Source organism: Bos indicus, chromosome X (assembly GCF_029378745.1).
Source record: "Bos indicus isolate NIAB-ARS_2022 breed Sahiwal x Tharparkar chromosome X, NIAB-ARS_B.indTharparkar_mat_pri_1.0, whole genome shotgun sequence".
NCBI lineage: Eukaryota > Metazoa > Chordata > Mammalia > Artiodactyla > Bovidae > Bos > Bos indicus.
In genome coordinates this window covers 68,567,541-69,144,256 of record NC_091789.1, presented here as the reverse complement: position 1 = coordinate 69,144,256, position 576,716 = coordinate 68,567,541, and the positions used below count along the sequence as shown (strand labels likewise).

At 37.9% G+C, this 576,716-nt stretch overlaps 2 protein-coding genes and 4 non-coding genes across 7 annotated transcripts; 1 reads left to right on the top strand and 5 right to left on the bottom strand.

Moving 5' to 3' along the window:
• Window positions 1-121,577: 121,577 nt before the first annotated feature.
• On the bottom strand, window positions 121,578-132,624 carry LOC139181432 (RNA-binding motif protein, X-linked 2-like). 2 transcript variants are annotated; one of them, XM_070784870.1, is made up of 6 exons: window positions 132,543-132,624; window positions 132,229-132,344; window positions 131,059-131,110; window positions 124,987-125,116; window positions 123,203-123,380; window positions 121,578-122,749 (listed from the first exon to the last, which is right to left on the bottom strand). In XM_070784870.1, the coding sequence occupies exons 1-6, from the start codon at window positions 132,545-132,547 to the stop codon at window positions 122,238-122,240; spliced, it is 993 nt and encodes a 330-aa protein (XP_070640971.1). In that variant the 5' UTR covers window positions 132,548-132,624; the 3' UTR covers window positions 121,578-122,237. The 2 variants fall into 2 exon arrangements, 1 of the variants encoding a protein (XP_070640971.1); XR_011565394.1 differs by lacking the exons at window positions 121,578-122,749; window positions 123,203-123,380; window positions 124,987-125,116; window positions 132,543-132,624 and adding an exon at window positions 125,319-129,577.
• On the top strand, window positions 126,581-126,653 carry TRNAE-UUC (transfer RNA glutamic acid (anticodon UUC)). The gene has a single exon. It is a non-coding gene; the product is annotated as a tRNA-Glu (tRNA).
• A 47,107-nt stretch (window positions 132,625-179,731) lies between the features above and the next one.
• On the bottom strand, window positions 179,732-529,425 carry HTR2C (5-hydroxytryptamine receptor 2C). The gene is made up of 6 exons (XM_070783916.1): window positions 528,874-529,425; window positions 494,946-495,006; window positions 361,817-361,930; window positions 356,827-357,140; window positions 276,451-276,651; window positions 179,732-183,119 (listed from the first exon to the last, which is right to left on the bottom strand). The coding sequence occupies exons 3-6, from the start codon at window positions 361,849-361,851 to the stop codon at window positions 182,296-182,298; spliced, it is 1,374 nt and encodes a 457-aa protein (XP_070640017.1). The 5' UTR covers window positions 361,852-361,930; window positions 494,946-495,006; window positions 528,874-529,425; the 3' UTR covers window positions 179,732-182,295.
• LOC139181773 (U6 spliceosomal RNA) lies at window positions 427,844-427,950 on the bottom strand. The gene has a single exon (XR_011565515.1). It is a non-coding gene; the product is annotated as a U6 spliceosomal RNA (small nuclear RNA).
• LOC139181808 (small nucleolar RNA SNORA35) lies at window positions 477,222-477,350 on the bottom strand. Its single transcript, XR_011565547.1, has one exon. It is a non-coding gene; the product is annotated as a small nucleolar RNA SNORA35 (small nucleolar RNA).
• TRNAC-ACA (transfer RNA cysteine (anticodon ACA)) lies at window positions 478,924-478,996 on the bottom strand. The gene has a single exon. It is a non-coding gene; the product is annotated as a tRNA-Cys (tRNA).
• Window positions 529,426-576,716: the final 47,291 nt, after the last annotated feature.

Below are 576,716 nucleotides of genomic sequence, written 5' to 3'. Positions count from 1 at the left end.
TATTGAACAGACTGTTTTTTTCCCTAATTACTGTGTTTAGATTATTTACATTTAAGGTAATCATTGCTAGGTTAGGGTGTAAGTGCTATTTTTTATTTGTTTTCTGTTTGTTTCCTCTGTTTCTCGTTACTTTGTCTTATTGCCTTCTTGTGGGTTACTTGAAAATTTTCAGGAATCCATCTTGATTTATGTATCATGTTTTTAAAGTCATTTTGAATAATTTTTTTAATGATTGCTCTAGGAACTGCAATATACATAGGTAACTTACCAAAGTCTACTTTGAGTGACACATAGGAAACTTACTTCCATTTATAGCCCTTTACACTGCCCATTATTAAAATATACTTGTCTTAAAAATTTCCTTTACATATACAAACACCACATCAGATGGTGTTGTAATTTTTGTTTTAACCATTAAAATATGATTTAAGAAACACACAAAAAATAAGATAGTCCATTATTCTTATCCCTAGTTTTACCCATTTTGATGTTCCTTCCTTTCTGAAGTTCTGTCTTCTAATTTCTTTTCTCTCTATGGTTCAGATTGGGTGAATTCTATTGATCTCTCTTTAAACTCACTGAGTTTATCCTTTGTCTTTTTCACTCTGGCATTGAGCCCATCCAATGAGTGGGGTTTTTTAAATTTCCTGTTATCATATTTTTCAGTCAGTACTATAATTTCCACTTAGTCCTTTTTTAAGCCTCTGTTTCTTTGCTGAGATTTTTCCATTTTTTATTTCAAGAAAGTATGTAATTGCTTACTGAAGCAATTTTTAATGAATGCTTTAAAATCCTTGTTAGATAATTCTGACATCTGATTCATCTGACTGCTGGTGTCATATTCAAGTTGTGGTTTTCCTGGTTCTCAGGATGATGAGAAACTTGCTGTTTAAACCTGGATATTTTAAGTATTATAAGGCCTGGATCTTATTTATAAGTTTTGCTTTAGGAGGCCTCCCTGACACTGCTCTAGCAAGGGAATGGGGGAGGGGGTGCTGCCTCATTCATATCAGGGTTGGGTGGAGAGGGGTGTTCTAATGTCCACTAGGCTACCTTACCACCACTGTAGCAGAAAATGATAAAGGTACCTGGTTACTGCTAAGTGGTTGTGGAAGTCTGCACTTTCTGTGTGGAGGTAGAGAGGTTAAGAGGCAGAGGGAAAGGAGATTGTTACTGCCCAGTGAGTCTAAAATTCCCAGCTCCTGAGTCAGCTTCTTTGATGTTACCCCAGCAGCAACAGCTGGGACACCATATTACAGTCTGTCAAGGTGGGGTTGCAAGGTGTTCTACTCAGCCTTATCTGCTGTGGGTAGGGATGGAACCAGAGCTTTTGTCTGCAGTGTTCGCATGTTACACAGTTGTCTAAAAGTTTTCTGTCTTGCTAGGCTGTCCCCTTCCTGGTCTTTGGCTGAAGAGAGCAGGATTTTCTTGAGACTCTGTTTGCACTCATTGGCTTTTCTGGGTTGTTAGTTTCTCCAGTCTTCAGTCTGGAATATATGAAGAGAAGCCCAGGAAATTCATCTCAGGTTTTAAGGTCTCCAGCAGGTCTTTCTCTTCTATTTCAGAGAAGATCATTTAGTCTTCCTGTGTGTGTGTGTGTGTTTTTTTTTTTTTTTTTATGCAATGTACGTGGTTTTTAACTAACCTTAGTGGGAAGAATAGGGAAAAGTACACTTGTTCCACCTTTCCAGAAGTGGAAATCTTCATCTCTGTTATTGATTCCTAGCTTATTTCTATTATGGTCTGTATTAGGTCCCCAGGGCTGCCATAACAATGTACCAAAAACTGGGTGGTTTAAAACAACAGAAATTTATCATATCACAGTTCTGGAGGCTTGAAGCTTGAAATCAAGGTGCCAGCAGGGCCATGCTCCTTGTAAAACTTATAGGGGAAAATGTTTCCTTTCTTCCTAGCTCCTGGTGATTGCTGGTAATCCTTGACATTCCTTGGTTTGCAGCTGCAGCACTTCAGTCTCAACCTCTGTTGTCACATGGCATTCTACCTTCATGTGTCTCCTTAGAGGGACACCAGTCATATTTGATTAAGGGCACCGGACTCCAGGATGACCTCATCTTAACTAATTACATCTGCAATGATCCTATTTCCAAATTCTGTCACATTCTAAGGTATGACTACAATATATGTCTTGGGAGAATACAATTTAACCAAAAACATTATCAAAGACTATACTTCCATCATTTAAGTGCTTTTGAATTTAAGACTTGTTTTATGGCCCAGAATATGTTCTGTCTGTCTTGGCACTTGAAAAGAATGTGTGTTTGGGGGTTGTTGGGTGAAGTGTGGTATAAATGTCACTTGGGATGTGCTTGTTGACAGTGCAATTCAGGTCTCCTAAGTCCTTTACTGATTTTCTGTCTATTTGATCATCAGTTACTGAGACAGGAGTGTTGAACTATTTCCACGTTGTTGTTGTTTAGTCACTCAGTTGTGTCTGACTATTTTGCGACTCCATGGACTGTAACCTGACAGGATCCTCTGTCCATGGGATTACCCATGCAAAAATACTGGAGTGGGTTGCCATTTCCTTCTCCAGGGGATCTTCCTGACCCAGGGATTGAACCTGCATCTCTTGCACTGGAAAGCATATTCTTTACCACTGAGCCACCAGGGAATAATCTATCTATTGCCTTTCTCCTGTCAATCAGTTTCTGCTTCATGTATTTTAAGGCTCTGTTTCTTGTTACTTCATTTCTTTCTCTCTCTCTCTCTCTCTCTTTTTTTTTTTTTTGCCTTTCTGTGGGTTACCTGCACATAATTTTAGGATTCCACCTTGATTTATTTTTAGGTTCCACCAGGTTTTTGTTTGTTAACCAGGACCCCCAATATATTTTTAGCTGTGAAGCCACAAAAAGAGAAATAATGAGGCCCCAGCTTTCCTGTCTCCACTAATTCCCCCTTCACTGTTTCACTTCACTGACTAAACATGCTTAGCTTCTCAGATGGCCCTGTAATCTCCTGTTTGTCCACTCTTGCCAGCACTTCAGCATAGATGCTTAGTGACAGTTTCTCAGATCTTCTTTCTCTCCAACTCTTTGAAAGTTGTGTAAGGTCCAATGTTATTTCCTAATACATATAGTGGCTCTGCCACTCCCCTGAGTCCTGAGAGAGGATAAGAGGACATGTGGAGAGAAGGGCCAAAACAGTCCAGCTATTTCAAACTTAAGAGCCAAGGCCCCAGATACATGAGTAGAGCCATCTTAGACCACTGAAATTGGTACTTAAAAATAACGTGCTTTTGCAAAAAAGAAAAAGAAGAAAGGAAAAAGCTAAAACAGGTGTATTAACTTTGGAACTGAATTGTGGGGAGAGGCTAGAAAAACAGCTAGGAAAATGTTAGTAAAGGTTGGGAAATGGGTGAACAAAGTAGAATCTCTAAGAGTAGTGAGGAGGGTACTCTTTCTACCCCCTTCTGATGTCTATGTCAGAAGCTTTCTCTATCTCCTTTATACTTTAATAAAACTAAAAAAAAAAAAAAATAAGAGTAGTGAGGAAACTGTAATAGAAGGTTGGAAAATGACATCTCATGTCATATAGGTAAAAAAAACAATCGGCAAAACTGTCATCTGCAGTAAATGGAAGATGGAAAATATGTACCTAATGAACTTGTGTATCTACCTAAGGAGAATGTCCAGTCAATCAGAATGTCAATCAGAATGCTGATAATGAGTGCCATTTAACATTTAGCTGCATGTGATAATGTACACAAAGAGAGAGGTGAGCCGAGCAGCATTTGCAAATGGAATTTTAGAGGAAATATAGAAGAGCCAGGATTTTCTGGGTCAGAAAATAAAACTTTCACATTTTTAGTTTTTTGAGCCAGCAAAGATTAAGAGTGTAACGTAAGATCCTTTGTGAAGACCCCAGAAAGATATAAGTTGGTGCTTAAGAAACCTTTTCAAATAGAAAAAAAGGCATTGTATATAGGCAGAACACTGACATAAATCATACTTGTATGTTTTTTTGGATCTGTCTCCTAAGAGAAAAGAAACAAAAGCAAAAATAAACAATTGGGACCTAATTAAACTTAAAAGCTTTATGCAGTAAAGGAAACCATTAACAAAATGGAAAGATAATATACTGAATGGGAGAAAATACTTACAAATGATATGACTGTTAAGGGGTTAATATCCAAAATATATAAACAGCTCATACATCAACATCAAAATCAAAATCAACATCAAACCAACATCAAAAAAATCCAATTTAAAAATGGGCAGAACCGAATAGACGTTTTCCAAAAAAGACATTCAGATGCCCAACAGGCAAATGAAAAGATGCTCAACACAGCTAATCATCAGAGAAATGCAAGTCAAAAGCACAATGAGATATCACCTCACACATGTCAGAATAGTTATCATCAAAAACGACTACAGATGACCAATGTTAACAAGGATGTGGAGAAAAGGGAACCCTAGTACATTGTTGGTAGGAATGTAAATTGATGTAGTTACTGTGGAAAACAGTATGCTGCTGCTGCTGCTGCTAAGTTGCTTCAGTCGTGTCTGACTCTTAGCGACCCCATAGATGGCAGCCCACAAGGCTCCCCCATCCCTGGGATTCTCCAGGCAAGAACACTGGAGTGGGTTGCCATTTCCTTCTCCAATGCATGAAAGTGAAAAGTGAAAGTGAAGTCGCTCAGTCATGTCTGACTCTTAGCGACCCCATGGACTGCAGCCTACCAGGCTCCTCCATCCATGGGATTTTGGAAAACAGTATGGAGGTTCTTAAAAAACCTGAATATAGAAATACCATGTGATCCAGCAGTTCCACTCATGGATACATATCCAGTGAAATAAGAAACACTATTTCAGGGCTTCCCTGGTGGCTCAGTGATAAAGAATCTGATTGCCAATCAGGAGACAAGGGTTCAATCCATGATCTAGGAAGATCCCACATGCTGCGAGGCAACTAAGCCCCTGCACCACAGCTATTGAGCCTGTGCTCTAGAGCCCGGGAGCCACAACTACTGAGCCCTCATAACACAACTACTGTAGCCCACACACCCTAGAGCCTATGCTCCACAACAAGAAAAGCCACCACAATGAGAAGCCTGCACATCACAACTAGAGAGTAACCCCCACCTCCCCTACAACTAGAGAAAAGCTTCAACAGCAACCCAGCAGAGCCAAAATTAAATAAATAAAAAATACTAATTCAATAAGATACATGCACTTCAATGCTCATAGCAGCACTTATATGGAAGCAATCTAAGTGCCCATTCAACAGATGAACAGATAAAGAAGATGCAATGGAATATAAGTCATAAAAATAGAATGAGATTTTTCCATTTGCAACAGCATGGATAGAACCAGAGGGTATTATTCTTACTGAATCTTAGGTCAAATACAGAAAAACAAATACATATGTTATCACTTATACATGAAATCTAAAAAATAAAGCAAATTACTAATATAACAAAACAGAAACAGACTTACAGATATAGATAACAAACTAGCGGTTACCAGTGGGGAGAGGGAAGAGAAGAGGGGCAATACAGAGGTAGGGGATTAAGAGGTATAAAGTATTATGCATAAAATAATCTACAAGAATATATTGCACAGCACAGGGCATATAGCCAATATTTTATAATAATTTTAAATGGAGTATAATCTGTAAGCATATTGAATCACTATGCTGTACACCTGAAACTAATGAAACACTGTAAATCAACTACATTTCAATTTAAAAAGAAAAAAGGCATTGTCCCACGGGCCTTAACATGCTATCCAAAGTAGAAAGAAGCCCATCTCAAAAAATGTTGTGGGTATAACTTCCATTCTACGGACTCCGATTCATATGAACCCCATACTTTATTCCTTTGAATCTATAAATGTTCTATATGTTCCCTCCCTCTTACTGCGCCCACAACTGAAGTTGCTATATAACACAGGGAGCTCAGCCCGGTGCTCTGTGACAACCTACAGGGGTGGGATGGGGGGGACGGCAAGAGGGAGGGAACATATGTATATTCATGGCTGATTCATGGTGTTGTGTGGCAGAAACTAATACAGCATTGCAAAGCAATTATCCAATTAAAAAATAAATTTTAAAAGTCACTCTAAATTCTGTAAAAATATATTACAATACAATAATTTAAAAAAGTATGTGTGTGTGTGTGCTCACATGGTAATGTATATGTTAGGGTATCCCTGATAGCTCAGATACCTGGTTTCCCTGGTAATTAATCTGGCTGCAAAGCAGGAGACCTGGGTTCAGTCCCTGAGTTGGGAAGATCCCCTGGAGAAGGGAACCACTACCCACTGTAGTGGTTCCTCTGGCCTGGAGAAATCCATGGACAGAGAAGCTTGGCAGGGGTCCCAAAGAGTTGGACCATGGGATCCATGGGGTCCCAAAAAATCGGACATGACTGAGCAACTTCATTTTCACTTTCACTTTCAATGTATATGTTTCCATGCTACTGTCTCATTTCATCCCACCCTCTTCTTCCCCCGCTGTGACCACAAGTCTGTTCTCTATGTCTGCATCTCTATTCCTGCCCTGCAAATAGGTTAATCAGTACCATTTTCCTAGATTCCATACATATGTGTTAATATACAATATTTTCCCCCCTTCTGACTTACTTCACTCTATAACAGGCTCTAGGTTCACCACCTCACTAAAACTGACTCAAATGCTGAACCCACATTTTTAAGAGAACTGAACTAGCAAAACCCCTTCAAATAGATCTAAGAGGGCTTGAGATTGCTCCATTTGCAAATTCCAACTGGGCCCCCAACTTTCTGTGCATAGGGAGGGAGCAGGCTGAGAAAGCCACCAAACTGCAAACATAAGCCATTTTTTTTTTTTAAATAAAAGTATGACCCATGGGGCCATGTCAAGAGCCCAGAAGATGAAAATAAGAACTATGAATAACAGTAAACTAGGAAGCCACTCCCAGGGAATAGAATGAGGACTGAGTCAAGAATTTCTCTGCTCCAAGAAAAGGGGGATCTGGCAGCACATATCCAGGTGGTTCTATGGTTGCTATGGGTCAATGACTGCTTTGTACCTCTCTTTTCAAGTGGGAGTGTTTACTGTAGTTATCTTGTCCCCATATCACCATTGTGGTTGGAGGGCGGTACAGATAACTTGTGTGGCAGATTGCATTTTTCCAAATATGGGCACATTAATATATAGATTATCCTATATGCTGTTCTCACAATGTGACATTGACAGCTCTATTCAAGATGGTGGCATCCACGTTCCTTGCCTTTGAGCTTGGGTGGACTTTTGTAACTGCCTCAGCCAAATAAAATGTGGTGAAAGTGATGCTGTATGACTTCTGAAGCTGGGTCACAAAAGGTAACAGCTTTTGCCTGGCACCCTCTCTCACATACTCTTGCTCTCGCTCTGTCTCTCCCCTTGCCCTGGAAATGCAGTGCTGTGTTGTGAGGAAGCCCAGTCAATATGAAGAGATTAGTGTGGCTGTTTTAGCTGACAACCACAGACAGGCTCTTAGCCAACAGCTACAAGCCACACATGTGAGTAAACAGAGCCTTAAGATGATGCTAGCCTTCACTGAAAGGGTCTTCCAACTGAAGCCCCAGACATCATGGAACAGAGACAAACTATACCCTCTGATGCCCTGTCTGAAAGAGAAGCCAAGAAGGTAATAAATTATTTTGCATTGTCTTAAACCACTAAGTATAGGGGTAACTTGTTATGTGGCAGTAGATAACGAATGCAAAGTGTTTTACGAGAAGCTACCTCTGGGTGTAACTGTAGATGACAAAATTCTGGACATTGAGCTGAGCCTACAATTGGATGAAATATCTGAACTCTTAGGAGAGGTAAGTATATTTTGCATGTAGGAGGAACACAAATCACAGGTACCAGACAGAGGACAGTGCTATATTGTCATATTAATCACCAACAATGGTTAATCTTCTGCTGTATTGACCACAGGCTTGACTGTGTGACATGCTTTGGCCGAGATGATGAAAGCAAAATCTTGAAACTAGTTGCACTTTGGGGTTTGCCCTTTCTTACTGCTGGGGAACCTAAGACCACCATGTGAAGCAGCATAGCCTTAGCTCTTAGAGGATTAAAAAACTCATGGAGTGAGAGCCCAATTATACAGGTCATTCCAGTTGAGGCCTCAGAATTAGCCAGGCAAAGACAGGGCACAGTCATGCAAGGCAGAGACACAGAGTCACAAACCGGCTGGTTGTGTGCTGTTCTATATTTCTGTAAGGTCAGGTTTGAGGGGTATCATTCTTGTAGAGGTAGATAGGGACCAAGGCACAAAAATGTTTTATGCTTTGTTTTCATTCTTTCTTCCTTAGGATAATTAGAGGTTTTAAGTAAGGGAGAGACATGGTCAGTTAGCAATTAGAAAGATAATTTTGGTGGCAGAATGAAAGATGGATTAGAAAGGTGAAAGGTGGGAGATATGCAGAGGTTGTGATAATGGTATGGTCAAGAAGTGATGAGTGGCCTAATTGGAGCAGTGGTAGAAGAAGTGGCAAGGAGAGGGAAAATATGGGAAATATTTAGGAGGTAAATACACTAGGGCTTAAGGATGGATTGAATGTCAAGGTCGTGGAGGAAAGGGAGGCATCTAGGAGAATTGTCTGGGGTCTGGCTTCAGTAGAACTGTACCAGTCACTGAGGCAGGAACTATAGGAAGAATAATAAGGCCTTTTTTAGTTCTGTTTTAGTGAGGGGAGGCTGAGTTGAGTTTTGAGTATGTCAGTTTCAGTTGTTTGTCAGACACCCATATAGAGATGTTTGGCTGGCAGTAGTGTATACAACCAGAGAAGGCAATGGCACCCCACTCCAGTACTCTTGCCTGGAAAATTTCATGGATGGAGGAGCCTGGTAGGCTGCAGTCCATGAGGTCGCTAAGAGTCGGACGCAACTGAGCGACTTCACTTTCACTTTTTTACTTTCATGCATTGGAGAAGGAAATGGCAACCCACTCCAGTGTTCTTGCCTGGAGAATCCCAGGGACAGAGGAGCCTGGTGTGAGGCTGTCTATGGGGTCACACAGAGTTGGACATGATTGAAGCAACTTAGCAGCAGCAGCAGTGTATATAAACAGGCTAGAGTTTTAAATGCATGAGTTGTAGTCATATATGTGAAAATAAAACAAGAACACATACAATGTATCGATTAACAGTATAGCTTTTGGGCTCATTTAACTTGCATTCAAATCTCAGCTCCACCACATACTAACCACAGTCATTGAAAAAAAATGTCTACGGAGACAGAGTAAATATAGACAAGGTCGTTGTGAGGAATAAACAAGGCAAGGTTTAGCAAAGAATCTAAAATTAATAAATTCTCAATAAGTGGTAGATATTGTTACTAAATGATCAAGAAATAACAAAGAAGTAGACCAAAACCATGGAGACAAGAAGTGGCCAAAAGGCACTTGAAAAGATGCTTAACATCACTAATCATCAGAGAAATGCAAATCAAAAGTACAATAAGATAGCACCCCACATCCATTAGGAGAGCTAGTATAAGAAAGAAAGAGAGAGAGAGAGAGAGAGAGAGAGAAAAGTAGGGAGGGAAAGAGGGAGGAAAGAAGAGAAAAAGGAAGGGAGGGAGGAAAGAAGAGAAAAAGGAAGGAAGGAAGGAAATAACAAGTGTTGGCAACAATGTGGAGAAATTGAAACTCTTGTGTACTGTTGGGGGGATTGTAAAATAGAATAACCACCATGGAAAACAGTAAAGATCCTCAAGAAATTAATCCTTTAAAAATCCTTTAATCCTTTAAATCCTTTAAAACACAATCACCATATGATTCAGCAGTCACACTTCTAGGTATATATCCAAATTTTTTTGAAATAAGGTCTCAAAGAGACATTTGCACATCTATGTTCATAGGAGTACTATTCACAATAGGTAGGCTGAGGACGCCTTACAAATAGCTGAGAAAAGAAGAGATGCAAAAGGAAAAGGAGAAAAGGAAAAATATACCCATCTGAAGGCAGAGTTCCAACGAATAGCAAGGAGAGAAAAGAAAGCCTTTCTAAGTGATCAATGCAAAGAAATAGAGGAAAACAATAGACTGGGAAAGACTAGAGATCTCTTCAAGAAAATTAGAGGTACCAAGGGAACATTTCATGCAAAGATGGGCTCGATAAAGGACAGAAATGGTATGGACCTAACAGAAGCACAAAATTTTAAAAAGATGTGGCAAGAATACAGAGAAGAACTGTACAAAAATGATCTTAATGACCCAGATAACCACAGTGGTGTGATCACTCACCTAGAGCCAGACATCCTGGAGTCCAAAGTCAAGTGGCCCTTACGAAGCATCACTACAAACAAAGCTAGTGGAAGTGATGGAATTCCAGCTGAGCTATTTCAAGTCCTAAAGGATGATGCTGTGAAAGTGCTGCACCCAATATGCCAGCAAATTTGGAAAACTCAGCAGTGGACACAGGACTGGAAAAGGTCAGTTTTCATTCCAATCTTAAAGAAAGGCAATGCCAAAGAATGTTCAAAGTCCCACATAATTACACTCATCGCACACACTAGCAAAGTAATGCTCAAAATTCTCCAAGCCAGGCTTCAACAGTACGTGAACCGACGTGTACCCCAATGTTCATTGCAGCACTGTTTACAATAGCTAGGACATGGAAGTAACCTAGATGTCCATCGGCAGATGAATGGATAAGAAAGCTGTGATACATATACACAATGGAATATTACTCAGCTAAAAAAAAAGAGTGCATTTGAATCAGTTCTAATGAGGTGGATGAAACTGGAGCCTGTTATACAGAGTGAAGTAAGTCAGAAAGAAAAACACCAATATAGTATATTAATGCATGTATATAGAATTTAGAAAGATGGTAACAATGACCCTATGTGTGAGACAGCAAAAGAGACACAGATATAAAGAACAGACTTTTGGACTTTATGGGAGAAGGCGAGGGTGGGATGATTTGAGAGAATAACATTGAAATATGTATATTACCATATGTGAAATAGATCACCAGTCCAGATTCCATGCATGAGACAGGGTGCTCAGGGCCAGTGTACTGGGATGACCCTGAGTGATGGGATGGGGAGGGAGGTGGGAAGGGGTTCAGGATGGGGAACACATGTACATCCATGGCTGATTCATGTCAGTGTATGGCAAAAACCACTAAATATTGTAAAGTAAATAGCCTCCAATTGAAATAAATGTTATTTTTTTTAAAGAAACATTATAAAAAACAAAACAGTATGGTAACAAAGAACTTCCAAGTGTTCAAACTGGATTAGAAAAGGCAGAGGAACCAGAGATCAAATTGCCAACATCCAGTGGATCATAGAAAAAGCAAGAGAGTTCCAGAAAAATATCTACTTCTGCTTTATTGACTATGTCAAAGCCTTTGACTGTGTGGATCACAACAAATGGTGGAAAATTCTGGAAGAGATGGGAATACCAGACCACCTTACCTGCCTCCTGAGAAATCTGTATGCAGGTCAGGAAGCAACAGTTAGAACTGGACATGGAACAACAGACTGGTTCCAAATCAGGAAAGGAGTATGTTAAGGCTGTATATTGTCACCCTGCTTATTTAACTTATATGCAGAGTACATTATGTGAAATGCCAGGTTGTATGAAGCACAAGCTGGGATCAAGATTGGCAGGTGAAATATCAATAACCTCAGATATGCAGATGGCACCACCCTTATGGCAGAAAGTGAAGAGGAACTGAAGAGCCTCTTGATGAAAGTCAAAGAGGAAAGTGAAAAAGCTGGCTTGAAACCCAACATTCAAATAACTAAGATCATGGCATCTGGTCCCATCACTTCATGGCAAATAGATGGGAAAACAGTGGAAACAGTGTCAGACTTTATTTTTGGGGGCTCCAAAATCACTGCAGATGGTGACTGCAGTCATGAAATTAAAAGATACTTAATTATTGGAAGAAAAGCTATGACCAACCTAGACAGCATATTAAAAAGAAGAGACAATACTTTGCCAACAAAGGTCCATCTAGTCAAAGCTTTGGTTTTTCCAGTAGTCATGTATGGATATGAGAATTGGAGTATAAAGAAAGCTGTGCGCTGGAGAATTGATGCTTTTGAACTATGGTGTTGGAGAAGACTCTTGAGAGTCCCTTGGACTGCAAGGAGATCCAACCAGTCCATCCAAGATGAGATCAGTACTGAATATGCATTGGAAAGACTGATGCTGAAGCTGAAACACCTGATGCGAAGAGCTGACTCATTTGAAAAGACCCTGATGCTGGGAAAGATTGAAGGCAGGAGGAGAAGGGGATGACAGAAGTTGAGATGGTTGAATGGCATCACCAACTCGATGGACATGAGTTTGAGCAAGCTCTGGGAGTTGGTGATGGACAGGGAGGCCTGGCGTGCTGCAGCCCATGGGATCACAAAAGTCAGACATGACAGAGGGACTGAACTGAACTGAAGAAATGGAAGCAACCTAAATGTCCACTAATGGTTGAATGGATAAAGAAAATGTGATAGAGATAGATACATTTAACAGACTATTATTCATCCTTTAAAAGGGAAGAAATCGGGGGTGGTCCTAAGATGGCAGAGGAATAGGACAGGGAGGAACAATAGGAACAATAGGAACAGGACACTTTCTCCCCAACAAATTCATCAAAATAACATTTAAATGCTGAGTAAATTCGACAAAACGACTTCTGAATGCTGGCAGAGGACATCAGGCATCCAGAAAAGCAGCCCATTGTCTTCGAAAGGAGGTAGGAAAAAATATAAAAGACAAAAAAAGAGACAAAAGAGGGAGGGATGGAGCTCCATCCCAGGAAGGGAGTCTTAAAAAGAGAGAAGTTTCCAAATACCAGGAAACACTCTCACTGCCGAGTCTGTGGCGAGCTTTGCAAGCACAGAGGGCAACGTAACAGGGAGGAAAAATAAATAAATAATTAACACCCACAGATTACAAGCCCAATGGTATCTCCCCCAGTGGAGAAGCAGTGCAGAGGCCTGCACCCAGGGGGCTGGGCAGGGAGGTGTGGGCTGCACTGCTTAGAGTAAGGAGCGGGCCTGAATGTCCTGAGGGCAATCTGAGGGAACTAACTTGGGCTAGCAAACCAGACTGCGGGATAGCTACCACGTGAAAAGCCCTAACCTAAGAAACCACCCTGCCCATGCACAGAACAAAGGACTGAACAGAACCAGCCGGCTGCAGACCATCCCCCTCCAGTGACAGGCAGCCAGAGCCAGAAGGGGGCAATTGCAGTCCCAGAGAGATATTATCTACCAAACTGCAAGCAGGCTTCTTTACTAACTAAGACTTCTTGGGGTTCTGGACAGTCATCATCTGCCTGAGAAGGTGTGCCGGTTGTACACCCAGAAAATCGAGTGGCAGGGACGGGGGAGGTGATAAGTCGCAGCGAACATGCTCGCAAAACACCTCATCACCTAAGCTGGTCAGACCTGGGAAGGGCACAAAATGCAGGCCCAACCGAGTGTGCACCTCTGAGGACTACCCAAGTGCCTGAACCTGAGCAGCTTAGACCTGGGAGGTGCAGGCAGCCCAGGGCAGGCCTCAGATAGTTCCTGGCAGAGCAACCTAGAGCCTGAGCAGTGTGGGCAGGGAGGGCATATGTGCCATGAGCGGGGGCTGAGACACTGCGAGCACATGCCAGTGTTATTTGTTTGCAGCGTCCCTCCCTCCCCACAGTGTGCCTGAACAAGTGAGCCTAAAAAAAGTGTCCGTCATCTACCCTCCTTGTGTCAGGGCAGAAACCAGACACTGAAAAGACCAACAAACAGAAGAAGCTAAAACAGGGAACCGTCTTGGAAGTGACAGGTGCAATAGATTAAAACCCTGTCGTTAGTACCGACTACATAGGAAGGGGCATATAGATCTTGAGAAATATAAGTCAGAACAAGGAACTAGCTGAAAATGAACTGACCCCACACTGCCCACAACACCAGAGAAAGTCCTAGATATATTTTTACTATTTTATGATCATTTTTTAATTGTTTTTTAAATTTTAAGTCCTCTATTACTCCTTTAATTTTCATTTTATAACCTACTATTACTTTGTTTAAAAAAAGACCTTTTTTTTTTACAGCAAACTTCATATACATATTTTTTAAATAATTTTTGTGACTGTTTTTTCTTCTTCTTTTCTTTATTATTGTACTTTTTAAATTTTATTTTATTATTTAGCTTTGCAATATTGTATTGGTTTTGCCATATCCAAACTCTACTCTAGATTTTTAATCTTTGCTTTTTGGTATTGTTATCAATTTTATACCTTTAAAAACCCAATCTCCAGTACCCATTTTTACCTGGGAGTGAGATTACTGTCTTAACTGCCCTCTCCCCCTTTGGACTCTCCTTTTTCTCCACCAGGTCGCCTCCGTCTCTTCCCTCCGTCTTCTCTTCTCTACTTAACTCTGTGAATCTCTGTGTGTTCCAGACGGTGGAGAACACTTAGGGAACTGATTACTGGCTGGATCTGTCTCTCTCCTTTTGATTCCCCCGTTTATCCTCCTGGCCACCTCTGTCTCCTTCCTCCCTCTTCTCTTCTCTGTATAACTCCATGAATATCTCTGCGCAGTCCAGACTGTGGAGTACACACAAGGAAGTGATGACTGGCTAGCTTTCTCTCTCCTCTTTTGATTCCACCTCATCTCATTTGGGTCACCTCTAACTCCCTCCTCCCTCTTCTCTTCTCCACGTAACTCTGTGAACCTCTCTGGGTCCCTCACTGTGGAAAAACTTTTCATCTTTAACCTAGACGTTTTATCAATGGTGCTGTATAGAAAAAGTCTTGAGACTACTGTAAAAATGAGACTGAAAACCAGAAGCAGGAGGCTTAAGTCCAAATCCTGAGAACACCAGAGAACTCCTGACTCCACGGACCATTAATTGACAGGAGCTCATCAAATGCCTCCAAACCTACCCTGAAACCAAGCACCACCCAAGGCCAACAAGTTCCAGAGCAAGACATACCACACAAATTCTGGACCAACACAGGAACACAGCCCAGAGCTTCAATATACAGGCTGCCCAAAGTCACTCCAAACCCATTGACATGTCATAACTCATCACTGGACACTTTATTGCACTCCAGAGAGAAGAAATCCAGCTCCACCTACCAGAAGACTGACACAAGTTTCCCTGACCAAGAAACCTTGACAAGCCTTGTGTAAAACCTCACCCACAGTGAGGAAACTCCACAATAAAGAAAACTCCACAAACTGTCAGAATACAGAAAGGACACCACAAAATCAGCAATATAAACAAGATGAAGAGACAGAGGGATACCCAGCAGGTAAAGGAACAGGATAAATGTCCACCAAACCAAACAAAAGAGAAATAGATAGGGAATCTACCTGATAAAGAATTCCAAATAATGATAGTGAAAATGATCCAAAACCTTGAAATCAAAATGGAATCACAGATAAATATCATAGAGACAAGGATTGAGAAGATGCAAGAAAGGTTTAACAAGGACCTAGAAGAAATAAAAAAGAGCCAATATATAATGAATAATGCAATAAATGAGGTCAAAACACACTGGAGGCAACAAATAGTAGAATAATGGAGGCAGAAGATTGGTGAAGTAGAAGATAGAATGGTAGAAATTAATGAATCAGAGAGGAAAAAAGAAAAACGAATTAAAACAAATGAGGACAATCTTAGAGACCTCCAGGACAATATTAAACGCTACAACATTCCAATCATAGGAGTCCAAGAAGAAGACAAAAAGAAAGACCGTGAGAAAATACTTGAGGAGATAAAAGTTGAAAACTTCCCTAAAATGGGGAAGGAAATAATCACCCAAGTCCAAGAAACCCAGAGTCCCAAACAGGATAAACCCAAGGCGAAACACCCCATGACACATATTAATCAAATTAACAAAGATCTAACAGAAAGAACAAATATTAAAAGCAGCAAGGGAAAATCAACAAATAACACACAAGGGGATTCCCATAAGAATAACAGCTGATCTTTCAATAGAAACTCTTCAGACCAGGAGGGAATGGCAAGACATACTTAAAGTGATGAAAGAAAATAACCTAAAGCCCAGATTACTGTACCCAGCAAGGATCTCATTCAAATATGAAGGAGAAATCAAAAGCTTTAGAGACAAGCAAAAGATGAGAGAATTCAGCACCACCAAACCAGCTCTCCAACAAATACTAAAGGATCTTCTCTAGACAGGAAGCACAAAAAAGGTGTATAAACTCAAACCCCAAACAATAAAGCAAATGGCAACAGGATAATACTTATCAATAATTACCTTAAACATAAATGGGTTAAATGCCCCAACCAAAAGACAAAGACTGGCTGAATGGATACAAAAACAAGTCCCCTATATATGTTGCCTACAAGAGAACCACGTCAAAACAGGGGACACATACAGACTGAAAATGAAGGAGTGGAAAAAGATATTCAATGCAAATAGAGACCAAAAGAAAGCAGGAGTAGCAATACTCATATCAGATAAAATAGACTTTAAAACAAAGGCTGTGAAAAGAGACAAAGAAGGTCACTACATAATGATGAAAGGATCAATCCAAGAAGAAGATATAACAATTATAAATATCTATGCACCCAACGTAGGAGCACTGCAATATGTAAGACAAATGCTAACAAGTATGAAAGGAGAAATTAACAATAACACAATAATAGTGGGAGACTTTAATACCCCACTCACACCTATGGATAGCTCAACTAGACAGAAAATTAACAACGAAACACAAACTTTAAACGATACAATAGACCAGTTAGACCTAATTGATATCTATAGGACATTTCACCCCCAAACAATGAATTTCACCTTTTTCTCAAGCGCACGTGGAACCTTCTCCAGGATAGATCACATCCTGGGCCATAAATCTAGCCTTGGTAACTTCAAAAAAATTGAAATCATTCCAAGCATCTTTTCTGACCATGATGCAGTAAGATTAGATCTAAATTACAGGAGAAAAACTACTAAAAATTCCAACATATGGAGGCTGAACAACACGCTGCTGAATAACCAACAAATCACAGAAGAAATAAAAAAAGAAATCAAAATTTGCATAGAAACGAATGAAAATGAAAACACAACAACCCAAAACCTGTAGGATACTGTAAAAGCAGTGCTAAGTGGAAACAATACAGGCATACCTCAAGAAACAAGAAAAAAGTCAAATAAATAACCTAAATCTACACCTAAAGCAACTAGAAAAAGAAGAAATGAAGAACCCCAGGGTTAGTAGAAGGAAAGAAATCTTAAAAATTAGGATGCAAAAGAAACAAAAGAGACCATAGGAAAAATCAACAAAGCCAAAAGATGGTTCTTTGAAAGGATAAATAAAATTGGCAAACCATTAACCAGACTCATCAAGAAACAAAGGGAGAAAAATCAAATCAATAAAATTAGAAATGAAAATGGAGAGATCACAACAGACAACACAGACATACAAAGGATCATAAGAGACTACTATCAGCAATTATATGCCAATAAAATGGACAACGTGGAAGAAATGGACAAATTCTTAGAAAAGTACAACTTTCCAAAACTGAATCAGGAAGAAATAGAAAATCTTAACAGACTCATCACAAGCATGGAAATTGAAACTGTAATCAGAAATCTTCCAGCAATCAAAAGCCCAGGTCCAGACGGCTTCAAAGCTGAATTCTACCAAAAATGTAGAGAAGAGCTAACACCTATCCTACTCAAATTCTTCCAGAAAATTGCAGAGGAAGGTAAACTTCCAAACTCATTCTATGAGGCCACCATCACCCTAATACCAAAACCTGACAAAGATGCCACAAAAAAAGAAAACTACAGGCCAATATCACTGATGAACATAGATGCAAAAATCCTTAACAGAATTCTAGCAATCAGAATCCAACAACACATTAAAAAGATCATACACCATGACCAAGTGGGCTTTATCCCAGAGATGCAAGGATTCTTCAACATCCACAAATCAATCAATGTAATACACCACATTGACAAATTGAAAAAATAAAAGCCATATGATTATCTCAATAGATGCAGAGAAAGCCTTTGACAAAATTCAACATCCATTTATGATGAAAACTCTCCAGAAAGCAGGAATAGAAGGAACATACCTCAACATAATAAAAGCTATATATGACAAACCCACAGCAAGCATTATCCTCAATGGTGAAAAATTGAAAGCATTTCCCCTAAAGTCAGGAACAAGAAAAGGACGCCCATTTTCACCATTACTATTCAACATAGTTTTAGAAGTTTTGGCCACAACAATCAGAGCAGAAAAAGAAATAAAAGGAATCCAAATTGGAAAAGAAGAAGTAAAACTCTCACTGTTTGCAGATAAAATGATCCTCTACATAGAAAACGCTAAAGACTCCACCCGAAAATTACTAGAGCTAATCAATGAATATAGTAAAGTTGCAGAATATAAAATCAACATACAGAAATCCTGTGCATTCCTACACACTAATAATGAGAAAACAGAAAGAGAAATTAAGGAAACAATTCCATTCACCATTACAATGAAAAGAATAAAATACTTAGGAATATATCTACCTAAAGAAACTAAAGACCTATATATAGAAAACTATAAAACACTGGTGAAAGAAATCAAAGAGGACACTAATAGATGGAGAAATACACCATGCTCATGGATCGGAAGAATCAATATAGTGAAAATGAGTATAGTACCCAAAGTAATCTATAGATTCAGTGCAATCCCTATCAAGCTACCAATGGTATTTTTCACAGAGCTAGAACAAATAATTTCACAATTTGCATGGAAATACAAAAAACCTGGAATAGCCAAAGCAATCTTGAGAAAGAAGAATGGAACTGGAGGAATCACGCTTCCTGACTTCAGGCTCTACTACAAAGCCACAGTCATCAAGACAGTATGGTACTGGCACAAAGACAGAAATATAGATCAATGGAACAAAATAGAAAGCCCAGAGATAAATCCACACACCTATGGACACCTTATCTTTGACAAAGGAGGCAAGAATATACAATGGATTAAAGACAATCTCTTTAACAAGTGGTGCTGGGAAAACTGGTCAACCACTTGTAAAGGAATGAAACTTAAACACTTACTAACACCATATACAAACATAAACTCAGAATGGATTAAAGATCTAAACATAAGACCAGAAACTATAAAACTCCTAGAGGAGAACATAGGCAAAACACTCTCCGATATACATCACAGCAGAATCCTCTATGACCCACCTGACAGAATATTAGAAATAAAAGCAAAAATAAACAAACGGGACCTAAGTAAAATTAAAAGCTTCTGCACAACAAGGAAACTATAAGCAAGGTGAAAAGACAGCCTTCAGAATGGGAGGAAATAATAGCAAATGAAGCAACTGACAAAGTACTAATCTGAAAAATATACAAGCAAATCCTGCAGCTCAATTCCAGAAAAATAAACGACCCAATCAAAAAAGAACTAAACACGCATTTTTCCAAAGAAGACATACAGATGGCTAACAAACACATGAAAAGATGCTCAACATCACTCATTATCAAAGAAATGCAAATCAAAACCACTATGAGGTACCATTTCATGCCAGTCAGAATGGCTGCGATCCAAAAGTCTACAAGCAATAAATGCTGGAGAGGACGTGGAGAAAAGGGAACCCTCTTACACTGTTTGTGGGAATGCAAACTAGGACAGCCACTATGGAGAACAGTGTGAGATACCTTAAGAAACTGGAAATAGAACTTCCATATGACCCAGCAATCCCACTGCTGGGCATACACACTGAGGAAACCAGAACTGAAAGAGACACATGTACCCCAGTGTTCATCACAGCACTGTTTATAATAGCCAGGACATGGAAGCAACCTAGATGTCCATCAGCAGATGAATGGATAAGAAAGCAGTGGTACATATACACAATGGAGTATTACTCAGCCATTAAAAAGAATACATTTGAATCAGTTCTAATGAGGTGGATCAAACTGGAACTGATTATACAGAGTGAAGTAAGCCAGAAAGAAAAACACCAATACAGTATGCTGCTGCTGCTAAGTCACTTCAGTCGTGTCTGACTCTGTGCGACCCTATAGACAGCAGCCCACCAAGCTCCCCCGTCCCTAGGATTCTCCAGGCAAGAACACTGGAGTGGGTTGCCATTTCCTTCTCCAATGCATGAAAGTGAAAAGTGAAAGTGAAGTCGCTCAGTCGGGTCCGACCCTCAGCGACCCCATGGACTGCAGCCTTCCAGGCTCCTCCATCCATGGGATTTTCCAGGCAAGAGTACTGGAGTAAGGGTGCCATTGCCTTCTCCGAATACAGTATACTAATGCATATATATGAAATTTAGAAAGATGGTAACGATAACCCTGTATGTGAGACAGCAAAAGAGACACAGATGTATAGAATAGTCTTTTGGACTCTGTGGGAGAGGGCGAGGGTGGGATGATTTGGGAGAATGGCATTGAAACATGTATAATATCATATAAGAAATGAATCTCCAGTCCAGGTTCAATGCATGATACAGGATGCTTGGGGCTGGTGCACTGGGATGACCCAGAGGGATGGTATGGGCAGGGAAGTGGGAGGGTGGCTCAGGATGGGGAGCACATGTACACCTGTGGCAGATTAATGTTGATGTATAGCAAAACCAATGCAATATTGTAAAGTAATTAGCCTCCAATTAAAATAAATTTAAATTAAAAATAGGGAAGAAATCATACCACATGCTTCTACACATATGAACTTTGAAGTTATTATGCTAAGTGAAATAGGCCAATTACAAAATACAAATGTTCCTTGATTTCACTTATATCACTTATATAAGGTATCTATAGTAGTCCAATTCCTAGAAACAGAAAGCAAAATGGTTGTTCACCAGGAACTGGGACAAGGGAAGAAAGGAGAATTTTTTAATGGTTACAGACTCAGTTTTGCAAAATGAAAAAATTCTGGATATCTGTTACATAACAATTTGAATCTACGTAACATTATTGAACTGTACACTTAAAAATGGTTAAGATGGTAAATTTTATGTTATGCATTTTTAGCACAATAAAAAGTTTCGTGAAAGAACATGGAGACAAAAGTACAGATTCCCAACAAACCAAGTACAGTCTCAGCTATTAATATATTTACCGTCTAGTGAGTTCCTGGGCAGCAAGAACTATGGTCTACTCACTGTTGTATCCTCAGCACCCAGCACAGTGTCTGGCAGAGCAGGAACTCAATAAATGTTGGCTAATCTAATGTAAGGTGCCTACATGCTAAGTCTCTTCAGTCCTGTCTGACTCTTTGCAACCCCATGGACTGTAGCCTGCCAGCCTTCTCTGTCCATGGGATTTTCCAGGCAAGAATACTGGAATGGGTTGCCATTCCCTCCTCCAGGGCATCTTCCCCACCCGGGATCGAACCCATGCCTCCTGTCTCCTATATTGGCAGGCGGGTTCTTTACCACTAGCACCACCTGTGCTATATATCCTGTATTGGCAGGTGGGTTCTATACCACTAGAATCACCTAGGGTATGTATCCTGTATTGGCAGGTGGGTTTTTTTACCACTAGCACCACCTGGGAAGCGCTGATAAGGTAGAAACCATAAGACAGAAAGAAATAGAAGAGCAAGAAAGGGAGGACAAGGAGCGTAGAGAGATGAAGAGCCCAAGACAGGAAAGAAAGCACTGAGTCCTGGAAAAACCAGTATGTTCTAAATGAGACTAGGGGAAGGATATGCCTAGCGGAAGTGGTCACAGGATCTATAAAGTGGGCAGATGTATAAAGCCAGTCCTCTGGTCTTAGTGCAAACTACACAATTACTCAGAGGCATGTGTTGAACAGAATCATAGCTCTTTGGGGGTCGGGAAGAATTAGAAGAATTACAGGCAGCTATCCAGAGACAAGGGCTTTTCTAGTGGCTCAGTGGTGAGTGGGGGCCAGTCAGTCATCCTCCTCCTCTTTCTGGCTACAGGGCTGGGTCTTGGGAGGGAAGGAGGGCGGGCAGATGAAAGACTAAGGGGGAGGACTCAGCAGAGCAGGGTGGGTCCTTGAAGCTGGGTTTCTAAGCCAGTTCTCTGGTCTTAGTGCAAACTACACAATTACTCAGAGGCACGTGTTGAACAGAATCATAGCTCTTTGGGGGTTAGGAAGAATTAGAATTACAGGCAGCTATCTAGAGACAAGGACTTTCCTAGTGGTTCAGTGGTAAAGAATCCGCCTGCCAATGCAGGAGATGTGAGTTCGATCCCTGAGTCGGGAAGATCCCCTGGAGAAGGAAATAGCAACCCACGCCAGTATTCTTGCCTGGGAAATCCCACGGACAGAGGAGCCTGGTGGGCTATGGTCAAAAGACTCGGGCATGATTTAATGAATAAACAAGAACAATACACTGACAAAAACGGATACATTTCTGGTTTAATTTAAATTAGGGCTATTGGTTTCAGGTTGAAAGGTAATCTCAACTGTGGTCCTCCTACACCAAGTCTTTTGGACCACTTCCCCATCTCGCTTGGCCCTTGAGGCTTGGGCTCTGCCCATGCACCGGAGGCCCCAGGTGGCAGCTAGTGTGGTCACAACGCCCCACCCCCTCACTTGAGGGCGATGCCCTTTGGGGAGGCGCCGTTTTAGGATGTCAGCACTGCAGTCTGGAACCCAGCCTTGTGAGGGTCGTGGCCTGGAGGAGCCATTACCCTCATGACCACTGTCTGTGTCGCCCAGACTAGCTGCGGGCGTAGAGAGGGAAAGGTGTACACGAAGAGAAGAAACCGAGACGGCTTGTGGCACCCAGCCGCCGGCCCCCCGGTTGCTGATGGGTGGCCATGGACCGGTACCTCAATAACTGCTACAAGGCTGCTCAGGCTCCCGCCTGTAAGGCGGCCGCCAGTAGCCTAACTGCCAACAGGGGGCAGTGTGACTCCGTGAATGGGGGCCAGTCGGTCATCCTCCTCCTCTTTCTGGCTCCAGGGCTGGGTCTTGGGTGGGAAGGAGGGCAGGCAGACGAAAGACTACAGGGGAGGACTCAGCAGAGCGGGGTGGGTCCTTGAAGCTGGGTTTCCGGCTCCCAGACCCTCTGCAGTGACTAGAGCTCCCTCTGGCCGAGATTAGCTTTGAATGGAGCTCAGAGATCGGCTTGGTAACAGGGGTAAACTGGGAGGCCTTCAGGTTATCAACAGGGCGGTTTCTTTCAACCCTGAGTGAGTGTCTTTGGTTTATTTGGAGGTATTAGCCCATTGAAGTTTAAGTAGGTTGGTCTAAACTAAAATAATAGTACTAGAAACAAAAAACAATGTTTCTGCTTATATCTGACAGGGCTCGCAAAAAGACCCCATCCCAGAGGTCGGAGCCACTAATCTATTGGATCTTCCTCTTGGGGTCAAGCTTCCAGTTATTCCAGGAAGTAATAATGTATTCTATACTACAAATTTAAATGAAAAGGTAAACTAACTTTTAATGGTGCTTAAGTGATTTTCTTGACTGTTTTCTGCTTGCTATTAAACTTAAAACACTGCTATTATTTTGCTTTGAGTCAACTTCAGTTTCACACACCAAGTAAAGTTAAAATGAGTTGAAGTATTCAGTGTCTGAACCTCACTTTAATGATAGAAGGCCTCGTGATAGGTCTCCGCCACCCAATTTAGCCTTATCTCAGACCCAGACCTCAACTCCGAAAGGTCCGGGTCTTTTCTCCCTGTCCACACACAGTATGATAATTTCTACTTCTGTGCCTTTGTCCATCTGGGTCCTGAAAACTGGCATGCTCTCCTCTCCTTCCTGACCTTCAATTTGAGCCATCTTTCAAGAGCTACTATATGAAGCCTCTCCCCAGTGTCCCAAACCCCAACAGTTTCATCTTTCCGTAGAATTTACTTTGCCCTTGACCTGCATTCTCTCACTCAGCACTAAAGTACTGTTTCTGGTTCAGAGTGCTGCACACACTGTTTAAGTCCTCTGCCTAACACTCCCCACCCTGTCCTTAGCTTTAGGCCAAGCCTGAAGGAGGCTCGGAACTCTCCGAGTATGTGCTTGTATCACATTATTTCTACTTATTTCCTGATTTTGCTTATTTCCTTACCATTCTCCTCTCTAGGGTGTCATCAAGGATGCATAGGGGGCTCCCTGGTATTTCTGATACTTGTCAAATATATATGATTTTTTTTAAGTTTTATTGCTGGAAAGCAATATAATTTCTCTTTTCAAAACCAATACATTCTACCCCTTCCCACAAATTAACATTCCTAAAACATACTCAAAGCCTATTTGACTACAAGTGATAACACTCCTTTTCAGTTTGTAAATGTAGCCCTCTTCATTGGTTTCTTGCTCCACTATCTTCTATTTCCCATATTTACATTGTGTTACTCTTTTATTCACTTGTTAGCTACTTATTTCCTGATTTTTTTCCCCATACTTATACTGCTTTGCTCTACACTTTATTATATTGATTCCCCCCAAACACATGTATTTAATTATGATCAGGTACTGTATTCAACTACCCTAAACACTAACTTAGTGGGATCCTTCTTTATCTTTTAGCAATATCTCCTCAAGGAAGTAACACTATATTTGGCACATTTAGTTTTTTTTTTTTTTTTTTAACTCTACCCTTGACCCGGAGAAGGCAATGGCACCCCACTCTAGTACTCTTGCCTGGAAAATTCCATGGATGGAGGAGCCTAGTAGGCTGCAGTCCATGAGGTTGCTAGGAGTCTGATACGACTGAGTGACTTCACTTTCACTTTTCACTTTTCACTTTCATGCATTGGAGAAGGAAATGGCAACCCACTCCAGGGTTCTTGCCTGGAGAATCCCAGGGACAGGGGAGCCTGGTAGGCTGCTGTCTGTGGGGCGGCACAGAGTCGGACACAACTGAAGTGACTTAGCAGCAGTAGCAGCACCCTTGACCACCTTGTAAGGTGAAACTATGACAGGTAGATGGTAGCAGAGTTTAGACTAGAACCACAGTCTCCCAGTTTTTTAGGCCATGCTTCTTCACCTGACCTTGCTGCTTTGTGAACTACAAATCACTTTAGCAGAGTACCACAGAAAGAGAATTTAAAGGTTTTTCATATTGATTTAAATGTAAGTGGAAGGAAAATTACAGTATTCTACTGTCTTCTTTTCAGATCAGCCCATTGTCAGTATTCTCTCACTTTGGATTCTTCTTGCATGTTTTATTTTCAATGAACAGCCTAAACACCTTAATAAATTGAGGTTTAAAAGTGTGATTTCATTCATTTTACATATGTAACACTTTTCAGTCTATGTGTTTGCAGCTTTATCAACCTTCTTATGACTTTAACTGTCTGATCCTTATTGTCAGCTTTTGGAAACCAGCTATAAAAGCCTGCACCATCCACATTTAAAATCATACTATAGGCGAAAAGATATCCTGAGGAGATTAAAAAAAGGCAGTTATGTCACCAGCAATAATAAGGTGGGTTGAAGTTTGCTTCCAGTTAACCAGCATAAACCCATGGTCTTGATAGAAGCTTGCTTCTGTACTTCACTGGGAACCTGTGTCAACTTTTAATTGAGCAATAAAGGATACCTGACAGAAAACTCAATGAATTACTCAATATTTGAGTAAAGAGAAATCAGGTGGCTGTTTCTAAATAAAATTGTTCCCACTTGATCATTTTTCTTTGATAAAAGCAAAAGATAAACACCAAATGATTTGAATATGTAAAAACATATGCATACACACTTATTTATGCATTTTCTCTCAGCTGTATTATTAGTGCCTTTCCTTTGGCTCTAAAAGTATTAATGGCACTGTATACCCATCAAAGGATATTTCCAATACCCTTTGAGAAGACTAGAGACAAAATGGAAACCTAACAGAATACAGCTTGATAGAATAAATTCTTCTGAAAGTTAAACATCATTATTATACTGATATTTTGTGTGAACCATATTATTGAAATAATATTATTTAGGTAGACATTTCCTGGTGATACAGCCACTGTAGAGAGATATTGCCTTCTAAATTATTACCAAAATGTGCTATCACTACTCTTGATCCCAAAATTGTTACTAAAATGAATGTTCTTATGAAAATGACTTTTTTCTCTGGAAAGTTTCATGATTGTTACAACTTTCTATTTGTATATGTGTTTTTATAGGTTGTATGCACCTTGAAGGAATTGAATAAGTACAGGCAGTATCTCACCAGTTTGAAATTAGACTTTGAAAGAAACTATGTAAGAGAACAAGTAAGTTAAATACTTGAATTTGTTTTATTTGAGGCCTGTAAGAAAGTTTTTATGTAGGTTGTGGAAGAAAGACTTAAATGCAGGTTAATTAACCATTTGTAAACTACAGGATGTTTACCAAGCCCAAAACATGAGAAGTCATTTCAAAGGACAAGGTTATTTCTGGCCAATATAAACACTGTAATTCTTTTTTTCCCTCCCAGAAAATGATTGAAAAACACGTAAATAAATTTTATGAAACCAAGAAAGCCTGTGACAGTCATGGCAATACACAGTTCTAAGACTGGCTGTTACAAGAAAATAAACAACTCCAGACCAAGAGCTGTTGATAAAGCAAAGGTATGACCAAATTAATGCATATTTTTGTGGACATATTGTGGACTCGAGAAAACTGTAAAAGTACTAGAAATGAAAGCAGAACTTAAAAAGTATTAGACACAATTTAACTTCCTATAGTCTTCAATGTGGACTGAAAAGAAAGGAGATTAAGAGATAGCAGGGATTGGAAACTTTGATACCATAGCTAGGAAAGAGTTTCTACCTGAGAAAATGGAGTCATGAGGAACCCAAGAGGTAAGACAAACTGATATTTGAAGAACAATTCCGAAGTACAGCTCCCTGAGCTTGGGAAACCCAAGTTCATAGTAGTAGAGGTAAAGGTGTCATTAGCACATTTCAAACTTAAGTTTAAGGAAATTACTGCTGGATAAAACAGAGAGAGTTGCTATAACTTCATCTGATGCTAATATAAACAGGTATTACCCCCCAACCAACCATGTATGTTCATTTAGCTATTGCTCACACACAGTCAATCCTATCATTCAGTGCTGAGCTCAGGAGGCAAAGGGATGAGTTATAGTTCCTTCTCTTTTTCCTTTATCAGGGGTAAGGGCCAGTTCCCCCTCACCTCGCTCTTATATTCCATGGATTCATGTCATGATATGCCAGAATATATACTGATTCACCAAAGTAACAGACTAGTAGTCTGCAGACCTGTCTATACATGAGAGATTGTTCAAGGACTTGACAATGACAGAGAGGCCAGTATCCACTTATTTTTTAAAGAAAATTCAAATATACTTGTTTTTTGAAGTCACCCCTTAAGTTGACTTCAGCCGTCTTTGGAAACTCATGTTACAGAGCTCCTGAATTATGACTTATCTTTGTATAAAATGCTTTAAATCAGCCTGTTCTACATTTTGCCATTGTCCCAACCACAGTAACAGTCTGATGAGTACATCATGGTGAGTTGGTGGATCAGGCTAGCTTAAAGAACTCTACATTCCTATAGTTTAAGAAATAAAAAGCAACCCAGAAGGTGGTTTGGGAATATCAGAGTAGATAATACCATCATAAGGGAAACACTCAATTTATCTTCCCTTATATTTTCACTTTTACTTAGATATTTAGATATGATTAGCTTGGAATTAAACAAGCTTGGTCACATGGCAGAAAAGCAGAACATACTCAGGATAAAGGAAGAAGAAAGACTACATCGGGACCACATTAGAAGAAAACTTAGTCTCTGGAGACAAATTGAAGAGGTGAGAAACACCAAATTATAAATATTGATGGGGAAATTGTGTGTGATTATTTTATTTATAAACATTTTTAGCAGTCCCACCATATTACCTGAAGTTATTTCAGGTCTAAGAAATAAACCACTGCTTAAAAAAATCATAATTATTTTAAAATAATAAACTGCTATTAATCTTGTATCACCATTATAACAGACAAGTTTTTACTTAACATCGTGAGACTGATACCACAAATTACATACCCATCATAGTATAGACACACTTCATCTGCTCTTAAAGTTTTAGAATTTAACTCTAGTGAAAAATAATCATGTCTGTATTCTCACTCCTCAACACGTAGACAAGGCTATTTGTTCAAGCTCTCCATCAGACTACATTTAAGGGCAACATATTACATATGATAATTCCTCAAATCTATAAGAGAAAATCACCTTTCCAGCATTTTTTAGATCTACCTTTGAAGCATAAGCTGATTCTAAAGGCAATGTAAGATTTTCATTATGGTTGTCCAAGTTCCTATAAGGGCCTTAATTTGACCTAATTTGCTTATTGACCAAAAAAAGAAAACAAACAAACAAAAAGATTATAAAAGAGAAGCCCTGCTGACTACCATGACATTGTGCTCCTTAGGAATGGGAAACAAAAGAAATGTTACTTCTGTCAAAGATTGGAGAAGAAGTAAAAAGAGAAGCAAGATTTGAAGAACATAAAAAAAGTCAAAGAAGATGCTCACCGTAAGGTACAGTGACCTTTGAACAATAACTTGGGCTGTTTTAAGGAAAAGCTTTTGCTAATTTTGATATTTTAAACTGTGGATTTTCAGAAGTGACTTAAATTCACAAGGATAGCTATTGATGGAAAGAGCCAGTTTGGTCTGAACCTGGACATTAAGGGCTGATCTAAATTGGGACCAGTCTCCAGAAAGTAAGCAATGAGTTCAGTTGGACCTAGTTATTCAAATACATTCTTCAAGCTGGACAGCAAAAGGAAACTTACCCTTATTACCTTCTTAGCTTTGTACTCTGATTTTAGAAATCTCAAGAATGAGGGCTTCCTTCAAATGTACCATCATACTTAAAGTATCTGTTATACATTTCCAGTGTCAAGTTGATATTAAATTTTAAACATTGAATATATATTTTTTAATATTTAGAAAAAAGCACAACTCGAGAAAAAAATCACTTGTTATTTACAAAAAATGCAAAGGAATGAACTTCAGAGAGAAGGATCAGAAGAAAATGTATTTGAAAACAGAAGTCAAGATGAAACAGAAGGTGAGAGAGAAAAAATAAAAGACAAAGGTAAGTAGAATATGCATAAATATTTATTAATTATCAGTGGCTTTGTAAAAACCCCTCTATGTGCTAATATAGTGAGGTGACAAAGCCCTTGCAAAGAGAAATTCTAGAAGCTCATACTTACAGGCACTTCCAAGTTAAAGGTCAAGTTGTAGAAAATGTACAGACACCCACACACATTCACACAATATTGTTATGTTACAGACATTATAACAAATTACACACTTCTGTAAAGTGGCTCAGCAGACAAGATTGCCTTTACTAGGACTTTAAAAAGGAGCCAGTAGAGGAGATAGAACAACAACAAAAAGGGAAAGAGACAGTTATATATCAATAGAGAAAATGAGTCAGTAAGAAAAAACATTACCCCCAAAACAGACTGAAACAAAGAGGGAGACAATGAATGAAAAATAGAAGGAAAATTTTAACTGAGGACCACTAAGAAAAGATTATACAAAACAGTAAGCTAGAAAGAGAAAGAGAAAAAAAAATAAGTAGAAAAAAAGAAGAGACACTTAAAATATCCTAAGCAAGAAATAGAAATAACAAAAAGGTTAAAAAGGAGAAAATATGATACAAAAAGAAAGAATAAAATGGAGATATAAAGAGGAGGAAAGTGAATGAATGAATAAGAAGAATATTGAGCAGAAGAAGCTAGTAAGAAAATACACATGCACATGTGCATGAGCACACACACACACATACACACACACACACACACACCTACCTTCCATGAGGGAGTGGAAGGATACAAAGGCAAAGAAACAAGAAAAAGACAAGGAGTATGAGGAAGAAAGACAAACAAAGAAAACAGAGAATGAAAGAAAGGGAGCAAGAAAAACACATACAGACAAAAATAGAGAAACAAGGGACTAGGAAGGAGAGAGAAAGAATCAGATCAGATCAGTCGTTCAGTCCTGTCCGACTCTTTACGACCCCATGAATCGCAGCACGCCAGGCCTCCCTGTCCATCACCAACTCCCGGAGTTCACTCAGACTCACGTCCATTGAGTCAGTGATGCCATCCAGCCATGTCATCCGCTGTCGTCCCCTTCTCCTCCTGCCCCAAATCCCTCCCAGCATCAGAGTCTTCTCCAATGAGTCAACTCTTCACATGAGGTGGCCAAAGTACTGGAGTTTCAGCTTTAGCATCATTCCTTCCAAAGAAATCCCAGGGCTGATCTCATTCAGAATGGACTGGTTGAATCTCCTTGCAGTCCAAGGGACTCTCAAGAGTCTTCTCCAACACCACAGTTCAAAAGCATCAATTCTTCTGCACTCAGCCTTCTTCACAGTCCAACTCTCACATCCATACATGACCACAGGAAAAACCATAGCCTTGACTACACGAACCTTTGTTGGCAAAGTAATGTCTCTGCTTTTCAATATGCCATTTGGTTGGTCATATCTTTCCTTCCAAGGAGTAAGCGCCTTTTAATTTCATGGCTGCACTCACCATCTGTAGTGATTTTGGAGTCCAGGAAAATAAAGTTTGACACTGTTTCCACTGTTTCCCCATCTATTTCCCATGAAGTGGTGGGACCAGATGCCATGATCTTCGTTTTCTGAATGTTGAGTTTTAAGCCAACTTTTTCACTCTCCACTTTCACTTTCATCAAGAGGCTTTTGAGTTCCTCTTCACTTTCTTTCATAAGGGTGGTTTCATCTGCATATCTGAGGTTATTGATATTTCTCCCGGCAATCTTGATTCCAGCTTGTGTTTCTTCCAGTCCACCGTTTCTCATGATGTACTCTGCATATAAGTTAAATAAACAGGGTGACAATATACAGCCTTGACGAACTCCTTTTCCTATTTGGAACCAGTCTGTTGTTCCATGTCCAGTTTTAACTGTTGCTTCCTGACCTGCATACAAATTTCTCAACAGGCAGATCAGGTGGTCTGGTATTCCCATCTCTTTCAGAATTTTCCACAGTTTATTGTGATCCACACAGTCAAAGGCTTTGGCATAGTCAATAAAGCAGAAATAGATGTTTTTCTGGAACTCTCATGCTTTTTCCATGATCCAGCAGATGTTGGCAATTTGATCTCTGGTTCCTCTGCCTTTTCTAAAACCAGCTTGAACATCTGGAAGTTCACGGTTCACATATTGCTGAAGCCTGGCTTGGAGAATTTTGAGCATTACTTTACTAGCATGTGACATGAGTGCAATTGTGTGGTAGTTTGAGCATTCTTTGGCATTGCCTTTCTTTGAGATTGGAATGAAAACTGACCTTTTCCAGTCCTGTGGCCACTGCTGAGTTTTCCAAATTTGCTGGCATATTGAGTGCCACACTTTCATAGCATCATCTTTCAGGATTTGGAATAGCTCAACTGGAATTCCATCACCTCCACTAGCTTTGTTCGTAGTGATTCTTTCTAAGGCCCACTTGACTTCACATTCCAGGATGTCTGGCTCTAGGTCAGTGATCACACCATCATGATTATCTGCATCATGAAGATCTTTTTTGTCCAGTTCTTCTCTGTATTCTTGCCATCTCTTCTTAATATCTTCTGCTTCTGTTAGGTCCATACCATTTCTGTCCTTTATTGAGCTCATCTTTGCATAAAGAAGTTTAAAAAGGATATGTGAATAGAAAAAAGTAAAAAAAAAAAAAAAAAACAGAATGTGAGAGTGAGAAAAAAAAAAATTGAAAAGAAGCCAGTAGGAAAATGTAATACAATTTGGGCAGGGAGTAATTAGGGGAAAAAATGAGAAGTTAGTAAAAGAAAAAGAGAGATACTTAAAAAGGAGATGCCAATATGAAAAAGCAATACATTGAAGATAGACTCAATGGAATAAAAGGATCCTGTAGGAGAGGGAGAATAGGAGAAAAGGAAAATATTAATATTACAAAGGAGGAAGTTAAAAAGTCATCAAAAGAAAATAAAATAAAACAAAAAATGAAAAGATAAAAAAAGCAAAGAAGGAAATGAAAAGAGGAGAAACAGAGACACAGAGCAAAAGGGACAGAAAAAGTATAGTACAATAAGGAAAGAGAAGGATTTAAAAAGTTACAGAAGACTAGCATTAAATAAGGGGGGAGGGGGAGGTGGAAGGGAGGGAAGATGGATAGATGGAAGGCAGAAAATATGAACATACTTCAAAAAGGAAGAGCCAGTAGCCAGTAAGAAATGCAGTACAGGAAAATACAGTAAGAAATGCAGTACAGAGAAACCATGGAAGAAAGAGAGAAGGGACAGAGAGGAAAGAAATACAGAAAAGAGGTAAATAGGATGAGTTTATCAAATAGGAGCCAGTAAAAAAGGCAGGACAAAAAAAAAAATAGAAGGAAGGAAGAGGGAAAGGGAGAAGGAAAGCAGACAGTTTGAAAAGAGAAGCCTGTAAAAAAGAGAATAAAATAGGAAGAAAGGAAGGGAAGAAGGCAGGCATGCACACAGACAAAGAAATGAGAAAGCAAAAGAAAAGGCATGAAAAGGAGCTATTAAAAACGGAAATAAAGGAGAAAAGGAAGGAAGGAAAGAAAAAAATTTTAATGAATAAGTTACAGGAAAAAATAAAATGAAGTGAGAATGTGACTGTGTGAGAGAGAGACTTCAAAAGGAGTCAGAGGAATTTAAAAAAACCTGTAAAATAAACACGATAGATAATAGATAGGTAGAACCAACTTTTAAAAGAATAACCCAGAGAGCTTTCCTGGTGGTCCAGTGGTTAGGACTCTGTGCTTCGAATACAAGGGGCCTGGTTCAATCCCTGGTCAGGGAAGTAGATGCACATGCCACAACTAAGAGTTTGCATACCACAACTAAAGACCTCACACGCTGCAACAAAGAACAAAGATACCACATGCTACAACTAAGACCTGCTAAAGCCAAATAAATATATACTTTTTAAAAGAGTAACCCAGAAATAAATGAAAGTACAAAGCAAGATAGCAGATGAGAGAAAGAAAAGCGTTTCAGAAGAGGAGCCCTTAAAAGTGAGTTTAAAAGGAGCGAGAGGGGTGGGCTAAGTGCCAGGGGAGGGTGAAGGAGGGAGGAGGAAAGACAAAAAATGTAAAGCAAAAGGATGAAAGGCAGCAAGTAAAAGACAAAGATAATTAAATCAGAAAATAAAGAAAGAAAAAGAAGGTAAGTGTTTAAAGGATGGGACAGTAGGAAAAAGTGAAAAAGAGGGAATGTGATTGTATAAGAGGCTTGAAAAGAAAGAGTAAGTAAAAAATTCAATTACAATTTGGGGAAGAGGGCTGTTTAAAAAGGAGACTTCCAAGAGGGCTTCCCTGGTGGCTTCAGTTCAGTTCAGTCGCTCAGTCGTGTCCAGCTCTTTGGGACCCCATGGACTGCAGTACACCAGGCCTCCCTGTCCATCACCAACTCCCAGAGTTTACTCAAACTCATGTCCATTGAGTGGGTGATGCCATCCAACCATCTTATCATTGGTTGTCCCCTTCTTCTCCCACCTTCGATCTTTCCCAGCATCAGGGTTTTTCCCAATGAGTCAGTTATTTGCATCAGGTGTCCAAAGTATTGGAGTTTCAGCTTCAACATCAGTCCATCCAATGAATACAGGGCTGATTTCCTTTAGGATGGCCTGGTTGGATCTCCTTGCAGTCCAAGGGACTCTCAAGAATCTTTTCCAACACCACAGTTCAAAAGTAACCATTATTCAGCACTCAGTTTTCTTGAGAGTCCAGATCTCACATCCATACATGACTACTGGAAAAAACATAGTTTTGATTAGACAGACCTTTGTTAGTGAAGTAATGTCTCTGCTTTTTAATATGCTGTCTACGTTGGTCATAACTTTTCTTCCAAGGAGCAAGTGTCTTTTAATTTCATGGCTACACTCAACATCTGCAGTGATTTTGGAGCCCCAAAAAATAGTCTGTCACTGTTTCCACTGTTTCCCCATCTATTTACCATGTAGTGATAGGACCAGATGGCATGATCTTAGTTTTCTGAATGTTGAGCTTTAAGCCAACTTTTTCACTCTCCTCTTTCACTTTCATCAAGAGGCTCTTTAGCTCTTCTTCACTTTCTGCCATAAGGGTGGTGTCATCTGCATATCTGAGGTTATTGATATTTCTCACAGCAATCTTGATTCCAGCTTGTGCTTCATCCAGCCCAGTGTTTCTCATGATGTATTCTGCATATAAGTTAAATAAGCAGGATGACAGTATACAGCTTTGACGTACTCCTTTTCCTATTTGGAACCAGTCTGTTGTTCCGTGTCTAGTTCTAACTGTTGCTTCCTCACCTGCATACAGATTTCTCAAGATGCAGGTCAGGTGGTCTGGTATTCCCATCTCTTTCAGAATTTTCCACAGTTTATTGTGACTAACACAGTCAAAGGCTTTGGCATAGTCAATAAAGCAGAAATAGTTGTTTTTCTTGAACTCTTTTGCTTTTTTGATGATCCAGCGCATGTTGGCAATTTGATCTCTGGTTCCTCTGCTTTTTCTAAATCCAGCTTGAATATCTGGAAGTTCATGGTTCACGTACTGTTGAAGCCTGGCTTGGAGACTTTTGAGCATTACTTTGGTAGCGTGTGAGATGAGTGCAGTTGTGCAGCAGTTTGGCCATTCTTTGGCATTGCCTTTCTTTGGGATTGGAATGAAAACTGACTTTTTCCAGTCCTGTGGCCACTGCTGAGATTTCCAAATTTGCTGGCATATTGAGTGCAGCACTTTCACAGCATCATCTTATAGGATTTGAAATAGCTCAACTGGAATTCCATCGCTTCCACTAGCTTTGTTCATAGTAATGCATCTTAAGGCCCACTTGACTTCACACTCCAGGATGTCTGGCTCTAGGTGAGCAATCACATCATCGTGGTTATCTGGGTCATGAAGATCTTTTTTGCAGAGTTCTGTGTCTTGCCACCTCTTCTTAATATCTTCTGCTTCTGTTAGGTCCATAACATTTCTGTCCTTTATTGAGCCCATGTTTACATGAAATGTTCCCTTGGTATCTCTTATTTTCTTGAAGAGGTCTCTAGTCTTTCCCATTCTATTGTTTTCCTCTATTTCTTTGCACTGATCACTAAAGAAGGCTTTCTTATCTCTCCTTGCTATTCTTTGGAACTCTGCATTCAAATGGGTATATCTTTCCTTTCCTCCTTTTCTTTTGGCTTCTCTTCTTTTCATAGCTATTTGTAAGGCCTCCTCAGACATCCATTTTGCTTTTTGGCATTCTTTTTCTTGGGGATGGTCTTGATCACTGCCTCCTATACAATGTCAGGAACCTCTGTCCATAGTTCATCAGGCACTCTGTCTATCAGATCTAGTCCCTTAAATCTATTTCTCACTTCCAGTGTATAATCGTAAGTGATTTGATTTAGGTTATACCTGAATGGTCTAGTGGTTTTCTCTAGTATCTTCAAGTCTGAATTTGGCAATAAGGAGTTCATGATCTGAGCCACAGTGTAAAAAGAATAGAATGAAAAAGAGAAAAAAGAACAGTTTTTTAAATGAAGCCAGTAAGAAAATCAAGTAAAATTTTATGTGGTGTGTTGCTGAGGTACAGCTAAAGTGTAAAAACCAGTAAAAAAAAAATACAGTAAAATGAAGATAGATGATTTGATACCTAGATTAACACATAGGTATAGGTAGGACTGTAAAAAGAAGCCAATAAAAAAAGACAATACAGAAAAGAAAAGAGACAAGAAGTAAAGAATAGTGTTTAAACACTGGAGACACTGAGAGGAGAAGGAAGGAAAGGAAGGAATGGAGAGGCTACTATGACAGAGGGAACAGGCTGTTGGAGAAAGATAAGAAGGAGAAAAGTAATGCAGGACAAAGGAAAAGAGGGTGGAGGTAAAGTGAAAGGAATATAAGAAGAAAGAGGAGGAGAGAAGCAGTGGGGAAAAGCAAAGAGGAAGGACAGGGAAGAAGGGAGAAAAGTGGCTTGCAGGCCAGCAGGCAAAAAAGACAGAAAAGTCATAGAGAGTGAGAGAAAGTCATCAAGAGACATAGAGAAGGGGGAGGGAGGGAATGAAGACAGGAAAAGAGAAGAAAGACACAGTGAAAAAAGGGAGCAATAGTTACACAGAAAGGAAAGAAGGAATGGAGGGAGAGAGGAGGAAAGGAAGGAAGGAAAGGGAGGGGGAGGAAAGGATGGAAAATGGAAGGAAAAGAGGATGAATGAGAGGAAAAATAAGAAAAGGACAAGTCATTCAAAAAGGAAAAGTTAAGAGATTAAAGATGAGCATGAAAGTGTTTGAAAAGGAGTAGCTGGTAAAAAAAAAAAAAAATTCAAGTACAACAATATGTACAAGTGAAAGAGATTCAAAGAAATAATTTTTTAAAGACCCTAATATATAAATCAAAAAGTAGATGATTTATAGTTTGGTAGGAGGCAGTCAGATGGACAGAACAGACTATAAATAGGAAGTGCCAGTAAACAAACAAACAAAAAAGAGGTATAAAGAAAAACATAAGAAAAATTGAGCAAAAAATGAAAAGCAGCAGGCAGAAAGAAAAACGGAGTAAAAGAAGGTGGGAAGAAGGGATGGAGGGAAGGAGAGCAGGCAGGCAACTTGAAATAGAATGAATTGGTAGGATAAAGTAAAAGGAGAAAGAGTTTGAAAGTGAGAGAAGCTTGAAAAGATGGAGTCAGTAAGAAACTCAAGTAGTACTGTGGGGATGAGAGATTTAAAGAGAAGTTGTTGAAGAAGACAGTAAAAGATAGATAAACAGATAGAGAATAGAGTATAATTTTAAAAGAAGCCAAATAAGAAAGATAATAGAGAAAGATAGTGTTGAAAAGAGAAAGATGAGAAGAAAACAAAAAAGTGTAAAAACAGGTCCCTGTAAAAATACAGTAAAATCAAGCAAAAAGAAAAGAAAAGAATGCATCCATATGTGGAGGCAAAGGAAACAAATACAGAGTGGGAAAGAAAGGGAATGAGAAATAAACATGGGAAATTAAAAAAAAAAAAAAGAAAGAAAGAAGGGAGGAGACAAAAGAAAATAAAGAAGTTAAGATGCTAGGAGTAAGTTAGAAAAGAAGAATAAAATAAAGGAGACAAAGAGAACAAAAGAATGATTGAAATAGGGAAAGGAGATTGAAAAAGAGGACCCAGTGAGAAAATTAGCACACTAGGTGGGGAAGGGGAATTTAAAAAGAAGTCAGGGGAGGAGCTAAGATGGCGGAGGAATAGGACGGGGAGAACATTTTCTCCCCGACAAATTCATCAAAAGAACATTTAAATGCCGGGTAAATTCCACAAAACAACTTCTGAATGCAGGCAGAGGACATCAGGCACCCAGAAAAGCAGCCCATTGTCTTCGAAAGGAGGTAGGAAAAAATATAAAAGACAAAAAAAAGAGACAAAAGAGGGAGGGATGGAGCTCCATCCCGGGAAGGGAGTCTTAAAAAGAGAGAAGTTTCCAAACACCAGGAAACACTCTCACTGCTGAGGCTGTGCCGAGCCTTGGAAGCACAGAGGGCAATATAACAGGGAGGAAAAATAAATAAACAATTAAAACCCACAGATTACGAGCCCAACAGTAACTCCCCCAGTGGAGAAGCAGTGCAGAAACTTGCACCCGCTACTAGCAAGTGGGGGCTGAGCAGGGAGGCGCAGGCTGCATCGCTTAGAGTAAGGACCTGGCCTGAATGGCCCAAGCGCTATCTGAGTGAAATAACTTGGGCTAGCAAACCAGACTGTGGTATAACTACCACGTGAAAAGCCAGCCCTAACCTAAGACACCGCCAGGCCCGAGCACAGAACAAAGGACTGAACAGAGATAGCCGGCTGCAGACCATCCCCCTACTGTGACAGGCAGCCAGAATGGGAAGAGGGCAATCGCAGCCCCAGAGAGACATTATGTACAAAACTGTAAGCAGGCTTCTTTGATAATTAAGACTTCTTGGGGTTCTGGATGGTCAACATCCGCCTGAGAAGGTGCGCCGGTTGTACACCCAGAAAACTGAGCAGTGGGGAGGCAATAAGTTGCAGCGGCCATGCTCACCAAACACCTCATCACCTGAGCTGCTCGGATCTGGGAAGGGCACAAAATGCAGGCCCAACCAAGTCTGCGCCTCTGAGGACTACCAGAGTGCCTGAATCTGAGTGGCTTAGACCTGGGAGGTGCATGCAGCCCAGGGCTGGGCTTGGATGGTTCCTGGGGGAGCAACCTAGATAGAGCCTGAGTAGTGTGGGCAGGGAGGGTGCATGCGCCATGAGCGGGGGCAGGCCCAGTGTGGCTGAGGCACTGCGAGCACAAGCCAGTGTTATTTGTTTGCAACGTCCCTCCCTACCCACAGCGCGACTGAACAAGTGAGTCTAAAAAAAAAAATTAAAAAAAAAAGTGTCCACTACCGCCTGCTTTGTGTCAGGGCGAAAATCAGACACTGAAGAGACCAGCAAACAGAAGAATCTAAAACAGAGGGAACCGCCTTGGAAGCGACAGGTGCAATAGATTAAAACCCTGTCGTTAGTACCGACTACAAAGGAAGGGGCCTATAGATCTTCAGAAATATAAGCTGGACCAAGGAACTAGCCAAAAATGAACTGACCCACAATACCCACAACAACACCAGAGAAAGTCCTAGATATATTTTTACTATTTTTATGATCATTCTTTCTTTTTTTTTAATTTTCTTTTTTAAATTTTTAAGTCCTCTATTACTCCTTTAATTTTCACTTTTATAACCTATTACTTTGCAAAAAAAAAGACTTTATTTTTTTTAAAAGCAAACTTCATATATATATATTTTATAATTTTTGTGACTTTTTTTTCCTCTTTCATTTTTTTCTTTTTTCTTCTTTCTTTAATATTGTACTTTTGAAATTCCAAACTCTACTCTAGATTTTTAATTTTTGCTTTTTGGTATTTGTTATCAATTTTATACCTATTTTTTTTTATATATAATTTTTGTGACTTTTTTCTCTTTCTTTTTCTTCTTTTCTTTAACACTGTACTTTTGAAATTCCAAACTCTACTCTAAATTTTTGATTTTTGGTATTTGTTATCAATTTTGTACCTTTAAGAACCCAATCTTCAGTACCCATTTTTACTTGGGAGCAAGATTACTGGCTTGACTGCCCTCTCCCACTTTGGACTCTCCTTTTTCTCCACCAGGTCGCCTCTGTCTCTTCCCTACCCCTTCTCTTCTCTACCCAACTCTGTGAGTCTCTGTGTGTTCCAGACGGTGGAGAACACTTAGGGAACTGATTACTGGCTGGATATGTTTCTCTCTTTTTGATTCCCCACCTTTATCCTCCTGGCCACCTCTGTCTCCTTCCTCTCCCTTCTCTTCTCTGTATAACTCCATGAACATCTCTGAGCAGTCCAGAATGTGGAGTACACATAAGGAAGTGATGACTGGCTAGCTTTCTCTCTCCTCTTTTGATTCCACCTCATCTCATTTGGGTCACCTCTAACTCCCTCCTCCCTCTTCTCTTCTCCACGTAACTCTGTGAACCTCTCTGGGTGCCCCTCACTGTGGAAAAACTTTTCATCTTTAACCTAGATGTTTTATCAATGGTGCTGTATGGAAGGAGAAGTCTTGAGACTATTGTAAAAATAAGACTGAAAACCAGAAGCAGGAGGCTTAAGTCCAAATCCTGAGAACACCAGAGAACTCCTGACTCCAGGGAACATTAATTGACAGGAGCTCATCAAATGTCTCCATATCTACACTGAAACAAAGCAGCCCACAAGGGCAAACAAGTTCCAGAGCAAGACATACCACTCAAATTCTCCAGCAACATAGGAACACAGCCCTGAGCTCCAATATACAGGCTGCCCAAAGTTACTACAAAACCATAGACATCTTATAACTCATTACTGGACACTTCATTGCACCCCAGAGAGAAGGAATCCAGCTCCACCCACCAGAACACCGACACAAGCTTCCCTAACCAAGAAACCTTGACAAGCCACCTGTACAAACCCACCCACAGCAAGAAAACTCCACAATAAAGACAACTCCACAAACTGCCAGAATACAGAAAGGACACCCCAAACTCAGCAATATAAACAAGATGAAGAGACAGAGGAATATCCAGCAGGTAAAGGAACAGAATAAATGCCCACCAAATCAAACAAAAGAGGAAGAGATAGGGAATCTACCTGATAAAGAATTCCGAATAATGATAGTGAAATTGACCCAAAATCTTGAAATCAAAATGGAATCACAGATAAATAGCCTGGAGACAAGGATTGAGAAGATGCAAGAAAGGTTTAACAAGGACCTAGAAGAAATAAAAAAGAGTCAATATATAATGAATAATGCAATAAATGAGATCAAAAACACTCTGGAGGCAACAAATAGTAGAATAACAGAGGCAGAAGATAGGATTAGTGAATTAGAAGATAGAATGGTAGAAATAAATGAATCAGAGGAGAAAAAAGAAAAACGAAAAGAAATGAGGACAATCTCAGAGACCTCCCGAACAATATTAAACACTACAACATTCGAATCATATGAGTCCCAGAAGAAGAAGACAAAAAGAAAGACCATGAGAAAATACTTGAGGAGATAATAGTTGAAAACTTCCCTAAAATGTGGAAGGAAATAATCACCCAAGTCCAAGAAACCCAGAGAGTCCCAAACAGGATAAACCCAAAGCAAAACACCCCAAGACACATATTAATCACATTAACAAAGATCAAACACAAATATTAAAAGCAGCAATGGAAAAACAACTAATATCACACAAGGGAACTCCCATAAGGATAAGAGCTGATCTTTCAATAGAAACTCTTAAAGCCAGGAGGGAATGGCAAAACATACTTAAAGTGATTAAAGAAAATAACCTGCAGCCCAGATTACTGTACCCAGCAAGGATCTCATTCAAATATGAAGGAGAAATCAAAAGCTTTAGAGAGAAGCAAAAGCTGAGAGAATTCAGCATCACCAAACCAGCTCTAAAACAAATACTAAAGGATATTCTCTAGACAGGAAACACAAAAAGGGTGTATAAACTCGAACCCAAAACAATAAAGTAAATGGCAATGGGATCATATTTATCAATAATTACCTTAAACGTAAATGGGTTGAATGCCCCAACCAAAAGACAAAGACTGGCTGAATGAATACAAAAACAAGACCCCTATATATGTTGTCTACAAGAGACCAATCTCAAAACAGGGGACACATACAGACTGAAAGTGAAAGGCTGGAAAAAGATTTTCCATGCAAATAGAGACAGAAAGAAATCAGGAGTAGCAATACTCATATCAGATAAAATAGACTTTAAAACAAAGGGTGTGAAAAGAGACAAAGAAGGTCACTACATAATGATCAAAGGATCAATCCAAGAAGAAGATATAACAATTATAAATATATATGCACCCAACATAGGAGCACCGCAATATGTAAGACAAATGCTATCAAGTATGAAGGGGGAAATTAACAATAACACAATAAGAGTGGGAGACTAATACCCCACTTACACCTATGGATAGATCAACTAAACAGAAAATTAACAAGGAAACACAAACTTTAAATTATACAATAGACCAGTTAGACCTAATTGATATCTATAGGACATTTCACCCCCAAACAATGAATTTCACCTTTTTCTCAAGCGCACATGGAACCTTCTCCAGGATAGATCACAGCCTGGGCCATAAATCTAGCCTTGGTAAATTCAAAAAAATTGAAATCATTCCAAGCATCTTTTCTGACCATGATGCAGTAAGATTAGATCTCAATTACCAGGAGAAAAACTATTAAAAATTCCAACATATGGAGGTTGAACAACACGCTGCTGAATAACCAACAAATCACAGAAGCAATCAAAAAAGAAATCAAAATTTGCATGGAAACGAATGAAAATGAAAACACAACAACTCAAAACCTGTGGGACACTGTAAAAGCAGTACTAACGGGAAAGTTCATAGCAATACAGGCATACCTCAAGAAACAAGAAAAAAGTCAAATAACCTAACTCTACACCTAAAGCAACTAGCAAAGGAAGAAATGAACCCCAGGGTTAGTAGAAGGAAAGAATCTTAAAAATTAGGGCAGAAATAAATGCAAAAGAACAAAAGAGACCATAGCAAAAATCAACAAAGCCAAAAGCTGGTTCTTTGAAAGGATAAATAAAACTGACAAACCATTAGCCAGACTCATCAAGAAACAAAGGGAGAAAAATCAAATCAATAAAATTAGAAATGTAAATGGAGAGATCACAACAGACAATGCAGAAATACAAAGGATCATAAGAGACTACTATCAGCAATTATATGCCAATAAAATGGACAACGTGGAAGAAATGGATAAATTCTTAGAAAAGTACAACTTTCCAAAACTGGACCAGGAAGAAATAGAAAATCTTAACAGACCCATCACAAGCATGGAAATTGAAACTGCAATCAGAAATCTTCCAGCAAACAAAAGCCCAGGTCCAGACGGCTTCAAAGCTGAATTCTACCAAAAATGTAGAGAAGAGCTAACACCTATCCTACTCAAATTCTTCCAGAAAATTGCAGAGGAAGGTAAACTTGCAAACTCATTCTATGAGGCCACCATCACCCTAATACCAAAACCTGACAAAGATCCCACAAAAAAAGAAAACTGCAGGCCAATATCACTGATGAACATAGATGCAAAAAATCCTTAACAAAATTCTAGCAATCAGAATCCAACAACACATTAAAAAGATCATACACCATGATCAAGTGGGATTTATCCCAGGGATGCAAGGATTCTTCAATATCCACAAATCAATCAATGTAATACACCACATTAACAAATTGAAAGATAAAAACCATATGATTATCTCAATAGATGCAGAGAAAGCCTTTGACAAAATTCAACATCATTTATGATGAAAACTCTCCAGAAAGTAGGAATAGAAGGAACATACCTCAACATAATAAAAGCTATATATGACAAACCCACAGCAAACATTATCCTCAATGGTGAAAAATTGAAAGTATTTCCCCTAAAGTCAGGAACAAAACAAGGGTGCCCACTTTCACCACGACTATTCAACATAGTTTTGGAAGTTTTGGCCAGAGCAATCAGAGCAGAAAAAGAAATAAAAGGAATCCAAATTGGAAAAGAAGAAGTAAAACTCTCACTGTTTGCAGATGACATGATCCTCTACATAAAAAACCATAAAGACTCCACCAGAAAATTACTAGAACTAATCAATGAATATAGTAAATTTGCAGGATATAAAATCAACACACAGAAATCCCTTGCATTCCTATACACTAATAATGAGAAAATAGAAAGAGAAATTAAGGAAACAATTCCATTCACCATTGCAATGGAAAGAATAAAATACTTAGGAATATATCTACCTAAAGAAACTAAAGACCTATATGTATATAGAAAACTATAAAACACTGGTGAAAGAAAGCAAAGAGGATACTAAAATATACCATGTTCATGGATTGAAAGAATCAACATCGTGAAAATGAATATACTACTCAAAGCAGTTTATAGATTCAATGCAATCCTTATCAAGCTACAAACGGTATTCTTCACAGAGCTAGAACAAATAATTTCACAATTTGTATGGAAATTCAAGAAACCACGAATAGCCAAAGCAATCTTGAGAAAGAAGAATGGAACTGGAGGAATCAACCTGCCTGACTTCAGGCTCTACTACAAAGCCACAGTCATCAAGACAGTATGGTACTGTCACAAAGACAGAAATATAGATCAATGGAACAAAACAGAAAGCCCAGAGATAAATCCACGCACCTATGGACACCTTATCTTTGACAAAGGAGGCAAGAATATACAATGGATTAAAGACAATCTCTTTAACAAGTGGTGCTGGGAAAACTGGTCGACCATTGTAAAAGAATGAAACTAGAACACTTTCCAACACCATACACAAAAATAAACTCAAAATGGATTAAAGATCTAAACGTAAGACCAGAAACTATAAAACTCCTAGAGGAGAACATAGGCAAAACACTCTCCGACATACATCACAGCAGGATCCTCTATGACCCATCTCCCAGAATATTAGAAATAAAAGCAAAAATAAACAAAAGGGGCCTAATTAAAAGTAAAAGTTTCTGCACAACAAAGGAAACTATAAGCAAGGTGAAAAGACAGCCTTCAGAATGGGAGAAAATGATAGCAAATGAAGCAACTGACAAACAACTAATCTCAAAAATATACAAGCAACTCCTGTAGCTCAATTACAGAAAAATAAATCACCCAATCAAAAAGTGGGCCAAAGAACTAAATAGACATTTCTCCAAAGAAGACATACAGATGGCTAACAAACACATGAAAAGATGCTCAACATCACTCATTATCAGAGAAATGCAAATCAAAACCACTATGAGGTACCATTTCATGCCAGTCAGAATGGCTGCGATCCAAAAGTCTACAAGCAATAAATGCTGGAGAGGGTGTGGAGAAAAGGGAACCCTCTTACACTGTTGGTGGGAATGCAAACTAGTACAGGCCACTATGGAGAACAGTGTGGAGATTCCTTAAAAAACTGGAAATAGAACTGCCTTATGACCCAGCAATACCACTGCTGGACATACACCCTGAGGAAACCAGAATTGAAAGAGACACGTGTACCCCATTGTTTATCACAGCACTGTTTATAATAGCTGGGATATGGAAGCAACCTAGATGTCCATCAGCAGAGGAATAGATAAGAAAGCAGTGGTACATATACACAGTGGAGTATTACTCAGCCATTAAAAAGAATACATTTGAATCAGTTCTAATGAGGTGGATCAAACTGGAGCCTATTATACAGAATGAAGTAAGCCAGAAAGAAAAACACCAACACAGTATACTAACGCATACATATGGAATTTAGAAAGATGGTAACAATAACCCTGTATACGAGACAGCAAAAGAGACACTGATGTATAGAACAGTCTTATGGACTCTGTGGGAGAGGGAGAGGGTGGGATGATTTGGGAGAATGGCATTGAAACATGTATAATATCATATACGAAACGAGTCGCCAGTCCAGGTTCAATGCATGATACTGGATGCTTGGAGCTGGTGCACTGGGACGACCCAGCGGGATGGTATGGGGAGGGAGGAGGGAGGAGGGTTCAGGATGGGGAACACGTGTATATCTCTGGCAGATGCATGTTGATATATGGCAAAATCAATACAATATTGTAAAGTTAAAAAATAAAATAAAAAATATATATATAAAAAATAAGTTCAAAACCAAAAAAAATAAAAAATAAAAAGAAGTCAGTCACAAAAGAAAATTAAATAAATATGTATATACAGAGATTATTAATAGACATTTTTAAAATTAAAAAAGCAAGTCAGAAAAGTCAACAGGAAAAGCAGAAGGAAGGAGAGAGGGAGGGAGGAAGGAGAGAAGAAGGGGTAAGGGAGGGCTGTATGGTCAGGGAGGGAGACAGAAAGGAAAGGAGGGATGCAGGCAGCCAGCAGACAAAGAACAGAGACACAGTGAAAGGGAGAGCTAGAGAGACACAGCCAGGAATAGAGGAAGGAAAGGAATTAGGAATTAGGAAAGAAGAGGTTTTAAAGGAAGAGACTCAGGTACAGTTGGGAAAGGGGAGAATGACAGATTTTTTAAGTCAATAAAAATACAGTAAAATGAAGATGATTGATAGGTAGATAGCAAGGAAGATAAGTGCACAGGTTTAGGTAGGTGGAACTTTAAAAGGACAATCCAGTAAAGACAGTATAAAGGAAGGAGAGAAGGGAGTGGGCGGGGAGAAAGAGAAGTTTAAAAAGGAGCCAGTAAAAACTTAAGAAGGAAGAAGAGGGACTTTTCTGGTGGTCCAGTGGCTAAGACTCTGCACTCCTGGGTTTGATCCCTGGTCAGGGAAGGCAATGGCACCCCACTCCAGTACTCTTGCCTGGAAAATCCCATGGATGGAGGAGCCTGGTAGGCTGTAGTCCACGGGGTCGCTAAGACTTGGACACGCCTGAGCGACTTCCCTTTCACTTTTCACTTTCATGCACTGGAGAAAGAAATGGCAACCCACTCCCAGGGACAGGGGAGCCTGGTGGGCTTCCGTCTATGGGGTCACACAGAGTCGGACACGACTAAAGCGACTTAGCAGCAGCAGCAAGGAACTAGATCCCACGTGCCACAACTAAGATCCAGTGCAGCCAAATAAATAAGTCAAAACATTATTTTTAAAAATGGAAGAAGGGAGAGAGGGAGGAAAGTTAATAAGGAAGGCAGGGAGGGGAATCAGGGAGGGAGGAAGGAAATCAGTTTAGAAAGGATATTTCAGAAGACAATTACATGAATAAGTAGAGAGAATGACAGAGGAGGATACAGTAAGAAAATTAAGTATAACTGTGCAGGGTAGGGGAGAGTTCTAAAAGGTAGGAGTCAATACAGAAAGAGTACAATGAACATAGATCATTAATAGCTGGATAGATAGCTAGGTAAGTAGATATTTATGTATGTAGGTAGGTGTATGCATATAAAAAGAGAAGAAAGGGGGAGAGGTAGGAATGGAAGGAGGGAGGGGTGAATAAAAGGAAGAAAGGGGCAGGAAAGAAAGTTTATAAGGGAAGAATTTCTGGGAGAAAAAGACTAACATAAAGAGTATGATCGTGACAGGCAGCAAGAGAATGCTGAAAAGGAAAACTAGTGAGAGTCATGGACAGAGAGATCTAAAAATACATTAAAATAGATAGGAAGATTGGATAGATAGATAAGAAACAGATTTTAAAAATAGAAGCCAATAAGAATGGCAGTATAAAAGAGGTGCAGAAGACAGAAGAAAATATTTTAAGGGGAGTCACTTAAAAAGTATAAGAAATTAAAATAGATAACCAACAAGGACCTGCTGTATAGCACAGAGAACTAGACTCAATATTTTGTGATAACATATAAGGGAAAAGAATCTGAAAAGTGTGATTCATAGAAACTGAATCACTTTACTGTACACCTAAAACTAACACAACATTGTTAACATTGTTAACAACTATATGCTGCTAAGTCACTTGAGTCGTGTCCGACTCTGTGCGACCCCACAGACGGCAGCCCACCACGCTCCCCCGCCCCTGGGATTCTCCAGGCAAGAACACTGGAGTGGCTTGCCATTTCCTTCTCCAATGCATGAAAGTGAAAAGTGAAAGTGAAGTCGCTCAGTCGTGTCCAACTCAGCGACCCCATGGACTGCAGCCTACCAGGCTCCTCCGTCCATGGGATTTTCCAGGCAAGAGTACTGGAGTGGAGTGCCATTGCCTTCTCCGCAACTATATGCAATAAAGCATAAATAAATAAAAATTAAAAAGTATAAGAGGGGAGGGAGGGAGAGGAGGGATAAAAGCAAAGGTTTAGAGATGAGACTGCAGAAAAAGTTAAAGAAAGAGAGAGTGGGTGGGGAGCCCAGGCAAGGTAGGGCATAGACCTTGTGACTCAGCCTCTCATGGGAGCAGGCTTCCATGGCAGGCCCTTGCCAAGCCCAACCGCCAGCCCAGGGGCCTGAAGTCACCAATCCTACTTATAGCCTGGGTTCTTCTGGGGTTGCCTATGCAAATTCCAAAGGAATTGGTTATCTAGCTGGTTTCCCCATGGGCTATACAGCAGCAGCTCCAGCCTTTTCCCTCAACATATATCCTGGAGCACATCCTACCTTCCAAACAGGCACCCTGCTAACTGCCCATTCCCCAACTCCTGTCACCCACCCCACCACTGTGCCAATCTATGCAGCCCCAAGAATGCCTACCTACAGCTATGTGCCCCCTCAGTGGTTACCCCATAAACATTTGCAGATGGAGCTGTGTAGTCACATCATGGAGGTTCCACAGCTGGTGCTGCAGGCCTCGTGTCTCCAACCAGGACTTTCTCCTTTATACTCTAGTATGTATGCTTAGTCACTCAGTTGTGTCTGACTCTTTGCAGCCCCATGGACTGTAGCCAACCAGGCTCCTCTGTCCATGGGATTCTCCAAGTAAGAATACTGGAGTGGGTTGCCATTCACTTCTCCAGGGGTTAATGCTCTAGACAATTAGCTAAACACTACTACAGCTGACCCAGCAGATCCCAGCACACTCAGTCTCCAATTGACTCTGTGGGTTGGTCTTAAAGCAAATCCCGTTTGGTGGGCTTTCAGGCATATTTTTTTAGCTATCTGTAATTAAACTAAGGGAGTATTAATCTATTCTGAATCATATCTAGTTGAATGCATGTTAAAACAAAAAAAACAAAACACAAAAACAAAGCTCACATAATTTATCCACAGTGACTGATGAAGAATCATCATATTCAAAGCTCAAAAGTATGGAAAAATATTTTACAACTTGTGTCACTAATTACTGTCATAATATATGCAAAGTCTTAAAAAGAGACTGTGTGAGTAAGAATATCAAGTACAATTATGTGTGGTATGGGAGAGATTTTAAAAGTACAAGTCAGTAAAGAGACAGTAAACATACATAGATGATTAATAGCTAGATGGACAGCTAGGTATGTAGGTATGTACAAAGGAAGATAAATATATGATTGATAGAAAGAAAAGACAGAGATAGATTCATCCAAACATGCACACATATAGAAAGAACATTAATAGACAGAAGCCAGTAAAAAAAGAAAGAAAAACTTAGAAATGGATGGAAAGAATGATTTAAAAAGAGGACACTAAAAGAGAATAAAAGGAGAATGGAAGGGGAAAAGTTAGAGACAGGAGGAAAGGAAAGAAGGAGGAAAGAGTAAAGAAGGAATTAAGGAAGGTAGAGGGTGAAGCATTGAGGGAGAGGATGGGAAAAGAACATTATTGAATAAGAAAGAAATGAGAGAAGAAAGGAAATATGAAGGGGGCAAAAGAGTGGGGAGGGAAGAAAGAATCAAAGAAGGGAAGGGGACAGATAAAACGAAGACCGAAGCAGGAAAGAAACAGAGGTTATGGAGTCCCTAGGAAAAAGAGTAAAATCAAAAGAGAGAAAATGTGAGTGTGAGACAGGAGTGATACATGGGTTCGATCCCTGATCTGGGAGGATCCCACATGCTGTGGAGCAACTAAGCTTGTTTGTCACAACTACTGAGCCTGTGATCTAGAGCCCACGAGCTTCAGCTTCTGAAGCCTGCGTGCTAAAGAGCTCATGCTCCACAATAAGAGAAGCCACCACAATGAAAAGCCTGCACACCACAAGTAGCCTTCACTTGCTGCAACTAGAGAAAAGCCCACACAGCAATGAAGACCCAGCACAACCAAAAATAAATACATAATTTTTTTTTTAAAGAGAGAAGAAAAGAAAGGGGAAGAGAGAGAAAGAAGTTGTTTAAAAAGGAAAATAAGAAATATCATTACAAAAAATTTAAGAGAGAATAAAATAAGTTCTAAAAGGAGGAAACAATAGAGAATGCATAGAACAAGAATGACAGAATAAAATATAATGGAAGTAAAGAGAATGGAGGGAAAGAGGGAGAAAAGAAAATTAAGACTTTTGAAAGGATGAGGGAGCTTCCAGTTCAAGATGGCAGAGTAAAGGACACGCTCATCTCCTCCTTCAAGAGCACCAAAATCACAACTAGCTGTTGAACAACCACTGACAGGAGGATGCTGGAATCCATTTAAAAAAAAAAAAAGATACGCTACTTCCAAAGACAAGAAAAAACTGCAATGAGATGGTAGGAGGGGTACAATAACGATAAAATCAAATCCCATACCCGCCAAGTGGGCAGCCCACAAACTGGAGAATAATAATACCAAAGAAGTTCTCCCACTGTTGTGAAGGTTCTGAGCCCCACATCCGGCATCCTAGCCTGGGGATCCCGCAAAGGGACTGAGACTCCCCAGGGAATCTAACCTTGAAGGCCAGTGGGATTTGATTACAGTACTTCCACAGGACTGGGGGAAACAGAGACTCTACTCTAGGAGGACATGAACAAAATATTGCACACGCCAAGACCCAGGAGAAAGGAACAGTGATCCCACAGGAGATTGAACCAGACCTACCTGTTCATATTGAGAGTCTCCTGTGGAGGCATGGGTCTGCAGTGGTTCACTGCTGTACTAGCAGCAGCAGTCCTGGAAGGTGCCCCTTGGCATAAGTCTTCTTGCAGGTCACCATTAACCCCACCATAGAGCCTGTAGACCCCAGGGCTGGGTCTTGCATGCTAAGACACTTCAGTTGTGTCCAACTCTGAGACCTTATAGATTGTAGCCCGCCAGACTCTTCTGTCCATGGGATTCTCTAGGCAAGAATACTGAAGTGGGTTGCCATGCTCTCCTCTAGGGGATCTTCCTGACCCAGGGACTGAACCTGCATCTCTTATGTCTCCTGCATTGGCAGGCAGGTTCTTTACTTCTAGGGCAACCTGGGAACCCCTAGGGAGGGAGGGAGTGCAACTCCATCCATCGGCAGATAATTGGATTAAAGTTTTACTGAACATGGCCCTGCCCACCAGAGCAAGACCCAGTTTTTCTCACTGCCAGTCCTTCCTATCAGGAAACTTACACAACTCCCCTAGCCTCATCCACCAGAAGACAGAAGAAGCAAGAAGAGAACAATCCTGCAGCTGCCAGAATGAAAACCACATCACAGAAATTTAATCAAAATGAAAATGCAGAGAGTTACGTCCCAGATGAAGGGACAAGATAAAACCTGAAATGGAGATAGGCAATCTCCCACATAAAGGATTCAGACTAATGATAGTGAAGATGATCCAGGATCTCAAAAAAAGAACGGAGAAGATACAAATGTTTACCGAAGACATAGAAGAACTAAAGAACAAAAAAACAGATGAACAATATACTAGAAGCAATCAGTAACAGGATAATTGAGGCAGAGTGGATAAGTAACCTGGAAGACAGAATGGTGGAAATCACTGCCACAAAACAGAATATAGAAAAAAGAATGAAAAAAAAAAAATTAAGACAGCCTAAGAGACCTCTGGAACAACATTAAACACACCAATATTCACATTATAGGGGTCCCAGAATAAGACAGACAGAAAGGACATTAGAAAATATTTGAAGAGATAATAGCTGAAAGCTCCTCAAACATGGGAAAGGAAATAGTCAACCAAGTCCAGGAAGAACATAGAGTCCCAAGCAGGATAAACCCAAGGAGGAACACACCAAGACACATAATAATGAAACTGACAAAAATTAAAGACAGATAAAATATTAAAAGCAACAAGGGGAAAACAACAAATAACATACAAGGGAACTCCCATAATGTTATCAGCTGATTTCTCAACAGAAACTCTACTAGCCAGAAGGGAACAGCACGATATTAAAGTGATGAAAGGGAAGAACGTACAACCAAAACTCTACCCAGCAAGACTCTCCTTCAGATTTGATGGAGAAATCAAAAGCTTTCCAGACAAGCAAAGTTAAGAGAATTCAGCACCACCAAACCAGCTTTACAACAAATGCTAAAGGAACTTCTCTAGGCAAGAAACACACAAGAAGGAAAAGACCTACACAAAATAAACCCCAAACAATTAAGGAAATGGCAATAGTATCATATATACTGATAATTACCTTAAATGTATGGATTAAGTACACCAAAGAAAAGACATAGACTGGCTGGGTGGATGAGACATTTGTGCATATATGCACTTCCACTTATCATATCACTCTACTTAACCCCCCAAATTGTATGTAATTATTTTATATCAGGGTAATCATGTTTCCATTATGGCTTGCAATTGTAATTATCTTTGTTTTTTTTTTTTTTTGGTCTATTGATTGTGAAAACTGATGAACATCTTTTACTATTGTGGCTCAGTTCAGTTCAGTCGCTCAGTCGTGTCCGACTCTTTGTGACCCCATGAATCACAGCACGCCAGGCCTCCCTGTCCATCACCAACTCCCAGAGTTCACCCAAACTCATGTGCATCAAGTTGGTGATGCTATCCAGCCATCTCATCCGCTGTCATCCCCTTCTCCTCCTGCCCCCAATCCCTCCCAGCATCAGGGTCTTTTCCAATTAGTCAACTCTTCGCATGAGGTGGCCAAAATATTGGAGTTTCAGCCTCAGCATCAGTCCTTCCAATGAACACCCAGGACTGATCTCCTTTAGAATGGACTGGTTGGATCTCGTTGCAGTTCAATGGACTCCTAAGAGTCTTCTCCAGCACCACAGTTCAAAAGCATCAATTTTTCGGCACTCAGCTTTCTTCACAGTCCAACTTTCACATTCATACATGACCACTGGAAAAACCATAGCCTTGACTAGACGGACCTTTGTTGGCAAAGTAATATCTCTGCTTTTGAATATGCTATCTAGTTTGGTCATAACTTTCCTTCCAAGGAGTAAGCGTCTTTTAATTTCGTGGCTGCAATCACCATCTTCAGTGATTTTGGAGCCCAAAAAAGTAAAGTCTGACACTGTTTCCACTGTTTCCCCATCTATTTGCCATGAAGTGATGGGACCAGATGCCATGATCTTCATTTTCTGAATGCTGAGCTTTAAGCCAACTTTTTCACCCTCCACTTTCACTTTCATCAAGAGGCTTTTTAGTTCCTCTTCACTTTCTTTCATAAGGGTGGTGTCATCTGCATATCTGAGGTTATTGATATTTCTCCTGGCGATCTTGATTCCAGCTTGTGCTTCTTGGTTATCTAACTGTTATTCACTTAATACCATTGTATCATGATTGGTCAATAGAAAATAATAAAGTTCTACATCACTAAAGCTACAATTTAATAGAAAAACCTGTAATCACTTATTAAAATCCATATGCATATCAGAATTATCTTGGAAGTTTTTGAAAAATACAAATGCCCAGGTATTGCTTTTTTTCTCCAGAGCTCCAGATGTGTTTCTAATGAGCAGCTATGTTTAAAAGCAACTGGACTATATGATGATCTTTCACTTTTATCTAATTTGTTTCACTTTTTCTATTTCATGTTTAGTGCTCCCATGTCATTTAGTTTATGTTTTTCAATTTATCTTTTTTTTAATGTTCTTTCTCAAGCCTTTATCAAGTATAGTAGAAAAGCTTTTGTATACATATCTATATCTATATCTATCTATCTATATAGATAGATATAGATATATAGTATGGATAATAATAGGCTTATGAATTTTTGCCTAGCTAAAAAAATTATTACATTTATGGCATTCCACTTGTTTGACTTAGTATGAATAGAATGCTAGATTTCTAATTTATACATTCATTCAGAAGTTTGATATAGTTCCATGTACTTTGCATTTGGTATTCCTGCTAAAAGTCTAGAAAGTTCATCACCTTAGTGATTTTTAAAAAATTTGAATGAGGCTTGAAACTTCTAGTCCAAATCTGAGAATATAAAAAAATACTATGTTGTAAAAGAAAAAAAAAAAAAAAACAGAAAATTAACATGTGATACAGTTATTAAATATAGACTTTGTTCAAATTTCACACACACAAAAAGAGTGGATATATGTATAACTGATTCACTTTGCTGTACAATTGACACTGATACAACATTGTAAATCAACCCTACTCCAATACATAAAATTTTTTAAAAGGGATGAGGCTAAGAAAAAATATGAAATAAAAAACAAAATGTGAGTGAGAGATGCTGAGGAGATTAAAGAGATGTTGATAAAATTAAGTATAATTGAAGGCATGGAGAGAGAGAGATCTGAAAGAAATCAGTTTAAAATGGTAAAATAATGATACATTGATTGATGACAATCAGATGACAGGTTGATAGATAGATATTCATAAAGGAGAAACCAGTAGTATTAAGACAGGACAAAGAATACAGAAAATGAGAGAGAAGAAAAGAAAGTTTTTTTTTTTTTTCAAAGGAGACAGTAAAATAAGAAAGGAAGAATCGAATTCTATGAAGGATGAGTCAGCGAAAAGAATGGCATACAGAAGGACAAGTGCTGAGGTCCAGCCCTGGCTGTTCCAGGGTATTCAAAGGGGAGATGGCTTCGGCGAGTTCACTGGATACAATAGCTTTATTTAAATATTAATTAGAGATATAAAGAGTAATAGAATGAGGATAGCTCAGCAGGAAAATTCAGTGGAGAAAAAAGGCTGAGTAGCTTGGTTTACGTGGAAAATCAATATAACCTGTGACATCAGGTTAGCTCTGACCACGGAGGATGCAGGTGCCCTCTCAAATAGTGGAAGGTGCCCCACCGTAGGCACCTTCTCGATTGGGTCTTAGAAGCCCAGGCAAATAAATGGTCGCAGAGGACCTCCACGCTCCAGATGGAGACTCAGCCAGAATGTGAAAAGAAAGAATGACATGGGGAGACCAAGCTTCAGTGAGCAAGGCCCGCAGCTTTATTTTCAACAGGGGCTTTTATACCCTAAGTTGTACATAGAGGATAATAGGGGATGTGAAATCATACAAAGTCAGCAGTCTTTGATCCTTATCAAAACCAGGGTTTCTTTCCTGCAAACTTATCTTATACAAATGGTTTAGGTGATTTACATCATCTTTTGGCCAGAAGGCCTATTAACATTTTATGACTCTTGACAAAGGTTTGTCAACTGTAAGACTTATTTTCTCTAAGAGTAATTATTTTTTAAGGTTTGGCGTCATCCTCCAAAGGTGTTAGATAAAGTTGCATTCCTATAGGGCAGAGGTTCAGTGGGTTTACAACAAAGGAAAGAATTTATTACCTTAAGGGTCTAAAGTTGCTAACACCAAGGCCACTACTTATTTTTTCTACATACCAACTATATTAATTAATACACATTCAAGGATACAATACAGGGGATGTGGAAACTTGGCAGCAAGCATTGGCTCATCAATGAAATCTTTTACTAGTTTTATTCTGACAGTTTCTAACTCTCTGAGAGGCTTTAAGCTATTTGAATATCTTAAGTTTCCCATGCCTCTCGAGGCTGAGAGACTGTAAACAATCGTATGCATAGCTGTAGGAGTCCGGGTAAACTTGTCAGGTGAGTTAGAGAGCTATCTGAGGGGTTTGGATTTAAACACTCCTAATGCCCGGGAACTTTATTAACTGGAGCTGTAAGTTAACTCTTTACCAGAGAGAGCGAGATGGTGGTGGGGGACAGCCCCCAGTAAAGTCAGAGGTGAGAGCACAAAGCGGTAAAGTAGGCAGACTCTGGTTTTTGGGGGTAGATGCTCGAGAATATCCAGGGGCACTCCTAAGGCTCAGTCCCACCTCTGTGTATGTCGAGCCTCCTTCCTCATGACCTTTGCCATGGGTGGAGGTCCTCATGCCGGCTCCCGGCAGAGAAGGAATGTAAGAGTGTGATGGAGGATCAGTAGAAAAATCAAGTACAACTGTGTGATGTGCGAATAGTTAAAAGTAGAAGGCAATAAATGTAACATAAAGCTAAATGATTGATACCTATGTAGATAGCCAGCTATATAGGTAGGAAATTTAGGTAGAAAAAAGTTTTTACAGGAGAAGGCAGTTGTAAGGACAAGAATCTATAAAGAAAGAGAGAGGAAAGGAAAGAAAAAAGTTTTAAGAGTAGTAATAGAAGAAGGGAGGGGGGAGGAAGGAAAGGGGAAGGAGGGAAAACAAATGAAGACAAGATGAGGGAAGGGTGGTAGGGTGGATGATGAAAGGAGGTAGGAGGAAGGAATAAGAGATGAGGAAAGGGGGGAGGGACAGGAAGGAAAGAGAGAGGAGGGGCTTCCCTAGTGGTCCAGTGGCTAAGACTCTGAGCTCCCAATGCAGGGGGCCTGGGTTCCATCCCTCTAGGTAGGTAGAACTTTAAAAGTACAGTCCAGTTAAGACAGTGTAAAGAAAGGAGAGAGGAATGGGGGGGGGGGGGGGGGGCGGGGGGAAAGATAAATTTAAAAAGAAGCCAGTATAAAAGCTTAAGAAGGAAGAAGAGGGACTCCCTGGTGGTCCAATGGCTAAGACTCTGCACTGCCAACGCAGGGGGCCTGGGTTTGACCCCTGGTCAGGGAACTAGATTCCACATACCATAACTAAGACCCAACCAAATACACAAATATTTTAATAATAATAATAAAATAAATTTCATTTTAAAGAGAAATAGTGATGAAAAAAAAAATCTTTAAAAATAGGAGACAATGCAAAAAGAATAGAAGAAGAGTGGAAAGAGGGAAGTAGGGAAGGAATGGAAGAAGGAAAAAGGAGAGAAAATGGATGACAGAAGGAAGAGATAAAGATAGAGGAGGAAAGACAAAGAGAAAAGGACAATGAATGAAGCAGAGCTATAAGGGACAGAAAGAAGCTTTTAAAGAAGGACAAAAAGATGAGGCAAGATCGAAAGGAGGAAGTGGGAGGAAAGAGAAGTTTAAAATGATGAGCCTGTAGAAAGTATTGTGGACAGTAGGGAAAGAAATATAAAAAGAAGCCAGTTAAAATATCTCAGTGATATAAGATTCATGGATGAATTGACAGGAGGGTAGGTTGATAAGTAGGAAAGTATATAAAATATAAATAGATAGAGCCATATATAGGTGATTGATAGATGATCCATGATTGGATGCATAGATAGGCCTCATTTTTAAAAAGAGAACCAAGTTTTTAAAAGTCAGTACAAAGTCAGTACATACATATACACAATGGAGTATTACTCAGCCATTAAAAAGAATACATTTGAATCTGTTCTAATGAGGTGGATGAAACTGGAGCCTATTATATCGAGTGAAATAAACTAGAAAGAAAAACACCAATACAGTATACTAATGCATATATATGGAATTTAGAAAGATGGTAACGATAACCCTGTATGCGAGACAGCTAAAGAGACACAGATGTATAGAACAGTCTTTTGGACTCTGTGGGAGAGGGCAAAGGTGGGATCATTTGGGAGAATGGCATTGAAACATGTATATTATCATATGTGAAACGAATCACCAGTCCAGGTTCGATGTATGATACAGGATGCTTGGGGCTGGTGCACTGGGATGACCCAGAGGGATGGTATGGAGAGGGAGGTAGGAGGGGGCTTCAGGATGGGGAGCACGTGTATACCCATGGCAGATTCATGTTGATGTATGGCAAAACCAATACAATATTGTAAAGTAATTAGCCTCCAATTAAAATAAATAAATTTATATTAAAAAATAAATAAATAAAAGTCAGTACATAAAAGAAAAAGAGAAAGGGAAAGAAGTTTAAAAATATTTTTCAAAGGGGCCAGTACACAGAGAATAAAAGAAAAAGGGAAGATGGACAGAACAGGATAGGATAGAGTAAAGTAGGAAAGGGAAACAGGAAGGCAGGGAGGCTGCATGCAGACAGGCACAGAGAAGAAAGAAATACAGACAGGGAACAAGAAAATGATGAACAGAAATCGAATAACAGAAGGGACGGACGAAGGAAGACATATGAAAGCAAAAACGAGGAGAGGTTTCAAATGGAATAAATTATAAGAAAATGTAAAATAGAGAAAAATACGAGAATGAAAGTCAGAAAGGAAAGAAAAAGGAGAGTCAGAGACAGAAAGAAAGGAAGAATTTCTCACGGGCCAAAAAGTTTTAAAAGTAGGAGCCAGTTTAAGAGTGATTGACTGCGGGATATAGACCCAGCCAGCTAGGTAGATAGATAGGTAGAAAGAACAGATTTTTAAAGGAGAAAGCAGTAGTAAAGATAATAGCAAAATGTATAAAGAAAGGGAGAAGGAAACAAAATGTTTTGAAAAAGGAGTAGTATAAACAAAGCAAAAGAAGAATGGAAAGAAGGAGGAAGGGAAGAAAGAAGGAACTGAGAGAGAGAAGGCGGGGAGAGGAAGTATACAGGAATGGACAGAAGGAGAGAGAAGCAAATGAAAGAGGATGAAAGAGCGAGTGTGGGTGGATGGATGGAAAAAGGAGAGGAGGCAGGGGCAAGGAAGAAAGACATGAGGAAAGGGCGAAGGGGCAGTGGATAGTAAGAGGGGAGGAAGGGATGGCAGAAGGGATAAAGTGAGGGAGGGGAAGGGGAAGACATGCATGCAGGCAGGGAAAGAAGAGAGAGACAGAGACCATGAAAGAAATGGAGTGAGGAGAAGACAAAGAAAGAGGAGAAAGTGAGAGGAGGCAGGAAGGAGGGAAGAAGAAAGGGAGGGTGTAGGGAGCGAGGAGAGAAAGCTCTAAAAAAGAGGAACTCAGTTAAAAACAAATAAAATAAAGATGAATGGATAACAGCTAGGTAGTTTGGTAGGTTGATGGACAGATGGGTAAGTAGACAGGATTTTTATGTGGAAGATCTAGTTTTTAAAAGTCAATATTAAAAAGATAAGTGAAGAAGAGAAACAGGTTTAAAACAGGAAACCCAAAAAATGGATATAAGAGGAAGAGAGGGGGAAGGAAGTAAAGGAGAAGGAAGGAAAGGAAGAAGGAGGTCAGGAAGGCAGGAAGTAGGGGAGATAGGGAGGGAAGGAGGAAGGCAGGCAGGCAATAAGTTTACAAAGGGTGGGTCTTGTGTGATGGCTCAGTGGATAAGAATCCACCTGCCAATGCAGGAGACACAGGTTCGATCCCTGGTCCAGGAAGATCCCACATGCCATGGAGCAACCAAGCTCATGTGCCACAACTACTGAGCCCACACTCTAGAGCCTGTGAGCTGCAATTATTGAAGCTCTCATGCCCTAGAGTCTGGCTCTGCAATGAGTAGCCTGCCCACCGCAACTAAAGAATAGGCCCTGTTTGCTACAACTAGAGAAAGCCTGAAAGCAGAAACAAAGACCCAGCGCAACCAAAAATAAATAAAAAATTTAAAATAAAAGATGAGTCAGTAGGGAAGACAGCTAAAAAAGGGAAGCGAATGTAAGAGTGAAAATGTAGGAACCATTTTCCTACAAAAAAACTAAAACGGTTGTGTGGTGGGGGACAGATTGTAAAAGTAGAAGTCAGGAAAGCAAAGACAAAAATAAAGATAAATGGTTGAGAGCTGAATAGGTAGGTAGGCAGTTATACAGATGATAGGTAAGTAGGTAGGTAGGTATATAATTTTAAAAGTGGAAGCCAGTAAGGAGGAATGCATGAAAAAGAGAATGAGAGAGTTAGAGCAGGAAGGAAAAAATAAAAGGGGAGCCAGCAGAAAGAGAGTAAAAGGAGGATGGGAGGAAAGAAGACAGGAGGGTGGGAAGGGTAAAGATAAAGAAGGAACGAAGGAAGATAGGAAGAAAGGATGATGGAACAGAAGTAAGAAATAATGAAGAAAGAAAAGAGGTTTATAAATGATGAGTCAGTAGGGGAAAGTGAGAAAAAGCAGAAAAAGACAATGTGAGAATGAGGAGGAGAACCAATAAAGCCAAGTACAATTGTGTGTGATGGAGGAAGATGGGTTAAAAAAGTAGAAGTCAGTTTTTTAAAAAAGAGAATACAATATAGATGGATAGATGGCTATGTAGGTATAGGGTTAGGTAGGTATGCAGATAGGTAGATAGATGATAGGTAGAAACATACATACATACATACATACATACATGAAAGTAAAAGTGAAGTCGCTCAGTCGTGTCTGAGTCTTTGCGACCCCACGGACTGCAGCTCGCCAGGCTCCTCTGTCCATGGGATTCTCCAGGCAAGAATACTGGAGCGGGTTGCCATTTCCTTCTCCAGGGGATCTTCCCGACCCAGGGATCGAACCCAGGTCTCCCACATTGCAGGCAGCCGCTTTACCCTCTGAGCCACCAGGGTGCATACATACATACACACATAGAACTGATTTGGAAAAGGAGAAACCAGTGAAAAGTCAATACGTGAAAGGTAGAGAGTTGGAAAGAGAAGAAATGAAAAACTTTTTGTGGATTGCTAAATAGTAAAAAGAAAGAGAAAAGAGAGGACCGGAGACAAGATGTGTGTGTGGGCGAGGGGTGGGGAATGGGGGTGGTGGGACAAAAAAGAAAGAAGGGAAAAGAACCAGATAAAAGGTTTTAAGGGAAAGCAGAAAAGACTTCACTTTTAAAGAAATGAGCAAGAGAATGGGTTCAAGAGAACTTTTAAAAAGGACCAGTCAGTAAACACAATGTGAGAGGGAGGAAGGAATGAAAAGTTTGTGAAGGAAGAGTCAGTAACAAAAGCTCACGGTTCAGTTCAGTGAGATGAGGGTGTAACCTTCTGCCTCTGAGACAGTACATCACTTTAGCAGCCAGCTTTCTCCCTCCATCTTCAACTGTTAACTTCCCCTTCCAGTAGGAGGAAAGTTTCAGTTTGGCATCTTAAACAGTGCCCACGTCAAAAGCTTTTTGAAAAAGAAAACATAAAAGAACTTGATGTTCACAGTATTTCAGAGGTGACAGAATGAAGATGTCTATTTCACATATGAAATTGACTTATCACTGTAACAAAGACATCATGTTCTACCATGTCGACACCAAGGAATACACATAACTCTAATGAAAACCCAATTAGCACACATATAGTTTAGAATCCTTTTGTCTATTTCTAAATGATAAGAAACAGGAACGGCAGTCACCTTTTTCACAAATCAGGTATATATAAGTATGGTTGCCTCAGCCAGATTTTTGAGGCACAACCAAGAATTGTCATGACCATTGTGGTGTCTCCAGCACATGGCCTCCAAGGTCTCTAGCACAGGTATTATGCTGGTCTGCATCCCCACACAAAGAAAAAGCCATGTTCTTCTTAAGCAGGACAGAGGGATGGAGTTTTTTCCCTTTTGCCAGAAGACAGTTCTGCCCCCCGCCCAGTAGAGCTTTAACTATACAAGATAATATTATAAAAGTGATTGTCCTGCTTCCCCATCACATTTATCTTAAGGTTTTTTAACCTTGCCACTATTGGCATGTTGCACTGGATAATTGTTTATTATGGGGACCATCCCGTGCATTGTATGTGTAGCATCATACATGGCCCCTATCCACTAGATGCCAGGAGAAATCCCTCTCACTGATTTGTAACAACCAAAAATGTCTCCAGACATGTCCCAATTCCATTGTCCTCTGGGATACAAATTTGCCTCCCACTGAGACCTACTACGTACCCTCTCCAGTTTCTCCCCATATACAGATTAGCATAGGGTTCTCCCCCTGGTGGGCATAAAAGGATAAATAGAATCTATCTTGAATAACTTCATCATCACCACTATTAATTTTTTTTTATTTTATTTTAAGCTTCTTATCCAAAAATCAAGAAAATGAGTGTCACTGACGGTCACCAAAAGTCACACCAAGGACAAAAAAGTAATTGAAATAATTAGAAATACTAAAATAGTCATTTGTGCTTCTTTCCCAAAGGTGTTGTCTGGGGCAAGAGGTGTGGCTTATGTTCTTACTCCTCTAAGTGTCAGAAGTATGGGCATCACTGAGGCACTTATTATAAAAGCACAGTCTCAGGCACTGCCCCACTACTGAATCAGAACCTTTATTTTCACAAGACCCCAGTGCATGACACGCACATTGACTTTTGGGGAACACTGGCTTCCATAGTCTCATGGAGGCAGAATTAAGTAAGGGTGCTTGGATGACTATTTGTCCTCTGCCTCCTCTGGTCTTCAGAGACATGCCCTTATCTCCACTGAGATAGTGCTTGGCCTGTCATCATTCACAGTTAAATTGGCCATCACTGCAATGACTCATGGTCTGGTCTCACTGGGCTTAGTAGAACCCTCTGGATTTTGCACTCCACCTGAGTCCTGACTGCCTGCTCCATAACACTCTGGGAGGAGCCCTCTTATCCCCAGCCCAGTGACTCCCCTTGATGAGATTCCCAGCTAGACCCTCAGCCCTTTCTGGGCCATGTGTATACCACATGGGAACCAAGAGTGGCTTAAGAAAGCAAAACCTCAAGGGGAAATAGGGAGAGGTTGGTCAAACGATACACATTTTCAGCTGTAAGGTGAATAAGATCTGAGGATCTGATGTATAACATGGTGACTATAGTTGAAAACACTGTATTGTATAATTGAAATTTGCTAAGAACAACAACATGATAAATATGTGAGGTGATGGATGTGTTAATTAACTAAATGGGTGAAGGGGGAGAAATCCTTTCACAGTATACATGTATATCAAATCACCACAATGTACACTTTAGCTATCTTACAATTTTATGTGTCTATTACATAAGTCAGTTAAGCTGAAATGTTTTAAAACTGAAAGAAAAAGAAAGCAAAACCTCAGCGAGAGCCTTGCTCTGCCTGACCACACTGTATTACAAAGTTTGGGGTCCATGACCCCAGTAAGGAAGAAGAGCCAGAGTAGGGGTAGCCAAGGAAATCTCTTTCTAGAGTCTTAAACAGAGAGCTGAGCAATAGTTCTTTTCTCTCCATTAACCTCAGTTATCTGAAGCACCAAGGCCCAAAGTAAGCAAAATGTGAAGCCCTGTCTGATTTCTTTGGTCTCCAGTCACTCTCACCACCTTCCCATTTTCCCACCATCTCTGAGCTGCTAAAGGAGTGGACATTTGCCCCCTAACTTTCCTAAAAAGTCATATCCTTTTTCTTCCTGAGCCCAGATAACTCTTATTTGGTAAGCTAAGGGTATCTCCAGGACACTATGAAGAATTTTCTCAGCTAAGTATTCTACGATGTTTCTACACAAAAAGGAAGATAAAATTTAAGGAAATTCCTGAGACAACTTCATGGCTTGCAAGGCATAATGTCTTGGTTGTGTCATCATTTTGGGGGATCACAGATACTGAATATTACCTGGGTGTTCATCATGGCATTTATCCTGTTAAAAATTCTAACCTCTCCTTCCTTCCCTAGCTCCACTCTGCAGGTAAGTGAAAGCCTATGAACGATGAGGGTAGAGATCTTGTACTTAGTCAAAAATGAAAAAGTAATATAAAATTAAAAAAATAGTCCTGTTACATAATGGCTGTTTCTCATTTCTCAAGCCCCAAAAGTGAGTACAACAAATGGGGTCTCCAGACCTATATCTAGAAGGCATGATCACCATAAAAAAAGTGTAAAATATAGAAAAACATGTAATATATATAATGTGACAACATAATAAACTTGGGCAAAAGGCATGAACAAACATTTTACTGAAGATACACAGATGGCAAATAAGCACACAAAACACTGTTTAATATCATCATTCCTTAGGGAAATACAAATCAAACCACAATGATATACCATTACACACACAGTGGAATGTCTAGCAGAATTTAAGTAACTGACCATACCAAGTATTTGCAAGGACTTGAAGCAACTAGAACTGTCTGACATTGCAGGTGGGAATGTAAATCACTGTGGAAAACACTTTGGCAACCACTGTGGAAAACATTTTGGCAGCTCAAGTTAAACTACATCTGTCATGATATTCAGTCATTTCACTACTAGGTAGGTGCCCACAAGATATGAAAATACATGTTCAGATAAAGACTTATACATCAATGTCCATAGCAGCATTATAGTCAAATTAGAAACAACCTAAATGCCCTTCAGCAGGCAAATGGATAAACTAGTGTATCCATACCATGGGATACTACTCAGAAATAAAAAGGAATAAAGTATTAATACATGCAACAATATTGATTAACATCAAAATATGTTTAGTGAAGGAAGCCAGATCACCACCCGCCGCCAACAAAAAAAGGGTGTTACAACCCCTGTTTGATTCCATTTATAGCAAACTCTAGAGAATGAAAACTAATTTATAGTAAAGCAGATCAGCGATTGCCTGGCAAAACACTTCAGTATTCTTGCCTTGAGGACGCCATGAATAGTATGAAAAAGCAAAGTGATAGGATACTGAAAGAGGAACTCCCCAGGTCTGTAGGTGCCCAATATGCTACTGGAGATCAGTGGAGAAATAACTCCAGAAAGAATGAAAGGATGGAGCCAAAACAAAAACAATACCCAGTTGTGGATGTGACTGGTGAGAGAAGCAAGGTCTGATGCTGTAAAGAGCAATATTGCATAGGAACCCGGAATGTCAGGCCTGTGAATCAAGGCAAATTGGAAGTGGTCAAACAAGAGATGGCAAGAGTGAACGTCGACATTCTAGGAATCAGCAAACTAAAATGGACTTCGATGGGTGAATTTAACTCAGATGACCATTAAATCTACTACTGCGGGCATGAATCACTCAGAAGAAATGGAGTAGCCATCATGATCAACAAAAGAGTCTAAAATGCAGTACTTGGATGCAATCTCAAAAACGACAGAATGATCTCTGTTCGTTTCCAAGGCAAACCATTCAATACCACAGTAATCCAAGTCCATGCCCCAACCAGTAATTCTGAAGAAGCTGAAGTTGAACAGTTCTATGAAGACCCACGAGACCTTTTAGAACTAACACCCAAAAAAGATGTCCTTTTCATTACAGGGGACTGGAATGCAAAAGTAGGAAGTCAAGAAACACCTGGAGTAACAGGCAAATTTGGCCTTGGAATACGGAATGAAGCAGGGCAAAGACTAATAAGAGTTTTGCCAAGAAAATGCACTGGTCATAGCAAACGCCTTCTTCCAACAACACAAGAGAAGACTCTACACATGGACATCACCAGATGGTCAACACAGAAATCAGATTGATTATGTTCGTTGCAGCCAAAGATGGAGAAGCTCTATACAGTCAACAAGAACAAGACCAGGAGCTGACTGTGGCTCAGATCATGAACTCCTTATTGCCAAATTCAGACTTAAATTGAAGAAAGTAGGAAAAACCACTAGACCATTCAGGTATGACCTAAATCAAATCCCTTATGATTATACAGTGGAAGTGAGAAATAGATTTAAGGGGCTAGATCTGATAGATAGAGTGCCTGATGAAATATGGACGGAGGTTCGTGACATTGTATAGGAGACAGGGATCAAGACCATCCCCATGGAAAAGAAATGCAAAAAGCAAAATGGCTGTCTGGGAAGGCCTTACAAATAGCTGTGAAAAGAAGAGAAGTGAAAAGCAAAGGAGAAAAGGAAAGATATAAGCATCTGAATGCAGCCTTCCAAAGAATAGCAAGGAGAGATAAGAAAGCCTTCCTCAGTGATCAATGCAAAGAAATAGAGGAAAACAACAGAATGGGAAAGACTAGAGAGCTCTTCAAGAGAATTAGAGATACCAAGGGAACATTTGATGCAAAGATGGGCTTGATAAAGGGCAAAAATGGTATGGACCTAACAGAAGCAGAAGATATTAAGAAGAGATGGCAAGAATACACAGAAGAACTGGACAAAAATTATCTTCAAGACCCAGATAATCACGATGGTGTGATCACTCACCTAGAGCCAGACATCCTGGAATGTGAAGTCAAGTTGGCCTTAGAAAGCATCACTACAAACACAGCTAGTGGTGGTGATGGAATTCCAGTTGAGCTATTTCAAATCCTGAAAGATGATGCTGTGAAAGTGCTGCACTCCATATGCTAGCAAATTTGAAAAACTCAGCAGTGGCCACAGGACTGGAAAAGGTCAGTTTTCATTCCAATCCCAAAGAAAGGCAATTCCAAAGAATGCTCAAACTACCGCACAATTGCACTCATCTCACATGCTAGTAAAGTAATGCTCAAAATTCTCCAAGCCAGGCTTCAGCAATACGTGAATCGTGAACTTCCAGATGTTCAAGCTGGTTTTAGAAAAGGCAGAGGAACTAGAGACCAAATTGCCAACATCTGCTGGATCATTGAAAAAGCAAGAGAGTTCCAGAAAAACATCTATTTCTGCTTTATTGACTATGGAAAAGCCTTTGACTGTGTGGATCATAATAAACTGTGGAAAATTCTGAAAGAGATGGGAATACCAGACATCTGTCTTGCCTCTTGAGAAATTTGTATGCAGGTGAGGAAGCAACAGTTAGAACTGGACATGGAACAACAGACTGGTTCCAAATAGGAAAAAGAGTACGTCAAGGTTGTATATTGTCACCCTGCTTATTTAACTTCTATGCAGAGTACATCATGAGAAATGCTGGGCTGGAAGAAGCATGAGCTGGAATCAAGATTGCCAGGAGAAATATCAATAACCTCAGATATGCAGATGACACCACCCTTATGGCAGAAAGTGAAGAGGAACTAAAAACCCTCTTGATGAAGGTGAAAGAGGAGAGTGAAAAAGTTGGCTTAAAACTCAACATTCAGAAAACGAAGATCATGGCATCTGGTCCCATCACTTCATGGGAAATAGATGGGGAAACAGTGGAAACAGTGTCAGACTTTATCTTTTTGGGCTCCAAAATCACTGCAGATGGTGACTGCAGCCATGAAATTAAAAGACGCTTACTTCTTGGAAGGAAAGTTCTGACCAACATAGATAGCATATTCAAAAGCAGAGACATTACCTTACCAACAAAGGTCCATGTAGTCAAGGCTATGGTTTTTCCTGTGGTCATGTATGGATGTGAGAGTTGGACTGTGAAGAAAGCTGAGCGCTGAAGAATTGATACTTTTGAACTGTAGTGTTGGAGAAGACTCTTGAGAGTCCCTTGGACTGGAAGGAGATCCAACCAGTCCATTCTGAAGAAGATCAGCCCCGGGATTTCTTTGGAAGTAATGATGCTAAAGCTGAAGCTCCAGTACTTTGGTCACCTCATACGAAGAGTTGACTCATTGGAAAAGATTCTGATGCTGGGAGGGATTGGGGGCAGGAGGAGAAGGGGACAACAGCGGATGAGATGGCTGGAATGCACCACTGACTCGATGGACGTGAGTCTGAGTGAACTCCGGGAGTTGGTGATGGACAGCGAGGCCTGGCGTGCTGCAATTCATGGGGTCACAAAGAGTCAGACACGACTGAGCGACTGAAATGAACTGAACTGAACTGAGGGGTAGAGAGAGGGATTACCTATAAGGGGGCACAAGGAAACTTTTGGGGGTGATGTAAATGTTTACTTTGATTGTGGTGATGTTTTCAAGGGTTTATATATATACATATATATATATGCCAAAGCCAAATGGTACATTTTAAATATGTTAAGTTTATTGTACTTCAGTTACAGTTCAATCAAGTTTAAAAATTAAATGATTTCTCTTTCCTTTGCCTATAGGACCATCCCAGCATTTGTATAGTTCTGTAAAGACTCCTGAAAGATCAACCCTGTTGCATTCCACACATGATGTACAGAGTAACACAACAGAACAAAAGGTAGAAAGCTGTATGTCTCAGGTGTTTTGTATTGGCCACTCATTTATCTGGTTAATTTTTTTTTCTAGGGGGTATCCCCATTCATTGGGCATGGTACTGATTGGTTAGAAATAATGGAGTTCTACACAGATCTGAGTCTTCCTGGTAGAGAAGGCTCTGAGTCAGCTTCATGCTAAATGCACCATGTAGTTGAGCAGAAACTAACAAATATTTGATGATGATGATAATGATGATGATGATGATAGCTAATGTTTATTGACAACCTGCTGTGGGCCAGGTCCCAGTAGAAGGTAGGGAAAGGTAGAAGGAAGGGAAAAGGGAGAAAGTAGGTGACATAGGATACAAAGATAGAAAAGATATCACTGCTCTTGGGGATGCACTGTCCAGGGATCAGACACATAAACAAAAGTCCTTACAGTCAAATGAGAGGAGACTTTTACTTTGTATAAAATATGAAGCACAGAAAGAGTGGAGAAATAGCCCTGCCTATAGAAATCTAAAAAAGCTTTATAAAAGGAGGGCTTCATTGAATTAGGTCTTGAAACATGAGTGGGAAGTTTTCAGATGAGTAGATGTGAGGATGTAGTGAGGCAGTATTGCAGACAGGCTTACAGTGTTAAGTGAAAGCATGAAAATTCAAGCCAGCAAAACCAGAGCAGTGGAACAGAAGAGACTGAAATGGTAGATTGAAGCCAGAACTTTGTATCCCTTGCTGAAGTAGGAATTTATTCTCTCAGTAGTAGAAAGCCATTGCTGGTTTTTGAGTAGGATGTGAGATAAGAATGATTTGGGTTTTAAAAGATACTCTAGTTGCAGTGTGAGATAGCTACATAGAGATTAGAGGCAAGATAGTTTTGAGTCTAGTGGGATGAAAGTGAAAGTGAAAGTGAAGTCACTCAGTCATGTCTGACTCTTAGCAGCCCCATGGACTACAGCCCAACAGGCCCTCCGTCCATGGGATTTTCCAGGCAAGAATACTGGAGTGGGGTGCCATTTCCTTCTCCATTAACAGCGGCAAGGTATATTATATTTACTTGGAGCTGGTATACTTGGTGACAGCCTTAGTGCCCTCAGACACAGCGTGCTTGGCCAGCTCCCCAGGTAGCAGCAAGCACACGGCAGTCTGGAACTCCCTAGATGTGATAGTCGAACGCTTGTTATAATGCGCCAGGCGCGATGCCTCGCCAACAATGCGCTCGAAAGTCCAGATAAAAATGATAAAGGCCTGAACTAAGGCTGTGACAATGAGGGTGAACCAGAGGCCACAGATTTAAGATATTTCAGAGTCAGAGTATGTCAGGATTTGGTGACTCAACAGATGTGTGGACCCAGAGAAAAGGAGATGACAATGATGGTGATGATTTAATTTTTGTGTGCAGGTTTTTTATGCTCTCATAGTGCTGAGGCTTACTTCTATCTCAGAACTCATTATCCTCCATCATATTTGTCTGTCTTTTCTACTGGGTGATAAACTTCTTGAGGTCAGGAATTATATATCTTAGTTCTAGGCAGTGTACTCAATAAACATTAGACTGGATTAAACTAGCCTTATGTGAAATAAACAGAAAATTCTATGCTTTCTGGAATGGAGCACTGGATTATTATTATTGGTTATAGGATTATTATACTTATAACCAAAATGTGGAAGACAGACAAGTAGCAAGTTTGAAAAGACAGGAAAAGATAGCATACCTGGGTACAATATAAGCTTCATTTTAAACTAGTTAAAGTGAGGTACCTGTAAAAGATATCCAGTAAGAGGTTAATAATATGTATTAGCATTGAGACCAGCACCTAGTAGAGAGGTAGAGATGCGGGGAAGGGGGAGATAAGATACTGTATTATTCTGATTGCTTTAGAATCAGCAAAAGTGTCTTTTAGAAGAATAACTACTAATTTTTTTCTTGTATGTTAAACCATACAGAAAGATAGAGAAACAATTAGGACATCATATCCTTCAAATGATGGAGGTAAGAAAATGAACAATATTTATAATTGCTCTGATATCTTTTGTTTAAATAATTCATTTTGTCATGAAGTCTTCCAAGCTATGCTTTTTTCCCTGATTATAAAATCCATGATTAATTTGATAAAGGAAGATAGAAGGATTATTCATGGTTGTAAATATAAGCATCACATTTTTAAGTGATTGCTGGGAGAATAGGCCTTCTGGAATCGACAAGGTGTGAGGAAGTTAGAGTCTCTGCTGTGACTGCCTCTGTACGTTCCAGACAATGCGGCCATTAGAGAGTCCCAGTGAAGAGAATTCTCCCCAGGAAGGTCTCTTTTATCATCTTTTCTCCCCAGACATAAAAATCCATCCTGTTTCCCATCTCCCAGGGCTGGACAGGAGATTAGCTAAGTCTCTGTTCGTCTCCATAAAAGATTCCCACGCGTAACCTCCACACTGGGACATCTTCACCTGGGTGGCCCATGAGTACCTCAGATCCAACATGTGCAAAACCAGATTCATCCCCAAACCAGAGCTCTGTTCCTCCTAACTTTATTCAGGCACAAAGCCTGAGTCATTTTTGACTGTTTGCTATTTGCTCCAGTCCAGTCTGCCTCCTTAAATTCTCTCATAACTTTCCCTTCCTTTCTATTCATGCTTCCTGTGCCATTAAGCACTGTAATAATTAGTCTCCAATCTCTTTTTCTTGTTGATCTGTCCTACATTTTGCTGTGAATGTAACCTTCCTGAAATATAGCTCTGGACATATAATTCCTCTACCCAAAAGTCTTCTATGGTCCCCCTTTGCTTACTGAATGAAGTGCAGAACAGTTTGTTCTAGGGCAGGAGAGTGGTGGGAAGTTTAGCTGGCAAAGTAACTTAGAGCCAGGGAGTTCAGGCTTGTCCCTAATAGCAGCAGTGGGCCCTGGAAGCTGGTAAGCAGGGGACTTCAAAAAAAGGCATCTTATATTTGGAGATACTGCCTTAACTTCCATAAATAAATACATTCTTGATTATGGTAATTTTAGACTTTATGGCAGCCCAGCAAGGAGAACTATATGATTTTTTTCATATTTAAAGTTACCTCTTCTTTTCCCTAGAAATTACTATACTTCAGAGTCCAGGTGTTTCTGCAAAAACACCAAGTATCTGTAGATACTCTCTACAGGATACTTCAAAACAACAGGCAAGTAACTTTTCTTTTGTCCCAGAATGAGGATCAAGATTGATGTAACACAATTTCATTCATTAAATGACAACTCAGAACAGTCTTATTTCCTGAAATTAACCATCCTATAGTAAGATTTTATTTTAAAAAATTGAAATGCGAATTCACAGTAATAATCCTGTTACTTCAGACTTCCAATGCTTATGGCTATCTGTTGTGTTAGTGTTGCCATACTCTAAGTGTAGGGAATATCAATAACAACCAGTAAGCTAACAAAAGAAAAACGGTGAGCCTGAGATTTTAAATGTGTTAAATAGATCCAAAATTTGAATACTTGTCTCAATTCTTAATAAAAATTACCAGAAACAATGTGAGTGTTCTCACTTAGCTCTTAGGTATGTAGGCTTCTTAAAAGATGAGCTTCAAGTCCATTCACACAGGAAGCAACATATTGGACTTTCATGAATCATTTCTCTTCTCATGCTGATGGGTTGTACAGAAATAACCATACGGCCTCACCCTCTCCCCTTTGTGGTCAGTGATCACTCAGCCGATGGTGGGAAATTGACAACAAACATTTAGGGTACAGCCTCTGGTCACAACATCTGTCATCTCTGTGGGTCACCAATTGGTCATTCATTTTCAGACTCAAACCCACATCCTTGCCTCCATTAGCACTGTATTAAATGACTCAACTGTTCTAGGAAGTTAACACATTTTCCTATATCCTATGTTAAATGCATAGTAAGTGACAGACTCAATTATATGTAACTCTTCAAATGTAACATGTTAGCCACAATATGCTTTTCTATATAAACAAATATTTATGAAACACCTGCTATGTCCAGGGTACTTTAACATCCATAATCTGTATTCTCAGTATCTGAAGAAAGAATCTTAACTACATTAAGACAGTATATTAGTTGCACAACAGGAGTTAATAAGTTTTTTCACTTGCCTCACTATGCATGTATGCTAAGTCGCTTCAGTCGTGTCTGACTCTATACGACCCTATGGACAGCAGCCCACCAGGCTCCTCTGTATATAGGATTCTCTGGGCAAGAATACTGGAGTGGGTTGCCGTTTCCTTCTCCATGCCTTACTATAGAGTCAGAAAAAAAGTATTTTGTGAGTGTAGTATGGATGGCAAACTTAATACTATCAGTACATATATTACCCCCAAAATAAGCAATAAACAAATTTAGACCATCTGTTTTTTAAGGCTTTAAAATACATTGGACAATATGAGTAAGTCAAATTGTCACAAATACCTAATTCAGTTTGAAAAATAGTATGACTACTTTTATCACAACAAAATCCAATACTATTTTCAAGCTTATTTCACCCATCCCATCAGTGTCAAGAAATGTACTTCTGGTGGCTTGTGTTCAGTTCTCAGGCCTAGGAAAAAACAAAGTCTACTCTGTTGAATTTCTCTTCCTGTATGATTACCTAAGAAGGTAGAGCTCTTGGCCAACTGAGAGAGCCACATCCCACGTATGCAGAAAAGCTGCTCTCTGCCTTCCACCTCCCTCACAGAATTCCCCCTGTACTTAACTTTCTTTAAAACCCACACATATTGTTTTTAGCTATTCAACTGATTACCTTCCATGCTGGTCAGTGCACTCTTCAGTTAATTAATTTTAGCATACTAGGAATTCTGTAAGCCTTTGAATTATGTAAATAATGGAAACCAAATAAAACATGTATAGTTATGATAAATAGACTTCTAAAATCACTTTATTAAATTTCTGTGAGACATAGGTGATGTTCAAATTCTTTGAAAACTCCTTTAAGGATTTTTTTTGCTTTCATTTTTCTTGTGGCATGTATAGGTGACATGTGCTGATTTGAATAGGGAAAAGGCCAAGAAATCAAGCTTAAACTATGAGCCAGGTAAACATTATCAACAGCTATTAAGGAAATCCTGCAATGCATTAATACATCCAACTAACATTTACTAAGCTTTTGCTACATGCCATGCACTATACTAATTATTGAACAAAGTAGAGAAGCCATGGTTCCTACCCTGGATTTTACAGTGTAGTATAGAACAGTCATGCCAGTAATCACAACACAATATAATAAGTGCAATAAAGGAGGTAAATACAAAGTCCACTGGAAGCATAGAGGAGACAAGGAAGCTTTTACAGAAGATGCCACAGTTGAGCTCAGACATGAAGGATGAGAAAGAATTTTCTAACCAGACAAATGGAAAGAGAACTTCCAGGAGAAAAGAATACATTTACCAAGATATATACATTAGAGCCTAGTGGGTTTGTGGAAATACAGATTTTTTTCAAAATTATTTTAGCTAAAAGTTCCAGTCAGAGAATTATAGAAGATGAAGCTTGACTGGTAGATATCAGTTGATCATTAAGATTCTGGTAAGCTGTGCCAGGAGATCTACCTTTTATCCTATTATCAAAGTACAACTATCAAAGAATATTGACAGGAACCTAATATGGTCATAATTTGCCTTTTCTACCCACAGAGATAGAAAATTAACTTCTGGTTACCAAAGGGGAAAGTGGGTTGGGGGGGCGAATAAATTAGGAGTTTGGGATTAACAGGTACACACTACTAGATATGAAGTAGATATACAACAAGGACCTACTGCATAGCATGGGGAACTATATTCAATATCTTGTAATAACCTATAATGGTAAAGAATCTGAAAAGGGATGTGTATATATATATATATATATATATATATATAAAATATATAACATATATATAACTGAATTATTTTGTTGTACACCCAAGACTAACACAACATTGTAAATTAATTATACTTCAAAAAATGACCCAAAAAAGAAAGAAAGAATTTGCCTTTTCTAAAAAAGGAAAGCAGAATTAGAGGTGAGGAGACTTGAGACAATGAGACAATAAAAATAATAGCATATTGAACACTCACTATGTACCAGGTACTATGTACCAGAATACTAAACTGTATTCTCTCATTTAACCCTCTGAACAACAAAACTATTTTACCGACCATTTTACACATGAATAAACTAAGTCTCAGAGTTGTAAATTATCATGCCCAAGATTTCACATAACATGTGGCAAAGCCAAGGTTTTAAAAGCCAGATCTATCATACTCAACCAATCCTAACCACAATACCACACTGCTCCTTATTACAATTAAGAGGCTATTATAATAGTCAAAGCTAGAAATGAGTCCTGAACAAAGTCAGTGGCAGTAAAGATGAAGAGCTGGGCACAGATTTGACTCAGACTAAGAAAGTGAAAAGGATGAGATCTGGCTACTGATTGAATATGGGAGAAGAATGAATTGAAGACAATGCCCATATTTCTAGTACAGGCAACTTAATGGATTGTGGTGCCATTCAATAGATAGGCAATACAGAAAGATGAACAAGTTTGGAAGACAAATATTTAGTTCAGCTTTGAATATATTGAGTTTGAGGTGCCTGAGGGCATCCAAGTGGGACATCTAAGTGGAGCAGTCAAGGGGGCAGTTATAGATATTGGTCTGGGATGCATGGGAGAAGAAACAAAAGGAATGCCTTATAAAATAATAAAAGCCATTCCCATAGGTTTGATATAAATGTTCTTTTTAAGGAAGGTTATACTTTCTCCTCTTTATTCCATCTTTGATCTAAGAGTTATCCTTAAGTATGTTTCTTAATTATCAAGAAATTCATATTCTTAGTCACATTTTTAAAGTTAGATTCAGAGAATGTAGCCTGTAAATATTCGACACATTGAAGTTGTTGACATTTTCTTTGTGGCCAAATATGTGATTGATATTTTGAAAGTGTTCCATAGACATACAAAAAATATATATTCTCTATTTAAAGGCTTTAAGGCTCTAAATGAATTTTAAATTCTATTTATTGATTATATTATTCAACTGTTATATGTCTTTACTGATTTTTTGGTCTACTATTTGCTGAATAACAAATCACCCTAAAACCTGGCAGCTTAAAAAAAAACATTATGTCACAGTTTCTGTGGTTAGGAATACAGAAACAACTTAGCTGGATGGTTCTGATTCAGGGGCTCTCATGAGGTTACAGTCAAGATGTCATCCAGAGCTGCTTCAGTCATCCAAAATCTTAATTGGGACTGAAGAAGTCACTTCCAAGGTGGCTTACTCACATGGCTGTTTGGCAGAAGGTCTCAGTTCCTCACCATGTGGGCATCTGCATACATCTCTGAGTATCCTCATGATATGGCATCTGGCTTCTCCCAGAGTGGGTGGTCCAAGAGAGAGGGGCTGAAGCCACACTATATTTTATAGCCTAGTCTCAGCACACTCTCACTTCCACTCTATTCATTGGAAGCAAGTCTCTTAAGTACAACCCACACTCAGGGGGGAAAAGAATTAACCTCCACTTTGGAGAGAGTATTATCAAAGAATTTGTAGACATATTTTAAAAACACCACAACAGTATTATCTTCACACTTATTTTTTCAGGTATGTGCACTATTAATTCCAGCTCCTTCCGTTCAAAACTGTACACACTCAAACATACACTCACACACAAAGAAACTTAAGAAAGTACACAGAATTGAAGTTAACTTTGATGCAGATCATTGGAATTCATTAATTATTCAAAACACATATTATATTTATTGGGAGAACAATAGCTATTCACCTTTACTTTGAACTGACTTTTAATTGGTAACATTACTTTTTATTATTCAAAGTATTCTGTTTGTCTAAGACTGTTTGGAGAAGGCAATGGCACCCCACTCCAGTACTCTTGCCTGGAAAATCCCATGGATGGAGGAGCCTCGTAGGCTCCAGTCCATGGGGTCGCTAAGAGTCGGGCACGACTGAGCGACTTCACTTTCACTTTTCACTTTCATGCACTGGAGAAGGAAATGGCAACCCACTCCAGTGTTCTTGCCTGGAGAATCCCAGGGACGGGGGAGCCTGGTGGGCTGCCGTCTGTGGGGTCGCACAGAGTCGGACACGACTGAAGCGACTTAGCAGCAGCAGCAGCAAGACTGTTTAGTCATGTATGTGCATGGCTGATGGCCTTCCTCAATGGCTCAGAGGTAAAGAATCAGCCTGCAATGCAGGGGACACAGGTTCAATCCTTGAATTGGGAAGATCCCCTGGAGAAGGGCATGGCAACCCACTCCAGTATTCTTGCCTGGAGAATCCCATGGACAGAGGAGCCTGGTGGGCTACAGTCCATAGAGTTGCACAGAGTTGGACACGACCGAAGTGACTTAGCACGCACTCACATGCATAAATGACATACACCATCCCATTATTCCTATGGACATATTCTACATGAAGACTTGCTTTAGTATCATTATCCAGAAATAGTTACTAAAATCCACTTGTGGAACTTTGCTAGATAGCATACAAAGCACGTTAGTATTTAAGTGGGAAGAGATTAATGACAGGAAGACTAATGAACAAACATTGAGCCAACACATATGTTAAAGAATTAATTGAACAAATAAATGTTCTTGAGTGCTTACTATATGGCAGGCACTGTAAACTAGTACAATACAGCATAGTAAGTCCTATAACAGAGGGATGTATAGGGTGCTTCAGGAGCTTGACAGAGAACGCCTGTCTATCTGGGCAGATATAAAGGAAGGCTCTCTGAAGGAGGTGACACAAGCTGAATGAGTCCTAAAGGATGAGAAGTTTTCAAAAGGGACACTTGAGTTACAAGGGAGATAGTGAAGGCAGAGGAACTGTGTATTGTTCAGTACTTCTGGAGCACAGAATATATGTAGAATGGTGACCATAGATAAGGCTGATGAGGTAGGCAGTCACCCCAAATCTTAAGGTATATTTGATGCCTGTCTGGTAGTCCCTGAAGGATTTAAAAAGAGTGTTGACAGCAGGGAATGAAAGACCTATTAAGGGACTTCCTTGGTGGTACAGTGGGTAAGACTCCGAGCTTCTAATGCAGGAGGTCCAGGTTCAATTCCTGATCAGGGAATGAGATCCCACATGCTGTAACAAAAAAATCCCATATGCCACAACAAAGATGGAAGATCCTGAGGCTGCAACTAAGACCCAGCACAGCCAAATAAATAAAGTATTAAAAAAAAAAAGACCTATTAAGATATGTTAATTACAATTTTATAAGTAGCCTGTGAAGGATACCAACAAATAGTAACTTTCTTTTTCTCTCTGAAAATTCATGTGCAGCTCCTAAAGTCTCCTTTATTCACGACTCACCCATTAGGTAAGTATCTAAGAAAGCTAATAAAGGAATGTGTTATTTTAAATTAATATTTAAATAATTACACAAGAGTGCTGCTTGAATCCTCTACTCTTGTAGTTTTACTTGTCTGTAGTAAAACTCTCACCTTTTGCAACCTCTCAGGACTAAGCTAAAATTGTAAAGTAGGCAACGTTAATCATTCATGCTCTTCCAGTTCCTTCTCTGATCTCACTTTAGTCCTGGGCTCTCCTCATAGGCAATACTTTGACTCCCCTTTCACATAGCATTACTACTTCTAGGATCTGGATCTGTTCTTTTCCCCTGTCCCCATTCAAAAATGCATTACTTGTACCATTTGAGGTTATTGGTTTTCAAATGATGATAAGTAGTTTACCATATAGTATTAATGATGTAATCTGTTACCCCCTAAGGATATTTGCATTTTCATCCAAAGTAAATCAATCTCTCATGATCTAAATTAAAGGCCAGTGGAGAAATTTTCTTTTGGCCTGGGGCTTTTCAGCTCTCAAACATTGGTGGCCACCCATTCTGCTGATGTCCTGTTCCCCTCAAACTTGAATAATAGTTCATGCATATAAAATACTTCCTGATGGAGCATACATACCTAATACTATCATCTTTTATAAACCCTCAACAAACCAAATTAGGTTCAGGATAATTTTTATAAATCCCAAACTTGGATGAATTGGTTAGGTAAAGGGAAGTAGTGTATGGTGGTAAATGGTGTTGATGTTCAGACCAGGCTTCTTAGAAAAGGATTTTGAGGTAGGAGCAATTGCAGTCAGTTTGATTTATGGAGGGCTCATGGGATACAGGGATGCTGAAGGAAGGAAACTGACTAGCTCAGTATAAAGGTAGTTTCAAGAAATAAAGGTGAGAGAATGTGTGCATTATAGAGTGTTAATTCCTGCCTGCCTCTTCTTCCTGTCCCCACTATCATACTAGACTACAGAACTACAGGATCACTTGAATCTTTTCAACAGCAAATGTTCTGGATAGCCCTTTATTATAAAAATCAGCTAAGATGAAGAGCTATGCACATAACCCAGAGCTACTCTCTCATTCTTCACAAATACACAAGTTAAGATACCTTTAGCTGAGCCTAGGACAATTCCAAGCCAGAACACAAGAAAACACAGCTAGAATACCATCTGCTATGGCTCTGCCCATTGCACCCATGCCACACCTCTTTACCTTATGGGAAAGAACACAGGTTCAAGGCCTTTGGCTTAGTCCTATTGATCTGATGCAGCTCCTTGCTCCCTGAGACTCAAGTGTGGGTGCATTATGTCTATTCCATCACCTACCTCCTGTCTCTTCTCTTCCTCCACCTCCTTAGTTCTCTGTTTTTTCTAATGGTAGCATAAAAGACATACACACTAAACTTCAGTTCAGTTCCTGCCGGGGTCCAGCCCCAGTGGATCCAGGGAATTCGAAGCGGGGACGGCGTTGGCAAGGATCAGGAAACAACTGCTTAATTAAATGTTAATTAAGGATATAAAGAGTAATAGAATAAGGATAGCTCAGTGAGGAAATTCAGTGGAGAAAAGAGGCTGAATAATTCAGCCAGAAGGTAAGAGAAAGAACGACATGGTGAGACCAAGTTTCGGTGAACAAGGCCCCGCACTTTATTTTCCAAAGTAGTTTTTATACCTTAAGTTATGCATAAAGGATAATGGGGGAAGGGGTAGAGTCATGCAGTAAGCCAGGCTTTCTTCCTTCAAACTTATCATATGCAAAAGTTTAGGTGATTTGCATCATCTTCTGGCCCGGAGGCCTTTTTCTCTAAAGGTGATTATTCTAAAGTCAGGCGCCAGCCTCCAAAAAGCATTAGATAAAGTTGCATTCCTACAGAGCAAAGGTGTGGTGGGCTATAACAAGAAAAAGAATTAATTCAAGGGTCCCAGGTTACAAACATTAAAGCTACTATTTACACCAATTATATTAATCAATACACTGCCAGGGACACAGCAGGTAAGGGATATGGAGACTTAGCAGCAAACATTGGCCCAACAAGTGAAAATCCCTTCACCAATACAATTTCTAATCAATCTTTTAACTGCTCAAAGGAATCTGTATTTAGACAGTTTAGAACATCTCATGCCTCTCACAGTTTGGAGGCTCTGAGCAATCACATGTGGCCGGAAAAACCTATTCAGGCAGGCTAGAGGACTTCCAAGGGAGTTTGTAGGTTGAAACACTGTCACACCCAGGAATTATTAACTGGAGCTGTAAGCTAACTCTTTTTTCAGAGAGAGGTAGTGGGGGACAGCCCCCCGTAAAGTCAGAGGTGTAGGTGAAAGCACAAAGCAGAAAGTAGGCAGACTCTGGTTTTGGGGGTAGATTGCTCGAGAATTTCCAGGGAGACTCCTGAGGCTTGATCCCGCCTTTGCGTATGCCAAGCCTCCTTCCTCATGACCTTTGCCAGGGGCGGAGCTCGCTCCCCGAAAGCTCCATTCAGTCACTAAGTTGTGTCTGACTCTTTGTGACCTTGTGAACCGCAGCACGCCAGGTCTCCCTGTCCACCACCAACTCCCGGACTCTACCCAAACCCATGTCCATCGAGTTGGTGATGCCATCCAACCATCTAATCCTCTGTCGTCCCCTTCTCCTCCTGCCCTCAATCTTTTCCAACATCAGGGTCTTTTCAAATGAGTCAGCTTTTCACATCAGGTGGACAAAGTATTGGAGTTTCAGCTTCAACATTAGTCCTTCCAATGAACACCCAGGACTGATCTCCTTTAGAATGGACTGGTTGGATCTCCTTGCAGTCCAAGGGACTCTCAAGAGTCTTTTCCAACACCACAGTTCCAAAGCATCAATTCTTCAGCACTCAGCTTTCCTCACAGTCCAACTCTCACATCCATACATGACCACTGGAAAAACCATAGCCTTGACTAAACGGACCTTTGTTGACAAAGTGATGTCTCTGCTTTTTAATATGCTATCTCGGTTGGTCATAACTTTCCTTCCAAGGAGTAAGCATTTTTTAATTTCATTGCTGCAATCACCATCTGCAGTGATTTTGGAGCCCAAAAAAATAAAGTCAGCCACTGTTTCCACTGTTTCCCCATCTATTTCCCATGAAGTGATGGGACCAGATGCCATGATCTTCGTTTTCTGAATGTTGAGCTTTAAGCCAACTTTTTCACTCTCCTCTTTCACTTTCATCAAGGCTCTTTAGTTCTTCTTCACTTTCTGCCATAAGGGTGGTGTCATCTGCATATCTGAGGTTATTGATATTTCTCCCGGCAATCTTGATTCCAGCTTGTGCTTCATCCAGCCCAGCATTTTGCATGATGTACTCTGCATAGAAGTTAAATAAGCAGGGTGACAATATACAACCTCGACGTACTCTTTTTCCTATTTGGAACCAGTCTGTTGTTCCATGTCCAGTTCTAACTGTTGCTTCCTAACCTCCATACAGGTTTCTCAAGAGGCAGATCAGGTAAGCTTAATAAAATAGAATTAGAAACCAAAAAAAATCAGGACAAGAGGATGATAATGTGATAAGATATTGATGGGGTAAACAGTAGTAGTAATTAAATGGATTTGGTGATAGAATGGACCACACGTATGTATGATCAGGCAGTATCAGGCATCACCCCAAGCTAGGGGCCTGAGGTACCAATAGAGGATCAGCAATTAAACTAAAACTTAGATATTCAGAAGGATTAGGCAGACAGACTAAAATTTAGTCTTGTTACATTAATCTTCAGGGGGTAGTTGGCCAGTTATTTTCTGGACTAAAGTAAGGTTGTATGGAGTAAAAGATTAGGAACAGAAAGGTTATGTTTATAGTTTTGTAACATGGAAAATTAAACTGTGAAAAACTGGGCCTTATCTTTGGGGCTTCTAAACTAATTTTCATTAATATCACTGCCGTCTTTATAAGTAAAGAGTTGGCAGTACAAACGACCTAAACCTTTGACACTTTAGTAGTATCAACCTATCAGGGAAAACCACTGAAGACTAGAGAAAAGTGTATGTAATATCATGGCACTCCTAGAACTGTGGTGGAACTTTCCCACATAACAATGAGTTTATTTGCATGTTTCTGCTCAGTTGATTCCAGTGAGAAACTGATAATTCGTGGCAAACTGCAGATTTGTATACAATATTACAACTAGTTTCTAGTGGTCTTATTTAAGGTTGTTTTATCTATATGGTTAGTTTTATTCTTAGGTCTGTGCTGTTTCCTTTTATCTTAAAGTATGCCTTTGGGACAGATAGTCTGGAGACAGGTAGAAACATGCATAGGGCTCCACTTGCTGCCTATGGTATAAGGTTAGGGAAATCAGGAAAAAAAAGAATCTGGGTGCGTTAGATTGCAGAGGATCTACAAAAAGGAAATTGTGCTGGAGATGGCCTGAGAAACTGGGTCTCAGAAAAATTAATGAAGCCAAAGGATAGGAACTATGTCACTGATGGTGAGCATTCATGTTCTAGGTTCCATATTGCAAAAAGATATTAATCCTAGGATGGGCTATTGCTGCCTAAGCCTAGCTGAGACCTTTTCCTACTAGCATTAAAGTTGTCATTTCACAGTCTGACAGTATGTCTCAAAATTGGATTGTTAGGCCTTGGTAGAAAAAAGTAAATTTGATAACATAAGGGCAGGCCAAGTAAAAATGAAAATAGAGTACCATGTTTCCTTTAAGAGGGTCAAGAGGTTATGGCAAGGGGTCCACGGAGGCAGTAAAATATGAAAGTAAATCAGACTTAGGCTTTTTTTTTTTAACTTTTTGTTGTTATCCTATAATCTACATGATTTTGTTGTTCTCTTGCTACAATTTAATAAAATATAATTTTGGTTCCATGTAGTAGATCAGAATAAATAATTCTGATTAGAACATAGAAGAAAATATTGTGATACCTAGAAAGGGGCTCCATCTAATTTGGCTTTGCATGTCATCTGAAACCCATTATTTTGATGTCATTATCAGTAATCATACATAGATCTTCTACTGTGGGGTGAGGAGAGGAGATTAGGAATTTTGAGGGGATGAGTAGAAAGTGAATTATCAAAAAATTCTGATCAAGCAGGGCAAGTGGAAAGAACTAGCCCATCCCCTGTCTTTCCAACCCCATGCTCTTCTCAACTCACTACAGAACAAACATGGCTAAGGTGGATCAAGAGTGGCAATATCAAGTGTTAGTTTATACAGCACCTATTATTCTACTGTTTATGCCACAATTATTCTGCATAATAATTCTTCTGGGTAATAGAGCATGTCCTATGCCCAGGGGCCAATATCTAAATAAGAGGATAAACTGGGGGATTAGATAAAAAAATAAAGCTTATTCTTCTTTGTGAATTACTGGGGAGAAAACAAAACTCCCAAGCACAAAACAGGTAATCTGATTCAATGATTAGGAATTTGGAGGAAACTTACATAAATGATTAACCATAAGTAATAAAATCAATCTCTTTTTACTTTTTCAGACAAGACTACCGTCCAAATTGCTGTTAAGAGAAAGTATGTATGATGAAATTCACTATAGAGCAATTAAGGATATTTTCTAATATGTTATTAGAGAAAAATCTGTGAATCAGACTACCAGCAAAATCATCTGTTGATTTTAGTCAGTTTTCCTCTTTTCCGTTTTCTCTTCCTTGACTTTCACTCTCTGTTAATCTTGAATTTTGCCAAAGTCCGAAATTATTGTTCAAAGAGTTATTGTTATGGGGGGTACAAAGTTACTGTTATCGCCATTTTGCACAGGGGCCTCAGGAGGGTAGATTGGGGGAGCTTTGGGAGGTTTAATCATCACAAAGAAAACATCCAATACCACACATTCACTCCATAATGGGAAGGCATTACAGGAAATGCCTTTGCAGACCCTTGCAGATCTGGCTTAAGGGCTGAGCACCCTGCCCCTTAGGTAAGTGAACCAAGATGCCTAGATCTATCTCGTAATTCTCCTGGGAGTAAGAAGAATCTTAAGATGGCTACTCCATCAAAAGAAGGGGGTCTCAAGAGAGGTGCAACTTGGACCAGGCGAAGAGCATAAGGTAAGTCTGATAAGCCCCAACTTTAGGGCTAGACAGAGGAAACATGAACTAGAAAGGGGTTCAAGGGAGCAGCATATTCACATACTTTTGCACACGTACATGAGAGTTTCATAGACCATCCAACAAACACAGAGGCTAAGACATACTGGCACCTGGAAGATATTTCTTGGTTTAATAGTATAGTGAAAATGAGCTAAAAATCAGATTCTACTTATTACATTTCACTTCATTAAAAACTTGACAAATGTCCCAATTTTATATGTCAAAGTTGGACGTGCTTCTTTTCAGCTACCTTAAGAGTAATAATGTAGATCTACTAACAGTACATTATCTCTGGTAATAAGAAAATAATATATATTGAAATGCTTAGCTCATATGTATTGGAATAGATTTCGATCAATTTAGACCAAGAAGGTGAGTAACTTATTTATTAATGTTTAAATGTAATTCTTAGAAGTGTCTGATTTAGGTCATGTTTATGTAAAATAAGTGTTTTTCAACCGTATGCTGTCATTTCAAATTATTAATATGTTCTTCAAACTCAGTAGCCATTTTCTCGTCTGCACGGTAGGTGGAAAAAATGCATTACAAGAACTAGATAGTAGTAATGTTTGCATAACACTGTGAATGTACTTAATGCTGTTCAACTGTATAATTTAAAATGGTCAATTTTATGTTATGTGCATTTTATCACAATAAAACATACATTAAGAGATTTGGGAAATGGATTCCAATAACACGACTTTTCCTGGAGGTGTCCTTCAAACCTTCTCTAACTGGTCAGGAGAGAATATGCTACATTCAGCAAGGTGTTAACTTTTCTCTGAATGTTGGCCTAACCTTGAACAATCTGAGGCTAACTTCAGAGATAACTGTGAATTAACAACCACATGATAGGGAATCCGGTGCCCAAATGCCAGGATATCAAACAGTGCACAGCTAAAATGCCAGGCATCAAGCCTTTGCTGCCATTGGCTTGTAGCCATGGCATTGAGAAACACAAGCTTGGTCTGGCTGTCTTGATGATACTAACAACTTTAAAAAGAATGCTATTTTATTATAGGCAAAAGGATTTTTATGACCCCCAAATATATCTGCAAAAAGTAAACGTACACAAACAGTTATAGAGTCTGGCAGGTGCACTTGTCATCGGCCCCTGGTCCCCTGTCTAAGCTGTAACAATAAACACAATTAACCATGAGGAAATGGCTGTTCAGGTCCAGGCCCTGTGTTTCTACTTCAGCACTTAACTGAAAGAGACCCCAACTTCCTTCAAGTGCTCCACCTTCTGGTTGTTTGAGCCAAGTTCGGGCTCAGCCTTTTTTCCTTCTGAAATTAATGTATTTGTTTCTTGAGCTGACCTCTGCCTCCCAATCTAAGAGAGTTTGCACTGATAATCTTTTATTGGACCTAAGCCTGTTCATTTCCCTTAAATCATCAGTGCTAATTGTTGCCCATTGATTAAACTTAAACAAGTAGCTGTAGTGATTTGCATATGCAAATCAGCACAGTCAATTGACCAAGAAAGGCAGCAACAGACCAGCCAGGTAGCCCACAGGCTGACCTCTCCACAGTGAGGCTTTATTCTTCACACTCATCTCCTAGCTAAACAGATGCCTAAGTAAAAGGAGACTCTGTCCACAAAGGCACATACATGTTTGAACTGCAAATTTGTTTCATGAAATACTTTGCTAGAGGCAATCTGGTTTAAGTATTGCTTGGATCATAAAATAGTCTTACCTCTTGCTAGAGCATTTGTTTTCTATGAGCTTGGCTATTTTTTTCTAACCAAGAAGCCATTTACCTTCAGTAATAAACTATTATATAGCTCCAAGGAATTTTTTGTTTTGCTTTTTTCTGCTTTATTTTTCAATGGGTGTACTACTTTATTAACATTTAAATTTCACCAACAGTGAGCTCAAGTATATGCTAGGCATATGTTCAGATTTTTGAAATAAAAATAAAATGGACAGACAGCTTTAAGGGTGCTACACTGCACAATAAATATTCAATAATTAGACAGTCTAGGGGATGATATAAGTATACATTTAGGAGCACAAGTATAGCGTCCAAGAGATTTTGAATCAAAGGAAATCTTATTCAAAAAATAGATCACAGCCATAGAGAATAAACCAACTTGAAATTAATCTGGTGTTCTAAATAGAGTTCCTATGTTCTCTTTATACACCATGGCTGGATTCTAACCATGCATTGTTTGATATAAGGAATTAAAAGTTAGTTGCTGCCCCTAAAATGAGTAACTTATACATGATTTCCCTTATATCCCCACTCACCTCCTTTCCAGGTAACTTCTGAAGAACTGAACAGTATAATTCAAAATGTAATGACCTGGGTCGTGGCTGTGGTGACCAGTGTATTATACCCAGCCATCACAAAATATGAAGAAAGATTGCAAAATATTACATGCCCAATGCCGGATAACTCCACCCTCTCTTCTGATAGTGAGAGTTGCTGTAGCACATGCTGTGAGACATTGCTATATGAAACAAGTAAGATGGTTCAGGCAGAGCCCTGTACAGAGGCAGCTGACAGGTCAGTAGAGGAACCAGTGGCACCATCAAAATCATCTTTTGCCCATAAAGAAAGAACAGATATAGAAACAACATATCACAGGAAAGAACACTTGGAAAACAAACCTAAAGCCTCCAAACCTAAATATAATGAGATATCTGAATCTCCCAACCTTAAAACCTGTAAATTCAAGTCACCTTGTTGTATGGATTGAAACAGGCACTAGGAAATGTAAAGATGCTACCACTGAAACAGATGGCCTAGAATGCCCACTGTCTTCGGATGAAAAAGCAAAAGCTATCAATGAGATGCAGGAGTTAAATAATGTTCTTGTTAACTTTAAACATCATCTAAAAGAGGAAGCTGAGTTGATTTTAAGAAACATTTTTCAGGAAATGGTGTCTGAACTAACCCAGACCATTCCACCCTTTCCTCTGTTACCACCGAACCTTTGCCTGCCCAAACTGACACTAACAAAGGAGACTTGTTCTCCAATATTGATATTTCCTCAACAGCTGCTGAAATTATGGAAAATGTGCTTGAGAAGTTACAGTCCACAGTTAAGAAAACATGTACTGAGGAATTTTCACCAGAAAATATATCAGTTCACTTTAAATCAGATTTAGTCAGTGGAGAACATTTTATTTCTCCAAAAGAAAAACTTCAGAAGTTTCACTGCCTTATGCTTTGGAGAACATGAATGATGTTGTAGAGGACATGGTTCATGTGATTTTAGAAAAGCTGATGGTCCTTGCATCTTCTAAGCAAAGTGAATTGGCTCATCTTAAAATCACTACTGACCCAGCTTATCAGCAACACAGAGAAGATCCAACGTATACGTTCCTTCAAAGAGCCAGCAAATGGAAATCCAGTGCTAAGACTGATGCTGCCAGTTTGATTGGCAAAGAAGAAATACAAAATTTAGTGTCAACTCTTTGTTCCCAGTCCTCTCTGGTTGGTTATATAAAGGAAGCAATCAGCACTATACTAGGTTATATACAAGTTGGACTTAATAATGAAAGGCTAGTTGCAACTGAAGCTACCTTGCATCCTACAGCTACCTGATGCTCTCTTGGCTCAGCTACATCAGAAACCAGTGAAAACAGATGTCTGAAAGAGCAGACACTCCAGAATGAGCAGTCCCTCTGGCACTGAAGAAAGGAACAGACTCACCAGGACTGGAGTAGCTAGTGCTCCTAGGTGTGGGAGCCTGTTTCCACCTATTAATGTTCCTGGTATGGCCCTTTATTCTGAAGACAAAAATGAAGAAGTAGAATTGTAGAAAATCTACTGATTTCATCTATCAAAGATGAAAAAGCAAAATTACAAGAATACGTTCCTGACTACTGGTTAACTGGGGAAAAGGCTGATTTTAAATGCAAAAGAAATATGAACTTACCTACAAAGCCTGCTTATCGACACAAAGTAGCATGTCATGATCAGGGATTAAATATTGACCTTCCAACTTTTAATAAGGACCCTTTAAAGGACAAGCCAGGTTTGAATAAAGACATTTTCCTTTTCAGTCAAGATGAAACATATCAAACACAAAAAGCCTCAGAAGATATAATTAGGAATATTTTAGCAGAGATGCTCAAAGATCTATCTTCAGGGCCGTCTGATTACTCAGATTATGAAGAATGCTAGAGAGGCTTCCCTTCTTACCTCAAGAAAACCACAAGATCCATCACATCAAGAATGGATGGACCAGATGTTCTCTGTGTCATAAATCCATACAGTATCTCAAGATACTGTAGATGCTATATTAAAAATACTTCACATAACTTCCCGTCATATTATCGGACATTCTTCATCAGTACATCAAACTTCTCTAGATAATGATGACGTACAAAACAAAGAGTCATTACAAATATGGTTTGACAGTAAAAGGAAGATGAAATTTTTATCTGCACTTAGCATGGACCCTATAAATCTTCCCTGGGTAGAATCTGGAACAAGTGGCTCAACATCAGACTCTGTAGATAACCTTAATGATAAAATAATTAACACAATTTTTAAGAAGTTGAACTCATTTATTTGTCCAAAATTACAAACTGTTTCAAACCAGAAACCCATGCTGCCCATTCAAAGCCTGCTCCTGACAAGAAATCTTCGTTTCGATCTCACCTTAGTACTTTCACAACTAAAGTGGTAAAAATTGTTTTGGATGCTATCTAGAAATAACTACAACACAATAAGAAAAATCTAAATGTTAGGAAGAATAGCCCTCCCAAGAACTTTAGAGATACAGGATTTTTTGCTGACGCTGAAAATGAATTAGACTCTGTTGTCACAAAACTAAATAATGACATTATGACAAGTTCATTAGCTACTTGCATTTGTGAGGTGTTAAGTGGAAACACAGATAAAAGTAATATTTTACTCCCTTCAGATAAGCTAAGGTCTAAAATCTCACATGGGACTGATGGCATTGATCAACAAAAACTTTTGCCTTCTCATCGCCCTTGCATGCAGGAGGAAGTTCATCAATGTACTAGATTTCAAGTCTTAGATAGAATTAGAGATGCCTTGTATGATATGTTATGCAAGCTCACTGGAGACCACCCACATTCTCCCTATCTGATGAGCAAAATACAGAGGGGATCAATAAGAATTTGAGAACAACCAGTACACTGCAGTCCAGTATTAAGCTCATTTCCCATACAATTCTAGAAGGTATTGTTTCAAAACTATGTGGTGTTGAGACAGATGGCATTTTCAAAAATTCAGAATTTAAAGCTATCTCAGAGCATATTGACACTGACAGCCTGTCATTTGCTTTGATTCTTGAGGAAATGAGCAGATGCTATGACATAATCTCCAGCATAGCATCCAATGTGACCTGGCCAGGTAGCCAAGAGGTAACTAACAAGGGGAAAACTACTGCCCCCAAAATAGGAACCACAAAAGAAAAGCATCCAAATAAACTGAAAACCTTGGCCTCGGACATCTTTGAAATGGTTTGTGCTAAGTTGGAAGGGTTTGCCAATAGAAATTTAGAAAATCTTGGTGCTATAATCTGTGGAAATAAAAAGAACAAGACATACTGTGAAAGTGAAAATACCAACATTTGAGGTAACACATATGAAAAACGATTGCAGTCGACTTTATACAGGCATGCAAAGAAAGTGTCAAGTACTATTTTGAAAGCTCTTCAAACTGAATTAAACATGAACTTGCCAGACTTGGAAACATGTATAAGTAAGCCACTACAAGTGAAACAAATACTTAAGAATTTAGTCAATTTCATTTTAGATGCAATTTCTCCAGATATGTTTAATGAACCTGAACCAGAAGAGAGAGGCATTGCAAATTACAGATATAGGCCAATCTATGGAAATTTTCTTCCTGGAGGAGCTGACCCAGATTCATATCTAGAAGATCCTGCAGATACAGAGAAAGAAAGTGCTGGGGAGGAAAGACCAGCAGAAGATGAAACTAAATCAGATTCTCTTAAGCAACAGGAACTAGAAAAAACACTAAAAACTTTTGAGGTAGAACTCAAAGAGCCAAAAAAGTCCCCAGTTGTGCCCATTGTAAGAAATATTTTGGATGAAATTTTTCAGAATGATTTAATTGGTCAGTTAAAGGTGTTTACTCTTAACCAGTCCCATTTATGTGACATTTCTCATGCTGATGATGAACCATTTGCTCAAATATCTGTTCAGTCCCTGGATAAAACAGTGGGCCCTTTTGTTTCTGAAGCAGATGTAACCATTGTTGCAGATGATGTCATTAGAACCATATTTGAAAAACTTTGTTCTGCTGCCATGACAGATAGAACTGCAAGTGAAAATAGGTATAATACTATCACCTTTCCAGCAGATATCTATTTTCCTAAACCTACCCATGGAGGAAAGTCCCCTGTTTATTCTATCATACTGGACAGAAATCCATGCACACTTCAGTCCACTTTCAATATTGGTAAACTGACCAAAATAAATGTAGTTGAAGATATCATACAGTCAATATTAACAAATTTAGAAGTATTTACTACTTCCAAAGTAAAGGCTCTCTTTTGTCCTCACATCAATTTCACAGTTCCTGTGGCTTTACCTTCACAGCCGGATGAGTTTGCTTTACAACAACCATGGTTATCAACCAAAGATTCATATTCTGAAGACCAATTTTCTTGTTGCTCAATGGATCACAGTAAATCAGGAAAGACTGCCTTGATATGTCAACTGAGTGCCTCTAAATTAAATATGTATGCAACAGTAGTGGCTAGGCAAATTTTACAAGGAATCAAACATAAATTAGATCAAGACATAAGAAGTCCATTCTTAACTCAGAGTGTTGTGGCTTTTGAAAGTATTCCAAGTAGGTTGTTAGCACAATGTTAGATATTATGTCTACTAAAGGCAAATATGAAAAAAAATGTATTTGACAGAGAGACTGATCCAGTTGTCCCAGAAGATATTATTGAAAAGCTATTCAATAAAAGTGATTATTGTAAAAAACTTCAATTTCAAATACTAGATACCATTGAAGGTATCTTAATTGATGTCTGTGAGGAAACAATAGATGAGAATAATCTCCCACTTGCTGTATCCACTCTTAAATGTAATGTAAGTGGGAGACATTTAGAAACAAACTCTGAAAAGGACCCTAGGTATGCAAATAAGGCTATTCTCACACTTTTAGTTCCTAAGGAGTGTGTTGCTATGAATTCCAATGATATGGGGGATATTGTTCTTCAAAATCTCACTTCTGCTATCATGGTTCGCATCAGTGCAAATGATTCCATTTCTCCAAGATTGTCTACAGCATTTTTTGATGCATTTCCCAAAGCAGAGCATCAACAATCCCCTATTAAAGACTCAGTGAATGGAAGAGCAGAGCATCAACAACCTCTTGTTACAGACTCAGTGAATGAAAGGGCAAAGCGTAAGCAACCTCCTGTTATAGATTCAGTGAATGAAAGGAAAAAGGAGAGATTTCCTTTTGCAAGAAAGGGAAGAGATATTCAGCTGAAAAGCTCTTTCTGATGATAATCAGACAAATGTACTTAAGAAACAAGATACCAAGAAATCTATGCCTGAGCCATGTAAGGAAAATGCTTACTGTTACTTTATTACTAAAACTATTTTGAATAGATTAAAATCTTTGGCCACAGAAAGAATAGATTTGATGCTTATTCTTGATCCTGAGACTAGAGAAAAACCAGATGTTGGCTCAGAATTTACAAATTGTAAACAAAATGACAGTGTGTTTCTTGAATCAAACCAAACACCATTAGATGTGATTGTCCCGAAAATAAAAGCTGGAACCATTCTCAATCAAGAAGTCACAAATTACACATTAGCTAATTACAGAGAAAACCATAGACCTGCAATTCATATATCACAAGCTAGTCTTAAGGAATATGCTGACCTAATCGCCAATACCATTTTGATGCTTATAAAAAATGACATAGACCTAGAAATTCAAAAGATGTATACATATCAAAACAATACTTCATTTCAAGAAAACATCATTGCAAGTGAAACTGTCAACAACACCTTAAAGAGTTTATGTAATAAAATATCTTTGAAGGCAAGCGACTTTTTCTCAAAGCAGGACCCTGATCTACCGGCGCATTTAGCGCGGGTGGCTGCAACTGGCGCATTTAGCGTGGGCAGCTACCCCATGTCCGAGGTCAGGGGCAGAAGCCAGGAGGACCCCATGCCCGAGAGGAGGCAGCCAAGAGGAGTTAGCCCATGTCCGAGGTCAGGGGCAAGCAGCCGAGAGTGCCAGGCTGTGACGTCGCAGGAATGGCCGAGAGGAGCTGCCCCACGTCCGAGGTTAGGGGCAGCGGCCGAGAGGAGCTACCCCACGTCCGAGGCCAGGGGCTGTGGCCAGGAGGAGGTACCCCACGCCCGAGGCCAGGGGTGGAGGCCAGGAGGGGCAACCCCCACCTCCAAGGAGCGGTGGCTGTGAGGGCGCAGGACAGCCTAGAGGAGCTACTCCACATTCAAGGTCAGAAGGGGCGGTGATGAGGGGATACCCCTCGTCCAAGGTAAGGAGCAGCAGCTGCGCTTTGCTGGAGCAGCCATGAAGAGATACCCCATGTCCAAGGTAAGAGAAACCCAAGTAAGACAGTAGGTGTTGCAAGAGGGCATCAGAGGGCAGACAAACTGAAACCATACTCACAGAAAACTAGTCAATCTAACCACACTAGGACCACAGCCTTGTCTAACTCAGTGAAACTAAGCCATGCCCGTGGGGCCACCCAAGATGGGCGGGTCATGGTGGGGAGGTCTGACAGAATGTGGTCCACTGGAGAAAGGAATGGCAAACCACTTCAGTATTCTTGCCTTGAGGACCCCATGAACAGTATGAAAAGGCAAAGTGATAGGATACTGAAAGAGGAACTCCTCAGGTCAGTAGGTGCCCAATATGCTACCGGAGATCAGTGGAGAAATAACTCCAGAAAGAATGAAGGGATGGAGCCAAAGCAAAAACAATACTCAGCTGTGGATGTGACTGGTGAGAGAAGCAAGGTCCAATGCTGTAAAGAGCAATATTGCATAGGAACCTGGAATGTCAGGTCTGTGAACCAAGGCAAATTGGAAGTGGTCAAACAAGAGATGGCAAGAATGAATGTTGACATTCTAGGAATCAGCGAACTAAAATGGACTGGAATGGGAAATTTAACTCAGATGACCATTATATCTACAACTGTGGGCAGGAATCCCTTAGAAGAAATGAGGTAGCCATCATGGTCAACACAAGAGTTCAAAATGCAGTACTTGGATGCAATCTCAAAAATGACAGAATGATCTCTGTTCATTTCCAAGGCAAACCATTCAATATCACAGTAATCCAAGTTTATGCCCCAACCAGTAATGCTGAAGAAGCTGAAGTTGAATGCTTCTATGAAGACCTACAAGACCTTTTAGAATTAACACCCAAAAAAGATGTCCTTTTCATTACAGGGGACTGGAATGCAAAAGTAGGAAGTCAAGAAACACCTGGAGTAACAGGCAAATTTGGCCTTGGAATACGGAATGAAGCAGGGCAAAGACTAATAAGAGTTTTGCCAAGAAAATGCACTGGTCATAGCAAACACCCTCTTCCAACAACACAAGAGAAGACTCTACACATGGACATCACCAGATGGTCAACATGGAAATCAGATTGATTATGTTCGTTGCAGCCAAAGATGGAGAAGCTCTATACAGTCAACAAGAACAAGACCAGGAGCTGACTGTGGCTCAGATCATGAACTCCTTATTGCCAAATTCAGACTTAAATTGAAGAAAGTGGAGAAAACCACTAGACCATTCAGGTATGACCTAAATCAAATCCCTTATGATTATACAGTGGAAGTGAGAAATAGATTTAAGGGACTAGATCTGATAGATAGAGTGCCTAATGAACTATGGATGGAGGTTCGTGACATTGTACAGGAAATAGGGATCAAGATCATCCCCATGGAAAAGAAATGCAAAAAAGCAAAATGGCTGCCTGGGGACGCCTTACAAATAGCTGTGAAAAGAAGAGAAGTGAAAAGCAAAGGAGAAAAGGAAAGATATAAGCATCTGAATGCAGCCTTCCAAAGAATAGCAAGGAGAGATAAGAAAGCCTTCCTCAGCAATCAATGCAATGAAATAGAGGAAAACAAGAGATTGGGAAAGACCAGAGATCTGTTCAAGAAAATTAGAGACACCAAGGGAATATTTGATGCAAAGATGGGCTCGATAAAGGACAGAAATGGTATGGACCTAACAGAAGCAGAAGATATTAAGAAGAGGTGGCAAGAATACACAGAAGAACTGTACAAAAAAGATCTTCATGACCCAGATAATCATGATGGTGTGATCATTCACCTAGAGCCAGACATCCTAGAATGTAAAGTCAAGTGGGCCTTAGAAAGCATCACTACAAACAAAGCTATTGGTGGTGATGGAATTCCAGTTGAGCTATTTCAAATCCTGAAAGATGATGCTGTGAAAGTGCTGCACTCAATATGCCAGCAAATTTGGAAAACTCAGCAGTGGCCACAGGACTGGAAAAGGTCAGTTTTCATTCCAATCCCAAAGAAAGGCAATGCCAAAGAATGCTGAAACTACTGCACAATTGCATTCATCTCACACGCTAGTAAAGTAATGCTCAAAATTCTCCAAGCCAGGCTTCAGCAATACGTGAACCTTGAACTTTCAGATGTTCAAGCTGGATTTAGAAAAAGCAGAGGAACCAGAGATCAAATTGCCAATATCCACTGGATCATCGAAAAACAAGAGAGTTCCAGATAAACATCTATTTCTGCTTTATTGACTATGCCAAAGCCTTTGACTGTGTGGATCACAATAAACTGTGGAAAATCCTGAAAGAGATGGGAATACCAGACCACCAGACCTGCCTCTTGAGAAATTTGTATGCAGGTCAGGAAGCAACAGTTAGAACTGGACATGAAAAACCCGACTGGTTCCAAATAGGAAAAGGAGTACATCAAGGCTGTATATTGTCACCCTGCTTATTTAACTTCTATGCAGAGTACATCATGAGAAACGCTGGGCTGGAAGAAGCACAAGCTGGAATCAAGATTGCCAGGAGAAATATCAATAACCTCAGATATGGAGATGACACCACCCTTATCGCAGAAACTGAAGAGGAACTAAAAAGCCTCTTGATGAAGGTGAAAGAGGAGAGTGAGAAATTTGGCTTAAAACTCAACATTCAGAAAACAAAGATCATGGCATCTGGTCCCATCTCTTCATGGGAAATAGATGGGGAAACAGTGGAAACAGTGTCAGACTTTATCTTTTTGGGCTCCAAAATCACTGAAGATGGTGACTGCAGCCATGAAATTAAAAGACGCTTACTCCTTGAAAGAAAAGTTATGACCAACCTAGATAGCATATTCAAAAGCAGAGACATTACTTTGCCAACGAAGGTCTGTCTAGTCAAGGCTATGGTTTTTCCACTGGTCGTGCATGGATGTGAGAGTTGGACTGTGAAGAAAGCTGAGGGCCGAAGAATTGATGCTTTTGAACTGTGGTGTTGGAGAAGACTCCTGAGAGTCCCTTGGACTGAAAGGAGATCCAACCAGTCCATTCTGAAGGAGATCAGCCCTGGGATTTCTTTGGAAGAAATTATGCTAAAGCTGAAACTCCAGTACTTCGGCCACCTCATGCAAAGTGTTGACTCACTGGAAAAGACTGATGCTGGGAGGTATTGGGGGCAGGAGGAGAGGGGTACGACAGAGGATGAGATGGCTGATCGCATCACTGACTCGATGGACGTGAGTCTGAGTGAATCCCGGGAGTTGGTTATGGACAGGGAGGCCTGGTGTGCTGCGATTCATGGGGTCACAAAGAGTCGGACACGACTGCGTGACTGAACTGAACTGAGCTGTACAAAATGAAATAGTGCCAGGTCAAAGAAAATGGAAGACAACACCAAACTCTCTCTTTTCAAAATACTCAGGTGAAAACCAAAAAACATCAGAATTGGAAAACCAGAGAAGGACACTGGAAGAAATATTTATAAATGGAGAATCTGGACAGGAAAAAACAAATTCTTTGTTAAGTGTAGTTAAGGAAATTTTAAAGAAGGCATATCAAAAGGTATTGGAAAACACAGAACATTGTTCTCTGTTGGGAGGCACAGTGCAAAATAGCCTTGAAGAGAAGGTCCTTGGGAAAATGGTGAAGGGCCAGAAGTACCCAGGCATTGTGTATTGATAGCTGAAAAACATTTCCTGCCTTTGGCTATGCTCGGCGCCAAGATTTAACAATTAAACATTAAAGATGTTGCTTGTGAAAAATGGGTCATGGGATAAGCACATGGGTCGTTAAGAATGTGCTGGTCCTTGAAATATCTTTTACTGATTATATCTTAACCTTGTATATGCTCTGCTGGACGTATGCTCTAAGCTCTTTGTTCTTTGCTCCTATAAAAAGGCTTGACTGCAGAAATAAAATTGTCAGTCCTTGCAGACTGTCCGAGTGTTGTTCTTTCAGGTTTGCCGTTTCCAAGTCCCAGGAAGAAAATTCCCACAGTTCTCCATTCAGTGAACTTCCCCACTTTACATCTGATTCTAAAATTAAAACATCAGCACGAAAAAAACCTTACAGTCACATATAAGCAGTGTTGCAAATGACATAGTTGTAAGTGTTTACACAAAATGTTCTCAGTAATTATGACCTTGTTATATCAAAACAGTGAGACCAGAGGAGAAATGGAAGCCTCTAGTAGTGATGGATTACTGATGAATCCATCATGCTTTAGAGAACTGAAACAAGCAGAAAAAAGCAATGTTCCCCCTAAACCTGTGATACCACAAGTTTATCCTTACACAGGCCTTGTAGGTGTCAGTTCATTGGAAAACACCTTATTGCAATTTTCTCCATTGCGACTGGGCGAACACTTGGTTCAAAAGGTTCTCATAAAGATCACAGATTTTGCTTTGTTGAATCTAGAAGAGAATTCATCCCCTAAAGGTCAATCTGATGAAATTCTGAGGCCATGCAATTCAAAAGCTAGCCCCAAGGGCAGCCCTAGGGCAAGTGTTAAGACAAATTTTAAAACAAAATCAAAAGTTACCTCTTTGTCTAAATTTGGAACAAAACCACAGCTCAGACCTAGTGGAGCTAAAGCCCAAAGCAAAACCAAGTTAGGTCCTAGAGAGAAGACCCTAAAAGATAGCTGGTCGAAGACTTCCATTGGGCTCCCACACCTACTGTCAATAGCGGAGGCCAAAAATCTCTCACTGAGAGCAAAACTCCCCACTGCGGAGCTAAAAATGTATGCCAGGGATATAGTACATAATATTCTGCAAACAATTGTGAATGAATTTGAAGAGGTGAGGCAAAATAGAGCAGTGGCAAACGTAAACAATTTACTTTCTGATCAAATTGAGAGAGCAAGTGGAATAGTGACTGCAGTTTTGCAAGGACTACATGCTATGAAGAATAATTTGGCCAATCTGATAAAAGTCTCATATTCAGATGATCTCAAACTTCCACGGGGGTATTTTAGTAAACCTCTGCTGCAAATCCAGAAGACCATTTCTCTTTGGAGAATGTTTCTTCACAACTAGACAAATTCTTTCCCAAAGAAGATATTTTTAAACAAATGTTTGACAAATGGCAAATAGAATCAAGCAAGATGGATAACGAAAAATATAAGCTAGCAATGATAGCCGAGGCTGTTTTGAGTGAAATTTCAACAAAAGCAAAAGAATTAGAAAAATCTGTTTTACTTTTAAGTTTGTCACTTCTTGAGCCATGTGAAAGCAGTCACCATCATTTTAGAAGAGCTGCTTCTAGAGTTGTGGATTCTCAAGCACAAATTAATATATTTGGCCAGGAAATCGTTAAAAAACTATTTGAAAAATTAGAGTTGTTCTTCTTGACTCAGACGTCTACAATGGATAGTAAAGAAACACTACAAAGCAAGAAAGAAACTGGTGCTAGAAGAAAATGTGGTTCCTTACGAACAAACAATCTCAACGATGTACCAACTTACAACACAAAGTTGAAAGACAAAACACTGGGGATCGTTGGCCACCAAATCACTCAAGAGATCTTGGAAGGGGTTCTGAACACCTTAGAGTCATTTGCGGACCTACAGTTTAAACATGTCTCTACATATGCTTTTTCTGAAATTGTGAGAACACCTATTGAAAACTTTTTTGCTGTGCAACAGAAACCACCAATTAAAACAATATTTCCCAAGTTACAAACACTGACTATGTTTCCTGATGAATCTAAATCAAGTAATATGATTTCTCAGGAAAACATAAACAATGCCCTTTAACAGCTTTACTTTTTCCATTCAGAATTGCTTACTTATGCTGTTAATACTGTCACTGGCATGCTTAGTATAATTAAGAACAAACTAGACAAAGAAAAATGCCACAAGGAACTATCTTCACTTAGCATATTTGAAAAAAACATTGTAGCAAGTGAGATCATCAGCACACTGATAGACCAGTGCACTTATTTCTATGAGTTGATGATCAAAAGCCATCCAAAGGAAATCTGCTCCAAGGAGCTAAAAATGCCTGTACTGTTAATTGCTCCCAATTTACAACTGGACCAGAAATGTCCACTTCAAAGTCAAAGGGAATTAGCTGCTGGGATGATCCTCCACAAATCTCCAGCTTGTTGTCTTATTCAGAGGAAGATATGAAAATAAGGGACAAGACTTCCTTAAATGTACCTTCATATGTCAGATACTTTATAGGAGATTCAACTAAAACCATAGAGCCAATGGAAGGGCTCGAATCAGAGTTTAAACCATCATCTTCTAGAAGTGAAGCCCAAGCCTTCAGCCATTTTGATCAAGCTGTGAAAGGAGATTACTCTCTCCCAGAAGGCACTGTCTTACAAATTTTATCTCAGAAATCCAGTGACTCTGCACAGGCAGCACTAGAGCACCCCATGTCTTTCAAAGAAATGGAAGAGGGTGAAAATCAAAGAGTGCTTTACTATGAGCCCCTCAAACCAGTTGTTAACCCAGATTTTGTTTTAGAGAAAGGATATTCCTTTAAGGCAGCATTTTTCTGAAAATCTGGTTTGCAGTGTTACAGAGGGATCTAAGATTGATAACTCAAATTAACTTAAAAGTTCTGTGGCATCATCAAAAGGCTACAGAAATGGGAAAAGTTATTTGTTTAATTGTAAAGATCTCTTCCTTAATCTATCTTTAACATTGCAAAATGGAAAGTAACATTTGACTAGGGAAGTGAGGAGAATGAAAATTTACTCTTCGAAGCTTCCTTTGGAAAATATGTTCCAAGGATTAGGGTGTTGGAGGGGTGAGGAGTGAACATTCAAAGTCCTTCACAATTTTGCCATTATTCATCAGTTTTAAAAATCCAGGTCAGCCAACACTTTGTGTTTTTCATGAAAATTTCTTTATTTAGATTGGCATATTAGTTCCCTAGTAAGAAGTTCAGAAAAACATGTTATCATGTCTAAATCTGTTATAAGACTTTCAAAGCAAATGATGAAAACAGTGTACTTAAAGTATGCATTTTGCATTTCTTGATGAGTAAAATGTAAACTCTGAAGCAAAAGGAGGAACTTTAGTTAGGGTCTCTTCTTTGAACTGGACTGTTAATCTTGAATGCAAAAAAGAATTATAGAAAAGAGGAAATATTGCTTGTGATTTTTATTTATTTTTTCTTTTAAACATATGACTAATATATAAGTAAAAGGCACTTAAAGATAAGTAATTTTACTAAATTGAAATAGAAACCATGTGAAAGTTGACTTACTATTCAATACAATAGAACCACAGCAAAAATGACTGAATTGATTGTTTTTTAACATTCATTGTCTCTTTAATTCCAGACTTCTAGTAGGAATTCATTTCAGAGTTTATTTTTTTATTTTTATCTTGTTGTATAAAGGGTTTTCTTATTCTTTTTTTTTCTTTTTTTTAAATTAATTTTATTTTATTTTTAAACTTTACATAATTGTATTAGTTTTGCCAAATATCAAAATGAATCCACCACATGTATCAGAGTTTAATAAAGCCCGACATCACCAAAGTTGGGCTTTTAAAAGATGTCAAAACAAAAAAGATCTTATCATTCGGTTAATAACTCTGATTTTAGTAAAGAAAATTTAGAAAATAAAGAAGAAAGCTTAGCTTCTGATGAAGATGAAATTGTTTTACAAGAGGTTATAAAAGAAGAAGAAGAATTTCCAGAAAGCCCACTTGAAGATCAAGTAAAAGAAGACATGAAGCTCACTACCAGCATAGTGGCTCACTCTAAGCCACCGATTAGCAAGTGCAGTCTGAAAAAATTTTTGTCAGTAGGAAAATGTCAGCCCAAATCCAGTGTAACTATAATTACTGAAGTGTCACCAGCAAAACAGATGGAATCTGAACAGACACTAATAAGAACTGTTTGTAACATTGGTGTAACTACCTCAAAATGCTTGATTGTCACAAATTCGCCTTGGGAGAAAAAGACACAACCGTAACTATCAGTGACCAGGTTTCTATAGAAAGGGTAGAGAGTTTCACAAACTTAGCCCAAGTAATACACATTGGGTAGGAAGATAAGGGCATCAACTGGATCCCAAGTAGTCTCTCCCAGCTCTGATGACATTTATAACAAAAGGGAAATGATTAACAGATGAAGCCAAGAGCCTCAATTGAATAAAAACTGATCATGGAGAGTCCTAGGCTATTTAGAAGGACAAGAAAAACAGAAAATAGAAACTGGTTAGGAGAAATACAAGCTAATTATTTTAAATGATAGGTTGTGGGGGTTTTTTGTACACTGACCTGTAAATATTCATTGGAACTTTTGTGTGTACCAACTCCATTCCAGTGGGCAGGACCAGAAGATGGACTTGAAGGGGAGTAAAAACATTCGTGCAAATCCAGCCTATCTGGGTTTGAATTCTGGCTTTGTCACTTAGTAGCTATGTGACATTGGGGAAAGTTATTTAACCAACTATCTTCTTAAAAATTACTTATCCAGCTTGTTAGTTGAATATGTTAAATATTCCCCCTGTAAACAGCCCATAAACTCTAGCTCTTATTCCTGGTTCTGTACCCTTCTAGTGGTGATCTGGGCCTCACTGACCTCTTGGGTTAGCCCTACCCCAAAAATTGTACCTTACTCATATGTATGGGGATTGCACATGATTTAGAATTTCCTAGTAAAACAATCCCATGGATTATCCATTTGCAGGAAACCTGGGTTCAATCCCTAGGTTGGGAAGATCCTCTGGAGAAGGGAAAGGCTACCCACTCCAGTATTCTGGCCTGGAGAATTCCATGGACTACAGTCTATGGAGTTGCAAAGAGTCATATATGACTGAGCGACTTTCACTTTCACTTCTTTCCAACTAACTCAGAAGCAGCAATGAACCAGAGAAAACAAAACACAGGGATATGACTCTGGCCAGTTCAGGAGCTCATCATGTCAATAGCCTTACACAAACTCTATGTATTGGGATCTGTTTATTTACTGGAAAGCCATGTGAAATCTCATGACCAAACAGTGTGCCTGGTCAGAAATGCTGGCTATATTGATAACTAAGGACATGTTGTGGTATATTTTATTTATTTATAAACACTCTTTTGTGTTTTACTTGTATTTTTCCAGGAAACAGAAATGAGACTTAGCACCAAACCAGCACATCACTTCATCCATAGAATGATGAGTACATCTTTATATAATGAAGATCTGCCTTCATTTGCTAGGTACAGTCAGTTAAAGTAATACTAGCTGGCTAAGGAAATAGATATCTGAAATGAAGATTATGTTGATGGGAAGAATGGGCCCCTCAAGTAAACCTGTGAGGAAGCCAGTCTAGCCCTTCTATCTCCCCTCACTCCTTCCCCTAACTCCCCTCTGTGTTTACTTCCTGGGCCCTCCCTTCACATCTTTTCTCCTATTCCTATTTATTTGGTCTCTACTTTCTTCTCCTGGGATCTACTTTCTAGTATAGTGGTCTGTAGTATAGTTACTTTGAGTCTTTAATGTGTTAGGTTCTTGAATCTGGGAGACAGATTCTGAGTCAACAGTCCCCACACTAATGGCTCACCTAAAGGAGTTCCCACTTAGTTCATGTATATACCTAAATGCTCAGCCAAGTGGCACTGTCAGAAGAATCCCAAGGACATATAGGGACAATGTAAATTAGAGCACTCAGGGAAGAATTCTCAAAAGCAATAGAGTTGGAGTTGGGCTTTAAATGATGGAGAAGATTTAGATAAGACCATCCAGGTTGGAAAAGACTATAAGAGAAAGGCTGGACCATGTGGTATGTATAGGGACAGGGAGGAACAAAGTACACTGAAGTCTTAATAGTTTTTCTAGAATAGCCAAAACATGTCTAAAATTGCCCTTGTGTTTATAAGAATATTTACAAACTGGGAACAGTAGCACTGTGTTTTTGTGTTTTAAAATTTTTTATTTTATATTGGGGTATCACCAATGAACAATGTTGTAATAGTTTCTGGTAGACAGCAAAGGGATTCAGCCATACATATACATGTATCCATTCTTCCCCAAACTCCCTTCCCAACCAGGCTACCACATAACGTTGAGCAGAGTTCCTTGTGCTATACAGTACATCCTTGTTGGTTATCCATTTTAAATATAGCAGTGTGTACATGTCCATCCCAAACTCCCTAACCATCCCTTCACCCCACCCTCCCCACTGGTAACCATAAGCAGAACAGTAGCACTTTGTATCATGGGAGAAATAGGGCATAAGGAAGAAAATCCACCCTGTTCCAACTATATCCTTTTCCACCTGACACCATGAAATTAAGGTTTCTTTTTGACCTGATGCCATTTTAGGACATCCACTCCTGGCCCACCACTGGCTTTATCTCCACTCACGCTTGTCTTAACATACATAATTAGTATTGCAGGCAAATCTCAAGTATTGGTATCATTGCATAAGACAAGTAGGAACATATAAAACCAAATTCAATGTAGCTGTCATTTTTATTTTGAGAAATCACAGACATACCATGCCAGTTTTGCATCTATATAAATAAAGACTTGGACAGATGGTTCTTTAGCAGTCATTATTATTCATTAATTATTATTCATTCCTACATATAAAATACAAAGAAAATGAAATGTCTTGTATCTTTTCTTTAGTTTTGATGACGAGTGTTCCACAGATCCAAGTGCCAAGGTTACAGAAGGTTGAATTGATTTCTTTTCTTACTTTAAATTAGATTGTATTTAAAAAGAGAGTTTGTTCATTGCACTGATGAATACTGAGTTTTCCAGTATGCTATGCTAAGTCACTTCAGTCGTGTCCGACTCTTAGTGACCCCATGGACTGCAGCCTACCAGGCTCCTCCATCCACAGGATTTTCCAGGCAAGAGTACTGGAGTGGGGTGCCATTGGCTGATCTAAATTGGAGGAATACTGAGTCAGTTAACCAGTTAGTGTGATGAACTAGTTTGCTTTTTCTGAAACACTAGTAAGATACCATTAATAATTGTGGTGAAAAGTATGTAGTGTGACTATAAGTTTACAGTTACCATGATCCTGTGGGAAATATCCAGGAAATAAAGGTTTATCACATCTATACAGAGACTACAGCCCATGCTACTAGGATTTAATCATCTCTTTAAGAATGTATGCTTGCTTTGTATAACTAGGTTAGCCCTAGTAAAATATATTTAAAAGCTTTTAAAGCTAAAAATTAAACCTACATTTATTTGCTTAAATGAAATCCTGGCTAGGGTGGACCCCACTTTAATTCTGTCTCTGTTAAAACTGACTCATTATTTATGAGTTGAGTTTGGCCCTCTATTCTTTTAAAGCTCAAAGGATCAATGTGGCTCTAACAATGGGACAGCACTGAGGTAGGGGTATCACGTTTACTGTAAAGATGGCCTGAAAACTCCAACTACAGAGCTGGAGTTGGCCTTGGTTGTTTCAAGCCTGCACCCATTCAAGAAGTTACTCAAGAAATATATCCTCTCCACTTGAGAGTGGGAATAACATTCATTAAAAGATGAATCATAAAATGGAGGTAAGTTGCCAGAATCCCATAAACAGGTCATCGTCAGAGGATGATACATCACTGGTGTGTTTCCTGTATTATAGAATCATAGGCTGTCAGAGCCAGAACACTGGAGTGGGTTGCCATTTCCTTCTCCAATAGAAAGTAGCTAGTATAACCTTATTTTACAGCTGAAGAGACTGAGGTTCAGGGTAGGGAAGTGACTTGTCCAAGGTCATACTGCCAGTCAGAATATAGATCCCAAATCTCCTAAATCTGAATTCAACGTCATTGTTTTCTTCAACTTCACTGCAGTGAGTCGCGCTTAGATACAGGTATCCTGTGGTAATATTTAATATTGCACCTGTCCAGTTCATGCATTCATTCACATTCAACAGAGTCACTAAGCACTTTCTTTGGGCTGGACACTGTTCTAAGTTGTGGAGATACAGCTGCAAATGAGAGACAAAGTCTTCACCTCCTTCTAATTGGGAAGGGGATATAAACACAATAGGGCTTCCTCTGTGGTGGTGAAGAGTTGGACAGGACTGAGCGACTGAGTACAGTACATAAACACAATAATCCTAGATAGGAATAAGTACTTCCCATTTCACCTAGGATAAAAGCCAGGGTCTTTACAATGGCTTACAAGGCCACACATGGTCTGGATTTCACTCGCCCCTCCTGGCAACCTGTCTGACCACCTCTCTTTATGATCCCTCTTAATCACTCCACTCCAGCCACATGAACATTTATCTTCTTCAGATCTTTGCTGAAATATTATATTCGAAGTAAAAAATTCCCTGAACACTTTTCTTTAAAACTGAAACCCCAATGCCACCCCAGCACTCCCTGCTTTAATTTTATCCCTAGCATTTGTACCACCAGAAAACTTTTTTAAAAATTTGTTTATTGACTCTCTCCCTTCCCTAGAATGTTAGTTCCATGAGGGCAGGGATTTTTCTCTGTTCACTGTATTCCCACGTGTCTACAAAAGAAGCACAGAGTAGATCCTCAGTATATATTTGTGTAATTCATGAATGAATATGAAAAAAAAAATAATAAAGAAGAACCCAAGTGATATAGAATGACTAACTAGATTAGTTTGGTCCAAGAAATCTAGAAACATCAGATCTTAATAATGGGAAGGAAGTGACCACAAGAAGATCTGGAAGCAGAGGGTCCCACACACAGAGTTCAGTAAGTGCAAGGGACTCTAGATGGGATGAGCTTGGCATGTTAGAGGCATCTTCCCCAAGACCTGTGCCCAGAATTTGAGGATCTCACCTCTTTCAGTTTCTTCTGCTTGCCTAGTTTCTGCGATTCTCTGATGAAATTATTGAGGTTATTTTTGTGCCAAAATGTGTACATGTCTCAGAAATAACTATTTTTCAATATTGTGTTTTGATCACAGAAAGTCTTGAATGTCCATGTCTGGAGAATTTGAGCAGTCTTAAGGTAAATATTTTTCACTGGCTCCCCTCATTGTGAGCCAGTGGAACCCTGACAGAAATGAGGGAGTGCCTTAAAGTAAGGGTGTGGTGTACCTTGAGGGGGCCTCAGGAAGCACTCCCAGTTGGGGCCAACCCCTGGTTGAAGTTATTGTCCCCGAGTAAGTGCATAGAGTAAGCCCCTTAGCACCTGAGAACAATGGCACGCAAGGAGTAAGTCCCTGGAACTGGAGGGCCTGGTGGGGCAGTGAGGGAACAGATGCTTCGAAGAGGAAGGGGCACTGGCTGAGGGAAATGCTGGCTCCATCTGCTATGCAGGGTACCCTTCCTAGGCAGCTTTCCAAAAATCTGGCCCACTCCTTAGTGTGATCTCAGGAAATTCCCTCCACCTAAAGCCCTCTTAGGAAGTCTCTGAGGAGACTGAAACTACAGATCCTCCTAGATCCTCCTCTCTGTTTTGTATTACTTTTGATTTACTCTTGGTTCACTTTAACCATCCCCCAGCATGCGTGTACACACACATAAACACAAACCATCCCCCTTATCCTGTGTTATTTTCTTCACAGCACTTAGGTCACCATTTAGTCATTTATTCAACATTTATCAAGTGCCTACCATGTGCCAAAGGCTAGAGATTCAGAAGTAAACAAAGCTGTCAAATATTCCTGCCCTCATCCTCTGGCAGAGGATTCACTTGAGTATAAGCTTCATGACAGCAAGGGCTTGTCTTGTCAGAAGAACAGTTTTAGCACCATCAGAGTCAAATTTCAACTAAGTCAGGAGTGCCTCAACTCCTACCCCCATGAAGCTGATGGACAGCCCAGTGTGGGAACTGTTACACAGAGCAGAGTTTCTCAACCCTGGCTGCACCCTGGAATCAACTTTAACAACTGATGCCCAGCGTCCCATCCCCAGAGATTCGGATTCAGTTGGTCTGGGTTGCAGCCTGGGCCCCGGGTGATTTTGATGAACAGGCAGTGTTGAGAACCACTGAGTTAATGGACTTGTGTCTGGCCATTTAGTAGCATCTGCCCCTGCCCCTCCTTCTGTTGCAGGAAGGCGGACCCCTTCCAGGGCCTGAAACTGGGCTCTTGTCTAACACTTGGAAATGAATTGTCCGAGGAGACACATGTGCTAACAAAGCAATAGATTTTATTGGGAAAGGGCACCCGGGTGGAGAGCTGTAGGGTAAAGGAACCCAGGAGAACTGCTCTGCCACGTGGCTCACAGTCTTGGGTTTTATGGTGATGGGATTAGTTTCTGGGTGGTCTTTGGCCAAGCATTCTAATTCAGAGTCTTTCCTGGTGGCACACGCATAGCTCAGCCAAGATGGATGCTAGCAAGAGGGATTCTGGGAAGTGGACGGACACGCAGTTTCTGCTTTTAACTTTCCCCGAACTCTTCCTGTTGGTGGTGGCTTATTAGTTCCGTATTCCTTATCAGAATCTCCTGTCATAAAACAACTCATGCAAATGGTTACTATGGTGCCTGGCCAGGGTGGGTGGTTTCAATCAGTGTGCTTCCCCTAACACTTCCTTTAGATAAGAAATTCTCAACCTGACTTCATGCTAGAGTCACCTAGGCAACTTAGAAAAGAGAACAATGCTTACCCCAGCCTCAGGGATTCCTGTTCATTTGGGGCGGGGTCCAAGCATGCCTATTTGTAATATTTCTTCATTGGTTGTGTGTGCAGCCAACGTTGAGAACCAGTCCCTTAGATTGTTCTGTCCCAGTTTACCCCTTTATGTATCCTATCCTCAGTATCTTAATCCATAAACTGCCTCAAATCCAAAACTTTCATCATAATACTCTGCTGTCCATACCAGTGATAGGTGTTGGTGTGGAGAGCTTCTCATGCTTCTCTCGTCTTGCCTTCATTGATTTGCCCCATCCTTTTTAACCGCCCTCACCATGGCACACCTAGCCCAGCCACCTCCCCCAGCCTATTGCAGGCCCTTCTGGGACCCTGCTGCTTCTGCATTCCAGGGGCTGAGGAAGGTCCACAGAACAAAGCCAGCACATGAGCCACCATCTCCGCCCTGCCCCCTCCAGGCTGCTGCAACCTCACACTACCACTTTCTTTCTCCAGACCTCACAATGTTTAAGAATTATTTCAAAGAAGATTGGGGTAGTAAAATGGACCTCCCCTTGCCTCCTTCTTCCCTTAAGACCTCCACTATCATTATCTGTGCTCAGAGAAGGGTTGAAAATGTTTTATTTGTTCCAAGCTCCAGGAGGGGAAGGGCAGCATGGCTGACATTGTTTTGTGACCTGGGACACGTGAGCCCTTGAAATTATCCGCCGGGGGCAGCCCTTGTCTGAGTCTGGCCCTAACCCTGGGTGTCCTAATTAGCAAGAATTATGATAAGTCATGTCTAGGAATATCCAAAGTCCCAGAAGATAATTCTTTGAGACTGAGGGGCCCTGAGATTACTATGTACGATGCCACAATGGTTGTGCTCCCTTCAGGGTTTCTAGTGTTCACTGTCCATCAAAGGGCAGAGGCTTAAGCTAGTATTTCACCTTTGTCTTGGCAGTTTATCACCCTCTATCAATGCAGAAGTTACCTGACCAGCCAATATTCCTCAAACGATGGCACTTCAGGTACAACAAATTTATCATATTAGAATGAAGCTCTCAATTATGTCATTTTGAACATAGGAGTTTTGATCATTCACCCCCCCTTGCCCATCACATTGAATGGCTCTCGCCTTGCAGCACACCCACCCACCACCAATATGAGGACAAAAAAATATGACTTAGTATGTATGTGTGTGTGTGTATGTGAGTTGCTCAGTCGTGTCTGACTCTTTGTGACCCCATGGATTGTAGCACTCCAGGCTCCTTTGTCCATGGGATTCTCCAGGCAAGGATACTGGAGTGGGTTGCCATTTCCTTCTCCCTTAGGATGTATGTAGATTGCAATTTGCAGGTTATTATGCAGTTCTCTGGAGAAGGAAATGGCAACCCACTCCAGTGTTCTTGCCTGGAGAATCCCAGGGATGGGGGAGCCTGGTGGGCTGCCGTCTATGGGGTTGCATAGAGTCAGACAAGACTGAAGTGACTTAGCAGCAGCAGCAGCAGCATGCAGTTCTCTGACTTAAACCTCACAGTAAAGGGGTGACAGGTACTGGGAGTAACATTAATTAGGGAACAGCCATGTACCAGGCATTCTGCTAAGTGCTTTTCTCACATCCACCCTATGAAGCATCCTTTCCATTATATTGACAAGGTAACAGTCACTAAAGCTTATTATACCATGCTTCCTTGCAAGTCTTGAAGTTGTCCCTCAGAGAGGAGAAAATGGAGGCAAATGACCTGCCTGAAGTGGCACAGCCAGCAGGTGGTTGAGCCAGGGCTCAAACATCACAGGTCTTGAGGCTCTATCCCATATTCTTTTTCCTGCCAAACAGGGGCCACATCTCAGAACTAAGCAGTGACCAGGAACTGCCTGCAGAATTCAGTGATAAGTAGAAAAGATCCCATCTAGGTTTCCAAGTAGCATGTCCAGTCAAAAAGTAAAATCACATTCTTCTGTGACTTCAGTTTGTTGGGGACACCTCCTCCCAACCCCTACATTCTACACATTAGAGGAATTCACTAAGAAGCAGTTTAGATAACCTATTTTTGTTCTGATAAGGGCTTTTAGAGGAAGAAATGCAGAAATGGCTCACCCTGTCCTAAGGTGCTCAAAGTAGTAAAGCTCCCCACAGAGGACAGTTTACATGGAATTTGAAATTACAATGATACCTGCTTAGGAAAACCCACCAAAAAAGAGGGGACTTCTGGACCAACACAGGCTCATTACAGCTTATTTTTCACAAATAGGATTTTGGGGGAATCAAAATCAGTTCATGGTATGATGTGTCATTCCCTAGCCCTTGGCATGTGTCATGGTCATAAACATCCAGGTACATTTCTCTCTTCAGAGTGACCAGTACCAACCAAGTGAAGTCCATGGTGCTGCCCACAAAGCAGATCAAAGCAGCAGCAGGGTGTCTTGAAGGAGACCTGGAAATGGTGACCAGGCATCTACATTTTTAACAAGATCCGCAAATTGCAAAAACAAAGCTTTATTTTTCCCCTCAAGATTTTCAGAATGTGGCCTTGCAGTATATGCTTGAATTCTATAACTAAGTCTTTGTCTTACTTTTTCAGAAGAGATCTCTCCATTTAAGCCTTTACCTTTGCCTTTGCAAATTGTGGCTTTTTCCTTATTAATTTCTTGGTTGTTCTTATTTTGTTTAAACTATCAGCACATTCCAGTACTCCATTATTGATCTGAGGAGCTAAACTCCCTTTATTTGGGGTTAAATTTGCTATCGTCTACCTTAGTTTTAATCATAGATTCTTGAAGTTCCTAAGGTTATATTGCTAAAGAGAAAAACTGAGGATTTGCAAGAGGTCTAAGAGAACCATGTCTTTTACTAGAAATAAGAAGGTATGTGCTTTATTGCCCTGTGTCTTTTTATGACATCTTGTCACAATGCATCAGCAACAAAGATAAATGCTCATTTCTGTCTTTACAGATACAGCAATCATTTTGTTAACATAAACTATTAGATGCTTTAAGAGCCCTTTGCACAAGACAAGTGGTATAGAACAATGAGTCCAAATGGAGACTTTTATTGGCCACACAAGTCCTGTATAGCTCACACAACAAACAGATTACTTGGGTCAGACAACTGAAAATGTACCCAAACTGAGTGAGAAATGATAGCCTTTTGTAGTGCACAGCTGCTTTTGCCTGGACATTTTGAAATGGACACCAGTACTGTTGAGAGTTGAAAGTTACCTTCTTGTGTGGAATTAGCTCATCAGGCTACCCATGTGACCTTAGACAAGGCATCTGACCTGGGTTTCTCCTGCTTTCTTCCCAAGGCTGTCAGAAGGAGCAAAATACTCTTTGTGAAAACACTTTTAAAAACAAAAGCTATTATATAACTACTTATTTCTGAATCCTAAATGATCACTCCCTGGGGCCTGACAGCAATTGGAAAGCCTGATAACTGATCACATTTCTCTTTTGGTTGTCCACAGACTTTGAAAGCCCCATACTTCCTCTAGACAGGGTCTGAAATGATGAGGAAGATATCATCAACTTTCTCCAAAGTGTTTTCAAGATCTAACACCAGTGTTCTGAAACCTTCCTCACCCTCACCCCCTCACCAAGACAGAAAGTGAGACTGTAATACCCAATAACAATAAGCATGTTGACCTTCCTCAAAAAATAAATGGTTGTTAAAGCTGACATTGTGTCCTACACACTGATTCTTATAAATATTGAAAATAAGAGCAAAGAAAGCATAAAAAGGCAGTTGGAGAAAAGGAGGGTTTTGATAAATGCTTCTGACAAGCATTTTGGGATGAAAAGAGAAGCTTTGTGTCATATATAGATGCATCTAGCAGGCAGTGTGGGGTTGAAACTCTGCTCTTGAGGGCCCTGCAGCCTTGCTGGGAAGATGAGAACTAACTTCAAAGCAAAAGTGTGATACCAATAAAACAACATGTCATCACATCTTTCAGGCACCCTAGGTGTTCAAAGAAGGGAGTCATCGCTGTGGGCTGGAGTGGTCAGGATAAATTTGCTGGAGGAACTGGAATTCAGACAATCCTCAAAGGACCGTTAGGATTAGGGAGGCCTTGACAGCACCACGAAGGCTATCCCCTCAGGTCACACACCTGCATACACTGCTGCCATGCCTGAACAATTTAGCTCTGGCCCATAGGACATTCTACAATAATGGAAATGGTCTGTATCTGCTCAGTTTGGTACAGGAGGCACCAGCCCCACGTTGCTATTGTTACTAGCATGACTGAGGAACCCAGTCTTTCCATTTTATTTCAGTTTAAATAGCCACATGTAGCTGGTCGTTCCCTTATCAGACAGCACAAGTCTAATCGGTACAAGGCCTCAGGGACAGCAGCCAATTCCAATTAGGTTGAAGGATTCCCTGAAAGTTCATTTCCAAAGTCTATCCTCAAACAAAGACGTGTAGAGATCTAACTCCTCACGGGGGCTTTGAAGCCTCCAGGCATCCTCTTGGTCCCTTTAAGAGACGTGAACCACCAGTGTGGCCAGAGAGGAGCTCATGGTTTCCAGTCATATTTGTGCCACTGCACTTGTCAAAACTCAACTGATGGAGAAAGGATAAGCCCCATGGAGAACACCAAAGTCAGGGAATCACAAATAGAAAATTGGAACCTGCATCTGCCAACTGGCCTCAAGCAGTGCTTGGCTAGAAATGGCTTCCATGAGACAGAAACTCATGAAGAAGATCACTCACTGGTCATTCTCATACCCCAGCTTTATCCCAGAATTTAGGTCAGTGGAAGGTCTCAGCCTTATACTAATGCCCAAGGGAAATATTTCTATGAAAGTAAATTTCCTTTATGCTGTACCTATAGTCCAGAAATGTTATGTTAAGTGAAGTTTAGTAAATAGAATGGCAGGCAGTTCTGCCCAAATATCACATATACCTAAATTGTGCTGCCTTCATCTCATTTTCTGCCACTGAAGTTCATCGCACGCGGCAGCATAAGTTTTAAAGTTAGCTTTTAAAAATCCACAATAATGACAAGCACTGATCTTACATAAGCCTTTGTTTTTATTAAAAAGTAATACCAAAAAATAAATTTTTTTTTTTAGTAATAGCAATCCAGTTTGGAAATCAAAAGTTATAAAAGCTACAGAGAAAAGTTTCCCTCTCCTCTCCCAGCTGTTGGCCTGGTTCACCTCTCCCAAAGCAATTTCTATTACCGATGGGACCGGTATCCTTCTCAGAGATAGGCTTGGGATAACAAGTGTATTTTCATATGACTTTAGCAAGAAGTCTAATATCCTCCCTCAAAAAAGGCAGAAAACAGAGAGGAAGAGGGAGGTGAGAATGGAAGGAGGGAATGTGTGCATGCTATCTGACAGCTACTATGTCCTAATATCACTGCATTCGTAGTCTCAAATAAAGTCAGTCATTTTTTTAAATGCTCTTTTGTCTAATGAACTAAATGTCAAAAGGTGAGTACCATAATGGGAGGAAAGGTGCCTACCATAGCTCTTCAAAGTCTGTTGGCCAAAATACATTAAGAATGTATGAGTTGGTAACTACAGTCCTTAGAGATAGAACCATTTAAATATTTTTAAAAAATGAAAGCACTAAAAGTAACAATGCAGTGAAATAAAATGCAAATTAGAATAACCCAAATGTATCACAATATACCTTTCAGAGAAGAAAAAAGGAATAAAATGATAAAAATCCAGTGTTGCCCAGATGTAGGGAATTACATTTGAACTCTACAGTGGTGACAATCCTACAAATTTGATCTTTCTGAAAAGCAGTCTAACAATAAGATGAGTTATGGTTCCAGCTGTACTTTTGGATCTGGTAACTACATTTAGGTAAATTTGGTCCAAGGGAATAATATAAAGTGAAAAGAAAAATGTAAAAGACGAGTTGCCAGTCCAGGTTCGATGCACGATACTGGATGCTTGGGGCTAGTGCACTGGGACGACCCAGAGGGATGGTATGGGGAGGGAGGAGGGTTCAGGATGGGGAACACATGTATACCTGTGGCAGATTCATTTTGATATTTGGCATAACTAATACAATTATGTAAAGTTTAAAAATAAAATAAAATTTTAAAAATTAATAAATCTTTAAAGAAAAAAAAGACTATAAAAAATGTACATAGCATTACTATTAATTATGAAGAAAAATGAAAACAATCCTAGTGGGACACTGGTGTGGTGTATTATCAGGATAGAATGCTATACAGGCACTGAAAAATGACAAGGATAGTGAAAATATACACACAAAGAAATGCAGATATGAAATAAGTAAAACCAGCACACAAATAAGATGTGAGCACAAAATAAGGCCCTATTCGGGCCTCCCCACACAGGGTCCCCTCCCCTCTTGTGGTGTGGACGTGTTCCAAGGGGCCCAATCGGGCCTGCCAAGCAAGCAGGACGTGAACCGGAAGGGCCAGAAGGCGACCACAGACCCAAGGAGACCCCAGGGTTTCCTACAACCACCAGGGAAGGCTAGAGGAAAAAAAAAGATGTCACTCTGGCAACAATTACATAGTATACTTTATGATTTGGCAATCATATGATATACTAATAAAAATTCAAAGAACTTAAGAGATCTAAATAATCATGAAGGACTTTTTTTTTTTTTTTTTTTTTGCTGCTGTTAGCTGCTTGCTGACAAATGCCTTTCTCTCGAGGAAACATCATCACAACCATCTCCAAAATCAATTCTTATGCCAATTCTAAACCTAGCCTAGCCTAAGGTGGATAATACCAAATGCCTCAGTTTCTTATGAGGCGTAGAAAAACAAACCATTAGTTCAGATATTTTCGAACAACTTCTATAAAGATAGTAGGTCATCTTCAATCAACCCCATTTTCATTTCTAATTTTATTGATTTAATTTTTCTCCTTCTGTTTCTTGATGAGTCTGGCCAATGGTTTGTCAATTTTATTTATCCTTTCAATGAACCAGCTTTTGGCTTTGTTGATTTTTGCAATGGTCTCTTTTGTTTCTTTTGCATTTATTTCTGCCCTAATTTTTAAGATTTCTTTCCTTCTACTAACCCTGGGGTTCTTCATTTCTTCCTTTTCTAGTTGCTTTAGGTGTAGAGTTAGATTATTTGATTTTTTTTCTTGTTTCTTGAGGTATGCCTGTATTGCTATGAACTTTCCCGTTAGTACTGCTTTTACAGTGTCCCACAGGTTTTGGGTTGTTGTGTTTTCATTTTCATTCGTATCTATGCATATTTTGACTTCTTTTTCAATTTCTTCTGTGATTTGTTGGTTATTCAGCAGCGTTTTGTTCAGCCTCCATATGTTGGAATTTTTAATAGTTTTTCTCCTGTAATTGAGATCTAATCTTACTACATCGTGGTCAGAAAAGATGCTTGGAATGATTTCAATTTTTTTGAATTTGCCAAGGCTAGATTTATGGCCCAGGATGTGATCTATCCTGGAGAAGGTTCCGTGTGCACTTGAGAAAAAGGTGAAATTCATTGTTTGGGGGTGAAATGTCCTATAGATAGCAATTAGGTCTAACTGGTCTATTGTATCATTTAAAGTTAGTGTTTCCTTGTTAATTTTCCATTTAGTTGATCTATCCATAGGTGTGAGTGGGGTATTAAAGTCTCCCACTATTATTGTGTTATTGTTAATTTCCCCTTTCATACTTATTAGCATTTGTCTTACATATGGCGGTGCTCCTATGTTGGGTGCATATATATTTATAATTGTTATATCTTCTTCTTGGATTGATCCTTTGATCATTATGTAGTGTCCTTCTTTGTCTCTTTTCACACCCTTTGTTTTAAAGTCTATTTTATCTGATATGAGTATTGCTACTCCTGCTTTCTTTTGGTCTCTATTTGCATGGAAAATCTTTTTCCAGCCTTTCACTTTCAGTCTGTATGTGTCCCCTGTTTTGAGGTTGGTCTCTTGTAGACAACATATATAGGGGTCTTGTTTTTGTATCCATTCAGCCAGTCTTTGTCTTTTGGTTGGGGCATTCAACCCATTTACGTTTAAGGTAATTATTGATAAGTATGATCCCGTTGCCATTTACTTTATTGTTTTGGGTTCGAGTTTATACACCCTTTTTGTGTTTCCTGTCTAGAGAATATCCTTTAGTATTTGTTGGAGAGCTGGTTTGAGGACACTAATAGATGGAGAAATATACCATGTTCATGGATTGGAAGAATCAATATAGTGAAAATGAGTATACTACCCAAAGCAATTTATAGATTCAATGCAATCCTTATCAAGCTACCAATGGTATTCTTCACGGAGCTAGAACAAATAATTTCACAATTTGTATGGAAATACAAAAAACCTCGAATAGCCAAAGCAATCTTGAGAAAGAAGAATGGAATTGGAGGAATCAACCTGCCTGACTTCAGGCTCTAATACAAAGCCACAGTCATCAAGACAGTATGGTACTGGCACAATGACAGAAATATAGATCAATGGAACAAAATAGAAAGCCCAGAGATAAATCCATGCACCTATGGACACCTTATCTTTGACAAAGGAGGCAAGAATATACAATGGATTAAAGACAATCTCTTTAACAAGTGGTGCTGGGAAAACTGGTCAACCACTTGTAAAAGAATGAAACTAGACCACTTTCTAACACCATACACAAAAATAAACTCAAAATGGATTAAAGATCTAAACGTAAGACCAGAAACTATAAAACTCCTAGAGGAGAACATAGGCAAAACACTCTCTGACATACATCACAGCAGGATCCTCTATGACCCACCTCCCAGAATATTGGAAATAAAAGCAAAAATAAACAAATGGGACCTAATTAAAATTAAAAGCTTCTTCACAACAAAGGAAACTATAAGCAAGGTGAAAAGACAGCCTTCAGAATGGGAGAAAATAATACCAAATGAAGCAACTGACAAACAACTAATCTCAAAAATATACAAGCAACTCCTACAGCTCAACTCCAGATAAATAAATGACCCAATCAAAAAATGGGCCAAAGAACTAAATAGACATTTCTTCAAAGAAGACATACAGATGGCTAACAAACACATGAAAAGATGCTCAACATCACTCATTATCAGAGAAATGCAAATCAAAACCACTATGAGGTACCATTTCATGCCAGTCAGAATGGCTGCGATCCAAAAGTCTACAAGCAATAAATGCTGGAGAGGGTGTGGAGAAAAGGGAACCCTCTTACACTGTTGGTGGGAATGCAACCTAGTGCAGCCACTATGGAGAACAGTGTGGAGATTCCTTAAAAAACTGGAAATAGAACTGCCTTATGACCCAGCAATCCCACTGCTGGGCATACACACTGAGGAAACCAGAATTGAAAGAGACATGTGTACCGTAATGTTCATCACAGCACTGTTTATAATAGCCAGGACATGGAAGCAACCTAGATGTCCATCAGCACATGAATGGATAAGAAAGCTGTGGCACATATACACAATGGAGTATTACTCAGCCATTAAAAAGAATACATTTGAATCAGTTCTAATGAGGTGGATGAAACTGGAGCGTATTATACAGAGTGAAGTAAGCCAGAAAGAAAAACACCAATACAGTATACTAACGCATATATATGGAATTTACAAAGATGGTAACAATAACCCTGTATACGAGACAGCAAAAGAGACACTGATGTATAGAACAGTCTTTTGGACTCTGTCGGAGAGGGAGAGGGTGGGATGATTTGGGAGAATGACATTGAAACATGTATAATATCATATATGAAACGAGTCGCCAGTCCAGGTTCGATGCACGATACTGGATGCTTGGGGCTGGTGCACTGGGATGATCCAGAGGGATGGTATGGGGAGGGAGGAGGGTTCAGGATGGGGAACACGTGTATACCTGTGGTGGATTCATGTTGATATAGGGCAAACCCAATACAATATTGTAAAGTTAAAAAAAAAAAATGTAAAAAAAAATTAACCCCAAGGTGCTCTTCTAAATTCTAAGTTGGCAAAAGGTAACCAAATTTTTTACCGATGTTCATTATAGAAAGTATATTGGCATTAGATTAAATATACAATAGCTATATAGCTAGGTGATAAGCATATATTTTAGAGTAACTTGTATTATATGGTTTTGCCCCTTTTTAGGACCCAGCACATAATTTCAGTATTTTTATTTTATTTTTTTTTCAGCTTTCTTATGTATTTATTTATAATGTTTTCCTAATCAGTTTCAATAGCTTTATAATTTTTAATGATTTATCTAGGGACCAATGTGTCTTTGATGACACACTATTGGTCATACTTAGTTTGCATGCATGCTAAGTTGCTTAATTTGTGTCCAAGTCTTTACAACCCAATGGACTGTAGCCTGCTAGGCTCCTCTATCCATGGAATTCTCTAGGCAAGAATACAGGAGTGTGTTTCCATGCCCTCATCCAGGGGATCTTCCTGATACAGGGATCAAACTTGCACCTCTTACACTGCAGGCGGACTCTTTACCACTGAGCCACCAGGGAAGCCCATACTTAAAGAATAACAAATGCTTATCACAGATATAATCATTATTTCCAACTGGGAAAAATGACCTGTTCTTATCATTCATTTTATGATGGAGTTCCCAGTAACACTTGGAGAAATCAGGGGCCACCTATTTAGTAAAGGAAAGATACTAGGTTAAATCCTTTCAGTGCAAATAGTCATACCCAAACATGTCTTCTAAGCTTACCTTTTCAGATGAAACAGCAAATGTTTGATTTTATTGTTTGGTCTCAACAGCATAGTGCACAGCACTTTATACTTCACTAGACTACCATTTAGACAATGACCAGGCTATTCCTTTCAAAAAGCTTCAAAACATGTTTACAGAACATCTCCTGTACTAGATAAGGATCACTTCCAATTTAGGATTCACTGAGTCCATAAACTGCCATGATAGATACTTATGAGGTACACATTCCAGTAGGTTAGAGGAGGCAAAGAGACAGACTAGGGTGTTAATTAGGCCACATGAAAGAAATACTGATATGCCAAGAAGTAAAAATTTGTTGTCAATGAGCACTTTATTCACTGGCTATTCAGCTTTGAGGTCACTCCGAGTTTGTCCACCAATGAATTGTAACTCTTCTGTGAGTTGAACCCATGAAAGGAACCAGTAAACATTTGTTGTTGTCAAAGATCAACTAAAACCAATAGCTAGCTGGTTGTTCTCAGCTGGGCATAGTGCAAGGTGTATTTGCACCTCTCAGATCTCTGCTCTAGGGAGCATAAGTGACTGACTGCCACAGCTATTGAGCTCTGAAATGCAATGCTGCTGCACTTTCCATCACCGCTGCATTTTCACCAAGGCCAAATTTCCCATGGGCTACTCTCAGCAAATGGCAAAGTGTAGCACAGATGCTAAGATTGGTTAATCCTGCAAGACACAGGACTTCCCCCACAGGTGACTGGGCAGGGATGCTGTCAGGGAAGAAACCCATCCTCACAAAGGATGGCAGGTCAACCTGATCCCACGTTACAGATGCAAACTAGACAGACTTCATGGAGCAGAACAAGATAATAATACTTTATCAGCAAACAGCATGGGTATCAGTGGAGTTCTGCCAGTCCCCCAAGGGCAATGCAATGGGCTCAGAGACATGCTACCTATGTGGCAGGTTGCATCACTGCCGAGGAACCCAGGGTCAAGGGCCCAGGACCTTCTGAGCAATGAACAAACAAACCAGTGCTCCTTCCCCTGGGAAGCGAGTGGTTAAACAGTAGTCATACTATGGTCACTTTGCCCTACAGAAATGGTTCAGCATCAAGAAGCAGGTAAACTGTGCTTTCAAGAACCTCAGCAAGAATGTGCAGATGCTCAGGGCCCATGGTGGACTGCCTATCCTGAAAGACGCATTTGCTTCACAAAATGTCCTTAGAATTGCACCACATGGTTAAGAATTTTCCTCTCCACCCTTCCTTCCTTCCATCTCTCCACTGGGGTTAGAGACCTGCATCTAGTACCACAGCTCTCCCCTGACTCCCTCCCCATTCTCCCTGATAGGCCTTTACCCTGATAAATCTCTTATGTGTTTAATCCCTTCTTGGCCCCTGCTTCTCAGAGAACCCTGAGTATCACAAATGGTGCCAGCAGTGGTCCAAGAGAACAGGCTGTGTAAGATAGGGCCTGGGACTGCTTCAGTCACTGCCTAGTGGGCAGAATGGACACTGTCCTGAGGGGATGTGGGGCACGGATAGTCCCAGGCCTTGAGGACCCAACTGCTACAGATTTCTCTGGAGATGATGTGGGAAAACTGAGAAAACAGGATGCCAGATGTGGTGATTCAGACTTTCAAAAACAGAGGAATAAGGAAGGCCTACAAAGACAGTGGAAATGGCTGGAAACTGTTAAGTGTACTGATGCCCTGCAGCAGGGTAATGAGAAATGGATGATTGTTAATAAGTAAAGAGTATGTGTGAGAGCCAGAGGGCCTCCAGCGAGCTTTCAGAGGCCCTCAGTTCCTACAGTGGAGGAGTGGATGCAGCAGAGCAATAAAGAAGCCGTAAGAGTTGCAGAACTCCAGGGATATTAAATACTCAATATTTTAACATATGGCAGGTCAGCTTTGCTGCAGTCAGGGCCACATGACTTCATGTGGTTGGAAAAATCCTTGGGACCCTGAAACGTGGGGTAGAAACATCTGGTTAGATTCTCCTGAAGGTGATGGCTCTGGAGACACCCCCACCCAGCTCTCAGTATGCAAAGGGGGCCATTCTTTCCAAACAAGGGCTTGCACACCCTGTGCGGGAAGATGCTAGAGGTTGCTCCTCTCACCAGTCACGCAGTGCCCCCCTCTCCCACCCCACCAGGAGCTGTGTCCAGCCTCTTTCCTGGTTACCAAACTGCTATCTAGGATTAAATTCCAGCATTACCTGGCTAGGGAAGTGCTAGGCCTACCAAAAAGCTGCAAGAATTAACTGGCAAATACTGACAGGAGCCATGGGAACACTGGGTTTGGTTTTCAAGGGTGCTGTATCAAGAATCAGAAAAGCAAGAATTCAGACTTAGAACTCAGCATATAGGATTTAGAGGGCTTCCCAAGTGGCTCAGTGGTGAAAGAATCCGGCTGCAATGCAGGAGACATAGAAGATGCAGGTTTGATCCCTGGGTGGGGAAGATCCCCTGGAGGAGGGCACAGCAACCCACTCCAGTATTCTTGCCTGGAGAAGCCCACTGTCAGAGGAGCCTGGCTGGCTACAGTCTATAGGGTTGCAGACTCAGACGCGACTGAGCACACACAGACACATACATACAGAATTTAACCCCCAGGCAAGAACTGCACGGGGTGAGCAGCTTCCACTGAGGTGGCTCACAGAGGACTGGAGAAAGTGCTAGCCACCACTAAGCAAAGTCAAAACACCTGAGCTGTCCTGGCAAAGGACCAAGGAAGGAATGAAGAGGCCAAGGGGAGTAGGTATCCTGGAGAGATTACATGAGGTAAGAAACCTCACCAGAGGGTAGTATTCCATACAGGGTCCAGAGGATATCCCACTCACCGAGGCACACACTGGTGAAAGGGGCACCAGTGTTATTAGGTTCAGAGGTGGCCTCCTCTGCAGGCCAAGGATGGCAGTAAGAGATCATCACAGAACTGGGATCCCACAGTAATAAAAACCTAGGAAGTGCTGAAGAATTGATACTTTTGAACTGTGGTGGTGGAGAAGACTCTTGAGAGTCCCCTGGACTGCAAGGAGATCAAACCAGTCAATCCTAAAGGAAACCAATTCTGAATAGTATTGGAAGGACTGATGCTGAAGCTGAGGCTCCAATACTGTGGCCACCTGATGCAAAGAGCTGACTCATTAGAAAAGTCCCTTGATGCTGGGAAAGACTGACGGTGGGAGGAGAAGGGGGCAAACAGGATGAGATGGTTGGATGGCATCACTGACTCAATGGACATGAGTTTGAGCAAGCTCCAGTTGGTGATAGACAGGGAAGCCTGGTGTGCTTCAGTCCACGGGGTTGCAAAGAGTCAGACATGACTGAGTAATTGAACTGAACTGAGCGGTACTTATCCACCAGAAGCCAGGAAGACACAAATACTAAAGTGAACCTCAAGGTCAGAAGGGCAGCCAAGCGGGCTTCACCCACATGGACTCATGGAAACGGCACAAATGGGCCATGGTGTCCTTAGAAGCAATACAGAGAGCCACCAAGGGCTATCACTCAAGATATACAAGCTGAAAAAGGCAAAAGTGGAGAAACAGGGGGCCGAGGGAGGTTCTCCCCAATAAAAAGTCCAAATTACTTGCTCAATTTCCAGACATTAGCCCATCCTCAGATCTAGAAGAGGTAACTGGGCCCCTAGAAGGACGGACAATGCCATGTAATGCTTATCCCAGCACTGCCTAGTAAAGGGACCTAAAGCCACTCATTTGGGTGTATGTACACTGGGGCAAGAATAGCCAGACATTTGAATACTGGATGCAAGATATATATGGCATATGTAGAGTTATATATATATATATATATACATACATATATGTATACCCTGTTTCTCTGAAAACACCCTAATTGATACATTACATATTCCATGGAGATGCAGTAGATCAGTGCTGCTGTTAAACACCTGAATGATGCAGACAGTGGAAGGCTCTATGGTAACTCTGCACCTATGGCCTTATGGGGATTCCTGTATGACTAGCTGAAGGAGGAAACAGCTTGAGCCTGGTTTACAGATGGGCCAGTACTCAATATCTAAGTACAAAATGAAGATGGGTGCTATCTATATAACAGCAGATATGTTCACGGGGGAGAAGGAACATTATTCCAGTGGATAGAACAAGCAGGGCACTTGATTTGGTGTGAAAAAGTGGCCCAAAGTGAGACCATTTATTGAATACGTAAGACTCCTGGAAGTGGCCAATGGCTTGACCGTCCAAATTGGAAGCCTGGAAGGAAAAGGGCTGGAAGATCAGAGACAAGGTGATCTGATGCAAAGGCTGTGGACTGACACATGGGAGCATGCAAAGTGTGAAGATTTCTGCATCATATGTTAACCACCACCAGAAAACATCTGTTATGGAAGAGGCACTGAACCACCGGCAGACACAATGACTCAGCCAGGTGCAGGGGCCTTCTTTAGTTACTACACAACTGGCATGATGGACACGAGCAGAGTGGTCACGATGGCTGACAGAGGTCCAGCAGCAAGGATGCCTGTTTACCAAGGCTCATTTACTGTGACTCCTCTGACAGGTGACTCTTGATCAAGGGCTCACCACTGGTCTTGCTGAAATAGTCTTAGAACTCCACTTTTCCTATGCAACTTCCTTCTTTCTCTCCCTTTCTTCTCCAGAAGTTAGACATACATCAATCTGACAGCTTTCCCAATCTCCGCCAGCTCCCTCCCCACTCTCCTTCATGGACATCCCAACCACCAATCTAGGTGCACATCTCATCTAGGACCCATACAAACATACCGGTTACTTTAACTTAGCACATTCACTATTAAAGCTCTAGTTCTCTGTTTCACAGTGTCAGAAATTCCATTTTAATAATTCGGCAGAGGTATTAAGGTTTTGTTGACTGTTCCTATCAAATTCATAAAGGATTGATTAAATAAATAAGTAGAATAAAATAAATAAGAATCTCAAAATGAGAAAGAACTACCCAGCAGACCAGACAGATATGCAATGGAGCTGACAAAGTGTTCCCACCTCACTAAGACTAGCTACTCGAAAAGAAGACTAAGCACAGAAGCAGGATGGTATACCTGGCTAGCCAAAAGATGGAAACAACCCACATGTCTATCCATTCAGGAGTGGCAAACAAAACATGGAATATCCATACAATGGGACATTATCCATAAAAACGAATGAGGTGTCTGGAGAAGGGAATGGCTACCCACTCCAATATTCTTGCCTGGAGAATTCCATGGACAGAGGAGCCTGGAAGGCTACAGTCCATGGGATCACAAAGAGTTGGACACGACTGAGTAATATTTTCACTGATACAATATGGATGCATCTCAAAAATATTACACTAAGTGAAAGGCACCAAACACAAAAGGCCACATGTACAATTCCACTTACATGAAATGTCCAGAATAGGTAAATCTACAGGAACTGAAAGCAGATTGGTAGTTTCCAGGGACAAGGAGGAGGAGGGGATGCGGAGGAGCTGCTTAATGGGTATACAGGGTTTCATTTTGGGGTGATGAAAATATTTTGGAACTAGATAAGGTTGGTAGTTTTATAACACTGTCAGTGTACCAAACTGCACTGAATGTTCCCTTTAAAATGGTTAATTTCAAGATAAATATCATATACTAACACATATATACAGAATCTAGAAAGATGGTACTGATGAATTTGCAAGGCAGACATGGAGAAACATAGAAAACAGACTTATGGACACAGCAAGAGGGGAGGAGAGGGTGAGATGTATGGAGAGTAACATGGAAACTTTCAATAACATATGTAAAATAGATAGCCAATGGGAATTTACTGTTATGTCTCAGAGAACTCAAACAGGGGCTCTGTATCAGCCTAGAGGGTTGGGATGGGGAGGGAGATGGGAGGCTCATGAGGGAGGGGACATATGTACACCTATGGCTGATTCATGCTGATGTTTGACAGAAAACAGAATTCTGTAAAACAATTATCCTTAAATTAAAAAATAAATAATTTTTTAATGGTTAATTCCATGTGAATTTCTTCTCAATAAAATAAGTAAGTTATAAGGAAAAAAATGTAGACATATCAACCAAAACAAAAACAGCAAAATTGAAAAAAAGATGTCTACAATTTCAAAAAACAGGGGGCAGATAGGCAAAATTAAGGAAGGAGCAGGCTGATGTTAAGAATCCTTATCACATTCATAGCAACCTGTCTGAACCTAATTAAGCCACACTTCTCTGCTCAGTAGTTATAGCTGCCAACTGGAAAGGTTCTTAACATGTAGCACAAAGACTGGAATTCTAGAACTGTCTGGTATTTCCCCTTTCTGCCCATTTCATCATAAATTGGGGTCATGAATTCAATGGCCATATTTATAAACCCAGATTTAGTTAGGTACATGCTCTAGTAAGCAGCAAAAGTACCAAGTATATTCCCAGGGACAATGGATTCTGCTCAAAAATCCAGGACATTTAGCTGTTAAAAACTACAGCTCTCTTGATGATTATTATACTCAAGGGATCAAAAGAATTCATTCTCAGAGACTTTACATGTAAATACAGTAAAAGAATAACTGAATTTCATTGTATTTGAAAAATACAGCTCATTTTTAATTCTACCGTGCTGAATAGCTGAACAGGCTGTGGCATCACTGATGCCTGTGCTCCCTGGGATTAGAGGACTCCCGGTCCCGGGAGTGCCGGGACCTTTTGTGCCGGTGGGATTTATCTCGACTCCTACTTCTACTCCTGTGAGTACGCCCCTCAGAGCGCCTGTCATGCCGTCTGGAATGTATGTCTGAGCTTCGACCCCTGTCTCTCTCCCTGTGCCTGTCTTCTCTCTCTTCCCTCCTGCTTGATGACTTGTGTTCGTGCTTGGACTTCTCCTTTCTTGGCTCCTTCTCTCGGTCCTCCGTTCCACCATGGCAGGTCATCCTGACCTCAGGAGAACTGGGGTGGGACTTCCGCACCTCCCTGGACTCTGACTTCTGACCCTTCTCTGCCTTCTCTGAGTGCTTGCCACTGTGATTTTTGGAGCCAGGGTCATCCTTTTCCTTTATCATCTTGCTTCTGGGCAATGAAGAGGAGGCTGGCTGCTCTGCCTGTACCTCCTGGCCAGTCTTCTCTTTGTCTTTCTTTTTTTTCTTTTTTTCCTTTTTGTCTGGAGGAAAAGAGGGGCACAATCAATAAAAAAAAGAAGATGGAAAAGATGGAGGATATACAAAAGGAAAGCATGCTTGGCAGCAGCGTGAAACACTCACAGTCTCTACTTCTAGAAAAGTGCCTCCAAGAATCCAAGCTGGATGTCTGTCACCCCTAATATATCAGGTTGCTGTATAAGGCAACTCCAGTTTTTAATTCTCTCTCTAAAGACCCTACCTCCAAACAGTCACATTGTTAGGTACCAGAGGGTTAGGACTTCAACATATGCATTTTGGTGGCCAGAATTTAGCCCACAGCCTTAGTCTTCTGCTGATACTTCTTTCCCAGTTAAAGTAAGGTTCCCCACACCTGCCCCTTCACACTTGAGAACTGACTACCAACTCTCAGTGAAGGCTAAGAAGAGCAAACATTAAGCCTACCCAGAATCTTCTCATAGGCCTTAACCATTTACCTTTTTTGTGTTTTTTGGTGGGTTTGTCATCTTCAGAGCCCTCAGATGAACTTGGTGGAGGAGTATGAGTCCCACAGCCCCTCTCCTGCAGCTCTCTGGTCACCTCATCCATTTCTTCTGAGTCCTCAGGAAGTCGATAGTTAGATACATGATCCACTCGGATAGTTCTTCCTTTGATCTAAGACAGACAGGCAATGCTTTAGCAGATAGCTAACTATTTGCTACCAAACACAGCCTTCTATTTAAATCCAGCTGCAGAAATCCATGGTTTGAACCATTCCCATTACCCTCTTGCTAATTGTTTCTCAGAAAATCTCAAAAGCAGACCTGCTCAACTGATGTGTCACAGCACACATCCCTACACATTCGCTCAACCCTGGGGGGCAGTCAGGTAGAGCCTGGGGCAGCTGGAGATCCTGGGAGCCTCATCAGTTTATCCCAGAGTTCTATATAAATATCTCCATGTTATTAGTGTGCCATGAAGTGAAAAGACCCTGCGAAGTACTGCCCCAAAGCATAAGCAGCATGGAAAACTGCAAGAGTTTAGATGCACAAACATGAATTACCTTCCACCTGTAACATTAATTTACAGTGAAACACACTATTAAAAAGCCTGGAAGCTAAAGGGAATTCCTAAAATTCAGCTCAATGCTACAGCTGCTTTCTCAACACAACTGGATGAGGCCAAAGCAGAACAATAGCTGGGAGGGGATAAGGAATCTAGAAAGGACTACTTTCTTTTCTCTTAAGCCCTCACTCCTTGCTCCACCCCGACCATACTGGAACCACTGACTCATGCTGATACTATCACTTCGAATCACAACTCTCCAGGTGGACAACAAAAAATTAAACCCTCACTTGAAAACATTCAGGCAGATACAGTCTTATTCTATAGGCAATTCCATCAGAAATGTGAAATGTCTGGCTTTTACTGTTCCATTCAAGAGCAAGTTTTTACTCTTACCCCTAAGCCTGAGTACTTTCACCTATGCCATTCCACCATAAAAGGTGGAATAAAGTCACCTTTTATGGTGACTTCCTTTCACTGCTGGTGCAATCAGTGACAAATTATCCAAGTCAAGAGTCACCCCTCCAACCTGTGACAATGCTCATTCAATGGCAGTGCTTTTCCTAAATGAGCACAGGGAGCATGTGGAGCATAAATAACCCTGACTTGCCCCATCCCCTTTTCATGTCTCACTCTCATGTTATCACTCACCGTCTCACTTACAAGGGTGGAGGAGAGAGAATAGAGGACAGAAAACTTCAGAATGAGTTACTTTCATAGAATTAGTCATCAGATTTTAACTAGAGAATTTTCAGGGCCCAGTACTGCTAAGTCAATGGAGACATGTGAGAGACATACATGGCTACGTCCTCAGCCATGAAACCATGATAGAACCCCAAATTCCCTGATACAGGACAGGATTAAACAGCAGTGTTTGCTAGTCTCTTTGCTCTCCAATATAGCAGGAATGAGAGTGGAGTGTGAGGAAGAAAAGGTAAAAAACAGATGCCTGGTTGGGTGCAAGATGAAGGGGAGTGGGGGGTCATGGTACCTATGCTCCTGAGGATATAGCTTGCTAAGAGATGGGGAAAAGAAACACATGTTGACAGGGTCATGAGCCAACAGAACTATTTCCTGGGGTCATTTCCCAGTCAGTATGTCCCCACACCTCTGCAACCCAGCTGATCAGTACTGCCCTTGAGCCTGTAGTCATCAGCTGGGAAATGAAACTGAGACCCTACACAATGGAAACGTTCTGCTCAGTAAGCATACTCACCTTGATTCCATTAAAATTGTCAACAGCCAGAACTGTGCTCCTCTGGTCTTCATAGCAGAGGAAACAGAATCCTTTGGATTTCCCAGTCTTCTTGTCCCATACCAGATTAATGTTAACAATCTCTCCGTATCTATTTAATTTATAAAAGAGTAAGACACTATTGATTTAAAATGTAAAAACTTTCAGATTGGATGACAAAACAAAATTCAAATAATATAATCTGTACAGGAGACACACTGAGAACAAGATGACAAAGAAAGGTTAAAAATTAAAAGTTAGAAAAAGATATATCAAGAACACCTAATTTAAAAAATATTAAGATCAAAGATGAATTCAAGGCCAACCAAAAACAAACATTTAAATGTGACTAAGAGGGCTCTTTTCCACAGAAAAAGGTCCTAATACATAAGTCATGAAATTTTATACATAAATCAACACATCCAAAATTTTAATTAAAAATACAGACCAACTAAGAGTCAAAGTTATTAGAGATTTTAACACACCACTTTGAGTTCACAACACATAAAATTGAGAAAAATAAGTCAGAGGAATTAATATAAAATTATATAACTACAAACAAACATATACTTAATAATATAACAATTACATTGTTAAAAATATTAACATCAGACTAGTAGATATACAGATATATTTGATTGTACAAAAAGAGTTGCTTCTCAAGAATCCATGAAACAACATATTAATGGTAATGATAACCCTGTATGCGAAACAGCAAAAGAGACACAGATGTATACAATAGTCTTTTGGACTCTGTGGGGGTGGGGGGGGATGAGTTGGGAGAAAGGCATTGAAACATGTATAATATCATATAAGAAATGAAATCGCCAGTCCAGGTTTGATGCACGATACAGGATGCTTGGGGCTGGCGCACTAGGATGACCCAGAGGGATGGTATGGGGAGGGAGGTGGGAGGGGGTTCAGGATTGGGAACACGTGTACACCCGTGGCAGATTCATGTTGATGTATGGCAAAACCAATACGATATTATAAAGTAATTAGCCCCTAATTAAAATAAAGTAAAAAAAAAAAAAAAAACTGACTCTAGACTAGATCTCAAAGTAAACCTCAATCATCTCCAAAAACAGCACAGACCATGTTTTCCAATCATAATGTGAAACAGCTGGGAACAATAATTTCAAAACAAAAAATGCCCTAACTAGAACTTGAAACCTATTCTCCAGGCTAACTACTGGATGAAAGAGAAAGTGAAATAAAATAATCATGGTAGACTATTTAGAAAACAACAAAAATGGGAATATATACCAAAACTTAGTGTCTGTGTGTGTTAGTCACTCAGTCTTGTCCAACTCTTTGTGACCCCGTGCACTATAGTCCACCAGGCTCCTCTGTCCATGGAATTATCCAGGCAAGAATACTGGGGTGGGTTGCCATTTCCTTCTCCAGGGGATCTTCCTGAACCAGGGATCGAACTCAGGTCTCCTGCATTGCAGGCAGATGTTTTACCATCTGAGCTACTAGGGAACCCCACCAAAACTTACAGGATGTGGCTAAAACCACACTCAGGAAAATCTGTAACATTAAAGAATTTTATTGTTAAAAAGGAAAGGGGAATTCCCTGGCAGTCACAGTGGTCAGGACTTGGTACTTTCACTGCCAGGGTCCAGGTTCAAACCCTGGTCAGGGAACTAAGATCGCACAAGCCACTGGGGAGCTGGGGGGGAGAGTAAATCTAAGAAAGGTAGGTGGAAGTTAATAAAGACATAATTTAATGAAAAAGAAAACAGAAAAAAATTCTACCTTACTCACTATATAAAAATTAATTCCAGAAAAGTTAAAGCTTCATAGATTTAAAACTACAGTCAGAAAAATACAACAGTAACTGATGGAAATATTATAGCATGATCACATACATATATCTCAGCCCAAAATCTAGCATCTTACTTAAAAGAAAACACTAGAAATGATTCAACTATGGTATTTAGCTATTTAACACTATTTAATATTGTAGGTATTGGCCCATGCAATTAGACAGGAGAAAACAGATACAGAAAAAGAGTAAATACATGTGTATGTATAACTGACTCATTTTGCTGCACAGTAGAAACTAATACAACACTGTAAATCAACTATACTCTTAATTTTAAAAATTAAAAAATGAAAAAGTAAAGCTATCTCTGTATGAAGATTATATATGATGATATATATAGAAAACCCAAGAGAAGCAATGATAAACAATGATAAAAACAAACAATATAACAAATCTGTAGGATAACAGGATATAAAGACAACAAAAATAAACCACCCTCTTACAAACAATAATAATAAGATATAAGGAAAGAGGAGCCCCATTTGTAACAGCAACAACAAAAAGGTAAAATACTTAGAAATAAATTTAACAAGCAATGTACAAGGTCTATGCAAAGAAAACTCTTAAAAACTACTGAAAGACACAAACACAGTTTCAATAAAGATACTTCTTCTTCTTGCATAAGATGACTCAACATTATAAAAATATCAAAATCACCTCCCAAGTTAATACTTCTGTATAAGGGTGACACTCCAATTTGCCGGGGGAAAATATGGAGTTTTAAATAAATGCTGTTGGGACAACTAGATAGCCATTTGAAAAAATATGAAATTGGGTCCATATCTCACACTACACATCAGAATAAATCTAAATGGATCAGAGACTTCAATGCATAAAATTGAAACCATACAAGTATTAGAAGAGAACGTGGATGGGTGGGGAGCAATACTTTCTAATTATGACTCAAATCCAGAAGCAATAAAAGACTGATAAATTTGACCATTGCTGCTGCTGCTGCTGCTAAGTTGCTTCAGTCGTGTCCAACTCTGTGCGACCCCATAGACGGCAGCCCACCAGGCTCCGCCGTCCCTGGGATTCTCCAGACAAGAACACTGGAGTGGGTTGCCATTTCCTTCTCCAGTGCATGAAAGCAAAAAGTGAAAGTGAAATCGCTCAGTCGTGTCTGACTCTCAGTGACCCCATGGACTGCAGCCTACCAGGCTCCTCCATCCATGGGATTCTCCAGGCAAGAGTACTGGAGTGGGGTGCCATTGCCTTCTCCAGCAATGGAGGACAGACTATACAGGGACAGCATGAGGGAGTTTGGGGGATGATGGAATTGTCCTTCATCCTAATTGTGAGGGTGATTACACAAATCTATTCAAGTATTAAAAAAACCTCATAGGACTGTACATCCCCTAAAAAGTCAATGTTACCATAAGATCATTTAAACATATGAATAAATGAACGCATAAAAATTTAAAAATAATAATTTTGCAAAGAAAAAAAATCACAATAAACAAAGTCAAATGACAAACTATGAGAAAACGTCTGCAATTTACATCACAGATTAAGGCTAGAAAGCCATTTTTTTTTTCTTTTGCTATAAAGGACATTATCAGGACAACTGGAAGTCAAATAAAGTCTATAGATTAGATAACAGTGTAACAGTGTTGATTTCCTGAATTTGATCACTATCCTGAAGTTAAATGTCCCAGTATTTTGGGAAATACACACTGAAGAACTTAGGGGTAAATGTGCATCATGTCTGCAATTGACCCCCAAGTGGTTCAGAAAAAAAAAAATAATATGCATATAGGTGGAGAGAAATAATAAAGCAAATGTGATAAAATGCTAACATCTGGGGACTCTGAGTAAAAGGGATATAGGTATCCTTCATTCTATTTCATAACTTTCCTGTTTTAATCCAGAAATTATTTCAAGTATTTCAAAATAAAAAGTAAAAGAAAAAAGAATACAGGAGCTGGCTTGACAGCATAACTACAGACCAAACTGGGACAGTTTGAGCATCAAGAAGTAATAATAATGGCAATGTAGTATAACACATCAAATTAAAAAGATAAGTCCACAGCAATACAATACATGATAAAGTGTTAAAAGCAGTAAGTTAATACGCTTAATACATGAAGGGCTCTTGTAAAATCAGTAAGAAAATGACGAACACATTAACAGGGAAAAAATAGGCAAATGATCTTAATAGACAATTTACAAAGAAAAAGAATAAGGGCCTATAAATCTATGAAGAGATGTTCAACCTCCCTGATGATGAAATAAAGGCAAAGTAAAATAATAATGAGAAGTCATATGGCAATATTTTCTTAAAATAACCATTACTGATTAGGATTCAGGAAAATGAGCATTCCAGTCAGAGTGAAAACCAATACAACCTTTTCCGAGAGTAATTTGACAATGTTTACTTTTGAACTGTGGTATTGGAGAAGACTCTTGAGAGTCCCTTGAACTGCAAGGAGATCCAACCACTCCATTCTGAAGGAGATCAGCCGTGGGTGTTCTTTGGAAGGAATGATGCTAAAGCTGAAACTCCAGTAGTGTGGCCACCTCATGCGAAGAGTTGACTCATTGGAAAAGACTCTGATGCTGGGAGGGATTGGGGGCAGGAGAAGAAGGGGACGACAGAGGATGAGATGGCTGGATGGCATCACCGACTCGATGGACGTGAGTTTGAGTGAACTCCAGGAGTTGGTGATGGACAGGGAGGCCAGGCGTGCTGCAATTCATGGGGTCGCAAAGAGTCGGACACAACTGAGCGAATGAACTGAACTGAAAAATTAATTTCATGAAGGAAACCATCAGGGAGGCATACAAAGATGTATATATCACAATGTACACTGCAGTATAATTCATAACAGCAAAATATTGGAAATAATGCCCAACATTGAAAAGAAGACAATAAATACATAAAGATGTTAACATTTTTTCCTTAAAGAACATTATTTCATTCTTCGTACTTTTTTCTTTTTCCCAAATGTTCTACACAACTATACATTATTCTGATGATCAGAAAAAATATTTTTTTGAAAGCCACTGTTATCAGTGACACAGGCAATCTTCATGGAGAGCAATGTGTGGAGCCAAAACAGAGAACTGGAATAAACACACACACTAGTGATCATCACTCAATGAAAATAAGACAAAAACAGCTCCCAGGTGGAAGACTGAACAAGGCAGAGCTACCACAAAGGTGTGGAAGTTATAGGCTGTACCTACTGTGAACTTCCCAATACCCAAGAGTTGGAAAAAGCAGCCTCAGGCCCTGTCAGGGCCCTCTACCATGGCCTTTTTCTTGCCCAATTTCTTTTACATGGCTTTCTGTCCTATATATGGCCCAACCAATCAGCCAGGGACCTCTGCCCACTGGATGGTCCAACCATTCCCTGCCATGGCAATGCCTCTGCCAGGGTGTGCTAGCCACTGTCTGCTTGCCCAACCTCTTTTATCATGGTTCTCTGCCTGAGGACTCCACAGTCCAGGGGTCATGGCTCTCTGCTGCTCTGAGCTGCCAAGGCCTTCTGGCACCTATGGACTAACTACTCTGTGTAGCTTTGCGGTTGTACCCAAACCCTCTCCTACCAGCTGCCACTACTAATGTGAGCTGCCAAGACTCTCTCCCACCTAGTGCTGCTGCTATCATCCCGTAGCAGAATGAAGAATATAAGATTCTCCTATTCATTCTTATCCCTCATCAGCCTGTGATTCTCAGTCTCCAGTTAAAGAGACTGGCTCTGCTCACTAACCTTACACTCAACTAGAAACAACAACGAAAAAAACTACTGCCTAAAACTTTTGCTTTTTTCCCAGTTTCTCTGTGCTTTGCCCTAATCCTACAGTGCCACACAGGTGTGGGCCCAGAATGGCCCCATGATCATGAGTTACCCCTAGATTATAGGAGCCCGAGGAAATGGGCCAACAGAGTACCTTCCTAGGAGTTCCAGTCTGTTCCAGTGTAGGCTTCAGTGAAAAGACAATAAAAATAGACCAGAATCTCCAAGACAGGCTCCTATATCAACCAACTTCTTGGATTTGGCACATTGGAGAGTTCCAGAACCATGTCCTGGGACTGATCTAGACCAGAACAGAAGCTTCAGGCCTCCCCATGCAGGGAGGCCAGTCAGTCTAGAGTTAAAATAAATGGGCTTTTGTGATGCCATAAAATACATTATGGAAGCAAACTACTCTGATGACCTAGAAGCTAAGAAATAAAAAAGTGACTTACTGAAAAGAAGAAAAAAAAGGTGACTTACTGTGAGAACACACAAATGATGTCCCCTTCAGTCAGTTCATAAGGAAGTCCCCCTTGAAAAGAAAAACACATTTCAGTTCAGCAAACACTTAACAAGTGTCTACTATGTACGATGCATGCACTAGGCCAGGCACTGGAATGCAAATCAGAATAAGCAACAGGGCCTTCCCTCAAAGAACCTAGTCTAATGCAATGACAGAAGCACGTAGAAAATGCAGCAGTAATACAGAAAAAGGAGTGATTAACTTTGAGTGGAAAAGCTGGGGTCACCCCTAACCAAACTAACCCCCCTCACACCCAAAATCTTCTGGACAAAGCAGATAGTTTCCAGCACAAAACTTGGCTTCCAAAAACATATCTTGAACTCATGTGCTCTCTATCTGCAAACTCACAGCTAAGGTCCAAAATCAGTTTAAATATGCAAATATTAACCCCACCTCACAAAGACTAAGGATTATAAAGTCAATTGTTAAACATTTCATAGGAAATAAATTTCCCTGCAAATGTTTCCTTCCTCATGAACGGAATGGGGATATTACAGTTCTAACTTCACAGAATTGTTATAATAGTTAAATAAATGAAAATAAAATGCTTAACACAATGTCTGGTGCCATAACCTCTTTGAATAAATTGTCAAATTACCGCATATGACACAAAGTGAATATAGAGATTGTGATACGGCCGAGGATAGAAGGCAGGAGATAATTAGATGAGGAAAATAAACTCTGAGGGAAAGAGAATGAGGCGAGAAGGGAGTTGGCAGTAATATGAGATAGGGGCTAAGACCATGAGTTCTCGAGTGCCATAGTTCTGGGTGTTCCAATTCCTAAGCTATGTGACCTTAAGTCATTAACTTCTCTGCACCTGTTTCTTTAGTTGTATAAATGGGGAGGTACAGGGGGATGATAATAACGGTCTCCGAGAAACCAAGTGGCACGATTCTCAGCACAGTGAACGGCCGGCAGTACCTATTATGAGCACTGACTTGGCAGAGAGAGCAAACTAGAAATGGGGAGAAAACAGACAAGGAAAACGTATTTACAGAGAGACAGCGGAAGGGAATAAATGTGGGTGGTGAATGTCGGGAGGAATGAAAGGCGGGAACGCTGAAATGTTAGGAAGCAGGGCAAGAGAGAAGGAGGAGCCCTACGAGAGCCTACGTGGGCCTCACCCAGGAAGATCCAAGCGCTGTCCTTGTACTCGTTGTGCCAAGACACCTTCTCCGGCACCCCCAGTTGGACTTCACGCTCATTCAGCTCATTAATCAGCTTCACTTTAGTTAAAGGGCTAAACCGGAAGGAAAAGCGGACATGTAAGCGCGCCCCGGCCTGAGGTAAAACAGAACAAAACCGAAAGACTAATTTTCTAGACTCCCCGCCTCTCCCGCCCGTCAGCCCCGCAGATGCTCTACCACCTCAGCCCCGGTGGGCTGCCCCCGGGCACGAGTTCCCCCGACCCCTCCTCGAAGGAAAATTGAGGCCTTACTTCATCTCCGCCGGTTCGGGCTCAGAACCTAGGAAGCAACTTCCCGGAGAAGCCGCCAAGATGCATGCGCGGTCCCGGCGCCTCGCGCCCATTGGTTGCCGCGGAGCTTGTGCCGCCCCGGAAGAGCGCTGGCGCGCCGGGGGCGTAGCGCCTGAGCACTAGAGCTAGAAGCGGCTTTCCTTGTTCGGCGGAACTCGCTCTTTAATCAGAGAGTTTTTCTCTGGTCCGTTCGTACGTTCCTTCGAAAAATTGGGGAAGGGTGCGAGCCTGGTCTGTTCCAGGACTCCTAGCTCCTGGACGACACCTGGCATTGATTAGGTTAACTACAAATGTTTGCTGAATTAAGACTGAAAAAGTGCCTGATTCGGCGACTTAAGTCGCAGCCTTCGTCCCAGTCAAATTCCGCCTCCATCCTTCACTCCCAGTCAGTAACTCACACGCGCACCCGCAACAAAGCATCCTTGTTCAAGAGTAACGGTAGAAAAATAAAGAAGATATCTGAGAGGGTGAATCTTTTTTTTTTCTCTCTCTCAAATCCCAATGCAGAGGCAACTGACAAGTATACCGCAGTAGGCTGAATTGCATATCCAGATTTGTATGAAAAGCTGCTACCCCTTTTCCACAGTCTCCTACGCGGGAGGTAGAAATTCGTATTGTTAAATTAATAGCTAACGGTTGAGCAGACAATACTAAATTGTGTGCTAATCAATTTATATGCATTGGCTTTCTATCCTCACAACAGCCCTGTGATGTCTGTGATACAATTATTGTCTCCATTTTATAGAAGAAACTGAGGTTCAAAGGAGTTAAATATACTCCTTTGAAATGTACTCTGTCTACCCATCAGGTCTGGTTGATTTATGAATCCATACTGAGCATCTATATATGTTCTGTACAGCAAGTCTGTAGACAGAACTGTAAGGTTGGGTTCTTTGCCTTCAAAGAGCTGATAATATCGTTGAACATACAGGATATACCTGCTTTATAGATTTCACTCCAGAAATAATCAGGAACCTATAGAAGAGGTGGTGACAATAAACCATATTGAGGATTTAAATCCATCTTGCACATGTTCACATCAGTATCTGGTCTTAGACCATGCATGGTCTAAAAGTGAAATTCCAGAGCTGTGTGTTTCTCTGTGTAGGCCTAGCTCAGAACCCCTGAAACTAGGCACTTCGTAAAAGTGCCTAGTTTGATGATGACGGTGATGATGACAACTACCCTCAATAGTTCACCATGTACCCAATGTCTTGCTAAGAAGCAGAACAGAATCTGCCCATAAATGACAGTTTCTCTTCATTCATTCTGTGTCTCTTCCCTTCCCCAACTCCAGCCCAGCTATTCATTAACTTGGTAGAATTACATTGGCAATGAAAACTAAACAGTGACAGATTGCATAGAGGTTTTATCTGCTCCTAGAAACCTTAGGTTGCCTAGTTGTAGGGTTGAAGTAGTCACTGCAAAGTGGTAAACTAGCTTGCAGCATTATCTGGCTGAATTCTTCCAGCAATTATGAAATGAGAGAATTGGAGCAATACCTAGGCCTTGGTCATCAGAGTTCAAAGGGAAGCTGAAGCAAAAGAGGAGAGTAAGACCAACCAAATAATAGACAACTGGGATGGCAAACTCTAGTCTTCCTCTCAGACATTAAATTCAGAGGGTACTCTGGATTCTCAGCCCCTTTCCACTCAGACTTATGGAAATCTCTAGGCATCATCTTACCTACCAATTCCTACCAATTGGAAGTACATCCATGGAGATGTCCCAGGCAAACTGGGAAGGTTTTCAGCTCTCCCAGCTTCTACTCCTTTCTTCACCAATAACATTCATTTAGCACCCATTGTATGCAGAGCTCATTTCTAGGTTCAGTGGGTAATGCTAAGGAAACTGACAGCAGTCCCCACGTTCAAGGAAAGGCTCAACAATATGGCTAGTCAAATTCATTTCTCCACTTCTGACCACCACACTACATCCGCAAACACTTTCCCTACTGACTTCTCTGTTTCAGGAAATGTTATCACCATTTTCCTGGTTGCCCATGTTCAAAAACAGGGATGTCATGCTTGTATTCCCTATTCCTATTTACCCAAAGATATCTATCCAATCACCAATTCCTAATAATTGTGCCACTTCAGTGTCTGTCAAACACATCCTGTCTACTCTCAGTGATGTTCTGAGTCATCATCACATGCCTCCTAGGTCTTTCAGTACTCTTATAACTGCCCCAGCCCCTATTCTTCAGTCTTTTCTCCAACTGCTTCCCCACCCCATGAAGCCTCAGTTTCAGCCAGGCTCCACTTCTATCTGTTATCTCAAGGGCCCCTTTCATTATCCAACCTACACAGCTCTTCTGAGAGATCCATATATTCCTGGGCCACTCTCTCTGACTGAAACCTGCCTGAGCTCCAAACTCCAATCAAGTCATTTCTCGTTCAGGAAACTTTTCCTGACCTTACCAGCCTGCAGTGATTGCCCCCGCTTCTGAACTCTGCAGTTCTTCACAGCTCATTTATGTTCTCCCTTTAGAAAGACTGTGAGGTCCTAGAAGGTAAAGACTGCATCTTTAAGCTCTCAGTACCTCAAATCTCAAATACCTAGCAAGTACACAATACAATTATTGGTTAATGAAACTGAAAATACAGCTATAGTTACCTTTATGGAAACAGATGAGGGTAAAGGGAAAGAGGCTTTTATTTTCTCTTTGTCCCTTTCTACACCGTTATCATTTTCTTACCTTTATCCAGGTATCTTTTCTTTATCACATTTTTATTGCCATGTTACCTTGGCAGAAAGAGCATGACCTTAAAGAGCATGACTGATGCCACACAGTTAGCAATGGCTGTTTCCAGATGGTAGACACAGAGGGAATTTTTCTGTGGTGTTCTGTTCTCCAAATGTCTTATGTTGAATATGCATTACTTTTGTAATCAGAAAGAAGTTATTAAAAGAATATTTAAATGTGGAAGCAAAAAAAGTTATCAGATTGTACAGTATAACAGAGGTTCTAAGTATAAATTGTAGGGTTTCCATCTTCAACCTTGTAGCAACCATCTAGCCCTTCTCTCCCTGGGTGTACCTATTTTCAGATTAAACATCTCCTCCCTTTTTTCCTGTTTTCTTCTTATCTGTGGTAGGTTAGGAACCATATGTTTAAGCCTATAAATAACTTAAAATAAGAAACAATTGAGTAAAGACCTGAAAGTTAAAACAGAGAAAATCACTAATTTATGACTCAAATTTTTACACCCAATTCTGTAACCTTCATATCCACTCAATTTCATGCCATACCTAAAAAAGGCAAAAACTTTAACCTGGCATTCAGAGATCTTCATGTTTTAGCTGAAGACCTCATTTCTAATTTTTCTCACTTCCACCACACTTCACACACCCTATATAAGCCTAACTAAACTCCATGTGCTTCCTTCTACATCCATAAACCCAAATACTACCCATTCTTCAAGTCCTGGCTCAAATGCTATCTCTTTCATTAAGCCCTCCTGGATTGCTCTCACTCCCTTCCCATAGGTGAATGACTTCTCCCTTCTTTGAGCTCCCAATAACCCTTTATCTTCACCTCCAAAGTAAGACTTAAGCACTGTATACCTTGTAGTATGACCATATACTTGTCATCCTCTGTACGAGTACCACATCTGATTCATTCACTCAGCAAATATTTATGGAACATCTACTACATGCTCACAACTATTCCAGGCATGGATGATGCAACAGTAAACAATCAGAGAATATTCCTTGACCCTATTGAGTTTGTTTTGTTTAGTGAGGGGGTTTCTCTTAGGTCATGAGTGAAAGTCACTCAGTTGTGTCTGACTCTTTGCGACCCCAGGCCAGAATACTGGAATGGGTAGCCTTTCCCTTCTTCAAGGGATCTTCCCAACCCAGAGATCAAACCCAGGTCTCCCGCATTGCAGGTGGATTCTTTACCAGCTGAGCCACAAAGGAAGCCCAAGAATACTGGAGTGGGTAGCCTATTCCTTTTCCAGTGGATGTTCCCAACCCAGGAATCGAACTGGGGTCTCCTGCATTGCAATGCAGATTCCTTACCAACTGAGCTATCAGGGAAGCCCAGGTTGGTCAGGTCACCCCAGGTTGGTCAGGTCAGGTTGCCATAATATTGAATAAGATACCATAGACTGGGTGGCTTAACCAATAGAAGTTTATTTCTCACAGTTCTGAAGGTTGGAAAGTGCAAGATTGAGGTGCTGATTGATTCATTTCCCCAGTGAGGAGTTTCTTCCTGGCTTGCGGATATCAACCATCTGACTGTGTCCCCACACAGGAGAACAGGAGAGAAGGTGGGGAGAATCAGACTCTTTGGTGTCTATTCTTGTAAGGAGTCTAATCCATCATGAGGACCCCACCCTCATGACCTCAGCTAAACCTAATTACTTCCCAAAGTCCTCATCACCAAATACTATCACGTGGGGGTTCGGGCTTCAACATACAAATTTTCAGGGATACAATTCAGCCCATAGCAGGAAGTAAGTAAATTATATAGCATACAAGAAGGTACTAAGTGCTAGGGGGAAAGGTAAAGAAGGGAAAGAGAATAGGGAATATGGTGGGAGTATTAAATTTTAAATAGAATGAACACTTGAGGAAACATCATTCAGGCAAAGACTTTTTAAAGATAAGGAAATGAGTTATGTGGATGACTACTACTGGTTGATGATGGAAACCCTACAATTTAGACTTAGAACTCGTGTTACTGTATAATCTGATAACTTTTTTATGCAAGTGCAAGGATCCTGAGGCAAGAGCTTACCTGAAGTAGTCAAGGAGCAGCAAGGAACACAATACCAGGAGTGAAGGTGAGAGGAAAGCTGAGCTGAGAAAGATAACAGGGCCCAGATCCTGTAGGCCAATATAGGCTACTATAGGGACTTTGGAGTTCATTCTGAGTGAAAAATGGAACCATCACAGGATTTTGAGCAGAGGAGAAACATAACTAACATTTTCAAAGGCTCACTCTGGATGCTAAGTGAAGAGTAGAGTATAAGTGGTAAGGGAGGAAATAGGGAGACCAGGTGGAGGCTATTGCAGTTATCCCAGTGAGAAACAAACAAAGGTAGTTTTGAACCATGGTATTAAACTGGAAGTAATGTGAAATGGAAAGATTCCAGGTGTATTTTGAAGATATAAAATAAATGAATATAGGACATAAAGGAAAGAGAGTAATAAGGAATAAAGCTTCTTGGGATAAGCAACTGGAATTTACTTCAATGGGGGAGATTGTGGAGGAGTAGATTTGAGAAGGAAGATCAAATTTGGATGTGTTAACTTTGAGATGCCTTTCTCTCTTTAAGGTAGAAATCTCAAGAAGGCAGCTGGACAAAGGAACCTGAAGGTCAGAAGAAGTCCAAGATGAGGATATACAATTGAAATTGTCACCAGCTTTTAGATGGCATTTAAAGTCTTGAAATTAAATGAGATAGCCAATGGAATGACAGAGACCAAGAGAACTCTAAGGTTAAAAGGTCAAGAATATATTAAAAAAAAGTCAGCAAGTGATACTGAAAAGGAGCATTGAAAACCAAGAGAGTGTAGCACCCTAGAAGCCAAGTGAAGAAAGAATATGAATGAAGAAAGAGTGGATGCTTCAAAGCACTGCTGAGGAGTCGAGTAATATGAGAACTGACCACTGGATCTAGCAATGTGAAGGGCACTGGTGACCTTGCAGTTTCAGTAGGCATGGGTACAAAAGCCTGACTGAAGGGGGTTTAGGAAAGAATGAAAAGATGGGGCTGAAGCTGAAGGGAAAAATCAAGTCAAGAGAGGATTTTTAAAGATAGAAAAATGACAATATTATTGCCTGCTGCTGCTGAGAATAATCAAGAAGATAGGGGAAATGGTCAATAAATGAGCTTGCAAAAGGTACAAAGTGAACTAGAGAGAAGGAAGGAAAAAGTGAAAAGAGAAAAGGAGAAGGGAGGCAGCAAAGTGAGAGCCAGATAGAATTAAACTTTTAAAGTTGGTTGTAGAAAAAGGTAATCGTGTCCATCAGCCTCTTTATCTTGCTTGGGGGCGACTGTAGGGCACTTGAACTGGCTTAGGCAAAGGAGATTTAGAGAAATGCTACAAGGATTTATGTTATAATATCAAGAGCATGGAATCTGACTGCAAGGGTACAAGTCCTAACTTCATGATCTTGGGCAAGCTATTGAATCTCCTAAAAACAAATATCATATATTAACACATATATGTAGAATCTAGAAAAATGGTATAGATGATCTTATTTGCAAAGTAGAAATAAACATAGAGAACAAGCATAGAGACACCAAGGGAGGGAAGGGAGGGTGGGATGAATTGAAAGACTGAGATGGACATATATACATTATTGATACTATATATAAAATAGATAACTAATGAAAAACTACTATATAGCTCAGGAAACTCTACTTAATGCTCTGTGGTGACGTGAATGGGAAGGAAATCTGAAAACAACATGCATAGTTATACGTATAGCTGATTCACTGGTGTACAGCAGAAACTAACAAAACATTGCAAAGTAAATATACTCCAATAAAAAATTTTAAAAAGTTATCCAATCTCCCCATGCCTTAATTTCTTCATCTGTAAAATGGGGATGGTAACATCATCTTCCTCATAGGGTTTTTATAAGGCTCAAATAAATTACTTCTAGTGCTTGGAGCATGATGTACATGTGACTTATCATCATCACTCTCTCAGGGAATAAAGGCCAGGAATCCCCCTGGGCCTTAGAAACAACTGAACTTGAGCCATAGGATTAGCCTTTCATCTGCATGTCCCCTGTCTCTACTCCTATCTGCAGCATGACTTCATTCTTTCCTCTCACTACTATCACCAGTGACTCCAAAGCGTCACATTTTAACAAAGCCAGCTACCCGGAAGAGGGATAACTGAACTACTCTCTGATCTTAAATACAGAAACCCTGTAGAAACAACTCAATAGCCAACTTGATTCAAGTGCCCAGACCAGGCAGCCATGGGACTAGTGTCATGTAATAAAACAGACACTCCTCAGGAAGCCATGAAAATGGATTGGAATCTTGCTTGGTGCCAAAGAGAATTGAAGGTGGCTGGAGAGCTAGTGAAGGGAGAGAAACTGGAGGATATGAAAAAGTGCTAGTCAGTTAGAACAATAATTGCCATACCCTCCTCTCCCCATATTTCTCCTTGGTGCTACCATCAAAGAAAGGTGAACACAGGGAACATATGAGGATTCCCCATGGAGATTCTGCTAATAAGCAGAGGGTTCTCTGATAAAAACTGCAACCTGGGTATTAGGAGCAATGAACCTCCCATTATAGGGAGTCTCCAGGAGGCCTGCATGCTAGTCACATACTTGATAAGTTGCAGCCTGGGTACTCCTACCCTAAGCTACTACATTTCAGCCAGACAATCCACCTGAGGACTGATGGCTATTTCCACCCAACTGAAGCTGATGTGTGTTCTGCACTCCTTTCCTGACCTCCTTAACTTAGGCAGTCTCTGTTACTTGCTTGAGCCCCCAAAATTCTAAAATCACAGTCTTGCCAAGATGCAAGATCATTAGAATGCCAATGCATCACAGAATCACAGAGAAAGACCAGCTGGGAGCCATGGAGTCAAGCAGAAGGCTATTAAAGTTTGCCAGGCATAAGGAGATCAGGGCTTGGGATAGTTATAGAAACAGGAGAAAAACAGAAAGATTTGAGAGATATTCCACAAAAAAAGTAAGTGAAAAAGTGGTCTCAGAAGTATAACTTAGTTATGCTTTTCAGTATAACTTAGTGTACTAAAAGAAAAGTGCAAGAGAATGTTTCAAAAATGGGAAGGTGATTAATAATCTAAAGTTCATCAGAGCTGAAAGAAAGGAGAAATACTAGATAATACAGATTTAAACAAAGTTTAAAATTAGTTGTTTTGTCATTAGTCTCAAGTAATCAAGAATGAAAATATATACTTTGAAAATTACCAAGAATTGCATACCTAGCCTCTCACACTTGATAATTTTTCCATATCTTGTCCCATTGGTTATGAAAGAATGTTGAGAAAGGTAGGGAGAATGAGGGATTGCACAGTCATTATAAGAATACATACAAAAAAAAAAAAAAAAGAATACATACAAAATATTATTCAGGGGTCTCCAGAGAAGCAGAACCAAGAGGAGATATATATATATCTTTAAGATATATATATATATATCTATATATATATATATATATATAAAGATTTATTATAAGGAATTAGTTCATGTAACCATGGAGGCTGAGAAGTCCCACAATCTGTGGTCAGCAAGCTGGAGAGCCAAGGAAGCCAGTAGTGTAGTTCCAGTGTGAAAACTAACAGGCTTGAGACCCAGAAAGAGCCAATGTTTCCATTTGAGTCCAAAGACAAGAGGAAAAATCCAATGTCCCAGTTCAAAGGCAGTCAGGCAGGATGAATTGTCTCTTACTTGCAGGAGAATCAGGCTTTTTTTCTATTCAAACCTTTAACTGATTAGATGGGCCCCACTCATGTTAGGGAGGGTAATCTGCTTTACTCAATCTGCTAATTCAAATATTAATCTCATTCAGAAACACTCTCACAGACACACCCAGAATTAATGTTTAACCAAATATCTGGGCACTCTGTGACCCAATAAAATGGACACATAAGTAACCCCCAAAATAAATAATTTAAAAACAAACAAACAAACAAAAAAGACAGAGACAGGGTTTCAAGTCCTGCAAGCCACAAGCCAAGGATACCACGCAGCATCCACAGTCACTGGAAGCAAGGAATGGATTCTAACTTGGAGCCTCCAAAAGGGATCACCCCTGTTGATACCTCCATTTCAGCTTCTGGCTTACAGCCCCGTGACCATAAGTTTATGCTGCTGTAAGCCACTATTTGTGGTGATTCATGACAGGGCCCCTAGGCCACAAACGCACCAAGTGATAGAGCTGCATCAGGGAAGAGTTGTAAGTTTTCCAGCCTCAGAAGAAGACTTATGAGGTACATGATTTTGTGGTCACAGTGTGGCTTTCTCTTTTTCTTTTAGTACTCAACACGATTCTTGCCCTATTCGAAGACCTCTTCTATATTGCAGGAACTGGAAGCTTGGGAACGGCTTTTGCCACCTGCTTAATATTTTGCAATAAAAGGCACTCACAAGAGACGGACAAGATGAAAAGGAAGCGTTATTCCTTCTTGGTCAGTTCAGTTCAGTTGCTCAGTCGTGTCCGACTCTTTGCGACTCCATGAATTGCAGCATGCCAGGCCTCCCTGTCCATCACCAACTCCCAGAGTTCACCCAAACTCATGTCCATCGAGTCAGTGTTGCCATCCAGCCATGTCATCCTCTGTCGTCCCCTTCTCCTCCTGCCCTCAATCCCTCCCAGCATCAGAGTCTTTTCCAATGAGTCAACTCTTCTCACGAGGTGGCCAAAGTATTGGAGTTTCAGCTTCAGCATCATTCCTTCCAAAGAACACCCAGGACTGATCTCCTTTAGAATGGACTGGTTGGATCTCCTTGCAGTCCATGGGATTCTCAAGAGTCTTCTCCAACACCACAGTTTCAAAGCACCAATTCTTCAGCGCTCAGCTTTCCTCACAGTCCAACTCTCACATCCATACATGACCACTGGAAAAACCATAGCCTTGACTAGATGGACCTTTGTTGGCAAAATAATGTCTCTGCTTTTGAATATGCTGTCTAGGTTGGTCATAACTTTCCTTCCAAGGAGTAAGCGTCTTTTAATTTCATGGCTGCAATCATCATCTGCAGTGATTTTGGAGCCCAAAAAAATAAAGTCTGTTTCCAGTGTTTTCCCATCTATTTGCCATGAAGTGATAGGACCAGATGCCATGATGTTAGTTTTCTGAATGTTGAACTTTAAGCCAACTTTTTCACTCTTCTCTTTCACTTTCATCAAGAGGCTTTTTAGTTCCTCTTCACTTTCTGCCATAAGGGTGGTATCATCTGCATATCTGAGGTTATTGATATTTCTCCCGGCAATCTTGATTCCAGCTTGTGCTTCTTCCAGTCCAGCGTTTCTCATGATGTACTCTGCATATAAGTTAAATAAGCAGGGTGACAATATACAGCCTTGACGTACTCCTTTTCCTATTTGGAACCAGTCTGTTGTTCCATGTCCAGTTCTTCCAATGTATGATGTTCTATTATTTCTGACTATTGTTTTTGCTACTTATTGATCATAGTGCTTTATTGCCAAAATTATTTAATATCTTTTTGCATTCACGATCAGCCTGTTTTCTTCAAAAATTTTTTCTGTGGAAAATTTTTGAGAACTGGGATGAAGGGGATTTCTCAAAAAAAAAAAATTAATTTTCTTTTGTCAGGCTGAAACCACTATCAACTAAATTCTTGGTTTGGAGTTTTGAGAGACAAATCAGTTAATGTGAACTGAAGCTATTGACCCATACGAGGGCTGGCCATGGTTGTGAACTTTTAGGGAGTTTTCTTCTTATACTCATTGTCAAAATTCAAGATAGGTAATCTAATTTGTAGTCCTCCTTCTCATCTTTCTGGGTATTGAGAGGTTGTTCAGTTCAGTTCAGTTCAGTCACTCAGTTGTGTCCAACTCTTTGCAACCCCATGAATTACAGCATACCAGGCCTCCCTGTCCATCACCAACTCCCGGAGATCACTCAGACTCATGTCCATTGAGTCGGTGATGCCATCTAGCCATCTCATCCTCTGTCGTCCCCTTCTCCTCCTGCCCTCAATCCCTCCCAGCATCAGTCTTTTCTAATGAGTCAACTCTTCTCACGAGGTGGCCAAAGTATTGGAGTTTCAGCTTCAGCATCATTCCTTCCAAAGAACACCCAGGGCTAATCTCCTTCAGAATGGACTGGTTGGATCTCCTTGCAGTCCATGGGACTCTCAAGAGTCTTCTCCAACACCACAGTTCCAAAGCACCAATTCTTCAGCGCTCAGCTTTCTTCACAGTCCAACTCTCACATCCATACATGACCACTGGAAAAACCATAGCCTTGACTAGATGAACCTTTGTTGGCAAAGTAATGTCTCTGCTTTTGAATATGCTATCTAGGTTGGTCATAACTTTCCTTCCAAGGAGTAAGCGTCTTTTAATTTCATGGCTGTAGTCACCATCTGCAGTGATTTTGGAGCCCCAAAAAATAAAGTCTGACACTGTTTCCACTGTTTCCCCATCTATTTCCCATGAAGTGATGGGACCAGATGCCATGATCTTAGATTTCTGAATGTTGAACTTTAAGCCAACTTTTTCACTCTCCTCTTTCACTTTCATCAAGAGGCTTTTTAGTTCCTATTCACTTTCTGCCATAAGGGTGGTGTCATCTGCATATCTGAGGTTATTGATATTTCTCCCCGCAATCTTGATTCCAGCTTGTGCTTCTTCCAGCTCAACATTTCTCATGATGTAGTCTGCATATAAGTTAAATAAGCAGGGTGACAATATACAGTCTTGACGTACTCCTTTTCCTATTTGGAACCAGTCTGTTGTTCCATATACAGTTCTAACTGTTGCTTCCTGATCAGCATATAGGTTTTTCAAGAGGAAGGTCAGGTGGTCTGGTATTCCCATCTCTTAAAGAATTTTCCACAGTTTCTTGTGATCCACACAGTCAAAGGCTTTGGCATAGTCAGTAAAGCAGAAATAGATGTTTTTCTGGAACTCTCTTGCTTTTTCAATGATCCAGCGGATGTTGGCAATTTCATCTCTGATTCCTCTGCCTTTTTTAAAACCAACTTGAACACCTGGAAGTTCATGATTCATGTATTGGGGTGAGTTTAATTCTAGTTTACCCTTCAATGGGGTAAACTTTGTTCTCCCAGTTTTATATGGGGTCTTCTATTGGATTTTTTGCACTTGAATTTTGCCTCATTTGAGATTCCCATGATTTTACAAATAAACATAATCTCATTAAATTCCCTAGAGAATAAAGCCAGCTTTAGTGCTCTGGGTTTCTACCCTCACTCATTTCTTGGCCTGAATTGTCTGTCATTTTCGGTAAGCTTGTGACACTTATTTGGTAATACTTACTAACATTTAATTTTATTTCAATAATTTTATGTGTTTTTATTTGAAGCTTTACTCAGGTCATCTAATTCCCTGTGCCCATGAACTCCTCTTCTCTGAATTCTCTTGTTCTCTTTCTACTTACATACAGTGAAATCCATATATTTTGAGTGTACAGTTTGCATTAATCTTTGAAAATATAAATACCTTTAAGAAAATTTCCTTTGACATCTTGCCTTTATCAGTCTTTGATATCTTAGTATTAACTAATAACCATTTATTAATTTTCTTCTTTCCTGAGCTGAGTGTTCTGTACTGAGGAAAAGGGAAATTCAACTGGTGGATGTTAAGTGTAGGCTACAGTAGGGCACCGAATTGGGTATTTCTGAATATTTAGAAGGTAGTGTGTGGATCTTAATGTTTGTAGAGGGAATGATTAGAAAGAGGAATTAGGATTCCTTGACTCTACATTTTGTTTGCTGAGTGACTTTGAAAAAAAAAATCTTCACTTCTTAACAAATTAGAGCTTTCCTGGTGGCTCAGATGATAAAAGAATCTGCCTGCAATGCAGGAGACCTGGATTTGATCCCTCAGTTGGGAACATCCCTTGGAGAAGGGAATGGCAAGCCACTCTGGTATTCTTCCCTGGAGAATTCCATGGACAGAGAAGCCTGGCAGGCTACAGTCCACTGGCTCACAAAGAGTTGGATACAACTGAACAACTAACACTTTCACGTTTTTCTTAACAAAGAAAAAAGATCAGGTGACTGGCAGCAGCTTAAAGGGTATATTCACTAACAGCTTCATTCAACTACACAAAAGTAGAAATCAGTAGTTCCAATCCCTAAATCTTCCCAGGCAGGCTGCACAGCAGGCCATAGGAATTGCTTGTTCTCATGGAAACCTGGGGCCAGAGAGTCAAGAAATGGGGCAATTGTCATTGTTTTCTATTATAATGGTAACCAATAATGATAATACAAGCTGGACAATTAAGTGATTTCTATTATCTAAGAGCAATAGGGACTACTGGTTTTTATATGCTCAAGATATTTTGAAGTGATGTCATAGATATTAGATTTAGACCATTACTGTCCCTTCCAATTCATAAGTGCATTTACTTCATGAGAAGTAAGGTCATCTTACCAAAAGTCTCTTTCCCACACATACATAAAAAATTTTTTTCTTCAAGGGAAAGTCCTCTTTGAAGAGACATGTGTTTTCACTGTGTTAACCCATTCTGTTCACTGGCAAGAGTAACACAGTAGTTTGCTGAATATTTATGAGTATTGATTTATCTGATAAACAACCTAGTATCAGATATTAGCACATGGCAGAGAAAAGGGTCATATTGGGATAAAACAAAGCAAACTTCTTCTAGAATCATACACATGAACAAATATTAGATTTAAAAGTCTTCTTAGTGATTCAATTCCAATCTTATTCTTGTATATTACAGATGGGAAAACTGAGCCTCTAATATTGAAATCAGTCAAAGTTTACCTGGTCAGTGAAAATATTGGGACTAGACTCAGATTTCTGGGTTCCTACTCCATTATTCTTTATACTACTTCAAATTATTTTTATTTCAGAAGGATAGAGAAAGTTTGAGAGATCACTGACACAATTTGGGATCATAGGCAGCCAGAAAGCAGCATCAGGAAACAGTTTCTGAGAGTTATAGGTGGAGGTGGAGGGACATAACAATAAGAAATTGAAAATCATGTGAATTGCAAATCAAGTCTCAATCCTTGGGATAACAATATCATAGGCTTGCTATAAGAACATGTTTGGCTGTCTCTTTGAAAGCCTATTAAAAGAAAATGTTAAATGTTATTTTTTTTCTGGGCTGTGGCCTTGAAACAATGTGGCTTCTCTACATGGTTTAGTGTTCAATTATAAAATTTGCTTCAAATAATAAAGACTCTGGGTCTGTTTGTTCACTAAATAGCTGTTCCCTGCATACCAGGGATCCTTGTAATATGTACTGGCTGATTGGCATTTGTGTATATTTGGCATAAAGTTTTAGAGCTCCTGTAACGTTGACTATGTCAGACTGTTACGTGTATTGTCCCCTCCCCACCAAAAAAAAACCCAAAACCCTGTGATAGCAATGATGGTGGTGCTGCTGGGCACTGTTGTGTTTTTTTATGCATTTCACAGTATGTTCATAAATATGCCTCTAATTGTTTCTTACAACAAACCTATAAGGTATGTGTATATGTGTTCAGTCATGTCCTACTCTTTGCAACCCCATGGACTATAGCTTGCCAGGCTCCTCTATCAATAGAATTCTCCAGGCAAGAATACTGGAGAATTTCCTCCTCCAGGGGATCTTCCCTACTTTGGGATCAAACCCACATCTCCTGCATTGGTAGGTGGATTCTTTGCCACAGGGTGACCTGGGAAGCCCCATAAGATATGTTAGGATTAATCATAATAAGATTAAAAGACACACAAAAAATTAAAACTTGGCTGGGATTTTGTATCCCTAAATATGGTAGGTTCTTGAGAGCACAAAGAAGACAGTCTGTGTAAAGGAGAACAGTATATTTGTAAATTAGGCTTTGTGCATTCCTAGCACCAAGCTAAATTGGTGAAATTTGTTCATTCACTTTTTCAATGACATTTAATGAGTGCCTTCAATGTGTTAATTTCTGGGGATACAAATGACTAAAAATAAACAGGACCTTACTCCATGGAACTTGAAGTCCAGTGAGACAGAGAAGCATATATAATTGAACAAATAACATATAAATTGTGAGGAGTATTTTGAAGGAAAGAGTATGCTATGAAATTGTATACGTGGTTGTGTTAGTAGTATTTTGAATAAAGTGCTCAAGAAAGTTCTCCCTGATGAAATCTGAAAAATGAAAAGGAGTAAGTCATGGAAGGAATGGTGGAAAAAATGTACAGTCCACAAATGAATGTCAGAATTATCTGCACTTTTTTTACTGCTCAGGAAGCTATGACAAGACCAAGTCTCTACCTTTGTTTGGCACTCCAGAACTAGCCTCACTTTGTCCTCTGTTGTGCCAGAATCACTTGAGCAGTGCACCCTCCTCAGAGTTCTGAGACCTGACCTGGGCCTCTTTGTTGCCTCAGTGTTCCCTTTTTGCTTTTACTGCTTATTTAACTAATTCCTTGTATTAGATTCTGTTGAAATACCTAATATAGTTTCTATTTTTCTATGGAAGTATTTTTTATTCAGTTTCTTGATTGACTCAGTCAGCAGGTTTTTTGCATTTCCAGTAATTTTCAAGATTTTTGACACTGACCCAAATTCTATGTAACAAAAGAGGCCAAAAGAAGACTAAAAGGACAAAAAGCAAATTTATTTCACTCCTTTATTTTATTTTATTATCTTTTCTGAATTTCTTTTTTTTAATTTAAATTTATTTATTTTAATTGGAGGCTAATTACTTTACAATATTGTATTGGTTTTGCCATGCATCAACATGAATCCGCCACGGGTGTACACGTGTTCCCCATCCTGAAACCCCCTCCCACCTCCCTCACCATACCATCCCTCTGGGTCATCCCAAGCAGAGGTGGATGAAACTGGAGCCTATTATATAGAGTGAAGTAAGCCAGAAAGAAAAACACCAATACAGTATACTAATGCATATATATGGAATTTAGAAAAAAAAATTTAAGTCCTTCAAGTCTTTATTTAATTTAATGTCCTGCAATTGGTCTTTTTTAAAAAAAATAATTTATTTTAATTGGAGGCTAATTACTTTACAGTATTGTAGTGGTTTTTGCCATACATTGACATGAATCAGCCATGGATGTACATGTATTCAAGAAAGAGAAATACACAAAGGTCATTTGTGGGTGTGTTTTGGTCTATTAACAGCTTCTGTGAACTGTAGGTATCAAAGGATACATATCAGAGGATTACAGAAGTGTTGACACAGTAATCCTCTCAAATGCCTGACTCCCTGGGCAGTTCTTTCTGGCTACAAGGAACCTCAGCTGCTTACTTTTTGTGTCACAAAAATATTAGCAATTTCTTCCTAGGTGTGCATTTACAGGAAGTGATTGGGAAGCATAGGTCTATTGCATTTCATGCAAATCCACCTAAAACCTTTACATTTGATGTTCCCTGAAACATATTCTGTGGAATAATGGTCTCTCATGAGGTTAGCAGGTATTACAAGGAGGAAAAAAAAAATATTCTTTGGAGAAATAAATTTGGAAAGTTCTAGGTTAAATAGCAAACTAACCATACATCCTGATTTGCCCAGGATGTTTCCAGTGTGTGCTTTTGACTCAGTGTAATTATTAGCAAATCCCCTTTGGCTCTCAGAAGTGGCCTAGTTTGTGTGATTAATTACAGGTCATCCTATTTTTGGGTCACAGAACTTATGTAGCATTTCCAACACTTATTTGACTCTGGACCTTTTTTTCAATAAGTGTTTTATGGACTCCATGGAGAATACTTAGGAAAGAAACATTGTATTTGGATCTATTCAATCTCTATGACTGTAATTATCTTTTGACAAAGTAAAGTGAAAGTGAAAGTGAAGTCGTGTCCCACTCTTTTTGACCCCATGGACTGTAGCCTCTGTCTGTGGGATTCTCCAGGCAAGAGTACTGGAGTGGGTTGCCATTTCCTTCTCCAGGAGATCTTCCCAACCCAGGGATCAAACCCAGGTCTCCCGCATTGCAGGCAGACGCTTTACCATCTGAGCCACGAGGGAAGCTCATGAGGCCCATCCCCTTACTTCTGGGCCAAACAGAGAAAATGTGACCTTATAATCCATAAGACTGGTCCAGGACAGGCTTTCATGGCTTGGAGTCTGAAGCTGACTGATAGGGAGGAACTCAAAGATGCTACTGTTAGTGTTAGGATAACATTCCCTTCTTTCTGTATTCTTGGAACCAGAGACTGGAACCATCAAAGGAGGAGAAAGATAAGAAAAAGATGCTTCACATACAATCCCCATTCCCAGGATTTTCCTCCTGGATTCTGTGTGTGTGTCCGTGCATGTGTGTGTGTGCACTTACTTGTGTCCAACCCTTTGCCACCCCATATACTATAGCCCACCAGGCCCCTCTGTCTATGGAGTTCTCCAGGCAAGAATACTGGCCTGGGTTGCCATTTCTTACTCAGGGGATCTTTACGATGCAGGGATCAAACCCACGTTTCCTGCATCTCCTGCAGATTTTTTACCACTGTGCCACCTGGGAAACCCTGGGTTCTATACTGAGCCCTTAACTGAAGTATAGTTGATATACAATATTGTGTATTATAAGTGTTCAGTTCAGTTCAGTCACTCAGTTGTGTCTGATTCTTTGCGACCCCATGAATTGCAGCATGCCAGGCCTCCCTGTCCATCACCAACTCCCGGAGATCACTCAGACTCATGTCCATCGAGTCAGTGATGCCATCCAGCCATCTCATCCTCTGTCGTCCCCTTTTTCTCCTGCCCCCAATCCCTCCCAGCATCAGAGTCTTTTCCAATGAGTCAACTCTTCGCATGAGGTGGCCAAAGTACTGGAGTTTCAGCTTTAGCATCATTCCTTTCAAAGAACATCCAGGGATGATCTCCTTTAGAATGGACTGGTTGGATCTCCTTGCAGTCCAAGGGACTCTCAAGAGTCTTCACCAACACCACAGTTCAAAAGCATTAATTCTTGGGCCCTCAGCTTTCTTCACAGTCTAACTCTCACATCCATACATGACCACTGGAAAAACCATAGCCTTGACTAGATGGACATTTGTTGGCAAAGCAATGTCTCTGCTTTTGAATATGCTATCTAGGTTGGTCATAACTTTCCTTCCGAGGAGTAAGTGTCTTTTAATTTCATGGCTGCAATCACCATCTGCAGTGATTTTGGAGCCCAAAAAAATAAAGTCTGACACTGTTTCCACTGTTTCCCCATCTATTTGCCATGAAGTGATGGGACCAGATGCCATGATCTTCATTTTCTGAATGTTGTACAATATAGTAATTCACAAATTTAATGGTTATGCTCCATTTATATTTATTATAAAATATTAGCTATATTCCCTGTGTTATACAATAAATCTTTGCAGCTTATCTTATACATAGTAATTTGTACCTTTTAATTCCCTACCCTATCTTGCCTCTCCTCTCTTACTTCACCCCACTGGTAACCATTAGTTTGATCTTTGTATCTGTGAGTCTGTTTCTTTTTAATTATACAACTAGTTTGTTGTATTCTTTAGATTCCATATATAAGTGATATCATATAGTATTTGTCATTCTCTGTCTGATTAATTTCACTTAGCATACCACCCTCCAAATACACCCATATTGTTGCAAATGGCAAACTTTCATTCTTTTGTGGCTGAGTAATATTCTGTTGTATATGTATATGCCACATCTTCTTTATCCATTCATCTGTTGATGGACACTTGGGTTGTTTCTATATGTTGCCTATTGTAAATAATGTGTCTATAAACATTGGGGTGCATGTGTCTTTTCAATTAGTGTTTTTGTTTTTTTGGCTATTTACCCAGGCATGGAAATGTTGGTCATATGGTAGTTCTATTTTTAGTCTTTTGTGAAACCTCCATACTGTTTTCCATAGTAGCTATACCAAGTTACATTCCCACCAACTGTGTACAAGGGTGCCCCTTTCTCCATATCCTCACCAACATTTACTGTTTGTATTATTTTTGATGATAGCCATTCTGGCAGGTGTGAGATGATAACTTATTGTGATTTTGATTTGCTTTTCCCTGGTGATTAGTGATGTGGAGCATCTTTTCATCTGCTTTTCAGCCATCTGTATGTCTTCTTTGGAGAAATGTTTATTCAGGTTTTATGCCCATTTTTAAATTGTTTGTTTTGTTTTTTTTTAATGTTGAATTGTATGAGCTGTATATATATCTGGGATATTTACCCTTTATGAGCCATAGTGTCGAAAGTGAAAATATTAGTCACTCAGTTGTGTCTGACTTTTTGCAACCCCATGGACTGTATCCCACTAGGCTCCTCCATCCATGGAATTTTCCAGGCAAGAGTACTGGAGTGGGTTGCCATTTCCTTCTCCAGGGGATCTTCCCAACCCAGGGATTGAACCTGGGTATCCTGCATTGCAGGCAGATTCTTTACAGTCTGAGCCACCAGGGAAGCCCTGTACTTACTTATGAGCTGTATCATTTGCAAATATACAGAAAAAGCCTTTAACAAAACTCAGTATTTATGAGAAACCTTTCTAAAAAGTGGGCATAGAGGGAATATACTTCTCAGTCTCCCTTCTTCTCCCTTTGCCAAATCCTTCTACCACTCATAGTGGACCTTGATCCACATATTCAAAGCCATGGAGCTCTATGTGGAATAGAGAACTACTAGTTTATGTACTCACACTCTGAAGTGAAGTGAAGTGAAAGTTGCTCGGTTGTGTCCAACTCTTTGTGATCCCATTGACTGTAGCCTGCCAGGCTCTTCTGTCCATGGGATTCTCCAGGCAAGAATACTGGAGTGAGTTGCCATTCCCTTCTCCAGGGGAATCTTCCCAACCCAGGGATCGAACCCAGGTCTCCTACATTGCAGGCTGATTCTTTAATGTCTGAGTCACCAGGGAAGGTATAGATTGTAGTTAAACACACAAAATTAAGATCAGAAAAATGTAGATCTGAATTTTTTCTTTGCTTCTTTCTACCTGTTTGCATGCATACTAAGTTGCTTCAGTTGTGTGCAACTCTTTGTGACCCTTTGGACTGTAGCCCACCAGGCTTCTCTGTCCATGGGATTCTCCAGGCAAGAATACTGAAGTAGGTTGCCATGATTTCCTTCAAGGGATCCCAATCCAGGGATTGAACCCATGTCTCTGGTCTCCTGCATTAGCAGGTAAGTTCTTTACCACTAGCACCACCTGGGAAGCCCTTCTACCTGTATAACTAATATCAATTAATTTTTTTTTGATTTTTTCTTTTATCTTTTTTAATTTTATTTTATTTTTAAACTTTACAAATTGTATTAGTTTTGCCAAATATCAAAATGAATCCGCCACAGGTATACATGTGTTCCCCATCCTGAACCCTCCTCCCTCCTCCCTCCCCATACCATCCCTCTGGGTCGTCCCAGTGCACCAGCCCCAAGCATCCAGTATCGTGCATTGAACCTGGACTGGCAACTCATTTCATACATGATATTATACATGTTTCAATGCCATTCTCCCAAATCTTCCCACCCTCTCCCTCTCCAACAGAGTCCAGAAGACTGTTCTATACATCAGTGTCTCTTTTGCTGTCTCGTACACAGGGTTATTGTTAGCATCTTTCTAAATTCCATATATATGCGTTAGTATACTGTATTGGTGTTTTTCTTTCTGGCTTACTTCACTCTGTATAATAGGCTCCAGTTTCATCCACCTCATTAGAACTGATTCAAATGTATTCTTTTTAATGGCTGAGTAATACTCCATTGTGTATATGTACCACAGCTTTCTTATCCATTCATCTGCTGATGGACATCTAGGTTGCTTCCTGGCTATTATAATTAATAGTCCTGGATATTATAAACAGTGCTGCGATGAACATTGGGGTACACGTGTCTCTTTCCCTTCTGGTTTCCTCAGTGTGTATGCCCAGCAGTGGGATTGCTGGATCATAAGGCAGTTCTATTTCCAGTTTTTTAAGGAATCTCCACACTGTTCTCCATAGTGGCTGTACTAGTTTGCATTCCCACCAACAGTGCAAGAGGGTTCCCTTAAATAAATGTTTTGAGCATTGGTTTCTTCATCTAGAAAATATGGGTAGATTACCTTTTGGTAGATTAGTTTGCAGGTTAAATTACATTGTGCATATAAATTGACTGGCCCAGTTCCAAGCAAGTACTGTATGACAGATAACCAAAAATATTAGAAAGAAGTATAAGGTGAAGAGCTAGGTTTTGCAGTCATACAGATGTGGATTTGAATTCTGATTTTGATCACAACCTGTATGACTCTGGGAAGTTTACTTAATCTCTTTAGGGAATACTTTCCTCATCTGTCAAATTAGAATATTAATTGTAATAGGATTTTGTACATGTATGAGATAAAGCCTGTCTAGCACAGTTCAGTTCAGTACAGTTCAGTCACTCAGTCGTGTCCGACTCTTTGCGACCCCATGAATGGCAGCACGCCAGGCCTCCCTGTCCATCGCCAACTCCCGGAGTTCACTCAGACTCATGTCCATCGAGTCAGTGATGCCATCCAGCCATCTCATCCTCTGTCGTCGCTTTTTCCTCCTGCCCGCAATCCCTCCCAGCATCAGAGTCTTTTCCAATGAGTCAACTCTTTGCATGAGGTGGCCAAAGTACTGGAGTTTCAGCTTCAGCATGATTCCCTCCAAAGAAATCCCAGGGCTGATCTCCTTCAGAATGGACTAGTTGGATCTCCTTGCAGTCCAAGGGACTCTCAAGAGTCTTCTCCAACACCACAGTTCAAAAGCATCAATTCTTCAGTGCTCAGCTTTCTTCACAGTCCATCTCTCACATCCATACATGTCTAGCATAGTGCATAGGATTTAGAAAGTACTGCATTATTAGTATTATTTTTGTTTCTATTATTATTTATGCTTATAATTATTTGTGCTTTTACAGGGATTTGAAGATGACAAAGAATTTAAGACACCAAAGAATGGTTGTATGGCATTGGAGTTATGTAGGTCCCATGACAGGTAAGTGGGATAAGATACCCTAACATAATTGGGCACTTTCATTGAAATAATTTCTTGTAAAATGAATATTGTACAGATGCACTGGTCATGAGGATCACCACAAAGCAGTTGTGGTAAAAAAATGTGGAACAAACTTCTTCAGTCTAAGTCTTGGGGTGGTGGTGGAAAATTGACTTAAAGACAATAATGAATTAGAGTAATTTATGAAGAAAATTCAAAATTTTTATTTTTCAATTAGAATATTAAAAATTATTAAAATATTGAAAAAATAAAAATATTAAAAAAAAGTAAACAAATGGGACCTAATTAAACTTAAAAGCTTTTGCACAATGAAGGAAACCTCAAGCAAGGTGAAAAGGCAGTCTTCAGACTGGGAGAAAATAATAGCAAATGAAGCAACTGACAAAGAATTAATCTCAAAAATATGCAAGTAGCTCAATACCAGAAAAATAAGCAACCCAATCAAAAATAGGCCAAAGAACTGAACAGACATTTCTCCAAAGAAGATATACAGATGGATAACAAACACATGAAAAGATGCTCAACATCACTCATTATCAGAGAAATTCAAATCAAAACCACAATGAGGTACCATCTCATGCTGGTCAGAATGGCTGCCATCAAAAAGTCTACAAACAATATATGCTGAAGAGGGTGTTGAGAAAAGGGGACCCTCCTACACTGTTGGTGGGAATGCAAACTAGTGCAGCCACTATGGAAAACAGTGTGGAGATTCCTTAAAAAACTTAAAATAGAACTGCCATACAACCCAGCAATCCCACTGCTGGGCATACACACAGAGGAAATCAGAATTGAAAGGGACATATGTACACATGTACCCCAGTGTTCATTGCAGCACTGTTTGCAATAGCTAGGACATGGAAGCAACCTAGATGTCCATTGGCAGATGAATAGATAAGGAAGTTGTGGTACATATACACAATGGAATATTACTCAGCTAAAAAGAAGAACATGTTTGAGTCAGTTCTAATGAGGTGGATGAAACTTGAGCCTACTATAGAGAGCGAAGTAAGCCAGAAAGAGAAACACCAATACAATATATTAATGAATATATATGGAATTTAGAAAAATGGCAACAACAACCCTATATGCAAGGCAGCAAAAGAGACACAGATGTAAAAAACAGATTTTTGGACTATGTGGGAGAAGGCCAAGGTGGGACGATAAGAGAGAATAGCATTGAAACATGTATATTACCATATGTAAAATAGATGACCAGTGCAAGTTCAATGCATGAAGCAGGGTACTCAAAGCTGGTGCTCTGGGACAACACAGAGGGATGGGGTAGGGAGGGAGATGGGAGGGTTTCAGGATGGTGGGACACATGTGCACCTGTCAGGGGAGCTTGTAATTTCCTTGGTTCTGTCTCATTGTAACAAAAATTTGAAATGATGGACCAGCATTACAGCCCTCAGATGGACCAGTGTAACAGCCTTGGAACAGACCAGTGTTACAGCTCCATGTTACAGTTCAGTTTTATTTAGAAAGTAAAGGAAAATACGTCCTCGAGGCATTAGGGCATGATGACCCAAAAGACGCAAAGAGAAGAGAGGCCACAGCCCAATTTTGGCTCTTTTTATATCTTTTTTTTCTCCTCCCCCTGGGCCTTCCCTATGTAAATTGCACTAGACAGGAGTGCTGTTTGTTTCTTTCACCTGAGGTTCTCACTCCAGTCTCGGACCTTCCTTTGTTTTATTTTTGTGGGTTTTCCTCTTCCTTGTCTTGCAGCCACCGCCATTCTGGACTCATTTTTCCTGTTATAACTACCTAACATTCCCCCCTCAAGATATTGGAGGTCCAGTTCTTTGAGAATAAGGGCATTGAGGTCTATCTAGCTGCTTCCTGCTGAACTGGGATGGCGAGGGGCACTAGGCCTCCCCCTCTTGCTAGTCTCAGGCCTCAGAGTCCTTATAGCAGTGTCCATCTAAGGGTGAGAGATATTTTCTGTGGTTGGCTGTAGTTTTATATATCCTTATTGAACTGGCACTGCATGTTGTAGCTTGTTGACCTGGGCAGAGACAAAACGGGTTAGACAATTGATAATACATGGAGCAACCATAAGCAGCATCAGTATGGTGATAACGGATTAGTAGGGGCATTCAAATCAGATCAGATCAGTCGCTCAGTCATGTCCGACTCTTTGCGACCCCATGAAACGCAGCACACCAGGCCTCCCTATCCATCACCAACTCCCGGAGTTCACTCAGACTCACGTCCATCGAGTCAGAGATGCCATCCAGCCATCTCATCCTCTGTTGTCCCCTTCTCCTCCTGCCCCCAATCCCTCCCAGCATCAGAGTCTTTTCCAATGAGTCAACACTTCACATGAGGTGGCCAAAGTACTGCAGTTTCAGCTTTAGCATCATTCCTTCCAAAGAAATCATAGGGTTGATCTTCAGAATGGACTGGTTGGATCTCCTGGCAGTCCAAGGGACTCTCAAGAGTCTTCTCCAACACCACAGTTCAAAAGCATCAATGCTTTGGCACTCAGCCTTCTTCACAGTCCAACTCTCACATCCATACATGACCACTGGAAAAACCAGAGCCTTGACTAGACGAACCTTTGTTGGCAAAGTAATGTCTCTGCTTTTGAACATGCTATCTAGGTTGGTCATAACTTTCCTTCCAAGGAGTAAGCGTCTTTTAATTTCATGGCTGCAATCACCATCTGCAGTGATTTTGGAGCCCCCGAAAATAAAGTCTGACACTGTTTCCACTGTTTCCCCATCTATTTCCCATGAAGTGGTGGGACCGGATGCCATGATCTTTGTTTTCTGAATGTTGAGCTTTAAGCCAACTTTTTCACTCTCCACTTTCACTTTCATCAAGAGGCTTTTTAGTTCCTATTCACTTTCTGCCATAAGGGTGGTGTCATCTGCATATCTGAGGTTATTGATATTTCTCCTGGCAATCTTGATTCCAGTTTGTGTTTCTTCCAGTCCAGCGTTTCTCATGATGTACTCTGCATATAAGTTAAATAAACAGGGTGACAATATACAGCCTTGACGAACTCCTTTTCCTATTTGGAACCAGTCTGTTTTTCCATGTCCAGTTCTAACTGTTGCTTCCTGACCTGCATACAAATTTCTCAAGAGGCAGGTCAGGTGGTCTGGTATTCCCATCTCTTTCAGAATTTTCCACAGTTTATTGTGATCCACACAGTCAAAGGCTTTGGTATAGTCAATAAAGCAGAAATAGATGTTTTTCTGGAACTCTCTTGCTTTTTCCATGATCCAGTGGATGTTGGCAATTTGATCTCTGGTTCCTCTGCCTTTTCTAAAACCAGCTTGAACATCTGGAAGTTCACGGTTCACATATTGCTGAAGCCCAGCTTGGAGAATTTTGAGCGTTACTTTACTAGCATGTGAGATGAGTGCAATTGTGTGGTAGTTTGAGCATTCTTTGGCATTGCCTTTCTTTGGGATTGGAATGAAAACTGACCTTTTCCCGCCCTGTGCCCACTGCTGAGTTTTCCAAATTTGCTGGCATATTGAGTGCAGCACTTTCACAGCATCATCTTTCAGGATTTGAAATAGCTCAACTGGAATTCCATCACCTCAACTAGCTTTGTTTGTAGTGATGCTTTCTAAGGCCCACTTGACTTCACATTCCAGGATGTCTGGCTCTAGGTCAGTGATCACACCATCGTGATTATCTGGGTTGTGAAGATCTTTTTTGTACAGTTCTTCTGTGTATTCTTGCCATCTCTCCTTAATATCTTCTTCTTCTGTTAGGTCCATACCATTTCTGTCCTTTATCGAGCTCATCTTTGCATGAAATGCTCCTTTGGTATCTCTGATTTTCTTTAAGAGATCCCTAGTCTTTCCCATTCTGTTGTTTTCCTCTATTTCTTTGCATTGATCGCTGAAGAAGGCTTTCTTATCTGTTCTTGCTATTCTTTGAAACTCTGCATTCACATGTTTATATCTCTCCTTTTCTCCTTTGCTTTTCACTTCTCTTCTTTTCACAGCTATTTGTAAGGCCTCCCCAGACAGCCATTTTGCTTTTTTGCATTTCTTTCCTTTGGGAATGGTCTTGATCCCTGTCTCCTGTACAATGTCACGAACCTCATTCCATAGTTCATCAGGCACTCTATCTATCAGATCTAGGCTCTTAAATCTATTTCTCACTTCCACTGTATAATCATAAGGGATTTGATTTAGGTCATACCTGAATGGTCTAGTGGTTTTCCCTACTTTCTTCAATTTAAGTCTGAATTTGGCAATAAGGAGTTCATGGTCTGAGCCACAGTCAGCTCCTGGTCTTGTTTTTGTTGACTGTATAGAGCTTCTCCATCTTTGGCTGCAAAGAATATAATCAATCTGATTCTGGTTTTGACCATCTGGTGATGTCCATGTATAGAGTCTTCTCTTGTGTTGTTGGGCATTAGCCAACTCCAAATTTCCCATCACCAGAAGGATCACCCAAAGAGAGATTGTAGCTACCCCGAGAAATCTCCAGCTCATTCTTTGAGATCGTATAGGGTCTGAATGTTTTTCCTGAGGATTGTGAGACTTTCTTTAACTTAGCTGGAGTTATTTACCCAGAAACATCATGTCACATTCAAGATGGCTCAAGTCCCTCCTTGTTCAGGCATCAGGAGATCTATCTCCTGTCTGTTTTGGAGTACAACCCCTGCCAAGCTGTATTGGCTATTTAGAGCAGTCCTGAGAAATCTTATCCCCAGAAGCTTAATTTTGGGGTTGTTCATTAGAATGGTACTCATTTGTAGTTCTGAATAGGTATCTGAGATCTCCCAGGGGCTCACAGGTGTATTAAGTGTCCTCTTCTGTTTTCTTCCATAGCTTTACTCATGAGTAGTGAATCCAGGAGTCGTGTTCTGGTACCTTGACTGCTGTGGGGGTAGAAAGTATTACAGGGTAACTTGAGCCTTTGGGGACCCATCTTTCCAGACTTTAATTAGGACTTGTGTCCGTGGGGCATATTGTGGTGACTCTTTAGAATCTTTTGGGTCCTAGTTGACACTCCACAAGCATATATCCTGTGGAATTGCCCGATGGCCATGGTGTAAGATCAGAGGGTCTGAGCTTCTGGATCTAGGAAGAGGTCATTGACATAAACAAAAGGTCTCCCATATTTTAATCTCATAAGGATTAAAACCAACCTGTTCCTTAGGGGCAATATGGGTGTGGAGGAGAGCTATTGGTAAAGCCTCCTTCCATCCCAGTGAGGTCTCCTGGGTTATCTTTTTTTATCACTGATTTTAAGAATTGGTTGGCTCTTTCTACTTTTCCTGAAGACTGAGGCCTCCAGGCACAATGGAGATAATAACTAATGTCCAGTGCTTTAGAGAAGGCAATGGCACCCCACTCCAGTACTCTTGCCTGGAAAATCCCATGGACGGAGGAGCCTGGTAGGCTGCAGTCCATGGGGTCGCTAAGAGTCGGACACGACTGAGCGACTTTACTTTCACTTTTCACTTTCATGCACTGGAGAAGGAAATGGCAACCCACTCCAGTGTTCTTGCCTGGAGAATCCCAGGGACGAGGAAGCCTGGTCGGCTGCCATCTATGGGGTCGCACAGAGTCGGAAACGACTGAAGTGACTTAGCATAGCATAGCATAATGCTTTAGAGACCCCTTGAGTTACCTTGGAAGTAAATGATGTCACTTTGTCATGACCTGGGCAGACCAAATCTTGAAATGATTTCATGGAGCAGTTTTTTTTTTTTTGTTTTTTTTTTTTTTTACCATCTCCTCAGCCTTCTTAGTCCAGGTGGAAAAGCCTTCAACCAATCCTGTAAATGTATCTATCATGACTAATAGGTATTTATACCCTTGAGAAACTGGTATCTCAGTGAAGTCCATCTGCCAGTCCTCTCCTGAGTAGGTCCCACATCATTGGAAAGGCTGGGCCAGCTAGGGTCCTTGAGCTCCTAGAGGGTTGTTTAATTGGCAAGTGGGACAAGAGGAGACCACTTGCCTTATAGTTGTTTGGAGGCCTGTTCCTCTGAAAGATCTTTCTAGTAATCTTTGGAGGGCTTTTTTCCCTAAATGAGTGGTGGCATGTAAGGAGTTAACCAACTTCCATTGGAGGTTCCCAGGCAGAAAAAGGAGTCCCTCCTTTTGGAACCAACTCATATGATCTTTTTGAAAGCCCTCATTCTTAGCTTTAAGAGTCTCACCTTCAGTATATGAAGGAATTTCTGGCAAATTAGGCTGTGGAACTACGGTGGCAACCCCTATTAGGTCATTGTTCTGTAATGCTGCTCTCTTAGCTGCCCGATCGGTTGCTTGGTTCCCTCGTGCCACTTCTGTGCTCCCTTTTTGGTGTCATTTATGTGGGAGACTGAAACCTCAATGGGCAGATGAACTGCCTCCAAGAGCCTAAGGATTTGGTCACCATATTTGATTGGGGACCCTCAGGTGGTCAAGTGGCCTCTTTCCTTCCAAATAGCAGCATGTGCATGTAGCACCAGAAAGGCATACTTGGAGTCAGTGCAAATGGCTACTCTTTTTCCTTTTCCGAGCTCTATAGTTCGAGTCATGGCTATGAGCTCAGCTAATTGGGCTGAAGTACCTGGTGGCAAAGGTTTAGAGACTACTGCATATCTGGCTCTTTTTTTTTCCATCCAAGACAAAGCTGCTTCCATCAGTGTACCAGATTTCCTCAGGACTGGTCAGAGGATCTTCTGACAATCCCTCTTGGGGTTTTGTCCAGTGCTCCAACATTTCTAGGCAAGAGTGAAGGGGAAGAGAGCCCTGGGGGTTATGCAGGATGGTGGCTGGGTTAAGAACCTCACAAAGGGATATAGTGAGGCCTGGATTTTCCATCAGCACTACTTGATAGCTGAGGATTCTTTGATCAGACATCCATAAATGGCCTCTCCCATTTAGGAGTTGTTTCACTTGGTGACTGGTAAAAATAGTTTATCCCCAAAAGAGAGTTTTAAAGCATCTTCTATCAGGATTGCAATAGCTGCAAGATTTCAAAGGCAAGGAGGCCAGCCTTGGGCAGTTGGGTCAAGCCTCTTGGATATGTAAGCTACAGGCTGGGGCTCAGGTCCCAATCTTTGAGTTAACACTCTCAAGGCTATTCCTTCTTTTTCGTGGACATAAAGTTGGAATGCTTTTTCTGGGGCTGGCTACCTCAAGGCAGGTGCTTGAGTTAAGGTTTGTTTTAGTGTAGCCTCTGCCTTCTTTTGAGGAGTTCCCCACATCAGTGGGATTGAATCATCCCGTCCCTTCAAGCTTTCATAGAAGGGCTGGGCAATTAGACCATAGTTGAATATCCATATTCTACAATAACCAGTTAGCCCCAGGAAAGCTCACAATTGTTTTCGAGTCATGGGGGAGGGCAACTGGAGGATTCCTTGTACCCAATCAGAAGACAGCCTCCTGGACCTGTGTGTAATCTGAACTCCCAGGTAAGTGACCTTTGTCTCGACCATCTGTGCCTTAGCACCGGAGACTTTATATCCCCTCTCTGCCAAAAAGTTTAGAACCTGAATTGCATGTTGTTGGGCATTCTTCTCATCTGGAGAGCAGATTAGTAGGTTATCTACATATTGTAATATTTTCCCATTAGGTCTCAGGTCCAGATCCAGGCTAAGAGCCTGCCCAAAACAGGTAGGGGTATCTCTGAACCCCTGAGGTAATACTGTCCAAGTCATCTGTTGGTGTTTTTCTCCTGGCACCTCCCACTCAAAGGCAAAAAGATATCGGAATTCTTTAGCCAGTGGTATACAAAAGAATGCATCTTTGAGATCCAAGACTGTAAACCACTTGGCACTGGCTGGGATTTCTCCCAAGATTATATAGGGATTGGGTACTGTGGGGTGGAGGGGGACTACAGCTTCATTTATGATCCAGAGATCTTGAACCATTCACCAAGTCCCATCCTTTTTCTTTACAGGGAGGATTAGGGTGTTACATGGCCAACTGATGGGGACCAATGGCCCACAGGCAAGGAATTTATTTACTAGAGGCTGTAGTCCTTCCCAAGCTTCTCTTTGGAGGGGATATTGTTTCTGGTTAGGAAACCGAGTGGGATCTTGGAGGACAATGATGACTGGTTCAGCTTGGTGAGCTGGTTCAGGAATCCCCAGGTCCCACACCTGGGGGTTAATTTTGTTCTCCCATAGTTTTTGGTCCTTCCGTATTGGAGAGTGTGTAATGGATTCCTCAGTAGTAACCAAAAGCTGTAGGGCTCAAGGGGCTGAAAAGCTTCCCATCACAAGGGAGGTCCCCAGTTTAGTGAGTATCAGATCAGATCAGATCAGTCGCTCAGTCGTGTCCGACTCTTTGTGACCCCATGAATCGCAGCACGCCAGGCCTCCTTGTCCATCACCAACTCCCGGAGTTCACTAAGACTCACATCCAACGAGTTGGTGATGCCATCCAGCCATCTCATCGTCTGTCGTCCCCTTCTCCTCCTGCCCCTAATCCCTCCCAGCATCAGAGTCTTTTCCAATGAGTCAACTCTTCGCCTGAGGTGGCCAAAGTACTGGAGTTTCAGCTTTAGCATCATTCCGTCCAAAGAACACCCAGGACTGATCTCCTTTAGAATTGACTGGTTGGATCTCCTTGCAGTCCAAGGGACTCTCAAGAGTCTTCACCAACATCACAGTTCAAAAGCATCAATTCTTCGGCACTCAGCTTTCTTTAGGGTCCAACTCTCACATCCATACATGACCACTGGAAAAACCATAGCCTTGACTAGACGAACCTTTGTTGGCAAAGTAATGTCTCTGCTTTTGAATATGCTATCTAGGTTGGTCATAACTTTTCTTCCAAGGAGTAAGCGTCTTTTAATTTCATGGCTGCAGTCACCATCTGCAGTGATTTTGGAGCGCAGAAAGATAAAGTCTGACACTGTTTCCACTATTTCCCATTTCCCATGAAGTGATGGGACCAGATGCCACGATCTTAGTTTTCTGAATGTTGAGCTTTAAGCCAACTTTTTCACTCTCCTCTTTCACTTTCATCAAGAGGCTTTTTAGTTCCTCTTCACTTTCTGCCATAAGGGTGGTGTCATCTGCATATCTGAGGTTATTGATATTTCTCCTGGCAATCTTGATTCCAGCTTGTGCTTCTTCCAGCCCAGCATTTCTCATGATGTACTCTGCATAGAAGTTAAATAAACAGGGTGACAATATACAGCCTTGACGTACTCCTTTTCCTATTTGGAACCAGTCTGTTGTTCCATGTCCAGTTCTAACTGTTGCTTCCTGACCTGCATATAGGTTTCTCAAGAGGCCAGTCAGGAGGTCTTGTGTTCCCATTTCTTTCAGAATTTTCCACAGTTTATTGTGATCCACACAGTCAAAGGCTTTGGTATAGTCAATAAAGCAGAAATAGATGTTTTTCTGGAACTCTCTTGCTTTTTCCATGGTCCAGTGGATGTTGGCAATTTGATCTCTGGTTCCTCTGCCTTTTCTAAAACCAGCTTGAATATCTGGAAGTTCACGGTTCATGTATTGCTAAAGCCTGGCTTGGAGAATTTTGAGCGTTACTTTACTAGCATGTGAGATGAGTGCAATTGTGTGGTAGTTTGAGCATTCTTTGGCATTGCCTTTCTTTGGGATTGGAAGGAAAACTGACCTTTTCCAGTCCTGTGGCCACTGCTGAGTTTTCCAAATTTGCTGGCATATTGAGTGCAGCACTTTCATAGCATCATCTTTCAGGATTTGAAATAGCTCAACTGGAATTCCATCACGTCCACAGCTTTGTTCATAGTGATGTTTTCTAATGCCCACTGACTTCACATTCCAGGATGTCTGGTTCTAGGTGAGTGATCACACCATCATGATTATCTTGGTCGTGAAGATCTTTTTTGTACATTTCTTCTGTGTATTCCTGACACCTCTTCTTAACATCTTCTGCTTCTGTTACAAAAGGTATTGGTGGCTGTCTGGACCATCTCATCTAAAGAGGCATCAGAGTCATGCTGCTGTAGCTACTGTAACTTTATCCTGATGTCTAATGCACATTGGGACAGGAATTTGTCCTTTAAAATCACCTGTCCCTGATATGAGTCCAAGTCTAGATTGGTAAACTTTTGGAAGGCCTCTTTTAGCCTTTCCAGAAAGGCAATGGGGTCCTCATTGAGCTCCTGAGTTATTGCTGAGACCCGGGCATATCTGATTACTTTTTGCCAGGCTGCTTTCAGTCCTGCCTTCACACAGATCAGAAAATGATCCCTTTCCCAGATGTGCTCAGGGTCATTATAATTCCAGTTAGGATCTGAGGAGGGGACTGCAGTTTCCCCCTACTGGGTATTTGTTGCTTGACATATGAAACCCCATAACATACCTTCAGGTTTGCTTTAAGACCCTAGCATGCTCAGGGTCAGATAAAGTTTGACTAAATATGACCATGATGCCCTTCCACATCAAGTCAAAGGCCAAGGTAATGTGTTGAAATGTATCTATATATTTGTCTGGGTCATCTGTATAGCTTCCCAGGTCTTCTTTGATGTGTCTTAGTTCTAAGAAGGAGAAGGGCTTATGGACCTGGGTTGGTCCAAATTCTCCTCCAGTTTTGACTAAGGGATATACTCAAATTGGATTTTGTGGAGGGGGTGTTCCCGGATATGGGGGCACGTTTGGATGTAAGGAAGGAGCACCAAGCTGCTCAGGAGCCATAAGAGGTGAGCCCTTGGGGGGGAAGGTTCCTTTTCTTGGTTGTCTGTGCCTAATACCCTTTGTCTAGTAGGCTCACTTTTAGGGCATACAACAATCCCATACTTAAGACAGAGTTCCTTCATATCTCTTAGTCAGAAGAAAATATGGAAATAGGGGATCTCTGTCCATTTCCTTTGTCTTTTGCAGAATAATTCTAGCTGCAGGATGGTATTGTAATTTAAACTCCCATCCTCAGGCCAGTGTTCCTTGTCCTCCAGAGGATACTGTGGCCACACAGTGGCACAAAAGAATTTTAAGTGACTTTTCCTTAGAGTTAGAGGATTGAACAACTTCCAGTTACTAAGAATGTATCTCAAGGGCGTCTGTTGGGAAGTGGATTGGTTATTTCCTATCTGAAAGACAGTGATAATGGTGAGGAAAAGAAAAAAGAAAAATTAATAGGCCTCCTTCAATTTCCATGGGTAAACTTCCTTAGGGGTGAGTCTTTTTGAAGCTTATCCTACCCAGTACTGTTGCAACCTGACAGCCAGACATTCCTGGGTCAGGGTGCAGATCCCCAGGCAAGTGGTTGTAATCTTAACTCATTGTTAGTTTTTTCACCACAGACAGAAATAGATATCATGATGCAAAGCAATCCAAGCCTGTGCCCCGAGACTAGGAACCTGGTGAAGCAGCCATAAGCCTTATCCTCTTACTGCTCTAAGGGAATGTAAGTCACTGATTTCCTCTCCAAGTCCTCCATAAGAGCAGGTTAGGGTGTCTCCAATGGTAAACATTTCATTGTCATAGACCCACTTTAAGTAATAGCAGAAGTAATGACAAAGGAGTGTGTTATCTGGTCCTGTTAGGGGCATTAAGAGTATTTTAATAATCGGGGTGGAGCAATGTTGCTTACAAGGGGGCAGGGTCCTGGTTGTAGGAGTTAGTAAGTTGCTTAAGAACAAATTGATAAGAATCAATAGACCAGATGTTCCATAAAAGTGGAGTGGAGATTTGATCCAGAGGTATGTTTAAAACTTTAGGAGAAGGGTGGCAAGGGTTTGGGCCCAAATGGCCTGCAGGGTTAACTCCCAAAGTGGCAAACATTATCCCTGGAGGCCCAATTTCCCTTGAAGGGATGCCAACAGGTGAACTTCTAGCAGGCATTGTGTGCCTGTCATCCGCCTTAGCCAGTTCACTGAGAGATACTGTTGTTGCACATGTTGTAGGAAACATGGAAGATGAAGGCCTGAATATCTAGAAGGACTGGATATTATACAGTATTTCCCCTCCCAAAGGCCAGATATTTTCTGGTTTTCCCTCCAGAAGATTGTAGAGGCAACTCTGTGGGTCCGGATGGGGCTCAGAAAAAGAGCATGAAACAGGAGGGAAGAGGGCAGGGCAAAACTTTTGAAAGAATGATATAGCTCAAGGACATAACATAAACTGATTAAAATCAAATGGGTTCAAAATGACAAGTCAAATTCAACTAAACCTTGATCCCCAATCTGTAAGCTAAATGACACACCCAGAGGTGGCAGGACAGTTCCAAGGCATTGTCAAAAGACATCCCCAGTGGTCGGGATGATCCTCCCATTCATTAGCATATGAATTCACTCAGCTCACAAAAACTAGCCACACCACATTCCATGTCCGAAGCACTTGCCCTCTGTGATGGCCCACAACCTGTGGAGTGTGCTTCTCTCTGAATCCAAACAAATCCATCTCTTACCTATCACTGTGTCTCTAACTGAATTTTTGCAATGAGACATCAGAGCCTGAGCTGCATTAGGTCTTGAAGGCAGGCACCATGTGTTTTGGCCAGGCTCAAGTCCCAGGAGAGAGGAGCTGAAGGACCAGAGGAAAAAGCAGTGGAAAAAATATACTGAGGAATCCCCTTCATAATCTGCTGGAAAATCTGCTAAATACCTGACCTGTGCACACAGTCTTCATTGGCCTGATCCTTGGTACAAAGAAGATTAAGAACAGAAGAACCCCCACCGTCTTGGGTAACAGCTACTAGAGTGCAGAGGATAGTGGAACCTTCAGGACACACTGGGGAGTAGCCTCTCAGGAGTCCCTCAGTTGCACCCACTGCCACCCACCTGTTTGCAGGGGGTTCAAGGAAACAAGAAATGAGAGATTGTAAAGGAATTAAGATTTTGTTAGCCTTATGTGCTTCAAGTCATAGAAGCGAGGACATCCTACCTTAACCAGAGGTTTTCTGGAATCTGAGACTGAGCTGTGTGAGCTTTCTGCTGAGTTTGTTTTTGCTGTCCCAGTTTCCAGTAAGCTGAGCTTCTTATCACTTCCCCCGTGCTGGGTTTTCTTCTTGTTCAGCTTCCACCATGGGAGCTTTTGCTGAGTTGGCCTCCTGCTGTGCTTGGCCTCCTCCTTGTGGGGGCCTAGCCAAGGTTCTTTCAGCCAGGTTAAATCCAAGTCACAGCACCATAGATGTTAGGGAAGTTTGTAATTTCCTCGGTTCTGTTTCGTCGCAACAAAAATTTGAAGCAACGGACCAGTGTTACAGCCCTTGAATGGACCAGTGTTGCAGCTCCCTGTTACAGCTCAGTTTTATTTAGAAAGTAAAGGAAAATACGTCCTTGAGGTGTGAGGGCATGACGACACAAAACATGCGAAGAGAAGAGAGGCCCCAGCCCAATTTTGGCTCCTATTTTTATGTTTTTTCTCCTCCCACTGGGCCTGCCCTATGTAAATTGGGCTACCCAGGAGTGCTGTTTGTTTTACCTGAGGTTCTCACTCCAGTCCTCGGACCTTTGTTCTATATTCCTTTGTTCTATTTTCATGGGCTTTTCCCTTCCTTGTCTTTTAGCCACCGCAATTCTGGACTCCTTTTTCCTACTCTAATTAACTAACACACCCATGGCTGATTCATGTTGATGTGTGGCAACAATCACCACAATATTGTAAAGTAAATAGCCTCTAATGAAAATCAATCAATTAATTAAAAAATAATATGTAAGGCCTGAGGCTAGCTCCAACTGACAGTTTATTATCTCTGAACATTTTTTAGTTTCACTAATAACACTATAGTCACTAATAGACACTCACTGGAAAAAAAAAAAAAAGTGGAACAATCTTCTTCAATCTAAGTCCTGGGGTGAGGGTGGACAATAGATTTCAAGATAATCATAAATTAATTTATGAAAATTCAAAATTTTTGTTTTCTCAATTAGAATATTAAAAATTATGACACAAAAATAAACTGTTTCCATTGAATTCACTATCTTCTGTAAATAGAAAGTGTGTTGCTTGTGAACTATGCTCTTGGTGACCCCAACTGAAATACTTACTGACTTGGACAATTTTTGTTATTGCTTACGAGTCAATTGTGTCCTTTTGGTGAACTGACTCTTGCACCTCAATTCCTGAGTGATCTAAGCTGTTAGAATCTCTCCTTAGACCCTGTAAGTTAATCATTCAGCACTCAGGACAAAGGCAACACTGGTTAAGAAAATGGAAATTAACTGCCAGAAAAATTTGATCACATTAAAAACTTCCTTCCATGAGAAATTGTGGACATTCCCCCTGCATGATTTTTCTGTAATTTAATCTGATTATGTAACTCTCCTGCTTAAAGTTTTTAAAGTGTTACTATTGCTGTCATGATAAGGTCAATTCCCTTGCATGAGGTACAAGGCACTTAGTGATCTGTCCATTAGTGCTTTACTATGTTGGTTATCTCTAAGTACATTTTTTTTTTTCACCCCACCTCCACCCTCCCATTCCTTTGGTTCTTCTTGCCTCCAACAACAGCCTTCTCTCTTTGTCTTTCAACCACACTAAACTATTTGTAGTTTCTTAATCATGGCATGGCAACATTTCCTGCAGGTTGGGCCCGATAAAGGACAGAAATGGTATGGACCTAAAAGAAGCAGAAGATATTAAGGAGAGGTGGCAAGAATACACAGAACTGTACAAAAAAGATCTTCATGACCCAGATAATCACGATGGTGTGATCACTCACCTAGAGCCAGACATCCTGGAATGTGAAGTCAAGTGGGCCTTAGAAAGCATCATTTTGAACAAAGCTAGTGGAGGTGATGGAATTCCAGTTGAGCTATTTCAAATCCTGAAAGATGATGCTGTGAAAGTGCTGCACTCAATATGCCAGCAAATTTGGAAAACTCAGCAGTGGCCACAGGACTGGAAAAGGTCAGTTTTCATTCCAATCCCAAAGAAAGGCAATGCCAAAGAATGCTCAAACTACCACACAATTGCACTCATCTCACACGCTAGTAAAGTAATGCTCAAAATTCTCCAAGACAGGCTTTAGCAGTATGTGAACCGTGAACTTTCAGATATTCAAGCTGGTTTTAGAAAAGGCAGAGGAACCAGAGATCAAATTGCCAATATCCGCTGGATCATGGAAAAAGCAAGAGAGTTCCAGAAAAACATCTATTTCTGCTTTATTGACTATGCCAAAGCCTTTGACTGTGTGGATCACAATAAACTGTGGAAACTTCTGAAAGAAATGGGAATAGCAGACCCCCTGATCTGCCTCTTGAGAAACCTGTATGCAGGTCAGGAAGCAACAGTTAGAACTGGACATGGAACAGCAGACTGGTTCCAAATAGGAAAAGGAATATGTCAAGGCTGTATATTGTCACCCTGTTTATTTAACTTCTATGCAGAGTACATCATGAGAAATGCTGGGCTGGAAGAAGCACAAGCTGGAATCAAGATTGCCAGGAGAAATATCAATAACCTCAGATATGCAGATGACACCACCCTTATGGCAGAAAGTGAAGAGGAACTAAAAAGCCTCTTGATGAAAGTGAAAGAGGAGAGTGAAAAAGTTGGCTTAAAGCTCAACATTCAGAAAACTAAGATCATGGCATCTGGTCCCATCACTTCATGGCAAATAGATGGGGAAACAGTAGAAACAGTGTCAGACTTTATTTTTCTGCGCTCCAAAATCACTTCAGATGGTGACTGCAGCCATGAAATTAAAAGACGCTTACTTCTTGGAAGGAAAGTTATGACCAACCTAGATAGTATATTCAAAAGCAGAGACATTACTTTGCTGCTGGGGTCCAGCTCCAGTGGATCCAGGGAATTCGAAGCAGGGACAGCGTCGGCGAGGATCAGGAAACAACTGCTTAATTAAATGTTAATTAAGGATATAAAAAGTAATAGAATGAGGATAGCTCAGTAGGAAAATTCAGTGAAGAAAAGAGGCTGAAATAAGGATAGCTCAGTGAGGAAATTCAGTGGAGAAAAGAGGCTGAATAATTCAGCCAGAAGGTGAGAGAAAGAATGACATGGGAGACCAAGTTTCGGTGAACAAGGCCTCGCACTTTATTTTCCAAAGTAGTTTTTATACCTTAAGTTATGTATAGAGGATAATGGGGGAAGGGGTAGAGTCATGCAGCAAGCCAGGCTTTCTTCCTGCAAACTTATCATATGCAAAAGCTTAGGTGATTTGCATCATCTTCTGGCCCAGAGGCCTGTTAACATTTTAAGACCCTTTCTTCAGAAAACTTATTTTTCTCTAAAGGTGGTAAGTCAAGCGCCACCCTCCAAAAACATTAGATAAAGTTGCATTCCTACAGAGCAAAGGTGTGGTGGGCTATAACAAGAAAAAGAATTAACTCAAGGGTCCCAGGTTACAAACATTAAAGCTACTATTTACACCAATTATATTAATCAATACACTGCCAGGGACACAGCAGGTAAGGGATATGGAAACTTAGCAGCAAACATTGGCCCAAAAAGTGAAAATCCTTCACCAATACAATTTCTAATCAATCTTTTAACTGCTCAAAGGAATCTGTATTTAGACAGTTTAGAACATCTCATGCCTCTCACAGTTGGGAGGCTCTGAGCAATCACATGTGGCTGGAAAAACCTATTCAGGCAGGCTAGAGGATTTCCAAAGGAGTTTGTAGGTTGAAACACTGTCACACCCAGGAATTAACTGGAGCTGTAAGCTAACTCTTTTTTCAGAGAGAGGTAGTGGGGGACAGCCTCTGTAAAGTCTGAGGGTGTAGGTGAAAGCACAAAGCAGAAAGTAGGCAGACTCTGGTTTTGGGGGTAGATGCTCGAGAATTTCCAGGGAGACTCCTGAGGCTTGATCCCGCCTTTGCGTATGCCAAGCCTCCTTCCTCAAGACCTTTGCCAGGGGTGGAGCTCACTCCCCGCACTTTGCCAACAAAGGTTCATCTAGTCAAGGCTATGGTTTTTCCAGTGGTCATGTATGGATGTGAGAATTGGACTGTGAAGAAGGTTGAGCGCCGAAGAATTGATGCTTTTGATCTGTGGTGTTGGAGAAGAATCTTGAGAGTCCCTTGGACTGCAAGGAGATCCAACCAGTCCATTCTGAAGGAGATCAGCCCTGGGATTACTTTGGAAGGAATGATGCTAAAGCTGAAACTCCAGTACTTTGGCCACCTCATGCGAAGAGTTGACTCATTGGAAAAGACTCTGATGCTGGGAGGGATTGGGGGCAAGAGGAGAAGGGGACGACAGAGGATGAGATGGCTGGATGGCATCCATGACGGGATGGACGTAAGTCTGGGTGAACTCCGGGAGTTGGTGCTGGACAGGGAAGCCTGGCGTGCTGCGATTCATGGGGTCGCAAAGGGTCGGACACGACTAAGCTACTGATCTGATCTGACTAGCTTCAACTAGTTGCTTTTATATGTAAAAGAGGCTTTGGGCCATTCTGTGTTTGCTATTAGTTATGCAATCTAGGGAGTCATGTTGAAAAACTTTCTGGAGAAAATATCTTGGGAAAACATCTACAGAAATATGGAAATTTTTACAGTGCTCCTATTACCTCAGGGCTGTGTGTTCCTTTTTCTGGATTTAGAATGATTAGTTAGGACAAAACAAAATGGGACAGACTTTCCTCTCAAACAGTGGGCTTCTTGTCACCAGCAGTGCTCTGTTTGAAGGATTATAGCTGAGGTAGCTCTTGAAATGTCAAGAATGTGAAAGAATACATTCTCATGTTTGAAGGGGAATTAGACCTTGGGAAGGCCTCTTACAGATCTCAAGTGGATCTGCAGTGATGTAGTCTGCTCATACTGAATTTTAATTGCACCTTTAGAATCTCTTTTCTGAAGATTAACCTCTAGAGATCCAATTTAGAACTGACTGAGCTACAAGGGAAGCCCTGAACAAATAATACTTGGGTTTTTTTCCCCTTTAGTCATTAATAGACCTTTATTCTTCACTTTATTGTGCCCTTCAAAAGCCAAGAAATTGAGTCCATAAAGAAATGAGATATTAGACTGAAATTTTACAAATAAGGTAGATGACTAAGAGTAGGTAATGAAAAACATGGCTTGGATGTGGATGGTAATATACATGTATGACACTTCATATACCTAACAAAGAGAGAAAATCTTGGGTATTTGCTGGGGAGGGAAAAGCACTGAAATACCAAATCAAGGAACAACTAAAAGCTACCCTTTCCCCCTGAAACTCTCTCTTCTCTCCTATCATAGAGATACAACTAACACCTACCAGGTTTGAGGGGAAAGATAAAATTAATAGAATACAATCCCTATCCTTAAGTAGTTGTTAGTTCAGTGGAGTAGACAATTAAGTAAGCTATTACAATCCCCTGTAAAATTAAATATAATAGAATGATAGAAATAAGGAATAGGTGCTATAGAATGTTTTCCTGGTTAGTTCTTTATTTTCTTGTTTCAGAAATCATTTATTTTTCTAAGATAATATAAATATTCTTTTTATATTTCTTTCAAAAAGTTTTAAAGTTTTCTCTTTCACATTTAAGCTTGAATCCATCTTAAATTAAATATTCTGTATGATGTAATATAGGACTTCAGCTTCTTTTTTTTTATAAATGGGTAACAAGTTTATCCCAGTATATCTTACTGAACCATCACTCCTTTCCCCACTAATTTACAATGAGCTTTGACATATATTGTTTCCATATCTGAATGATTATTTTTGGTCTCCCTATTTTGTTCTGCAGTACATTGTTGAATGGAAGCAGTAATAGTGGATATCATTGTTTTCTTCTTAATTTTATAGAAAGGAAGAATTTCAAATGGTTAACTATCAAGAATGGTATTTACTCTATTTTTTGGTTTTACCCTTTATCGGGTTAATAAAATTCCATATTATTCCTCATTGATTAAGATTTTAATTCTTTGAATGTATATTGAATTTTGTTAAAAACTTTGTGCCTATTGAGATCATTATGTATATTTTCTCTTAATCTACTAGAAGTTGAATTACACCTATGGGTTTCATCATGTTAAACCAGCCTTATTCTCCTGAAACCAACCTAATTTTAATAATGTATTATTTTTATGCACCACTAATTTCAGTTTGCTTTTTTAAATGTATATATCTTTGCATCTATGATCATTAATGAGATTTGCCTATATATTCTCTTACTCATCTCTTATTCATATTGTTACTTTAAAATCTAAAATAAAGCAATACTTTGTTCTCTACTTTTCTAGTCTCTGAAAGATTTTATCTAATCTTCCACTTTTAAGGCTGCTGTTTTTATAGATATCCACCTCTTTAATTATTTTTAGCCAAGTTTTAAATATGTCTGAACATTTAAAATATACTAATATAATTTATAGAAGATTTATGTACACCCATTAAAGTGTGTAATTCAATTTTTTTAGTATATTTACACAGTATGTAAGTATCATATAATCTAATTTTAACACATTCCATCACTCTAAAAATAACCTTGTAACTATTAGTAATCATTCTGCATTCTCTCTTCAACCTCTTCTTCAACTCCAAGCAACCACTGGTCTATATTCTGTATCTCTATAGGTTTGCTTATCATAGGCATTTCATAACAATGGAATCATCCAATATGTGGCCTTTTGTCTCTGGCCTCTTTTACTTTGCATAACACTTCCAAGGTTCATAAATGTTGTAGCGTGAATCTGTACTTCATTAATTTTATGGATGAATAGTATTCCATTGTGTGAATATATCACATTTTGTTTATCCATTCATTAGTTGATGGACATTGTTTTTTTTTCCACTCTTTATTTTGGATAATGTTTATTATGTTAATAATATGTTTATTAGTTTATTATGAATAATAATGCTATGAACATTTATGAGCAAGCTTTTGTTTTAAAGCATGTTTTTGATTCTCTTGACTATACACTTAGTAGCAGAATTGCTCCTTCATATAGTAATGCTGTGTTTAAATTTTAACAACTTAGAGGGGTGGGACATGGGAAGGAGGTTCAACGGGGAGGGGACATATGTACAGCTATGGCTGATACATGTTGATGTATGGCAGAAAGCAGCACAGTGCTGTAAAGCAATTATCCTTCAATTAAAAATAATACATTTATATAAAAATGAGACAAAATAACCAAATGCAAGGGAAAAAAAGAAACTGCCAAACTCTATTCCAAAGTAGCTGCATCACTTTATATTCTCCCAGCAATGGATGAGGGTTTTATTCTCTTCACATTCTCACCAGCAATTGTTGGTCTTTTTGATTCTAGCAATCTGTCTTTCTGATTCTAACGATCTTAGTGGTTGTGGTGTGGTTTGCTTTCAAGTGTTTTACATATTAAAATGTTTAAATAATATGTATCAAGTGATAAATGCAAAATATTTTAAGTTGAAATGATTCAGAGTACATTATTACTTTAGCTTTTGGGCACTAAAACTTGTACAGCGCTATAAGCAAACAAGGGGAAAAACCTACCTAAATAAAGTATGGTAAATGTGTATTTTTAAAACCCCCCTCATTTTCTGTCTGAAGTGACATCACCCAACATTTTGTACTTTAATCATGGTTCTCTTTTTTTTTTTATGAGTTATTGGAACACGTTTTTTACTGCTTTCTGAATATTTTGTAATTGAGTAGCAGTGAATACATACAATATGCACAATGTTTTAACTGCAAACTGTGAACAGTTGATTATGTAAAAACTGCTTAATAAAACTTGTTTTTCAAATACAAAAAAAAGACATTTCCCTAATGTTTAATGTTGAACATGTCTTCAAGTCTTGCTGGCCATTTGTATATCTTTTTGGAGAAATGTCTATATGAGTATTTTGCTCAAGTTTAAATTTAATTACTTATTTTATAGGAAGTGTAAGTGTTCTTTACACACTGTCCTATATACTGATAAGTATATAAGCAAGAGAGTTGAAAATAGGTGTTAAAAAACCATCTATTTGTGTCATCTTTGATTTCTTTCATCAGTGTTTTATAGTTTTCTATCTATAGGTCTTTTGTTCCTAAGTATTATATTCTTTTCGTTGCAATGGTGAATGGAATTGTTTCTTTAATTTCTCTTTCTGTTTTCTCATTTTTCATGTATAGAAATGCAAGATGACACAAAAAGATGGAGAAATATACCATGTTCATGGACTGGAAGAATCAATATAGTGAAAATGAGTATACTACCCAAAGAAATCTATAGATTCAATGCAATTCCTATCAAGCTACCAATGGTATTTTTCAGAGAACTAGAGCAAATAATTTTACAATTTGTATGGAAAACAAAAAACCTCGAATGGCCAAAGTGATCTTGAGAAAGAAGAATGGAACTGGAGGAATCAACCTGCCTGACTTCAGGCTCTACTACAAAGCCACAGTCATCAAGACAGTATGGTACTGACACAAAGACAGAAACATACATCGATGAAACAAAATAGAAAGCCCAGAGCTAAATCCACACACCTATGGACACCTTATCTTTGACAAAGGATGCAAGAATACACAATGGAGAAAAGACAACCTCTTTAACAAGGGGTGCTGGGCAAACTGGTCAACCACCTCTAAAAGAATGAAACTAGAATATTTTCTAACACCATACACAAAAATAAACTCAAAATGGATTAAAGACCTAAACATAAGACCAGACACTTTAAAACTCCCAGAGGAAAACAGGCAACACACTTTCTGACATAAATCACAGCAGGATCCTCTATGATCCAACTCCCATAGTAATGGAAATAAAAGCAAAAATAAACAAATGGGACCTAATTAAACTTAAAAGCTTTTGCACAATGAAGGAAACTATAAGCAAGGTGAAAAGAGCCTTCAGAATGAGGGAAAATAATAGCAAACAAAGCAACTGACAAAGAATTAATCTCAAAAATATACAAGCAACTCCTGCAGCTCAATTCCAGAAAAATAAACGACCCAATCAAAAAATGGGCCAAAGAACTGAACAGACATTTCTCCAAAGAAGACATACAGATGGCTAACAAACACATGAAAAGATGCTCGACATCACTCATTATCAGAGAAATGCAAATCAAAACCACAATGAGGTACCATCTCACGCCGGTGAAAATGGCTGCCATCCAAAAGTCTACAAACAATATGCGCTGGAGAAGGTGTGGAGAAAAGGGAACCCTCTTACACTGTTAGTGGGAATGTAAACTAGTACAGCCACTATGGAGAACAGTGTGGAGATTCCCTTAAAAAATGGAAATAGAACTGACATATGACCCAGCAATCCCACTGCTGGGCATACACACCGAGGAAACCAGAATTGAATGAGACACGTGTACTCCAATGTTCACTGCAGCACTGTTTACAATAGCTAGGACATGGAAGCAACCTAGATTTCCATCGGCAGACGAGTGGATAAGAAAGCTGTGGTACATATACACAATGGAATATTTACTCAGCTATTAAAAAGAATGTATTTGAATCAGTTCTAATGAGGTGGATGAAACTGGAGCCTGTTATACAGAGTGAAGTAAGTCAGAAAGAAAAACACCAATATAGTATATTAATACATCTTTATGGAATTTAGAAAGATGGTAACAATGACCCTATATGCCAGACAGCAAAAGAGACACAACTGTAAAGAACAGACTTTTGGACTCTGTGGGAGAAGGCAAGGGTGGGATAATTTGAGAGAATAACATTGAAACATGTGTATTACCATATGTGAAATAGATAGCCAGTCCAAGTCTGATGCATGAGACAGGGTGCTCAGGCCCAGCGCACTGGGATGACCCTGAGGGATGAGATGGGGAGGGAGGTGGGAGAGGAGTGAGGATGGGGGACACATGTACACCCATGGCTGATTCATGTGAATGTATGGCAAAACCCACTACAATATTGTAAAGTAATTAGCCACCAATTGAAATAAATAAATTAATTTACAAAAAAAAAATACTGGAGTGTGTTGCCATTTCATTCTCCAGGGTTGCCATTTCAACCCAGGGATCGAACCTGGGTCTCCTGCATTGCAGGCAGATTCTTTACCATCTGAGCCACTAGGGCAGCCCAGATGTTAGGTTAGAAGTAAGTTCAGAATTAGCCCCTTAAGGAGGATTAAAAACAGAACACGCATTGAAGTTAATAATAAGGGTGAGGTTAGAGGTTTGAATAAGATTAGAGTTTGCAGAAGGCAGGATCGTAGTTAGAGGTAATTTAGAAACCAGAGTTAGGGTTAGAATTAACTATAAATTTAGAGCAGGACAGGATTACACATAGAAATTTTTAAAGATAAAATTAAGAAAAGAAATAATATTATAGGTAAGGTGTGAGGATATGGATAGAATCAGGATTAATTTGAAAGTTAAAGGTAGGGTTAGCTTTAGTGTAAGAAATAGCTTCACTGAATTTCCTTCCCTCAGCTACATGGTAGCAAGTATAAAGCCTCTATCACCATTTTTACCCAGAGTAACCATGATGAGAAGAGATTTCCTGGCAAACCTCATTGGAAATTGAGTGTGACCGCAAAATGAATGTTTGTTTTGTTAAGCCATTGAGGCTTTGGGATTGTTTTTTTACTGCCTTCTTAGCTTGAGCTATCAAGATGGATTCATAAATCTAAGAATTCTAGTAAGCTGTTGATTGAGAACACCTTTAATAATAAAAGAAATCATATATAAAAACATATATTTCCTTTCACCTCCATTTCCCTTGATTTTTCCTTCAGTGACAGCCATCCAGGTTCTCTTGTCTTATTTATATAGATGTTGAACTAGGTGGTGAATCTTTTCTATTCAATAAATATGCTATTTGTTATAGATGCTATGCTATCTTGACAAGATTCCACCTTTAGGGCTGAAGGCTTTATTTCCCAGGTGATGGGAAATTGTAGACTGGACAACTTTCAGGTATAAGCTGTCTTTGGGAATTGCCTCTGATGAAGAAAGTGACTTGGCATAAGGTTGTATATTTCTCTTGGGGAGAGTAGCAGTATGGAGGATTGGTCCCCTGCTTCAACTTGGAACAACTATGAAGCTTCCCATGGGAGTCAGCTAAGTGTGATATTGTTTTTGTTTTTCACAGCTCTCAACTGTCTTTCCCTTGATGTTATAGTCTTTGACTACATGCAGAATTAGTGAGGAAGGGTGATACTTTTGGTTGAGTTTGTCTTTGTGAACTTATTTTACAGAATTCAATTTAACTTTCAAAGAAAATGAGGTTAAATTGCATATTTTTCCCTCCAAAGGTTCATGGGGAATAAGTCCTTATTGTGACTACATCAGAGCCCAGTTTCTCCCTCTGCCCATTCCTCCTTTCTTCCATTCCCCCATGCAGATGGATCCCAAGATCCTTTCCTAATCACATCCTGTACACTTATTTCCATCTCAGAATTTATATCCTAGGGAACCCACTCTACCTCTTAGAACTATTTATATTTATAAGTGAGCTATGAGTCACATAATATTGAGAACCACTATGCTGTTACCTACTCTTGTTGGCATTGCCTATAAAAATACCTCTTTCTAATACATGCAGCTTTCTGGGTGATATGTTAACATATGTCTAGGGGAATATGCAAGGAGAAACGGGCCTCAACCATGGAGACTGCATTGACCTAAGAGGGAACTGATTAACTGTGTGGGAACTGTGTTTCTGCAGTAAACAGAAACTTACTACTGCTTGATGACAAGAAGTATGTTTTTCTCCTCAGACCACAAAGACCTTCCAGTGCTATGGGATAAGACATTCCAGTCTTCCTTCTGACCCTCCTTGCCTTTTACTGGTAATAATGACTTCAGTTCTGTGCCATCAGAAATTTCAACCTCTCTCCTTTGCTTCACTATTGGGCAAGAGTAGTCCCTAGCTTCAGTGGTATAAGATATTTGAAGCCATGGGCAGCAGTGACCCCATTGGTTTCAAAGTGGCACTTCAGCCTTTATTACTTGACCCATTCCTAGGAATCAATCTAGTCATGGTTGCAAAGGAATGAGGTACTCCTACTTTCTTCTCAGGGAACTGAACTCATGCCAGTAGCTCACACAGCATCAGAAAGGTATACATGATGCAAGAAAAGGCCAATGGATTTTGTCACACATGGCTCCAGGTATGGAGGAACAGAGGCACTTAGTATGGTGACCTTGATGGTAGCATAGGTATCCAAGGCCATTTGGGATAGAGGTCCATTAAAGTGATCAGGTCATACTACATGACTGAACAGTGGGGTGTTGCCAGGCTTCTTTTGGCAACAGGAACAGATAATACAATGCCCACAAATATTGATGCTCAATACATACGTATTGAACACAGAGTGACTACTATCAACTGGAAATTAAACCATCAACAGTATAGACATGGTCCTCTCTGCTCTTGGAGAGCTTAGAGTCTGAAGGGGATAAGATAGCAATCCTATAGCAAAGAGAGTATGTGAGCCACTCTAGGCCCCTGCTCAGGTTAAGGAAGATAGGAATATTTCAGAGCCCAGTTATTCTGTTCATGAGGAATCAGTGATGCTGTTATTAATATTGCTTCTGTTATTTACACCTCTTGTCTTTCTAGTGTCATAGTCTTTGAGTACACAGAAAAAGGTAATATTCTCTGGTTGTATTTGTCTTTGTGAACTTATTTAACCAGTTACAATTTAATTTTCTAAGAAATGAAGTGGTATATTTTTCCCTCAAAAGATGCAGGGGAGAAAAAGGCATATGACATATTAGGCAACATTTAATAAATTTAATAAATTAATAGGAAATATCACAAAAACCTGGAATGGATAACATACAGGAATCAGGAATAAGACAACATTTTGCAACCACTCTCAAAAAGTACCACTTGATGAAGGAAGATTTACAGGAAATAATATAAGGCAGTCCATTGCACGTGTCTTAAACAGATATATATATATATATATATAATAGTACATCAAAATGATCTGTTTGACAATAAATTCACCATGTTTACACTTATCACATGGACTTTAAAACATTTATAAAAGTTGTAGATTTAACATTGAACTGTAAGATTTATATCCAAATGAATATACTTATTTCATACCAAACTGCACAGAACTTACGAATAGCACATGATTTTAGAATAATTACTGTGTTCGGTACTAATAAGTACTACTGCTTGATGACATAAGAATTATTAACAAATGTGCTCTAAGCTATTATCATTCAACTTATTGCTAGTGCTTTTGAAAATCAGTGGTTTATATTTTCTTTGTAAAACATGTGCTATGAGCTTGCCCTGATAGTTCAGGAAAGAAATCAGATGTTTCCAGTTTTCTCTATACTCACAATACTTCAGATCTGATCGCATGGTCTTTTTAAAGACTGCCAAAGGATGTGCATTTAAGTCATTCTTATAACACCTACTCTGCCTTACATTAATACAAATCGATGGATTTATGCAACATACATGGCATACATGCAGGACACCATATATGTGCAGAACTCATGCTTAATGCATGCTATGTTTCTTCAGACATTTTCGTTTCAGTAAGAATTAGGTCTCATTCAATTTCATATAATTGTTTTTAACATGCAGTTCGACAGAGCAGGTAGACTTTACTTTCATGTTATAATTGGGCATGCTCAAGCAATTGACTGGCATTTGGCAGTGTTGCAAACCACTTAGGGACTGTATGAGTTTCCTCAAATACAGCATCTCTCCCACTGCCCTTGTGGCAGATTGTTGGATTTATCTATGCTGCGTGTTGAGGACACACACCGGGGATTTTAGAAATTTGGATTCTGCCTTCACCGATTTCAAGATACTCTAAAGTGTGTAAGTAACTGTCAGGCATAAAAAATAGCATTATGAAATCTTCAGAAATAGATCCACAATTGTGTGAAATGGACACACATGGAAATATAGTTACTGGAAACACTTGTATACTCTGCACACAGCATAGACTTAATAGTCTGACTTTAGTAATGTTTGAAAACCTTTCATGGTTAACAAACTAGTAAAACGGTACTGAATTCTTAGAGAGCAACAGGCCCACGGATGAAATAATGGCCAACACTGATTGTAACACAACACTATATTTAACAAAGGTTTAAACTTCTGGTACGTAATTGCAGTACAATGAAGAGCTTGCTACTTTCACAAATTAGCTGCAGCCTTTCCCTGCACTAGAGAGTTTGGAAGGATCTGAAAATGAGATATTTTGTTTAAAATCCAAATGGAAACTCTGTATTTCTTTTTTTTCTAGAGTTCAGTAAAAGCTTCTTTAATTACTTTTTTTTTTTTTTTTTTCACATTCTAAGGGCCCAGTTCTGTAGTCCTTAATCAAGTAAAACTTCCAACGTCTTCGGCATCTGCTTCCAACTCAAGTTTTACTCAAAAATGGACTGCTAAATTAGGTCCTATAGATAGAGGTACCATAACTAATATACTATTTTAATAAGGCTCAAAAATTCTAATTTCATTTTGTGTGTAGCACACAAATTTCCAGGATCCTGATATCAAAACCCAATTGATGTTGAATCCTGGATTGGGAAATAACTCTGGGATTTTGTTTCCCAGTTTAATCATGGAATTAGGTATTTACTAAGGACCAGAATGAAGACACTAATTCCAGTTTGCTTGTCATTATAATCAGAATTTGAACATTATAAGAAGTGAAAAGCTATTGTTGGTGTGTATATCTCTTGTCATCCTTCCACTTCTGTAGTTCCGGTTAACTAGCTGCTATATTAAAATGCCACTATGTTTGGGGACAGACATTGCAGTAAAATATCAACACAACATTCTGACAATGTCAAAATTTCCCCTGTGTGTGACAAGAAATAAGTTCTGCCTTTGACTCACTAATAGTTGTGGTAGAGTTTCAGAAGGCAGAACCTATTTTACCGTATTTATGTGTGTAGATGAGCAGAGCAAGAATTTAAAGTGCATATTTACTGTTAACCTGGAAAAAAGAGTCCACCGAATTTGTTCAATTTTGGTGTGGTTGAAAACCGCTGTCATGTGTATCATTCTGGTCTCCTGCAAATGCCACCTGAGGTGAACATCAATGTTTCCTTATATGCAAAAGAAAAAGAGAGAGGAGAGAGAGAAAGAAAAAGAAGGAGGGAAGGAGAGATGGAAGGGGGGAAAAATCAACATTTTTGCATCAATCAAAATAAGTTATTCTCAATCTGTTATAAACAGTAAATACAGAACCCTAAATCTCACTATTGTAAGCATGATTGTAAAGTACAGGATTGCAAAGCTATATATAAAACACACTTTTCAGACGGCAATATTTACATTAGTTATGACTGGCAGAATTAAAGAACAATTTCCTACATTTGTAGCTTTACCATAGGAAAAGACTGTGCTGCTCTTTCTTACACACTACTAATCCTTTCACTAATCACATTGGAGGGATTAACCGGTAGCTCCAAATTCTCAACTTGCATCTCTATATCAGGCTCCTTGTCATCAGCTTTCTTAATTACTGGTTCATTGGTGTGCCGGTAAATGTTAACATTAAGCTCCCTCCCAGACAAAGCAGTGGCAGCAACTCTCGGGATTTGTCTGATTGGAGGCTTTCTATCTGCCTTATAATTGCAGCGCAAATAGTTGGAGAAAGCCCTTCGGTAAACTTTGTTGAAAAGAGTGTACACCAGAGGATTAATTCCTGAACAAACATAGCCAATCCAAACAAACACATTCAGAAGCTTTTCCATGAGCTTTTGATTACAAGCCTTCCCACAAAGAACCGACAAAATATTAGTAATAAAAAACGGGCACCACATGATCAGAAACACAAAGAAAACAATGCCAAGGACCTTCGAGGCTTTCCGTTCATTGTTGATAGCTTGCATGGTGCCCCTAGGCCGTCTTTCTTTCTTCTTCCTTCGGCGTGGGTTCAAATCTTGGTTCGGGTTTGCAGAGTTCTCTTCATCTGTGTTTGTCTTGCAGCATTTCAGGAAATTCAGGTTTATTCCAGGCGGTTCCTCAGTGTGGCCGTGCAGTAACATCAGAGCTTGTCGGCGAAGGACGTGAATCGTCAGACAGTAGGTAATCACCATGATTGTCAGCGGTATGAAGAAAGCTACGAAGGACCCAATAAGAACGAAATTTGGGTCATTCAGCACACAGGTGGTGTTGTTGACGAACACCTTGTCTTCATCCCTCAGTCCAATCACTGGGATAGGAACTGATACACCTACAGGAACAAAAAAAGAAGATATGACATTGTTACAGCATATGGAAGCATTGAACAGATTTGTACAGTGGGATACATTCAATTGAATATCACTGGAGAAAATTTAGATCTGATATTTGTTGAAAGCTATTCACAGCATAAAGTGATAGTCACATGAAAGAGTAACAGTATGATATCAGAAAATGACAGCTTTTTTTCAAGTTAGGAATGCCTTCTCACCAATTTTCTGTAAAAGACTTGGAATTACCATTACTGAGATAATTATAAGTATGGTTATACATAACAGTGAACATGTCTTTTTTGTTTTAGCTCCAATTCCTAGAAATGTCCCAGCTCATAGAAGGCATTCACTAAATATTTGTTGAATGAATAAATTTGTGTCTGTATTCAATGACATCAATAAATTCAATTGTTCATTTTTAACATTCCAAATGCAATAAAAATGATGTGTATACCACCTAGGAGTAATTGCATATCAGCATTGACTAGACTGAGTTTGAGATGAGTTTTTAGCTAAGGAAATCCTTTCCTGAGGAAAGTGGTCAAGAAGAGGAACTTCTGTGGGTGAGTCCTTTGGAGACAGAGCCTGGAAGCTCTGGAGTTTTTTGGAGATGAAGAGGATAGTATGCCCCTCAAATAGGAATTAGATCTGACCACAATGCAGACATAGTCTCTATGCAGAAACTGAAGGAATTGTCTTTTTAGTAAGCATTTTCCTGAGACTCTGGGAGAGATACAGTCCTCCAATTTACGTGTGGAGTTTTGAACTCATTTGTTTGTTTTTTTTTTTTAATTTTAGTTTATTTTTTGACTTTACAATATTATATTGGTTTTGCTATATATCAACATGAATCCGCCCCAGGTATACATGTGTTCCCCATCCTGAACCCCCCTCCCTCCTCCCTCCCTGGATAAGAATACTGCTGCTGCTGCTGCTGCTAAGTTTCTTCAGTCGTGTCTGACTCTGTGCGACCCCATAGATGGCAGCCCACCAGGCTCCCCTGCCCTCCCTGGGATTATCCAGGCAAGAACACTGGAATGGGTTGCCATTTCCTTCTCCAATGCATGAAAGTGAAAAGTGAAAGTGAAGTCGCTCAGTCGTGTCTGACTCCTAGCAACCCCATGGACTGCAGCCCACCAGGCCCCCTCCATCCATGGGATTTTCCAGGCAAGAGTACTGGAGTGGGGTGCCATTGCCTTCTCCAAAGAATACTGAGAGGTGTTCATCTAGGTAAGCACCTCCACTAATAAAGAAGCTCACAGGCAGAAAATATCAATAAGAAGATGGGAGCAGAATCTTGTGCCTGACCATAAGTAATGTACCTAGAAATTTTTGGAAATCATTGTGGTAAATCATTTTGGCAGATCTTGAAGAGGTCTATCATCAATAAGCAGAGATAACTTGCACAAATAAAATTCAAATTTTACTGTTAATTTATTTTTTCATGTGTCCACAAGAACTTGAAGCCTGGACAATTCAGGTTGCACTTCTAGGATTCTATCAGAGATCATTATGAGGATTCCTGGGCTGGTGGCTATTTGTACTATGAACTGTGAGAAAGGATAGAAACACACTCTCAAAGATCATTGCTGGCTTTAGGGAACACACAGGGAACCATGACAAATCTGAAAGTCCCTATAGATTGTCTTAACATGCTTTGTCAGGTATAGAGTGTTTGATGATCAAGAGGGGAAAATATTTTTCTTTGCTAAGAGCTTGTTGATGATGTTGATTGGTATTTAATTTCTGGGAAGACATGAGGAAGAATATTTGAAAAGTTATCTTTAAGCCTTCTAATTTAGACCCTGAATTTCTTACATGCCTGTTTTTTTTTCCCCTAGAGAAAGACACCAAGTGATGGTATGAGAAGCATCAATAGATGTGACAAGATTTCTTGGCATATTGGTACATACCTGCAATTCTCAACCTAGGCATGCCATTTAAGAAGGCAAGAATGGCTGTGAAAACTAGGAGACACTGCAAACAGAAAGTGTCCTCAGGTAATACAGTACAGGATCTGGTGAAGCGACCTTTGAACTCTAGATGGGAAGAGTGGCAAGTATCAGAAGGTAATAGTCACCAAATTTGATGAACCACACAGGTTACATTTCTTAAGAGTTATAAAATGATAGGTAAGAATGCTGCCATCTTGTATTCTTATAATCTTTATTCCAAAAGCCATAAATATGAGGGAATATGCAGAAAGAGCATAGGTCAAGCTTGCCTGAAAGAAGCCAGTATTGGCTTATCCTTCATGAAATGTTTTAGTGAGGATAAGGTTGTAGGAAGTTTTCTGGAGTTAAGGAAGCTAATATGAGATTAAGAAAAGAGGGAAGGGTTTCTTAAAAACAAACCATTTACAACAGAAAAAATTAGAGAACATAATATTAAGAGAGTCTTAAAATACCAATCAAGCAATGTTAATATGTGGATCTTCTTGGAATTGTGATGCAAACAAACAAATTTTTAAAAATATTCATGACACAGGTGGAAATGTGTTATTTTGAATAATAACTGGCCTTTGATGATAGTAAATAATTATCATTCATTAGTTTTTAAAAGTGATATTGATATTGTGGTTATGTGGGGAAAAATTTATATTTTTAGATATGTATATACTGAAGTGTTTATGGATAAATTATTATGATTCTGAGGTTTGTTTTGAAATAATATGGGAGGGAGAAGTGGACAGAAGTACACATGATGCAAGACAGTCCATAAATTGATAAATCTTGGAGCTGGATAATGAGTACATGGTTCTTTATAATATAATTCTACCTAATTTTATAATCTTTTAAAGTCTTTATACCAAAAGTTTAATATTTTAAAAATGGAAGCAATTAAAATAAAACAGAAGTTCTTTCTGAAACATAGAAAGAAATGGCTGTTAGACCCCAGATGATAAAAGTCTGTAAGATTTACTACCACTGCTAACTTTGGAACTGATTACTTCTAGAGCAAAAGTCTTGGGGTCCTGAGTGGAAACACTTACCATTTTGATATAAATGTAGAGAAGAAGGCCATTTTCTAACAAAATGTTGGTAGAAAACTGTTATACTTTCTCAGGATCCTATAGCAAGACCAGAGGAGGGGCAAAGTGGAATGGCTCCCCTTCCAAACTGTCCCCCTCCCCTGCCATCCAACAATGTGGCAACCAGATCCTGAGGCTAGAAATTTAATCTGGGGAGTTTGTATTCATTCTGAAAAAATTCTGACAAGGGTAGACATATCTACACTCAGGATACAAGTGCTGGAGTGGAGAGTCATTTCCCCAAGGAAATGCTGCACAATCTTTTAGGTATTCCTAGATATCTGAAATTTCTAGGGAAGGCCTCACACACTGACCATATCAGTGGAAGTCAGCATTACTCAGAGCCCAGCTCTGAATTGTATTAGCTTGTTTCTGTTTAAAGATTTATTTACTTTCCTAAGGGAATCTCGGGCCTAAAAGTAGGGCTTGTCTAGAGACAAGAGAGGGTAGCAGAGTGATTCCAGATAAGCTAATGATGTTATTGTGTGTATGAGATCAATTTTATCCTTGGCATCTATTTGCATAATCTTTTGTACATTGAACAAAGAGTGATTCTAAAGCTGCCTTTTATTGAGTCTATCTTATGTGCCAGGCACTGAGCCATGTGTATTACTGACATTAAAAATATAAAATATATTATCTCAATTTCATTAAAACTCCTGTAATAGAGATATTATTTAGTGAAGTAGCTTAACCATTTTACCAAATCTACATTGTCATTTGTTTTTTGTTTTTTTTTTATAGAAACTGTGAATGCAGTCAACAAAACAAGAAACTCAGTTTCTTTTGACAGTATCTGGAAATTATACAAATAATACTAATAGCAACTAAAGCAGCATTAAAAACAGTATCTATTATATAGATTATCTTATTCAATACTTAAAAAAATTAAAAGCATATGTCAGCAGTTCTCAAAGTGTGGTTCAAGGACCCAGAGGGGCCTCTGAGATTCTTTTACAGAGTTTGCTAGATTTCCCTTTTCCAACTATTCATCTTTAAAACTGCATATTCTTTATAAACTTCATACTAAATAGCGTACCACAACAGGCTGAACACAGATACATCTATGAGAATCCAACTATCTTTCCATAAAACTAAATATTGAAGAGATTTTAAAACTGTTAAACAATGCCTGTCTTCTCTCTTAATTATTTTTGGAAAAATAGTTAATTTTTATTAAAAAAAACATTATGTTAACATTAAATGGATTCATTATTGTTATTTAAAATGATTCATAGATATTTTAAACATTTCTCAGCTTTAATTTCTAATATAATAAATATCAATAGATATAATCCATATATACACAAGCTCTTTGAGGTCTTCATTTGTTTTAAAAAGTATAAATAGGCCCTGACACCAAAGAGTTTGAGAACTGCTGTTCTATATTAGTGGATGAAGTTATTTAAACCCTGGAAAGTTAAATTCAGCCATGTATAAAGTGTTTCTCAGTACTTTTAATTAGTCAATTAGTAGAAATTCAAGTGATATCAAGTAAACACAAACTATCAATAATAGCAACCAAATATTTTACATGCATTATCTCACTCATTGTCATAAAAATTATGAAAGGTATATACTATTTGGTGATGTTAACTTCAGAAAACTAGCTTAGCAAGTATAATTGAGAGATCTTTGATATTTTAAAATCTTTAACTTGACCAAGGAGAAAAAGTGAAAATGAACTACCATAGATAATATCAGGAATAAATAACAACAATTGTAATAATAATTACTTTTTACTGAGTGCTTTTTATTTGTCACACACTGATTTAAATGTTTTACAATTATTATATACTTTCATATATTATTTAATCCAGATAAAAAACATAAAAAGAAGGAATTATTAACTAGAATCACTTAATCTTTCTGAAATTAACTTTGAAAAAATGTATATCATCTCTAGAATTTTAGAAACAACAAAAATAAGTTATAATTCATGTTCTGCTGAAAATATCAGGTACTACTTCAACCAATAAACAAATATTTTGCATGCATTGTCTCATTTGCATCTCAAAAAAAACTGTAAAATTGATTATTATTCATTAAGTTTACTAAGGGAGAAAAAAATACTTTCAATAAACATATGGGGTCTTAGAGTTTTAAGAACATTAAATTCAATAACAGCTATAGTTCAAGTTTTTATTGAAAATATGTGTTACTATGACTACTAGTTATCATTTATTGAGTGCTTACTGATTTTGGTACTTTAGCTGCAGTACATATTTTACATGCATTAACTTATTCTAGACTTCCCTGGTGGCTCAGACGGTAAAGCGTCTGACTCCAATGCAGGAGACCCAGGTTCAATCCTGGGTCAGGAAGATCTGGAGAAAGAAATGGCAACCCACTCCAGTATTCTTGCCTGGAAAATCCCATGGACGGAGGAACCTGGTAGACTACAGTCCATGGAGTCCCAAAGATTCAGACACGACTGAGCGACTTATTCTAGCCTCATAAAAGATGTAAAATAACTTGGTGTGGTTATTTTACATCAGATAAGGCAAGTACATTTAGAAAATGTATAATGAGGTTTGCATTATCTCTTAAAGCCTTGAATTCAAGCAACACAGATCAATTCTCTTCAAGCAATCAGATAATAATATCATATGCCCATAATTCTTAGGTGTCCATTCCTTTCAGATTTTAACATCTTCAAAAGTGCTATGTGTCTTACAATTGATACTATCTTACAATTAGTGTTAGCCAGATAGCAGTCATTATATAGTCATCATTGTCTGTGCATGTGTGAGCCTGGTCTGAAAACCTTCTTTTGATATTTTTTGGTAAGATCAACATTACCAGCAGCAAAATTTACAAAATGAGTATCAGGAGCATGGTAATAGTTCACTGTGAACAAAAAATTATGTCATAATACACACAAAGAGGAAATGTTCTGAAGAAGGTAGCTTCAACAGCATCAAATGCTACAGAAGAATCTAGAATTTGAAACATTTCCTCTGTCTTTGAAAATAAGGAAATCACTGGTAATTATAGGACACTGGTAATTATACCCTGGTCCCTGGTCCAGCTCCAGCACCTCCATCCAACAGATCCCTCATTAGCATCTTAATGTAACAAGCATATGCAATGAGGCATCAGAGAAAATCCCCAGCTTTTAAATTCATTAACAGTCTCTGGAAGTCTTCAGTGTGAAGGTGGAATTATCACTAAACTGGTAGTTATAGTCGAATGGTGAAGATAGGAAATTGCCAAGAGATGAATCAGATCAGATCAGATCAGATCAGTCGCTCAGTCTTGTCCGACTCTTTGCAACCCCATGAATCGCAGCACACCAGGCCTCCCTGTCCAACACCAACTCCCGGAGTTCACTCAGACTCACGTCCATTGAGTCAGTGATGCCATCCAGCCATCTCATCCTCTGTCGTCCCCTTCTCCTCTTGCCCTCAATCCCTCCCAGCATCAGTCTTTTGCAATGAGTCAACTCTTCTCATGAGGTGGCCAAAGTACTGGAGTTTCAGCTTTAGCATCATTTCTTCCAAAGAAATCCCAGGGTTGATCTCCTTCAGAATGGACTGGTTGGATCTCCTTGCAGTCCAAGTGACTCTCAAGAGTCTTCTCCAACACCACAGTTCAAAAGCATCAATTCTTCGGCGCTCAGCCTTCTTCACAGTTCAACTCTCACATCCATACATGATCACAGGAAAAACCAGAGCCTTGACTAGACGAACTTTTGTTGGCAAAGTAATGTCTCTGCTTTTGAATATGCTATCTAGGTTGGTCATAACTTTTCTTCCAAGGAGTAAGCGTCCTTTAATTTCATGGCTGCAGTCACCATCTGCAGTGATTTTGGAGCCCCCCAAAATAAAGTCTGACACTGTTTCCACTGTTTCCCCATCTATTTCCCATGAAGTGATGGGACCGGATGCCATGATCTTTATTTTCTGAATGTTGAGCTTTAAGCCAACTTTTTCACTCTCCTCTTTCACCTTCATCAAGAGGCTTTTTAGTTCCTCTTCACTTTCTGCCATAAGGGTGGTATCATCTGCATATCTGAGGCTATTGATATTTCTCCCGGCAATCTTGATTCCAGCTTGTGCTTCTTCCAGCCCAGCATTTCTCATGATGTACTCTGCATAGAAGTTAAATAAACAGGGTGACAATATACAGCCTTGACGAACTCCTTTTCCTATTTGGAACCAGTCTGTTGTTCCATGTCCAGTTCTAATTGTTACTTCCTCACCTTCATACAGATTTCTCAAGAGGCAGGTCAGGTGGTCTGCTATTCCCATCTCTTTCAGAATTTTCCACAGTTTATTGTGATCCACACAGTCAAAGGCTTTGGCATAGTCAATAAAGCAGAAATACATGTTTTTCTGGAACTCTCTGGAGTTTTCGATAATCCAGCAGATGTTGGCAATTTGATCTCTGGTTCCTCTGCCTTTTCTAAAACCAGCTTGAACATCAGGAAGTTCACAGTTCACATATTGCTGAAGCCTGGCTTGGAGAATTTTGAGCATTACTTTACTAGCGTGTGAGATGAGTGCAATTGTGCAGTAGTTTGAGCATTCTTTGGCATTGCCTTTCTTGAGATGAATAGTAAATGATAATAAGATAAAAGAGAGAAAGATTATAAACTACATTTCCTGGAACAGACTGGCCATCATCAAAATGAAAACATAGATTATGGAATTTGTTACTAAACTGCAGGGCTATCTCCTAGGTATCTATTTTCACGAGTTTTTCATGGAAAGGAATTTTTTCAAGGAGGATCATACAATGTTAAGCTGGCAGGAGTGGTCCCTTGCCTCTTGGAGTAATAAATGAGTCCCTTGAACATGGGAATTGACAGCAGAATATGAAGAAACTATTTTCAAAGAAGAACACAGAAGACAAAACAAACACAAGCAGTGCTGCCTCAGCTATCAGATAATAAAGTGTGACTGAGAGCTGGAGCAATACTTCATATACTTTGGCAGATAGATTGTGTTGATGCAGTGGGAATTTTAAGGAATTCAGAATCACGTTGAGAGTTAACTTTGAATTCAAGTAGTTATTACCTTTGGGAAGAATAGGAACCTAGGCATGCATGAATAAAGGATATTGAGTAAGGAAAAGACCTTAAATGACTTCAAGGGAAGTTGAACTAATAGAAGATTCTAAAAGAAAACAGTTCATGAGGTGACAAGAAGAATACCCAGGATTCATAAGTTAAACTTGGGTGAGAGTTTATGGAGAACTGAATGTTAAAAAGAAGTAGCAATCAGCAAGTGGAGTCATCTGCCTCTGTGACAGTGGACCAAGATTTAATAGTAGTCCCAGCTTCTCCCTGTAAGGTGACTTTTAAGCAATCTGAAATTTCCTGATCAGCACTAGTGAGGTACCTGCATAATAAGACTCCTCCGATTACCGATTACCTTCCTCTATAAAAGAAGATGACCTGACCTGAAAGAATTCTTTTCTTTTGCTAATAACTTCCTCGTCCCACTCTTCTGCCTATAAAAACCTTCCATTTTGTCCAGTTCCTTGCAGTGCCTGTCTGTTCACTAGATGGGATGCTACCCAATTTATGAATTGCTAAATAAATCCAATTAGATCTTCAAATTTACAAAGTTGAATGTTGAGGGAGGTCCTAGGGAAGTCCAACTTTATATGGCTGAAGGCATGTTGTTTTTCAGTCATGTCCGACTCTTGGTAACCCCATGGGCTATAGCATAACAGGCTCACCTGTCCTTCACCATCTCCCAGAGCTTGCTCAAACTCATGTCACTGAGTTGGTGATGCCATCCAACCATCTCATCCTCTGTTGCCCCCTTCTCCTTCTGCTCTCAATCTTTCCCAGCATCAGGGCCTTTCCAATGACTTGGCTCTTCACATCAGGTGGCCAAAGTATTGGAGCTTCAGCTTCAACATCAGTCCTTCCAATGAATATTCAGGGTTGATTTCCTTTAGGATTGGCTGGTTTGATCTCTTTGCTGTCCAGGGGACTCTCAACAGTCTTCTCTAGTACTACAATTTGAAAGCATCAATTCTTTGGCACTCAGCCTTCTTTATGGTCCAACTCTCACATCTGTACATGACTACCAGAAAGACCAGTACCTGACTATTGGGGAAAAAATTCATGAATCATTGAATTTTCAAATTTACTCAATTGAATTTTGTTTTTTAACAGTGGGGGAGGTCCTAGGGAGGTCCAACTATAATACAGCTGAAGGTATGAAGAAGTAAAATTTGAAGTAACATCCAAATATGGAAACATTACTATGGAATATGCTGCCCCCAAATATGACTCTTTGGCATAAAGATTATTTTGAGTTGATTATTTTGAAACATGGCAAAGACAGGAAAAGTTATGAAAACTAACAAAGAGAAATTTGCATTTACAAAGGAAATCTCCATTTGTAAATTTCAACCTCTCTGTACTGGGAAGAGAGAGTGAAAGTGAAAGTGAAAGTCCCTCAGTTGTGTCTGACTCTTTGTGACCCCATGGACTGTATAGTCCATGGATTTCTCTAGGCCAGAATACTTGAGTGGATAGCCTTTCCCTTCTCCAGGTTATCTTCCCAACCCAGGAATTGAACCTAGGTCTCCTGCATTGCAGGCAGATTCTTTACCAGCTGATCCACAAGGGAAGCCCAGGAGTATTGGAGTGGTTAGCATATCCCTTCTCCAGTGGATCCTCCCAAGCCAGGAATCGAACTGGGGTCTCCTGCATTGTAGGCAGATTCTTTACTGGGAAGAGAAAAATGACTAAACCCCAGGAGAATCTTATTCATGGAGAAGGAGTCCACTTAAATCTGTATGGCAAACCTAACTCTTGTTTACCTAGCTTTTCCTGGTAATCTGCCATAAACGGCCTTTCCCCACCTCACATCTTCACTTGTCTTTAGCTGAAGATGGTATTTAAGTAGTGCCTTTCACCATCTGGGGGAATTATTTAGTTTTTTTAGGATATCTCTCATGTATATGCATGCATGTGTATACATAACATACACATGTTAATAAACTTGCTTGTTTTCTCTTATTAAACTGTGTTTTATTATAAGAGTCTAAGCCAAGAACTCAGAAGGTTAGAGGGGAAAATTGTTTTTCCTCTCTTACATTACTCATAAGCAAATGAAGACTGAGGAAACTAAGATTATATTTAAGATACAATAATATGCTTACACATTGAAGGTGAAAACAAATAGAGTGGAAGAGCTTAAAGATACAGAAAAGAAAGGTGAAGATGATAGGTAAAGATCTCTGAGGAGACAAAGTCAGAAATAGTTGGAAAAATTACACTAGCAATAAAGAATAGTTATTCTTTGCTGTGAGAAGAAATAATATGACTGGTAGTGGTGGTTAGTCACTCAGTCATGTCTGACTCTTTGTGACCCTATGGACTATAGCCGATAGGATTCTCCAGCCAAGAATACTGGAGTGGGTTGCCATTCCCTTCTGCAGGGGACCTTCTCTACCCTGGGATCGAACCCATGTCTCCAGCATTGCAGGGAGATTCTTTACCATCTGAGACATGGAGGAAGCCCTAATAGCATGACTGGGTGGCAGAAATTATCAGGCCCTATACAGAAATGTAGAAGAGAAATGAGAAGAATGTGTTAGGTGGCAAAAGAACAGAGTTGTTCAGACGACACACAAACTGGAGAACAATTATACCAAATAAGTTCTTGCACCATTGCAAAAGTTCTAGGGCCCACAACAGATTTCCCAACCTGGGGATCCAGCAAAAAGACTGAGAATCCCCAGGGAATTTAACTTTGAAGGCCAGAGGGATTTGATTACAGAACTTCCACAAGACTAGGGAAACAGACTCTTGGGGGCACACACACAAAAAAACAACCTTGTGTGTACCAGGACCCAGGAGAAAGGAGCAGTGACACCACAAGAGACTAAGCCAGACTTGCCTGTGAGTGGCCTGGAGGGTGCTGGCATAAGTCCTATTGAAGGAGGTCATCATAACCACCATTACCCCTACTACCTGATATGTAGCTGACACCACTCTTATGGCAGAAAGTGAAGAGGAACTAAAGAGCCTCTTGATGAGGATGAAAGAGGAGAGTGAAAAAACTAGCTTAAAACTCTACATTCAAAAAATTAAGATCATGGCATCTGGTCCCATCACTTCATGCCAAATAGATGGGGAAACAATAGAAACAGTGACAAACTTTATTTTCTTGGGCTCAAAAATCACTGCAGATGGTGACTGCAGCTATGAAATTAAAAGACGCTTGCTCCTTGAAGGAAAAGCTATGACAACCCTAGACTGCATATTAAAAAACAGAGACATTACTTTGCTGACAAAGGTTTGCATAGTCAAAGCTATGGTATTTCCAGTATTCATGTATGGATGTGAGAGTTGGATCATAAAGAAGGCTGAGTGCCAAAGAACTAATGCTTTTGAACTGTGGTGTTGGAGAAGACTCTTGAGATCAAACCAGTCAAGACTAAATTCATTGGAATATTAATTGAAAGGACTGATGCTGAAGCTAAAGTTCCAATACTTTGGCCACCTGATGCGAAGAGCCAACTCATTAGAAAAGACTCATTAGAAAGCATAAGAGGGGCATAAAAATTCAGTTTTGTCAAAATGCATTTGAACATAGGTGATAACAACTTTAAAATAATCATATGTATACATATAAAGTTCATGGTAAATGAATAAAAATGAATGGTAATAAATAAAAAAGAACTGTAAAACAATCACCAAACAATTTTTAAAAATGGCAATCACCAAACAATTTTTAAAAATGGCAATAAGTACATTTGTTGTTGTTTAGACACTAACTCATCCAAGTCTTTTGAGACCCCATGGGCTATAGCCTGCCAGGCTCCTCTGTCCATCAGATTTCCCAGGCAAGAATACTAGACTGGGTTGCCATTTCCTTCTCCAGGGGATCTTCCCAATCTAGGTATCAAACCTGTGGTTCCTGCATTGGCAGGAAAATTCTTTACCACTGAGCTACCAGGGAAGCCCAATTAGTACATATCTATACATAATTAGATGTAAATGAATTAAATGTCTCAATCAAAAGATAAAGGGAGGCTGAATAGATACAGAAAACAGACTTATTTCTATGTTGCCAACAAGAGACTCACTTTAGATCTAAAGACACACAGAGACTGTAACTGAGGGGATAGACAAAGTTATTCTATGCAAATAGAAATGTAAAAAAGCTTGCATACAAATACTTATGTAATGGCAGTGGCTAAAAGACACACAAAGAAAGGGGAAAAGCCCACAAAAAGGGAACAAAGGGAAGATCCATGGACAAGAGTGAGAACCTCAGGTGAAACAACACACCCCCTTCCTGGCTAGCCCTAATTTGCATAGGGTAGGCTCAGGGGGAGGAAACAGAGCGTATAAAAAGGGGGAGCCAAGTCAAGTTGGGGCCTCTCCTTTGGGGTCAGCCCACCCTCATGCCTCAAGGGTGTAATATTCTTTGTTTACCAAATAAAGTTCTGAGCTGTAACCGAACTGTAACACTGGTCTGCCATTTCAAATCTTTGTTGCAGCAAGACAGAAGTGAGAAAATTACACATTCTCCTGACACTCATACCAAGAAAATAGACTTTAAAATAAAGACTGTTTTAAGAGACAAAGAAGGACATTACATAAGGATCAAGAGATCAATCCAAAAGAAGATGTAACAGTTGTAAATATATATGCACCCAACATAGGAGCACCTAGACACATAAAGCAAACATTAACAAACATAAAGAGAGAAATTGACAGGAACGAAATAACAATAGGGGATTTTAACACTCCACTTCAGTAAACTGAAGAAGCTTTAAATCATAGCTACATCACATCACAGCACTATGAGATTAGAAAACAGTAAGATAAAAACTGAAAAAATCAGAAATACATGGAGGCCAAACAATATGCTGCTAAAAAAAAAAAAATGGGTCTGTGAAGAAATCAAAGAGATCAAAAAATATCTAGAGGCAAGTGAAAATGAAAATGCAATGATCCAAAATCTATATGATGAAACAAAAGCAGTTCAAGAAGGAAAATCTATAATAATATAAGCCTGCCTCAGGAAATCAGAAAATCTCAAATAAACAACCAAATCTTACTCCAGAAGTAACTAGAAATAGAACAAGACCCAAAGTCAGAAGAAGGAAAGACATCATAAAGATCAGAGCATAAATAAATAAAATAGAAACTAGAAAAACAATAGAAAAGATGAATGAAACTAAGAGCTGGTTCTTCAAAAAGATAACAAAAATTGATTAACCTTTAGCCAGACTCATCAAGAAAGAAAATGAAAGAGGGTTCAAATCTATAAAATCAGAAATGAAAAATGAGACATCACAGAACTACAAAGGACCAAAAAAGATTACCATAAGTATATACCAATAAAATGGACAACTTAGAAGAAATAGACCTATTCTTAGAAATGCTAAAACCTTCCAAGACTGAATGAGGAAGAAATATAAAATATGAACAGAAAAATTTTGAGTAATGAAATTGAATCAGTAATAAAACAAAATTTCTAAAACAGATGGTGACAAAGGGGAATTCTACCAAACATTTAGAAAAGAGTTAACATCTATCCTTCTCAAAATATTACAAAAAATTAAAGAGCAAAGAATGTTTACAAGTTCATTCTAAAAGATATGCATCATCCTGCTGCCAAAACCAGAAAATATGTCACACACACAAAAGGAATTTACAGCCAATAGTACTGATGAGCATACATACAAAAATTCTTAACAAAATATTAACAAGCTGAATTCAACAATACATTAAAAAATAACACACCATGATCAGGACTTCCCAGGTGGCACTAGTGGTAAAGAACCTGCCTGCCAATGCAAGAAACATAAGAGATGCAGGTTCAATTTCTGGGTCAGGAAGAGCCCCTGGAGGAGGGCATGGCAACCCACTCCATTATTCTTACCTGTAGAATCCCATGGGCAGAGGAGCCTGGCAGATTATGGTCCATAGGGTCACAGAGAGTTGGACAGGACTGAAGCGACTTAACATGCACACACACCATGATCAAATGAGATTTATCCCAGGGATGCATGGATGGTTCCATATTCAATCATGTCACACACCACATTAACAAATCGAAGAAAAAAATTATATTTTTTTATCGTCTCAATAGATGCAGAAAGAGCTTTTGATAAAATTCAACATCCGTTTATAAAAACTATCTAGAAAGTGAGTATAGAGGGAACGTAAGTCAACATAATAAAGGCAATATATGGCAAACCCACAGCTAACATCATGCTCAGTGATCAAAAGCTGAAAGCATTTCCTCTAAGATCAGAAACAAAAACATCGGTGCCCACTCTCACAACTTTCAATCAGTATAGTATCGGAATTACTAGCTATAGCAATCAGATAAGAAAAAGAAATAAAAGGAATCCAAATTGGAAAGGAAGAAATAAAACAGTCATTGTTGGAAGATGAAATGATACCATATGTGGAAAATCCTAAAGATAACACTAAAAACTACTAGAACTCACCAATAAATTTGGTAAATTTGTGGGATATAAAATTAACATACAGAAATCTATTGCATTTCTATATACCAATAAAAGCCTATCAGAAAGAGAAAGTAAAAAAAACAATCCCACTTATAATAGCATCAAAAAGAATAAAATACTTAGCAAGAAGTCTAATTAATGAGGTAAAAGACCTGTACTTGGAAAGCTATAAGACACTGATGAAAGAAATTATAGATGATACAAACAGATGGAAAGATATACTGTGTTTATGAATTGGAAGAATTAATATTATTAAAATGACCACACTACTCGAGTCAATCTACAGATTTTGTACCAGTTCAGTTCAGTTCAGTCGTTCAGTCATGTCCAACTCTTTACAACCCCATGAATCACGGCACGCCAGGCCTCCCTGTCCAACACCAACTCCCAGAGTTCACTCAAACTCATGTCCATCGAGTCGGTGATGCCATCCAGCCATCTCATCCTCTGTCATCCCCTTTTCCTCCTGTCCCCAATTCCTCCCAGGATCAGAGTCTTTTCCAATGAGTCAACTCTTCACATGAGGTGGCCACACTACTGGAGTTTCAGCTTTAGCATCATTCCTTCCAAGAACACCCAGGATTGATCTCCTTTAGAATGGATTGGTTGGATCCCCTTGCAGTCCAAGGGACTCTCAAGAGTCTTCTCCAACACCACAGTTCAAAAGCATCAATTCTTTGGCACTCAGCTTTCTTCACAGTCCAACTCTCACATCCATACATGGCCACGGGAAAGACCATAGCCTTGACTAGACGGACCTTTGTTGGCAAAGTAATGTCTCTGCTTTTGAATATGCTATCTAGGTTGGTCATAACTTTCCTTCCAAGGAGTAGGCATCTTTTAATTTCACGGCTGCAGTCACCATCTGCAGTGATTTTGGAGCCCAGAAAGATAAAGTCTGACACTGTTTCTACTGTTTCCCCATCTATTTGCCATGAAGTGATGGAACCAGATGCCATGATCTTCGTTTTCTGAATGTTAAGCTTTAAGCCAACTTTTTCACTCTCCTCTTTCACTTTCATCAAGAGGCTTTTTAGTTCCTCTTCACTTTCTGCCATAAGGGTGGTGTCATCTGCATATCTGAGGCTATTGATATTTCTCCCGGCAATCTTGATTCCAGCTTGTGCTTCTTCCAGCCCAGTGTTTCTCATGATGTACTCTGCATAGAAGTTAAATAAGCAGGGTGACATTATACAGCCTTGACATACCCCTTTTCCTATTTGGAATCAGTCTGTTGTTCCATGTCCAGTTCTAACTGTTGCTTCCTGACTTACATATAGGTTTCTCAAGAGGCAGATCAGATGGTCTGGTATTCCCATCTCTTTCAGAATTTTCCACAGTTTATTGTGATCCACACAGTCAAAGGCTTTGGCATAGTCAATAAAACAGAAATAGATGTTTTTCTGGAACTCTCTTGCTTTTTCCATGATCCAACGGACGTTGGCAATTTGATCTCTGGTTCCTCTGCCTTTTCTAAAACCAGCTTGAACATCTGGAAGTTCACAGTTCACGTATTGCTGAAGCCTGGCTTGGAGAATTTTGAGCATTACTTTACTAGCGTGTGAGATGATTGCAATTGTGCGGTAGTTTGAGCATTCTATAACATTGCCTTTCTTTGGGATTGGAATGAAAACTGACCTTTTCCAGTCCTGTGGCCACTGCTGAGTTTTCCAAATTTGCTGGCATATTGAGTGCATCACTTTCACAGCATCATCTTTCAGGATTTGGAATAGCTCAACTGGAATTCCATCACCTCCACCCGCTTTGTTCATAGTGATGCTTTCTCAGGCCCACTTGACTTCACATTCCAGGATGTCTGGCTCTAGGTCAGTGATCACACCATCGTGATTATCTTGGTCATGAAGATCTTTTTTTGTACAGTTCTTCTGTGTAGTCTTGCCACCTCTGCTTAATATCTTCTGCTTCTGTTAGGTCCATACCATTTCTGTCCTTTATCATGGTCAACAAAAGTGTCCAAATGCAGTACTTGGATGCAATCTCAAAAATGACCGAATGATCTCTGTTCATTTCCAAGGCAAACCATTCAATATCACAGTACTCCAAGTCTATGCCCCAACCAGTAACGTTGAAGAAGCTGAAGTTGAACGGTTCTATGAAGACCTACAAGACCCTTTAGAACTAACACCCCAAAATATGTCCTTTTCATTATAGGGGACTGGAATGCAAAAGTAGGAAGTCAAGAAACACCTGGAGTAACAGGCAAATTTGGCCTTGGAATACGGAATGAAGCAGGGCAAAGGCTAATAGAGTTTTGCCAAGAAAATGCACTGGTCATAGCAAACACCCTCTTCCAACAACACAAGAGAAGACTCTACACATGGACATCACCAGATGGTCAACAGCAAAATCAGATTGATTATATTCTTTGCAGCCAAAGATGGAGAAGCTCTATACAGTCAGCAAAAACAAGACCAGGAGCTGATTATGGCTCAGATCATGAGCTCCTTATTGCCAAATTCAGATTTAAATTGAAAAAAGTAGGGAAAAGCACTTGACCATTCAGGTATGACCTAAATCAAATCCCTTATGATTATACAGTGGAAGTGAGAAATAGATTTAAGGGACTAGATCTGATAGATAGAGTGCCTGATGAACTATGGATGGAGGTTCCTGACATTGCATAGGAGACAGGGATCAAGACCATTCCCATGGAAAAGAAATAAAAAAAGCAAAATGGCTGTCTGGGGAGGCCTTACAAATAGCTGTGAAAAGAAGAGAAGCGAAAAGCAAAGGAGAAAAGGAAAGATATAAACATCTGAATGCAGAGTTCCAAAGAATAGCAAGAAGAGATAAGAAAGCCTTCCTCAGCGATCAATGCAAAGAAATAGAGAAAAACAACAGAATGGGAAAGACTAGAGATCTCTTCAATAAAATTAGAGATACCAAGGGAACATTTCATGCAAAGATGGCTCGATAAAGGACAGATTTGGTATAATCTCTATCAAATACCAAAGGGCATTTTCCACAACTGGAACAAATAAATTTAAAATTTGTATGGAAACACAAAAGATCCAGAATAGCCAAAACCATCTTGAGAAAGAAGAACAAAGCCAATGATATCGTGCTCCCTGATTTCTAACTACATTACTATTTACAATAATAAAAGCAGTGTGGTAGTGGCTCAGAAAACAGACACTTAAATCAATGGGAGAGAATAGAGAGCCTAAAAATGAATCCACAGTTATATGGTCAGTTTATCTATGATAGAGGAAGCAAGAATATAAAATGGAGAAAAGACATCTTCAATAAATGGTGTTGGTAAAACTGGACAGCTACATGTAAAAGAATGAAACTGAACTATTTTCATAGACCATGTATAAAAATAAACTCAAAATAGATTGAAAACTTAGATGTAAGACCTGAAACCATAAAACTTCAGGAAGAAAATGTAGACAGTGTGCTTAATAACATTGGTCTTAGTAATACTTTTTGAATAAATCTCCTCAGGCAAGGTCATCAAAGAAAAACAAACGGAACTACATCAAATTAAAAAGCTTTTGCAGAACAAAAGAAACTATCAACAAAATGAAAAGGCTGCCTACTTAATGGGAGAAGATAAATGATGCAACTAATAAGGGGTTATCTCCAAAATACACAAAGAACTCACACAAATCAGAAATAAACAACTAATTTAAAAAATTGGGGAGGACCTAAGCATTTATTTTTTCAAAGAAGATATACAGATGGCTAAGTGGCACATGAAAATATCCTCAACATCACCAGTCATCAGGGAAGTACAAATCAAAACCACAGTGAGATATCACTTCACACCTGTCAGAATAGCTATTATCAAAATGACAACAAATAATCACTGTTGGTGAGAATGTGGAGAAAAGGGAACAATTGTGCACTCTTGGTGGGAATGTAAATTGGTGCAGCCACTCTGAAAAACATTATGGAGATTCCTTAAAAAAAAAAAATAAAAATAGAACTACTGTAAAATTCAGCAATTTTATTCCTTGGTATTTATTTAAAGAAAGCATAAAACACTAATTTGAAAAGATTTATGCATCTCATGTTCATGACAGTGTTGTATATAATAGCCAAAATAATGGAATCCACCCAGGTGCTCATCAATATATGCATAGAAAAAGAAGATGTGGTATATGTATATACACAGAGAATGAGCCATTACTCAGCCATAAATTAAAAAAAAATGAAACATTGCCATTTGCAACAACATGGATGGACCTAGGGGGTATTATATTAAGTGAAAAAAGTCGTACAATGTCAATTTGTTTTCAAATTGACATATGATTTCACTTATATGTGGATAAAAACCAAAATGAACAAATGTAACAAAACTGAAACAGAGTCACAGACATGAGACCAAACAGGTTTTTTCCAGAGAGGAGGGGTGTAGGGAAGGGGAGTATTGGTGAGGGAGATTAGGTACAGAGTTCTAGTTAAAAATAAATGAGTTATGGGTATAAAAATGTAGAGTACAGTGTATATAGTCAATAATTAGGTAATGTCTTTGTATGGTGACATACTGTAACTAGACTTCTCACGGTGATGAATTTGAAATGTATAGAAATATTGAGACACTATGTTGTGTACCAGGAACTAACATAGTGTTGTAAGTCAATTACATTTCAAAAACAAACTCATAGAAAAAGAGATCAGATTTGTGGTTACCAGATGTGGGAGTTGGAAGGAGGGGGAATTGAATCCAGATAGTCTCAAAAGTTACAAACTTCCAGTTTTAAGTCTAATAATAGCTATAGAAGACTAGCTATGGAAGCCTAAGCTATAGCAGACTAGCTCTCCTGCTGACCACAGTCATAAATCTGAACAAAATTTTAAAAACCCAACATTTGAAGATACTTGATAGTGAATAAAAAGCAGGTAGAAACTACAGGGCACTGTGCAATCAGAAAAAGGACAAGCTACAGGGAGGAGGGGTCTTAAAATTTCTGTTCCTTCACATTCTTTTTTGGCACCTGAGCCCTTTATTGGTGACTCTCCAAGGATCTCATGGAGTAAGCAACATTTGAGAGGTTGAAAATATTTAACAGAGATCTCAATAGCTTTCTATTGCAGAAAAAATAGAGTTGGGAGTTTGCATCACACCAACTTATAGTTTTCATCTATACTCAGATGGAGCATGCCTTAGGAAAAAAGCCAAATTCTTAAGACTGAAGGATTTACTTTAGGAATAAAAGCCAACCTGGAACCCACCATAAAAAAAAAACAGAAAACGAAGCCTCCATAAGAATATGTTTATACAATTACTAAGTATACAAACAGACAAATGTGACCCACAGTCAAGAATAAAATAAGTTAATAGAAATAGACCACACATGACCAAGATATTGAAATTAACAAAGTCTTTAACTATGATAAATATTAAATAATCTACTAAAAATAAACACATGATTATAGATGTGGGAATTTCAGGATAGATGTGGAAACTAAAGAAAAGAGGAAATTCTATAAAACTGAAAATATTCATTATTTAAAAAAAAATCATTGTATGGCATCAATAGAGGGCTTCCCTGGTGGCTCATCTATTTTCCATGAAGTGATGGGACCAGATGCCATGATCTTAGTTTTCTGAATGCTGAGTTTTAAGCCAACTTTTTCACTCTTCTCTTTCACTTTCATCAAGAGGCTCTTTAGTTTTTCTTCACTTTCTGCCATAAGGATGGTGTCATCTGCATATCTGAGGTTATTGATATTTCTCCCGGCAATCTTGATTCCAGCTTGTGCTTCATCAAGCCCAGCATTTCTTTCTCATGATGCACTCTGCACATACGTTAAATAAGCAGGGTGACAATATACAGCCTTGACGTACTCCTTTCCTTATCTGGAAACAGTCTGTTGTTCCATGTTCTGTTCTAACTGTTGCTTCTGGATTTGCATACAGATTTCTCAAGAGGCAGGTCAAGTGGTATGGTATGCCCATCTCTTTAAGAATTTTCCACAGTTGGTTGTGATCCACACAGTCAAAGGCTTTGACATAGTCAATAAAGCAGAAGTAGATGTTTTTCTGGAAATCTCTTGCTTTTTCGATGATCCAATGGATGTTGGCAATTTGATCTCTGGTTCCTCTGCCTTTTCTAAAACCAGCTTGAACATCTGGAAGTTCACAGTCCACATACTTTTGAAGCCTGGCTTGGAGAATTTTGAGCATTACTTTACTAGCGTGTGAGATGAGTGCAATTATGTGGTAGTTTGAGCATTTTTTGGCATTGCTTTTCTTTGGGATTGCAATGAAAACTGACTTTTTCTAGTCCTGTGGCCACTGCTGAGTTTTCCAAGTTTTTTGGCATATTGAGTGTAGCACTTTCACAGCATCATCTTTTAGGATTTGAAATAGCTGAACTGGAATTCCATCAACTCCACTAGCTTTGTTCATAGTGGTGCTTCCTAAGGCCCACTTGACTTCACATTCAGGATGTCTGGCTCTAGGTGAGTGATCACACCATCGTGATTATCTGGGTTGTGAAGATCTTTTTTGTATAGTTCTCTGTATTCTTGCCACCTCTTTTTAATATTTTCTGCTTCTGTTAGGCCCATACCATTTCTGTCCTTTATTGTACCCATCTTTGCAGAAATCACTGCAGATGGTGACTGTACACATGAAATTAAAATATGCTTGCTCCTTGGAAGAAAAGCTATGACAAACATACACAATATATTAAAAAGCAGAGACATTACTTTGCCAACAAAGGTCCATCTAGTGAAAGCTATGGTTTTTCCTGTAGTCATATATGGATGTGAGAGTTGGAATATAAAGAAAGCTGAGCATCAAAGAATTGATGCTTTTGAATTGTGGTGTTGGAGAAGATTCTTGAGAGTCCCTTGGACTTAAGGAAGATCCAACAAGTCCATCCTAAATGAAATCAGTTCTGAGTATTCATTGGAAAGACTGATGCTGAAGCTGAAACTCCAATATTTTGGCTACCCAATCCAAAGAACTAACTCATTTGAAAAGACCCTGATGCTGGGAAAGGTTGAAGGGGGGAGGAGAAGGGGTCGACAGAGGATGAGATGGTTGGGTGGCATCACCGACTCAATGGACGTAAGTTTGAGTAAACTCTGGGAGTTGATGATGGACAGGGAGGCCTGGCGTGCTGCAGTCCTTGGGGTAGCGAAGAGTTGGGCACGACTAAGCGACTGAACTGAACTGAACTGGTGGCTCAGATGTTAAAAAATCTGCCAGAAATGCAGGAGACCCAGGTTCAAACCCTGGATTGGGAAGATACCCTGGAGAAAGAAATGGCATCAATAGAAGTAATGACCAATGAACTTGAAGACAGTCAATATATAGCATTCACATTAATCAAAATGATGAAATAAATTATTTTAAATTCAACTTTTTTTTCTTTTCAGCTATGACAGAGTTTTGGGCATCAGACATGCCATCCTTACAAAAACAATGATCAAATTGGACAGAATATATGAGACAATTTTTTTCAGGCATTTGGCAATAGTTGGTGGATAATTTTGCTTTTTAAGTTAAGGGAAACACGAGATAAATCCTTTATATATCATACTCCTCTCTTTCCGGAGATAGTTTCTTGACTCTGACATAGAGATGTGGAGCCCCAAAAGGGATTGACTCTCCTGCTGAACTAAGAGGCAGAATCAGAGTTCAGGGCTGCCAAAGCATCTGAGACTTCCTGGGAAGGGTATAAGAGAAGAGGGAACCATGCAGAAGAGGAGATCAAGAACTATTTATGAGCATACCTGCCAGGAACCTGATTGAGGACTAGGTTGCACATCCACAGATGAGACTCCATAATGCCTAGCAGAAAGTGGTAGCTACGGGGACAAGAATAGAACAAAGATACTAGAAGTTATATAGTCCTAGAAGTTAGAATCTGGCCCAGTCAGAAGGAAGAAACTACATTAACACATGATTTACATCTTGAGGATTCAGTTGAAACAAAAGAACAACCATGCCTTTAAAGATACACCATAATAAAGCCTAAAACTGAACTTCAGCAGGATCGAGAAGAACAGACAATAAATTAATAGTATGCCAGCCCCAAATTGAACACTCTTTAAAAGAAACAATATATTCCACATTCTTTGCAATGCATCATTTACACTGTTGTGCATAAAATTACAAAAAAAATAGATAAGCTAAGAAATAGGAAATTACTATATTAATCACATAAAAAAGTAGTCAATGAAAAAAAGACTCTATGGACCACCTAATGTTGGGTAAGAAATCAGATAAGGAATTGATAGCAAATGTTATTAAGAGGTTTAAGGACTTAAAGGCAAATGTGGTCCCAGTAAAAAATAAACTGGACAAGTTTAACAGATAAGTGGAGATGGCAGATGAAAGGAATCATGAACTAGGAGATATTTACACAAATTAATCAGAACAAAAAAGAAAAAAAATCAAAAATAGGGTTTCAGTGACTTGTGGGACAATGTAAAACACAAAATCTCTGGTGGCTCAGACAGTAAAGAAGCTGCCTGCAATGTGAGAGACCCTGGTTTGATCCCTGGGTCAGGAAGATCCCCTGGAGAAGTGAATGGCTACCCATTCCAGTATTCTTGCCTGGAGAACTCCATGGACAGAGGAGCCTGGTGAGCTAGAGTCCACAGTGTCGCAAAGAGTCAGACATGACTGAGCAACTAACACTGACACTAAGTTAACACACATGTAATTGGAGTATCAGAAGAAGAGGATAAATGATGGGACAGGCAAAAATTTGAAGAAATAATGGTAAAAACTTCTCAAATTTTGTGAAAAGTATTAAAATATAGGTCTATGAAGCTCAAGAAATCTTCAGTAAAATAAACCCAAAGGAAATAAAATGTAACAATATTATACTCAAATGACACATTTCATAGACAGGATTAATAGAGAAATATCCAAGAACTTTCACAGAGATTCCACGGAGAACAGAAGACAATGAAACTTTTTTTTCAGTTCAGTTCAGTTCAGTCGCTCAGTCGTGTCTGACTCTTTGCGACCCCATGAACCGCAGCATGCCAGGCCTCACTGTCCAGCACCAACTCCCGGAGTTCACCCAGACTCACGTCCATCGAGTCAGGGATGCCATCCAGCCATCTCATCCTCTGTTGTCCCCTTCTCCTCCTGCCCCCAATCCCTCCCAGCATCAGAGTCTTTTCCAATGAGTCAACTCTTTGCATGAGGTGGCCAAAGTACTGGAGTTTCAGCTTTAGCATCATTCCTTCCAAAGAAATCCCAGGGCTGATCTCCTTCAGAAAGGACTGGTTGGATTTCCTTGCAGTCCAAGGGACTCTCAAGAGTCTTCTCCAACACCACAGTTCAAAAGCATCAATTCTTTGGTGCTCAGCCTTCTTCACGGTCCAACTCTCACATCCATTCACGACCACTGGAAAAAACATAGCCTTGACTAGATGGACCTTTGTTGGCAAAGTAATGTCTCTGCTTTTGAATATGCTATCTAGGTTGGTCATAACTTTTCTTCCAAGGAGTAAGCGTCTTTTAATTTCATGGCTGCAGTCACCATCTGCAGTGATTTTGGAGCCCAGAAAAATAAAGTCTGACACTGTTTCCACTGTTTCCCCATCTATTTCCCATGAAGTGATGGGAGAGAGTAAACATAAACAAAACACACCCATCATCCCATAATTTTATATTCAGTGAACAGATCCTTCAAAAATAAGGGTAAAATTAAGATGCTTTTCAAATAAACTAAAGGCTGGAATAATTTGTTTCTGATAGATTTTCATTAAAAGAATGTCTTTAGAGGTTGATGGAGGTGATACCAGGTGGAAATTCAGATATGTAAAGGAAAAGAGGAGCATGTGAAATGGTAAATATGTAACTAAATATGAAAGACTACTTTTTGTTTTATCCTAATTTCTTGGAATGTATAAGTGAAGCTTGGAAACAAAAATAATTTAAATTTAAGGTTATGTCAATACTATATGTAGAAATAGCATATATGAAAAAAGCAAAAAGAAAATACTTGGTGAATGAAATTGTACTATTTTAAGTTTTTTACATTTCTGAAGTCTGAAGTGGTGTATTATTACATTTAGGGATAGTCATGAGCTAAGAAAGCATTCAGTAATTCCTAGATCAACCTAGATCAACTAAATACAATTTAAAAGATGCATGGTTAAAAAAAAATAAAGGAATTGAAATGTAATGCTAATAATATTTGGTAGACAGAAGAGCAGAGCTTCCCTGGTGGCTCAGACAGTAAAGAGCCTGCCTGCAGTGTAGGAGATCCAGGTTCAATCCTTAGGTTGGGAAGATACCTTGGAGAAGGAATAGACAACCCAGTCCAGTATTCTTGCCTGGAAAATCTCATGGACAGAGGAGCCTGGAGGGCTACAGTCCATGGGGTTGAAGAGAGAAGAGAAGGCAAGAAAAGAGCAGAGGATCAAAAATCAAACAGATAGAAAGCAAAGAAAAAGATGTCAGACTTAAATCCATAATATTAATAATTGCATGAAATGTAATTGGACCAAATACTCTAGTTAGCTGCTGCTGCTGCTAAGTCGCTTCAGTCATGTCCAACTCTGCAACCCCATAGACGCAGCCCACCAGGCTCCCCCATCCCTGGGATTCTCCAGGCAAGAACACTGGAGTGGGTTGCCATTTCTTTCTCCAATGCATGAAAGTGAAAAGTGAAAGTGAAGTCGCTCAGTCGTGTCCAACTCTTAGCACCAGGCTCCTCTGTTCACGGGATTTTCGAGGCAAGAGTGCTGGAGTGGGATGCCATTGCCTTCTCCACTCTAGTTAGAAGACAACATTTTTTATAGTAGGATTAAAAAGCAAGACTCAGTTCAGTTCAGTTCAGTTCAGTTGCTCAGTCGTGTCTGACTCTTTGTGACCCCATGGCTGCAGCACACCAGGCCTCCCTGTCTATCACCAACTCCCGGAGTTTACTCAAACTCATGTCCACTGAGTCAGTGATGCCATCCAACCATCTCATCCTCTGTCATCCCCTTCTCCTCCCACCTTCAATCTCTCCCAGAATCAGGGTCTTTTCCAATGAGTCAGTTCTTCATATCATGTGGCCAGAGTATCAGAGCTTCAGCTACAGCATCAGCCCTTCCAATGAATATTCAGGACTGATTTCATTTAGGATGAACTGGATGGATATCCTTGAAGTCCAAGGGACTCTCAAGAGTCTTCTCCAACACAAAGTTCAAAAGTATCAATTCTTCAGCAAATAAAAGAGATAAATTTTAAATATGAAGACACATACAGGTATACCTTGCTAAATTTACTTGTTTATATTAGTAGTTTTTTTTTTTTTTTAGTAGATTCCTTGTTTCCACATAGACGGTTGTTATCTTCAAGTTAAAAAGTTTTAACCTTTCCCCTAATCTTTGTTATCTTTATTATTTATCTTTGCCTTATGTAACTGGCTATGAACTAGAGTGAGTCAAACTGGAAAGAAATAGAAAATCGAAATTTCACCTATCAAAGTAATTGAATTAACATTTAAAATCTTCTCCAAATCCCATCTGAGATCCAAATGGCTTCACTTAGGAATTCTTTCAAACATTTAAGAAACGCCAAATTTACACAAATGGTTTCAGAAAATAAAAAAGGAAGAAATATCCTTAACTGAATTTTATGAGGCCAGTATAACCCTGATAAGAAAACCTGGATAATGTGATAAGGACTTTATCTGACAGAACTTTTTATAGAACAATATCATATATATGTGTGTATATATATATATAGAGAGAGAGAGAGATAGATAGATAGATGTAGAATTCTTCAGTAATATGTTAGCAACCTGTAAATCTGTATATAAACTCTGCCCCAATTATTCATGGATCTTTAAACTACACAGGCAGCATTGAAATATTGGAAGAATACACTAAAAACAAAGGAGCTGGAAGTCAAGAAAATGAATGGAGATATTAGATGCTGCATAATGTGGGGGACACAAGTTTTATAGTTTGAGTCCAGAAGGATAACTGCTTAGTATAAGGCAAAAACAATAATCTTCACAAGAGAAAACAAACTCTAGACTATCACAAAATACAACAATGTCTGGTTTTAAATCAAAAATTATCAGCTATCCAAAGGAACAGAAAGGTGGGAAACACAATTAGTGAAAAGAGAAGTCAATATAACTAAACTATATTTATTGGCCACAAATATTGGATTTAAAAGACTAGATCTGAGATCTTAAATGTTTTCATCACAAAAAATTTATAGCTGTGTTTGATGACAGATGTTAACTTATTGTGGTGATCATTTCATAATATATACCAATGTCAAATCATATTTTGTGCTTGAAACTAATATAATGTTAACGTCAATTATATCTCAACAAATTTTTTTTAAGGATTGAATCTCAAAGGAAGTATTTGAAATGTTCAGTGAATTAGAGGAAAATATATTCATGGTTGGAATGATAATGAGTAGAAAAATGGCAACTGTAAAAAAACCAAGTGGAAATTATAATGTTTATGAAACTCAATAAACAACAACAAAAAAGTCATTGGATGGCAAAACAGTAGATTTCAAGGGCCAGAAGAATCAGTGAGCACAGACTAAAAAGATAAAACAGGATTAAGAAAGTATGAGATGTATGAGACAATACCAAGTAACTCAACACACAGGTGTACCTTGTTTTATTGTGCTTTGTTTTATTACTCTTCACAGATACTGTGTTTTTCACAAATTGAAGGTTGTTGTATGTAACCTTGTTACAAGCAAGATGGTCGGTGCCATTTTTCTAACAGCATTTGCTTGCTTTGTGTCACATTTCAGTAATTCTCACAATATTTCAAAATTATGTTAATATTATATTTTTTATGATGATCTGTAATCAATGATCTTTGATGTTACTATTGTAATTGTTTGGGGGCATCGCAAACACTTCCCACATAAGATAAACTTAACTGAGTGTTGAATTGAATGGAGGCTTTACTATGGGTATATTACTGCTGAGAATTCTGGGTACTAATTGCCTTTGCCCTGACCCATAAGGTGGTGGTTCCACACCAGGGGAGACAAGTCAATAAGATTTCAGGATATGGCCTACCCTTATCCAACAGAGTGTGTAGCTCCCAAGCAAGATTGTTGCTCAGAGAAGAGCATGCCAGTATGTCCACCTCTACACAGGTAATGGAACAGAGATTTTGCCTGGGAGAAAGCAGAGGAATTGGGTGAGAGACAGTTGGGAGGATCCTGCCTAGAGACAGAATTTCAAACACTGACCTCAGAACTGCTGCTGTGAAGGAGCCCAAATTTAACTGAATTAGTCCTTAGAGCACCTTGAGGCCCCTTGCCTTGTTGGAAACAATACAGCAATCAGTGAGCAGTTAGTGGAGCTTAACAGCTGGATGTGGCTAAGGTAAAAAGATCCTTGCCAAAAGCATTGCCATCCAGGGTGACTTTGGACAAACCAAAGGCTGTGTGCCCCTGAGGAGTAACATAAGAAGTTAAACACTGCAGGGGGAGAATGCTGTTCATGCATAGTCAGTCACTCAGTCCTGTCTGACCCTTTGCGACCACATGAACTATAGCCGGTCAGGCTCCTCTATCTATGGGGATTCTCCGAGCAAGAATATTGGAGTGGGTTCTTCCCAACCCAGGGATCGAACCCAGGTCTCCTGCATTGCAGGCAGATTCTTTATCATCTGAACCACCAGGGAAGCTGTAAAATACTGGAATGGGTAGACTGTCCCTTCTCCAGGGGATCTTCCTGACCCAGGAATTGAACCAGGGTCTCCTGCATTGCAGGCGAATTCTTTACCAGCTGAGTTACCAGGGAAACCCAAATAGACCTCACTAAAGTAATCCAACCAATCACTAAGTAAATAAAAAAGCAAATAACAAAAACAAACCCTGAAGGGGGGCAGGTACTAAGAGTTACTACAATATAGTATTTAAAATATCTAATTTCAGGATGCTGTTAAGTATCCTGAAATAAATATAATAGAAATATCAGATGGAGAGGAGAGAGAGAGAGAGAAGAACAGGACAAATGTTTAAAGAAGTAACAGCTGACTCTATGGTCAGGTCACTCAAGATGGCTGTTCTCTTGCTCTCTGTACATCCCCTGCCCAACCAATACCTGCTTCACTTACACCCTACTCACATGACTGACTTTCCTACACACTTGCCCCAGGCCCCAGGTGATGATTGTTCTTATAAAGGGGTTACTGAGTGGTGTGGCCCTCTGCTGGTTTCCCTGGTAACTAATGAGCCCAAATATATCAACTTCCCCTACAACTGGGAATCTCCCCTTTCCTCTAGGAGCAAAGACTGCCATCATTTCCTGCCTGCTGTCTGCCACACAAGGCAGGATGTCTGTCTAGGACCTTGCTTCAGATGCATAAGCACCCTCATCCATTAAACCACTGATGTCTCTGTTGCTCACTTTGGGTTCTTTCTTCAGTCTTAAAGCTGGGAAAGTGCTGGCCTTGTAGGCCTGTGCAGTGCAGCCCCAAACTGACCTCCCTTGCAAAGGGGAAAGAAGAGCAATGAGTGAGTGTTTGGCTACCCCAGTTATGCCAGATGTGACTGGAGAAACAGGTTTCTCCAGCAGCACCCAGAGTAATGAGGCCAAACCTCCATGACTTGGGGAGGGAGGAGACTGGAGAGAGGCAAATAAAACTGTTAAAGGGTATTAAATGAATTGCATTGAGGAGAAAGTCTCTGGTATTACCACACTTGGGGGTCTCTTACCAGATCTGTAGGCACCTCCAGTGCCCTAAATGCTTGACCCACAAGTCCACTCACTGTGGCCAACTCCTTATGTGTGCTCCATTATGTATTGGTGAGGGAGACCTCTGGTGGCTAGGGAGCATGCTCAGAAAACAAGGAATCATCTGTAGGTAAGGTAGAACAAAGCTAGTGGAGGTGATGGAATTCCAGTTGAGCTATTCCAAATCCTGGATGATGATGCTGTGAAAGTGTTGCACTCAATATGCCAGCAAATTTGGAAAACTCAGCAGTGGCAACGGGACTGGAAAAGGTCAGTTTTCATTCCAATCCCAAAGAAAGGCAATGCCAAAGAATGCTCAAACTACCACACAATTGCACTCATCTCACACACTAGTAAAGTAATGCTCAAAATTCTCCAAGCCAGGCTTCAGCAATATGTGAATTGTGAACTTCCTGATGTTCAAGCTGGTTTTAGAAAAGGCAGAGGAACCAGAGATCAAATTGCCAACATCCATTGGATCATGGAAAAAGCAAAAGAGTTCCAGAAAAACATCTATTTCTGCTTTATTGACTATACCAAAGCCTTTGACTGTGTGGATCACAATAAACTATGGAAAATTCTGAAAGAGATGGGAATACCAGACCCCCTGATCTTCCTCTTGAGAAATTTGTATGCAGGTCAGGAAGCAACAATTAGAACTGGACATGGAACAATAGACTGGTTCCAAATAGGAAAAGGAGTTCATCAAGGCTGTATATTGTCACCCTGTTTATTTAACTTATATGCAGAGTACATCATGAGAAATGCTGGACTGGAAGAAACACAAGCTGGAATCAAGATTGCCAGGAAAAATATCAATAACCTCAGATATGCAGATGACACCACCCTTATGGCAGAAAGTGAAGAGGAACTAAAAAGCCTCTTGATGAAAGTGAAAGAGGAGAGTGAAAAGTTGGCTTAAAGCTCAACATTCAGAAAACTAAGATAGTGGCATCTGGTCCCATCACTTCATGGCAAATAGATGGGGAAACAGTGGAAACAGTGTCAGACTTTATTTTTCTGGGCTCCAAAATCACTACAGATGGTGATTGCAGCCATGAAATTAAAAGACACTTACTCCTTGGAAGGAAAGTTATGACCAACCTAGATAGCATGTTCAAAAGCAGAGACATTATTTTGCCAACAAAGGTTCGTCTAGTCAAGGCTCTGGTTTTTCCTGTGGTCATGTATGGATGTGAGAGTTGGACTTTGAAGAAAGCTGAGTGCCGAAGAATTGATGCTTTTGAACTGTGGTGTTGGAGAAGACTCTTGAGAGTCCCTTGGACTGCCAGGAGATTCAACCAATCCATTCTGAAGCAGATCAGCCCTGGGATTACTTTGGAAGGAATGATGCTAAAGCTGAAACTCCAGTAGTGTGGCCACCTCATGCGAAGAGTTGACTCATTGGAAAAGACTAATGGTGGGAGGGATTGGGGGCAAGAGGAGAAGGGGACGACAGAGGATGAGATGGCTGGATGGCATCCCTGACTCGATGGACGTGAGTCTGGGTGAACTCCGGGAGTTGGTGATGGACAGGGAGGCCTGGCGTGCTGCGATTCATGGGGTTGCAAAGAGTCGGACATGACTGAGCGACTGTTCTGATCTGATCTGATCTGAAGGTAGAAACCACAAACTTGAGCTATAGTGCCACCTCCTGGAAAACAAAGAAATTTTAAGTAGCCAGCCTGTTGAATGGTAAGAACCAGGTAAGGCAAAAATGCTTAAGAATTCTGGCATAAGAGGGAGTGAAGAGTGGAGCAGGTGTACCTATATATTATAAAGGCATAGAAAACTCCACATAATAACAAAATTTAACAGAATACTGCATCTGTAGACACCTAGCAAATATTTAAGGATGTGTCTATTACTTCAAGTGTGAAAACAGCAAGGCAAAACTACAACATAAAAAAAAAAATCAAGGAAATATACCATCACACACACACCAAAAAATTAATTCTCCAATAACTGAGTTCAAAGGCAAGTAATTTTGTGATAAAAAAATCAAAATAGCTATTCTGAGGAAATTCAACTAGCTACAAGAAACGTCAAAAAGACAATTCGATAAAATATTGGGGGAAAAAAAAGCATGGTCAAAATGAGATTTTAACAAAGAGATATAAATTATGTTTTAAAATTCTGGAATTGAACAACTCAATGAATGAAATGAAAAAACGTAATAGCGTCTACATTAGAATAGAGCAAATGGAAGAGAAAATAAATGAGTTAGAGAATAAGAATTTTGAAATATTCAAGTTAAAGGAGAACCAAGAAAAACATGAAAAACTGAAGAAAAATTATGTGATCTATGGGGTCCCATCAAAAGTGTAAATATTAGAAAAATTGAGATTCCAGAATAAGAAAAAAAATGAGAGAGGAGCAGAAAATTAAAGAAATAATAACTGGGAATGTCCTAATTCCGGGGAGAGAATTGGACATTCAAGTTCACAAAGCTTAATAGATCACCCTTTATCTCAATGCAAAAATACATTCTTCAGACATTACAATGCAACTGTCAAAACCCAAGGATAAAGCAGCCAGAGAAGTAAAGATTGTAACCTACAAAGGACTGCCTACTTCCCACCCCCCACCCCACAATTTGGCTATTAGCAGATTTCTCAGGGGAAACACTACATGCCAGGGGAGAGTGGAAAGACATTTTCAAATCATTGAAAGAGAAAATAGCCAGCCAAGCATACTTTTTACAAAAAGTTATCCTTCAGATATGAAGGAAGAATACTTTCCTAGACAAACAAAAGCTGAGGGAGTTTATCACCACTAGACTTCACAAGAAATACTGTAAGTTCTTCAAGCAGAAGCTAAAAAACACTAATCAGTGACATGAAAATGAGTGAATTCTTTACCATCTGAGCTACCAGGGGAACCCCGAAATATCCAATATACTGGTAAAGCTAAATATACAGGTAGACTTAGAAAACTAAATCTGTAGTAAGTTGGTGGTAATCATTTAATTATAGCATTAATGTCAAAAGAAAGAAGTATTAAAGATAATTATAGCTACTATAATGTGTTAGGGCTTCCCAGGTGACTCAGCAGTAAAGAATCCACCTGCCAATGCAAGAGATGCAGGAAACATGGGTTCAAACCCTGTGTTGGGAAGATCCCCTGGAGAATGAAATGGCATCCTGCTCCAGTATTCTTGCCCAGGAAATCCCATGGACAGAGGAGCCTGGTGGGCTACAGTCCATGGGGTCACAAAGGTCAGACATGTCTTAGCAACTAATCAGCAACAGCAACAAGTATTCTTGCCTGGGAAATCTCATGGACCAAGGAGCCTGGCGGGCTATAGTCCATGGGGTTGCAAAACAGTCGGACATGATTCAGTGACTGAACAACAACAACACAATGTGTTAATAAATATACAACATAGAAATAGGTAACTAATGATATGAGATAATAAAAGGGGGAAGTAAAAGGGTAAAGCTTTTGTATTTGATTAAAGTTAAGTTGCCATCAGCTTAAAGTGGACTGTTTTACCTATGAGATGTCTTCCATAAGGATCATGGTAACTACAAAGCAAAGCCTAGACAAGAAGGAGAAAAATAAAGAAAGGCAAAATAGGGCATACCACCATGGAAAATGACCAATTTACAAAGGCAGAAGTAGAGGAAAAAACAACAATGGAAATACAAAACAATCAGAAAACAATTAATAAGATGACATTATTAAGTCTTTGTGTGTGTGTGTGTGTGTGTGTGTGTGCTCAGTCATGTCTGATTCTTTGTGAGCCAATACTCACACATCAATAATTACTCCATATACAAATGATTGAATTCATCAATCAAAAGGCACAGGGTAGCTAAATGTAACCAAAAGCTACAAGACACTTGTATGCTATATGTAAGTGACACACTTAAGCTTTAAGGACACTCATAGACTCAAAGTGGAGGGATGGAAACAGATATTCCATGTGAATGGAAACCAAAAGAAAGCAGGCTTAGCTATACTTATATCAGACAAAATAGAATTTAAGCTAAAAAAGGTAACAAGAGAAAAGTTATTTTTAGAATAATAAGATCAGAACACCTAAATATATTAAGCAAATGTGTTGGAGAAGAGTCTTGCGAGTCCCTTGAACTGCAAGGAGATCCAACCAGTCCATCCTAAAGGAGACCAGTCCTGGGTGTTTATTGGAAGGACTGATGCTGAGGCTGAGACTCCAATACTTTGGCCACCTCATGCGAAGAGTTGACTCATTGGAAAAGACCCTGATGCTGGGAGGGATTGGGGGTAGGAGGAGAAGGGGATGACAGAAGATGAGATGGCTGGAAGGCATCACCGACTAGATGGACATGAGTTTGTGTAAACGCCTGGAGTTGGTGATGGACAGGGAGGCCTGGCGTGCTGCAATTCATGGGGTTACAAAGAGTCAGACACGACTGAGGGACTGAACCGAACCGAACACATGTGAAGTGGAAAATAACAATACAATAATAGTAGGAGGCTTCAATACTGCATTTTCAGTTATGGATATATCATCAGAAAATCAACAAGGAAATGCTATATTTGAACAATATATTAGGCCAAATGAACCTAGAAGGCGTTTATAGAACATGCTATCCAATAGCAACAGAATGTACATTTTTCTTGAGCACACATGGAACATTCTCCAGGATATGTCATATGATAGGTCACAAAATAAGTTTTAGCAAATTTAAAAAGATTAAAATCATATCAAGTATCATTTCTGAGAACAATGATATGAAACTAGAAAAAAGGAAAGCTGGACAATCTACAAATATGTAGAAATTGAACAACATAATTTGGAACCACCAATGGGTCAAAGTAGAAATCAAAAGGGGAATTTTTAAAAGTCCAAAAAAAGAAAGGAAACATAATATGCCAAAATTTATGGGACGCTGCAAAAGCAGTTCTGAGAGGGAAATTTATGGCAATAAACGCGTATATTAAGAAAATATAAAGATCTTAAATAAATAATCTAAATAGATACATCAAAAAACTAGAAAAATAAGAAAATATTAAGGCCAAAGTTAACATGAGGAAAGAAATAATAAAGATTAGAACTGAAGTAAATGAAATTGATAACCAGAAAAACAATAGAAAAGATCAACCAAACATCTGTTTTTTCAAAAGATAAACAAAACTGACAAACAGTTAGACAAACTAAGAAAAAGGAGAGAAAACTCAAATAAATAAAATCAGAAATAAAAAAAGGAGACATTAAACCAGATACCATGGAAATATATAGGCTTATGAAACTATCATTACAATTATATGCCAACAAATTGGGTAACTTAGAAGAAATATAGTGTTAGAAACATACAATCTAGCTAGATGCACTCAGGAAGAAATGGAAACTTGAACAGATAATAAAAAGTAAGGAGATGGAACCAGTAATCAAAACCTGTCAACACAGAAAAGTCCAGAAACAGGTGGCTTTACTGTGAATTCTACAAAACATTTAAAGAATAATGAATACCAATCCTTCTCACACTCTTTTATTTTTTTTTCCTCTAATTTTATTTTTAAACTTTACATAATTGTATTAGTTTTGCCAAATATCAAAATGAATCCGCCACAGGTATACATGTGTTCCCCATCCCGAACCCTCCTCCCTCCTCCCTCCCCATACCATCCCTCTGGGCCGTCCCAGTGCACCAGCCCCAAGCATCCAGCATCATGCATCGAACCTGCATCACAGCAGGATCCTCTATGACCCACCTCCCAGAATATCGGAAATAAAAGCAAAAATAAACAAATGGGACCTAATTAACCTTAAAAGCTTCTGCACATCAAAGGAAACTATTAGCAAGGTGAAAAGACAGCCTTCAGAATGGGAGAAAATAATAGCAAATGAAGCAACCGACAAACAACTAATCTCAAAAATATACAAGCAACTCCTACAGCTCAACTCCAGAAAAATAAACGACCCAATCAAAAAATGGGCCAAAGAACTAAATAGACATTTCTCACACTCTTTTAAAAAATAGAAGAGGAGGGAACAATTCCAAACTTATGTCACAAGGACTATATCACTCTGATACTGAAGCCAATAATGAGACTACAAAAAAGGTAAACTATAGACCAATATCTCTGATGAATATACATGCAAAAATCCTTAACAAAATATTAGCAAACTGAAGACAACAATTTAAAAAGATAATATATCATGACCAAGTGGGACTAGGATGCAGGGATTGTAGATAAAAGCAAGTCAGTAAATGTGATATTCCATATTGATAAAATGAAAGATAAAAATCACATGATCATCTCAATAGACACAGAAAAGGCATTTGACAAATTATAATATTCTTTCATGATTAAAACCTTCAACAAATTGCATATAGAAGGAACATGCCTTGAGATAATAAAGACTATATATGACAAGCCCACAATTAACTGTTTTTACTTGCATAATACAAGATCAATATACAAGATTCAATTATATTTCTATATACTAGCAATTAGCAATCCAATAAATGAAATTAAGAAAAAATGTAATTTACAGTAGCTTTGAAAGGAATAAACTAAAGAATAAATTTAACAGAAGAAATCCAAAACTTTTAAATTGAAGAGTATAAAACATTGATGAAAGAAAGTAAAGAATTTAAATGAATGGAAAAAAGCTTATGTCTATGGGTCAGAGATTTAAATTTGTTGAGATGGCAATACTCTTCAAAGTGATTTCAAGAGTCAATGCAATTCCTGTCAGCATCCCAGCTGACTTTGACAAGCCAATTCTAAAATTCACATGGACCTAGAATAACCAAAATAATCTTGAAATAAAACATAGTATGAGAGCTCATACTTCCCGATTTTAAAACTTACTACAAGATAATGATAATCAAGACCATGTGGTACAGATGTTAAGGATAGATGTACAGATCACCAGAATAGAATTGAGAGTGCACAAGTAGACCTATATGTCTATAATCAACTAATTTTCAACCAAGGTACCAGGACCATTGCTATGATCTGAATGATTGTGTCCCTTTTAAAATTCATATATTGACATCCTAAACCCCAAAGGGCTACTAGAAGATGGGAGTTTTGGGAAGTGGTTAAGTCATGAAAGCAGAGTGCTCATGCATGAGATTAGTGCCCTATAAAAGAGGCTACAGGAAGCTCCTTGCCTTTCTGCCATGTGAGATTATAGTGAAAAGATGGCCATCTAGGAAGTGGAACTTTACCAGACACCATACCTGTCAGTGCCATAATCTTGGATTTCCCAGCCTCTGGAACTGTGAGTAACAAATATTTTGTGTTTATAAGCCATTCGGTTTATGGTATTTTGTTGTAGCAGCCTGTACAAACTAAGACAACAATTCAGTGGGGGAAGGACTAGTCTTTTTAAACGGTGCTGGAATAACTGGATGTCAATATGCAAAAGGAGAAAATTGGACCCTTACCTTTCACCATTTACAAAAATTAAATAAAAATGAATCAAATATCTATACATAAGAGGTAAAAATTATACACCTTTAGGAAGAAAACATAGGGATATAACTTTATAATTCTAGACCTAACAATATTTCATTAAATATGACACTGAAAGTAAGCAACAAAAGAAAAATAGATAAATTGAACTTCATAAAAATTAAAAAGTTTTGTAAGTGATATCATCAAGAAAGTAAAGAGACAACTTACACAATGGTAGAAAATACTTAGAAGTCATAGAGGTCTTCTAAGTGTCTTTCAACCAGAATATATGAAAATGCTTACTACTCAATAGCAACAGATAACCCAATTAAAATTGGGCAAATGGTATAAATATGTACTTTTCCAAAGAAGATATGTCAATACTAATGACCAAAGTGTATATGAAAATATGCTCAACATCATACCAATTACAGAAATGCAAAACAAAATCACAATGAGACACCACTTTATGCACGGTAGGACGGATATAATAACATATACAGTGCTTCCCTGATAGCTGAGTTGGTTAAGAATCCACCTGCAATGCAGGAGATCCCGGTTTGATTCCTGGGTCACGGAGATCCACTGGAGAAGGTATAGGCTACCCACTCCAGTATTCTTGGGCTTCCCTTGTGGCTTAGCTGATAAAGAATCTGCCTGCAAAGTGGGAGACCTGGATTCGATCCCTGGGTTGGGAAGATCCCCTGAAGAAGGGAAAGGCTACCCATTCCAGTATTCTAGCCTGGAAAATTCCATGGACTGTATAATCCATGTGGTCGCAAAGAGTGGGACACGACTGAGCAAACTTCACTTTCACTATAGACAGCAAAAAGTGTAGATAACAATGTGAAGAAATTGGAAGCCTCCTATATGGTTGATGGGAATTTAAAATGGTACATCAGCTTTGGAAACAATTTGACAGTTATTACATGATCCAGGAATTCCATCATTATATAGGCAAAAGAAGTGAAAACAAGTATTCAAACAAAAATTGCTCCATGAATGCTTACAGCAGCATTATTCATTATTCAGAAAGACTAGAAACAACTCAAATGCCCATAAGCAGAAGAATGAAAAAATAAATGATGGTAGATATATATATATATATATATATATATATACACATACACACACACACACACATATATAACAGAATCTTATTTACACTTGGAGTTATAAGTAACTGCCACAATATGGATGAACCTTAAAGGTTACTGAGTGAAAAAGACAATCATGTAGGACCACATATTTTATGATCATAACTACATGATATTCCATCTATTGCCAGAGTAGTTACATCTATAGGTAGTTGATTAGTTCTTGCCTAAGCATGCTAAGTTGCTTCAGTCGTGTCTGACTCTGTGTGACCCCATAGATGGCAGCCCACCAGGCTCCCCCGTCCCTGGGATTCTCCAGGCAAGAACACTGGAGTAGGTTGCCATTTCCTTCTCCAATGCATGAAAGTGAAAAGTGAAAGTGAAATCGCTCAGTCGTGCCCGACTCTTAGCGACTCCATGGACTGCAGCCTACCAGGCTCCTCCATCCATGGGATTCTCCAGGCAAGAGTACTGGAGTGGGGTGCCATTGCCTTCTCCGTGCCTAAGCATGGGGGATGGGTAAATAGGGATGGTGATAGCTATAAGGTATTTTGTAGTGACAAAATATTTTAAAACTTATGGAGGTGACAGTTACGTGCATCTATGAAATATTAAAAATCTTTGAATTGTATACTTTAAATCAGTGAATTGTATCACATCTGAATTATATCTCAATTAACTGATAAAACTGACAAAAGAAAAAATAAATGAAGTACTAATGTAAACTACAACACCGAAGCACTGAAAACATTTGAATGGAGACAGATAGAGAAGGCCACATATTGTATGACTCTATTTATAGGAAATGTCCAACGTAGACCAATCCATAGAAATAAAAAGTAGAATGGTGATTTCTAGGGTCTAGGGAGAGAGGGAATGGGGAATGACTCCTTTAAATACTTTCTTTTTTGGCATCATGAAAGTGTTCTATAGTTAAATAATGGTGATGGCTGTACAACCTAGTGTGTACACTAAAGACTATTGAATCATACAGCTTAAAAGGTAAATTTTATGGTATACTAATTATATTATGATCAAAAAAAGTAAATAGGAAAAGAACAGAGAAACAATAAAGATTTAAGCTGAATAGAAAACAAATGTCAAAAGCAATATCAATACAAATGTAAATATACTAAACCCTCTAATCAATGATAAAAGTCATTAGTTTTAAAAAGAAGAAAGACTAAATTATTTGCTGCTAACATGAGGTATATATTATTTTATTTATTTTTTCATTATTCTAGAGTTTAATTTATCTAATAGCTTGGACCCAATTGCACACACTATCCAGAAATTAACACAGAGACAAAAAGACCTGAAGACCAACTTAAAAGACTAGAAATGCTTTTCACACCTTTTTTATACTCAATAAGACTAATAGTATTATAATAGCTACTGCTTTTTGACTTCTTACAGTGGGCCAGGCATTCTGCTAAGCACTTTGCATAAATTATCTTCACAACAATGTATGAATTGAGATTTACATTGTTACACATCTAGTAAGACTCACAACTAAAATCTGATCTGACTCCAGAGTACTGAGGCACTCTTATCCACAGTATATAGCTCTACAGTCTTTCATATGAAATACTGAAACCCCAATGGTACCGAACAAAGTCAGTATTGAGGAGCTGGAATATTTTCAGCCAGTAGACAATATGATCTAAACTGATGTGACACTCCTTAGAAGCTTTATTAGTCTTCACAGGTATAAGAATGCATTTGACTGCAAGTTGCTCTTTTGGATGTCATTACACAAAGTAATACTTCCTTAAAATCAGAAACATGCAGAATTCAACATACATTTGACTGCAAATATTCCAGAGAAGAGATTATGGACCTCTATATGCAAATGTTACTTTTAAAAATATTTCAGAAGTTGCTGGATCAAACTTGGGAAAATGTTCACTACAGCAGTATGTACAATAGTCAGGACATGGAGGAAACCCAAATGTCCAATGATAGATGAATGGATAAAGAAGATGTGATACAACATGAGATATATTTTAATTACAAACACACATATAGGTTGAAAGTAAAAAATTGAAATATATACTACGTTCCACAGAGCTAGAACAAATAATTTCACAATTTGTATGGAAATACAAAAAACCTCGAATAGCCAAAGCAATCTTGAGAAAGAAGAATGGAACTGGAGGAATCAACCTACCTGACTTCAGGCTCTACTACAAAGCCACAGTCATCAAGACAGTATGGTACTGGAACAAAGACAGAAATATAGATCAATGGAACAAAATAGAAAGCCCAGAGATAAATCCACACACATATGGACACCTTATCTTTGACAAAGGAGGCAAGAATATACAATGGATTAAAGACAATCTCTTTAACAAGTGGTGCTAGGAAATCTGGTCAACCACTTGTAAAAGAATGAAACTAGACCACTTTCTAACACCATACACAAAAATAAACTCAAAATGGATTAAAGATCTAAACGTAAGACCAGAAACTATAAAACTCCTAGAGGAGAACATAGGCAAAAACTCTCTGACATACATCACAGCAGGATCCTCTATGACCCACCTCCAAGAATATTGGAAATAAAAGCAAAAATAAACAAATGGGACCTAATTAACCTTAAAAGCTTCTGCACATCAAAGGAAACTATTAGCAAGGTGAAAAGACAGCCTTCAGAATGGGAGAAAATAATAGCAAATGAAGCAACCGACAAACAACTAATCTCAAAAATATACAAGCAACTCCTACAGCTCAACTCCAGAAAAATAAACGACCCAATCAAAAAATGGGCCAAAGAACTAAATAGACATTTCTCCAAAAAAGACATACAGATGGCTAACAAACACATGAAAAGATGCTTAACATCACTCATTATCAGAGAAATGCAAATCAAAACCACTATGAGGTACCATTTCACACCAGTCAGAATGGCTGCAATCCAAAAGTCTACAAATAATAAATGCTGGAGAGGGTGTGGAGAAAAGGGAACCCTCTTACACTGTTGGTGGGAATGCAAACTAGTACAGCCACTATGGAGAACAGTGTGGAGATTCCTTAAAAAACTGGAAATAGAACTGCCTTATGATCCAGCAACCCCACTGCTGGGCATACACACTGAGGAAACCAGAAGGGAAAGAGACACGTGTACCCCAATGTTCATCGCAGCACTGTTTATAATAGCCAAGACATGGAAGCAACCTAGATGTCCATCAGCAGATGAATGGATAAGAAAGCTGTGGTACATATACACAATGGAGTATTACTCAGCCATTCAAAAGAATACATTTGAATCAGTTCTAATGAGGTGGATGAAACTGGAGCCTATTATACAGAGTGAAGTAAGCCAGAAGGAAAAACATAAATACAGTATTCTAACGCATATATATGGAATTTAGAAAGATGGTAACAATAACCCTGTGTACGAGACAGCACAAGAGACACTGATGTATAGAACAGTCTTATGGACTCTGTGGGAGAGGGAGAGGGTGGGAAGATTTGGGAGAATGACATTGTAACATGTAAAATATCATGTAAGAAACGAGTTGCCAGTCCAGGTTCGATGCACGATACTGGATGCTTGGGGCTAGTGCACTGGGACGACACAGAGGGATGGTATGGGGAGGGAGGAGGGAGGAGGGTTCAGGATGGGGAACACATGTATACCTGTGGTGGATTCATTTTGATGTTTGGCAAAACTAATACAATTATGTAAAGTTTAAAAATAAAATAAAAATTAAAAAAAAAAAAAAAAAGAATATTGGAAATAAAAGCAAAAATAAACAAATGGGACCTAATTAACCTTAAAAGCTTCTGCACATCAAAGGAAGCTATTAGCAAGGTGAAAAGACAGCCTTCAGAATGGGAGAAAATAATAGCAAATGAAGCAACTGACAAACAACTAATCTCAAAAATATACACGCAACTCCTACAGCTCAACTCCAGAAAAATAAATGACCCAATCAAAAAATGGGCCAAAGAACTAAATAGACATTTCTCCAAAGAAGACATACAGATGGCTAACAAACACATGAAAAGATGCTCAACATCACTCATTATCAGAGAAATGCAAATCAAAACCACTATGAGGTACCATTTCACACCAGTCAGAATGGCTGCGATCCAAAAGTCTACAAATAATAAATGCTGGAGAGGGTGTGGAGAAAAGGGAACCCTCTTACACTGTTGGTGGGAATGCAAACTAGTACAGCCACTATGGAGAAGAGTGTGGAGATTCCTTAAAAAACTGGAAATAGAACTGCCTTATGATCCAGCAATCCCACTGCTAGGCATACACACTGAGGAAACCAGAAGGGAAAGAGACATGTGTATCCCAATATTCATCGCAGCACTGTTTATAACAGCCAGGACGTGGAAGCAACCTAGATGTCCATCAGCAGATGAATGGATAAGAAAGCAGTGGTACATATACACAATGGAGTATTACTCAGCCATTAAAAAGAATACATTTGAATCAGTTCTAATGAGGTGGATGAAACTGGAGCCTATTATACAGAGTGAAGTAAGCCAGAGGGAAAAACATCAATACAGTATACTAACGCATATATATGGAATTTAGAAAGATGGTAACAATAACCCGGTGTACGAGACAGCAAAAGAGACACTGATGTGTAGAACAGTCTTATGGACTCTGTGGGAGAGGGAGAGGGTGGGAAGATTTGGGAGAATGACATTGAAACATGTAAAATATCATGTATGAAACGAGTTGCCAGTCCAGGTTCGATGCACGATACTGGATGCTTGGGGCTAGTGCACTGGGACGACCCAGAGGGATGGTATGGGGAGGGAGGAAGGAGGAGGGTTCAGGATGGGGAACACATGTATACCTGTGGTGGATTCATTTTGATGTTTGGCAAAACTAATACAATTATGTAAAGTTTAAAAATAAAATAAAATTTTAAAAAAAATTAAAAAAAAGAAAGAAATATATACTACATGAAACGGTATGCATAAAACATTGTAGTAGATATTAAGTTCAGATACCATATAATAGTATGATTACTATCAGAGGCAAAGAGGGAGATTGCAAAACTATAAATGGTTTAATGTAGCAGGATGATGTAATAATTAAAAAAAAAATATATATATATATAGCTAATAGCATAGTTCCATACCTAAAACAAAACCAGCAGAAATGAAGAAGTAAATAAATTAAGATTTTTATTTGGAATTTGGGCTTCCCTGGTGGCTCATCTGGTAAAGAATCTGCCTGAAATGCAGGAGACCTGTGTTCGATCCTTGGGTTGGGAAGATCCCCTGGAGAAGGGAAAAGCTACACACTCCAGTATTCTGGCCTGGAGAATTCCATGGACTGTACAATTCATGAGGTTGCAAAGAGTCGAACATGAGCAACTTTCACTATCAAACTCTTAAAAATTAGAATGAATAGACAGAAAAGTAGAAAGATATAATAGACCTGAAAAGCACTATGAACCAATTCAACATAAGTAAAATTTATACAACTTTCACACAACAGCAGGATGCAAATTCTATTCAAGCTCCCATAGACTTTAAACCAGGAGACACTGGAACATATCCAGGGACAGAAAACAAAATGCAAAATTTCATGGTCTAAAGGTATTGAAATCGTAGACTTTATCACTGTGAAATTATGTTAGAAATCAATATCAAAAGATATTTGAAAATAACTTGCATATTTTCAAGTGCAACGTGACATTTACCAAAAGACATTTTGATTTAGCCATTGCAAGCCTCAATAAAGTTACAAAACTGAAAAAACAGAAGGTGATTGCAGAGAAGAAAGCATTTAAATGATAAATTAATATCAAAAGATACTTTAAATACCCCATGTATTTGGAAATTAAGTATCCACTTTTAAATGTTGGGTGAATCTAAGAAGCCATAACAAGAAAAATTAGAAAATATTTGTAGCAGAATAAAAATGAAAAAGAGAATTTATCAGAATTTGTTGCATGCAGCTGAAGCTGCTCAATGCAGCTAAATACAATGTGTAATATTGAATAAGATATGAAAACAAATAATGGACACTAGCATAAAATTTTGTGAAATTTGAACAAAATCTGTACTTTGGTTAATAATACTGTATCACATGTTGATTTCCTGTTTTTGATAATTTTACTTTGGCTATACAAAATGTTAACATTCAGTGAAGTAGGATGAGGGATGTAAGGGGGACTCTGTGCTATTCTGCAGCTTTTTTGTAAGTTTACAATTAGCTAAAAGATAATAAAATCTAGCATTACCAAGTGGCATTGAAGTCATGGAGCAACTAGTGTGTGTGTTAGGCCTTGGGTAATGGCTCAATGGTAAAGAATCTGCTTACTAAGCAGGAGACACTGGTTGGTCTACAATCAACTAAAGAATAGTAAAATCTGACATTACCAAGTGGCAATGAAGTCATGGAGCAACTAGACCTCATATATTGCTTGTGGGAACAGTACTGTTACTGAAAACTGGTTTTGTAGTTTTTTTAAAAAAGTAAAGATAAACTTACATCTTTGTTTTGACCCAGCAATCCTACTCCTAGGTATTTACCCAAGAGAAATAAAAATGAAGAACCTAAAATAGACTTTGATAAAGAATTCTCATATCAATTTTATTCCTAATAGTCCCAAACTGAAAAGAAATTAAATATCTATCTAGAGATAATTGAATAAACAAATGGTACTATATTCATGTGATGATAGTTACTTAGCAATAAGAAAGAGCAAGTTAATGATAAGTGCAACAAGATGGATATATCTCAAAATCATTATATTGAAAAGAGATGATAAACACATAGAATAATTCAATATTTATGTTTATTTGAATATCTGGGAAAGTTAAAACTAAATATTAGTGATAAAGATAAGAACAATGATTATCCCATTACAGGTATATTGCCTGGAAAGTGAATGGGGGACAATTATTGAGTGGTTGAATTATTTTAAAACTTTTTTTTTTTTTTCTGGTGGTCACATAAAAATTATCTTTTATTTTTACTCATCAATCACTATACATTAAAATCTGTACATTTTATTGTATGTAAATTATACCTCGGCAACAAAACGGAGAATACAAGGCCACACCAAATACACTGAACAATTGTTTCTACTCACTGGATAAGCTAAAGTGCAAAGCTACAATCTTTAAGAGAAATGAAGCCCATATTTGAGCTCACATTCACATGCACTTCCTCCTGAAGAACAACTTCATCTTTTAAGGAAATAGAGCCCAATAAAAGAGTAGCACTTTTGCTGGAAGTTGAGACAGAAATAACATTTCAGAAGTAAATGGAGACATAAATGTGGGTGTTATGTCAGGAGAGAATGGACAGACACAGGGGATTCTTTAAAACTTTCATTAAACTTCTGCTCATGACTTTGGCCAACTCTTGAAATGAAAATGACCTAGGTAAGCCTCTTGGGGTCCTAGCATATAACAGACATTGGAAGGTTGGAAAGCAAAGCTGAGGTTTTAGAGATTGTACAAGCATAATGGACTGCCTTTGGAAAATACTCAGAGCCTTTCTTTGAGACTAAAGTAAGGCCATACCCTAGGAATAAGAAATATTCTCTAGGAGTAAGAGTAACGTGAAATAGCCTTTTGCCCAAACAAAGTCTGACACAGTACACAGGTGATATGCTGGTTATTTAATTTTCAGTTAGAATAAAATTTAATACTTATGAGGGAAAATGGACAAAATCAAGGTGTTCTATAACATAATATCCACAGTGCTGGGAGTACAATTAAAAGTATCAGATATGCAAAGAACCTTGAAGCAGCAATTGCTGATCAGGAAATGAAAGAGTTAATAAAAGAGACCTTGAAGTTATGAAGTATTGAAAAAAAGACAGAACAACAACAACAACAAAGACAGAAAATAGCAACACTAAAACAAATGGGACAAATATTAATAAATAGCAAAAGTTTAGATTTAAATTCAACTATACCAATAATCACATTATATTAATATATAAAAGATGTAAATATGAGCAGTGGAGATTGCAAGATTAGATAAATAAATGACTCAACTATATTCTATCTATAAGACACCTAGCTTAATTATAAAGACAAAAAGAGATTAAAGAATGATGGTACAACTGGAGGTGACAGAGGTGGAAATGGTGGAATAAAGACATAAAAATGCTGTTATCTATAAAAACAATGAGAACACTGGATAATATTGTCAAAATCAACCTATCAGAACTCTGGAAATAAGCCAAAGGCTTTCAATAATTTGGGGAGCATTATTCAAGAAAAAAGTTCTATTTCCATAAAAACTTTTGGCATTTAAACTTGCCTTATTTTCATTCCTTCTCTCCAAGTTCTGCAGTAGTCTTGGGAAATAGAGGTTCTGCAATCACACTGAAGATTGGCAGCTTAGCAGCTACTTTAAAGGTCAGAAAAGAGTTGGAGATCTTCCAAAACCCCATTCCCAAGAATTTTTTTTTTTTGACATCTTTGTCCATTTCCTGGAAAACCCCACTTGCAGAGTTTGTCATTATTTGACCTGACTTAGTGTTCATTCATTGCAAACAGATTTTTTCTGGGAGTCATTTATGAAAAACAATCAGTGACAATTGTTAAGTATTGCACTTACTTGAGGTGGTGATACAACTTGAGGTAGAAAACATACTGAACAAAAAACTTATGAGGAAAATCCATGTCATGAGATTTCCATAGGGGTATTTTCAAAGTTATAAAATACTTCTGGGAATCCAGAAGGCCATATGCATGGGTAGTGCTGTAATGAAGACTTAAGGAAAATCTATGAGGGCCCTACATGCTCAACTAAAGCTTGCCTTGAGGCTCTGTGCAAGCAAGAATTAAAGAACCTTGTGACAAAGATTGGGAGACTTATAGGTCCAGACACTTCAGAAAACCCCTCTTGATCATTAGCTGACCATGAAACTAACTTAGCAAAAACTTTAGTGGCTATATACAGCAAAGAATGCCTGCTTTACGGAATTAGTACAGAGAAGTGACAAAAGAAAAAATCAGCAACAATTACAAACAGCAATAACATTGAACCCTTGGGAGAAAGAAACTGATATTAAAGTTATTAAATTGTGCTAAGTCACGTCAGTCATGTCGGACTCTTTGCAACTCCATAGACTGTAGCTCACGATCTCCTCTGTCCATGGAATTCTCCAGGCAAGAATACTGGAGTGGATTGCCATGCTCTTCTCCAGGGGATCTTCCCAACTCAGGGTTCAAATCCGTATCTCTTATGTCTCCTGCATTGGCAGATGGGTTCTTTACCACTAAATTACAGTATTTAAAATGTATGCCACCTGTGGCGGATTCATTTTGATGTTTGGCAAAACTAATACAATATTGTAAAGTTTAAAAATAAAATAAAATTAAAAAAAATAAAATGTATGCCAAAGAATATTCAAATTACCATACAGTTGCACTCATTTCACATGTTAGCAAGATTATGCCCCCAAATCCTTCAAGTTAGTCTTCAGCAGTATGCAAATTGAGAACTTCCAGATGTACAAACTGGATGTAGAAAAGGAAGAGGAACCAGAGAACAAATTGCTAACATCTGAGGATTATAGAAAAAGCAAAGGAATTCCAAAGAAAGAAAATGTTTCATTCACTATGCTAAAGCCTTTGACTGTGTGAATCACAAAAAACTGTGGAAAATTCTTAAACAGATGGGGATACCAGACCACCTGACCTGCCTCCTGAGAAACCTGTATGCAGGAGAAGAAGCAGCAGAACTGGACAGGGAAAAATTCAGTTCAGTTCAGTTGCTCAGTCGTGTCCGACTCTTCGCGACCCCATGGATCACAGCACGCCAGACCTCCCTGTCCATCACCAACTCCCGGAGTTCACTCAAACTCATCTCCATTGAGTCGGTGATGCCATGCAAACATTTCATCCTCTATCATCCCCTGCTCTTCCTGCCTTCAATCTTTCCTAGCATCAAGGGGCTTTTCAAATGAGTCAGATCTTCGCATCAGGTGGCCAAAGTATTGGAGTTTCAGCTTCAGCATCAGTCCTTTCAATGAACATTCAGGACTGATCTCCTTTAGGATGGACTGGTTGGATCTCCTTGCAGTCCAAGGGACTCTCAAGAGTCTTCTCCAACACCACAGTTAAAAAGCATCAATTCTTCGGTGCTCAGCTTTCTTTATAGTCCAACTCTCACATCCATACATGACTACTGGAAAAACCATAGCCTCGACTACATGGACCTTTGTTGACAAAGTAATGTCTCTGCTTTTTAATATGCTGTCTCAGTTGGTCATAACTTTCCTTCCAAGGAGTAAGTGTCTTTTAATTTCATGGCTGCAGTCACCATCTTCAGTGATTTTGGAGCCCAAGAAAATAAAGTCTGACACTGTTTCCACTGTTTCCCCATCTATTTGCTATGAAGTGATGGGACCAGATGCCATAATCTTAGTTTCTGAATGTTGAGCTTTAAGCCAACTTTTTCACTCTCCTCTTTCACTTTCATCAAGAGGCTCTTTAGTTCTTTTCCACTTTCTGCCATAAGGGTGGTGTCATCTGCATATCTGAAGTTATTGATATTTCTCCTGGCCATCTTGATTGCAGCTTGTGCTTCATCCAGCCCAGCGTTTCTCATGATGTACTCTGCATATGAGTTAAATAAGCATGGTGACAATATACAGCCTTGACGTACTCCTTTCCCTATTTGGAACCAGTCTGTTGTTCCATGTCCAGTTCTAACTGTTGCTTCCTGACCTGCATACAGATTTCTCAGGAGGCAAGTCAGGTGGTCTGGTATTCCCATCTCTTTCAGAATTGTCCACAGTTTATTGTGATCCACACAGTCAAAGGCTTTGGCATAGTCAATAAAGCAGAAATAGATGTTTTTCTGGAACTCTCTTGCTTTTTCCATGATCCAGCAGACGTTGGCAATTTGATCTCTGGTTCCTCTGCCTTTTCTAAAACCAGCTTGAACATTTGGAAGTTCACTGTTTATGTATTGCTGAAGCCTGGCTTGGAGAATTTTGAGCATTACTTTACTTGCATGTGAGATGAGTGCAACTGTGTGGTTATTTGGGCATTCTTTGGCATTGCCTTTCTTTGGGATTGGAATGAAAACTGACCTTTTCCAGTCCTGTGGCCACTGCTGAGTTTTCCAGATTTGCTGGCATATTGAGTGTAGCACTTTCATAGCATCATCTTATAGGATTTGAAATAGCTCAACTGGAATTCCATCACTTCCACTAGCTCTGTTCGTAGTGATGTTTCCTAAGGCCCAGTTGACTTCACATTCCAGGATATCTGGCTCTAGGGGAGTGATTCCACCATCGTGTTTATCTGGGTCATGAAGATCATTTTTTGTATAATTATATATATTCTTGCACCTCTTCTTAATATCTTCTGCTTCTGTTAGGTCCATACCGTTTCTGTACTTTATTGTGCCCATCTTTATATGAAGTGTTCCCTTGGTATCTCTGATTTTCTTGAAGAGATCTCTAGTCTTTCCCATTCTGTTGTTTTCCTCTATTTCATTGCATTGATCACTGAGGAAGGCTATCTTATCTCTCCTTGCTATTCTTTGGAACTCTGCACTCAAATGGGTATATCTTTCCTTTTCTCCTTTGCTTTTCACTTCTCTTCTTTTCACAGCTATTTGTAAGGCCTCCCCAGACAGCCATTTTGCTTTTTTGCATTTCTTTTTCTTGGGGATGGTCTTGCTCCCTGTCTCCTGTACAATGTCATGAACCTCTGTCCATAGTTCTTTGGGCATTCTGTATATCAGACCTAGTCCCTTAAATCTATTTCTCACTTCCACTGTATAATCATTAAGGATTTGATTTAGGTCATACCTGAATGGTCTACTGGTTTTCCCTACTTTCTTCAATTTAAGCCTGAATTTGGCAAAAAGGAGTTCATGATCTGAGCCACAGTCAGCTCCTGGTCTTGTTTCTGCTGACTGTATAGAGCTTCTCCATCTTTGGCTGCAAAGAATATAATCAATCTGATTTCGCTGTTGATCATCTTGTGATGTCCACGTGTAGAGTCTTCTCTTGTGTTGTCGGAAGATGGTGTTTTCTTGGCAAAATTCTATTAGCCTTTTAATGGATTGGTTCAAAATTGGGAAAGGTGTCCGTCAAGACTGTATATTGTCACCCTGCTTATTTAACTTATATGAAGAGTACATCATATAAAATGCTGGGCTGGATGACTCACAAGCTGGAATCAAGATTCCTGGGAGAAATACTATCAACCTCAGATATGCAGATGATATCACTTTAATGGCAGTAAGTGAAGAGGAACTAGAGAGCTTCTTGATGAAGGTGAAAGAGGAGAGTGAAAAAGCTGGTTTAAAACTCAACATTCAAAAAAAGAAGATCATGACATCTGGTCCCATCAGTTTATGGCAAACAGATGGGGAAAAGTGGGAACAGCATCAGATTTCATTTTTTAGGATCCAAAATCACAGAGAATGGTGACTGCCCCCACAAAATTAAAAGATGCTTGCTCCTTGGAAGAAAAGCTATGACAAGCCTAGGAAACGTATTTAAAGGCAGACATGCCACTTTGCCTACAAAGGTCTGTATAGTCAAAGCTATGGTTTTTCTAGTAGACATATATGGATGTGAGAGTTGGGCTATAAAGAAGGTTGAGTGCCAAAGAATTGATGCTTTTGAACTGTGGTGTTGGAGAAGACTCTTGAGAGTCCCTTGGACAGCAAGGAGATCAAACCAATCAATCTTAAAGGAAATAAAGCTTGAATATTCATTGTAAGGGCTGATGCTGAAGCTCCAATACTTTGGCCACCTGATGCAAAGAGCCAACTCATTGGAAAAGACCCCAATATGGGAAATATTGAGGGCAAGAGGAGAAGGGGCAACAGAATATGAGGTAGTTGGATGGCACCACCAACTCAATGGACATGAGTTTGATCAAACTCAGGGAGATAGTGAAGGACAGGGAAGCCTGGTGTGCTGAAGTTCATGGGGTGGCAAAGAGTTGTACATGACTTAGCGACTGAACAACAGCCAAATGTATAGGTTGTGACAAAAATTATGATACATACAAATAAACAAAGTACGACCTATACAAAGAAAAAAGGCAATTAATAGAACTGCTTCTGAGGAGGCCACAGACAGTGAACTTGCTAAAGATTTTAAGGTATTTATTTTAAATATGTTTAAAGAGATAAAGTTTTATCAAAAGAATTAGAGGAATGCCAGTAAATATATAGAAATTATAAAATAATGTTAAATATAAATTCTGGACCAAAATAACTGAAATGAAAATTAAGTACAGAAGCTCAACAACAGATTTGAACTGGCAGAGAATCTTGAAGCATAAGCTAATGCATTCTGAAGAAAAGAAGGAATAAAGAAAAAGGAAGAGAGCCTCAGAAACCTGTGAGACACCATCAAGTGTACCAACACATGCAAAATGTGTGTCCCAAAAAGAAAAGTGAAACAGAAAGGATCAGAAAGAATACTTGAAAAGATGATGACAAAACATTCTCAAATTTGGAGGCAAACATTCATCTGCATGCCCAAGAAGATCAAAGAACTCCAAGTATACTAAACTCACAAAGATCCATATCTGGAAACATCACAGTCAAATTGTTAAAATCCAAAGACAAAAGGAGAATCTTGAAGGTAGCAAAAGAAAAGCAATGTGTCACCCAAAAGAAATTCCTAAATTTTACTGTTTTCTCACCAGAAACCATGGAGGCCAAGAAGCATTGAGGTAACGTATTCAAAGTCCTTAAATAAGAATATTATCAACCAACAATATGTTTAGCAAAGCTGTTCTTTAAAAATGAAAGTTAAATTAAATGCTTCCAGTAAATAAAAACTAAGAATTTGTTGCTTGCAAATGTGCCCTGCAAGTTATATTATTAGGAGTCTTCCAGGATGAAATGAAAAATAACAAAAGTTGATTTTAAGGGGGAAAAAGTCAGCATTATTAAAACTAACTATACTTAGCAGAATAAAGAGTGAAGGTACAAACTACTAAAAACATGAATAGAAGAAGATACATGACAAATAAAATTGAATATAAGGAAATACTATGAATAATTGCATGCCAGCTAATCAAAAAAATCTACATGAATTTTAAAATAATTTTTATTGGAGTATAGTTGATTTGCAATGCTGTGTTTGTTTTAGGTGTATAGTAAAGTGAATTAGTTATATACATACATACAGGCACTCTTTTTTAGATTTTTTTTCCCATATAGGTTGTTACACTATTGAGTAGAGTTTCCTATGCTGTACAGTCCTTAAGTGTTAGTCACTCAGTCATGTCTGACTCTTTGTGACCCCATGGACTGTAGCCTGCCAGGCTGCTCTGTTCATGGAATTCTCCAGGCAAGATACTGGAGTGGGTAGCCATTCCTTTCTCCAGAGGATCTTCCCCATCCAGGGATCAAACCTGGGTCTCTTGAATTGCAGGCAGATTTTTACACTTTGAGCCACTAGGGAAGATGTATACAGTCCTTATTAGTTATTTATTTTATATATAGTAGTGTGCATATATCAATCCCAATTTCCCAATTTATCCCTCCTCCCCATCTCCCTGGTAACAATAAGTTTGTTTTCTACATCTGTGATTCTATTTCTGTTTTGTTAATAAGTATAATTGTACCTTTTTTTTTTTTTTGGATTCCATATTTAAGTGATATCATGATAGTTGTCTTTCTCTGTCTCACTTACTTCATTCAGTATGACAATCTCTAAAGTCCACCTATGTTGCTGCAGATGATGTTACTTTGTTATTTTTATGGCTCAGTAATATTCCATTGTATATATATACATATACATATATGTATATACACACCACATCTTCTTTATCCATTCTGCTGTCCATGGACAGTTAAGTTGCTTCCATGTCTTGTTTATTGTAAATAGTGCTGTAATGAACATTGGGATGCATGTATCTTTTTGATTTATGGTTTTCTCTGGATGTACGCCCAGGAGTGGGATTGCTGGATCTTATGGTAATTCTATTTTTCAGTTTTTTAAGGAACCTCCATACTGTTCTCCATAATGGTTATACCAATTTATATTCCCACCATCAGTGTAGGAAGAGTTCCCTTTTCTCCACACCCTCTCCTGCATTTATTGTTTGTAGATCTTTTTCAAGATGGCCATTCTGATTGATGTGAGGTGATACCTCATTATAGCTTTGATTTGCTTTTTTCTAATAATTAATGATGTTGAGAATCTTTTCATGTGCTTTTTTGCCATCTATATGTCTTCTTTGGAGAGATATCTATTTAGATCTTCTACCCATTTTTTGACTGGATTATTAGCTTTTTGATATTGGATTGCATGAACTGTTTGTATATTTTGGAGATTGATCCTTTGTTGGTCACTTTGTTTGCAAATGTTTTCTCCCATTCTGAGGAGTATCATTTCATTTTGTTTATGGTTTCCTTTGCTATGCAAAACCTTTTAAGTTTAGGTCCCATTTGTTTATTATTGTTTTTATTTTTTTTACTTAAGAGGTGGATTCAAAAAGATATTGTTGCAATTTATGTCAGAGAGTGTTCTACCTATGTGTTCCTCTAAGAGTTTTATATTGTTTGGCCTTAACTTTAGGTCTTCAATCTCCTTTGAGTTTATTTTTGTGTATGGTGGAGTATACACCATACACAAGGGATTTAGGGAGTATTCTAATTTCATTCATTTACATGTAGCTGTCCAGTTTTCCCAGCACCACTTATTGAAGAGACTGCACTACAGGTGCATGGATTTATCTCTGCACCTTCAATCCTGTTACACTAATCTACATTTTTGTTTTTGGGCCAGAACCAAAGATTTTGATTAATGTAGCTTTGTAGTATAATCTGAAGTCAGGAAGCCTGATTCCTTCAGCTCCATTTTTCTTTCTCAAGATTGCTTTGGCTATTAAGGGTTGATGGAGAGATATACTATGTTCTTGGATTGGAAGAATCAATATTGTCAAAATGACTATCCTATCCAAAGGAATCTAAAGATTCAAAGTAATACCTATCAAATTACCAATGACATTTTTCATAAGTTAGAACAAAAAATTGTAATGTATGGAAATACATGCATTTTTAAAAATACACAAGCTATGAAGACTTTGGGATTGGAATGAAAACTTTGTCGTGAAGATCTTTTTGGTACAGTTCTTCTGTGTAGATCATGGCATCTGGCCCCATCACTTCATGGGAAATAGATGGGGAAACAGTGGAAACAGTGTCAGACTTTATTTTTTGGGGCTCCAAAATCACTGCAGATGGTGACTGCAGCCGTGAAATTAAAAGACGCTTACTCCTTGGAAGGAAAGTTATGACCAACCTAGATAGCATGTTGAAAAGCACAGACATTATTTTGCCAACAAGTCCCTCTAGTCAAGGCTATGGTTTTTCCAGTGGTCATGTATGGATGTGAGAGTTGGACTGTGAAGAAAGCTGAGCACCAAAGAATTGATGCTTTTGGACTGTAGTGTTGGAGAAGACTCTTGAGAGTCCCTTGGCCGGCAAGGAGATCCAACCAGTCCATTCTAAAAGAGATCAACCCTGGGTGTTCTTTGGAAGGAATGATACTAAAGCTGAAACTCCAGTACTTTGGCCACCTCATGCGAAGAGCTGACTCACTGGAAAAGACTCTGATCCTGGGAGGGATTGAGGGCAGGAGGAAAAGGGGATGACAGAGGATGAGATGGCTGGATGGCATCACCGACTTGATGGACATGAGTTTAAGTGAACTCCAGGAGATGGTGATGGACAGGGAGGCCTGGCGTGCTGCGATTCATGGGGTCTCAAAGTGTTGGACACTACTGAGTGACTGAACTGAACTGAACTGATGAAGACTAATTCACAAAGAAAAAGAAAATCTGAATTAGACCTATAACAAGTAAAGAGGTCCCACTTGACATTTAAAAAACTCCACTAAGCACAGCTCAGGCCCAGATGGCTTCATTGGTACATTCTATCAAATATGTGAAGAATTAACACCAATCATTCAAAAACTTCCAAAACAGAAGAAGAAAGACAACTTCCCATCTCATTTTAAGAGGTCAGTTTTACTCCTAATAGCAAAAACAAAGACATTATATTTTTTTAAAAAGCCACAGACCAGTACTTTTTCTTAATATAAATACAAAAATGCTCAACAACACACTAGCAAACCAAATCCAGCAGCATATAAAAATGAGTATACATAAAGACCAAGTAAGATTTATCCAAGGAATGAAAGGTTGTGTCAGCATATGAAAATGTAAAAATTGATCAATGTAGCATGTGATATTGGAGAAGGAAATGGCAACCCACTCCAGTGTTCTTGCCTGGAGAATCCCATGGATGGAGAAGCCTGGTAGGCTACAGTCCATGGGGTTGCTAAAAGTCAGACACGATTGAGCTACTTCACTTTCACTTTTCACTTTCATGCACTGGAAAAGGAAATGGCAACCCACTCCAGCATTCTTGCCTGGAGAATCCCAGGGACAGAGGAGCCTGGTGGGCAGCCATCTCTGGGGTCGCACAGAATTGGACACGACTGAAGCGACTTAGCAGCAGCAGCAGCAGCAGCATGTGATATTACTAGAATAAAAGACATAATCTTATGTGCTTTTATGATAAAATAATGACCATACAAAAAATAGAAGGGAATTTTCTCAACCTTACAGAGGATATCTACAAAAAAACTAACAGCTAAATCTTACTTCGTTATGAAAGACTGAATGAGCTCCTCCTAAGATCAGAACAAACAATTTTGTTTTTACCACTTCTATTCAACTTTGTACTGGAGATTTTAAGCAGAGGATTTAGGAGAGGAAAAGAAATTAAAGGATATCTAGATTTTAAAGGAAGAAGTAAAACCATATTTATTTGAAGATACATGATCTTGTACTATTAAGCAAGTTCAGCAAGTATTCAGGATACAAGAGCAATAGAAAAGAACCAATTGTAGTAGTATATAGTAGCAATGGACAGTCTATAAATGAAATAATTCAAATTTCAATAACATCCAAAAATAAAGCATTTAGAAATAACTTTCGCAAAAAAATGCAAGACCTGTACAATGAAAACTGCAAACACTTTTTGAAAAAAAAGTTTTAAAAATCTAAATACATGGAAAGATATCTCATATTCATGGATTGGAAGACTTAATATTGTTAAAATGACAATGCTCTATTAACTTAGCAGCAAATTCAGTGCTTACTTATCAAAATAGTAGATGCTTTGCTTTTCAAAAATTAGTAAACTGCTTAAAAAATTCATCTGGAACTTCAAGGGACCCAATAACCAAACAATATTGGACAAAGAGAACAAATTTGAGCATTTCCACATTTCAAAACATACTACAAAGCTATTGTAATTAAGATTGTGTAAAACAGAAATAAGGAGAGTCTTGTAGGTCAACAGAATAGAATTGAATATAATTTATATGACAACAAATTAAATAACCTAGATGCATACAACCTACCAAGATAAATCATGAAAATATAGGAAATTTGAACAGACCAGTAATGAGTAAGATGATTGAAACAGTAATAAAACAACTTCTCAACAAAGGAAAGTCCAGTACCAGATGGTTTCATTAGTAAATTCTACCAAACATTTTATAAATCAAGGCCAATCCTTTTCAAACACTTTGAAATATATCAGAGGAGAGAACACTTCCACAACCATGTTATGAGGTCAACATTACCCTGATATCAAAGCCATGTAAGGATACTACAAAAAAGAAAACTACAAGCCAGTAGCACTAATGAATATAGATGCAGAAATCATTATTGATTTCTTGAATATTGACTCTTGAATAACATGAATTTGAGCTGTGTGTGTCCATTTATATGTGGAATTTTAAAGATAAATACAGTATGACAATACAGGAGTGGGAAGACCCTGAGCTCACCTCTCACAGACACACCAAAATTACAACTGTTTACAGAGCAACTATTGATGAGAAAGACTGAAATCTACCAGAAAAGATTTTCTACAACTTAAGGTATAAATAAGGAACCACAGCAAGATTGGGCTTCCCTGGTGGCTCAGATGGTAAGGAACCTGCCTGCAATGCGGGAAACCTGGGTTCAGTCCCTGGGTCAGGAAGATACCTTGGAGGAGGGCATGACAACCCACTCCACTATTCTTGCCTGGAGAATCCCCATGGACAGAGGAGCCTGGCAGGCTACAGTTCATGGGGTCACAAAGAGTTGGATATGACTGAGCGACTAAGCACAGCAGAGCACATACGTGGCACAGCAAGATTGGTAGCAGGAGTGGAGTCATAGTATAGTCAACATTTATAAACAGGAGAATAATTACAATTGCAGAGGTTTTCCCCAAGGAATGAGTGGTCTGATCACTACATTGTGTTCTCCAGAACAGAGGTCCTACACCAGAAGGATGAGCCCCCAGATCACTGGGCTAGTAGAGCTTACTTTTGGGAGACCCAGAAGGCTGTGAGAAATAGACTCCAGTCTTAAAGAGTGCACACAAAATCTCACATGCTCCAGGACCCAGAGCAGGAGTAATTTGAAAGGAGCTTGGGTCACACCTACCTGCTGATCTTGAAGAATCTCCTGAAGAGGCAAGAGGCAATAGGAGCTCACCCTGATGAAACAGACACTTGCTGCAGCCATTTTTGAGAGCTCTGTCACTTTCTACCATGTGGACACTGACATTTGCAAGCACAATTTTTGAATCCTCCCTCTAGTTTTTTAGCCTTGGAACAAGCCACACTTCCACCCACCAGCCTGTAGACACTAGTACTAGGATGCCTCAGGCCAAGCAACTAGCTGAGTGGGAATACAGCCCCATCTACCAACAAACAGGCTGCCTTAAGACACCCTGAGCCCACAGCCACTGTTGGACATAACCTTGTCCACCAGAGGGCCCACGATCCAGCTCCACACACCAGTACACAGGCACTAGACTTGGGACCCCCAGGATCCTCTGGAGCCAGTGAACCCAGGACCCAGCTCTGGCTACTAGTGAACAAGCATCAGCTCTAGGACATCCTGGGTCCCAGCCCAGCCCACCAGAAAGCTGGCTCTAGACTCGGGACCAGCCTTACCCACCAGTGGGCAGTCACTGCCTCAGGACTCTGGGCCCCCAACACTAATTCCAGGACCACTATAATCCTGAAGCCTGGTGTAGCAGGACCCAGCCCACCCACTAACAGGCTAGTGCCAACTCCAAGACATCATGGGCTCCATAGCCAGCTGACCTGAGATCAGACTCCACCCACCAGTAAACTGATATAAGCTTTGGGACACCCTGGATCCTACAGCCAGCTATGTCAGAACATGGCCCCACCCACCAGTAGTCTGACATCAGCTCTGGAGCCCTTGGGCCCTGTAATCAGAGACCCCAGGACACAGTTCTACTCACCAGCTGACTAGCACTAGGCCCAGGACATGGCTTTACTCACCAGTGGGCAGGCATGTTTCCTAGGATCTGGATTCTGACCCTACCCATCAGCAGGCAGTCATCATCCCCAGGACCCCCCAGTCCTTGGCCCTAAACAGAAATAAGCCATTTCTAGTGCTGGGGCACCTTGGGCTCCTCAGCCAGCAGTCCCCAGATCCAACCCCACCCACCAGGTGGCTGACACCAGCTTGGGACATCTTGGGCCCTGCAATAAAGGACCTCAAGACCCAGTTCCAAACACCAGTGAGATGACACTAGCACTGGGACACCCTAGGCCTTGGCTTTTCCCACTAGCAGACTGGTACCAGCCCTGGAACCCCTGAGCCAAACCTCACCAGCAGGCCAACATCAGCTCTGATATATCTTGGTCTCCTCAGCCAGCCAAATCAGGATCCAGCCCAATTCATCAGTAGGCCAACACCAGATTTGGGACACCTCAGAACTTTCAGCCAGATGTGTCAGTACTGATCCACCAGCCATCCAGTGCTGGATCCAGGAATAATGGCTCCACAACAGAACCCACTTCAGAACATGACTTTGTCCACCAGTGAGCTAGCATTAGCCCCACGACTACCCAGGGATCCACAGCCCAATGCCTCATGACCTGGTCCTGCCAAACAATGGTCAGCAGACTCCACACAAGGCAGGTCCTGGTAGCCAACTAGATTAGTTGCCAGCCACACCTACCAGACTGCCCACAGTAGTCAGCCCACCACAACAGAAGGAAGGAACTGAAGCCCACATATAGCATATAGCTTTAGTGACCAGAGGGGAGTATGCTGCTGGGATGCTTAAGATGTCTTCTATAAAAGATACCTTCTTCAAGATCAGGAAATGTAACAAACCTACCAGATACTTAGAAATAAAAAGCAGATTAAGCAAAATGAGGAGACATGGGAACAAGTTCCAAAAGAAGGAACAAATTAAAGCCCCAGAAGAAGAACTAAATGAAGGGGCTATCTCCCTGATAAAGAGTTCAAGATATTTTAAAGGTAGTCAAAGAACTTGAGGGTAAAATGGATGACTGGAATGAGAACATAGAGAAATTGAGGAAACAGTCCCATTTATAATAACATCACAAATAGTAAAATGCCTATGAGTAAATCTAACTAAGGAGGTAAAAGATATGTACTTGGAAAACTATAAGACCCTGATGGGAAGATATATCTTGTTCGTGGTTTGGAAGAATTAACAGTTAAAGTGACCATATTATTCAAGGCAATCTAAAGATTCAGTCTAATCCCTATCAAAATATCAATGGCCTTTTCCACAGAGCTAGAATAGTTAAAAAATTTTAATTAAAACACAAGAGACCATGAATAGCCAAAATTATCTTGAGAAAAAAGAACAAAGCTGGAGACACCACATTCCTAGATTTCTAACTGTTCTACAAAGCTACAGTAATCAAAGCAGTATGGTACTATCACAAAATAGATCTATAGATTAATGGAACAGAATACAGTACCCAGAAATAAAGCCACACACTTTAACCTACAGCAAAGGAGGAAAGAATATATAATGGGGAAAAGAATCTCTTCAATAAGTTGTGTTAGGAAAAACTAGACAGCTCCATGTAAAAGAAATTAGACATTTTTTCACATCATATAAAAAATAAAGGAAAAATGAATTAAAGACCTAAATGTAAGACCTGAAACCATAAATTTCCTATAAAAGACATAGGCAGAATACTTTTTGATATGAATCATGGCAAACTATTTTGAATCAGCTTCATAACACAAAGAAAGAAAGAAAGAAAAAATCCAAAGCAAAATAAACAGACAGTACTTGGTTAATTAAAAGCTTTTTAGCTTTTTCACAGCATGGGAAACCACTAAGAAAATGAAAAGGAACTTACTGCATGGGAGAAAATATTTCCAAATAATATGATCATTAAGGGGTTAATATCCACAATATATAAACATCTCATATGATTCAATATCAAAAAGCAATAAAAAAGAGGAAACCTACAGACACATTTTCTCAAAGAAAATATATATGTCAGTCAAATGAAAAGATGCTCAATATCACTAATCATCAGAGAAATATAGATAAAAGCTACAATAAAATATTACCTCACACATTTCAGAATGGCTATTGCCAAAAGGATGACAAATTACAAACCCTGGTGAGTATATGGAGAAAAGGGAACACTTGAACACTGGTGGCATACAGTGGTGCAGTCACTGTGGAAAATAATATGGAGGTTCACCTCAAAACTAAAGATGGGACTACCATGTGATTCAACAATTCCACTGCTGGGTATTTATTCAAAGAAAATGAAACACTGTTTCAAAAAGACATACGCATCCATATATATATATATATATATATATATATATATATATATATATATGGATATATCCCTATATCAGCAGCCCACGAGGCTCCCCCGTCCCTGAGATTCTCCAGGCAAGAATACTGGAGTGGGTTGCCATTGCCTTCTCCAATGCAGGAAAGTGAAAAGTGAAAGCGAAGTCGCTGAGTCTTTTCCGACTCTTAGCGACCCCACGGACTGCGGCCCACCAGGCTCCTCCATCCATGGGATTTTCCAGGCAAGAGTACTGGAGTGGGGTGCCATTGCCTTCTCCACACAGAAATATTACTCAACCAAAAAAGAATGAAATTTTGCCATTTGTAACAACATGGATGGACCTGAAGGTTATTATGCTTAGTGAAATAATCAGATAAAGACAAACAGTGTATGTTATTACCTCTATGTGGAATTTTAAAAATAAAACAAACAAATATAACAAAACAGAAAGAGACTCACAGATATAGAGAACAAACTAGTGGTTACCAGTGGGAAGATGGAAGGGTAGAGGGGCAAGATAGGGTAGGGGATTAAGAGGTACAAACTACTATGTATAAAATAGATATGTTACAAGAACATATTGTACAGCACAGGTATTATAGCCAACATTTTCTAGTAAATTTATTTATTTTTTATTTTTTTAAAATTTAAATTTATTTATTTTAATTAGAGGCTAATTACTTTACAATATTGTATTGGTTGGAGTATAATCTATAAAGAATTTGAATTACTATGTTGTACATCTAAAACTAACATCATATTGTAAATCAATTATATCTCAATAGAATTTTTAAAAAAATACAGTACTATGCAACTGTGGGCTTCTTAGGTGGCATTACTGATAAAGAATCTGCCTGCCAATGCAGGAGATGTAAGAAATGCAGGTTTGGTCCCTGGGTCAGGAAGATTTCCTGGAGAAGGGAGTGGCAACCTACTCCAGTATTCTTGCCTGGATATTCCCATGGACAGAGGAGCCTGGTGGGCTACAGTCCATATGGTCGCAAAGAGTTGGACATGACTGAAGTGACTTAGTATGCATGCAACTTGGTTGTTAAATATGTGGATGCAGAACCGCAGGTATGGAGTGTTGATTGAAAAGGTATACATGAGGTTTTGACTGTGCAGAGTTTGGCATCCCTAACCCCCATGATGTTTCAAGGTCATCTACACTAGCAAACTGAATTCAACAGCACATTAGAAGGAAAATGCACCATGATTAAGTAGGATTTATAGCTGGGCTGAAAAGTTGGTTGAAAATACACAAATTAATAAATGTGATACACCACATTAATATAATCAAGGATAAAAATCATATGATCCTCTCAACAGATGCCCAAAAAGCATTTAGAAAACTTTTTCATGATAAAACTTCTCAAGAAGGTGTGTATAGAAAATGTATTTCAGGTCTTCCTTGGTGGTCCAGAAATTAAGATTCTGCCTGCAAATGCCAGGGACATGGGTTCGTTCCCTGATCTAGGAAGATCCCACATGCCTCGGAGCAACTAACCCTGTGTGCTACAACAAAAGAAGCCACCACAAGGAGAAGCCTGTGCATTGCAACTACAAAGTAGTCCCCACTCACCACAGCTAGAGAAAGCCAGCCCACAGCAATGAAGAACCAGTGCAGCCAAAAATAAAAAAATAAATCTTTAAAAAAAAAAATTAAGACATGTATCTCAACATAATAAAGGCTCTTTATGACAAGTCCAGACCTAACATAATATTTAATTGTGAAAGGTTTAAATATTTTTCTAAGATTAAGAATAAGACAAAGGTGCCCATTGTAACTACTTATATTCAACGTAATACTGGAAGTCCTAGCCAGAGTAGTTAGGCAAGAAAGAAAAGATATTCAAATTGAAAAGGAAAAAGTAAAATTGTCTCTGTTTACAGAAACAGATCTATACATAGAAAATTCTAGACTACCAAAAAACTATTAGAACTAATGAACTAATTTAATAATGTTTCACAATATATTATCAATTTACAGAAATCAGTTGTACTTCTATACACTAAAAATAATCTATTTTAAAAAGAAGTAAAGAAAATAAGCCCATTTACAATAGCATTAAAGGAAATACAATATTCAGAAATAAACTTAACTAAGTTGGTAAGAGGACTGTATCCTGGAAGCTCTAAGACTTTGGTGAAAGAAATTGAAGAAAGTACAAATAAATGAAAAAAAAAATCCCATATTCATGGAAGAGAAAAATTAATTTTGTTAAAATGCTTGTACTATTCAAATCCATTTATAGGTTCAATGCAATTTCTATCAAAATTTCAATGGCATTTTTCACAAAAAATAGAAAAAAAAAAAATCCTAAAACCTGTAAGGAATCACAAAAGATCACAGACAGCCAAAACAATCTTGAGAAAGAAGAACAAAGGGGGAAGCATTATGCTTCCAGATTTCAAACTGTATCACAAAGCTATAGCAATCAAAGCAGGATGGTATTGGCTTAAAAACAGACACATATACCAGTGGAACAGAGTCAGGAACCAAGAAATAAATCCATGTGTATAGTCAACTAATATTTGACAAGGGAGCCAAGAGTACGCCCTGTGAAAAAGATAGTCTCTTTATAAAATAGTGCTGGAGAAACTGGATATTCATACATTAAAGAATGAATTTGTACCCTTATTTTATACCATTTACACAAATTAAACTCGAAATGCATTAAAGTCTTAAATGTAAGACCTAAACTTTTAAGAGTTACAGAATAAAATGTAGGGGAATCATTCCTTGACATTGGTCTTGGCAAATTTTTTCTATATGACACCAAAAGCACAAACAACTAAAGCAGAAATAAACAAGTGGGACTACATCAAACTCAAAAGCTTTTGCACAGCAAAAGAAACAACAAATAGAGTGAAAAGACAACCTATAAGGCGGGCGAAAATATTTGTAAACCCTACAGCTGATAAGGGTTAATATCCAAAATAAATAAGGAATTCATACAAGTCAATAGCAAAACAAAAACCAAATAATCCAATTAAAATGGTTTAAGAAAGATGCTACCATTCAGAAAACTGGGAACAGAATATAAAGGATCTCTCTATCTTATTTCTTAGAATCACATATGAATCTAAAATTATCTCAAGAAGCTTATTTAAAATTTTTTAAAAAATGGGTAGAGAACCTGAATAGATATTTTTCCAAAGAAGACATGTACATGGACAATCAATACTTTAAAAGGTGGTCAGAATCACTAATCATCAGAGAAATGCAAATTAAAAGTACAATGAGATATGTCACTCTTATTAGAACAACAACAACAAAAAAAAAGGCAAAACAAGAGATATCAAGTGCTGGCAAAGAGGTGGGGAAAAAAAGGAGCCCTGCTGCACCTTTGATGGGAGTGTAGATTGAAATTCAGTTCAGTTCAGTCGCTCAGTCGTGTCCGACTGGAAAAGGTCAGTTAGATTGATATTACCACTATGGAAAACAGTCTGGAGATTCTTCAAAAATAATTAAACATATATCTATCATATGAACCAGCAATCTACCTTCTGGGCATATATGCAAAGGAAATGAAATCACTATCTTGAAGATAGTCTTTTATATTCATTGCAGTATTATTCACTATAGCCAAGATGTGGACACAACCTAAGTGTATGTTGGTGGAGGAATGGATAAAGAAGTTATCACACACACACACACACACACACACACACACACACACACACATAATGGAATATTATTTAGCCTTAAAAATGAAGGGAATCCTGCTACTTGCAACAACATGGATGAGCCTTGATGACATTAAGCTTACTGAAAAAAAAGTCAGAGAGAGAAAGAAAAGTAATCTCACTTACACATGTTATCTATAAAAGAAAACTCATAGAAACAAAGAGTACATTGTGCTGTGTGTGCTTAGTTGCTCAGTCATGTCTGACTCTGCAATCCCATGGACTATAGCCCACCAGGCTCCTCTGTCCATGGGTAGTCTCCAGGCAAGAATACTGGAGTGGGTTCCCATGCCCTCCTTCAGGGGGTCTTCCCAATCCAGACATCAAAACCAGGTCTTCTGCATTTCAGACAGATTCTTTACCATCTGAACTACCAGGGAAGCCCAAGAATACTGGAGTGGGTAGCCTATCCCTTCTCCAGGGATCTTCTGGACCCAGGAATTGAACCAGGGTCTCCTGCATCGCAGGTGGATTCTTTACCAGCTGAGCTACCAGGGAAGCCCCCAAAGAGTACACTGGTGCTTGCCAGAGGCCAAGGAGTAGGGAAATGGGGATATGTTGGTCAAAGGGTACAAACTTCAAGTTGTAAAGTAGATAAGTTCTCAGATCATATGCACAACATTGGGTGACTATAGTTAACAATACTTATGGTATATTTGAAAGTTACTCAGAGAGAAAATCATAAAGATTCTTACTACACGCACAGATACACAAAAGGTAACTATGTGAGATAATGAATGTGTTAAGTAACCTTATTATGGTGATCTTTTCACAATATAAGTGTACATCCAATTATCATGTTGAACACCTTCAAATTACATAATGTTATATGTAAATTGCATGTCAGTAAACCTGAAAAAGTTGATCAATCAATAATTCATAAAACTAGTAGAAGAAACAAAAAAATATACTTGAACAACACTATCAACCAACATGTATTACTGATATGTTGAGAAGATGTTGAAAGAAGGGATATCCTGAAGGCATGAATTAAATTTGTGGACTATGGCTACTAATGAATCATGAAGGTGGACAAAATTCCTTATTGACTGTTCAAATAATTAAATCATTAATATGATAGAGAATTTTGTGTAGCAATTCAAAACAGCCGTGGCTAAAGGAGAAGGGTGAATCAATATGCAAAAGCCAGATGATTAGGAAATCAAACAAAGCATAAAACAAGGCACAGAGGAAATGACAGAAAAGCAACGTTTAAAGAAATACTCTCAATAATTGAACATGAAGATTTGGAGAAGAATCTTTAGTTCTTATTGTCATGGGTGTACCTAGCTCACTTGAGGAAATGAAGCTATATCTTGGATATGCTAAGAACTATGTCTGCTGCAGAGATAGGAGAGAAGGAGTTGTGGGTGCATGAATGATTAACAATAAAAGCTTAAACAAAGAAAGTAACTGAGGGAATGGAGAAACTGGAATGTGAGAAATACTAAGGAGAAATATTAAGAACAGGTTATGTTGATTTGCTATGGGAAGTAAGAGAAGGAGTCTAAAATAATCCTCAAACTTTTTTGGGGGTATATGGGAGATGCTGTTACTTTGAGAACACATTTGAGAAACAAAAGTGTAGGAGGAGGGAAAAATGGAAAAGAGAGAAAGGTGATGAGAACAATCTTGGTGAGATGGAATTTGAAATATACATACCCAACATTCATCTCAATACAGTTTAAGCTAGAGATCTGGATAGATAATCTAATAGCAATAAATAGAAGTATTTATTTGAGATTCATCCGTAGATAGATTTTAAGATATTTCTGTGGATGAAGTAATCCAGGAAAAGTGTATAAGCAATTGGAATGGACAGGATGCTAGGAAGAGTGAGAGTAAAGTGGAAAATGAATTGGATAGGAGCAGACAGAAAGATGGAAGAAAAGAAAACCAAAGAAAACTGATGTAGAATGCAAAGGATGAGAGAATTAGGAAAGCATCTTCCATTGTTTCAAATGACACAGGGAGAGCTAGAGTTGGAAACATAGTTCTTAAAATTTGGTCCATGGGTACCTCAATGTCTCTAAGAATATCAGTGGTTTTGTGAAGTCAAACTATTTCCATAATAATACTAATATTTTATTTGCTGTTTTCACTGTGTAGTTACATGCTGCAAAATAATGGTGAGTAAAACTGCTGATTTGTTGTTGTTCAGTCACTTATGCGTATCTGACTCTTTGTGGCCCCATGGACTGCAGAACACCAGGCTGATACCTTAGCATGAAGTCAAGCTAGTGATACTGAATTGTAAAAGTAGTCCTTGTATTGCTTACCACCACATACTTTCAGCGGGGGAAAAAGCCAATTTTACTTAAGAATGCCTTTGATGAAGCAGTAGAAACAAATATTAATTTTATGAAATTTTGACCCTTTTAATAATCCATGTGATGAAATGGAAGTATTCATGGAGCACTTCTGTTGCATATTGACGTAAGATGGTTGCTTTGCGGAAAAGCACTTCAACAATTGTTAGAATTGGAAGATAAACTAGCCTTTTTTCCCATGGAATAATATTTTCATTTGAAAGATGACTGCAAGACACACTAGGGTTATTCATACTTGGATAACTGGCAGATATTTCCTCAAAGATGGATGAGTTGAATCTGTTGCGTCAAGAAAAAGGAAATGGTATTTGCTACCATGATAAAGCTTGAGCTTTCAGGTGAATATTGGAACTTTGAGAAACTTGTATCTGTCCAGGAAAGTGATACTTTCTCTATGTTTAGAGTGCTTTCTGATAAGATTGGTAGGAATTATTAATGCATATGATTTTTGGTATTGTATCAACATTTTAAAAATCTGCACAACTCAGTGAAATAATTTTCCAAAATATCTATACTTGATGTTATTAAAGAAAGCATGGATAAAATATTCTTCAAAATGCAAGACAAATTAGTGGATTTTAATGTAACAGCATATGAAAAGTTCAGTGATATGGCTTCCGATTCCACACTGCAACTAAACTTAAGAAACTACCACTTACTGAATTTTAGTGTAGTGTCAAAAAAAAAAAAATAGTGTCCACTATTATCTGAAAATATTATTAAAACATTTTACTGTATTGAAGCTATCTATCTGGAATGAGGTTATATATTTTATTTACATAATTTAACCAAAGCAGCTCATTACAACAGATTAGATGCAGTAGCAAAGATGAGAATCTAACTGTCTTCTAAGCCAGAAGATAAAGAGATTTGAAAAAAGTTTGACAATGCTACTCTATTCACTAATTTCATTTCTTTGGAAAATATAGCTATTTTTCATAGAGCTATGTTATTTATGTTAACATGTATTAGGTTTAATATTTTTAAATAAATCCACACATAATTTAAATTGTTCTCAATTTAAATTTATAGACAGATATATATCTATTTCTAAATAAATATAATTCATATAAACAAAAGTTCTTTTGGATCTTGAATAACATTTAAGTGTGTACAGAAATCCTGAGACCAAAAGCCTTGATAAGTAACAATTATTTAATAAATGATTAAGAAGTCACTAATGAATTCACAGAGACAGTTTCAGTAGAGTGACAAACTTGCAAGATTAATTCTTATGAGATAGATTATAGTGATAAGGAGGACATAAGAGTGACTATATAATAAGATTGCTGTATGGTCTGAGAGACAGCATGGCCATAACCTAGAAAGTATTTTTTTTTAATTCAGTTGTTTATTTCTTCTAAATTTATAGACAGACCCCTATCAAAATACAAACAAGCTTTTAAAATGAAAGTAAAGCTAATGTTAAAGCTCATAGGGAAAATTAAACATCTTGGAATTTCTAGACAAGCTCTGAAAAGCAAGAGCAATGAATGGCGATTAAGTATATCAGATGATAACATTTATTATAAAACTTTCATAATTAAAACAGTGTGGAATTAACACACAAAGAGATACACTAATAGGATAGAATATAAACTTCAGAGATAGGCCCAGATATGTAAGAAAATTTCACATGCTATAAAGATGGCATCATATATCAGAGTAGATAGACTTTTTAAATAACAAGCATGAGACAAATGAATGGTTATATGGAAGGAGATAAAATTAAACGGATATCTCACCACAGATAAACATTAACTCCAAATGGATTGGGGGCCTAAATGTAAAAAAAATGAGGAAAACATAAGTAATTTATTATTTAACCTGACTATGAGAAGAGAATATATAACTATACCTGAACATAGAAAGGAAATTTGATTGATAAAATGAACTGCAAATTAATAATAATAATAATTTTGCTTGGCAAAAGCACCATGAGATATAGCAATAGCAAATACAGTATTTTCATTTACATGTGAAATGTGTATTATTTTTGATGTAAAAAGAGTTTCAAAATTGAGAATTAAAGATATGAAAAACAGAACAATGAGCAAAACACACACTTTGTGAAAAACTGAATTAATAGTGACAAACATAAAAATAAGCTCAACTTCAGCTATAATAAAATAGTTAAAACTGTACTTAGATAGCATATCTCACCTATTAGATAGGCAAAAATTTTAAGTTTTAAATTACACTTCATTAACAAGATTTTGGGCAAATCCGCTCTCTTAGAAGTAAAAAAATCAGCTCAACTGCTAATGAAATGTATATGTGTACATTTATCTCTTGATAAATCAACTCTGCTTCTTGGAATTTTTGCTGAAATTAAACTTCCAAAAATATGAAACACACAGAGTTAGAGAGAGAATGGTATGAACATTATTTCTGGTGTAATTATTGGTAATTGCAAAATATTAGAAACAACTTAAATACTCACATTACACAGGAGATTGATTAAATAAATTATGATATATCTGTAAAATACAGTCCTAATGAGTATTAGGAAAATGAATTAAATAGAGTGTATAGATCATTTACATGATATCTGGGTTTACATCTACCATCTTCCTATGAATTGATAGAGAGTGATTCCCAGGACATATTACCAAGTAAAGAACAGCAAAGTGTTAACATGTATGTAATATTTTATCTTTTATTTAAGAAAGGATAAACAGAAATATGTATATAGTTTTTTTTCGCAAAAATAAACTTCAAAGTATATTCCAGAAATCAGTGAATGGGTTAACCAAAAGAGAAAAGAAAGAGTGACATTTCTCTGAGTATACCATTTACATACTTTCGACTTTTGGAACATTATATTAAGGTGTTTTTTTCTTTTTAAGTTTTTACATATTAAAAACCTCTGAGGTTTTATGTATTAAAAAACAAAGGCAACAAGATAGGGTAAATCAATACTGAATGTATACAGAAACCAAAGCAATCCGTAACTGTAAAGAACTGGTAACAGAACCACATAGAAGAAAAAAATTCATCCTAATTCTAGCAGTTTGGACACAAAGCTTTGACCTATATCCTCAGTGGGAAACATTCTAGAGATAGAAAATATTGTAATGCAATTATTAAACATAGCATTTTATTTACTGAGTGTTATGAGGATAGCAATTCTGAAATAAATTTTTATATTGCAGGATTTAGAAAATATAAATAGCAAATAAATATACTTTTATTTATTGATGCTTTTGAGGACCACATTACTCACTGTGAGAAAAATGAGGAATAAAAAGGAATTGGGAAAGTAGTGGATGAGTCTTGTGTTACTGGATAGGAATTAAAGGCATAGATATATAGAAGTAAACATATCCTAGTAGCAATGACTATACCAAGATTTCTTATTGGTTTATAAAACATCTGACCACTAAAAAAAGGGGGGGGTTTCTTGTATGAAATAACTGATTTCAAAACTGGGACATAGAAAACAGAAGGTAAACCTGGTAAAATCAATGGCAGAAAGTAAGGAAATGCTCAGAGTACTGATGGAACATATCAAAGGGGTTCTCATTGGACAAATCTGGGGTGACTTGGGCATCAAAATAATTAAGGATAAGAATGAATTGAAGATGGCAGAGGAATAGGACAGGGAGACCACTTTCTCCCCCACAAATTCATCAAAAGAACATTTAAACGCCAAGTAAATTCCACAAAACAACTTCTGAATGCCGGCAGAGGACATCCGGCACCCAGAAAAGCAGCCCATTGTCTTCGAAAGGAGGTAGGAAAAAACATAAAAGACAAAAAAGGAGACAAAAGATGGATGAACGGAGCTCTGTCCCGGGATCAGATCAGATCAGATCAGATCAGTCACTCAGTTGTATCCAACTCTTTGCGACCCCATGAATCGCAGCACGCCAGGGAAGGGAGTCTTAAAAAGAGAGAAGTTTCCAAACACCAGGAAACAGGGAGGAAAAATAAACAATTAAAAAACACAGATTAGGAGCCCAACAGTAACTCCCCCAGCGGAGAAGAAGCACAGACGCCTGCACCCGCCACTAGCAAGTGGGGGCTTGGCAGGGAGGCGCGGGCTACATTGCTTAGAGTAAGGAACTGGCCTGAATGCCCTGAGCACTATCTGAGCGAACTAACTTGGGCTATCAAACCAGACTGTGGGATAACTACCACGTGAAAAGCCAGCCCTAACCTAAGACACCGCCAGGCCCGCGCACAGAACAAAGGACTGAACAGAGATAGCCGGCTGCAGACCATCCCCCTCTGGTGACAGGCAGCCACAGCTGGAAGGGGGCAATTGCAGCCCCAGAGAGACATTATCTACAAAACTGTAAGCAGGCTTCTTTGCTAACTAAGACTTCTTGGGGTTCTGAACGGTCAACATCCTCCTGAGAAGGTGTGCCGGTTGTACACCCAGAAAACTGAGCGGCGGGGAGGTGATAAGTTGCAGTGACTGTGCTCGCCAAACACCTCATCATCTGAGCTGCTCGGACCTGGGAAGGGCACAAAACGCAGGCCCAACTGAGTCTGCTCCTCTGAGGACTACCTGAGTGCCTGAACCTGAGCGGCTTAGACCTGGGAGGTGCATGCAGCCCAGGGCCAGCCTCGGATGGTTCCCGGCAGAGCAACCTAGATAGAGCTTGAGCAGTGTGGGCAGGGAGGGTGCACGCGCCGTGAGCGGGGGCAGGCCCAGTGTGGCTGAGGCACTGCGAGCACATGCCAGTGTTATTTGTTTGCAGCATCCCTCCCTCCCCACAGCGTGACTGAACAAGTGAGCCAAAAAAAAAAAAAAGTGTCCAGCACTGCCCCCTTTGTGTCAGGGTGGAAATCAGACACTGAAGAGACCAGCAAACAGAAGAGGCTAAAACAGAGGGAACCACCTTGGGAGCGACAGGTGCAATAGATTAAAACCCTGTCTTTAGTACCGACTACATAGGAAGGGGACTATAGATCTTGAGAAATATAAGCTGGACCAAGGAACTAGCCAAAAATGAACTGACCCCACAATACCCACAACAACACCAGAGAAAGTCCTAGATATAATTTTACTATTTTTACGATCATTTTTCCTTTTTTTTTAATTTTTTAAAAAAATTTTAAGTCCTCTATTATTCCTTTAATTTTCGCCTTTATAACCTACTATTACTTTGCAAAAAAAAAAAAGACCCTATTTTTTTAAAAGCAAACTTCACATATATATTTTTTATAATTTTTGTGACTTTGGTTTTTTTTTCTCTCTTTTTTTTTTTCTTCTTTTCATTAACATTGTATCTCTGAAATTCCAAACTCTACTCTAGATTTTTAATTTTTGATTTTTGGTATTCGTTATCAATTTTGTACCTATATATATATATATATATATATATATATTTATAATTTTTGTGACTTTGTTTTTTTTTTTTTTCTCTCTTTATTTTTCTTCTTCTTTTCTTTAACATGCTATTTTTGAAATTTCAAGCTCTACTCTAGATTTTTAAATTTTGCTTTTTGGTATTTGTTATCCATTTTGAACCTATATTTTCTTTATAATTTTTGTGACTTTGTTTTTTCTCTCTCTCTCTCTTTCTTTCTCTTCTTCTTCTCTTTAACATTGTATTCTTGAAATTCCAAACTCCACTCTAGATTTTTAATTTTTTCTTTTTGGTACTTATTATCAATTTTGTACCTTTAAGAACCCAATCTTCAGTACCCATTTTTACTTGGGAGCGAGATTACTGGCTTGACTGTTCTCTCCCCCTTTAGACTCTCCTTTTTCTCCACCAGGTTGCCTGTGTCTCCTCCCTAACCCCTCTCTGTTCTACCCAACTCTGTGAATTTCTGTGTGTTCCAGATGGTGGAGAACACTTAGGAAACTGATTACTGGCTGGATCTGTATCTATCCTTTTCATTCCCCCCTTTTATCCTCCTGGCCACCTCTGTCTCCTTCCTCCCTCTTCTCTTCTCTGTATAACTCCGTGAGCATCTCTGAGTGGTCCAGTTGTGGAGTGCACATAAGGAAATGATTACTGGCTAGCCTGCTCTCTTCTCTATTGATTCCACCTCATCTCATTTGGGTCACCTCTAACTCCCTCCTCCCTCTTCTCCATGTAACTCTGTGAACCTCTCTGGGTGTCAATCACTGTGGACAAACTTTTCATCTTTAGCCTAGATGTTTTATTAATGGTGTTGTATAGAAGGAGAAGTTTTGAGACTACTGTAAAAATAAGACTGAAAACCGGAAGCAGGAGGCTTAAGTCCAAACCCTGACTCCAGGGAACTCTTGACTCCAGGGAACATTAATTGACAGGAGCTCATCAAAAGCCTCCATACCTATACTGAAACCAAGCACCACACAAGGGCCAACAAGTTCCAGAGCAAGATATACCAAGCAAATTCTCCAGCAACACAGGAACACAGACCTGAGCTCCAATTTACAGGCTGCCCAAAGTTACTACAAAACCATAGACATCTCATAACTCATCACTGGACACTTCATTGCACTCTAGAGAAAAGGAATCCAGCTCCACCCACCAGAACACCGACACAAGCTTCCCTAACCAAGAAACCTTGACAAGCCACCTGTATAAACCCACACACAGTGAGGAAACTCCACAATAAAGAGAATGCCACAAACTGCCAGAATACAGAAAGGACACCCCAAACTCAGCAATATAAACAAGATGAAGAGACAGACGAACACCCAGCAGGTAAAGGAACAGGATAAATGCCCACCAAACCAAACAAAAGAGGAAGAGATAGGGAATCTACCTGATAAAGAATTCCAAATAATGATAGTGAAAATGATCCAAAATCTTGAAAGCAAAATGGAATCACAGATAAATAGCCTGGAGACAAGGATTGAGAAGATGCAAGAAAGGTTTAACAAGGACTTAGAAGAAATAAAAAAGAGTTAATATATAATGAATAATGCAATAAATGAGATCAAAAACACTCTGGAGGCAACAAATAGTAGAATAATGGAGGCAGAAGATAGGATTAGTGAATTAGAAGATCGAATGGTAGAAATAAATGAATCAGAGAGGAAAAAAGAAAAAAGAATTAAAAGAAATGAGGACAGTCTCAGAGACCTCCAGTACAATATTAAACGCTACAACATTCAAATCATAGGAGTCCCAGAAGAAGACAAAAAGAAAGACCATGAGAAAATACTCGAGGAGATAATAGTTGAAAAGTTCCCTAAAATGTGGAAGGAAATAATCACCCAAGTCCAAGAAACCCAGAGAGTCCCAAACAGGATAAACCCAAGGCAAAACACCCCAAGACACATATTAATCAAATTAACAAAGATCAAACACAAAGAACAAATATTAAAAGCAGCAAGGGAAAAACAACAAATATCACAAAGGGAATTCCCATAAGAATAACAGCTGATCTTTCAATAGAAACTCTTCAAGCCAGGAGGGAATGGCAAGACGTACTTAAAGTGATGAAAGAAAATAACCTACAGCCCAGATTACTGTACCCAGCAAGGATTTCATTCAAGTATGAGGGAGAAATCAAAAGCTTTACAGACAATCAAAAGCTGAGAAAATTCAGCACCACCAAACCAGCTCTCCAACAAATACTAAAGTGAGAGAGTCATTTCCTAAGCAGGTTGATAAAGAGTCTAGGGGTCCCCAAGGAGAGAGGGGTCTGGAATTCTCAAGGAAGAAGAAAGGACAAACTTTTTTTCCTTTCTCCACATTCCTTAGGATTATATAACAATAATGTATCCTGCCTAAACACAGTCTTTGGATTAAACCTTCTGTTATCTTAAAATGTAAATTATGGGAGTAGGTCTGATGAAGTCTTCACAACCTCCAGACATTCTTTGGATTATATAACTTCATGGTTAACACTAGCAAGCGGGTACTCTTTCTGCCCCCTTCTGATGCCTATGTCAGAAGCTTTCTCTATTTCTTTATACTTTAATAAAACTTTACTACACAAAAGATCTGAGTGATCAAGCCTCGTCTCTGGCCCCAGATTGAATTCTTCTCCTCCAGGGGCCAAGAATCCCGGTGTCTTCGTGTGATTCAATAACATCCTTTCATCTTGGGGGCTCGTCCGGGATCCTTCAGGACAAGGTAAGGATGCTTGGAGCTTTAGTTCTTTGTTCTCTTAGCGAACATGTTTTCTGCTGTGCTTTACTAACTCTACGGTGTGCTTATGTGAATGAATGGCATGCCCTGCGTGAATCAAGTAAGGAGCCCTGCTCTGCGGTTCCATGGTGATCTCATACGGCTTATGGCAGAAACCTGTCAGGGGGTTATACCGACCTGCCAATGCCAAGAGGCACCCAATGTCTCCTTCAGGAACCGATTAGAAATGCACAAAGTGTGTGGACTGAACTCTCCTTTCTCGGTCAAACTTTTTGGTCTCTTTGACCATTTCATAACTCCTTGGGAATTAGAAGTACTAACCTAATTTATCGGATCATAGACTTTCAAGGGACTTGTGATCTATACTGTTATTGTGTACTGTGGCTTAGGTCCCAAACTTGGATTGGCATTCAAGAAAGCACCTAGCCTTGCTAGGAATCGGAAGTTCAGAAGCTAGATGGAGCTCTAGCTCCAAGAACATTTCTGAGGTTAAAGGTTACTCAGATTGGGACTGCAATGGGTTTTTTCCTTTGGTAACGCCAGCTCTTAGTGGATCAGAGGAGGGTGTTATACCGGTGTGGTGATGCTTGGAAAGAACATCTCAGTTTTATGTTCGTGTCAGTTTTATCGTGGTCAGGAAATACTCAGGGTGGTGCACAGGCACTCAGGTGACAAATGTTTTCCCCAGTGGTCTTAGCTTGGGAAGCATTCTGGAAGACTACTCTGATTCACCTCGGGTGACATCAGAGGCAAGCAAGGTTAAAGGTGAAGAGCTGGACGTCAAGTAGGGATGCTATCAAGTCTACCCCTGGTACATCCCCATCCCATCTCGGTGGTAGAACCGGGAGGGACGAGTATGGCGCCTGCGTCGGTAAAGGACAGACTAAGTCCGACCAGGAAGGAAAAGCTTTTGGTGTAACGTCTGTCTACACCCCCATCTAGAGCAGGGAGGGACACCTCCGGTAGAAAAATGGTGCTGGTCGCTTTTTTTCTCTCTTACAGATGGGAGCTAACAATTCCAGCCTCACTCCTTTGAACTGTATCCTGAAAAACTGGGATAGATTTGATCCCCAGGGCTTAAAGAAGACACACCTGGTCTTCCTATGTGATACTGCATGGCCACGGTATCTATTGGAGGACGCCAAACGGTGGCCAGTTGGAGGGTCTCTTAAGAATAATACTGTTCTACAATTAGACCAGTTCTGTAAGGAACAAGGGAAATGAGTAGAAGTAGCATATGTGTTGCCCTTTTTCTCTCTGTGAAATATGCCAGACTTATGTCCTAAGGGTATAGATTTGGGCATGAAACCTTCACGCTCCCTCCTTTACATCTTCAGCTCCCTCCTTTACATCTCCTGTCTCAGTACGACCTCAGACTACTCTGGTTTCAGTAGAAACTCAGACCATCGAAGTAAGAGATGAAATGGAGGACAGGAGACAAAGAGAAGAGGAAAAACAGGTTTCTCCAATCTATCCCTGGGACCATATGCGCAGAGCAGCCAGAGAGACTGAGGAACAGCCACACAAGCTGTTGCCTCTATGAAACACCCAACTGGGAGAAATAATCAGTCTGTGAGAGTTAATAAGCCTTTTTCTTATCAAGAAATACAAAGAATCAAGGAGGATCTGGGAGACTATTTAGAGGACCCAGAAAAATATATTAGAGCTTTAAAGGTGTTACTCTGCTTTATGACCTCACTTGGAAGGATGTGATGTATATCTTGGGATAAATGTTGACTCCCGAGTCAAAGACTCGAGTTTTGGGAAAAGCGGTTGCTTATGGAGATGAATGGCTTGGTAATGAATCAGTAGGGAAGAGGGAGAACGAGATAGCGGCCCTCCCCACTGGGAATTAGGCGGTCCCAACTATAGAACCAGACTGGGACTACAACACAGCTAAAGGAAGATGGGATCAGAGTCATTTTGTTAGATGTATTCTTGAAGGACTTAGGCAGGTGCATTCTAAACCACCCCCAGCTCCATGTCCGGTCTGCAAAAGACCACACTGGAAGAGAGACTGCCCCCGAGGCGTAGGTCTCCAGGGTCGGACTCTCAAGACAATCAGGACTGAAGGTGCCCAGGGGTCCCCACACAAGCTCCCGTCCTAATTACACCTGAGGAACCCCGGGTATTAATAATTGTGGGGGGCCAATCCATCAGTTTCATTTTAGATACTGGGGCAACTTATTCTGTGCTTACTGAAGCCCCTGGCCCACTTTCTTCCCGATCTGCTTCCGTAATGGGACTGTCTGGACGAGCCAAAAGGTATTATTTCAGTTATTCTTTATCTTGCAACTGGGATTCTGTGCTGTTTTCACACGAGTTCCTGATTGTGCCAGAATCTCCCTCACCCTTTTTGGGAAGGGATATACTGAGCAAGGTCCATGCCTCTGTTTTCATGAATATGGAGCCCTCCCTTTCTCTCCCTTTAGTTGAACAAAATGTAAATCCTAGAGTATGGGCTGATGGAAAATCTGTGGGCCGAGCACAAAATGCTATTCCTGTAGTTGTTACGCTCAAAGACCCACACGTATTTCCACATAAGAAGTAGTATCCACTGAAACCTGAAGTTAAGGAAGGGTTAAAACCCATCATTGAAAATTTAAAGGAGCAGGGACTATTAATTCCCTGTAACAGTCCTTGCAACACTCCTATTTTGGGTATAAAGAAATCGAATGGTAAATGGAGACTAGTTCAAGATTTATGAATAATAAATGAGGCTGTAGTTCCTTTACACCCCGTGGTGCCTAATCCTTATACTCTATTGTCTGAAATTCCTGAAGGGGCCAAATATTTCTCAGTAGTTGATTTAAAGGATGCCTTCTATTCAGTGCCTTTGGCAGAAGAAAGTCAATTTCTTTTTGCCTTTGAAGACCTTATGCAGACAGCTTCTCAGTTAACCTGGACAGTTTTGCCCCAGGGATTTCGTGACAGTCCTCACTTATTTGGACAAAGTTTGTCACAGGATCTGCAAAACTTTAATAGCTCTGAAGCAGTGGTGTTACAATACGTAGATGATATTTTGCTCTGTGCTGAGACAGAGGAAGCTTGTTTGCGAGCCTCAGAAGATTTCTTAAAATTTCTGGCAGGCTGTGGTTACAAGGCATCAAGAGAAAAGGCTCAGCTTTGTCAACAATCGGTTAGATATCTGGGCCTAATCATATCAGAAGGGACTAGGGCCATAGGCCCTGAGAGAATTAAACCTATACTAAATCATCCCCTACCTATGACTTTAAGACAATTGAGAGGATTTTTGGGAATCACAGGTTACTGTCACATTTGGATTCCGGGTTACGGGGAACTTGCCCGGCCTTTATATAAACTTATAGCTGAAACTCAGCAGGCCCAAACCGACAAACTGGTTTGGTCTCCAGAAACTCAAAAGGCTTTTAAGGTTCTTCAGACTGCTCTCCTGCAAGCTCCAGCTCTGAGCTTTCCCACAGGGTCAGAATTTAATTTGTTTGTCACTGAAAGAAAAGGTGTGGCATTGGGAGTTTTGACACAACCCTGAGGGCCTCACCAGCAACCTATTGCTTATCTAAGCAGAGAATTAGATGTAGTTTCACGTGGGTGGCCCCACTGCCTAAGAGTAATTGGGGCAGCGGCTTTATTAGCACCTGAAGCTTTAAAAATAATTAATGGACAAAACCTTACTGTACTGACTTCTCACGATGTGAGTGGAATCTTAAATTCTAAGGTTAATATTTGGATGACAGACAGTAGGCTTCTTAAATATCAGTCATTGTTGTTAGAAGGACCAGTAACTAAGCTTAAAGTTTGTGGAAATTTAAATCCTGCCACTTTCCTTCCTGAGAAGGAAAATGAAACACCTGATCACGATTGTTCTCAATTCCTAACTTTAAACTATGCAGCTTGGGAGGATCTAAAGGATACCCCATTAGACAATCCTGACATGGATATATTCACAGATGGCAGTTCTTTTGTTCAGGATGGAAAGCGTAAAGCAGGTTACGCCGTGGTGACTGCTGAACAGGTTTTGGAAGCAAAATCTTTCCCCCAGGGAACCAGTGCTCAGTTAGCGGAGCTTGTGGCTCTGACCCGAGCTCTAGAGTTAAGCAAAGGGCAACGGATGGGCCTGATAATCTACGTGAGTCTACTTCTGCTGATTCCAAAAATCCTGAGTCTGCCGTTTGATCCTCAAGACAATGCCTTCCTGTCCTGGGCTCACTCCTACGCTGCATTCCATAATCAGTCTAACTGCTGAGTCTGTGGAGCACTCCCCTCTTCATCAGTGGAAGGCTTCCCATGGTGGACATCTCCACTTCAAGGAAAAGACTTTCTCCAAGTCCACTGGTGATAGAATACCTTCGACAACAATCATGTGTGATGCCTCTTATTCATCTGATGACATCTACCAACCCTAAAATGGACTGGTGCAACACTTTGCACTTTAACTATGGACATACTGTGACTTTTAATTTTGATTCTGATTGTTTTGTTTTTGCTGTTTGCTCCCTGCATCTGTAACTGTATAACTGGATTTGTTTCTAGCCTCATGAAAGCTTTTAAGTTACAAATGGTTGCTCAAACTCCTGCTACTGCTGTAGCTTCCTTCAGCTACTATTTGGGGCCCCTGGATCAGATATCCTCAATATGAGGATTAGGAGAATATGTTGCCTCACCAATTTAGGGACAACGCCCATTGTCAGCTCAGAAGAAGTTATGGAATGAGAACGACGCCCCTTTTCCCTAGGCAACATAATTCTCCTAAAAGAAAAGGAGGGGATGAGAGAGTCATTTCCTAGGCAGGTTGATAAGGAGTCTAGGGGTCCCCAAGGAGAGAGGGGTCTGGAATTCTCAAGGAGGAAGAAAGGACAAATTTTTTTTCTTTCTCCACATTCCTTAGGATTATATAACAATAATGTATCCTGCCTAAGGACAGTCTTTGGATTAAACCTTCTGTTATCTTAAAATGTAAATTATGGGAGTAGGTCTGATGAAGTCTTCACAACCTCCAGACATTCTTTGGATTATATAACTTCATGGTTAACACTAGCAAGCAGGTACTCTTTCTGCCCCCTTCTGATGCCTATGTCAGAAGCTTTCTCTATTTCTTTATATTTTAATAAAACTTTACTACACAAAAGCTCTGAGCGATCAAGCCTCGTCTCTGGCCCCAGATTGAATTCTTCTCCTCCGGGGGTCAAGAATACCGGTGTCTTTGTGTGATTCAACAACAACCTTTCAAAAGGATATTCTCTAGACAGGAAACACAAAAAGGGCGTATAAACTCGAACCCAAAAGAATAAAGTAAATGGCAACAGGATCATACGTATCAATAACTACCTTAAACGTAAATGGGTTGAATGCCCCAACCAAAAGACAAAGACTGGCTGAATGGATACAAAAACCAGACCCCTATATATGTTGTCTAACTCAATGAAACTAAGCCATGCCCGTGGGGCAACCCAGGATGGGCGGGTCACGGTGGAGAGATCTGACAGAATGTGGTCCACTGGAGAAGGGAATGGCAAACCATTTCGGTATTCTTGCCTTGAGAACCCCATGAACAGTGTGAAAAGGCAAAATGATAGGATACTGAAAGAGAAATTCCTCAGGTCAGTAGGTGCCCCATATGCTACTGGATATCAGTGGAGAAATAACTCTAGAAAGAATGAAGGGATGGAGCCAAAGCAAAAAGAATACCCAGCTGTGGATGTGACTGGTGATAGAAGCAAGGTCCAATGCAGTAAAGAGCAATATTGCATAGGAACTTGGAATGTCGGGTCCATGAATCAAGGCAAATTGGAAGTGGTCAAACAAAAGATGGCAAGAGTGAATGCTGACATTCAAGGAATCAGCTAAATAAAATGGACTGGAATGGGTGAATTTAACTCAGATGACCATTATATCTACTACTGCGGGAAGGAATCCCTCAGAAGAAATGGAGTAGCTATCATGGTCAACAAAAGAGTCCGAAATACAGTACTTGGATGCAATCTCAAAAACGACAGAATGATCTCTGTTCATCTCCAAGGCAAACCATTCAATATCACAGTAATCCAAGTCTACGGCCCAATCAGTAACCCTGAAGAAGCTGAAGTTGAATGGTTCTATGAAGACCTACAAGACGTTTTAGAACTAACACCCAAAAAAGATGTCCTTTTCATTATAGGGGACAGGAATGCAAAAGTAGGAAGTCAAGAAACACCTGGATTGAATTCACCTGGAGTGACAGGCAAATTTTGCCTTGGAATACGGAATGAAGCAGGGCAAAGCCTATTAGAGTTTTGTGAAGAAAATGCACTGGTCATAAAAAACACCCTCTTCCAACAACACAAGAGAAGACTCTACACATGGACATCACCAGACGGTCAACACTGAAATCAGATTGATTATATTCTTTGCAGCCAAAGATGGAGAAGCTCTATACAGTCAGCAAAAACAAGACCAGGAGCTGACTGTGACTTAGACCCTGAACTCCTTATTGCCAAATTCAGACTGAAATTGAAGAAAGTAGGAAAAACCACTAGACCATTCAGGTATGACCTAAATCAAATCCCTTATGATTATACAGTGGAAGTGAGAAATAGATATAAGGGACTAGATCTGATAGATAGAGTGCCTGATGAGCTATGGAATGAGGTTCGTGACATTGTACAGGAGACAGGGATCAAGACCATCATCATGGAAAAGAAATGCAAAAAAGCAAAATGGCTGTCTGGGAAGACCTTACAAATAGCTGTGAAAAGAAGAGAAGCGAAAAGCAAAGGAGAAAAGGAAAGATATAGGCATCTGAATGCAGAGTCCCAAAGAATAGCAAGAAGAGATAAGAAAGCCTTCCTCAGCAATCAGTGCAAAGAAATAGAGGAAAACAACAGAATGGGAAAGACTAGAGCTCTGTTCAAGAAAATCAGAGATACCAAAGGAAAATTTCATGCAAAGATGGGCTTGACAAAGGACAGAAATGGTATGGACCTAACAGAAGCAGAAGATATTTTAAAAAGATAGCAAGAATACACAGAAGAACTGTACAAAAAAGATCTTCACGACCAAGATAATCATGATGGTGTGATCAGTGACCTAGAGCCAGACATCCTGGAATGTGAAGTCAAGTGGGCCTTAGAAAGCATCACTATGAACAAAGCTAGTGGAGGTGATGGAATTTCAGTTGAGCTATTTCAAATCCTGAAAGATGATGCTGTGAAAGTGCTGCACTCAATATGCCAGCAAATTTGGAAAACTCAGCAGTGGGCACAGGACGGGAAAAGGTCAGTTTTCATTCCAATCCCAAAGAAAGGCAATGCCAAAGAATGCTCAAACTACCACACAATTGCACTCATCTCACACGCTAGTAAAGTAATGCTCAAAATTCTCCAAGCCAGGCATCAGCAATATGTGAACCATGAACTTCCTGATGTTCAAGCTGGTTTTAGAAAAGGCAGAGGAACCAGAGATCACATTGCCAACATCTGCTGGATCTTGGAAAAAGCAAGAGAGTTCCAGAAAAACATCTATTTCTGCTTTATTGACTAAGCCAAAGCCTTTGACTGTGTGGATCACAATAAACTGTTAAAAATTCTGAAAGAGATGGGAATACCAGACCACCTGTTCTGCCTCTTGAGAAATTTGTATGCAGGTCAGGAAGCAACAGTTAGAACTGGACATGGAACAACAGACTGGTTCAAATAGGAAAAGGAGTACATCGAGGCTGTATATTGTCACCCTGTTTATTTAACTTATATGCAGAGTACATCAGAGAAACGCTGGACTGGAAGAAACACAAGCTGGAATCAAGATTGCCAGGAGAAATATCAATAACCTCAGATATGCAGATGACACCACCCTTATGGCAGAAAGTGAATAGGAACTAAAAAGCCTCTTGATGAAAGTGAAAGTGGAGAGTGAAAAAGTTGGCTTAAAGCTCAGCATTCAGAAAACGAAGATCATGGCATCCGGTCCTTCACTTCATGGGAAATAGATGGGGGAAACAATGGAAACAGTGTTAGACTTTATTTTTGGGGGCTCCAAAATCACTGCAGATGTTGACTGCAGCCATGAAATTAAAAGACGCTTACTCCTTAGAAGGAAAGTTATGACCAACTTGGAGAGCATATTCAAAAGCAGAGACATTACTTTGCCAACAAAGTTTCATCTAGTAAAGGCTCTGGTTTTTCCTGTGGTCATGTATGGACGTGAGAGTTGGACTGTGAAGAAGGCTGAGCGCTGAAGAATTGATGCTTTTGAACTGTGGAGAAGACTCTTGAGAGTCCCTTGGGCTGTGAGGAGATCCAACCAGTCCATTCTGAAGGAGATCAGCCCTGGGATTTCTTTGGAAGGAATGATGCTAAAGCTGAAACTCCAGTACTTTGGCCACCTCATGCGAAGAGTTGACTCTTTGGAAAAGACTATGATAGTGGGAGGGATTGGGGGCAAGAGGAGAAGGGGACGACAGAGGATGAGATGGCTGGATGGCATCACTGACCTGATGGACATGAGTCTGAGTGAACTCCAGGAGTTTGTACTGGACAGGGAGGCCTGCTGTGCTGCAATTCATGGGGTCACAAAGAGTCGGACACGACTGAGTGACTTATCTGATCTGATCTGATCTGTTATATGTTTTCTACAAGAGACCCACCTCAAAACAGGGGATACATACAGACTGAAAGTGAAGGGCTGGAAAAAGATTTTCCATGCAAATAGAGACCAAAAGAAAGCAGGAGTAGGAATACTCATATCAGATAAAATAGACCTTAAAACAAAGGCTGTGAAAAGAGACAAAGAGGGTCACTACATAATGATCAAAGGATCAATCCAAGAAGAAGATATAACAATTATAAATATATATGCACCTAACATAGGAGCACCGTGATATGTAAGACAAATGCTAACAAGTATGAAGGGGGAAATTAACAATAACACAGTAATAGTGGGAGACTTTAATATCTCACTCATATCTATGGATAGATCAACCAAACAGAAAATTAATAAGGAAACACAGACTTTAAAGAATATAATAGACCAGTTAGACCTAATTGATATCTATAGGACATTTCACCCCAAAACAAAGAACTTCACTTTTTTTCAAGTGCACACGGAACCTTCTCCAGGATAGATCACATCCTGGGCCATAAATCTAGCCTTGGTAAATTTGAAACAATTGAAATCATTCCAAGCATCTTTTCTGACCACAATGCAGTAAGATTAGATCTCAATTACAGGAGAAAAAATATTAAAAATTCCAGCATATGGAGGCTGAACAACACGCTGCTGAATAACCGACAAATCACAGAAGAAATCAAAAAAGAAATCAAAATTTGCATAGAAACGAATGAAAATGAAAACAAAACAACCCAAAACCTGTGGGACACTGTAAAATCAGTCCTAAGGGGAAAGTTCATAGTAATACAGGCATACCTCAAGAAACAAGAAAAAAGTCAAATAAATAACCTAACTCTACACCTAAAGCAACTAGAAAAGGAAGAAATGAAGAATCCCAGGGTTAGTAGAAGGAAAAAAATCTTAAAAATTAGGGCAGAAATAAATGCAAAAGAAACAAAAGAGACCATAGCAAAAGTCAACAAAGCCAAAAGCTGGTTCTTTGAAAGGATAAATAAAATTGACAAACCATTAGCCAGACTCATCAAGAAACAAAGGGAGAAAAACCAAATCAATAAAATTAGAAATGAAATGGAGAGATCACAACAGACAACACAGAAATACAGAGGATCATAAGAGACTACCATCAGCAATTATATGCCAATAAAATGGACAATGTGGAAGAAATGGACAAATTCTTAGAAAAGTACAACTTTCCAAAACTGTACCAGGAAGAAATAGAAAATCTTAACAGACCCATCACAAGCATGGAAATTGAAACTGTAATCAGAAATCTTCCAGCAAACAAAAGCCCAGGTCCAGATGGCTTCACAGTTGAATTCTACCAAAAATGTAGAGAAGAGCTAACACCTATCCTGCTCAAACTCTTCCAGAAAATTGCAGAGGAAGGTAAACTTCCAAACTCATTCTATGAGGCCACCATCACCCTAATACCAAAATCTGAAAAAGATGCCACCAAAAAAGAAAACTACAGGCCAATATCACTGATGAACATAGATGCAAAAACCCTTAACAAAATTCTAGCAACGAGAATCCAACAACACATTAAAAAGATCATACACCATGACCAAGTGGGCTTTATCCCAGGGAAGCAAGGATTCTTCAATATCCGCAAAGCAATCAATGTAATACACCTCATTAGCAAATTGAAAAATAAAAGACATATGATTATCTCAATAGATGCAGAGAAACCCTTTGACACAATTCAACATCCATTTATGATAAGAACTCTCCAGAAAGCAGGAATAGAAGGAATATACCTCAACATAATAAAAGCTATAGATGACAAACCCACAGCAAACATTATCTTCGATGGTGAAAAATTGAAAGCATTTCCCCTAAAGTCAGGAACAAGACAAGGGTGCCCACTTTCACCACTACTATTCAACATAGTTTTGGAAGTTTGGGCCACAGCAATCAGAGCAGAAAAAAATAAATAAATAAAAGGAATCCAAATTGGAAAAGAAGAAGTAAAACACTCACTATTTGCAGATGACATGATCCTCTACATAGAAAACTCTAAAGACTCTACCAGAAAATTACTAGAGCTAATCAATGAATATAGTAAAGTTGCAGGATATAAAAAATTAACACATAGAAATCCCTTGCATTCCTATACATAAGTAATGAGAAAATAGAAAGATAAATTAAGGAAACAATTCCATTCACCATTGCAACAAAAAGAATAAAATACTTAGGAATATATCTACCTAAAGAAACTAAAGACCTATATATATAAAACTATAAAACACTGGTGAAAGAAATCAAAGAGGACACTAATAGATGGAGAAATATACCATGTTCATGGATTGGAAGAGTCAATATAGTGAAAATGAGTATACTACCCAAAGCAATTTATAGATTCAATGCAATCCCTATCAAGCTACCAACGGTATTCTTCACAGAGCTAGAACAAATAATTTCACAATTTGTATGGAAATACAAAAAACCTCGAATAGCCAAAGCAATCTTGAGGAAGAAGAATGGAACTGGAGGAATCAACCTGCCTGACTTCAGGCTCTACTACAAAGCCACAGTCATCAAGACAGTATGGTACTGGCATAAAGACAGAAATATAGATCAGTGGAACAAAATAGAAAGCCCAGAGATAAATCCACACACCTATGGACACGTTATCTTTGACAAAGGAGGCAAGAATATACAATGGATTAAAGACAATCTCCTTAACAAGTGATGCTGGGAAAACTGGTCAACCACTTGTAAAAGAATGAAACTAGACCACTTTCTAACACCATACACAAAAATAAACTCAAAATGGATTAAAGATCTAAACATAAGACCAGAAACTATAAAACTCCTAGAGGAGAACATAGGCAAAACACTCTCTGACGTACATCACAGCAGGATCCTCTACGACCCACCTCCCAGAATATTGGAAATAAAAGCAAAAGTAAACAAATGGGACCTAATTAAACTTAAAAGCTTCTGCACAACAAAGGAAACTATAAGCAAGGTGAAAAGACAGCCTTCAGAATGGGAGAAAATAATAGCAAATGAAGCAACTGACAAACAACTAATCCCAAAAATATACAAGCAACTCCTACAGCTCAATTCCAGAAAAATAAACGACCCAATCAAAAAATGGGTCAAAGAACTTAATAGACATTTCTCCAAAGAAGACATACAGATGGCTAACAAACACATGAAAAGATGCTCAACATCACTCATTATCAGAGAAATGCAAATCAAAACCACAATGAGGTACCATTTCACTCCAGTCAGAATGGCTGTGATCCAAAAATCTACAAGCAATAAATGCTGGAGAGGGTGTGGAGAAAAGGGAACCCTCTTACACTTTGGTGGGAATGCAAACTAGTACAGGCCACTATGGAGAACAGTGTGGAGATTCCTTAAAAGACTGGAAATAGAACTGCCTTATGACCCAGCAATCCCACTGCTGGGCATACACAGTGAGGAAACCAGAATTGAAAGAGACACATGTACCCCAATGTTCATCGCAGCACTGTTTACAATAGCCAGGACATGGAAACAACCTAGATGTCCATCAGCAGAGGAATGGATAAGAAAGCAGTGGTACATATACACAATGGAGTATTACTCAGCCATTAAAAAGAATACATTTGAATCAGTTCTAATGAGGTGGATGAAACTGGAGCCTATTATACAGAGTGAAGTAAGCCAGAAAGAAAAACACCAACGCAGTATACTAACACATATATATATGGAATTTAGAAAGATGATAACAATAACCCTGTATACGAGACAGCAAAAGAGACACTGATATATAGAACAGTCTTGTGGACTCTGTGGGAGAGGGAGAGGGTGGGATGATTTGGGAGAATGGTATTGAAACATGAATAATATCATATATGAAACGAGTTGCCAGTCCAGGTTCGATGAACGATACAGGATGCTTGGGGCTGGTGCACTGGGACGACCCAGAGGGATGGTATGGGGAGGGAGCAGGCAGGAGGGTTCAGGATGGGGAACATGTATATACCTGTGGCGGATTCATGTTGATATATGGCAAAACCAATACAATATTTTAAGTTAAAAAATAAAATTAAAAAAAAAGAATGAATTAAGTTATATTGATTACAAAAGAATTCAGGAGTCTTTACCAATACAAATCAATGAATAACAAAGTGGGCAAGAAAATCCTTCTGTAGAGTATGCCAACTAATAAAGGAAGAAAGAATAATAAAGTGAGAAAAATTATCAGTCTACCATCACATAATAATAAATGGTTCGGAGATGAATCATCAGTGGATTCTAAGTCCATTGGGTTAAAGCTTATTGGGAAATAATTTCTTAATTTACAAATATATGTAGATTTTTCTATTTACCTTTTGGTAAACATTTCTATTTCATTTTAGTTTGAATCACTTTATGATTACAACACTTGAAATTTATTGAGAATTAATTTATGGTCAAATATATGGTCAATTTTGAGAAATATTTCTTGAAAATAACATAAAAATGTATTTTTCACTTGTCAATGAGTTCAGCTTTTTTCATTGTCCTCATACAATCACTGAAAAGAGTGTGTTAAAATCTTATACCATGATTGCAGATTTGTCTGTCTTTACAATTCTGTCCATTTTTGACTTAATAATGTTGAGGCCATATTATTACACATATACATGTTTATTATGCTGTGTCTTTCAAGTGAATTAAATCCTTCATCATTATGAAGTAACTGTTCTTTAAAATTATTATTTTTTGCTGAAAAATATATCCTGGTAAATTGTTAACATAGCTACACGGTCTTTCCATTGGTTAGTGCTTTTGTGGGGTACCTTTTTAATCCTTTACTTTCCTTGTAATTTGTATATGCTTCTTATAAACAAACACATAGATTATTTTTTCAACTCTTGTCTGAGAGTCTTAGAATATTTACTTCCATTTACAATGAATATAACTACAGATATATTTGGTTTTAATTCTGCCATCTTAGTACATGTTTCTATATTTTGCCACCTGATTTGTATTTCCTTTCTTTTAATATTTTATTGCCTCTGTTTGGATTTATTATATTATTCTCTAATATTTTTCTATAAATTTGGAAGTTAAACATTTCTTTTCTATTAGTGATTACCTTTGAATGGACATGTTATACTTAGTTATCAAAGCTTAATATTAAATATCATTTTTATTTTTCTCCTAGACAATGAAAAAGTTTACTTTCAACCCTCTATTCTTATATGCTATTGTTTTGTGAATTTTGGTTTCATTAATATGCTGAGTCTATAAAAATTATCATTATTGTTTTATAAGTCAATGTTTATGTTTAACTTCACATTTACCATTTGCATTGCATTTAGTCACTTCCTGCATCTCCAGCCTTCCATTTGTGGCCATTTTCCTTTGTTTAAAGATATCCTTTATTATTTTGTTAATTAAGAGTTTGCTTTTGTCATGTTCTCTTAGTTTTTGCTTGTCTGATAATGTCTTTATTTCACTTTGATTCTTGAGTGATTCTATAATTTTGCTGAATATATGATTCTAATTTAGCATTCACTTTTTAAAAACTTTATTTTGTATTGGGATATAGCTGATTAATAATGTGATAATTTCAGACGATTAGTGAAGGGACTCAGTTATACATATATCAGTTATACATATATTGACACTACCATTTGAATGGTAGTGTTGAAGGTAGTGTTGAATGGTAGTTCTCACTGTTGTTGAGAAGGCATTCATCCATCTTATCATTGCTTTATTGAACTAAACTTGATCTTTTTTTTCTTTAAGGTTTATATTTTCTCTTTTTCTGCAATGTCACTATGAAGGCTCTAAATGTGGACTGCTTTTTATTCATTCTGCTTGAGACTTGTTGAGCTCTTTAAATGTGAGTATCCATGTCTTTCATCAATTTGAAAAGCCATTATTTCTTCAAATCTTGTTTTCCTACCATTCTTTTCTCACCTTGTGGAACTCTTCTAATTTTATACTGTATGTCTATTATCTTCTTATTTTCTCTTTTATAATCTTCCAATTTTCCTTGCTTCATTCATCACAGTTTCCTGTAACTGACATCCAGTAATGCTCTCTTAGTCTTCTCATCCAGTAATGCTTTCTCTTGTCTAATCTGCCTTTGAGTTCTAAAGTTTTCATGTCAGTGCTTAAGTTCCACATTTTCTCATTGTTTATTGATTGTATCTTAAATGTCATGCTTTATAGTTTGCAGTTTCTTGCTGAAATATTTAAGTTTAGCTTATAATTTTCATGTGCTGTGCTGTGTTTAGCCACTCAGTTGTGTCTGACTCTTTGCGACCCTGTGGACTATAGCCTGCCAGGATCCTCTGTCCATGGGAAGTCACCAGGGAGGAATAATGGAGTGGGTTGCCATGTCCTCCTCCAGGGGATCTTCCCAACCCAAGAGTCAAGTCCAGGTCTCCCGCATTGCAGGCAAATTCTTCACCATCTGAGCCACCAGGGAAGCCCAAGAACACTGGAGTGGGTAGCCTATACTTTCTCCAGGGGATCTTCCCAACTCAGGAATTGAACCAGGGTCTCATGCATTGCAGGCAGATTCTTTACCAGCTGAGCTACCAGGGAAGCACTAATTTCCATGTGCACACTACAAACAAAACACACTGTCTTGTTTTCTTCATGTTGTCTTATTTCTTCTTTTCCATTGAATCCTTCCAATGAAGGACTGATGTTGAAGCTGAAACTCCAATACTTTGGCCTCCTGATGAAAAACTGACTCATTGGAAAAGACCCTGATGCTGGGAAAGATTGAAGGCAAGAGGAGAAGGGGACAACAGAGGATAAAATGGTTGAATGGCATCCCCAACCCAATGGACATGAGTTTGAGAAAGTTCTGGGAGTTGGGGATGGACAGGGAAGCCTGGCATGCTGCAGTCCATGGGGGTCACAAAGAGTCTGACACGACTGAGCAACTGAATTGAACTGATATGGTTCATGTTGTCTTGTTTCTTCATGTGCCTGTTTATCATTGTATTTCAGTTACAGGAATTAAAAATAATTGAAAGAAATAATTTCAAACCTAGGATAATTTTTTTTTTTTGCTTCTATCAAGAAAATTAGAAAGGTCAAAAATATGAAATCACTTTATTCCAATTTTCAGGCTCAATATTTTTTTGGTTACATAGGTGACTTGAATGAAGCCTGAACTCCATGTCAATGGTTGTTTAACTCTGCTTCATCTGTATTTCTAGTGTACAGGCCTTTGGGATCCAAAAATAAGCTCAAGTTGATTGACCTGTGCCAGGCTGATGAGATTAGAATGAGCTTCTCAACCTTTTTATCACATCTTCAGGTTTGCAAATGCTTCATTAGCAGACACGACCCAAAAGTCATACTCATTTTTCTGGATCTCTGTCTTTCTGGATGTCTCACTATTTTATTATCTTCTCAATGCTTATAATTTTTTTCCATATTTTTGTTGTCTTTAGCACAAGAATCTGTCTAAATTACACAGGCTGTAATTGTTGGAAGTTAATACTTTTGTAATTATTAGAAGCTTATGGCAGAAAGTGAAGAGGAACTAAAAAGCCTCTTGATGAAAGTGAAAGTGGAGAGTGAAAAAGTTGGCTTAAAGCTCAACATTCAGAAAACGAAGATCATGGCATCTAGTCCCATCACTTCATGGAAAATAGATGGGGAAACAGTGGAAACAGTGTCAGACTTTATCTTTTGGGGCTCCAAAATCACTGCAGATGGTGACTGCAGCCATGAAATTAAAAGATGCTTACTCCTTTGAAGGAAAGTTATGATCAACCTAGAAAGCATATTCAAAAGCAGAGACATTACTTTGCCAAAAAAGGTCCATCTAGTCAAGGCTATGGTTTTTCCTGTTGTCATGTATGGATGTGAGAGTTGGACTGTGAAGAAGGCTGAGCACCGAAGAATTGATGCTTTTGAACTGTGGTGTTGGAGAAGACTCTTGAGAGTCCCTTGGACTACAAGGAGATCCAACCAGTCCATTCTGAAGGAGATCAGCCCTGGGATTACTTTGGAAGGAATGATGCTAAAGCTGAAACTCCAGTACTTTGGCCACCTCATGCGAAGAGTTGACTCACTGGAAAAGACTCTGATGGTGGGAGGGATTGGGGGCAGGAGGAGAAGGGGGATGGTAGAGGATGAGATGGCTAGATGGCGTCACTGACTCGATGGATGTGAGTCTGGGTGAACTCCAGGTGTTGGTGATGGACAGGCAGGCCTGGTGTGCTGCAATTCATGGGGTCACAAAGAGTTGGACACGACTGAGTGACTGAACTGAACTGAACTGAACTGATGCTGTTGAACTGTGGTGTTGGAGAAAACTCTTGGAGTCACTTGGACTGCAAGGAGATCCAGCCAGTCAATCCTAAAGGAAATTAGTCCTGAATAATAATCAGAAGGACTGATACTGAAGTTGAAATTCCAATACTTTGGCCACTTGATGTGAAGAACTGACTCATTGAAAAACACCCTGATGCTGGGAAAGATTGAAGGTGAGAGAAGGGGATGACAGAGGATGAGATGTTTGGATGACATCACTGATTTGATGGACATAAGTTTGAGTAAGCCCCGGGAGTTGGTGATGGACAGGGAAGCCTGGCATGCTGCAGTCCATGGGGTTGGAAAGAGTCAGACATGACTGAGCAACTCAACTGAACTGAATGCTTCTAATATTCTGATTTAATTTAGCTATGTATTTCTTTTGTAAGCACCATAAGAACTAGCATCTTCCTAGAGAAGCTCTTCAGGATGGAGATGGTAAAAATCTGTAAACCTTTGGACATATAGTTCAAATTGTGTATATAGATGCACTTTTCTTTCTGGAAGATGTGTCATTGCTTTTTATCTAAAGGTGTGTGTGTGTGTGTGTGTGTGTGTGTGTGTGTGTAGCCACCTATAATAGAACAATCTTAAAACTTAAATTTATTTTATCAATAAATCCAGAGTCAAAAATCTTTCAATGATATTAGAAACATGGTCTTGATCTTGTAAAATTTACTGAAATCTTTTACAGAAACATAACTTTGAAGAATTATTTAATGAAACTCTAACTTTAAATTCCAACTGGAAGAGAAAAAATAAAAGGAAAAAAATGGATATGCCAATCAGTTAAATTTTGTGACTTGAATATTAGTGTTCCATCACTTCACGGCAAATAGATGGGGAAACAATGGAAATAGTGAGAGACTTTAATTTTTTGTGCTCCAAAATCACTGCAGATTGTGACTGCAGCCATTAAATTAAACGATACTTAATCCTTGGAAGAAAAGCTATGACCAACCTAGACAGCATATTAAAAACCAGAGACATTACTTTGCCAACAAAGGTCTGTCCAGTCAAAGCTATGGTTTTTCCAGTAGTCATGTATGGATGTGAGAGTTGGACTATAAAGAAAACTGAGCACTGAAGAATTAATGCTTTTGAACTGTGGTGTTGGGAGAAGACTCTTGAGAGTCCCTTGGACTGCAAGGAGATCCAACCAGTCCATTATAAAGGAAGTCAGTCCTGAATATTCATTGGAAGGATTGATGTTGAAGCTGAAACTCCAATACTTTGGCCACCTGAAGCAAAGAAGTGACTCATTGGAAGAGACCCTGATGCTGGGAAAGATTGAAGGCAGGAGGAGAAGGGGATGACAGAGGATGAGATGGTTGGATGACATCACTGACTAAATGGACATGAGTTTGAGTAAACTCCAGGAGTTGGTGATGGACAGGGAGGCCTGGTGTGCTACAGTCCATTGGGTTGCAAAGAGTCAGACATGACTGAGTGACTGAACTGACCGACTGAACTGAAGGTATGCAAATTTAAAATATAAGCAATAAGATCATTTCTATCCCTTCAACCTCCCCCAAATCTTCAAAGAAACCAATAGATGTTTTTCTTTTTGTATAACCAGAATTCAAGGATACATTAAAAAATATGGGGTAAATAGTATATTTTACATAGATTAACAGTATAAATTTAGACATGTTTACTTTGTGAAGATTTGTATTGCACTATAAAATTTTCTACTGAAGATACACAGTTAGAATAAAAATGCTAGGATTAATATTCTGGGATAGATTGATCTTTTCCAAGATTTAAATGCTCTATTTTAAAAATTTAAACTTTGCCATATATTTTTGTCATCTTCAAATCATTTTAAATATCTCACAGGTATGTGTCTGTGTTGCAGAATTCATTGGCACTTTGACTCACAAAATAATTTAGCAGCATAAATGTGTACTTTACTTTTGCATATTCATATGCTTTACATTTCTTTCATTATTGTTAACCTAAATATCAGATAAATAGGTTAAGAATAATCATTAACTAGAAGAATCCCGATTAAACGCAAATGTTACCAGTCGACGTCTGTACGTTGTTCACAGTACATAATCCGAAAGTATTGAGCATAGCCGCTGCAATTCTACTGGCCAAGAAAGTTAATTACCTAAAGAAATTGCCCAAACAATAGCAATCTTCATGATGGCCTTAGTCCGTGAATTGAAACGGCTATGCTCAATAGGATTACGTATTGCTACATACCGATCCAGCGAAATAGCGCAGAGGTGCATGATGGACGCTGTAGAAAATAAAACATCTAAAGAAATCCAGACGGGGCACAAATATCTAGGTAGTGGCCAGACATAATCTGAAAGAGAACAGATAGAAGACAAGAAGAACATGTTATGCAAATTATACTGACTATAGTTTTAGTCTATTTTTTCTCATAATCTAAATTTTTAAAAGGAAGTGAAATTTGGTATGCATTGTTTTTCCATAGTAATGATGATGACAATGATGACAATAACAATAATGCATTCAGTGTTACATATATTATTTTTTATTGAGGTGAAACTTACATATTATAAAATTAATCATTTAAAATTGTGCAATCCTGAAGCATTTAGTGCATTCACATCACCATGTAACCATCTCCTCTTTCTAGTTCTAAAACATTTCATCATTGCAAAAGGAAACTTCTACCCATTAAGCAGTCACTCTCCATTTTCCCATTTTTCACCCTCCTACCTGTCCCCCTCCCCAGCCCCTGAAAATTTCTTATTTGCTTTTTATCTCTTGAATTTAGCTAATCTGGGTATTTCATATAACCAGAATCATACAGTAGGCAACATTTTGTGTCTTACTTCTTTCACTTAGCACAGTATTTTTAAGGTTCTTCCATTTTGTAGCTTCTATCAGTACTTCATTCTTTTCTATCACTGATGCTTTTATCAGTTGAGATTTTTTTTTTTTTTTGGATGCTCTTATAAATGGAATTGTTCTCTCAATTTCATTTATGATTTTCTCATTTCTCCTGTATAGAACTATAATTAATTTTCATGTATTAATCTTGTATCCTCCAACTTTGCTGAATTCATTTATTAGATCTATATTTTTATGTGTGGGTTCTTTAGGATATTCCATATGAAAGATCATGTCATCTGTGAAAAGTGGTAGTTTTATTTTTTCTTTTCCAGTTTTCCTCTGCCTTTTATTTTCTTTCTTGTTTGATTTCTCTAGATAGAATTTCCAGTGCAATGTTAAGTGTAAGTAGTTAAAGCAGATGTCTTGTCTTTTTCCTTATCTTAAAGTGTAATCTTTCATTCTTTCATTATTGAGCCAGATGTTAACTCTGGGTTTTTCATAAATGCTCTTTATCGTGTTGAGGAAGATTCCTTTTATACCTAGTTTGTTGCATGTTTTTATCATGAAAGAGTGATGGGTTTTGCTAAATACCTTTTCTCTATCAGTAGAGATGATCCTGTGCTTCTCTTACCTTTATTGTATTAATGTGATGTATTACGTTAATTGACTTTTATATGCTGAGCCATCTTTCATTCCTGGGATAAGTCACACTTGGTTATGATGTATAATATGATGCCAAATTTAGTTTGCTTTTATTTTGTTGAGGATTTTTTGCATCTATATTCAAAAGTGACATTGGTCTATACTTATCTTTTCTTGTAATCTGAATTTGGTATCTGGATAATGCTGATCTCATAGAATGAGTTACAATTGTTCCCTCATCTTTTATTTTGTAGGAGTTTGAAAAATACTGGTGTTAATTCTTCTTTAAATGATTGATAAAATTTTCCAGTGGAGCCATCTGGTCCAGGACTTGTCTTGCTGGCAGGTTTTTTGATTATTGATAAAATGTCTTTACTTGTTATCAGAGTCTTTATTTCTTCTTGAGACACTTTTAGTAGTTTGCATGTTTCTAGGAATTTGTTCATTTAGTTTAGGTTATGTGGTTTGTTGGAGTACAATTGTTCGCTTATTATTTTATAATTCTTTTAATTTCTCTAAGTTCAGTCATAATGCCCCTCACCACTTTCATTTTTAATTTTAGAAATTTGTGTCTTCTCTCTTTTTTTCATAGTATTTCTAGTTGAAGGTTTATCAACTTTGTTGACTTTACTGTGCCTTGAATCTCAATTTCTCCATTTTTTGAAGTAGAGTTTATAGTTTTGCCATATACAGAATTCTTGGTTGACAGAATTTTTGTTGTTGTTGCGTGCTTTAAATCTGCAATCTCATAGCCTTCTGGCCCCCATGGTTTCTAAAGAGAAATCCATTATTAATATTGTTAAAGATCCTGTATAATTTTGACCATAATGTCTTGGTGTGGACCCCTTGAAATAATATATGTTTATAGAGTTCATTGAACTTCTTATACATATAGATTCATATCTTTCCTCAAAGTGTGAAAAATTTTGGCCAATAGTTCCTTAAATTTCTTTCTGTGTGTTTTCCCCCTTCTCCTCCTCTTCTGGCACTGTCATTATGCATGTGTTAGTAAACTTGATAGTGTCTCACGTGTCTCTAGGGTGCTGTTCATTTTCCTTCATCTATTCTCTTTCTTCTCACACTGGATGAGCTCAATTGATCTGTCTCAAAGTTCTTCAATTTTTCCTTCTTTTTGCTCAGTTCTGCAGTTGAATCAGTCTAGTAAATTTTTAACTTCAGTTTTTGCATTTTTCATCCTCCAAATATCTATTTGATTTTTTCCTATAATTTATATTCCTTTATTGCTATTCTTTGTTGACATGACATTTTCCTTATTTCCTTTGGTTCTTTGTCCATGATTTCCTTTGGCTATATGAGCATTTTGAGAGTTGATTTAAAGCCTTTGTCTATTTAAGTTTAATGCCTAGGCTTCCTCAGTATCATTTTCTATTTTTTTTTTTTTTTTACTATGAAGGAGTCATACTTTCTAGTTTCTTTGCGTTCTTCTTACCTTTGATGAAACTTGAATATTTTGAACTTCATAATGTGGCAACTCAGGAATTTAGATTTTTCTCCCCCTAGACATGCATGGTTCAGAGGTCAGCTAGAGATTTAAGCAGAGTTTATGGTTCCCCAGAGAAGAATCTGTGGTTCGCTCCATCTCTATCTTTTCCTAGATTTTCCCTCAACTTTTAGTTTTGAGATTTCCTCAAATTCTGTCTTCAGTTCCTCTGAGCTACTAAAACTACAGATTTTTGGGAAGTTTAGTATTTTACCTGGCATAGACTGCATCTTCCACTTTGGCTAATAAGTCATGAAATTTGTAAACTCAGCCAGTGTTGTTCACTTCTTCCAAGTCTTAAGAAACCCCAGAATCTTTGTTTTAGGTTTTTCTCCAGTATGTTTAGAGTTGTTTTTGTATTGTGTTTAGAGTTGTTTTTGTATTGTGTTTAGAGTTGATGGGCTTGCCTGATAGCTCAGTTGGTAAAGAATCTGCCCGCAATGCAGGAGACCCTGGCTCAATTCCTGGGTTGGGAAGATCCTCTGGAGAAGGGATAGGCTACCCACTACAGTATTCTTGGGCTTCCCTTTTGGCTCAGCTGGTAAAGAATCCACCTGCAATGCGGGAGACATGGGTACAATCCCTGGGTTGGGAAGATCCCCTGGAGAAGGAAAGGCTACCTACTCCAGTATTGTGGCCTAGAGAATTCCATGAACTGTATAGTCCATGGGGTTGCAAAGAGTCAGACACGACTGAGAGACTTTCACTTTCATTTTCCACTGGCAATACCAGAAGTGTAACTAACAACCACTGGAATTCAAGGAGCAAAACAAAGAAATCAGAGACATTATTAAGAATTATTCTAAACAAAATATTGATGAATGTTCATTTCTGTTGTATCCACCCAGAAGCTGATTGTATTGAGAGTTTGTGTATTCTCAACCTGTTTCATTTGCAGAAATGCAGTTCAGTTCAGTTCAGTCGCTCAGTCGTGTCCAACTCTTTGTGACCCCATGGACTGCAGCATGCCAGGCCTCCTTGTCCATCACCAACTCCTGGATTTTACTCAAACTGTTGTCCATTGAGTCAGTGATGCCAGAAATTACTTTTCCAATTTTGTTTCAAATACACAAGTATCACCTGACTGCATTATGTAGAGAATTTTGTTGCTAAAACCACTGGAATATAAGATGCATTAGGTCAATGTTGTTCTCTGTGTTTTATTTTTCTACTATTTAATTCATGATACATAGGTCAATGCATGGCACAAAGCAGGTACTCAATAAATATTTATTAAATTTGTAAACAAATATATCCCCCTCAACAGATTATAACATCACCCTAAATCCAACTTCATCATGCTGTGCTGTGCTTAGTTACTCAGTCATGCCCGACTCTTTGGGACCCCATGGAGTTAATCCTCAAGGCTTCTCTGCCCATGGGGATTCTCCTGGCAAGAATACTGGAATGGGTTTCCATGATCTCTTCCAGGGGATCTTCCCAACCCAGGGACTGAGCCCAGGTCTCTTATGTTGCAGGTTGATTCTTTACTGTCTGAGCCACCAGGGAAGCCCAAGAATACTGGAGTGGGTAGCCTATCCCTTCTCCAGAGGGCCTTCCCAACTCAGGAATCAAATCAGGATTCTTGCATTGCAGGTGGATTCTTTATCAGCTGAGCTATCAGGGAAGCCCCAACTTCATCATATGCCAATATACATTCTCAGTAGGGTGCATATCCACTCTGCAGATCCACTGTCTAGTAGGGTGCATATCCACTCTGCAGATCCACTATCTAGTCAGTTCTCAGTTCTCAGCAATTGCATATTTAATAATGGCAAAAATGACAATAGCTATTATACAGTATCTTATACCAAGCACAGTGTTAACAGTGTTAGTTCGGTACTTCATTTTTAGTTCTACTCCATACAGCTGTAGTGTCAACTCTATTACCCTACAGTGTGAGGAAAATGTGTCTCAAAGTCTCAGAATTGTTCAAGTCTACAGAATTTTGTTCCAAATCTGACATTTTTTTCCCCCAAACACAAAGGTACTTCTCACCATACAGTATTTATTAAACAATAAATACAATTGTTTTTTACAATACAGGACAATATTTCTTGTGCAGGTTTTTCAAGAAGTCTACTTCCAAACCTATAAGACAGCAAAATCCAAAAACAAAGGGAATGAACAAGCACCTAAAGTAAAAACTATCCCAAAAATAGAAATATCAGAATGAGTTAAATTATTGATTTCTAGATTAACTTCATTATCAAAAGTAATTGCAAAAAACTTTCTCTGAATTTATGCAAGCCAAGTTTTCTCAAACTTGTCTGATTATAATTATTCCCTAAGGTTTTTATCAAAAATATTTTTCCTGGATTTAACTACAGACATTTTAATTCAAAATATTTAGAATTTCAGTGAAAATTTAGTTTCTGTTTGTCTTTGTAAGAAGACAAATGGATTTTTCAAGTTGTCTCAATGGAATTAAAGTGTATTTTCTTTAGATAAATTTCTGAGAAGAAATATGTGAAAAGTTTGTTGGAAGTTGCATAGCAAAAAGGCCATATAACATAATTTCCATGAGGGAGATCAGTGAGTCAAAAGAGATAAAATCTTGTTTTCAGAGGCAAAAATTGCACAGTGTTTCATAAGACATTTTCCTATATTCACTCATTTATTCATTCAAAGATTACATCAAAGATTATATCAGATTACAAGATTAGAAACCAAAACTCACAGGCATCACCACCAATATTGACAATAATGGCAAAGACTGAATAATAGACACTGTAGAATTTCAGTTCATTTGTTGAAATGAAAAAATAAAAGGGATTTATTCCCATGAAATGTTGGAGATAACATTTGCTTGGTACAATAAATATTTGTTACTTGTATAAAGGAATATCCCTACCCTGCAGATCATAACCCCACCACAGATAAAATACCAATTTTCTAATATTCTGATAATATGATTAAGAGATGTGGAATGTTGGACTGTAAAATAATCCCACAGCTAAAATGGAAATGAGAAGTTATAATTGATGTCTTTAAGTTAACATATATGAAAAGATGAACAAACATAAAAAAGTTTAAACATTTCTTCAGTTCATTTCATAAAATAATACAGTGTCAGTATCAAAACTTACAAAATACTGAAAAAATGAGACTAGAGACAAATAGCACTCACTGATATAGAATCGAAATTACAAACAAAATAGTCACAAATATAACCCAGCAAAGAGTAAAATGAGTAAAACATCACAGTAAAACAAAATTTAGTTCAAGAATGTAATGATAATTTAATATCACAAAAATCTGCCAATATAGTCTCTTATGTTAACATTTGTAAAGAAAGTTTATGAGCTTTATTCTTAAGAATATCTTTATAAAATGCTATAAAATACAGGAGCCATTCCTAATTAAAACTTTAATTATATAGAGATAAATAGAATTCCCCCTTAAATTTGATAACTTACAAAAACCAAGAACAAATATAAACAGTAATGCATTAAATACATTTCAAGTACATTAAATTTAAAAATTGGACAGGGCAGAGACTTTACAGAGACTTTAAAGCAACTACCATAGCCATACTCAATGAAGGAGGGGTGGATATTCTTGAAATTAACAGAAGAGAACTTCACAAATAAGAAGTAGTACTTATGAAAAAGAAACAAATGAAGAGTTTAGAGCTGAAAAAAAAAATCACTGGGTGGGCTCAATAGAAGAATGGATATGATAGATGAAGAGTCATTAAAACTGAATGTAGATCAATAGGAATTATCCAAATGAACAAGAATGAGAAAAAAATTAAAAATAAATGCGCACAGTAGAAACTATGGGACGACAACTATGGGAACACACCCAATATTTTTGCCTTGGAAATCTTGAGAGAGGAGATATTGGTACAGGAGAAAACCATGTGAAAAAATAATGGGCTAAAAAGTTTCATATTTGATGAAAAATAAATTTACAAATTTACAAATTCTTCAAAACCCAAATGGTTAAACCAAAGAAAATCATGCCTAGATACATCATAATCTGGTGGAAAAAAAAAAGATACAGAAAACAATTCTTGAAGCAGCTGAGAAAAATGACTTTTTCATGAGAGACCAGAAGGTATAATCACAATTTGGAATTTTATATCCAGTGAAACTATCTTCAGAAAATGAATGTGAAATAAAAAGATTTTCTTAGGAAAGGAAACTAAGAAATTGATTTCCAGGAGACTTACTTTAAACAAATTTAATGATGTTCTTCAGAAAGAAAGAAAACTTATAAACTTTAAGAATAAATGAGGAACAACAGAAATGGTAAACAATCTGGGAAAATACATTATTTTTCTTTTCTTAGGTTTTTAAAAGATATGTGACTGTCAAAAACAAAAATTATTACATCATCTGGGAAGGTTCTCAATGTATATAGGTAAATTCCATATTATAATTAAAACAAAAAGGCAAAGGCTTAAGGAGCCTATATGGTTGTAAGATTTTTATATTCACTTGAAGTGAATAAAACATTAATTACTAGGAAATTATGACAGATTAGCTATGTATATTTTAATCTAAACACAATCATTAAAATCTGTGCAAAGAATATAGCAAAAAATCAATATATCAATGAAAATGGAATACTAAAATAAAATGCAGGACCCACCAAATAATTCAGAAGAGAAAAAAAGTAATTAAAAAGAGAAGGGAAAAATAGAAAATGATAAAATAGTAGACATAATTCCAAACAAATTAAGAATTGCATTAAATGTAAATGATATAAGGTGTAATTTGTATCAATTTAAAGAACTAGCCATGTTGGATTAACAAAGTATAAAAATACTATATACTGTCTATAAGAAACCTACAAGTTTAAATTTAATGTAGATAGGTATATAGTAAGAGAATGTAAAGAGAGAAACTCTGAAAATACTAATCAAAAGAATGCTGGGGTTATATATTAATAGTAGACAAAGTAAATTTCAGATCAAAGCATGTTACTAGGGATAACAGAGACCATTTTATAATGATAAGGGTGTCAATTCCTCAAGAGGATATAACCATACTAAATATTTATGTACCTAATAGCATAGCTTCAAATTTCATGAAGCAAAAAAAGATAGAAAAGAAAGAAATCAGAAGTACAATCGCTACACATACACACAAACATATGTACAAAGGAATATTATTTCATGTTCAAAAGAATGAAATTAAGATACATGCTACAACATGGAGGAGACTTAAGAGACATTATTCTTAGTGAAATAAGTCAGATACAAAGGGACAATTCCATTTACATGAGGTTCCTAAAATAGTCAAATTCATGGAGACAGAAAGTAGAATGGTAAGCTGGGGGAAGGGCGTATGAGGAGTTATTGTTTAATGAGTTCAGAGTTTCAATTTGAAATGATGAATTCTGGAAATGGATAGTGGTGATGGCTTCACAATAGTGTAAATATACATAATGTTACTGAAATATATGCTTAAAAATGGTTAAAAGGATAACCAAAAAAGTAAATAGCACTTTTCCAGCCACCTTAGAAGCCCTTCCGTGTGGTCCGACTGAATTGTAAACTCTTCACCTCCACAAATTAACCACAGTCCTGGCATTTACAGTAATTAGTAACAACATTTCTTTATAGCTCTATAAATAAAGAGTGCACTCCTTAGTGGGAAAAAAGTACAATCACAATTATACTTTGAGATTTCAACATCTTTTCCTCAGTAATTGATATAACAAGCAAACAGAAAATTACTAATGGTATGAAAGAACTGAACAGCATTAAGAACAAACTACAACAAATTGACTTTTGCAGAACACTCCATGCAACAATGATATATACACATTCTTTGCAAGAGTTCATGGGAAGAAACACAATAAATCAAATCTTAAGAAATTAATATAATTGATACTATACAATGTATAATTCTCTGACCACAACAGAATAAACCTAAAAACCAGTAACAAAAAGATACCTTGAAAAAGACAAAGTATCTGTCAATTAAACAACACAGTTCCCCACAATCCATGTTTCAAAAAGGAAGACAAATTATATCAGAAAATAATTTGAACTAAATGAAAATTAAAATAAAGCGTGAAAATTTGTGTGATGGTGTTAAAGCAGTACTCAGAGGGGAATTTCTAACATTAATGATTTATTTTAGAAAGGAAAAAAAAAAATCTAAAATCCATGATCTATGCTTCTATATTAAATGGACAAAGAAGGGTAAAAATTAAATCCAAAGTATCAGAAGAAATGAGGTAATAATTACAAAAGCAGAAATTAATGAAATTGAGGAAATTCAATGAGATCAAATGAAATGAAATGTTGGTTGTTTGAAAAGATTTTATAAAATTGATAAAATTCTAGTCAGATTGAGGAATAAATAAAAGTAGAAGACACAAAGTACCAATATCAGTGATGAAAGAAGAAATATTTCTGTAGACTCCACAAACAGTTATAAGGGGATTATAATTATAAACAAATATATAAATGCATATATATGGAATATTGGAAAATGGTATTTATTTGCAGGGAAGGCATGGAGACGCAGATGGAGAGAATGGACTTGTGGACACAGTGGGGGAATAGAGGATGGGACCAATGGAGAAAGCAGCACAGCACTACCATGTGTAAAATAGATAGCTGATGAGAAGTTGCTATATAAAAAAAGGAGCCCAGCCTGGCACTCTGTGATGACCTAGAGGGATGGGATGCAGGAAGGGTAAGGAGGCTCAAGAGGGAGGGGATATAGGTATAATTATAGCTGATTTGTGTTGTTGTACAGCAGAAACCATCAAAACATTGTAAAGCAATTTCCCTCCAATTAAAAAAAAATGAAGAATGATTTGCCCATAAATTTTGTAGGGTTTTGGTGTCCTTAGATATGAAATCACAAATTTTCTGAGCAATGCGCTGAGGCAAGAATCTCAGTGGAGACTGTGCTCCTGAGAAAAAATGAAAACAACAAAAGAAGGATACAAGTTTTCTAAATCCCCAAACCTGAGTCAGCCTTTTCCTCAGCCTAACATTGGCTCACTTGCACTCTGTGAAGACTGCCAAAACCAGGACAGTTTATTGGAAACTTAACCTAGATTTGAATTCATCTGAATAAAGCCTTTTTAGAACCCCAAAGTCTTTTTAGATGGCCAGTCTTTTAAGTTAGGGAACAGTTCCACCCTAACTTAAAGTCTGGAAAACTTAATGGAATCCTAGGCTGTCACTCAAGTTGATGGTATTGACAGAATTGACTGTCAGCAACATCTCTTATAGATCAGTAATTTCCATACACAGGTGCATGGAGAAAATTGAGAAATTAAGTATAACAATGTAATTTTAATAAAGCTATATTTATTCCATTTAAATATATTTTATTAAATAAATAAATTCAATAAATATATGGACTTTTTTAAAAAAAATTCTGAAATTATCCTCCTTATGGAATCCAGAAGTAGAAGGGTCTAGCCCATATGATTGGCTGAATTTTGCTTTACTATTTTATTCCTGATCCCATGTTTTTGAGGACTCAGCACATTCTTGATGTTTCCTACCACTTTGCTCTTGACAGAATACCCTGGATATCATTGCATTCTGCATCTTACATTAATTATTTCTTTTAAATGCTTTCAGGGAATGCCACAAACTTTCTCCCTTGTAATCACACCCACCCCCTTGCAACTTGATTCTTATCTGATCCTAGACTGTGTTTCCACCTACTTGAACTTGATTTAGAATTACTGGATCTTCTTTTGCTTCTGAAATTCAGACATTTAAAAAAATTTTACCTTGACACCCAGACATGAAATTCTGGGCTGCCTTTTAGGCTATAACCTTTGCTTCTTTCTGCAGTAGAAAATAAATTCTCTCTCCTTCTATCTACTCTGAGTAAATTGACCCTAAGTAAATTTGTCCAACTATTAAAACTCCACTAACTTGGTAGTGCTGAGAGGAGGAGCTGCAATTCTGGAAGTATTACCCGTATGCTGTAGAGTTGCTGGCAACTTTGCAGGCCCTTCTCTATCAGTAAGTCATGTCTGACTCTTTGTGACCCCATGGACTGTATCCTGCCAGGCTCCTCTGTCCATGGGACTTTCCAGGCAAGAATACTGGAGTGAGTTGCCATTTTCTTCTCCAGCGGATTTTTCCTGGCCCAGGGGTCAAACACTTGTCTCCTGTATCTCCTGCACTGCAGGCAGATTCTTTACTCACTGAGCCATCAGGGAAGCCTTCATCTGCAGGCTAATATGTTCAATGATTTCCTATTGACCCCGGGCTTACAGATCCACTCAAACACCACTGTCTCTTACAAGCCAAGGTCATAGAACACAGTACTCTATCCCCTAACGAAGATCTGTCAGAATGCCTCTCTAGCAATGTAGTTCAGCATCTGTACTTCCTTGGCACATAGATTTTATGCTTCTTCAGTGAGGAAGAGTGATGTTTCTGGTATATGTCCTGATGATGTGGGTGGGGAGATGGGACATCCTACATATGCAACCAGCCAACCTCCCCTTAGTATAAAATAGGGATTTCCTGGCAGCACTATGCAGGATGTTCAACCTCCCCACCCATGTGAAGGTTAGCTACTGCATCATGAAGTTTCAGTTTCTGTCGAAGGGCTTGTAACTTGATGCATCTTTGTGTGAATCATTTCAGGAAGACCTCTTCCAAACTGGTCATCTGTTCCTGGTAAACTGGCTATGACTACTAATAGCCTAAATGATCTAGAAGGCTGGTAACTGATAACCCACCTCATACTCAAACTTAAGCCTAGTATCTCTAACAATATAATTTTCTATCAAATTAAAAGATAAAATTCTCTTGACATGGGTGCCAAGATATATCATGGGTTACAAACACTCTCCAATTCTGCTCCCAATTCTGTCAACCTTCATGAAATAAATAACATAAACCTCTGAATTATATAATCCATTCTAAATAATATAAACGTAGACTTCTTATACTACAGTAGAAGCAATTCTATTCCTCGAAGACCCTAGTTGGGCTACATACACTTATTCCAGTTATCCAAGATTATCCCAGTTGAAATTAACTATCTTGTATGTATCATAAGTTATTTGCAGAAAGCATAGGTCTAGAAGCAACATCCTGAGACTCACTGCTCCACGGCTATGCAATCTGATCACCACACTCTGAAATAAATAAACTTAGCTAAAGACAGATTCTGTCAGCCTCATTCTTTTAGCTGAACAAATTTTGCTTTATGTACTATCCTATCTCAAGCCTCTCAGCTCTGAGAACTTTTATACCTGTAAAAATTCATGAATCTTCAGTTTCACCAGCACCTAACACCTGAAAGGTTCAATATGATGTTTAATATCTTTTAAAAAACATCCTGGACTTGCTCCCCTGAAATAGTCCTTTAACCCATCTACCCTGGAGTTTCCCACATGATTAGCAATAGAGCTAGTTACTTTTGAGTTGACTTCAAGTCTTTTCCTAGGGGAATATGGCAAAGATTTCCATTTCTCTGTTGATATTTTTTCCAGAGAATGGAAGACTCAACAATTTCATGTATCTTGGGTGGGAAAGGGAGAAGGACAAAGAAGAAATGATGAATATTTTCCTGGAGCTCTCTGCTAGCCAAGTATACATTAATGAGAATTTTTGTTATTTGTATTATGGGCTCTACTCTAGTAGAGTAAGTATTAGGTATTTTTCATTCTCAGTCATGTCTGATTCTTTGTGACCCCAAGGACTGTAGCCCATCAGGCTCCTCTGTCCATGGGGTTTTCTAGGCTAAGAATACTGGAGTATTCTCCTCCAGGGGATCTTCCTGACCCAGGGATCGAACCCCCATCTCCTGCATCTCCTGCCTACATTGGCAGGAGGATTCTTTACCACTGAGACACCTGGAAGGACCACTCTAGCACAGTAGTGGAAGAAAAAGAAACAATGCGCATAAGGGAGTAAGATATTGTTGTGGCCTTAAATTTATGCCTCTAGATTTTTTTTGGTTTTGGTTTCATTTTAATACATTAAGTTCACCCCTAATATGGTACTTTACATTCCAAAGGGAGGAAAAGCCTATTTGTATCATTTATGTAAGGTGATTGCTAAATCATAGGGGAAAATATATTTTAAAATGTATTAAGTATTCATAATTTATCATCTTGATGATACTAGCAGGATTAAATTTTGATAATTCTTAGATACTTGAGTGATAAGTATCATGACCACTCCATCATTCTGACGTTCACTAAAGACCAAAGTAAACATAAAATGTTCGAGTAAATTTTTAATAACAGACCTTTAGATTTCTATAACATATTCATTAATACTAAAATGCACTTTTTATTAACAATTAGGATTCCAAATAATGAATAACTCATCCCTAACTGGGAGAAGGCACTGGCACCCCACTCCAGTACTCTTGCCTGGAGAATCCCATGGGTGGAGGAGCCTGGTAGGCTGCAGTCCATGGGGTCACTAAGAGTCGGACACGACTGAGAGACTTCACTTTTCACTTTCATGCATTGGAGAAGGAAATGGCAACCCACTCCAGTGTTCTTTCCTGGAGAATCCCAGGGACGGGGGAGCCTGGTGGGCTGCCGTCTCTGGGGTTGCACAGAGTAGTACATGACTGAAGCAACTTAACAGCAGCAGCAGCAGAAATTTTTAGGTCAGTGTTTCTAACTTATTTGGTTGCTACTCTTTAATTTACTATTTGGTGGGATACATTTTCTACAATACATTTAAGCTAAAGATATAGCACAAAATCTATAAAATCAATTTATTTTATCTTACATTTATATGTTAATATTTACTAAATATCTAGTCAAGTCTGAATTAACTGCTACTGATATTAGTATCGGCAACATGCTGCCAGATACTTGGCAGATTTCTTAAAGCCCTGAGTAGGAATCATGGTTTTAAAACACTCAAAGTAGCTAGGTCAAAAAGACACCATCTATAGCCTTATTTAGAGCACCTTAGTAACTGCTGCTTGTGAACTTGTAACCCATACTCATTATCTGTTCTCTCTAGTTAGTAATCATCTTGATTATTTGCAGTGAATACCCAAGGCTTAGAAATACATCTTCAAGTGAACTCCAGGTATTAACCTTGAATGCCCCCATGAACTCCCTTCTTTTATATCACAGATTGAAACCAATATTTAATCAGTACTTTTCATACGCCCAATTTTCAAACATCCCCACATCCTAAGGTTTACTAAAGCTTTTTGGTTTTTACTTATTCTCTATTCAAACGGTTCACTCTGCAGAAAATGTAAGTAGATTAAAAGTTACTGTGAAATTTTAATTAACAGAAAACAGAAACTCCTTCTAAAGCTTCTTAATGGGGTCCAGAAAGCAATATTGACAATACTGAAATACAATTTCATAAAGACAAACTCTCTCTGTGTGTGTGTGTGTATGTATATATGACTAAAATGTGGTTTACAATGAAAATATTGCCATTTGAAAATATTTCCCTAAAATTTCACAAGTTTGCTTTTAAAAAACATAAAACCAGTGACAATGTGTTTCAGGAGCCAAGTAATGAAGTAACTACTACATTGTATAACAGATATGTTCTTTTCATAGTAATAATTACTCAGATTATTTGAATTGTTAGTATTGTAGATATATGTTGAAATGAATTTTAGGAGAACTGGTATATTTTATTAATTTCGGGTTTATTCTCTCCCTTGTTCCAAAATAAGTTTAAGGTGTTTTACTGATGTGGCATTGAAATATGTATTTAATAAATATCAAGTTCTTAATACATAATAGGTAGATGGAGATAATGATACAGAAGGCAAACATTATATTTGTTCTCATGATTTTATAGTATAGTGAGAAATATTATAAGATAAAAAACTAAACTGGGCAAAATAGAAGCACACATGGAGTAAAAGGGCATTTTTTTCACATGCAGCAATTGAGAGAAGAAAGCCAAAGGAGAAACAAAACCAAAAAAGCAAACAAAAACTTGGGATTTTTGAATGGCATTTTTAAAATTTAAATTTATTTATTTTAACTGGAGAGAATGGCAAATATTTTCTGTAAGGGACTAAATATGTATTTTAGTCTTCGTAACTACTCAGCTCTCCTTTGGCAGGGTGAAAGCAGCGATCTTTGAAAGAATAGGTATGACTATGTTCAAGAAAACTTTATGTATCATTAGCTGTAGCCAGCACAATTTGGCACATGGATATAGTTAGTCAACCCCTGACCTTGAGAGCTAGGAAGGGGGAACTGATGTGGTTGAGGATTGATGGAGATGATTTAGTGTTATCTTCAATGCTGCTGCTTGGCATTATCAGGGATAGAGCTAATTCTCTCTATATTAGGGTCAGGTTGGGAATTGAAAAAATAATCCAGGTACACAAAAAAGATTTCTGCTTTAACTGCATAAAATGAGCATGTTAGTGGGGATCCTAATTAGATTCTTGAAAGACATTAGTACTCAAGAGAAGGAAATTTAAACAACATTTCACTCAAGTCACTAAGAAAATTTCATGGTGAATCTGAACATTTGAAATTTCATTTCATTAGGTACTGAGATCCTCCATTTTCAATAGGAATCAAAGACCTGTAATTCAAGTGAACACAAGCTCATACACATGTATCCTTCACTTTACACAAAGTTCTTGATCAGGCTGAGGAAGTTCCCTTCTATTTCTAGGTTGTTCTTTTATCACAAAAGGGGGTTGGATTTTGTTGAATGCTTTTTTGAGTCTATTAAGGTAGTGAGGTTATTTTTTAAATTTTATTCTGTTAATAAGCTGAATTATATTGATTGATTTTCTCAGGTTGAACCAATTTTGCTTTTTTTTTTTTTTCTTTTTGCTGCAAAAGTTTTATTGTTTCCATTTGGTACAAGGATTTGGCAAGGCTCCATGGTGGTTAAAAAGCTGCACAGTGGATGCAGAGAGGGGCTTCAGGTGCAGCCCTGACTCCAGAGGGCTCCTCAAAGACCGTTGGGCTCCTAGTGGTGCTGGAAGGTGAACCTTTCAAAGATATATTTGCCCAGCCCAACCAGGGGACCAGCCAACCTGTGGAGGTTAGTCAGGTGGTTGCCATCTACTTGATGAGTTTCAGCTATTGGCTCAGCTCCCCACCTTCCCCCTGTCCTCCACTACTCCAGCAGCCTGTTGGGGTGGGGGGATGGGGCTGATCAGGTAGTTGTAATCTACTTGATGAGTATCAGCTGCTCCTACAGGAAGTAGCTCTCTAGGAAGTCACAGGGATGGGGGGTCTGTGGGGGCCGAACCCAAGGCATGAAGGTCCACAAGGGCCTGGCTCAGGTTCTTCTCCAGGGCTGTGGCAGCTTCCTTATTGCCCAAAGTTTTATCCCATTCATCTTGGGATGGCTTTTGCACATCCTAGAAGAGGGCATGGGACACCGTGCTGGTTTTCCATCTTCAAGAGATGCTAGGGGCCCTGCTCCTTCTTGGCCAACTCGGAAAAAGTGGCCCACACTGTCCAGAGCCACATCCTGGCAGTGGAAATAGAAGCCCATAGAGAGGTAGGTGTAGGGGGACCCAGATGCCGTTGACCCTGTGGTTGATGGCAGCCTCCATCTCAGTGAAATAATTCTGAGGAATCATGGTTGTTTGGTCTTAAGGAGTTAAGCTCAAAATACGGTGTTGGCTAGTCCAGAGGCTGAGGATGGCTGAGTGGCTGGTTCCAGAGGTTACAACTGGAAAAAAGGTTGGAGGGTTGTTGGCAGCTGGAAAAGGGGGGTGTCCCTGGGTCCCTTCTGTCCAAACACTGTTGAAGCAAGAGACAGATCCACGGTTCCACCTGAGAACACTTCCCCAATTTTGCATTCCTGGGATTATACCCATTTTCTTGGTGTCCAACCTTTTTCATATCTTGCTGGATTCAGTTTGCTAGTATTTTGTTGAGGGTATCTGCATCTATATTCATACAAGTTGTTGATCTATAGTTTCTTTTTTTTTTTCTTGTGCTATATTTGTCTGGTTTTGGTATCAGGATAATATCAGTCTCATAAAAAGAGTAGGAAAGAATTCCTCTTTTTTTTAATTTTTGAAAAAGTATTAGAAGAGTTGGTGGTAATTCTTCCAGGGACTCACCAGACATGTCAAACAATGACAACTGTCTGGAAATGAGACTCTGAAGGAGTTTGCTAACTCTGTTGCACTCTGGTAGGTATCAGGCTGCTAGTTTGCACTGAGATTGCAGGCTCTTGGTTTTCAAGGCTACCCTGGAGCCTGAGAGGGGTCATGAAATTAGGCAAGATAAAATGCTACAGAGACTGCTGTTCTTAATAAAATTCAGTCATTTTTCTTGAATAAGCACTCCCTGGCTTGCTTTGAGCTTTTAGGTAACTTCCAGAGTCCCAAATTAGTTGGTTCTGACAGTTTTTATAAAATTTCTTGTTGCTTTTAATGAAGAGAGAATTTTGGAAGGAATAAAGACTGAGATTCACCTGTAGTTTCTGTGTTATTAACACATCTTAAAGTTTTATAATCTTATATAGTTTAGAATTTGTAAAAAATTTTTCACACAGATCGTATTATTAATACAGAGAATGGAAATGGTGATTTTGAATAGAAGTATAAACGAGAATATGGAAACATCATATCCATATTAATTACCCAGTATCTAGGGGATGCATTATATACTATTCTTATAAATAAAACTATAGGTATATTTTATAATAGAGTATTTTAACATAATTGTCTCAAATAGTTTATATCAATCATTGCTTTATCTTATAATTTTGCTTAAGTTTGTTCCTTACTGCAATTCTTTTATCCCAGTCTGTTTTACATTTAAAAAAAAATGACCCAGAGGGATGGTATGGGGAGGGAGGAAGGAGGAGGGTTCAGGATGGGGAACACATGTATATCTGTGGCAGATTCATTTTGATATATGGCAAAACCAATACAATATTGTAAAGTTAAATAAAATAAAATTTAAAAAAATTTATTGGAGTATAGTTGATTTACAATGTTTTAATTTCAGGTGTACAGCAAAGTGATTAAGCTATGCATATATGTATATTCATTCTTTTTCAGACTATTTCTCGTATATTTTACCACAAAATATTAAGTAGGGTTCTCTGTGCTACACAGTAGGTCTTTGTTGGTTATCTATCTTATATATAATGGTGTGTGTATGCTAATCCCAAGTTCCTGATTTATCCCCCCACCATGTTTCCCCTTTGGTAGCCATAAGTTTGTTTTTGATATCTGTAAGTCTGTTTCTGTTTTATAAATAAGTTCATTTTTATTATTTTTTTGAATTTTTAAAATTTATTTATCTTATTTATTTTTGGCTGTGCTGGGTGTCTTTGCTGTGTTCAGGCTTTCCCTAGTTGCAGTGAGCTGGGGTCACTCTTTGTAGTAGTGCATATGCTTTTCATTGTGGTGGCTTCTCTTGTTGCGGAGCACAGGCTCCAGGGAGCACCAACTTCATTAGTTGCCGCTCCTGGGCTCTAGAGTAGGGGCTCAGTAGTTGTGGCACATGGGCTTAGTTGTCCTGCAGCATGTGAAATCCTCCCAGACCAGGGACTGAACCCCTGTCTCTGCATTGGCAGGCGGATTCTTAACCTCTTGACCACCAGGGAAGTCCCTGTATCATTTTAAAATTAGATTCTACATAAGAGTGATGTTTTATATTTCTTTTTCTCTGACTAAAAAACTTCACTTAGCATATAATAATCTCTAGGTCCACCCATGTTACTACAAATGACATTGTTTCATTCTTTTTAATGGCTGAGTAATATTCCATGGGGTGTGTGTGTATGTGTGTGTGTGTGTGTGTGTGTGTGTGTGTGTATGTGTGTGTACCACATCTTCCTTATTCATTCTTCTGGTAAAGGACACTTATGTTGTTTCCATGTCTTGGCTATTGTAAATTGTGCTGCTATGAACATTGGGGTGCATGTATCTTTTTGATTTATGGTTTTCTCTGAATATCTGCCCAGGTATTGGGATTGCTGGATCATGTGGTAGTTCTATTTTTTGTATTTTAAGGAACCTCCATACTATTGCCCATAGTGTTTGTACCAATTTACATTCCCACCAACAGTGTAGGAGGGTTCTCTTTTCTCCACACCCTCTCAGAATTTATGGTTTGTAGACTTTTTGATGGTGGCCATTCTGACTGGTGTGAGGTGATATCTCATTATAGTTTTCCATTTCTCTGATAATTAGTAATGTTCTACTTTATATTTTAAAAAATGTTGCCATAGTCAGAAATGTTATATTTTTTTGTAGCCAAATATCTCATTCTCATTTTGTAGCCAAATATCTCATTCTCATCTTTACCTAAATGTTAGGTAAAGATCCCATACTTGGGATATTTTCAATTTCTCTTTTTCAATTTCTCCTTTTCAATTTCTTCTTGTTTTTACTGGGATAGGTTTTAGTCAAGTTTTTAATCTTTCATAGAATTTATTTTCATGTGTGAAATGAAGTGAGAATTTAAATTTATCTAACATGTTTTCTTTTTCATTGATTTTTGATGTCTCATTTAAAAGCCTACCACTAGGCTTTTAACTTTTTTAATGTTTTTGTATATTTATTCCTACATCCACACATTATTATTATACTGGCTCTTAGAATATATTAAGAAATAGCTTTCTATTTCCATCTTTGAAAAATGTTTATTAGAAATATGCATTGAATTTATTAAATGATTTTCAGCCTTTACCAGGATGAGTTTATTGTATTTAAGCTACTGCAATGCCATATTTATATATTTCATAATATGTTTAAAAATCCTTAAATTCATTAGATAAAAAGAAACTAGCATTAAAGTATAATTTTTTCCAGGAAACTTTATAGATTATATTACTTATGTATCACAGTAGCCTTGTAGATTAGTTACAGATCAAAGCCAAAACCCCTAAGGTTTGGTGATGTTAATACTCAAAGTGATGTAGTTGATAATTTGTATTTGAATATACATATCAAAGCCATGATTTCACCCTGTTAATACAATCTGTATTGTAATTTATTGAGAATTTTTCTATGTTAATAACTCTTACTCACTGTATAATGGAGAGACAAACATGCAAACAAATTTCAGTACAATGAGATAAGTGCCATGACCGAGGTAATATACATGGAAATATTGAGTATAACAAACTTAACTCTTCCCAGGTTTATAAGATAAGGCTCCTCAGAGAAGGCTGGAAAGGGAAGAAAGTAAAGTTTGGAGGAAGTAAGAGAGCTGGACAAAAAGTCAAGGAGATCAGCAATGATGTCATAGAATATAGTATTTGTGAATGGAAGAGTTAAAAAGCTGGAAGGAGGTACTTTATATTTAGATGTAGGAAGTTGATTGGGGTTTCCCTGATGGCTCAGAATCTGCCTGTAATGCAGGAGACTCGGGTTCGATCCTTGGGTCAGGAAGATCCCCTGGTGAAGAGAATGACTAACCCACTCCAGTATTCTTGCTTGGAGATTCCCATGGACAGAGGAGCCTACAGTCCATGGGGTCGCAAAGAGTCAGACATGACTGAATGACTAACATTAGGAAGTTGATTGGGCTTCCCTGGTGGCTCAGATGGTAAAGAATCTGCCTGCAATTGGTTACAGAAGTATACCCATTCTTAATTTTTGTCAAATTATAGGAATAATGATAAAAAGTATGTGGCTTTGTGAATTTCCAGGAAGGTTGTGCTTTAAAAAATGTTTATTCCCACATTATTTGGTATATATACCAACTATATAGTATCCTATACTTTTTCTACTGTCAATTTTTCAGATGAATACAGATTTTCTATCTTCCAGCTTCCCTCGTTGTAACGGGAAGTTGGAAAGCAAGACTAAGAGTGAGTTAGGATCTCCTTTTACCACTTTTCCATCCTAACCAAGGAGAGAGCACTTAGGGTGAAGTTGTGAAAAAAAGCAGTGTCAGGGAAGACTGAGACATGCCCTGAGGACCTCCAGGTTCGCTGCTTGTGCTGAACTTCTGCTGAACAGTCTAAACAAAACTGCTGAATAGTTGCTAAGTTGCCAAAAGAAAGGAAAAATGTTGAGATCTGTACTTTTTTCTGAACTAGAGAAAACATATCTTTCCATAGTAATAGATGAGATATGCTCAATAACCCAACTGTATTTATGTAACAAATTTATCTTCCAATCCAAAGTCTTGGGAAACAACTTATATAAGCTGGCATGAACTTCTCACTTTACATAAAAAACCCTATCCATTTCCTCTAGTGGGACACTATTCTGTGTCCCTCTGGAAACTGTGATCCCAGAATTCCAATTCTAAGACTCCAGATAAACTGTCTTTTGGCCTCTTTATAGTTTGTGGTCCTTTGGGTTGACAAACTTTAGTATTGTTTTTCATTCTAGTCACATCATTGTAGTTTTTATAAACATTTAAAAGTTCTACCATACATTGAGTACTCCTTATTAATTTCTGGTAGAGTTTTAGATTTCTTTTTGCTTGATATTATAGGACTTGTGTGAAATGCTAAGATCAGTTTCTAGCATTTTTACATATTCTGTTACTTTAAGGAAAAATATATTCTTTTATTTATTTTTGTTTTATATTGGAGTATAGCTGATTGACAGTGTGGTAATTTAAGGTGTACAGCAAAGGAACTCAGGCATACATTTCAGTTCACTTCAGTTCAAACGCTCAGTCATGTCCGACTCTGTGATCCCACGAATTGCAGCATGCCAGGCCTCCCTGTCCATCACCAACTCCTGGAGTTCACTCAAACTCTCATCCATTGAGTCGATGATGCCATCCAGCCATGTCATCCTCTGTAATCCCCTTTTCCTCCTGCACCCAATCCCTCCCAGCATCAGGGTCTTTTCCAATGAGTCAACTTTTCACATGAGGTGGCCAAAGTACTGGAGTTTCTGCTTTAGCATCATTCCTTTATTAGATCAGATCAGATCAGTCGCTCAGTCGTGTCCGACTCTTTGAGACCCCATAAATCACAGCACGCCAGGCCTCCCTGTCCATCATCAACTCCCGGAGTTCACTCAGACTCACGTTCATCGAGTCAGGGATGCCATCCAGCCATCTCATCCTCTGTCGTCCTCTTCTCCTCCTGCCTCCAATCCCTCCCAGCATCAGAGTCTTTTCCAATGAGTCAACTGTTTGCATGAGGTGGTCAAAGTACTGGAGTTTCAGCTTTAGCATCATTCCTTCCAAAGAAATCCCAGGGCTGATCTCCTTCAGAATGGACTGGTTGGATCTCCTTGCAGTCCAAGGGACTCTCAAGAGTCTTCTCCAACACCACAATTCAAAAGCATCAATTCTTCGGCGCTCAACCTTCTTCACAGTCCAACTCTCATATCCATACATGACCACAGGAAAAACCATAGCCTTGACTAGATGGACCTCTGTTGGCAAAGTAATGTCTCTGCTTTTGAATATGCTATCTAGGTTGGTCATAACTTTCCTTCCAAGGAGTAAGCGTCTTTTAATTTCATGGCTCTGCCCGTGCCGCCCCCCCACCAAACTTCGCTTCTATCCAGGCTGCCACATGACATTGAGCAGAGTTTCTCTGCTGCACAGTTGGACCTTGTTTGTTATTCATTAAAATGTATTATTTTAGCTTTAGCTTAGAGTTGAGGAAAAGTATCAAAGAGAAAGTGGGCCTGATTGCCTGATGTAGAATATTTTTCAAGTCATCATCCATATATCTATTTAGCCTTTCTAAACATTACAAATTGATTTTGAAAGGAGATAGAATAAAAATTTATGGTAAAATAACCCCAAATAAGGCACTGTTAAGGGCTTGGCTTAGTAAAGAATCCGCCTGCAATGCAGGAGTCCCGGGTTCGATCCCTGGGTCAGGAAGATCCCCTGAAGAAGGAAATGGCAACCTAGTCCAGTATTTTTGACATGGGAAATCCCATGCACAGAGGAGCCTGGTGGCCTACAGTCCTTGGCTTGCAGAATCAGACATGACTTAGTGACGAAACCACCAGCACCAAGGCTGTGCTATCAAGTAGAAGTATATAAAAAAGACTTACAGATAAAGTATTCTACTAGTTAATATAGTCATCCTTGGTATTGGGAGTAGGGATTCAGATTGGTTCCAGGACTCTGGGCAGAATCTCAAGCCCTTTACATAAAATGGTGTAGTATTTGCATATAATCATCCTGTAAGGGTAAATCATCTCTAGTTTACTTATAATATTTGCTGCTGCTGCTAAGTTGCTTCAGTCGTGTCCGACTCTGTGTGACCCCATGAATCACAACATGCCAGGAGTTCACTGGGTTGTCCATCACCAACTCCCGGAGTACACTCAAACTCATGTCCACTGAGTCAGTGATGCCATCCAACCATCTCATCTTCTGTCATCCTCTTCTCCACATGCCTTCAATCTTTCCCAGAATCAGGGTCTTTTCCAGTGAGTCAGTTCTTTGCAACAGGTGGCCAAAGTATTGGAGTTTCAGCTTCAGCATCAGTCCTCCCAAACAACACCCAGGACTGATCTCCTTTAGAATGCACTGATTGGATCTCCTTGCAGTCCAAGGGACTCTCAAGAGTCTTCTCCAACACTACGGTTCAAAAGCATCAATTCTTTGGTGCTCAGCTTTCTTCACAGTCCAACTCACATCCATACATGACTGCTGGGAAAACCATAGCCTTGACTAGATGGACTTTTGTTGGCAAAGTAATGTCTCTGCTTTTCAATATGCTATCTAGGTTGGTCATAACTTTCCTTCCAAGGAGTAAGCATCTTTTAAGTTCATGGCTACAGTCACCATCTGCAGTGATTTTGGAGCCCCCCAAAATACAGTCTGAATTGTTTCCACTGTTTCCCCATCTATTCCCCATGAAGTGATGGGACTAGATGCCATGATCTTAGTTTTCTGAATGTTAAGCTTTAAGCCAACCTTTTCACTCTCCTCTTTCACTGTCATCAAGATGCTTTTTAGTTCCTCTTCACTTTCTGCCATAAGGGTGGTGTCATCTGCATATCTGAGGTTATTGATATTTCTCCCGGCAATCTTGATTCCAGCTTGTGCTTCTTCCAGCCCAGCGTTTCTCATGATGTACTCTGCATAGAAGTTAAATAAGCAGGGTGACAATATACAGCCTTGACATACTCCTTTTCCTATTTGGAACCAGTCTGTTGTTCCATGTCCAGTTCTAACTGTTGCTTCCTGACCTGCATACAAATTTCTCAAGAGGCAGGTCAGGTGGTCTGGTATTCCCATCTCTTTCAGAATTGTCCACAGTTTATTGTGATCCACACAGTCAAAGGCTTTGGCATAGTCAATAAAGCAGAAGTAGATGTTTTTCTGGAACTCTCTTGCTTTTTCCATGATCCAGCGGATGTTGGCAATTTCATCTCTGGTTCCTCTGCCTTTTCTAAAACCAGCTTGAACATCTGGAAGTTCATGGTTCACATATTGCTGATGCCTGGCTTGGAGAATTTTGAGCATTACTTTACTAGCGTGTGAGATGAGTGTAATTGTGCGGTAGTTTGAGCATTCTTTGGCATTGCCTTTCTTTGGGATTGGAATGAAAACTGACCTTCTCCAGTCCTGTGGCCACTGCTGAGTTTTCCAAATTTGCTGGCATATTGAGTGCAGCACTTTCACAGCATCATCTTTCAGGATTTGAAATAACTCAACTGGAATTCCATCACCTCCACTAGCTTTGTTCATAGTGATGCTTTCTAAGGCCCACTTGACTTCACATTCCAGGATGTCTGGCTCTAGGTCAGTGATCACACCATCGTGATTATCTGGGTCGTGAAGCTCTTTTTTGTACAGTTCTTCTGTGTATTCTTGCCACCTCTTCTTAATATCTTCTGCTTCTGTTAGGTCCATACCATTTCTGTCCTTGGTCGAGCCCATCTTCGCATGAAATATTCCCTTGGTATCTCTAAATTTCTTGAAGAAATCTCTAGTCTTTCCCATTCTGTTGTTTTCCTCTATTTCTTTGCATTGATTACTGAGGAATGCTTTCTTATCTCTCCTTGCTGTTCTTTGGAACTCTGCATTAAGATGCTTATATCTTTCCTTTTTTCCTTTGCTTTTCACTTCTCTTCTTTTCACAGCTATTTGTAAGGCCTCCTCAGACAGCCATTTTGCTTTTTTACATTTCTTTTCCATGGGGATGGTCTTAATCCCTTTCTCCTGTACAATGTCATTAACCTCCATCCATCATTCATCAGGCACTCTGTCTATCAGATCTAGTCCCTTAAATCTATTTCTCACTTCCACTGTAAAATCATAAGGGATTTGATTTAGGTCATACCTGAATGGTCTAGTGGTTTACCCCACTTTCTTCAATTTAAGTCTGAATTTGGCAATAAGGAGTTCATGATCTGAGCCACAGTCAGCTCCCAGTCTTGTTTTTGCTGACTGTATAGAGCTTCTCTGTCTTTGGCTGCAAAGAATATAATCAATCTATATAAATAGTTATAAATATAATCCTTGCTATGTAACTAGTTGCTGTTGTGTGGCAAATTCAAGTTTTGCTTTTGGAATTTTCTGGAATTTTTTAAAAATATTTTTGATCCATGGTTGGTCGAATCTGTGGAGAAACAGCTCAAAGGACTGACTGTAGTCTCTAGGAAACCTGGCAAGTGTAAATAAAACTTTATTTTAGTTAGGGAAAGAACTGTTTACAAAACAAAATAGTGCTTATTATATAATTCTCTTTGTGGAACTTGATGAACACAAGATTGCTTTCAGTCAATGATTTGAACAATAAATGGCTCCATTTTGGATTAGGAGAATTTATGTTTTGTTATTACATTGTTGTAACATTTTACATTATTTAATATCACTGTATATTCTTAGTACTCAAGTCACATTGTAACTTTCTGCTAATTAACCATATAAAATGATCTGTCCTACAAATTTGTAGCACTAGCTTGGTGCACATTAGGTATAGTTTTAGGTTACACATCTTTCTAGGAGAGTCACCAAGATTATTACATGCATTATAAAAATCTTCAGGATTTCATTAAGTAGCTAGTTTTGCTTAGCTTTCTAAGAAATAAAACGTTATGGTTTAAAAGTGTTCATGGCCAGATATTAATATTCCTCATCCAGTTAAGTATAAAACCTGGGTAAAGAGGTCATAACTATGCCATGAAAACTTATTTCTCTGAAATCTAATATCTCACTTTGTACTCCAATCTCATGTCTAGCCATCTTCCTGCTTTCAGCTTCTGATACCTTTGTACATTTTGACTCTCTTGCCTAGTGTGACATCTGTAAAATATCTCTTCTTCAGATCCTTTTCCTGCTCCACTAGACAAACTCCTACACATAAAGACCCAGGTGAGACAGTGTTTAATTTGGGAAGCCCTTTCTAAAACTGCAGAGTTTGGTAGTTTATTAAGTTATTAACATACAGAGTTAATTATTCCTTCCTATATCTTCCCATAGTACCTTGAGTAAATCTGTATCTTAGTATCTATATTTTGCTCTAATTGTTCTTTTTATCTCTTCTGGTATACTGTAAACTTCTTGAAATTAGTCTGCCTTAGTACTGTGTAATGTTTCACATAGCTCATTTAATAACAGATGTCAGTCTCTATGTGTTCTATGATGTCACAATTCCTGATTATTGACATAATCAGCCCCACCCAGATTTAGGACCAATGAGAGACAGACCTATTAGTATACTAGGAGCTCCTGACAACAAGCTCTTGCCTTCTGTAGCCAGGCTGTGTAACAGCTGGTCTCGCTGTGTGGGTTCCTGGTACCTAAGTTTTCCAACATTCTTGCTACAGGAAAAGATCTTTGGTAGAGACATAACTTGTCACTCTGGAATGATATAACTTGTGGGGAAGGAGCATATCTACTTCTAGACTTCCGCATTTAATCTCAGGTCTAGATTTCACTGTGTTAAGATCTTGTCCTGTGTTGTATCTCCAGACTGACTATCAAGAGTAGTGGAAACACCAGAAGTTACATCACTACCAGCACAGAAAGCTTCCTTGGACTGTCTAGATACTCCATGTTTGAACTGTGGTTTGGTACTTGAGAGTTGTGAATTTGGATTCAATCTGATGAACCAGTCACCAGGATGGGGATAGCATTTTTTGCTCGACTATTTTATCCTACCCTAGAAGAAATTTATGAAGGTATTAATGGGCCTCCTCCACCAACTCATCGTCAAGAGTTTCCAGATCCTTATTTCTTGACTCTGTTTCTGACATTATTTAATCATCAAGGATGTAGTTTTAAATGCCTGTATGCATTAATAAAGGAGATTGTGAAAGATATTTTTGATGTCGATGGATTTGGGGTAGGTTTTCATCTATGGGGGAGCATGTCTATTTTATGAATGTGAATAATTTAATTATAGGAAACTATAAAGACCTTCATAAGCCTGAATATGTTTAAAAATTAATCATAAACTTAACTATCAAAGGATATTTTGTCTGGTAAAGATATTCAAATACTTGTTTTACTATTTCATGTTTTTTAGTTTTATTTAACAAAATATCTACTATTTACTATAATAATTTATAAGTTGATATTACTCAGGGAAATTGGAAATTAGTATCAGCTACTTCAATTCACTAACAGGTTATTTGAGTTTAACAAGATGGCCTTTTCATCATTCTCTTTAAACATTCTGGATCTGTCTTAGCTACTGGTGAATGTCTTCAAAGAATATGGCCTGGTTTCCATAACGCAGATTTGTTAAGTGTATAACCCATATAAGTGATGGGGAACAAAATTGGGGTAACCAAGGAAGGAGTCACAGAGTTTTGGGGTGGCTCCCACTCTAGATAATGCTTTCTATATAAAATCAATTTAGGTGAGTGAATAACCACTCACAAAATAGTAAGGGATATGAAAGAAAGTAGTGGGACTAAAAATATCTCAAAAATTGTGGCCACATAGAAACAGTAGGAAAAAAAAAGTGACACTAGGGAGAAATGGTTGTTCTACCATGAGGAACGTTGAATGTTTGGAGTATGAACTGGTGCTTGTTAATAAATGACTGGTGAAGACACATGCTTGGAGCAAATGATAGCTTGCCAGAAAGCAAAAATATTCCCATGAAGAGGCTTCCTGCAATAACTCCTCTCCAATCCTCTATGCAGACTGTGTATTTAGAAGTACAGTGACCCAAACATTTAGCTTCTATAGGCAAACTGCAGATTTAATATGCTAATATATTTCTCAGTGAATTAAATTTTTGGAATGAGTGCTTGCAATGGGATTATTATCCTGACTCCTGCTTTTTTTTTCAGTCAGGTAGATATTGCCATGATTAAAGTGACAAGAAATGTCATGTATAGGTAAAGAAGAAATTTTTAAGGGTTTCCGCAATATGAGTATTCCATATGTGTGACATGTATGTTCTTTGGATATTTTCCTATATTTCTATCATCATTGTACTACTTAAATATCTTTTTTGTTCAAAGACCTTAAAGTATTCTCTGAACATTAGCATATTAATCTTCTAAAAAATACATCGAGTGGGGTCTGGGTAAAATTATGAAAAGATGAAATTGGTCCTTGGGCATTTTCATTACTTTCAAACCTCTTTCTCCCATTAATAGTACCTATAGTTTAATTAAGCAATTTGAATTAAAATTAGATTTCAATGATTAGAATTATAGGAAAGGCAAAGCAATAGGGAGAAAGTGATAATGGAACAATTTTCGGTGGTATGGGAGGACAAAGCAACTTTAGCAGTGTCCCTCAAATCACAGGGGCCCTCCCTGGTGGTTCAGATGGTAAAGAATCTGCCTGCAATGCAGGAGACCCAGGTTTGATCCCTGGGTTGAGAAGATCCCCTGGAGAAGGGAATGGCTACATAATCCAGTATTCTTGCCTGGAGAATTCCCATGGACAGTGGAGCCTGGTGGGCTATAGTCCATGGTGTCGCAGTGTCGGACACAACTGAGTGACTAACAACACATGACCCTCAAATCACACCTCATAAAAGGCTTCCTCTGAAAGTATAAGAAAGAATTCTAAGAACACACTTAGCCATTCTATGACATAAGCAGTTAGTCTAACGGTGCCACATTTTGTCTGTTATTAATATTCAATATAATATACTATAAAATATTTTAATAAATTGGTTGTTAAAAACGGAACCTGTAAATTTTAGCTGAACTATCACCATCAGATAATCACTTTAGGATGAAGTATAAGAATTTTTCTAGCTTTTTTATCTTTAAGTGATGAAAGTCTTCAAAATTGAAACTGAAGACATGAAATGGCAAAGGATAGGGTGTTGACACAGGTTTAAGGGTTGAAAATAGTGGATGGCTTTTGAAAACTGTATCATAAGAGGAAGCTCCAAGCCATGGTTAAGAAGTCAGCAAAGGTTAATCAGGAAATAAAGCTGTTATATCTACAGCTTGAGGAACAGATGACTCATATGCTAAAGTTTGAAAATCAGAGGGAAAAAAAGGCAAGAAGAAATGGTTGGAAAGTAAAATGGAGCAATTGTGATACCCCAGGGGACTCATCAGGATATAGGATAAACAGGGAAATGTTTCCTTTAACCCATCGGTAAATCCCAGTTCTTGTCCTGCCTGTTTCCCTCAGGTTAAATGTACTATCTAGCTACATACCTAACTTTCAACCTTTGTATTTTTTCCCTGGGTGCTGATCAGCTTCCTTTTTCTTTGTCATGCCTCTTTCACAAACAGATAAGCTTTCCTCTTGGCATAAAAATATTCATAAGATCTGAAGACAAAGGGCTCAAAGTGTAGAAAAAGCATGTGGCCTGGATTTTTGATTTGGATATCATTGCAGATGGTAGCTGAGAATATGAAAGTAGATGTGTTGCCCAGGGAAAGAATGTAGGGGAAACAGACACTAAGACTTTGATATCTTTTTTGAATAATTTTTTATCTGAAATTATGTTACTGAAACAAGTCCCTAGAAATATCAGTTAAAGGCTGATTTTCTCCTTCTAAAATGTAGATTACCAAAGCTTACTCCATAATCTATATACTAAAGCTGAAGGGTTCTAAATTTTTATTTTATTCCTTTTGACCACTTGAATGTCTGTTAGCTATTGCAAAATTTTGCAAAAGCAGAAAGTAATTATATACAATTTTAACATTACATCATTTTGGCAGGAATTATTTAATGATTTTCATTCTTATCTCAGCAACCTTATATAAAATAGAAGCTTACTATTCTTAGTTCCAGCAATATTTAATTGCTAGTTCAGCCTTGTACATCCTCTAATCTTACACTATCATGGAATGAACATGGACTTTGAAACTAGACAAATGTGAGTTTGAGACACAATATCACTAGCTTAGGTGTCACCACCTCCATGAAGCCATTAGCTACATTTTGTCTTCACAAGAAACTATATTAGTTGTTCAGTTGTGCCTGACTCTTTGTGACTCCATTGACTGCACCCCACCGGGCTCCTCTGTCTATGGGATTTTCCAGGCAAGGATACTGGAGTGGGTTGCCATTTCCTTCTCCAGGATATCTTCCTGACCCAGGGATAGAACCCGGGTTTCCTGCAGTGCAGGCAGATTCTTTACCGACTGAGCTATGAAGGAAGCCTCTCACAAGAAACTGACATAGATCTAACTTGACAATTATGCCACCATGTATTAAAATTATCAGCTACTGTGTCCATTTCCTGCATTACAACTCCTAACAGGCAAAGCAATATATTTATTCAACACAGAGCCCAGCACACTTTAGGTGTTCCTTTTAATGTTTGAAGAGACAGATGAATAGATAGTATTCAAGTTTGATTTATCTTTTTCTTACAGGAAGAATAAAAAGAGAGGGATGGTAACATTTTTTTTTTCAGCTTTGTGGATAAAAAGAACCTAAGCATAGTGTGTCAGTAAAATAAGACCAGAAAGTGAAAGCTAAAAGGCATTATTCTGAGCAAAACTCAGTGAAGTAAGTAGGGACCCTCATGTTGATCTCTTCTTGTCATCATGGGCTACATAATAGCTTGAGTCTGATTAGGGAGACAGAAGTTCTGACAATTAATTTGGCTCTTTGGAAATAATGAAGCATATTTCTGGGAAGAAGCTGAATTGTGAAACTCGAGGGCACATTCTGGGAGAAGGCAATGGCACCCCACTCCAGTACTCTTGCCTGGAAAATCCCATGGACAGAGGCGCTTGGTAGGCTGCAGTCCATGGGGTCGCTAGTAGTCGGACACGACTAAGCGACTTCACTTTCACTTTTCACTTTCATGCATTGGAGAAGGAAATGGCAACCCACTCCAGTGTTCTTGCCTGGAGAATCCCAGGGATGAGGGAGCCTGGTGGGCTGCCGTCTATAGGGTCGCACAGAGTCAGATACGACTGAAGCGACTTATCAGCAGCAGCAGGGCACATTCTAAGATGACTGCCCCATTTTGTATTTAATTAGCTCATATTCCTAATGGACGTGTCATGAAACAACACAGAAACTCCATGCAAAAGCACCTGACCTAACTCTGATTTCACATCTCTGTGTCTAATAGCATCATTAGACCAGACTTTGAATCTGGTTTCCATAGAGACTATTTGCTCAAGTAAAAGAAACAGATGAGAAAACTCATTATCTTGTATTTGGAACTTTATGCAGCTAAAATCATACAAGAATACATCACAGCTAGTGCTAAATATTCACTAGATAGCTCCCATCATTGTATTGTAAAATCCCTGGTTGCTGATTCCAAAATTATAATGCATCAATTTAAAACAATTTATTAGACATCTCTCTCAGGAATATGGTACAGAAGTTTCATAAATGGACCTTTTGGAATAGGGAAATTCTTTATCGTCCCTAAACCTCACTTCACTACTACTTTCATCAAAGAAACTTTGTGACTTAGAAAATGCACCCAAATTTAGGGAAACTGCAGTCGTCTTTTAAAATTAAGATCATTCATTTGACTATATATATATATATATATATATATATATATATGTAATATTGCACACAACCAGGTTTTCCTGATGATAGAGTTCTTTGCAGTTAGAGCTTGTCAAAGTAGTTATGCTGCTGCTGCTGCTGCTAAGTCGCTTCAGTCATGTCCGACTCTGTGCGACCCCATAGACGGCAGCCCACCAGGCTCCCCTGTCCCTGGGATTCTCGAGGCAAGAACACTGGAGTGGGTTGACATTTCCTTCTCCAATGCATTTAAGTGAAAAGTGAAAGTGAAGTCGCTCAGTCGCGCCCGACCCTCAGCGACCCCATGGACTGTAGCCCACCAGGCTCCTCCATCCATGGGATTTTCCAGGCAAGATTGCTGGAGTGGGACGCCATCGCCTTATAGTTGTTCACAAATGCTCAAATTCTATCAGACAGTGGATATTTAATTTGGTAGGAACTAACTAGAAATATTAGACAAATCTGGGACTTCCCTGGTGATCCAGTGGTTAAGACTTCACCTTCCAATGCAGGGGGAGCTAAGACCCCATATGTCTCAGGGCAAAAAAAAAAAAAAAAAAAGCAAAACAGAAGCAATATTGTATTAAATTCAATAAAGACTTGAAAAAATTGTCTACATGAAAAAAAATTTTTTTTAAATTAGACAAATCTAAAAGTATGCCTTCCTTCTGGCTTACTTCACTCTGTATAATCCAGAAGGAAGGCATACTTTTAGATTTGTCTAATTTTTTTCATGTAGACAATTTTTCCAGTCTTTATTGAATTTAATACAATATTGCTTCTGTTTTGTGTTTTTTGTTTTTTGTTTTTTTGCCCTGAGACAGGTACACCTGTGGCGGATTCATGTTGATGTATGGCAAAACCAATACAATATTGTAAAGTAATTAGCCTCTAAATAAAAAATAAATAAATAAAAATAAACATAATCATGGCTTCCTTTTTTATCTCTAGAAAAAATAAAATAAAATAAAAGTATGCCTTGCTAGCATGGAGGCAAATATATCCCCAACCATGGTAAAGAACAAAGCAGAAAAGGTAATCATGATTGGAGCTCATTTTACCACATCTAGACACAACATTATCCATGGTGACAAATGATTTTGCATTTGTTTCTAGCCTAGATTCTATGTAAATTGCTTTTTCTTGGATGCAATGATGATGAACTTCAGGGAGAACATGTATGATTCTGAGTAGAATCTCTACTATGATCTAGGTTGATGTTGTCAAAAGCTTATTGTTTAATGTTTTATGGCAACAGAGGAAGGCCAGAGGAAAAAAATTAACACTGGGACCTTGGCATCTGTGTTAATGTGTAGGTCTATTTGCTCTTTTCTGCCTAATAAGGACAGCTAAATATTCTCAGTTACTGAATAGGGTCCCCCATGTTCTTTCACTCTTATATTACATTCTCCACTGCTTGATAGGCTGCCTTGAGTCCCTGTGTGTCAACATGAGCTGACACAAACATAGAAAGGCCTACTGAGCCATCTCATATCGAGGTGAGAGTTGCTTCAGTCATAAGAGGGCTAAGTAAGCTGCCAGAAGAATTTGCTCCTATGGAATGGGTGCTCCAGTGTGTATTTTATGATTAATAATACTCTTGATTAACTTCTAAACCAAATTACTCTCTGTCTTTACCACAAAGGCCATGGCTATCCTTTAAAAACTTCTGCCAGTAACATGTTGTTATGTAAATGTTGCAGTAACACATAGAGCACCTTCAATTTAGTACTCACTGTTGATATCTAGGATGCATGTTTGCTCTTTGGCATAATATAAAAGAAAAATAAGGAATAGTCAATCGCCAAAAAATGCTGAAGAAGTAAATGATAATGCTTAAAATCGTCAACAATCTGAAGTGTGGCCAGGACCAGTCTGATGCTATGAGTTGCTTTCAGGGCATAAAATGTCCTACAGGTATGCTAGTGACTTGGGAAAGCTTGAGAAAATGAATTAGGGATGGGTGTATATAAAAGACAGCCTCCTCCAATCTTCATCTACTTGAATCCAATAATCTTATAAAACTTATTTTTGTATAATAAAAATCAAATGCTTTCAATAGTTTTAATGGGTAAAATATATTACCCAGACAGTAACTCCAAATTCACTTGAAATTCAAAGCATGTTATAATTTGATGTCTACCCATGCTTTAGAGCTTACTCTAATGTTGACACAGCCACTGTTCTACCACACAAGGTTAATTTCCTGGATCTCATCATGCATTCATATTCACCACTTCTTTTTATGTAATTCCTACTACCTGCAATGTTCAGCTCTACTCCTTCCCTGCCTGTCAAAATCCCAATTATATTTTAAAGACTTTCTTAGCAAGCATCTGGAATAATGCTTCATACACAGTAGATCCCAAGTGAATACTAGTCATTGAATAAATGAATGAATTAGTGAATGAAACTACTGAGCTAATATATTCCTCTCAGAAGTTTGGGTATGCTTCTAATTTAAAATCTATTAAACATTATCGTAATGGAATGTATATAAACATGGATATACTTATAAATATAAGTCCACTATATATGTATATATAAAATACAGGGTTCTACCTAGTATTAACTTGTTGAATTAATGAATGCATCTACTGCTAAATTCAAGTCTATAATACTTGGTTTGTATTTTCATTAAATAAATTTTGTAGTCTATTTTTAGATATTGAAGACTTAATTTTCTGCCCCTCGTGTTAGGAAAAATATGTACTAAAACTTCCAAATATCCCTCAAAAGAGGAGAGAAACTTTGTAGTTAAAATAATTTTTTTAATTTTTCAGGGAGGAGGGATTTTAGTGACTATTGAACTTATAGCTCATGCCATCCATTTGAAACTCACAAGTAGTGATATAAGTCATGCTATAACTACCAAAGAATGCATAATGTTGTGATTTGCCTTATTGTCATTTTATTATTCTGAATGGCATTCCTTACTAGAGAGCTGTACAGACACTATTTATCTGAAAATACCATCTTTTTTTATTAAAGTATGCATGCGTGCTAAAGTCACTTCAGTTATATCCGATTGTTTGTAACCCTATGGATTGTAGCCCGCCAGGCTCCTCTGTCTGTGGGACTCTCCAGGCAGGAATACTGGAGTGGGTTGCCATTTCCTACTCCAGGGAATCTTCCCGACCCAGGGATTGAACCCAAGTCTCTTACTTTGGCAGGTGGATTCTTAACCACTAGTGCCATGTAGGAAGCCCAGAGTATAGTTGTTTCACAATGTTGTGTTAGTTTCTGGTGTACAGCAAAGTGATTCAGAATATACATATATTTTGCAAAAGATTCTTTTGCATTATAGATTATTACAAGATATTAAGTATAGTTCTCTGTGCTATACAATAGGACTTTGTTGTTTGTTTTATATATAGCATTTTGTATCTGCTAATCTCAAGCACTTACTTTATCCCTCTCCCCAACTCCTCCCCAATTCCTTTTTGGTAATCATGAGTTTGTTTTTGAAGACTGTGGGTCTGTTTCTATTTCGTAAAAAAGTTTATTTGTGTCTTTTTTTTTTAGATTCCACATATAGTTGATATCACATAACATTTGTCTTTTTCTGACTTCACTTAGTATGATCATCTCTAGGTCCATCCATGTTGCTGTGAATGACAGTATTTCATTCTTATTTATAACTGAGTAATATTTCATTGTGCATATATACCACATCCTCTTTATCCAAGAATACCATCTTGTTGGAGAAATTAACACACTGAAACTAAATTTTCTAGCCTTTGAAATTCACTAATAGCAACTTTGAGGTTCTAGAAAATGTCATTTGAGTTTGATATTGTCTCAATGAGTCCCTCTCTGTTAATCCTTAGTCATCTATTCCTTTTCTCACCTCACATGACACTTATTGTATATGTGTCACTTGGTCTAAACTGCTTTGCATTTTTTAAATCTCTTTCTATAAACATCAAGTGTAGGGATCATGCCTTGTATCTCTGTGTCACTTAAGCTTAGGTACCTAATCATTTGAAGGGGAGAAGAATGAAAGTAATTGAGGGGGATCTCTCTCTCTCTCTCTCTCTCGTGTTTTTAATAGCAGGAAAGAGTCATAAACTGGTATACATGTTAGACTATATAGATGATACTGAAATTTAGAATGGAGAGACAATTTTAAATATAACTAATTCAGCACTATAGAGTACTGAAGACTTGAGCAATGCTTTCCTTTTGTGGGGGAAAATAAGTATACACTATATATGCCATGCTGTGCTTACTTGCTCAGTCCTGTCTGACTCTTTGTGACTCCATGGATTGTAGCCCGCCAGGTTCCTCTATGCATGGGGATTCTCCAGGCAAGAATACTGGAGTGAGTTGCCATGCCCTCCTCTGGGGGACCTTTCCTACCCAGGGATCGAACACAGGTCTTCCACAGTGCAGGCAGATTCTTTACTGTCTGAACCACTAGGGAAGCCCAAAAATACTGGAGTGGGTAGCCAATCCTTTCTCTGGGGGATCTTCCCAACCCAGGAATCAAACCAGGGTCTCCTACATTTCAGGCAGATTATTTACCAGCTGAGCTACCAGGGAAGCCCATATACTACATATATAGCATATATAGATAGTATATATTACATATTTACATATTTACACACTACTATGGGCTGTTTAATTTTAGGTAAATATCTCTCAAAATACTTTATTCAGTAATTAAATATAGAACTCACAGATGTTTCTTAATATTTTCAGAGTCAAGGATTTAGAAATGAAAGGTAGATATGTACAGTAAGAAAGAGTTTTTCAGTACTATAATAATGCATTGTCTTTACTATGCCCAACAATAACATATTACAGTTAATTAGTGTTTTAATGTGATAACTAACACCACAAGATATTTAACTATGTATAGGAAATATGAGTTTTCACTTAATTGTAATCTGAAGAATAGAAACACTACTTGAAAGTTCTTTGTGTATAGGGAACATATTACTGTCCTGACACATCAGTCAAAAAGTTATACATCCTTCTGTTCACATTCCCATTTAATAAAATCATAATGTGCAATTGAATTCTTTAGTCATTAAAGACCCATGTTGAAATACACACATCATTTCCTAACACTAAAACTCCAGCCACTGTGACTCTGTCAGATTAATCAGTTCCTGGTGGAATCAAGACCAGGTATGCTTGGGAAGCCCTAAGTGCCTAGGGTTCTCTTGGTTTTAAAGGACTGCCGTCTAGTTCAAGACACTCCACTTCCTGATCTCAAATTACTTACCTTTGTGTCTAGAGTAATCAATTGATGGCAATGAACCTTAGTTTCCAAGCTAGTAAAATGAAGGAAGCTGAGATATTTGCATTTTAAGGTCTCTTTTAGTCCTCAGACCCTGGGTATAAACTAGTAGCTGTCTTCCTAATTATCTGGGGACTATGGAGGTGTCCAAACCATTTTTTTCAGGCTTATTGAAATGATATTAACAGGGCAGTGTTAATACTAACATAATTTACAGCAAGATTAACACTCAGAGCTGTGTGGAATCACATGAAGGAAGCAAATATTCTTATTGTAATTTGACTGTTTCATATATGTGATTTCCAAAGATCCCTGCCTATCTTAGCACATGTGTACCATAACATCTCATATAAGTGACAAGTACAATGTTAATCTTACTACTGGGTCCCAATGGAACATTGCTTGTCCCCTTTCCCTGATGATAATTCACTCCCTGTATCCCAGAAATAAATCCCCTTTAATACATACCATTCTGGGCTGTACCCAGATGCTCTATTTATGAGAATAGACCTCGTCTAGTCTTACTAGGGGTATTTCAGTCACACACTGTCTGCCTTGGCAAAATTTTCTTTAGTTTGATTAGGCTTTATTGCCAACTTCTCAAGTGAGAGCACTTATGGGACAATGTGCTCTTTTATAGCCATTCACACTACTTAATCCTGATAGCACAGCAATTAACTGATTAATTAATTTAAGGGTAAGAAGGAAAATCTGTAGGGACTTTTATGCTCCAGAAAGTTTAATTTATATATACTGTAGCTTAGGTTAAAAACTTTAAATACACTGTTGTCTGTGTTCAATGAAACTGAACTCTTAATAAAAAGAAAACCTTACATTAAATGGTCTTCACCAAAATTTACCTTAGGCCACCTACAGGTGGATTGGAGTTAAGAGGGCCACAATTTGGCAGAAAGAATGTTATAGTGCAGGGGTCTCCAAACTTCAGGATTTAATGTCTGATGATCTGAGGTGGAGCTGATGTAATAATAAGAGGAATAAAGTGCACAACAAATGTATGTGCTTGAATCATCCCCAAACCACCCCCTCCCCAGTCCATGGAAAAATTGTCTTCCATGAAACTGGTCCATGGTGTCATAAAGGTTGGAAACCCCTGGTATAGTGGAAAGAGAACAGGGTCAAGGGTGACACATGGCTTGTGGGTCCAGTAATAACAATTAACTGTCATAAGCATATTACCCTCTGATTGTCAACAGAAGGAAGAAAAACAATTTGGTTGTAGATGTTGCACTTAATTCTCCATCATATCCTAACACATGAGAATAATGATACTGCTTCCACCATGTACCTCTATGTCACTGTGTTTATTAAATAATGTAATAAGCTCAAGCTTTGGAGTCAGACACAGCTGGGCTCTAGTGCAGCCAGACCTAGAATGCAGATCTTCTTTCAATCTTGTACTCTTTTTATTACACCATGCTTGAGGCTGATCAGTGAAAGAGAAAGATAACTATGAAAATCCATAATGTCCCCTTATAGAAAGGTAAACATGGATGGTACAGGTGATACATATAATGAAAAGATTATTCTTTGAAGATTATTAACTCATAGAGTAATTTTTCTTATCAAAAGCTAATTGTCCTAAGCTCAAGGAACAGTAAGAAGCTGGTGAGACATAGCTTCAATATTTGTGAAGCATAAAGATTAGATCAGTTAAACATCACTATCTTCCTAAGAACCTGACTGTTAATTATCAGTTTTTAAAAATATTGTACAAACTCTCTCTTTCTCTCTGCACTGGCTAAGATTATTATATTACTGTATGGGACTTTGGTCAAGAAGATAAAAAAGCAAGAATGCCTCTTAGAAAATTATTGTGCTGTTGCTCTCATATGTCTGGAAAATAATGGATGGACCATGGGGCTTAGTACTAGAAACGGTCTTTCTGAAAGAAAGATCTGATAGAGAACACTGAGATCTTGATAGAGAACAATATCTTTGTGGGAAGGTAAGCAGTGCTATATTCTAAATTAGAGAAAGGAAAGGGTAATTTTCTACTCTGTATCTTTAACAAAAATGTCTATTGGTTTGAGTGCTTATTTTTCAACTTAGCTTCTAAATTGAAATTTTATAAGTACAGTGTAATATCATATATCTTATCACAATTAATTTCCATAAAATAGAAAAAATTTTTTTCAATAGAGAACTGATATTGTCTAACCCAAGTGGTTCATTGGCTGAGATTCAAAAATCTTTGTTTTTGTAAAACATTTCAACATAATGGTATTTTTGGACTTTATTTCCCTCAAACAATTCAATACTTATGGAGATTCATGCCACAAAACATATCCATTTGATAGGAAAGGAATTGTATCTCCAATGGATTATTCGGACAATAGAATGGGTAGAAGGAATGAGACCTTGGAAAGACGTAGAAGTAAATATCCACATTTATACCTACTGTAGAATTTTTTTTTAATATCACAAGGTCTTTGACTATCCTGAAAAAGAACAGTAGGATCTTTGTTCCTAAATATTTTCAAAAATAGGACAAACTTCTAACTGTATATATTATGTAGATATTTTTAAAAACATGACTAAAAAGAAAAAAAAAAAAAAAAAAAAGCAGTTATGTCCTTCACAGACCAACTAATCTATTATTGTCTATTTAGAATCAACAAATAAAGCAATTTATTTTTTTCAAAATGTAGCCAAAATATAAGTACTTAGATGTGCAAACATAACTCAGCATTGTTCAAAAGACACTCTAAGGCCCTAGAGATAAATATAAAAACTTGGTAGGAAAGAAAATCCTTGACATACTATTTATATCAGTAGTACATAATATGGGCTTCCCTGGTGGCTATGTAGGATACCTGGGTTTGATCCCTGAGTCAGGAAGATCCCCTGGAGAAGGGAATTCTTGCCACTATTCTTGCCTGGAAAATTCCATGGACAGAGGAGTCTGGAGGGCAACAGTCCATGGGGTCACAAAGAGTCAGAGGTGACTGAACAACTAACGCTTTTATTTTCTTGTTTTCATTTTTCAGTGGGTAACATATATTGCTTACTATGTGTCAGGCACTGTTCTAGGAGCTTTGTTTATTACATTGGTTAGTCCTCAAATCATGTGACATATTTACTGTTATCATCCCATTTTACAGATGAAGAATCTAGAGTATATCTGAGCCATTTTCTCATCCTCGAAACTCTTATCTAAATATAAGAGAAGACTTTCTTCCTTTGTCCCCTTCTTATCAATATTGTCCTTGGTTGTGGGTGTGTTAGCAGTATTTCCCATTTGTGGCCCTCATGAAATGGCAACCCACTCCAGTACTCTTGCCTGGAAAATTCCATGGATGGAGGAGCCTCGTAGGCTACAGTCCATGGGGTTGCAAAGAGTTGGACATAACTGAGAGAGTTTACTTCACTGCTTTTGCTAAGCTCAGAGTTAACTTTTCAAGTTCTTAGAGGTCCTTTGTAACTTTATTTTTACTGTAATATTTAAGATAACTTCTAATGAAGATCATTAATAATTATAATTACTGATAATTATTTTGTTTCTGAGAAAGGCCTGTAACAGGTTAGCTTCCTTTCAGGAATCAACTGAGAAAGAATTAAATGACATATTTAAAGGCTTTCATTTCCAAGAAGAAGCTGCAGATGGAGAGGATTTTACTCAGCATTGTATGGTGTGTATGCCTTCAGTTAATGAGAAACATTGGAATTTTTGATTCCTTGTAAGTGTAAAGTATGATAAAGCATGAATCATAAGTCTCTTGTACAACAACAAAATAATGACTACACTAAAATATTTGGTATTCTGCAGCACAGTTAGAATCTCAAGCAGTTTTCCATTTTAATAACCACAAAAGGGTGATTAAACTGTTTCAGAAATCTTTCCTCAAAACCCTCCTTTGGCCAAAAGTAAAATAAATAAATTTCTTCTTGAGCTTGTATCACTCAGGGGGAGCTTTCTTGAGAACTTCATTTTGAGACCAGAGCAAACGTACTTTGAAGAAACTGATATTAAGGTTACTTCCTCCCCAGACATAAGCAGGAAGATGAAAACTTGAATTTGAGACATAACAAAAATTTCCCAAAATGTTCCTGACACTGTCCTAATCTATACCTGATTTCATCTAAATTGGGAAGGTTATATTGATGAAGTACAAAACCTCTTTAGAATCTGAAATTTATCTAGTTCATAAAGATTTACAAATGCTCTGGAGGTAGGGGCAAGGGCATGTGGGGCAGAGACAGGGAGTTCCCTAGTTTTTCTTAGTTTTATGAATACTATTAAATGAATTATGCAGGACTAATCCCTGAACAGAATGTTCTCATCCTCCAAACACTAACCTAAATGCAATATGTATGTGTATATATATATATATATATATATATATATATATATATATATAAATGAATTTCTTCATTATTGTAAGGAATATATGAGGATTTTATAATTTAGCTTTGATGTGTTTATTTCTGCATGAAAAGAAAAACCCTAGCTTTTATTATTATTTTGGCTATATTGCTTAGCATGTGGAGTCTTAGCTTCTTACCAGGGATTTAACCCAAGCCCCCTGCATTAGAAGCATGAAGTCTTAACCACTGGACCACCAGGGAACATCCCAGAAAACCCTAGCTTTGAATCATTAGAAAAAGATACACTTTTTAGAACAAAATCACATGACTGCTTTGTAGCTTTCTTTTTCCAGATTATTTGATTCAATCTCTTATACTTAAGACACATTGTCTCAAGCATCTATGATCTTCTAATTCATTTGTTTTCCCATACCCAACAAATAGATATTTCTGGTCTGTGAAATCATAAAGACTTTCTTGTGACCAAATTTTTCATGACTTGCTTGTCATCTTTCTTTATCTTCTGCTATCTTCTTAAAACCTTGAACTAAAATTCTGAGAGAAATTTCTCTGTGTGTATAAAAAAATAAATGTTCTATATTTTCTTATGGCTTCCCTGATAGATCAGTTGGTAAAGAATCCGTCTGCAATGCAGGATATCCCATTTTGATTGCTGGGTCAGGAAGATCTGCTGGAGAAGGAATAGGCTACCCACTCCAGTAGGGAAGTCTTGGGCGTCCCTTTTGGCTTAGCTGGTAAAGAATCTGCCTGCAATGTGGCAGACCTGGCTTTGATCCCTGGGTTTTCTTATTTGCGTCCATGAAATTTTGGAAGGATCTTTCAAACTTGGTGGGATTTTGTTGTATAGACTCCTTTGGGGGAACCAGATACAGGGACAGATGATTTACCCTCATTTGGAATGTGTGTGTGTACTCAATGGCATCCAATTCTTTGTGACCCCAGGGACTATAGCCTGCCAGGCTGCTCTGTCCATGGAATTCTCCAGGCAAGAATACTGGAGTAGGTAGCCATTCCTTTCTCCAGGAGATCTTCCTAACCCAGGGATTGATCCCGGTCTCCTGAATTGGCAGGAGGATTCTTAACTACTAGTGCCACCTGGGAAGCCCCATTCAGAGTATAGGGTGGACCAAAAAAAGATTCTTATGGGTTTTAAATTTTAAATTTTGTTTCTCAGAAGTGGGTGACTAGTATAAATATATGCCAAAGATTCTTGTCAGAGGTTGACCATTGTAATTGCTTTCATCATTTCCATTCTCCATGGTTAGTCAGATTGTTCTGTTCCACAGTCATTTAGTAAAATGAAAACCAGAATAAAGAATTGAGCACAGCCCTTTAACAATGTTGGCTTTTAAGTTATGAGCAAAGAAAACTTTTTTCACTGATAAACAACAGCTTAGTGAGTCATTTTGAGTGAGAAAGCTAGGGAGAAGTAGGCTGATACACTGAGCAAGGTGATTTCAGGCCATCTGGATTAGAACTTAAGAGAACTATTAGGCTGAACCATATAAATTTGGTAATAACACCTGATTTACAAAAATTTCAGTTTCATACAGTTCAACCTAATAGTATTCATTTCCTGCAAAACAGATTTAACGCAGGCAGCATAGTATAATAGCTAAAGACTTTCGGGTTAGATTGTGTGGAGGCAAACCCCAACTCTGTCCTTTAAAATTTGCCTGATTTTGGGTAAATATCTGTACCTCTTTGTGCCTAAACTTCCTCATCTGTATAGTATTTGGTTATATCACCAAAGGTAGCAATTTAAGTATCCATTTTACTGTACTTGTACAATTTAGTTTGCACAAATTTGGGGTAATTTAGTTTGTACAATTTAGTTTGTATAAATTTGGGGTAATTTCAAGCAATACTGCTATAAATGATTCTTTTACACGTATCTTGGTGCTCAGGAGTAAGCCTTTTTCTAGGTTTCATACACAGCAATGGGACTTCTGAATCATAGGGTACATATATTGTTTTTCATCACAGTTGTGTCAATTTACATTCCCGTCACAAGTGTATGACTTCCTGTTGTTCCAGATGCTTGCTAACACAAATATAGGCACATTTTAATTTTTACCAGTCTGCTGAGTATTTACTGGTATTTAATTGTAGCTTTTGGGGGGTTTCCCTGGTAGCTCAGCTGGTAAAGAATCTGCCTGCAATGCAGGAGACCCTAGTTCAATCCCTAAATTGGGAAGATTCCCTGAAAAAGGGAACAGCTACCCACTCCATTATTCATGCCTGGAGAATTTCATGGACAGAGGAGCCTGACAGGCTACAGTCCATGGGGTTGCAAAGAGTCAGAGACGACTGAGTGACTTTCACAACTGTAGTTTTAATTTCCCTGATTATGAATAAGTTTGAGCATCTTCACATATGTTTATTGGCCATTTGGGTTTGTTTTATGAAATACCTACTCAATTTTGTATTTTTGTCAAATGCATTGTTTGCTATCTCCTTATTGATGCAGAAGCAGAAGGTATTAAGAAGAGGTGGCAAGAATACACAGAACTAAACAAAGATCTTCAGGACCCAGATAACCACGATGCTGTGATCAGTCACCAGAGCCAGACATCCTGGAATGTGAAGCCAAGTGGGCCTTAGGATGCATCACTATGAACAAAGCTAGTGGGGGTAATGGGATTCCAGTTGAGCTATTTCAAATCCTAAAAGATGATGCTGTGAAAGTGCTGCACTCAATATGCCAGCAAATCTGGAACACTCAGCAGTGGCCACAGGACTGGAAAAGGTCAGTTTTCATTCCAATCCCAAAGAAAGGCAATGCCAAAGAATGTGCAAATTACTGCACAATTGCACTCATCTCACAGACTAGCAAAGTAATGCTCAAAATTCTCCAAGCCAGGCTTCAACAGTACGAGAACCGTGAACTTCCAGATGTTCAAGCTGGATTGAGAAAAGGCAGAGGAACCAGAGATCAAATTGCCAACATCCGCTGGATCATTGAAAAAGCAAGAGAGTTCCAGAAAAACATCTACTTCTGCTTTACTGACTACACCAAAGCCTTTGACTGTGTGGATCACAAGCTGTGGAACATTCTTAATGAGATGGGAATACCAGACAACCTGACTTGCCTCCTGAGAAATCTGTATGCAGGTCAGGAAGCAACAGTTAGAACTGGACATGGAGCAACAGACTGGTTCCAAATTGGAAAAGGAGTACATCAATGCTGTATATTGTCACCCTGCTTATTTAACTTATACGCAGAGTACATCATGAGAAACACTGGGCTGGATGAAGCACAAGCTGGAATCAAGATTGCCGGGAGAAATATCAATAACCTCAGATATGCAGATGACACCACCCTTATGGCAGAAAGTGGAGAAGAACTAAAGAGCCTCTTGATGAAAGTAAAAGAGGAGAGTGAAAAAGTTGGGTTAAAGCTCAACATTCAGAAAACTAAGATCATGGCATCCGGTCCCACCACTTCATGGCAAATAGATGGGGAAACAGTGGAAACAGTGGCAGACTATTTTTGGGGGCTCCAAAATCACTGCAGATGGTAACTGCAGCCATGAAATTAAAAGACTCTTGCTCCTTGAAAGAAAAGCTATGATCAACCTCGATACCTTAGTAAAATGCAAAGACATTACTTTGCCAACAAAGGTCCATCTAGTCAAAGTTATGGTTTTTTCAGTAGTCATGTATGGACATGAGAGTTGGACCATAAAGAAATCTGAACAATAAAGAATTGATGCTTTTGAAATGTGGTGTTGGAGAAGACTCTTGAGAGTCCCTTGGACTGCAAGGACATCCAACCAGTCGATCCTAAAGGAAATCAGTTCTGAATATTCATTGGACGAACTAATGCTGAACCTGAAATTCCAATACGTTGGCCACCTGATGCGAAGAACTGACTCATTGGAAACAACCCTGATGCTGAGAAAGATTGAAGGCAGGAGGAAAGGGGATGACAGAGGATGAGGGGGTTGGATGACATCACTGATGCAATGGACATGAGTTTGAGTCAGCTCCAGGAATTGGTGATGGATAGGGAAGCCTGGAGTGCTGCAATCCATGGGGTCACAAAGAGTTGGACATGACTGACCAACTAAACCAAACAATTGTTGCACAGGGGCACTGGTTCATGTCAATATTATCATATGTCTTTGTTGCCTTTTCCATGTTTAAAAAACAGTTTGTATTTGTCATCATGAAAATAGAGCTGCTAGATGAAACTTCCTCCATAAGAGACAGTGGCAGAGCCTCTGGGACATCGATGGAGGGTTGGATAATATTCCATGATTATCAGCTCAGTTTATAGCTTGAATTTTTGGACCACTGAAAATCTCTGTGAGTTCTGGCTTGTGATTATTTGTGATTAGGGACAGGTTCCTTCCTCCCCTCAATTCCAAGTCACCTTTCTTGGAAGATGCTAGGAATTAGGGTATGATTCTGGTCTATCTCTTATTTACTCTAACACCACAGTATAGTCCTTTAGGGTGCCAGCTTAAAATGGGCATGATCTTCTGTTTGAATTCTTGTCTGAATACTCCAAACTCCCTTTTTAAGCAAATTTCTGCAAAAGTCCTGAGTCTATGTGTGGGTTCCACTCCTGACTAAAATTTTGCCTTGATAATTCCTTACTTATACTTGCTTGGTAAGATTGTTCAAAAAAGCTTCAGTTCAGTTCGGTTCAGTCACTCAGTCATGTCCGACTCTTTGCAACCCCATGAATCACAACACGCCAGGCCTCCCTGTCCATCACCATCTCCCAGAGTTCACTCAAACTCACGTCTATCGAGTCGGTGGTGCCATCCAGCCATGTCATCCTCTGTCGTCCTCTTTTCTTCCTGCCCCCAATCCCTCCCAGCATCAGAGTCTTTTCCAATAAGTCAACTCTTCGCATGAGGTGGCCAAAGTACTGGAGTTTCAGCTTTAGCATCATTCCTTCCAAAGAAATCCCAGGGCTGATCTCCTTCAGAATGGACTGGTTGGATCTCCTTGCAGTCCAAGGGACTCTCAAGAGTCTTCTCCAACACCACAGTTCAAAAGCATCAATTCTTCGGCGCTCAGCCTTCTTCACAGTCCAACGCGCACATCCATACATGACCACAGGAAAAACCATAGCCTTGACCAGACGGATTGTTGGCAAAGCAATGTCTCTGCTTTTGAATATGCTATCTAGGTTAGTCATAACTTTCCTTCCAAGGAGTAAGCGTCTTTTAATTTCATGGCTGCAGTCACCATCTGCAGTGATTTTGGAGCCCCCAAAAATAAAGTCTGACACTGTTTCCACTGTTTCCCCATCTATTTCCCACGAAGTGATGGGACTGGATGCCATGGTCTGAATGTTGAGCTTTAAGCCAACTTTTTCACTCTCCACTTTCACTTTCATCAAGAGGCCTTTTAGTTCCTCTTCACTTTCTGCCATAAGGGTGGTATCATCTGCATATCTGAGGTTATTGATATTTCTCCCCGCAATCTTGATTCCAGCTTGTGCTTCTTCCAGTCCAGCGTTTCTCATGATGTACTCTGCATAGAAGTTAAATAAGCAGGGTGACAATATACAGCCTTGACATACTCCTTTTCCTATTTGGAACCAATCTGTTGTTCCATGTCCAGTTGTAACTGTTGCTTCCTGACCTGCATACAGATTTCTCAAGAGGCAGGTCAGGTGGTCTGATATTCCCATCTCTTTCAGAATTTTCCATAGTTTATTGTGATCCACACAGTTAAAGGCTTTGGCATAGTCAATAAAGCAGAAATAGATGTTTTTTTCTGGAACTCTCTTGCTTTTTCCATGTTCTGTAAATGAATGCTGCAACAAGTGTTGATTTTATGTTTTGTTAAATGTCTTTGCAAATGGAATCCTGGGGAGGTTGGTCAGTCAATGATTAAGGATACAAGATTTAGACACAAAACTTCTAATATTCTCTTCGATTATTTAGCCCTATATATTTTTTTATTCTCCATATTTTGGTTTGTTTATGTGCAGTCTGAAGAGATAGTAAAGAGATTCAAGATGGGAAGTGTTTGACTAGCCTGAAAGTTAGTCCTCCAAGCCTGACCTGGGAGAGCAAAGATTGCATGCTATAGAACCAACCCTCCACCTATGTCCCAGAGGGTCTGCCACTGTCTCTTATGAAGGAAGTTTAATCTATGTAGCTCTATTTTCATAATGACAGATACAAACTTATTTTTTTAAATATGGAAAAGGCAGCAAAGATATATATATATATATATATATATATATATATATATATATATATATATATATAAATTAAAGCATGAACTATGTATGATCATTTCCCACTCCACCAAGTCATATATGCTGTACACAAATATGCTAATCCAGTACAATTCACAAAGCTGTAAGACACTTCCACTTGTAATCTGACTTATGAGATAGTGTAGTCTTTTTTTCTATTTTTAAAAATCTCATTCTACTAACCTATCATTCATCTGGGACAGATTCTCAGAAGTTTGTGACATGTGAACTTCAATATAATTTGCCTGATCACTTTTATTCAAGTCTTTAAAAATAAGATTCTACTAAAATCCATTCCTTCCTGAGAGTTATTTTATTAACATTAAGTAAAATATCACACACATACTCAGTACCAGATATTCTTTGTGTACAGCCTCTCTCAGTGCCATACCACCTAGATATTTATTTCCCAATTTAATAGGTGAATAAATTGTTTTTTAGAAATAAAAGATGACTTACCTAAGGTGAGAAGATGGTAATATATGGATTTAAACCCATGTTCATCTGGTACAAAGGTCACTTTATTTTTTAAAATAGATTTATTTATTTATTAAAAATTAATTTATTTGGCTTTGCTGGGTCTTAGTTGTGGCATGCAAACTCTTAGTATGACATGTGGGATCTAGTTCCCTGCCCAGGAATCGAACCCAGGTCCCCTGCATTGGGAGCCTGGGATTAGAGCCACTGGACCACCTGGAAAGTCCTCAAAGCCTACTTTCTGTTGCACTACAACACCTAAAAAAATGCCACTGTTTGTTGACAGTTGTCAATGTAAATAGACTGACAAGTCATCTCTAATACTTGCATTATTAAAAAAATCCTTTGGAAAAGGAATGATACCCATTCCTACATTAACAGTAACACCCAAAAGCAATGCAGCACTTTATTTCCTTCCAAAAATGTTTTGTCACATAGTCACAGGCATTATATATCTCTGTAAAAATTAATCTTATTTCCTAAGGAATGTTATGAAGCCATTATTTGCCTCAAGAAATTTAATTAGAACCAGATATTTCAGCTCTCCTTTAGCTTCCCTTAGTCAGAGTCACTGAATTTAGACAGTGTGATTCTGAAAATTCTCCAGAAATTATTCAAGGCTTATGTTGAAAATTAATGTTTTATCTAGTGACACTAATTAAAAAATAAAATACTAGATTGTGTGACTTGTTTAAATTATTTGAATATTTTTCTGAATGTCAATATATTCCCTGAGGGCTAGAGCCCTATTTATTTACTTCTGTATTCCTAATGCTAAAAACAGGGCCTAATACAGAAAGAGAATTCAATAAATATTTGGTGACCTGAAATGTTGACACATGACCCCAGAAAGCATCTTCAAAGGCCATTCTCCCTTTAGGCCCTATCAACTGTTCAGAATGAACATCTATAAACATAAAACTGATTGGACTAAAAGCAGAGAAGGGCAATCAAAATTTTCAGAAAAAGTATAGAGATAAGTTAACTTTATAGTACTTAATCTCAACACTTTTAAATTATAATTAATAAGGACTAGTTCAGTTCAGTTCAGTTCAGTTGCTCAGTTGTGTCCAACTCTTTGCAACCCAATGAATTGCAGCACGCCAGGCCTCCCTGTCCATCACCAGCTCCCAGAGTTCACTCAAACTCACGTCCATCGAGTCAGTGATGCCATCCAGCCATCTCATCCTCTGTCGTCCCCTTCTCCTCCTGCCCCCAATCCCTCCCAGCATCAGAGTTTTTTCCAATGAGTCAACTCTTCACATGAGGTGGCCAAAGAACTGGAGTTTCAGCTTTAGCATCATTCCTTCCAAAGAACACCCCGGGTTGATCTCCTTTAGAATGGACTGGTTTGATCTCCTTGCAGTCCAAGGGACTTTCAAGAGTCTTCTCCAACACCACAGTTCAAAGCATCAATTCTTTGTCTCTCAGCTTTCTTCACAGTTCAACTCTCGCATCCATACAGGACTACTGGAAAAACCATAGCCCTGACTAGACGGACCTTTGTTGGCAAAGTAATGTCTCTGTTTAGAGGAGGCCCTTATAAGGGCAGTTGTACATTTATTGGCCACTTTATTCATGATCATTTTATTTATATTTTGGTGCCATTTTTTAATGTAGCAGATGACAATTGAGGGAAAACTTTTCAAAATATTAGTAAATCTTTATCATAATGTTTTTGCCATCATGGTTCAGTTCCATAGCATTTGTCACAACATTTTAAACTACATCTATTTTTACCTTTACAATAATTAGATAGTAGTGTGTTAAGAATATATATCTAAAAGTTACAGAGATATAACCACTTGTAATTTAAATGAACTATTAATAAAAAGATGCTCTCCTGAAAGCATGTTTAATTAAGTTGTGTTTCTCTCTTTCTCCTCAAAATTGAGTGGACTTTATGAATAACATATTTAAAGTATGAAAGGGACCACTTATATGGTAATTCAGAAGCTGGGAGAATATGCAGTCGATTTTATTGTCATTGAAATGTTGTCTTTGTGAACCTTATTATCATCAGATCTCAGAGTTGACCACAGAGACATGTCCTTCCTCTGAATTTCTGCACTACTTGTTATATGTTCAGTACATTGCATCATTGTGCTTCCCTTTTGGCTTAGCTGGTAAAAAATCTGTCTACCATTCGGGAGACCTGGGTTTGATCCCTGGGTTGGGGAGATCCCCTGGAGAAGGAAAAGGTTACCCACTGCAGTATTCTGGCCTGGAAAATTCCATGGACCATATGTTCCATGGGGACATGGAACATGTCCGAGTTGCAAAGAGTCAAACACGCCTGAGTGACTTTCCCTTCACTTGCATCATTAGCACATAACCTCACATTGTTCATTATCTCTTTATGTAAATTTCTGCCTCCCACCAACACATACAAACACACGCATGCATACACATAATTATATGAAAAATTCCCTTGTAGGCACAGATTGGAACTAACACTTTTCTATATCCCACTTTGTTCTATTCAATGCTGGACAAAAACGGATATTCAGTAGTTTTTTTTTTTTTTCAATTGGTTGTGGTTTGGCCCATGAGTTAGAATATTTTAACTATGACCTTTGTTTTCTTTTCTTTTCTTTTTTTATCATCGTTATGACATTTCCATCTTGGTGAATTACTAGTTGTTTCTGGATCCATAAGAACATGTTTAAGGTGTTAAATACAGTGAAGCTGGTCACAGAATAAAATAGTATGGGGAGACCTCTGAGTAAAATAAAGGTTTTAATTTTAGTTTAGATGCATATTTTAGACAGGACACAGAAACCAAATCTGATAGCTATTTGATTAGATGCACAAAGTGAAAGGCATTTTAGCATTTATCTGATTTATGTAGTCAGTTTATAAAAGAAAATGTTTAATTTCAGTCAGAGGGTGGACTCTGTGGTTTCAGCTATCTTATTTGGTTGGCTAAAAAGTATGATATAAATGAATATGAAATTAAAATTTTTGGAATGGAGCCATCATATTGTTCAAGAAAAGTGATCTCTGAAATATCTGATTCATATCCCAAAAGTACATTGATAAACATAACTTTTATTCTTGCAAAAGTGTATGACTCCATGATATCTGCAAAGTTATCTCAATTTAAAGATGATTTAAGAGCTTATGTTTCAATTTGACAAAGCTTACTCCACAATTTAACTTTTGGAAACTGTATATGGTTATTTTCAATCACAATATACTATTTTGCTTCCACTCCCTCAGAGCTATTTTTTTTTTTTCAGGTAGTTTCACTTATGATACTAGCTCTTATTACAAAAACCAGATACAACCTGTCATAGTAATAATGTTTTATCTTGAATTTGAATGGGAACAAAGGGTAATATTTCTTTCCTACTAATTAGTTTATATCAGTCTTTAAATTTAGGGTCTTTCCATAAAACAGATTATGATGAGAGATGGGGAAAGAAAGTTCTTGTGGACTTGATTTTCAGGTAAGGAAAGCAAAAAAGATACACTCAGTCATTGATGATAATCTCAGTTTATTGTGTGCATGTGTGTATACACACACCTAAGGAATGCCTTAGAATAATCATATTTTAGAGAGAAAAGCAATTTTAGAGACATCTAATCCAGTCCTCTCATTTTACAAATTATGAAAAGGAGCCCAAAGAAGTCAAGTGACTTCAGAAAATCACAGTTACTGGCAAAGCTGAAAATAGAGACTAGGCCCTCAGTGCTTTTTATACTATTCCTTGGTGTTAACTAGTGGAAAGATATGTTAAAATTCAGAATAGAAAAGCAGTTCACAAATAAGAGTTATTCACCAAAAGTCTGGCATCCCAAAGTAAGGCCAAGTTACATTATTGATGGTTTGCCCAAGAACTTTCATCCTTTCTCCTCCAGCTTTTTTACTGACCTGGTACCATTCTAAATTCATTCTTCCCAGTCTGAGCTTTTGCTTTTCCTCCTGAACCCCAGGCTAAACTGGAATTAATAGCCACTGTTGGATTAGACCTTTGAACATGGGGAGGGTTGTTTTATAAGCCATAAACCATACTGATTTCCTTTGAACCTAAAAATATGTGCAAGTCTCTCATCTGCAATTAAAGTACTTCCTTGACTTTGTATTTTCTTCTGATAAATGTTCCCTCTCCTAAGGGTTAGAACCAAGCCTTTCCAAGAATGGTTTCATAAGAAATGAATGAAATGTGTGGCTGTTTTTGGGTCTTAATTTAAATGAAGCAACTTGTTTAGATCTTAATTTTAGTCAGTTGAGAAAACTGAATATAGATTAGGTGGCTGATAATATTAAGTAACCATTTAATTTTATTAAATAGGACAATGTTATGTTTAAAATGTTTTTATAATTAAAGACTTATAAAGAAGTATTCACAAGGACAGGAATTCCAGAGTGGCAAAATGAGGGACTTGGGAAATGTTTTCTCATGAAGGCAATAAAAATACATGAAAGTCCAGGACTGATGGCTTCAATGGTGAATTCTACCAAACTCAAGGAATAATTAAGATCAATCCTTCTCAAACTCTTCTAAAAAACAAGAGAGGAGAGAATGCATCCAAACTTATTTTACAAGACCAGAATTACTCTAATACCAAAACCAGAGAAATACACTACAAGAAAAGAAGATTGCAGGCTAAAATCCCTGATGAATGTACATGTGAAAACCCCCCACAAAATATTAGTGAGCCAAATTCAACAATAAATTAAAAGAATCAACACTGTGATAAGGTAGAATTTGTTCTATGGATGCAAGGATGGTTCAACAGCCACAAAGCCATCTGTGTAATAAACCATATCAACAAAAAGATAAAAGTATATGACCATCTCAATAGATAGAGAATAAACATTTGACAAAATTCAACATCCATTTATGGTAAAAATTCTCAAAAAAGTGGGAATAGAGGAATGTACTTCAACATAATAAAGGTCATATATGACAAGTCCACAGTAACATCATACACAGCAGTGAAAAGCTGAAAACTTTCCCTTTAAGATCAGGAACAAGACAAGGATGCCCACTCTCACCACTTTTATTCAACATGTCATTGAAAGCCCTAGTGACAACAATTAAGCAAGAAAATAAATGAAAGGCATATAAATTGGAAAGGAAGAAGTAACACTGTCACCATGTGCAGATTACATGATAGTATACACCTACCTTAAAGACTCCATCAAAAATTTGTTAGAAATAATGAATGAATTTGGTAAAGTTGCAATATAAAAAAACAATATACAAAAATCTATTGCATTTCTATAAACTAACAATAAACTACCAGAAAGAGAAATTAAAACAATATCATTTACAATTGCACCAAAAGAATAAAATACTGAGGAATAAATTTAACAGAGACATTGAAAGATCTGTATACCAAAAACTATAAGATGTTGATGAAACAAATTGAGGAAGACAAAAATAAATGGACAGATATTCTATGCTTACATGTTGGAAGAACTCATATTGTGAAAATGTCCATGCCACTCAAAACAATCAACATATTCAATGCAAACCCTATCAAAATTCCAGTGGCATTTTTCACAGAATCCTAAAATTCATATGAAACACTTAAAGACTCCAAATAGCAAAAGCTATCTTGAGAAACAAAAATAAAACTGGAGGTATTGATTTCAAACTATATTACAAAGCTACAGTAATCAAAATAGTATGGTACTGGCATAAAAACAGGATGTAGATCAATGGAACAGAACAGAAAGCCCCAAAATTTTATATATATATATATATATATATATATATACACATACAGAGAGAGAGAGAGAGTCAATTAATTTATAGTGAATGAGGTAAGGATATGAGAAATGTCTCCTCAATAAAGGGTTTTGGGAAAACTGGACAGCCACATACAGGAGAATGAAACTAGACTACTACTTTACATAACATACAAACATTAACTCAAAATAAATTAAAGATTTGAATGTAAGACTTGAAACCATGAAATTCCTGGAAGGAAACATGAGTGGTAACTCCTTAAAATTGGTCTTAACCATTTCTTAAAAATCTGACTCAAAAAAAAAAAAACTGCCGGGAGCCAGCACGGGAGTTCCCACCCATGACAAGATCATGCGGGAGAGCCCTTACGGGCAAGGCAAGTCAGGACTCAAGGGGCACCCCCTGGATCTGCCTGAGTGTCTACCCCAAAACCAGAATCTGTCTGTTTTACTATTTTACAACTTTCACCAACTCCTCTGACATTAACGGGGGGCTATCCCCGACCACCTTTCTCTGATGGAAATCAACTTAGAGCTCTAGCCTCCTGGGCATAATAGGAGTGTTTCAATCCAAACCTCTCAGGTGGCTTTCTAACTTGCCTGACAGGTTTACCCGGACTCCTACAGCTACGCATACAGCCTCCCAATTGCGAGAGGCATGGGAAGCTTAAGATATTCAAATAGTATAGTGCCTCTCGGAGAGTTAGAAATTGTTAGAATAGAACTAGTAGAAGATTTCATTGTTGAGCCAATGCTTGCTGCCAAGTTTCCACATCCCCTGTATTGTATCCTTGGAAGTGTATTAATTAATAGAGTTGGTATACAGAAAAAATAAGTAGTGGCCTTGGTGTTAACAACTTTAGACCCTTAAGGTAATAAAATCTTTCCTTTGTTATAAGCCCACTGCACCTTTGCCCTATAGGAATGCAACTTTATCTAACACCTTCAGAGGATGGCGCCAAACTTTAAAATAATTACTCTAAGAGAAAGTAAATCTTATGGTTGACAAACCTTTATCAGAGTCATAAAACGTTAACAGGCCTTCTGGCCAGAAGATGATGTAAATCACCTAAACCATTTGTATACGATAAGTTTGCAGAAAAGAAAGCCTGGTCTCAATAAGGATCAAAGACTGCTGACATTGTATGGTTTCACACCCCCTATTATCCTCTATGCACAACTTAAGGTATATACGCTCCCTTTGAAAATAAAGCTACAGGCCTTGCTCAAAGCTTGGTCTCCCCATGTCATTCTTTCTTGTTTCTTTTTCTCTCCTTTTTTTTCTGTTCTTCCTTCAGGACATTTAATTGGAGCATGGGGGTCCTCTGGGACCACTACTTGCCTGGGCTTCTAAGACCCACTTGAGAAGGTGCCTAAGGTGGGGCACCTTCAGCGATTCGAGAGGGTGCCTGTGGCCTCCACGGTCAGAGCAAACCTGATGTCATGGGTTTTATTGACTTTCTGTGTAAACCAGTTATAATGAGCCTCTAATCTCTCTGCTTTGCTATTCTTTTTGCCAATGCCGTCCTCCCGAGGGAATCCCTGGATCCTACTGGGGCTGGACCCCGGTAAGCAACTCCCCCCTCCACCAATAAGCAAGTGGGAATACATCAAACTAAATAAACTTCTGAAGAGCAAAAGTAGTCATCAACAAGATGAAAGGGTGAATATCTGAATGGGGGGAAATATTTGCAATCACATATCTTAAGGAATTATGTCTAAGATATATAAAGAACTCATAAAACTCAATAGCAAAAAAAAAAGATAGTCTGATTAACAAATGAGCTGAGAACTGAATAAATATTTTTCCAAAGAAGACATGGCCAACAAGTATATGAAAAGATGTTCAACATTATTGATCTTCAGGGAAATGCAAATCAAAACAATAACCATCTGACACCTGTTAGAATGACTATTATTGAAAATACAAACAAATAACAAGTGTTGGCAAGGATGTGGAAAAAAGGAAATTCTTGCTCACTTTTGGTGGGAAAGTAAGTTGGTGCAACCACTATGAAAAACAGTGTAGAGGTGCCTCAAAAAATTAATAGAACTACCATGTAATATAGTAATATAGCACTTTCACTTCTGGGTATTTATCCAAAAAAATATACACACTAATATGAATAGATATATGCAACACCATGTTCATTGAAGCATTATTTATAATAGCTAAGATATGGAAATAGCCTAAGTGTCTATCCATGTAAGAATGGATAAAGAAGATGTAATATCTATCTATGTATCTATCTATCTAGCACCTCCACATTGCAAGGAATATAGAATCTGTAAGATTAATCTAGGAAGGTCACTAAAGCAAGCAGCAATGAGAAGAAAACAGTAACAAAAAAAGACAAGGTTACTAATTCCAAAGTTGCTACAATATACTATTTAAAATGTCCAGTTTTCAACAAGAAAACACACGACAACAAGGAAAATGGAAGCTATGGTCTACAAGTAGGAGTAAAAGCAGTCACATTCTTGTATACAGGAGGGAGTTCAGTTGTTACAGTTATTGGACAAAGTGTTTAAATCAACTATAAAAATATATTTAAAGAAGTAGACTATATTTAAAATAACTGAAGGAAACTATGATGAAAATATCTCACCAAATATAGAAAATCCATAGAGGGGTATAAATTAATCTAATATTTAAAACAAAACCAAAAACAAATAGAAATTACTGAGTTGAAAAGTGTAATAACTGAAATTGTAAATTCATTGGGTGGATTTAACAATAGATTTTAGCTGTAAGAAGAAAGAATCAATAGACTTGAAGATTGGTCAAGAGATTATCCTGTCTGAAGAACAGAAAAAAAGAAAAATTAATAGAGCCTCTGGAATACCATCAAATGTATGTATAATGGGAGTCTTAGAAAGAGAGGAAAAAAAGAGACAAAAAAAAATTTTTAAGAAATAACAGCTGAAAAACTCTCAGGTTTGATGTAAAATATTGGGCTCCAAAATCACTGCAGATGGTGATTGCAGCCATGAAATTAAAAGATGCTTGCTCCTTGGAAGAACCTGTGATCAACCTAGATAGCATATTAAAAAACATAGACATTGCTTTACCAACAAATATCCGTCTAATTAAAGCTATGGTTTTTCTAGTAGTCATGTATGGATGTGAGAGTTGGACCATAAAGAAAGCTGAGAGCTGAAGAATTGATGCTTTTGAACTGTGGTGTTGGAGAGGACTGTTGAGAGTCCCTTTGACTGCAGTGAGATCCAACGAGTCCATCCTAAAGGAAATGAATCCTGAATATTCATTGGAAGAACTGATGCTGAAACTGAAACACTGATACTTCAGCAACCTGATGTGAAGAACTGACTCATTGGAAAAGACCCTGATGCTGGGAAATATTGAAGGCAGGAGAAGGGAACAACAGAGGATAAGATGGTTGGATGGCATCACTGATTGGATGGACATGAGTTTCAGCAAGCTCTGGGAGATGGTGACGCACAGGGAAGCCTGGCGTGCTGCATTCCATGAGGTCACAAAGTCAGACATGACTGAGCAACTGAACTGAATTGATTAATTTACACATCTAAGAAGCTCATGGAATTAGGATAAAGACATATAGACACTTCATGTGGGTGTATCCATGCTTGCACAGTCACTTCAGTTGTGTGTGATTCTTTGGGACCCTATGGAACATAGCCCACCAGGCTCCTCAGTCCATGTGATTCTCCAGGCAAGAATACTGGAGTGCATTGCCATGTCCTTTTCCAGGTGATCTTCCCGATCCAGGAATCAAACCCACATCTCTTGTGGCTCCTGCAATGTAGGTGGGTTCTTTACAGCTGAGCCACCAGGAAAGCCTGATAACTACCATTTCCAAAGGAAATGAAAACACTATCTTGAAAAGATACATGCACCCCATGTTCACTGCAGAATTATTTACAATAGCTAAGACACGTGTGTGTTAGTTGCTCAGTCGTGTCCACCTCTTTGTGACCCCATGGGCTGTAGTCCGCCAGGCTTCTCTGTCCATGGGATTCTCCAGGCAAGAATATTGAAATGGGTTGCCATTTCCTTATCCAAGCTAAGACATGGAAACAGTTTAAATGTCAATTATGGATGAATGGATAAGGAAAATGTGGTATACATATACACACACACATACATATATAAACACAAACATATACATAGAATGGAATACTATTCAGTCATAAAAGAGGAAATCTTTCCATTCGTAACCACATGATGGACCTTGAAGGCATTATATTAAATGAAATAAGTCAGAGAAAGACAAATATTATATGACCTCACTTGTAATGTAGAATCCAAAGCAAAAACAAAAAGTCCAAAATTTTAGATATGGAGAACAGATTGGTAGTTACTAGCAGTGGGAGAATCCCAGGGACAGAGGAGCCTAGTGGGCTGCCATCTATGGGGTCACACAGAGTTGTACACGACTGAAGCAACTTAGCAGCAGCAGCAGTGGGAAGGGGGAGAATGCCAGAATGGGTGAAGAAGATCAAAAGATACAAAATTCCAGTTATGAAATAAATAAATCTTGGGGATATAATGTACAGCATGGGAATTATAGTTAATAACATTATATTATATATTTGAAAGTTGCTAAGAAAACAGATCTTAAAAGTTCTCATCAAAAGAAAAAAAAACTGTGGTAATGGATTCCAATTGGACTTCTTATGATGATTATTTCACAATATATATAAATTTTGAATCAATATGATGTATCTGGAAACTAATGTTTATAACAATTATATTTCAATAAAATCAAGGTATCAATAATACATCAATTAATAAAATTGTTTTTTTTTTTAAAAAAACACATGACTATGTCACTTGATTCAGAAAAGTAACTTCACAACAATGAACACCATTACATGATAAAAACTCCTAGGAAACTAGGAATAAAAGAAAAATTCCTCAGTATGATCATTATGAACAAAGCTAGTGGAGGTGATGAAATTCCAGTTGAGCTATTTCAAATCCTGAAAGATGATGCTGTGAAAGTGCTGCACTCAATATGCCAGCAAATTTGGAAAACTCAGCAGTGGCCACAGGACTGGAAAAGGTCAGTTTTCATTCTAGTACCAAAGAAAAGCAATGCCAAAGAATGCTCAAGCTACCACATAATTGCACTCATCTCACATGCTAATAAAGTAATGCTCAAAATTCTCCAAGCCAGGCTTCAGCAATATGTGAACCGTGAACTTCCAGATGTTCAAGCTGGTTTTACAAAAGGCAGAGGAACAAGAGATCAAATTGGCAACATCTGCTGGATCATGGAAAAAGCAAGAGAGTTCCAGAAAAAAACATCTATTTCTGCTTTATTGACTATGCCAAAGCCTTTAACTGTGTGGATCACAATAAACTATGGAAAATTCTGAAAGAGATGGGAATACCAGACACCCTGACCTGACTCTTGAGAAATCTGTATGCAGGTCAGGAAGCAACAGTTAGAACTGGACATGGAACAACAGACTGGTTCCAAATAGGAAAAGGAGTTCGTCAAGGCTGTATATTGTCACCCTGTTTATTTAACTTATATGCAGAGTACATCATGAGAAACACTGGGCTGAATGAGGCACAAGCTTGAATCAAGTTTTCCAGGAGAAATATCAATAACCTCAGATATGCAGATATGCACCACCCTTATGGCAGAAAGTGAAGAAGAACTAAAGAGCCTCTTGATGAAAGTGAAAGAGGAGAGTGAAAAAGTTGGCATAAAACTCAACATTCAGAAAACTAAGATTATGGCATGTGGTCCCACCACTTAATGGCAAGTAGATGGGGAAACAGTGGCTGACTTTATTTTTCTGGGCTCCAAAATCACTGCAGATGGTGATTGCAGCCATGAAATTAAAAGATGCTTACTCCTTGGAAGGAAAGTTATGACCAACCTAGACAGCATATTAAAAAGCAGAGATATTACTTTGTCAGCAAAGGTCCATCTAGTCAAGGCTATGGTTTTTCCAGTAGTCATGTATGGATGTGAGAGTTGAACTATAAAGAAAGCTGAGCACAGATGAATTGATGCTTTGAACTGTGGTGTTGGAGAAGACTCTTGAGAGTCCCTTGGACTGCAAGGAGATCCAACCAGTCCATCCTAAAGGAGATCAGTCCTGGGTGTTCATTGGAAGAACTGATGTTGAAGCTGAAACTCCATTATTTTGGCCACCTGATATGAAAAGCTGACTATTTGAAAAGACCCTAATGCTGGGAAAGATTGAGGGCAGGAGGAAAAGGGGATGACAGAGAATGAGATCGTTGGATGGGCATCATCGATTCAATCGACATGGGTTTGGGTAAACCCCGGGAGTTTGTGATGGACAGGGAGGCCGGGCATGTTGCGGTTCATGGGGTCGCAAAAAATCGGACATGACTGAGCCACTGAACTAAGCTGATTCTTAAAAACCTCATGGTTAACATAATCAATGATAAAAGACTGAAAGATTCCCCAAAAGTCACAGAATAAGACAAAGATGGCTGCTTTCACCTCTGCTATTCAACAATTTAGGTAAGTTCTAGCCAGAGACACTTCATAATCAAATTCAAAAGGCAAAGTTCAAATTCTAAATATAGTTAGAAATAAATCACTAAACATTTACAAGCTGACCCAGAAAAGATTAGCAGCTGGCTTCTCATTGGAAATCAACAAGTCCGGAATGCATTGGGATGACATATTCAAAGTTCTGACAGAAAAAATCTGTCAACCAAGAATTCTATACCCAGTAAAACTACCCTTCAAATACGAAGGATAAATACATTTCTAGATAAACAAAATTTAAATTTATCATCAACATACTTGACTTACACATTCTACTTAAGTGAATCCTCCAGCTGAATTTAAAGGCTAAATCATAATTTGAATTCATATGAATTGAAACACTTTAGAATTGGTGCTTTTGAACTGTGGTATTGGAGAAGACTCTTGAGAGTCCCTTGGACTGCAAGGAGATCCAACCAGTCCATTCTAAAGGAGATCAGCCCTGGGTGTTCTTTGGAAGGAATGATGCTAAAGCTGAAACTCCAGTGCTTTGGCCACCTCATGCGAAGAGTTGACTCATTGGAAAAGACTCTGATGCTGGGAGGGATTAGGGGCAGGAGGAAAAGGGGACAACAGAGGATGAGATGGCTGGATGGCATCACTGACTCAATGGACGTGAGTTTGAGTGAACTCCGGGAGATGGTGATGGTAGGGAGGCCTGACGTGCTGCAATTCATGGGGTCGCAAAGTGTCAGACATGACTGACTGAACTGAACTGAATCCTAAATGAAAGACATGAAAGATTATGCAAAATACAACTACATAAAGCAATAATTACAAAGCAATTTTGATGTATTTTAATGTATATGATGCAATATGCATGATAATATCACAAAGAAGTGGGGAAGAATGGAGATATATTTGAGCAAAATTTCTCTGTACTATTGAAATTCAGTTCCGTTCAGTCGCTCAGTCGTGTCCAACTGTTTGCAACCCCATGAACCGCAGTACGCCAGGCCTCCCTGCCCATCACCAACTCCCAGAGTCCGCCCAAACCCTTGTCGATTGAGTTAGTGATACCATCCAACCATCTCATTCTCTGTCATCCTCTTCTCCTCCTGCCCTCAATCTTTCCCAGCATCAGGGTCTTTTCAAATGAGTCAGCTCTTTGCATCAGGTGGCCAAAGTATTGGAGATTCAGCTTCAGCATCTGTACTTCCATTGAATATTCAGGATTGATTTCTTTTAGGATGGACTGGATTGGACTTGGATCTTGCTCTCCAAGGGACTCTCAAGAATCTTCTCCAGCACCACAGTTTGAAGGCATCAGTTCTTCAGCACTCAGCCTTTTTTATTGTCCAGAACTCACATATGTATATAACGAATGGAAAACCATAGCTTTGACTATATGGACATTTTTGGCAAAGTAATATCTCTACTTTTTAATACACTGTCTAGGTTTGTCATTGCTTTTCTTCCAAGTAGCAAATGTCTTCTAATTTCATGGCTACAGTCACCATCCTCAGTGATATTGGAGTCCACGAAAATAAAGTCTGTCACTGTTTCCACTGTTTCCCCATCTATTTGCCATGAAGCGATGGGACCAGATGCCATGATTTTTATTTGGGAATGTTGAGTTTTAAGCCAGCTTTTTCACTGTCCTCTTTCACCTTCATCAAGAGGTTCTTTAATTCCTCTTTGATTTCTGCCATAAGGGTGGTGTCATTTGCATATCTGAGGTTACTGATATTTTTCCTCACAATCTTGATTCCAGCTTGTGCTTCATTCAGCCCAGCATTTTGCATGATGTATCCTGCATGTAAGTTAAATAAGTAGGGTAACAATATACAGCCTTGACATACTCCTTTCCCAATTTGGGGCCAGTCCATTGTTCCATGTCCAGTTCTAACTGTTGCTTCTTGACCTGCATACAGATTTCTCAAGAGGCAGGTCAGGTGGTCTGGTATTCCCATCTCTTTAAGAATTTTCCAGTTTGTTGTGATCTACAGAGTCAAAGGCTTTAGTGTAATCAATGATGTAGAAGTAGATGTTTTTTGGAATTCTCTTGCTTTTTCAATGATCCATCAGATGTTGGCAGTTTGATCCCTGGTTCCTCTGCCAATCCAGCTTGTACGTCTGGAAGTTCTCAGTTCACATACTGTTGAAGCCTAGCTTGAAAGTTTTGAGCATTACTTTGCTAGCATTTGAAATGAGTGCCATTGTGAGGTAGTTTGAACATTCTTTGGCATTGCCCTTCTTTGGGATTGGAATGAAAACTAACCTTCTCTAGTCCTGTGGCCACTGCTGAAATTTCCAAATTTGTTGGCATATTGAGTGCAGCACTTTAACAACATCATCTTTTAGAATTTCAAATAGCTCAACTGGATTTCCATCACCTCCACTAGCTTTGTAATGATGCTTTCTGAGGCCCACTTGAGTTCACACTCCAGGATGTCTGTCTCTAGGTGAGTGATCACACCATTGTGATTAGCTGGGTCACTGAGATCTTTTTTGTATAATTCTTCTATGCATTCTTGCCACCTGTTCTTAATTTCTACTGCTTCTGTTGGGTCCACACTGTTTCTGTCCTTTATTGTGTCTATATTTGCCTGAAATGTTCCCTTGGTGTCTCTATTTGTCTTAAAGAGATCTCTAGTCTTTCCTATTCCATTGTTTTCCTCTATTGCTTTAAGCTAAAATGCATATTATAGGAGTGACTGCTAATTTGTTTAGGACATCTTTTTGAGGTGATGAAAATATTCTGGAATAGATAATGATGAAAGCCCAATTTTGTAAATATACTAAAAAGTACTGAATTGTATACCTTAAAAGGATGAATTTTATGTCCTATGAATGACATCTCAAAATTTTTTAGAGGAATGAAAATAAAAATATGCAAATCACAAGACTTATAACAACAGCTAAGAAAATTCAAAAAACATAGTAGAAAAATTCAACAAAGTAATTTAAATGGTACAGTAGAAAATATCTATCATTTCCATTTAGTTGACAAAGGTAAAAAATAATTAAGAATCTTTTGTGAGTAGCAGTAGTTGGTCTTTCAAAATCCAGAAGAATATTGTTATATTGCTAAGAAATTGAGCAGAAAAATAATCACTTGCAGTTTTTTTTTTCCCAAGCACATCATTCCTTATGTGGTGTATATAAAGGTGTTCATTTCCTCTTTAAGGCAAAAAAATGATTAAACCTCTTATATAATTTTTACTTGCTTGAATATTTTTTGACATCACCACATATGCATTATTTTTTTCCCTCTCAGCTTTAAGTATAGATAATAATACCTGTAACAAAGGAATGTTTTGATGTTTTAATAAATAATATAAGTAGGACATGGCAACCCACTCTAGGATTCTTGTCTGGGAAATTCCATGGACAGAGGAGCCTTGTGGGCTACATTCCATGGGGTCGAAAAGAGTTGGACATGACTTTTTGTGACTAAGTAGCAACAACAAAAATAGGATATTATTTTTCTTCTTTCTTCCTCTGAACTACTGATTGACTGTGGTATTGGGGTACCATTTGATGATCAATAGGACATTACCTGATCAATCACATTGTTTTTTATTCCCTACCTTTATATGGACTTCCCAGATGGCTCAGTGGTAAAGAATCTGCCTGCCAATGTAGGAGATGCAGGAGACATTGGTTGGATCCCTTGGTCGGGAAGATCCTCTGGAGAAGGAAATGGCAACCCACTCCATTATTCTTGCCTGGGAAGTCCCATGGACAGAGGAGCCTGATGGGCTACAGTCCTGAGGGTTGCAAAGATTTGGACATGACTGAAGCGACTGAGTGTGCAGCATGCACATAAATAGAAATACGAAATCTGAAAAACTGCTGTTGTGTTGAAGAAGGAATTCATAGGGCCTGGACTCCATCTTAGGCCTGTTCATGCTGATCATGCTTGGCCACCTTTCCAATGGACTCTGAACTCTGTGTTTAGTGCCTATGAAAACAACAACCGAAGGATAAGACCCCCTCCAGACAGGGGAACCTTGAAGATGGTATCTAGGTTATTCATCACCTAAGAGAAAACATATACTAATCACCCCTTCCTCCAGACAGGCCATAAATTTTTCCATATCAATCGGAGGGTAGCCTCGGGTTTATTGATTATTGGCTAATTGTTTGACTGTTTGAGTACATGAGCACATAGCATGTGAATGATGGGGTTATTGGGATTGTATTTTCCTTGGTTTATGTAAGTCTCAAGGAATTTGGAGTGGTGGGTTCAGACACGTACACATGGGGTATAAAAGATTTTCACAAATGCTGGTCGGGGTCCTTGGCTAAGAGGAGACTCTGCCTTGGGCCCGCCGGTGTAATAAACTGCACTCCAGTATCTGCATTGTCCTTCTGAGTGAGTTTGTTTCCTGGAATGCGTGGCTACCTCAGTGTGACACAGCAAAGCAGACTTAAAGGAGTATAGACTTTGATGTTGAATCAGTATTTCCTGTTCAACCTGAATCTAGATTTTCTCATCTGTAAATGGTGAATAATAACAGCTACCTTATGTAATTTTGTTAGGTTAAATCATAATATTTGAGGTAAGTGCTTGGCATATACCTGGGCCCCAGTGTAGATAGAGCTATCACTGTTATTAGTGAGAGGGTAACAGGCAGCACAGAGAAGGCAATGGCACCCTACTCCAGTACTCTTGCCTGGAAAATCCCATGGACGGAGGAGCCTGGTAGGTTGCAGTCCATGCGGTCACTAAGAGTCGGACACGACTGAGTGACTTCACCTTCACTTTTCACTTTCATGCATTGGAGAAGGAAATGGCAACCCCCTCCAGTTCTTGCCTGGAGAATCCAGGGACAGAGGAGCCTGGTGGGCTGCCGTCTATGGGGTTGCACAGAGTCAGACATGACTGAAGCAACTTAGCAGCAGCAGCAGCAGCAACAGGCAGCAAGGCCAGGGATCTCCAAACAGAGGAAATAGGCTGCAAGTGTCAGAAATTTTTTCTCTCTCTCTCAAGCGGCAGGAGGAAACAAACTCTAAGTGTTAGATTTTTTTCCCCCTTCTCTATACAAATTTAAAAAGAGGTTTCTTTAAAAATTCTGTGTTGCCATGATGACACCTGGCTCCACCAGAACTTAACTTTTCTCAAACCTTGAGCTAACCAATGTTTTTCTTATGGAAATGCTTTTCTTAAGATATGTTAATGAACTATGTATTTACCCTAGACTCTGTCTTTCTTCAAGTCAGTTCAGCTTAAGACTCAGAACTGATAATGGCTCAAACCTGTATATTTTACTCATTCATTGTTCTCCTAATCTATGTTAATGAAACTATATATTTACTTGGAAACCTGCCTTTCTTCTAGATTCATGTCAATCATTTTATGGCCCAGGATGACTCACCTGGTGCCAATGTCATCTTAAAATGCATGTTATGTGTGAGAGGCCTGGTGCCACAGTTTTGAGACATCTTCTTTCTCTAATTAACAGCTTGCTGATAGGTATATAACATACTGCTAAAGGCTAGCAGGGGGGCACTCTTTCTGCTCCCTTCTGATGTCTGTGTCAGAAGCTTTCTCTATCTCTTTTATACTTTAATGAAACTTTATTACACAAAAGTTCTGAGCAATCAAGCATCATCAACTGGCCCCAGATTGAATTTCTCTCCTCTGGAGGCCAAGAATCCTAGTATCTTTCATGCCTCAGCAACAACCTTTTATTAGTCTTATTTGTGTTATTGTTTTGTTAGCATATAACAATTTCCTTAGGCCATAACTTTGCCTTATTAGGCATAAATTTAAAAAAGCAATAGGTAAGAAAGCAATGTGAGTCTACCTACCACTTTTACTTTCTATATTCTTTTATTTTTCCTACTTTCACCTCTGTGTACTGTTTAAATTGTCTTTTTTACCCCAAATAATCCTAAAATGTGTCTGAAAAACAAATTCTAAGAGAATATCATGTAGGGCTATAGGTATCATATTTTTACTCATTTTTTGTTTCACAGTAAAAAAAAAAAAAAAGTAGGTTAGTCCTTAATAACATTGTCACAGTATTTCATGTGAGAATTAAATAGTCAGATTCTGTCACTGTATTGCCCCTCTTCTATTCATTATATAACTTTTGCTTATTATATAACTAATTTAATTAGAGTTCACTAATTATGTGTAAAATAATATTGTGACTAACCTAAAATCAAACTTTTAGGTGAATAAACCACCATAAAAGTTAATTGAATAATTTACTATTGTTTTACATGCTAAAAATTATTTATGAAATATTGGTCTTTAAAAATTCTCTTGGATTTTTTAATGAAATAAATTTTGGTTAAGGTCAGTCTAGTCAAGGCTATGGTTTTTCCAGTGGTCATGTACGGGTGTGAGAGTTGGACTATAAAAAAAGCTGAGTGCCAAAGAATTGATGCTTTTGAACTGTGGTATTGGAGAAGACTGTTGAAAGTCCCTTGGACTGCACGGAGATCCAACCAGTCCATCCTAAAGGAGATCAGTCCTGAATATTCATTGGAAGGACTGATGCTGAAGCTGAAACTCCAATACTTTGGCCACCCGATGCAAAGAGCTGACTCATCTGAAAAGACCCTGATGCTGGGAAAGATTGAGGGCAGGAGGAAAAGGGGATGACAGAGGATGAGATCATTGGATGGCATCACTGACTCAATGAACATGGGTTTGGGTGGACTCTGGGAGTTGGTGATGGACAGGGAGGCTTGATGTGCTGTGATTCATGGGGTCAGACAGAGTCAGACACGACTGAGCAACTGAACTGAACTGAACTGAAGTGGTCCTTTAATATTCCTACTATAATTAAATGATAAGAAGCTTACCTTTACTTCATTATAATTAAACAGAAGATTTACATTATATTTTATATTATATATAAACCAAGAAAATATTTCCAGAACTTTTGTTTTGGTAGATGTGAAAATGCTGCTGCTGCTGCTGCTAAGTCACTTCAGTCGTGTCCAACTCTGTGCGACCCCATAGACGGCAGCCAGATGTGAAAATACATAGTTATATTTTCATATATACCATATATTTAAATTTATATAGAAGCTTGATTTAATGTAATACTAAAAATAATATATTAAAATCATATAGAGGCTTGCAGTTTATTAAATAATTTCACTTTCAGTCTTTAATAGTCCATTAATATTCACAAACACCTTTAAAGTATATGCCAAGTGAGGTAATGAAGGTTAAAATATTAACATGGTAGATATACAATAAAAACTAATTATTCATGCAGGAAAATCTAATTCTTAGAGATACCTATTGATTTTCCCAGAGTCACTTCCCTGGTGGCTGAGATGGTAAATAATCTGCCTGCAATGCAGGAGACCCAGGTTCAATCCCTGAGTTGGGAAGATCCCCTTGAAAAGGGAATGGCAACCTACTCCAGTATTCTGGCCTGGAGAATTCATGGACAGAAGAGCCTGGTGGGCTACAGTCCACAGGGCCACAAAGAATCCAGTATGACTGAGTGACTAACATTTGCACAAGATTTATATGGCATTATTTGAGTCATTTGATCAAAATGATATAGCTAAAGCACAGTATTTCTTAGCTAGAATTGGAGCTTAGGACATAAAACTATCAAAATTCAAATATATATATATATATGACTAACATATTCATGCTCAGCTTTTATATGATTTTTTTAATAAACAATTTCCATAACTTAAGCAAATTATAATTCAAATTTTTGAAATCATTTAATTTTTACTCCAGTTTCCCTCTCAGAGAACATACAGATTGATTACAGTGGTTTATATGCCACCCACTGGTGAAATTCATGTATGTACAGAGATTATAATCCTAGGTTTTTGAGAAATTGAAAATTAGAAACTTCACTCTCTCCCATCACAAGAAAAACTTCAAAGAACATAAGGAATTCACTTTTCATTATATATCTGTTCTCTATTTTGCATATATTTTCCATTTGAAATTGAATACATGAGAGTTAGCTTCATCTATTAGCCTAATAGCACATATTTAGTTTCCTCCTCTATGCCTGTTCCTAAAATAGGAAATCCAGAAAAGTCCTTCTGTCTACAAATACAAAAATTTTAAGCTGAGACTGTATGAGATGGGGTTAAAGTAAAATTGAGAAATGAATAAGTGCCTAATGAACATTAAATGCCTTTCCTTTAGTTCTCTTTCAAGGTTTTTGCCAAATAATTTTGAGGAGAAACTCCGTTTGTGTGTGTGTGTGTGTGTGTGTGTGTGTGTATTAGCAGATAATGGGCTCCAAAATGAACTTGATCTAGAATACGGAATACTTTTTCTGTACAGAAGATGTCCTGACCTAGTTATCTCGTGTGTACCTAATTCAGAATGCTTCCTTTCCTGCTTCATTCTGAGTAGCGTTAAAATCCACAGTAGCTTTGATCTCATAATTACATAGATCTTCAATGGTTTGGGTTCATTTGAAATTGTATACACTTCCATAAAGACACTCAAATATCTCTTGCCATGTAATTAAAGAATAAAAATAGAGATATATAGGCTGGTAATTAAAATTCTGCTTCAACTTCCTATTTTATTAAATATTTCTCAGTGAGAAGATTCACACTGAAAAAAAAAAAAAACTTATTTAACCTTGATTGTCTTGGTGATACTCTTACTTAAAAAAATGATGATGTCAAGTCATGGAAAAACAATTTATGAAGTGTATATTTGGAATATAGTGTTATGTGATCAGCTTCCCTTTGCTATATTTTGAGTGCAGAAGAGTTACAGTGCAAAGATTTTAGATTTCTGTTATCTTGGAACATGAAACAAATTTCAGCACTTGCAGAGTATATAAATTTGAGTAAGGAGGAAAAGAAATAAGTCAATTTTAACTAGTCCAAAAACCTAGATACTACACAGTTTAAGCACTGTGTTAGGAATACAGAGATGTAAATGAGAATAATTCAGATTCATTGTTGTAAGATATTCTGTTTAGCATATGAAAGACAGCATTCAAGATTGAATTACTGCCCTTTGAGATAAAGTCTAAGTAGGCTATTCTTATTCATCTCATAATGTTTAAAAGTGAGGGTTTGGAGTATTCAGTCCATTCATTCTAAGCAAATTTTTTTTTTCCTTTTCACTTAGATGGCAACAAGAGAGAAAATGTCTTCTGAGTTGTTAAAATAATATATAATTAATGAGTAGGTTTTTCACCCAAGGTCTCTTGAAAGCACATGTGAAATGTAACCCTGTTGTATGAAATAGTGATTCTTTTCATCTACCTATCATTCACAACAGGGCTTCCCTGCTGGCTCAGCAGTAAAGAATCTGCCTGCAATGAGGGAGACCTGGGTTCAATCCCTGGGTTGGGAAGATCCCCTGGAGGAAGGCATGGGAACCACTCCAGTACTCTTACCTGGAGAATCCCATGGACAAAGGAGCCTGGCAGGCTACAGTCCATAGGGTCACACAGAGTTGGACATGATGAAGCAACTAAACAACAAACAACAATAATCATTCACAAAAGCACTGTCTTTCTACTTCTGTAATGACAATTTAAGACTCCATATAAATTATTCAAAGTGACATCTGTAGAAATTTAAGTATACAGTCTGAAAACATAGAAGAAAACACAGAAAATACCTAGTGCAACCTCCTACTCAAACAGATATTCCTTATGTAACCTCCAGTAATGTGGTGGTTCTTCTCTTTGAAAGATAAAGCTTTGCATTAAAGAACATTTTAATGAACCCTAATCTGCTTCTTTCTGTATCTTTTATCATTTATTTGGTTTCTCCTTTTGGAGCCATGAAAATCCTTCAACTATTTGAAGATATATTATGCCCCTCCCCCACACCCCCTTAATTCTATGTTCTAGTCTCATGGCAACAAAGGCGTTGAAACCTGGATCTTTAAACTCTGTGTCTGAAGGAGATGTTAATAGAGTCTAAAATGTACTGAAAATAAATTATTTTGAGCAAAACTATGGATCTAAAAGAGTATTTATCACCCAAGATATTGTATAGTACTGGTATATGTAAAAAGAACTGTGAACTATTATCATCATTGTAGGGCTGGGAGAAATTACTGCTGGATATAAAAAAGATTGTTTTCTTAGTTGTGGAGCTCTGTATCTCTAAAGCTTTATCAAGATAGGAAACAAGAATCAGCATTTGTTTTTTCAGGAAGATATACTAAGTTTCACATTTCCAGGGATGAGTGGCAAAAATATCAGTCTGAGTAGCAGGGGGAGGTGCCTGTGTGCATGTGTGCTTAGTTGTGTTTGACTCTTTGTGATAGACTGTAGCCCACTAGGCTCCTCTGTCCATGGGATTTTCCAGGCAAGAACACTGGAGTAGGTTGCCATTTCCAGCTCCAGGGATGGAACCCATATCTCATGGGTATCCTTCATTGGCAGGCAGATTCTTTACCACTGAGCCACATGGTGAGTCCCAGAATGGGGCCATTAATATCACTGATCTAAGTAAGAATGAATATGATGAGCCTTTCATGGTCCTGCTGCTGCTGCTACTGCTGCTAAGTCGCTTCAGCCGTGTCTGACGCTGTGCAACCCCATAGATGGCAGCCCACCAGGCTTCCCCACCCCTGGGATTCTCCAGGCAGAAACACTGGAGTGGGTTGCCATTTCCTTCTCCAATGAATGAAAGTGGAAAATGAAGGTGAAGTCACTCAGTCGTGTCCGACTCTTAGTGACCACATGGACTGCAGCCTACCAGGCTCCTCTGTCCATGGGATTTTCCAGGCAAGAGTACTGGAGTGGGGTGCCATTGCCTTCTCCATTCATGGTCCTAAAGTCAGGTAAATTTTGTGTTTTCATTTTCCTTATCTGTAAAATGGGGAAAATGTAAAATTCTACCTACATGTTGGTGTGGGAATTAAACAAGGTAATAGACACAGAATTAGTGCTGAAGGGAATCAGAGCACATCACCCCCAAATACACATTTTTGGCATAGGATTATTTTGAACTGAGGCAAATGAAAACTAGCCAATACAGGTAAAGCTTTTCACCCTCCCCTTTCTGCTTAAAGGCAGGGTATAAATTTCCCTTTGTGAAGGTGTTTGCCTCCTAATCTATACCAGTAAGAGGAGGATGACTCAGTCTCTGGAGACACACAGGTATCCCCCAGATTACACAAGACTGAGGCTTCATAACAAACCTTTTTAACGTAACCCTTATCTTCCATTAGTTTCCCACATATAGTTACCGTCCCACATTTACCACACTTAGAAGCCTAAACTGCTTTTCCTTTGTCTTGTCACTTCTCCATAATTTATTGCTCTTTGTTAAAATATTTACAGCCCCAGGTTTAACTGCTTCTTTGGGCTTTCACTTATTTTCTATTAAGAACTCAGTATGCATAAGTAATAAACCTTTTTCTCCTGTTAAACTGTCTTTCTCCTCTTAACTGTCTCCTGTTAAACTATCCTTTGCCAATTTAATTTGCAGGGCCCCAGACAAGATTTCCTTCCTATACAGTGCTCAATTAAAGTTAGCTATATAATTATTGTTGTCATTATTTCTAACATCATTATTGAACCAAGTTAAAAGGCTCTTGGATTATATACACTGGCTTAGGGTAAAGACTCTTGGAAATAAGGCTGAAAATTTAACTTTCTAGGAACTGACACATTATAAGGTCGACCAGGATAATCACGATAGTGTGATCACTCACCTAGAGCCAGATATCCTGGAATGTGAAGTCAAGTGGGCCTTAGAAAGCATCACTACGAACAAAGCTAGTGGAGGTGATGGAATTCCAGTTGAGCTATTTCAAATCCTGAAAGATGATGCTGTGAAAGTGCTGCACTCAATATGCCAGCAAATTTGGAAAACTCAGCAGTGGCCACAGGACTGGAAAAGGTCAGTTGTCATTCCGATCCCAAAGAATGCTCAAACTACCACACAATTGCACTCGTCTCACATGCTAGTAAAGTAATGCTCAAAATTCTCCAAGCCAGGCTTCAGCAATATGTGAACTGTGAACTTCCAGATGTTCAAGCTGGTTTTACAAAAGGCAGAGGAACCAGAGACCAAATTGCCAACATCCGCTGGATCATGGAAAAAGCAAAAGAGTTCCAGAAAAACATCTATTTCTGCTTTATTGACTATGCCAAAGCCTTTGACTGTGTGGATCACAATAAACTGTGGAAAATTCTGAAAGAGATGGGAATACCAGACCCCCTGATCTGCCTCTTGAGAAATTAGCATGCAGGTCACGAAGCAACAGAACTGGACATGGAACAACAGACTGGTTCCAAATAGGAAAAGGAGTATGTCAAGGCTGTTTATTGTCACCCTGCTTATTTAACTTCTATGCAGAGTACATCATGAGAAACGCTGGACTGGAAAAAGCACAAGCTGGAATCAAGATTGCTGGGAGAAATATCAATAACCTCAGATATGCAGATAACACCATCCTTATGGCAGAAAGTGAAGAGGAACTAAAAAGCCTCTTGATAAAGGTAAAAGAGGAGAGTGAAAAAGTTGGCTTAAAGCTCAACATTCAGAAAACGAAGATCATGGCATCTGGTCCCATCACTTCATGGGAAATATATGGGGAAACAGTGGAAACAGTGTCAAACTTTATTTTTGGGGGCTCCAAAATCACTGCAGATGGTGACTGCAGCCATGAAATTAAAAGACGCTTACTCCTTGGAAGGAAAGTTATGACCAGCCTAGATAGCATATTGAAAAGCAGAGACATTACTTTGCCAACAAAGGTCCGTCTAGTCAAGGCTATGGTTTTTCCAGTGGTCATGTACGGATGTGAGATTTGGACTGTGAAGAAAGCTGAGCGCCGAAGAATTGATGCTTTTGAACTGTGGTGTTGGGGAAGACTCTTGAGAGTCCCTTGGACTGCAAGGAGATCCAACCAGTCCATTCTGAAGGAGATCAGCCCTGGGATTTCATTGAAAGGAATGATGCTAAAGGTGAAACTCCAGTACTTTGGCCACCTCATGTGAAGAGTTGACTCATTGGAAAAGACTGATGCTGGGAAGGATTGGGGGCAGAAGGAGAAGGGGACAACAGAGGATGAGATGGCTTGATGGCATCACTGACTCGATGGACGTGAGTCTGAGTGAACTCCGGGAGTTGGTGATGGACAGGGAGGCCTGGCATGCTGTGATTCATGGGGTCGCAAAGAGGTGGACATGACTGAGCGACTGAACTGAATTGAAGATGATAAAAAAAAAAAAAAACTATGAAAGTTTCCATGAAAAAATGAGATTTTCCAAAGTCAAAAAATACCTATACCAGGAATTATGTTTGAGATTAGCCAAATAGAAGTAAAAGATAAAGTTAAGTGAAAATTCAAAACGTCAGTAATGGACTCTCCACCAGGAAACCCAAACCTAACTTGAGAAGATAGACAAGAGTTTCCTCTTAATGTTGAAAATGTAGGGGGCTTTTTCTCGAGTTGACAATAGAACATTGGGAGTACTTAAACTCTTGGTGCTTTGATTTTCCTACCTGTTAAATGTAGATAGTAAATATATAGCACTTAGAATAGGGCTCAACACTGAGTAAGCACTCAGTGCTGCCTATCTGCCTGTAGTGAAATGACCTTTGGAAGTAGAACTGGAATGTTAAGCAAGATTACATCATGAATTTGTTGGAGAATTAAAGATGTAATTAATCTGCAAAAGTTGCTCTAAGGATGAAAAAAGAGAGAGGAAGTACAAAGAATTCTAGCAAGGTATAAAGAATAACAACCAGGACCTCTGGATCATGTTCCTTAATATGTGTCACTGTAATTTTCTATAAATATACTGAGTGCCACTCTTCCCTTTTACACTTGTAATTGAAATGTACTTGGTAAAGAAAATTCTCCCCATCCCCAGGATGAAGAGCTGTAATGAAATGACTAAGTACATTGGGAAAGGGAATTTTGGGAGTAGACTTTTGTAAGTAAAGATTCACAGGTGTAAATGTGTGGGGCTGGGAAATCCAAAGTATCTAACCTCATGAACTGATTTGCAGGAGAGAAAGAAGCCTTCATTTATTCATTTAAAAATACCAGATATAGGGATAAGTGCTAGGCTATAAGACTGATAATGTCACTGCTTAGCCTTCCAGGAGGTATTTTATGTAGATGCCTGAGGACAGAAATTAAGGTCTCAGCAAATATACTTTAGACCAGCCCTATAGAATGTGTAAATCCTGAGGAGACTACATTAAGTAGAAAAGAAAAAAAAAGTAGAGTTGTTTTACAGAGGGGTTTTGTGAAGAGGGCAAGGACAAGCATTGCTTTTTCAATGTTTAGATAACAAAGCATGCTCCATATTCCTAATTTTCCCAAGGAATACTAAATAAAATAGAGACAGAAGCAAAGGCAGCACTGTCTTGAGGTATCTTGAGGGTTTGTAGGTTTGGCTGTACCAAGTGATAGCACTCAAGACAGATAAAGCAGCATTCTCATGGAAGGCACTGGTGATGAAATGGCAGAGCATCAGCAGAGACCACAATGCCTGGTGGGAGATTGTGGATTCCCAACAGACATGGCGGTACTCAGCAGATGCCCAGCATATGATGATGGATACTCAGGGGCAGGTGATGATGTCCAGTTAGGGATGGATGATGAGCAGATACAGTGAGTAGTGGCAGGTGAGGGTAAATATAAACATGCTTGATGAAAGCCCAGAACAATTGCAGCAGTAAATGATGCACATTGACTTTATTCATGATCACATGTGTGATAACTCCTAGGGACTTCTAGAGGTATTTGGAGGGAAGATGTGTATCTTTCTAGGAGATTCAAGTAACTTCGTTAGCACATGGGGAAAACAAGCCAGTGAATTTAGGGTATTGATACCAAGGTTCTTTTTTTTGTGCCCACAAGCTCTGAGGCCTGTCACAAACTTAAATGCTTTTAGGGACCAGGCAAGTTTATAATCAGTGAGTCAGCAGTTAGGTGTAAGAAAATCAGAAGAGGGAGAAACACAGCAAAGTTGGAAGCCATACACAATTGAATAAATAATATTTAATTTACAAAGTTTAAAAATCATTGGTTAGGTAAAAAACCAGGTATACAAATTTTGGAGATGTGTTATATATTTCAGAAGATGAACTTCTACTACTTGTTAACCAGTTCAAAGAAATCAGGAAGATTCTATTTATCACATGTTTACTTCCATTAACTATAGCTTTTCTAGAATGTTTAGGATAAAGACTTTTTCACTCAATATCTTTAGAGCTAAAGTGCATAACTTAAAAATTATATTTTAATGTTATAAATACAATGCTGTAAATATTATAGTTGTATCAATACTGATAATATTTTAGCTTTAACTATTAACAAATATTAATTAGTGATAATGTTGACACTAATAATATATATTAATATATTTTATTGAGGGATTCCCTAATATTGGGCCAACATAGTGTTACTGGAAATAATTACAGTTGTTCATAGTATAATGTTTTTAATGTGGCATTGAATTCTGTTTGCCAGTTGTTTATAAAGAATTTCTGTCTTAACTGTTAGTCTGTAATATTCTGTCTTTGTACTGTCTTTATTTGGTTTATATGTTAAACCTATGCATGCTTCATATAAGAATTGGAAGTTTTTTTTAAATTTTTTTGTTTTCAATGGTCTTAAACAATTTATGGAACATTACAACAACTACCCAGTCTTTGAAGGTTTTATAGAAATCCCTTGTGAAACTATCTGGATTTGATGATTTTTGTGTGTGATGCATGCATGCTTAAGTTGTTTCAGTCATGTCCGACTCTTTGTGATCTCACAGACTGTAGCCTGCCAGGCTCCTCTCTCCATGGGATTCTCCAGGCAAGAATACTGGAGTGGGTTGCCATTCCCTCCTCCAGGGGATCTTCCCAACCCAGGGACTGAACCCACATCTCTGGCGTCTCCTGCATTGGCAAGCGGGTTCTTTATCTCTAGTGCCACCTGGGAAGTCCATTTTAGGTCCTTGATAACTTTAATTCTTCTACAGAAATTGTTTTGTTGCTTTTTATACCTAATGAGGTCAATTTTGCTAACCTGATTTTCTCCAGGAAATTACCTGTGTTTTTTTTTTTTAACGAGCTCACATGATTTGCAAATAAACCTACAAAGTAATCTAATGATTTAAAAATGTATTTTGCTTCAATGGTTATTTTCCTTGTTATTTCTTATTTTGAATATTTATATTTCCTCCTTTTTCCTTGCTTAAGTTACCTAGTATTTTTATTTTAAAAGTTTCTTTTTTAAAAAACAGGATTTTGAATTACGAATTAGGTATATTGTTTTTTATTCTCTAATTAATTTCTACTTTTATCTTTAGTTATTTTCTTTGTGCTTTCTTTTGGGTTACTTTGCAGTTTTTCTTTCAAGGTTGCTTTCTAGAAATTCAATCATTTGTATACTTTCATTTTTACTTATAAATGTGATTAGATATGAATTTTCATTTGATCACTGCTTTAAATATATTCTATAGATTTTAATATGCAGTGTTTATGCTGTCAAATTTCTAAAGAAATTTGTAATTTCAATTTGCATTTGTCTTTTTAACCAACAGTTGTTTAGAATTTGTTATATCTCAATCTCAGATGGTCTTTAAACCATTGTTGTTAATAGTTCTAGTGTTAACTGTGTTTTTATCAGAAAGTATTTTTTTTGTAATAGTTCTACTTTTCTAATATTTTCTTTGTGGCCTAATAGATAATTAATTTTTGTGAGCATTCCATGTGCACTTGTGAAGAAGGTGTACTTTCTATGATAAGGATATAAAGTTTAACATACATCTGTAAGATCTACGTGTCCAATATTTTTTTGTTCTGAGTATGATATATTAAAGTCCCCCATTAGTAGAATGTATCCATAAATGTGGACTTCCCTGGTGGCATAATGGTAAAGAATTGCCTGCAATGCAAGGGATGGGGGTTGGATTCCTGGAGAAGCAAATGCCAACCTATTCCAGTATTCTTGCCTGGGAAATTCCATGGACAGAGGAGCCTGGTGGGCTACAGTCCATGGGGTTGCAAAAGAGTTGGACATGACTGGCAACTAAACAAAAACAATCCACAAATGTATTCTTCCATTTTCTTTAGTTTTTCCTTAAAAAAATAGCATTGCTGTATTATTGGGGTCATAGATATTCCTAACCACTAAATATTAGTTGTTAATTGCAGCTTTTTATCATAAATAAGCATCTTTTTTTGGGGGAAAAATGGATCATGAATTTAAACTATTACTGTTTTTTTTTCCACTTGAAATTCACTTTGTCAGATATCAACATCACAATTTCTGTTTTCTTAGTATTTCTATTCGCTTAGCATACCTAGGGAGAAGGCAATGGCACCCCACTCCAGTACTGTTGCCTGGAAAATCCCATGGATGGAGGAGCCTGGTAGGCTGCAGTCCATGGGGTCGCTATGAGTCAGACACGACTGAGTAACTTCACTTTCACTTTCCACTTCCATGCATTGGAGAAGGAAATGGCAACCCACTCCAGTGTTCTTGCCTAGAGAATCCCATGGACGGAGAAACCTGGTAGGCTGCAGTCCATGGGGTCGCACAGAGTCGGACAGCGACTTGGCAGCAGCAGCATACCTATGCTCACTCATCCCTTTATTTAAACTATTATGATTCACTGGGTTTTGAGTTCTTTTATAAAGTGAGTATAATTAGGTTTTTCTTTGTATGCCAACATGAAATCTTTTTTTTTTTAATGGTAAGTTAGGTTCTTACACATGTATTGCTCTTACTGTTAGGTTTGTTTTCAACTCTGTCTTATTATACAATGGTATAATTTAAAAAACATTGCTTTATTTTCCTTTGTTTTTTCCTCTGCTTTATTTTTTTTCTTTGCTTTTCTGTTAATTGCATTTCTTTTAGTTTTAGATAGGTTTGTCTCTTTGTTCTAGTTGTTAACTTTATGTCATGTTTTATTTAAATCCTGCTTAATACTCTTAGCCCTCTGTTTTCTTATAAAATCTGGTACTTTCTGGTCTGCCATTTTTTGCGGGGGTGTAATTTAACATCCATCTTTTCTTTAGAGAAAAATGAATGAAATTATTCTTTCTTCTTCCCCTTTCTCTTTTCTTCTCAATTTTTAGTTGCATTGCTTCTAATTTGTTAGTGTATATAACAAATAATATATATCATATAACATATGACAGTATTCTTATGCCCTTATACCACCTTTATTTTTGTCCTTGCTCTAAAATTAAATATATTAAATGATTATGATCCATCATTTTGAGGAAAATTTCTCAATCATCTCTTTGTTAGATGAATCTCATTCAATATTCAGTTTCTTAAGAGGGACTTAAAGTTTCAGAATTCCCTGAGTTAAAAAAAAAATAATAAGCTTTTTATAGCATTGATGGCCAATTTGTCTGGATACAAAATCTTTGTTTCAAACTTTATTTAGGTATTTTTCTATATTTAAATTTAAGGTATAATTATATCCAGTAAAATTTACCTTTTAAAACTGCATACTAGAATATAGTGTTTCAAATTTATATATATATATATATATATATATATATATATATATATATATATATAAAACCACCACAACCAAGATGTAGAACAGTTCCATAGAACCAAAGTAAATGCTGTTTTGGAACCAGCATCCCACCTTCAGACCCTGTGAACTGATGATCTGTTTTCTGTCTTTATAAATTTGCTTTTGAAAGAATATCACATAAGTGGTTGACTTTAAATAAAATATTGTTTCACTGTTGCTTTGCTTTGTGTCTGACTCTTAGCGACCCCATGGACTCTCCCCTTTAACCCTTTCCAACCTGCAAAGAGTTCCTTCCTTGACACTGGTTTATTGAGTTCTGTGTACACTTCCAAGTTACTTCCCTGAAGGATGAGCTTCCAGAGAAGTTTTTCAGAATGTTCATACTTGTGGTAAACTTTCTTTCTTGTGATGAGTTGAGATCAATCTTAGGCCTCCTACTAGCTTTTCTACTCTCTTTCTTTCTCATTTAGTATTTATTGGACTGGCCTTCCTCTTCACAATAGCACATGGTAGGAACCTAAGAGAGAGCTATTGTGAGCTCCTATTTATTTTCTGCTTACAGATAATTTGGAATTTGGATGTTCTCCAAATTTGGGGTTGATATTGTGTAGTCTGTTTTTGTTGTTTTTTATTGCTTGGGGGAGGGCTGGCGATGGATGTGTTAGATTTGGATTTCAGCTGATGCTATATTTTGATCACCCATATATTTTTAAGGGAGAAACTGACAAAATAAAACAGATACCAGAAAACAAAGCATGTCTTCTAAAGTACATTCATTCCAGTGACCTTTTCTTACATAATTTGGAGCTACAGTGTGGTAAAATGCTCACAGAGAAGGTAAAATGTGTATACTTCGAAATTAATGCATCATGAAAACTCAGTAACTATAAGAAAGTATATTTCCTGAGAATACTGTTTATAAAATGCCTATTGAGATAATCTATTACTACTGTGTATTTAGAACAGGATAATTAATTTTTAAGTTCCATGGAAGATTACTTTCTAAAAGCAATAATCTTCTTTTAGAATTTGAGAACTAGATCCATTTCCAGTATTAGTCCTTCCAGTCTAATTCCATTATACTCTCCAGGGAACACGGAGTCTATTTCATTTCCTTGTGAGATGAGTATATCTGCAATGAGATTCAAACTGGGTTCTCCAACTTCCTAGCAAAGATACTTAGCAGTTTAGTATAAGTGGTTTTGATTGTTCTTTATAAATATTACATACAAACAAAAGTTAGTGTTAAAATGAATACGGCAAAGATATGGCAGAAAATCAAAAGAAAAATAAAACCTCTCTAAAATCCTATATCAAAACTTCCAAATGCTAGAATTTTTATTGTGATAATGTGACCTTGCACTTATATAATTAGTTGTTAATTTTTTATTCCTGTTTCCTTGTAAAAAATATGAATTATAGTCTCTAGGAAGAAGAAGAATAGCTGTTATTGAGAGCTTATTATGTGGCAAGCACTTAGTTTGCCAACTTTTAAGATTACTTAAATTTTTTTTTATGATGATAAGTTTCTTTCATCTTCCTTTTATACAAGATGATACTAGGTATGTGTTATGCCCAGAACATAGGGGTCGGTGTGTGTTTTTTTCACTATCACATTCTGTACATTGGAAAGCAACTGTCATTGTTTAGAAATGACACTAAGCAATAGAGTATCTATATATGATTTTAATATAAAACACTTGTTTTGCTTTTTGAATACTGATTTGCTACTGATTTATTTAAATATGATATGTCCAATTTTTCTGTCACACAATTTCCTTAATTTTCCAAATGATATGAATAGGATAGTTAACTTTGTGTTTACTACAATACCTGACAGAAATTTATGACATGGCCTGAGATGGAAAAACTAATAAAATGGTACTTACCATAAAGGATTGCAAGCAGAGACAGTGGCATGACAAGTAGTCCCACTAGCATATCAGCAATGGCTAGGGACATTAAGAAGTAATTGGTGGCATTGTGCAGTTTCTTTTCCAAGCTTACTGCCATGATAACGAGGATGTTGCCACCAATTGTCAAGATTATTATTATGACAATTGAAAGTGCTGGCCAGTTTTGTACCCCGTCTGGGAATTTGAAGCGTCCACCATCGGAGGTATTGAAAATGTCAGTTACTATGGCTGCTACTGGGCTCACAGATATATCACATTGCCAAACCAATAGGCCAATCAGGTGCACACTGAAAATTAAGAAAAAAAAAATCAGGTACATATTATATTGCTTGTACCTAATAAATTATTTATATAAAACAACTGTTTTTCCTTTAACAATCATTATTATCACATCACTGTTTTTATTCTCTTAATTAAATTTCAGTATTTCTTATTTCTATCCTTTTATGGAGTGTTTAATATGAGTCAGGCTCTTAACTTACTGAAATATATATATATATATATATATATATATATATATATATATATTTAAGTAATCTCATTTGATCTTACACGACATCCTCATGAGGTCAGTACTGACTATTATGTATATGGAGAGACTGAGGTTCAGAGAAGTTAAGTAACTGTCTTAAGGAAATACAGCCAGTAAGTAGCAGGGGCAGGGTCTGTACTCAGGTCTCACTGATTACAAAGCCTGAGTTTTAGTTTTACTCTATATAATCAATCTGAAACCACAGTATTATTTGACTTGCTGAGTGACTTTATGCTGGCTCGTGGTATCTTTAATAGCTGTCCTATACATTTTCCTTCTATCTGATACTCTCCCCATTTCTGTCCTGTGTTTTCTGGGTCCAGTTCTAGGCTAGAAGATGATTTCTGGTGATAATTAATTCCTATGGGTTTGATGCTTTCCTATGCTGGAAACGAAATTTCTTAAAGTCATTTAAAATGTACATTTCTCATGATGGTACTTATGTAGACTTTTACTAATAAGGATTTCAGGCCAAGTGGCAGACTAATGCAAGAGACACAGATGTGGTTTTGTTTTGTACATTCCAAATTAATTTGCCCTGATGGTGACATAAGATTTATTCAGTTTACATACATCAATGTAAGTCCCAAAAGTGTCTAATAAAACTAACATTAATTTTCCTTAACAAAATAGACAAAGACAAGCATATTCAATATTTCCTGCTTTAAAGCAAGAATTATTATCTGCTAATGACTCTTATGTGTATTCTGTGTTCAGTAATATTTATTTAATATTAAGCAACAAGTACACTATATGTACTAGCTGTTAAACCCTGCTATTTATAGAGAAGAAAATTTCCTCTATTGGTACAACATGTGCTAAAAAATTTTCTATGCAAGAAAATTGCATGGGGTAATGGAACATAAAATGTTACAAAATCCAGAGTCTATGAGTTCTCCATGTAAATGTTTTTATTTCATTGTCTCATTCACTTGTTCTTTGAACTAAAAATATTATTTCTATACAGGGAAAATATATGTATGGTTTGACTATTGCTTATTATCAATGCCCAGAGAAATTTGAAGTAGTTAACACTAGATGATTATGATCATAATTGTATCTATAATATATACACACACACTACACTTTCTGAACCACCACAACTGAACACTGAACCTGAAAACTTTTTGGCATTGTTTAACCTTAAATAAAATATTATAATAATTTTATACCATATTTAAAAATTATTTCCCTTAATATCTTGTGAATATACTTTCCATAGTTTAAGATAATGAAGAAATAATGAACATATTTTGACTTTCTCATTCTACAGGGGATGAAAACTAGTACTTCAGACATTTAGCTTAAAACTACTTCCTCATTATTCAAAGCTACCTGATATCCTAAGCATCATGTTTGTGGAAGAGATATACATAGTAATTTTTTCAAATAATGAGAGATACTCATTCAATTTTTTCAAATGCTGGATGTATTTTTTCCTGGAACATAAAAATAAGCTAAAATAATATGTGATTCAAAAAAATCTATAGCATAATTAATCTGTGATTAAGGTGTGTAGAAATTATTGAAATAAAGACCCAAATAAATAGAAGCAAGGTATTTGCTCAGCTTTGATTATTCTGTCACATTATTTGCTGCATTTGGCATTTGACATTGCATGTGACCAATGTCCTGGCTATATTATCTTAATGATTTTTTTGACCAGTCACTTAATCTTTCAGAACATCTATTTCCTCATCTCTAAAACAAGGATGATCTTTATGACATTATTTTTGTGAAAATTAAATGATAATGTAAAGTCTCAAAATAATACCTTTGCCTTAATAGGCCCTCAGTAAATGTTGGAGCAAACATTCTTTCTGCCTTCAAAGTTAAAAAAAAGTATTTTGTGGTAGCTATACCCTAACTCAGTGTACTTCAAAATTTGTCAAAAATTTAGGTCCTAGTTTTATTTTAAGAAGATATTTATGCAGAACTGGGTTCAGATAGTCATTTTAAATCCGAAGTCTTTTCTGGCCTAACTGATGAAAAATATGTTCTTCTGAAATTAAAAAAAACAAATCTAGTTTCTATTAGTTGATGACCATTTCAGGTAGTCCCATAAGACTTTCTGCTCAAAATAATATCCTACATCCTCAATTGGCAGTTGCAGAACCACAAATATATTTATTCCTATGCCTATAGAATATGGTCCTAACAGGATACGCAGTGCAACTTCAAATTTTCAAAGTAAATTGTGAAAACATCTAAGAAAATTGTATGTAACAAAAGTACGTGAAAACTACATTCAATTATGAATTTTAAAATTTGAGTATCTTAGAACTTTAGGATAGAAAAATATTCAAAACATTTGGCCTACCTCTATTGGTCAAATATATTTTTATTTTTTATTCAAGAGTCCAAGAGACAAATATTAAATTCTTGAGGAAGTTTATAGAATCTAAATATATCTTCTGTGAATTATTAAATAAATTAATATTATTGGGAATAATCCTGACAAGTTTTTACCTAGTTTAAATTCAATTTAATAAATTCACTTTGAGCACTACTTATGAGCAAATTTTTATGATTTTTACTGCAGTAAATCCTATTTTCTATAGTATTGTAATCAAGAATCAGCTGCATTCTAATTAAACTTAATTTCTAACATTTACATGCTTAATGAAAAATGTATAGTCCTTTTACAAAAGAGGAGTGATTTGAGTCTTGTTTCTAAAGCTTACATTAATTGCTATTAAGCCCACAAAATTCTCATAAAGTATGTACACAAAAATCACAGTGTCTGTCCAAACAATTCAAATAATTGATTCATTGCTACTAAATATTTAATGAAAATATAATCTCACATTCTTAGTAGATAAACAATGATAATTTGATTTAAAGGTCTGAGTACATTTTAAATCTACTGAGTTTTTGCATGGCATATGACGATGGGCATTAATAGCAGAGATGAATGGGCCCTTATTTCTCTAGCATGGTGCTCGGTAGTGTCTGACTCTTTTTGACCTCCTGGTTCATAGCCTGCCATGCTTCTCTGTCCTTGAGATTTCCCAGGCAAAAATAGTGGAGTGGGTTGCCATTTCCTTCTCCAAGGAACTTCCCCACCCAGGGATTGAACCTGCATCTCTGGTGTCTCCTGCATTGGCAGGAAGATTCTTTACCATTGAACCACAAATTCTTTCATTTCATACCAGAATAATTTGGTGCCCTTTAAGGTATCCCTAGGGCTTCCCTGATAGCTCAGCTGGTAAAGAATCTGCCTGCAAAGCAGCAGACCCTGGTTGGATACCTGGGTTGGGAAGATCCCCTGGAAGAGGACATGGCAACCCACTCCAGTATTCTTGCCTGGAAAATCCCCATGGACAGAGGAGCTTGGCGGGCTACAGTCCATGGAATCACAGAGTCGGACACTACTGAGTGACTAAGCACACAATATATCCCTATATTTTGGTATGTGGAACAATGGCTATATACTAAGTTGACACAGCCACATGGAGTGGGAACATTGGTCCTTTCATTTCCCCACACCTGGCTCTTCTTTTCCCTTCTTTATCACTGTCCTTCACTCTTTCCTGCTCTAGTTTACTTGGAATCACAAATCCTTGAGACTGTCGTCACTGCAATGTACAGCAGCATCCAAGATGGACTATAATGCACATATTGTAGAGAATCCAACATTGATGTACTTTGTGTTTACCTTGCTCTATAAATTTTTTCCTTAGTGAGCACTTTTGTAGAAATCATAGAGGAGATCGTGTAGGAGTAGAGCGATTCAAGGCCTCTCAGTTGTACTGATCAGAGTTTACAGAGCCCTGGATCTTTTTTGCCATGCCCCCAATTCCTCAAAGTGTAAGTTCAGAAGAAAACAATCCAACTTTTTACTAAGTTAAAAAGAAGATATACCTGGATTAGATCACATTTAGAATTGCTCAGTACTTGAATTCAATTTCTTCCTTATCTCTTTTATGTTATTCTATTGATTTTAACTATTAGTTCATTGTCTCAAGGTTTCTGAGAATGGTATTACTTTTCTCTGTCCAGCTACATTCTCCAAATGCTACTCCCTGACTTCTGATCCATTCTTTTGAAATCTCAACTTTCTTCATAAAACCAGAGACTTATAAAAATGCTTTATTCTCTTGGCTGTTTAGTTCGTCTAGGAAGGAAAGAACCTTTTCTCATTTCTACATTTTGGCCATAGAAAAAGCAACCACAGCAACCACAACATCAGGATTAATTTTACTTGTTTGAACATTTGAGTGGTTGTGTTTAATTGGAGTTCAAATTATTGTTTTTCCCCATTTACTGATTTTGAATAGAAAACACCAATGTTAGTCTATTGGTATGCAAGTCATTTATGCATGTTGAGGGAAATATAGTGGAATAATCATATAAAAACCTGTTTAACATTTTTGAGCAAACCACTCTGAAAAGTTAGTTTTCAAAAATAATAGGTAATAACATCCTTACAGGAATGAGTGCACTGCTTTCCTCAGGTTCACCATGATTGCTTCAGTCTTAAGCAACCAAGTTTAAAATTGAGATGAGGAAATTTAATAGACTGGATTCACTATGCCATCCTTTCTGGGGAGAGAAAAAAAAAGAGAATTACTAAAATTTGAAATAACCTGCATAACATTTAATTAAATAAAAGCAAATATACTTATTAAGTGATAAGAAACAATCAATACTAAATTTAGCAACAAATATTGTCATATAAGTGATAAAAATAGCAAAGAGAATAGATATTTCATTTATTTACCAATATACAACCATCATAATTGTTCTAAAATTTCTTATATACACTTTCTTTATATGGAACTTCTACTGAATCTCACCCTGTTGGAGTACAAATTAGTGTTTTGAAAAATAAATTAAGAATATTGTCTTTTTAATTTGCAAACCATTGAGAGAAAGTCTGTGATCTAATAATTAAGTAGCATGTATAAAGTAAAAAGGTTTCATCTTATAGAAACATGAAAAACTAAAATTTTAAGCCTCTTTATAAAGTGAACCTATTTTATACAATGTTTCTAACTTTTTTCCTTCAGTGAAGCAATCTGTGTTTTCATAGAAAGCTTTAATAATACATGTGTGTTAACCAGTAATATTATCCAAGAGTGGCAATGGGTTTATACCAAAAAAAAAAAAAAAAAAAGAATTGATTAAATTAACTATAGTAAATATAGCAACCGCTCTATGTACCAACTAGTTGGTATCCAACAGATAGTATGCTGCAGTCAGGGCACATGGAATAATGTTGAAAATTGCAAACAAAAGTGCAGTTGCACTAGGTGATTGAAACAAAAAGTTTTAGTTTCATTTATTAAGAACTGACAATTCATCTTCAAAGGATTAGGAAGAAAACATGACAACTCTGTAAAAATCAAAGAATTTCAGAGTGAGTACCTTTGATTTCTGTAGGCTATTTTTGAAGGAGATACTTGTTGCATGGCAAAGCTCTATCAAATATTTATGTAACAGATTATTCACCGCTTAGCACTCATTATATTCAGTGTGCTAAAATGTTGGCCAAGAGTAGACTGAATGCAAATTTGCTGAGGATCTCTGCTGTGCTCCTTGTGGAAATATCATCTTTACACAGAGTGAAACATGTCACTTTGAATTTTTACATTGATAAAGAAAATATACTCAGTTTGAATTCTAATGATTAACATAGAGACCTGCTGGTTTTTCTGTGTGGCAATTCTTAATTGGGAATAGAGCGGGGAAAGCTCTCTATTTTTCATCTTGCTTTCTCTATATCTTCTCTTTCTGGATTTTGATTAAACTCTCTTTCCATACATGCCAAACATGTAACTGTATTCTTTTGGGGGACTGTGAGCTATTTTAAGAGTCAAGATTGTGATATTAAGTTTGTATGTATTGGGCTGTCAATGAGAAAAATTTAGTTTGTGTGTGTGGGAGGGGTGGGGGGGAGAGAGAGAGAGTTGAATAGCTCGAGAACATGAAATAATATTTAAAAGTCATCTCTTTTGTCTAATTTGTAAATATTTTCAAGGGATATGATAAAAATTTGTCAGTAATCTTTTTGAATATTTTCTAGTTCCTTTTAGAAATATGGAAATAAAATTTTTACCAGAACAAACTGCCTCCCTATGTTGCCCATCTTACTCAATAACACTGTTATTCTAGTCAGTCAAGCTACAAATTTAATTTATTCTCTCTTCTTATCCCTCAACTCTCACTGTGAGATCTTTCAGGGATATCTACATAAAAATCTGCCCCCAAATCATCGCCTTACAGTATGTGAAATGTTCTGTGCATAATTCTACAAGGGGAAGGGATACAAAATCTCTTAGAGCCTTGGATAAGGTAAATTAATAAGAGAAACAAGAAATACCTGTGAGTTCAATTATTCAAATTTGACAGAATGTCAAATGTTTATGTTTTATAAAATAAAGAAAAGGAATCTTTTATGGAATAACTGACAGAATGATTGATTTTTATTGAGAATTTATATTATTCTCATAGAAACTGTTTGATCATGTAACAACATAATAGTGTTATAAGAATACATATACACATACATGTGTGTAGGTATGTATGTGTATTTGTGTGTGCATGTGTATATACATAATTTTGTGTAGAGGAAAAACTTTGATTAACATGAAATTGTCTCAAGCATGATGAGAAAATTACAGATTAAGCCACAGAAATAAATTTAGGATCAGTAAATACCCATTTAGAATGATCTCTTATTTCTTTCTGAAACATAAATTTCAAACGTTTTCATGTTCTCTCTAAATCTCTGTAAGATCTTCAGTTAACAATGTTTTTACATTTGCTAAGGCAAAATTGGGGACAAATATTAGTTTTCATATAGTTCTTGATAGTACACAAGATATTGCAGAATAACCTCAATTAATGTCGAATTATAATGAATCAAAACTCATACCCTGAGCATTATATTTAATTGATGCCTATGAAATCTATGCCCATATGTTAACATATGTCATATAAAATATGGCATCATCAAAAATAGCGTGAACAGTTGAAAACAAGTGGCCCCAAATAGGCTCTCTAGTTCACTGTATATTCAGAACTGCTAAATTTCAAACTATCAGAATCAGTATCACTCAAAGAAAGCCATTATTAATAGTCATCTTGGAAGTGAAAATCTTTTTTAAAAAAGTAAAAACACTATGGGGAAGAAAGACTGGCATGAATTAAAAAGAGAAAAAGCTTTCTTTGACTCTTCCAACATGGCTATAAGTTAGACTTCAGTCAGTTGAGTCACTCAGTCATGTTCGACTCTTTGCAACACCATGGACTGTAGCACACCAGGCTTTCCTGTCCATCACCAACTCTCGGAGCTTACTCAAACTCATGTCCATCGTGTCGGTGATGCCATCCAACCATCTCATCCTCTATCATCCCCTTCTCCACCTGCCTTCAATCTTTCCTGGCGTCAAGAATTTTTCTAGTGAGTCAGTTCTTCGCATCAGGTGGCCAAAGTATTGGAGTTTCAGCTTCAGCATCAGTCCATTCAATGAATATTCAGGACTGATCTCCTTTAGGATAGACTGGTTGGATCTCCTTGCTGTCCAAGGGACTCTCAAGAGTCTTCTCCTACAGCACAGTGCAAAAGCATCAATTCTTCAGTGCTCAGCTTTCTTTATAGTCCAACTCTCACATCCATACATGACTACTGGAAAAACCATAGCTTTGACAAAATGGACCTTTGTTTGCAAAGTAATGTCTCTGTTTTTTAATATGCTGTCTAGGTTGATCATAGCTTTTCTTCCAAGGGGTAAGCGTCTTTTAATTTCATGACTGCAGTCACCATCTGCAGTGATTTTGCTGCTGCTGCTGCTAAGTCACTTCAGTCGTGTCCGACTCTGTGTGACCCCATAGATGGCAGCCCACCAGGCTCCCCCGTCCCTGGGATTCTCCAAGCAACAACACTGGAGTGGGTTGCCATTTCCTTCTCCAGTGCATGAAAGTGAAAAGTGAAAGTGAAGTCGCTCAGTCGTGTCTGACTCTTAGCGACCCCATGGACTGCAGCCCACCAGGCTCCTCCATCCATGGGATTTTCCAGGCAAGAGTATTGGAGTGGGGTGCCATTGCCTTCTCTGGCAGTGATTTTGGAGCCCCCCCAAAAATAGTCTCTCACTGTTTCCATTGTTTCCCCATCTATTTGCCATGAAGTGATGGGACCAGATGCCATGATCTTCATTTTCTGAATGTTGAGTTTTAAGCCAGCTTTTTCACTCACCTCTTTCACTTTCATCAAGAGGCTCTTTAGTTCTTCACTTTCTGCCAGAAGAGTGGTGTCATCTGTGTATTTGAGGTTATTGATATTTCGCCCAGTAATCTTGATTCCAGCTTGTGCTTCATCTAGCCTGGCATTTCACATGATGTACTCTGCATATAATTTAAATAAGCAGGGTGACAATATACAGCCTTGACCTACTCCTTTCCTGATTTGGAACCAGTCAGTTGTTCCATGTCAAGTTCTAACTGTTGATTCTTGATCTGCATACAGATTTCTCAGGAGGCAGGTCAGGTGATCTGGTATTCCCATCTCTTTAAGTATTTTCCACAGTTTGTTGTAATCCACACAGTCAAAGGCTTTGGTGTATTCAATAAAGCAAGGGTAGATGTTTTTCTGCAACTCAATTGCATTTTCGATAATCCAGTGGATGTTGGCAATTTGATCTCTGGTTCCTCTGCTTTTTTCTAAATCCAGCTTGAATATTTGGAAGTTCATGGAAGCACCAGGACTCAGGAGAAAGGAGCTGACCCAGACAAGAAACTGACCCAAATATGCCCATGAGTGTCCAGGAGTCTCTGGTGGAGGCATGGGTCGGCAGTGGCCTGGTGCAGTGTTGGAGGCACTGAGTGCAGCAGTGCATACATGGGACCTTTTGAAGGAGGTCACCATTATCTTCATTATCTCCACCATAGTTTGGCCTCAGGTCAAGCAACAGGGAGGGAACACAGTCCCGCCCATCAACAGAAAATTGTATTAAAGATTTACTGAATATGGCCCTGCCCATCAGAACAATACCCAGTTTTCCCCTTAGTCAGTCTCTCCAATCAGAAAGCTTCCATAAGCCTCTTATCCTTATCCATCAGAGGGCAGAGAGAATGAAAACCACAGTCACAGAAAACTGACCAAACTGATCACATGGACCACAGCCTTGTCTAGCTCAATGAAACTATGAGCCATGCCATGGAGGGCCACCCAAGATGGCAGAGAGTTCTGACAAAGTGTGGTCCACTGGAGAAAGGAATGACAAACCACCTCAGTGTCTTGCCTTGAGAACCCCATGAACAGTATGAAAAGTTAGATTTGGGAATTTGTTAATTTCATACCTAATTGGTGTGATTCTTATTTAGCTCTAATATTAAGAATGACTATGAAGGGACCTGGTTTAGATTTCTTTAGCATACAGCTCCAATTCTGACTTCTTTTTAGTGACCTTATAAGGGTTTTGCATGGTCATGAGTTTAGTCATGCTACACCTCTTGCCTTTATTGGAAAATAAGCTGATGATTCACTTGGGAGACCAGTACCATGCTTTCTCTAAGAAATATCTAATTTTCTATGCCAATTTGCCATCCAAGTGGTGGGAGATATATGACCATCCTTGTGGTCCATTGAACACTATTAAACTAATTTGTGAAAACTACAAAGATGAGGCAGGGAAATCAATTTTCCACATTATCTCAGTTTTACACATATTAAATTTAGCTTTTAAGAGAGTATCTACATTGCTGTCTATTCAAAGATAAAAGTAATAACAAGACCATCAACAAGGGGGAAGAAAAAAACATGATTTAGGACTCCAGTGAAGTCGTAATTGTGGCTTCCCTGTTGGTTCAGCAGTAAAGAATCCGCCTGAAATGTGGTAGGCCTGGGTTTGATTCCTGGGTTTGGAAGATCCCCTGGGGAAGGGCACAGCAACCCACTCCAGTATTCATGCCTGGAGAATCCCATGGGCCGAGGAACCTGAGGGGCTACAGTCCCTAGGATAGCAAAGAGTTGGACACGACTAAAGCGACTCAGCACACATACATGCAAAGTCATAATTGAGGATCAGGTTGAAGAGTCAACTGTTGAACCAATAGAGAGTAGATATTAGAGAAAAAATAAAGGAAAAGGGCAGTAAATAAAATGGAAATAATAGGCAAAAGGGAAAATGTCAAGCAAATGTATTTTGAGAAGGAACAAGAGTGCATACTGTATGATTTGTCTAAAAGGAGATTGACTGCTGGTGACCTTAGCACCATTTCAATAAAGTAGTGTGGAAAGGGTCTGGAATATAGTTGGATGAGAGGGAGAGAGAGAGCTAGCCAAATTAGAGGAGGTGGTTGGTGAGGAAATGGAAAAGGTTCAAAAAGTTTTGTCTGATGCAGTAGAGGCAGACGTATACTAAAGGTATACTAGAGACAACTTTTTGAGCAGAAGAATCATCTATGTGTACTTTCTAGGTTACTTCCACATTCCTTGGCCAAGTGCTGGGTATAAACCAGTTGACTGAAGGAAAGGGAAAGGGAGAAAATTGAAGTGATTTAAGATGTGACAGACATCAAAAAAACCTAAGAATAAAGGAAGAGCTGTTGTTTTGTCCAAATTGTCTTTGGAGAGGATAAGAGTCCTTGGACATTTCCTTGCATCTTCTAAAGATAACCATTTATTATTCATTTTTACCATTACCTTTTCCACCTTTGACCTGGAAGAAACATTGCTCATGTTTCAATAATATTTTCTGTCCTCAGACTGTTTCTTACTCTCTCTTTCCCAGACCTGTTCAAACATGATATTGATGAGACTAAAAATAAAATGCTAGCGTTTCATCTTGATGTTTTAACAAAATTTGGGGAGTATAAAGTAACTCATAAGAAGACATACTTTACATGAGATTTCTGGAAATTGTATGAGTTCATCCTGGTGATGCAGCAGATGGTTTTCTCTGATACACAAGAGCCTATGTCTGACCCTTAATGTTGTAAAAAATATATATATATTGAATAGACAGTCAACTGATATCCTTCTTGTCTGACTTTTTAACAAGTTTTCAGATCAGTTCAGTTCAGTCGCTCAGTCGTGTCTGACTCTTTGTGACCCCATGGACTTCAACACACTGGGCTTCCCTGTCCATCACCAACTCCCGGACCTTACTCAAACTCATGTCCATTGCATCGGTGATGCCATCCAATCATCTCATCCTCTGTCACCCCCTTCTCTTCCTGCCTTCAATCCTTCCTGGCATCAAGGACTTTTCTATTGAGTCAGTTCTTTGCATCAGGTGGCCAAAGGATTGGAGTTTCAGCTTCAGCATCAGTCCTTCCAATGAATATTCAGGACTGATTTCCTTTAGGATAGACTGGTTGGATTTCCTTGCTGTCCAAGGGACTCTCAAGAGTCTTCTCCTACACCACAGTACAAAAGCATCAATTCTTCGGTGCTCAGCTTTCTTTACAGTCCAACTCTCATATCCATACATGACTACTGGAAAAACCATAGCTTTGACTAGATGGATCTTTGTTGGTAATGTAATGTCTCTGCTTTTTAATATGCTGACTAGGTTGATCATAGCTTTCCTTCCAAGGAGTAAGCGTCTTTTAATTTCATGGCTGCAGTCACCATCTACAGTGATTTTTGGAGCCCAAAATTTACCTCACTAAATAACCACCCAAAGCCTAAGTTTCTTTGTCCTCTCAATTCCTTACAAATTTATGTGTTTTTTTTTTTTTTGTCTAAAAATTAGAAAAACTTCTTGGTTTAGCTACTTCTTAGGTCCTATTTCTATGAGTCCTCCATATGCATGAATTAAAATTTGTTTCTTTTTCTCCCGTTAGTTTGTCTTGCCTCAGTTTTATTAGTCCAGCAACAAGAACTCAAGAAGTGTAGGGGGTTAAATTTCCCTCTCCCTGACAGTAGTAACAGATATTCAGAGAATCTGCCTTAGTGGGCAGAGTGCCCAGCAATTTGAAGCTGCTTTCTCCCTGAAAGCTATCCCAGAATTATCTCAACCTAAGAATCCACATGGGTTTGCCAGGTGGTGCTAGTGGTAAAGCACCTGGCTGCAAATGCAGGAGACTCAAGAGAGCTGGGTTCAATCTCTGGGTTGGAAAGATCCCCTGGAGCAGGAAATGGCAACCTACTCCAATATTCTTGCCTGGAGAATCCCATGGACAGAGGAGCCTGGTGGGCTATAGTCCATAGGGTTGCAAAGACTGAAACAACTTAGCACATATGCAAGAATCCACTTAATAAAGTGAAGGCTTTTAAACAGGGAAACTCATGGAGCAAATCATATGCTAAATCTCTGTGTTGGAGACCAATTTTGACTGATTTGCAGGACTGTATAATAGTCTGTATGATAGTACTTTCATGAATTCAGTTATTTATTGATTGCTTATTATGTGCTTGGTATTCTGCTAGGCACTGTAGCAAAGAAAGTAGACCAGGACCCTGCTCTTGGGGAGCTTATATTCTAGTAAGAGATACAGACAATAAACATTTAAATAAGTAGGATAATTTCAGATAGTAAGAACTGCTATGAATAAAATGGAATGGCATAGTCAGATAAAGAGTGACTGCGAGAAGTACTTTAGATGGACCTATGTATGTAGCCATAGCTTGAGGTTAGATATTTTTAAAATATTATAATATACTAATAATATGAGTCAGCATTTGTTGGGTCTTGTCAATCACAATAAAAAAAATCCAGTCCTTTTATACTGGTGAGTTAAGCACACATGTGTCAGTGGTGGTAACAGTTCAAAATTTTCTTAGTCTGATTTTAATTTCACAAACTAGAAGGGGAAACTGTCTTTTTAAAGATACTTAACATTCAATTCAGCTGCAAATTAAAATGTGTTCCCACTTATATCATACATTGGTGTCTTTTCTCCCATAAGCAACTCCCATTTCCCATCTCATTAGGTTGAGATCACAAACTTTTGGCTATTATAGCAGGCCCTCTTGGCTGTAGAGGGATCCAGTCGAGTCCGAAAAGCGAAAAGTTCAATCAGTTGCCCAGATGTATTTATTGCCAAATATCAGGGTACTTGGATACATCTGGACAGCCGAATGAACTCTTAACTTCTCATCTTTCCAACAGCTCTTCATTTCACAGCTTCAGAATCACCTATATAATGGGAAGAGAAACAAACAAAAAGCCACTTTGGATTGGAAGGCTCAGTCTAGGGCTGGTTTTGCTGTCCCATCTAAAATAAGCAACTGTTACTATTGCTTTATAACTTATTATTGTACAATGCACATAAATTCCTAAAATTGAGCAATACCTTTAAAAAACAAATTAATAATGTGAAAATAAAGTTTATCACAAGTACAAAAAATTGACACAAATTGAAAATTAATTGTATAACCAATAACATATAATGTATACATCACTGTAGTACCATTCAGTCCCCTAGGTGTTAAATATGTGAGGTATAGGAAGAAGGAAATGAGGCTGAGAGGCAGAAAACCCAGGTTCTAGTCTTGATTTTTATCACTTAGTTGATGTGTGGTTTAGGATAAGTCACTGAATCAATTTGGGCCTCAGTGTTTTCAACCATGGCATGAAAGGGTTATGATAAAGTATCTCTATCCTTTCTGACTCTGAAGTGCTGTGATTCTGGCTTTCTTCATAAATATTGGACATTATTCTATGCTATCTTACATATAAGATGCTTCTAAATAGCTAAGTTTGGTTGCAACTACATTCTACCTCTTGTTATTGTCAGTTAAATGTAAGGCACGACATTCATCTGAGAAAGTCTCTTGATTTGAAAGGAATGTGAAAGTGGTTTTTACCTTGAGTATTCTCATGATACAGCCTGCACAGCCTACAAATTAATATGCATGTTTTTTGCCCCATCTCTTCTTTCTGCTTCCTTAAATGATTCTTAAATGCATGCCGCATTCTCAGAGGATTAGGAGACTACACAGACACACAAATTTTAAAACAAAATTGTTGGGGGCCAGAGTGAGGTACTCCGCCCATGGCAAAGGTCATGAGGAAGGAGGCTTGACATACGCAAAGGCGGGATCGAGCCTCAGGAGTCCCCCTGGAAATCCTCGAGCGTCTACCCCCATAACCAGAGCCTGCCTACTTTACTACTTTGTGCTCTTACCTACACCTCTGACTTTACGGGGGGCTGTCCTCCACGACCTCTTTCAGAGAAGGAGTTAACCTAGAGCTCCAGTTAATAATAATTCTTGGGCGTGATAAGAGTGTTTTAACCTACAAACTCCTCTGAAGGTTCTCTAGCCTGCCTGACAGGCTTGTCCGGCCACATGTGATTGCTCACAGCCTCCCAACCATGAGAGGCACGAGATGCTTTAAACCTTCTAAAAACAGGTTCCTTAGAAAAGTTAGAAAACTATTAGTATAAGTATAATGGGCTGATTAGAAATTGTATTGGTGAAGGGTTTTTCATTTGTTGAGCCAATGTTTGTTGCTAAGTCTCCACATCCCCTGCCCTTACACACATTAATGAATATATAGAAGAAATAAGTATTAACCTTTGATATTAATCACGTTAGACCTTAGGCTAAGTAAATTCTTTCCTTAACTAAAACCCACTACACCGTCACCCTGTAGGAATGTAACTTTATTTGGGTGGCGTCTGTTTTGAGAATAATCAGCCCTGGAGAAATAAGTGTCCTGATTGACTGACCGCTGTCACAAGGAGAGGGTTGTAAATTGTCAGCAGGCCCCCCTGGCCAGAAGATGATGTAACACCCCTAAGACCTCTGTATACATTTGTGTGAAGCACCTGACTTTAATAAAAGTCAGGACTGCTGTCCCCACGTGACTTTTGTATAACATCTCAGTGTATAAAAACAGACTCTGGAAAATAAAGAATTGGGATCAGTTTCTCGAAATACTGGTCTCCCCATGTCGCTCTCTCTCTCACTCTGGCTGAGTCTCCATCTGGAGCGCGGAACCCACCATGCTTACTAATTATGCCTGGGCTTCTAAGATCCGACCGGGGAGGCCTCAGTGTCTCCTCTCCTTCGGGAGAACAGAAGGATGCCTGCGGCCTACGTAAGTGGTGCAAACTTCTTGTCTTGAAGTTTTATTGGTCTCCCGCGTAAACCAAGCTACTCAGCCTCTTTTCTCCACTTAATTTTCCTACTGAGCTATCCTTATTCTATTACTCTTTATATCTTTAATTAATATCTAATTGAAGCTATTGTATCCTGATCCTCGCCTATGCCGTCTCTCCTTCGAATACCCTGGATCAGCCGGGGCTGGTCCCCGGCACAAAATTATTTGTGATTTTCTGATTTTATAAAGTCTTATGCCTGGGATACTTTACAGAAAAGTGAATTATAAGAAGTACTAGCCAGTTTCACATCTATCTAAAGTTTTACTTCTGTTTTACTGGTCTAATGCTCAACTAAACCTGATTGCTCCTTTGTGTACTCTTCTTCCATTTTATTTATTTATGGAGAAAAATAGTACATCAGTTCAACACCTTTGAAAATACTGTTCCTTGCACCAACTCTGTGAACTTTATATCATATGATGTCAATATTTAGAGATGTAACAGATATGCCTATTTTATAACTCATCTCTGTGAGATTAAAGTTAAATATCAGGCCACAAATGACGTGTGATATGGTTTCACTTTTTTCCTAACTAAATGCATGAAAGATTCTGCTAATTACTCTCCCAGAGTACCTCCTGTACAACTCAATTTACAAAAATACCCTATGTATGTCAAGAAGTTCAAAACCAACATAAACCCTCAAATTCTTTTGCTCATGATTTCAAAGTGTGCTTGTGTGTGGCATTTTGGGGCTGGGGAATGAAAAGAAAGGTGCCATGGATATACAAATTTTATGATCCTCCGTAACACCATAATTTCACAAGTGGAAATCATTTCATAATGATTCAAAGTCCTTTTGAGTGGTTGAATATTTCATTCATGTTTTCAAGGAAGATAATTAATTTACCTAATGTTAAAAATCTATGAAATATTGATCACTGTAAATTTGACAAAAATAAGCAGTTTATGAGATAACAGCTGCTTAGTAACAGTAACACCGGTTTTTACATCTCACTGAAAAATTATTTTATGTATAGGCAGTCACAGCTGTTCCACCCACTCATGTGCTACTTAGTTTTAACTCCAGGCAACTTTGCTAAAATATCACCGTGTTATTCTACAGTGTCACCCAAAATTAAAGTAAATCTAAGAGGAAAAATATTAAAAGGTATTTCTGAGACAATGTTGAAAATGTGAATATGGACTGGAATAGTAGGTGGTACCAATGAATTATTCTTAAAATTATTACATACAGTAATTACATCATGGGTATGTAAGAATATACCCACAATTTTAGAAACACATACTGAAGTAAAGCACAATGATTTAAAATAATTCAACAAAGAGAGTAGAAGAGAAAGTGATAGATGAATCAAACTTTGAAACATCTTATTCATTATTAAATCAGGGTGATGGGTACATAGAGGATCATTATACAATTGTCTCTACTACTGTGTAGATTTGAAAATTTTTCAAAAGAAATTATGACTACAAATGATATATGCTTTCAGGTTATATAGCATGAAACATACTTAGCTTTCTCAAAGATGGAAGACCTCATTGTTTTATGCTCTACCCAGTTTTTGTTTTTAGCACTGTAATGTGCTACCAGTCTAGTTGTTAAAAACAAAACACACAAACATTAACCATCTCTAAAATAATGAAGATAGCGCATTTTCTCTAGAAAAAAAGTTGATCTTTCTAGATAGTGTAAAATTATATAGGCATATGTCTTCAATGATAGCTTTCTTCCCAGTGGGTGTTACAATAGCGTATCTTGAGAAAAGTAGTCCTTGAGTGAACCATATTTCCAATACTAATTCATTAAGGTCTTTTCATCAGTATACCCTCTGAACTTTAACAATGGCTTACAACAACTGAAAGCTCTCATCTAAGCTCTCAAGGGAGACACTAAATACAGGGCATGGCTCTAATTTGGTAAAAGGCTTAAAAATCTTGCAGGATAACAATGGTGATAATTTAGAGGAAGATGAATGTAAATAAGGGTTTCTGACAGTTTCCCCTTTAGTATGCATATTATATTTAAATTTGCTATGGATTTCTCTAGCAGCTGTAGATTCAAAATTGGTTCCATCATTCATAACTGGACATGATTTTTAATATCAGTGACTAGATATATTGAAAATTTGCATTGATTAAAGGTATTCATTTCTCATTGGAAACCTCTGTTCACTCAGCAAATTTATAAAGGAAAGTACATTTGGTGCAAATCCTCACTGAGGTACTGGGTGACCCCTTTGCCTCATATGTGGTTTTTATAGACCTTTGAAATTATGCTGGGAAATAAGTTAATGAGAGTATTTTATTCTTTTTTCTCTTTTCATGGACTCAGTATTTCATGATATCACAGGAAATGGCACTTAAACAATGCTTTACGTTCCCAAACTGCATATGATACTGACTAAATTATGCATTTGTTTAACAAAAATACATGTATCAACATGAACATTTGTTCTTCTTTAAGTAGTAAATCATAGGCAGTGTTACTTCTGTTGTTACATTTCAAAAACTGGCACAGGGAGTTCTATTTTCTTATTTTGCAAATAACAATTTCTAGGTTAAAGTTATAGGTGCCTATTTTTTTCAAAGTGTAGGTACAGTGCTAATAAAATTCACAAACATTTAATGACCACCTACTGTGTCCCAGGCATGATGTTCATTAGTTTCATCTAATTTTAAGGTCCACAAGTCATTTTACAGAAAAAGAAATCACTAGATTCAAAGAGGTTAAGCAGTTTTTCCTAGTAAATAGCAAGTCAAGATTCTAAAAGAACATTTTGGGCATTTAAAAAAAAACAAAAAACAAAAAAACAGCACATTTAGAAAGACAGTATAAGCAGAGAGTTTATGTACTCATCAGGGTATTGTTCATATAACACAATTATTTGATGCCTAGTATGTACTTGACAATATTCTAGACACTTGGAATGCAACAGTAAATCAAAGACTCCTGCCTATGTAGTGATTGCATTCTTGTTCTCTGTTCTTGTTCTTCCTTGTTCTTCATTAATGAAGCATATATGATAAAATAAATTGGTATAATTTCTAAATGTTTTTAAGATTTTACTCATCTCTTCTATAAATAAAGGAATAAAAGCTCTGAAGCTACTTTTGGAAATTACCTCAGTTCTTAAGGTTATTGAATAGCATATTTGTGATTTTATACCCACTGCTGTTCTCTAATGAAATTTAATTTTTCCCACCATCTGCTGGGTATTGGAGTTCTGAAACAAAATCAGTTATCATTGAATTACTTGTTATTATAAGAAAGTTTCCTTGAGTTTTAAGGTCTTATTTTAAATTACTAAAATATTTTGGTCTAAATTAAAACCATCTGTATAGAAAAACAACTTAAAAAAATAAAAGCCAAAGATAGAGGAGTTGGCAATATAGTGCCTTCATAACTAATCATATCACATTGCATATATATAGCTTGAAAAATTCTACAGATTCCACAGAATGCCTGCTTCTCAGAGAATGCCAGAAATTATCTAAATGGTCATTGCAATTAACTTGCCAAAAACTGAGAATGTACATTCATAAAAGAAGTACCCAGTTCTTGCCAATATTTGTGGAAAATTATTCACCAGCTTCCCACATACCTTTTGGCTCAATACTTTGCATCTGGCAGTAGAAAAGCTCTTAGTATAAAACTTTTTAAATTTCATGCCACTGTATCTGTCATTGTGGTATACCCTGGTAAGTGTTACTATGTAAATCACCAAATGTCACTCTAAGATATGTAGAGAGAAGAATAAAGGATCTTTCTGATGAAGTAATTCCTGTAGAAATTTCTCAACATGAAATGATGAAAAATGAAAGTATAATAATTGTTTCCATTTACTAATTTATTATTATATGTCAAACACTGTGAGAAATACTTTATATACTTTTTTCAATTGTTGCCATGGCAACAGTGCAATACCAAATTAAAAAATAAATTGAGATATTAAAGTAACACATATAGATTGTAAATGGTAGAGATGGATTCAATTTAAAAATTGTTCATTCCAATGTCTATATGCTTTCACTCTGTACCATTAATGCTTACAATTGTTCGTTGAGTCCTGTAAGAAACTATTGGGTTGGCCAAAAAGTTTGTTCGGGTTTTTCCGTATGATCTTAGGGAATACCCCGAACTAACTTTTGGCCAACCCAGTATAAAATCCTCCAAGTTCAACATTGTACCTGTCAATTTCTATGTCTTAAAATGTACACTCTCAGGGAAGGTACTGAAAGGGACGTTCAAAGACCATCTGCCTTCCTGTTTTGACAGTTGAAGCAACTGATCCAGAAGGGATAAATGACCTGTCCAATGTCCTGCTGTTAATTCTTATTGGTGTCAAGATTAGAAGCAAGTCTCCTATTCTCTTTTCAGTCCTGTTATGTTCAGCCTTGCCAAGAGCAAATGGCCTCTAAGAGTCACAAATGTTTAAAGTCTTACTATTATCAGTGTCTTATATCTTCCCTTTAAATAAAAGAAGTGAAGACATTGTCACAGACTGCACAATTAAATGCAGTAGAAAGCTACTTTGGAATGCATTCCTGAATATTTCACTCTTGAAATATTCAATAAAAGGAAGTCAGGCAGAAAGGCACGAAAAAGAAGAGAAGGAGAGAAGAAGGGGAAGGAAAGAGGGGGAGAGAGAGGAAGGGAACAGAAGGAAGAAGAGGAAAGAAAATTGTTCTCAAATTTGTATTAATTCCTAGATGTCTGGAAGCCCCACATGGTTCTGTTATACATACTGTTCCAGGGACTAACTCTGTCAAGAATAACTGGCAGAGCTATTCTCAAACATAAGTTGTTTATGCAAAACTTTGTTAAATCTCACAGTTGCTTTCTCCATCATTTAATTTACTCACAACAATAGCAAAGGGACAAAGTGATTTCTTCTGTTAGTTATTAACAGTTCCATGACTAGAGTAAAAATGTAAAGAAGGCAATTTTGTTCTGTTGGAAAACACACTAGTTTATGTATCTGAACAAACAGTATGGAGATAATCCCACCAACCAATAGTTCTAGATTATTACTTTAATACAATTTGTGAATTTAGCATAACTGACACAGTTATAGGCCAAGGTTTAAAATAAAGGAAAGATAGCTTTTAGCTTTGGTAAACTAGGATTAACCCAAGTGATTACACTGTTTAATTGCATCAGTAGTTTTGAAAGCAGAGACTCTTCAGGCAATGAAGTGTTCTATTACAGTTGCCAAATAATGTCTTCTTCCTCTGGGTCATGTAGTTAACTACATATAAAAAGTCTTTTGTCCATTTCATGTGAAGTTGAATAATACTATAATTTTTGAGTCAGGTAATCAACTTTTGGAGGACATTTTGTCTCTAAACCTATAAGATAAAATAGTGGGGAAAGCTGACTTCATTATTAAAGGAAGATGGAAGTATATTGCATTTCAATGAACATTGAGTTTTGTGGTTCAAGGATAGAAAGCTGAGTACAACTTTTACTTCTGAACATTATAGCTTTGGGCAACTCATTTAATCCTTCTGTGCCTTTTAAAATCTAGTGTGTGGCCAAAAAGCTGATATTGCTTTATAGAAAGCTGAATGATTGGCAGATATCAGAGAGGTATGTTGATTTTATGTGAAATTGCTCTGCTGCTGCTGCTAAGTCGCTTCAGTAGTGTCCGACTCTGTGCGACCCCATAGACGGCAGCCCACCAGGCTCCCCTGTCCCTGGGATTCTCCAGGCAAGAATACTGGAGTGGGTTGCCATTTCCTTCTCCAGTACATGAAAGTGAAAAGTGAAAGTGAAGTCGCTCAGTCACTTCTGACTCTTCGCGACCCCATGGACTGCAGCCCACCAGGCTCCTCCATCCATGGGATTTTCCAGGCAAGAGTACTGGAGTGGGGTGCCATTGCCTTTTCCGTGAAATTGCTCTACAGAATGCTAAATGATTAGCAGATATTGAAGAGGTATGTTGATTTAATGAACAAGTGCGTTTTCTGAAATTAGTCAATAGAATCATCTAATTATTTTAAAATCATGATCACAGTAATATGATTAGGTACCAAACTATTTTAGTTAATGTTGATTGCTTTCCTAATATGCAACTTTAACAAAATATATTTGTAATGAAATGTCTCCCAATAAAAAATTATTGCATCTGGATTTTTTTCTTTGTCTTCAAAGACTTGGAGGGAAACCAGTTAGTTAGAAATGGTTATAATACCTTTATATAAGTAGTCTTACCTTGAAAAAAAAAAAAAAAAAAAAAGGACAGTGTTGAAATCAGAAAGACTGAATTGATGTATTTATGCTCAACTAGAATTGAACTCTCTAGGGTTTTTATGATACTCAAATGAGGAGATACAGAAACACTATGAGAATTTACACTTGTAAGGAAAGAAACAAAGTACCTCACATAAGCTGTGAACTAAAATATAGGACTAAATGAACTACTGAAAAGAGATATCCTTATGGTGAAAAAAATAGCTTTTTAATAGCAAGTGGAAAGTGAAAGTTGCTCAGTTGTGTCCACCTCTTAGTGACCCCATGAACTGTATAGTTCTGAATTCTCCAGACCAGAATACTGGAGTGGGTAGCCTTTCACTTCTCCAGGGGATCTTTCCAACCCAGGGATTGAACCCAGGTCTCCCACATTGCAGGTGGATTGTTTACCAGCTGAACCACAAGGGAAGCCCAAGAACACTGGAGTGGGTAGGCTATCTCTTCTCCAGGGGATCTCCCTGACCCAGGAATCAAACCAGGGTCTCCTGTATTGCAGGAAGAATCTTACCAACTGAGCTATGAGGGAAGCCCCTTTAGTAGCAGGTTCAGCCTAAATACACTCTCTAGTCAGCTTCATCCTCTTTGTAATCCTCTGGATTATAGTACCATCCTGAGCTGAAATTGATAGTCTTTGGCAATACATTCATGGAGAAGGAAATGGCAACCCACTCCAGTGTTCTAGAGAAGAGTGATAATGAACAGTCACAATGGTTTACTATAAAGGTCCATGCTTTCAAATTGATAGGCGTTTTCTGTAGGGTTTTTAAAAATTTATTTATTTTGCTGCTAAGTCACTTCAGTCGTGTCTGACTCTGTGCGACCCCATAGACATCAGCCCACCAGGCTCTCCCGCCCCTGGGATTCTCCAGGCAAGAACACTGGAGTGGGTTGCCATTTCCTTCTCCAATGCATGAAAGTGAAAAGGGAAAGTGAAGTCGCTCAGTCGTGTCCAACTCTTAGCGACCCCATGGACTGCAGCCCACCAGGCTCCTCCATCCATGGGATTTTCCAGGCAACAGTACTGCAGTGGGGTGCAATTGACTTCTCCAGTATTTATTTTAATTGGACACTAATTACTTTATAATATTGAGGTGGTTTTTGCCATACATTGACATGAATCAGCCACGAGTGTACATGTGTTCGCCATCCTGAACCCCCCTCGCACCTCCCTCCCCATCCATCCCACAGGGTCATCCCAGTGCCCTAGCCCTGAGCACCCTGTCTCATGCATCGAACCAGGACTGGTGATCTGTTTCACATATGATAATATATATGTTTCAATGCTATTCTCTCAAATCATCCCACCCTCTCCTTCTCCCACAGAATCCAAAAGTCCTGTTCTTTACATCTGTGTCTCTTTTGCTGTCTCACATATAGGGTCATCATTGCCATCTTTCTAAATTCCATATATATGGGTTAATATACTGTATTGGTGTTTTTCTTTCTGACTTACTTCACTCTGTATAATAGGCTCCAGTTTCATCCACCTCATTAGAACTGATTCAAATGCATTCTTTTTAATAGCTGAATAATATTTCATTGTGTATATGTATCACAGCTTTCTTATCCATTCATCTGCCGATGGACATCTAGGCTGCTTCCATGTCCTGGCTGCTATAAACAGTGCTGCGATAAACATTGTGATGTTTAGATCTTTAGGTTTATAGTCCCTTTGAAACAATACACTGTTAATACATCTTTATAAAATATGATAGATGTATTTAAATCTATGGACACCTTATCTTTGACAAAGGAGGCAAGAATATACAATGGATTAAAGACAAGCTCTTTAACAAGTGGTGCTGGGAAAACTGGTCAACCACTTGTAAAAGAATGAAGCTAGAACACTTTCTAACACCATATACAAACATAAATTCAAAATGGATTAAAGATCTAAACGTAAGACCAGAAATTATAAAACTCCTAGAGGAGAACATAGGCAAAACACTCTCTGACATATATCACAGCAGGATCCTCTATGACCCACCTCCCAGAATATTGGAAATAAAAGCAAAAATAAACAAATGGGACCTAATTAAACTTAAAAGCTTCTGCACAACAAAGGAAACTATAAGCAAGGTGAAAAGGCAGCCTTCAGAATGGGAGAAAATAATAGCAAATAAAGCAACTGATAAACAACTAATCTCAAAAATATACAAGCAACTCTTACAGCTTAATTCCAGAAAACTAAACGACCCAATCAAAAAATGGGCCAAAGAACTAAACAGGCATTTCTCCAAAGAAGACATACAGATGGCTAACAAACACATGAAAAGATGCTCAACATCACTCATTATCAGAGAAATACAAATCAAAACCACAATGAGGTACCATTTCACGCCAGTCAGAACGGCTCTGATCCAAAAGTCTACAAGCAATAAATGCTGGAGAGGGTGTGGAGAAAAGGGAACCCTCTTACACTGTTGGTGGGAATGCAAACTAGTGCAGCCACTATGGAGAACAGTGTGGAGATTCCTTAAGAAACTGGAAATAGAACTGCCTCATGACCCAGCAATCCCACTGCTGGGCATACACACTGAGGAATCCAGAATTGAAAGAGACACGTGTACCCCAATGTTCATCGCAGCACTGTTTATAATAGCCAGGACATGGAAGCAACCTAGATGTCCATCAGCAGAGGAATGGATAAGAAAGCAGTGGTACATATACACAATGCAGTATTACTCAGCCATTAAAAAGAATACATTTGAATCAGTTCTAATGAGGTGGATGAAACTGGAACCTATTATACAGAGTGAAGTAAGCCAGAAAGAAAAATACCAATACAGTATACTAACACATATATATGGAATTTAGAAAGATGGTCACAATAACCCTGTATGCGAGACAGCAAAAGAGACACAGATGTATAGAACAGTTTTTTGGACTCTGTGGGAGAGGGAGAGGGTGGGATGATTTGGGAGAATGGCATTGAAACATGTATAATATCATATACGAAATGAGTCACCAGTCCAGGTTCGATGCATGATACTGGATGCTTGGGGCTGGTGCACTGAGATGACCCTGAGGGATGGTACGGGGAGGGGGGAGGGAGGAGGGAGAGGGGTTCAAGATGGGGAACACGTGTATACCTGTGGTGGATTCATGTTGATGTATGGCAAAACCAATACAATATTATAAAGTGATTAACCTCCAACTAAAATAAATAAATTTATATTTTAAAAAATTAAAAAAATAAATGTCTGTAATGCTCTTTTGAGTAAGAATTCCTTTAAGAAATTTCTATCACTTAATTTTTTTTTTTTTTTTAGCAGACACATAGTGAGCACTGAAAAATAGTTCTTGAGCTTTTTGAGTTGAAGTTTTAAGGATAACAAGTTCTTAGAAATTTTCTTCCTGAGTTTAGATAGAGTGGCTGGCTGGTAGTCCTTGACAGTCTGTATTTTCTCTGTATATACAGAAATAATTGAAATTTTTGTTTTGTTTTATTTAGTTGTTTTTAAAACTAAAGATCATGGCATCTGGCCCCATCACTTCATGGCAAATATATGGGGAAACAGTGGAAACAGTGTCAGACTTCATTTTTCTGGGCTCCAAAATCACTGCAGATGGTGACTGCAGCCATGAAATTAAAAGACGCATACTCCTTGGAAGGAAAGTTATGACCAACCTAGAAAGCATATTCAAAAGCAGAGACATTACTTGGCCAACAAAGGTCCGTCTAGTCAAGGCTATGGTTTTTCCAGTGGTCATGTGCGGATGTGAGAGTTGGATCGTCAAGAAAGCTGAGTGCAGAAGAATTGATGCTTTTGAACTGTGGTGTTGGAGAAGACTCTTGAGAGTCCCTTGGACTGCAAGGAGATCCAACCAGTCCATTCTAAAGGAGATCAGTCCTGGGTGTTCTTTGGAAGAAATGATGCTAAAGCTGAAACTCCAGTACTTTGGCCACCTCATGCAAAGAGTTGACTCATTGGAAAAGACTCTGATGCTGGGAGGGATTGGGGGCAGGAGGAGAAGGGGATGACAGAGGATGAGATGGCTGGATGGCATCACTGAGTAGATGGACATGAGTCTGAGTGAACTCCGGGAGATGGTTATAGACAGGGAGGCCTGGCATGCTGCTATTCATGGGGTCACAGAGAGTCGGACCTGACTGAGTGACTGAACTGAACTGAAATAAACTCTAGAACAAAACAGCCTGGACAAATATTAAAATCTTATTATATTTAAAATGACTGATTGATTACATGTCAATTTATTACCATCAAATACTTTTATACATTATACATGTTAATTTGGTCACTACTTTTCTCTTGACTGGATTATGCAAAAATATAGACTTCAGCATAAGATGGTACTATAATCCAGCCTATTTTAGAGGATGAAACCAACTGGAGAGTGTATATATGTGAACCAATTTTAACAGATAACAATTCTTCTTTGTTCTTAAATCTTGAAATGAGCATAAAAGTGTCAAATACCTGGGTTATTTTTACATTCCAGTTCAAAAAATCAGGACAAGCAAGTATAGAAAAAACGAGCACATCCTATCTATTTAAATCTTTATATGGATCCAAAGCACATCAGCAAAACATTTTTGAAGCTTCTATTTCAGCAGAGATTTTGTTATTTGAATAAAACAACAATAATAAATGAAGAGTCAGTAAATTAGGGAAGGTATATAATGTTCATCAAACTTTGGAACATGACAGAATGCAGTTTTTATTGACAAAGACAGGTACAATCACATGCCTTCACATCTATTGATAATGATTTAGAGTAGCATGTCAATTCTATTTACACTTAACTATAATTCATATTATACTTCAAGGAATAATTCAATGCTTCATTATATTACTTATGTTATTATAAGAGAAAAAGAGTGTGAATGAGTACAAAATCACCTGCCAGTATAAACTGCTAAAGTGAAATGAAAATATATATTTCTTATGCTCATATTATATATGCTTTCAAATCTAGATTCATGCTTTCCTTCCCACGAAATTCATAACTGAATCATAAGAAATGGGAAAGACTAATATGTGTGGCAGTAACCTTTGATGTTAATGAGGGAACTAGCAGACATATAGAATCAGATGTATCACAGAAAATACAGTTTCAAGAAAGTACACATTGGCTAGCAGCTTGATATTTCTTCTCTTCCTCCATGAAATTATATGCACAAGAGGATTTTTTTAAATCAACATTTTCATTAAAATGTTGTACAGGCAGACTTTGAAAGTATACCTTAGAGTAGTTGCGTTCTTTTTGCAATAGTAGCAAAGGTGATTCACTTTAGCCTTGGTCCTCCCTAAGGAAAAGCTCACATGTACCTAAGTGTTAGCAAGGTCCTTAACAAAAAATCACTGGATGAGGAAAAAAGAAAACAATCTGTAATCATATCCATCACTAATTTATTGCATAAGCCTTACTTGAGGACCTTCTGTGCATCAGACACGGTGCTAGGTGCTGGTGACATGGTGACAGGCAAAACAGACATGATCCCTTTTTGTGTGGAGAAGAAAGTCTATTGCAGATAATAGACTTCGTACACATAACCACACCAATTCCATATCACTGGAGGTAGTGATTGGTGCTAAGAAAGGAAAGGGTAGGGTGCTAGGAGAGAGTTTAGATTCACTGGTCAAATATGGCTTTTTCAAGAAGTAACAGTTAACTGGGATTGAAAGGATTCATGTTTCATTCAGTTTTCCGTTAGGGTCTAAGTTTACAGTATTGGAAGAAAATTGTATGGTCTCAAGTTTAGTGGATCCAAAGCCACTTACAGTGCTGGAGTTGTATGATGAGTATATTAAAAAGTCTTGGCTTAAAATAAAAGAAAAATCTATTATAAATATTTCTCAAGGAAAACTAGAAGATATTAAATTATATGATGTTAGGGCCTGTTTACTGTTTAACAATCTCAAGATTCCGTAGAAAATCTGAGGTAGAATTCTAATACTTAATAATAGACTTCCTTATGTGGGCACCTTTCACTTTGGCAACACACATCTGCCATCTAGTGACTACCACTATAACTACTTAAAAAAAAGATTATTTATATTGGTAGGTCATATGGTGGTTTTTACACAGAATAAAATGCTCCTACCTAAGTGTAACTGAACTGAACTGAACTGAAATGTAACAATCTATGAATTGAATTCCCAATTCTCTTTCATTATTTGAAAAGTAATTACATGTGCACATTGGAGTGATATTAACATAAAAGGAGAATAAGATAGTTCAGTTCAGTTCAGTCACTCAATCGGGTCCGACTCTTTGTGACCCCGTGAATCACAGCACGCCAGGCCTCCCTGTCCATCACCATCTCCCGGAGTTCACTCAGACTCACGTCCATCAAGTCAGTGATGCCATCCAGCCATCTCATCCTCTGTTGTCCCCTTTTCCTCCTGCCCCCAACCCCTCCCAGCATCACGGTCTTTTCCAATGAGTCAACTCTTTGCATGAGGTGGCCAAAGTACTGGAGTTTCAGCTTTAGCATCATTCCTTCCAAAGAACACCCAGGACTGATCTCCTTCAGAATGGACTGGTTGGATCTCCTTGCAGTCCAAGGGACTCTCAAGAGTCTTCTCCAACACCACAGTTCAAAAGCATCAATTCTTTGGTGCTCAGCTTTCTTCAAAGTCCAAATCTCACATCCATACATGACCACAGGAAAAACCAGAGCCTTGACTAGACGGACCTTTGTTGGCAAAGTAATGTCTCTGCTTTTGAATATGCTATCTAGGTTGGACATAACTTTCCTTCCAAGGAGTAAGCATCTTTTAATTTCATGGCTGCAGTCACCGTAATTTTGGAGCCCAAAAAGATAAAGTCTGACACTGTTTCCACTGTTTCCCCATCTATTTCCCATGAAGTGATGGGACCAGATGCCGTGATCTTTTTTTTCTGAATGTTGAGCTTTAAGCCAACTTTTTCACTCTCCCCTTTCACTTTCATCAAGAGGCTTTTAGTTCCTCTTCACTTTCTGCAGTATTAAAATAAAAGACAACTCATTTTAAATGTTATCTCATTCCAATTTTCATAGATCAATTTTGCAGATCACCGAAATTACAAATGGATTTTCAAAAAGGGGGAAAAGGTGACTGCTTTTCCCCAATTTGGCTAAAAACAGTTTTGCACTAAATTTAGTAGGTTAAACCAATCTTTTCTTTTTATGAAATAGAAGAGAAAATAACATCATTTATTGTACACAATAAGAATACTCTTTTGTGAAACTACAGTGTGTGTGTATTCTGAGTTGTGCACACAATATATTTCAATACTGTGGTACCAGTCAAAAATTTTTGAAAGGCACTGGAAGACATTCCATGATAATGGGTTAGCATGGTAGACAAATCTTCTAGAATAACTTCAGTGACACTCACCCTTGCATAATCCCTGCCATTTTCAGTGTGACTGAAATATGTAAATACATGCTATCACTTCCATGAATTTGTTGCTTTATATGGCAAGAGAGATTATCCAGGTAGACCTAATCTCATCCCACTAGTGCTTTATAAGTTGATCATTTTCTCCAGTTTGTAATTAAAGAGAATTAAAGCATGAAAAAGGATTGTTTATGGAGTTGCTAGCTTTGAAGATAGAGAGAGCTATGTGAAAAGGACTGTGGGTTGCCTCGAGGAGCAGAGAGTGGCCTCTAGCTGGCAGCCAGCAAGAAAGTAGGGACTACAGTCCTATAGCCCTAAGGAACCGGTTTCTGCCAACAATCTGAATGAACCTGGAAGCAGATCCTTCTCCAGAGCTTCCACTGCCCAGCAGACACATTGACTTCAGCCTTTCAAGACCTTAAACAGAGAATCCAGGTGAAGCCCCTGGATTTCTGACCTACAAAACTGTGAACTAATACATCGGTATGATTTTAAGCCATTAGATTTTTGGTAATTTGTTATGCAGCAATAGAAAACATATTAAGTTAATATAAGATGTATGGGGGAAATGCTCAATTATTACAGTGGTAGAGACATGAACAAATAGAATCAAAGTGTGTGGAGTAAGAGTGATTGTGATATATCAGGAAAAGTAGAAGAGTAAGGGTGACAGGATGAGCAAAAAGTAGAGTCTCGGAAAAATGACTAGAAGAGAACAGAGGTGAGGAACAGAAGAACTGCAAGATATTGCAGGTGAGGTCTTGTTCTCTTTAAGTAGAACTATTTCTTCTCTATCAGAGAAAATTAGTTCATGCCCATTTAAAATGTTTATATTTAACTCATTTTCCCCCCTGGCATTCTCCCTGATAGAAATGGGAAAAAATCAGGCTCAAAATGGGAAAAATTAGAAATTGTATATTGCTATAATCCATCTTAATAGAGAAGCTCCATTAGATTTGAACAAGCATGAATAAGAATTGAATTAAATTTACGCCAAAAAACAGAAGACACTTTATTTGGATTGATGTGGGCTAATAAGTCAAGTGATCAAGTCAGTACATTGTTAGATTAGTGGCTCAAAAGGAAGTGGAAACATTGAAAAGCTTTGCTTGCTTAATGTACAGATACAATCAGGTAAAATACTGATGGCTCCAAAGCCAGTAAATGGGAAATTGGTCCCATATTGCACAGACTGATATTCTTCTGAGACTTTAGATAACAAATATAACTTACTTCAGGAAAGGTTCCCAGAAACTAAAACTCAGAGCTGTTAGATCATGAAAAGAAAAATTCTGAATAGGCTGTAATTGTCACTGAAACACTGAGGCAATTAAAATCTTAAATGTGAGAAAAGGCAAAGAGATGATGACTTCCTAGGATACTGCCATAAAATTTTAAATATCTCCTGTTCTCTAAACTGCTCAGAGAACTAGGAGGATTATTAAGTTTTTAATTCCTTTCCCTGCAGTGAAAACTCATAGAAAACCATTAATAAGCAACTACTATGAACAAGACATTATTTTCTTCTCCTTGGGGTTTATATAATAAGAGGGCAAATGCTAAGCTCACAGAGGGTTCATGCTCCAAGGAAACAGAAGAAAGATGAACAAGAAGTGTTATCAGTACTGTATAGTTTTATCACTAATCATCAAATCCTTTTCCTCCTGTTTCACAAATCTTTAACAGAATCCAAAACAATGAAAATAAAACCACTCTCAACTTGAACTTAAGATAAATGAAAAAATATATTATGAATGTACTTTCATTCAGTTTTGCTTCTACTATTCCAGTCTGTCTTTATGGATTTTGGCATTGCTTCCAGAGTTTCTAAACTTATTTTCCACACCCAAGTGGTATAGGTAAATGCTACACTTAATTTCATGATTTTCAGCAGCATATGTAAGACTTCTATTTTTTCTTCTGCAAATACTGGTTTCTCATTAAGTTTGAAGCATCATCATGGTAGGTGCTATTGATTAAATACAGATTTTATTTCCGAGTAGGGATGAAAAGCCTGGTGTGCTGTAGTCCATGGGGTCACAAAGAGTCAGACACGACTGAGCAACTGAACTGAACTGAGGGATGAAAAGGGGAAGGATAAGCAGATACAGATATACCAGAGAAGTCACTCACTATATGGCAAGGGATAACGGATGACCTGACTGTTGTAGTTAACAAGAAGTACTTGTGAATCACATTTTATCTCAGCCTTTAGAAAATGGATGTATTTCCATTTTTTCTAGTGATCTTATGGTATGGTCTTACTTGAAGTCAAAGAGAAGGACTAACGCCTATATAATCCTGTTTAACATGGTACAAAGTATGCTCAATTATATATATGCCTTTGAAGAATTGACTCATATACTGAAAGCATGCTACTTGAACAAAACTGTTTCATTAATGATCTTTGTATGTTTCCTAGTTTTTTCCTAATTTAGTGTGAATGTACCATTCCTGCTGTTAATGAAAAGAGGGAAGTTTGCTAAATCAAGTCTTTTTTTTTAAGCAATAAAAGATTCATTTTTATTAGGTATCTTTTTTAAAAATTTATTTATTTTAATTGGAGGCTAATTACTTTACAACATTGTAGTGGTTTTGCCATACATTGACATGGATCCACCTCGTGATATAATTAAATGGGAAGTATGGCATTAAACTTCACTGTGACTCATCATTATTATCGTGGTGCATTTATCTGACACTTCATATTTGCAAGGTACAAGACAAATACCCTCATATTAACTCTCTTACTGAGTTTGGGGCATTAGGGTGAACACATAACTCTATTGTTCAGTTAACCAAGTTGAAAAGCTTACAAAACCTTGGAGGAATTATTGATTCACTGTAGTGACTAATTACATAGCCCTGGTAGTTCCCAGCTAGTGCTTACTGTTGACTTGGAAAAGACTTAATGTTTGTAACTCTGCCATTAAAAATTCATAGCTCGTAAAAATGTCTCAGTGAATAAAGATCATGACACTAGGAATTATATAATACAATATTTTTAAATGACTTCTTTGTTTTTGTTACAACAAACTTGTGAAAGTAAAGCAAGACAAACATGATGAGGTTGAAGATTTTGAGATAGAGCAGGATGGACAGCTGATTATTTAAGAAATATGGATATTCAATATTAGGAAAATTAAAGAGCTTTCTTTTTTATTTTTTCATTTTTAAATGACTTCTTTGTTTTTGTTACAACAAACTTGTGAAAGTAAAGCAAGACAAACATGATGAGGTTGAAGATTTTGAGATAGAGCAGGATGGACAGCTGATTATTTAAGAAATATGGATATTCAATATTAGGAAAATTAAAGAGCTTTCTTTCTCTCTGTTGTCTCTTGTCCCCACTCATACACAAATAAACATATTTTAAAACTCCCAATCCTAATCTCACCTAAGGAGTCTGAATCTATAATATCAAAAACAAAACAAAACTCAGAACTAGACCTATGTTCTCATCCTACAATAATTGGCATATTTTCCTTCTTGTGGTTCATTTTACAAGTTTCTAATGCAACTAAAAGATAGTTTCTATTTAAAATTTTCCCATCAAATAATTGTTTTCATTGTTAGACACACATGAAATTTCTAAAAGCATTAATAAATAAGATAATTGCTTTGCATGACAAACTTCCCTTAGGGACTGATATTCCAGATAGGAAACTTATTTTTAAAAGGCCAAAAGGTATAATTTTCTAAATAACAAGCCTAAAGAGAGGCAAGGTAACAATAATCCTTGCCTTTTAATTTTAAAGCTTTAACAGGAAACTGCAAAATTAACTGAAAATATTAAAATAAAAAATACTTCAAGCTTTTCTATCCCTTGGCAACCCCTCATTCCCAGGATCCAGAAGTAATTTCTAGATTATTGGTTAGAAATACAGAGTATATTGCACTACTAGTGAGGTTTGAAAGGGATCCTGTAAGGCAAAGGAGAACAGAAACATTTCTGTGAATACACTATAACCCTAGCAGTCCTAGAAACCATAAACATAACAGATATTACAGAATATGTTTGAGAAAAACCAAATTAATAGATAGTTCTAACTAGAATAAGCATTCTTTGTTTTAGTGTGCCAAGTAAGTAAGTGTTAGTCGCTCAGCCATGCCCTACTCTTTGCGACCCCATGGACTGCAGCCTTTCAGGCTCCTCTGTCCATGAGATTTTCCAGGCAAGGATGCTGGAGTGGTTTGCCATTTCCTTCTCCAGGGGATCTTCCCAACCCAGGGATCGAACCCAGGTCTCCTGCACTGCAGGCAGATTCTTTACCAACTGAGCTACAAGGGAAGCCCTTTTAGGGATAATTAAAAGAAACCATCCCAGCAGCCTTAAGTTATCAGGTAAAGGGATATCTTGTCTCTGCACTGAGTTTATGCAATATTTAATCCATCATTAAAAATATTCTTAAATTATGTTGCCTTGTCAGTTTAAAATATTTATTTTGCCTTTCTGGTTTTATTTTGCCTTCTAAGTGTTATCTGGGAAGGCAGCTTAATCTTTTCAGTGATTGAGTCTTTAAAAATTTTAACTTTGGCTTGATCTGAATGTAACTGGAGTTGTGGAGGACACTGGGGTCTACTGTTGGTCCCAGAAATTTGGAGATGCCTGCAAGTCTTTTAACAATTATTTTTCTCACTGAAATTTTGTGGCTGCACCCATAGGGTCACTTTCCATGTTAGGTTGTATGGTTATTGCATCAAAAAATACAGGGAGAGTAAAAAAGAAGCAGGTTGTAGCCTGAAAATTGCTGATGACTTGGGACAGCATTTTATTTTTTTTAAATTTTATTTTATTTTTAAACTTTAAATAATTGTATTAGTTTTGCCAAATATCAAAATGAATCCGCCACAGGTATACATGTGTTCCCCATCCTGAACCCTCCTCCCTCCTCCCTCCCCATACCATCCCTCTGGGTCGTCCCAGTTTTTAAAAAATCAACTCTCATTGAATTCCCTTACATTTCCTTGGGAAATTCTGCCTCCATTTTTGATGAATTTTCTCTTTGTTTTGTTTTATATTTTAACCTTCCATTTCAGCCAACTTTTATTACAAAGATGGCAGAGTATAATCCAAGAAGATAGGTGATGCTGGTTTTAAACAGGTCATTCAAATTAAAATGGAATAATATGACTATTACTACTACTACTATTAAAATGTTCTTAAATACTAGGAATATATTTCCAGACAGATTTCTAACCACCTCATCTTTTTTCCCCATATTGAATATGAATTTTTAATGAAAAATTATAATTATGACTTGGTAGAGAAAATCTGTCTGATCTCCAAAGTTCTCATGAAATAAATGAGCAGTGTTCTGTGAAGTCACTGTATCGATTACTTATTTTTAATCTATCATATCGATTTAAGAATGAGGAGTCCAAATATGCCTAAAAATGAGTTTGCGAAGCTGCATTTTTCTTATCTGGAATTAATGATGATCTTACTAGGTTAATTAAGTGGTGGCATTAATTGAAGCACATGTACAAGTATTTTGACTGCATCCTTATTCAAATATATGATTTAACAAATATTTTTGGTGAAGAATGCTGACATTTCACTGTAATGCCAACTTTAAGCAGACTAGAGAAAATAGCTAAGCTTGTTCTAACATTACTTTATTAGATATATAAAATAATACTCGCAAAATGCATGGATAACAATGACTGATCCTTTCTGCTCATCTTTTCCAGGAGCACTTTTCAAAGACTTGTTTTCAAAGATCATAATGTTATTAGAGGAAATTTAAAAGGTTACTTAGAGAATACCATGATAGCATTCAATACAATGACGCAGTGACTGACAACAAATGATCTTGTCATTCTACATTGTATGCTCTGTCAAATACCTTGACTTGCCCAATATATAAAACATGGATAATACCTATTTTGTCCAAAGATTAAAAGCTGGAAAAACAATTTCAAGAAGCCATTTCCAAATTTGCAAACACCAATTCTTAAAATTGCAGAAAAAATATTAGCATAATTTTTAAACAAAGTATCCACAAAAATGTTCACACCAACGAGCTCACTCCATTCATTGCTCATTATGTGCCAGGTACATAATGTCAGACTTCTGGGAACCAACATATAAATAAACCACAGTCCTTATCAACAAAGGGTTGATCATCTTGTGTGAAAAACTTATAGTGAAGATCACTATTCTTGCTGATATTTGTTGAGCTGAATTACTTTCTCCACAGATCAAGAGCTTTTTGAGTGTCTTCAGAAAACACAGAGCTTAGATAAGTGAATGCTGAACATAATTGGGGCAAATAACCTGAGAGGAAGAAGTCCCTGGATTGTTGCCTAGAAGGTGTGCTGAGTTCAGGATACGTCCTTCATCATGGCCAAGCAAGTTATAATGGGGCTGAGAAAGTAAAGAAATGAAATAACAGACAAAACACCTGGCAGAGCCCATAGCAGAGATATGATTCTCAAAATATTCAGTATACGGAGACAGAGAAGACTACATTGTAGTAGTAAACAAAACAGGGGTTCAAGAATAACCTAAGATTATTCCTCAACTCTTAACTTTGTGACTCATTGCTTGCTTGCTTTGCTTCAGTCGTGTCTGACTCTTTGCGACCCTATGGACTGCAGCCTACTAGGCTCCTCTGTCCAGGGGATTCTCCAGGCAAGAATACTGGAATGGGTTGCCATTTCCTTCTCCAGGGGATCTTCCCAACCCAGTTATTGAACCTGCATCTCTTATGTCTCCTGCATCAGCAAGTGGGTTCTTTACCACTAGCGCCACCTAGGAAGCCCAGGTGACTCATTAAGGCTTGGCAAATAATCTAAGGACTCAACATTCAGAGATATAAAGCTATTTCTTACAAACCAAAATGATAACTGTGTTATTTTTTTCATTTGTTCCTACAAAAGTTAGTCCTCCATAAAGAAAAAAAAAATTTAATAGCTTAAAATTAAGCCTACAGTCAACAGAATATACCAGTTTTCAGAAAATACATGATGATACACATAAATCACAGATGCTATCATTTTGAATGTATTACTTCTCAGGAAGCTGCTCGGGGAAAAGTAATGAATGTGATTGTTACTGAATATTAGTCTCATAAAACACATACAATTACAAAAAAATAATTTTTTGTTTGAAGAAAGAAATGTTCTGTTCTGATAATGTTCATTTATTTGTATGCTTACAAGAAAAAAATCTCCCATTAGTCAGTGCTTACATCAAAGCTAGTATGATACATGTGTTTGAATTATTCTGCAAAGCACACACACATTAAAATTACATTTAAGATTTCACAAATATTGAGATAATGCAAAATATATGAACCTATACATTAGATACTTTATATAAATATATATTTGGATAATGAAAATAAATTTTGTTTGTTCAATGAGCCAAATAAATACTCTACCTACAGAAAACAACTCATAATAAGAAGAAAATCTCCCAAAGTAGCCTATATAATCCAAGTAATTGTGAATTTATTTCATGATGGAAAAATTTAGACCCTCAGTAAACATAGCAAGAGAGATACATTGAATTGGATCAAAAGTGACAGAGAAAGAAAACTACATTTGTTGAGAAAATGAATTCTTTCAAGAAGTAGCAAATTATTACATCTAAAAATTAATCACCTTTCTGACTACACAATTCTCAATCTGTGTTTCTTATAAATCATCTTGTGTTGGCTATGATTTCTAAAGTGACTAGTTTGGGAGATGGCCTAAAAAGAATGAAAAAGTGATGGGAAGTAAATTAAAAATGACTGAGCTAGACTTGATTTATGAAAAAACAGAATAGATCAGGTAGTTAAGCATGCAAAATTGTGTCCAGTAGGCAACAATATATCCCTCTGATCTGTCTATATTTTTTGTTGGGCATTTCTACCCTAAAAGTGTCTGATAAATATGTAGTCATGGAATAAAATGAACAGAGCTTGGAACACATTTAATCCATGGTTTTATTAAGCCCAAGCAGATGGAATTTTATTTGGGTATCCACAGTAATAAAGCAGTTCTATGTAAAATACATGGATTTCACCAGGTAGAAATCACTAATAAATGGAAGCCAATAAAAAATTATAGAATAAAACAAATTCTCCCTCAAACTTTCAAGAGTAAAGGAAAATAAAACATTTTCATTAATTATCTCACCATTTTTTCTTTAGATGAGCAACATGAAGTTGTTAAGGAAAAGGTAGATGAAATAATTCCAAAATTGGAGACAGAGCCAAAGATATTCTTTGTTAAAACTTTCAGGAAAAAAAGTAGTAAAATTTTAATTGCTAATTACAACCATGTTTTGACACAAAGTAAAGTTTTCTTTTTTTCTATCATTTTGCTTGGTTGTATTATTTGCCTACTTTTTTCATAGGTAGGAAAAAATGACTAAGTTTCAGACATAAGGTGTTTCAAGCTGTACCAAAGAATAATATGCTCTCATTATGATTATTTTCTCTGTTTTAATTTTTTAATAAAGGACAATACACCTCTTGAGAAACCTGTATGCAAGTCAGGAAGCAACAGTTAGAACTGAACATGGAACAACCGACTGGTTCCAAATAGGAAAAGGAGTATGTCAAGGCTGTATACTGTCACCCTGCTCATTTAACTTCTATGCAGAGTACATCATGAGACACACTGGACTGGAAGAAGCACAAGCTGGAATCAAGATTGCCGGGAGAAATATCAATAACCTCAGATATGCAGATGACACCACCCTTATGGCAGAAAGTGAAGAGGAACTAAAAAGCCTCTTGATGAAAGTGAAAGTGGAGAGTGAAAAAGTTGGCTTAAAGCTCAACATTCAGAAAACGAAGATCATGGCATCTGGTCCCATCACTTCATGGGAAATAGATGGGGAAAGAGTACAAACAGTGTCAGACTTTATCTTTTTGGGCTCCAAAATCACTGCAGATGGTGACTACAGCCATGAAATTAAAAGACGCTTACTCCTTGGAAGGAAAGTTATGGCCAACCTAGATAGCATATTCAAAAGCGGAGACATTACTTTGCCAACAAAGGTCCGTCTAGTCAAGGCTCTGGTTTTTCCTGTGGTCATGTATGGATGTGAGAGTTGGACTGTGAAGAAAGCTGAGTGCCAAAGAATTGATGCTTTTGAACTGTGGTGTTGGAGAAGACTCTTGAGAGTCCCTTGGACTGCAAGGAGATCCAACCAGTCCATTCTAAAGGAGATCAGCCCTGGGTATTCTTTGGAAGGAATGATGCTAAAGCTGAAACTGCAGTACTTTGGCCACTTTATGTGAAGAGTTGACTCATTGGAAAAGACTCTGATGCTGGGAGGGATTGGGGGCAGGAGGAAAAGGGGACAACAGAGGATGAGATGACTGGATGGCATCACCGACTCGATGGACGTGAGTCTGAGTGAACTCTGGGAGATGGTGATGGACAGGGAGGCCTGGCCTGCTGCGATTCAAGGGGTCGCAAAGAGTCGGACATGACTGAGCGACTGAACTGAACTGAACTGAACTGAACACGTTCTATTCCTGCTACCAACCTCAAACATTCATCTTGGTATCTCATGGTGGGGGAAAGATGGCTAATTGATAACAGTGAATAACTAAAGCATGACTTTTTTGTGTGTGTGTGTCAAATTGTAACTATTTGGATACATGCATGCTCAGCCGTGTCCAATTCTTTGTGACCCCATGGACTGTAGCCCACCAGGCTCCTCTGTCCTTGGGATTTCCCAGGCAAGAATACTGGAGTTGGTTGCCATTTCTTTCTCCAGGGATCTTCCCCACCTAGGGATCAATCCCACATCCTCTGTGCCTCTTGCATTGGCAGGAGGATTCTCTACCACTATGCCATCTGGGAAGCCCGGATTAAGACTGGGAATGATGGAAAACCACCTGCAATGCATAGAACAGCTTACATAGTAAAGAATTATTTGACCCAAAATGTCAATAATGCCAAGACTGAGAAACTCTGGTCCAGCTGTACCTTGCCAGGGACTTAGTCCTTTTTCATTTATAGTAATTCTTTAGCAAGAGGTTTTACGTTTCTGAATTCAATAATATGTATTTCATATGTGTCAGCTCTTTATAATCTATTTTCCATTACTTTTTGTGAGGCATGAAGTCCTGGAACATTCATTCTACATAGAGGTGTTATACTAGTCATCTGAAGCTAATTTATAATTCTCAATATGGATGTGCTTCTCTCTCATGACTCATTATATATGTCTCTAATGATGTCATTTTATTCCCAACATTTTTCATGAGCATAAGATTAAATACAACACTCTGTTAGTCCTACTTCTTTTCAAAATATGGTGGCCAATGCACTAATCTCTTGACTATTTTCTTCATTTTTTTTCTTGTCATCAAGTGAATTCACTGATCTTATGTGACCACTAAGTAGGTTAAATCAAATTAGGTTTTTCACAAACATTAGCACTGGAAATCATCAATTTCAATAGTCTGTGTAGAATTATGGAAATGAGAACTTTGAAACTTGAGTGTTCCTTGTATACAGAGACACTCAAGAAATAGTTGTTGAATAAGTTTTCCATAAACCACTGGCTTTCAAAAAAAGCAAGTTATGAATTTTAAGATTGAAATGGACTAACAATGTTTGGTGTGCTAATTAAGTTTTCAAATTTCTAGGCAACATCTCTGCTGATGATGTTCTGTTGAAATCCTTATTCTTATGATGCCTAAGTTATTTGGCACTTAGAAAGTTATTTTAAATTTGAAAGAAAAGTTTAACTGAAGGTTTATAACATGCCATATAGTAATTAGGTGACAAAAGCAGAGGCAGGAAGTTTAAAGAATATACCCACTCAGTTTGTGATGCCCAAACCACACACCTCTCTAGTTAATAAATATATACAGAGAAAAGACCTTACACTAAATTCTTAACTCTTTTAACTTTATGTGATAAGGTAAAGCTACCTAATTTTTGAAAAGAAAAAGTTAAGCATAGTTATCCCCTCTGGAAAAGTTCACAAGAACAGGCATTTTCTGTCTAGCTGACTATGTGTGCTGTGTGCTCAGTCGTGTCTAACTCTGTTGTGACCCCGTGGACTGTAGCCCACCAAGCTCCTCTGTCCATGGGGTTTCCAAGGCAAGAATACCAGAGGGGGTTGACATTTTCTTCTTCAGGGGATCTTCCCTAGCCAGGGATTGAACCAACGTTTCTTGTATAGGCAGGCAGATTCTTTACCACTATGCCTCCTGGGAAGCTCCTAGCTGACTATAGAACTCACTAATTGGTTTATAATGGACAGTGACTTATCTGAAGTCTTAATATGAAATAAGAATATAGAAATATATATTTCTAAAATGCTCTATTTTCTTTATGGCTGAAAAGTGATAGTGTTCAGGAATGGTGCCTGATGAATATTAAAATTATATCCTTGAAATAAAATATATAACCTGTAATTTACCAAAATTTTAGGTAAGAGTGAAGTATTTTTTCTGGGATTACCTAATACTGGAAGTAAAAACTACATTGTTGAAAAAAATTATTTCCAATCAATTCTTCCTCTAAGAACAAATGTTTCAGTATAGTAATATGAAAATATATGTCAATATTTTCTTTTGCTTTGTGTTATAATGAAGGAGATGCTAAAGTGAGGCAAAACATCTAGTATAACTATGCATTTAAAAAAACCACAGCCCTCTCTTTCTCTCTCTCTTGTCTTTTCAGATGGCCCACAATCTATCCATGGAGTGTGTTTCTCTCTAAATAAATCCACCTCTTACTACCCCCCCCCCCAAAAAAAGTCACAGTCCAGGTACCTGAACTCATTCTTCTGTTTTAAAATTCAAATCATTTAATTATTTAACACTTTTCTGATTAACCGAAATATCCTGAACTCAAAGAACCTCTTCACCAAAAGAGACCTAAACATTTTTAATTCATTGTTCCAATCACTCCCATGAGATAATTAAACTGACAAGCTTGGGAATTCATTGAAGAGATTTGAAAAATGACAGTATGAAGATCCTCCATACCCTAGTGGATCATCCCTGGACTCAATCCCCAATCTCCTACCACCCCTAGAGTCACATTAGTGTATGCCTGCAGTCCTTCAGTTTCTTCTCTCCAGCTAATCCCTTGCTATTAATACTTTGTCTTTGTACCTGCAGCACTAGGGATCCTTACTCAACAGGAAAAGGGATCAGATAACAAATTATAAGGCTCAGAATACTGTTTTCTTTCTTAAACTAAGATTCTGGAATTCTGGACCCTTACTTCTGCTGAATACTAGGGTCAGCTTGCTCCCATCCAGTTTCATTAATACTTCTATTATCAACTGGCCCCAAACCTGATTTCCTTCTGAAAATGAATGCCTCCGATTCTTTAATTCCACCTGAATTCTCCTGTTTTAAGACTTTGCATAGATTGGGACAGTAGATGCATTAACTCCCTAGGCAGGATTTAGATTTCTTGGTTCTCATAATAAGCTGTTGACCTTTGGCACTATATGGGAAAGAAAGTTCTTACTTACCACTTGTGTCCAACTCTTTCACTTCCAGCTTCCTACTTGTCTAACTGGAACATATTACTACCTATAGAACCAGTAATAGGAATCCCAATTGCTTAATTCCTGTTTCATTTCTTCTTACATGAGAGGAAAAAAATACAAAAACATTGATAGTCACTTCTCCTGAAGGAGTTCTTTCTGTGAAACATAGTAATTTTGGAGAAATGTAATATTTCTTTCTTAGTGAGGTGTCTTTCATTAGCAGATAAAGCCTCAACATTTTTCTTTTGTTACATTCTTTTCTCCTAAGGTTTCAAGAATTCCAAGCTAACAGTGATGATATCAACAAGATATACAGACATTATTTTTTGCTAACAAGTAGTAGCCATCTGGGACAAACACATTTTATGAAACAACCTATTTATTTGTACCCATACATTTGGAAGTAATTTGTCTTAAACATGCAAAAATACCAAAGTGGATCCAAGCCATGTCTCAGATCATCGATGTAGTATTTGACAATAAATTCCTTAAGACAGAACCAGGCCTAGAGAAAGAATTGAGTAAATATTTCTTCAATGAAGAAACTCTTGAAATTTTTCTAACAAGTTGAGATTTTCTCAAGAATTTATGCAGAATTAAGGAGGCATGCACAATATAGAAAATGCCTAAGAAGAAAGAAATTTCAAATAATTGCTCAAAAGCATGCCTTGTCAAAAATATAGAGCTAACAACAAAGCAAAGCGTTATACAATAAACATGTAAGCTCTGGTTTTATACAGAAATGCTTTCTAACTCACATTTCTCATCAGTCTGTGATAAAGGAAAACAAACTTAGTTTCAATGTTAAGAAGGGTATGTTACCACTATTGTGACTTCTAAGGTTCAGCATCTGGTATTTGTTGGTGTGATTTCTATGTCACCACAGTCTTGTGTATAAGACTGAAGAGCATGTGTTTATTTCTAGTTCACACACAATGGTTTGCCATTGATTTCCACGTAATTATGATTGGTCTCTATATAATAATTTCCAAGGAAGCCAAAGAAGAAAGTGTTTTAATATTTCTTTTAGAGAAAACTCATTCCTTTCTCACTGTGTGGCCTTGTTCCACAAGATACTAAATCAATTTTAGTCTCAATTTCTTCTTCTATAATACAGAGGTAATAATAATGTCTATCTCATTGGGTTTTATGAGGATTGAGAATGATAGAAATTAAGATTATTGTTGTTGTTAATATGATTGTGATGATAAAAGCAAAAATAGTGACACCCATTCAAGGGATACCTGTTTAATGAGACAACTTGTGTCTATAAATAGGATGCAATGTAGTATCAAAAGGGGTCTCAGTCTAGGGTGCAGGCTATATGTTTTTGTTTGTTTGTTTGTTTTAATTTAAATTTATTTATTTTAATTGGAGGCTAATTACTTTACAATATTGCATTGGTTCTGCCACACATCAACATGAATCCGACACGGGCATACACATGTTCCCCATCCTGAACCCCCCTCCCACCTCCCTCCCTGTACCATCCCTCCAGGTCATCCCAGTGCACCATCCCCAAGGATCCTGTATCGAACCTGGACTGGTGATTCGTTTCTTATATGTTTTTTATAACACAATAAACTTGATAAATATGTTAAAACATTTTTTCAGTTTTAAAGAATTAATGTTTTCATCACAGAGAATGAATAAGTAAAACATTGCTTGCTTATAATTTTCAATCTCTATTAACTGAGTTTTGTTTTTACAATACTCACCTCAGAAAGAGCACTTGCTCTATTATCCTAGAATCAATAGATTGTCTTTTTAGTTGCTAATTTACTTAGTATGGTGTAAAGGAATCCTTTATGGTTAAGCTATTTTTGTGAGGTATTTCCTATAATACATTCTTTTAGTTAAAGTTCTTTCATTGTATTCCACTTATTTATAGATTTTTTTGTTAGATTAGAAGGAAATGATACAGAAAAAAGAAAAACATCTTAATGGTATTGAAGCACATGGAAAACAGTCAAGCAATCAAAATCATATAGTGCTGGTTTTCATTTCTTTTTGGTATATTCTGGAGGGGAAAAGGAAAACCCTATGGTCTATATAGTCCATGGAATTCTCCAGGCCAGAATATTGGAGTGGGTAGCCTTTCCCTTCTCCAGGGAATCTTCCCAACCTAGGGATCGAACCCAGGTCTCCCACATTGCATGCGGGTTCTTTACCAGCTGAGCCACAAGGAAAGCCCAAAGGAAAACTATCATGTACTAAACACCAGGGACTATATTAGGAACGTCCACATGTCAAGATATTTAATTCTTGCCATCAATTTCTAGAGGAAGAAATGGTTGGGCTGCAAGTTGGAAATTCTTAAGCAGACATACATCTGCATCTCATAGAGTCAAAAAGTGTCTTGATCATCTTTAGTGCTCTGAGGAAAAAAAGACTGTCTTCCCAGGGTGCTGCTAAGATATGTTGACCAAAATAATTCCTCAACCAGGAAACAGACTTTGCAAAACAGTGATAGACATGACAGATGCTTTAGTTGGAAATTATGCAAAGTTACTGCATTGCTATTCCTATTATTTGAATAAAAAAATACAAAGTGCATCTCCAGTGCTGTCAAATTGGTATCTTTTATAAATAACCGATTTTTTTTAAATGAGAGAGGAGTCATCTTACAAGTGACAGGAAATGTTCCCAGTAATAACTGTAAACTTAATTTCACTTTAAAAGTTACTGCATCACAAACTATACTTAATCTGCCATATTGTGGTTCACTGGAACTATTAAGTTACTGATTAATATCGGGACTAGTATTATGTTGAAATTCCAATAAAAATTAGCTTCTAGTCTAATGCATTGTTTTGGTTATAATGAATTATTTGATGTATTACAAATCCTAAGCTTGCTTCCATTTAGAGAAAATGAGTCTGTCTCTGCAGTCACACAGATATGACAGTTGGGAACAGCACATTACTCAAGTGTTCCCAGTTTTCCATTTATTAATAAGACTCTGGCAAGCCAAATTATACTAACAAATTCAACTGAGTCCAGATTGTCCAACAAAAAGCTTATTTACTAAATTAAAGTAAGACAATGTACTCACGTCTCCATACTTCAAAGAACTGAATCATTCTGGAAGCCAAGTTGATGTGATATTAACTAGAATAGAACCAGAATGACACTGATGACACTGTGTTAGCCTCAAAATGAACTTTCTATCCAGATTAAGTAGACCATGTTTGGCTCATACTCATACCCTAGAGGATAAATTTGTATGGCAAGTACTATTGGGGAATATGAGGCCCTTGTGACCAAAAATTTTGCTTTTGAAAAATTAAACTCTTTCTCTCTGTTGGGCAGATGTTTTTAAAAGTGCATTTGACTGAATTTTTCAAGCTTTTTAGAAAGGAAGCATTTGTAGAGATTTTCTCCTTTAAATTATTAAAAAATAATTGTCAGAAATACCATTTTCCTCTGATATAGAGAAACTGAACCATTCTAGTGAAAGGTAGTCCTGCTTCAGACAAAATGCTACTAGGTGTGCTCTGATTCTACAAGGCTGTGGTCCTTTTCAGTATCTAACTTTCTTGTTGTGAGTTACTAACATGACAGAATAAAGGTATCAATTTTTATCCATTTTCAATCACTTGAATAAAAAATCCATTGCTTCAGAAGAAGAGCTGATTAAAGCTCTAGTTGAATATTCCTCAAAAACTCTGCATTACCTTATGAAGAAGCACCATCCCCTTAATCAAAATTAGGCAAGTGCAGCTATTGTGGTTTGTGATGATAGTATGGTGCCCCACAACACACTAATAAAGGTTATTATTTAAGCCCTTTATGGATATTTTATAGATTTGTACAATAAAACTTGGTTGTTAGATATTAATAATTATTTACCAATTTTTATAAGTCCTTACTTTAACTTCTGGAAATATAAGATTAAATTATTCTGTTTGAAAGAAATGTCTAGTAGGAGAAACAGAAAATGAAGTGGGCAATTGCAGGTCAGTGACTTACATACTATGATGGAGGTACCTAAAAGGTGTTGTAAGAGCCAGGAAAAAACACATCTCACTGAGACATGGGACGTTTTTTTTTTTTTTTTTTAATTAATTAATTAATTTATTTTAAAATTTATTTATTTTAATTAGAGGCTAATTACTTTACAATAAGTTTTAAAACTTCCTTACAGTAAGTGAGTTTTGAAAGATGGTCAAGAGTTGGCTAGAAAAAAGGACTTAGGCTGTGAGTGAGGAGTGTGATCTGAAAATGTGGTTATTTTCTCTTCTGCCCTTTCAGCATTGTATGTTTCCACATAATAAGTAGATCTGAGGATGAAATTCTCATCCCTACTTCTCTGGCCAGGAATACCAATATGCTGAAATTAGAATTCTCCTCTTCTATTATTGTTTGCTTATTTCAGTGAAGACTTCATCAAAGAATGAATGATAAAATAGCTTTCTATTCCCAGGTAACAACAGCTAAATTTAAGTGTACTACTCATTAAACTTGACTGTTAAATTATAAGATGGTCTTTTTATTATGTCATAGTATGTTGTGTATATTTATCATTAATTGGTAACCATAATTCATTTTCTAACCAGCTGTGTGCACTGTAGGCCAAGTATTAGTGATGATATAGCACTTTCCCCAGATGTTAATGTGAATTTCATTTCAAGATTTTTAAAACAGATCTGTGATTTAGAAAACAATTGGAATTGAGTTTAATATTTATGATTAGTTTAGCATTTAACATAATCTAACCTAACTTTAATGAAGATCAGAAGCATAGTACAAAAGGAAAGGCCTGAGACATTAAAAACTAAGAATGTAATTATTTTTAAAGGAAAGCTAATAAAATAAATTTTGCATTCAAAGACCATAAGGTTAAGATTCTCCAATGTATTTTACATTTATATATGAATCATCTATCTCAGTATTTAGCTGACTAAAATATAATACTTTTCAAAACTTAAATAACTCTGAAATTATACTGCTAAACTGTAGAGGTCATACCAGGTAGGTCTGGAGGTTAAATAAACCTAATCTTAATTGTTAGCTATACAAAATTCAGAATAAAGTAAAAACAGATCTTAAGTATTTATCTACTCTCTAATAAAGGAATTATAAAGGCTTTTACAGAAAAGATACAATAAAAGTAACATTTTGTAAGCAATGCACTACGAATTGCTAGGGTTTAAGATGGACGTGAGTCTGAGTGAACTCTGGGAGTTGGGGATGGACAGGGAGGCCTGGCGTGCTGCGATTCATGGGGTCACAAAGAGTCGGACATGACTGAGCGACTGAACTGAACTGAAGATACCTTGAGGTGATGTTCTGTTACGTGTGTTGGTTGCTCAGTCATGTCTGACTCTTTGTGACCCCATGGACTATGGCCTGCCAGGTTTCTCTGTCCATGGAATCCTCCAGGCAAGAATACTGGAGTGGATTGCCTTTCCCTTCTCCAGAGGAACTTCCCAACCCAGGGATGGAACCCTAGTCTCCTGCATCACAGGCAGATTCTTTACCATTTGAGCTACAGGGAAGTCCCAAATCAGTGCAAGTACACAAAACATATAAAACATGGGTACATTATTGAGGGGAGGAGCCAAGATGGCAGAGGAGTAGGACGGGGAGAACACTTTCTCCCCCACAAATTCATCAAAAGAGCATTTAAACGTCGAGTAAATTCCACAAAACAACTTCTGAATGCCGGCAGAGGACATCAGGCACCCAGAAAAGCAACCCAACTCTTCGAAAGGAGGTAGGAAAAAATATTAAAGACAAAAAAAAGAGACAAAAGAGGGAGGGACGGAGTTCCGTCCCAGGAAGGGAATCTTAAAAAGAGAGAAGTTTCCAAACACCAGGAAACCTTCTCACTGCCGAATCTGTGCCGAGCTTTGGAAGCACAGCGGGCAACATAACAGGGAGAAAAAATAAATAAACAATTAAAACTTGCAGATTGCGAGCCCTACGGTAACTCCCCCAGCGGAGAAGCAGCGCAGACGTCTGCATCCGCCATTAGCAAGCGGGGGCTGGGCAGGGAGGCGCAGCGTGGGCTGCATCGCTGAGAGTAAGAATCTGGCCTGAATACCCTGAGCGCTATCTGAGCGAAATAATTTGGGCTAGCAAACCAGACTGTGGGATATCTACCACGCGAAAAGCCAGCCCTAACCTAAGACCGCCAGGCCCACGCACGGAACAAAGGACTGAACAGAGATAGCCGGCTGCAGACCTTCCCCCTCTGGTGACAGGCAGCCAGAGCCGGAAGGGGGCAATCGCAGCCCCAGAGAGACATTATCTATAAAACTGTAAGCAGGCTTCTTTGCTAACTAAAACTTCTTGGGGGTCTGGACGGTCAACATCTGCCTGAGAAGGTGCGCCGATTTTACACCCAGATAACCGAGTGGCGGGAAGGCGATAAGTCGCAGCATTGGCGCTCACCAAACACTTCATCACCTGAGCTGCTCGGACCTGGGAAGAGCACAAAACGCAGGCCCAACTGAGTCTGCGCCTCTGAGGACTACCCGAGTGCCTGAACCTGAGCGGCTTGGACCTGGGAGGTGCATGCAGCCCAGGGCCGGCCTCGAATTGTACCTGGCGGAAAAACCTAGAGCCCGAGCAGTGTGGGCAGGGAAGCTACAAGCGCCATGAGCGGGGGCAGACCCAGGGTGGCTGAGGCACTGCGAGCCCACGCCAGTGTTATTTGTTTGCAGCATCCCTCCCTCCCTCCCCACAGCGCGACTGAACAAGTAAGCCTAAAAAAAAAAAAAAAAAAAAAAAGTGTCCTCCACCGTGCCCTTTGTGTCAGGGCGGAAACCAGATATTGAAGAGACTAGCAAACAGAAGAAGATATAACAGAGGGAAATGCCTTGGAAGCTACAGGCAATAGATCAAAACCCTGTGGTTACTACGGACTACATAGGAAGGGGCCTATAGATCTTGAGAAATATAAGTCTAACCAAGGAACTAGCCAAAAATGAACTGAACCCACAACACCCACAAAAAAACCAAGAAAGTCCTAGATATAGTTTTATTATTTTTACGATCATTCTTTTTTTTTTTAATTAAAAAAAAATTTAAGTCCTCTATTGTTCCTTTAATTTTCACTTTTATAACCTATTACTTTGCAAAAAAAAAAAAAGACCCTATTTTTTTCTTCTTCAGCAAACTTCATATATATATATTTTATAATTTTTTGACCTTGTTTTTTTTTGTTGTTTTTTTTGTTTTTGTTTTTTTCTTCTTTTCTTTAACATTGTATTTTTGAAATTCCAAACTCTACTCTAGATTTTTAATTTTCACTTTTTGGTATATGTTATCAATTTTGTACCTATAAGTTTTTTTTATATAATTTCTGTGACTTTTTTTTTCTTCTTCTCTGTTTCTTTCTCTTCTTCTTTTATATAACATTGTATATCTGAAATTCCAAACTCTAGATTTTTAATTTATGCTTTTTGGTATTTGATATCAATTTTGTACCTGTATTTTCTTTATAATTTTTCTGACATTGTTTGTATTTGTTTGTTTGTTTTCTCTTTATTTTTCTTCTTCTTCTTTTTTTTTTTTTTAACATTGTATTTTTGAAATTCCAAACTCTACTCTAGATTTTTAATTTTTGCTTTCTGGTATTAGTTATCAATTTTGTACCTGTACTTTCTTTATAATTTTCGCAACCTTGTTTGTTTTTGTTTGTTCGTTTTTTCTCTCTTTCTTTTCCTTCTTCTTTTCTTTAACATCGTATTTTTGAAATTCCAAACTCTACTCTAGATTTTTAATTTTTGCTTTTATGTATTTGTTACCAATTTTGTACCTTTAAGGACCCAATCTTCAGGACCCATTTTTCACTAGGGAGCGAGATTACTGGCTTGACCTCTGTCTCTCCCTTTGGACTCTCCTTTTTCTCCACCAGGTCGCCTGTGTCTCCTCCCTAACCCCTCTCTACTCTACCCAACTCTGTGAATTTCTGTGTGTTCCAGACGGTGGAGAACACTTAGGGAACTGATTACTGGCTGGATCTGTCTCCCTCCTTTTCATTCCCCCCTTTTATCCTTCTGGCCACCTCTGTCACCTTCCTCCTTCTTCTCTTCTCTGTATAACTCCGTGAACATCTAAGTGGTCCAGTTGTGGAGTGCACATAAGGAAGTGACTACTGGCTAGCCCACTCTCTCCACTATTGATTCACCAATCTCATTTGGGTCACCTCTAACTCCCTCCTCCCTCTTCTCTTCTCCATGTAACCCTGTGAACCTCTCTGAGTGACCCTCACCATAGAGAAACTTTTCATCTTTAATGTAGATGTTTTATCAATGGTGCTGTATAGAAGGAGAAGTTTTGAAACTACTGTAAAAATAAGACCGATAACTGGAAGCAGGAGACTTAAGTCCAAACCCTGACTCCAGGGAACTCCTGACTCCAAGGAACATTAATTGACAGGAGCTCATCAAATGCCTCCATACCGACACTGAAACCAAGCACCACACAAGGGCCAGTAAGTTCCAGGGCAAGACATACCAAGCAAATTCTCCAGCAACAAAGGAACACAGCCCTGAGCTTCAAGATACAGGCTGCCCAAAGTCACCCCAAAACTATAGACATATCATAACTCATTACTGGACATTTCATTGCACTCCAGAGAGAAGAAATACAGCTTCACCCACCAGAACACCGACACAAGCTTCCCTAACCAGGAAACCTTGACAAGCCACCTGTACAAACCCACACACAGTGAGGAAAAGCCACAATAAAGAGAACTCCACAAACTGCCAAAATACAGAAAGTACACCCCAAACTCAGCAATTTAAACAAGATGAAGAGACAGAGGAATACCCAGCAGTTAAAGGAACAGGATAAATGCCCACCAAACCAAACAAAAGAGGGAGAGATAGGGAATCTACCTGATAAAGAATTCCAAATAATGATAGTGAAATTGATCCAAAATCTTGAAACTAAAATGGAATCACAGATAAATAGCCTGGAGACAAGGATTGAGAAGATGCAAGAAAGGTTTAACAAGGACCTAGAAGAAATAAAAAAGAGTCAATATATAATGAATAATGCAATAAATGAAATTAAAAACACTCTGGAGGCAACAAATAGTAGAATAACAGAGGCAGAAGATAGGATTAGTGAATTAGAAGATAGAATGGTAGAAATAAATGAATCAGAGAGGATAAAAGAAAAACGAATTAAAAGAAATGAGGACAATCTCAGAGACCTCCAGGACAATATTAAATGCTACAACATTCGAATCATAGGGGTTCCAGAAGAAGAAGACAAAAAGACCATGAGAAAATACTTGAGGAGATAATAGTGGAAAACTTCCCTAAAATGGAGAAGGAAATAATCACCCAAGTCCAAGAAACCCAGAGAGTCCCAAACAGGATAAACCCAAGGAGAAACACCCCAAGACACATATTAATCAAATTAACAAAGATCAAACACAAAGAACAAATATTAAAAGCAGCAAGGGAAAAACAACAAATAACACACAAGGGAATTCCCATAAGGATAACAGCTGATCTTTCAATAGAAACTCTTCAAGCCAGGAGGGAATGGCAAGACATACTTAAAATGATGAAAGAAAATAACCTACAGCCCAGATTATTGTACCCAGCAAGGATCTCATTCAAGTATGAAGGGGAAATCAAAAGCTTTTCAGACAAGCAAAAGCTGAGAGAATTCTGCACCACCAAACCAGCTCTCCAACAAATACTAAAGGATATTCTCTAGACAGGAAACACAAAAACGGTGTATAAACTCGAACCCCAAACAATAAAGTAAATGGCAACGGGATCATACTTATCAGTAATTACCTTAAACGTAAATGGGTTGAATGCCCCAACCAAAAGACAAAGACTGGCTGAATGGATACAAAAACAAGACCCCTACATATGTTGTCTACAAGAGACCCACCTCAAAACAGGGGACACATACAGACTGAAAGTGAAGGGCTGGAAAAAGATTTTCCATGCAAATAGGGACCAAAAGAAAGCAGGAGTAGCAATACTCATATCAGATAAAATAGACTTTAAAACAAAGGCTGTGAAAAGAGACAAAGAAGGTCACTACATAATGATCAAAGGATCAATCCAAGAAGAAGATATAACAATTATAAATATATATGCACCCAACACGGGAGCACCACAGTACGTAAGACAAATGCTAACAAGTAAGAAAGGAGAAATTAACAATAACACAATAATAGGGGGAGAGTTTAATACCCCACTTACACCTATGGATAGATCAACTAAACAGAAAATTAACAAGGAAACACAAACTTTAAATGATACAATAGACCAGTGAGACCTAATTGATATCTATAGGACATTTCATCCCAAAACAATGAATTTCACCTTTTTCTCAAGCGCACATGGAACCTTCTCCAGGATAGATCACATCCTGGGCCATAAAGCTAGCCTTGGTAAATTCAAAAAAATAGAAATCATTCCAAGCATTTTTTCTGACCACAATGCAGTAAGATTAGATCTCAATTACAGGAGAAAAACTATTAAAAATTCCAACATATGGAGGCTGAACAACACGCTGCTGAATAACCAACAAATCACAGAAGAAATCAAAAAAGAAATAAAAATTTGCATAGAAAAGAATGAAAATGAAAACACAACAACCCAAAACCTGTGGGACACGGTAAAAGCAGTCCTAAGGGGAAAGTTCATAGCAATACAGGCACACCTCAAGAAACAAGAAAAAAGTCAAATGAATAACCTAACTCTACACCTAAAGCAACTAGAAAAGGAAGAAATGAAGAACCCCAGGGTTAGTAGAAGGAAAGAAATCTTAAAAATTAGAGCAGAAATAAATGCAAAAGAAACAAAAGAGACCATAGCAAAAATCAACAAAACCAAAAGCTGGTTCTTTGAAAGGATAAATAAAATTGACAAACCATTAGCCAGACTCATCAAGAAACAAAGGGAGAAAAATCAAATCAACAAAATTAGAAACGAAAATGGAGAGATCACAACAAACACAGAAATACAAAGGATCATAAGAGACTACTATCAACAATTATACGCCAATAAAATGGACAACGTGGAAGAAATGGACAAATTCTTAGAAAAGTACAACTTTCCAAAACTGGACCAGGAAGAAATAGATAATCTTAACAGACCCATCACAGGCACGGAAATTGAAACTGTAATCAAAAATCTTCCAGCAAACAAAAGCCCAGGTCCAGACGGCTTCACAGCTGAATTCTACCAAAAATTTAGAGAAGAGCTAACACCTATCCTGCTCAAACTCTTCCAGAAAATTGCAGAGGAAGGTAAACTTCCAAACTCATTCTATGAGGCCACCATCACCCTAATACCAAAACCTGACAAAGATCCCACAAAAAAAGAAAACTACAGGCCAATATCACTGATGAACATAGATGCAAAAATCCTTAACAAAATTCTAGCAATCAGAATCCAACAACACATTAAAAAGATCATACACCATGATCAAGTGGGCTTTATCCCAGGGATGCAAGGATTCTTCAATATCCACAAATCAATCAATGTAATACACCACATTAACAAATTGAAAAATAAAAACCATATGATTATCTCAATAGATGCAGAGAAAGCCTTTGACAAAATTCAACACCCATTTATGATAAAAACTCTCCAGAAAGCAGGAATAGAAGGAACATACCTCAACATAATAAAAGCTATATATGACAAACCCACAGCAAACATTATCCTCAGTGGTGAAAAATTGAAAGCATTTCCTCTAAAGTCAGGAACAAGACAAGGGTGCCCACTTTCACCATTACTATTCAACATAGTTTTGGAAGTTTTGGCCACAGCAATCAGAGCAGAAAAAGAAATAAAAGGAATCCAAATTGGAAAAGAAGAAGTAAAACTCTCACTATTTGCAGATGACATGATCCTCTACATAGAAAACCCTAAAGATTCCACCAGAAAATTACTAGAAATAATCAATGACTATAGTAAAGTTGCAGGATATAAAATCAACACACAGAAATCCCTTGCATTCCTATACACTAACAATGAGAAAACAGAAAGAGAAATTAAGGAAACAATTCCATTCACCATTGCAACGAAAAGAATAAAATACTTAGGAATATATCTACCTAAAGAAACTAAAGACCTATATATAGAAAACTATAAAACAGTGGTGAAAGAAATCAAAGAGGACACGAATAGATGGAGAAATATACCATGTTCATGGATTGGAAGAATCAATATAGTGAAAATGAGTATACTACCCAAAGCAATTTATAGATTCAACGCAATCCCTATCAAGCTACCAACAGTATTCTTCACAGAGCTAGAACAATTAATTTCACAATTTGTATGGAAATACAAAAAACCTCGAATAGCCAAAGCGATCTTGAGAAAGAAGAATGGAACTGGAGGAATCAACCTACCTGACTTCAGGCTCTACTACAAAGCCACAGTTATCAAGACAGTATGGTACTGGCACAAAGACAGAAATATTGATCAATGGAATAAAATAGAAAGCCCAGAGATAAATCCACGCACATATGGACACCTTATCTTTGACAAAGGAGGCAAGAATATACAATGGATTAAAGAAAATCTCTTTAACAAGTGGTGCTGGGAAATCTGCTCAACCACTTGTAAAAGAATGAAACTAGACCACTTTCTAACACCATTCACAAAAATAAACTCAAAATGGATTAAAGATCTAAACGTAAGACCAGAAACTATAAAACTCCTAGAGGAGAACATAGGCAAAACACTCTCCGACATATATCACAGCAAGATCCTCTATGACCCACCTCCCAGAATTTTGGAAATAAAAGCAAAAATAAACAAATGGGACCTAATTAACCTTAAAAGCTTCTGCACATCAAAGGAAACTATTAGCAAGGTGAAAAGACGGCCTTCAGAATGGGAGAAAATAATAGCAAATGAAGCAACCGACAAACAACTAATCTCAAAAATATACAAGCAACTCCTACAGCTCAACTCCAGAAAAATAAACGACCCAATAAAAAATGGGCCAAAGAACTAAATAGACATTTCTCCAAAGAAGACATACAGATGGCTAACAAACACATGAAAAGATGCTCAACATCACTCATTATCAGAGAAATGCAAATCAAAACCACTATGAGGTACCATTTCACACCAGTCAGAATGGCTGCAATCGAAAAGTCTACAAATAATAAATGCTGGAGAGGGTGTGGAGAAAAGGGAACCCTCTTACACTGTTGGTGGGAATGCAAACTAGTACAGCCACTATGGAGAACAGTGTGGAAATTCCTTAAAAAACTGGAAATAGAACTGCCTTATGATCCAGCAATCCCACTGCTGGGCATACACACTGAGGAAACCAGAAGGGAAAGAGACACGTGTACCCCAATATTCATTGCAGCACTGTTTATAATAGCCAGGACATGGAAGCAACCTAGATGTCCATCAGCAGATGAATGGATAAGAAAGCAGTGGTACATATACACAATGGAGTATTACTCAGCCATTAAAAAGAATACATTTGAATCAGTTCTAATGAGGTGGATGAAACTGGAGCCTATTATACAGAGTGAAGTAAGCCAGAAGGAAAAACATCAATACAGTATACTAACGCATATATATGGAATTTAGAAAGATGGTAACAATAACCCGGTGTACGAGACAGCAAAAGAGACACTGATGTATAGAACAGTCTTATGGACTCTGTGGGAGAGGGAGAGGGTGGGAAGATTTGGGAGAATGGCATTGAAACATGTAAAATATCATGTAAGAAACGAGTTGCCAGTCCAGGTTCGATGCACGATACTGGATGCTTGGGGCTAGTGCACTGGGACGACCCAGAGGGATGGTATGGGGAGGGAGGAGGGAGGAGGGTTCAGGATGGGGAACACGTGTATACCTGTGGTGGATTCATTTTGATATTTGGCAAAACTAATACAATTATGTAAAATTTAAAAATAAAATAAAATTAGAAAAAAAAATAAAAGTTAAAAAAATAAAAATTAAAAAACAAAAAAACATGGGTACATTATTAAATGATGAAAAGAGCACAAAATAGTGTATTGTGAAAGTACAAATATAATTGTGTCTATGAACCAGCAGGGACTTAGTTCCTTCTGAACAATGTGCGTTTTCAGAATATTGTTTTTCATATAGATTTTCTACTTTATCTCTTATAATATATACCAAGTAACTGTTCTTCATATAATTTTTCAAAACAAGTTTAAATGCTTACTGGAAGAAAATATAACTGGTATAAATGACAGGAATAGTCTTTTTAATTCACAAAATCTCTTCTGAACCTCAGAATAATAAAGTCAATGCCATGAATTCCACTATAGCTGTATTTTCAAAATGATATTTCAGGTACTGAATTTACATACAAATTTTATTTATCCTAAGAAAAGAATATATAAGATACATCCAATATTAAAGTAATTTTTAAAATTTCTCATTCTTCTTTCAAAAAGAAAATAAAATGCAATTCATAAGATTTTTATTTTATTTTGTTATCTGAAATATTATATTATAAAAATATTGTTATTTTTACTTAATGTAAGGTTGTATCTATAATGTAATTGCATGACCGCTAATTAATGTACTCATCTTACAGTTATGTTCCTTGATATTTATCATAAATCTGCTTTAAAAATGTTATTTAAAAGGTTTCTTTAATAAAAAATATAATTATTTTGGATGGAGGTAATACAGATAAACTTTTCCTTCCTTTCTACCTTTGCCTACTTTCCAAATTAAACAAAACATTTTAAATTGTGGACATTTTAACAAACTCATATTTTAAAATAATTCACAAGAGGTTGAATTAGAAATAACAACCTTGCTCCTCCCCCAAAAGACATATTGCCCTCTCAGAAATAAGTCCCTAATACATTCTCACATTGAAGCTTCAGCCACAACTGAAGATGAATATTCTGGCAATAGATCATCAGTGGAAATACCTTTTCAAAGAAAGAGTAGATAGCACTTTCTGACTGGAGAAAAATGGTTACAAAATTTGTATATGCTCAGTAGCATTAAAGTGCTGACATTCCTTGTTTTTATGTCCCTGGAAGAAGGACTCTGGAGAATGTGGAACCAATGGAGAATTATTTCTGAAACATGCTGTAGAGTAACCAAAAATTCTTCTTCCTCCTGCTACAAGATTCTCATTTCCTGAATGGGTTAAAAATTTTAGATAACAAAGTTTTTTTTCTTAATGAAAGATTCATTTTAATCATGTCTGAGGCACCCCATTCCAGTACTCTTGCCTGGAAAATCCCATGGATGGAAGAGCCTGGTGGGCTTCAGTCCATGGGGTCGCTAAGAGTCATACTCGACTGGGCGACTTCACTTCCACTTTTCACTTTCATGCATTGGAGAAGGAAATGGCAACCCACTCCAGTGTTCTTGCCTGGAGAATCCCAGGGACGGGGGAGCCTGGTGGGCTGCCGTCTAAGGGGTTGCACAGAGTCGGACACGACAGAAGTGACTTAGCAGCAGCAGAGGACTATAAAATCTTTAGAATAAATTATGAATGCTAACAGGGAAAGGCTGTCAGAGAATTACCAAAATGACCTTAATTTATATTGTTGATTTTAAAACACTTTGCTTTATATCAACTCTCCTTTATTGAAGGCTTAATACTGTTACACTTCACTGACTTGAATAGTGACAATGGGGAAAATGTAGGGGCTAGGTAAAAACACTTAATTGAATTCTTATTTGTAAAATAAAACAATTAGACTACATTCTTTAGAAAGTCCTAGGAATCTATGCTTGTTGTTTAGTCACTAAGTCGTATTATAATCTTTTGCGACCCTGTGGACTGTAGCCGACCAGGCTCCTTTGTCCATGGAATTTCCTAGGCAAGAATACTGGAGTAGATAGCCATTGCCTACTCCAGGGGTCCTCCTGACCCAGGGGTTCAGCCTGGGTTCAGATTCTGAACTCCAGGGGTTCAGATTCTTTATTACTGAGCTACCTGGGAAGCCTAGGAATCTATACTAATCTACTGTTATAACCTCTCTCAGGTAAACGTGTTGTTTTGACAATCCAGGGACTGACAATCTCCCTGGTAATTTCAGTTTCATTTGTTGTAGGCAGAGAAATCAACTCTTGAAAGCTGTATCAGCATGTATAATCACACATAGTAATAATAAAAATTATGTCAGTTGTAGTAATAGATTACTATATTGATGAAATCAGAATTTGTGAGATCAGTTCAATGAAGTGGCACCAATGCAAAGTGATAGTTTTATTTACATGGAGACAGGGTCTCCATGATTAAAGGATATAAAGAGCTAAGCTGCATTCATCTTAACAGCTTTTGAAGGTACTAAAGTGCCAAAGTACCACTGAATATGTGAAACAAGAATACTGTATTGACATCTTGCTTATAAGCTGTAGAGTCAAGTTAATTAAACATTGTTCTGGAGGGATGAGAAGATTTAATTAGTCCAGGGCATTTAGACACTATTAAAAAGTTTAAGTATTCATTCATCAATCTTAGAGCTGTTACTCAATGGTGCACTAATTCACTATCATGGTATTTATACACAAATTAATGGCATTTATAATATAAGTGGTAGAATTAATACAACAATTTTTTAAACATGAATATTGCCTTTAGAAAAAAAAATAATACCCACCAAATTTATTTTACTAAAGTGTTCTGACTGCAGTACACAGATTCTATTACTGCTCTTCTAGTTTTCAGTGTATCAAATTACAACTCATTATTGTTGAAAGATTTTACTCTTTCAACCTATTGTATCTAAAATATTTATATAAACATCACCTGTCTGGCCTGAGAGATGAAAGTCTTACAGTACAGGTTTTTGATTTTTAAAAGAGCTATTTTAAACTTTTAAAATAGCAAATTCATGTATATCACAGTTATTTTAAGAGGTATCTTATATTCTTTCATATAAAACATTTGTAAAGGCTGTGAGGAGAAATAAAATACTCCCACTATCATCCCCATTTTCATAAATTTGATATTTTGAAAAAAAAACACCTGCAATACTTTTTATGCCAAAAATCTTTTGCACTTAGTGTGTTTTTGAATAGTCTCAAGAAAGTGGAAATCATCTGTCTTTCTTTAGAAAAATATCTCCCCCTTTGATGAAATAAGCAAGAGAACCAGCGTTAACTATTAAAGTAGATTTTACAAATTTCAAGACTGAAGTAAGAGCGGTACTTTCTGTTACTAAACATCTGGCTTGGAAGAAGAAATGTGTGAAAACACATTCCCAAGCATACTTTTTCTTGGTAAAGAATATTTGAAAGTGAAAGTGAAAGTCACTCAGTCCTGTCCAACTCTTTGCGACCCCATGGACTATACAGTCCATGGAATTCTCCAGGCCAGAATACTGGAGTGGGTAGCCTTCTCTTCTCCAGGGGATCTTCTCAACCCAGGGATTGAACCCTGGGATCCCAATCCAGGGTCTCCCGCATTGCAGGCAGATTCTTTACCAGCTGAGCCCTAGGGAAGCCCAAAGAATATTTAATTTTAGTATAATCAATGCCTCTTTTTAAATAAGTATAATCTTTGGACTCTTGTCCAGCTACATATATGCTTGGCCACAAGCTCTCACCGACTTAATGGACATGAGTTTGAGTAAGCTCCGGGAGTTGGTGCTGGACAGGGAGGCCTGGCGTGCTGTAGTCCATGGGGTCGCAAAGAGTCAGACATGACTGAGCGACTGAACTGAACTGAAAAAGCTCTTAGAGCAATGTCTTTACTTAAGGTCAGTGAATAATCTCCTCTTATTGCATTCTTCAGTCTTGGTAAGCAAGTCATTTTACAATATGTGAGAAGAAGTCATAATACAAAGTATGTCAGAATACTTCAGTGGAATTCTAAAGTAAAGCTGATACAAAAATATAAAAACACTAAGTTGGTAAGTAGTTAATGATAAACAGGTGGCTTATTTAATTTGCTAGTATAGACTGTCTCAAAGGGTTTTCAATATAAAGCTGCTTTCTTGTGTTATAAATATAATTTATATTAGATATATTCAGAAGTTATCACTTTGAATATAGAGTGTCTGAAATTTCTAAAGGCTTATTCTCTTCTTTGCCAGTGTATAAATTTTAAGAATAATAAGCTCCCCCCCCCCACCACAACTCTTATTTCAGTGAAACTTCAGCTTACATTTACTTGGAATGCAAAATTTGGAGGTACAAATATGACATTCAGTGTATAAAAGTGACATTTTGTGTATAAAAGTGTTTTTTATGACTAAATGATATACTTGCATAGATGAGCAGCAGTATAAAGATAAGTTATCTCTTTCTATTATATTTATTATTTATATTTCCACATGCATTACAAAGAAAAGCACCAAGAGAATGTTTATCTTTTGTATATGTAATAACCACTGATGGATTAAAAAAAGTTTAGAAGTCAACCTGTGTTTCAAATACTGAAGTGTTTTATCAGACTTCCAAAAGTGACACAGAGTTGTGACATCTCTGAAATGTTTGGTCTATTTATATTATTGCCATAATTATAGTCTCATATTATGCTCTGCTTAACTGGTATCATCAATATGAGTACATGTTTTCCAATTTGGCAGAAAGAGGAGCTTCGATTTACATACAAATAATATTAAATTAATGGAAACCTTTGAATGAAGTGAATAAGGGCATACTCAGTTCAGTTCAGTTCAGTCACTCAGTTGTGTCTGACTCTTTGTTCCTTTTCAAATAGTTATATGCAATGGACTGTTTTACTTCATTAAAAAAAAAAGGTGGGGGGTCGCTTAAGGAGAAGTCTGGCTGACGCCTACTATACACAGGTAGTAGTTTATATGGTTTCCCAGTCATAAGGAAAAGGTATGGGGTGGGGACTAGGGAGGGGAGAGGGAGACAGGGAGACAGATCTTATCTTTAAATGAATTGTAAGTTTCTATTTTTTTTTCTGGGTAGGCAAAAAAAGAAAAGGTTTATTTCAATGAAGATGTTAGGAGCCCTTGCTCTAAAACTTAATAAGCAGCTGAAAGTTAATGAAATATTCTTTAAAAGAATGAAAAATCTCATTTCTAAGGCAACCTCATTTCTTTGAATTTTGAAGTTTAAAAAGAGCAGCATTTTTAATGACATAAAAAGCACACTTACATATGAAAATGTCATCTAGAAATTTCAATGTAAATTTGTTGCCACCCACTAATTATAGACACTAAGTAGTCCAGCTTTATAAAAGATTCAATTTCTACTTAAAATTGTACTGCTCACTTAAAAAATACATCTAAAAAGTTACTGTTGAGAGAAAAAATGGCAAAGTTTAATCTACACTAATTAAATCTCAGTCAGCATTTTAAAGGTATTAATTTATCTTTCTTCCATTAATACTTTTAACATATATCTCTTTATGGTTCTAGGTATTTATTTCTGATTTTATTGAAAAAAATAAGTGTGAGTTTATGAAGTGAATTTCCTAATCTTTAAGTTCTTTCTCTGAATGCAAGGTAATGTTAATTGTTAATTCTAAACAATTGATTTTTGTTGTTGAAGTATAGTTGATGTACAGTGTTGTTTTAGTTTTTGGTGTCTGCAAAATAATTAGTCTCTAAGTTGTGTCTGACTCTTTGTGACCTCATATACTGTAGCCTACCAGGCTCCTCTGTCCATGGGATTTCCCAGGCAAGAATACTGGAGTGGGTTGCCATTATCTTCTCCAGGGGATCTTCCTGATTCAGGGATTGAATCCATGTCTCCTCCATTTGAAGGTGGATTCTTTACTGCCGAGCCACCAAGGAAGCCATCTATCTATCTATCTATCTATCTATATATATATATTCTTTTTCAGATTTTTTTCCATTATAGGTTATTACAAGATATTGAATATAGTCCCTGTGCTAAACAGTAGGACCTTGTTTATTTTATATATCATAGCTTGTATCTGTTAATCCCAAACTTTTCATTTATCTTTCCCCTACTTTCATAATCATGTTTGTTTTCTATGTCTGTGGGTTAGTTTCTATTTGTAAATAAGTTCATTTGTATATTTTTTAAGATTTCAAATACAAGTGATATCATATGATATTTGTCTTTCTCTGTCTGAATACCCGTGGTGGATTCATTTTGATATATGGCAAAACCAATACAATAGTGTAAAATAAAATAAATTAAAAAAAATATGACAGTCTCTAGGTCCATCCATGGTGCTGCAAATGACATTACTTCATTCCTTTTTATGACTGAGTAATATTTCACTGTATATATGTACCACATCTGCTTCATCTATTCATCTGTTGACAGACATTTAGGTTGCTTCCATATCTTGGCTACTGTAAATAATGCTGCTCTGAACATTGGGGTACATGTGTCTTTTTGGACTATATATATATATATATATACACATATATACACATCTCAGACACTTTTAATCCACACAGAATATAATCTATCAACTAATCTTATGCATAACTGTTTTTTCCAGAGTTTTCATTCTTGGCAAGATAATGAAGAAACTTCTTGGATTATATATGTTTTTAGATCTAGTAATTAATTACAGCTTGTTTAAAAAGGACAATACGCATTTTGTTATTTTGGTCACTTAATTCTACTGTTTTTCCCATGGTTCCAAATTTAAGTCAAGAAATTGTAATCAGATATTGTCCAATTATAAACCAAGTGAAGTAGGCATAATTTATAATTTACCAAGTGTATATCAGCATAATCAGATTCAAGAGTAATGAATTTAGTGAGAGTTGGAGAAGTAAATGGCAACCTACTCCAGTATTCTAGCCTGGAAAATCCCATGGACAGAGGAGCCTGGTAGGTTACAGTCCATGGGGTCACAAAGAGTCAGACATTACTGAGTGATAGGTCCTATGCATTAATAATGAAGAAAATGTTATCCTCCTACTTAAATTTTTCTCATTTGAAGATGACATCACATCCTTAAAGAAACTCAGTGTGGCATGGCAGGCAAAGCCCTAAGCTAGGAGTGAAGATCCAGATTCTAGTTTTGTGAACTTGAGCAAGTTGCTGATATACACTTGGTAAATCGGATTATGCTGATATACGCTTGGTAAACAACAGAATGAGAAAGACTAGAGGTCTTGTCAAGAAAATTAGAGATAGCAAGGGAATATTTCATGCAAAGATGGGCTCCATAAAGGACAGAAATGGTATGGACCTAACAGAAGCAGAAAATATTAAGAAGAGGTGGCAAAAATACAAAGAAGAACTGTACAAAAAAAGATCTTTAAGACCCAGATAATCACGATGGTGTGATCACTCACCTAGAGCCAGACATCCTGGAATGTGAAGTCAAGTGGGCCTTAGAAATCATCACTACGAACAAAGCCAGTGGAGGTGATGGAATCCCAGGTAAGCTATTTCAAATCCTAAAAGATGATGCTGAGAAAGTGTTGTACTCAATATGGCAGCAAATTTGGAACACTCAGCAGTGGCCACAGGACTGGAAAAGGTCAGTTGTCATTCCAATCCCAAAGAAAGGCAATGCCAAAGAATGCTCACACTACCGCACAATTGCACTCATCTCACACTCTAGTAAAATAATGCTCAAAATTCCCCAAGCCAGGCTTCAGCAATACGTGAACCGTGAACTTCCAGATGTTCAAGCTGGTTTTACAAAAGGCAGAGGAACCAGAGACCAAATTGCCAACATCCGCTGGATCATGGAAAAAGCAAGAGAGTTCCAGAAAAACATCTATTTCTGCTTTATTGACTATGCCAAAGCCTTTGACTGTGTGGATCACAATAAACTGTGGACAATTCTGAAAGAGATGGGAATACCAGACCACCTGACCTGCCTCTTGAGAAACCTATATGCAGGTCAGGAAGCAACAGTTAGAACTGGACATGGAACAACAGACTGGTTCCAAATAGGAAAAGGAGTACATCAAGGCTGTATATTGTCACCCTGCTTATTTAACCTATATGCAGAGTACATCATAAGAAACTCTGGGCTGGAAGAAGCACAAGCTGGAATCAAGATTGCCGGGAGAAATATCAATAACCTCAGATATGCAGATGCATAAGATGACACCACTCTTATTGCAGAAAGTGAAGAACTAAAAAGCCTTTTGATGAAAGTGAAAGACGAGAGTGAAAAAGTTGGCTTAAAGCTCAGCATTCAGAAAACTAAGACCATGGCATCTGGTCTCATCACTTCATGGCAAAGAGATGGATAAACAGTGGCTGAATTTATTTTTTGGAGCTCCGAAATCACTGCAGATGGTGATTACAGCCATGAAATTAAAAGACTCTTACTCCTTGGAAGGAAAGTTTTGACCAACCTAGATTGCATATTAAAAAGCAGAGACATTACTTTGCCAACAAAGGTCCATCTAGTCAAGACTATGGTTTTTCCAGTGGTCATGTATGGATGTGAGAGTTGGACTGTGAAGAAAGCTGAGTGCCAAATAATTGATGCTTTTGAACTGTGGTGTTGAAGAAGACTCTTGAGAGTCCCTTGGACTACAAGGAGATCCAACCAGTCCATTCTGAAGGAGATCAGTCCTGGGTGTTCATTGGAAGGAATGATGCTAAAGCTGAAACTCCAATACTTTGGCCACCTCATGCAAAGAGTTGACTCATTGGAAAAGACCTTGATGCAGGGAGGGATTGGGGGCAGGAGGAGAAGGGGACAACAGAAGATGAGATGTTTGGATGGCATCACTGACTTTATGGACATGAGTTTGAGTAAACTCCAGGAGTTGGTGATGGACAGGGAGGCCTGGTGTGCTGCAATTCATGGGTATGCAGAGTAAGACACGACTGAGCAAATGAACTGAACTGATAAGCGATTAGGTTTAGGAATGCAGCTATACTGTAAATATAAAATGGCCTCTATTTTCATGGAACTTACATTCCAGATGGGTGTCATTTTCTTACTGGATAGTCTCTAAATTCTCTTTCATTTAAAAAATTCTATGATGGTAATGTTGTTTCAGATTGCCAAGAAAGGACATAGGACATGTAGCAATTGTACATTAAGTATGGAAGGAATAAGGGAGAGAATAAACAAACCCATGCACACAGAAGGGCTCAATTTAAAATCGTTTACATAATCATTTTACTAACAAGTCTAACAATGTGTTTCCAATTGATAGTTTAGCAGATGTTTTTCCAATATTTAATATTTCTGCCTGTTTTATTTAAATTTTATTTATTTATTTTTTCTTTAGCAAACTCCTGTGGAAATCTAAGAGGATATCTTTTTATAGATTAAAATAAGCCCTTTTAATTGACAGATTACATAGGCAGCAAGAACATTTTATTAGCTAAGTTCATAGCTTTTTTAAGTAGTTACATAATAAAAATGAAATGGCTTAAGGCTAACATTTTCAAAGTGATGAGTGGGTAGCTGATAAACTAAGTCTGAGTAGGAGAGATGAAAATTCCTACATCATTTGAAATGTTACCTAAACTCAAATATATCCTGTTCTAAAATTTATGATACTTTATGCAAAGCACTTTCACATTCATCATTTCATTTGAACCTCACAAGATTGAGACCACCAGAATTTGAAACAGAAGTAAAAAATAAATAAATAAATGCTATCTTTCCTTGTAAATAATTATTATTAAGGCTCTATTCATTCCCCAGTATGGTCTAGCTGCTAATCTTCAACATCATTGCAACACTAGATGTGTGTTTTCTCTCTTGTTTCCATCCTAACTACCAAATCAACAACAGTACTTTCTGGTAATGTCTATCACCTTTCTTTTTTTCCAGTTCGAGTTAGGAATATGGAAGTAAGAGTACAACTGGGAAGGTTGGCATAATTTGAGTGGGGGTTAGTGTGATCCTTTAAATTTAGTTCTGTTTTATACCAGTCTTTATAAATGTGTGTGTGTGTGTGTGTGTACTCATGTGTGCTTTGTGCATTGAACCTAAATATGCAGTTTTAAAATATCTTCTCAAGTACACACTATCTGATCAACCTTTAATAATTACCATTGGGTTGACTATAAAGTTTCTTCAGATTTTTCTATAACATCTATGGAAAAACCTGAACAAACTTTTTGGCCAACCCAATATGTGTTCCGAAGAAGAAACATTCTGCCCATACTCTATTCACAGGGTCTGTTTTCCTTGATTTATGCTGAGGTCCAAAAAATAATTCAAAGAACAGGAAAAAGGAGAGGAGGGTGGCCAGACTTTCTGGTTCAGAACTAATTTAATAAAATTTTAATTGCAAAATGGCATTGCTTCAAAGCAGTACTTAATGTCCTTATATGTCATAAGAATTCTGGAAAACAAAAAATAGAGTGCTTTAGAATACCTATTTTTTTAGCCACCACCTAGAGGATCATTTTGATAATTTGGCAAGCTGTAAAAGTGAAAAATGGTAGTATTAGAAATAGGCATAATAATATTTTCATTTTTTCTTAATCTCAGATACATGGAATTGAGCTTGACTGTTATGTTTAAGAAGGCAGGTAATAATTGTAAAAAGTTTAGCCTGTTTGTAATTATCATTATTTTCTCCTTTATTGACAAGTGCTCAAGATTGTTTAACCACCATAAAGTCCATTGTGATTTATTATTAGTGAATGATTATTTTCTGAGCTCTTCAGTTTTTTAAATATCCAAGTCTTTTGTTGTTTTAAAATATAAAGCCTTATTCTGTCATTAGGAAGCTGAGAAATAGAATTTTTAACTCTGTCCAATATACTGTCTCATTGTGTCATGGTTAAAGTACCAGTAAGTGCTTCATTATTCTCTAGGGCTGAATATCTTCTGTATTTAAATGAGGATTGACCTCCAAGAAAAAGACAAAAGTAATCAATATTTCATTGAGATATTATACACTGGTAGTTTTTCCAGATGACTTAGCCTTAAGTATCAGCTTATCAAAAATACTGCATCTGTTCCTTCCTTTCCTGTTGGCCTTCATCAATTTTGTCTATACTATTCTAATGGTCTCCACATTGTTCTCCCTGCCTCTGGACTCTTACTTGTTCCCATTCTTCTCAATATTGCCACTATAACTTAACTCCTGTTTGAGATATGATCATGTTATCCATCACTTCAAGTAATCTATATTGACCACAGAATAAAGTGCAAACTCTTTAGTCCTTCACAAAATTCACACAGCCTATTTCTCATTTCCACCATCAATAGTGGCCCTGCAAACACACAACAAATGCACACACGTACACCTTTAACACAAATCATAATATATTTCTTGAATGTTTCAGGGAATTTTACTAGTCAATGCCTTTATTATTACAGAGAGGAAATCAAATAAAACTGCTTGGTATTTTAATTAAATTAAGGAGTTCAAACACTGAACTAGAGGAAGATTTTAAGTAAGCAAATCTCTGCCTTCTAGCCCTTGAATTTCATACTCACCCACTCAGGCCACCTGTTATCTGACTAGTTTTTAGCTCAAAGAAGATAATTCCAGAGCAGCCTTTTGATGGTTTTCTAAGGATTAGAAAAACTTCATATATAGCATATTCATTCTGATCTAAAAGTAAAAACAAAAACAAAAACAAAAAACCAAGGAAGCAAACAACCGAAAACCAGAGTATCATAGGGCAGTAATAACAAATTCAGTTCAGTTCAGTCACTCAGTCGTGTCCGACTCTTTGCGACCCCATGTATCCCAGCACGCCAGGCCTCCCTGTCCATCACCAACTCCGAGAGTTCACTCAGACTCACGTCCATCAAGTCAGTGATGCCATCCAGCCATCTCATCCTCTGTCGTCCCCTTCTCCTTCTGCCCCCAATCCCTCCCAGCATCAGATCTTTTCCAGTGAGTCAACTTTTCGCATGAGGTGGCCAAAGTACTGGAGTTTCAGCTTTAGCATCATTCCTTCCGGTGAACACCCAGGACTGATCTCCTTCAGAATGGACTGGTTGGATCTCCTTGCAGTCCAAGGGACTCTCAAGAGTCTTCTCCAACACCAAAGTTCAAAAGCATCAATTCTTCAGCACTCAGCTTTCTTCACAGTCCAACTCTCACATCCATACATGACCACAGGAAAAACCATAGCCTTGACTAGACGAACCTTTGTTGGCAAAGTAATGTCTCTGCTTTTCAATATGCTATCTAGGTTGGTCATAACTTTCCTTCTAAGGAGTAAGCGTCTTTTAATTTCATGGCTGCAGTCACCACCTGCAGTGATTTTGGAGCCCAAAAAGATAAAGTCTGACACTGTTTCCACTGTTTCCCCATCTATTTCCCATGAAGTGATGGGACCAGATGCCATGATCTTCATTTTCTGAATGTTGAGCTTTAAGCCAACTTTTTCACTCTACTCTTTTACCTTCATCAAGAGGCTTTTTAGTTCCTCTTCACTTTCTGCCATAAGAGTGGTGTCATCTGCATATCTGAGGTTATTGATATTTCTCCCGGCAATCTTGATTCCAGCTTGTGCTTCTTCTAGCCCAGCGTTTCATAAGCCCTTTTTTTGGGAGACATGATTTTCCACATTTCTCTTTAAAAACTCTCATGAGTAACTCTTTCAGCAATTAATAAATCCTCATGAAAGAAAAAAAGTCTATATTGGAATTCAAAAGTTGTCACACCTGTGGATCATAATGAATTTTGTTTTCAAATGATTTCTTAGCAGTGATTTTTTTCAATGTGCATAAAAATGGAAATATTTTTGCATTTTAAAGCTCAGATTATCTTTTTATTTTCCTTTTCAAAAATGGGTCTTTTCTTCCCTCAGAAAGCAGAAGTGAAACACATTTCTAATTTTAGCATGGAATAATGGCTGTGGACAAGTGAAGGTGATTATAGCACAAGGTTAAGGAGAATTCCAAATGTTAAAGACAGAGCTGTTTTGCTTAATCATTTTGCTAGATTAATCCATTTCATTTATATGGATTTTTTGCCTAATATATCTTAGGAATCCACAGACAAAACTTATGATTGCAGGCAAATGATTTTCAGAGTTAATATTTACCTACTCACTGTTAGATCTGATTATCAAAACACCCTTTAAACACTTTAAAAATCTCTCAGCATTACAATAGTTCTTCATATTTTTTACAATTCTACTTCTTTGGATTTTTGTTCAGTGAAATGATCAAGATGTCAGGGTTTAAACTATTTCTATGTCTGGCATCTTGGGAAGCTACAACAACCATTTGAGGTCATTATATATTACTTGATGACTCATTATTTCACTGTACTACAATGAACTCAAGGGAATAAAAGGAATAATGTAAGTACCAAAAGTCCTTAAACTGAAACTGTCAAGGAGAAAACAAAATAACCTTTCAACAAGCACATGCTAAACTAAGTACAACACATTAAGAGAAAATTAGACCATTCCAAGGGTCTCTTTCTACCCTTGAGCCTATAAATAAAGATTGGTTACCTCTTTGGTGTTCCTTGGAATTCTTCCACTGATGTAAATGACAGATTAGATATTTGAATAAAAACAAGAAGACTCATGCATTTTAGAAGGATGTACAAATACAAACATTGAAGCTAAAAAAACAGAGGATTTAATGACAAGTTGTACTGCCAGATACTTCCAACTAAAGAAAGTCGAAATTTTTTGAGCTTAATTTGTCTAATATTTATAAGAAGGAATATGTTTGTACCTATATCACATGTATACAACCTTTTCAACTGGCTAACAACAGATATATTAAGTAATCCAGAAAATCTGCTACTGAATATGCAAACTCACATTATGAATTTTTCTCATAATTATCCCACTAGATTATTTATAATACATCTATGTTGAGGAAAATGTTAATATAATATTTAGAAAGCCAGTAGTCTGCTCGTTTTATGGACACAAAGTAGAAGCAATGAGCATATAGGCAGCAATGAGCACAGTGCCTCCTATATTTACTTGTAATCATACTAACCATAGTTCCATATTTCTCTAAAGTTTAGATAACTATGATTTTACACTCAGGGTCCATGGTGAACTGAGTATGAAACTGTGAAATGGGATCTAAGATCTACCACATTCTTAGAACACAGTAATGAATAGAGTATCAAGAAGACTACCTGGTAGAGAGCAGAATTTAGTCAGAAACCATAGGTTCTAGAACCACCACTGCTTTTAATACACATTTGACTTTAGGTAAACACTCCATTATAACTCAATCACATATTTGTTAAGCAGATATATATACTTGAAAAGATTATTGGGGGCTCAAATGAAATAACAGATATAATTTTTAAGGTTAAGACTATGTAGTATAAAGTATCTCTTATTGTGCTATACATTTTGACCTAAGAACATTGATCAGCCTCAAAAACCTACCACAAATATATTTCAAATTTTTCAATTTACGAAAATATGAGTAGAAACACAATGAGAAACCTGTTTGAAGTGAGAAAGTGGATAAGGAAAAGGGATGCCAGATTATACATTTTTCCTTTTTCTCCTGCCTCCTGCAGATATAGAGAAAAACAAATTCTTAAAAATGTCTCACTTCTTTTTTAAAGTCATTACTGTGAGTTCAGCAGTTTCCCTAAAAAGTTTGTTGTTTAACATGAGAAATGGTAGTCTTTGAAGAGTTTCAAATTTTAAATGTTGCCATAGAAACACAGCTTAATACACTGGATAGAATGAACCATATACAACTCATTTTTTTTTCCCTCCTGATAAGGATTTTCTTAGGAGAATATCTTGGTAAAACTAGACTATAAAATAGGTGGAAAGATATGGCATGAAGCTCTTTGCTGGGTTGTCATTGCAGATCCTGGTCCTTGTTTAACCACAAATATATTTGTTTGTGTGTTTAAAAGATGTCTCTGCACTACCCTGCAAAACTACTGTCAGGAAAAACACTACTGAGAACAGAGCTATTCTCTCTATTGCCTGTAACAAGCTGGGAGTTCAAAGAGTCATCAAATATAGCCTTGAAGCAGCCAGAGGCTAGTGTGTTTTCTTATTAGGATATATACATATATATATATATATATATATATATTTAAAATAAATGTTTTGAGATATCTAGAAACCAAACATTTTAGTTATGAAAGTAGAGGATTTGAGACTCCTTTTGGTCTTTGTGGTAAATATTATAAATAACATACATATATAGCATGTGAAATTTAAGAAACAAAAGAGAAAGGATGTAAAGATTCCAAGTTATTTTAACACTCATACAGAATGACTTTTAAACTTCTACATATTTGCTACTTAACATTGAGATTTTACATTGAAAATAAAACCTCATATTGTCATATGATGCTAGACAGTCTGTAATAAGAATAGTAGAATTCAAGAATACCAAATGCCAAATGATGAATGCCTTTCTCCTTTTCTGAACTTATTTGCATGCCCTCCATTAGGGATGGAAATCCTGAGATGAAGCAGTGGTTGGGGGGCTTTTTTGAGTTTATATGAAGGAAAAGTTGAGTTGTAACAATCCTAGATTTCTTAACCTTACTTTCAAAGTCTTGGTTTGTTTACTTTAATATCATATATGTCTTTTTTTTTTTTTTTTTACAGTCCAAAGCTCTTGAAAACATGGACTGCTTCATGAGTTTGTGTGTCACTGTTATGCAGGGGCCATGCTAATTGTCTCTGTATCATGCCAATTTTAGTATAGGTGCTGCTGAAGCGAGCATTCATATTTGTTAAATTTATCAATCCATATATTTTCCATCAAATCTATTAAATATAGTCATAGGAACATAAAGATACAAATGAAGTTTAAAATAAAAATTTTAATAATTTAGTGAAATAATTTAATTCTTAGTGTTTTTATTTTCTTAGAATTTATCATTTAATATAAAGTTTACTGCAAACTGAAGTTAATTCCTAATTCATTCAGATCACTAAAGTGAGAGTCAGTGAATTATTACCTTAGGCCAATTATAGTTCTTTGGCAATCTTAAGAGTTAATATAGCTTTTCAAGTTTGTCTACTTGACAACTAGGGAAGAGCTTTTGCCCTGAAAATATCTGGCTCACTAATAGAGAGTCATCCCTGATATCTCAGTTGGTAATGAATCTGCCTGTAATGCAGGAGACCCTAGTTCCATTCCTGGGTCAGGAAGATCCACTGGAGAAGGAATAGACAACTCATTCCAGTATTTTTGGGCTTCCCTTGTGGCTCAGCTGGTAAAGAATCTGCCTGCAATGTGGGAGACCTGGGTTCAATCCCTGGGTTGGGAAGATCCTCTGGAGAAGGAAAAGGCAGTGCTCTGCCTGGAGAATTCCAAGGGATGCATTCCAAGAGTCGGACACGACTGAGCGACTTGCACTTCACTTCAATAGAGAATCATAGAATTTTTAAAGCCCAATTACACATGTGGAATTAGCACTTTAACTAACTCCTGATGATCTTAAGGATGCAATCAGATAAGCCTCCTGATGCATATTAATCTTGTAATAGTTAAGTGAAGATAACCTTCTTTCATAGCTATGCTGTTCATGTTTCTTTTAATAATGAAAATTTAAGGCAGGAAACACCAAATAATCCAGCTAAGAACAGCAAATTGTAACACAGTTCAATAATCTTAACTTCAGCATTTTAAATTTAATATATATGTGTATGTATGGCTGCTGAGTTTTCCAAAGTCATATTTGAAAATCCACAGAATATGTATGGAAGTGTTAGTTGGTCAGTTGTATCTGACTCTCTGCGACTCCATGGACTATATAGCCTTCCAGTCTCCTCTGTCTATGGGATTTCCCAGGCAAAAATACTGGAGTGGGTTGCCATTTCCTCTCTAGGGGATCTTCCTGATCCAGTGATCAAATCTGGGTCTCCTATATCGCAGGAAGATTCTTTACCATCTGGGCCATGTGTCAGTGTCTCAATTTGAGGCTGCCTGTACACGTTGTGAATACTCTTTTTTTGTTGTAGAGATGAAGTCATTTTAGTAAAATTCTTTGCATAACATCTAAGTTCATGTTATTTTTATTTCATTTTGTTAGGTTCTCATTAGTTATTTATTCTATACATAGCAATGTATGTGTCAATCCCAATCAAACTCTTGGTATCCATATGTTTCTTCTCTAAGTCTGAATATTCTTAATGTATATATTACCTGTAACTATTTAAAACTATGTATGTAATTATATTCATTTAATCTTTGTATCAAAGCTGTTATCCCCATTTTAAAGGTGAGAAATATTTCATTTTATAGGAAAGCTAAGTAAATTGCCTAAGTTCATATAGCTAGCATATTACTTTAAAAATTATTTTGTATAAATAAATGCTAATGTGTGATGTTACTTTGGAGAAGGCAGTGGCACCCCAGTAGAGTACTCTTGTCTGGAGAATCCCATGGATGGAGGAGCCTGGTGGGCTGCAGTCCATGGGGTCACCAGGAGTCTACTTAATCCAAAATATAAAATGGAATTGGAATTTTTAAGTGATTTTATCCAAGTGATATGAAATACTATTTTACAGAATATTTCGAATAAACTTTAATTCTGTAATCCAAGTTACTTTACTTTTCAGATTTAACACTTCTCTCTTATAAAGGTAAATGCTCTTGATGAGTTTTTTTTCTTCCTTGTTTCTTCTTTGCCTATGTCTAACAGAATCCTGACATTTAGGGTACATATTTACGTACATCAGTAGTGACCTTTTTCATTTCTGAACTTTAGAAAGGAAAAGATAAATGTTTGGGTCCTGTCATCGCTCATTTTCTATGAACAGACTCTATGACAAGTGCATATCAGTCTCATTGCCAAGTATGTTGCAGGTGAATGCAACTGTCTATGTAGGTCTTCCTCAACTTACAATGGGGTCATGTTCCCAAACACACTGTAAGTTGAAAATATTATAAGTCAAAAATTCATTTAATACACCTAACCTACTAATACACTTAATCATAGCTTAGCCTAGCCTACTCTAAAGTTGCTCAGAACAAATACATTAGCCTGCAATGGGCAAAATCATCTAACACAAAGCCTATTTTATAAAAAAATGCTTAATATCTCATGTAACTTACTACTGTACTGAAAGTGAAAAACAGACTGGTTGTAAGCATATCAGTTATTTATGCTTGTGATCATGGGTGATGGCTGAATGGGAGCTGACTCTTGCCCAGCCTCAAGAGAGGGTAACACTATATACTGCTAGCCCAGGAAAAAATAAAAATTCAAAATTTGAACTATGGTTTCTACTGAATTTGAATTGCTTTTGCACCATTGGTAAAGTTGAAAAAAATCATTAAGTTAGAGGACTGTCTGTATTTTTAAAGAAGAGATGGTAATGGTATCTGAATATTTTTTTACTTTCCAGTGAACTGCCAACTATGAAGAATGGTAATGCCTGAGCCCGATACTGTATGTGCCAAATTCTTAAAAATATGGTCTCTCTCAATAATGTCAATGACTAACATTTAATAATTTAAATGATCAAAGAAATATTCTAAAAGTTTTATGGTATTTCAAAAGAACTACACAGTAAGGAATATGGCATATTTTCTAAGCCATCATAGACAAACTTAACAACTACAGAAATAAACACCATATTGTTGTACAATGTCAATCATGGTGGAAATGTAAAAATAACTGAATTAACAGTTAAAGCAAATGTGAAATCTAAAGCAGTCTATGCTACAAACTCAAATCTTCTGAATTTTCAGTCTATCAATTAAAAAGCACAGAAAATCTGTAAGAGAAAAATACTCATTTTCATATTTGTTATTGAGATTAATAATAATTTTTATGTAATTTGGGGATTGGACGTCTGAGATCTGAGAACAAGGCATATAACTACAAATATATTTACATAGAATTGCTTTTGTCATTTTAATTAGATTTTCATTTAAACTGATCTTAAGTTGTTGAAATTTGTCAAAAACCATTCATACATTTTGATAAAGAAAGCATTCTAGGATTTTTTCCCTTCTGTGTATACCAGTGGGCATACATGAAAACTTAAATGCATGAAAATTTAAATGTTAATCTTCAGCTAGATTCCGCCCACGGTGTGTTAAGAACTGTATAGAAACAGTTTCACAAAATGAAAGACTTTAGATACATCTTAAGTAAAATCATTGACCAAAAAAATCAAAGGACATAAGTCTGATGATGATTGGAGAAGGAAATGGCAACCCACTCCAGTGTTCTTGCCTGGAGAATCCCAGGGATGGCAGAGCCTGGTGGGCTGCCATCTATGGGGTCGCACAGAGTCGGACATGATTGAAGTGACTTAGCAGCAGCAAGTCTGATGATAAGGCTAGTCCATGGTTTATGTGGCATGCCACCATGCAAATATATGAAACCAAAAATAGATATTCACTGAATGCATCCAGTAACTTTAAATGCGCAACATTTTAAGTCTATCCTTTATTCAGATCTGTTCTTAGTTAAACTCATGCATTAATTATTAAAAAAACAAACAGACTAGTTTTGTGGGGAAAAAAAAAGAATATTTTGGTCTGGAATGCATTTTATTCAGGCAAAGTGCTTAAAAGCAAACACATAGCCCACTCATAATAGCAGTCTCTGGGTTTGGTTGCAGGGGGTATTAATCATCTATCTGCCACAAATATATATACTTAATGAGAAATTTGATATATTGCATAAATTTCAATTTGGTCAATACACAGTCATTATATACAATGAATCCACACTATTAGATTAGTAAACAGCATAAAGTATGTTATTGCATGCACTCAGAAGAAGAAAAATCAATTGTCTTTTAACTGTACAACTGCTTAAGTGCTTATTTCAGGGTAAGTATGCCCTGCTTTGGGCTTCCCTGGTGGCTCAGACCATCTGCCTGGAGTGCAGGAGACCTGGGTTGGGAAGATCCCCTGGAGGAGGGCATGGCAACGCACTCCAGTATTCTTGCCTGGAGAATCCCCATGGACAGAGGAGCCTGATGGACTACAGTCCGTGGTGTCACAAAGAGTCAGACACAACTGAGTGACTTTCACTCACTTACTTATGCTCTGCTTTGGGGCAAAAGTCAGTATGATATTGACATAGTTAATGAAGACCAAACACAAAAGAATGATTTTCTGAGCATAAAAATGGAAAACTTTATGCAGTAAATTTCTATAGGAGCTGTTTCAGCTTTTCTGTGTACAAGCTGTATGATCTTGGGCCAGTGATTTAACCTCTCTGTGATTATTTCGTTATCTTTTAAATAGGGATACTAGCAAAACTTATAAAAGGTTGTTGGAAGAGATAATGGAAAATGCATGTAATGCTCTTAGAATGATGCTGAGCATATAGTAAATGTACAATGAATGTGAGCTGTTATCAGTGCAAAACACTCCTAGTTTGTTGCACAAAAGTATTCTTTCAACTCAGGTCTTAAAAGATAGAAATGTATATATTCATCTATTAAATAGTTAACTATATCTTCTTGAAAGTACTACTCAAAAGTAAATTCTAACTAAAAGTCTCTAAAAAACTGACTTGGTTCCTAGTACATAGAGGAGAAATGAAGATTGCAAGGAAAGTTTGGGAGCTCAGAGGTTCAACTAATTCATGGTCTTTAGGTTAGGAGAGTCTGGAAATAACACAAGCATGTAACTTTCAACCTAAGATATTTGAAAGAAAATATCTCTTAAAATTTTAATCTTACAAATAAAGCTAAGTACTACATTCAGACATAAATAATTGCCTGGTAATAAATTATTGTTATGCCAAGCCCACCATTTATTTTTTCTGTGCAAAGAAAACTTTAAAAAGAAAATATATAATCTTGTTTGGCCAACATTTAATGGGAAAAGTTGAAACTGTTTTTTTTTTTTCTTTTTAATTGAAGTATAGTTGACTTACAATATTATATTAATTTGAAATTGGCATTCTTAATAATTATGTCAATAGCATGGCTCATACGGGCTTACATAATGATTGATTATGCTCAATTCAATGACTCATAATTCATCTGATCATCAAAATTCTAATTAATAGACCAAGAGGGCATTTAGTAATGGTTTGGGCACTATTATATAAATCACCAGGGAATTAGACTTTATGTTTTTCTACTACAATGAAAGAGCTCTAATATGCAAAACTGCTCATCAAATTAAGGTAATATTTCACATGATGAGAACTCTAATTTATTACCAGGATCAAGACCATCCCCATGGAAAAGAAATACAAAAAATCAAAACTGTCTAGGGAGGCCTTACAAATAGCTGTGAAAAGAGAGAATTGAAAAGCAAAGGACAAAAGGAAAGATATAAGCATCTGAATGCAGAGTTCCAAAGAAGAGCAAGAAGAGATAAGAAAGCCTTCCTCAGCGATCAATGCAAAGAAATAGAGGAAAACAACAGAATGGAAAACACTAGAGATCTCTTCAAGAAAATTAGAGACACCAAGGGAACATTTCATGCAAAGATGGGCTCAATAAAGGACAGAAATGGTATGGACTTAACAGAAGCAGAAGATATTAAGAAGAGGTGGCAAGAATACACAGAACTGTACAAAAAAGATCTTCACGACAGAGATAATCACAATGGTACGATCACCCACTTAGAGCCAGACATCCTGGAATGTGAAGTCAAGTGGGCCTTAGAAAGCATCACTATGAACAAAGCTAGTGGAGGTGATGGTGTTCCAGTTGAGCTATTTCAAATCCTAAAAGATGATGCTGTGAAACTGCTGCACTCAATATGCCATCAAATTTAGAAAACTCAGCAGTGGCCACAGGACTGGAAAAGGTCAATTTTCATTCCAATCCCAAAGAAAGGCAATGCCAAAGAATGCTAAAACTACCGCACAATTGCACTAATCTCACATGCTAGTAAAGTAATGCTCAAAATTCTCCAAGCTAGGCTTCAGCAATATGTGACCCGTGAACTTCCAGATGTTCAAGCTGCTTTTAGAAATGTCAGAGGAACCAGAGATCAAATTGCCAACATCCACTGGATCATGGAAAAAGCAATAGAGTTCCAGAAAAATATCTATTTCTGCTTTATTGACTATGCCAAAGCCTTTGACTGTGTGGATCACAATAAACTGTGGACAATTCTGAAAGAGATGGGAATACCAGACAACCTGACCTGCCTCTTGAGAAACCTATATGCAGGTCAGGAAGCAACAGTTAGAACTGGACATGGAACAACAGACTGGTTCCAAATAGGAAAAGGAGTACATCAAGGCTGTATATTGTCACCCTGTTTATTTAACCTATATGCAGAGTACATCATAAGAAATGCTGGGCTGGAAGAAGCACAAGCTGGAATTAAGATTGCTGGGAGAAATATCAATAACCTCAGATATGCAAATGACACCACCCTTATGGCAGAAAGTGAAGAGGAACTAAAAAGCCTCTTGATGAAGGTAAAAGAGGAGGGTGAAAAAGTTGCCTTAAAGCTCAACATTCAAAAAATGAAGATCATGGCATCTGGTCCCATGGGAAACAGATGGGGAAACAGTGGAAACTGTGTCAGACTTTATATCTTTGGGCTCCAAAATCACTGCAGATGGTGATTGCAGTCATGAAATTAAAAGACGCTTACTCCTTGGAAGGAAAGTTATGACCAACCTAGATAGCGTATTAAAAATCAGAGACATTACTTTTCCAACAAAGGTCTGTCTAGTCAAGGATATGGTTTTTCCAGTGGTCACATATGGATGTGAGAGTTGGACTGTGAAGAAAGCTGAGTGCCCAAGAATTGATGCTTTTGAACTGTGGTGTTGGAGAAGACTCTTGAGAATCCCTTGGACTGCAAGGAGTTCCAACCAGTCCATTCTAAAGAAGATCAGTCCTGGATGTTCATTGGAAGGAATGATGCTGAAGCTGAAACTCCAGTACTTTGGCCACCTCATGCAAAGAGTTGACTCATTAAAAAAGACCTTGATGCTGTGAGGGATTGGGGGCAGGAGGAGAAGGGGACGACAGAGGATGAGATGGCTGGATGGCATCACTGACTCGGTGGACGTGAGTTTGAGTAAACTCTGGAAGTTGGTGATGGACAGGGAGGCCTGGCATGCTGCAATTCATGGGGTCACAAAGAGTCGGACATGACTGAGCAATTGAACTGAACTGAACTGAAATATAATTCTTAGCTTAATTTGTAAGATTAAAATCCACCCTATAATTGCTATCATTTTTATCAGTTTTTACAGTGACATCTTACCTATTAAAAAGTACTTTTTAAAAAACACGTTGAAAGGACATGGATTTAAAAAAGGCAAATTAGTCCTGCACTCTTGTATATCTCAAAAATTGACACCAATACAGAAAATATACCACACACACTTTTTGCATAAAACAGGCATGTTTAGTTTCAACCTAAATCATTTGAAAGAAAATATCTCTTCATGCCACGCTATGTCATCAATACCACTAATCTGCAAAAATTACTTGGTTAAGAAAATAGTCTGAACGATGTATCATATATATAATATGTTTTATTTGAAGTATAAGTTGATTGTTTGTAAAGTATGTAATATTACTTGAAATAGCTAAATGATTCCAAAGAGGTATTGTGACTATAATCTCCCTTCCATTTTGAATTTTAGACTCTTCCCAAGATTGCCAAATTCAGACTTAAATTGAAGTAAGTGGGGAAAACTACTAGACCATTCAGGTATGACCTAAATCATATCCCTTATGGTTATACAGTGGAAGTGAGAAACAGATTTAAGGGACTAGATCTGATAGACAAAGTGCCTGATGAACAATCGATGGAGGTTCATGACATTGTACAGGAGACAGGGATCAAGAAAAAGAAATGCAAAAAAGCAAAATGGCTGTCTGAGGAGGCCCTAAAAATAGCTGTGAAAAGAAAAGAAGCAAAAAGTAAAGGAGAAAAATAAAGATATACCCACTTGAATGCAGAGTTCCAAAGAATAGCAAGGAAAGATAAGAAAGCCTTCCTCAGTGATCAATGCAAAGAAATAGGGGAAAACAATAGAATGGGAAAGATTAGAGATCTCTTCAAGAAAATTAAAGATACCAAGGGAATATTTCATGCAAAGATGGCCTCAAAAAGGACAGAAAATGTATGGACCGAACAGAATCAGAAGATATTAAGAAGAGGTGACAAGAATACAAGAACTGTACAAAAAAGATCTTCACAAGATCCAGATGGTGTGATCACTCACCTAGAGCCAGATATCCTGGAATATGAAGTCAAGTGGGCCTTAGGAAGCATCACTACAAACAAAGCTAGTGATGGTGATGGAATTCCAGTTGAGCTATTTCAAATCCTGAAAGATGATGCTGTGAAACTGCTGCACTCAATATGCCAGCAAATTTGGAAAACTCAGCAGTGGCCACAGGACTGGAAAAAGTCAGTTTTCATTCCAATCCCAAAGAAAAGCAATGCCAAAGAATGCTCAAACTACCACACAATTGCACTCATCTCACATGCTAGTAAAGTAATGCTCAAAATTCTCCAAGCCAGGCTTTAGCAATATGTGAACCGTGAACTTCCAGATGTTCAAGTTGGCTTTAGAAAAGGCAGAGGAACCAGAGATCAAATTGTCAACATCCACTGGATCATGGAAAAGGAATAGAGTTCCAGAAAAACATCTATTTCTGCTTTATTGACTATGCCAAAGCCTTTGACTGTGTGGATCACAATAAACTGTGGACAATTCTGAAAGAGATGGGAATACCAGACCACCTGACCTGCCTCTTGAGAAACCTATATGCAGGTCAGGAAGCAACAGTTAGAACTGGACATGGAACAACAGACTGGTTCCAAATAGGAAAAGGAGTACATCAAGGCTGTATATTGTCACCCTGCACATTTAACTTATATGCAGAATACATCATGAGAAATGGTGGGCTGGAAGAAACACAAGCCGGAATCAAGATTGCCGGGAGAAATATCAATAACCTCAGATATGCAGATGACACAACCCTTATGGCAGAAAGCGAAGAAGAACTAAAAAGCCTCTTGATGAAAATGAAAGAGGAGAGTGAAAAAGTTGGCTTAAAGCTCAACATTCAGAAAACTAAGATCATGGCATCCGGTCCCACCACTTCATGGCAAATAGATGGGGAAACAGTGGAAACAGTGGCTGACTTTATTTTTGGGGGCTCCAAAATCACTGCTGATGGTGATTGCAGCCATGAAATTAATAGATGCTTACTCTTTGGAAGGAAAGTTATGACCAACCTAGCCAGCATATTGAAAAGCAGAGACATTACTTTGCCAAGAAAAGTCTGTGTAGTCAAGGCTATGATTTTTCCAGTAGTCATGTAATGATGTGAGAGTTGGACTATAAAGAAAGCTGAGTGCAAAATTATTGATGCTTTTGAACTGTGGTGTTGGAGAAAGAAGACTCTTGAGAGTCCCTTGGACTGCAAGCAGATCCAACCAGTCCATTGTAAAGGGTATCAGTCCTGGGTGTTCATTGGAAGGACTGATGTTGAAGCTGAAACTCCAATACTTTGGCCACCTGATGGGAAGGGCTGACTCATTTGAAAAGACCCTGATGCTGGGATAGACTGAGGGCAGGAAGAGAAGGGAACAACAGAGGATGAGATGGTTGGATGGCATCACCGACTCAATGGACACAATTTTGTGTAAACTCCGGGAGTTGGTGATGGACAGGGAGGCCTGGCATGCTTGCGGTTCATGGGGTCGCAAAGAGTTGAACACAACTGAACGACTGAACTGAACTGACACATCTTTTAAATAATTATAGAATTTTGGTCCTTTAGGGGTTGGTTTCCTTCACAGCATCTCTGAGAGATAAATAATTTTTTTTAATTTAAAAATGTGTGGGTGAATTGTAAATCAGAGTACTTGTCATTTTGAATTAGGATGATTAATTTCAAGTACTGTTAAAACGTGTTCAGAAAGTACTGTCAAACCTATTGTGGAAGGCTCTTGTTAAGAGGATGTATTTTACTCTAAAAGGAGCACAGGCTAGGCATCTATGTTAGGAGGATAAACCCATTATCATTCTCATTCAGAAAAAATTCTGAGAAAGAAAAAAATGATAAGACTTTTTATTGAGAATCTATTAAAACCCTTCCTTTATTTACTATACATAATAAATCTAAGGTAGTGTTTATATTCTGAATATATGCATATACTGTTCTTCATTATCAGTGAAGTTCTAGTATGTCCTGTCTTCCAATTGGGCAGATATAGGTGATAATTTTTACCAAAAGAAAGTAAATTTTGCCATACATAATAAGAAAGTATGTAAAATGAATTTAGCTAAAATTATTTGAATGCAAACATTTAAACAGTTTGTGTATTTCTAGAAATGTCTAAACACTCCGTTATGTGTCATCACTGCTGTTGGTGGTGTTCAGTCGCTCAGTCATTTCCAACACTTTGTGACCCCCATGGACTTTAGCCCACCAGGCTTCTCTGTCCATGGGATTTCCCAGGCAAGAATACTGGAATGGGTTGCTATTTCCTTCTCCAGGGGGCAATATTCCCTATCCAGGGATCGAATCTGTATATTTTGCATTGGCAGGTGGGTTCTTTACCACTAAGGCACCTGGGAAGTCCTTATATGTCATTCAGTTCAGTTCAGTCACTCAGTCGTGTCCGACTCTTTGCAACCCCATGAATTGCAGCACGCCAGGCCTCCCTGTCCATCACCAACTCCCGGAGTTCACTCAAATTCACGTCCATTGAGTCAGTGATGCCATCCAGCCATCTCATCCTCTGTCATCCCCTTCTCCTCCTGCCCCCAATCCCTCCCAGCATCAGAGTCTTTTTCCAATGAGTCAACTGTTCGCATGAGGTGGCCAAAGTACTGGAGTTTCAGCTTTAGCATCATTCCTTCCAAAGAAAGGACAAGTGACTGGCTCATGATCAGGACATACACTTGGACTAGTCCTTCCATAGTTGCCTTGGGTCTGTGACACACATTTAGAAAGGGGGTCTGTGTGCAATCTGTGCTCACAACACTGAGAAAAACTAATTGCGTCCAATTTAATTCCCCAGCTTCCAAGAAATTAATGGTGCATTTGACTTCAATGCCATCTAATTCCCAGTTCCAGTTCCACTTTCAATGGCCTCAACATGTAATAAATAACATAACTTATTCTCATAAGCTTTCCAAAGTCCCGTGAAGTAGTCCTTTTTTCATTTAGCTTAGACTCCTCAAAATACAAGTCAGTATATATTTGAGTATACCTTTTTTATAAGACACTGGAAGGAAAGAGTAAGCTTTGAGTTTTGGCTTGAGAAATTTTAAAAGTTAGTTTCCCACCATAGATGCCTGGTCTTTGCTCCTGTTAGATTAATAATTCACTTGTTTAAGCCAGATTACAAATAGGTTCAGTAACAGATATTTTCTAAAAAATGAGACACAGCTAAGGAAATCCTCTTCTCCAAAATTTACTTGTCTTATTCTCAGTATCTCAGGAAAACAAAGACAGAAACCAGGTATCCTTTCAGAAAGAGCAGAATTAAAGTCATGTGTAAATTATCTTTTTTTTTTTTCTTTTTCTGGCTGCAAATAACTTTATTGTTTTCATTTGGTGCGAGGCTTGGGGGAGGGCTCCAGGGTGGTTAAAAAGCTGCCTAGTGGCTGCAGGGAGGGGCTTCAGGCTGCAGCCCTGACACCAGGAGGGCTTCTCAAAGACTGCTGGGCTCCGGAAGCTCCTGGTGAAACTTTCAAAGAGAGATTCGCCCAGCCCAACCAGGGGACCAGCCAGCCTGCGGAGGTTAGTCACGTGGTTGCCATTTACTAGAGTTTCAGCTACTGGCTCAGCTCACTGCCCCCAACACAATTCAGGCAGCCTGTGGGAGTGGGGGATTGGGGCCGATCAGGTGGTGTTAATCTACTTCACGAGTTTCACCTGTTCGTCCAAGAGGCGCCTCTCCAGAAAGTCACAGGGATGGAGGTTTGCTCGGGCAGAACCCAGGGCATGCAGGTCCACAGGTCCAGGCTCAGGTTCTTCATGAGAATGGCAGCTTCCATAGCATTTTGGGTCTTATCCCACTCATCCTGGGACGTCTTTCTGTGCCTCCTGGAAGACGACGCTGACACCGCGCTGGTTTTGTATCTTCAAGAGACGCTGGGTGCCCTTGTGCTTCTCCTTGGCCAATTCGCAGAAAAGTGGCCGACATGTCCAGAGTCACATCCTCCGTGGTGGAAATGGCAGCCCAGAGAGAAATAAGTGTAGGGTGACCCAGATGTTGATGGCAGCCTCCTGCTCAATGTAATAATTCTGATGAGTCTGGGAGCTTAATGGTTGATCAGGTATTAAAGGAGTTAAGCTCAAAAAATGGTGTTGGCTGGTCCTGGAGGTCAAGGATGTCTAAGTGGCTGCTGATTAGAGGTTGGAACATTGGAAAAAAATGTTGGAGGGTTGTGGGAGGCTGGAGTAAGGGTCGTCTCTGGGTCTCTAACATGGAAACACTATTGAAGCAAGAGATAGATCCACAGGACCTGCCCCTCCCCGCCCCTGCCCCCGCCCCCAGTGCACTGCTATAATTAATATTTTATTGTTTTCTAGAGATCTTTCTTGTTAAAAAGCAACACATTCTATAAACGATAGTATTATTTTCAGATTATCTCCTAATCTACTATTTAGAATTGTTGCTTACAACCACAAATCAAAAACATACAATAGATTCACAAAAAACAAAGAGAACAGAAGTATAACAGAATTGTTGCTTAAAGGTTTGAATATATTAAGCTCCCCAGAATGTGACATTATGTTTACCTCTATTTATTCAGTAGAGCCCAAAGTTTGCTTAAAACTCAAGAAACAGATGATTAATAGTTCAGTAATTCCATAAATTATAAAATTGTACAACTGTTCAATTATTTTCATAATTATATAGTGATAGCAAGTAATGATTGAGGTAACTAGCAAGGATCTTGCCTGTGTTAACAATAGATAGCATTGTATACTACAGAATATTTGAAATCATTATTCAAGGTCAAATTAGTCCCCATCATCTCAGTTGTCTGTTCTGATATAATGTGACAGTTGCATTGCTAAGAAATCTTGCATGATTAAAAAAAAAGTTTTCAAGGGAAAAAAATAGGAGTTTCTAATGAACAACATTATTGTTTGTGAAGGAATTTAGAGTATTTCCTAAACCCCATACCTTTCTTTTGATTTTTATTTAGTCATCCTCAACATAGTGCTTCCCAGGTGGCACTAGTGGTAATGAACTACCTGCCAATGCAAGAGATGTAAAAGAATGTGGATCCAATTCCTGAGACAGGAAGTTCCCCTGGAGGAGGGCATGGCAATCCACTCCAGTATTCTTGCCTGAAGAATCCCATGGACAGAGGAGCCTGGTGGGCTACAGTCCATAGGGTCACAATGAGTTGGACACGGATGAAGTGACTTAACACACACACATCCTCAATATATGTCCACTCTGAATTAATAAACTTTGACTTGAAGAGCTCAGTGATTTTGATAATCCACAGACTATATAGAATTCTATAAAATCCAGTAGAAAATGAACATATGATGCAGGAGTGTTGTAAAAGAGCTCTATTGATGCGTAACATTTTAAGTAAAAAGTAAAAAAATAAAAGACAGTAAAAGGTTGTTCAGGAAAAGTAGGGAAGTAATTTAGTTCCTGTACATTTTCTGAAATATGAACCATGCTTTAAAAATAAAGCTCTATCACAAATAATTTACCCAATGCATTTTAGTATCCAATACTGCTGTTCATTGAATTTAAGATATTTTCAAACTCTTTTCAAAACGTTTAAAAATTTGCCTGTACAATGGATTATACTTTAAAAAAATTATAGTTATGCATTAGGGAAAAAAAAAAAAACTCTAATGTGAATGACCTTAAAAATAAAGTCTACTAGAAGGAAAAAGAAACACAATGTGTTCAATATTGATGTAAATAACCAAACACAAACCTCCTATCTTGAATTGCCTCATGTTATTATAAAACTGAAAATGTAATTTTTACTCAGAATTCAAGTTTTCTACTCATCCTATATAATATGGCACCTTGGTAACACTAATATGATAAAATTAGATAATCATAAAGAGAAATAAGATGATTGTTAGAAAGGTTGTTCTCTGCATAAACTTAATAAAACTATGTCCTAGATACTCGGTTTGCTTTTCATTTCAATTTCTCTAGAAAATTAAATTAGTGATGCTTACATTTTATTATTTTTGGCGACATTCCTCACAATGATCTCTGCAGGTTGGTTAGCATGGCTTAGTCCATTTCTGCAGAGACAGCTGAGGCAAAATTAACAAGCTCAGGACGGAAGTGAGCTCAGTATTCGTAACGTTAGCTTGTGCTTTCAATCTGTTGCTTAGTCTCTAGGCCATTAGATCTTATTTCTAATGTTTCCCCTTCCTTACTATATTTCATTGATAACTGAACCTGTTGCTTTGCCTACATCTCTATGAATCTTTTGTCAGCAGCATGAAACAGATGAACATATCTCCTTCCTTATAAACAGGCTTTAGTCCAATAAATAATTAGAATGTAAATGATACAGATGGAAAACTGACAACTATTATATCAGATAGGTAAAGAATACATTTTAAGAAGAAAACTCTCTCTTAGGAAAAGGAGAAAATGTGTCATGGATACAATGAAAGAAAGGGACCTTTAGTTTTTTACAAGGTATATGTGCCAAGAAGAAAGGCATATAAAAAACTAAGCCAGAAAGTGAGGTGGTGGGAGGAATTGGTAGATTGGGATTGACACATATACACTACTGACGTTATGCATAAACTAGATAACTATTGAGAACCTACTGTATAGCGCAGGGAACTCTACTCAGTGTTCTGTGGTGACCAGAGTGGGAATGAAGTCCAAAAGTGTGGGATTATATGTATATGTAAGGCCAATTCATTTTGCTGTACAGTAGAAACTAACACATTGTGAAGCAACTATACTCTAATACAAATTAATTTAAAAACTAAACAGATATTTAAATTATATCTCAATAAGGCTGTTTTAAAATGTAACCACCAATTTACATGAAAATTAGCAGTAGAAAACTGAACACTTTTCGGCATTGTGGAAAGCTGCATCTTAAACTCTGAAGCAGCTTGAAGTACTTGGGTAAAGTGAGATGACTTTCACAGCCAGTGGCAGCCACATAGGTGGTATACGTCAAATAGGAAGAGAGACACCTAGCTAGTCTCAACTGACAACAGGATTGCCTAATGGCTGGGATTTCTACCTGTCACATAGGTTTGGTCTTTTGACATTAACTTCCTATACGCCTGGACCGTTGCTGCTGTCAGTCTTCACAATGTGCCTAATCAGATATTCCCCCGATTGTTTACTAATTAGGATCTTAGTAAATAGCTTGTCTCCACCCCTCCTGATCTCCTGTGATTCTTCTTCCTAGAGAGTCTTACCTGCTGAGACAAAGATCCAACCTGTCCTTCTGGCTCAACTGATAAAAATACATACAAGGTAAGTTGACTTAGCACTCTCCTTCCCATTTATCTTCTGGAGAAAGGCCAACATAGTAAATCAATAATTAAAAGCAAACAGATTTGTTAGAAACACTTTTCCCTTAGTTAGTGGTTGTTAAATTTGGAAGATAACCCTGTGATTTCAGAGATCTTAGTATCATATGAAACTAATCCACCAGTGGAGCTTTCCTGTAGCTCAAATGGTAAAGAATTTGCCTGCAATGCAGGGGACCTGGGTTTGATCCCTGGGTCGGGAAGATCCTCTGGAGGAGGGAATGGCTACCCACTCCAGTATTCTTGCCTGGACAGAGGATTCTTGCATGGACAGAGGAGCCTGGTGGGCTATAGTCTGTGGGGTCCCAAAGAGTTGGACACGACTGAGCAACTAACACTACTACTACTAATCCACCAACACCACAAGCAAAACAAAAACTTCCACAGGGAAATGGAAATGATTTTTTTTTAACGTGTGTTTGGTTTCATTGACTTGTCTGAGAGATTTGGATGAAAATTACAAGCACAAATGTCAGTTGTTTTTGATCCTCTTCTTGCCATATATATTCACTTGAAGCTTCACATGGAATGCAACTACATATCTGCCATGGTCTGAATAGGTGCCCCCCAACTTCATAGTACTTTTTCATGTGATTAGTCTCTTTATAGTTGGGAAATTTACATTAAGTATCATGATTTTCTTCTTGCTTATGCAAGTACTTTAAATAAAAGGCAATGCTATTGTACACATTTTATTTTAGATTGATTTTTCTCCCTTACTCCTTGTGATTCCTCACTTATTCCCCAAACAGAATAGTTATAGTGTCTGATTGGTTGACCATTTCAAAAACGGTAAGAGGTGTTCTCCTTCTAGCACAATCAGCATTATTTAATAGACTATGTGAGTTATTACCACCGTAAGTTCAGGTTATTTGTCCTTTTCATATATAATGGATTTTGCATACACAGCATAGTCATTTAGGGGAAAAAAAGTGCATTTCATTATTCATTATAATATAAAACCCCTAAGATATATTATTTGTGCAAAGACCTATAAAGTTATTTTTGAATTATTTACTCATCTTAAGTCTTGATTTTATTTCAAGTCTTAAATCAAGGGAACAGTTTCTTTATATGTGATCTACATCTTGATGTGTGTGTTGACAGGTAGATAGATGATAGATAGATAGAACATACTATAGAACTGAATCACCTCAAATTGACTCTAGGTTATGAAAGTATTTGAATATAAAAGTAAATTGAGTGCAGTTTAGGGCATACTGAGTTTTTTTTCCAGGTAAAGAAGGATGTAATTTTATGCCACACCTATGTAAACAAAATTTATCAAAATATTCAGTAACTCTATATATTTGTCAACATTCTCTAACATGGGTGTGGTAAGTATCAAATTAAGAAGTACTAAGTGAGGTAGTAAGATGCTTTGTTATTTCAAAAAGGCAGTCTCTTTGTCTCATATTCCCAGAGAATATTGAAAAATTCTGCCAGTATATTACTTCAGCATTTGTTTTAGCCACAAAGAGGAAGATAACTGCAGGTAAAGAAAAATAAGTATAGAATGAAGCAACATATTGACTATACAATACATAAACATTCATTGCATACAGTTAAACACTTTGAAATGGCTAATTAGTTTGCAGTAAGATTCTTTCTGAAAGATCTAAAAGCTGACTACTACAGTGTTAGTCTCTCAGTCATGTCCAACTCTTTGCAACTCAAGGACTGTAGCCTGCCAGGCTCCTCTGTCCATGGAATTCTCCAGGCAAGAATACTGCAGTGGCTTGCCATTCCCTTCTGCAGGGGATCTTGCCAACCCAGGGGTTGAACCCAGGTCTCCCGCATTGCAGGCAGATTGCACTGAAGAATAACTGGCAAATTAAACCTTGTTAATTAAATTAATTTGTTAAACCAAATTAAATCTTGTCTCATTGATGAAACCTAGGGAATGTAAGACTTGGTTGATTGTGTACTTGCTTGGGAGATTTATGCAAAAGTCAAGAGAAAACCCACAGTTATTCATTACAGTAGTGGTCCCTGAATAACTTAGGGATTTGAGAGTACCAGAAGCCAAAATGAGGGCAGAATGTGAATAGAGATATAAGAGATAGATGGTTTATTTATAATTAGATTTCTTGAAAAGTGTCAAGTACTGATTGATTTCGGCAGAATGAAAAAATTAAGTAAATCTTATCTACTGTTGTTGCTGAGTATCATGCTGGGGTATCCTAGGAGATTATAGATGCTATGCACTCTTATAAACCTACTAGGTTTAAATGTATAAAGTCTATGCTTTGAATCTCCAGGCTTGGCATTGGGTAATTAAAATATGCATGGAATAACTCTGTACACTAATACATTACTTTCACATTATTGAAACTTCTTTGGTAAACAAATGAAGAAACATTAGGTCGTAAACATAAGACAAAGTGCACACATACTGCTGTCTAGTCTTGATATTAGTTGGAAAGTAAATAGGCACAGAAGAGCAAGATATTATTCATGAAATAAATTAGGTAATAAGCATATTTATAACTCAATTTCAAATAAAATCCAAACTCAAAATTTACGAAGCAAGTATATTCTGCAAGATAAAAAATGGAAGACTCCCCCCCAACACTGATTAATTCTTTTGAACAAACTATTTTATGCAAGGTTTGTTTTCAGCATTACTGACATTCTTGAGTAAAATTTATTTTCACTTTATAGCACAAATATATTTCTATTCCCTTAAAACATGTGTTCTTTTGTTGAGTGGTATAGGACAATATGGCAGCATTTTCCCTATGTTCTCTCAATCTGTTCAGATTAATCAGCAAAATATTTATTGTGTGTTTATGTGCTGGCTTTATGAAAGGGTCAAATAAAAAGAGTGACCTGATTCCTGACTACAAGGAACATATAATTTAATTCTGTTGATAATTTGCATATGAATAAAATAAAGTGTTAAACTATCTAGGGAAACAATCATAAGATAAGGTATGTATTAAAATAGTAATCAAACAGTACAAATAAGAAATGTAATAGGAGTTCTGAGACAGAATAACAAGTGCCCTATAATTGCCTGCTGAAAGGAACTAATTAATCTAATTCACTCAGTAACATTTAATGATAAACTAATATATACTATTCTATGTCCTAGAAATTCACAGATAAGTAAATCAAGGGCCTTGCCAGTAGTAATGAAGAGAATTTAAACCAAGGTACCTTGGTCTTTAGCCTAGATGGATTAAATCTTCAGAGCATGATGAATTAATTGACAAGGGCCAGTAGTTATACAGAAAGTATCAAAAGAAAAGAACAAGCTATTGGCTTATTCTTCAGGAGTTCTAAACTATAGTTATCAATAATCAATTTTTAATGGAAATTATGAACTATACAAGTTGAAAAATAAAATAATTACCTCTCCTAAAGAATTTGATTAGGTGGGTCATAATGTATAGAAATATATTCATGCCTGTTCTAGATAAACTATATTCTAAGGGAAGTAGATTTATCACATTAAAACAGATTTTTCTATTTGTTAAAATTGGTTACTTGTTCATAGCACTAAATGCTTTCCATATTACATGTAGGTTATAAAAATGCATTTTCAGAGTGCATTGTTGAATTTGCACGCATTAAATCAAGTAGAAAAGTTTTGCCCATATTCTTATTATAACAGGTTTTATGCATGTAACCTGCTGTTGATTACCAGCAAATAAAGATTCAAACAATTAGAAGTGAAAGATAATTTAGATAAATATCCTAAAACATCAGTGATCTTTAAAAACATAAAATATCACGATTGAATATTTTTTACAAGATGATTATTTTTTCTGGTTCCATTCCATCCTTATTTTGAAATGAAAGAGCAATCAGGTTATGGAAAATGTATGAAAATATTTCTGTTTTAAACTAATATCTTAAAAATCAAGAAGCATGACAAAAGACATAGCAACTAATTGAATTACCTTGAAGCTATACGCCTCTAAATTTCATTGAGCTACAGCTATTTATTTATATTGTATAATCACTTGAAAGGAGAAGGCAATGGCACCCCAATCCAGTACTCTTGCCTGGAAAATCCCATGGATGGAGGAGCCTGGTGGGCTGCAGTCCATGGGGTCGCTAAGAGTTGGACACGACTGAGCGACTTCACTTTCACTTTTCACTTTCATGATTGGAGAAGGAAATGGCAACCCACTCCACTGTTCTTGCCTGGAGAATCCCAGGGACAGAGGAGCCTGTTGGGCTGGCGTCTATGGGGTAGCACAGAGTCGGACACGACTGATGTGACTCAGAAAAAAAAAAATCACTTGAAAATTCGTTTTTGGAGATAAGACTGTCTCACTGTAAACATTATTTATTATTTCATTATTATATAATATTTACTTCTTGAGATAAGTTAGACTTTTTTCCTACAAAGTTAAACATGATACAAGTATATTTAATTTTTTGTTTTTCCCAGATGCCCTTTTCTAGATAAAGATGTTTTTTGACCATTGAAATTAAATGAAATTATCAGTTTGTTAACTTTCAAGGTATATGACCTGATATAATTTGACTACATCTAAAAATGACTTCAGAAAACTGTATTCATTTCCATGAGGTTTCTGTGTAAGGTCAATGATAATGAACGACTTTCAAACATAGAATATTTTTACATTAGATACCTTTTGCTCAATGTAAAATCTATTCCAGAAAAAAATTACCTGACATTACCTGACACTTGAGTCAACTTTAGCAAACTCTTTCTAAGAGTTTTCTTTCTTTCTTAGAAAAATATATATATATATATTCATTCTCTCATTTGCTCTTAAAGCAAACTCTAGGCAATGTTTGATATTATATATATATATATATATATATATATATATATATATTTATTCTCTTTCTTAGAAATACATATATATATATATATATATATATATATATATTCATTCTCTCATTTGCTCTTTAAGAAAACTTTTTCTAAGCAATGCTTGATATCTCTCTCTTCCCTCCTCCCTCCCTCTTTCTCACTTTTTAGACTCAGGGAGTTTAAGGTAAAGCAAATGAGAACTTGACTCAGTGAGAATAGGACCTTTTATTACTTTAAGAAACTATGGATACATCCATTCATTTCTAACCAACTATGTGTGAAGTATTGTGTTAATGATGGTTACAAAATAAATGAATATGTATAATTAAATGAGAATTATTTTTTCATATTGAAGCAATACTTTATGAAAAACACTATAAAAGCAGAGAGGACAGGAAGAAATTTGGAGATTAAATTGAACTATTTTTCTCTCTCCATTTAATTTCTCTAGTTAAATAATAAGCAGGGAGATGGTCAAGTATCTAAGAGAAAGAAAGTGAGCATATAAAACAATGATAGGTGAATCTGTGATAAAAGTTCAGAAAAAATAATAGAGAAGCTCAGAAAAGACCTGGGACAGTTCAAAAGTATATACAATAGCAGAAATCAATCAAATGGATAAAACAATGAGATAATTCATTTTCTTGTACAAAGTGATCTAAATGAAGGTAAGTTCGCTGAAATTACCATGAAAACAAAAATTAAATGCATATTTGAAAATAATAATGAAAATATGAAGAAAACCAGGATGGGAATAATCAAAATAAATGTAGTTTGATTCAGCAAGTTATTTTTACAACCTTAATTAGCATGTCAATTCAAATGAGTAAAGTTTTACACAATTAAAATTTGAGAAAGTACAGTATCTTCCAAAAGAATCCACTGAAAGGAGTGAAAGAATTTAAAAGGGAGAAAAGAATTGTACAATGTGTAGCCTCATCAGTCCCTTAAAATGGCAGATCTAGATATAGCTTCTCTAGGGTTGGTAGTAAACCAAGTCATTTACTAACATTTTTTGGCTCGGTACATGAGGTAATTGTAAAATTATTTGTAAAAATATAGTAAAGGAACACTTAGTCAGTGATGTGTGCTGAAAATACATAAGAACTTGAGGAACAGTGAAAAAAATGATAACTATGAAATGTGCATATACAGCAAAAGAATATTAACATAATTCATTAGCGATACACTAATATGGGTTGAGAATACATTGAAGGAATGTAATTAAGAATAGATATAAAAGTAACCATTATAAAACATTAACACATTTTAGCTAAGAGACTAGACAGGTGATTTGCCAGACCATTTAACACATCTAAAGAAGTAGTGCAATGGCAAATTGCCCTCAGAGCAATGTTCATTTCTATAAACAACCTAATAATGCACATAACTAAAAATGTGTACCCTGTTTGTTACTTAAAAAATCTAAGTATGTCACCCTCTAAGAAAAATCCTTAGTATTGTCACCTATCAGATTGCATTTAACCTTGTAATTCTTAATTTCCAGGAATTGTACCAGTGACCATCTGATTCCACACCATACCTTATCCTTTACTGACTAGGTTCGTGAAAATTGCCTCTTTGTTTCTTAGTTTTTTCTTTTCTTTTCTTTTTATCTCCACCTCTAGTCGCAGAAATGGGTTTTATAGTTCCCTGTATACAGAACTCATAGTAATCAAACCATAAATTCTTACTATATCTCATTTTTTTAATCTCTCAGTTAGACATTAAATATTTAAATAATTTGCATTTCAACCTTCTTGGGAAGGACATGTATGGGCAGAAGACATGCAACACAGATAACACCTCCTCTAGGAGGCCTTCCCTGATTGACTTCCCCATCTGAAGACTGGATTGGGAGAGCTTTCATGTGCTTGCAAAGCATACTGAGTTCTCCTGCTACAGCACTTACAACACGATATCTTAATTGTCTGCTTATTTGCCCACTTCTCCCAATAAAATTTGATCTCTTTGAGGAGAGGGCTTGGGTCTTATTTATCATTACATCTGCAGCTCCTAGCACAATAGCAAACATTAGGTGCAACTTTATTGAAAGAATAAAAGAACAATATGGAGTAAATGTTCAGGTCAAGTTAAAAAAATAAAAGGAGCTCACCAATAGAAAGTATTTGACAATGACTGCAATTGAAGGGCCATTAATAATGGTTCTTTAACTTTTAATCCTTCAAAACATATCATTAAACATCTAGGGATGCAATCATGAATGACAAAGCTTTTGATCTTAATTTGTGTTTAGAAATTTCATGGATTACATACTTCTAAATGATAATATTAACCAGTATTAATAAGTAGGAGTCATGAGTTTTGTTATTAAATATTTATGTATGAATTATTTTTAATTTAGGGGTATTAGAATTTCATGTGAAATTAGTTACAGCAACTTACTAATTTTAAGTAATAAGCAAAGGGGCATTAGAATTTCATGTGAAATTAGTTACAGTAACTTACTAATTTTAAGTAATAAGCAAAGAGTAAATAACTCCACATGCATTTTTCTACATAAATTTTAAAAATTATATTCACATTTTTATCCATAATAAGTTGGATCAATAGATTTTCTCATTCAATCCACTACCTTCAGATAGACAAGATATTAGTCACATTTTATACTGAGAAAACTTGAAGCTCAAGAATATTAAATCACTGGCTCAAAGTTACACAGCTAAAAGTGTTGAAGGGCATGAGGCAGAGAGACCCTAAGTCTTCTGTGCTCTTAGGCAGAGCTGTGTAGAGAAAGAGTAGTAGAAATATTTCAAAAGAGTTAATAAAAGAAAAAATTATTTACATATTATTTTAGTATGCACTGTGTATACTCAGGAGTTAGATTAATCTTCCTATATTGTGTTTCTTAGATTTTTGTTGTTCATTCTCTAAGTTGTGTCCGACTCTTTGTGACCCCATGGACTGCAACATGCCAGGTTCCTCTGTCCTCCACTATCTCCTGGAGTTTGCTCAAATTCATGTCCATTGAGTCGATGATGATATCTAACTATCTCATTCTATCTAATTCTTAGATTATATTGTTATATTTAATTGGGTTTTCTTTTCCAGACCAAGTAGTTATTAATTTATTCAACATATATTTATATGGATGCCCATTCAAGCCCATGGGTTATGTTAGTAATTGGGTAAAGAATAATGAAAAAAACCTGCATGATCTCTGTGCACTCAATAAATAAGGAAAAAAGAACAAGAAGAAACAGGAGATAGAAAAGGAAAAAGAGGGAAAAGTAAATGAAAGAAAGTGAAGTCAGTCGTGTCCGATTCTTTGCGACCCCATGAACAGTAGCCTGCCAGTTTCCTCTGTCCATGGGATTTTCCAGTCAAGAATACTGGAGTGGGTTGCCATTTCCTTCTCCAGGGGATCTTTCTGACCCAGGGATCGAATCCGGATCTTCCATACTGCAGGCAGATTCTTTACTGTCTAAGCCAGGTAATCCATAGCTAAATAGGCATGCTGCTGCTGAGTCGCTTCAGTCGTGTCTGACTCTGTGCGACCCCATAGATGGCAGCCCACCAGGCTCCCCCGTCCCTGGGATTCTCCAGGCAAGAGTACTGGAGTGGGTTGCCATTTCCTTCTCCAATGCATGAAAGTGAAAAGTAAAAGTGAAGTCACTCAGTCGTGCCTGACTCTTAGCGACCCCATGGACTGCAGCCTACCAGGCTCCTCCATCCATGGGATTTTCCAGGCAAGAGTACTGGAGTGGGGTGCCATTGCCTTCTCCATATAGGCATAGCTAAATTTTATCTGATAAAATGGAAAGTGGGTTAGGAGAAATATGCATGAAAGGGATAGAAAACTAGATTAGAATCCAAGTGATCTTCATATTATTCATATGATAGGCATAAATATCTTGGATAAGGCAATCAACTTACTTTACTCCTAATACCTCTCCCTACTCTGATGAAATCAACGTTTCCTAATACCAGGTACTTCTCATGAAGATAGACAAAGAGCAAATAAAAAAAGTAAACTCTTTGATCTTCCCAGGAAGGCAAAGAGTTACAGATTTTTATAAGTAAGTGTAAGTGGAAATTGTTCAGTCGTGTCCAACTCTTTGCTACTCCATGGACTGTAGAGTCCATGGAATTCTCCAGGCCAGAATACTGGAGTGGGTGGGTAGCCATTCCTTTCTCCAGGGGATCTTTACAACTCAGGGATCAAACCCAGGTCTCCTGCATTGCAAACGGATTCTTTACCAGCTGAACCACCAGGGAAGCCCCAGGTTTTTATACTAGAGACTATTAACACTGTTATTGTTATTTAAATTAATTTCTGATAACTTAGGTTAGAAGTTTAACCTGAAGAATAAGATGACTGACAGAGTAATTACTGAAATGTTTTGCATATGCATCACTAGAGTTGATATACGTGACATATTAGGGGAAAAAAAGCCAAGAGACAAAGAGGCTTCCAGAAACCTAGACTATTTCATATTATAAGAAGCAAAAGTCAAATGGAATTTTAAAGAATGGGTGATTATATAAAAAGATTTCTTGATGATCTGGTATTTGTTTTTGATTAATTGTCTTACAGTAATATTGATTTAGTAATCCCTATATATTTGCTAAAATTTCTACAATAAGTAATTTTGCCCACTTAGTTTTTACTAATTCTGAAGTTCAAGTCCCCTTTTCTCTCTAAAACCTCCCTAGATGGGAAATGATCTGGCTGGCTTTCCTCTGACCTTTCAAGATAACGTTTATTCTTATCACACACTTATGTGGTGGTCATCTGTGGATCCGCCTTATATTTCTTCTCTCCCGTATTAGAGCATAAGCTCTGTTTGGGTTGTAGCTTTTTATCCTCCACATAACAGGTGCTCAAATAAGACTTGTTGGTTCTCTTATTCTTGCAACAAATACTTATTGAGGACCTGCTATATGCCAGGCATGAAGAAACACAACGTGTTGAATATATTCTGACATTTTCTTTAAAACTATTACACCATACTTTTGTTTAATAATATTATGGAAAATATTCCAATATTTCAAATGAACATTTATTAAAATTCCTCTTTCCCTATAAGCCCATTTTCTATCTCTATTTATAGGTTCATTTCAATGCACTTTTGTTATTTTTCTATAGTATTTTTTATTCACCTTTTGAACTGTGTCACTTAATAAGAACTTGTAAGTATATATTTTGCTATTCAGTGTCTCGGGTCCAGCTTTTGATTCTTTTTTTTTTTTTTTCAGCTTTTGATTCTTAATATAAGCAAGGAGACACCAAAATAAGAATAATATAATAATTTTCTAATTAGGAGGGCTACAGTCATGATTGGAGCACATATATTTTATATTTAGAGTTTTATATAAAGATCATGCAGCTTTCAAATCAAACTAATTCATTTTAATACTCTAGGAAATTTTTTTTTCTATTTCAGCTTAATTTATTATAATTATTGAGGTAATGGAAGCTCATTATGGAAAACTTTGGAAATTATAGAAAAATTTTTAACAAAGTAGTTAAAGAACCATCTGTTTAGCTAATCACAAGATGATATGTTCACCGATATTATCATGGGATTAAATCATACTATGGAGATTTCAATTATTAACCGTAAATAGAGAGCATCTTATATGTCAGCAAAAGAAACATCAATAAAATGATGAAAAATCATAATAATTATGTTCTTCCAAATGTGCTTTTATGGTTCTATTAAAAGAATGTTTCTGTTACTGAAAGCTAGCTTTGACTATCCATGTGAAATTTTAACAAACTTTTTTTTTAACTTTACAATATTTTATTGGTTTCTTTTGGACTCTGTGGGAGAAGGAGAGGGTGGGATGATTTGGGAGAATGGCATTGAAACATGTATAACATCATATATGAAATGAGTCGCCAGTCCAGGTTTGATGCACGATACTGGATGCTTGGGGCTGGTGCACTGGGACAATCCAGAGGGATGGTACGGGAATGGAGGAAGGAGAAGGGTTCAGGATGGGGAACACATGTATACCTGTGGCGGATTCATGTTGATATATGACAAACTTTTAACATAAGTAAAAGAGGACTAAAAAATCTATTATAAAAATAGAAGCAGTTAGCAGATTCCAGTTATGAGTTTGGAATCTAGGTTGTGGAACTGAAAGTTTGGAAGCAGGTTTAGTACAAAGGTTAAAATGATGAGTTAATAAATCTACATGAAGCACAAAGTTACTTTTTAAGCCCTTCTTGCTGTCTTTCAATCTCTATTATGTTCACACTGCACGCTCTGGGTATGGAATAACAATATACACAGCTCATGCAATGAGCACATCCTAGAGCCAAGTCCAGTTGTGACATAAAGTTCAAAACATAGTATCATTTGGTCAAACTTTAAATGTTAGATAACTTTTATTTTGAAAGTTGAAAGCTTGGCAGAAAGACTATACTAAAATGTTAGCACTTGAAGAAACCACATCAAAGTAATCTCTTACCTTCTAGCCATACCCTCTACCCTTTCCCAAACCATACCAGACAGATGTATATCTATTCTAAATGTAATATAAAGATATTTATGAACAAACTGGGATACACTTAATAGAATTTATAAACTGTAATAAGAAATGTCTTTTTTACATCCAAATTAAATTCTTTGTTTTTGAGACTAAACGAAAAGTGGTATCGTGGAAAAAAATATTGGACGTGAGACTAAGAAAACATGCATTATACTTTACAACTATGTGACAAGTCTGTTAAATTCTCTGTGTCACAGTTTCTATGCCTCTAAAACATGGGTAATATTAATAATAACATGTTTACATATTTGTTATATGAAACATTAAGGGAGTTTACACACAAAAAAGTGATCTGTAAACTATAAAAAAAACAAGCAATTTAACAGATTCTTTCTCTGGACTCCAATTCAATCACCATTTTCTCTTCTTCATAGATTTTACTTTCTAACCCTTTCATCATCTTTTTTAATATAAATTTATTTATTTTAATTGGAGGTTAATTACTTGATGTATGGCAAAACTCTTTCATCATCTTTGTGTATCTTCACTGAAACTTTTCCGTCTTTTGTCTTACATAATTATCCAATTCCACCACCCTGAACTAGACCTAAGAGTTTATCGATTAGTTGGTTGAGATCTATTTTTATTACTTATCATTCTTATTTCAATAAATATTCATATTGTTGCTTGTGATATAGCTGTGAAGAAGACAGATAAGATCCTGGCTACCATGGAATTTACAATATAGAGGCAGATCTGCCAAAAAAGACCAACAAATCAGTCTTGTGCTATTTCCATTTCATCAGAAGTCACACAAAAGTGTTCCTGAACCACTCTGTATATAGATAAAACCATGTTTCCTACTTCTCACCTGTCAATGAGGAAATGATTGAATGATGATATATAGAAATTTTTAAAAACTAAAGAGGAAAGCTTAAAGACTACCTTTTTTTTTCCTCAGGTTGCTGCCCTACTGAAATCCTCTCCCCTCCCCAACCCATGCCCCACCTATGAATAAACAAAGCATTCTTTCAGAGAAAAATGGAATTTATAGTACAGTAAGTGCTAACCGTTTCTCTATACTAAAAGAAAAGACTGCTGTGTCATTATATTAGGAATAATCAAAATATATCATCAAGAAAAAGCCCACAAGAATAAAAATTACCCTTTGAATTGTTGACTAGCAGGCAAAAATGATAAAATGTGCTCCCAACTGTTAATACTTTCTGCATAATATTTAGATGGTCCTGAAAAAACTTGAATTTGATAAGTGAAAATAGAATTTCCTTCAAAATGCTTGAAAAGCATGTTAGGCATTATGGATTTAGTACTATAATTGTCATGATCATATGTGGAAAACACATGAAATAATTGGGAAAAAATGGAGAATATAATGCCTGCATCTAAACTAATATATTACTAGTGCCTTGGAGCCAAGGACTGTGGGTATTTTAGGGGAGCAAAACTTACTACCCTAGAATGTCTCTGGGATGCAGATTATTTCGAGCTGAAAACAATCAATACCCCAAAGAAGAGAAACTACTCAAGAAGAAACTTTGACCTTCCCACTAACTGCCTAAAAGAATTTAGACAGCGGGCCTGTCCCCAGAATAAAGCTATGACCACAGATAGCTGCAAAGAATATGGGCTAGATGTGATGGTAGTGGGGTGGGAGTCGGGGAGAAACAGGGCCTAGAGATCAGGGTCCACTATATGTTTCATTGTTTCTGCATGGCCAGGAAACATTTATTTACCAAACAGTTTTCTTTTCTACTTTGTTGTTAATTGCCTTCCTCCCCTTTGAAGTCCCAAGCCACTACCCCAACATCCATTTTTGTCTTTAGCTGAAGACAGCATTTAAAGTTGTCTCTTGGGCCATCTGAGGGAGTTACTCAGTTTCCTGAGTATTTCTCATGTATTCAGTAGGTATATAAGTTAATAAACTTCTTAATCTGTCTTTTATTACAGGGAATTTCAGCCAAGAACTCAGAATGGTAGTGGGAAAATTGCTTTTCATCGCTTATACAGACTACACTGTTTTAAGACATCTTTGTCTTGGCACATGCTCTTTCTTCTGTCTGGAGTGACCTTTGACCCTTTCCATGCTTGGCCATCGCAAGAGTCATGACACAGTGAACTGCTAGATTTCATATCCTCTGTGATGCCTGCTCTGAAAGTGCCAACCATCCCCTTCTCCACAGTACTTGTGAATCTCATACTTATTCCACCACTGCCTTCATGCCATTTTATTTTCATTATCTGTCCGCACATTGGTCTCTATGAGACTAGGAGCAATTGATTAACAACAAATATAACTGAATCTCTTTTTGGGCCCCCAGAATCTGACATAATGCCTGGTAAACAGTAGGCATTTTGTAAACTATTACCAAACTGAACAGTGCTAAGCAAAGTACCTGTAGATACGTTAAGTTGAAGAAAATAGAAATGCTGATTTTAAAATAGAATGTAAAAACCTTTGTGCATACTGGAAAATGAGAATCAAAGCATGTTGCCAAAATACTGTTTTTTGATGTAGAGAAGAGATTCTAAAGTTATCTGGACTGCCTTGAGTAATGTGCATGTATACCTTAGAAAACTTGTTCTTCTGAGTGAAAAAACATATGTGTAAAGGACTTTAATGTTGTGATTCTAAGCAATTTGAAACTTATTATATGGATTCAGACAAAACTGTAAAGTCAGTTTAAATTTATTACAGCTTCTAAGACAGAAACTAGAACCTAAACTTAAAGACAGTTTATCCTTCACTAGCAAATACTTGGTATGCACTAAAAAGAAATGTTCAAACATATGGTCAAATCAAAGCTATGTCTACCCTGTCATAAAGAGTGAAGTAAGTCAGAAAGAGGAAAACAAATACCATATAATACTGCTTATATGTAAAATCTAGAAAAATGATACAGATGAACTTATTTACAAACCAGAAAAAGAGACATAGACATAGAAAACAAATGTATGGTTACCAAAGGGGAAGAGGGAGTGAGATGAATTGAGAGATTGGACTGACATGTATATACTACTATGTATAAAATAGATAACCAATCAGAACCTACGGTTTAGCACAGGGAACTCTACTCTGTGCTCTCTGGTGACCTAAATGAGAAGGAAATCCAAAACGAGGGGATATATATATACATATAGCTGATCACTTTGCTGTATAGCAGAAACTAACACAACATTGTGAAACAACTATGCTCCAGTAAAAATTAATAAAAAAACAAAGGAACCCAAAGATGTCTCTATGAATATCATAAAAATATTCAATAACTGATAAAATTCTGACAATTTCACTCAGTATTTGTCAATGAATATGATATTAAAGTATTTCCCTGAAATGATACAAAAATTTAATTATCCAGTGTTTACTTCTTCAATGATCTGAAGATGAAGTGTAGTAAATCTTAAAACATAAATAACATACACAAAATCTTTTAGCAATATATTCTCTGGTATTCTTGTTTTAAGAAGTGGAAAATTCTTGGAACTTTTGAGAAGCAATCTCATTTTTTGTGGTGCACAATATGCACAAACTTGATTTTCTGTTTTCCTATTTTCCATCTCATCCACAATCATCCATCATCCCTTCTAGATTTCCCATATTTAATGACTCTTCTATGTATGTATCATAAAAAAAATCTAGTGACTCATTCAGAAATAATCTATATTCACCCATTTTATTGAAAGTATTTTTATTATTAAATCTGATTTATTGCCCTGAAATTGCATAAGCCACCACAACATTTTGCATTTTTATAATCCTGCCTTTTTTATTCTTATACTACACAATGCATTCACATGCTTTTAAGTGTGTTATACTTGGTTGTATGACTTTAAGTAATTCTTCAAGATTTCCTTTAAACTTTCTGAAATTCTCTTGACTTTGCCCTTAGTGCTTTTGAAGTCGGCTTCCAACTAGGGCAGCTTGTTTCTCTAATTCTTTGTCATTCATGTGTGGTTTTGTTTTTAAGGTTTTTTTTCTCTTTTCATCCTTCTTATAGCTCTCCTGATTCCCTCAGTGTCTCCCTGGGGAAGATGCTGACTGTTTTTGGGGTTTTCCATTATATTTTCTCATATTATTTTCTCCTCTATAGAGCTATTGACTTCATGTTGTTTTCTTGAGGCACTTTTTTCTCTACATGCACCCTAATGTATCTATTTTCTTCCATAGTTTCCATTCTTGTCACTACCTGATATTTATATTTCTCTTCCTCCATTTCTTCCTGAACTTCTTCATACTTCCTTCCTCTCTTTCGTAACTGTTAATTGGTTTTTTGGCATTCAATAGAACAGGGTCTATTTTCACCAGCTTGGAAATTCTTTTGTCCCTCAAAACAACAGAAGTATTAAGTGCTGCCTTTTCTGAGGCTTTTCTATGGGCTGTTTTCATGTGTTTGTCCCCTCCAGTTACTCACAATCCCTTCCTGAAAAATGCTGTATTCTGGTTCTCTCCACCTGAAATGCTTTTTCATAGGGAATCTACTTTGGGGGTTATTTGAGCTACCATTTTCTGTTGACTCACTTTCTCCTCAAAATATGTCTGGCCCATACCTCAAAACCCTCAGCCACTTACTTCACAACTATGGGCAAAGCACAATGAAGAAACTCAGCCTTGAGGACTAAAACTTGACTTAGTATGCTCTCACTTTTCATTTATTTCTACAATATGTTGCCACCAATTTTTAATAGTTTTAGTCTCAGAAAAGAATTACCGCAAAGCCTCTAGCAGTCCTTATTTTATTGGCAGAGGCACGTAACTCTTATCTACAGAGGGTCAAATATCAAAACCTTCAGATCCTATAAGGAGGTTATATGCCAACTAATTTTCAAGAAAAGATGCCAATCTGATTAAACTCTAGCGGGAAAAAATTAAAGGGGAACAATTCAGTGTGTTAAAAAAGAAATAATAGGCCCCAAATGGAGTTACTTGTACTAAGCCCTAGGTCAGCAAATTAAGACTTAATACCTGACCTAACTACAGTTACAACCACTCCCAGGAATGTAATCTCAACTGGTCAGTTTGGAATTTTCAGAGCCAGTAAAATAATCTGCCACATACTCTTCTTCCATCCCCCATAGGTGAAAAGTGAAAGTGAAGTCGTTCAGTAGTGTCCGACTCTTTGTGACCCCCATGGACTGTAGCCTATCAGGCTCCTCCGTCCATGGGATTTTCCAGGCAAGAGTGCTGGAGTGGATTGCCATTTCCTTCTCCAGGGGATCTTCCAGACTCAGGAATCGAACCTGGGTCTCCCGCATTGCAGGCAGAAACTTTACCATCTGAACCACCAGGGAAGTCCCCCATAGGTAGGTTATCTCAAACTGAAATAATTTACTTCTCCCCCCTTCCTTCTGCCTATAAAAGGCTTCCATTTTGTACTACTCATTGGAGCTCCTTTCTATCTGCTAGATGGAATGCTGTCATAAAACCAATTAGGTCTTTAAAATTTACTTAATTGAATTTTGTTTTTTAGCAAGAAGTTCTAGTAATCCTGGAGTAGGGAATGGCTACCCACTCCAGTATTCTTACCTGGAGAATCCCATGGACAGCAGACCCTGGAGGACCACAGTCCATGGGGTTGTAAAGAGCTGAACATGACTGAGCAACTGAAACTTTCTACTTTTCTAGTAATCCTTGTATGTGAATCCAGGAGGCTCCTGAGGTTCTATAGACAGTTTCTATGCACTTAAAATATGACTTAATAAAAATTCAGTTACATATAACTTCTCAGAAGTGTATCTGTTGTCTAAAAGAAAGCAAATGTACACTTATCTCCCATTAACTACTTCAGTGTTTAAACAAGTTCAGCTATTCACTTAGGTAAGCACATGAGCTCCCAAACTATTCCATTAACTATAATTAGAGTCGTGATGTATAGCAAAGAGAATAAACCTCCAAAACACTGGCCCCAAAATTTAAATCTAAAATCTTCCTTTGCACCTTATAGAGCAGTTATTTTTTGGTTGGTGCTTTGAAGGACTGTTTTTCTCTGCAAGACTGAAAACTAAAATTTTTTTTAAAAAAATTTTGTTTAGCAGCAAATTGCCTGAAATTGAGCCAGGACAAGAACATGTAATTAATAACTGTCAGATCGTGCAAGTAGCTCTGTATTCTAATTAGCTTGTGCCTTCACAATTTCTTAGCCAAGTTCCTTCACACTGTAAGCTTTTTCCTGTTGGTTATAAAACTGATTAACTTTGTTTCTGCAGAGAAGACAGGAATTCGAAGCTTGAAGGCTCTCCCCCACTCTGATCCTACCCTGTACGATCTAGTTTAATTCATCCAATTTATCTGTGGTTTATATTTTCATCTTTAAAATACCAAGATGTTAGTAAATAATATGTGAAGGCTGACAAAGCATTATGACAGTGAGAGGTGTGCATTAGAAAACACCAGCACTTACATTAAAGAAGCCAAATAGAGAATTCAAAGTAATCAATATTGCTTCATGCATTTCTAAGACACAAATAAGTAACCTAGCTTCTAAGTCTCTTGTGAACCCTAAAAGAGATATATTTTTCAGATGGTCTATAAACAGCAACAACTGATTTATCCAGAAATATAAATTTTTTTATAGAGAGCAAAATTATTTTATGTAGAACAAAATTACACATAGAAAGGAAACAAAATTAATATAATATCACAAAGGTCATATCCACTTCATTAATAATAACATTGTTTCTCCTTTTAAAAAAATCATGTCTCCTAGTTTCTAATTATTTTTTTAGAAAATGGGTTATGTTTTGAAACCTTCATTGTTAATTTTTTTCCTGATTTACTCATCAGTAACACCAGTATGCAAAAATTGGGGGTCAATTATCAAATCACTGTGGTGAGCCAAATTTATTGTTAACAAGAAAACAGATGTGTGTCAGTAGAAAGCTGAAAATTCATTAGCAATTCAAGAAATTGTTCTACAAAAAGCTAATTGGTTAAAAACTAATTTGTAACTATACATCAATAAAAAACAAATCAGAAATATATTACTAGATGGTATATAGGATCTTTTTTTTAATTAATTAATTTTATTTTAGGTTGCACTGGGTCTTTGTTGCTGCACGCGAGCTTTCTCTAGTTGCAGTGAGTGGGGTCTACTCTTCATTGTGGTGCACAGGCTCCAGGCACATGGGTTTAGTTGCTCTCTAGCATGTGGGATTTTCCCAGACCAGGGATCAGAACCCATGTGCCCTGCATTGGCAGGTAGACTCTTATCTACTGTACCACCAGGGAAGTCCAGACATTAGGATTTTTAAAAGAGTCCTTCCCCTTCCCTACCCCAGATGATTCTCCTTTCTAGTCACAGGAGAACTGCTGCTCCTTCCTCCTCTTGCCACTTATGGTGGATCCAGCTGGTTAGGTTAAAGTGGCCAAGTGATTATTTGTATTTTCCTTTAAAAGTAATTTTGTCTTGGACTCTTCATGTTCACTGTAGCAAATCATGAAGTCAGAGAAGAGTATAAAGCAGAAAACAGACATTTTACATTTTTTTCCCAACCAACAAATTAGACTGACGTGCGGTTTTCAGTCTCTGCAGGTTTATAAACCTGTCCTGCTCCTCCTTCTTCAGCATGTCACCTACTGAGGAAGTTGGCTTATTCTTCAGACTCTTGAAGTTTTGTCCCTTTTACTGTATACGCTGGGCTGAATGTGAGGCCACAGGGACCAGAGATCTCACAGGGACCTCCAGGGACTTTCAGTCCAGTCATTTTTTCCTTTCTAATTTTGGCTAATCTCTGTCTTCACTGTGGCACGCAGGCCTCTCCTGTTGCCATGCGTGGGTTTCTTGTGTTACTGAGCACATGCTCTAGGGTGCACTGGCTCAGTAGTTGAGGCATGTGGACTGAACTGCCCTGCAACATGTGGGATCTAAGTCCCCTGACCAGGGATCCCCTGCATTGGAAAGTGAAGTCGCTCAGTCATGTCCAACTCTTTGCGAGTCCATGGAGTATAGCCTGCCAGGGTCCTCCATCCATGGAATTTTCCAGGCAAGGATACTGGAGTAGGTTGCCATTTCCTTCTCCAGGTATATAGGATCTATATAAACATGACTATAAAACATCTACTGATGATCTAAAAGGAGATATGTGTGTGTATGTATGTGTATGTATATATATATACACACATACATATACACATATATATATATGTATATATATATATATGTATACATATATATATATATATATGTATTCATATATATATGTATATACTACTTTGCCAACAAAGGTTCGTTTAGTCAAGGCTATGGTTTTTCCTGTGGTCATGTATGGATGTGAGAGTTGGACTGTGAAGAAGGCTGAGCACCGAAGAACTGATGCTTTTGAACTGTGGTGTTGGAGACGACTCTTGAGAGTCCCTTGGACTGCAAGGAGATCCAACCAGTCCATTCTGAAGGAGATCAGCCCTGGGATTTCTTTGGAAGGAATGATGCTAAAGCTGAAACTCCGGTACTTTGGCCACCTCATGCGAAGAGTTGACTCATTGGAAAAGACTCTGATGCTGGGAGGGATTGGGGGCAGGAGGAGAAGGGGACGACAGAGGATGAGATAGCTGGATGGCATCACTGACTCGATGGACGTGAGTCTCAGTGAACTCTGGGAGTTGGTGATGGACAGGGAGGCCTGTCATGCTGCGATTCATGGGGTTGCAAAAAGTCGGACACGACTGAGCGACTGATCTGATCTGATCTGATATATACTTGTATATATGTAATTTTGTTATTGGATTATACAGTGGACATCAGTATTTTCTCCTCTCTTTTTTGTTACTAGTATCTTCATTCTTCTGAGGAACTCAGCTTTCTCTAATCTATATGGTTCTGTGAAAACTCCCTCTCACAACCAGAGAAAGTTGTTTGATCAGTCTCGGTCTATAATAGTATCTTAGCCCCTTTGTCAGTCTAATGATCCTAGGGATCAGGATTTTTTCCAAGGTAGAAATTAAGGGAAAGCATTCTCAGTTCTCCTGGATGATCATCTGTGAGGATGGGTCTCTATAGATGTGATAGTCACATTTCCTGACACATAGAAGAGCCTAAGAGAATGGGGATAGCATATGAACATGAGCTGAAATAGGAAATTTAAATAATTGGGGAAAAGAGTGATTTTGACACGTTTAATTTCCAGGATGCCATCAATTCCAAGTTCTGTAGACTCTGTTTTAGTTTGGATATAGGAGCCACTCTATTTGCCATATTCAATTAAAATGTTGGAATGATGTTTCTTAAAAAACCTACTAATTTGGATAAAACTAATATGGTTCAGTACCTTAAATTACAACATCATACACTTTTCTGAAGGAACTTGGAAACTACACAAATATCATTTTGGTATAGTAAACCCACGAACAAAAACAAAAACCAAGAAACAAGATTTTAAAAGACAAGTACATAGAAAATAAAAACATGCAAAAATAAATTGTCCCATTTACTACTCTGAATGGCATCTACCATGTTATATACAAAATACTAATTTGTATTTCCCACAGTAGTTTCAAAATATACATGCTCAGGTTTTTAAAAATCTTGATATAGATATCAGTTCAGTTCAGTCACTCAGTCATGTCCGACTCTTTGCAACACCATGGATTGCAGCACATCAGGCTTCCCTGTCTATCATCAACTCCCAGAGCTTACTCAAACTCATGTCCATTGAGTCGGTATTGCCATCCAACCATCTCATCCTCTATCATCCCCTTCTCCTCCTGCCTTCAATCTTTCCCAGCGTCAGGGACTTTTCTAATGAGTCAGTTCTTCACGTCAGGTGGCCAAAGTATTGGAGTTTCAGCTTCAGCATCAGGCCTTCCAATGAATATTCAGGACTGATTTCCTTTAAGATTGACTGGTGGGATCTCCTTGCAGTCCAGGGGACTCTCAAGAGTCTTCTCCAACACCACAGTTCAAAAGCATCAATTCTTTAGCGCTCAGCTTTCTTTATGGTCCAACTCTCACATCCATACATGACTACTGGAAAAACCATAGCTTTGACTAGACGGACCTTTGTTGGTACAGTAATGTCTCTGCTTTTTAATATGCTGTCTAGGTTGATTATTGCTTTTCTTCCAAGGAGCAAGCATGTTTAAATTTCATGGCTGTAGTCACCATCTGCAGTGATTTTGGAGTCCTCAAAAATAAAGTCTCTCACTGTTTCCATTGTTTCCCCATCTATTTGCCATGAAGTGATGGGACCAGATACCATGACCTAGTTTTCTGAATGTTGGGTTTAAGCCAACTTTTCACTCTCCTCTTTCACTTTCATTAAGAGGCTCTTTAGTTCTTCTTTGATTTCTGCCATAAGCCTGGTGTCATCTGTGTATCTGAGGTTATTATTTCTCCTGGCAATCTTGATTCCAGCTTGTGCTTCATCCAGCTGGGCATTTCACATGATGTATTATGGATATAAGTTAAATAAGCAGGGTGACAATATACAGCCTTGACCTAATCCTTTCCTGATTTGGAACCATTCTGTTGTTCCATGTCCAGTTCTAACTGTTGCTTCTTGACCTCCATACAGATTTCTCAGGAGGCAGATCAGGTGGTCTGGTATTCCCATCTCTTTAAGAATTTTCCACAGTTTGTTGTGATCCACACAGTCACAGGCTTTGGCATAATCAATAAAGCAAAAGTAGATGCTTTTCTGGAACTCTCTTACTTTTTCGATGGTCCAGTGGATATTTGCAATTTGATCTCTGATTCCTCTGCCTTTTCTAAATCCAGCTTGAACATCTGGACGTTCACAGCTCATATACTGTTGAAGCCTGGCTTGGAGAATTCTGAGCATTTCTTTGCTATCTCGTGAGTTGAGTGCAATTGTGTGGTAGTTTGAGCATTCTTTGGCATTGCTTTTCTTTGGGATTGGAATGCAAACTGACCTGTTCCAGTCCTGTGGCCACTGCTGAGTTTTCCAAATTTGCTGGCATATTGAGTGCAGCACTTTCACAGCATCATCTTTCAGGATTTGGAAGAGCTCAACTGGAATTCTATTACCTCCACTAGCTTTGTTCGTAGTGATACTTCCTAAGGCACACTTGATTTCACATTCCAGGATATCTGGCTCTGGGTGAGTGATCACACCATTGTGGTTATCTGAGTCATGAAGATCTTTTTTGTATAGTTCTTCTGTGTATTGTTGCCACCTCTTCTTAATATCTGCTTCTTTTAGGTGCATGCCATTTCTGTCCTTTATTGTTCCCATCTTTGCATGAAATATTCCCTTGGTATCTCTAATTTTCTTGAAGAGATCTCTAGTTTTTCCCATTCTATAGTTTTCCTCTATTTCTTTGCATTGATCATTGAGGAAGGCTTTCTTATCTCTCCTTGCTACTCTTTGGAACTCTGCATTCAATAGGTATATCTTTCCTTTCCTCCTTTGCCTTTTGTTTCTCTTCCTTTCTCAGCTATTTGTAAGGCCTTCTCAGACAACCATTTTGCCTTTTTGCATTTCTTTTTCTTGGGGATGGTCTTGATCACTGCCTCCTGTACAATGTCACGAACCTCCATTTGTGTGTTATAGATATCACAAAGTATTAATAAAAAATTCAGTTAAAATTCTCTGCTTGAATTATATATTTTTTTCATGTAAGATACAGTAATAAGACCTAAGCTATGAAAATGTAGACTTGGTATTTCCAAAGATGTATAGATATTAATGTAGTTTGTCACTGCCTGAATTCTGTATCCTGATGAAATAGGATAATACTCTTTTTCAGTGATCTGTTTAAATATCATCTGCTGGGAAATAATCGTACTTCTTTGTTCTTAAGAGAAATTTGACCTTTAATGAGGAAAAATGTAATGTATTGAAAGTAATTATTGAAGGAAAATTAAGTTTTCCCTCATTGATCCTATATGGACAACTACTTGCATCAAGAATGTTTTTAAATTCAATAACTAATTAATTAGGGGAAAAAACCTTCAGTATAAGAGCTAGTCAGAGTAACTCTCAGCATTTTACAGAATTGGTTATTCACCTTTGTTTGTTTATTTTTGAAACTATGTGAAACTAGGTTTATTTATTCTTTAGCCACACTTTGCGGCTTGCAGAATCTCATTTCCCTAACCAGGGACTGAACCCAGTCCCTGGCCATGAAAGCCTGGAATCCTAACCACTAGGCTACCACAGAACTCCCTGGTTCTTTACCTTTATATAAGAATATGCTAACCAAAATATCCATATATGAAAAGGTTCCAACAGAGTATAAGGGCCCTGACTTCATGTTCTTAAATGTCAGGACTCTGCAAAAGCAGAAAACAGTTTTATGTTAGGAAAAATTATCTGAATCTATTTGTGAATTTTCTATGCCAATGTAGTTGGGTCGTAGAAAATCTACTACCAATGAGCACTTAATCTTTTGAGTTTAATAAACAAGGAGAAACAGAAAGCACAATATAATAAAAAGGTGATATAACTCAAATGCATAAGGTAGAAGCATTCTACTTTTCCTTTTCTTTTTTTTTTTTCTTGCAAGTGTCCTAGTTTTGAAAAGGGGTGGGGAACTCTCTACCTTCAGACTGTAAACTACTTGAATGCACATAATATGCTTTTGTTTTCATTGTATTCAGCATAGAGCCTGGGATCCATTCAATCTTCAAAAGATGTTCTTGTGATTGCATTGAATGTCAAATTCAAATAAGTTTCAGTAATTTTAAAAATGTGCATAATTTGTTACCAAGCCTGCAGCTGTTAAACATTGCTCTCAAACTTCATAGTGACATGGTATAGCCAGGGAACACTCTGATGCTCACCTTCTCTGCAGAATGAGGTTGGAGTCTCATAAGATCAAAGTGTGGATACAGTTCTACCTGTGATCTTGCACAAGATAAGTTATTGTTGGCAAAGTCTTCAGTGTTCCACTTCCTAAATGACCCATCTGTATACTTCCTTTTAGCCAGAGGTTTGCATCATGTAGGAAGCCTTCCTTGATTGTTCCTACTCAGTAATCACTGCCAGTCACGTTTATATTTCATGTTTTCAATTGAAGTGAGAGTTAAATTCCTTTAAGCAGACATGTAGATAGTGATGACATCCACTCCTACATTCCATAGTTCAGGAATGCATTATCAACAATGAGTTGAAGAAAACACTATCTGTATTACTTGGTTGCTAAGATGGTTATCATTGAAAATACAGTATGCATGGAAAATACCTTACACATATTAAGGGTTATATATAAATATTTGTTGAATAAAAATTAATGATAAATTTATATTTTAATTATGATTACACTTACTTTATAATTACTATTTCACTATTACAATAGATTACATTCACCTCAAACTTCAGTTTTGAGAGACATGGAATACTATAAAAATCTTGTCATATTTATCATTATGAAATTATAATCTGTGAACAACACTTGGCTTAAACATTGTGTTGTTTAGAAGAGGAGATGATATGAGTAAAGCACTTAAATTTGAACTTGCACTTCAAAATACTTAAATTCAAAACATTACTTCTTTGTTATACCTTAAGGAGTTTTAATGGAGAAGGCAATGGCAACCCACTCCAGTACTTTTGCCTGGAAAATCCCATGGGCGGAGGAGCCTGGTAGGCTACAGTCCATGGGGTTGCGAAGAGTCGGACACAACTGAGCGACTTCACTTTCATGCCTTGGAGAAGGAAATGGCAACCCACTCCAGTGTTCTTGCCTGGAGAATCCCAGGGATGGCAGAGCCTGTTGGGCTGCCGTCTCTGGGGTCGCACAGAGTTGGACATGACTGAAGTGACTTAGCAGCAGCAGCAGCAAGGAGTTTTAACAGTTTCAGTGTCTGAGAGAGTTCACAATCCATTGATTACAATCAGCTGGTCAGTCTTCTATCCCAAAGAAAACAATCATAGTGATAGTTGCCATTCTGGCCTCCTCCCTGTATTTTTAACCGTGGAGAAGGACGAGTGAGCACCTGCCTACTAGATTTTAGATTGAAATTATTTCTTGAACAAATCAGGATTCTTTATACTATGGCAGAATAAACCTTCTGAAAATGGCTGGGTGAGACTCCCCTAGCAGCTGTGTCCATACTCTGATCATGATGCTTTACTTAAAAAACAAATTCCTCATGGAACTTGTAAATAGAATTTAACAATGCATACAGTTTAGTCATCAGTAATTGCATTCGAAATTTTTTTTCCACGTCATTCTATCTCAATAGAAGTAAATAAAAGTTTGATCAGAATATTCATAGAGCTATTTTTTGGTAACAAGAAAAGCCATTTATTTTTCTTTTCACAATAAAAATAATGTACAAAATGAATATTCATTTATGGAGCTGCTCAAGCAAAAGTAAAACCCCAAACCTTAAAGATCATCAAGGATATTCATTCTTAGAATATTATTGAAAGAGATGACATAGTATTAGGTACTGTAATGAGATAATATTACATCATGGCCAAAAACATTACAAATGATCACTTTTAAAGTTGTTTAAGAATTCCATTTACAACATATTTGATCTATGTATTTGCTAACTTACAGGCCCAGGGAATGTACATCTCATGCCTCTGCATTTCATTAATGGATAGTGACAGATGCTGTTAAATCCCTATTTGAAGGTATTAAAACTGACAAACTTTGTCCCTTAAATTATGAATTTCTTTATTGTATTGAACTGTCAGGCTGTTTTGTTGCTGCCTGTCAACTTATTCACAATACACGGTTCAGGAAATGAGTGGGCTCACATGAGCTCATCTGAGAGGGCACTCCCCATTTATGAAATTCTCTAAGTAGGTTTGTTTAGAAAAATCAGTGAAACATTCCATTTAATCAGTCATTTCCTCCTGCTTTAAAAAGACAAAGTAATAGTTTGGCTATCTGATACAAAGAACTGACTCTAGAAAAGACCCTTATGCTGGGAAAGATTGAGGGCAGGCGGAGAAGGGGGTGACAGAGGATGAGATGATTTCATGCATCATTGACTCAATGGGCATGCATTTGAGCAAACTCCAGGAGATAGTGAAGGACAGGGAAGCCTGGCATGCTGCAGTTCATGAGGTCAGCAAGTGTCAGACATGACTAAGTGAATGAACAACAACAAATCTATTTATAGCTTTGTTACAGAGCCCACTGGGTTGCTCTGAAACACCATGGATGCAGATCTATCTTCTTATGATGCTTTCTATCCTAGAAAAGTTTCATGTCTATTCAGGAAGAAAGAAAGTACCCATCATCTTGTTAGTCTCAAGTCAGTTATTACACTCATTCTCCCTTAAGCCAACCTTGGATATTTTCAATTGCAATTGTATTGCCGTTTTTAAAAACAAGTTTGCCTTGCTCAGAAGTCTGAGCTTTTCAGGTTATCTATGGCTGGGTATCCCTCCGGATCTGTGTGACTTACCATCTTCATTTTCCTTCACTTTTCTTATGCCTGGCCCCTTTCAACAGCTGTCTCTGTAAGGTGTCACCAGTCTCTAGAAGTTTGGGAATGAGGCATAGAATTTGGATCACACTCTTATTTTACCAAAACAATGGTTAAACATACTCATACAGAAAATGAGTAGAGGTTTGAATTGTGTTTACTTTTACATCCTGAAATAATTGAGGAAATAATTTACTTCCAAATTTGGCCTTAATTTTAAAATACACTTAGTGAGTGATGTCTGTGGATTAATATTTCAATACAATGTCAAGTGATTCCATATGCCTTTTGCTTTTCCTTTTCCCACTTCCCCACTTTTAGTCAGAAGTTTTTGAAGTTTAAATATTTTATAAATCAAGGTGTAGATACTCTACTATTACTGGTAGAATAAAGCAGATTGATTTCAAATTTACGAGCAGTATATTTGAACAGACAGACTCTCAGTGATTTACTTACAACTCTATTTTCAGCTCCTCTCAGTTTTCAGCTGCTTGTATCTCTGATTTAATAATGTTTTATGTATTGCTTTCCCTTGTAGCTCAGTTGGTAAAGAATCTTTCTGCAGTGCAGGGGACCTGGGTTCAATCCCTGGGTTGAGAAGATCCCCTGGATAAGGAAATGGCAACCCACTCCAGTATCCTTGCCTGGAAAATCTCATGGACAGACGAGCCTGGTGGGCTGCAATCCATGGGGTTGCAAAGAGTCGGGCACAACTGAGCGACTAACACTTACTTAGTACATTTACAGATTTAAATGTATAGGAGTATGTATTTCTGAAGAAAAATTCACTGATAATTTAAATTTTCAATGGGACTACCTGGAGAGCTATTATAAATTTCTTAAGACTTGGAATTCACTTGGAACATTTTCCTGAAAGGACTTCAGTTTTCTGTTCCATGCATGCTAAGCTGCTAGCCTGCATGCATGCTAAGTCACTTCAGTCATATCTGACTCTTGGCAACCCTATGGACTATATGCCACCAGGCTCCTCTGTCCATGGGATTCTCCAGGCAAGAATACTGGAGTGAGTTGCAATTTCTTTCTTCAAGGGATCGAACCTGCATCTCTTACATCTCCTGCATTGGCAGGTGGGTTCTTTACCAGTAGCACCACCTGGGAAGCCCTAACCATGCAAAAATAAGGGGAAACCCCTTATAGCAATGTTTGCACCATTCTATGTGTAAAGTTACAATATGGAGAAAATAAATATCCTCAGTTCTAAATTCAATAATTTGCTTTCCTTGCAGCAGTCATTTATGATCAAATGTCTATTATAGCTCCTCTTTCTTCTGTTACTTCTGTTTTTCATTCAACTATTCTTTATAAAATCTTGACTTCTCTCTGTTTCATCCCCTCCCACTGCAACCATGACCACCACTAACAATACTGAAGGCAAACAGGCGAACTTGCAGCTAGATTTAAATATATTCTGGCACTTCTACCAAAAACAATTTGTCTCTGTTTTATGACCTGCCAAACATAAATGAACTAAGTAACAACTTTAAAGTTATTACTATATGATCTTGTATTTTATATCTACTATCTGAAGAGTCTCAGATTTATTTTTGGATAGTATTCCACAATTTTAAAGACAGAATAAATATTAGATCAGTAAAAAAATTTTCTCTTGCTCCTCGGATTCTTTTTAGACTAGATTTACCTCCAGCTTCTCAAATTAATGGGGCGGAGCATCCATGTGCAGAAGGGATGTATAATCCATTCTGATGATTTAGGACCACTTTCCCCTCTCCTTGCAATAGGTAACACTGTCAAAGGAACTGGGCCTACAGCCTTGAACCTGCTGGATTCACAGAAGACATATCAGCCTCCTTGAGTTGGTAGAGTACTTTGTTCAGTTGCTATAACTTTCTCTCCAGAGAGCATCATCTGTCCTTATAGATTAGAACTGGGAACAGAGCAAGCTCTCTGATATCAGAATGGGGAATAGCCCTGCCTCAGTTGTGAGAAGTGACAAAGGAGACCGGTGCATGGGATCCAGTTTTGCCAGCTGAGCTGATTGGAGACTTGATTACTGGTAGCACAAGAGCAGTTTTCACACTATGAAAATATGCAATACCAGCTTCTCGTGGAAGGGTCCCCAGCCATTCTGGGATTGCATCATTATCAGAAGGAAAGAAAATATGGCCTGAATCCAATTAGGAAATAAAGGAATTTGCTGGGAAAAGTTTCAAGTCAACTTAACAAATGTTTGCTGGTTTGGGTTCACTTACCAGCAATAAATACTTTTTTGACAGAGAAGAAGCACACGATCCCAAGCTGTTTAACAACAATGTCCCTGGAAACACAGGTGATGGGAGTCATTGCTATGGAAGTAGAGCAGGAAAGGAACTTTAGAAATTCTTTCCATAGTCCTTAGTAGAGTCCCTTGCCCAAAGTAATCTCACCATAAACTGAGGAATGGATGAATCTAATTTGCTCCTTTTTTTTTTTTTTACAGGTGAAGGAAATAAAGCCAAAGGGAAGAAGCAATTTACTCAGTAACATAAAGTTGACCAGTGGCAAAGCCAGGATAAAAGACCAGAATTTCTAAGTCCTTAGTGATTGTTCTTTCTACCACACTCTTCTTTGTATTCTGTCATTTTCACTGTTGATTGATCAGCAGTGAACTGTAATCATCTCCATCCCTAGAACTTTGTCCATGTGACTTCATGCCTGCAAGGTCTCTAATAGAGCAACTACTTAAACTAGCCTCAACAGCTCTAATCCACATCCACTTATCTATCTGAGTTCCCACAGTACTTATTGCCTGTACCACATATTTAGAATTTTAATGCAAAGAAATATGGATTATTTTGCAATAATTATGTATAAATTTCTTTTGTTATTAATAAGTTTGTATGCTCCTCTGGGTAAGAGACATTTGCTTATAGTTCTTTCACATATGTCAGCATCTAACTCTTAGGTTTGTATGGGTGCAGAAAAAAATAGAATAAGCATGTAACTTAGCTCCAAACAGGGACACTTTTGAATGTCAAAGAAAGTATTTATATTTGCTTAATAAGTGTAAACTGTAGCTATACTGGACAAACTGGAAAATATGGTCTCCCTAACAGCAGTCGATGACTTGCTCAACACACGTTCAATTAGAATCAGTCATTGATGATTGTGCAATTGTCCAACTATGGGACATATAGTTTACCTTATTACACTGAGTGGAATTATTTCTACAGTAGTAATCACTGAAAAATCATGAACATTGTGGAATTCTGTTTACTGAATAAGTATACATATGTGTTATTTATAAGTTATGAATATGTCCACAAAATATTCATTTGTTGCCTTAAAGTTGTAAGGATAAAGTTAAATGGAAAATTTCTGTTGGTCGAGTTTTAATCATTTCCGTATTGAACATGTGAACTGAGTGAAAAAAAAATGACATTCTAATTCTTTCCTGATGGTAAAATATGAAATCTGATGGCTTTCATGTTGGGTAGGTGAGGCAGGATGCTGTTAGGAGCTATGGACAAAAAGGCGTAAATTGGAAGTTTAAAAATAGATTTAAATGTAAACACTCTATTCAAAAATGTCAAGACACATAGTGATTCCTTTGGGATAAAATATGGAGACATTAATAATGGAAACAAAGTCCATGATAAATTTATATACAACAAATGACTGACTAAAATTTTATAGCATTTACCCACCATCACACTATATATTAACTTAATGAAATAAATCTTTACTTTGATGTGTTAAGAAATAAACAAGTTTTTTGATACAATTTTCAAAATGTAAATATGTATTTTTCTCTTCAGATATGTAATGGTTCCAGACATCCCAAACAGAACAGTCAATAATTTTGATTTATTAATATTTCCAAATTAGAGGTTTAGTGATAAAAATTCCCTGCAGCAGAATGAATATTAAGCAGCTTGAACAATGGCAGTTACACCATCTGCTTCAGATAGAAATTTGCTGTCTTGACAGTAACAAAGGACAAATAGGCAAAACAGATAACATCAGGCCAGCAAGAGGGTAAATGCAACACGGGAAGCAGCATTTCCTAGATAAATTGCATTTCCTTTTGAATACTACAGTCTATACTAAAGAACACTTCATTCAACTGTAAGCAGATGTTTATCAAAGAGAATTCATACTCTTTATCACAAAAATTGCTTTATATTATGAGATAATCTAAATAATCATACTTTTCAATCCTCACAATTTTAAATGAAATTAAAGTACACAAGCAAGAAAAGAAAATAATTACATGGGAAACAAAATAGCATGTTGCCCTTAGGAAAAATTCTGAGAAGAGACATTATATTGACAGATTCTCATCTACCCACATGGACTTCCAAGACAAGACCCTAGATTACATTGTTTTAGGAAACTAAGTTTTAAAAATCTATTTATGTCAGAGAGTGTTTTGCCTATGTAAGAAACGAGTTGCCAGTCCAGGTTCGATACACGATACTGGATGCTTGGGGCTAGTGCACTGGGACGACCCAGAGGGATGGTATGGGGAGGGAGGAGGGAGGAGGGTTCAGGATGGGGAACACATGTATACCTGTGGCGGATTCATTTTGATATTTGGCAAAACTAATACAATTATGTAAAGTTTAAAAATAAAATAAAATTTAAAAAAAATAAATAAATAAAAATCTATTTAAAAGACTGTCTCCCCACATCCTGTTATCAGTGTAATATCTGTGTATATGTCTGGGGAGGTGTAGTGAAAGTCACTCAGTTGTGTCTGACTCTTTGTGACCCCATGGACTATATAGTCCATGGAATTCTCCAGGCCAGAATACTGGAGTGGGTAGCTTTTCTCTTCTCCAGGGGATCTTCCCAACCCAGGGACTGAACCCAGGTCTCCCACATTGCAGGTGGATTCTTTACCAGCTGAGCCACCAGGGAAGCCCAAGTATACTGGAGTGGCTAGCCTATACCTTCTCCAGTCAATCTTCCTGACCCAGGAATTGAACCAGGGTCTCCTGCATTGCAGGCAGATTTTTCACCAGCTGAGCTACCACGAAAGCCTGGGGAAGTGTGGAGGGATGTTCAAATAGCATTTGTTCTGCATTAAAATAATAAGGGGAAAATAAAACTTACCATTGTCACACATTAATTCACAAGGTTAGTAGATCATATGAATATCTTGCCATATGTCTAAGAATTTTATTTTCATTTTTTTTAAAAGAGGCCAATTTCTGGAATCTCAGAAAAAGGAAATTTACATAAAGGCACATGGCCCATTTTCTCCTTCCATTTTGTATCACTCACATAGTTGATGTTCAGATTTGTTTCATCTTTGGTTCAGTAGTGGCAGTAAAGATGACAGTTGAAAGACAGTTGAAAGAAAATTTAAAATACATACAATATGAAAAGTCAATTCCTTCCAATTTTCAGAAAAAAAATGTGTCATAGTTTTTATTTGGTCTTGTATTTCAGTCAATAAGGATTTATTTGTGCTGAGTCGCTTCAGTCGTGTCTGACTTTTTGTGATCCCATGGACTGCTGCCCACCAGACTCCTCTGACCATGGAATTTTCCAGGCAAGAATACTGGAGTGGGTTGCCATTTCCTACTCCAGGGGATCTTCCCAACCTGGGGATTGAACCCGCATTTCTTACATCTCCTGCATTGTCAGGTAGGTTCTTTATCACTAGCACCACCTGAGAAACCCTCATCTGAAGTTTTAAATTTAAATAAAAAGATTGATTAAGTTCAACATGTATTTTTCACTGATACATTTCATCTCAATTGTATGAAAATAGTAAAATTATAATGAGCTGCAAGTTTTGTACATTATTTTACAGTGTTGGTCTAATTATGAAAATGTTGTCATGACCTAAGGTTAGACCTGTAAGCCCAATGTCCCTGATGGTTGAGGATGCTAAAGACATTTCCTAAGAAGGCAAGTTACCTTCCACAATTTTAATACACACAAAAAATATGATGTCTTACTTCAAAATACTCAGTTAAGTAACTTACCATGAATTCATCTCTCACAAACTAATCTTTCCTGGATTTTAAATGAGTTTTCAGTTTATGTTTTACTTGCCACAGAAAATAGTGCCATATTTATGTGGTACTAAAACAGGGTGTTTAATTTTCTAGATCTTTCTTCAAGTCCTGGTTATAAGAATTAATGAGTGATTTCACAGGTAACTTAAGTGAATTTTTCTGTCAGTATTTATTGAGCTTCTACTTAATGCAAGTTACAGGGCTAGGGGCTACAGTAAATACTAAGACGTATGAGAATATAGGGTCTTTGCTTTCAAAGAGCTAACAACTTAGCTCATAACAACATAAATGAGTACAAAAAAGTGGGAAACTGGTTATTGCCAAATGATGGGGATTTGAGTATTCAAAGATATTATGAAGGAAAGAAGGGGCTAGGAATGGGTCCTGAGCATAGATCTAAATTACAAGAAATAGAGAAGAAATTCTGTCAGCACTAGGCTTAAGCAGACTTTTACACTATCTGCAGGGAATGAAGAGGCAGGGGAAGGCTAGTTTGTCAGGAAACTGGTAAGGATATGGGGCAAATAAAATACACAGGAGCCCAAATTTGTAAGATAATTATAATCTCAATTTTGTCACATCAAGAGGAGAGAACAATTTCTCTCTCCTGTCCTAGCACTTAATGGGCAATTTGCCAGGGAATTTAAATAAATTTATCTTGTAATGTTGTCACCATGAGAATCTTAGATCATTCCAGTACTGTCAAGCTTATTTTATGTACTTTGGACACTGAGTCTTTGAGGGTTAATGTGAATTGCTAAGAGCTACACAGCTAGTAATTATGATGATAATAAACAATAATGGTGACAACATTTATTGAGCACCTGCTATTAAGCTGATTTAGACATAGTCACTGTTATCTGGTAGTAGAAGATACTGAGCTGCTTGCTTGATCTCTCCACCTCCTCACTTTTCTTCAGCAGGGTCCCAGGACCCTGGAGATGTGTACCCACCTGCATGCAGGAGTAGCCTACAGTGTGACTCTCCCAGCTTTCCAGAGGGATTTATTTTTGCACTGTTCTACGCCCAGTTGGTCAAGGAGGAGCCCAGTGGGTCATTTGCCAGTGCTGTTGACAGTGGAGCTAGGGTTGGGACCCTGTGTTTTATGCCGAAGGACCAGCTTGAAAGAGGGTGTGGATAGGAGACCTGGAATATTGCAGGATCCATTGCTTCATTCCATCAGCATGATGACCACACATGGGTCAGCTTCAGTTGAAAGAAATGTGAGCTTAGAATCAAGCAGATCTGGGTTCAGAATCCAGGAACTAGCCCTAGAACCTTGGAAACTTGCTAAAGCCCTCTTGGCTTGTGTTCCCTTATATGTTAAATGGGGCCAATAATAACCACTTCATTGCCTGTTAACTCTTGGGAGAGTTAGCAGAAATAACTTGTAGAGTCCAGTCCAGTACCTGACATTACGTGTTTTCAGTGAAAGTCAAAGTTGCTCAGTCATGTCCGACACTTTGTGACCACATGGACTATACAGTCCATGGAATTCTCCAGGCTAGAATACTGGAATGGGTAGCCTTTCCCTTCTCTAGGGGATCTTCCCAACCCAGGGATTGAACCCAGGTCTCCTGCATTGCAGGTGGATTCTTTACCATCTGAGCTATCAGGGAAGCCCAGATGTTCAATAAATAACAGTTGTTGTCACAAATGAATGTCTCCCGTGTCACCAATGGCAATTCTCTTTCAAACTACCAGAAATTAGTTAAAATTTTTTGGACTTTTTTTTAGTTGATAATTCTACATTTTCTACTTGTCTTTTAATTTTTTTACAAAAAGCCAAGTTGCTTTACATTGGACCACCAGGGAAATCCCTATACCTAATTGTTTATGTTGGCTTAAATGTTGAATATGACTGTTTAAAGTTGCCTAAAGTTTCCTGATGAGAATTTGTAGATCATTACTTTGAAATTATGTAAAAGACAAAGACACATTTTTTCCTATGCATTTGGAGGGAACTCATTCTCCCAAGTATACAAAACAGAAAACTGTCCATTTTCTGCACCTCCCATTTTTTCTCCTGGTTGTGACTAAAAATTTATCACTTGAAGCAGACATTGGAAAATAATCATTACTACTTCTTTCATTATTTGCTTCATGAAGTTATTGATAAAATTCTATGAACCAAGCCCTAGTCTAAATGTATAATGTTCCTATTTTTAAAAAGCCTATCTCTTCTAGTTTTTCCCTAGCTTATGCTGCCTTACCAAATGATGCCCCATTTGGTAGCTTGGGAGCTCAGCCATTCTAGACTTTGAGAAATAATCTGACTGTAAGTGCATAGTGTTAATCACTCAGTTGTGTCCAGCTCTTTGTGACCCCAGGGACTGCTGCCCACCAGGCTCCTCTTTCCATAGGATTTTCCAGGCAAGGATACTGGAGTGGGTTGCCAACTCCTTCTCCAGGGGATCTTCCTAACCCAGGGATCGAACCTAGGTCTCCTGCACTGCAGGTGGATTTTTTACCATCTGAGCTATGAAGGAAGCCCATAAGTGCATAATGAAAGTGAAAGTGAAGTCGCTTGGTCGTGTCTGACTCTTCTTGACCCCATGAACTGTAGCCTATCAGGATCCTCCGTCCATGGGATTTTCCAAGCAAGAGTACTGGAGTGGGTTGCCATTTCCTTCTCCAGGGGATCTTCCTGACCCAGGGATTGAACCTGGGTCTCCTGCATTGTAGGCAGATGCTTTACCATCTGAGCCACCAGGGAAGTCCCCATAAGTGCATAAGACTGGATTAATTATAACCATTGGTATGTGAATCACCATTATCATTTCAGCAAACATGGCTCCATTGGTAAAATTGGTTAATCAATCAAAAACTAAAACAATATATTGTATACACATTGTGAATATTCAGTTTTAGGAGATAATGCCAACTTTTCCATCAAGTAGTTGTACAATGTATACTTCTGCTAGTAATGCATAGTTGTTGATCTACATTCCCTCAAATGCCTGGTTCTTTCAAACTTTAAAAATGTTATCAGTACAGAAGGTATAAAAAGTTCGATTTCCTTCTTGCCTGCCCTCCCTGGATAAGGAAGTTCCATTACGGAAGTTGAGGTTTAGAACTTTTCCTACATACCTGAAACCAAATGGAATCAAATACATGAACATTCTCAGCAAAATGAGAATTACTGGTGATATTCTAGGCCTGTTGTGGTGAAAGGTTTTTAAAATTGAGGAGGGAGAAAACAATTTAAAAATAAGCAGTACCCAATTTAAGAGCTGAACTCCAAGAGTTGGTGATGGACAGGGAGGCCTGGCATGTTGCGATTCATGGGGTCGCGAAGAATCGGACACGACTGAGCGACTGATATGATCTGATCTGAATTTAAGAGCAGAAGACAAAGTGTACTCCAAAATTTACAGTGCAGTGAGGCTTATCTGTGACTCATAAAGAACATATTTTCCTGCCTAAAATTCTAGAATAATGGCAAATTGAAATATGAATTTGCACTTGTTTCTGTTTTTCCAGTAAAGGATACTTATTTCTAAACTGTTGGTTAACCTGTTAGAATATAGATACTCTCTTCAATGTGCTATTTGATGGATATAAACATAAAAACATGGAAAATAACATGAGACAAACTATTAATTATGGGTTCTAACAAATCACATTTTGTTCAGAAGACTATTCATTTGTGAAGTTGTGGTCCCATTTCATTCATCATGTCAAAAATATGTGTTCATTATACCACAATTTTGAAAAGTTGTTGCAGTTTCCCATAGTAACTGTTTTATATATAAGTATGATTGCAGTAGCCTTAATGCTAAATTATAATATTACTTTCAATATACATACTCATAAAAATGCAATGCTGTAGTAGAGATAATTCACCTAAAAGAAATGTAGTCAAGGTTTTTATGGCTGATTTATGTTGATGTTTGACAGAAACCAACAAAATTCTGTAAAGCAAATATCTTTCAATTAAAAAATAAATTTAAAATTAAAAAAAAATTTAGTCAAGATTTTTACTTCATCAGTGGCAGCCATCCTGTGTCATTATTGACTAACCATGTCCCAGTAAAATCATGTATTTACTTAGCATTAATTTGGGCTTTCCTGGGTGGCTCAGACGGTAAAGAATCTGCCTGCAGTGCAAGAGACCCAGGTTCAATCCCTGGGTCAGGAAGATCCCCAGGAGAAGAGAATGGCTACCCCCTCCAGGATTCTTGCCTGGAGAACTCCATGGACAGAGGAGCCTGGTGGGCTACAGTCCATGTCATTGCAAAGAATTGGACATGACTCAGTGACTTTCACACTTGGCATTAATTGCAACAATATAATTCAATACCCTTGTTTTTGTGGAAGAGAAGCATGTCTAAACAAGCAAAAGTTCTTTAGTATAAAGCTATGAAGATTAAAAAAAAATAAACCTTTTCTTAGCATAAGATAGATACTACTTGAATACTGCTCCTAAAAGGAGTCCAAACTCACACTATTTAAATATTTACTTAAAATCTGGGGATATACAAAGCATTAGAGAAACATTTCTGCTGAAAAGTTAACTCCTGGCATTATTAAAATCTTGATATTCTAAATCATAACTAATTGGTGGAGACAAGTAAGCCAAAATTGTTTTCATAATCCAACAAACATTCAAAATTTTACCTTCATTCTTCAGGGTCATAAGGGTGAGCAACTAGGCACTGTAGTCTTTAAGAAGCAGATCTATCAGCTTTACTTTCAGACTGGCACTACTATCTAATGATAAGTTACTCTCTCCATGGTAAGTAAAGATTTTTTCTCAAGATAACTGTATATTGGACAGAAAAGCAAAATGCCTCTCTTTTGCTTCCTTTTACTAATATCTGTCTCAAGAATTTAATCACTCAACCAGCAGATATTTACGGGGTGCCTACTATGTACAAGATATATAATTATGTGAATGCCTGGATAAGGCCTAAGAGACAAAAAGACTGCTTAATGAGATGGAAGAGTTCATGATGGCAAATTTGTATTTAATTTGTCCCAACTTGTAAGGTCACTTCTTGAAGATTATGAAATGCTAAAATGCAGGCTTCATTGATTCCTCCCCTTTATATCTATATAATCTTCATGGCTCAGAGCATACAATTTGGCTTTTTGTAACATTCTGCCTTTTTTGTTTGTTTTACCATAATTAGTTTTATCTCATCAATAGGATTATGAACAGAGATGTCATAGAGCCTACCTAAGAGTTATCTGTCACTTCCATAATTCCTGGCATAGTGCCAATCATATAGTAATTCTCCATAATTATTTTTGTTGATTAATCTAATATTCAAGTTTATATTATCAAAATAACTTAATCCATGTATTCTTTATTCTAACCTCCAGAGATTCAAATGAGAGGGAAAAGGATAAGATTTAGTGTTATCACCATCGACTACTAGTTCTGGACTCTGCTACTAGTCAAATGTTTACAGCAAATTGTGTGAAAACTGAGTAATTTACATCTATAAGCATCATTCTTTTCCTGTGACAGGGGTATTTTGGTATGTAAATTGTAGTGTTTTGCTTCTTAAAACTAGGTTACATCATTTTTAGTTCTAATGCAAACTTAATGCACTACTTATTAATATGAAGAGTCAAAAATAAGGATCTTGGATTTATATATTTTTCCAAAAAAATAAACTGAGAACTTTATGTTCTCTGGGGCATGATATCATAAAGTATAATTAAGGCAGAACTACTGGATCTGTATTCTGCCAATTCCTGCTATCCAAATTGCCACTGACCTTCCCCTGAAGGCCTTAGAGCCCAGCTATTCTTTTCTTTTCCTCTAATTCAGTGGATATCCCTTCTCACAGCTATAACTCTACCATAGGGATCTCAACCAGATAATTGTGGAAAAGGAGTAAAAAAAATTTTTGTAATAATTTTTTAAAATTCAATGTTGGATAGCAAACATAGCAAAAGTTGTCTGGAAATAAGTCATATATAAGTGTAAAATACATTTGCTTTGGTGCCTCCCTTGGGAATTTAACATATAAATCAATTACCTAAGCTTATGAATTATTGAGAAGTGATGATCTTAACTTTTCCCAAAATGTTGTCTGGATAGTAAATGGGACATTAAATAAATGACCAGATTTTTAAAGTTGTGGCTTGGAAAGAATTTCATCCCACCAGAGTCCCAAACAACGGAAAGCAACTCTAACATGACATGACTCTATACCACCTGGTGGTAGGGGATGTTTGTTACAGGTGTAGTAATTGGAAGGCACAATACCAAAGCATCAGAACTGTAAGACAAAGATGAGTGATGCAGTCCCATATTTCTCAGTAGTTACAGGAGTTTCTCTTTGGAAGAGCTGCTATAAGTATTATCAAAACCCCTTAGTCAGCACCTTCCTCTATCATTTCCATGTTGCTTTCACTTGATGTATCCCACATTATTTCATTACTGTGTGTGGAGATCAAACCAGTCAATCCTAAAGGAAATCAACCTGATTATTCATTGGAAGGACTGATGCTGAAGCTGAAGCTCCAATAGTTTGGCCACCTGATGTGAAAAGCCAACTCATTCAAAAAGACCCAGATGCTGGGAAAGGTTGAGGGCAGGAGAAGTGGGTGACAGGATGAGATGGTTGGATGGTTGGATGGTATCATTGACTCAATGGACATGAGTTTGAGCAAACTCCAAGAGATGGTAAAGGACAGGGAAGCCTGGCATGCTGCAGTCCATGCGGTCACAAAGAGTTGGACATGACTGAGCAACTGAATGACAACAACAATCCAATAAGGTCACAGGCCCCATCAGCTCTGCTTCATTCAGTACTTTCCAGTCTTTTCATGAAGTCCTCCCCCCGTCCAAACGCACTTGAAGTGTTCCTTCTCCTGCCCTTGCCACGCTCTAAATTCAACTCCATATTCATTGCTGGATTCAGAGGTCACTTCTTATACTTTATTACAACACAAGCAAATCTTACCCATTCTTCATTTCTTTTCCCTCATCGACTTTATAGCTTGCTTTCCCTGAGCTATCTTTCCAATGATCAGCTGTCAAGGAAAAAAAGTTTCCCCATAGAATCTCTCTTTAAAAATGTACTTTTTAACATTAATTAAATTATGATGTTAAAATTGTATCTCAATTTTAAATATAGCATCAGAAAGGGAAGTGAACTAGAGACACATTTCTAGAAGAAGGAAAGTGATGTCTTTGTATTGACAGGTAAATCAGAGATGGGAAAAGGGCTATCTACAGTGGAGGACAACTGAGATGGAAGTGAAAGCCACAGAAAAACTTCCTACCCATCTGCCTACTAGATATCACCCAATTGACATCTTAGAAGCAACTCAAATCCAACATGTCTGAACTAAACTTATCTCTGTCCCTTTCCACAAACAAAACTTCTCCTCCTCCTCCTCTATACCCTATCTCAGCAAAAAGTATCTCATATCACTAACTGGTCAAGCCAGAGATTTGAGAGTCATTCTTGAATCTTCCTTCTCTCTTACTGTTCAAAATCACCAAGTCCTGCCCCTCATATAGGACAAGTATTATCGGTTCCCACCACCCCATTCCACCATGTTGTCTGGACGTGCTGTCTTCATTTCCTTACATCTAAACCCTCTCCAATCTGGCTTGTGTCCACTGCTACACAAAAACTCTTATTAAGATCAGCAATAACTTGCATGGTACCCAAACCAACAAATTTATGATCTCATAAATTAAAGTTCTAGCAAGAAACAGAATTTACTTACAAATTCCATATATACTTGAAAAATTCACTTCTATAAGAAAGTTTAATCCATTAATTATAATCCATTATTTATAATCCCCTGCACCAAATTCTTTTCTAGAGCTGGAACAAACTGTAGAACTGATGGATTTGGCTCTCCTGTCCTTACCAGAAAGAAGAAGTACTTTCTAGTTCTGCCTTTATTGGACAAATTTAGAGAACACACTGAAATTTTAGGTTTCTTTTGGATGCTAGAGATACTTGGTCATTTTTTTTTTCCTTTTTAGAATCAGAGGTTACTGTTAGCCAATAACATAAAAATCTGTTAGTAAACTGAAATTTTGGCTTGCACTTTAAAGGCATCAGGAGAGCCAAATTCATCAAAATGAATATTAAATGAAGAAAAGCACCAAGGAGCGAACAGTGTAAGGAAGGTGAGCTGCACTTAACTGTTAGCACATCAAGTACCAATTTTAAATATAATACTAAGAAATAAAGTGTAATAAAGACTAATTCATTTATGTTTTTATATCCAGCAGAACATTATGTGTTTTATTAAAATGAATTTGCAGAGATAAGTATATATCCAATTTAAAGGAAGCTTTCTTTGCAGAAATCTAAAGATATAAAAAAAATAATAATGGACATGAGTCATTCACACTTTCATCCAACATTTATTGAACACATTTATTGAGCAATTCTGCATTATCAGTAAACATTAATTGAACTGTTAAATGACAATGTTTAAACTGGGGCACAAAAGAATGAATTATACTATTTCAAAAGCATTATGAATAATAATACTTTGTTAAATACACAAATACTTTGGAAATATTTGTACCAGTCCTCAGAGATACAAACTTAGGTAGTAGATGGAACAGGAAAAAAGCTCAGAAACTTTGAAGTGTGCACTAAATATTTTAACCATAAACTCTCTTAACCTCCTGATGCCGGGCACTTAAACCAAATTCATTTTCTAGTCAAACATTGATTTCTGAGAACAAATTGTCAACTTCTTTATCCAGGGGCACACCACTAAATAATCAGAAGTAGCAGTATCTACTGCTTTGTTTCTCCTCACTTAAAAATAAAAAGTATCCTTCAAGAGAAAAGTTCATACAGTTTTGACATTTACTAATTGGCTTTTAAATGCTAGAAACTTTAAGTGGGTTCTTGCATGTAATCCATCTGACAAATTTATATCATGCTGACTTCCATGTTGTTGAGCTAGACAGGGTTTAGAGGAGATAAGAAAATGGCAATAACACTAATAACAATAATATCAAGGAAAGCAACAGTAGCTAATTTTTCTCTAGCATTTGATAGATGCTAGATTGCTGGGTTGATATAGTAGCAATTTTTCTTAGGCAAGTCCCTAGGACTCAAAAGAGACTTTGGATAACTCAATTAAAACTCGAGACCTCATATATTAAGTACGGATAATAATAACCACTTTCATTGGAATGTGAAAATAAAATGGAATCATTTGTATAATTTTTAGCACATTGCCTGACAGTGGGTAGTGTTTGTTCAATAAATGATAGCTTATAACTATGTATAACATCTCTCCTCATTTGCTGGGAAACTTGGTCACAGGTCCTTTGATTGTTAAACTTACAATTCCCTGTCTCTACATTTGCTATTCTCCTAACTTAGATTAATAAAGCCATGTTGCCTTTCCTCTCATGGTTAGTCAGTATTTGAAAATTACCTAAAATTTTCTGATCAAAATTTGCACTGTCCTTTCAGTGTGGAAAAATGAAAACTCTCCCTTTGCTGTGCCTTCCATTTTTTACCCTTGAGTTATGACTAAGTCCAGAGAAGGCAATGGCACCCCACTCCAGTATTCTTGCCTGGAAAATCCCATGGATGGAGGAGCCTGGTGGGCTACAGTCCATGGGGTCAGTAGGAGTCGGACACGACTGAGCGACTTCACTTTCACTTTTCACTTTCACGCATTGGAGAAGGAAATGGCAACCCACTCAAGTGTTCTTGCCTGGAGAATCCCAGGGATGGCGGAGCCTGGTGGGCTGCCATCTCTAGGGTCACACAGAGTCAGACAAGACTGAAGCGACTTAGCAGCAGCAGTATGACTAAGTCACAGATACTAGTAGATGCACTCCCTATTTTTGGGGAAATCTAGGTAAATAAGTGGTAGTAAAAATTCCCCATTTGTTAGCTTGTTGGGAGAATTTTTTTAAAATCCTGAAGTCTCTTGCTAATAATAATAAGTTCCTAGTGAATCTTATTTCACTTGTATTCCCGATCCTGAACCCTCCTCCCTCCTCCCTCCCCATACCATCCCTAGCATGCCAATGAAACACAACTTTAAGACAATTGGACAGAGTCCTTTTGGGAGGGGTAACATGGGAAATGGAAAGACAGAGGACGAGAAAGAATTCCAAAAAGTATTGGGATTGAGTTAGTTTTGTACTTGATATTCCATCTTTCGTAATTCTCAACTCTTGTTTTTGTAATATTTCATAATATTACTCCACTGACACTACCACAGAAGTAATAAAAACATCTTCTATAAAACCTATATGCTCATTGTGCCTTTCATCGTGCAAGCCTACTTCAGCAAAGTTTATCAGATACTGAGACATTGGTAGAGACCATCTTTTTAATCTTCAGCCCTCAGTTCTTACTTGGCTTACCTTTTGAGTCTTGTTGTGTGCTTTAACAGTGGACCAATGGCTTGCCTGCCTTGCTCTATCTAGTTACTCCTATCACTATTCATCAATGAATTGCAAACTCTGATCAATTACATCAATGTTTCCACAAAGCTTTCAAATGAGAACAGTCTGCAGTCAATTGCAGGGAGTCCTGACCTTTCAAATGCATTTTGTTCTGATTTCCTTAATCATTTCTATTCTCTTTCTCCCTCCCAGGGCACCAGTCTCTTGAAATTCCAAAATGTGAAACTTAATAGCATCCCCCGCCCCCACTTCTCATTCTGCTCACCTGACACCATTACTCACTAAAATCAGATAGTATTTAAACACGCATATAAGGAATCCCCATTTACTTTGCACTTTTTCCACTCAGACAGGCTTGTTTTCTTGCAACACTCCTGTGCTTTTACTTTAGAAACCACTAATGATGTTGCTGTATCTCTCTTTTACAACTTCCCACTTCTCTATCCAGAAAACCATTACTTCTTCAAGGCCTAGCCAGTGTTTCCTACAGAACCTATCTTACCACATACCTTCAGCCTGTTGACTTAAAAAAGACGCACAATAGGAGAGTTGTGAGTTAAGTTTTATTTGGAGCAAAATGAGGACTATAAGCCCAGGAGACAGCATTTCAGATAGCTCTGAGAAACTGCTCCAAAGAGGTAGCGGGGAAGATCAGTATATATGTGATTTTGGTGAAGGAGGAATACATGCAGTCAAGCACTGCTTGACTGTATTTTTGCAGGAGGTTTTTGCTAGTCATGAGAAGCAGATGTCACCATGAAGGAATTTAGTGCTTTTCTAGACATAAGGAGATGCAAGAATTGGGGTCATAAAATCAGCTTCTGAAAACCTCTTAGCTCTCTGAAAACCTGTTCTACCAGTTTTTCCAGAGCACAGAGTGCCTGATTTCTGATCTCCACTCTGAACTCCCTTCAGTGAGTGCTGAAAATCAGCAGCTGAGGCAGCACATGATTTAATCCTTGTAGAGGCAGACGGCAAGTGCTAATTTGTAGTTGACAAGCCTCACACAAAGTTATCCATTGGTACTTTATGAACGAGTGGAGTGGTCAGCAGACGACAGATTATTTTTTATGGCCCATGAGCTAAGAATGGCATTTACATTTTTATACGGTTCTGAAAATTTTTTAAAAGAATAATACATAATACTAAGTGAAAAGTGTATGGATTCAAATTTCAGCTTTTATAAAGTTTTCTTTGAACCCAGCCACACTCATATGCATTTGGGTATATGTTGTCTCTGGCTGACTTCAAGCTACAACAGCAGAGCTGAAAAGTTGCAAGAGACCATATGGTCCACAACATCAAAAATATTTACTACCTGCCTGTTTACATAAAAAATTTGTTGACTCCATCTCTGTTACCTTGCTGCACCAAATGTAGGCCAGCAGCATCAACATCACCTGGGAGCCTGTTAGAAATGCAAACTCTCTGGCTCCTTCCCAGATCTACTGATTAGATTTACTGATCCTTAAATGGATGCCCAGATGATTCTATCCACAGCAATTTCTGCAAAACATTGCTCTGGCTCTCATCATGCTGTCTTAAAATTGTCAATATTTTAAAAGATAAAAAAATGGAAACATGACTATGCTGTTAAAAATGTATGAGTTATGGGTGCTGCTGCTACTGCTAAGTTGCTTCAGTCATGTCCGACTCTGTGCGACCCCATAGACGGCAGCCCACCAGGCTCCCCCGTCCCTGGGATTCTCCAGGCAAGAACACTGGAGTGGGTTGCCATTTCCTTTTCCAAAGCATGAAAGTGAAAAGTGAAAGTGAAGTCGCTCAGTCATGTCCAACTCTTCACCACCCCATGGGCTGCAGCCTACCAGGCTCCTCGGTCCATGGGATTTTCCAGGCAAGAGTATTGGAGTGGGGTGCCATCACCTTCTCCAATGAGTTTTGGTAGATGTATATAATTTAAAACAAATTTTGGGCCATTGATAGATAGTGCAGTGCAAGATAGTACAATTCAGTGGAATAAAACTACAGTGTGAGACTAAAGCAGAAATAAGAAAGCTTGGTTAGCCAGGAGGAAATATGAACCAAGAGTTAGACCACTTGACAATGTACTCATTTAGTAACACCACATTTCAATTATATTTATATATATTCCATATATTCATATAATCAATGATTATTCATAATTAAATTCAATATATATTGAATAGTCTATTTAAAATTAATTTTTGTTGAAGTATTGATTTACAATATTGCATTAATTTCTGCTGTACAGCAAAGTGACTCAGTTATACACATATATACATTATTTTTTATATTCTTTTGCATTATGGTTTATCCCAGAATGTTAAATATATTTCCCTATGCTATACAGTAGGACCTTGTTGTTTATCCATTCTATATGTAATAGTGTACACCTACTAACCCCAAACTCCCAGTCCATCCCTGCCCAAACTCCTAATCTTTTTTTAATGTGTAAGCCTCATTAGCAATAATCCTTAATACTTTACAGGTTATCGTATAATTCATTTGCCATAAATTTTAATTTTCTTATTTAATAATGCATAGCAGTGATATGATTTAGTTATGTGAATATGAAGTTCTTGGTGCATGAAACAGGGTAAGAGAGACCTATTCAATATCCCTGTTGGACCAATCAACAATTCATATGTGGCATCAGGCATTTACAAGTGTCAGCTGATTGTATAGCTAATATTACATTTAAAGTCATGGCAATACTTTTATTATTGTATTTATCAAAGTTAGTTGATAGCTCACATCTGCAACCCTATGGTAAGGCCATAGTAACTGAGGGATCTAATTTTTCACCAGGATGCAATATTTATAACTAACACTAGTTACCACCAGGGGGAGTAGAAAAATCCTCTGCAATTGAACAGCCACATATTAACCACTTCAAAAGGTTAAACAAATGACTTTTTAAGAGATAATGCCTATTTGTTCATTCAGTTAGTCAGTCAATGAATTGTTGCTGAATCATATGCTGGGAACTGTGCTAGATACTAAAAATATAATATCGAGCAAGCAAATAACAGTCCCTGATTTTATGGAGTTTACATCTAATGGAGGACATGGCAGTCCTCAGCTAATTACAAACATAAATGTATAATTATGGACTGAGATAAGTGGTATGGTAGAAAGTTATACAGAGTTATCTATGAGGGTATTTAACAGAGGAAGGTGACTTAGTCTTGGGAGGTAAGGTAGGCAGGAAGTCTTCCCTATTCCCAGAAAGAAATATCTTTCAGGTTACGTTTCAAATGCTTAATAGAAGTTATCTGGTGATGTGTTAGGAAAGGTGGGAAATGCAAGGTTTGCACAAAAGAAGAGAAAGAATGATGAGTTCAAGGAACTGGAAGTATACCATGTAGCTGAAGCAGGAGGAGGCAAGAGGAAAGGGTAAAATATGATGCTGAAGAAGTTGACAGGGGCCAGATCAGGTGGTCTCCTATAAACCATGATAAAGATATGGGTCTTTATCCTAAGAGAAAGAAGAATTGGGAGAATGAATTTGGGAATGCAAATATATAATTCAGTGCAGATTAGTTAGAAGCCTATCCCAGTACTGAGACAAAACATGATAGAAAGCCAAACTGGTGTGATGATGATAGAAATGGAGTGAAGACATTTAGGAGCTAAAGCTGACAGGAGTTAGTGATGAATTTGGTTATGGGACATAAGGGATAGGAAGATGTGTAAGGATGGCTGACAGTTTCTTGCCTAATCCAACTATTTAAGTGATAGTGCCATTAGCTATGATGCTAAGAAACTTGCAACACATTGAGAGTATGTTCTCACATAATCAAAACCCTGTGAAGTCAAGGGGAATATTCAATGGAATGCCAGTTAATTATATACAGGTTTTGATGAATATACCACAACTATTTGATTTTCATATGTTCTTATTGTCTTATTAGTTTAGTACTAGTTTATTAGTATCTCTAAATATGCAAATAAAGATATTTAATTTTGAGAAAGCTAAATGAATGACCGTACCTAGATTGGCAAAGAAGGAATATTTCAGAAAGCAGTTGGTAGCAAGCTAACCTATGCAGTGTATTACTTGTCTAGATCACGTGTTTAATTTTGGTGGAGGTAAAGTAATTTTTAAATAAGATAAAAATGTAATAGAACCATGACTCAATACACAAATATTCATTTCACACAACACATAAAAACTTCCACTCCACTAAAATATCTAATTTGATTTTTCTTAAATGTGGTATTACTTAAATTAGAGCAATATGTACTAAATACTTTAAGAGTGAAATTAAAAAATCAACATTTTTTATGTCATAAACTCTTAGACCACAATGTCCTCTATATGACATGTACTAATCTGTTTGCTGTAGTTACTTAAGTTATTCCCATATTTTATATTTAAGGAGGTGTGAATGTTTTAAAAGTGTATACTTTAAAGGTGTAAGCATACTTTGAAAGCCATATATCCAAAGACAGAAAACATACATGTGAAATTATTTTACTATTATTATCGAGTATGGATGGAAATATAATTCTCCTTTGAAACTGCTTGGCTACTAACCTTTCCAAAATAAAGTCATTTTCACTTTTGAAAAGTTGACATAGCTTAGGATGTGTACGTTCTAAACTATGTTGTCAGCCTTTGTGGATTTTGGTGCAGGCTACTTAGAGTGAAAAATACATATAGTATGTAGTTTTTCAAGTTATCAATTGGTTAAATTTGATTATTAAAATCAATAAATATTTCATTAAGTAGTTAATGCCATATTTTTCACTTTAATTATTATAAAAGACCACTTAATTTTTTTAATATTAATAAAAGTAAAAACTGTGTGACATGTGGAATTCTCTTATAAAGGCTATAGTTTTCCTATGTTTTAAATGTGTAGATATATCCATTTACTGAAAATCATGCCCAATTGATCACCTCTCTTCTAAAAGTGACATTATTTTACCACTATTAGTTCAATAGTTATTATTAAATTCATTATTGAATATATTATTAAATGCATATTATGTGCAAGATACTATGTTAGTTTCTGTAGGTGATATAAAAGGCATTTACTCTACACAGGACACATTATATTCTGTTACTTCACACTCAATTCTGTACACTTTTCATGGGTTTTGATTAAGTATTATTTACTTTAACCAAATGAAGAGTTGAAGAGTGATAAAACATACTTATTTTATTAAATCCAAGAAATTAAACTCTTTGGGAATAAAACAAATACAATACACTGCAAAGTAAAATACTGGAATTGTCTATCAATATTGGCAATAGTTAATTTTTGTTATAGTTTAAGTTTTAATTTATTATTAATTTTTATTAGAGAAAATATTGCATAATAGTTTTATATCATAGAACTCCTATTGAAAATAATTCTAAGTGAATTTGTATTTATTTGTAGCAACAGAAGGCCACATCAATAAAAGTTTAAAAAATAAAATTCTTAAATTGTTAATATATGTGTCAAGAGAGTGACAAGTATAAATCCTGTCATGACAGCATAGAATCAATGTATGTACATCATTTCTTCATTACATTAGCATTTTCTGTGAAGAAGCTTTAAATGCTGATATGGCTTTACAGAAAAAAAGATAATGTTTACCTTTGGTACTTACTGATATTACAAACCTATCCAGCTCGGGAGAAGCACAGTTGTCCAGCTGATCATTTTTCACAGGAGACATTGAATACATTACCTAAATTATTACCTTGACTATGATATATATATTTCATGGTAATATAAGTAGGATTTTAGGAAAGATTTTATTAAATTTGAATGATAGCTGGAAACAAATCAGGTCAACTGACATTTTTTTTTTTTAAATCAATCGACTCTTATATAACTTAAAATAGCCACAGAAATCACCAGGTACCCAACATTTTAAAGAATTGGAGACTATCAGGTTGTGGATGTATTTATATACATTATACATTATAATATAACTCTTGGTATTCTTCTATATACAGTGAGAATTGACACATTTAATACTAACAAAATTATTTACCATAAATAACCAGTCTCTAATTAGGTTGGTTATACATATATTTTTCATGTCACTAACATGCCCTGACAAAGCCAGCCTTTCGGAGAAGTGAAGTAGGCAACAACCATGTAAGTGAGATTTGAGGTATGTTTTCTCTTTCAGCCCATCAATAAATTTAGCAGTTGGAGCCACATTTTCAGTGTTAAAACATGTCTCTCTGGATGGGATCTGAGTTATTAGGTATTGCCACCATAGGGTGAATTTGTGTGTTAAATCTTCTGGATAAAAGCAAGATGCCAGCAGGTGTGTGTACAGAGAGGGTTGGGGTGCGCATGCCTGGAAGAAGAGCCAGGAGCGATCATAATAGAGACAGTATGGTAAGAATGGAATAGTACTGAAACGGAGATACATTTTTAGTCTTAATGTCACCTTCTGCTAAGGGTGACTTTGGTCTCTGCTACCTTGATCTTTACTTTGTCCTGAGGCAAGGCTTATGAGGCCATTGATTTATGTGAGATGGCCTTGTGTGAGCACAGTTTGAAGCTTGAGAACGTAAACTTACCTGCATGTGTACCTTAACCTATTTCTCCAACAGTGAAAACATCGGCAGGCAAACTCAGATCTTCACAAACTTAAAATGAGTGACTTCTTGTGCACTGCCAGGACAGCTGCTGGGGCTCTTTCAAATTTTACATATTACACTTTTTGAATGTCAATTTTTCCTCTATGGAAAGCTGGCTTTCAGTAACTTTCCAATACATATTAAACAAAGGAAGTAAAACCTTTGTCATCATCATAAGTGAAAGTCGTTAAAAAACAAGCAAGGCAATTTAATGGTTGCCATTCTGACTACTGGTACATTTTACTACAGTAATTTTGGTGCAACTGTCTGGATGTAAAAATCAGCATTTTCTTCTTTTATTTCTTGATTATCAATAATGTATACAACAGACATTCCCAACCGTATTCCATTTCCAATCTCTCTCCAATTTTGATAGAGTTCTACTCTCCACTTTATTTTTGTATTATTTAATTTCATTTATATAATGATAAAAGAGTTTTTTAAAAAAATTTTTTGTCAAAGAGAGCTAACCTCTATGATTGTATCTGTTCTTCCCCCAAAACTACCATTCTAAAAACATTTTGTGGTATTAAATATATGTGTAGGACTCTAAGAACAATTAAATTTAATTGAGAATCCCCTATTTAGTCTGGAGTTTAAAATGAGGGACCACATATTGACCCACCTTACCTAACTTGTAATATATTTATCCAATCAAATCATCATGCTCAGGAAGTCTATAGAATGCAGAGTGGCCCATTCTGTGTGTATGTATGCTTAGTCCCTCAGTCATGTCCAACTCTTTGTGACCCCATGGACTGCAGCCCGCCAGGTTCCTCTGTTCTTGGGATTCTCCAGGCAAGAATACTGGAGTGGGTCATGCCATTTCCTACTCCAGGAGATCTTCCTGACCCAGGGATCGAATCCGCATCTCTTGTGTCCTGCATTGGCAGGCAGATTCTTTACCACTAGTGAAATGTGGTAAGCCCCATAAAATAGCATGAAAGAAAACAAGAAAGTGTTAGTTGCTTGATTGTATCTGACTTGTGGGACTCTTTGCGACCCCATGGACTAACCCACCAGGCTCCTCTGTCCATGGAATTTCCCAGGCAAGAATACTGGAGTGGGCTGCCATTCTCTTCTCCAGGGGATCTTCTGACCTGGGTATTGAACCCAAGTCTCCTGCATTGCAGGTGGAGTCTTTACCTTCTGAGCCACCAGGGAAGCCTAGCCCATTCTCTAGAAGAGTTTTTTCAGCATTTATAACTTGATATCCCTTTTGAGAAACAAAAGTTCAAAGCCTTTGCTCTTACTCCTCCTGAAATTTTCAGGTCACTCCACCAAGAATTTTCAAGAGCTTTGTTTTCTAAAATTTATTATAAGAAAATGATAGCTGGATTCTGTATGCCCCAATGTTGGATATTAAGACTTTGTTTAAGGAGAAAACATAATATTTACATTTTGTCTTCACTAACTTAATTGTTCTTATGTTATTTTCTATTTGTTTAATATAAACTCTGATGGTGATTAACACTTTGGTAAGGGTGTCTGTTCAACACATTATTTGATAATAAGATAGACTGAAACCATTTTTTTTAGGTTGCATTAAAATGTTATTTACCAGTTAAATAATATTCTTTAGATGACACTAATGGCAAATGTTTTACTAGTTCAGAGGTAGGTCTAAATAGGCTAAATAATAGGAATCACCTAAATATAATGGTTGAATATTATTGCAAATAGTATTTGGGGCATGTTTATGGGAATACTTACATTATTTTTGAAGGATGGTGAACATTGGCCTACAGATGCTCATGGATATTGGCTGGTAACCCTAAAAGGAAACATTTTAAAAAATGCAGTAAGAACTCTATAAGTAAGGCAACTATTCATGCTATTCACATATAAAGTGTTAACTGGAAAGTAATGAGGCTGATATCCATTAGTGCCAGAATAAAGACAGCTTCATTTATACTAAATGAATAAAAAAAAAAAAAAAACAAGCATTAGTATAGCATGTACATCAGTGTCAGTCCTTCAGTTAAAGAAGAAATTAAATATCAATTAATGTATAAATGAATCAGCAAAATTCTAAGCCAAATATTAAGTTAAAACATCATTTTATATAAAATAATTACAGATCAGTAGTACTTAAGTGCTAGCTATGTTACCCATATGTATTAAAACAATACTGAAAGCTGGAAAGGGAAATAACATTTGAAAAATCACCATTTCCATATTAGTTATCTTAAAAGTATCAATTGACAGTATTTATTTTGAGATGTGGAAATAAAATTAAAACAAACATTAGCTAGCTACACCTCTGCAGTAGAACAAATAACTTTGGTGTAACAACATTAATATTTAACATGTTTTAAGCATACAGAGTTTCCCAGAGCATACTAAACATGACCCCAAAGTTTTAAATACAAAATATAAAGCTGTGGAACAGACTCAGAACCCCAGAGTTGGTATAAAGATTCGTTTAAGTTGAAGTTATTTTGAGATTCAATATATGCAGAAAAAAAGCCACCTGGGAGCTTCCCTTATCTGACTAAAAACAACAACTTCTGGGAAATGAGGCTATGATAAACCGCCACTCCAAGGGAGTTTTATGGCTCTTGAAGATGGAAAGATCACTCATACCTGTATAGACAAACATTACCACAATCTTATCTCCTGTCTGTTCTCCTAAAAACCCATTTGTCGTTCCTAATGAAACCTATTTGTTTTTTTCCATAGAAGCAATTCCTTACCCTTCCCCTTTCCCTACTAAATTAGGTATTTATGCCTTTAACTTGAACCATTCAACAAGCCAGCTGCTTTCTTTTGCGGCTTTATATGCATATGAAATAAACCTTTTACTTCTTTTAATCTCGCCTTTGTCAGTTTAATTTGCAGGCCTCATTTCCTGAACCCAAGAGGGTAGAAGGAAATGTTTTCCTCTGCTACAAAGCTAATTCTTTCATTGAACTAAGTAAGTAAAATAATATGCTGTAAAGACCATTTCTCCTGTGGTGAGAAATACATATGAAATGTTAATTACCATACTATTTGAAACATTAAAATATTTTATTAGCTCATAATCATCAATATAAATTAGCATGCTTAAAGCATAGTATATAATATTTTTGTGATAAAATTTAAAGCCACAATGTAAATAATTTAATGTAACTACCCCTTTAATCATCCAAGATACAATGGACCATAAGAACAAATTGTTATATTTTTCATTCCTATAACAGTAAATAAAGATAATTGTTCTGAATTCAAAGTTGTAAAAAACAACTTGGATGAAACTTTGCTGTTTTCCTCTAACTTTCAGAAAATACATTTAATGTTATAAATTTAAAAATTGAACTAGTATTTTTTATTTCTTTCACAGCTCCAAGTAGCACAAAGATTTATTGAAATAACTATGTGATAACACACAATCACACTAAACCTCTATTTTAATGAAATGGTAGAGGACTTATAGTATATAAAAACAATTTCTTCAGGAAAAGGGATGCAGAACTGGTTCTACCTAGAATGTTTCAAGAAGCAGAAGTACAAAATTAGTAGCAATCTTGGAGCAATGGTGAGACTCCATGCTTGATGAAGAAGTTGATGGCCAAGTTATTAGTCTATACAATAAAAATTTTACATAGCAATGCTGAAAAGCATAAAACCTTTTAATACACGGTAATGACATGTTCTACCTGCTGTAGAACACACTTAATTTCACTATCCTGTACAAGTTACCCTTGCAGGGACTAAGACATTTGTGGTCAGAAGGGAACTGCTGCCCATGGAATTACAGCCTCCTAGTGTTAACTGTGACTATTGCAGTCAGAACAATGTGAGCTGTGATTGTGGTTATGCCATTTATTTGTGCAGGATTTATTTATTTCAAATTCCCACCCCACCCCTTGAGGAAAGATTGATATATCTCATAATGAAGCATTTCTACTCATTCATAAAAACAATATGATAGAACAATTTCTTCAAAATCTGTTAACTGAAAATATACTTTCTGGTGTTTGTAAAATGTTAGTGTACATGCCTTAAATTTTAATTAATTTTGAAGAAATCTGGAATACCCTAGGGGAAATTAAATCTTTTTCTCAATTTCTGTGTCTCTTCAGCCCTACTTGATTTGCTCCTCCCCCACAACCACAACATTCTTTATATTGTTTTGCATCTATCACACACTCTCCTTTCCCAGCCTTTTTCTCTCATTTATACATGTCTGAGATATATTTTCTGTTCTTTTTTATTTATTTTTATTTGGAGGATAATTACTTTACAATATTGTGTTGGTTTCTGCCATATATCAACATGAATCAGACATAAAAGTATACACCTTTCTTCCCTCTTGAACCTCCCTCCCACCTCCCACCCCATTCCACCCCTCTAGATTGTCACAAAGCACCAGATTTGAGGTACCTGTGTCATACAGCAAATTTCCACTGGCTATTTATTTTACATATGGTGATGTATGTTTCAGTGATACTCTCCTAATGTTCTGTCATTTTAAGTTTCTATCCATCTTACTGAATAGTTCTTTTTTTTTTTTTAATTTCCTCCTGATTTTTATAGATTTTTCTCTTTTGCAGGCTACTGACTCTAGATAGAAAAGAAAGCTACTTCTGACCACAAACTCACTCTGCATATCAATCCAAACACTATACAATTTCCTCCCACAAAAATAGCATAGGATATTTTTGAATCTCTTATATGCAATCCTATTGCCTCCTAGGCTATTTATAATTGCTTTGAAAAATGACATTAAAGGTAATTTTGTGATTGTTCAATCTGGCTTTTCCTACAAAAAGTATTGTTATTTTGATTTCAGCCTGCCCTGAAAAACGATATTACAAAATGGTGGTTTCAATTCAAATTGTACTTTAAAAGTCCTAAGAACTAAATGAGAATTTAATGGATTTGCTGTTTTATTTTCCCTCAGTTGAAATAATGGGGGAAAAGTAGGCATTTAGAGTACAGTGTCTATCAAAGAAATGCCTATCTTAATGTGGCTAAAAGTCATCACTAAAATTCTAGTACTCAGTCCTGAGTTGGATGAGGAAATGCTAACATTACAAAAGAGCTGAATGTACTTCTTCAGAATAACGTGGATAGTCCACATTTAAAAATAAAGAGTCGTTTTTCAGGATTAAAACATGACCACATTTAAACCAAAATGTACCCTTTATTGCCCACTTTGACATTTAAAAAATTCAATGAAGCATAATTTACATGTAATAGAATGCAAATATTTAAAGTATAGTCCAGTTTTGATGAGGGACTACACACCTCTGTATTCACCATGCCGATGAAGATGGAATGTTTCCATCCTCCTGCTCCATTGTAGTCATTTCATCCCCACCCCCTTTCTCCAGGCAACCACTTTCTTACTTTGATCACTATAGATTATTTTTGCAATTCTAGAAGTTCATAAATAGAACCATACAGTATGCTCTTCTCCTTTTCTATTTCTTCTATCTTTTGTTCAAAACATTTTTTCTTTCTTTCATGGAGTCTTATTTACAGACTGTTGAAAGCAAACATATCACCTTGCTTTATACTGTTGACTTATTAATCTTACCTTTCTCTTCAAGTTACCATGGATTCTTTAATATCTCAATCTTTGTCTAACACAATCCTGCCCTTTAAAGCATGTATGCCAGAAAAAAAAATATTAAAACAAGTGTTGGGGGATGTAAATAAGATTTTTAATATAAATTTAAATGAAATGTATGCATTTTCTTAGCCATTATGAGATTGTTTGTTTTAATGAGGAGTTTATTAAATAGTAAATGTGTGTGTGCATGCTCAGTTGTGTCCCCAACTCTTTGCAATCCCATGGACTATAGCCTGCCAAGCTCCTCTGTCCATGGAATTTTCCAGGCAAGGATACTGGAGTGGGTTGCCATTCCCCTCTCCAGGGGATCCTCTGCAGGAATCTTACCCGTGTCTCTTGTGTCTTCTGCATTGGCAGGCAGGTTCTTTACCAGCTGAGCCACAGGGGAAGCCCTAAATGATAGATACCTATATAATATCTTGGGTAGAAAGTACAAGTTTTTTAAATTTATTTTTTAATTGGAGGATAATGCTTTACAATGCTGTGTTGGCTTCTGCCATACAACAACATGAATCAGCCTTAAGTATACATATGTTCACTCTCTTGGACCTCCCTCCCAACCGCCCCCCACCCCCACCCTCGCCACTGCATCCCACCCCTCTGGGTTGTCACAGAGCACCGGGTTGAGCCCCAGTTTTTATGTTCAGGTTTTATATACTTAATTTTTTTTTTATGTTGGCAGCTAAAATGTTCAACAGTTGAAAGTTCCTACTAATGTGTGATGCTGCTGCTGCTCCTGCAGCTGCTAAGTCGCTTCAGCCATGTCCGACTCTGTGTGACCCCATACATGGCAGCCCACCAGGCTCCTCTGTCCCTGGGATTCTCCAGGCAAGAATATGCGAGTGGGTTGCCATTGCCTTCTCCAATGTGCTGTATAGTACACCACTATTGTAAAAGAATAATTCAAAGCCAATCAAAAGGGAGGCAGTTTTGCTTCATAAATAACTTCTGAATAGGTATAATTTTAAGGAAACTTGTTCCATATTAAAGATTTAGAAAAAAAAGATGGCAAGCTTGAATCAACTGTTTCTTATGGTATTCAACAACAAATAGCATATACACAAACTTTTTCTGATATAAATGCCTAATTTCTGGAAAGGATAGTCATATTTGGCAAGTGCTGACTGGATAGGATGAAATACATGAACTAGCAGTTTAAGTTTGTGCTAAGTCACTTAGTTGTGTCCGACTCTTTGCAACCCCATGGACTGTAGCTCACCACACTCTTCTGTCCATGGAATTCTCCAGCAAGAATACTGGAGTGGGTAGCCATTCCCTTCTCCAGGGGGTCTTCTCAACCCAGGGATCGAACCCACATCTCTCACATTGCAGGTGGATTCTTTACTGTCTGAGCCACCAGGCAAGAATTTGAAATTTATGTTTTCCTAATTAATTGCTTTTGAACACGAGTACTTTGAACACCTCCCTTTTACTGATTGTGCAGGACTAAAATAAATTTAGTAACAAAAAATAAGGATAATAGAAGTTCTGATACAAAATTTGTTAACATTTAGAAGTGTAAAATAAGGATTTAGACAGATAAGTCAAGACCATATTGCCTGGCTCCAACCACAAATTTTCTTTTGTTTTGTTTGTCAATGCCTCTTAGTATATAAACAACCTCTGCCATTCCCAGCAGGTGCATCTGTTAAAAATCTGCAAGTTTTCAGAATAAGCAAATCTATAGTGACAGAAAGGATCTCTCATTGCCTAGAGCTGTCTGAGGGAGGAAGGGACATAGAAGCTTGAGGAGTGGGGAGTGACTGCTACTCTGTATAGGGTTTCTTTTGGGGGCAAAAATGTTCTAAATTGTGAGGATGGTTGTACAAGCCCTGCAAGTATACTAAAAATGGGTTGCATACTTTAAAATGGGTGAATTGTATAATATGTGAATTTTGTCTCAATGAAGCTGAAAAGATTTTGAGGGTAAATCCATTACTTCAAATGAAAAATCTTGAAATAACTTTGAAAGATTGATCATATTATTTAAAAATCTATTGGGGAATATATTGATTTCACATAATAATAGTGTGAACATTTATTAATGTAAGAATCATGAAAGGACACATTTTAATTTAAAATAATAATTCTAATATCTGAAACTCTGCATGTGTAAATGTGTCATTTTGTAGTGATGTGTAAGCTGGGTCTGGACATTAAAAAGTAAAACTAAATGGCAAATATGGCAAGATAACTAAAACATTATGAAACCTTTTGCTTTTAATTGAATAAGAGACATTCAAAGGTTGATCTTTATCTAGTCTTTTTGTCGCACCAGCAAATATTTAGTGTTTATATATAATGAGAATGATGTGAAGTTTTCTATTTGACATGACTCTTTGATCTTAATACTAAGCCATATATTCCAGTGACTTCTTTGGTGAGGAAATGTCAAGTCTCTAAGCATTTAATAAATGGCCAAGAAGAAGAAACTCTACATTCTTTATTATGGGCAAAAATTGTCTTTGATACTTCATTTTGACTTCTCTAGTCTTCTTTCTGCTTTATTGACTATGCCAAAACCTTTGACTGTGTGGATTACAATAAACTGTGGAAAATTTTGAAAGAGATGGGAATACCAGACCACCTGACCAGCCTCTTGAGAAATTTGTATGCAGGTCAGGAAGCAACAGTTAGAACTGGACATGGAACAACAGACTGGATCCAAATAGGAAAAGGAGTACGTCAAGGCTGTATATCGTCACCCTGCTTATTTAACTTCTATGCAGAGTACATCATGAGAAACGCTGGACTGGAAGAAACACAAGCTGGAATCAAGATTTCTGGGAGAAATATCAATAACCTCAGATATGCAGATGACACCACCCTTGTGGCAGAAAGTGAAGAAGAACTAAAAAGCCTCTTGATGAAAATGAAAGAGGAGAGTGAAAAAGTTGGCTTAAAACTCAACATTCAGAAAATGAAGATTATGGCATCTGGTCCCATCACTTCATGGGAAATACATGGGGAAACAGTGGAAACAGTGTCAGACTTTATCTTTTTGGGCTCCAAAATCACTGCAGATGGTGACTGCAGCCATGAAATTAAAAGACGCTTACTCCTTGGAAGAAAAGTTATGACCAACCTAGATAGCATATTGAAAAGCAGAGACATTACTTTGCCAACAAAGGTCTGTCTAGTCAAGGCTATGGTTTTTCCAGTTGTCATGAATGGATGTGAGAGTTGGACTGGGAAGAAAGCTGAGCACTGAAGGATTGATGCTTTTGAACTGTGGTGTTGGAGAAGACTCTTGAGAGTCCCTTGGACTGCAAGGAGATCCAACCAGTCCATTCTGAAGGAGATCAGCCCTGGGATTTCTTTGGAAGGAATGATGCTAAAGCTGAAACTCCAGTACTTTAGCCACCTCACGCGAAGAGTTGACTCATTGGAAAAGACTCTGATGCTGGGAGGGATTGGGGGCAGGAGGAGACGGGGACGACAGAGGATGAGATAGCTGGATGGCATCACTGACTCGGCGGACGTGAGTTTGAGTGAACTCTGGGAGTTGGTGATGGACAGGGAGGCCTGACGTGCTGTGATTCATGGGGTCGCAAAGAGCCGGACACGACTGAGCAACTGAAATTACCTACTTAATTAGTCATGTTGATATTCATTAAAAGTTATTGTGGAAGGGCTCTGTACCTTGTTGTGAAAATTTATATCTTCCTTTCAGCTTTTTCTTTTATTTAAACTGTACCAGCATACACACACACACACACACACACACACATATCAACTGCTGGTTTTAATTAAAAAAATTATAAGACACTGAATTCAGAATTGAGTTACAAACTAGTGACAGATTCTGAATAATCTGTAGCGTTTAGCTCTGATTAGTATTTGGAAGCTGATTCTTAAAATATTTATAGAGAGCAGGTGGATTTATTTGGTATGCTTAAAACTTATTAAAAAATATCTAGTGATAATATTTACTCAACTTGAAGTGACAAACTCCACTGTAAAAATTATAGGAAAAACTCCACTGTAAAAATTATAGGAAAAACTCAATAGAAAAATACATTGTCAATCTGAAGCTATATATCAGAAGAAAGTATTTTACATTTATAGAAAGACAAGGTGGAGCTTTTCAATTTGACATGAATTGATTTGCATTTAAAAGGCAGGTACCATGCTTAGATTTGAGTTTGTTAATTATGAAAATATATGACTATTATATGAAATTAAATTGACTATTAATATGAAATTAGATTAAAATAAAATCAATTATTATGCTATTAAGATCAGTTCAGTTCAGTTGCTCAGTCATGTCCAACTCTTTGCGATCCTATGGACTGCAGCATGACAGGCCACCCTGTCCATCACCAAGTCCCGGCACTTACTCAAACTCACATTCATTGAGTCAGTGATGCCACCCAGCCATCTCATCCTCTGTCTTCCCCTTCTCCTCCTGCCTTCAATCTTTCCCAGCATCAAGGTCTTTTCAAATCAGTCAGTTCTTTGTACCAGGTGGCCAAAGTACTGGAGTTTCAGCTTCACCATCAGTCCTTCCAATGAACACCCAGGACTGATCTCCTTTAGCATGGACTGGTTGAATCTTGCTGTCCAAGGGACTCTCAAGAGATTTCACCAACACTACAGTTCAAAAAGCAGAGACATTACTTTGCCAACAAAGGTTCGTCTAGTCAAGGCATTTTCTTGTGGTCATGTATGGATGTGAGAGTTGGACTGTGAAGAAGGCTGAGCACCGAAGAATTGATGCTTTTGAACTGTGGTGTTGGAGAAGACTCTTGAGAGTCCCTTGGACTGCAAGGAGATCCAACCAGTCCATTCTGAAGGAGATCAGCCCTGGGATTTCTTTGGAAGGAATGATGCTAAAGCTGAAACTCCAGTCCTTTGGCCACCTCATGCAAAGAGTTGTCTCATTGGAAGAGACTCTGATGCTGGGTGGGATTGGGGGCAGGAGGAGAAGGGGACAACAGAGGATGAGATGGCTGGATGGCATCACTGACTCGGTGGACGTGAGTTTGAGTGAACTCTGGGAGTTGGTGATGGGCAGGGAGGCCTGGCGTGCTTCGATTCATGGGGTCGCAAAGAGTCGGACAGGACTGAGTGACTGATCTGATCTGATCTGATCTGACAGTTCAAAATTATCAATGCTGTGGCACTCAGCTTTTTTATAGTCCAACTCTCACATCCATACACGACTACTGGAAAAACCATAGCTTTGACTAGATGGACCTTTGTTGGCAAAGGAATGTCTCTGCTTTTTAATATGCTGTCTAGGTTGGTCATAGCTTTTCTTCCAAGGAGTAAGCATCTTTTAATTTCATGGTTGCAGTCACCATGGGCAGTGATTTTAGAGCCCTCAAAAATAACATCTGTCACTGTTTCCACTGTTTCCCCATCTATTTGCCATGGAGTGATGGGACTGGATGCTATGATCTTAGTTTTCTGAATGTTGAATTTTAAGGCAATTTTTTCACTCTCCTCTTTCACTTTCATCAAGAGGCTTTTTAGTTCCTCTTCACTTTCTGCCGTAAGAGTGGTGTCATCTGCATATCTGAGGTTATTGATATTTCTCCTGGCAATATTGATTCCAGCTTGTGCTTCATCCAACCTAGCAATTCTCGTGATGTGCTCTGCATATAAGTTAAATAAGCAAGGTTACAATATACAGCCTTGACGTACTCCTTTCCTAATTTGGAACCAGTCTGTTGTTCCATGTCCAGTTCTAACTGTTGCTTCCTGACCTGCATACAGATTTCTCAAGAGTCAGGTCAGGTGGTCTGGTATTCCCATCTCTTTCAGAATTTCCCACAGTTTATTGTGATCCACACAGTCAAAGGCTTGGCATAGTCAATAACGCAGAAATAGATGTTTTTCTGGAACTCTGTTGCATTTTTGATGATCCCATGGATGTTGGCAATTTGATCTCTGGTTCCCGTACCCTTTCTAAATCCAGTTTGAACATCTGGAAGTTCACAATTCACGTATTGCTGAAGCCTGGCTTGGAGAATTTTGAGCATTACTTTACTATCATGTGAGATTAGTGCAATTGTGCAGTACTTTGAGCATTCTTTGGCATCGCCTTTCTTTGGGATTGGAATGAAAACTGACCTTTTCCAGTCCTGTGGGTACTACTGAATTTTCCAAATTTGCTGGCATACTGAGTGCAGCACTTTCACAGCATCATCTTTCAGGATTTGAAATAGCTCAACTAGAATTCCATCACCTCCACTGGCTTTGTTTGTAGTGATGCTTTCTAAGGCCCACTTGACTTCACATTCCAGGATGTCTGGCTCTAGGTGAGTGATCACACCATCGTGATTATCTGGGTCGTGAAGATCTTTTTTATATAGTTTTTCTTTGTATTCTTGCCATCTCTTCTTAATATCTTCTGCTTCTGTTAGGTCCATACCATTTCTGTCCTTTATTGTGCCCATCTTTGCATGAAATTAAGATATAAAAGCAGAATGGAATTTCATGATATATATAGTCAAAATATTTCTTATGTTATTATAACTGCTTTTTTCCCTAGTAAATATGATTTTGGGGAACTTAAGGTGAATCTATCTGTTTTTTTTTTTCTTCTACTGTTTATTATGTGCTAGGTTATTCATGTACATTATATATCCTAGGGTCAGTCCCTCAAGGCATAAATTATTACCCTAATTTTTAGATGAGGAAGCTTAGATTCTAAAACCTGTTTAAAATACTCTTTACAACTATACCCCAAACTACCCTTAGAACAATTGCTTACTATATATTAAACAGTATTAATCAGTCCAAATATAACAATAATCTTTATTAAAAAACACCATCTTCCAAAGCTTTAACTGTTCAAATCTTTACATACTAGATGCTCTTAGTCACAAAGGTCTCTAAGTAACTTGACACAAATTACTTTATAAAAGTAATTTTTAAAGACTTTTTAAAAAGTCTTTTAAAAAATGATTAATTTCTTCCATTTTCCTATTTCATTGCCAATTGCTATCATTAGATAACATTTTGCATACTTTTCCACCTTTATTTTTGTTAGTAAATGATTATTATCTCACCTTTAAAAAATGAACTGAGATGTTGACAATATATACATTCTTGATTTGTATAAGTTAATATATGACTAATATCTCCTGAATTGTCTTCCATTTAGTTCTCTGAGAATCTCTCCATGACTAAGTAATTGTTATATTGAGAGTCTCTTTTTTCCATGAGTATTTGGGAAGCTTTTTAAAATTTAGGGCTGTTAATCAAGGTGCCATGAAAATAGCATACACAGCCTTTGTAGTCAGACAGTCTTAGTTTTGGTTCCCCACTCTACTCCGTTTAACTATGTATTTGGGCATGTGACTTAGCCTTCCTATGTCTCCACTTCCTATTTATTATGGTGGTGGTTAAAATTACATAAGATGATATACAGACTGCCAAATGCACTGACTGGAATATGATGGGGGCTCAATACATGTAAAATTCCTTTCCTTTCCTCTCCTCTTATTACTAGAGGTTTCCATGATTTCTTCCCTGAACCACCTCCTACCTGGAAGATTCTGTTCTATATTTACTACATAGAATGGTAAATATAAATAATTAAAGTAATACTATAGTTTAAAATTCTGACACAAGGTTGGATGAATAGAAAATTGATTCCACTGATCATTGAGGATTTTCTTAAGCTATCCATTTTCCTTCTGGATACCATTTCCTCTAGTACATATCTAAGTGAAAGTTAACTATTTAACATTTGCTTACAAGATACATGAATGTTTCAGTTCAGTTTCAAATCAATCCAATATTTGCAAAGTGCGCATGCAAGTGAATAATAGAAAAAGGGTCGCAGAAGTTAAACAGACTTCATTCTATAAAATGTACGTCATTGTTTTTTTTACCTTTTATATCATGCCATTGATCTCATGATTGTTTATGTTATGATTTCATCTTTCACCTAAGCTGTTGTTCACAGATTGTCTTTGAAATCCATGAAGGTCACTGGTTTTTTTTCTTATAAAATGACATAATATATTAAAGCTGGAATTCTGTAGATAGTGACTCATGCTTGCATTTGTACATTTTAAAAGATGTAATTTATAGAAAGGAAGCATCCAGCCTTGAGGTGTTTCAGATTTCAGTTGCTCCAACAAATTAAAAATGGCTAGCATAAATAAGTGCACATGACCTGTCAACTAGTCAGTCATCTAATTTAAACCTCAAAAAATTTTCTCTTATTCGTATTTTACATGTTTATTTCCCTCATTGTGAATATATATCTGACAGAAATATCTTTACCTATATGTCAGTAAGAATAAAAGTGATCATCTTTAAAGTATTCACATACTTGTACTAACTTTCAAATTATTGAAGCCAAGAATGTAAATGTACTTTCTATTTATTCTGAATTTATTAAGCATGACACGCTTCCCAAGGACAGTACAATGTAGTAAAAATTTTAAAGGTGTTCATTTAATATGCCACATAGCCTTCAAGAAGCAGTGGGCCATGGTGGAAAAGAACCTGATTTCAGATTTAGTAGATTTGGGTTCTCTTTGTAAGCTTTGCCAGTAATTAGCTGTGTGACCTGGAACAAGTTAGGAACCGTCTCGAAGGCCTTAATTTTTTCATCTTTAAAACACAAACATTATTAAATTTGGTACAATTGGTATACTTTTGTTCTATTGCTTTATTAAAATGGTTACTACTTAATGCATTATTGCTTTTATAATTTCATCCATGCATTTAGGAATTATAAAGTACTTTGCTAACATTCCTAAAATTATCAAATTCCATAAATAATCTAATTATCAAAATGATCGAATTCCATAAATAATCTAATAAAACCTCTTTTGATGTCAAGAACTGTCACTTGATATTCAGACAATTGATTCTACCTGGGATTATAAACTAATGCTCATCATTTATTTTCTTACAAGATAAGCCAAGGTGTAACTCAGATATCTAAGGGCTTACTAATAACAAATGATTCACATGACTCCTCTGTGTAAGAATTTTACTATTTTCACTTGCCTTGTTCGATTAGCCTAACCCATTTCTGGACAGACAGGAAGTACTAATAAACTCATGTTTGCTGACTCATTCTTTAAGTAAATTAAGAGTGACAGGATTGAGCATGAATGACTCCAGACTCATGGAGATTTTTTTTTTTATAAAAATATTATCCGTCTGAAAAATTGAGTCAGTAAAAAAGCGATTTGGTCATTATATGTTTAGGTTATAGTGAAAAAGTCACCTTAGAAAGTTTATCCAAATTCATATCCTTCTTTAGGCTTTGGGGCAAAGGGTTTTTTTTTTTTTTTTTTTTCTTTCTTTTTTTTAACTTTTATTTTATTTTTTAACTTTACAATATTGTATTGGTTTTGCCATATATCAACATGAATCCACCACAGGTATACACGTGTTCCCCATCCTGAACCCTCCTCCCTTCTCCTTCCCTGTACCATCCCTCTGGATCATCCCAGTGCACCAGCCCCAAGCATCCAGTATCGTGCATCGAACCTGGACTGGCAACTCGTTTCATATTTGATATTATACATGTTTCAATGCCATTCTCCCAAATCATCCCACCCTCTCCCTCTCCCACAGAGTCCAAAAGACTGTTCTATACATCAGTGTCTCTTTTGCTGTCTCGTATACAGGGTTATTGTTACCATCTTTCTAAATTCCATATATATGCGTTAGTATACTGTATTGGTGTTTTTCTTTCTGGCTTACTTCACTCTGTATAATAGGCTCCAGCAAAGGGTTTTTATATCACAATTTTAATCTCACATAATTTATTTTTTAGGGCTTCCATGATGACTCAGTAAGTAAAGAATCTGCCTGCAATGCAGGAGACACAGGATACAAGGATTTGGTCCCTGGGTTGGGAAGATCCCCTGGAGGAGGAAATGGCAACCCACTCCGGCATTGCCTGAAAACTCCCATGGATAGAAGAGCCTGGTGGGCTACAGTCCAAAGGGTTGCATAGAGTCAGACAGGTGAGCCACTAAGCATGCAATCTCTTTTTTGTCTACATTCCTCCCTGAAATTTCTCTAATTTAACAGTGGCCTTTTCCTGCCAAATCCTTTATGTAAAGTTTATGTACTAGAGCTCTAACTAGACTCTAAACTACTGGAGATAAGAAGTAAGTATTGTTTCCTCTTCTGGGAGGCCCTGGAGTACTGTCAAATGTCTTGTACAGAGCAGAACCTTAACAATCACTAAATATAGGAATAAATAAAGTTGGGGGAAAACTAGGAGTTTCATTTTGAAGATTCTGTGATAAATATGACCCTTAGATATTCTCCAGAGCTTTGAATAATCAATTCTTAAAATTTGGATCTTTGTTCTTTTCCCTATACAACCGTCTCTCTATTAGAAAGTTTTTACATTCAGCTAAACCAGACTGATATGAGGCTCTAAATTCCTTTACCTCCAGGTTTGACCTGTCTCCAGAAATCAAATATTATATTTTCAGCTATCCAAAGATCCACCATCATCTGATGGTATATGTCTCACCATTAATTTAAATATACTTAAATCAGTACCTAGTCCCTAACTGACTTTTCTCACATTATGTATGTAACATGAATGTCCCACCCCTTGGATGGTTTCCCTTCCTCTGTGTCAATTCAAACCCTGCTTACCCTTGGGCTCCAGTTCAGTTCCTGTCGTACAATAAGATGCCATTAATTGTTTCTCTTCCTTCATTTGCATATGGCACATAATTTAGTACTTCATTATATAATGTCTCAATTTTTGTTGCATGTCTATATATTTTATCTTATCAAATAAAATGTAAGTCCTATGGTAGGAATGATAGCACACAAGAAATGTTCATTAAATACTGGCTTGACAGTTTTGTGTCTCTAAAAATAAATACTATATTCTCTGCCATGTTTTTATAATGTCAGGCATAATTAAGCTTCAAAAAATACTTTTTTAGTGATGATGATAAAAATCTACGTGGTTGCTCAGCTAGATCTGGAATAGGCTCCAGTGCCACAGACTGAAACCTGGCTGAGGACAAAAGTTTGAATAATTCTTTTGAAATTATTATATACCAAATTGTATAACTTTTGATTCATTAAAGATGGTAATAAATGAATTAGATATTTTTCAGGGGGATGTAATTAGAGATCAAAGTAAAATACAAGGAGAAGTCATGAACAAATCATAAATGACCCTTCCTTTGTTCCTTCTTGCTATCTGGGGTCACCTTCAAAGACTCAGGAGTTGTAAATACAAAGTAAGCTGAATACTCCTTATAAAAGATAGGTTTTGATACAAGGGAAAAGGATTATATAAAGTACAATAAAAGACCTCCAGATGAATATCTATCCATTAATTTTCTTTTCTTTGGAAGTACTTTATAAAGTAATAACTTATGTGTCCAATTAAATCTTAGAATATATTAAAGGAATGAGATAATTTTTAATTAGGAAGCTCAATCATAAACTAAGCATTGACAATGTTGATATTCAGCAAGATATTAATGAACTCCCCATGAAAAATTATCCACTGAAAACTGACTTTGGAGTAAAATAATTCAATAGTCTATCAAATTTTATTTGAGAACTAATAGGACCACTTTATACTTTAATTTATCAGAATTTTCTTCTGAAAAAAAAAAAAAGCCTTTCCCAATACTTGTATTTAATGCTATTTCAACCATACAAAGTATTTTCTGTTATTAGGGCTCTGGTTATCACAGGAAATTTGAATAGTGTCAGGGCTAGTGGTTATAAAATAAGGAAAAAGACATAGGTTGAAATACTCTATTGCAATATTGAAAGAGGAAATCAAAGAGGGATTGACTGACTTTCAAGAAACCATCCTTGGCTAAAGTACAACTGGACAGCTAGCCTTACAATTTATTCTGCGGGAAGAGATTTGGATTTTTTTTAAGTTTTTATCAAAGTCATGTTGCTCATCAATCAGCCTATATTTATTTAAACCTTGACCATATGCAAATGAATGTCTGCTCCTCTGTAGAAAAATAAACATTTGTCATATGTTTTTTAATTATCCCAGAATAATACAATTTCCTTCTCTCTCTCATATTTGTACCATTTATTTCTGAACACCTAAATTTCTCTGGAAGTAAATGTCCATGGTGTGATGGGAAGGGGGTTTACTGGAAATAGACTAAAATTTTGAATAACAAAGCATGGATTTATTTGAATCCTGGCTATATATCTAATTCTGTGATCTTGAATGAGTGGTTTAACCTTTCTTATCACTAGCTTTATACTAGAAATAGACTACAATTTTGAATAACAAAGCATGGATTTATTCGAATCCTGGCTATACATCTAATTCTGTGATCTTGAATGAGTGGTTTAACATTTCTTATCACTAGTTTTCTCATTTGTATAATCAATATAATAATATTGGCTCTCACTAACTCTGTTATGCATACATGCTCAGTTGCATAGTCCTGTCTGTAGTCTGCCAGGCTCCTCTGTCCATGGAATTTTCCAGACAAGAATACTGGAGTGGGTTGACATTTCCTCCTCCAGAGGATCTTCCCAACCCAGGGATCAAACCTGCATCTCCTGTGGATCCTGCATTGGCAGGCAGATTCTTTACCACTGAGCCACCTGGGAAGCCCTAACTCCCAGTTATGTTTAAAATGAAATGAGAAAATGGATAAAGATATTTTAAAATGGTAAACCTCTATAAATATAAATTTTATTTATTTAAACCTCTATAAATGTAAATTTTATTAAGGTAAGAAAAATAGTTAATAATAAGGATGTTCAGTGACATTATAAACACTTCTGCTATATATATATATATATATAGCTTATGTTAGAAAGTAAGATAAATAATGAGAGAGAAGAAAGGAGGGAAAGGAGAATGAAAGAGTAGCTCTTAGGCTAAAAAATCTATAGTAGCAAATAAGAAAATTAAAAAGAAAAAATTTAAAAAGTGATAAAAGAATATAACATAGATATTTCAGTTGAATTTTTTAAAATGTACCTGTCTTAGCAACTATGTGGTGTTATCAATAAATTTTGAGTTCTCTGCATGTGATGTGTATTTATTCTTCCTGAAACATAGCTATAAGAGTTAAAATAATGGAAAGTTTTAAACTATGAAACATAAATATCTCTAATTTTCTTCCTTCCTATGGGTAAAAGAGTTATTGATGTTTAAAGGTTGACAATATATATCACTGGAATAGTTTGTATTTCTGCATTACTTTCATATTGAAAAGACTTTTGCTGAAGCATTTTGATCCACTTGACCTTTACTTCTTTTTCCACTTTGTATATCTATTAAGCATTTTTAAATTAAAAAAAAATGTTTTACAACTTAACTCCCTCAAAAAGTAAAATAGTTATCATGTTATGATTCACCATTCAAGATTACATAGAAATCTTATTAGAGAATCTTTTGAGAAAATAAATCAATGATAATTATTCTTTAGCATAATTTCTGTAGCCTGAAGAAGTTAGTTTATGATCTGTTAGAATAACTACAAAATATAACCATGGTTTCTGCAGACATGGCAGGGTATTATCCATCCTATCAAATCATTAAATAACTTCACTTGTAGAGGGTTTCTAACTGTACACAGTCTATCTTAAAACATCAAAAAATCATTATGTGTAATTTGTTATTGATAACCAGTGATCTCTTAAATTTATTTTATGTAATAAAAGACAGAAAGATTTTCACTCATTTAGAATTTTTAAATAATATAAATCTTTTCAAATGTAGGACATTGGAATGAATGAGTGGAAAGGACAAGCTTAAAACCTGAAATGAGGGACAAGCTTTAGCTTGTATAAAGGTTCCTTATGACCATTATTTTATGGGCTGTAAAAATCAGCTGCTGCTGCTGCTAAGTCATTTCAGTCGTGTCCAACTCTGTGTGACCCCATAGACGGCAGCCCACCAGGCTCCCCCGTCCCTGGGATTCTCCAGGCAAGAACACTGGAGTGGGTTGCCATTTCCTTCTCCAATTCATGAAAGTGAAAAGTGAAAGTGAAGTCGCTCAGTCACTAACTGAGCATTACTATTTGAAATGTATTTTTAGAACTAAAAAGCCATTAGCATTTTCATAAGATTTACTTTTTTAACAGATGAGAACATAGACACTCATAAAAGACTAGAATCCAGGTTATTTAATTCTAAATTTACACCATAAAATCTTTTCCCACAGTGCTCATGTGCTTTTATATGTTAATTATTCAGCAAATATATATTGATAAAACCCACACTGTGTAATGATGTATGCAGAGGGTAGTGGGTTAGGGGTATAAACATGAATAATATATAATCTTTGTCCTATGTGAATTCATAATCCAATGGGAAAGACACAACTCAAATTAAAAAGTGAGATGATACATATAAAACTTTAAACACCATGCCTGGCACATAGGAGATCCTGAAAGCCAAAATCCAAATATGAACAACAAAGTGCAGTCCAGTGTATTTAGTGGTGTAAACAATAGTGTCTATTCTCTTGATGTATAGAACAGTCTTTTGGACTCTGTGGGAGAAGGAGAGGGTGGGATGATTTGGGAGAATGGCATTGAAACATGTACAATATCATATATGAAACGAGTCGCCAGTCCAGGTTCGATGTACGATACTGGATGCTTGGGGCTGGTGCACTGGGATGACCCGGGGGGATGATATGGGGAGGGAGGAGGGAGGAGGGTTCAGGATGGGGAACACGTATATACCTGTGGCAGATTCATTTTGATGTATGGCAAAACCAATACAATATTGTAAAGTTAAAAATAAAATAAAATAAAAAAAGAAGAAGTTAGTGAACTCCAAACAGAATAAATTACATGAAGAAAATCACAACGTAAATGAGAAAAAAAATTTTGAAATTCAAATTCTAGTACTCTTATGTATGTGGGGGTCAACCTAGATGCTTTTTTATATGGCCAGGAGTCTTTTTATAATACAGATACAAAATCATAACATTTGAATTTTAAGCATTGCTTCTTGGCTTTGTAGTCTACATAGTATATTCATCTACCCCCCACCCCCTCACCTTGATAATAAGACAGTATGGTTTTCTCTTAATGAACCATGAGACTATTTGCAGTCATTTTCCAATGTTACCCATTGCCTTGGAGATCATCACTTCATGACCCACCTTATAGTCTATTTCATCTTAGCAGTTGACAGCTACTCTGGAATCTGGAGTTGGGCAACATTATTTTGTGCCATTGTAGTGGAAGTGGGGAGCCCGCAGAGTTCAAACATGGAATTGGGAAGTTGTCTGAGGTGAAATTTAAAGCACTGGCCATGTAATTCTATAATCACAATGGGAATGAAAAAAAAAATGGACACATTTGACCAACATTTTCCAAAAATTATTCAGAAGCTATATTGATGAATTTAATTGAAAATAAGATGAAGAGAGGTGATCCAAGAATGACTTCAGTGCAGAAAAAACAAGCAGTATTTCACTTATCATGTGAAAGCAACATAATTTTGGAGGAGGGGGTCTTTTAAAAAATATCTAACAATATAAGTGTTGCCATAAATGTATTCCATATTATGTTGCAGAAATTTGTGTACTTTTATTTTATCCTATTGCTTCACTCTGAATCAAGACACTCAGAATATCCACTGTGGACATGAAAATTTGTCAGCTCTTCTTTTTTTTAATATAAATTTATTTATTTTAATTGGAGGTTAATTACTTTACAATATTGTATTGGTCAGCTCTTCTGAAAATGGTATTAATCTAAGGTAAAAAAAATCAAATTACTTAAACAACAATATACTATCTTCTAAGGTTTTCAATGTTTTTAACTTTTAAATTCTATTTTCATTACAGTGGCAAAATTTGTGGGAGTTTTCTCCATATTCTTTTCCTTGATTATATATTCATACAATTTGTGTCTCTAGATGTATAACATTAGGAATATCAGTCATTTAATTTCAGTAGTTTCTGTCTTCCTGTTTGTAACAAAGAAATTAGTTTGAAGGACCCTTACAGAAAGACTACCTATCAACTCTCTCATTTTATGGTTGTAAAAACTGAGACCCAAGTAGAATAAGTGACTGACCCATTGTTTTCCTCATTCATCCTAAATGGGAGGGTAGGAAAGAGAGAAATCAATAAAACCTGTACCATGAATTGAAGAGTTTTATAATTACATGAAATTGTCTTTTCTCTATGATAGAACTATTAGCTTTTGGGGGGAAGTATTGTATAATATTTCTAACATTCCAACAAAGTGTAGCGCATGTAGTAGGCCCTTAACAAAGACTTGCTAAAATCCACAGTGCTCACAGGATTTTAAACTTACCTTCATCTTATAGTTGACTAATTTGGCAGATAAACATTGATAGTGAATTTTGTAAATTTACTTGCAAAAAATTTAGATAATTGATCGAGGTTTGGCAGTAGAAACAGGAAAAGTTGAGGTAGGACATACTAACTCAAAACTTGGGAGAACAAGTGTCATTGTGTCAGAGAGAAAGTAGAATGTTGGCTTCCAGAGGCTACGGTCAGGGGAGAATGCAGAGTTATTGTTGAATGGGTATAGAGTTTGTGTTACAAGATGAAAAGAGTTACGGGGATAGATGGTGGTGATGGTTGCATGACAATGTCAATTTATCTAACATTCTTGGATTTTACACTCAAAAATGGTTAAGATGATAAATTTTATGTTATATGTATTTCCCCACAATAAAAACAAAATTTTTTAAAGGAAGTAACTATCCTAAAAATGATATCTTCCAAAAGGGGAAAAGGAGTCATTGTATCAGTGAGTAGTTTGAAGGTTTATACTTCTACCATGTATCATAAATTCTTTTCCATTTGCATAGTGATTAAAAAAAATAGGTATGGAAGTGTGATGAAAGAACTAGAGAAATGTCTATTGAGAAACCAGATCATTTAGATTCTTAAAATTTGGTTAAAAAATATTTGTTGGCAAGGTCCCATATTCCTGTTTTACTTCCACCAAAAATAATGTCATCAACTTCTCTCTGAATCTCATTCAGATTGACATTACATAATACAGGATATGGGCCTATTACTGTTTGAGAATCAGTGACTAATCAAAAAATGCTAGAGCAAGCCACAAAGCATTAAATTAATTTTAACTATTTTTTTCTAATCTAAGATGAAAAAAACCCTGACAGAGTAATGACTTTATCAAAGCAATTCATTAATAATAACCTCTAAATTCCTATCACATTACAAAAGTGAGGCAATAAAGCTCTTGGTTACAAATTTATTTGCTGCAAAGACATTTGGGGATTGTTATTTTTAAAGTTTCTGCTTCTCTATAAGCCGTCAAGCCATATTGTGGAGTGAATCTACACCTTTGAAGTTGCTAATTAAAGGCTAAATAACAAGGGGATTCTATAGCCAGAATGTGGAAATATTCCTAAACATTGAGCACATCTTCACCAGATATGTATGTAGCCAATAGAATGCGGTGTCTCTCTGTTACAATATATGACATATATACATGTATATGTCCATATATATGGACATATACATACACACACACACACACACACACACACACACACACACACATTCTCCAGGCCAGAATACTGGACTAGGTAGCTGTTCCCTTCTCCAGGGGATTTTGCCAACCCAGGGATCAAACTAAGGTCTCCCATGTTGCAGGCAGATTCTTTACCAGCTGAGCCACAAGGGAAGCCCATATACACATATACACAGATATATATATATATATATATATATATATATATATATATAAAACATGGTATATTTTCCTGTGAAATGGAAAAATAAGCCTGTACATGATAGGACTAAGCTTTAGCTAGCTAGTTTAAGAAGATTTATAATTTATTAATTGATCTAAAGCACGTTCAGAGAGATTGTCTGTAATCATTTCACAGAAACCTGTTATTCTTTTAGATGCCTTGAGTTGTTAAATACTATTATGCAGGTATACTAAATATTCTACTTTAGTTCTTCCTTTATCTTCTTTCACTTTTGCTTTAACCATTGAAACATATATTCCTCAGAGATTACATAGACATATATAGATAGAGACATAGATATCATATATGGCAACATATCAGTCAAGATACATTAATTGATTACTTACTATAGGCAAGGAGTTTGCCATATAAGTGGGCAAAAGATTCAGGCAAGAGGTGAGGGCTTGAGCCAGATCTTGAAGACCAGGTAGAACTTAGATGCATTTGAGAAGGGAGGCTCATATCACAGTACTGGACTTCTCCAGTCTGACTTCAGTATTTCTAGTAATAAATACTCACAAATCAGGCTTTATGTCATTAAAATTTAAGTAATAAATGGAAGTCCCCACTCCAGTACTTTTGCCTGGAAAATCCCATGGACGGAGGAGCCTGGTGGGCTGCAGCCCATGGGGTCGCTACAGTCGGACACGACTGAGCGACTTCACTTTCACTTTTCACTTTCATGCACTGGAGAAGGAAATGGCAACCCACTCCAGTGTTCTTGCCTGGAGAATCCCAGGGACGGGGAAGCCTGGTGGGCTGCCATCTATGGGGTCGTACAGAGTCGGACACGACTGAAGCGACTTAACAGCAGCGGCAGTAGCAATAAATGGAAGTAGTAAAAACAACTTGTGAAAGAAAAAACCCTTTAAGTATACAGAAATTTTGTGACCCCATAGACAGAAGCCCATGAGGCTCCCCCATCCCTGGGATTCTTCAGGCAAGAACACTGGAGTGGGTTGCCATTTCCTTCTCCAATATTCTGTCTACCTTACATTAACTTTAGTTGAAATATTGTACTCTGATACAGTCTTTCTACCTGGGCTCAGATCAGTAAACTAAAAAATCTGACTATTACTGTTTATAATACCTATGTTTTAAGTCAGAGTTATCACATTATTTCTCTGGATGCCAGTGTGAAAAGGTAATACATGGGAAATGGGGTCATAAAACCTTTCAAATATCTCTGAAATACAATAAATGATTTTTAATGACCCATCTGTCACTCTGGTCTCTGACCTCTAGGACTTCAAATTTTCCTATTTCAATTCCAGGTAGGCAACTTTAGATAAATGATCAAATTTTAATGGCTTTGCTCTGATATTGAGTGTATGTCCAACTCACTATAGTGACACCTAACCCTTTGCACTTATCCTCTGTATATAATAGCACTATGTCTCTGATTTCATTTCACTCTTAAAGTGATGTCTACAACTCCACTGAACTTCACTCAGGCTTCCTATCCTTGTGTCCCCTGGCATTAACAGTTCTTTCTCGTTTGCTCTACTTTTGTATTGGTAGTTGCATTTCCAGACAAACTGTTACATGCCTATCTTCACCTTGCCAAGTAGCACATGAATGATTAATGGGCACTGTCAGTAATAATATCCTCATCTTCATATGCAAATCTGTTCTACCAAACACTAGTGACTACAGTAGGGGGGAAGAAAAAAAAACTAATTAATTCCTAAACAGAGGAGTAGAGTTTACTGCTTAACAACATGGTAACTGGCATCAAACCTGCCTTGTTTTAAGCTTGATTTTGGTCTCAATTAGTTTGAGTAGATTATTTAACCTCAGTGGTGCCTCAGTTCCCCCACCTGCAAACTGCAGATATTAGTAGTACCTTTTCATGGGGTAGTTGTGAGACATATGAGTAATACATGTAAATCTCTTAGAAATGTGTGTACATAGTAGCTTTCAATAATTAACAGTTATTATTATCATTATTTATACCTGTTTTGTGAAGAATGACTACTTGCTAACTTGGGCAAGTCTTCCTATCTTGATTCTATAAAGTCATACCTGAAAATACTCAATCTTGATTACTGAGATAAAATGAGAGAGATGTGAATTTAAAATACATGTATAAAAAGATTTAAACACTGTGACATTTACTGATAGGCATCTACCAATTATTTTAAAGACAATAATCTTATTTTATATATTAAAAAAAGAAAAGATAGAGTCCTGGTCAATTTTTAGAACCCTGTTATTTTCTAGACATTAGTTGACATTGTCTTTGGTCTCAATGGTGTTTAATTTTGATTTTTAAAAATTATATATTGAGTCTACCTTCATACCCTGCCAATAATTCTGGTTAACTCTGAATGCTCACCCTTTGTTCCTCACTCCCAATCTCAAGCTGCTTCATTTTCTTTGGATGGTCACATTCACTACTCACCTTCATTCCTTCTAGGCTTGGCTCATCACCTTGTACAGGCTGTCCCCAAGGCACCTTGAACAAACTCTGCATGCTCTGCTTTCTCTATTGCTCACTCCTTATGTCAGAAATGTACCCGCCTTTGCTCTCCACCAGATGATCTCTTCCTCTTAAAGTCACTTAGACTTGAATAATAAGAAACATGTTTAAGAATTTAGGGTAGATGAATTGGTTATTGCTGACTACCTCAACAGCTTCCCATGTGCCAAAAGAAACTCTGATAGAGGAGTATGGCTGGAGATGGGATAGGGAACAGGGTCATAAGAGTATTTAATAGAAAAATGAGTCAGAGGAAAGCTTGGTTATTTTAATGACTGTAAATGTGTAGTTATCTTAGTTTTCTCCGTTAATGGTCACAATCAGAGTAGAAAATAGGATAGATTAACTCAATATAGTGGAGGCAAAAGGTGAGGACAATGAAATGGCAATGAGGGGTGCATACTGGGTCGTGATGAGAAACACAGGACTGACTAGGAAGAAAATGAAGTGGAGCTAAGAGAGGGCATTATAACTAAGAAATTTTGGAAGGGCCCAGGAAGACTTGATGAGGCTGAAGAGCCGGTACAAGAGAAACAGAAGTGGGGGCAGGGTGAGGCCTGAATGTCACGATCTGAGGGTAGTATTTTTAACTTAAAATTTTAGAAATTGATGTTTTTCAGGTGTAGCCATGGGTATGAAGCTGAGGACCATGGGAAATAAGAGGTCAAGGAATTATGAGATTCGGCTGTTATCTGGCAATCTTCATAGATACTGGTCTCCAGAGGATGTAAAGATTAAAAACGAATGGTAAGAAAGAGCCAGATCCAAAAAAATCTCCATGAAGGTGTACACAACAGAGACAAGAAAGAAATGTGGGAATGGTATATATTTCAATAAAATATTGTTTAAATAAGAGTGAAAGTGACATGTCCTAGTGTTTTGGAGGTTAAAAAAAATATGGAACTAGGAGAGTTTCACCATGATTTTAAGTCTTTACATGTGGAGGGGTTATAAGATTAATGAAGTTGGGGGAGGTTGAGGATAAGAATTAATTTACATTCATTTGAGAGATCTGTCAGGAAGTAGGAAGACTTCCATAGGAGTAATCCAAGTAGGAGAAATCCAGGTTTTGTTTAAAGCAAGGAGTCTACATAGAGGAAGTATTCTGTGAAAAAGCTAAGGGTCCCTACTTTCTAGTACATTGCTGACAAAAATAATTTTCTGCAATGATGGATATGGTCTATATCTGAGTGTCCAATAGGTAGTCACTACCCACATGTGTTCATTGGAAGGACTGATGTTGAAGGTGAAACTCCAATACCTTGGTCACCTGATTGAAAGAGCTGACTCATTTGGAAAGACCCTGATGCTGGTAAAGATTGAGGGCAGGAGGAGAAAGGGACGGCAGAAGATGAGATGGCTGGATGGTATCACCAGCTCAATGGACTTGAGTTTGGATAAACTCCAGGAGTTGGTGATGGACAGGGAGGCCTGGCATGCTGCACTTCATGGGGTCACAAAGAATCAGATATGACTGAGTGACTGAACTGAACTGAACTGAAGCCACATGTGGCTGTTGAGTAGCTGAAATGTGGTCTATGAGACTAAGGGACTGAATTTATAACTTTTTTCAATTAAATTAGTCTAAATTTATATTGAGGGCTTCCCTGATAGTTCAGTTGGTAAAGAATCCGCCTGCAATGCAGAAGACCCCAGTTTGATTCCTGGATGGGGAAGATCTGCTGGGGAAGGGATAGGCTACCCACTCCAGTATTGTTCGTAAATAGCCACATGTGGCTGGTGGCTGTTGTATTGGACAATGCAGTTCTAAAGTCTTTCTGATAGCTGTCAATAAATTTATGCTTGGTTATGATAAAAGGATACCCTTTTAAGTGAATCAGTTCAGTTCAGTCACTCAGTCGTGTCCAACTCTTTGTGACCCCATGAACTGCAGCACACCAGGCCACCCTGTCCATCACAAAATCCAAGAGTTCTCCCAAACTCATGTCCATCAAGTTGGTGATGCCATCCAGCCATCTCATCCTTTGTCGTCCCCTTCTCCTCCTGCCCCCAATCCCTCCCACCATCAGAGTCTTTTCCAATGAGTCAACTCTTCGCATGAGGTGGCCACAGGTTTGGAGTTTCAGCTTTAGCATCACTCCTTCCAAAGAACACCCAGGACTGATCTCTTTTAGAATGGACTGGTTGGATCTCCTTGCATTCCAAAGGACTCTCAAGAGTCTTCTCCAACACCACAGTTCAAAAGCATCAATTCTTTGGCACTCAGCATTCTTCACAGTCCAAATTTCACATCCACACATGACCACTGGAGAAACGATAGCCTTAACTAGATGGACCTTTGTTGGCAAAGTAATGTCTCTGCTTTTGAATATGCTATCTAGGTTGGTCATAACTTTCCTTTCAAGGAGCAAGCGTCTTTTAATTTCATGGTTGCAATCACAATCTGCAGTGATTTTGGAGCCCCCCAAAATAAAGTCTGACACTGTTTCCACAGTTTCCCCATCTATTTCCCATGAAGTGATGGGACCAGATGCCATGATCTTTGTTTTCTGAATGTTGAGCTTTAAGCCAACTTTTTCACTCTCCTCTTTCACTTCATCAAGAGGTTTTTTAGTTCCTCTTCACTTTCTGCCATAAGGGTGGTGTCATCTGCATATCTGAGATTATTGATATTTCTCCTGGCAATCTTGATTTCAGCCTGTGCTTCTTCCAGCCCAGCATTTCTCATGATGTACTCTGCTGCTCCTGCTGCTAAGTCACTTCAGTCGTGTCCGACTCTGTGCGACCACACAGACGTCAGCCAAGCAGGCTCCCCCATCCCTGGGATTCTCCAGGCAAGAACATAGGAGTGGGTTGCCATTTCCTTCTCCAATGCATGAAAGTGAAAAGTGAAAGTGAAGTCACTCAGTCGTGTCCGACTGCAGCGAGACCATGGACTGCAGCCTACCAGGCTCCTCCGTCAATGGGATTTTCCAGGCAAGAGTACTGGAGTGGGGTGCCATTGCCTTCTCTGCATGACGTACTCTGCATATAAGTTAAATAAGCAGGGTGACAATATACAGCCTTGACGTACTCCTTTTCCTATTTGGAACCAGTCTGTTGTTCCATGTCCAGTTCTTTTTTTTTTTTTTACTGTTTTTATTTTTTTTTTATTTTATTTTTAAACTTTACATAATTGTATTAGTTTTGCCAAATATCAATACGAATCTGCCACAGGTATACATGTGTTCCCCATCCTGAACCCTCCTCCCTCCTCCCTCCCCATACCATCCCTCTGGGTCGTCCCAGTGCACTAGCCCCAAGCATCTAGTATCGTGTATCGAACAGTTCTAACTGTTGCTTCCTGACCTGCATATAAGTTTCTCAAGAGGCAGGTCAGGTGGTCTGGTATTCCCATCTCTTTCAGAATTTTCCACAGTTTATTGTGATCCACACAGTCAAAGGCTTTGGCATAGTCAATAAAGCAAAAATAGATGTTTTTCAGGAATGCTCTTGCTTTTTTTCATGATCCAGCAGATGTTGGCGGTTTGATATCTGGTTCCTCTGCCTTCTCTAAAACCAGCTTGAACATCTGGAAGTTCACGGTTCACGTATTGCTGAGGCCTGGCTTGGAGAACTTTGAGCATTACTTTACTAGCATGTGAGATGAGTGCAATTGTGCAATAGTTTGAGCATTCTTTGGCATTGCCTTTCTTTGGGATTGGAATGAAAACTGACCTTTTCCAGTCCTGTGGCCACTGCTGCTGCTACTGCTAAGTCACTTCAGTTGTGTCCGACTCTGTGTGACCCCATAGATGGCAGCCCACCAGGCGCCCCCATCCCTGGGATTCTCCAGGCAAGAACACTGGAGTGGGTTGCCATTTCCTTCTCCAATGCATGAAAGTGAAAGTGAAGTCGCTCAGTCATGTCCGACCCTCAGCGACCCCATGGAATGTAGCCTTCCAGGCTCCTCCATCCATTGGATTTTCCAGGCAAGAGTGCTGGAGTGGGGTGCCATTGCCACTGCTGAGTTTTCCAAATTTGCTGGCATATTGAGTGCAGCACTTTCACAGCATCATCTTTGATGATTCGAAATAGCTCAACTGGAATTCCATCACCTCCAGTAGCTTTGTTCATAGTGATGCTTTCTAAGGCCCACTTGACTTCACATTCCAGGGTGTCTGGCGCCAGGTGAGTGATCACACCATCGTGATTATCTTCGTCATGAAGATCTTTTTTGTACAGTTCTTCTGTGTATTCTTGCCACATCTTCTTAATATCTTCTGCTTCTGTTAGGTCCATACCATTTCTGTCCTTTATTGAGCCCATCTTTGCATGAAATGTTCCCTTGGTGTCTCTAATTTTCTTGAAGAGATCTCTAGTCTTTCCCATTCTGTTGTTTTCCTCTATTTATTTGCATTGATTGGTGAGGAAGGCTTTCTTATCTCTCCTTGCTATTCTTTGGAACACTGCATTCAGATGCTTATGTCTTTCCTTTTCTCTTTTGCTCTTTGCTTCTCTTCTTTTCACAGCTATTTGTAAGGCCTCCCCAGACAGCCATTTTGCTTTTTTGCATTTCTTTTCCATGGAGATGGTCTTGATCCTTGTCTCCTGTACAATGTCACGAACCTCTGTCCATAGTTCATCAGGCACTCTGTCTATCAGATCTAGTCCCTTAAATCTATTTCTCACTTCCACTGTATAATCATAAAGAATTTGATTTAGGTCATACCTGAATCATCTAGTGGTTTCCCCTACTTTCTTCAATTTAAGTCTGAATTTGGCAATAAGGAGTTCATGTTCTGAGCAACAGTCAGCTCCCAGTCTTGTTTTTGCTGACTGTATAGAGCTTCTCCATGTTTGGCTGCAAAGAATATAATCAATCTGATTTCTGTGTTGACCATCTGGTGATGTCCATGTGTAGAGTCTTCTCTTGTGCTGTTGGAAGAGGGTGTTTGCTAGGACCAGTGCATTCTCTTGGCAAAACTCTATTAGCTTTTGCCCTGCTTCATTCTGTATTCCAAGGCCAAATTTGCCTGTTACTCCAGGTGTTTCTTGACTTCCTACTTTTGCATTCCAGTCCCCTATAATGAAAAGGACATCTTTTTTGGGTGTTAGTTCTAAAAGGTCTTGGAGGTCTTCATAGAACCATTCAACTTCAGCTTCTTCAGCATTACTGGTTGGGGCATAGACTTGGATTACTCTGATATTGAATGGTTTGCCTTGGAAACAAACAGAGATCATTCTGTCATCTTTGAGATTGCATCCAAGTATTGCATTTTGGACTCTTTTGTTGACCATGATGGCTACTCCATTTCTTCTGAGGGATTCCTGCCCACAGTAGTAGATATAATGATCATCTGAGTTAAATTCACCCATTCCAGTCCATTTTAGTTCACTGATTCCTATAATGTCAACGGTCATTCTTGCCATCTCCTGTTTGACTACTTCCAATTTGCCTTAATTCATTCCAGGTTCCTATGCAATATTGCTCTTTATAGCATCGGACCTTGCTTCTGTCACCAGTCACATCCACAGCTGGGTATTGTTTTTGCTTTGGCTCCATCCCTTCATTCTTTCTGAAGTTATTTCTCCACTGATCTCCAGTAGCATATTGGGCACCTACTGACCTGGGGAATTCTTTTTCAGTATTCTATCATTTTGTCTTTTCATACTGTTCATGGGGTTCTCAAGGCAAGAATACTGAAGTGGTTTGTGATTCCCTTCTCCAGTGGACCACATTCTGTCAGATCTCTCCACCATGACCACCCGTTTAAGTGGATACTTTTATTAAGAGACAATGAATAAGATTAATAAAGGAAATTCCTGAATGTAGAATTTCAAGCACTGTGGAACAACATGAAGGCCACTAGTTTGGGAGTCCACAGGCCTTTCTAGTGCTTTTCAAATTAGACCATATATGTGCTCATCTATGAATAAAGTGAAAGTCACTCAGTCGTGTCTGACTCTTTGTGACCCCATGGACTATATTGTCCATTGAATTTTCCAGGTCAGAATACTGGAGTGGGCAGCCTTTCCCTTCTCCAGGGGATCTTCCCAATTCAGGAATTGAACCCAGGTCTCCCGCATTTCATGTGGATTCTTTACCAGCTGAGCCACCATGAAAACCCAAGAATACTGGAGTGGGTAGCCTATGTCTTCTCCAGCAGATCTTCCTGACCCAGGAATCAAACCGCAGTCTCCTGAATTACAGGCAGATTCTTTACCAACTGGCTATCAAGGAAGGTTAACCTTAATTAGCAAGGTTAACTTTATTATGTGCCAACTACATGTACAATGTCATAATAAGCAATATCTTCATAAACTGCACATGGCACAGTCTTAACCACAGCTGAAGGGAGGACGGAATATATAGGGTGAAGTAGAGATGTTGGATACAGGGAGACAAAATGTAATTAAGACTCCAGCTCATGTACATCTTATTTGAAATCCTGATTTCACTATATCATTTGTGTATTGACTTCAGAAGTGACTAAAGAATTGTAGCATGTGAGCAAGAGTATTAAATTTGCTGGTAACTGACTGACTGATGGTGCAGCTTAACCTCTTGGTTGAGGTCAGTGTTATTTGTCAAAAAATGGTGATTACTAGGCTATTCTGCAGCAATGTTCTGAGTATACAAGGAAGCTTTAAAATAGTTTGAAGAAAGGCAGAGACAGAATGATTGATTGATGGAACACTAATCTGGTTATTGGCAGTTTCTGGAATTAAATAGTATACAAGTTATAGATAAAATTTAACAAGTATCTTGGAACTATGACAATAATAGTAAAAAAAACATGGCTGTGTGCAATAATTTTAAAACTGCTTAATATCCATGTGTTTCACACATGGAGTTAGTAATTAATATGTTATTAACCCGAACTTATGGTTAAGTTTTCTTAGTTTGCTTATGGCTATCCATACCATTAGTGGGACAAAATTTATTATTTTCTCTGTTATATCACTAAAGTAATCTCAATACAAGTACCATATTGTCTCATTTTGTGAAGTACCAAACTGCTAGAAAGGGAAGGTAGTGAGAAATTATTTCATGATATGGGCCAAACAGTCTGGAGCTTCTGTAGCCATTATAACTTGGGGCTTATTTGCTAATGGACTCCATAACAGTCACCTTGTTTGATCTCACGCCTTGAACAATTTAATAAGAGTAGCTGAGGACACTTAATATTGGTTACTGGTAATCTTTCACTCAAATTTTGTTTCGTGTGTTTCCTTTAACTGTAGAGTAATAAGGTTTACTTGAAGGACATAAGTGGAATAGTAAAACAATTGGGGTTTGATGCAGACTTCAGGTTATTATTGAGATTTATTTATCTACCAGTAAATGCAGAAATATTTCTAAATAATTAAGTTTCAAATAGTAGTGATATTCCTTCAAATCTAACATGATTTTAAAGTTTACTTTCCAAAGAAGAAATCTATCATCTATAAAACCTCTATGGGTGAGATGTCAATGCTGCTTAAGCCAACTTAATAGATTAGCCCAGCATTATATCAAAGATGCTAGTTTTTTTATATTTTATTTCTATTGCTAAAGAAATAAACCTGTACTTCTCACATAACCTTGAAAGCACAAAGAAAGGATTCTTATTCTGCTGTCATAAATTAATCTACAAGAATACCTTGAGAAATAAAAGGGAAAAATCCAATGGTACTAATAAAATAGGAGTATCTTCCTCTTCATAGGTTTGCTATGAAGACCATGCGAAATAAGGTATATATGTAATGCTCTTCACTCCATGCCTAGTATCCTGTAGGTTTGCAAAAATGCAGTTCTCACCCATCTTCCCATGAATTCATACTACATCAAAGCCCCTCATGTTATTATCTGAAAAACTCATCACCATCATCCATGACAACTCTAGATATAGACTTCTCAAGAAAGCATGGGAAAGGTTAATAAACACCTCTAGATTATGCAGATAGAAAAACACTGTCAGTGTTGGCTTAAGCATCCCGTATCCTACCTTGACATTTCACTCACAAACCTTATCCACCTTCTAAATGTCAGGGCTTGCATTGGGCTTGTTGCTCTAGATGATAAAAGCTATTAGGGGGAAAAAAAAATAATGTGGACGAAATAAAGAAATATTTTATTTCCTTCCCAAAGACCAGAAGAACATATTTAGGGACTGAAAAGTATAGTTAAATATTCTATAACCTGTCTCCCCAAAATATAGAAAAATTATGTAGTTGCCCCCCTTCCTTGGGAGAGACGTAGATGACTCTTAAAGATCAAGGCATCAGGATGCAAATAAATTCTACTTTTCCGAAAGGATGGTATTCAGTGTGACTTAAATACTGCAAAAGAAATGCAATGATCATGGTAATCATTTTTTCCCCCTGTGGGCCATGTCAGTTGGCCTTTTTCATTGTGTCTGCACATATGTAGTCAACTACAGAAACACTTGATTTCTACTGTGTTCATATTTTGATTGTCAGAATGGCTGCTATGTATCAATAAACGTAAACTCCAGAACAGAGATGTCCTTTGCACCCGTGTATGTGTGAGGTCACAGATGTCTGCAAACTGGGGAACTCAGAGGTTACCTACATACTGCACAGCACGTTCCCTAACTCCAGTCACTTTAGCTCAATGCTTTTTTCCCCCTAGAGCAAGGTTTTCCTTCCATTAGCCTGCTTAAAAGGTATGTGGTGAGGGGTATATGCAACTTAGGGGCTCCGCAATCCGATGTTTCCATGGCTGGGACTTGTGATGGTAATATTAATGAAGAAGCTGCGCAGTACCGGCAGTGATTCTTGACCAAATCAGATATTCTCTAAGTACCGAATGTCACCCGCTGAATTTGAGTGGGGGAGCACCGTCGCTTTAAAGGGCTCTCAGACACAACACAAAATGTTTGTCACCTCAGGTCGCATATTACTCAAAAGGAAGCAAAAAGCAAAGGGCCCGGGCAAAACCAATACAATATTGTAAAGTAAAATAATAATAATAATAATTTAAAAAATTAAAAAAAAGGAATAGACACACAGACACGTTTTGCAATGACGAACTTTATGTGGCATCAGGAATGGCAACCTGTTCTGTTTAGCAATTCCAAGGTACGCTGTTAAGATTGCTCGTCAGGTTAAACCGAATAAAGGAACCGGAATACGGAATACTAAGGAGCCCTGGAGACTTCTCGGCAATCCTTTTCAAAATATAAAACTGTCACCAAGTGACTTAGGTAAGCTAATAAAATGGCTCGCTGTATGCCCTTACATTCTCCTCTTAAACTTACGTGACCATCAGCAGCGCTGTTCAAATTCAGCCAACAGCTGTTACACCAAGACACAGATCCGCAGTGTTTATCTCCCCTGAGTTATCGGTGTTCACTGAGACTCTCCGAAAATTAGAGTCGGTTTTCAATGAGAACTTAATAGAGGATCCTTCACCCCACCTCCGCTCCCACTATCCCAACCCTTGAGCCCCCTCCCACTTGCCCAATATGATTTCTTAAAAACGTAGACCATACCCTCAATTCAGCTGCACCTTCCGCAGCCTGAACCTTTACCCAGAGACACCCGCGTTCAGTCTCTCTCTCGTTCTCTCCTCCCTCCCACCTGACTTCTTGAGACCCCCCGCCCACCTTCAGTTACTTCTCGGCTTCCCAGGCGCCTCGTTTGTGAGACCGGCGCCTCCGCCCAGCGCTTTCCCATATCGAGCGCCCCCGAACCCCCACCCTTCTCAACCTCCTTTGACACTCTGGCGCCCCTCCTGTGAAACCTAAGCCCCTCTCTGCCCAGGGACCCTAGTCTCTCGGCCATCTGCATATTCCGAGTCCCTTCAAGCCCCTCCCCCCCACACCCCCCGCGCGCCCCTCACCTCCCGCCCGGGTCAGTGCGGTCCTGCAAGCTGCAACCATCCGGGACCTGTCCCCGCTCCCCACCCCATCCCCCGCCTAAACCGTTAGGGTCTTGGCTAGCAATGACGCCCAGGGCTCCAACTTACCACAAGCGTCCGGGAGGAAGGCAAGGCAGCGGTCGCCGCGGCGGCAGCTAGACGAGAAACGGACTCGGCTGCAATCGCCCAGCGGAGCCCGAGGCAGTCAGTGCGCTGCGCTGCGCGCCGCAATCTCGCGCCTCGGCAGAGAGAAGGACGGAGGGAGCTCGGCGCGATAGCAAGAGCCGGCAAGTCGACCTCCTCCGGGCCACCGTGCGCCCCCCGGATAGGTTTGGCTTCTCCTGTTCCCCTATCTTATTCTAGCATAGTAACTGACCACCTCCAGCATCTCTGCACTATTCGCGTCTTCTTTCTTCTTTGGTGGCCCCTAACTAACTACACTATTCTAAACGGACGAAGGCCATCAAGCGAGCACCACGATGATCTCGACGACTCCGACGACAACGTTGTGCAAGAATAGGTAAGAAAAGTTCATATGCAATCGCAGTTTAGGAGCAGGCAGGCCGATGGAGCAGCCAAGGCTGCCAATCTAGCTGCTCCAAAGACAGGATCAGAAAGATCGGTGCACCCGAGGAGTGGAGCGTCCTCGGTGAGCACCAGAGCGCCTACCCAGCGCTGGTGAAACTGCACAGCGCTCTTGGGCTAGATGAGGGATGAGGGGTGGAGCCAAGAGTGGCCAATCAACGTTCAGCGTTCCACTGCCCCCGGCTTGTTTGGACCCGTCTATTAGTGCAACTGGAGCCTGCTGGCAGGGGGCGCGAGACTCCGTGGTGGTGGGGGTGGTGGTGGTGGGGGAGGTGGTGGTGGTGGGGGAGGTGGTGGTGGTGGGGGAGGTGGTGGTGGGGGTGGTGGTGGGGGAGGTGGTGGTGGGGGTGGTGGTGGGGGAGGTGGTGGTGGTGGTGATTAACTTGATTCAAGAGGCCTGGAGATTGGGGGGAACTAGGGTCAGTCACGGGGGGGGGGGTTCTCAAGAAATGTATCCCTAAGGATTCAAAGAACACCCCTCCACGAACATACACACACACCCCACACCCTTGAACATTTGAGTTCAACAAACACTTCTTAAGTCTTGGAAGTTCCAAAGAACTTTGAAACTCCCTCCCCTTTCCCCAGCCGAGCAACTGAGGCATTCACAGTGTCAAATACACGTTTAGTGTGAAAGGCTTTGGCCTTATTTTAAGTGTCCATTCCCCACCCTTTTCCCCAGCCCCAAATGCAGAGAACGGAGAAAGGAAAGCACTTGGCCTTCGTGCCCCTAGACAGCACGATTTTGTTCCCTTGAACACACAGGCCCCGGGCTAGGTGCTTAGAATGACACCCTCAAGGCAACATCTTCGGGTTTCTAAGATGGACCTGCACCTATTTCTCCCCTCGGACCTTAGGGGCCACAGCTAAGTGGTTTGCCTGACTGCTGCGAGGGCTGCCATGACATGGTCAAGGCCGCAGGGCACGGGGTGAACCACCAAGCTCCCTTTTGGCCGAGAAGCCGAGCTGTGGCCTGGCAAAGACAAGAGAGCTCTTCTTCATTGGCTCCCGGGGCGCCAGGCAGGTGCCTGCAGCGTCCAGGCAGCAGCACAGACAAGGGCGATCGGGGCCACCTTGGCCTAGCCGCTTCGGGGGTCACCAAGACCAAGCTCAGTAGTAGCAGTGCTGCCACCAAGAAAGGGGGAGAACAGATTTCTCCTAAGAGGGAATGGAAGTGAGAGGTCTCAATTTCCAACGGAGGCTCCGTGGCACTATGGGGGAAGTGGGGAGGAGTGGTGAGAGAAGTGGGAACTGGCTCCCAGCCGGTCCGAGGTAGCTGGACCTAAGAAAGAGATTGTAACTGGTTCTGCTACTTGGGACCAGTTGGCTGAGCAGCGATTATATGGTAGAGGCTACAGGCAGGACGGGCAACAGATTGGAGGCTTGAACCCCATGGAGCGCAGAAGAGAAGGGAGTCGTCAGCTGCTGAGGGGATTGGTTGCCTCAGTAGCTCTAAAAGTTAGGTATGGGGAAGGAAGTAGGAGCAGTGGTAAGGTTCGGGCTCCTTCACTCTTCTGGAGGGACCTTGGGTCACTTCTCTCCGTGCCTTGTTTTTCAGATTTGTAAACGGAGCTTTTGGTTCTTCTGCTCCAATAGGGAATCTTCTGATTCCCTCCATCCCCACTGAATTGAGCCACTTTGCAGGACTCGGAAATTTAATTTGGCAGTGAACATACTGCCAAAGTCCACATCCAAGTTCTGTTTCGCCAAGCAAAACCCTTTGCAGTTTCCGTGAAGCATCTGTTGAATGCTACGTGATGCCGCACAGGTGGCGGCGGCATCGCTGCCAAGTTCTCGAACTGTACAACATCGTTAGAAACGCTTTGTTAGCGAATAGTAATTTATAAATATCAAAGAGAAAAAGCGTGTCTTTTTAAATAATTAAGCACTCATCTTTTAAAATGCCCCGTGTCCTCTTCTTCTATCCACATGATCACGCAGTGCTTCATCCTGGCTTGTCTGGCGGGACTTAGGTTTATTTTGTAGGAGACTGAGATATTGGCTTTACTAAAAGAAAAAAGTGTAAATATTAATCCCTATAATGTATTTGCCAAGGCACAGTAGACTGCCGAGCCGAGAGCCAGAGATAGCATCGCCAAAGCCAGGGACATTTTCCCTCTCAGCGGCTCCAGGGGGAACCGGTTAGGCTTAGAGACGCTGACGCAAATCACAATGGTGAGGAGGAAGGTGATGAGAATAATAATGATAATAACAGTGATTATGACCATTATCATTACTACTACTACCACATAACTGGCTCTTCAAGAAGTTCTCTCTTTCTCCCTTAGAAGGACAAAAGTGCAGAAGGGACCCAGGATGAAGGCCACTCAGGGAATGGGAAGGTTCCCGGTGCAGCAGAGAGAAAGTTAGCTAGTCCGTTGGCTGTAGTCCTGGGCTTCCGAATTCGGGGAAACAAGCAGGCAGGCAAGTTTGCTTTTGAGCGGCGGTTGCCGCTCGGCCGGGAACCAAGAAGACCTAACCGGAGCCCGGGACGCAGCCGTGCTCCGGGCGCCGGGTTCAGCCCAGAGCGCCGAGTCCGCTTCCCCGGCCATGGCAGCGCATCCTGCCTTTTCGGGTTCCCTAGGCGGCCGGCTAGCCGAGCCCTGGCGGATCCGATGGGCTTTGGAGGTTTTGGCAACACTAGCCGGGAGAAAAGAGTGTACGGAGAAATTTAGCGCGCACTTTTAAGATCAGGCAAGTAAACTCGAAACAGGTACATGCCGGCGCGCTCTATCGTAGACAGAGGTTTTCTCCAACCTCCGCCTAAAGTGTCCTGGGGAATCAGGCCAAAGTTTTCATGGCTTTCCCTTCCCTTGCTAGGTCTATGGAAGTTTTCCTTGGAAAAGGGAGTTATTTACTGCGAAGTCCGAGTTTGATGCAAAACCCCAGCGTCCCCAAAGAGTTTCCAAAAACTCGCCCATTTCCTAAGAATATAGACATGCTTTTGCAGCTTTCCCACGAGGGACATTTCCCCCCACGTCAAATAGGTACCTCCCCAAGCCTATTGATTTAAAAATTCAGGGACACATTAAAGAAGATTGTTACCAAGCAGGAAAAAGTTCCTCCTTATATAAGATTTGGGGAACTTCCTTATAAATAATATTAATTGGCTGCAAAAGTTCAATGCTCAGAGAACCCTATTTTAACAAACCTAAAAGATTTGTAATCGATTTAAAAATGTGCGACCTGGCTCTAGAAAAATATTCCAAGGCAGGTATTTTTGCGGAGCAAAAGAAGCTCCGCAAAAATTGTACAGGGAGATTCCCTCCGCCCCTTGTTTACCACAAGACATAAATGCAAGACATTCTGATTACCCTTCCACACATATTTCTTTTCCTCAGTTTTAAAACAAATCCCGAGAACCAGAAGGGTTTTCTTTCTTTCTTTTTTTTTTTTTTGGTAATTATATAATTGTATAAAATAATGCTTTTAGCATTTCATAGTTTTGGAATATGAAATTCCAACCTGGAAAAACTCAGAATCAGAATCATATCCATAATGAGCATCGCTGAGGTATGACATACTCTCAGTAAACTGTTATAATATTTTACGCAGCAAATTTCTCTCTTACTGTTTCTCAAGCAGGGTCATTGAATAGGAAAAAAAAAAAAAAAAAAACTTAGAGATGGCTCATTAAACATGAAGTCTTTTCTAAGTTGCTCTGATTATTTTTAATGAAAAAACAAAGGAGTTGAACTCTTATGTGCTGTATAGGAAGGCAGGGGGCAGTCTCTGATCATGTCAGTCTTTCTCTAGGTGCACCTTCTTTTTGGAAAGATCCCCTATTTTAGAGAAAAATGGCGATCAATTCTGGTTCTCTGATACCCTCACGGATGGGAAGAGAAACTAAAAACCCTTTGGTAGGGTTTGAAAGTTCCCATCTACATATTTTTGCCACTTCTCAGAATAAAAAGGTATATCAAGATTAAAAATCTGTGCTTAATGTTTTTTTTTTTTTTAATACAAGTGTTATTGATTCAGTTCAATTGTATCCGACATTCTTGTAGTTGTGGCTTCTAGTAACCAAATATGTATTTTAAAAACAAAGTGATATTCATGCAAGTTTGAGTAGGAAAGGGCACCGAATCTAGCAGCCTCACCAAGAAGGAGAAAAAACTAGAAACTAGTAAATGTCATTTCTTTAGAGAAACATGTGTTGTCATGGAGCCATTTATGGTTTGATAAATGCATCTTATATGCCTCTTATTCATGCATGCATTTCACTCTTCCAGCATAGATTGAGAAAGAGGGCAATTAGGGCCTTTTGTTCAAATTAAACTAAGATTGAAAGGCCAGGGCAACAGTAATTTTTCCTTTATTCCTAACTCAAGACTACTCAGTCCCAGAACTAGCATTCTTCCAACCTCTGTGACATATTCTGACTATTTCAGACCACTTTGATCCCTACTCAGCATTTCTGTGGGCTTCCCTGGTGGCTCACATGGCAAAAGAATCTGCCTGCAATTCGGAAGACCTTGGTTCCATCCCTGGCTTGGGAAGATCCCCTGGAGGAGGGCAAGGCAACACACTCCAGTATTCTTGCCTGAAGAATCCCCATGGATAGAGGAGCCTGACAGGCTACAGTCCATGAGATCACAAAGAGTCAGACATGACTGAGTGATTAAGCACAGCACAGCAACATTTCTGTAGTAATTTTGTCATGCAACAAAACAATTGCTTGTTTAAGAGTCATCTCTAAAGTAATGGGCTTAGTTTTCTTGGTCTGTAAAGCAATCTTACTGTATTATTTCAAATGAGGCACACCTAATTACATTGCTATCTAATTCTTCCTTTTCTCTTTGTAAGAACTCTCTCCTCAACCAAATTAGAAGTGTCTCAGTGGTAAGGATTTAGTCATATACTTTTCTTCATCTCCTTTGTTCTCATCTATCATAGTACTAGGCACACTGATAACTACTAATTGTTGACACAAAAGAGGTTAGGGTGAAAAATCAAGACGAGGACTGCTAAAACCTGAATTCTCAATGACCTGAATATAAACATTGAAGATATTTTACCAAATTGGTCCATCATGCAAAGAGATCATGAAGGGTAGGATGGACCAAGATGAAGCTTAATAGGAATAAATTTGATATGCTGAACTTTAAGTACCAAATATCCTCTGCACAAACAGAAGAAGGAAATGCTGGTGAATTTAGTCATCGTCAGGATGAACAAGTCCTCAGTGTGATATGCTATGTCAGCGAGAAACATAGCTTTATCTTGGACTTTTTCAATTTTCATAGAAAGATCTAGACTAAAACGAGACTCTACTTGCTGCTTTCAGGTATATATTTTAAGAAGGAAATTAGTAGATTGGAGTTTATCCACAAGAGTGTTCATGTCAGTAGGCAACTTGAAGCATGTTATATCATGAACTATGGGTTTGTGTCCTCTGGAAGACAAGATTCTTGGGAAACATGCTAGCTGACTTGAAATATTTGAGAGAATTTTTTTTAATGGAAAAAGGATTTGCTTAATTTCCTAGGGTCAGCATTCATATCTTATTTGTATTTGTATTTGTCCCCTCAGTCCTTGGTACAATATCTGACACAAACTAAGCATTCAACAAATATTTGTGAACTGAAGGAAACTACAGGCACAAGAGGATAAAACTGGAATTAGTGGTGGAGCCTGTAAAACCTGGCTCTACAGGAGCATTTTATAACATTCTGAACTGGTAAAAGGAATGGTCTATTTCTGGAGATAGTGAGTTCTCCAGTATTGCAGTGCTCAACACTATACAGGTTAATCATTTCGTGGAGATGTTAGAGAGTCATGGGTGAGGAAAGGGGAAAGACAGGTAGCTAATGAATCCCATTTAAAGCTCTTTAGAATCCTAAATCTTGCAGAATCCATAAATGCAGTATCAATCTAGTTATAGGGCATAGAAAAGAATAGGGAATTTTCTGAAAAACAAATACTGAGGACGTTATGTACTGCAGGCCTGCCACTGATTCAGCTCTGCTACAGGAAAGAAGCAGCTTCTTACCAAGTCCACAAAACACCTTTTTTGAACGTGGTGCACTTGCTAACTACTGGCTTTCATGGAAAATATTCTCTGTGAAGCTTGTTATTGTGAAAACAACAGTATTATGCTGGGATACTAGCATTCTTTATAAATCTAGAATGCTATACAAAATGGGTCAAATGACTGTATATAAGATAGAAAAGCAGCAAAGATATATTGTAGTGCAAAGGGAATTATAACCATTATCTTGTAATAACTTTTAATGGAGTATAATCTGTAAAAAACTGAATCACTGTGCTATACAAAATATTGTAAATCAACTGTACTTCAATAAAAAATGTCAGAGTATGATTACAAGAGGTAAATTAAGTTGAATGTTACTATGGGGATTTGATGAACACAAATTGAATGTTAACTTTAAACAAAAGGAGAATGAGTTTTTGATTAACCTATATAAACTGTGTGCATGGACTTTAGTATTTTCCAGTAACATCTTTGCCTAAGAGTCTTGAGATTTACATAGACAAAAATTTCTCTAATAGCTTGCATAGGAAATAGATTGAAGCACACCTGAAAATAATGTTTTGCATAGCTTCTTTTGTTTCCCTATTAATCATTTTATGTAACTGAACAAATTGGTAAGAATTTCAGGTGAACTATCATACTAAAGAATCCTTAGAACTAAGTTCTGATTACACTATTGTTTTATGTCAGAAGTGATATAGTTCATCAAGATATGACAAATTGGAATAAAGGATAAGTTATTAACCAAGATCAGATCAAGCTTAGAACCTAGAGTGAAGGAGTTTGGAAAATATGTACTTTATCATGCTATCTTTGTATAACTGAGTGACCTGCTTTGGTTTATTTGACTCTATTCTTTTATTCTTGTTCCAAGAATTATTATTCATTATTAGTTCAGAGCTACCAGATTTTTTTAAAGATAAAATTTAAATTAATTTTCAAAAATATTTTATGGAACTCAATAAGTAATTTTATCACATAAAACTTCACTACAAGTGAGGCCACTTGTTCAGTATGATGTAAAATTAATCTTAGTTCAGAAAGCTGTTGTTTCTTGATTTCTCTGAGGCTGCAATGAACACATTGTACATTAAATAGACATACACTGTAACTCCAATACACATGGGAGCCAAGCACACATCTCAAAGGTGGGAATGAGCTCTTTAAACTAGAATTTGTAATTCAAAAGGGGGGGAAAAAAGCTTGGTTTATAAATCCCCTTTGAATGTTATTAACAGTTGCCTTACAGATGGGATAACAAAGATAAAAAGGAATGTACTTATTACTAATGTTTGAAACATGGTGATTTTTTTCTCCCTAAAAATCTTTCCATGAAAACTTTCAGTCTATTTGAAAAACATAGCATTTTCCTTTTAACATATATGTATTAGATAATATGAATAATGAAGTCTATATTTTACTGTAAGATGCTACCTGACAGAAAAATCTTGAACATAAAAATTTAAGCAATAATCAATTTCACTGCAGAACTCACAAAGCTATGCAATTTTTGTTTTGCTTGATAGCCATACCTTCCTCAGTAACAACATAATCAACTGAATTTAATCTATTTGGATAATGTGACTTATAAATTCCATATCCTATGTTTTGACTCATCTATGGTATCAGATTTGCCATAGGCGTTTTGGCAAGCCCTTAACCAAAAACCATTTCCTTAACCAAAGCTATCTCCTAAGATAATGTATATTAGAAGACATCAAATTTAGCATGGCAGAAAAAAACCAGCTATTAAAAACACACTACCACTACTACCACTGCTGCCACCACTGCTAATCTCATTGTCATTGTTGGGAAGTTGACCATCAAGAATTACTTAGTTGATTAATAGGCACCAATCATTTGTTTTGTTGATGGGAACTTCTCTTTGTCAGACTTTGCTTCTCTCTCTTCTCATCATGACATATTTACATGAATTAAGACTTGCATCAGTTCCCTGTCTAAGTGATCTCCCTTCTCTCAACAAAGCTTCACTTGTAATGGAAATGGAGTCAACTGGAGGATATTTTCTTACCCATCCTACTATGAATAACCTGTTACCTATGCTTATTTAACATGTTTCAGTCAGGCTACATTGGTAAATATAAAGCAGTCTGTCACAGATTGTAACATTAAACCAAAGAAATTAGGACTTTCTTTTCTTACCAACAAATTTGAAAGAGTCTACACACATTTCAATGTATACAACAACACAAATTCACTTAAGTTGATGCTTTGAAGGGAAGTGATAGCAAATATTCTCTTTTAAGACTAAATGAAAAAAATCTTAAATAAAATTTTTTTCTTATCACCAAAATTTTATATACTTTTTATTTATGGCCAACTGCAGAAATCCTTCATTCTCTCAAATCAGGCAGTAAAAGTCACTCAGTCGTGTCCACTTCAGGCAAAAATACTGGAGTCGATCGCTGTTCCCTTCTCCAGGGGATTTTTCCAACCCAGGGATCGAACCCAAGTCTCCCGCATTGCTTGCAGATTCTTTACCAGCTGAGTTACCAGGGAAGCCCCATTCTCTCAAAGTGAAACTTCCTCAGTCATGTCTGACTCTTTGTACTCCATGGACTGTAGTCCATGGAATTCTCCAGGCCAGAATTCTGGAGTAAATAGCTGTTCCCTTCTCCAGGGGATCTTCCCAACCCAGGGATTGAACCAAGGCTCCCGCATTGCAGGCAGATTCTTTACTAGCTGAGCCATAAGGGAAATCCAAAAGCCCTCACTTTGAGCCCTCTCTCAAAGTAGAGTTTAATTTGAAGCAAAAGCCAGTACAGCAGTGACTAGCTGCCTATTGTTATGTAATGAGAGGCCTGAAGTACAACTTCTTGAGTTGACATTTATTTTCTGGGCTTTTGATTTTTGAAGTGACTTAATTTTACTCTTTGGGTGTCTTCTAGTCATTAGCAGGAAAATAATAGTAAAAAATTTTACTAGGTTGTGATGGAGAGTAATGAATGCTTACACTGCTGGGGGAGGAGAAAGATTTACCAGAGAATTCACCTTTATTGGCTTTCTATTTGGCCAGAAATCTTTATCTACTAAGATATGATACAAATATAAGCCTATATCTTTTAGAGTGTTATATACAATAACCCCCCCCCCCCCCGCCAAAAAGCTGCTTAATCAAGAACTGGATGGCTTAATCAATCACTGTTAACTTGATGCATTTCTGACTTTATGGTTACTTAATCTCTTTGTCAATAAAAATGAGCTGAAGTTCAAAAGACACACAAAGATGGAAGTTAAATATGAAGAGAAGTATTTTTTAAATTATTTATGTATTTATTTATTTGGCTGTGCTGGGTATTGGTTGTGGCATATGGCTTGTGGGATCTAGTTTCCTGCCCAGGGATCAAACATAGGCCCGCTCGTTGGGAGCATGGAGAGTCTTAGCCACTGGACCACTAGGGAAGACCCTGAGAAGAAATATTGATCATTATTTTATTTCAAGTCAAGAGATACAGTGGTAAACAGCATCTCCATTGTCTGGTTGGTTACAACGTATTATGACTGAATGTATCAGTAGGCTTGTTGAGAGGTTTATTTATTTATTTATTTTAAAAATTTATTTATTTTTATTTTTTAATCAAGTAATATGGCTTTAAAAAAATCCCAACAGAGTTATCTGAAATTCCACCATTCAGAGAAAAAAAATTCCAACAGAACATATATACCTAAAGAGGTTGTCTGCCTTGCAAAGACTAGGCACTTGTTTCACTGATTCATCAAAATATTTCTTAATATCTCTTTTTAAATTCCCTTAAGAATCAATGCTACATTATTTTGAATTTTTGCAAATATTACAAAGTCATTAACAGTTATGTCTGGTTATAAGTTTTATGATCCTAAATTGTGTCAATTCAAGCAAAAGCACACGACCTTAAGACCCACTGGAGAAGCAAAAAAAAAAAAAAAAATTGCCTTGCTTACAGAATTTATTTAGAATGACATTTTATCCCAGAGTAGGCAAGAGTTTTCTTCTATTTGTTCTACCTCCTTATATGTCTGCTCTAGTAGAAATACAAGATATGAAATTTGCTGGAAGCTTGCAGTCAACAAAGATAACACTTAGGTCAATTTTTCAAAAATTGAAGCAAGAAACACTTATCATTGACCTGGCTATTAACTGTATTAGTATAGTAAAAGTGGGATAAATATATCTTCTCTCACTCCCCTTCCAGAAGAATGGGTGAATTAATAACATAAATTAGAATGGCTGAACTCTATTCAGCATTCATTTACATGCTATGTAATCGGAAATATTTTTAACCTCACAGTGTAACCATGGTTAGAAGTCTTTTAAATTTGAAGTTTTTAAAAAGTTATGTTGATGCATATGATTTGGAAATGTGCGGAAGAACCAATACTATGTATGTGATCTCTCACAAAGCTAATTAATGAAGTTAAATAAATATTTTATGAAAAATGAATACTAGGTAAGATTTAATGATCAAATCCAAAATTAATACACAAACTGACTTACAGTTTTTATTTTGACAATGCTGGTTGTCTATTCATTTCATTTAGAATGGAAAAGAGGCTTAAAGTACAATACTGGATTTATTGAAGAGGCATCTGAAAAAGTCACCTCTGTGTTACTGCCAATAGTGTACCACAGTTCAGTCAGCTCTATGCTTAAAAAACTGTGCTTCACTTCTTACTTTGTTTTAAAGTCTGAATTCTGACAGCTTATCTAAGGAAGCTAAAATGAATACCCCATGATACAAAAAAATGATGATTACAGAGAGACAGTTTGATCAGACACCAGATTAAAATGCAAATCAAAGTAGACCTAGGCTCATTATAGATGGAATGAAATCTATTACTTTAAATAACAATCTATAGAATTTAGATTGCAAATAGAATGCAATCTATTACTTTAAACAACAACAACAAAAAAAGGACCAGGAACTTCAAAAGTTGTTAAAATAAAGAATACTAAACTATTGAAAAACTTTTCCTTTTCTTATTTTGACAGTTATACTAATGACTGCTGGTGTAGACCTTGGCTTTTTGGCTTCATAATATTTCTTACTACACTGGGAATTGGATTGTGAAATAGTTCATAAATGCAGTAATCCTTAGTGTAATAGAAAACCTTACTAGAGTTTCCTCTTTACTTGAAAAGCAGAAGTTTTATGATTTTTTATCTTTTGAAGATAATTTAATTTTCAAGTTAGGACTATTAAACTTAATAACATTCTCCTAAGTAGAATCCATTAATTGATATAAGTGATTTGTTTGCTCTTTATTTGTAGCTAGGTATAAAGTTATATGTCCCCTTCTCCCTTGAAGTCAACACTACACAAGGAACAGCAGGAATGTTTCATTTATGTTCTATTCACTAAGTGCATAAAATGTATAATTAACTTTCCAAATATAATATTGGAGATTATTGGGGAAAATATATTTTTAGGGCACAGCAATGAACCCATATGACAACCTAACTTTCCATTAACATTATATTTTCACAAAAAGAGGCTGTCAGTCAGTCAGTTCAGTTGCTCAGTCATGTCCGACTCTTTGCGACCCCATGAATTGCAGCACGCCAGGCCTCCCTGTCCATCACCAACTCCCAGAGTTCACCCAAACTCTTGTCCATCGAGTCAGTGATGCCATCCAGACATCTCATCCTCTATCATCCCCTTTCACTCCTGCCCCCAATCCCTCCCACCATCAGAGTCTTTTCCAATGAGTCAACTCTTCACATGAGGTGGCCAAAGTATTGGAGTTTCAGCTTTAGCATCATTCCTGCCAAAGAACACCCAGGACTGATCTCTTTTAGAATGGACTGGTTGGATCTCTTTGCAGTCCATGGGGCTCTCGAGAGTCTTCTCCAACACCACAGTTCAAAAGCATCAATTCTTTGGCTCTCAGCTTTCTTCACAATCCAACTTTCACATCTATACATGACCACTGGAAAAACCATAGCCTTGACTAGACGGACCTTTGCTGGCAAAGTAATGTCTCTGCTTTTGAATATGCTATCTAGGTTGGTCATAACTTTCCTTCCAAGGAGTAAGCGTCTTTTAGTCTGATATATTGAAATTTTTTTATTTATATAAAGCCTTTCTCAGAAGAGTTGAATAATTAAGTTTCTTAGTTTCCTTACTATGGATTAGTGAAAATTCTTAGTTATAGACTACTCACCAGAAAATAATTATAAAAAAAAAATGTGGTAGGTTTCCCAAAGAAAAGTTCTAAAAACTTGGTATTCCTAATGCTCCCATGATAAACTGTTTGATAACCAGGACAAAAGTAAAATCTGACCAAATTAGGTGGTGAATTAGTTGGATGTTAAACATTATACACTTCAGATGAATCGCTATGGTAATTTAAAGGAACATAAAATTTCCATTTCTACATTCAGTGCCAGTCACACTGAAACACCTCTAGGGAAGGGGTAGCAAAAGGTCAATATCTTTGCTATATTTTCAAGATAGAAAGAGTTACACACTGTGTCCACACAGCCTTAATTTGAGATTAAAAGCAGAAAATGGAAACTCAAATTTGATTTAGAAATCGTTTCTGTTAATGTAGTCTTCCATTTATCAGTCCATTCACTGTTTCCTTTCTTAAACTTTATGGCCTCCTTACTTCTACATTGTCCTTAGAGGGTGATTTCTGCAGCATTTTCTTTTCCTCCCCTCATTCAGTCACTCAGTTGTGTCCAACTCTTTGCGACCCCATGGACTGCAGCATTCCAGGCTTCCCTGTCCATCACCAACTCCCGGAGCTTACTCAAACTTCATGTTCATTGTATCAGTGATGCCATCAAACCATCTCATCCACTGTCATCCCTTTCTCCTACCACCTTCGATCTTTCCCAGCATCAGGCTCTTTTCTAATGAGTCAGTTCTTTGCATCAGGTGGCCAAAGTATTGGAGTTTCAGCTTCAGCATCAGTACTTCCAATGAATATTCAGGACTGATTTCCTTTAGGATTGACTGGTTAGATCTTCTTGCAGTCCAAGGGAGTCTCAAGAGTCTTCTCCAACATCACAATTCAAAAGCGTCCATTATTTGGTGCTTAGCTTTCTTTATAGGCCAACTCTCACATTCATACATGACTAGATGCCATGATATTAGTTTTCTGAATGTTGAGATTTAAACCAACTTTTTCACTCTCCTCTTTCACTTTCATCAAGAGGCTCTTCAGTTAATCTTCGCTTTCTGCCATAAGGGTAGTGTCATCTGCATATCTGTGGTTATTAATATTTCTCCCAGCAATCTTGAGCCCAGCTTGTGCTTCATCCAGTCCAGCATTTCACATGATGTACACTGCATATAAGTTAAATAACCAGGGTGACAATATACAGCCTTGACGTACTCATTTCCCAATTTGGAACCAGTCTGTTGTTCCATGTCCAGTTTCAACTGTTGCTTCTTGACCTGCATACAGCTTTCTCAGGAGGCAGGTCAGGTGGTCTGGTATTCCCATCTCTTATAGAATTTTCCAGTTTGTTGTGATTCACACAGTCAAAGGCTTTGGTATAGTCAATAAAGCAAAAGCAGATGTTTTTCTGGAACTGTCTTGCTTTCTTCATGATCCAGTGGATGTTGGCGATTTTATCTCTGGTTCCTCTGCCTTTTCTAAATCCAGCTTGAACATCTGAAAGTTCACAGTTCACGTATTGCTGAAGCCTGGATTGGAATTTTGAGCATTACTTTGCTAGCATGTGAGATGAGTGCAATTGCGTGTAGTTGGAGCATTTATTAGCACTGCCTTTCTTTGGGACTGGAATGAAAACTGACCTTTTCCAGTCCTGTGGCCACTGCTGAGTTTTCCAAATTTGCTGACATATTGAGTGCAGCACTTTCACAGCATCATCTTTTAGGATTTGAAGTCCATCACCTCCACTTGCTTTGTTTGTAGTGATACTCCCTAAGGCCCTCTTGACTTCACAGTCCAGGATGTCTAGCTCTAGATCACACCATTGTGGTTATCTGGGTCCTGAAGATCTTTTTTGTATAGTTTTGTGTATTCTTGCACCTCTTCTTACTATCTTCTGCTTCTGTTAGGTCCATACCATGTCTGTCCATTATTGTGCCCATCTGTGCATTAAATGTTCCCTTAGTATCTCTAATTTTCTTGAAGAGATATTTAATCTTTCCCATACTATTGTTTTCCTCTATTCCTTTGCATTGATTACTGAGAAGGCTTTCTTATCTCTCCTTGCTATTCTTTGGAACTCTGCATTCAAATGGGGATATCTTTCCTTTTCTCCTTTGCCTTTCACTTCTCTTCTTTTCACAGCTGTTTGTAAGGCCTCCTCAGACAACCATTTTGCCTTTTTGAATTTCTTTTTCTTGGGGATGGTCTTGATCAATGCCTCTTGTACAATGTCATGAACCTCCATTCATAGTTCTTCAGGCACTCTGTCTGTCAGATCTAATCCCTTGAATCTATTTCTCATTTCCACTGTATAATTGTAAGGGATTTGATTTAGGTCATACCTGAATGGTCTAGTAGTTTTCCCTACTTTCTTCAATTTAAGTGTGATTTTGGCAATAAGGAGTTCATGGTCTGAGCCACAGTCAGCTCCCTGTCTTGTTTTAGCTTACGGTATAGATCTTCTCCATCTTTGGCTGCAAAGAATATAATCAGTCTGATTTTGCTGTTGACCTTCTTGTGATGTCCATGTGTAGAGTCTTCTCTTGTGTTGTTGGAAGAGGGTGTTTGCTATGACCAATGTGTTCTCTTGGCAAAACTCTGTTAGCCTTGCCCTGCTTCATTCTGTACTCCAAGGCCAAATTTGCCTGTTACTCCAGGTATCTCTTGACTTCCTACTTTTGCATTCCAGTCCCCTATAATGAAAAGGACATCTTTTTTGGGTGTTAGTTCTAGAAGATCTTGTAGATCTTCATAGAACTGTTCATCTTCAGCTTTTCAGTATTACTGGTCAGGGCATAGACTTGGGTTACCATGATATTGAATGGTTTGCCTTGGAAACAAGCAGAGATGGTTCTGTCGTTTTTGAGATTGCATCCAAGTACTGCATTTTGGACTCTTTTGTTGACTATGATGGCTACGCCATTTCTTCTAAGGATTCTTGCCCACAGTAATAGATATAATGATCATTTGAGTTAAATACACCCATTCCAGTACATTTTAGTTCACTCATTCCTAAAATGTCAATGTTCATTCTTGCCATCTCCTGTTTGACTACTTCCAATTTGCCTTGATTCATGGACCTAACATTCCAGGTTCCTATGCAATATTGCTTTTTACAGCATCAGACTTTACTTCCATCACCAGTAACATCCACAGCTAGGTGTTGTTTTTGCTTTGCATCCATCTCTTAATTCTTTCTGGCATTATTTCTCCACTGATCTCCAGTAGTATATTGGGCACCTACCGACCTGGGGAGTTCATCTTTCAGTGTCCTATCTTTTTGCCTTTGCATAGTGTTCATGGGGTTCTCAAGGCAAGAATACTGAAATGGTTTTCCATTCCCTTCTCCAGTGGACCACATTTTGTCAGAAGTCTCTGCCATGACCCGTCCCTCTTTGGTCACCCTGCACAGCATGGCTCGGTTTTATTGAGTTAGACAAAGCTGTGGTCCATATGATCAGATTGTTTAGTTTTCTGTGATTGTGGCTTTCATTCATTTCCCCCCTCGCTTCAGAATTAAATGTTCAAAGGAGAAGGTATTTGGAGCTCTAGAGACCACCCGTGACTATATTAATTCATTCTATGTTAATAAAAGTTTGACTCACTATTTCTTCTTATTTCTGCTCTCTTCTGTACTCACCCCCCTGCCCTCCAAATGATGACAGGGAAGGAAAGTGTAGCAGCTGGTCTTTTTATGTTATCTAATTTTACATATACTAACAATTAAACCTAGATCATTTGTAATTCACTTAGATGTTGCTTAGAAAAAATGCCCACATGTAATATATCTTATTGTGCTTGAAAAATTTGCTGAAATCATCTTTTTCTTTAAACAATAAAGAATCCTCCTACAATGCAGGAGACACAGGAGATGAGGAGTTCAATCCCTGCATCAGGAAGATCCCCTGGAAAAAGAAATGGCACCCCACTCCAGTATTCTTGCTTGGAGAATCCCATGGACAGAGGAGCCTGGCAGGATGCAGTCCATGTGGTTGCAAAGAGTAGGACATGACTGAGCATGGGATGGATGGATTATAGAACATAGCTGACAATTTTAATTTCTTTTGAAACCAGAGCTGTTCTATTTCCCCCACCTCTGGCCCTCAGGATTCAAGTGAACTTTCTTCTATTCTTCTAAAACAGTTCCTAATTTTTTAATAATGGCTTTATTGAGATATAATTCATAAATAATAAAGTTCACCCATTTAAAGTATGTAATTCAGTGAGCTTCTGTCTATGCATTAACATAGTTTTGAAACCATCACCACTATCCAATTTTGGTTTCTAATTTTCAAATATAACTTATAGGTGACATGAATTTTAGAAGTATTCATAAAGTAGTTGATTTTAGTAATTGTTTTTTCCTTTGTTATACTGATTGTCACCTTAGCTATAATTAACAGCATCGTATTTCCTGAATTATAGACTAGTCTATCAAATCTAGAGAGACAGGCTAGACTTCTAGGATATTAAATTTTCGTAGTGTCTTTAAAAATATTCAATTACTGCAGGGCTTGTGTTTTGGTGCATAGAAATATAATGTGTATTGGATGATGAATAATAATTTGGAGCATTAATTAGTCTTCATGCTTTGTTAAATACAGTATGTGATGATCCGTTGCTTTAATCAATAGTTTGCTTCTAGTCCCATGTATGATTTGTCATCTCTGTTTCCTCTGGAATGGCACTGAGCAAGTTTCATCAATATCAGCTTAATAGAGTAAATAGAAACAGTAGATATAAGCTGTCAGTCTTTAATAAGTATCGCAGATTTGTAGGGCAGTTTATAAAGAGGCTCAAAGATGCAGTGAATCATTACTGTTTTCATAATAGTAGGTATTGTGAGCTGTGGTAGTTTGGTGATTTCTAAGTGTGATGGAAAATTCACAGGTATTTTCTTAGTTTACACCCAGAAACATTTCCAAAAGGGAAGAAAATTGGGTACATTTTGTGTTCATTCAAGTGTGCTACTAACATATTATATTAGTAGTGAATTATTTGTATATGGGTTGATGTGGGAGTACCTCAGATGCATGACCAGTGTACACAAGAAAAATACAATCATAAAATAACAGTGGAAAATGTAATACTAAGTAACAATGACACTAAGCTAATTAGGGGACACTATGATTGACAAAATAACAATGAAGCCATAATAGTAATTATAATAATATAACAGTATGTGCCAGGCATTTTTTAAGACCTCGATGCCCCTATTTCCAAAGAATTGAGCCTCCCGTCTCTTGAGGGGGGAATGTTAATTTTAGCCAAAATGGCAGTGGCTAAAAGACAAGAAAGGGAAAAGCCCCAAAAAATAAAACAAAGGAAAGTCAAAGAAAGGTCCGGACTGGAGTGAGTACTTCAGGTAGAACAGCACTCCTGGCTGAGCCCAATTTGCATAGGGCAGGCTCGGGGTAGGGGGGGGACATATAAAAGGAGGAGCCAAGCACTCGAGCTCTCTCTCTCTCTCTCACGTGAGTAAGCTCTTTCTCTCTCTACACCCCCGCCCCCACTCCACCGCCCCCCCCACTCCACCCTCCCCCCCCACTCCACCCTCCCCCCCCCCCACTCCACCCTCCCCCCCCCCCACTCCACCCTCCCCCCCCCCACCAGGCACGCTGGCATGCTCCTCCACTCTCTTCTCTTCTTCAAGGATGGATTCTCCTGCTATCTTCTAAATAAAATAGAGCTGTAACACTGATTTGTCTAAGAACTATGACGCAGTTTGTTCAAGACCCGAGAGCTGTGACGAACCGAGGGCTTTAATGTCCATCACCCCAAATATTTGTTGTGGTGAGACAAGAATCGAGAAACACACACTCGCCTGACAATTCTGAGGAGGCAATGGCAACCCACTCAAGTATTCTTGCCTAGAGAATCCCTTGGACAGAGGAGCCTGGTGGGCTGCTGTCTACGGGGTTGCACAGAGTTGGACACAACTGAAGCGAATCAGCATGCCTGCATGCATTGGAGAAGGAAATGGCAACCCACTCCAGTATTCTTGCCTAGAGAAGCCCAGGGACAGAGAAGTCTGGTGGGCTGCCATCTATGGGGTCGCACAGAGTCAGACATGACTGAAGCGACTTAGCAGCAGCAGTAGCAGCAGCAGCATAACATTTAGAAATCACATGGCCCTATAAGGTAAGTATTAGTATCCTCCCCTTTGTGGATGAGGAAACCAAGAATTAGAGTTTGTGACTTGACTACAATCACCCAAGAAGTGCACCATAGAACGAAGATTATAAATATAGGTCTATTGTACTCCAGTATTGGGTTCTTAGATGCTTTAAAAGCAGTGGACTTGGTAGGGTTGTTTGGTGACTCCTAGAAATGTGGAGTCATACAAGATTAGGGAATACTTGTCATGATTATGTGTTTCTTTAGGTGGGAAGGTTTTTTACTTTATTTATGACTCCTCTTCTTGCCATGAATTTACATATTTTTTGTATTGGGTATATGCATTTGACTCCATGTGGCCTTTTGATTCATGAGACATTTCCAAGAGAAACATTTTTTCCTTATTCACTACTTGTACTAGAGTTCAGCCTATTCACAGCACTATAACATCACTTAAATTTGAAAGTAAAAAAAAACATTACCTCTAAAATACGTCATTTATAGCATTTATGTTCTCCTGCACATCCTCCCTTTGGAGCTCAAGTAGGTAAGAGGTTGGAAGTGGTCAACTTTAGCTAACAATCACAGACTATGTTTTCTTAGAAAAAAAAGATGGGTGTAGATAGCTTCAGAAGGTGGAAAAATTTTTAAATTCAGACTCAATTAGTCAGGGCTAACAATAGGGAATTAATTATATTTAAATCAAGAAATCATTTTCTCCTTATGTCTATCTTTCTTTAATACCCATCCCTGAAATCAGTGGATGTGAGGATGAGCAAGCACAAATAAGTACAGTTTTAAGGGCTACAAACATGAACCTCCAGGACAAAGAATTTTTGTAGTTGGATACAATATTGAAGGTTCTGAAAATTGGTGGGTGGCTGATATTGCAACACAGAATGCAAATAGTGATTTATTTTAATGTTTTTTTAGGACTGCCCATTTTATTTGAGATCTGTATGGATAACAATACTTTCTTATAGTTTATTCAAAAATATTTAAACACTGTAGGATTCTAGAACATCATTTCTAAGATAGTTCTTTGAGCCTTTAATGTTGGGAACACTGTTTTATCACACTTCCATGCAGTTGGAAAAATATGGTGATGATTATAGTTTATATTTTCATGCTTTAAATTCATAAATATTGCCAAGTTCATAATTCAGCTAAAGTCTGAAGTGTGTATTCAACAATTTAAAATGTGCTGATTTTGCCATTAGCATTAAACAGCTGTTCTGTATTTTCACTAAGAATAAGATCAAAAAGAAGGAATTACACTTGCAGCATGAAGGGTATAAACTAGTTTAAGCAAACTCTTCCTATCATCTTGATGAGATGCTAGCCTGTGTTATCAACGGAGTTGTTCATCATCTATGTCAGAGATTTTAAAGAAGTCAGTGGTGTTTCTGGGAATGAATTAGGTACAGTTTTCAGTTCAAATCAAAAAGAAGAGTATAATAATAATATCTGAAATTTCTTTCAACCTTATAATTCTATGCATATTTTATTATAATAAATAACTTGCTTAATCACAGCATGTCATCATCAGAAGTGGGAAATGTTGCACTTCAGGACAGCAAATGCATTAACCTATACAGCTATTTCGGAGAAGGCAATGGCATCCCACTCCAGTACTCTTGCGTGGAAAATTCCATGGGCGGAGGAGCCCAGAAGGCTGCAGTCCATGGGGTCACTAAGAGTCGGACACGACTGAGCAACTTTTCACTTTTCACTTTCATACATTGGAGAAGGAAATGGCAACCCACTCCAGTGTTCTTGCCTGGAGAATCCCAGGGACGGGGGAGCCTGGTGGGCTGCAGTCCATGGGGTCACACAGAGTCGGACACGACTGAAGTGACTTAGCAGCATACAGCTATTTGAACAGACCAACACTGGGTAACTGAAAAGCCACTTTGAGGAAGGAATGTGCAACTCCAGATCTATAATAACTCTACTGGACACTTTTACTAACATATATGCATGTCCTACAAGCACCTCCAATCCTAAAGAGGCCTTTCAAAGCCATAATTGTTAAAATATTCTCTAATCAATTGTTCATCTTGAGCTGACGTTTTTCCTACCAATGCGATAGGCCTGAGAGAGAAAGATGATTCATGCATGACATCATCCTTTCTCTTAGCCTCATCTCAATTTTTCAATTGCCTTATAAAACCTACCTCAGAAATATATCAGTCATTTCCTCTTCATCTCCAGTGCCACTGCTGTGCTTCAGCAGCATGTTATATTTCACCTAGAACATTACTGCATTAGTTTCCAAGCATCTCTTCCTGCTTTCAATCTCACCTCTTCAAGTGAAATTCTCTACAGTGCTTCTAAAAAAATGACTTTCAAAAATATGAGCTTCTTTATGCCTTTCTGCTGTTTAAAATATGGTAGCAGCTTCCACTTAGATGTCTGTATAAGATAAAGTTAAAAATCATAATTATGAGTTGAAAAAAATCCCCTCTCTTCTTGGGCTAGCCCTTAGCTGTATCTCTTGCCTGATCTCCCACCACTTTTTCATGTAAATTTCACTCATCCTGTAAGAACAACTTTAGTTCAGTTCAATTGCTCAGTTGAGTCCAATTCTTTGCAACCCCACCGACTGCAGCATGCCAGGCTTCCCTGTCCAACCCCAGCTCCCAGAGCTTGCTCAAATTCATGTCCATCAAGTTGGTCTGTCACTGTTTCCATATCTATTTTCCATGAAGTGATGGGATAGTATGCCATGATCTTCGTTTTTGAACGTTGAGTTTTAAGCCAACTTTTTCACTCTCCTCTTTTACCTTCATCAAGAAGCTCTTTAGTTCCTCTTCGCTTTCTGCTATAAGGATGGTGTCATCTGTGTATCTGAGGTTATTGATATTTCTCCCGGCAATCTTGATTGCAGCTTCATCTAGCCTGACATTTTGTATGATGTACTACTCTACTCTGCATATTAGTTAAATAAGCAGTTTGACAATACACAGCCTTGACTTACTTCTTTCCCAGTTTTGAACCTGTCCATTTTTCCGTCCAATTCCATGTCTGAACAACTTATGTTCGTTCAATTTGTCTGCTTGTTTGTTTGATATCCCTTCCATCTAGAATGTTCTTCTTTGCCAGTCCACCTAGTTGTTTTCAAATATAATCTCTATTGTAACAAACTTTCCTCACGCCCCCTTTTTAAATGTGTACATGGCCCTTGGAACTCCTCTATTGTAGTGCATACTGCATCATTTTGACCTTATTACTTATCTGTCTTTCTCACTAGTCTGAACTGCATGGGACTTAATGACAATTAGTATATTCGTCGTTTTTGTATCTCTGGTGCCTCAATAAATCTAGCACATAATTGAGGCTTGATATGTTTATTAATATTATTAGAGATCAAGTAGATTTTGTCCAGGGGTTGAAAGGGTTAAGCTTCACATACCCTGGGACTCATGTAGTTCCTCAGATTTCTTTAAGTTTCATGTTAATATTGACCCCTGTGCAAATCATCAGCTTGAAGAACAAATTGGCCCAATGGTAGCAAGAATTCCAGTTCTAGTTTTAACTTTTTGAGGACCTTCTTAGTGTTTTCTATAGCAGCTGTATCAGTTCACAGTGCCATCAGTAATGCACAAGGATTCCCTTTTCTCCACATCCTGGCCAGCATCTGTTATCTCTTGTTTTTCTTTTTTCTTCTTCTTATTCTTTTTTTAATGCTAGTAGTTTAAAAGGTATAAAGTGATATTGTGGTTTTGCATTGCATTTCCTTGATGATTAGTGATATTGAGCACCTTTTCATGTATCTGTTGCTTATTTGTATGTCTTCTCTGGAAAGATGCCTATTCAGGTCCTATGTTCATTTTGAAATTGGGTTCTTTGTGTTTTTGTTGTTATTGTTGTTGTTGTTATGTCTTTTGCTGTTGAGTTGTATGAGTTCCTTGAATATTTTGGATATTAATTCCATATTGGATATGTGGTTTATAAATATTGTCTCCTGTTCCATATATTGCCTTTTTATTTTGTTGATGGTTTCTTTTGCTGTGCAAAAGCTTTTTCATTTGATGTCATCTCACTTGTTTGCTTTCGTTGTTGTTGCCTTTGTTTTTGGTGTCTAATTATGAAGGAGCAAACCCTCTGTTTTCTTTTAAGAGTTTTATGGTTTCAAGACATATGTTCAAGTCTATAATCCATTTTGAGTTGATTTTTGTAAGTAGTGTAAGAAGGGGTCTAGTTTCATTCTTTTGAATGTGGCTATCCATGTTTCCCAACACCATTTTTAAGGAGACTATCTTTTTCCCATTGCATATTATTAGTAATTAATAAGTTTTTAATATAAACTATTATTAAATTATATAGCTAATTTGTAGACTAATGGCCTATGGCCTAAAAAATAAACTGTAAAAAGTCAGATTTCACCAAAATAAAAATTAAAAGCAAATTTGAAAATAAAAACATGATTCATAGAGTAATTTTGGAAATTACTTATGCTCATTTTCATAAAGTGCATCTTTTACTCTGATAGTGGGAAAAGATTTTCAAATTTTGATAGGTTAATACACTATGTGAGATCATTTGGAACTCTGTAGCAATTCTGTAGTTGTCCTATGAATTTTCCTTATTTAAAACAACTGAAGGTAATTAATCTTACTGAAGCTAGGCATCTCTTATAGGTTGTCTTTTAGTCTCTACTAGATCATCGTCAGTGGTAAGTTGCTGGCTACCTCAGGAAGCAGCCTGTTCATTTAACTTTCATAAGATGTTTCCTCACACGGAATTGTCTTTTCTCTCAGATTCATCCTCCAGAGCTTCATAGAGTAAATGATTCCTTCTCTTCTATGGAGGTCAGTGTGAAAGTGTTAGTCACTCAGTCATGTCCATGTCTTTGCAGCCCCATGGACTGCAGTCCACCAGGCTCGTCTGTCCATGAGATTCTCCAGGCAAGAATGCTGGAGTGGGTAGCCATTCCTTTCTCCAGGGGATCTTCCCAACCCTAGGGATTGAACCTGTGTCTCCTGCATCAACAGATTTTTCACCATCTGAGCCACCAGGAAAGCCCCATATGAAAGTCAAATTATTTGAAAATTGAGATAAAATTTTCCCTAAGTTTCTCCACTGTAAATGTTGTAGAGTTACAAGCTTTCTCACAATACAGGTTGCTGGCTTCTGGAAATATTTGTTTTTAAAACATAGCGCCAAGAATTTCACATTATCACTGCAGGTGTGATCCAACTATCTTGTGGTAGGACTATTGCAATTCATGATTGGATACTTTACCTATATGACTGAAGCCTAATTTTTGAATTAATAGCTGGTAATTGACTATTTCAGAAGAAATATTTGAATGCAACTTGATTTATGTATGGAAATATAGATCATTCACTTATTTAGCTTCTTTTTGAAGTTCTTTCACACTTTTCTACAGAACTTTTCCTTAAATCTGAAACTAATTAATTTCCACTGTTGCAAGTCCTGACTCTTTTAATCTGCTTCATAAGCTTACTTTAAAACACTTTTTTTGATGAACCTCCCTTCCCCACTTTGCCAGTGTTCAAGATCTTTTAAAACAGTTATTGAAATTTTCCTCCTGTGTCAGCACCTTGTCACCTTGTGAACACTTTCCCGTTATGGTATCAACAACCTGTAAAGGAATAAATAAGGAAAGAAGCTTTAAGATAAGGAAAGAAGAATTTAAACGTCTAATAACAGCAAGCAAACAACTGCCACATCAAGAAGCATTCCTAGGAGAAGAGAATTTTGCTTTCTTAATTAAGGATAGAGTGAGAAGTATCCTTATAGATTGGGACACTTTAATTTTTAAACAGAACCAGGTACTTGATTTAATAATTAAATTAAAAAAACAATTCCTATGTTTGCATTTACCACAGAAAATATTTTATGAATCTCTGTAATTCCTATGTTATTTCAATTTTGACAATAAAGTTTCTAGAAAATTTCTATCCGTAAAACACCTCCTACTTGTTAAGGGATATTGTTTTATATGAAAATCTGGCTGACTAGAAAAAAAAGTAGTTCAGTGTTTGATTATTTCATTTACAAAACAATATGCCGCATACTTTCTTTTCCTTTTTTTAAGTAAGAAATAAATTCTATGCTTTAGGTTTCATATTTATGACATAAAGCAAGGAATACCTACATGACATTCCTATTCATCCTAGAAAAGCTTGTTCATACTGATTATTGTTAGGTCTATTCGGACTGTTAGCATGTTTTTTCTAAATTCTAAGAATATAGTGGATAGGGAAGGCAGAGTTGCTGTTAATTGAAAAATATATTTGTAAGCATTTCAATAATGAAAATATTAAAGGAGTAATATCTACTTTTACTGAAGTATGTTATTATAAATGTCTTGCTCTATTTGTAACTTGCCTTGTGCCTTTTATATTATACTTTGATTTTTTTTCAAGTTCATTAACACATCAGTAGGAAATCGAATTTAAAAACCATGTTTTTCACACAGTACTTTTCATTATTTTCTTGGCAGTTCTGAAATGAAATGTGAACTTTAGTAATGCTAAAAAATCAAAATATGTTACTTTTTTCCCCCAGTACATTATTGGTAAAGTTTTATCTTTATGTTTTTTTTTTTAATTGAAACGTGACAAATCTGTTTATCACAGGCATTTTCTACTACATTAGAAAATTGTTAACCCGTGGGAGTGACAGATGATTTTGAGAATCTAACTTTAATCATTACTTCTTTGTCACCACGTATAAAGATCGCATTAGATAATAGTGGCACTTTTCGTGACATTTCAATCTGTCAGCGTTTCTATGATAAGCTCTTATATCAAATGATTCAACCTTATTAACTGCATATGTTTCCTGTAAGTTCAAGTTTCTCCTAAAAAAAGCTTTTGCAATTACACTTCAACTTTTCATTGAAAGTGGAGTTTCATAGTATTGACCTCTCTCTCAAGTGTTTATTGACTTCACCTACTCTCAGGATCAAAACCTTTTCTGGTAAATTCTTTCTGAGATGGTAAATGCTGCTCTGATTTCTATATCGTTGGTTTTTACAAGCCAATCTTATAAGTTTATGGATGTTTTGCTTATAATTGGTTGAAGAGTGGTAAATTATGATGATATATGCAAATCAAAAAACAATCCTTCTATGTGCACAAGCTAGAGATGAATTTTGGTTGGATTTTGGATTTTTAGTCACTCCACTTTTCACCACTTCTCTCAGTTCCATATCCCTCCCTTAAACACACACATTGAAATATCCATGATTATGGTCATTCTAAAATCTGATAGTTTTCACAGTTCTAGATTCTACTTTCTCTAGGAATAAGTATTTTTCATAACACAGAGTGAATTTACTGCTAGTAATTTTAAAATGTTAAATGTCTGGTTAAACTTTTAAAGGAGACTGTTAAACACAAATAATTCCTTGCACTAAATAATTTTGATGAAATAGAGAAGTGAACTCTGGATTGGTAAAACAGTAACCCTCTACTTAGCAAGACTCAAAATAACATAAACATGCTGCTGCTGCTGCTAAGTTTCTTCAGTCATGTCCAACTCTGTGCGACCCCATAGATGGCAGCCCACCAGGCTCCTCTGTCCCTGGGATTCTCCAGGCATGAATACTGGAGTGGGTTGCCATTTTCTTCTCCAAACATAAACATAAATAACTTAATTTTCTGTTCTCTTTCAGAAGAAGAAATCTAGGTAAAGGGAAAAATTTTGCTGAGTATTTTGGGATCAATTAATATTCATTTCAATATTACCTAAAACTTTTACTACCCCCAGAACTCTACCATGAATTGTAAATTGAGCTTTTACCTACAAAGTGAAAGCAGTGAGCTTGATCTTATGCTGAATGGCTGCCAAATGTTTGGGGTACATAATGAGATAGTAGCTGTAGGTTGAGACTCTTTATGGATAACTGCTAAATCACTTCAGTCGTGTCCGACTCTGTGCGACCCCATAGATGGCAGCCCACCAGGCTCCCCTGTCCCTGGGATTCTCCAGGCAAGAGCACTGGGGGGGTTGCCATTTCCTTCTCCAATGCATGAAAGTGAAAAGTGAAAGTGAAGTCGCTCAGTCATATCTGACACTTAGCGACCCCATGGACTGCAGCCTACCAGGCTCCTCCGCCCATGGGATTTTCCAGGCAAGAGTACTGGAGTGGGGTGCCATTGCCTTCTCCATTATGGAGAGCAGGAAGGTCTTAAAATGTGACCTCAAATATGGGTATTGGTTTCCTGTAAGTAGAAAGGGAAGAAGGCATTCCAACTGAGTGTAGTGCCACAAATGGGCTGACTGTAAAAGATGCAAGGGTAGAATTAAGATATTGGTTTGGCATGAACAAATGATTCTTTTTTAGAGCAAAGAACATGCACAAAATTCATGTTATGCTCCATAAAGATTAATCTTGTAGCATTTTTTGTGATAAACTAGAGGTGAAGAATGAAGACAGATGCATCAGTCAGTTAGAACACTTTGTATTTGTTCTATGAACATATGACAATGTCAAGGAATTGGGTGGTAAGAAGCAATGGCAATTTACAGGATGGTGTGGGGTTGATTATGACTTGAAAACTGGTTTTGGAAACCAAGGGGAAAAGAAACAGAAGTATGTAATATTCCATATCCAAGTGATTGTGCATTTTACTTTTGAGGTGGAATGACATGGTTGTTAAGAACTTGGGCTCTACATTTACAGTGCCAAGTTCAACCTCTCCCTGTGTCAGTATCCTCAACCATAGAATGTAGTTTATTAAAAGGCCTACCTTATAAAGTCCTCGTGAAGATGAAGTGATTTGCTATGTGCTATGTTTCTAGAAGGAAATCTTACTATAAAAGGGGTGATTGAAAAAATTATTGAATCACCATCAGAACTCAGGAAGTCCTTTGTAGACCCTTAACCATGCATCTGCTAGGTGGGATTATGAACCGGCATACTTCTGAAAGCTTTATAGCTATAAGGTCCACACAAAACATGTTTTATTCAGTTGTCTATTAATCAGAAATGAATTCAGAGCACCCGATTTTCTTTTCTTTTCTTTTTTTAAAATTTAAATTTATTTATTTTAATTGGAGGATAATTACTTTACAATATTGTATTGGTTTTGCCATACATCAACATGAAACCGGCACGGGTATACATGTGTTCCCCATCCTGGACCCCCCCTCCCCCCTCCCTCCCCGTACCATCCCTCTGGGTCATCCCAGTGCACCAGCCCCAAGCATCCTGTATCCTGCATTGAACCTGGACTGGCGATTAGTTTCTTATATGATATTATACACGTTTCAATGCCATTCTCCTAAATCATCCCACCCTCTCCCTCTCCCTCTCCCACAGAGTCCAAAAGACTGTTCTATACATCTGTGTCTCTTTTGCTGTCTTGCATACAGGGTTATCATGACCATCTTTCTAAATTCCATATATATGTGATAGTATACTGTATTGGTGTTTTTCTTTCTGGCTTACTTCACTCTGTATGATAGGCTCCAGTTTCATCCACCTCATTAGAACTGATTCAAATGTATTCTTTTTAATGGCTGAGTAATACTCCACTGTGTATATGTACCACAGCTTTCTTATCCATTCAGCTGCTAATGGACATCTAGGTTGCTTCCATGTCCTGGCTATTATAAACAGTGCTTCGATGAACATTGGGGTATACGTGTCTCTTTCAATTCTAGTTTCTTTGGTGTGTATGCCCAGCAGTGGGATTGCTAGGTCATAAGGCAGTTCTATTTCCAGTTTCTTAAGGAATCTCCACACTGTTCTCCATAGTGGCTGTACTAGTTTGCATTCCCACCAACAGTGTAAGAGGGTTCCCTTTTCTCCACACCCTCTCCAGCATTTATTGCTTGTAGACTTTAGGATCGCAGCCATTCTGACTGGTGTGAAATGATACCTCATTGTGGTTTTGATTTGCATTTCTCTGATAATGAGTGATGTTGAGCATCTTTTCATGTGTTTGTTTGCCATCTGTATGTCTTCTTTGGAGAAATGTCTAGTCCTTTGGCCCATTTTTTGATTGGGTCATTTATTTTTCTGGAATTGAGCTGTAGGAGTTGCTTGTATATTTTTGAGATTAGTTGTTTATCAGTTGCTTCATTTGCTATTATTTTCTCCCATTCTGAAGGCTGTCTTTTCACCTTGCTTATAGTTTCCTTTGTTATGCAGAAGCTTTTAAGTTTAATTAGGTCCCATTTGTTTATTTTTGCTTTTATTTCCAATATTCTGGGAGGTGGGTCATAGAGGATCCTGCTGTGATGTATGTCGGAGAGTGTTTTGCCTATGTTCTCCTCTAGGAGTTTTATAGTTTTTGGTCTTACATTTAGATCTTTAATCCATTTTGAGTTTATTTTTGTGTATGGTGTTAGAAAGTGTTCTAGTTTCATTCTTTTACAAGTGGTTGACCAGTTTTCCAGCACCACTTGTTAAAGAGATTGTCTTTAATCCATTGTATAGTCTTGCCTCCTTTGTCAAAGATAAGGTGTCCATAGGAGAGCACCCCATTTTCTTAGCATTGCAATAAAATTCAGTTATTTGATGTGATCCATAAATTATGCTTCCTATTACATCATGAAGTGTCCCTGCACCATACTGCGGAGTAGCTGTAAGTGTACCTGTAGCTAACCTTTAAGAGTGAAGGACACTCATTGACAAAAACAATTTTGAGGCAGTGTGCCATATTCTGAAACAGTGTTGACATATATGACTCTAGGAAGGCAATTTTCTTCAGTTTATGTGGGGCCTATTGATATTATTGCAGTTTATTTGCCTGTAAATTTACATTGCTAAAAGATAAGTTTGACACTTTCATTTGTACTGACACAGCCAGTGAATATACAATTTTTTTTGTTCTGCATCACCTAGTCTCCTTGATGCAAAGTTGGTTAGTAAAGGAGATATTTTTTCTCAATCAATTTTCTATCTGCAAACAAACATCCAATGAGCCAGTGGGATTTTTCCTCCCCTCACAAGAGATTTACACCCACTAAGTTTTCACAATATGGTATGCTTTGCAAGGAAGTTGGTAAAATTTAAGAAGAAATGTAAGAGCTGCCCAAATGGCCATGCCTTCTGGTCTATATATCAGAATGACTGCTGCTGAAGACTTTTCCACTTTCACACATTAATAAATCATTTCACACATAAAGGCAAAATGTAGATAGAAGAATCTTTTGAGAAACTTGTATTGAGACCAGTTTTTATACGGTGTTGCAGATCTAAACTTATGCTTACTCTTCTTCTGTTTCCATACACTAAAACAAGATTTGGGAAATACTAAGACCAGAGATTGAAGCCATGAAATTAAAAGATGCTTACTCCTTGGAAGGAAAGTTATGACCAACCTAGATAGCATATTCAAAAGCAGAGACACTACTTTGCCAACAAAGGTCCGTCTAGTCAAGGCTATGGTTTTTCCAGTGGTCATGTATGGATGTGAGAGTTGGACTGTGAAGAAAGCTGAGCACCGAAGAATTGATGCTTTTGAACTGTGGTGTTGGAGAAGACTCTTGAGAGTCCCTTGGACTGCAAGGAGATCCAACAAGTCCATTCTAAAGGAGATCAGTCCTGGGTGTTCTTTGGAAGGACTGATGCTAAAGCTGAAACTCCAGTACTTAGGCCACCTCATGCAAAGAGTTGACTCATTGGAAAAGACTCTGATGGTGGGAGGGATTGGAGGCAGGAGGAGAAGGGGACGACAGAGGATGAGATGGCTGGATGGCATCACCAACTCGATGGACGTGAGTTTGAGTGAATTCTGTTGTTGGTGATGGACAGGGAGGCCTGGCATGCTGCAGTTCATGGGGGTCGCAACGAGTCGGACACTACTGAGTGACTGAACTGAAGACCAGAGATTGGCTTTCAAAACCAGTATCTTTTGTTTAGAAAATCAGAGCTACATTTGAATGTAAAATATGAAAAAAGGCTATAAATAAGAAAAACTAGTAGTACTTCCCAAATTACATAGCCCTTAAGACTCTAGCTATTTTCATGTTATATTTTATCCTATACACTTCTTACTCTCTTGTTGAATCAGGGAATCTTTCTCAGCATTTCATGATGGATAAATGTCAATCAAAAATCTTAGAAAAATCACAAATTCATCTAGAGGTATACATATATTACTGATCAAGATTTGAGTATTAACAAATGACAGCCCTTGTGGTGAGTTAAATTTAATGTATTCTGGGCTTCCCAGTAGTAAAGAATCTGTCTACCAATGCAGAAGATACAAGAGATGTGGGTTCAATCCCTGAGTCAGAAAGATCCTCTAGAGAAGGAAATGGCAACCCACTCCAATATTCTTGCCTGAAAAATCCCATGGACAGAGGAGGCTGATGGGCTACAGTCTGCGGGATCACAAAGAGTCGGACACAACTGAACAACTAAGTATACACACATGCACAAATTTATTCTGGCAGACTGCGACTCAGAATAGGATACTCCTCAAGAAGCTTGGATATTGTTGTTTTTTCCATTTTCAGGCTACATCCACCCTCAACTTTGCTTTATCTGAGAAAGCAATTATGTAGGCTAATATATTAAGTAAAAGCCAAGGTGTTCTTGTAGGTATAGGGATTTTTGTGGTGGCTATTTGTTGTAAACATAAGGAAATAATCTATTTACAATTTTAAATGATAAAGTTTTTAGAGGCAAAACTATTCAAATAATTGAAGGGCTTTAGCAATGCTGTATTAAATTTTACTGGCTTGCCAAACACTTAAAAATAACTTCTTTTAAGGCACTCGCAAGGTTTCCGTTACAACATCCATGCTTTGGTAGAGATGGAATGCCTGATTATGGGACATAACTATGCAATCCAGAATGCACATGGAGCTTCCCATTATTAAAAATGATAATAGTTGATCCACCAAGCCATGAAGTCATGTATGTGCACCAGTCTTCCAACATGAAATGGAAGTAAAATATATAGTCACTGTCATGCTGGTTGTGAAGTCACAAATAATTTGCACAAGCATTTACATTCCATAGCACTTACTCTTCTTCAGTCCAATTCTATGGCCTCATGAGGAGATCACCATGATCATTTGACTTAGGAGGGAAAAGATCCATCACATTTGATTTATAGAAGCTTCTGCTGTCATACAATATGCTATCACAGATAAAAGTGGATTACTTTCATGTTATAGCCCCAATCAGTGGTATCCCTAAAGGGCAGTGGGAAAGGACAATCCTCTACGTGGGCAAAGCTCCAAGCTCCAGTGTTTATCTGGAGGTCCAGTTTGCCTGAAGGGCAAGATGGCTTGAAGTATGTATCTTTGCTATTTCATGGACAATAAGTTTCAGAATGACCAGACTCAACTGCAACAAGATGAAAGGATTGATAGTAAGAGGTTTGTGAAAGTGAAATTTGGATTGACCTCTCAGCATGGTCTCAAACATGTGGATGTTGATATTTGTGTCTTGCATTCATTTTCCCTAAAAGGCACTTACTGCAGAGGTGGTTTTCAATAACCAAGCAGACAAAATAAGCCATGCCAGTCAGCTTCTATCCTGAGCTACTCCAGAGGTTATTCAAAATAACTTAAAAATGGTCTTGGTGTCATGCATGGAGACTATGCATGTGCTTAGTTCTATAGACGTTTCCTCCCCGAGATATTTCTATCATCACTGTGTGCACAGTTAATCTATAGCAGTGATCAATCCTCATCCCCCTCTGTTCCTTGGAGGGCCTGTCAGCTACCCTCCATCATGGTGGGGAGGAGTTTTGGACAGAGAGTTGTCTTCACTGAAAGATATTTTGGATATGGATTTTCCTTCACTGTTTGCCATGCTTCTGCCAGCATCACTGACCATGAATTTACTGCATATCCTAGTCACCATCAAGATTTACCGTACAATATTGCTTCTGAATGAGGCATGAATTGATATTGAAAGTATCTGTGACAATGGGCTGACATTCCCAGGGTGGGTATCTTATCATTTAGAATGTTATTACCAAATCTCGATTTCTAGTTTCCACTTTGAGTTTTCACACCCACTCTTCAATTTCCTATCTTTATGTTTTGGCTCATGCCATCTGCCTTCACTATCTTTATTTCTTAACAAAATTTTTATATCTTTTGAGTCCCACCCTAATCATCACACTTGCTTCTTTGATTCCCTTTGGAAATTTCCTCCTACCTTTCCATTGATACTTAACATTTTGTTGTAGTCCATAGCATACTTGTCTTATTACTTTATAGGACTGAAAGTATCACATGGACAGGAACTATATCTTACTCTTCTTTGCATCATTTGTCAAACCTTATACCCAGCAGGTACTCAATAATTATTTATTACATTTAATTGTGTCAATAACAAAGAGCTTTGTAATAATGCATAAAAATGAATAAAAAGAGAAAGAAGAAAACAAAATGTTGCCTTATTGTGATATTTCTTTCAACCAATGTTTGTTATATGGATATATATATATATAATAATCTGGAAAGGAAATGGTCACTCTTTCTTTATTTCATCCACCAAAAAATGTAGGGAAGCATTAAAAAGTGGTAACAGAAGCCTTTCTCTATGAAAATGACTAAGATTCTCTATTTGGAGAAAAATATGTATAGAAGGCATTTGAGGATCATTTTTTCCCAAGCTACAGACAACGGAGTTTAAAGGATAAATTTTATTCCAGAATTTGAGTCAAAATATCTAATGTGTGAATTTTCAGAAAACATGTTTCTAATCCCTTGGTTATATGAGAAGTTTGTTATTATAGTTTTATAGACAATGTACAGGTTCTATGTTGCAGCACAATTAGAGTGAGAAGGATTTTTGTGTTTCCATTATCTAAGGGTGGGAAATTGAGGGTGTGGTATGGAATAAATGAACTCTTTGACTACTTCAGCCTTTGATTTCTAATATCTTAATCATTTCTTACTTTTTAAAACTACCATGGTTTCTGTGAAAATAAATAAGTTTAAATGTTTTTGTTCTTGACTACAAATAGATAGTAGAAATCTTTGAACACCAGAATTTAGTCAAAAATAAAAACACAAGCTGTCTATAAAATATACCATAGATTTCCTTACAGTGACATCTGTCTTCAGATATGTCAAAACTCTCTCATTATACTTTCTTTGCTTTAAGGAATATCTGAAAGCAAATTGATTCAGCCACATGAACTTTGCCCAAGCAATATACAGTTAAAGCTTAGTATAAGAATCCCTTCTAAATATGTTAGCATGACTATTGGATATTATTTGATGAATGGGGAAATATGAATGGTGTTCAACTGTATCAATAGATGCATTTCAGCTAAATGGCCTATGGTGAGAATATGTATAAAGTTAGTCTCAGGGTGCTAATGAAGCAGTAGATTGGGCAAATGACTTCCAGTTTCCATGGAATTATAAAAGGGAAAATCATTATCTGAGGGCAGTCACTCACATTTATGATTCATATCTTTTTCTAAATGCAGAATTTTGTTTAAGCAAAAGGGCAGAAAAATAATGACATATGTACATTTGCTACTTAGCTGCAAGGGGATGCAGTTTCAAGGCAATTCAACTTTGTTGGCTCCTCAGCCAGATTGGTTGATAGATAACTTAAACTGCTATTATTAATAGTATTCATAAACTGACTGGCACAGAAGCACATTTTATTAGCTGAGATTATCCATGACATCTCTTGCATTAACTTGTAAATAATTGCTTCTATTTATAGGTTAAAGTAAAGGTGTTCTGGGGAAAATTTTTTCTTTTTGAGTCATCAAATTAGAAAATGTAACTCTGAATCAGATTTTGACTTGAAAGATCTTATTGAGCAGGCAGATTCAAATCACTGCCCTAAAAGTTATCTCAGATTTAACATTAATCTTTTATGAGTCTCACTTTTTTTTTGGCCTTAATGCTTCATCTTCATTGTATGTGCCTAGGATGAACTTTTCTTGTGCATATGGTATAATGAGAAATGTAATGAAGATTCAGTATTATAAAGTATGTCCTAATGGAAGATAGGGTATGCAGATATTTATTAATCATATTGTTAGCCCAAACAGCTTAAATTTCCCGAGATAGTGGGTTGGATTTTCAAATAGTCAGTCATGCGCTTACCTGTGTCTGTTCAATTCACTCTTTAGATCATAGAACAAATGAAATATCATCATGGTTTTAATTTCTATATTTCTCTTTCACCATTCCTCATCACCATCACCAAATGTTGATGCAGGCTTTATATTCATATCTTGGAGATACTAGATATGTAAAATCAGTCCCTTCAGCAACATAGTTAGAGAGACAAGATATGTATAAAAGTATAACAATCATTACTCTGCCAACAAAGGTCCATCTAGTCAAGGCTATGGTTTTTCCAGTGGTCATGTATGGATGTGAGAGTTGGACTGTGAAGAAAGCTGAGTGCCAAAGAATTGATTCTTTTGAACTATGGTGTTGGAGAAGACACTTGAGAGTCCCTTGGACTGCAAGGAGATCCAACCAGTCCATTCTAAAGGAAATCAGTCCTGGGTGTTCTTTGGAAGGACTGATGCTAAAGCTGAAATGCCAGTACTTTGGCCACCTCATGCAAAGAGTTGACTCATTGGAAAAGACTCTGATGGTGGGAGGGATTGGGGTCAGGAGGAGAAGGGGACGACAGAGGATGAGATGGCTGGATGGCATCACTGACTCGATGGACGTGAGTGTGAGTGAACTCTGGGAGTTGGAGATGGACAGGGAAGCCTGGTGTGCTGCAATTCATGGGGTGGCAAAGAGTCGGACACGACTGAGCGACTGAACTGAACTGACTAACAATCATTAGCAGTTTAAAAATTGCTGATGAAGTGGTATAAATGTAAGAGCCCTAGTAATTCTGGACTCCAGGTTGAATTGAAACTCTGACCAACTCTCTTAAAAGGAGGTGCAAGAACAATTGAGCAAAACATTTTGGTGAAATAAATACAAATAATTTAGTGCTCCTGAAAATAGGTCAAAAGTCGTGTGCTAATAAGAATGGGTCACTAGTGTTTTCTTTGAATCTCGCATGCTAAGTCACTTCAGTCATGTCTGACTCTTTGCAACCCCATGGACGGTAGTCCACCAGGCTCCTTTGTCCATGGGATTTTCTTTATATCGTAGGTATGAGAAACAAATATTATTAAGTGACATCATAGAATACACAATTTCCCTTTATCAAATTTCTAGACTTTAAAATAGATTGCACTTTGCCATTTATTCATTTTAATCTCTTAAAAAGTATAATCACTCCCCTTCATCTTTTTTCCCCTCATTGGTTTTTATGCTTCTGGTACTTGACACAGTTTCCTCGATGAGTTTGACACAAAGCTTCACGATTTGCTCCCACTATTTTTCCTCATTTGCTTGCAATTCCTTGACATTTAAAATGCTGTTGGCCTCCTTCATTATATAGTTTGTCACCTTCTACTGCAAAATTTTCCAAGCATTTTAGGCATTATGATCTATATTCCCTGTGGAGGACAAAGGACCTCAATTTAAGAGCTTCCTGGGAGGCAGAATCTGAGTCATTTATCACAGTTTCTTCCATAAAGCGTCTAGACCCCTACCTATTCTAAGGCTAATCCAGTTCTCCCTAGCTGTCCTACTCCTGTCTCCACTTTCTGGCTTAGAATTTAAATTTGCTTCTCTTTCCCAGATTTATCTCAGTCCCTGCCTGTTCCTCTCTCTGTCAAAAATTCTCAGACACTTTTGACTTTTACTGACACCTTTGTGACTGCTTTTGTGAGAATTTAATGACTTTTCATGCCCTAACTGACTGCTAGATTGTTTCCCCCTCAGGATTTGTTGTTTCTGACAAAGAAACATGCTTTCAGAACACAGTGAATTTAGACAAAAGGTTATGGTTGTAAAATCAAAATAAGTTAATATTCTGAAGTGACTTCTTGCCAGCTAAATTAGTTGTTAGTATGACACCAAACATGGCATATTTACTCCTAATAAGAGAATGGATTTGCATTTTGGGTTGTTATCACTCAACAAAGGGTTGTCTGTGTCCAAAAGGCACTGATTAAAAAAAAATAACTATGCACTGTCAACTCACTAGGCACACAGAGCCAATTAAAATGACTTTTACAAGTGCCTATAAAATGTGTACCTATTTTTCCCATATGCATAGAAGAACGGAGAAGGCAATGGCACACCACTCCAGTACTCTTGCTGGGAAAATCCCATGGATGGAGGAGCCTGGTGGGCTGCAGTCCATGGGGTCACTAAGAGTCAGACAGGACTGAGCGACTTCACTTTCACTTTTCACTTGCCTGCGTTGGAGAAGGAAATGGCAACCCACTCCAGTGTTCTTGCCTGGAGAATCCCAGGGATGGGGGAGCCTGGTAGGCTGCCGTCTATGGGGTCGCACAGAGTCGGACACGACTGAAGTGACTTAGCAGCAGCAGCAGCATAGAAGAAAGAGAATATGAATTTTTAGCGAAATTAAAACAGTATATATGAGTGGAACAGTAGTGGTCATTTGGGAATGAGTTGAAAAAGGAATTGAAGTAGCATGTGGTTACTGAACACTTAGATTTAGAACTTATCATTAAATATTAGTTAAATATATTTGAAGTGCTCCATCATTGTTTCAGGTAAAAGGAGTGAAAAGTTGAATAGCTTATAGGAGTTTTATTAGAACTTAGTAAATAATGGTAAAATGCTAGGAGCAGCAGAAACAAATACTTTGTGACCTGACATTGATACTGTGTGCTGAAACTTTTGTTCTAAACATGAGCTACAATTTTTCCCTGGAATGCCCTTGTTAATAATAATGAGGACGTAATTGTTTTAAAAGTAACTCAGATGTAGCACTTCTCAAATCCAAATTGTAAAATTACTTCTAAACTTAACATTCTTAATATTTAATAGCTGACTTTGTGAATTTGTTGTGTACTGATTATGGAGGCACAAAGGCAATAATGGGGTTTCCTTGATAGTTGGTTAAGAATCTACTTGCAACACAGGAGACCTCAGTTCTATTCCTGGGTCAGGAAGGTTTGGAAGATCCCCTGGGGAAGGGAAAGGCTACCCATTCCACTACTCTGTCCCAGAGAATTCCATAGAGTGTATAGTCCATGGAGTCACAAAGAGTCAGATATGACTGAGTGACTTTCACTTTTATTTTCACTTTCAAAGGCAATGATAATGAATAATGAGGGAAAATTCAAAGATCTAAGCAAAAAAGTGGATAAATGAACAATAGATTCTTTAGATACTAGAGAAGAAATGCACTGTCAATCAAGTAAGTCTATACCTTACAAATTACATCTAAATTTTTCAGTTCATTCAGTCGCTCAGTCGTGTCCGACTCTGTGACCCCATGAATCGCAGCATGCCAGGCCTCCCTGTCCATCACCAACTCCCAGAGTTCACTCAGACTCACGTCCATCGAGTCAGTGACGCCATCCAGCCATCTCATCCTCTGTTGTCCCCTTCTCCTCCTGCCCCCAATCCCTCCCAGCATCAGAGTCTTTTCCAATGAGTCAACACTTCGCATGAGGTGGCCAAAGTACTGGAGTTTCAGCTGCAGCATCATTCCTTCCAAAGAAATCCCAGGGCTGATCTCCTTCAGAATGGACTGGTTGGATCTCCTTGCAGTTCAAGGGACTGTCAAGAGTCTTCTCCAGCACCACAATTCAAAAGCATAAATTCTTTGGCACTCAGCCCTCTTCACAGTCCAACTCTCACATCCATACATGACCACAGGAAAAACCATAGCCTTGACTAGATGGACCTTTGTTGACAAAGTAATGTCTCTGCTTTTGAATATGCTATCTAGGCTGGTCATAACTTTTCTTCCAAGGAGTAAGTGTCTTTTAATTCCATGGCTGCAGTCACCATCTGTAGTGATTTTGGAGCCCCCCCAAAATAAAGTCTGACACTGTTTCCACTGTTTCCCCATCTATGTCCCATGAAGTGATGGGACCGGATGCCATGATCTTCATTTTCTGAATGGCATGTAAATATATTTAGGTTCTTTAGTTGTGTGTAAATCACAGAGCTCAGAAAGATTTGAATGATTTTTAAGGCATCCTACATGCTACTCAGCATTTACTTTTTATTTCTGCTATTCATTAATCTATTCTTTGGTTAGTGTTTTTATTTTCCCTTAGAAAATCTTTGCTGAGATATACTTCATATACTAAAGTTAGCTTAAAGCTCAACATTCAGAAAACTAAGATCATGGCATCCAGTCCCATCACTCCATGGCAAGTAGATGGGGAAACAGTGGAAACAGTGTCAGACTTTATTTTTCTGGGCTCCAAAATCACTGCAGATGGTGATTGCAGCTACGAAATTAAAAGACACTTACTCCTTGGAAGGAAAGTTATGACCAACCTAGACAGCATATTAAAAAAGCAGAGACATTACTTTGTCAACAAAGGTCCGTCTAGTTAAGGCTATGTTTTTTCCGTAGTCATGTATGGATGTGAGAGTTGGACTGTGAAGAAAGCTAGCACCAAAGAATTGATACTTTTGAACTGTGGTGTTGGAGAAGACTCTTGAGAGTCCCTTGGACTGCAAGGAGATCCAACCAGTTCATTCTAAAGGAGATCAGTCCCGGGTGTTCATTGGAAGGACTGATGTTGAAGCTGAAGCTTCAATACTTTGGCCACCTGATGTGAATAGCTGATTCATTTGAAAAGACCCTGATGCTGGGAAAGATTAGGGCAGGAGGAAAGGGAGATGACAGAGGATAAGATGGTTCGATGGCATCATCGACTCAATGGACATGCGTTTGGGTGGACTATGGAAGTTGGTGATGGACAGGGAGGCCTGGCATGCTGTGGTTCATGGAGTTACAAAGAGTCAGACACGACTGAGGGACTGAACTGAACTGAATTCATATACTATATATTTCACCCATTTAAATAATAAATTCAATGTTTAAGTATATTCACACACATGCCATCATCACCATAATCAATTTTAGATATATGATTTGCATTTTTTGTTTCATTTAATGGATTGGATTTTCATTATCTTAATGGTGTCATTTGAGGCTCTTTTTTTTTTAAATTTTGGATAATATTTAGCTTTTCTTTTTTTAAATGTTGTTTGTCCTTTGATATTGTAGTGAAGAAACTGTTGCATAATCCAAGGTCATGATGACTTACACCTATGTTTTCTTCTAAGATTTTTATAGTTGTAACTCTTAACTAAGGTCTTTGATTCATTTTGAGTTTATTTTTTGTATATGGTGTGAGGTAGGAGATGCAGCTTTATTCATGAGGATATCCAGTTGTGCTAGCACCATTTGTTGAAATGGCCATTCCATTCCCCATTGAGGATCAAATTGTCAGTCTCTCCAATTAGGCCATTGAAATTTTGACAAGGATTGCATTGCATCTGTAGATCAGTTTGGGAAGATTTCCTAAGTATTTTATTCTTTTTGGTGCTATTGTAAATAGGATTGTTTTATTGCTTACATTATTAGTTCATTGCTACTTTATAGAAATACAACTGATTTTTGCATACTGACTGTCTTGCAATTTGCTGAACTCTATTATTTTGAGTAACTTTTAATGAATTCTTTAGGATTTTTCTATATACAAGATAATGTCATCTGCAAAAAGAGATAATATTCTTCATTTCTAATGTGTTTGCTTTTTTTCTTTTTCTCTTTCCCTCTTCTCCTTCTTCCTCTTTCTCTACTCCTTCTTTTCCTTCTCCTTCTTCTTCTGCCTAATTGCCCAGACTAGAACTTCCAGTACAATATTGAATAGAAATGGCAAAAGCAGCTATCCTTGTATTGTTCCTGAATCTTAGGTGGATAGTATCCAGCCATTCACTATTAAATATGATGTGAGTTATAGGTTTTGCATAGATTTACTTTATCAAGTTAAGGAAATTCACTTCCCTTCCTAGTTTCTTGTATGTTTTTACAATTAAAGGGTTTTAATTTTTTTCAAATGATTTTTATGCTCCTATTGAGTTGACCATATGGTTTTTCATTTATTTTATTGATATAGTATATTAAATTAACTGATTTTTGGATGTTAAATCAAGCCTGGATTCTGGGGATAAATCCCACTTGGTCATGATTTTTAATCCTTTTTATATACCATTGGATCCATTGATTATTTAGTAGTATGTTAATTTCCACACATTTGTTTAATTTTCAAACAAATGTGTGGAAATTAATTTCACTCCATTGTGCTTGGAGAGCATATTTTACATTATTTTGATCTTTTTAAAATAATTGAGCCTTGTTTTATGGCCTAACATATGCTCTATACTGGAGAATGCTCTATGTACACTTGTGAAGTGTTTTTATTCTACTGTTGCAAGTAAAAGATTGCTTATTTAGATCTTTCTCTTTTCTAATGTAGGTATTTACATCTATAAACTTCTTTCTAAGAACTGCTTTAGCAACATTCCATACGTTTTGGTTTGTCTTGCTTTCATTTTTATTTAACCCCAAGTTTAGAAAACCTTTGTATGTATAAGTGTGTGCTGCTAAATTTCCAGTTTTCTTTCTGCTAAAAGTTTTTAGTTTCATTCCATTGTGTGAAAGATGACACTTTTTATTATTCCAATTTTTGAAAATTTATTTGATGTTTGTTTTATGGCCTAGCATATGATGTATCCTAGAGAATAGTCCATGTGAGCTTTAAAAGAACATATATTATGCTGTTGTTGGGAGGAAGGTTCTGTGGATACCTGTTAGACACAGTTGATTAATAGTATTGTTCAAGTTTTACATTTCCTGGTTGATCTTCTGCCTAAGTTGTTCTATCTATTGGAATTTGGATATTGAAGTTCTCAAATATTATTTTTAGATTGTCTGTTTCTCCATATTGCATCTTTTAGTTTTTGCTTCATGTATTTTAGAATTCTGTTTTTAGGTGCATATGTTTATATTTGCTATATATTTTCTGTGTAAATGCTTAATTATTGTGAGACATGCTTTTTATCTCTAATAACATTTAAAATATCTATTTTTCCGATATTAATATAGCTACTGTAGCTTCTTTATGGGTTAATATTTGGAGGATATTTCTTTTTCCATCCTTATTTTCAACCTACTCAGTTCAGTTCAGTTCAGTGGCTCAGTCATGTCCGACTTTTTGCAACCCCATGAATCGCAGCATGCCAGGCCTCCCTGTCCATCACCAACTCCTGGAGTTCACTCAGACTCACGTCCATTGAGTCAGTGATGCCATCCAGCCATCTCATCCTCTGTCGTCCCCTTCTCTTCCTGCCTCCAATCCCTCCCACCATCAGAGTCTTTTCCAATGAGTCAACTCTTCACATGAGGTGGCCAAAGTACTGGAGTTTGAGTTTTAGCATCAGTCCTTCCAAAGAAATCCCAGGGCTGATCTCCTTCAGAATGGACTGGTTGGATCTCTTTGCAGTCCAAGGGACTCTCAAGAGTCTTCTCCAACAGCACAGTTCAAAAGCATCAATTCTTCGGTGCTCAGCCTTCTTCACAGTCCAACTCTCACATCCATACATGACCACAGGAAAAACCATAGCCTTAACTAGATGGACCTTTGTTGGCAAAGCAATGTCTCTGCTTTTGAATATGCTATCTAGGTTGGTCATAACTTTCCTTTCATGGAGTAAACATCTTTTAATTTCATGGCTGCAGTCACCATCTGCAGTCAACCTATTATTATCTTTAAAAAAAAGTTTATCTTCTTTCGACAGTATATAGTTGCATCTCTTTTTAATCAACTCTATCTTTGCTTTTTGATTGAATTGTTTGAAACATTTGCAGTTAATGTTTATAATTTTATCTTTGGCTTTCTCTATGTCCCCTGTTTTTTATTCTCTCTCTTCTTCCTTTATTACTTTATTTGCATTTAGTGAATACAGTTAGTGTAGCATTTAAATTCCTTTAATGACCTTTTCAGGAGAAGGCAATGGCAACCCACTCCAGTACTCTTGCCTGGAAAATCCCATGTTTGGAGGAGCCTGGTAGGCTGCAGTCCATGGGGTCGCTAAAAGTCAGACACGACTGAGGGACTTCACTTTCACTTTTCACCTTCATGCATTGGAGAAGGAAATGATAACCCACTACAGTGTTCTTTCCTGGAGAATCCCAGGGACGGGTGAGCCTCGTTGGGCTGCCGTCTATGGAGTTGCACAGAGTAGGACATGACTGACGTGACTTAACAGCAACAGCAATGACCTTTTCACAATATTTTTCAGTTAGTTTTTAGTAGTTACTCTAGTGCTCATGATATACATCTTAACAAAAGAATCTACTTCAGACTTATACTAACTTAATTCCAGTGACATATAGAAACTTTACTACCTAGCTTCTTCCCCTCTTTTAATGTTATTATTGCTATACAAATTATATCTTTGGCTTCCCTGGTGTTTCAGTGGTAAAGAACCCACCTGTCAATGCAGGGGATGCAGGTTTGATCCCTGGGTCGGGAAGATTTCCTGGCGAAGAAAATGTTGATGCAATCTGGTATTCTGGCCTGGGAAATCCCATGGAGTTTAGCAGGCTATAGTCCATGTTGTCACAAAAGAGTTGGATATGACTTAGTGACTAAATAACAACACATTATATCTGCAGACAAACCAAATTACTTGTCATCATCATTTTATATGATTTTATATCTCTTGAATAAGCTGAGAGGTGAGGAATATAGCTATATATTTGCAGTTTGTCATATTAATCTTTCTATTGTAAATATATTAAAGTTTTTATGTTATAGGGCTCAAGATACACTTATATACATACACATATAAGTTTTAATGCACTTTCAGTTTATATAAGCTAAGGGGAAAAGGATAAGTAATATGTAATTATAATGTCTTTGATAATTATCTGCATAATATCCTCAACCAGTACCTTTTGCTTCTTGTGTGTGGGTTCAAATTACTCTCTTGCCCATTTGCTTTCAGCCTAAATCACTGCCTTTAGTATTTCCTATGAGAAGAGTCTGATAACAACAACATCTCTAATTTTTGTTTATTTGATAATGTCTTCATTTTATTCTTCAAGTTTGAAAGACACTTTTTATTGGGTACAATATACTTGGTTGGCAGGTTTTTTCCCTTCATTTATGATTTTAAATATATCATCCTACTAACTTCTGGCATTCACTGATTCTTACAAGAAGTCAGAATGGCAGTCATATTGGGGTTCCTTTTACATACTAAGTCATTTTTCTATCACAGATTCCAAGGTTTTCTCTTAATTTCTGAATTTCAAAAATTTTGACCCTTAGTTCTTTAATTATTTCTGCCCTTGACATCTGATAGAGATGCTAATTTAATGGTATCCCATATGTCTCTGATGCTCTATTCATGTTTTTTCATTCTATTTTCTCTCTGTTCCTTGGATTGCATCATCTCTATTGATTGATCTTCAAGTTTCCTAATTATTTTTTTGCCAATTGAAATCCAGTCTTGAGCCCCCTATTAAATTTTGCATTTCAATTATTATATTTTTAACCACCAAAATTTCCATTGATTATTTTATATAGTTTGTTTCCTCCCCCAGGTTAGAGAAATTTTCACCCATTATTTCTTCAAAAAAGTTTTTTACCTCTCTCTCTCTCCTTATCTAAGACCTTTATAATGTGAATGTTGGTAAACCTGACATTGTTCCATAAGTTCTTTAAGCTATCTTCACTCTTCTCCATTCTTTTCATAATTTCTCTTTCTCAATCTTCTCTAATTGATGAAACATTGCTGTAGTGTCTTCCTTTATTTCTTTACATACAGTTGCTATTAGATTTTAAATGTATCCATAATGTTTGCATTGAAGCCTTTCTCTGTTAAATCCTGAGTCCATATTTTTATACAGTTTATATTCACAGCCATTTTTCTTTTTTGTGGATCATACAGTCTTGATTGTTTGCCTATCTTGCAATTTTTTTTTGTTGAAAATTAGTCGTTTCAGATACTGTGGCAAATATGGATTCTAATTCCCTTCCCTTCTATCAGGGGAATATTTTTGTTGTTTGTTTTTTGTTTAATTAGTTGGATAGAATATTTGAATGACATTCATTTACTTTGCTTGTGAAGCCTTTGTTATCATTCCTCTGAGAGTACAACCTTGGGCATGTACACAGTCACCATACCGACTGTGGTTTTAGCCTTGTCTCTTTCAAATATCTCATTGGTATTACTTGTAGGTATTTGTTTCCACTAATTACCAGCTGATTACTCTATTGTTCTTGACAGTGTTTGAGGTATAAATTGCTCTACAATCTGATCCAACTACACTTGTACATGGGTAGTTTATAAAGTTTTTTCTGAACCCAGAAAGGGTCTTCTTAGTTGTCTCTTTCAATAGCTCTAGTGGACTAGCTGGCATATAGTTTAACTTGTTGCTCTTAACTAAGAAGAGCTATTATTTTTGAAAGTTCCCTTAAGCCCAAACTTCCCCAAACTCTGCTCAGATAAAGTCAGTTCCTTTGGGGAGATGTTTGGTTGGAGTTCTCTTATGTACAGAATCACTAGTCACTGGTCTGGCCTTCCCAAATTGCCTCATTCTATGTGGAATCCCTGCCCTACCAGCAAGTTGTAGTGATGGCAGTTGGTGCCCCAGTATTTCTTGGACTTGGGAGCTGGGTGAAGGGAGGTAGCCCTGATCTCGTGGCTTTACTTTCTAGAAGTTAAACCTCTGCAAATTAAATTTGGAGAGGATAAGAAATGTTGGTAATATCTCTACTCTTGGTGAGATACTTTATCCCTTAAATGGGAACTGAGGATACAGACAGCATCATCCCCTGGGCATACACAGGCCCATATGTGAATTTCTATTAAGCTGAGGTAAGGGCAGGGGGAGGGAGCATACTACTCAAGGGTGATAGACTGTTGCTGCTATTACCACGTTTTAGTAGCTTTTCCAGAATAAATGTTCCTTCATTTGCTGTAGGCCCTTAGGACAATTTCCAGAGACCTTAAATTTTTTAAGATAGTTTTTACCAGTTATGCTTATTTTACTGGGTATGAATCCATAGAGCTCCTCATACTGCCATGCCAGAAGTGAAACTTATTTATCTTTTATTTTTCCTCTTATCTTAAAGAATCTTATCATCTTGCCACATGTCTAAAACTGCACACATATATACCCAGTATATGTGTATCATTATAGGAAAAGAGGAAATAGAGTCGATTACAGCTGCATTCTTTTATATCATAATTTACCTTTGATATCAGCAACATGATAATATTTTTCTTCACAGATGTTGTGTTTCTTTGTATTGTTCTTTGTTTTTTAACTTTTAGATTTTAATGTGCCATCTTTTAATTTCCAAATTTCATTTAGTATTTAGGTAAAACTTTACACAGAACCACAGGAAATCAATATGTCAAAGTTAGTTTTAGCAATTACTTCAGTGGAAAAGCTTGAAACAATATGCATGGTTCTAAGGTATGGCAAACATAATGTTTTGAATTATTAATATGATTAAATTCATAATTTAGCTAGTGAAACTGGGAAAAAATTCCTATATTTTAAAAAACTAGTAAACCAGCAACTGGGCTAAGGACATTTCCATAAAACTTAAAGAAAAATAGTTTATAGAAAAATCTTCTATAATCTACAATCCAGATGTTTTTCTGATTCAGGCTGAACTTCAAAGGAATGCACATTAAATTCTAACTCTACTTATCAAATAATTTTTGGTTTCATAACTTCCCTAAGCCATGATTTCTTCAGCTGCTAATAAGAATAATTAATAACTGTCCTTCCTTATAAAGTTGCCACAGGGATTTGATGAGATAATGCAAGTGAAAACTCTTATAAAATGATATAAAAATATTAGAGACCTTGGAACATTTCTGTGTGGAATACCATAGTGCTGTAGAATAACCAACTGTAAGAAATTCTTGTGTAAATGCTACATGGGGCAAAATACATTGTATTATATTTTAATAAATAAAAAATAATAGAACTTTCATTTTGATTTTAAAACTTACAAAACTTTAAAAAGTCAGTAGCTTGAAGGCACAACAAAAGGCAGGTTTTTTTTAATTATAGGAGTTACTGGTAATAGTCTTCATGAGAGAGAAGCAAATTAAAATATGTAATATGTCTGGTTCACTGTGGATATTTTTTTAATTCTCTGTTCTTTGAAGAAATGAATTCTAAAGAAAAGAGGAATATTATTTCTGCTAGCCTTTTTGTTTCTTGCTTTAGGCTTCTAAGTATTCTGACTAGCCACAGGATATGATGTCCAGTGTTTATAATTCACAGTTAGTCAAAGCTTACATTAATATTGTAGGAACTAATTTCCCATTTCTTCTTAACACAAATAGTATGTGAAGTGAAAGTGTTAGTCACTAAATGGTGTCTGACTTTTTGTGACCCCATGGACTGTAGCCCACCAAACTCCTCTGTCAATGGAATTCCCCAGGCAAGAATACTGGAGTAGGTAGCCATTCCCTTCTCCAGGGGATCTTCCTGACTCAGGGATCAAACCCAGGTCTCCTGCATTGCAAGCAGATTCTTTACCATCTAAGCCACCAGGGAAGCCCCACAAATAGTATAAGTGATGAGAAATTTCAATTATTTAAAAAGTTTCAATTGTTCTTTAAATTAAAGTCATTTATTCTTTGCCTTCGGAGAAGGCAGTGGCACCCCACTCCAGTACTCTTGCCTGGAAAACCCCATGGATGGAGGAGCCTGGTAGGCTGCAGTCCATGGGGTAGCTGAGTCAGACACAACTGAGCGACTTCACTTTCACTTTTCACTTTCACACATTGGAGAAGGAAATGACAACCCACTCCAATGTTCTTGCCTGGAGAATCCCATGGATGGAGGAGCCTGGTAGGCTGCAGTCCATGGGGTGGCTGAGTCGGACATGACTGAGCAACTTCACTTTCACTTTTCACTTTTATGCATTGGAGAAGGAAATGGCAACCCACTCCAGTGATCTTGCCTGGAGAATCCCAGGGACGGGGGAGCCTGGTGGGCTGCTGTCTCTGGGGTCACACAGAGTCAGACACAACTGAAGTGACTTAGCAGCAGCATTCTTTGCCTTTAAGGCCCTGTATGTATATTTTGTAATTTGTCACATAGAATAGGAAGTAAGTTTGTAAGAAAATACACATAAATTAGAATACACCAAGGTATAATTAATATCTAAAATAGAAATTAAATTCATCTTTATTCATGTAAAGTTAAATTGACATTTATTCTAGGATTATAAATAAGTGTCTTGAACTTGAAGTTCAGCAAAGAAACCAATGTTTACAGGGTTTTATTAATACA

Bases quoted from the DNA above. Each gene is read 5' to 3' on its own strand.
- LOC139181432 (XM_070784870.1), bottom strand. The intron at 131,111-132,228 runs GTGAGGCCCACG...TTTCTTTTCAAG, and splicing joins CAGCGCTTGGATCTTCCTGG to GGGGACTTCCTTATGAACTG. The intron at 123,381-124,986 runs GTGAGTATGCTT...TGTCTGTCTTAG, and splicing joins ACAATTTTAATGGAATCAAG to ATCAAAGGAAGAACTATCCG.
- HTR2C (XM_070783916.1), bottom strand. From the start codon at position 361,851: ATGGTGAACCTGAGGAAAGCAGTGCACTCATTCCT. The intron at 357,141-361,816 runs GTAAGGATGTTA...CTTAATTTTCAG, and splicing joins AAAGCAGTGCACTCATTCCT to TGTGCACCTGATTGGCCTAT. The intron at 276,652-356,826 runs GTAAGTACCATT...GTTCTCTTTCAG, and splicing joins TCTGCTTGCAATCCTTTATG to ATTATGTCTGGCCACTACCT.